Source organism: Lichenostomus cassidix, chromosome 7, assembly GCF_008360975.1.
Source record: "Lichenostomus cassidix isolate B80296 chromosome 7, HeHo_3.0, whole genome shotgun sequence".
In the NCBI taxonomy this organism is placed as follows: domain Eukaryota; kingdom Metazoa; phylum Chordata; class Aves; order Passeriformes; family Meliphagidae; genus Lichenostomus; species Lichenostomus cassidix.
This window is the reverse complement of record NC_139488.1, coordinates 19049966-19461711: the sequence shown is the minus strand read 5'-3', so window position 1 is coordinate 19461711 and position 411746 is coordinate 19049966. Positions and strand designations below refer to the sequence as shown.

At 37.3% G+C, this 411746-nt stretch overlaps 3 protein-coding genes and 2 long non-coding RNA genes across 14 annotated transcripts; 2 read left to right on the top strand and 3 right to left on the bottom strand.

The window, feature by feature from the left end:
• Positions 1 to 27081: 27081 nt before the first annotated feature.
• Positions 27082 to 81696, bottom strand: LOC146434696 (uncharacterized). Of its 2 annotated transcripts, none has more exons than XR_014853289.1 (7): positions 81581 to 81696; positions 44154 to 44349; positions 43245 to 43347; positions 41904 to 42787; positions 38364 to 38485; positions 37891 to 37948; positions 27082 to 27139 (listed from the first exon to the last, which is right to left on the bottom strand). It is a non-coding gene; the product is annotated as an uncharacterized LOC146434696 (long non-coding RNA). The 2 variants fall into 2 exon arrangements; XR_014853288.1 differs by having other exon boundaries at positions 43245 to 43310.
• A 14138-nt stretch (positions 81697 to 95834) lies between these two features.
• LOC146434694 (uncharacterized) lies at positions 95835 to 119482 on the bottom strand. Its single transcript, XR_014853482.1, has 3 exons — positions 118420 to 119482; positions 115723 to 115759; positions 95835 to 98369 (listed from the first exon to the last, which is right to left on the bottom strand). It is a non-coding gene; the product is annotated as an uncharacterized LOC146434694 (long non-coding RNA).
• Positions 115909 to 118437, top strand: XIRP2 (xin actin binding repeat containing 2; the record flags this gene model as incomplete). Its single annotated transcript, XM_085065625.1, has 2 exons — positions 115909 to 116042; positions 116941 to 118437. Coding segments are annotated over 2 exons (1086 nt in total), but the record flags the coding sequence as incomplete, so codon positions are not given.
• Positions 119483 to 131097: 11615 nt separating the features above from the next.
• B3GALT1 (beta-1,3-galactosyltransferase 1) lies at positions 131098 to 315221 on the top strand. Of its 6 annotated transcripts, XM_085066549.1 has the most exons (7): positions 131098 to 131242; positions 214765 to 214904; positions 264758 to 264862; positions 265010 to 265061; positions 304022 to 304094; positions 309760 to 309798; positions 310402 to 315221. In XM_085066549.1, exon 7 carries the CDS (start codon positions 310631 to 310633, stop codon positions 311609 to 311611), a length of 981 nt encoding a protein of 326 aa, XP_084922675.1. In that variant the 5' UTR covers positions 131098 to 131242; positions 214765 to 214904; positions 264758 to 264862; positions 265010 to 265061; positions 304022 to 304094; positions 309760 to 309798; positions 310402 to 310630; the 3' UTR covers positions 311612 to 315221. The 6 variants fall into 6 exon arrangements, with proteins under 6 accessions (XP_084922675.1, XP_084922677.1, XP_084922678.1 ...); XM_085066551.1 differs by lacking the exon at positions 265010 to 265061; XM_085066552.1 differs by lacking the exon at positions 304022 to 304094.
• Positions 315222 to 327892: 12671 nt separating this feature from the next.
• Positions 327893 to 409745, bottom strand: STK39 (serine/threonine kinase 39). 4 transcript variants are annotated; one of them, XM_085066545.1, is made up of 18 exons: positions 409481 to 409745; positions 390298 to 390410; positions 385306 to 385414; positions 383823 to 383964; positions 382287 to 382342; positions 380560 to 380669; positions 380358 to 380459; positions 380033 to 380166; positions 376728 to 376776; positions 376556 to 376621; positions 362956 to 363078; positions 362795 to 362827; positions 360739 to 360806; positions 346262 to 346314; positions 344328 to 344396; positions 332627 to 332691; positions 329323 to 329381; positions 327893 to 328366 (listed from the first exon to the last, which is right to left on the bottom strand). In XM_085066545.1, the coding sequence occupies exons 1-18, from the start codon at positions 409599 to 409601 to the stop codon at positions 328363 to 328365; spliced, it is 1476 nt and encodes a 491-aa protein (XP_084922671.1). In that variant the 5' UTR covers positions 409602 to 409745; the 3' UTR covers positions 327893 to 328362. The 4 variants fall into 4 exon arrangements, with proteins under 4 accessions (XP_084922671.1, XP_084922670.1, XP_084922672.1 ...); XM_085066544.1 differs by having other exon boundaries at positions 327893 to 329381; XM_085066546.1 differs by lacking the exon at positions 409481 to 409745 and adding an exon at positions 409150 to 409243 and having other exon boundaries at positions 327893 to 329381.
• Positions 409746 to 411746: the final 2001 nt, after the last annotated feature.

Genomic DNA, 411746 nt, shown 5'->3' with positions numbered 1-411746 from the left:
TGAAGGGTTTTAGATTTATACAAAAAAACCAGCACACTGAAAATTACAGTACTCTTTTTGAGACCTAAGATATTTTCAAAACACTTAAAAATAATAAATTCATTAAATTATAACAAACACTAATTGATCATTCTTCTAGGATGTGTTTTCCACAGTGAGCGTACAGTTAACACCTAAGGGTGCAGTATCTTCAGAGTAAACCAATTTTATGAACAGACACAAGATGAAATGCAGTCTCACTTGCTGACAGTCATTGTGTCATAGTCTTTGTCAACACAACATTGTGGTGAGTTGACTTTGGCTGGCTGGCTGCTCTCCTACTCCCACTCTGCAAAAGGAACTGCGCAGGGGAAAATGAAGGGAAAAAGCCCAGGTATTAAGTGAAGTAGATCATTAACAAATTACTGTCATGGGCAAAACAGACTCACTTGGGGAAAAATAATTTATTGCCAATTAAAACAGAATTGGATAGTGGAAAACGTAGATCCTAAAAGAACTTTGCCTCTTTGTTCCTGGCTCAACTTCACTGTTTCACTCTCAACTCCTACACTTCCTCCTCCCTCCCCAAGCGGCATGGGGAAGAGGGAGAATGGGAGCTGGGATCAGACCACTGCAGTTCTTCGCCACTCCTTCCTCATGTTTTTCCCTTGCTTCAGCATGTGTCCCTCACATGTAAAGCTTCAGGACAAGGTTGCTCCAGTATGGGCTCTGCATGTGCTACTCCATCAAGGAATATTCACTTTCTCCAGTGCAGAGTTCCCCAGAGGCTGCAGGTTGGGTATCTGCTCTGTGGGCTGCAGGGAAATACCTGCTTCAGCTCAGCCTGTCCCACAAGGCCTCCAGGGAATTTCTGCTCCAGCACCTGAAACCCTCCTCCCAGTCCTGTTCCCCTGACCTTGGAGTTGGAGCTGTTTCTCACACTTTCCTCAGAGAGATCTGTCTTACAAGGAAGAACACTGGGATTTTTTTCCATAAGCTTCATTTTTACCTAAGAGCTAAAGTAACGTTAGCATTACTTGATACCTTTAGGTCATTTATTTAGCTTACAACTCTGGGATTGTTTTTTTATAAAGTGGAGGAGGGGGAGGTATTATCTGCTTCTTTTATTTGTAAGCTGAAAATTGGCAGGAATTTCCATAGTGCAAGCAGCTGAGTCTATGTAATGTTTTTTAAGTCAAGGAAAGTTCTTACTAGTATGGGCTTTTTCCTACACCAAGGTGGTAGCAGTATTAACTTAAATAGTAGGTTTTCCTAAAAAAAGTCATTGCTATATGCTATATTACCAGTACTACATGTAACAGATTCTTAGGACAGCGCTTGTAATAAAATTTGTATTTCATGAATGATGCAAACAGCTAATGCCACTATAAGTAGTTTGCACATACTCTGTTATTATCTAAAATGGTTAGATGGTTGCACAAAGTCTTTTAGAGTCTGAAGGGAGATCTGAAGATCTCTCTGAAGGGAGAGCTGCAAGATCTACAGCTATCAGACCAACTTCTATCTTATAACCAAATAAAACAGGAGCTGTACACATGGTGCTGCCCTGTCACAGTATTGTTGCTCTTTACAAGCTAAATAAAATACAGGCTTTTCAGCACATCTACACACCACTGACTAGTCCACCACACCTATGAATAAGTTGGGGCACACTTGGCAGTCTAAGAAATACTTAGGCAACTTTGAGTTTCAATGATTATCTTCAGCAACAAAGTATGTCAACAACAAAAAACAAACAAAAAAAGCACACTAAGAAAAAAAAAGGGAGATAGTCGAGGAAAATGCAAATATGTACCATAGCATTCAGCTACTCTTTAAGAGGATGTTTTCATTACTTGGACAAAGACCCTACAAAACTTTAAAAATAGTTTTCTAGTCAACATTAGGCATGTAGACTTGGAAGGCGACAAACGTGATGCCTGTAGAAACTAGTTATCAAACATGTCACTAACTGTTACGTCTGTCTATGCATTTAGGCTAAATTTACTCTTTAGAGGTCTGTAATGCGTAAAACTAAAAGTTCATGACTGTTCATTTTACCAAATACCACTACGGCCTTATGGCAGTTTTTCTGAGTTATTGCAGTTTTTATCAGAATGAAAACCAATCTTTCCGCTTGCATGTTCATATTCCGCTGGTTTATTCAGCAAGGCTTAAGTGGTACCCTTAGGGCTGAGATGAACTCCAGCATTTCTCTCCAGAGACACCACAGCCAATGACTGCAGCACATCTCTCGCTGTTAACACAAAACAGAAAAAAGTTATTTTCCAATACATGACAGATCTCTTCTGTGAAGGTTTTATGCTAGCAGCCTAATCACAGCCCATGCTTGTGAAAAAACTCACACCTATTAAACACATCTTGAGTTGTAGTTCAGTGACTGTTACCTTGTCATGACTTTTTTAAAGTACTGCAAATATATAAATGTTGTAACGTCATGGAAGAAAGTGATGCTCCTTATACTGTTGTCTCATGGAAATTACTTTATCCATGAAAGAAACTGAATGAAAAGAAATTATAAAGCAGGATGGATTGGTTTAATTACTTAAATATGTCTCTTTCCTGCAATTTTGATGGCTTTTATATTACAAACTAAGAGGTAGCAACTATTAAACCGCAAACAATGAATAATGTGAATCCTGAAGAAACTGTTACCCTTCCCCCCAAAAAAATCCCACAAAGGTCCTTCTGAAAGCCCAACATGAAAAATATCCACCACCAGTAAAAACCAAAACCCAACACATAAATCCCCATTTTCTCAGCTTACTGTTAAGAAACGGGCTTCTAATATTTCATGGCTATATTGTGCATGTAAGCCTGAATGGAGACTCTCTCCATCAAGTAGGACAGAAAATTCAAATTACAAATGAAAGATTACAGGAAACTGCTACATACCACGGACATACCTAGTAGCACAGAACTAGGAGGAAGCTCTTGGTGCTCTGAGCAAGTTTTTGTTTTTGCAAGAGTTAATTGGAATGAGCCAATTAACAGCCTGATAGTAATGTAAACAAATATATTACGGAGTATGGTTGAGTGAACAAGAATAATTTTTAAATGATCTTTTAGAAAATATTTTTAATATGTATACACAGAAAAGCATGAGGGTCATTTATATTAAGTATGAGGTTTTAAGCTGGGCTTTAAAGAGAAGCATAAATAGACAGTTTTTATTTTTTCTATTTTCTCTATATATATTTATTTCTATATTTATACATATATTTTTTTTCTATATTTATTTTAATATTTGCAAAAATAAGGTCAAAATTAGACCCAAACCAGACTGCAACAGACCCTCAGTACTGATGAAATTTGTTTCCCAAACATAGTGTTATCTTAACAGTTTTCAGAGACAGAAATAACATATCTGCTCTTTCTACTATATATTCTATAACATAATGATTTATTTCTGATATTATTTCCAGTGTTCTCTGTACTAAGGTACATTTCATAGTGTTATTTGAGTAACTTGAATAAAGCTTCAGTGTACTAAAGAAGCCATACTGTTGAAATTACTAAGTCTCCAAGTCTCAAAAAACATCTAAGTCTCACATGTATGAAACTTCATTAAAAATAAGAAGCTATTATCATGACAGGTAAAGATGCTCAGTGAATTTCACTTAGGCAAGTAATCAAATTTGATGAGTCATCAGAAAATTTACAGGGTTTTTTTTTTGCTATGCTCTTTTTTGTACATTTCTGTATATATGGTTTTTTTCCAGAGATATTGAATTCTACTATATAAATTAAGACTTACATTATTAACTACCATATTGTCATTATTCAGTGATGCAGCCTTCAGTTTCTACAGAAAATAAACTGGGTTTATTACTGCTACCTCAATATCACAATTCTGTGATTGTATGCAAAGCAAGCAGGAGTCTATAATACAAATCCAGAAAATTCTTAGGACAATCGCTTAATCTAGAAAGCATCTGCTCCTAACCATCAATAAGAACTAAAAGGTTTCTGAATTATTTATTGCTGTGAGACTGAATAGATTAGAGTGATGCTACATTTCACCCCTGATACTTCTGAAAAAAGATGGTGCCAATGGGCTTTAGCACTAAGTGGGACAGCTCATTTTTAAAGAAAATATTTTACCATGTCATTTTTTTCCTTTGTAAGTAATTTCATTTTCTATAGATTGTTCATGAAAATAATTTTAAAAACCAAAACAAATGCTTATGGAAGACAGACTGAATTTCTGTTCAGTTTAAGGGACTCAACTCCATACATGAAACTTGCCAAACATGACCTGTATCAATTCCAAAGGTATTGTAAACTAGCTATTTTCAATTCAGTCGCCTCCAACTTCAATTTATGAATTTACAATAACACATAGAAGATATATTAATAAATTAATATTGGAGGAATAAAAAAAAAATTAAAAGATAGAGAATGCTACAGCTGATCTTAAAGAAGAAAATTTCTCTAATATATACCCATTTATATAATCTGCAACCACTTAGACAAACTGATCTGCCTCTTTCCTTTATATCTGAAAAAGCGTTCATCAGGTGCAGATTCAGTCAAATTCAGTCCAAATCCAAATTCAGTCCTCACAACCAAGCAATCCAATCCCCATGTATCAAGCAGCCAACTGGAATAGAGCCAACACATAGCAAATACAAAACTGTAAGACATTTTTACTATTGCCAAGGCATGGAAGAACTGTGAAAAACATAGTTTACACTGCCAGAAATGTGATATACATGTATTTTTATTCTGGCAAGTATGATATTTCTGTTATTTGCACGACTACTATGACATTTTTCCAGAGCAGAGAAACATTGCTCAAAATGTCAAGACCCTACTTCTAGTGAGTTCCAAGTAAGTCATGTAGCCAGCTTTCTATAGTAAGCCTAATTTAAGGCTTCCTCAGCCTGCTAACTCCTTCTACAATCTAAAGACAAGTTCATATCAGATCTGCTCCTACCCTAAGGCTGCTATTCACTTCCGTAGCTCATCAGTGCTTCTTCTTTCATGTATTTGCAGTAAAAATTCTTCTCTCAGAATTTTCATCTGGTGACATGAGTACAGTGAATCTTTTCAGTAAGTCACATAAATAATACCAGTCAATGAAGCATATTTTTACATTTTTTGTGTTTACATTACATTGTGGGTCAGATTTGGTTTTGTGAATCCTGGTGTGCAGTCTTGTACAGTTTCAGTATGAATGTCTTGGGGTTTTTTCTCCTCATTTCTCCAGATTCCTTCTTCAATTTTCTGCTGTTATTTATGTGTCATTTAACAAATTTATGGCAAAATAAGACTTTACATAGTTTCCGTCACAAAGTCCTGATAATGTGTGCTTGGTGATCTTTGCACCAAAACACCTTTTTTATGACACCAAAGATGATAATATCAAGTTAATTACATTCGTCTTTGTAAGCTTGGACAATCTTTCTGTATAAATTCATAGCAAAGACAACCATCAAAACTTTTAAATACTACTTCTCTCTGATGACTGAAATGAGCGTGTATCTAACTCCTTGTTTTGATGTTTAAAAGATAAACATAAGAAAGAAATATCCCAATGGATAACATACTGCAGCTGTTCAGAGATTAAGCTATGAAAAAATACACTCTATACATATTTTCAAATAATCATGGTACTTGTGCCGTACTTTCCTTGCATTCATTAGCTGAAAGAGAGCATGAAGGAAGGGCAACCATCACAAAGGATAAGTTTATTCTCTATTACCCAATAATCATTAGTTACAAAACAGAATATACCACTTATACTTGGTTTAGATATTTTAACTCTTTAGCATGTAAAGGCCAGATTCCCAAAACTGTATTCCTGGGAACAGGGAAAGAAATTGAGAGATTCTTTCATTTTTTATAGCGAGGTGGTAGAATTTTCACAGGGAATCCATTGCTGAACCATTAAAATATATCCTCTGAAAGTTCATTTACTCCCCAGAGAGATGCCTCAGCAGCAAATCAGAACTGCTGCACAATTTGCTCAGACCTCATAAGTCTTTATTAATGAATTATTAATATGATAATAAATAAATTAAACTCATTTATATTACAAAGTACATAAGCATTGTGCACAGCAAAGAAACTGCACACATCCACATACTTGGGAGTCTTCATTACTTTGGTTCTTACAAGTGTCATCTCGCAAGCCACATTTATCAGAATTCTCCAAGTAGATCACTCAAAGCTTGTACATGATACAACCTCTAACTGATTTCTTCCAACTTATGCAGGTGAACCACTTGCTATAAATTTTTTAGACTTTAGATTGTGAAATGGTTCAGTTTGGTTTTCATTCTGCTAATTTCACTGTAAAATGGATTTAAAATTAAAATTATCTTGAATGCCTTACCCCTATCAGAATAAAGTTAATGTACTGAGATCCCTATAAGTGTACCAACACTGTGTTTACTACATAAATAACTTTCATTAAGTTTATTCTGATTTAAGTATTATTCTGATTTGTGACCAATTTCATGACAGTTTAAAAAAAACATCCTATTTGGTTTTTCCACGCAGGGAATGTGTATGCCATGTCTGAAGTAGAAATGTATAGTTTATATCAACTGCAGCTAGAGGGAAAAAGAAAGAAAGAAAAATTCTGATAAAAGTTTTGGCGTTGAATTCATTATGACTTATGTAAAACAAGACTGCAGATGTCAGAGGAAAATATAGCTTGGTAGGCACCTTTTCAAGGCAGATAGTTCAAAATCCAGCTCAAAAGGAGGTTAATGTTACCTACCTTATATATTCTACACCAAGTACAAGTATGTTCAAGGGACGTGTTTGAGGCTCCTACCCCATACTCCCGCACCGGGTCTCTCCAGGATCTTCCAAGGATCGTTAGCTCATCCTCCACCCATCACATTCTAACCTGCTCCTCATACATGCCCAGACTTCTTTTACCAGCTCTCTCTCAGCCTTCAGCATCAGCTGCAGGCTCCAATTTGCTGGCTCCTATTCTTGTAAGTGGAGCTCTGGAATGATTGCCATAGGTTATTGCTTGCCTGCTGTTAAAATTTCATTCTCCTTTTTTGTGTTCCACTTCACAACTGGGCCACCACTAACACAGGTCACCACTGCAAAGCAACAGTGATAAATGATGTAAAACCAGTGGAGCCTCCCAAAAAATGCTGCTGAAAGTTTCCCTCCTAACAACAAAAGTGAATTTAGGAACTTAAGCCGAATGATCATTTTAAGCTTCCCCAAATCAAAGTTTAAAAACCAGAAGACTTTTTATATTAGAAAAGTCTTCTTGAATAATAATAAACAACTAACAAGATACAAATTAGTAATATAGTACACAACACAAAGCTATGTTTCACTAGATTTGAGACAGCAGAAAATGTTCTCAAATCCTTAAAATGTACACTGATTGTCTTCTATCTACCATAAAGCTCAAAACATTTTCAGGTAGAGCATAGCAGAAAAGAACATATCTACCTACAATAAAATTTTTTTTCAGTGACTGGAGACTGCTAATATTCAAAAGCAATCTTTCAGTATATTTGCCGTTATGGATAACACTATTATGGATAACGTTATTGCTATTATCACCTAATAAACCCAATGGAATTTTATTAGATGTTTCTAATGACTGCTTTAAAACTTAGCCATTCTATTGCACTTTGGTTTTCCACGTAGAAAATGAAGACCTCACGGTAAAATGGTCAGAGAGCATGAATGAACAGACATATAATTTGGAAGACTTTAGAAAGCCAATGTGCTTTCTCAGTGCTTTGTTATGAGCTTTTTAGCTTGCAAACACCACTTAAGTCAGGTCTTCTCCATCAAATTTTGGAAAATATCTTTTTTTCCTTTTGGCAAATAAGATAATACAGGAGAGAAGAAGGGGGTGGGAGAGGGGAGGAAGAAAGCAACTTTCCCACCAAAGTAAATACACAGAACATGAAAACTGGCTGCAGCATGTAAAAGACATAAAGCAAGGAGTACCGCCAGACCTCTTTCCGTTCCTCATTCTGGCCAGACAGGCTCCCTATATCTCATTTAATGGCCTCATTAGTGTAATCTGAGCTCACTTTCTGTGCTGCTCTCATTTCCTAGAGAGACTCAGCTACTGTTCTGCAAATGGATACAGGCTAGGGTGACTGGTAAAACCTGGCTCAGTTTATAGCCCTGTGGAGGCAAAATTCCCACATCCATTCTAGGTCTCCCTGAAAACACACTGAAAGTGGGAAATTGCATAAGCATACAGCAACACAGTGATGAATGGCAGGATGCTCTTGAAAAGGTTCACGTTGTTAGATTGAAAAAGGTTCACGTGTTAGGTTGAAAAAGGATTTTGCACCTCCAGTATATTACTGAATTTTTGTAGGTATCAGAAAAAAAATTGTTGACTAATGACATCCATTTAAAAAGCCAAAGAAGCAGAACAAGCTTGTAAAATTGAAATGAGTGTTCAAAACCAATTATTCTTTTCAGTTCAACATAATGAAACACAATGCTGTGCTGGAACAAGAGACTTTCAGGCTGTCAGCCATACTGACAAAGTTCACTATCTGCTTACCAATGAACAGAAGAGCATGAGAAGGAAAGAGAGAATGTACCAAAACACTTAACACCATGATGGCATTTAAGACTGTATTTGTTCATTTTTTGGTTGGTTGTTTTTGTATTTTAGTGTAGATTCAATTATTTAGAAAGTAAAGCTTTTTTTGTATGGATTTCCATGTGCTCTGGGATGACCCTGCTTGAGCAGGGAGGTTGGATCAGATGACCCACTGTGGTCCTTTACAACCAGACCCATTCTGTGATTCTGTGACTCGGTGCAGTATAAACAGTGGCATTAGTGTCACTCCAAAATGTCTCATTCTGGCAGACAGAACTTTTAGATGGAAGGATGTTGCTAAGGCTTTGTCACAAGAATGAAGTTTCTCTTATATGTCTGCTTTGGTCCTTACCCCCTGTGACTTGTGTTCTGTAGTATGTTACTAGTTTGTACCTTATTAGTTGTCATCTGCATATTCTATCCTTACCAATTCAATTTATAGGGCACATTCATAGTAAAAATTCACTTACATTCCTGTGCATTTCTGTGAGTGTACAAAAACCACTATTATTTATAAATATGAAAATAAATGTAAGATCATGCCTTCTCTTTGACACAGTAGTTATGGAACAGCCACAGGAATACCCATCAAACAAAGGTGCCAGGAGGGTATAAACAAATCAAAATGTTTTGGAGATTCAAAGAAACTCCTCTAACTGAAGCAGAAAATATATACACAAAAGATGTACATCTTAATAGCAATGTAGGAACTTGCAGAACATGGTAAGATTAAAAACAGCACAGCATTCAGAGTGGACATAATAAAATTAGGGGGGAAGCACTGATAGCCTTCTTCCTCATGCCAAGTTCATGAAATAAAAAAACAAACCAGGCTCCCCCATCGTCATCATCATCTTTAAGCCAAATGTTAACCAAACTAGATCCACTGTAATGCCAGTGTCTGAAGTAAACAGCTAGAGAGCATTTTCTTTGGTTTTTCTCCACATTTTAACAATCAGAACTATTTTAATACAGAATTGCTTTCTATCACAAGTGAGTGACAAAGGGAAAAGACATTATGAAAGAAACTTGGAACACAGGTTACTTGAAGGGTTAGAAAGTGTCAAGGAGAAACCAGTTTAGTAACCACAGGCCTCTTTCACAATTGAGTAAGCCCTGCATTTACTACGTGGTCTCTTTTGCTCTCTTTTGTTCAGGGGTGTAATTATTTTTAAGATAGAAGTTTTATTTTTTTTTATGAGCAATGAGTCTTTCCTGTAAACAATATTAATTCTCTTAGTCTTTATCAGTCATGTTCAGACATTCATGTGATCGTAAGCCAGAACAAAGGAATTTCAAGGCAGATTTGGCAGTAGTTTTCTCTGGGGCTTGAATCCAAAAGTCTTTACATTTTCTGAGCTATTTGTCCTCCTTCATTCCTTTTTATTCTTGGCTTTATATTGTGAGACAGGTCTGCATTCAAATTTGTCTGAGATTACATCCACTTGGCAAGAATACAAGAGGAGATTTTCTCATACAAAACCCTCACCACTGAAAACTAAAGGACAGATGGACACACACCTCATGTTTCTATTTACTTTCCTTATTTACTTGATTTTGAAAATTTCTCCTGTTCTAGATTTTGTAAACAAAAATTACGGACAAGAAAAATGAACTGGATTAGATTAAGCTATTATAAAACAAAACCCCAAGTTATTGCTACCCTTGCATCTGCAGAGGAAATGATGAACAAATAAACATATATGACAGTACACCCTTTAAAAGAAAACAAAATCTGCTGAATTAAAAAGACAATTCTGAAATATTAATTTAATTTCATAATTGATTTTTTCCCACTGAAAATGTTTTACCCTCTGCATTTTGAGTTTCAAAATCAAGATTGCACTGGCTGATACCAATTGCCAGCTGAAAAATGAATAAAAGGCAGCAGTAAAACATTATATCACATTGGATTGTTGGAAAATGCTGAAATATTGACAATTATTAATGAAGTATTACCATTAATAGTACTAGAATACAGCCAGGGAAATACATTCCACAACCAATTACCTGATTGAAAATCCATTTTAAAGGATGCAACTGCTTGTACATTGAGAAGCAATGTTCAGCAATTAAATATAAAAGATTTTTGAAGATCAAAAGGATTCTTTTGAAGAAAGAAAATGATAGACTTCTACGAGCTTTTTCATTACAATATTTTGAAAGAGACAAATGTGGTGTTCTGGTGCAATTCCCTTTTCTGGTCATTAAAGAATTAAAAAAAAAAAGGTTTTTTAATCTCAGGTTAGAATGCCAGATATCTATATTTTCCCAAGCATGCTCAAAAATTCAATGATTAAGACTAAGGAGACAAAGTTGACAGTTTTATTGTCCTAGCTTTTGTAAACTGTGAAATATTCAAAATGTTTGCAATTATTTTATCAGCTTCATGACAACATAAAAACAAATCTGCCAAGTTCACATTGCCTAATCAGGGTGTGCCACTTGGTAGAAGAAAAAAAAGTACATAGAAATGTGTCTGTCAATAATACCTATTCAGAAGTCACAGAACCATCTACTGGCTTGGAATCACCTGCCTTGAACCCAGCAGTTCACAACCCTTCTGAACAAGCCCTGTACACCTGGAGTGGTTCAGCATATCAGGCTGGACAGGGCTTTGAGCAACCGCATGGGGTGACAGACGTCCCTGCATGCCCCTGATGAAAGGCCTGTCCCTGTCTCCAGTACAAGAGTTAAATACCCTGTTCATCATTAAAGATCTCACCTCCCACACGTGAAAGCACTTGGTAAGGGTCCCACTTTTATTACTACTGCAAGATCAGCACAGGAAACATCCAAAGATGGCCCTGATAGCTATCAGTGTTTGTTCATCACAAAATCTAGAGCCACTAGGAATATCATAATAAATGACACTTGATAATCATTTACTTTACACAACAAAGTACCAGATGAGTATGGGCAACCTACAAGCAGATGTTTGAAAATATACCTACCTAAAATATACCAACTTAAAAGTAATCATAAGCATATAGGGGACAGACAGCAAAAAAGTCCTCCCTCCCCCCACCCACCCCAAAAAATAATAAAACCCAACCAAAGCTAACCCTAATCTGGGTCCTTGCTGTAGGTCTTAATATGGGTGCTGTAGTACAGAGTTCCCTAGAACAAGGGATCTCTGCCCGAACTGCTATCTTGCTGCAGAAAGCAGCGATTAATTATACTGTGGTTCTGCAATATGAAACAGAATTGCAAGGCATTCACAGAAAACAGTCATTAAAAGAGCAGGATATGAAGTGCAGCAGTTGGTTTTAAAAAAGTAATTTTCTTTTTTTCACATAATACACTGCCATTTTCTATTTCAAGCTGTTTCAGTCCGGACCATGAGAGCCACTGTACTTTGTCAGCACTGGGGAATGACATTCAGCTTCAAAACCTTCCATGTTTCTTCCTTCCCAGTCATCCAGTAGGAATAAATAATTTAATCAAGTATTCATCAGGAGAGAGGAATATCTTATTAGTCTGTGCCTGCATTTCTTCCCCCTCACTTCTCGGCTTCTCTTCGATTTCCAGAAGTACACATCAATCTTTTTAGCTTAGCCAAAACCACAGCTCTATGAGTTCTAAGAAAAAAAGAAACTTACAAGTATCTACAAATTCACATACAACTTTGTAAAACTAGAAGTGAATACATACCCATTCTAAACATGTTAGTTTTTAGAAAAGAGCCAGAAAATTCACACTGCAAAAAAAACTAGAAGAATGCCACAAAACCACCACTTTTCGAAAAACAGTTACTAGAGACTTTTTCAATTAAACACCCATCTCCATCTAAAAGATACCAGTGAGCACACATCACTGTGATGCAAAAACCATGAGAAAGGATTTTGTGGCTAGCTGATTTGCTGATAAACACATTTACATCTCTTAAATTACTTACAAAGAACGAAGCTACTGTCATTTGACACATTTATCCAAAGATGGAAGGAATATTGTCCTTAATCTGACTGACTGAGAACAGATTTTCAACAGAAAAACTTGATCATCCTTATTTATTATTTTCTGAAACTTTTAATTTTATTCGTTTTCATCATTCCCAAAGCAGTATCTTCACTACCTAGCAGGAGAGAGCTCTAACTGAATTTATGATTTTTTTTTTTCAGCTCTAACTGAAAGGACAAAGATATAGCAAGATAAAAAAATAAAAAAATATGCCTCCAGTGACCAGATGGAAGGAGAATGAAGGAAAGAAAGACAAAATAAGTGATCATGGCTATTAGGTGCTCCAGACAAAAGGACTCTTCATTCAATGTATTTAATCTAATTAAAAAATATCTTTTATCAGGCCACAGAAACTCCAACAAAAGATCATCAAATATTATCTCTAAAACATCTTAAATCTCTTCTTGTCTATGACAGTCTTTGTCTAACAAAAAGAACTGAGAATTGATATATCAATTGAAAGACGTATAGCAATAGCTTTAAGTCCTTAAGACTGTAAGGAAAATTATCTTCACAATCCTCATTGGTTTCACTTACTTATAAATTCTTTAAAAGTCCTGCAAGGCATCTTTCCAATTTAGAAGTATATTTTCCCACCAAACCTGAGTGTCATATTATTAAAGAAGTCAATAATTTGCGAGTAAGTCAAGAGCTCTGTTTATAAAAACAGCTGTATAATTTTTTAACATGGGAAAATGTAGTAGCTCCTTAAAATTACATCAGTTAGCCTGCAAACAGAAAAATAAGCTTCCACGAGGTAGGATCTGAATCCAAATGTAAGTAATACATTTTTCTTAATAAAAGTGGTAAACAATATAGAACTCTAAATCATCTAACACAGTAGTCTGCTATGTCATGTATTTACATGCCTGGAAATCTCTTGTGCAGGCTATGGAAGAAATACAGGCTGTGTTGATCAAGACTATTGTACCTAGCAGGATTCCCTGCAGGGAGAGGTCAAGCAAGCTACTCTCTTAATATCCTCTAAGACAGAAGATCAACAGAAGTTCAACACAACTCAGAACCACCACTGTTCTACACAAAAGCTGGAGTCCAAGTCCCAAAGCAGTACTGTAACAGAAAAGAAATTGTATTTTCATTCAGATAGAAGAAAAAAAAAAAACAAAACAGCATGAAAACTGGTATCTTCTCCCCAGTGAGGGGCTCTATTCCTGGATGAGATCCCTCTGACTGCTGAACCTGAGGTCTCTATTTTAATAAATATCTTTCAGATTTTGATGGATACCATGGAAGGCAGTCACTTTCATGTTACCCTTAATATGAGGTTCCTTTGTCCCCACTGGTCTTTCTATAGATATGTTTGTCTAAGTAGTGCCTTCAGACATTTTTTTCCTCAGTAAGTACCACCTCACTGTGCCAGTTTTTCGAGCCCATTCTCTGCTTCCTCCTGCCTTGGTTGGCCTGTATGTAATCAAGGAGAACCTATACTAAAAGTACTCTATCCAGTAATTCAGCTTTTGGATAATGACCCTCCCTTTCCCCCACCAACTATCTCGGTAGGAAAAAACGCCACAACTTTAAAACACCCTGTGCACCAGATGAATAAATCCAGTAAAACTTGTAGCAAATCAGAAGGTTTGGTGGTTTTTTGTTGTTTTTTTTTTAAGAGAATGCTGCAAAGCATTCATAAGCAAATTTTAGATAAATGCATTCTGAATGCTTTCTTCTGTCTCTTATTGTACCAATTAATCTGGCTATACATGCTTAAATCACTGAGAGTACTGCATATCTTCATATAATTGAATTTATTTAATTTACTTTGAGGTTTTCTCTTGAATGTAAACTTTGACGTAAGAGAAGGGTTCCCAGACAGAATCAGTATGGAGATACCAAAGCTGAGCAAGCACATAAAAACACATCCCTTGTTGAACAACCACAATTTCAATGCTGAGCAAATGTGCAGCTCCCAGGCAGCAGGACCCAGAGGAGCCACTGATGGATTTAGGGCAAAGGAACACAAGCCCCTGCTAGATCGCAGACCTTCAAAATAAACATTTCCTCGCTGGCTGGCCAGCTGCTCAGAAGGAACATTTCTCATTATTATAAAGAATTAGCATCTTAGCTGAATAAGCCAGATGGCCAAGAAGTATATTCACATTAATTATTTGGGTACTAGAAACAAAAAGCTCCTTTCTGGCTGCTGTGTGAACAAATATCAAACATTTCCTCTGCACATGCAGCACAAGAGGAGAACAACTGTGTATCATCTGGGAGGGAAATCAGTGCAGTGGGTGGAGACAGCTGTGTGGGGGTACATTAGAAGGAAAGGGTGGCTGTGGTAAGAAAAGTGAGGTGTGAAACAGTCAAGAATTACTAAAGAAATTGTGGAAAGAAATACACAACTCAGAAAGAAATACACAACTCAGAAAATGCAGTAGGAGGGGAAAGATGCAACCTTTATACAATCTGTAATAGCCTAACTCCTGGTATATAAGTTTTTTACACACAGTAAAAACACTTAGGCAAAATACTGCCCAGGGATGTTGTAAATATTCTAGGACATATAATACACGTTCAGGAAAGCTGGAGATATAATAATGATAGGATTTCACACTTAAGGCAAAAGAAACCCCCTTATTAATGATACTGTAGCAAGGTAAATCAGTATCTATAAAAGCCTTGTAAAGTTATATGCACGTTAAAATTAAATCAAAGTGAGTTTCAAGATTGTGCTTGCTATCTGGTTATTCTTCCTCTGTAGTATATCATCAGTGATTATCTACTCATTTCCATATCAGGATAATGAGTTCAGTAAATCACAGTTGTCCAGACACAAAGCCAAACAGGAAGTCAATTGCAAAGGGGTTGGCTGTTTTGTCCTAAAACTTGGTAGTGTCTTGGGAGGAGGACAGAAAACAGGACAGAAAAAAACTGGAGATGACCTGCCAGCTCCTGCTTTGGGTGCAGCATAAGCAGCATCACCTCTCTATACCCTGGCAAGTGCAGTGGGCACAGTAGCAGTCTCCGTGGGACCCCAGCACTGCCCACCCCACATGCATGGGCTGCTGCTAGAGAGCAGGTGCTCTGCCCCTCTGCAGAAGTAAGTAACACTGCAAGAGCACAGTGGGACACGTGATGTCTCTTGCCCTCTCAGGCCTCACCAAGACATGGCAACTTTAAACAAGAATTTTAAGTCCAAAGGTACAGGATAGTAGTAGATAATGATTCTGCAAATGCATCATCAGAAAAAGACATCATTTCAAGCAAAAAAAACAAAACCAAAACAACTTAGATCTACACATCACTAGTTTCACCAACATAGTAATAACCCATGAATCAATTAAACTTGTAGTTACAGAAGAGACTCCCATTTAATATATATCACAAATATGTCACAGAAGTGCACAAATGAGGCTTGCTGGAGCATTGTAGTTGTTTTTCCTTATTGCTTAACTTGTTAAATTGCAGGCAAGAAAATTTCAAGGTGAGATTTTCAGAGAGAGAACCCAATCCTGACAGAAAACATGATAGAACGTCTGTGGAAATAACTGTATTAAACTTACCTGCTCATATATGCTCAAATTTCTGCTGGATGGGAGATTTATCTTGTAAACAACAACAACAACTGCATACAAGATGACTTAATTTTTCTTTTAAACTTCGGCTTTGACACTGAACTTCTACAGTGGATTTCTTCCACGACTTTAAGAAAGCTACTTATACTGAACTTATTACATCACAGGGGAAAATGCAACCTGTCCTTAGAGACTTGAGAAAGAGTTAGTGTCCTGTCTAGAAACCAACTAGTTAACGGTGACAGAAACCTTCACAAGAGGAACAAGACAATTAATGGAAAATCTTCCCTGGTAACAGACAAGTGTGCTTTGGACACAAGTGCTTCAACGAGCGCAATCACTCAATGCTGAGGATGACTCAACCCTCTCTAAGGAGCATGACATCTGTGATTATTATTGATAAATACATCCTTGTCCTGGGCTGAGTTTACAATTTATTTCAACAGGAAAGGAAAACATTTTTGAAGATTAAATTATACCAGTTCTGTCTCCATGTGTTCTGGATTATATGCACTTAAGCAGTCCCAAAGGACATGCTGCAGAAGGCATCCAACTTAGTGTCCCTATAAAAAAATTAAACAAGGACACGTGCTTGAAGGATTAGATCCAGGTATAGCATAGAGTCTTTGGACTGGAATAAGATGGAATGTCTTCTACATGCTATCACCACTTATTAGTAGTGAGTACGTATTAACAATAAATTCCAGTTGCTTATACGAAGAAAAACAAAGTGTTTATCTTTTCAACATTACCTCAAAGCCCCATCCTTGCCTCAAACAAGAGAAACAAGTTTTACAATAAAATATCAAAGGCAAAAGCTGTCAGTATCAATATTGTACTGCTGGTAATAAAACTTTAGGCTCCAAACATCTATTTAAAAGCCCACAAAATTGTTCATGTCTTATGCTATTTATCCACACTTGGCATTTCTTTTAATGTGTGCAATTTTAAAATCAACAACCTGTTTTACCCATTTCCATTTCTCCATTGAATTTCATCTGCAAACACTGACAAATGTTTTAAATACGAAAAGGCAGTGTTTGCTTTTGTATCTCTTAGGAATAATATAAAATTATCTATCAATGCCTAAGATTTATACAAAACTTGTATTTTCATCAAATCTGCACATGTATAAACTAGCTAAATACACTTAGAAGACCAGTTGAAAACCACTAAAAAAGTAAAGCATAATAGTACTTCTAATAAAGTATAAAAATACTTTAAAAGTATTTTTAAATATATATAAGAAAGAAGAAAAAAACAAGAGCCTATATGAAACTATCCTCTTGAATCCCTAACACAGAGAAGGGACAGGGATGGCATGTGGGTGAAGTGGTGGATGACATCAAAGCCCTTGGACTAATGGCCAACGTGGCCCCTGGCAAATCTTGCAGCATCTCCACACACCTGTGACCATCCCGAGTCTCAGTGTGATGCACACACAGAGCTCTGCCTTCCCTCCCTGACACACCCGAATTTCCCATCTGTACCAGCTGGGAAGCCGCTGTGTTTCTCACAGTGAGATCAGAGCTAACATACAGGATGGATCCTTCCTATTTGCCTACGACAGCTGTGTTTGCCAAACAATGACAGCAACACAGCAACTGATCAGATTCCCATAAGAATAGATTTTCAGTCCACTTAGAAGCTGAAAAATGTTTAGAAACACACACACTAGCCATGAAAATAGCACTGTCAAAACTGCTTTTCATTTCATATGAAAATTCACACCTTAACAGTGCACTGGTACCATGCAGCAAACTCTAAACATATCATATAGAGTAACACCAATTTTTAGGGGGGGGGGTTTGTTGGTGGGCTGTTTTGGTAGGGGTTTTTTTTTGTGTTTTGTTTTGTTTTGTTTGGGTTTTTGGGAGGTCGTTTGTCGCTAATTCATATGCACATATTTGCTCAAGCTCAAATAGCTCAACTGGGAAAAGTAACATTAAATCTACCCTTCCACAAATTAATTTCTCTTTTTGCATCCCAGTCAGACTATCAGTCTTTTTATGATATTCCATATTCCATAAAATATTCCATATTTTATGGTAAGGATTTTGATGAACAAAGAAACATTAGATACTTTGGAGTCCTCAAGTTAAATGGCAAAGTCTGATTTTAAAATAAGAGGAGGAAAGTGTACTGAAATTAACTTTTATGACTAAAAGCTTCCCAATGAGTGCCGTTTCATAAATCAACCACACACTTTTGTGTAAGGGTTGTTCCCATCATTTGTTTTCCTATCAATATTTTTTTTTTTGTTCTTGAGGCTGAAGCAGTGCCACTTGTGGGAAGCACAAAGTGCACTTTTATATTTTTTTTTTCTTTGTATAAAAGTAATGACAAACCAGTTTGGTTGAACAAAATAACTTTGCTGCACCTGAACTACAAGCTGGCATGCCAGAAGTTTAGAATTAAGGTAAAAGGCACTCAAAAAGGATGAATGCATTGGTGTTAATTCTCTACATGAATACCCAGCAGATAAGGCTGCCCGAGAGAAGAATGTGCTGTTCTTCTGGCTTTTCCTGTTGCTCTCTCCTCTGTGCTTCTTCCATCTTTCCACAGAAGTGGTCACCACTGCTTAGCAACCAAGGGATGACACAGAGGAAAATCTTCTGTCTAGAGCTCACCCTGCTCCACCTACAGAGCACCAATCTACCTTTCACAGCAAATTAGGAACAACATGTTTTCTTTGTCACCCCAGAGGTACCAAGCGGGACCCCAGACGTAGCTTGATGTAAGATGAATGTTCTTTCCTTGCTGGGTGCACAGGGGAGGACTAAACAAACTGGAGGACCCGAGACTTGTCGGTAAAGCAGCTCCCCAAATGCTAACGGCAGGTAAATAAAATAAATACATGCATAAATAAATTCAAAGGAAACAACAGCAACAACAACAAAAAAAGTAAAAAGCTCAGATACCGCAGGGGTGGGAAAAACAAGAGCGAAGACAAGAGACTCAACCAAATACCCTACCTACTTCTACTCAAGCGCTCCAGCCGCCCTCCAGGGAGAGTCCGGGCAGCTTAGCCCCAAGCCCGGGCAAGACCCCGCAAACCCGCGGGCGGACAGGCCGCACTCACCTCTCCCATGCCACAGGTAGGTGCTGTCAGGGCGCTGCCCGGCCGTGTCCAGCGCCGCCCGCAGCTCCGCTCCGCTCCGCGCCGCAGCCGCCCGGGAGCCCCGCCCGGCCCTGCCCTGCCCTCAGCGGCCGCGCCCGCCGCCGCCGCAGCGCCCCCTGGCGGAGCCCGCGGGCAGCTCGAGCCGCGCCGGGGAGCGCGCGGGGAGCGGCGCAGGGCTGCTGCTGCCGGCCGGACAGGAGCGGGAGGGCAGGACAGCGCGTTGCCTCCGCGCAGCCATCCCGCGGCCGCCCGCCTGTGACCCCAGTGCCACGGGGAGCCGGAGCGGGGGCTGCAGGTTACGAGGAGCCCCGAGGAGCGCCAGCAGCGGGGAGCCGGGCGGGGGTCGGGCCGGGCCGATGGAGAGCGAGGGGCGGCAGCTGCCCCCGGCCTGCCCGCAGCTCCCGCCCGCTCCCGCTCCCGGGGCGCGCCCGGGTCGTTCCAGTAAGCGCCGAGCCACTGTTCTCCCTGCTATTCATTCACGTTCAGTGCTAAACGGGGTTCCGAGAGGAAGTCATGGTGTCCTTGGCTGTAATTCAAGGTAGTAAAATTATACATTTGCCTTATGAGCTTTTAAAAGCATTTATGTGTGTTTTTTCTACTGATGACTAACTCTAATACCTTCTGAATGTCTCTTGGAAACCTGCAATGAAGAAATATGCTAGTTGGCAGTTCAGTGAGAGAAGAGGTGTTTTATGTGACACATTACTCAGTGAAGGGTCTCAGAGGAGTTACGTTCTTGCTTAGAGAATAACTACGTACCCAATGCTTTTGGACGTGGACAACAAACAATAATTCTGTGCAGATTTTAGGGGAAAATTGGCATCTGAAGGGCACCAAGCATTAGAGCTGTAGAGCATCATTTTTACAATGTGTACCTAAACCCCTTGCAGATCACTAGCTGCAACCAAAGCCACAGCTAAGCCGAAGTGAAAATGCCAGCCTACCACTGCTTCCCAGCACTTTCACCATCAGTGCTTCCTATTCCTGAAGGCCTCCTGCCTTAGCCTGGGCTCATTGTCTGCATCGATTCCCTTGTTCCAAAGTTCACAGAGCTTTGGTGCATCTTCAGGGCTGTATAAACAGGTCAGATGTGTAGGTTTCGTCCGTGGTCCTAGTGTAAGACCATAAAATGTCACTGGAAATCCTTAAATTCCTACTGCTGCTTCAGAGCAGGGAAGGGCAACACAAGATAGCTTTGACATTAGAATATGAAAATTTAGTATATACCTGTCAAAAGAGAATAATTCAGTAATAGCATTTGTTTTTTCAATCTTTAGAAATAAATCTTCACCTCCTTTAGAAAAATACATTATCAAAATTCACAAGCACATTTGAAAATGTTCTTATGTGATCCAGTTTCTGTGCTCATTTTCTTGCCCAAAATCTCACTTTTCTTGATGCAGCACTAGCATACCTAATGCTAATGCTAAGATGCTAAGAAAGCATCTCCCTCTTCACTTCTATTATTTTAGCACAGGCAGCTGGCCACATGTTTCCATAGCACACTTAAGCCATTTCCCCATTACCTGATTGGGTAGCAGCACCCAGCTGCATGGCACCTGCTTGAAGCAGTATCTATATTATTCCTGACTGGCTGCAGGAGACTAGCTCCTTCAGTACATTCATTTAAATTAAAACAAAAAAAGGCACTCATTCCCTGCAATATTGCTATTGCAACAGTGTTTGATAACATCTCTCCTAGGAAGCTGTAACTTAACACAGGAGACAGTTTTACTTCATTTCAGTGACTACAAATGAAATCCTTTAGATTTCTGTATGCATTTAAAACTGAATGTCAAACTGAAAGAGACCACATGCAAATGAAAAATTTTCTTTTTATTTTTTCCTCATCTCTCAAAACTCAACCTAAATAAGGGAAATGTTCCTCTTTTTTCAAGGTTCTTTAAGTCATGTCCAATTTTTTTATTTTCCTCATAATTTCAACATTCTAGTGATGATGCACAATTGCTTTCTGAATACCTCATCTATATTGAAATCTCTAATATTTCAGTATATGTTACTGGAACAGTCATGTTTGTCTTAGGGACAGACAGCCCATGATATTCCAGAGAATGATGCTTATGTAGTCGACAAATAATGACAGTGCTTTTAAAAGTAACATGCATTATCCAACCAATAGATTTTCTTACAACACAAAATGCTAAATTAATATTAAATCTGTATCTTGCTATATTAAATTGAAACAGGGCATTCCAAAGCATCCCCACACAGCAGTCCTGTTTCTCATCTGTTTATATAAAAACATCTACTGCAATTCATTACTTGGATGCAATTACTCAATGCCAGAGTTGCACTGACAATGAGTACAGACTGTGACTACTTTACTTATTTGGTCCCTGGTTTCACAAAGTTTCAGTGATGCATAATACTACTATAATAACAATAACAACAACAGTAACAACAACAAAAATAATGCCATGACCATTATTACTAGGACCATAACTGTAATTGCTAATTAATAAGTGAAAAGTGATGGGCTTTATCAGATGGTATAACCTGTTTCCAAGGGAGAAGAGTGAATTGCAATATTTAATATGATAGCACCACTCAGTGTTCAAAGTGGATATGGCTTTGTAATCAGTGAATTTCTTAATAGCTGCATTGCCACCTGAAGAAAAGCACTGATGGTACTATTTATAATCTCATTAATCCCTATATATGATAGAAGTAAAGCATTGATACAAACATGTGCTAAATATAAACACATTGGAAGAAAAATGTCTTTACACCTATCTTGGTCTAAATGACCCAAATGGAAGTATTAACAGAATGGAAATCACTGCAGTTTGTTACCAGCATCTTGTCTCCAAAAGTGAAGAAAGAATTTTTGACCTGTTTAGTCCTTTAGTTCCTCATCTACTTTGCTTCTTACAATAGATCATCCTGAAGAACAGAACAGAGTTACCCTCTGCCCACAATTCCCACTGAAGAACATTATACCATATAATCTGCTCACTTTTTATTAATGAACATGATCAGCAAGGAGAGATGGTCAGTAATTGGTTTTGGAAAGTCTTGGCTTGGCATTCAGCCATGTTAAAGTCACAATGCTTGTATTAATGTCATGGTCTCCTCACAAGGATTGGCTATCCGGGAAATTAAAATGATCCTATTTTCTTCTCCAGCAATCCTTTTTCCTGTCAGTAATAAAACATTGCTGTCTCGGGAGCTGCTTCATTGATGTCTCTGCAGTGCACCAAGGTCAGCAACTTCCTCAACAGTCCAAAACAAATTTTCATTGGATTTTTTAAACATGTATTTATTTTAATCTTCCCTTCCTCTTAGTTAGTAGTTGTAAATTTGTCTTTCAAAATTGTACCATCAGACTTCACTACTGACATTGTCCTGTTAGGTGTTTCTGACATTATATGGTCTATTTTCTCCCAACTTTAACATATATCCTGTATTTTAAGATAAGCCATTTGGATGGCACCCTACAGGAGATTTCTTTTGTATGTGATGGCAGTGGTCTAAGAATTCATAGTCAAATTCAATGCAAGATGTTTCTTGATAGAATGAGTCAATATTATCATAGACAACATATTTGCCAAAATACGTAGTATGTAAATAAATAGCCATGAAGCCAAAAGTACAGTGTTCTGAAGTGCTGTTTCACCAAACTACTTACTGATTGTAGAAAGTTATGTGTCACTGGCTCTGTGATCCTCTGCTCTTCCACTGTGTATCTACCAGTGGTTTGAACTAAAGAAATAGTGGACTCTATCACTGAAGTATTACAGTCTTTTAAAATCTGCTAAAGAATTAGAATATGGCTATGAAATTATCTAACTTAAAAAAAAAAAAAACCAAAACTGTAAAAGTAAGCAGCTGTCAAATTTTCCAGTTACAGATTTTCCTGTAGTATACCTATTCCAAAGCAATGTAGAAGGAGTATCTGGAAGATCTCACTGGGCAGTGTCAGTAGGCCCAGAGGATACAAAGAAAACTCTGTTTCAAGACAATGAGTTGAATTAAGGGAATTAATGTACTGCTTTCACTCTTTCACCTCTTTCAACAGCCACCAACAAGTGGTCTCCAACTTCCCGCTCAAGACTTGCATATTGATTTATTTATCTTATTTTACTGAACTTGTCATCCACAAATACATCTTGTTTACAGGAGGCTGAATTGAACTTCCTGACTTCTTGTTGACTATAAGTTTTAAAGAAAATTAGTATTTTTAAAACATTTTTTGTATTGCCTGGTTTTTGATATTGATATGAGTGACTAAGCCAATACAGTAGAGAGATCAAACTAAGGATTTAGTGCAAAATATCACTGGATTTCTTGATGCTTGCAACACTTGAATATTTTTACTGATTTTACTTTACATTACATCAAAAGTAATGATTTTACTTTTGAAACACATTCTTTTGCTGTTTCACGACAAAAACAAGAACAGGAAAAGTGGATGGAAAAATGTATTTTGCAGAAAAAATATCTTTTGATTAAGCCTTGGGTAAGCAATTCATTTCCACACTAATATCTGAAGCACTCTGCCTAATTTTGAATATTAATAGAAATATTAATCAGTATTTCAGCATCATAACTTATCAGTCTGTCCTGCAATAGAGTATCAAATCTCACCTGGATGTGACACGGATTTTACACGTATCTTTCCAGTCACATTAGCCTGATGTGTCCAGAATAAAAATTTTCTGCATTGCTGTGTATGTCTGTGATGTCTATTACACCTGAGATGATGGAATATAAAAGACCAGTAAATTATGGACAGGTGAAAATATTATTAGCATTTTAAATGCCATTTTATAACCACTTTTAGATTTGAAAGAAAATAGAGAAATGTATTTTTAATACTACATAAGTTTTTACTATGAAACAAAAATATTTCTGCTTATAAAATGGGCCTGTAGAAAGCTCCATTTCACAATCACATCAATGTAAGCACTTATTTCACTTTCTGACACGAAAGCACACAAAGTAACACAGATGAAGTTGGATCTACTTTGCATATATGAAATTTATATGTGTATTCTGACCTAAACTTTAAATAAGTGTTAATTAATTAATATTGAAAATTAATGTGGATAGAGACGAGGTGCTTTTAAAAATTCATTTATTTAAATCAAGTCTTACCCTAGCCATTCTCATTCTGCCTTTTTTTCTCATATGTTGACTAATTTTTCTCTCCATCAGTTTTAATTGTACTTGCACTTATACTCGTAACTGAAAGGGAAATTTAATTTTTTTGAAGTCAAAGGCAAAACTGCCATAAAGAGAAGTATTTTCTTTGGACCATACTATGAAGAGACAAAATCCTTATTTCAAAGAATGTCTCTACTGTCTAAATTAAACATTTTGTTACTTGTCCACCTGCTGTAGTTATTGACTACAGTGTTGTTTTGTAAAATAAACGAAGTCTACTAAGCCCACCGAAAAATCCTGGGGACTTCACCGGGACTTGGTGCTCATAGTCTCCATAGGAGGGCACCCTCACCTAACAGCAGAACGGTATTCTAAAAAAAGCCTTTCCAAAAGCTTTAGGAGGAGAGAAAACCCTCTGGAGTACAGTGAGAGGAAAAAGTTACTAAATTATCCTCATTGTCATTTTAGTGCTGAGAAGGCAAATCTAACTTTAGCATGCATTAACTCTGTATTGATGTTTTTCTTTGCAACTTTGTGGCAGTTTCCTCCCAGTCTAGAAGTTAAAACTAGTTTACCAGAATTTTAAAGCTCTTTTAGCATTGTCTAATAAAGTAGATTTATTTAACCAAGACAGACCTGCCAGCAGGAGCAAGTAGACCATGTCTGAGAAGACCTACTCCTTGTCTGTGTCACACGTGCAGAAACACATACAGCATTGACCTCTTGGGCCCAAGGGCACTGCTGGCTCAGAGACAGCTCATTGTCCATCAGGACCCCCACATTCTTCTCCACAGAGCTGCTTCCCAGCAGGTCAGCCCTCAGCCCGTACTGCTGCATGGAGTTACTCCTCCCCAGGTGCAGGGCCCTGCATTTCCTTTTGTTGAATGTCAAAAGGTTGCACTCTTTTTCCTGATTTTTCTAATCTGTAGTTAAATAGATCTGCATAGATACTGCATCCATTCTATCTCTGTTCCTTTCCTTAAAATGATGTCTGATCTATAGCCATTGCCTTGTCTGTTTCCCTGTACACTCAGAATCTGATCTTATTTACAGATAGAATTGCACTGAGGAGTACATCATTACTTCTGATTTATGTAGCCAATTTTTTAGACTTCTGCCATTCCTATGAAATACCAAGGGGAACCTCTGGGAATCACCCCCTGGTTCACTTCTGTTGAATTGCAGTAGTTCAAAGAAAAACATCACTGATTTATGAAGAAGAAAATGAAAAAATTGGCATTCATTTCCATGCCGTAAGTCACAAGCATAATTAACAGGAGAAAAAACTTTAAACATACAATGTGAATAGAATAGTAAATATATTGAAAAATTTTTTACATAAGAATGAAGTTTGGCAATTGATCTTGAACTGTTAATTAATTTTTAATCACAATTTTCACTGTCAGAGATTGTTTTGTATTGTTTTCAGATGATGCAAGTTGTCTCTGCTGAATTTTAGGAATAGAATTACCAATTTCTAATGTAAAATTATTTTCATTCAAACTAGTGTCCTACTAAGCATTATTAATTCCAATAGCTGCTATTTGCTGTCAGAAAGTCTGTCAAATGAAAGGAAATACATGTCCTGATGTGTTAAGCTGGGTAAAAGTTTCTTTAGATGCTTGTGTTACCTTTTGTCACTTTTTTTCTTTTTTTAGCAGAGAACTCTTAATTACTTTTCTCTGTCTCAATCTTTATTTGGCCTGATTTCTTTTCCACATTCCACTTTCACTAGACCAAGGTGCACACAGTTATTTTAAGTGTCTCAAATGAAATAGAAGTGAAAATTAGAATCATTTAACTCACAATTGTATTTGTATTTATGGTAGAGAAAAGTGCTATTTATTTACTAATAATATTTACTATACTAATATTTATAATTCTGAGATCATCACCTTTCTAGACTCCTTGGTAAGTTTTCCCTCTTTGCTACAGGAATACAAAATAAACTAGCTAGGGCTCTCCTTTCAGCACCAAAAAAAGGTAAGTTTTAGGGAACTTGGAGTATTTTAGGAGTATTTAAAATAGGCAAGTGTATCTATGATGAATAAGACCAGCAGCAATTGACACCTGAGACTAAAAAATTTGTAATAGATGTCTTTGGTTTCCTTCTGTGTTTTGTTTCCATCATTATCCTTGTTACATCTTTTTTAGAAGCTATGACTATTAACACCTGGTAGACAACCATGTGTAACACAGTATTTACATTAAAAGGACAAAAATACTAGTAGTCTAACAAACTTACAACTATTAGTACTATAAATATGAAACAAATTATTTGTTACAAAGTTTGGGGATTTTTTTCCCCCTTTTACTCAAGAAGAACATGGAAAACACTTAGATTACTCATGATACCAACAGACAGCAATTGATAATGTACTTGGTTTTTTTACTTCCACAGAGCTCTTATTTGTCTTGGAAGGCATTGGACTGGTTTTCCTGAAGTTGGAAAACTCTGATTTACAGCAAAACAAGCTTTCCTTATTTCCAGGATAAGGGGGGACCTTGGGCAGACATGTGGTTCAGTCTCAGTATTTACTCATTCAAACCAGAGATCAAAGATACAAATGGTGATGATGCTTTGTGTGCCACTGGAAGCTGACCTGCACTGCAAAAGCAGTGGCACTACATCTCAGTGCAGCAGCAGGCTGCAGTGATTATCCCATCCATCTTTAATGTTACCTTGAGTGCTTCCACGTGTGCATTACAGCTGACAGGAGTACAACAACAGGGCCATAAAGAGAATGTCAGTAATCATAAAAAGCCAAATTTGACCTACTTACCCAGAGATGAGTAGCATCTTATTTTCAGGCAGCAGAGGTGGATTACATGTCTTATCTATATAAACATGACAGATAAAAATAACAGGTATTTGACAGGTGAGCTGAAAAGACTGTTATAAAATTTGAATTTGGAAGGAGGTGAGAGAATGAAGACAGGGAAGAGATAGCCCCTCTCTTGGTTTATGACTTTCTCCAGCACTGAGTATTCACAATTCTCACTTAGTTCCATTCAATTTAGGCAGTAGGACAGGAAGCCATATGGCAGGGCGTTGGCTAAATAGTGCCTGTGAGGCTTTACTAATAGCTTCTACCAAATGTGAACTTCATCTTCCTTTGAGTACCTGTCAGGTATACCATATTCCATATTGACAAGACTGTTTATTCTTATCACACCACTAGATAACTCACACTGATAACACATTCTGGTTCTAACAAGGCTAAAGTACAGCTGAAATATTTTTGTTTGCTTGTTGCACTAATTATTCCAGCCCATCCAATATTATCAAGCCAGAGTATCAACCTTCATAAAACAGACCTAAGCTTTCATCTGTACAGCATCTCTCTTTGCTTTTAGGAATGCTCAGCAACTGGAAAGCCTGACAAGTATACTCATTTACCATTAACTGGTCTCACACTTTCAGAGAGAAGCATACAAACAGATGGAAAGCAGATTCACAGATCATGAGACAAAGACAGTTCCCACATTAAAGAAAACAGGAGCAACCAAGTCTGTTTTATAAATGGATTATGCTTTTAAAGGCTTGAGTGCAGGAGAGTTGTGAGCTGGTTTGAGTTTTCTGCTAATAACTGCAAGATTAAAGTCTTGGGGAAACTTAATGAGACACTATTTCTTAGCAGTCCCTCTCTAGTAGGAATTTTCTTTCCAGCAAGGGCTTTCTAGTCTAGCTTTTGTTTCAGGCGCTAAAACCAAACAGAAAAATCAATGGAGCATTTGTGCTATGAGGACAGTTAGATCCTCAAAGGGTATTGCTGTGTTGCTGGAGAGCCTGAGCATCAGGATTAATATCAAAGGATTGTGATTGCTGAAATACAGTTAGCTGAAAACTGATCTTTTCTCTAATTTTTTTTGTTTCTTCTCTTGTCCAGAAAGATGCATTCAAGCATTCTGAACAAAATGACACTTTAATCTGTTTTGTGGACTTCTGTCACACATAAATCAGAGACTTCCCTTACCAGTACTACAAGATTAATTCCTCTGATCAGTGAAATTGCATTATTCAGATAAAATTATATGCATTTATAAGAACATTAAACTGTATCATTTACTGATCATGTAAATCACATGATATTGTATGTTTTCAATACGAGTAGTTCATTGCATCATGAAAGAAAGGACAAGTTGCAGTACTTAGGCAGAAGGCAAACTCTGTGGAGCAAGTTTGAGGGGACAAACTGGACAGAAGACTGGAAGGAAAATTAAAGAATAATACACTTTTTTCTTTTTTTTTTCTTTCTCTTTTTTTTTTTTTTTTTGGTAGGAAACAGAAGATATGCGAAAAAAAATCCATGTAATTGCTAGCCTTTTTGAGAAAACACTTCAATGTGACTTCAAAATGGATTTGGTCAGACTTTTCAAATTTCATTCTGCTGGGAAGGTTTTCACTCTTAATCAAAGAGGAAACCCAGAAATTGTGAAGCTTCCCATGGGTATGAAATTTAGTCTGTCTCGTTTCATTTTACTTCATTTAATTTAATTTCATTTCATCCCATCTTTGGAACTCCTTCTACTGATTTAATTCCTAGCACTGATGAACATCTCCTAGCTGAGTTTCTGATCCTAGAAAAAAACCAAACTATTCTTGAGCTCTTAGTATGGCTGTGATCCCTAATCTGCAGAACACTACATCAACAACTAGAACCACATCACGAGCAAGAGTGCTTAGGCATCTATTGTGAAGAAGGGAACCTAGAAGTGAACAGATAAAGACAAAGCTAAGGATGCAAGAATCTTCATTGAGATCATGATGCAGGAATCCTTCAAGCACTAGAAGTTCTTGTTCAGACTTCCATGCTGGACATGTTCTTGAGTTTGTACAGTAACTTTAAGTAGTGACACATGCAGAATCTACTGAGCAGAAAGAATGCAAATTTACCCATGGATTTACCAAATAAGACCTGGAACAAAGGAAAAGCATGCAATCTTCACAGAAAATAGTACAAATCTCATTGGCTTTGATGAACACAACATAATCATCATGTTTGTTACAATGGCCTCAGAAGATAGGATTCACCAGTTTTTGATGAGCCATATTATTTAGAATCACATTTTGATTATGTGATTTACCCTCCCAGCAATTCAGTCTGTGTAACATCCACTGTCTGTTTAACCAAAATGGACTATGTGATGATGGATACTTTTATATTGAGTTAAATTGACTGTGCAGCTGTTTAAACACTGAAGGCACTCAAGCGACTGCTTAAGCTATTATTGTTAGAGGTACAGCATTCTGAATCAAACTCTAACTAGGAAAGAAATACCTTTCACATTATTTTAATGAAAAAATACACTGAGACAGAGTTACTGGGTGAGTGCAGCTAAAAATATGGTTTGTAAAAAAATTACTTAAAATTAAACCTGTTAAGTCTGTTTTTAACAACACACTTGTTTTGGCTGTTGCTAAGTGGTGCTTACCCATAGTCAAGGACTTTTCATTTCCCATGCTCTGTCAGTGAGAAGCTGCACAAGGAGCTGGGGGGAGCAGAGCCAGGACAGCTGGTCCAGACTGGCCAAAGGGATATTCCATAGCACAGGAGGTCACACTCAGTACAGAAACTGGGGGGAGTTGGCTGGGAGGGGCTGATCACTGCTCGGGGATGGGCTGGGCATTGATCAGCAGGTCGTGAGAAACTGTCTTGTGTCTTAAACTGTTCTTGTCTAACCCATGGGTTTTACTTTTTTCCCCAGTTCTCCTCTGAACCAGGGGGGCAGGCAGGGAGGGGAGTGAGCAGGCATCTGCACAGTACTTAGTTTGCAGCTGGGTTTAAGGAACAACATGCCATTTCTTTCTTCCCTTACAATCTTTGTCACAATAATGATGTGTAATAGTCTTTAATATACAGAACTGCTAGGTTGCTAGTCAGTCTCAATTCAGTCTCAAGGCTTCTATAATAAATAAGTTAATAAAAAGTCCATTGCAGGTTTTGGCTTGAATTAACATTTCAAGTTATCATACAGTGTGTTGGAAAATGGTGGTTTATTGACACAATAATAGCTGTGAGAATGACAGATATCACAGACAACACTAATTCAGTTCTTCTTGCATTCTATAAAAATGATAAGAATGGATTGTTTTGGAGAGAAAAAATGACCTGTTTAGAGATGTTGAACCTTTCAGCCTTGCAATTTGCTTTCCCACAAAGAGCCAAAACAGACCAAGAAACTGCTTTAAAATGAGATAAAATAGTAAATCAGAAGTCTTAGCAGCTTTCAGAAACACAGAAAATAGCTGCAATTTGGTACATAGCATTAACAGTACACTATTAACTCCCAGCTGCTGAGCAGACAGATGGCAGCATACAGCCACACATTTGGGGATTGGAGTAGAATTTCAACACTGACCTTCTGAACCATGGGCTCACAAAAATTCTACACAAGATAGACAGGCTTCATGGTCTACTTACAGGGTAAAAATAAATTTTTTAAAAGTGTTTACTGTCTTTACTGGTACTTTTAGAGAATAAAATACATGTAACAAGAAAAGAGATTGCAAGAATGAATGTTAAACTGACATAAACCAAAAATGCTGTTTATGGTACCCCAACAACTAAGCACACAGATATATTTGTTGTTACATTTTTTAGTAGAATATCTCTCTGCGTATGGTCTTACAAAAAACAGTTACAAATATAGACTAACATATGGTTTTAGTTTGAATTCATACATTTAAAGAGTTATTTATAGGGCTACATTAAAGGCTTATTTTAAAACTTTTGAGTGTTGATACTCATACACATGCAGCTTTCCATTAACTTCAGCACATCACACATCATGGTGGTGACTTTCCGAACACGAAGAGCATGTTAAGCATATTTAGGAACATCACACAAGATTGTCAATCTCCAGGAGAAATCTGGCAATAACTTGTCACAGAAACTATTGATAACTGCTATTTAAGCAGAAACAATACTTAACGAACAAAACCTCCACCTTTCATGCCAACAGCAGAACCCACATTGTTTAGAAATTACTTGAATACAAGAGCTTCACATGTAAAACAGATGAATATTAAAAACCTAAAATGTCAAAATTTAGGTCACAGCCCCCACATACCAAGGAAATATATCACTTGACGAGACACATCACCACTTAACTGAAAGACTGCTCCCTTCTCACCTGTCTGAGAAGTTAATATAGCTTCTTAGACATATAACATAACCAGACAGGAAGGATCTCTGCAGCAAGGGTATCCCAGCAGAAGCTGTAAGGTACAGAAAGTGTAAGAAGGTGAAAGGAATCCTCAAGCTTGCATTTCCCAAGCGTTGGATGCACAGTGTCTTGCTAACAAGTCAATAGAAAAGATCCCTGGTGTCACCAGAGTATGAAAATGTGAAAGGTTTTCAAAGACATCAATAACGAAGATTCCACAAAGAAGGAAGTCACAAGTCAATCATTGCATGTAAAGAATAGGCTATGGAAATACGGTGCTAGCACCATTTTAAGGCTCATTTCTTAAGGATATCAAGAAAAATTATTCACTACAGTTTTTGCTTCCCTGCCCTCCTCACAGGGAATTTTTTAACAGAAAGACTAGTCTTAGCCAGATTTTATTAAAGTAAACCTGTCAGCTATTAAGAATCTAAAAGTTCTAGGCAATTACATGCAGAGGGTCTCAATATTACTAGTGCCCTCAGCAAGAGAAAGACTGGAGACTAAGTACAGGAGTCTTTAGTCATCAGAACATCCAGATGGGACAGAACTGTTGGAAATACTTCACATTTCTATCTCATTCAAAGGCAAAAATAATCTAGAAAGTCATAATAGGCTAGGTTCTATTATTTCCAGTATCAAAAAAACCCACTGGAAATGCCCTTGAGATGTTATACAGCTTTTTTTTAATATATTGAGCATGGTTTGAATGACAATAGTAAATTGTCATGTAAAAAAATTACTAAGTATTCACATAAAATAGGCATATGATATTTTTTTCAGATAATTCAGATTTGTACACATGGAGTGCAAGATGAAACAGACAGCCTGAGATCCCTCTTCTCAAAGGAAATTTTACAAAATGAAAGACAGCTAGAAGTACTGTTTTCAGTTCCAACTTCCATCAGTTCTGGTTTCAGCCGAGTGACCTGGATGTCTCTTTAAGCACTTAAGTCATCATTGTAAATATATTCTGGTTTATTGGCCATGGAAGAAAAGAGAAGACCATATGACCTGTTGGTACAGCTATGTAACAGTAAAAGGGAAGAAAATTGGATTTCCAATCCACAGACCACAGTGGTTTACAGCTACTGGGCTATTAAAGAAATTGTCTTTGGGAATAAACCCATTCCATGTTTTTTGAATGTCAGGATTAAATTACTTTTATTGCTTCAGGAATCTTCATTCTTAGACATTGTGCAACTGTTTCATGCTTGCATAAGTTTGGAATGAGTCCTTATCTAATTAATCGTCATGGAGTCTTTCAAACCATCCAGTTGAATTTAATGCTAACTAAAGACTTTGTCAATCTGTTTGCCAGAATACAGGCAAAACACAGGTAGCAATGTCAGCAGTTGGATTCTTGTATCTCATTAATGGATGAGCTTGTTATATCTTTTAGGTAATTTTTTTTAATCTTATCATTTACATTATGGTAATAAAAATATGAAGAAAAAAATCAAAATACTTCATCAAGTACTTTGCTTCTGAGTTCTGCTATTCAAGTTACCCTCCTAGGGTCAAAATTTTCAAAGCTAACCACTGTCGCCTTCTGCTTCCCTCTGACATGTAGCACAGCTAGTTTGCTTTTCAAAGCTTTTCCAGCCAAGCATGGGGCTCTAAAAGCTCTTCACAAATAGCAGGGTAGTGTTTTTCAGGCTGCTGTCTCCTACTGACAGAAGTTTGCTTGGAAGCAATTAATCTTTGTGGCTACCCTAATTTCCAGACTGGACAAGTGTGGCCAGTTGTATTAAAATACACCTCTCAAATTTCTGTGACTTCTCTTTCCTCATCTTTTACATAGACAAAAATTCTGAACTGCAGGATGGGCAATTCAGATGCACAGTGACACAGGTTTAGATGGCAGTAAGAATGTAGCTGTATTTTTTCTAGTATTACCTTAAATCCAGAGCCATTCACCTCATAGCAGCACATGCTCCAAACCTCTTATACAGATTGATGTAATTTATGTCGATTTCTGTTTTAGAAGTTATTGTACCTGTGTGAATTCTTGCCTTTTACCTATGGCATGACTTTAGGGAGGTAAGGCAGGCAAGGTAGAGCAGTAGAGAAGCCACCTGCATGTCCAGAATTGCAGAGGAAAGGGCATGGCCATGCACAGAGGTGAAATAATGTGACACAACAGAAAGAAATCTAACACTAGTAGAGCATTAGTTGAATCAGTCATCAAAATCATTCATAGTCTGTCCTATTTCTATCAGTATATCTGTGTAAATGAAGGACAGAAAGATGGTCAGATTTTTTACAACCAAGCGTATCAATTCACTTCCCAAATACCCTTTCTTCGGGCCAGTTGCACCAACATAGTGTGTCTGTCAAGGTGACACTGGATAGAACTGGAATTCTTTAGCATACACTTGATAAAATGCATGGTGTAAGAAAACCAGCTGTGTGGAACATTATTTCTGCAATCAGATTAATGAATGCACTGGGTTACATTTGTAGTCCTTACTTATATAGCTAGATTTAGAATACCGTTCATAATCCTCCTTTAAAGTAATCCCCTTTTATGTCCTCATTTTAATTGCATATCTTGCTGATGCCTATTTTTTGTTTAACATAGGAATCAAAAAAACCATCAAGGAAGCAACAGCACAGAAAGACTATTTCACAAGAGACTATTTTGAAACATATAACTGAAAAACTACAAAAGCAATTTTTTCATGGTGTAACTATCATGTAATTCCTGCATGAAGATTGAAGCAGCCTCGATATGCTTTGTTGTGTGAACAACCCTAATTCTCTTAGGAGGGCAATACTGTGGTTCAGAATAACAGTGCAATATCTTTGCTTAACTTCCATGGCTAACCATAAAAATGTTCAAATAATAAAGTATATTTTAAAGTAATTGTGCTGATGTGTCAGATGAGGGTAACATTACCTAAGAACTGCATCAAATCCCTGAAGCTGGGTCTGCACCTAAGCCACCAGACTTTGAAATCTCAGAGGCCTTTTCCTTGAGTTTGATGGATGAGCATGGCTGCAGTGGCAGACATGCAGTGGCAGGATACACCAGCTGCCTGAGCAGCATTCCAAAGAGGGACTTCCACTGGAGCAGAAACACATCTTGGAAGCACTGGGTCACCTGCACCAAAACTAAAATGGTGGGGAAAAAAAAAAAAAAAAGAAGCCTGATTTTTTTCCCAACATGATACCATGCACTTTTTTAAAGGAGTATTTTTGGAGGGAAGGAACATTACATATACAGAAAAGAACATTTGTCCACATGTTATTTAGGGTACTTGAATATACCTTAGTTGTTTCTTACTATTTGTACTTGACAGCATTTCATTATCTGCCTGGCCATAGTGAAACACTGCAGCCACCTTTTGAAATTGTCGTCACTGCAGACATCTTCCTCTACTGGTTCATGGCTAAAGCATTTGTACCTGAATAGTAGTATGAGTCCTGCATCAATACTTATGAATGAAAACACAATGGTATAATATCTCCGCCACCAATTTTTTTTGATTGTGTGTCAGAAATGCTCATTGGTAAACTAAGGACAAAAAAAATACAGCAATTATTACAGCCTGAAGAAAGTAGGGCAGAATGAAGACTACTTTCCTTCCACTGGTGTTGCAAATTTTACATAATATCCTTTTAAAATCATAGATTCACTGAGCAAGTTTCATTATTTCAGCTGTGTGAGCTTTTTCAGTGCTTCAGACTGAAAGCAATTTTTACAACTGTGTGTAAGTAAAGAGGTTGAGTAATGAAGATTGTAGATGAGTCTGTAGACAGAATAATAGACAAATGCGTTTTTCCTCCGTGAGCAGTCACCTGTAGCATTTGGCTGTATTTTACTTTATATCCCCTCATAGGGTTTCACATAGCTAGACTAATTTTTTTGTTCTGCCTGCCTTCCTACAATAGGTTCACACAGTCTCCTCATGTTTTTGGCAACAGTTCAAAACTGAATTAACATTTTCAAGATATATGACAAAATTGTGCATATTTGAATACTTTTTCAATGAATGAGATGATTTTATTTGAATGTTATAAAAGAAATTTAGAATGCTGTAAATTGTTACAATTTGGCAGAGAAAAATTTCTTTTTATATCCCAGTATACTTACTCCATCTTAGTTTAATAGGAGAAATATTTTCTCTAGGATATATCTTTTTAGCCTGCAGAGCATAACCGTATTCAGGACTTTTTCTTGTTTCATGTTTGGAAACAAACAACACTGTGTAAGCCATCCTCATCTTTCAAAGTTCAGTCTGTCATCCTGGATAATTATATCATTCTGATCATCACACTGTCTAAGAATGTTTCACAGTAAAAGCAGTCATAGACGACTCATCAGAAAAACAGCATATTAAAAATTCAGTTTGAAAAACTACTGAGGTACTCTTTTAATTTACCATGCATTTATTTTTGTAATTATTATCCTCCTAGCTTTATAGTTTGGCAGTTACAGAAATACTATAATTACTATCAGCATCCAATAAAACATTTTAAAGTACTTGCTTAAAACTGAAAATCATCTAGTTTGTAACCCAAAAATTTGTAATGGAAGATGAAGAATGAACCTAGTGATTCAGAAGTTATTTAATATTCCCTTGTGATATTTTGGCTATCAGCAAGAAATACTTCCACATTACTAATGGCATTTCACAGCTTTTTGCAAAAGTGCATACTTTCAGTTTTAAAGATTTAACATATTTGTGAACAGTGGTAATTGAAAATAACCTTTCTCTTTCAAATAATCCATATTAATTTCATATCTAGTGTTGCATGTGTCTTAACCTTGAAGTAATGGCTGTTGATATAAGAGCTATAGGACATACAAAGAAGTCAAGCTAATGTTTTTAGGTTCAGGCTTAGGTTCTGGTTCATGACTGTATTTCTCTAAAAAAGAAAAGAAAAAGAAGTACTTCTTTCTGCAATCAGCATATATTTTCCAACATAAATAAGAAGTCCCATTTTAATTTAACTTTTTTGTGAGTACTATCGCCACACCCTCCCGTGGGTACATGTCAGAAGTCAATGTACAGTTTTGTACTAGTGTAACCCCACATGGTTATGATTAATGACCTCCTTATTGCATTTCCATAACGGTTAGAACTTCAACGTAGAAGTTGAAATATTGGTCCCATTAAAGTCAATAATACAATTCCCATTGACTTAAGATGTTTAAGAATTCATCCACTGCCCTTTGCTTCATATTGTTCTTGATTATTTATTTGGAGATTATATGAAAGATGAAAAATATCTATTTTTATCTATTAATATTCTTTTAGATAAGCTGCAAACAGCTGTTGTTTCTTTAACATACATAAGTGCTCCTGCTATGCACAAAGAAATCTGTGTTTCAAGTATCTCTGTCAAAATCCCATGGAACCAACCCACTGAATTGATGTTTTTTATTGATGCTGTATGCACTTTATAGGTACATACAGAAATGTATATCCAATTTTAAGTACTTCTGTATTCATATACTTGATTGTGCAGTGATGTGAAGATTAGAAATTTAATATTTTTTTAAGCCTGAAAATTCTTTAAGCACTCTTCAAGAAATCACAGAAAATAATTTTCCGTTCTTAAACAAATAATGCTTCAATCACTCTTCTGCATCTAGTAAATATGGATGTGTAACAGTAAGTAAAAATAAATATAACAACACTAAGTTATGGATAAGAGATACAGAGTGGGCAAAAAAGGCTTTTTCATGTATTCTTTCCTTTGGCCCATTGTGTGATGTCAGAGCCAGAAGCAGGGCTACACCAGCAAAGCTGCTTTCTCTGGCAACAGTATTCCCTCTTGGATGTCAGCATGATTGTATTGCTCACTCTCTGTCAAAACATGGGCACCAAATACATAAATTATGAAAAAAATATACCAATCTCAACTTGATTCAAGGTTACTACCTGATATATATTCACTAAAGTGTCGCTGTTGAGCCGCTAGCAGAGAAAAAAAACCGGATTCTCAGCGTGGCATAGAAGAGAGCTTTATTATTTTGATTCCAATTTATATAGACTTTTCAGAGGTCACCCAGATTGGTCAGTCAGAAACCTCCCCCTAGGCCTGACTGGCTAGGCCTGAGCTGTCCAAATCTCGGGACACTGTTTTAATAACATCCAAACTTTATCTTTGTTTATAAAACACAGGAGAAAGTTCTCATGGGAAAGACCTGTGCTAGCCACACTAAAGCATTTTGTCTTCAGGTGTTTCTGTGCCATTGGATCCTTATATTCATATTTGCCTCCATTAACTATACTGAGTTTCAGAGGGTTCCACTTCATGTGACATTGTGTCCTACTAACTAAAATGCCTAATTACAAAAAAGATTGCCAAACATGCAAAAAAAAAAAACCCCAAAAAACAAAAAAAAACCAAACCAAATCAAAAAACCCCAAACAAACAAACAAACAAACAACAAAAACTCCCACCTCTGTGATAGCAAGAGATGTGGTTTATTCCTCAGATGAGCTCTGTGAATTCATGTACCTGTATACAAAACTGGCATTTGCATGGAAATCTTTATAGAGGCATTTTGTGAGATTTTCTGTCTCAATATCTGGGGCGAAGTGGATACAGAATTATCATAAGATAATATTTATAAAACTATACAACATAATATGCAGTCCAGACTGCAAAACCATATTAAGTTATGTTATAACCGTCTAAAGAAAACACAAGCAATTAGATAAAGCTTTGATGCCATAGGGAAGGGACTGACTGATCCTAAACTATGCTATAAAACTATAAAACAAGTGCTCAGTATCATCAGAGCACTAAACTGTTTGACTACATTGATCCTCAGCAGCATTACCCATCTATTCTTGCCCCTAGTACATCAGCAATGGCTGGTTCAGTGCTGCCAGCAGAAAAAAGGTACCAGAGCTGCAAAAAAGATTTTTACCTGAACAGCCTGATTATATCAGGATTTGAATTCTTGATCTTCCCAATGAAATGCTGAATTTGTCAGGAGAGAATCTCGTCAAAAGATGGAGAAAAATTTCTGTATGTATTGGTGCAGTTGACCTAGAATAACAAAACATTCAAACAATAATTTGTAACTGTAGCTATCACATAGAGTAGATTAGCAGCTGAAATTGTAGAAAGGCATACTAGAACCCTGACAGCAGTTTTAGAGAAGATATCCGAGGAGGTTTGCAGAATCCCATTTTATGCTTTTACTTGCACGAAGTATGAACATAGAGATAAAAAGCTGGCATGTTTCATCTTCCCTCTCCTCTGGCCAGGTCTAATGGAATTCTGTCTATCAATAAAACAAAAGGGTGATTGAATTTTAACACTGTTCTTGTGAAAGTGAATAATAAAACAGAAAACCTTCATCTTTGACCATGGTCCAAGAGAAATTACCCCTGCGTTTTATGTTAAATTAATATTTGATGTAATTCCATTTAAAAATTGGAGTTACACACTATCATTTGGTAATAATAATTTCATTTCAATATGATTAGATGTGCTTCAGCTTATTGTCATATTCATTAACTACATTCACTGCCATGGGAATGTAATGCTAATCTGTTTGTTTGGATTAATTTCCCCCAGTCAAACAACCTGGGAAGAAGTGCTCCTTCTGGGTCTTACAGATATGTAACGTCTACTTCTAAATCAAAAGTGTGAACTTGAGATTACAGTCTGTGCTGTAAACACAGGTATAGAAAAAACGAAGTTCCAACAGAGTGCCAAGCTGATGATACTTGCCATTACTTATCTTGATCCACGAATTGATTTTCTGGCCTTGCATATCTTTAAAAAGCAGCTGGGCTTTTTAAATACCATAATTTTTCACAAGCTGATGAGTAACACTGAGATTTAGAGCCTCCCAGCAGACATTCCTGCCATGATCCAATTCTAAAAAGAACACATTTACTATATCTACCCCTTAAATTTTGTTTTTCTGCTACACATTGTGAAAATCCCCAAGACTCCCAGGAGCATTTTTTCCTACATTTCTGTATTCACATGAAGATTCTCACCCTTCAGCATTTCTTTTGCAACTGAAGCTAGTAAGACTTTTGTTTTTAAGTACATGGGGAGCATGTATCTGCATCACAAATTAGGCCTGCAATTTTTTAAAGTAAAAATACGATTAAAACTGATCAGAAAATAACCGTATCTCATTCTTTTGAGATCTTCTGCTTGAATTTGTTTTGATTCAGAATACAGGCTGACATGAAAATGAGGTTAAATATTACAGGAGGCCTCAGACCCATCTACAATACCAGAATCGAATCCAGGGCTACTCAAGATTCAGTATTGCATTTACAGGCTTGAAATATCACACGCCTGGGTGAAGGAGCACCATAAAGAGAACATCAGGTACATCACCATCGAAGATCTCAAATGCACAACTCAATAATACTTGAGTTCAACAATAACTTGTTCATAAAACAGAACATTATGAACAAGCTACGATCTTACCAGAGGGTCAGTCTGAAGGATTCTCAAAACAAGAGCCACCACTTAAATGCTAATTACCTAGAACATAGCAATTTCTGTGTTGAACTGAGAAAAAAAGCACAAGGAAAATATAAACAAAGGATGTCTGGATAAAAAGCTGTAATGTTTACTGAAAAAGCTGAACACCAAAACCATTCTTGTGAATTTGTGCTTGAACAGGAATTAATCCTGAGCTTGCAAAAAACACTTTAAATTTTATGATAATTCTTTAAAGTGCAAAATGCTAATAAGAAAGTTTTAGAAAAAGAAACCTAAATACAAAACAGTAGCAAACTATCTATTGATAATTTATATTTTAATTATAAATTGACTTTACCAGACTGTAATCTGATATTTACAGAGAAGAGCAACATAGGGCTCATTACTTTTATTACAAAGCAGCAGCTCCATAAACTTTTTACTAGCATAGGCATTTACTCAGCCACCAACAACTACAAGGTGTCCTCTCAGAAACTGTTTTCCTAATAGGTTCAGTGAGCAGTGGTCCCCTTTCAAATGGATTTTTGCCATTAAATTACAATCTCAATCTCTGAATTTAAATAATCCTTCTCCATAATACTCATTCAGTTCTACTGTGCAGGTAGTTGAATGTGATTTGGAAAAATACTTAGATGTCTGAACATCTGGAAATAAAGATTTTCATTGCCTGTTACCATTGTATCACAGTGCATACATTTTGTTTTCAGAATAAAAAATATACAGCTGGAGCTATGTAGGTTCTGTGGCATGTCCAATCTTAAACAAAGGCAACAAACACCTGTTAATAAAGAGATCACCTAAACTTCAGATTTCCTGTAACCCTTTTTATCAGAAGCCATCACTACATCTGTGATACTTTGCTTATACTGGGAAGGTTTGCTACTCAGCCAGGAAAGCCAGTAGTCTTTCATGTCTCTGGTTGTTGTTGTTGTTTCAGTATTTATCTAAATTCAAGTGTGCTAGGTCTGAGTTCTTGTTGTTTGCTTTGATATTCCCTTTGAACAGTTCAGGCCCAATTATTGCCCCAGGAATATCCCTCTAGGGATCTCAGCAAGTAAACTTTGCTCAGAACTCTTTTACTTAAAATGATATCCTACCTCATAAATTCAATCATGCAGAATAGATCAAGCATAGTGAAAAATTCTTTACAAACAAACATTCAGTGCAAGTAGAAAAGGAGATGAGAGGGAAAGAAAAATAATGGAAAAATCTGTAGGGCTTTTAGTGAAAGCAAACAGGATTCCTTCAAATTCTTAATCTAGCTGTAATTTGTTCCATGTAGTGTCTAAGAACAGAGGGTGGGCAAAAATTGATTAAATGTCTCTGTGAACATATGTTAAGGAAAAAGTCATCCATGCTCATTACATCAAGAGTAATAAAATTTTTTAATATATGGCTTGTGATTTAGGTTGAAATTATTTGTCTCCTTCCCTCTGCAAAAGATTCACACCAGAGACTGCAAAAGAAAAAACAGTAATTTCTTGCTGTCCCTTTCACTTTAAGCCCATTGGCCAATATGATGGAAAGACTACTAAAAGTACATGTGAATTCATAGTGCTGCTTGGCACTTTGTGCTGGTTTTAGCATCAGACAGAAATGAAACTCCAAATAATCCGCTTCCCTTCTCTCACCTCTTCTGGTAAAGCAGGGATAAAAAGCAGAGAATGTGGTTTTGGGTCACAATTTACTGAAAGCACAAAGCCAATGTAAGACATGCACAATAATAATAGCAATATTAACAGCAAAACCATACAGAAAGAGAAGGTGTTTTACCCACAAAAAGGTGTTTACCACTGGGAACAAAAGTGAGATGGCAGGCGGATGCTTCCCATAAGTTGTGTCCATGTGGCTTCCCCACACGAAGGCCACACGGCTGCCACTCCCACACACCACGCACATGGCCCTTGGGAACAAGTGCAGGGTGGTGTGGCAGCTCCTGCAGCTGGCATTTCCTGCCCCCAGCCTGAAAACAATGAAAACACAGACCAACCTGCCCTAAGCTGGGCCACTGGAGTCAGGGTCACGCGGCTGCTCTGCTGGGCTCAGCTCCGCACAGGTGCCTGTGCCAACACCTCTGACGTTCCCGTGTGCTGTGGGGTCACCATTGTCCCACCGCTGTGCTGCATGACTTTCAGCTCAGCTGGGCTCCCTCTTGGCTCCACTGCTCCTGATCCCTTCGTTATCACAAACGTCAGAACATCCAGCTCATCAAGACCAGTCTTCCACCTACACTTTGAAAAATACATTTGGTTGCAAACAGGTTCTGAACAGCAGCAATGCAATTTATAAGAGCGTGGAAAGAAGTAACTGGAACCAGCAGCTGGTTCTTTTAAATCGTTTGTCAAGATGCAGACAGGCTACAGAGCCAGTTCTTTAAAAATGAGGTTTGTGTCCCGTAAAGTCAGATAAGGATCTTTGCTGCTGTGCTTTGCTTTCCAAGTTTGTTCTGTGTAGCCAACATCAAGCAGTGCCTCATTCTGTTGGTTTGTGAGTAACAGGTTGAAATATTAACGTGGAAAAGTCAAACCTTCACGAAAAAATTAAGCAGCTTGAGGGCTCTTGTCTCATGTCACTTTCTCAGTTATTCTGTATCTTACAAAAACATGTCAGTTTGACATTTTATGCTGCTTCTTACATCTGTATCTGAAAAATCTCAGAGATGTTTCAACAGTAATGCACAATGATCCGACAGACATCTGCCAAGCCCAGACATAGCAGAAGCAATGACTTCCTGTGGCTGGTTTGGGACAGGTGATTAATCAGATATTCTCCTTTTCTCAGACCTCCTATAGAAGTCTCATGAAGAATGTTTGCAGGCTACAGCTGCTTGTTCATCCTCAGCCAAATTCAGATCTGTTAAAATTCAGCACAGCCCTATATGCAGAACAGGGAAAACCACCAAGGTGATACATATTCTAGGAAGAAGAACAGCCATATTTTTCTAGTAACATTTTGACAAATATTCTGCAAAAGTAATTCCAACGCTTGAGCCAATATTCTACCATTAGGCTTCAAGTCTAGGATTTTCCATTGTTCCCTACTGGCAAAGCTTTTAAAATCTTATCTGACATATCTTATTGTGTCTTTCATTTTATACAGTCTTTTTTTCCTTGCTGGTATTGTTGCAGATATGAATCATAAAGTGTATTTGCATAGTATTAGGGGTCTTTTTTTTTACATGCAAGATGGAACAAAATGCTTTAATTCAAAAAAAATGTAACTATTCAAAATGTAACTATTCAAAACTCACTAAATACTGAAGGTCTTAAGAACTTCAAAATAAGCTACTACCCCTAATGAAGCTGTCATTCAGTCACTTATTTGGGCATACCTCTAATTTTGAACATGGACCCATTGAACCCAACTCTTGCTTGAAGACAGCAATGAAATTCAGGACCTTGATGGATCAGAACCCAAAAGAGGTTCATTTCAATCTACAAGAGCAGCCATTAGAAAGATCACTAGTTTAAATCCCTAACAAACATGAATTTTAATGTATTTATATCTCTTCTGTACTTGTTGCACCTAGAGACAAATAATCCTCAAGATATAGACTCCAGCATATTAGAACCCAAAACAGGACTATACTAGCCCAGTCATACTTAAATTTAGTGGCAGAAACAGGGGAAAAAAATCTGTTTTCTCAGTATCTGTTATCTATGCAAACTCCTTTCCTGCTATCCTGCCCTTCCATTTCTGTTCTGTCCTCTCGCTCCCTCCCACACCCTTTTCTCCAGCAAAAAAAATTAAATGAGAAATAGACAGGAAGGTCAAGGACAGAGAGTTTTGTTACTGATACATAGCAAGGGCTTACACTTAAGTACTGACAAGTTTAGTCAGGAGTCATCCAACTATATTCTCTTTCCTAAAAAAGATTAAATGTTCAGCCACAAATACCTGCTATGGCCTTAGACTATCCCACTGGTGACAGGCTATTAAAACAGCACTGTAACTTACTATCCCTCATTACTATCCTTTGTCTCACTAAGCATTTGTTTCACATCTATCAAACCATTCAGTGTTACTTCCTGTTCCATATCATACTTAGTATTCCTGGAAAAAATAATTTATTGCTCATTTGTATGGCACAGTCAATAGAAAAACCCCACATTTTCTGGATATTTTATTTCTTTTGGGGCTGTGTTTGCCTCCGTTTCTTTTACTGCAGCTCTGCTCACAGATTCTGCACTCAAACCATCATGACTGCTGCATTTACAGTGTTGCCCTCTAAATTACTTACTTTTCTTCTTTTGTCAGTCTCTCTGGGTTCTTTAAGGGATCTTATTGATCAGAAGACAATAGAGCTGACACTTTAATTTAGCACTATCCAGTCTATGCTTCTGCAATTCCTGGAAAGGCACTGAAATTCCAGAACATCCTACACTTGATTAAAATGCTGACTCCAAAACCATCCAGGTCTCGGGTTTTGAATATATCTGAAAACAGGAAGGGGGAGAAAGGAAATATTAGTTTACAAAAAACCCACACACTTTGAAACCAATATTATAGTTCAGCCATACCACAAAAGGAATAAGAGGAACTTAAGGAAGAGTTTTGAATGAAACAAGGATCAGATGTTCACATTCCCCACAAGGGAACGTTCCAATTCTACCTAGCCACAAAATCACATGTGATAAAACCACCCTCTTAATCAGGCAAGGATCTGAGGGGGAAAAAAATGTGTTAGCAAGCTGAGCAGCTTTTGTCAAGGTTGAAAAAAAAGCTTTACTTGCTCCCAGGAGCCTCAAACTCTGCAATTGTCAGGCAGTATCTCCTGTGACAGAGATGAATCAAAGAATACAAGAGCAGGGAATAGCTGGCCATTTATGACAAATGAAGTCTTAATCCAATTCCATCTGAGATTAACAATGAAATCACAATTTCTTTTAATGCTGAAGGAAAACTTCCACACAAAACTTAGTCTATTAAAGTAAGTTCTCTTCAAATGTATGTATGTAAAATTTTACAGTACTACTCCTTCAAACTTCCAAACACATAACCTAATATAATATATAACTTATATAGACTTAGTTAAATATATTAGAATATCCATGTACCAAATGCATGTAACATCGAATAAAGCCATGATACATAATTGGTTGGATGTGTCCTCTTTATTAAGCTGTGGTTTTCATTACAAACTTACTCAAATTTACCATATTCGATGCCTTTGAAATGTTTGTCTTTTTCTAAATGTGAATTTTCTCCCAATCTCAGGCATTTTTTAATGTCTCGTTGTGCAGAACTTTACATGATTCTTTCCACAATTTCATGAGTCTAATTAAGGCATTTATTAACTCTTGTTAAGAAGGTAACTCCAATACTGTGGAATTACCATATTTTCTCTTGAGAATGAGAGAGATCCCAATGGTAAAACTTTCTCTGTCCCTGGAGCAACAGGACTGAAACATCACCCTGGAGAACTCAGTCCAGAATTTTTAATTCTGCAGGGACACAATATCTTTAGGCATTGAGACTGACTAATTAATAAAAACAGAATCTGTGCTATCACCTGACCTTGACAACAGAAGTTCTTCACTTTGTATGTAGCTTTCAGATTGCTACTATCACAATGAATCAATCTGCAATGCTTATTGCCATTTCAGTAACACTTACTATGGATTCTATACAGTCAGTACCTTAAATCTAATTTTCTCCAAACAGAAGGCTTTTCCTGAGAAAACAATAGTAACGTAAACTCTACTCTTTCATATACTTAGGCATATTTTTAAGACTTAAAATACTGAAAGCGGAATCAGGGGTGTTCTAATTAATCCTGAAAACATGAAAATGGGAGGCAAAACACTTAGCAGCATCTGTGAAAACAGGATGTAATCAGATTTGAAAAAACCCCCAAACCTTGGATGTCCTCTGTGGATGTCTGCTCTGCCTTACAATGTGCATTTGTTGAAAATTATTACTGGTATCACTGGACTGTCTTGTCTGAAAAAAATGCTCTCTCCTGCACTGTTTTGTTTACAAATGTTGTTAGTGGAGTGTTGTCAGTGGAGTCCTTGAATAATACTGTGGACATACTGAATATGAAATTCCTCTCTCACTGGAGAAAATGGGAGCAACTATGCCAAGTCATTAAAATATACTGGTTTCAAGTAATTTTAAGGGCACACTCGGGGCTGAATAGTGTTTTTAATGAAGAACTCAATGTGATCAATAAATAGTAAGATATTAAATCTTAAATTCTTTCTAAGGTATGTTGTACTTGCTTTTAAAAATAACGAATTAAGCACAGAATTGTGGCACAGTTGAAGTAAATTTCAGGAGGAAGATGATTTGTGCTGATGTGCTAGACTGGGTCTCAAATGATTTTGGATCCATTCCCAGTTCTGCCCTCAACTTCATCTTGAGCCACAGAAGCTTCTTCAGTGAGCATTGCAGAGGTATTTAGATATTTTAAGATGCACAGAGGTATTTAGTAGGGTTTTGAAAACATTTAACTACACTTGGTAATTATGTCCTCTGGAATTTGGAGACCTGATCTCAAATGTGGCCTGTACACAAATGATAAAAAGCATAAAGTCCTTGTTCAGACAATACTTTATTGACTATACTCAAATTTATCATCACACTTCAGCAACTGAATCAAAGAGTTAAGTCCAACACCTCCTCACTCCTGGGAACAGTTCACTTTCTGTAACTGACAGAATTTAAATTCCTGTGATTTAGGGCAGTTGGCGATCCTATGGGCACTAAGTAGAGAATTTTGAATGGATACATGACCTTTGGTTACCAGAATAAATCCCATCAGTTAACCACAGATATCAGTTTCTGGTTGAGGTTTCTACATCTTTCTTTTTCCATCTGTATTGCTAGAGGATAAATGTATTAGTATTCTCTGAAGAGATTCTAACTGAATCAGACAGTGTCATAAGAAAATTTTGAGCAGAATCATTTGTCCTGTTAAAGCTAGACATATTCTCATAGAAAATGTGTAAACAATTGGGAGTTCAGAACATTTTCATTTTACTGTTTACTCACATAAAGATTCTAATTAGTGCAAATCACTAAAGCCCAAATCACTAAGATCCACTGACAGTAAGACTCTTTCACATTCCTTAACCATTCCTGGTTAAGCAATCTAAAATAAATCTGTGTGGCAGAGTAGACAGAAGTTATACTCTAACCTTAAGTCTGTCAAGCCCTAGAACATAAGGTCCAGAAGAGGGAGTAACTCCCAGAGACAATTTTTTTTCAAGTGAGAAAAATGTGCACGTTGGCCTTCAGGATAAGAATGATAGCTATATGGGATATCTTAGCAGCTTTAATCAAGACTTCCTATATAGCTGATGCACTGCGATATATGATGATTTACTTTTTTACTGGAAGTAAAAAAGAGTATGAGAACAGCAGAAGATAGAAACTACAACTGTTGATATTGTAAGATCAGGATGACTAAATCCAGTGGACAAATACACTGTTATGTTGATGTACCGGGTGCTTTCCAAGAATCACAGAATTGTCAAGGTTGGAAGGGAACTCTGGAGATCATCGACTCCAACCACCCTGCCAAGGCAGGGTCACCTGAAACAGGTTACACAGAAACATGCCCAGGTGGGTTTGGAATGTCTCCAGAAAGTGAGGCTCCAGATCTTCCCTGGGCAGCCTGTTCCAGTGCTCTGCCACCCTTTATGAAAAGAAGTTCTTCCACATGTTGAGGTTGAATTTCTTGTGTTTTATTTTATGGCCATTGCTCTTCATCGTGTTGCTGGGCACCACTGAAAAGGGTCTGACACCCTGCTCTTGACACCCTCCTTTGAGATATTTATATGCATTAATGAGATCCCCTTTCAATTTTCTCTAGACTAGCGAGGCCCACCTCCTGCAGTCTTGCCCCACAAGAGAAATGCATCAGACCCCAAATCATCTTTGTGGGCTCCACTAGACCCTCCTGGATCCTCTCCAGTAGCTCCTTGTTTTTCTTGAGCTCTGGAGACCAGAACTGAACACAATACTCCAGATGTGGCCAAGCATGGGCAGGATAACCTCGCTCGACCTGCTGGCCACACTTGCTGCCATTGGCCTTCCTTGCTGCAAGGGCAATGCTGGCTCAAGGTCAACTTGTCATCTACAAAGACTACCAGGTCCTTTCCACAGAGCTGCTCTCTAGGTCATCCCCCAAACTGTGCTGGTACTTGGGGTTATTCCTTCCAAGGTGCAGGACTCTACACTTGCCCTTGTTGAACTTCAGTAGGTTTCTTCTGGCCCAAATCTCCAGTCTATCAGGGTCCCACTGAATGGCAGCAGAGCCTTCAGGTGTATCAGCCACTCCCCACAGTTTTGCATCATCAGCAAGAATTTTGCAAAACAGGGTGCTCTTGTATCCCTGAAATACCATACAAGGCCCACATCAGCACAGAACAAAGCCCTCAGGCATAGAATAAACCATTGGGGGGCTAACAGGTAGTCCTGAGCAAAGGACAAATAGGGGATATGAGATCTTTAAGTTCTCAGTTCCACCTCACAGAGACTAAGGGTAATCTACTCTGTTCACCTAAATCTCTGGTTTCCAATTATGTAAGAACAGTCTTACAGCTGTCCTTGCAGGAGTTACGAACAAATCCCCCGGGGCAAAGCTTGACAGACAAAATCCTTGGACTTCCAAGTGCTCTTCAGGTCACAATCAGACTTCCCCCTAAGTAAACCCAACTGTCAAGTATTCTTTATAATGGTGCCACAAGTTATGGCACTAGAATATAGGTGCAAGTCCTAAAACACTCACTGAATACTTATAACCATCCAGTACTCTTTACAACACTGCAAGCTCACCAAACTCCCTGTGAGTGTCGATCACAACAACTCACTACACTGTGAATGCTAACAGGGGAGAAAAAATAGTTTCCTGTTAGGGGCAGTAGCAGAAAAGACTGCAACACACAGGCATATACTATTGCAATAAAATCTTAGGATGATATTAAAAAGGAGGGAAAAATCAAGGCTTCCACAGCTGAATTTTTAGTCAGTCATTTTTAGGCATGCTGCTCACCTAGCACTACTTGTCACAAATTCCTGCACAATGCCACAGGACAGATAGAGGTAGTAGAACCTATCCCTGAATAGTCAGTCACTGGTTCAAAAAATAGTTTTTATATAAAAATATGATGGCACTCAGCATCACAAGAGAAGCAAGTCATAGAGGTAGTGGCTAAAACCTGAAGTTATGGTATCACATATTGTTCAGGAGGCAAGGCAAAATGAAAGAAAATAGTAGAAGATTTTGGAAGGGTTTTTTTGAAGGTTTGAAGAATTTAAAAAATAGTTTCTGAGTTTGGAAAGACAGTCAGATGTATTGGAAGTTCATTCAAAATGGATCATTCATTCAAAATGATTCAAAAAGGCAAAGAGAATATAACATGTTTCAAATGTGAAGGGATTTGATAGATTGATGGAATGCATATTTAAGCTGCATGTATATTTTAGAAATATAGCTTGAAAAAAGTGTATTTGTGGAAGTCAATCAGGTTGCTGGACATTTTTTGATCCAGGGGAAAATTCAGAAAATTAATCCATAGCATTGGTCTCTCAGTGTTTTCAGTAGTCAAATCACATTAGACATGTTAAAACTGAAGAGTAGTAAAATGATGTGAATTTGTAATAATACAAATGAACTCTATGTATTAGACTGCTTTATCTGCAGAGAATTTGTCTTAACTGAAATTCAAGCCATGCTGAAACTATTTGCTCTGACATCTTCTGCCAAAGTAGAATCTGCTGACCTTCTGCAAGGAATTGAATCACATGTGGCACCTAAAACCTCTCATGCTGTAAAAGGAGGAAAATGCTTTCTTAAAATCACTGGATGTACATCACAACTCACATTACAGCAGGAGTTAGTCAACTGAAAGCAGATGAAGCTTGTTATTGAACAGAATGGCTCTTACTACTTCTTATGTGACTAAAACACGTGAAAATTAAAGTATTTGGAGAACATTGCAAATGACCATAAAATCCTACTTCCACCCACTCAGCAGGCAAGCGAGCAAATGTTTCTGGAGTGGCCTTGAGGACATACTTGTAAAACATGACAAGAATACATGAACCAACTTACGCTGGCAGGCAACAAGAAAAGCCCGAGGTTTCTATCACATGCCTTTAGAAAAGGTAGTATTTTTAACCTTTAAGCACAAATACTACAGTTATACAACTTCAGTTGTGTATACAACAGCCTTCATATACCAGCTTTGTCACAACCCAAGGCCAATTCTATTCTTTGATCAAGAATCCTAGAACAAACATAAAACCAGAGGGACTTGAATGCTGCAGTCTTCTATAGCCACTGAAAACATAAACACAATAACCTTTAATTTCATTAGAAGATAATATTTGCCTTTTAAAATTTTACCAGAGAAGACTACCCTGCCTCTTATTAAAACATAACCATCAATTAAGGTTTTCAGCTTCTTAAAAGATCATGCAGGATTTTGTCAAAATTTTGCTGTGTCAACCAGTGTGGACGTGTCAAATCAGCTTTTCCTAGAAATATAGAATGGAGAAGTTTTTCTTTCTATCCTCCTCTCCTTTCAATTAAAAGAAATATCCTACTTTCTAGATACAAATATAAGCAACTGAATTTAGAGTCACAGAATCATTTAGGTTGAAAAAGACCTCTAAGATCATCCATTCCAGCTGTTAACCCAGTACTGACAAGTCCACTGTTAAATCATGCCCCAAAGTGCAACATCTACACATCTTTTAAAAATCTCTGGCAATGGTGCCTTCATCACTTCCATGGGCAGCCTGTTCCAATGCTTGACAACCCTTTCCATGAAAAAAAATTTCATAAGATCCAATCTCAACATTCTCTGGCACATTTTGAGACCATTTCCTCTTTTCCTATTGCTCATTACTTGGGAGAAGAGACATACCCCCCTTCCCCCCCCACCTGGCTATAACCTTGCAGGTATTTGTAGGAAGTAATAAGGCTGTCCCTGAGCCTCCTTTTCTCCAGGCTAAACACCCCCAGCTCCCTCAGGCACTCCTCACAGGACTTGTGCTCCAGACCCTTCACTAGCTTCATTCCCCTTCTCTGGACCTGCTCCAGCTCCTCAATGTCCTTCCTCTACTGAGGGGCCCAGAACTGAACACAGGATTTGAGGCATGACCTCACCAGTGCTGAGTACAGGGGGCAATCACTGCCCTGCTCCTGCTGACCACACTATTCCAGACACAGGCCAGGGTGCCACTGGCCTTCTTGGCCACCTGGACATGTTGGCTCATGTTCAGCTGCTGCTGCCCAGCACCCCCAGGACCTTTCCCACTGAGCCACTTTCCAGCCACTCTGCCCCAGCCTCTAGCACTGCCTGGTGTTGTTGTGACTCAAATGCACTTCACCTTGCTGAGCCTCAGGCAATTGGCCTCAGCCCATTGATCCAGCCTATCCAGATCACTCTGCAGAGCTTTCCTGCTCTCCAGCATATCAACCCTCCCACCCCACTTGATGTTGTCTAAATATTGATGGAGGGTGCCCTTGATCCCCTGGTCCAGACCATTGATAAAGATATTAAACAGGACTGGACCCAGTAGTAAGCCCTGAGGAACACCACTGGTGACCAGAAACCAGCTGGATGTAACTCAGTTATAATTTAATGACTTTTCACGTTTAGAAAGGAACTGCAGCTTTCACACTTAAATGGGTATTCAACAGGAGGTTCTACAGGAGTTCTGTTAGAAACAAAGCAACATTAATGGAAATATAATTCCAGAAAAACCTGTCAATCTCTAACTTATGTCTGTTTAAAGAAGTACAGTTGTACAGCTGGAGTCAACTTTGCAATTCAAATTAGTTGTACATACTCTTAGCCTGTCTGGAATTACCATACTTAAAATATAAAATGATCAAGAGAGATATGAAATGAGCATTGAAACAGAAAGCTCAAATGATTGAATCTCTTTCTGAAAATGAAAATTAGAACTACCTCTCTTTCATTTAGTAATGATCTAAGATACTCTGAAGAAGGCTGGGAAAGAGCATGGGGGAAAAACCTTAAAATTATGACCATTGAATAGAAGTGAAATAAAATAATTCCTCAAAGATCAAGCTCAATGAAAAAAGTTAGTCTTATTGTTTCATTATAAGTTTATGCAAAAGGTAAAAATCTTGGTTTATAATAGAGACAAAACCCACATAACATAAAATGCCTTCAGAAAATAGCAATATATTTTAAACCCACCAAAATATTTACATTAAAATCTAACATTCATGATTTTAAATGTTGCAACCTTTGAAAAGAGTCATAGCTCCATAGTCTTCTGTTCTATGAGTAGGACAAGTCAAAACTCTCACAAGATATGGCCACAGTAGATATAATTTTGCAGCTGTTCAGTCACACATGCTGCCTGTAGGGATCTAACTGTACATTGTGTACACGGCTACTCATTGAAATTATTCTTCCTCAAGTTTTGTGCAAAGAAAGCCTGCAGTTCACTAAAAATTTATTTATGCCTAGTGGCTTGCTTGTAGGAACATCATAAAAATGTTCAACACGTCTGATAGAAATTTCAAAAAGAATGTGTATGTATCTACCTTACATTCTCCTTGAGAAAAAAAAAAGAGTCTCAACTCAGAGCTCCTGTCTTCATACAGTTCGAAGATCTGATTTCTCTCCCATTGAACAGGTAGCTGAAAAACACAAGCCATTATTCCACAGGCATTAATAATCACTTTGATCCAATTTCTAACTTTCCCAGAGTTGATACTGTCATATGCAGATTACACTGGTGTGAAGTTATTCACTGTGTGACACTTTGCTTTTAAATTCTTGGAAAACATATGTTCCTGCTAGTTGCAGACCCACACAATAATGTCCCACAGGCCATAGAAACCTCTGTGCTAAACATCAGGCATATGTGTGGATGTCCACCATTGATTTCCCAATTTGACAATAATAGTCTCAGTACTCTGGGGCAGTGAAATATTGTTTCAAACATAAATACCATAGTATTTAGGATGTCACGATTGTATAACCCCTGCTGCCATGGCCACATCTAAATGTAGCAAAGTGGGACAAATTGCTGTAGCCATAATAATCATTAATGAGAAAGGATGCTCTAGTGAGAGTACATTAATACCTTGAGATGATATCTCTACAATCTGGAAAGTAGTTACCAAAATATGACAGGGATCAAGAAACTTAAATGCTTTCAAATACTGCACAAATCATCCCAATTGTTAGAGTGATACTTGCATATGAACACATAAATATTGCCTGTATACAAAATAAATGAATAATTAAAATATGTAAAGAAAACATCCTAAGCTGTTTGTTTTGCTATTTAAAACAACAGGCTTACATAGTGCAATGAAATATTTATTCACCATGTTTTCCTTTTGCTGATCTATTTTTCTGGATTGATTACCTCTGAAAGCTTTCCTGACATGAGCTTTTGTATGCTGACAAAGGGGAGGTGAAGCAAAGCATTTTGATTAGCGACAATGCAGATCAGCTTCTAGGCAAGCTTACCAGAGCAGGAAGAACAGAGAGCATGTGGTCAGGGGAATGCATCGATGCCAAATTAGGTTTCATGGAGAGGAGTAATCCACCCTCATATTTTCACAGAAAACCTAGCAGATAATACAACTGAGCTTTTAAATTTTTTGTCAGCTCTTTTGAGAAACAGTAACAAAAAGAATGCTTGGATTTTATTGCTGTGAAAGCTGTAGATATTCTAACAATGTGCAGCCTCATACCCAGCATGCTTCAAACCAGAGTCATGCCTGGATTCCTAAGACCTCCTGACCTTGTCAAATTTTCATTATACTCAACTGAAACTACATCACTGTACATTGTCTATTCACGTGTCCCTGAAAAAGTATATTTTAACAAAAAACCCCAGTTTTATGACTATCCACTGAACCTAAAAGGCAAACAGACTTGTTGAACTACTTCTCCATATTATATTAACATCCTCCAAAGGATTATAATGTCCTTCCCATGCATGAGGGTCTAGCTCTACTGTTAAATTCAAACTTGCAAAGCCTATGGAAACTACTGCTTACACTGTACATGAAGATGGAAAAAGATACATCTATAATGGCCACAACTGTTAGGCTGCTATTTTAAATAGTATTAACCAGGTGCTTTATCTATATATCAGTAGCTTCCTTTTCCATTGAGGCCACTGAAGTTTTAGCAATTGTTCTGACACTGGTTATAAATAGCTATGTGTTACCTAAATATCATCTGTATCACAGAATCACAGTTTGCTCAAATTCTATTTCATACCATTCAACTAAAAATAAGTATCATTGCTCCACCTCTGTTGGTCTCTAGGGATAACTACAAACAGCATTCATTGTGTCCTCTGTATTACAGTCCCATGAAGATAAGGACCATGACAATTCAGTGTCTGACACTCTCTTTCTGCCAGATTGGAAAGATGACTTGGGCATTCTCTTGTAAGCATCAGTCATTTCAAATCTGCATACTCAAGTATTACATGCCTTGCAAATAACTGCTACTTTGCTGTATAGTAAATTATTTTTATTAGATACCTACAGTTTTTTAACCAAGTAATTTATAAAATCCTTTAATAATTTGCAAAAATTCAAAGGATTAATTGATTTTTAATAGCTTTAGTAGCAGGATTTTAAAAGGAATACTAATAATTTTTTTTAATTCATAACAGAATTAATTAAATACCAAATAAAGAAGTTGCTCAGCTTTTTTGCTTTAACTATTACATTTTCCACTATTAATTTCCAATCTTTTGCTATAGCTTCCAGTAGAGATTTCAGCTAAATGAATGTGTACTCACAGCTTGAAAACTCCATTTGACAGCTTCTATCTTGCAAAATGTAACAAAACAGTTTTCTTATTACAAGACAAAACACATGGATTTTTTCCTTTTTTCTTTCCCCATCCTCAGGATAAATACAAAATAGAGATCTTAAGCAAAGCTGCACAGGCTAAGGATGAACTTGAGTATGACATCAGGTCAGATGTGTTACAGCAGTGAAGGGTCACAAGAGCCATCTCAGCTCTTCTGCCAAAGTGCCTACTTCAAATTCTAGTGCTTGACTAAGACAGAGTTTGTTATTCCATTCATATTTCTATGAATGTTGCAGACCCTTCTACATGATAATTTGACTTCAAAGCTCCCCACTAAGTTGAAGGAGGAAATGCACACCTGAGCTGACGACATTGCAGTTTGTGGCTGAAAGTATGTACTTCAGCAAACCACTAAAGAAATGTGTATTTAACATTTCCTAAAGCCATTTTGCCATTAGTGATTCTTCGCAATTATTTCATAACAATGGGAATAGATTCCTTTAAATTAAATTCCTTACTACTGGCAAAACAACCTAAAAATATAGGTTGGCTGCTTGTTGTCACCTACACACCAGTTCCTTTTGTATACAGATACTGTCTAAAAACATATAATGTTTTTACAAAAAGAAAGAATAGAAGCTTGAAGGTCAAAGACTATAAGGAAGCCCAAAGGAAATACAATGTCAAATTTCTACCTATGCTTATAGGAATGTAAAGGATTAAAGTCTGAAAAATATTATCTTTTTACCTCATTGTGAAATCTTGCAAACATTCCACCATTGCAACACAATTGCTTTTAGAAAGCAATAATTTCAATGACAATTTATGATGTCTAGCTCTGGCTACAGCAATAAATTCTTTTAAAAATTTTAATGCCAAAAAAAAAAAAAAAAAAAAAAAATCAAAAAACCACCAAACCAAAACCCCCCAGAAAATCAGTGTGCTGTACAGACCTTTAAATAGGCTTCTTTCTGCATACATCATTAAGGTCTTTGGGTTATTTTGATGTTTTTTAGAGTGTTCAACATATTTCACAGTACAGGGACAATGTAGCTACTCTGCTTTCACTAGCTACAGCCTCCAAGAGAAAAAGCTGAGAAATGAGCAAGTGATAACCATTTTATTCTTTATCTAGGCTACAACCTCTGAATTCATTCCCAAACATCCAAAACGTTAACCTTTGCAAGCTGTGTGTGACACACAGTCTGGAAAAGAAGTGTAAAAAAACCCCTATGCTTTAGAAATACCTGAGCAGAACCAGAAAGTTTGAGCACATCCTTAGGCTGTCCAAGCAGATACAAGTACTCAAGAATTTTGCCAGGAATTTAAACAGAAGCTGCATTGGCACCTGCAATTTCACATGGGCAGAGAAAGATTCTCTTCTGAGTAGAAAGATAATCAGATTCTAACTTACATATTCTAGCTACTGCTCTGTCCCCTCCCTATAAATCAGGCATAAAAACTTTGCACATATATTTAATACAGTCATGGTGTAAATACAACATATGAGAGGAAACAGCCCTCACACATCTGTCTCAGCATTTGGGACTCTATCAAAAAGAATTTAGAGTTGAGCAGAAATTTATATTGCTCTACCATGTAAACACAAATCACCTCAAGGTTTTTGCAAAGCATCTTATTTTACATGACGACTTTGTTTTCTGGAAGTATTTGTGCGAAAGACAACAGGAAGACCTTGCATTAATTAAAAAATTAGGTACTATTGTGTGTTCTGTCCATTTTGAAAGCTGCACTGCTAGATGAAGAATCTGTTATTAGAATGCTTTATAGCTCTGCTGACAGAAATGAGTTAAGAGTAAAATTTCACATATAAAGCTCACAATGACATTTTTCCTATGCTAAAATTTAATTTAAGAGGCATATGCTGCATTTTAATAAAATATGTCTCTGATTTCAATGACCTTTTTTATGGTTCTACATGGAAAATGGAGCAAATCTTATGTTATATCCACTGAAGCTCTCTTGCTGATGGTTTAAGATACATTTTGGTTTTGAGTGCCATTTTCAAATTATCTGCCAATTTCTATTCTCAGTACTTACTCTTGCTATGATTATTTTCTTTTTACCATATGTTCACTATTACTCAATTGTTAAAGGTACTTTGAAATGTATTCTATGACTGAGCATCTAATTCAGGAAAGAGTTATGTGTTCATATGTTCCCTGATCATTTTCTCAGGGAAAGAATAGATCATTGATTAGATTGCTTTCCACACTGAATACATATTATATGGCTCAGGTTAGCCTTAGATTTCATAACTGGTTTTGTACAAAGTATTTGTATGCAGAAGGCTTATTAGATTAACTAATCTGTTTTCCTGTTAGGGAAGACCTTTAACATCATTTTCTGACTTCCATTTATGAGCCAGGAATTGGGCATGACAAAACAAGATTAACACCCACATATTTACTTGAAATCCTAGAACCATGGATACACTTCACTGCTTGAGACAGAAAGAAAGATTATTCTTCTGTCTTAATTTTCTCCATTTAGGAATGGCAGAAATATGAGAATTGTATACTGAGCATAGAGCTAAAATAATACTCTAAGCACAACAATTTAAAAAGTCAATATTTTAATCACTGAAATGTTAATCACTGAGCCACAGCAGCTCTAGCATCCTCAATATCTCCATAATGCAAAACTTACCATATTTGGGAAAGAAGAGGGGGCAACAGGAAAAGGAGAAACAAAAGAAAACACCTGTATAAGTAATAATAATAATAATAATAATAATAATAATAATAATAATAATAATGCCATCTTTACTTGATATAAGATCTCATATACAATATTATACCTAATTCCACTTACACCTGGACAGTTCTTTCTATCATTGCAGTTTGCCTCCAACTGATACAGTTGAGATAATTACTCCTCCAGACAAACTGTGCCAAAGCATCTTTCTGACAAGTTCTCTGTATAGTTGTTAATAATTCATAAATTAGTTTATAGGGGTGGAAATAAGCCAATTTCACGTCAATGTTAGGATTAACAGAACTGTTCTAATTAATTGCACAGCTTTTTGGACTACAGTTTAGTGGTGTTCATGTAGAAAGTATGCCTTGTGTTATACAAGACATCACTGAAAATGACCATCATGGTCTCTCCTCAAAATCTCCAAATCTAATTCTGTACTTCACTGAAGATGTTCAATGAAGATGAAGATTCACTGTTGAAGATGTTCAACAGTGCAGCCATAAAAACCAGCTAGAATTTCAAATTTAAGACTTGCCTGAAGAAGTCAATCAGGGCTAACTGCTAACCATGTATTCTGTTTACCCTAACAATTAAAAGCAGGGAAAGGGAGAGTTGATATCCCAATTACCTTATCCTTCCCAAGCATAAACATGCTTTAAATAGAGCTGCATAAGTTTTTTCACTCCAGGTTCCTGCGGTACGAATGATTTTTTATGTCATCATCCCGAAATCCCTTCTCTGAACCCTCATTCAGTTTTAGCTCTAGGAGGAGAATAAGTCGGGATGTTCTTTCACTGTACATATGGAACCTTGCCTATGGTAAAGAAACAGATTCCCAGTTTTGGTGTTCCTGATAAGCTGCCACTCAACATATATCGAGAACAGTGTAAGTATTGAAGAGAAGGTTAAGTCACAAAGGGAGATTCTGCTTTATAACCTTCACAATTATTCTGCCATTCGACCAAAGGTAGTTCACAAAATCAGTACTAAGTTAGAGTTAATACATATGAAGAGCAAATCAAGGGTATTACTGCCTACAGAAAGGAAGCAGTTCTTGCAAACACAAACAGTTGAAGTAAAGCATTAAATAATTCATATAGTTGAGCACTTTGCAAAAAGTGCTCACTGTGAATTGCATATGGATATCTGGTTTTATGACTGGAAAACTGATCTCGAAACTCCAGAAAAAAAATTCATGTCATTAATTTTAAATTCAAAGCAATATTGAAAATAATTGTATGAAGACCAACAAATAACTACAATTATTGTGAAAAATTATGAATAAAACATTAAATTGCAGGCTGTAAGCCCCTGGGCACTTTGCACCACTAAATGCATTTCTATTTTTATATCTCAACTCTCTCTGAAAAAAAAAGAAGAAAATGAAGAACTTTAAAAGAAAATTATGGTTCTTTTACTTTCAGTAAGAGAACCTTGAACACTTTCTTTGTCATGAATAAAAATTACATTGAAATGAAAGTCAGCTTCCAATATAATATTATTTAAGTAGAAAAGAGCAGGAATGCATTCAACAAGAGAGAAATTGGAGGGCAGAGTATTTCCAACACAGTATGTACATTTTTGAGTACAATACATATATTCTGATGCACCAGATTTTCTGAAATTGGCATTATAAATACAAAAATACACCTCAAGAAGATAAAAGTTATTCCTAGAGATTCAACCGAAGCAGCAATTACAACCATTACTTTCTTTCCTTGTCAGGAGCTAATGGTCCCTTGAAAATTTAGTTTGAAGGTCTCTGATTTCTGGATTAATTAGATGAGAAAACTGTAGGATGTTTTGATGCATTCCATTTTACAGCTGCTGTGTAGAAAAAATAAATAAATAAAATGTTTGTTTTTTTCCTCACAAGCTTATGTGTTGTCTAGAATCTAAAATAGATTGTAACTAAATTTTGTGTATTTGGGGCATAAACCTCTTTTTGGTATCATTTTATGTCATTTCATTATGTAACAACTATTGTTTCAATGATATGATGTCACTGGAGGACTTATGTTCAAAGGTCCATGCTGTAAAATGCATTACTCACAGAGCTATTTTGGTTTCATAATGTAAACAATGTTTCATTTCTTTGCAATGGTTCTGTTTAAACATTTATACTTATCTCTGTTGTTACAGTGCAGTGTTTCTACTTTCTGATTCTTGTTAAAAGCTGATAACTTTTTCTGTGTTTTAAATATCTGAACTTACCAAGTGGCCATTTCCTTCCATTCAGTATGCTTTTTTTCAAACACTTATTTTGCAGGTCTTTAGCATGAATCATGGCAAATTTCTGTCAAATGGTCTGACTGCTAACATCCAAGCCAACCTTGGCCAACATTGGTCAAATGTTTCTAAAAGCAGCCAGGCTATGCTGCAGTACAAACACAGCACTGCACAGTGCCCAGTGCTCTTCCTCTAAGGCAGAAAGAAAAGATAAAATAACTGTGCACTTGCTTTTTAGATATAGAAGTAGTTCTATAGGTGAATTAGCCATGTATTCAAAATCAAGTACAAGGGAGGTAAGTTTACATGTACAGCACCACATTATTATATTTACTATTAATTATTGCAAGATGTAGATATGTTTTTTAATTTTCAGTTTCACGAGCTCTACTCTCCTAAACCCAATCTCTTTCATCATTTAAGCAAGCTCTGTCCTAATGCAAGACATTGAAGTCTCCTCACCCTTTAAGCCTATTCCACAACAATCATAAACACTTTTTTTGATTTATTGTCCAGATTTTTCACTGAGCAAGAAATACAAAAAAGGTAACACATCAAGGTCTAATTCCATATCTGTCAAAGATATTGACAGAATCCAGGAGGCTCCTAACTTGCAAAGGAAGCAACAGGCTTTGTTTCACAAATAAGATACTCTTCCACACTTACTTACTGATAAATACAGAAAATACCTATACTTTCAAAGGCCAATTACTTGCTGTTTACTTGTAACTTGTGAGGATCTTCAGAATAAGCTGGAACTGTTTTAAGATCAGCCCTTGAAAGAGAAAATGTGTATCAAAAATGTTGGACAAGATGATCATTGAACACCTGCTCACTTCATGCACAACATGCTTTACATGCATTCCCAACATCCAATGAGTAAAGTAACACTAATAAAGGAAAAGTCTGTTAAGTTTACTTTTTTGATCCACATGGTGGCCAGAAGATGACTAAGGAAGAATGAAGAGAAGGAATAAAACAGTCTTTAAAGGCATTTAAAAAAAAAAAAACTCAAAAAGAACTGAATCCATTTAATTAAAAATTTATTCAACTTCTTAGCTATAGTTGGAAATAATTTTCTGAGTCATATGTCATAGCATGTAGGTTAAAATTTAACACTGGAATCTGAAGACAATCTCTAGCCAATGTCAAAGCTTAGGCTGGAGCTTTAGACAGAACGTTTGTTTTGTGCAGCAACTAGCAACAGCTCAAAAAAATGCAAAATAAAGAGGGAAAAATCATAAATTTTGTTAGCTGTTTTTTTAATTGCACCTTCATGTAGGGAATTAATATTCCATTGGTATGGCTAAATAAGCCCAAAATAGAAAACATCTGTGGTGTGTTAGGAGTGTTTTGTAATAGAGAAGTGCTTCTAAAGGGACATAAGTGATGGGTTTATCACTGTGCCAATGCCAAACACTCGATAGTACCAAAAGAAAAGTATTGTCTAATTTAAGAGACCATAAGGCTTTAAGAACTGATCTTCAAATGCAAGAGAAACAACAGACATGATCCTTGTTATGTTGGACCTGTTTCTGTATAACTGACATTAAAAAATTTCACAGTAGTTTATTTTCCTATTTTGATATCAAAAGCAATTATATTTCTACTATGATATATTTGATCAGAATAAAATAGAACATGTTTAATGAATTAAATGAATCCTTGCAGAAAAAAAGGTGATGTCACTAAGACAACACCACAGTAGAAACAAAACCAGTATTTTGAATAGTTACTGACTCTGAGGATGACTAAAACTGTTGGTGTAAAAATATCTATGATGCACTGTAGGCAAAAACAGTGACACTAGAGAAATGGTCACTATTTCAGAATGCACATGCTAACTACTGCATGAACAAAATGTCTAAAAAACAGTACTTGGGCTTTAATAAGTAGTACCATGAAGCAGGGAATTAGGAACAAATTCTCCATAGACAAAACAACTGCTTGTAAAATTGTTCCAACCAGAAAGTGTCAAAATTTCTGATGAATTAGAGATGAGTGCCTCTTGTCCTTGCTTTCAAAATGTACATTTATGTCCTGTTTCCCTTAAAATAATAATTTATTGAAGAATTACTTTGTGATGATTACTGTTACAGAGGGAGAAAAAAAAAAAAGAAGAGGAAAAAGCAAAAAGGGAGATGGCATACAGGAGCTGATTCACAGACAGATCATGTTCAGTGTTTCTTGTTCACTATAGCTCCCCTGACAGCAGAAATACTTTGTATACCAACTTTTGATTAGCATGAGTAGAAATACAACATTAATTCCCAGAAGACTGTAAGACATTCAAGGAGACCAGATCATATAAACAGCAGCAGACAATATATTAATAAATCAGCAGATCTCCAAGTATTTCCAAGAGTGCCAAGTGACACAGTATCTAACTTCACAATACACATTACTGATATTTCTGAGTTGCCAAAAGGAAACAATAGTTCACTCATATTAATAGTGTTTTCTCCTTTAGTAGGTTCTGACAGTACCTCTCTACTGTAGCCAACTCAAGTCACCTTTTATTTCAAGTATACCTCAGCTGTCCAACACCATTCCCACCAAATTTTCTAATACCTTTTATTTTCATTATGATCTGTTTGATATTCAAGTAGTACCTACCTACAACAAATCAACACTAGAGCTCAAAACACCCTTATATAGCATCCTATGCTATGTGCACATTTTCACAGACAATGGGAAGGCAATTGGCACTGACTTTACCGAACATCCTAAATGATGGAAAAGCTGCTGCTGCTCATAAAATTATGAAATGTAAAGCCTTTCCCAGACAGCTGGAGAACAAGCTCATTCAGGCCATTTATACCAGATAGCACAGGGGTCTCAAATCACGTAAAAATTATTCTTGGTGGCCACCATACAAATCATGTCCTCCCTTTTTGGGGTCCAGTGGGATGGAGAAAAGTAATACAACTTGCAGTAGCCCTCAGGTGTCCACGAAACACACCAGAGGAGAGAGAAGAGGGAGGGTTTTTAAAAGCCACAGAACAAGTGCAAGGTCTTTATCACTCCCATTTTCACTAATAGTCTGAGTGCCAGAAGGGGTAGGGACCAAGAAGAAAAGCTGTGGCATGGAAGTCTTTGATCCTCCTTTCCTACTAGGAATCTAAATTGGTAGTCTGAACACTAATGCTGCTAAGTTGGAGGAACTACAGAGGCATCACATCAGACAGTCAAAATAAATCCACTATGTTTTGACACACTGCATAAATTATGTCCTCTTATGTACTACCACAGAAATATGATAAAGAAAAACAAGCTAAACCTGAAGCCAAGTCTTATTTCTCGGGAGTATAAAGAAGCATTGTCCCACTTCCCATATTCACCAGGGAGACTAGTGAAATCTCCACAGTGATCTAGTACAGCTGTTCACTTGACACTTTTCAGGTAAATTGCTGAACTTAAGTTCAATTCAGGGGTTTGTCACTGCTAGCCTGGAGGCTGCTCCAGAAAATAGCAGTTTCTGAGATAACTGAACTTGAAGGTCAGCTAACCAATACTGTCTTAATCAATCAAAAAATTGACCCAACGAACAAACTGGTACGTTTCTCTAAAGCCAACTATATGGTTAGCCTGACAACCTCACCCGTGAATTTGTCAGAAACTCATAAAATATTACACAGTATTAAGCAAGCTGCCAGATCTATGGCAATAAAGTCATGTTGGAACAGCTCCATTCTATACATGCCTGGATTTATTTCCAAACAAGACAGCACAAAATGCATCAAATATACATAACAACCTGAAAATCTCAATCCCGCCAGTGTGTCTGAATCCCTTTGTGTTGCTCTAGCCACTCAGAGACTAGAAACCAGCCTAATTTCCCCAGCCAAGAACTTCCCTGTGTTTTCAGAACTGGTACAGAGTCCCTCTGGCAGACATAAAGCTGGCACTTTTACTCCAGCTTCCAGCCTCAGTACAGGAAGCACAAGGGGCACTGCTGGACTTTCTGTCTTCTCTGTTGGCAGGCTGCTGTTTAGAATGGAGTTGGAAGACTTCACAATATCTCCAATACTGCCCTAAACTATAGTGATTTGGCATAAATCTAGTCTGGGAATCAAATGGGACTGAAAAGCTCAAATACATTTTTTTGCTTAGTCTTGACCCATTAGTTACCATTCTACTTTTTGCTCATTCAACCCCTTTTCCTACTGCAGTTTCCAAGATCTTCCACATCCCTTGAATATGAAAATTTGATATTGGAATTAATAAAGGAGGTCTTAATTACTGTGAATTTTCAAGTTGTCTTCATTCAAAGGACAAATACTAATAAGGAAAATAGATTAACTGCCCCCCTAAATCATCACATTTGAGTTTTAAGCTCAAACAAACCAGGCAGTTTTAGAGAATACTTTCTTCAGCTAGTTTTAATAATCTCTACATGTTTTCTCAGATTTTGTTTCTACATGCTGAACTGTTCCCTTTCTTTCTGCTGGAACACTGCTTGGCTCAGAGTCTGGCAGTTATATATAATGATTATGGTATGCACTGCATCCCTCAAATAGATGCTTACCTTTATTTTTAATTCCTTAACAGTTAGCTTGCTTTCTAACTTGCAATTTTGATTGTATGTGGCTGGCAAGGCAATGTGATTCTTTTGCACCACGCTTCTTTTTCCTCAATGCTCACCATTTTCCTAAAAAGCTGTTTGTAAAATGCCATGCAAATTAAAAGAGACTGAGAAATTTCTGTGGGTGGAGAACATGTTAAAATAATATATTCATCCCTAATGGCAATGTGGGAATAACAACTGCACTTTGCATTAGTCATGGGTTGGAATCACACCTATCAGCAACTGAAATTATGCACAAACATTTTCCACCTCAGTATCAGAGTATGGTAGAAATATTAACTGGTTAATTCCCCCAGTGCCACTTCCAATGTGTGACTGAGTTATTCCTATTCTACAGATGATGAATTGAAGCATATTTTCTCTACAGCATGCTACATTAAATGTGATCTGCTTGTGGCAGCAAAACACTTCATGCAGACTGATCTCACTGTGATGGTAGCTAAGCAAGCTCTAAGAGAATCCCATCATGGATGTCCAGAACATCTTCACTGCCAGAACTGGCTAAGATGCAAAAAGATCAATGCTTTCTGAATTTAATAACTGCACATGGAAAAATAAATGAATAATTATTTCTGTGTAGATAGAGCATGCTTGTGTCCCCCTCTATTATCTGCATAATCACACCATATAAGCAAATGCTAATTTCAGCAAGACTTAGATAAGGGTTTAAATTTTGAGTTACTGTTTATAAATTACTTTCCTAAAGCTAATACTGATGCACCTTTATAAGCAAAGCTGGAATTACACTTCTCTGGTTCTGCCCACTCTTCAGCCAGGTACCCACTGGTGTACTTCATAACTACAGCAGTAAGAGCTGAGACTTCACTGTTTTTCAAGGGTATGTGAAGAATCAGCCCTTACCCAAACGGTGTCCCTGGAAAACTCTGATGATTCAGGTAAAGATCCACTTGTAAATGTGCTTTATTCACACTGCCACATGACAAAAAATAAATCATAAAGTGTCTGGCATACACCAGAGGTCTACTTAGGTAAGATGTTTATCAAGAACATACACACACAGAAGGAAATCTGGCAAAGCAAATCATTAGAAAATACATGCCACTTCTGTTTTTTAAGATGAAACATACTCTGCTGTCTCCTCATACAGCAAGCAGCTGTTTCAGTTACTATTTCTCCACCAACAGAGCCCCTTCAGAGAAACTTAACATCCTTAAGAAGAGAAAGTGAAGGAGTTAAGGAGTAGAGAAGAAGAAAAAAAGGCCAACAGCTGAAGAAGGGCAGGAGAAAGCCAAAGACATGCACAGAGCACCAAGGGGTGGCTGCCTTGCAAAGGAAGGTGAGATGGCAACAAGCACTGCAATACGGCTGGCACCAGCCACTGCACCAACAAGAACCAGGATGTAAAGCAGCAACTCCTGGACAGGGCAGACACAATAGCAGGGTCAGACACAGCCCAAATCACCCAGCACATCTCTAGTGATTAGCCTGGTTCCTTTCCAGGAAAACAGAACTGCTCTGAATTTATCTTAGATGATCTAACAGCAGGATTATCCGCTTATGAAGCAACAAGAAATGCAAAGCCAAAGTCCAAGAGCTCATCCTGAAACCCTTACAAGAGGAATACATTAAATAGGGCTAATATAAACAAAATCAGGTTTTCAGAATGCTTCTTTGCTAACGTGAAAGACAATTAGAAAGGATAAAGAGCATAAAAGAGAGTATTTGAAATATCTACCCAAGCAGCATTCTTAGTATATAGATGATCTGATATCAAAGAACAACAAAAAAAGAGACTCTATAAGACATTATTAATGCTATCTAATCACACTGATTCATACTAGACTGACAAATCTATTAGAAATACTTAATAAAGAAAGATAAAATTAATTTCTTCCATACTTAATTCCATGCATGCATTTAAGGAATGCATGTATGCATTCCTAAGCCCTTCATGAAACTTTATGTAATCTTCTAGCCCTTTCCTATTCCATTTATTAAAATTTGGAGATCTTAAATGTGGAAATCTGTATCAATGATAAAGACTGCAGAGTTATAAGAAATAAATCAGAAATTCTTATTTCTCAAATATACACTCCAATGACCATGACATGACACTACTTTTTGCTGTGATACAACTCTACCTTTACATATGCAATAACATTACAATCCTAAGAATCATACATTTTGAACTTTCTGGCTTTCAAAGGCAATCTGAGTCCTTACCAGTGCATTGATACAGATTTTAGACTTCATTAATTTTTATCTTCTTGAGACCAGAATGAAGGAAATTTTGTCAGCTATGTTTGAAGAGACAAAATAGACTGAGAGAACACTTTTCCTTTTACATGATTTCTGTTTCTAAAGGACAGTTAAAATACATTCAGAGTAAACTCAGGAGAGTCTTTCCTATACAAGCAGAGGCTGGAGAAGAGCTACTCAGCCTGGTATCAGCAGAAGTAAAGTGCAACTAGAGTTGGAGAGAAGGATTTTAAGTTGAGCCTGGAGGTAGATAGGAACATCTGAAAGGTGAAAGGACTACACAAAAACTAAATCGATTGACACACAGTATTTCTCCTAGGCAATGAGTATCACAGGTAAAAGTCTGAATTGCAAGAGGAGCAAGTTCACGACTGTCTGCAGAAGTCATGACTCTTAGAATGCTAACAGGAAAATTCTGCTAGAGGCATTTCTGTAATTTATTGTTTGTTTTGCCTTGGGGAAAAGTGGGAAGACAAAACAACAAAGGGATATTTTATCACTGTACTGAAAAAGCATTCGATTTCCTAAATAGGCATACACTCTAGTTCTACCATTCTTTACTGTTCACAAAAAATCTAGTGTGTGAGAGAAATCACAGAATCTCACAGCACCGACAACTGCCTGTCTCTTAACTCATTAATTGACTTTCTCTTCTTGGTCCCTATTCTTCATATTTAAATGGTCCCTCTTGTCCTTTTCACTAATTTAAACCCTTTTTTTTTCTGTTGTTAAAGTCTATTTTTCTAAATTACCAATATTTCATTTTGCCAGACAAGATTATTTGACATCACTTTTTCATAGAATCATGAAGGTTGGAAAAGGCCCCCCAAGATTACAGAACATTCTGAGTTGGAAGGGATGCATAAGGATCATCAAGTCCAACTCTTAAGGGAATGGCCCATACAGGGATTGAACCCACAATCTCAGTGTTTTTAGCACCAGGCTCTAAGATCATCAAGTCCAAATTTGTAATCACCAAGTTACTTTTTAATACTTTGCACTGTGTTATATTTTTTGCTTTTTATTATTTTGTAATACAAAATAATTTGTTGTATTTGTTGACAACCCCAGAGATAATGACTCTATTCGAGAATTTAGAGGGAATGAATTCTGAGCAGCATATATAATGTGTTCCTTTCTCCCATCTGAAGATGCAACAGGTTCTATGTGTATAAATAGATAATTAATATTTCCCTAGAAAAAAACATCATTTCTAAATTCAGATGGCTTTAAGTATTACCTACAAGCATATACAAGGTGAACTTTGTGCTTTTTTTGAGTTCTTCATAAAGCAAGGACACAATCTAAAAACTTTCCTCAAAGACAAGTTTTTCCATAATGTAATACTAGATATGGTGTAGGGCTCAAGTTTATTATCCACATGAGATCCATAACCTATGAATACAGTACTGTTAAAAAATGTCATTCCTCTCATAAAGTATATACTTTCCAGCTGGGTGCAAGTTAAAATAGTTTGATATTTATGTTCTTGCGAAACTAAAGTGCAGATGGACGTAAAATTTGTCATGGAGCCCAGAAAAAAAGACATCTCCAGGGTATTTTATTTTTTCTACTACAGCAGCCACATACAATTCAATATGTGCTCCAGAGCATTTAGTTCTTCTAAAAACAGTGTCAGCAAAATTTCTGGGTCTCTTTCATGAATATTTTAAAAATGTTAATCAGGCTGCAACATGAATGTTCTTTAGCAAGAAGGCTGCACCTCATCACCAGAGGTTTAGCAGGAGAAGAGGAAAACAGCGCAAAGCTGCAGCTAAGTAGATTCCAGCAACACTTTTATTGCACACATAACTGGATCAACACTTTACTAATAGAGTTAAATTTCAAGCATTCAAGAAGCCTTAAAGTCCTGACATTCTGGAGTCTCACACAGAATATATACACATTGCTGACACTGCAAGTGATTTGTTCATGGTAGAGCTCAAAGACACTCAGAAATCTGTACTACAATATTGTTGCCTGAAGGATGTCTCTCACTTTCAACAACTCCAGAAACTATTTCAGAGCATTTCTCTAATTTAGAAAACACAATTTTATAAAGTTTTAGTTTAAAAAGCATCCACTACACCTCATGTGTCTAACATAAACCTGCTGCTAGGAACGTTGACAAGTCCAGCACAGTAAGCACACCAGTGGTGGGGTGTATGCACAGAGAATGCTACATGATATGCTCAACTCTACAGACCACACCATTGTATTTTTATCACTGCACAGCAGTTACTGATGTCAATTACAGCAGCATTACTGAAAAATATTGCTTTGGCACACTGAATCCTATGATTCTTATTTTTTGATTAAAAACCCCACTCTTCGACAGTGTCTTTTCCCTGAAGGCATATTAAAGTCAAACTTTGAATTTATGCTATGTTGTCTCCCCCTCTAAATTATCTAAATATTGGAGCTTAAATTGAGATCTTTTTTTTTTCCTTGAAAAGACTGTACATATAACCACTTTTCAGGCATTTTCTTTTACATAGAAATTTCCTAATGTGACAAAAAGGAAAAAAAGATTGACATTACCTATCCACTGAGAAAATGAAAAACAAACAATCTAGGCAGGTGTATTTTCTGTTTGCGCATCTCCCTCATGTGAAACCAACCAGAATCTTTTAGCAGTCACATGCTAATGGCATGTTTACTGTATGAATACTACGTTAAATCACAATGCCTGTAAAAGACTGGTCCCCAGTTTTCACATTTCATTGGTCTCCTTTTATGATTTTTTTTTTTTTTTTTTTTTTACAAAAGCAACAGCAAATCAGAGAAACTCCAAGGAGGCTCCCAGCAGTTTTACACCAGGCTCTTAACAAACATTACAGAAACACAGTCCCCAGGGCAGGGAGCTTACAAAAGAACACTGCTCCTAGAGGATTTGGGCACACACTCTCTGAGTGCCCCAACTGCTGTCAAGCCTTGCAAAGTACTTATTCCCATAGATTTAAATGGTTCTGATTACAGCTTCACTGAACTAATTTTAAACCACTCAAACTCTGCATTTAAAAGCATAGAACTTCTGGGCTGACAACAGTCCCAACTTCCCAAGAGCTCTGCAGATGTGGCTATTTTGGGAGTCACTGGTGACAGAATGGCTTTAGCATGAAGTGCTGGGACCTGCAGAGATGGGAGGGGATGAGGGGCAGTGTACCCAGGGCCCTCATGGCTTCTTCTTACAAGGCAGGATGTGTCACTGATACCAAAGCCCTTAGCCAAATACCAAATCACTCTCCATCACAGTCTGGCTGTACAATATACACAACAAATAAACAAACAATCCTTAGAGAAAAAGGCTTCTGGTTTCACATGTGGGGAGTGCTGCAGTCAGAAGTGACAGCCTCCCAATGTGCTGGGATGGGAGTTCTTCTCCTGCTGTGCTGCTGCCTGTGTGGGTGGGGACAGCCAGTTTTGCCCCCAGTCACCAGAACAGGCATGGGCTGTGATGGAGAACAAAACAGCAGCACTGCCACACAAGGGCAGCCCCAGGTGTGTGAGCAGGGGAAGGGCCTTCCACATCTAACATCCTCTGGGTAAGCTGGTAGGGTTTCTTTCATTTAAAAATCTGCACATCCTTGTTTGTTGGTATGGACTGCGCCCTTGTGCTGGTTTCAACTGGGGTGGAGCTCGTTTTCTTCACAGCAGCTGGCAGGGGGCTGTGTTTGGATTTTTGCTGAACATGGGATTGATAATATAGAGATGTTTTGTTATTGCTGAGCAGAACTTACACTGAGCCAAGGCCTCCTCTGCTCTTCATACAGCCATGCTGGAGAGGAAGTTGGGGGTGCCTGGGAGGCTGGCAGGAGACAGAGCTGGGACAGGTGAGCCCAGCTGACCACAGGGATTTCCCACACCATATGGTGCCATGCTCAGCATCTAAACCTGGGGGAAGAAGGAGAAAGGGGTAATGTTTGGAGTGACAGTGTTTATCTTCCCAGCTGCTTACTGGGGTTAAGCCACAATAGCCCCTAACAGGACAAATGGTTGTCACACAAATACAGGAATAGGAATACATAATAAAAATTACCAAATTCACCTGAAAATATTACATATTAATGCCTTAGGTCTCTTTCACTTTTAACAACTTTATTATGTTATGCAAGCCAGACTTCTATTTTTAAATTCTTAAGATAAATGCTCTGGTGTATTTTCCCTTCCACAATCCTCACGGAGCTGCTTACCCCAGCCTGTGAACAACCTGAGCTGAAAGGAAAGCCATACAGGCAGAATTATTACTTTTTCCTTATTTAGTATTCTCCCTATTAGTCTCCTTGTTGGAAAACCACTCTGAACTTAAACCTTATTAGAGAAAACAAGGACATCAGTACTCTGTAATAGGTTTGTGTGAATCGAACATTTTGTTTTTCCAAATAATGAAAGAGGAGTGCAGCAATAAATAAATAAAATAGGCACTGTGGTGGGGACAGCCTGCCACAGCTGACAAGGATTAGCAGACACACTCAAAGCACAGCTGCCTCAGAACAATATTGCTGCTGCTCTGCATGGTTTGGAAAGGCAAGGAAGGGCCAGAAGGGAAGCTTTGATGCATGCTAAAAATCCCAATCCTGATATTAAACTCTTCCTGGATTATTTTTGAAGTTTCTTTTTAATACCAAAAGTAATGCTAATGCCTGACATGATGTCCCCATGCACTCTAAACTCATATTTTTAAAGAATTTGAATCCTGGCAGGACCACTGGCTCCACTAGAATTGTTAACACGCTGGAGAAAACTCATCACATTCTTGTAAAAATAATTTTCCTCAAATACAAAAGGGGAGTTGAAAGCAAAAATACCATGGACTGGCAGTAAAAATTCAAAAGAGCATTGTGAGCCCCTACAAATGAGTTCACTCATCAAATCAATTTTAATTCAAGCCTATGCAGTCACTACACTGAGCCACAGAAAATTAATGAGACTGTGGATATCATTTCATGACCAGCTTAAAAAAAAGTATAACCCAAATGCTGCTAAAAGGATAGGCTCACTATTCCCTCTACCTCCAGTTCCCAAAGAAATATTCATTCTGCGTAAGCAGAGACCAGAGAGCACTTTCATGTCTTCCGTGACAGGCCCTAAACACATGTAACACCCAAGGACTACCATCTCCTCTTAGCATTGTCCTTTTCTTTCTGGGGAGGCTCTTCTATAAGAGCTCACAGAAAACATGCTCTTTTTCCCTTTACAGCACCTTAATTATCTTGTGGTTATACAGAATTAATATTTCTTTGGTGAGCTAACAGAAATCAATTAGCCGTAACTTTGATTAATAATCATAAAATAATTTGTCTTCTTAAGTCAAGAAGTAAGAAGTCATTGTCCCTATGAATTAGAAGACAGATTACAAAAATTATGATCGCCTTTCTTGACAATAAGGACACATCAGGCTTAACTGAGAGGAGTATAAGCAGCTACTGAAGTTGTAAATTAATCTCATTCAGAAAAAACATCGTACATCATTGCATATACTGGAAAACAGGTCCTCTGTTAGAGCATTGCCAGCATACAAATACACTGGGACATGATGAAATTTTCAATGAGGAAGAAAGTGAAAGGAGGCAAAATGCCTCAGAGACAGGAAAGGAAATTCAGTGGCATTTCAACCCAAATATGTTCCCAAAAGTTTAATGGAAAGACCCAAATAAGCTCCCCACCACAGCCTTCCAGCAGGTGCACACCATAAACCCTGTCCCTTCCACTGAGATAGTTTCAGTAATGAAGCAAATTAAACTAGATGCCTTTGTGCCCAAAGGAACCACTCCTCGTAATGGGCAGGGTGTGGGATTGCTCTGCTTCTAGAGAAAAGCCAATTACCATTTAACCTTATTGGAAGAAGCACTATGGCATCACATGGTAAAACCTGTAATTTCATTTGGCATATAGCATCAGGAATAGAGAAAAAGTGAAGAGAACTTAGTTCATGTATTTAGCTGTAAGAATGTGGGTGAATCAGTTCAAGGCTCACCATGGTAAGCAAAACCAAAACAAAGAAACCCAACCCCTGTTAAATTATTTTACTCATGTTCATACTGCAAGTCACAAGTGAAGAGACCCTTTCTGGAGTACAACGCCCAGCTCTGGTGGATCTTAGAGGTAAATAAGTAAAAAAGTGTCAGTCAGAGAAGACAATGTCTATCTTAACTCACTTCCATTTGCCTTTACCCTTAACCTTTTGCAACTACTTGTAAAGAGAGGTATGCCGACATTTACAGCAATATCCTATTCCTTGAGGTCCTGTAAGTACATCTGACAGCACAGGTTCACATATGCCTCACATTTTATTTAATTCTCTATTCTAGTGGTTTCTGCAAGGCCTTGTGCTTACAAGCTGAAATAGCAACATCACAGACCTATTTGTGCCTCTTGGGCATAAAAGTTTACTGAAATTATGCCTTACTACAGTGCTCCTACTGTTCTGTGAAGGAACAAAAGCAAAAAAAAATATCCCACTCCAACCCCCAGCCCTACCTCACTCCTATTAAAAATTAAAAAAAAAAAAATTAAAAATGGTATTTTTCCACATTGTATTCCCAGTGGGAAAAGTTCTGTGTTTAGGAGAGACCAAAGAAAGACCCCTGGCACTGATATGGACACTCTCATAAATCCCTAATGATGAGATGAAAATATTAATCAGGTTTTAAAGAGAGAAAAAACTAATAACCTTGTATGTCTTACTTCAAAAGATTCCATTCTGATGTGAGCCATACAAAGATTTTACCTTCTCATCATGTCAGTTGTTTCCCTACATTTAAGTGTAGTTATAGCAAAAGTGGATCAACATATGTACATTTAATCAGTCAACATTAGGATACAAAAATCTCATTCCTAATACAAGCATGGTCAACCATAGATAAGCTTTCTCTGCATCATCTATTTTTTGCTTAACACTAGTTTTAGGTACAGTTTGCCATTTGTACTCCCTGTACTGGTATAGGGATACACAGGCTATACACCTTTTCTGTGTCCACCAAGAATCTTGAAGTATTGCTTCAGCCTGTCAGAATTTTTCTTTCATGACTTTGTCTTTAAGGTCTGCCTTGATACAAATACTTTATTCAGATCATGCTTCTATTGCTCAGATGTTATCCTATGCACTTGGACTAGCCTGTCTTAGTCTTTGTATTCATGTTTTCTGAGTTGCTTAAGTCAGCTCAGGTCCTGTCCACGTTGATCTCTGCTTCCCGCAACAAAGTGGCACCTTTTCATCCCTGTTTCATACATAGCATCAGATTTGAAATCACCCAATCATTTTCAAATTGTTTAATATTGTCAAACCTGACAACCAAAGCTACAATTGTCTTGACTGATTCCATCACACCAGACACTATAACACACTGAAGCTCCCACATGCTGAACTACAGGGACAATAAATGCAAGATGCATTTACTTCCAGGAGATATTCACATATTCATCATCATAATAATGTGATGTAATAATAATGAAGATTCGTGTATTCAAAATTGTAAAAACTGCTCCACTGAAACTTTTTCCCCCTTAGGAAGGAACATGGCAAACAATACCTATGAAAAGAACAGAAGTAATGTAAACAATATATAATAATAATACTGTCTTTCATGTGGAAAACTTGACCAGAAATTCTTCTCATGATAGTCTCAGAAAGATGGTTGAGATAACTACAATACACTTAGTTCAAGATCCCTCATTAGTTCAAGATCCCTCATTATGGAAGTCCCCTCTGGCTTAGATAGAGCAGTATTCTAGAAAAGAATCCATCACGCTGAAAATAATGTCATATGGCATTTCACCAGCCATTCCTGAGAGATGTTAAATGCAAAATTAAGGAATCCTAAATATTTTTCTCTATAATGGAAGGCAAGTGATTAAGCACAGTGAGCTCTGGTCTCTGGAGTTAGAGAGGTAACATCCATTGTCATCAGCTGTATTTTTAATGGATGCCACTGTCTCTTGAAATCACATAAGGGTTATTTTCAGTGAATTATACTAATGGAATGACTATTAACATAGTCATAACACATTCTTCCCAACAAGCTAGTCATTGCAATTTTTCTATTTGAAAATAGCTGACCGATTAAAGAATTATCCAATTTGAGTCAATGACACCATAATCCTGTGAATTTCACCCAGATACTTAACGCATGTTGCCAAGGCTTGCTTTGCTCATAAGTTCACAAAATGATTCTGCTTTCTGTGCTGGTTCATTTATTCCTGCCAAGATGGAGCCGTAAGGGTTACATGTGGCTGCAATTCAGGGCTCCCAGAACACTGACTACACCAATGAGGTTATAAACTCCTTACTCTCATTTCACTGGCGCTATCTCTGTAGAAAAAAAACAAAGAATCCTACTTTGAAATAGATCATCTAACTCAAAACTCCATATTTAAATTCAAGTATCAGGGTTTTTTTGTTAAAATTCAACATTAAAATGGTTTTTTTACGCACCCTCCTCCTACAATATATTCCCAAGGACATTTATTAGCTGTCAGCTGAATACAAATGTAGAACAGATGGTACCCATATGTAGACAGGTAATGTGCATCTTTGGATCACCTTTTATCATAACTATGAGGACCAAGTTGCTGTAATTCAAGTTATGCCATTATACCTACAAACTTTTGACTTCTTTTCCCGATTGTCTATAGAAGCAAAGAGGTCTATGTAGGATTTCTCTCCAATTTCCCTTTTGCTAAGAATAGGTTAATCAAGAAAGCCACTTTCAGAGGACTGCAGTGTACATCAAACAGCCTCACAATGACTGTGCTTGAAGACTTATCAGAAATTACAAAAAAAAGACATTGATCAAGTAAATTCTTACTTTAAAACATAATCCTGATTTTAAAAAATATAAAAATTTAAATAGATTTTCTTAAGCAAAAGCTAAATGCAATAAATTGCTTAAGTTCCTCTGTAGTTACAGCAGTCCAGCTGTTCAGTTATAAAAGCTTTAAAAGCACATATGAGCATTTTACCAGTTCACAAGGACAGACCTGGGGGAGTGGGTAGAAATTATGGAGGTGTAACAGTGAGATGGATGAGCCTCAGAACAGGGATTTCATGCTCAGCAATATTTGCCATGAGCTTTCTGAACCTTCAGGTTAAAACACACCATGAAACAAGAGGCCTAATTCCCTGTTGCCTTGTAGTCATTTAGCCATGATCAAACTTGAGAGAGGGAAAAAGCCTGCACAGTGTTTTGGCAACTCTGTGTACTAACTACAAAGAAAAATATATAACTGTCAAGGGCAGGATAGAGGAGATTCTGCACACAGGTTTTTAACCACCTCTCATTAAACAACAGACTAAAGCATGAGTCACATATAATCAACTTCCAGCATAGTAAATTTTATTCCCTTATAAGCTACGTCACTATTTCAAAGGTAGGGGGGGAAAATGAAAGAGTTTTAAAAGTATGTTAAATAAATGTGTTATTTTTTACATTCCATTGCCTTCTATTTTAAAGTAAGATTGTGTACAATTTTTGAGTTATGAGTTACCAAAAACGTGGGACAAGAGTGGAAATGAGAGTACCCTTAGCATACCCTGTACTTACCTGAAGAGTCCTTTAAACTTCTATTTGACAAGGCTTTAGCCTGAAAGTCAAAAAAGCTTCAATTACACTAAAGAAAGAAAAACAAGTGTAAATCAAAGAAAAACAAGTGTGGCATGCCAGAGCTGACCAACACTTACTTATGTCCAGCTGGCTATGTGAGAGAACCTGAAGTTAGCCAAGTAATTAAGAGTAACAATGAAAAACCCTGCCTATGTAAGGGTACTTTTATTATCCACTTAATAGTCCATCCAAAAATAAGTCCCTAAGGACACCAAGTCACTTGGGGAGACACTGGAGAACATGTTCTGTGTCTGCCTGTGTCCTCCTGGCTGGTGCCCTTGGAAAAAGAGTTCTGGAGGTTGGGCTGGCTGTGCTGAGCAGCACATGCCTGCCCACTGGGTCACTGGCCCAGAAACCCCAGAATCTGGGTGTGTTTGTCCACAGTACTGAGGTGGGTAAATGGCAAAAGGCTGCATCTGTTCACTGCAGTCTTCATGTGCTGATGTGTAGTTGTGACCATGTGGCCTGGGACAGGAGGAGAGAAAGAAGACAGAATCTGCTGTGTTCTAGGGCTGTTCTAACAGCCCTAGAGCACAGCAGATGAAAACAGAGTGAAAGGGAGTGGAAAATCTTTGAAAATCCTTTTAAATATTTTCTCATATGACTTATACTATATACATTTGGTCCACAATGAAACTGTTGAAAAGCAATTATATTTATTATTAAGAAAGCCAGCTGCACTCAAATGTGGTATCTTTACATGGTCTAAACCACATGAATATACATAGTGCTTTATTCACCACTTGATGTGACTTACTGATCGTACTTTTTCTCCAAACCTTTCCTAAGTACTTAAGAACCAACAGTTTTTTACTGGAAGGTGCTTTGTTTCCTGCCAAAGAGCACTGAAACAAAAGCTGTTGCCTCCAGCCTTTGCCAGGGCTAAGCAGTGTAAGGTGAGCACACAGAGCACAGCCAGAGGTATGGCAGAAAGCATACTTTACCTCCATGCCTCACTAAATAATACATTGGCAACGCAAGCACGCAAGAGATTTGGTGTCTTGTAACTACTATCAGACGTGTGTCTATCGAGCCTCAAGTTCGTTAGTCAAATGAGACCAATGAATTAGAGAATGTTTAAAATTGTCTTCCTTTAAATACGCACACAATGAGCGCAGCAGAGTCACGACTGGAAAACTTGACTGAGAAGAACACAGCGGTAAGATAAACTCAGTGCAAATATACAATTTATGTGATTTTTTTGTTTGTTTTTGTTTTCTTTTGCAAATACTCTGTCTAGTGCGGGGCCTGATACTGCTCACGTAATAAATGAGAATGGTGGGATAAAAGGAAAAGTAATAAGCATGTCTTTCCTCAATCCTATGAATATGAATAATGCACTTTCTAGTCCTCTCTTTTTAGATGATAAAATGTGTTGATTTTGCTGGTAAGATATGAGAAATTAATGTTTCAGCGTGATTTGCCTTAAAATACTGGAACCTTGTTACACTAGCTAGAACAGGGTCTGTCACATTTCAAAACTGAAACAACTTTTAAATTTTTACTGTTTAGCTTTGCATATTTGTATCAGGACAATGTTAGCATGTTAAATGACAGCCCAAAAAAATGTATTTTCTTAAAATATAACTAGAATTTTGGAAGTGCTTTACATTTTCTAGTTATGAAGAACTATTTTAGCTCCTCATAAACTTGTCTGAGTTGCTTTTGTTAAGAAGTGTCTGAAATATAAATGAAGAAATGTTACAGACACTGGAGGCTCTGCTTACCTGCAGAAGAAACTGCAAGCTTTTCAAGCAGTGGTGTCAGAAATGTGGCCAGCTATTGTGCGCACATATAAAGAGTCCTTTGCAGAAGACAGATTATTTTGTGATGTGAACAGTAAACATTGGAGTTTGACTACATGACTGCTGTCGATCCCTTCCAACTGAACTATTTTATGCTATTCTTGACTAGATTTAGTGGAGAACTTGGGCAGATACTGGTCCTCTCTTTCACCCCTCTGCCTCCCTTCCCAGAACTGCAATAAACTAGAGAGTCAGCTTCTTCTTGTTCTCTAGCTCCCTCTGAATCCTGGGGGCTGTTTTTCACTGGTTTGGGAGAATACTGGGTTGAATGATATACAGTCTTCATTTGCAATGTGCTGTTCTTTCATAATTTATCCCAAGATGTCCAGGGAGCCTCATACCAGGGATTCCTGACAGTGAAGATTAACTGGAATGTCTGAGATAGACAGGGAGGTCTCAGACGCAAGAGCTGAATGAAGTAGTACGGCAGATCATGAAAAGGATTTGGCAAATCCTGTCCTCAAAAGATTTTGGGGGTTTTTGGTGTGATGGTTTTTTTTGTGTTGTGGTTTGTTTTGTTGGGGTTTTTTTGTTGTTGGGTTGGGTTTTTTTTTCAGTTGAAAAGGAAATCCAACTGAATATGCCAATTTTGGCAACTGCCAGCTATTTGACAACTGACTGTTTTCTAAAGTTAGGAGAGGATTCACCAGTACAATATGCATAATAGTATCATCCCATGGAAGCAACACTATTCACAAATAGTTTTTCAATTAAACTGTATAAGTTTCCTATTTTTACAATTTCTATTTACTTCTTCACTAGTGAATAAATGAAAGAGTTTACATGTTAGAAACCTTTATGATAGCAAGAATATGATGAAAATGCAGGTAGCCATTTTGGCAACGGAACACAGAGCAGAACTGATAAGAGTTTTCCTCAACAGCTCTTTCCTTGAATGCACATTTTCACCAACTAATTGAATAGAGAGTCTGAACAGTAGAGGAGGGCATATCTTATTTACAGTGCCAGAAAAACAATACCAATTCAATGATCCTACTGTGAAGAATGATTTATCAACAACTTCTAATTTAAAAAAAACCCCTGATACTTACTGGATATCTGCAATTCATCAGTCCACAAAATCCACAGGCCTTCCCATAGCTGTTTTTTCAAGAAAAGTATACATTTATCAGATTTATTACATGAAATGAAGAATTACAATAGGCCTCTTATAAAGTCAGGGGGACAAAGATACAAAAGATCCCAGAGAAGAAACACAAAAAAAGGAAAACCTACAGTTTGACTGCACGGTTTGAATTCTATACTATCACTGGCCTCATAAAGCAGACATATTAATGCAAAAGGTTTATAGACAGCATTCACAAAGACCTAGCTTTGAAGGTTATAGAGCATTTTAGGTACTTTCTTCACAAAAATTCCACCATCCATTTCTGCCATAAGGACTGCTTCACTAACTAACTTAATTTTTTCATACTGCAACCTTCCTTATTCCAACACATCACTTTTGGCCACAGAAGCACACTCGAGTCTCCAAACCAAAGAAAATGAGAGGACAATGCTCCTTGCAGAATTTTAATCTGACTGAAACCTTTATCCTATCACATTAATAATTTTTAAAAATATATTGTTCATTTTTATGGGCTCTTACCTTTTATGAGCAGGTGCAACAGCACTGAAAACATGACTGTAACAGACTGTAAGTTCTGCCTTGCCACAAGCCCTATACATGGGTGGGCTCCTATTATGCATCTCCTGGGAAGAGGCTAGTCACAGACTCACAGATATGAATTTGCCTGTAGTTTCAGCTAATTGGATAATGTAATAAGTCTATTGTCACCATGAGATAAAAAATCAAGATAAGTTTGGGGGAGAAATAAATAGGGCAGAGGACAAATATAGACAGCTGAGAGACAAAAATAGCAGACACAGAAGAAAAAACCCTGATACTTGATAAAAGCAACAGTATCTGTCCTCCCAGTCACTTAAGATAATTTTACAGATGGACAGTAAAAGTTAGAAACTACAATCAGCAGAACCAGTATGAAATTATAATAATGATTTAGGTCAAAGTCAATATCTGTGCTTTTCTCATTTCCTCTATTTTCTTCCTACATTTTCAGAAAGACTAAGACATTACAAAGCTCAGGAAACAATTAAAGTAAATGATAACCCTCAATATCCAGTACTCCTCAAATATTTTACTTGACATAAATTCCCATTAGTATTCTACAGTGGTTGAAACTACTATGAGCAGGAAAGGAAAGAAATTAGAAGGTCAGAGACATTAGTAATAAAAATGTGAAAACCTCAAATGACCACTAGAACAGACCCAAACCCGGTTTGAGTTTTTGGTTTTGCTTCTCTCCTCCTCCCCCAGTTTTCAGAGATACACTTTCATTAAAATACATCTTTAGAAAGTGGCTGAAAGTTTAGGCCTACTTTCAAATTTATTCCTGACATGAATGCAGATGTTACAATGAAATCTCTCTTTTAGGGTGGGGGAACCAACTTTATAAACTGAATTTCCACACAATTTCCCTACATCCAACAAATGCATGTGAACAAAGCAAACATTCACTTCACCCACTATCAGCCACAGGTCCCACACTAGACAAGGGTGAAAGAAACTACCACAATTAGTTGAGAGCTGCAAGGGAGAAATAGGTGCACTCCAGACTATTTTTGAAAGATGGTATAACATGTACCTGAAAATTATTGAAACCAACAAAAGGACCCACTAGCAATGAAACAAACCATAGGAGAATACAGATATTGCATAAGCGCTCTCAAGTGAATTAGGAAAACCCTGCTCCAAGTCTAAAGTCAATCCTTAGAGGCAGTGTAAATCAGGAGTATTTCTAACCTACACCTGTGAGTTAGGATGAACATTCCTGCAGCTGAGGAATTTAACAGCTGTTCTTCATCTTGGGCCAGAAGCCAAACCCATTCAGGATCTTTGATGGAACAGGTACCTGTGGCAGGGGAAGGAAGGATGTCACTCTTTTGCTTACAGGAAGGGCTTGGGAAACAGCTTGCATCAGTTTGGGAAAACTAGCAGGATGTTAACCATAATCACAATGTAGCTCTGCAAAAAAAACTAAAGGAGAAACAAGTCTTGGCCCAACTCCTGGTTGTACAGAAGATATAAACTGTGAGCCAAGAAACTCTTTTCCATACTGTTCAAGAAAGGTGGACCTTGAAGTCTCCTTTGAAAATTATTCCTGGAGTATGTCAAATACCTAGCACTCCTCCAGTGTTTTTTACTCCTAAGCAAGATATTACAGACCATATTAATTGTAGTTTAAAAATTACTCAAAAACCCCCAAGGCCAACTCCCAAAAATGCAGATTTAATTAAATTCAATCAAATATAAGCATATTAAAGCACAGCTATACACATACAAGAATCCCTTTCCAAAAAGGGCCTAATTAATTGAGATTTTAGTTACCTGTTGGGCCTCAGATCTTGTTCACATTTCTTTCTCTTTTCTGTTTTAAATCCGTATTCTTTTCATTCAAATTTCCTTTGGAACGAGATATGAAAACTTACATTTGAGTATTTGCTACATGGCAGAAAACTGCAAAATCAAACCTGTTTGGAGCTGATTTCAGGAAAGAGGAAAACAGATTTCATCGACTGGTACAAAATAACACAATGGCAAATTTCCTTCCCAGGTGTACTGTAAGAAAGATGGAATAAGCCTTTGTGAGCACAGTCAACTGATCAGAAAGGTTTGATATCAACACTTAGCAATTTACCTGACAGAAGAGTTACAGTGCAATTAGGAGAACTGCCCTGGGTTGTGTTTCCAGGCTACCCAAGCACTCTCTCAGCTAATGCAGTAGCCCTTCTGTCTGCCGCTGCTTTAAAATGCAGTGACTCACTCCAGAACACAGCCAGCTGTACCAGGTCTTAAAGGAATCAGCAGTCACCTGTCAAAACACCTTTCATGCAGCACACACTGATTACCAGGCATTCATTCATTAACTCCACTTTGTTTGCAATTCTCACTAATTGCATGCTTTCTGCTTTTCCATTCATGATAGACAGCAATTCTGCTGTCAAGCTTAAGAATAAAATGCCTGAACACCAGCCTTAATTCACCCTATAATTCACATATTCCTCTTGTATGAACACACTGAACCCTTTCACTGACTCTTACTAGATCTTGTATCTTCCATTGGGAAGTGGATTCTGTCCTAGCCACCAGTCTGTGTCTTGACCTGTCCTGCAACCCACAAGGGCTCTTGAGCCACTCCATGGTGGCCTCTGACCCCAGGAACATGTTACATTGGCAGGCCATGCTGGAGCTGGCAGACTTGCCCCTGCAGAAAGGCTCCGTGGAGCTCCTCAAGCAGAGATGGGAGTCTGCCAATGCTGCAAGACCTGGCCTGATGTTCCAGCAGTCACCAGCCCCACCATCCCTGGTGCCAGATAAGACCACACTGGAGAAGATGCCATCAGACAACAGGAGGGCAGATGTGTTCAAGGAGGAGACCCTGGGTGGATCTCAGCTGATGGAGCATGTCCCTGTCACTGTGGAGGAGCTGCGGAGCCACTTCGAGGCCCTGGGGGGTAGGAAGGTAAGTGCCTGGGCAGGATGGACACCTTGAGGGAAGGAATGGACAGGGGCTGCAGAGTATTTCCCAAGCCTCACACCAGCCCTCTGCTGTGCCCTGCTGGGAATGGGGAGCACTGGCCACAGCTCCCATGGATGTCCTGTGGACTGTTTGGATCAGTTTATTAGTAGTGGTTGTCATTATCTATTATTATCTATAGCTTTCCTTATTGCATAATTTTGTTGGTCTGTTTCATTTTAATGGTTACTGACTGGTGCTAATTGCCAAGCTATCAGGTAAATTAGTGTGCAATTGTGTTTGTCTTGTGCTTTTTAGAAGAGGAAAAAACCAAGATATTTCACAGAACCACAGAATAATCTGAATCAGGTGGGACTCACACAGATCATCAAGCCCAATTCTTAAGTGAATGCAGGGATCAAATCCACAACCTTGGCAGTATTAGCACCATGCTAATCCAACTGAGCTCACTCAGGATCTCGTATTATGGCCTGAGAGAATTCCCCAATGAAACTATTTACAAACACTCTAAAACTTTCTGAAACATGTGCTTCTCATTTGTGGAGCAGTATTGATTCCCTTTCAATGAGAATCTTGCTGTCACTTTACCCATTGGCTTTCATGGGCATTAACATGAAAGACCTGGTCAAATTGCAACCTTTATTTGGCATCAGATTTTTGTCTGAGAAATGTCTGTGATTTCTTTGAACTATCTGGGGAGAAGCTATACTTTTTGAAATTTAAAAAATGCTTCAGAGAAGTAAAGGATACTGAAAAGGTTATTAATTTTAATTAGGGTCACTTCATTCATTATTGTAGCTAAAAAGTCTTTCAGCACAGTTTACCTCTTCTGCATGAAAACTGAAATGTCCCTGCAAGTTTTGGTTGCTGAAGGAGTATTTTATACCTTCCACAGTTTAATTCCTCCCTTTTTGTTAATTTATCAATTAAAAAAGAAGTAAATGAAAAATCCCCTTTTAAAAATTTTACCCTGCTTCACAATTAAAGACATACTAATCCTTGATTTCATAATTCGGTGTTCTGCTGCACGATGACCCTGCCAATCCATGCAGTCAAGCCATTTACCTATTTCATTTTAATGTCCAGGGTGATTTAAACATGGTTTTCTGGTCCAGAAACTACAGTTCAGAATAATGCCTGCTGACAATTATATAATTCATACACAAAATTGAGGTACTAAAAGGTATTATAAAGCTTTTTAATGTGAACATTAAAATAAAAATTCATGTGATTCATGAAAAATCTTTTCATTGTCCTTAAACATATAACACACAAAGTGGCAGGAACCAATAAAATAAAGCTATAACTTAATGGGATTATTGAGCCCTTTAAAGACCATATAAAATAGCCATAGACTGCTGCTAAGTGGCATGCTCAAATGCTTTTAAGGTGGAGACCTTTTCGGTTGATCTTAACAATTATTTTTAAACAGTAAAAAAATTTTTTCTTCCTCTGAAGCAATACATTCAGTATTGCAAATATGATCAATCTTGTAGGAGCAAACTGGTTCTATTTTTAGTCTTATTGATACAAAGAGTTCCTTATTGAGTGAGAAAGACTATTTTTTTGGACTGAACAATATTATACTCTTGATAGAATTGAAGACTTTTCTTTAAACAATACTGAAGGTATTTAAAGGTACATATTCAGCATTTGATGTGTATCTGGCTAATGATAAAGACTCTAGAGGTTAGAGTTATCAAAGGTGTTTATTAAGAGTAATTATTGCTAAGTATTTTAGTCATTAAATATTATACCATGAGATAAAAAAATTTACCATGAAAAACAAGAGCATTTGTGTTAGTATGCCTTCAGAAGGCACATTTTGACTCTAATTCTATTAAGTAATGACTGATAAAGAAGATATTTATGTCACAATATAATGAAAGGCCACGGAAAGGTTTTAGCAAACTGATTCAATCTCTTTCAGTCACAGTACATTTCCATGGGCAGGAGGACTGAAGGATGAAGAATGAAATTATGCATATTCCTTGGATTTTTGTAGTGGTTTCACCCAGAAGCCATAAAGAAGATTAGAACAAAATTAAAAACAGCTGTATGTAAAACTAAATCAAAGCCATAGAAATCCCAGTGAAATCTGAAAAATCTAAACAAAATGTCTAAACAAAATTCCAGCAAACTGTATCAGTTACCTTATGCATAAATGAATGTCTTTACTAATATTATACTCAGGAAAAGACTGCCAACTGTTGGAACCCTGCTTGGACAATCTCTTGACTAACTGGACTTTCAACACCAGGCCTATTTTATTATATTATTCCATAGGAAAAATGGATTTTATGCTGAGGCAAAATACTGCTGATCAAATTTTTGAAAATCCCTCATTCAGGCTGCATTTTCATTGCAGTGCTGTTCTTTGTATATGTACAGAATTAATAGAGAAAATCAGGTCAGTTAAGCCATAATGTCACTTTCAAACAATTAGATCAATTATATAAGGAACACTGCTGGTTCAGAAGTGAAAGACATCATTATAGACAGCTACAAATGTATTTAGATTTTACCCAATCCTATTTACTTGAATGAAATTATAATTTCATATTGCAATAAATAACATAAGAAAAGAGTAAATAGTCAGGAATCAAGTTCAGTAATTTTGAAGCTAAATCTCCTGGTGGATTCAAATTACTTTGAATTCACCTGAGTTTATCCCAATAGAAGTTGGATATCTTTATGTCTTAGGAGTATTTATAAGTTAATAATCAAGTCTAATTTTGGAGCCTTTTAATTTAGGCCTTTTGTACCAGGCCTGTCCCTTTCCATTATTTAGACATAAACTGATGTCCCATTCTGTTGAAATGAAAAGTATTTTCCCCTTTGCTATAGGAAAAAAATGTTTATTAGGAAGTAATAATATATTAAAACATCAATTTACTGTGCTGGTGTCTCACTCCCATGAAATAACTACTTTAGTTTATTAGCATTCAAAGGCATTAGAATGCTAAAGCAACTAAAAGGGCTGTGTTTTCTGCAAAGTGATTATGTATGTTTTTCTTAAAATATGTGAAAACATCCCAACAGAGAAAGTAATTTCATGCTTACTTCTTAGAGAAACCTATTCAAAGAACTCATTAAAACCATTCATTTAAATAATCTGGTATATCATCATTAAATTGTGTCCTTTGCTGAAAATATATGAACTGCTGCCAGAAAGTAAATGAAGGCAACAGATGTTTAATGTAAAAGGTTAGACCTTCATTAAAATTTTCTAGCAACATCATTTTTTCCCTTACCACTCTCAGAAACATTTATATTAATTTAGCATACCCATGATTATTGCCTGTCTCTATGTTTTCTGCATGACTCTTAAAAAGAATTCTTCTCTGGTTTTTTGGCTGTTGTAATTTTAATTTAAAGAGGCACTTTTCATCTGTTATGATGAGTTGAATCTTTTGTGGAGTACAGTTAGATAACAGAAAAAAGCATTTTGACAGTGCATCAAATGCCGCTTCCCAGGATGACTGAATTTCCTAGGAAGGAAGTCTGAAAATTACAGTTATTTCTGGAACAGAGAAGTATTTAAATAGGACCATTTAAAACCACAAAGCACATTTTCTCCATGAGATTAAGGTCAAATTTTTTTTATGCTGTTAAACACCATCATACTTCCATCATGACATGGCAACATGATAATAGATATTCCTACAAACTTGGCTATATATACAGCAGATTAACAGGTATTGTAGAAGTATAGAAAAAGAAAAGAGTGTATAACACAGAAGACTTTTTAGAAATACAAGGCTTCTGACAGTTTTTGAGACATTTTCATGACTTCTACCTGTGTCACTGCAGATATGACAAAGTTTAGGCCTTTCATAAAGACCACTGAAGTTAAAGAGCAATATAATTTTATTTTGTGCTAATTGAAGTTCTACATATGAGCCTGTAATCTGTAAATAGAGAAGAATCTCAGTTACTTCAGGAAAACTGAAAAAAAGAAAAGCATCAGTTTGGGTTTCTCCTTTAATATGCTAGAACTCTAATATAAGTCTATTTGTAGAAGTAGAATAGAAGTATCTATGTTTGTTTCTACATAAAACATATGAAGAAACATTCAGTTTATCTAAATAAATACAGAGTTGTTTCCTTTTGCTCGCTCTCTTTTTCTTTAAGAAGGATTTAGAGTGTGATTTTTAATTTTTTTAAAAATTTTTTACAGTGCACTGTAAGCTGTGGTGGTTGCATAAAGAAACTAGATTCTGAAACTAACTAACTATCTTCATTTTTTTTTAAAAATGGTCATTTCATTCCAAACAGAGAGGAAATTTTATATTTTTCATATTTCTTTAGGGCCTGATTTAGCAGAAGTTACTTTCTTCTAAATTCAGGATTATAGCAGACTGCCTATTCTTTGGCTCAAGTCTCCAGAAGGCAGAGAAAAGCAAAGAAGCTCTGCCTGCATATGCAGATGCTATCTCTAATCTGACTGTGTTATTAAATAAGTACACCAAGAGGATGGGCAACTGAGGAATATGGCACTTGGGACTTCTTAAGAAAGGCACACACACACACACAGAGGAAAAAGTCATTAAAGGGTTCTCTAAAGACATGATCACTTATAAATGATCCAAAAACTGGGTGTTGTAGAAATAATCTTTAACATTTTAAAATCTGCAGAGATCAGTAAAGTTAAAACCTCTTAACAAGTCACGATGTGCATTGTGTTTTGTATAGTTTGATCCTGAGGGTGAAGGACTGAGCTTTCTGGGTCATAAAAAAAAACAAATATTACTTCCCTTTCTGACACATAAGTCAGTAAATACTTTGCTTTAGCCAAGTCTATTTCTGTTGTATGGTTTCCAACCTATTAACCACCAGCATCAGAGCTTGATAACCTCTGTGGGAAACTGGCCATAAAGCACTTGGAAAGGCACAGCTCCTTTTCACAGTCAGTGGCCAGGAAAGGATATTTGGAAAAGTACGTTTTACTTATAACATTTTCATTAACTTCATCTCCACATTTATACTAAATTTAGTTTGCAATATTTTATAGACAATAAATATAGACTTCTTATCCTAAATAACTTCTTCTTGAGTATTTGTCCAGTGTGTCAGAACGAACAAATCTCAAAACCTTTTCACTGTCATTCTGTCTGCTCTACTTGGAACAATTTACCAGCCTAGGGTAGCTTAATCAATTCTTGAAGCATGAAAGTGATGTGGAAAGATGAGAAGTAAATATGTCATTACTAGCATGTCTTTGGAAACAGCACTTCTAGGAAAACATAACAGTGAGTTGATTAGGAAGGAAATAAGCTGGTGACCTAAAGCCTGAGAAATCCACAGGTGCTGGCATGCAGGGGAGAGCATATCCATAAATTAAACAAGCCTGAAAGAGACATTGCTTGCAGAGTACAACATGTTATGTGTCAAATGAACAAGATCAAGTTAATCAAATAAGCACCTGCACCAAAACTCACAATTACTGTTTCAACAAGCTATTAAATATGTAAAATAAAATCTCCAGTATGTCTATCATGTTACCTTTCCTCCAGCTGGTACAGCATTTGTGAGAAGAAACCATTAACAATTCTGTTCTTCTCTGACAGTATCTAGTACAAAGAGAAATGGACTCACCGTGTTTCTTAAGTTGTGAGGCTGAAGCAAATGGGTCCAAACAAGCCATACTCAGGAGCTGCATGCTACTGTTGTGAATCTTCATAAAAGCAGAACAGCTCCTGAATTTTCAAAGTACAGCATGGAAGACTTCCCACCTTTACATTTTCAAGGCACAGGTAGTACCAGCAGATGGGTAGATGTCAGTGTTGGCCATTATAGGGTAGAAATCACCTGCTAAATACATTTTACTGCATCAGCTGTTTTAATAGAGGAGATCCTTCAGGAATCCTTTTCACTGTGAAGATCTCACCTGTGCACTTCTGTTCCTGCTTCTTTAGCTCTGTGTCTTTTCCCCTGTTGGCAGCAATTCTGCTTGCTCTGTTGTCTCTTTCAAAAACATTCTGTAAACATGTGATCCTTTCCCAGATGTTTGAGGCCAAGATTCAAAGCAACATGGCATGTTATCTTAAAGCTTAGCAATTGTGAGGCATTTAGCAAATGGGAAGTAAAAAATTAAATGAAAATACCATTGCCATACTTGAAAACTGTTTCTTTTTACGCTTCTGTCATGGTGTGATGGAATGCTTGTTTCAACTGTAACACCTGATTAACAAGTTTGGAATAATAGATGTTACTCAAGATTAGGCAGCCTGTGAACGTTTTACACCCAGGGGTGTTCAATCTATGCACTGGATTTCTTTGAAGCTGTTTACATGAAGTTTGGTCACAGATATTAAATATCACTGCTGGACTGTAGATATGAAAATGGTCCAGAGTAATACTAAATTTGAAATTCTCCCTAATTATACCCACTGACTCAGAGTCTCCATCATTTATAGCTCATCTTGAATTCCCTGCAGCTACATCTCTTACCTAATACCCTCTTTATATGCTCATTGTTAATCATCCATTGTAGAATGTTTCTTTTTTTCTTATTGCTCATTTTCAAATATCAGTCCAGTATCTGACCAAATAAAACACTATTTCCTAAAACTGGTGAATGCTGATAACCCATAATTTTACTAGCTTTTATAGATAGTAATATTGTGGAGTAAAAAACTAATTTGAAAACATGGAATGAATATTAGATAAAAAAGCCTTTGCTAAAGATAGTTGCTAGCTAGAGCCTATACAACTATGCTATTAAAAATAATAACATAAAAAAGCAGTGGAGTAAAACTTAATTTACCTCACTGAGAAAAAGTTTATGAGGAATTTTAAGTTCATGAGTGCTTATATCACAAAAAATTCCCAGCATGCAATTCTCTGGTGATCTGCAGAGCAAATTATGTTGAAGGTACACTGCATTATTACTGAATAAATGACAAATGCTGGGCACATGAACAAATACTGCTTTCTGTAATTTAGGAAGCAACATCAGAGAATACACCACATATTTAATTTCTTAAAAAATTATTGTATGTTCAATGGAAATAAATACATTTAAGACTTTAAAGTGTGTCAATTCCTTGGAGCTTGTACTAAGGGAAAGACTGCAGCTCAACTTAAGTCTGCGTGTTTTACTTTTGGCTCTTGACTACAACAGACAGATCTGCCTTGGTTGCTTGAATAACTAGAGAAAAACACTTCTTGTGTCCTACTTCAAAAAGTGGCATCAGTGAAATCTGGGAACCAGAATGCTCAGTATTACAGGAAATTGTCAAATCTTAGCATCCAGGCCATATTTTGGAAGGAAACAGGGGAGGGTTGAGGAAAGAGTGTATGTGCAGCCAAAACAGAATGCCTACTGAGTACTAGAAGTACTAGTCATTTTGTAAGCCATTTGCTTCCCCAGTCTGCATTTGTTTCTGCTTTGTTATTTTTTTGTTTCTGTTTCACACCACAACATTCTTCTAATAATTTTCAGCTATTTAAATTAATTACAAAAATAATGAAAAAGCAAACAACTGTGGAAAATGACAACAGAAAGAATGTAAATGTCTGCAGCAATATTGGACACAAAACCATCATGTTACAAAACACTTTCACAAACATTGTTTTGTTTTGCTGAAAGGCAGAGACACACACTGAAATATTTTAAGAATGTTGAGAGGTCTAAAATGATAGGCCTCTGTATGTAAGTAAATTTCAGCAAGAGCATGCAAAGAAAAGCAACTGTCTGTGAATTTATAAGAAACAGACAAAAAACTGGAACCCCCACATGCTCTCAAGGAACCCAAATACAAAATGTTTGTTTCATACTTGCAAATAACAGTAACACTGATAAAATAAAGATTACTATATTTCCACTGCATAGATAAAAACACAGAGATAAGAAATTACATCCTTAAATATGCCCTTTAAGATAAATATAATAAAGAAAAAAAATATAAACTTGACACGTGAATTTAGTATACAGCAGTGTTCCTTTTACAACTGCAATGCAAAGAAGGTAATAAGTTCATTGTAAACACTAAATAAAAATTTATTGCACTAAAAAAGAGCAGAATTCTATAAAAAAGTGTTGGTGTGGATTTTTTAAAATATTGTGGTAAATGTTTTTCCAATTACTTTGGAATTATATAAACAGAATGTGTCAGTTATCATATTTGAGTCAAATGTTTGGTATGTATCTGTAAATTAAAAAAGTGAAAAAGGCAGGAGGAGTTAGAACAGGAAAGCTACTGCATTTAATTTTTGTTGTGCTGCAAACCTTAATTTGTGCCTCCTACATGGAGTGCCTTTTATGCTGCCACAGGTCATGATTCTGGAAAAAAAACCTCTGATATTATTCTTGGTTACTAATCACACTGGTTTAGAAAAAAGTTTCCATGACTAGAACCAAGCATGAAAATTGTCATCTGTTAATGTCAGTTAGGAAGTTATACTGCCTGTACTCGCTATAATTTTTTGTTGCTGTTCTTTCTAATATATTTCATATTAAACACAGCTGTCTCAGATCCAGACTTCTTATTCTGCATCTTTTGCTGGTAATGTATTGCCAGTTATTTATATAGACTTCTAGTATACACTTAGTATAAATTCTCTTTGATTTTTATGTGATTTCATTTAAATTTGCTTTCAAACACTGCCGTAAGTTTTACTTCTACCAAGTCTGGGATTTTTTTATTTTGTAGTCTTCATAAATTTTATCTTGATTTAGTTTTTTAAAGATATTGTATCTGGCCTACTTTAAACAATGCTATTTAATCACTGTATCACAATACTTAAAAAAAGGCTCACTCAAACTTGTTTGATTACTATCAAATTACTTAAATGTGGCTTCATTGTCTTTATCTGCTTATAAAATACACAAGTATTTTGACTTCCAAAAATAGCAGTAGATATGGGCCACTGCACATAGTTTAGGTAGGGAAGTTTCTATACCTACTGTATAACCTATAGTTATCTATTTAATCCATTGTCCAGCTGCTGATTTAGCACCAATCTTCATCATCATGCTGTGAGAAGTGCTATAACACTCCAAATCAATATAATGCAATTGGCTGCATATAACTGTGTGTGGCCTCAGCATGAAACATCCCTACATTACCCAACACTGTTTACGGTACAAATTCAAAACATACCAGCTACAGTAAAAAAATTAACTATAGCCCAGCCAAAACCAGCACAGATGGCAATTCTGCAGATAGATCTTCTGTTTCCTCAGGTTGCCACAAGCTCTTTTCAGGGCCTCTGTTTCATGTATACAGCACAGCTATCTTAAACCCTTCCTCCAAATGAAAATGGTCTTATTTTAAAACTGTCTCTAGCTGAAAAGGATACACATCTCTGGATCTGGTCTGGAGATAAAATTAATAAGCGGGTTCCAGGCAGCCACAGGGATTCTTTTTAAAGCCTCAAGAGAAATTCTGTCTTAGTGAAATGGAGCATTGCAGAGCATCAACTGAGAGCCATGGCTCCGTCCCAACAGTTTCCTTACTGGCTTCAGAGAGTTTATGCAGCAGGTGTTATTAGCACTCCTCTCTAATAGTCACTTGAGGGGGTCTGCCATCAATCTTAATAATGCCATCAGCATTTCAGCAGATGGTACACATGATTCCATGCACTCCCATTGCACCAGAATGGATTCTCACCATATTTTAATTACAGATGAGAAATGTATCAGAAAGAGCTTGTCTCATGCCAGTATTTCCAAAGGTTTTTTCCACTCAGGACAAGATTATACCATTTTATCTTTGCTTTTTTTTTTTTTTTTTTTAAATAGTTCACTGTGATTTTGGGATTTACAGATATTATCAACTCGCTCAGCACAAGAATTAACCTCAAATAATTTCTGTGTACTCTCCAGCAAAGCAGTCTCTTGTTTTGAATTAGAATTTGAGATGCCAACTTTTTGTAGGCAATGTAAATGTTAGGAGTCAGTTCTGCAAAGTGCAACCTGAATTGCCATTGAAACAATTATTTGAATAGCAACTCTACCTTAAACTGACAATGCAAGTAAAACGCATGAACAGATCAAGATTTTATGTAACTTTAAAGCAACAGATTTGATTTGTAAACACTTATCCTACTGCTCCACTCACTTCCTACCTCCTCATACGTTTGTGGATTTATTGTTTTCCTTTCTTATGCTTTTCCAACTTATGTTTTTTCCTTTTCTCTTTGGTCCTATTCCTTCAACCCCTCTCTGTCCTTTCTTACACATGCATTCTTTTAGTAGACACTAAATGGAAGTTAGGTGGTAGATGGTTTTCCTTTAGGTAGCACATGTAATGAATGAAGTTAACACACAACAGGATGAGGATGAGTGCATATTTTGAACACATGTAAAGATGTCCTTTAAGAAAGAGTAAATACTTTGAACATTAACAGTAGATTTGATAATCTACTTAATATGCTGAATGCAAATTCTTCTTGCAATCCAGGGTAGTTCTATGTATGCAGAAAAGGTAGTAGTAATTTGGTAAATAGTTTTCCTCTATTTAAAACTTCATGTGTTCTGGCTTACTGACTTTTAGATTAGTGCAGGACAGGATAGCAAGTGGAAAATTCACTATCTAAATGAAGCATAGCCACTCAGTAGGCCACTGAAATTGGAATCTTTACTGTTGGCATTTCTAACTGTAATGATTGCATATTCCTTGAAATTTGGCACTCCAGTGCTTTATTCTTCTCATCATGTCTAGAGTATGAGATCAGAACATAAAAATAGCTTCTTGTGTCACCTTTTCCTGAGAAGTACATGCAAAAATAGAATATAATTTCAGAGCCAGCACATATAACTGAAGTAATTACATGATAGGAAGTTACTTGAGTATGGACAGACTTCAACAAATTATGTCCAAGAAAAAAGAAATTACATAAATGCCATTAACAGGATGCCCAACAGAACAGTTTATATCCCAGTTAAATACCAGATCCCACCAAGACAGCACATAGAGTTACAATAGCTTGATATGAACTGAGTGCTGCATTAATCAGAAAGAAGAAAAAAATATCTTTTACTTTTCATTTGGCAAGTTTTTCAAGAGTTGCACATATTAGCCTCTAATTAAGCATCTCTTGGCATTACCTCAGTGCTTTTTCAAATGTTAATTCTATCCTTATTAAGAAAATGTCTTTGACATTCACTGTCATTAGGTTATCTGGGCAGATACCCCAATAAAAAAGAATGCAAATTAAATTTTTCCCAATTAAATGGAGTTTATGGTGATCATAACACTTTTCAGTAACTTTTTCACAGTAGGAAATATCATTTCCTGAGAATAAATCTGAGCTCTAGCACTGCGACTGGAGCCACAGTGTAAGAATATCATCACTCCAAAGCCCCCACTAAGACAGGGATGCTCTTTGCAAAATGGGGTTAGAGCAGCTTGAGGCTGAAAGTCCCTTCTGCCATAGTGGCCCACATCATAGAAGTCTCTCCATAAAGATATTACATGGAAACCTCTTCATTAGGGCCAGTATTCCTGTAATTGACATTAAAAATGGTCAAAAAATACGCATTAATTGTTTCTAAGTTCATATTAAAATTCATGTCCAAAATACTAAGTTACCTAAATTTCATAGGTAATGGAATTGCTACCACAGAGATGTAAATTTGAAAAAAAAAAAGGCCCAGAAACATGCTACAAGTTAATAAAATTCACAAGGTTAAGAAAAATGCAGATCAAGTTTATACTGGTCCCTGCTTTGCAAGAATAAGAGTAAGAAACACTAAATTCTGAAGTTTTTAGCTGTTACTGGTCTATACAGAAAAAAAATTAAAAAAGTAAAAGAGATTAAAAAAAAAACCCAAAAGAACAAAACCCAAAAAAAAACCCCACAAAAAACACCCCGTGAAAGCAACCTAGATGAGTTTGTTCTCAATGATGCCAATGGCAATTGAAAACAGTATATTTTGAGTTTTCTGTTTTGTTCTAATACTGTAGAAGTTAGAACATCATTCAAGCAATTCTCCAGTGTTCACTTCGGAAAGCACACACAATGCTGGGACAATATGATCCTGAGGCTGTTCTCATTTGTGCCAGGTACTGGCTGACTGCAGTACCTGGAGGAGACAAATATGATCTAACAACATGCACAGCTGCATTTTTTTTTATTTCTTCTCTCCCTCCCCATCCTTCATTCGTTCTATGCAGAGCCGTTTCTGCACCATGGATTGTCTGTGCCAGATTTTAGACATAATGGTCAGCTCTTGAGCTGCTTTAAACCAAAACATCATAATTAATACTGGGCTGTAATTGCAACTGATAACCAACTCTGAAAAAGGGCACAAGATTAATAGGATTTTTAAGGCATAGCCCTTCCCACACCAAACAGCCTATTCCTTTGAGCCACCTGCTGTCTCCTGATACCCTTGGCACACCAGCAGGTCACACCTCTCAGCACAGCCACATTCTGGCCAAGCTCTCTCTCCTACCTGTGCTGCAGCTGCCCACCATTCCTGCTGTGCCTGCACTGTAACCCAGCCTGGTCACAGAGCTTGGCTCACTGGCACTGTGCCACCGTGTCACTTCTGACTGGGCTGTACAACCTGAAAGTATCCAGAGACTAATGAGGAAGGAGCATGGAAGTGTCAGGGAGCAGAAGAACAGCTGCTTTCTTCACTCCAGAAATCTTTATCTTGCTATTAGCCTCCAAAAATACTTTCCACAATAACCAAGGAAAATATGCTTTTAACTGTGAAAGCAATTAGAGTTTAATTAGAATTAGTTTTAAACCAACATCCTGTAAAACTAATAAATAAAGGCAACAAACCCCACAGTAAGATGCCCTGGACCATCTTTAAGTCCAGCTAAATTTATTTAGGTTTTCCAGTGCATTGGTTATACCTCCTGGCCCATCTGCAAAAACTACCAGCCATGTCCAAGACCACCTTTCAAGATCAGTTCAGGAGCAGCTGTGGTTGTTGGCAGGAACAAAGGGGGAAGAGGGGATGGACTGATGCAACAAGATAACAGATGATTGGTGATACCATAGGCATTCTTTCCAAAAGTTGGGATTTACAATAATTATGGTAATAGAACATCTTTACCCTCTGTGGTCTAATCAGTTTTTCGATGCTGACACATTCAAAAACTTCCAGTTGCTCTCAAGCAAGAGCTACTGAAAGTCAGAGAAGTAGACAGACTGTTAAAAAATTATGAATTTCCACAAGACATAACCTATTTTCTCTGTGCTGGAAGGAATACTCTTGCAATGAATGACTACTGGTCAGGATATGAAATACAGCCCATATTTAAGATAAAAATTAGCAGCAACTCTGAGAAAAGCATAAATTTATTAAAGATGGTTGAAGCACAACTGCACTTGATTGCCAGTGATGCACTCATTCTAAAAGTATATTTCCAATGCTTATTCACTGTTAGTTTCTTAAAATTCAAATTGAACATATATAAATTGTTTACATTTTACTGCAAAAATGGCTATAACAATTTATTTTACATTTTATTCCTTGTAAGATTTCTATTTGAGGATTCACTAATTTGCACTGCTTTTTTTTTTTTTTTCTTTTTCTTTTTCTCAGTAGTTACTGGAAAATACTCTCCAGTCTAGGATAATCAATTCAGGGATCAAATTATTCTGCTTCTTACACAAACCATGCATAATATTTAAGCCTAAAAGCAGTTAGAAGTAACTTCAGTGAGATCATATACAAGGGTAGCATTAAATTTGTATACAATAATAAAGCTGTCTGCAAACAAGAAAAAGGAAGTAGTCTAATGAAGCCAGTACATTTTGAAAGCCTATGCCATTTAAGAAATTACGGGCTCTAGCAGACAAGTTCTGCAAAATCTTGCTGGAGAGATTTATGCAGTCACCGGACAAATTACCTAGTAACTTTTATTTTGGTACTGTACTTCTTTTTCAGGGATGACAGAAATGTACATGCAGTGAACCTCTGAAGTTACTCTGTTCCGGAAAAAAAACAAAAAACCCACGCTATTTTTGGTACTGCAGCAGTTTCAGTTACTTACTTAACACAAAAGCTGTAGTTGAGATTTTACAGCCATTGGGTCCAACTCCATACAGAGTAGCATACAGCATGGAAGAAGCACCCCACAACACCAACTGCAAGACATTAAAGCCTTAGTTAGCAATAATTTATCCATTCGGCCTCGAAGTGTGATGAGGCCACAGTGTGATGATGAGATGCTAATGATACTGTGTAAACTACACACATACTGTGCATGGAACACTGACCCACTATTGTGATAATCTAAATTCAGCTGGTAAATCACAGCAGAATGAAAATCAAATTTCTGAAATACGAATGCCCATGTACATCTGGTTTCCAAGACATCATTTGTTGTTTTTACATATTCTTATTTAATGATAAATGACATTAACAAAATTCCCTCAGTCAAGTTTTCCATGTACAAACAGTGTTTAAAAGAGCAACTGGTGTATTTCATAGTAATTCTTACCACCATCATCACTCTTCTCTTGTCAAAAAAGAAATTGCAAATATTCAAGAAATGGCAAAGACAACTTCTAAGCATCACAATCTGTTGAACAATAAACTGGGCAGTACACATGAATCTGCAGCACTACAGAAATTTACCTTATGGTATTCTTGAAAACATTTGCCCCAAAATAGCACCCTCTTTTAATCCACTGGCTCTCTGTACACTCCCATGGCCCCAAACCCCAAATCTCTGTCCTACCAATAACTTCTAACACACATCCTCTTCTTGATGTCTTCTAACAGGAAACAGAAAGTGAGAGAAATTCGCTTTCATCATCATTGAAGAGTCAGGCTGGGAACCACTCTGCCATTTCTCTGGAGGAGTCCAGCGTGAAAAGAGGGAGAGCAATCTTTGAAAAGATGTCATCAGAAAATGGCCATAGCAACAGCTCGGAAGGTTAGCATTACCACATTGACCTGATACCTTGCTTTAAGGCACTGGTCTCCAAACCTTTTTGATGGTTACCGCTACCATTAAAATATTTATGAGTGTGCCTTCCCAATGTTTGTATATTTATTTATAAATCTTGTACCTGTACTATTCTACTAATACAACCTTAGCCAACATACACCATTTTAGAAGTTAGAGCACAATGAGTGAAAAAAAATATTTTAAAAGTGTTAATTCACAAAAAAATACTCACTTCCAGCACCCCAAAGGACTATCTTGCACAGCCCCTGGGGTGCACATGTCCCACTTTGGAGACCACTGCCTGATGATATCAGAGAGTGGATGTATCTGTGTTTTGGTTTGTTTTAACAGAGACAGAATATGGATGATCAAATTTTCTGACTGAAAATCACATATTGACTTCTGAGTATGTAGGACTTCACTTTACGTAAAAAAAGAGACTACCCAAAAAACTTGCATAAAAAGACTTATCCACTCTGCCAATAAAATTAATAAGCCCTCTACATAGTACCAACCAATTATTGATTCCACTCTTTTCTTTGATTAGAAAATGTTTAGCCTGCATGTTTATCTATTTCAGAGTTTTAGAATTTTAAAGGGAAAGGGAAATTTCAATGCACAAGACCTTTTCTAGTTAATGCTACTAAGTTTATTCCGCTCATTGTTCAAACTACAGACCTGCTCTTTTATCAGGGTTCACTTTCAGCCATCGGTTATCTTTCTTCCCCTTTTTCTTACCCAATTAAAGAGACCTTTAATACCTGCTCATTTCTTCTTGGAACGATAATTATACATTATGACCATATTACTCCATAACCACCTATTCCATTAACTAGATACTGCTGCAGTTCTCTCTGTGGCAGTATTTTTTGTGCCTCTTCTCTGCATCATCTCAAGTTTTCCAGGTATCTTTGGCTGTAAGGAACATTTTGGGTTGTTTTTTTCTTCTCCTTTGAGAGTCTTCTAGTACAAAGCCTTTCTTTTTCCTCTCTAACAAGAGAAGAGAATCATCCATTCCACATCCATTTTCCTTCTGAGTCTAAATATGGCACAGCATGTTTTAGAAGCATTTTTTGATCCACCTGGAATAACAAAGAATATGATTTATGTAAAAATGCACAGTCAACAATTCATACCTCTTAAAAATGAAGCTTTTTCTGAAAATGTGACAGACCCATAGGGGATAATGTTTTTCTATGTTCCTGTGAGAGCCGTAATATCCCATTCTGCATTCAGACAGTCTTATGAGAAGTCAATTCCCTACAGAATCATTTTAGTTCGAAAACACTGGTGAAAACTCTAAAACTTCTAATAGCTCAAGTTAGGCACTGAAATCTGCAACTCTGCACTTGAATAAATACTCAGGTCCTGCAAAAAATAAGATAACGCTGATCCATAGATTATTTCTTCCATCACCATGAGATTTGAGTTTTCTATAACCAATAACAATACATGTCAACTTGCTTCAATTTTTCAGCAAGAACAATACCCTCAAACCTCTAAAGTGCTATGGAAGTTTTTCCTAAATGTTTCAGTTATGCCAAAATTTTATTCTCCTAGAAGAGGTATTGAGCAACATTTACTGCAAGCTCTATGACTGAGTACTAACAACTTCTGTCCTCTCCACTGAACAACAATGAAGGCAATGCTCATACTGCTGTTCTACCTACTACGAAAATATGGAGAAGCCCATAGTGGGTAGCTAATGTAGTCATATTGTTGGGGGAAATGGCAGAAAGACAGAGTTCTCAAGTTTTATTATGCACAGAAAATTTGTCAAGCTTTGTTTATTTTATAGAATTAATATAACTCACGACTAATAAAAGAATTGTATTCTCTGAAATAGATACTATTGTACAAATCCCATCTGACAAATGGAAACAGATTTTGTTAGCATACCTCAACTTGATAAACATAAGGCTCTTCTTACCAACTCTTTCATTTCAAAACATACATTTATCTCTGAAAGAATCAGAATACATTACACCTTTAAGTTCTCTTGAATGAGTAAAACTTAGATCAAAATGAATGAGCAAAGGTTTAGATCATATCATCTCTCATACCACTACAAAGAGTTTCACATTATGTTATAAACGAAATAGCTTCTAAAGACAGAAAATTTTCTGTTTAAAGCTTTTAAAGCTAACAAGAGAATAGTTTCTATTACCTTCACTCCCCAGGTGGTTAAAATATGTATCTATTAAAATGTTTTTTTAAAACAGTCCATTAAATTCATTGGCCCCGTATCAGCAAGGAATTAAATCACATGTCTAACTTCATGCACATGAGTATTCCCATTGCACTTAATAAAACCATTTACATGGTTATGACTATGCAGAGTCCAAGAATCCCTTGCTGAATCAGAGTAATACCAAGAAAGTTTTTTAACTCCTAAATATTCTTGAGAATTAAAGCAATGGCTTAAAAATTTCATTCTGGTACTAGTCTGTTACATAATTCAATCTGCCTTTAAAAACAAACTGACACTTTTTGTCAGTGGTGAACTATCCCTCTGTTTTGCCAAAGTGTACTTTCCATTTTTCCATGGTTTTGGTTAGCTTTGTTTTATCGCACAGACTTCTTTGAAAACAGCAGAGGGACACATAAAACAGAGAGTGGGTTTTGGTGACTTTTTTTCAGATAAGTCATTCAGCTACAACCTGTTTCTGAAATTTCAGAAAATAAAATTGTTTAAAAAAACCAATGCAGATTGCAACAAATATATTCTGTTCTCTTTACACAAGGAAAACGAGAAACACAGATGCAAGGAAGATCAGGGTGGTCTGATATCTGCAGCACAAGGATTAAAATATTAGATTCTGGTGTCTTTACTACAACTACATCTTCTTGAAGTCTTACAATTCTCTCCTCTCCCAAAAAGTAAGGAGTGTTCTGGTTACAGAATCTCAGTGTCATTCAACCCAATTTTCATGCACTGCAGAAAAACCCTGGGACGATTAGAGGATCTTCCAGCCTTAGGGATTATATGAAATATTTTCTGCCTCTTATCACAGACAAGAGAGATGCTCACAACATACTTTCTCCCCTCTGTCTGAAAAAAGGAAAAATATCTCTACACTAAATTTAAGGCACTTTTCGGGGTATATGGAATTCTTTTAACACAGTCACATGAGTGTAGAAAGCAGCAGCAGAACCTCCTTGTTCTGGTAACTCAGAGCTGCCTTTTCAAGAGTCCTCTGAGCTGTCCCCACATGCACTGTTGCTGAATTGCAGATGCTTCTAGATAAGTCTATAAGCTCTTCACACCTTGAAGCAAGGTTAAAATGCATGTAGAAATGTAGGTAGAAACTGAGATAATTTTCTACAAGGTTTTTGTAGTACTAAACCTACTAAGACATACCGTAATGCAAGATCAGTAAACAACTGAAATCTACAAGACTCAGAGCAGACTCTGGTAAGCAAATGAATACTATAAAATATAAGGCTAATTAGAACATAATATATCTAATTATAATAAATTATTTGTAGTTATTAAAATTACTTTTTACGGTATAAAATAATGCAAATATAAAACTATTAGGACAATACTGTGCTTGCTGTTTAATTTTTTTTTATTATTATTAAAAAAGCTTATTGTTTTTAACCAAGAATTTTCCCCCAGTCTCAAAAGTTTCATTAACTTAATTTTTTCTGTAATCTGTAAGTTCTAAATTGAAACTAAGATATAATTGCTAAAAATTGACGATACTGCTTCTTTCTACTAATGCTTTTCTTCCAAGATTTAAAAAAAAAAAGTAGCTATTTTTCTCTCAGAAAATACATCTGTTTGTACTTACAGTGGAGTCTCGAAAACTTGTAAGAGGACTACCTAAAGAGGGCACTCCCCGGGCTGATAACACACTGCTGGATTTCCAGGAGACTGTCTCCTTTAAAGAAAGAATGGCTATGTACAAAGCTGCTGTGTCCTTTGCTCATGTAAGATATCAATGGTTTGTTACCTTCCTAGCTCTACGTTTGCTTTGCATAGTGACATATCCTGTGCTCTTTATTTATACAAGCTGACTGATGGACCATTATGGGGATCAAAAATTGACACCTAAATTACCAAGCCTACTTAGCAAACGTATTCATGCATCAGTCTCCGTCTCTGCTGAAAGACATTTTTCACGCTATAAACCTTTGGTCACCTGGACAATTCCCTTTAACTCATTAGAAGGACTGGGTTTTTTCTTCCACTGTTGCATGAGCTGCATTTATTAAGGCCATAGGCTTGTGACAAATTAACAACACCAGGACAAAACTCAGCAGCTTCTGCATTACTGAAAATATTATTAAATAATAAAATCATATCCAAAACCACATTAAGCTTAGACCTCTTGATGTTCAAACTAAAGAATTTGAAATTGTTGCATTTTAAAATAGTAGACCTGTGACACAAGGTGTATGAAAAAGTATTGCTTTGTAATAAAATCATTAAAAATCAGCATTATATAGAAGAGTAGTTAGGAAAAAACTTCTTAATTTTCTTTTGCATCTCTCTCTACATATCTATCAACAATTTTACTGCAAATTTTAAAATATTGATACCAAGTAATACATAATGTATTTGGTTAACATAATTTATAAACTAGTAAAACAGACCACTTTACCACACATTGAATTATCAGTCAGGAATATCTGAAAACTGTGTCTTCAGATCCCAGCCAGGAAAATCTTACTCAGCTCTGCAGAGATACTAAGGGATAAGAAGTATGTTTTTACCATATCTTAAAATCCTACCTAGAAGTTGCAGCTCAAATCCCTTGTATAAGGAAATGGAAGGCATTATGATGGCTTGCTAAAATGTGGGAATGACAATGGTCTTTGTTTACACTAAACCTTCAGCACATGGAAAGAATGCCTTTTTCTCACTGTAAACTAGGCCAGAGTAATTTCTGTAAATCAGAGACTGTATCTGGAAAAAGGAGGACTACAATTCAGCTCTCACCACCCATCATCTTCACCCACATGTTAGCACAGCTGTAGAAGGATTCCCAGTCTTACCTGCACTTTGGTTTTGGGAAAAGTGGTCTGCATCACCTGAAGGGACCTTCTGGATGCCTGGATAGTCCAGAAACCACATAGTGAAAATGGCCACCAGAGTCCAGGCATTTTCCAGCCATCAAATTCCTGCCTGCTGACTTATCTCCCAACTGCTTGATGTGTATTTGGAGCAGATTCCTGCATTTCACCTGGCTGAGAAGGTCCCAGTTCCCTAGTCCAGCAATTGGAAACTTTGCTGAAGTTAGTACTCTCTCTCTTACAAAGAAAGTAACTGCATGAAGTCTGACCCAACCTAACTGTGTTGAGCACATAGGAACTATTTCATTTACACTCAGAAACTTTTTGCAATTTCTTGCTGAAATGGATGGTCGCCTAAAAAAAGGAATTTTATATTTGGTTCCATTAAAGCGAATAAATACATTTCATTAGAGGACTCACAACTGCATTTACCCGATCAAAATATTTCCTAATGGCTATTAAGGTGTGCCTGAAATGTTCATTCACTGAAATAATTATTTTCCACATTCACATATCCATGTACATATATAATCATTCCATCTTCATCACGGGGAAAAAAAAAACGTTGGTTTTTTATGGTCTGCTTACTTACTCATATGTAAGTAGCAAACCCAACTTTACTCAGTAGCTTCATTACAAAGGTATTTCAAATTTTGAGGTGGGCTTCTTCCTGTAGAGTGATTAATAAATTGAAATGCTAAAAGCTTCATACAATACAATCTAAAAAGTAATACATAAGGGACAGAACTAGAACAAGAAGCCTGAGGGTAAGTGCCCTCTTGTGATCTTCGTTGCTGTTGGTGGATAAGACAGGTCATCTCACAAAGGCATGCTTGAAACTCTCTGCATGAGTTTCAACAATACCTGCTGGAAACACTGAGAAGACCAGGTGGCAACTCAGGAGATTCAGAGGATTCTTTTGGTGGTCAAGATTCAAGCCAAGCATACCTTTAAGTTGTCTAGATCATAAAGTATGGCTCTTGTGCAGTGCTCTATGAATTTGCCAAAAATTGTCTTTATGATTGTCTGAGTAATTCCTGCATACTGCTGTTAACTAATTTTTTAAAAATTCAACTCAGAGATGTATGTTTTTAGTGCAAATAGAAAACAACTAGTTTTATTTTATCACTCTAGAGTTCACAGAAAACCAAGTTCTGTACTGTGCCTGGTGGCCTGGCAGCAGTGAGAAAACAATTTGAGAAAGTGCAAAGGACCTCTCCTAAAAAGACCTTTGCTCAGTACCAGCAACAGCACAGATCTCTACAGGTAACAACATTTTAATTCTAACAAATTAGGTCTGCCCTGCTACATAACTTGAGGAAAAAATATACTTGCTTCACTGAAGAGTTTTCATTATGGCCGAGACAACGTTTCTCTAATGTTCATCCTCATAGAATTTTATGTTTGAGATGTACCATGGGATTAATGTATTTTTTATGCAGACAAACACTCAATATAGACTAGACTCAACTAGACTTAGATAAAGCAAATTAATGCTATAGCAGCATTTTTTACTGAACCCTGTCTGTAAGACTGTAATCTGTATATTATCAAGTGTCACAGTGATATTTTGCACTTATTGCACTTGATAATAAGTCATTCTCTTCCGAAAGGAGTTTTCTGCTTCCATTGAATTGAATCTAATAAATCCCCCTAAACAGATCAAAAATTGCACAGACATTACATAAAAGTAAAACAAAGCAGCAGCTAAGTGTTAGTTCAGATAAAAGACCTTTACATTTCATTGCTTCATTAGAATATACCATAAAAAATTGTTGAAGAAGACAACGATTTTGGACTATGTGAAATCCCCTACAATAAAATACTGTACAATCTGTCCTGTGCACTACAAAACCCAGTAAATTCCTTTACCATCCTGCACCTCTTGGAGAGATTTTTAAGCAATATTGTTCTCCCAACTTTGTAGAAAAAGACAAATTAACATTTTGCCATAGGTTTATTTTAATGTTAAATAAGTATCATCATATCTAACACTTATCTCTCATTTCTTATACATTAATACCTATATTAACAATTTGCACAGACAAAGGGAAAAACTCCAGTTTGTAGGAAATAAGATACAATTTGCTGCATTAATGATCTTTAACTAAGCAGAAAAATCCCATAGTGGGATATATTCCCACTGGTGCATAATCTGTGGTAACAGGAAGTATCATACACATATTTCTCTGATTATGTGGCCCACTCTACCTGCCAGTTTTCTGGATGAAGCACTGCAGAATCCTGTACAGAAATTTTGTGATTTTTCTCTTACACAGAACCCAGTAATTTCATTTCTGTGATGTGCAGATGCATTTTCCCTGGACATTTAGCTCTCCACAAAGCCACTCTAATGGTTCCATTTCTTCAGTCAAGATATGACCTCGAAACATACTTATCCATGTATTTTTCCTCTGTGGCTAGTTGAGGAGGCTCTCTCAAATCATCAGCAGAAATAGCCACATTCACTGAAAAATGAAATCACTCAGACCATATGGAACCATCTTTAAATTTAGGTTAAATAACTTACTGCAAGACCATAAAATCCCATTTCTATCAAACATAACTGCACTTTCATGGAAAATGGGATTATACACTTAAGTAGTTGAAAGATTATTCAAGGTTACTGAATCCATCCTGGGGCAAAACAGAGAAAACACATAGTTTGAAGACAGATCTCCAGATCTGGATAAATTCAAACTATTAATACAAGATAAAATAAGGAAGCAATTAAATTTTTAAACAGTAATCTAAATAGTTGAATATTTTTCTACATGTTAAATTCTTGGATAAGGTGTTAATGACTTTTCCTTCAAAATAATGTCATCAAATATGCAAATAATAACTTTAATCCTTCTGTTTTTCTCAGGCAGCAGCCATAACTCACAGCTCTCCACATTTTACTGAAGATTGCTTCTTTGTAATAGGTTCCATATTACTAGTAGAATGCACTAAACTCTTGTCCAGAATGGTGAGCAGCAATGAAAACTGATCACAGACTTGCCCTGTGCTCGTAAACTCAGTCAGAGTCTGATTAGAGACCTGGTCCTTAACCTGATCTCTGGCACCATGAGCACCTTCCACCATCAGCCACCAAGCTGAGAAGAGGCCAGGAGCTTTGGTGTCACAGCTGTGCAGCTGCCAGCCTGGAGTGCTTTGCTACCCCAGCTCAGCTCCCTGACTGCTCAGGCAAAGCCTCAGTGCCCAGTGTCAGACACCAGCCATTTCTGGCAAGTGAGCTGAACCTCCTGCATAGCAAAGAGGAGTGAAATACAGCGAAAACATCTGCTGTTCACTCAACCATACAGTACAGTGTGTCAGGACTGACAGGGGTATAGCTGCTCCTCCTTCACTGAGGGTCACTCCAGAGGAATTTTCTAAGATGGCTACTGCAGCAATTGCCAATTTTCTAGCAATTGTAGAGAATAAGATTGAATAATGGGACAATGCTAGTGAATGGTGAAAACCTGACGTTTTTATTAAAATCTTTCATGGAGTGCCCAAGACACCCTAAGTATATACATATAAATAAGCAAGGCTGACAAATCATAGGGATGAAGTGCAGATAAGTGAAGTTCCCATAAGAAATTTCTGCCAGACTCTCACAGCACTGATGTGCAGATGAGACTGTGCTAAGAACATAAATAGGTAAAAAAGCATAGCTTTGAGGGAGAAATGAAGATCCATGCCTGTCATTCCATTGTTACTAACTTTGTAAATGAAGGTTTAGGCTCACAGCTTACTTCCATTGCTGCTCGCATGTTTGTACATACTGTTCATTTAGAACAGAGAGTTCTAAATTTGCCAATACATGGACAATATTACATTAGCCAACTTCTTCTTCAATTAGAAGATTATATGATGACTATAATGTACAGTTCAACTAAACACAGCATACATTAATTGTGAGATAGCAGAAGTCTTTCTTGTGCTTGGATGAGCCTTTGGGCATTTGAGCCCCTCGAAATACATACTTACATATACAGAGAACTGTACATGTTTTATGTGTATACATATACAATGTAGTGTACCTATTCTGACCTGAAAAACAATTCTATTTTTGAAAGGGAAGGTATATTTGGTCTGTCATCAGAACAGAAGAAAACTGTGAAAAAAAATCAATACAAAGAACCAAACCTTGGCCTAAATTACACAGAAAAATTACTGAAATTTCAAATTTTGGCACATTTTGCAGTAAGAATTCTATATAAGTTATTGCAGAACAGAAGCACTAAAGTTGTTGTATGGGCCACTAACAAAAAATATGTGTAGCAATTACAGTTCTCTTCAGTAACAGAATCTGAATGCCTACATAAAAATACCACTCCTCTAGCAAAACTTATGCAGACTTGTTCTCAGCTGTAAATATTTATTTTTAAATAGTATTGTTTTAGGTTACCCAGAGACACAACAGCACACTATATGCCTCTGTGTTACGCACCATACAGATATACATGTGAAGGCCAGCAGCCCACATAAAGGGTGATGTGAAAAAAATGTGAGAGACTGGAAGATGAAGAAGACTGAAAGAAAAATTAAAAATTGTAAGAAGCCATTCATAAGCAAGCAGCATGCCAACAATCACCCAGCTGACTGTTTTCTGAAGCTTACTCATGCCATAAACAAAAAGTAATTGACCAATTCTATAGTATATACTACAAAGTGTATGGGATCTAGAAAACATGCCACAAGCCATAATGGGGTAGACTAAATTAAGCCTACCTACAGCAATCCTATATCCAACAGCTGGCAGTGACAGAGGAGGGATGAAACCACACGTCTTCTTACTCTCCACTTGTTCAGAGTAATAAACAAGCAGCATTTAACACCCTGTTAGTGGGATTTCAATTAGCCATTTTGAATGACAGACAAAATATGACATCCTCCATGCCCCTTTTCCTTCCAGCATGCCCAGAGCAAGGCTGTGTAATTATATTGTCAAAATCTGGCTCATAATGTTTGGGCTGCATTTTAGACGGCCATAGCTATTGCATTAAACGATTATGATCTTTTGCAATGTGGCAGCTACTTCATAAGCAGTACCAAAGTTACTGCAATAAAGCAATAGTGACATTCAGATTAGATTTGCTTCCTGACTACATTAAGTCTAATTATATTTCTTTTTAATACCCCACACCATTCAAAGGACATAAAATGACTATTCTGAACATATTTCATGTCTCATGACTGAGCTTTTCCAGTAACAGGGGCTTGAATTACATATCTAAAACATGCACATTAGAACAGAAAAGCATATCTTAAATGAAAAAACACATAAATATGCATAAATATATTCAAAAACATATCCATATAGAATGAAAAGGCATATTAGACATACACCTACACAGTCATTAAACAGAATGGATGGAATAATTTGCACTTCATTCTTTTTGAACCACCTCTTTTCAACCTGGTATGTGGTTAGCTCTACATCTCCTCATAGGCTGTGCATGTCCCTCACAACTGTTATGCACACAAAACCTGCAAGTGTAAACCATGCTATGGTTTACACATGCTATGACCTGCTCACCTCAAGCCTCAAACGCACTCTGACAGTTCAGACAGGACTGATTTTGATACTGGTAATGCATTAAATCATTTACTGGGCCAGCAATAAGAAAATTTATTCTATTTTTTGTTTTTACAATTTTAATTCATCTTATAGCTGAAATAGAGAATTTGGCAACACTGAGGTGGGAAAGAATTCCCAAAGCCCATGGAGGGGATACTTACTGTTTCTCTGCCATAGATCTAAGAACCCTTGCTGCCTACTGCATGGCAGAAATTAAATGCCAGGAAGGGGATGACCCTTATATTGATTCAGAAGATATATTCATAGAAATGCAAGCAGTGTAAGCATTCTTTAGTTTGAAGGTAGAATAAATCCCATAAATATATGCTTTGTCAGGGCATGACTAAGAGAAAGATAATTTCTTGCACCACAATTAGCTGAATTTCAAGTAGTAGCCAGGCTTTGAGATGCAAGAAGCTCACAGCTCTACGTTGCACTAGATGGACAGCAGCAATCTCAGGAACACAGTACTGCCTCCATTCACATTCAAGTTACATTGAACACTTGGGATGCTCTTGCTGGAGGGACCAGAAGCTCCTTTCATTTGAAAGCTTATTATCAGTAGAAACTAATAGACAAGCTTCCTTCTAACAAAGGAAGAAGAAAATATAATTTGACATGAGTGAAATTATTTTTTAGATGTCTCTGTGTGCATGAGAGAGGAAGCAGAGGACTGCTGCCTTATCAATCTTTCAGATTTATTTCTTCTAATCACTAAGACTCAAAGTACCCCATGGACACAGGTAATATGATGTAACACAGGTTCTGTGGCAGACTCCAAATAAGAAAACAAATCACTGTCAGAATCTGAAGCCAAACCAAACACAGATAATCTCAGAAATCAGTTTGCACAGACATCTCAGACAGTGCTTTAAAGTCCTAAAGATACACTCTGTTTATTACATTGCAGTTGTCAGACTTGTAGTTACAGTGCTACCCTGTATATTTTATAGGATCTTTTGGTCACTCTACAGGTCATTATTTTTCACAATTGCAATTCAGCAGGATTTTTGCATTGGAAGAGCTGTATAAAGCATATGCAGAGAGTCATTACGCCAAAGAGACATATTATTACACTTCCTTTTACAAAGTCACGTTAGCCTCACCTGCTGGCAGGCAACAAGTTGACGGCACAGCACACAAAGCCAGAACAGGTCCTCCCCATCACCTCTGCCCCCTCCCAGTCCAATTATGCATTGTATCATTCATGCAGCTTGCTGTATCTGCTGGCCAGCGCCTTGCTGCAGTAACAAAGACTTGACATCTTCTGTGTTAAAAAAAAGCCTTTTGCAAAGTTGATGGCAACAAATATCAAGGGTAATAACAATGGTACTCTGCTGTAAAACGACTGTTCCTCCAGTTACACCATTTACATGAGAATTAATTTCTGACAGCCCTTCAGACAAAGAAAAAAAAATCTGATCTATTATTAGCCGTTAATCTGAATTATTTTTGTTTGTCTCGAGGAAACATCAAGTAGTAGGCACCACACAGTATCAAGCGGCACCAGGGAAGCTGAGAGCAATGAAATTACCTCCAAAGAAAGTCAAACAGAAGCCTCTCAAACACAACAGGTAACCATATAATTTAATAATCATCTCATTGGACAATTACACTCATGCTGATACATACCTGCTTTGCTTCTTCCTCCTTTACCTTTTGGTACAGCAAGATCTGGATGTTCTGCTGAGAGCTTACCTTATTAGGCAGTGCATAATAAGTTTCAAAGGTGTTTTACTAAGTGTTTTTAATTTATTATTATCATGACAATTTTTAGATTTCCATCCATATTTTTCATTGATGTAACATTTTAAATATGGTTTCCCAAGTATGGAAAATTCTTATGTATGGCACTAAATCATGACTAAAGTGAAGGTTTTGTGCACAGGTTTCTCCTCATGAGCAAGTTACCCAAGAAATAAAAATGGCTTCTACACTCACGCAGCATGGCACAGGTAAGAAATGGCATGAGAATAAAAGCTCACAAATGAGCAATGGAAAATGTCTTTACTCCCACAAATATACCATTCTTAGCATTCAAACATGGAAACTCACATTGCTCAAAATTCTCGGCAAAGCACATTCCTTGACTTCAACGGGGCTTAAGAAATTTAAAAAAAGGTTAGAATTCAGTATGAAGAGATTACTTTTGCACAAGGATGGTCTCAGTTGCTTGAAAGAAATGGGGATTTGATGAATTGTCTGAAAATACCGGCAAACACTAGTCCATGTATGTACAAAACCGTGGATGGGTAAGGTTCAGTTTGTAGCTGAACTGAAAAACCCTGCGGAAGAATATGATCCCAGTGTTAAGACACTGCTGCTGCTGCAGCTTAGTCCTTGTACTAGAATTCATGCATTATATTCTTCCACAGACCTCAGTCACTCTTTAGCCCTGCCACACCACTCAGGTATGGCAAAAGAGTAGGTTATATCATGTCCCTCAACAATTACTCTGTCATTTTCTCTATGGATTTCTGTACTGATCAAGTGGCTCTCTAGACTTCTACAAGGCAAAGCACAATTTTTCTAAGACAATAATGTTTTAAAATTCACTGATAAAGACAATTTCCTAAAATGCAGGTTGGAGGAAAAACAATCTTTTGTATTCTCCTTCCCATTACAGTAATCAATTCAGCTCAGAATGAAGAGCTCCCAAGGACTGTAACAGAGATTTTGAAACAGCAGATTGAAAAGGCAGCTCAGGAAAAGGCTATTCACGCTGAAAGAGAGATCACAACATCTGCAAAAGAAGTAAAGGTCTGTATTTTTAATAAGAGGGATCTTTCCTTATGCAAATTAGAAGCTAAGACAGTGGTCTGTCATGCTGTCTGATTTTCTGTTTTGAATAATTATGACTAAAAATGTAACCTATGGAAGTGGTGGGAATATATGGATTTCAGGAATTATGCGTACATATTACAATATGAAATACATTAGAAGGCTCCATAAGTACTTATAGTACGTGACAAAAACAAGGTAAAAACTTTTGCATTTTCTCCTACTCTGCTGAATAGTCTCCTCTTTTCTTGTTTTGAATCTGTAAGTATGTATAATTTTTTACCACAGATTCTCATAAGCATGGAAAATATCACTTTCAAAAGAAATTAAAATGAGCATAAGCTACAGCTAAAGTTTGTTATGCTCATAGTGCAAAGTCTGCATTTGTTGCAGCAAAATCTCCAAGACTGCTCAATCATCATTTTGCATGAATTCCACATTTCTTTTCTCATATATTCTATGGTACAAATAGCACAGCTCTTAGCCCAAAAGATTGGTTTTATGCATTCTGAGCAATAGCTGATAGATTGTTTCTTTCCAGATTTTATTATAATCCTATTGCTTGGATGCTTGCAGAACTAGCTTTTGTGCAGAATAGAAAAATTGTTTTCTATATTACTATACTTAAGAAGAAAAAACAACCCAAAGCCACAGAACACCCAACACTTTTGTTCCCTAAAGATGGAAAATGCGTACCAGGAAATTAACATTGCCTTCAACAGTTCATCTGTTACTGCTACAACTTCAGCAAGCAGACTACAGCAAATCTCCACGCCAAGGAAAAAACAGGATGAAACTTCTACCTCTGCAATTATTTTCTCCAGATACATGCAAAGCACAGGAAAATTTCCCACTGCTTATGCAAGAGCTCCAATGGAAATGTCAGTAAATTCTGAGTCCACTGGGTCATCCACCTCTCCAGTAATGTCCACTGTGTCCACACATCTGTACCCAAAGCAACTGATGTGAACTAAGACACTTATATAAATGTTTACACCCAATATTAAGAAAACCCTTAGAAAAACATTTTCTAATATTTTATCTGGTGGATCTGAAACATGGAAAATTATTTTAGATATGCAGCAGGCTAGAAATGGCTTTGCTTTCATCATTCAGATGTTCACAAGGCCAGAAGAACAATGCTTAGAGTGGCATGAAGTCCAGAGAGGAGGATCCCCTCTCTAAGATGGGTCCATGAGAACCAGCCTTTTGTTCCATTTACAGATGATCCTCCAGACACAGAAAAAGCTAGAAGTACTGCAGAGCAGGATCCATTACAGGAGGAAATGTTAAACTACACAGCCTGAATGTTTCAGACCCAGCCTCTTGATGTGCTGCATGCACATGCTCTAGGCTCTGCAGGAACTATGGACAATGTCCTTGCATTAGGTAGAGGAGGTGTTGGTGCAGGCATGTGGATGTTTGAAATGCAGCCACTGGACTATATGAATCAAAATGAGCCCAGTGAGGAACAAGCAACTGCTGAAACTTGCATTCAAGAAGTTTCTAATGGCGCTATAAAGACTCTGAGGTACATGCTGGAAACACAGAACCTGGATAAACTTGAGCAGCTCAATCCAGTGTTCCCCCTTAAGTTGCTGCAGACAAGGCCTGAACTGAAAGAGAAACAGAGTTCTTCATAGAAGAGTGAAGTATAATATATTTTGAACCTCAGCCATTGTCTGTTACCAGAGAGAGCTTCAAAGCCTGGAGAATTAAGCTGTCCATGAAAAAGACACTGAAAATTTGCTATTTCCTGCTGAGTGATTTTCCTAGTTCATAAAGCCCTTGCCAGGATTTAGGCAACAAAACAAGATGTAAGGGTCTAGGTTTCATATCGCTAAGAACTGGAGCCACTCAGTGTGTCCTTCAGAAAGGTGAAGCCTATAATTTGTTTCATATTGAACTAAACTTTTTATACATATGATGTGAATATATAGGCATATATACTTATATTTACATGTGAAATAAATATTGAAAATAAAGCATGACTTCTCATGGTACATGTGTTACTCAAAAATTATATTAAAACAGCATTTAGATTGCAAAGTGATGCATTTGAAATGTAGAAAATATTGCATATGCTATTGAAAGATGAACATCAGTGTTCTCCTTTTTTGCACCTATTTTGGGCACTGAATACGGATGGGATCCTGCAGGAAGACCAGATGTTGCCATAGCTTTAGCCATTTAATACATGAACAGAATGCTTACACTTGAACAGCTGAGAAAACAGCAGAACAAAGCTAAACACTCCTGTACTGGCATAACTCTTGAACAGAGAGCACTGATTTGGGATTCTCATCGCTGTGCACTATGGGAAGGGTGCTGTCTCTGTTCACAGTAGGAGCAGAATTAAACACAAGTGGGTTGTGAGCCTGTAAAATGAGGCACAGCCTGGTGGTGATCCAACAATATACTTCATGTGGTGGGTTGGCTCTGGTTGACAGCTCAGTCCACACCCACTCCCCCACAGTGGGATAGGAGAAATAATCAGAAGAGCAAAAGCAAGAGAGCCTGTTGGCAGAGGCAGAGGCAGTTTAATAGAGAAAGCCAAGCTGGGGCATGAGCAAAGCCAAAGAAGGAATTGATGTCTAGCCACTTCATGGAAAGCAAGGCCTCAGCATGCACGACTGTGACTTGCAAAGACAAACACCATAGCTCTGGACGTCCTGTCTTCCTCCTCCATTTCCTCCTTCGGTTTTCATTGCTAAGCATGATGCCGTACACTATGAAATATCCCTGCAGTCAGCTGGGGTCAGCTCTTGGTTATGTCCTCTCTCAAATTCTTGCACATCCCCGGCCTACGTGCTTGGGATGGGGGGAGAGGGCAGAGTGGCAGGGAGAAGAGACTGACACTGTGCAAGTGCAATTCAGCAATAGCTACAATACTTATGTGTTATTAACACCCGAACCACAAATTCAAAACAGCACCACATGGGCTGCTATGAAGAAAAATAACTGCATCACAGACAGTCTCTGTATAAGCAACTACGTTGAAGTGAGTAGACATACCCAGTTCCAGTAGAATAGGGAGTTCTCGCTAAGTCAAGCCTCTGGATTTTGTTTTTAATCTCTTCCATCTGGTAAACATTGATGATCTGAAATAGTAGACCAATCTTTCCCCAATGACTTTGTAGGACCAGTCACATGTGGTGGGTTGACCTGCCTCCCCCAGCCACTCTTCCATTCCTCTTCCTCAACAAGAGAGGGAGAAAGAATAAGCTGAAGAAGCTCATGTGACAATATAAAGACCGGGAATAATATAAAGACACTTATCAATTACTTTTACAGACATGATGAAAATTAAATAATTGCCAATTAAGATAGATTTAGATTGTGAGAAACAAACACTACAACACCTCCCTTCCTGCCCTCTTTTTCAGAGTCTCAGCTTTCCTCCTGACTCTTCCTCCTCCCTCTCTCACCCCCAGCAGCACAGAGGGGATGTGGAATGAGATCTGGGATTGTTCCATACCAGTTCCTCTCTGCTGCTCCCTCCTCCTCACACTTTTCCCTTGCTTCACCATGGGCTTTCCACAGGCAGCGGTTCCTCCTGGGAATACTCACCAGCTCCACGGTGGTGTTCCCCAGAGGCTGTAGTGTGGATGACTGCCTCCTGCGTGATTCTCTCCCCAGGCTGCAAGGAAATACCTGCTCCCCACAGACTGCAGGGGAACCTCTGTTGTGGCACCTCCTCTCCTCCTTCTCCTCTGGCCTTGGTGTCCGCAGGGCTGTTTGTGACACTTTTTCCCTGCAGTCCTGGCTGATGTGCAGCCTTTTTCCCCCAGGAACGTGTTTTCCCAGAGGCACGAGGCGGTGGTGGAGCGGCCCTGCTGTGCACTGCACCCAGAGCGGGTTGTGCCCAGCACAGGGCAGGCCTGCTGCCCCACAGCCACCCAGACCTGCCACTGACACACCACGCATCACTCCAGTTCAAGAAGATGAATATTGGCTCACTATTCAGCCCTGGGAGTTATTTGGGGATAAAATTCCCTTAAATTAGCTCTTTGCTTTTCTCTTCTCTTGACTTATGTTCTGAGGCGCAACACTCACTATCAATTATCCAACTAACCGAAGTAACCATTCCACGAGACAGTTTTCCAGGAGACATTTCACCTTTTTTCCCCTTTTAATCACCTTATCTCCTTCCTCTCCTCCCTCTCTACATTCAAAATTGTTGTGTACCTAAGAATATTCAGCTGAGTCACTGGTGGTTTATTCTTTTTGCAAGTTCTACATTTTTTTAAAAAATATTTTAATTTTCAGCATTTTTCTCAGCTCTCATTATGGACACTAGAGAGATGTGGCAATTAAAGCTGTAGTTATAAAATCTGCATCACATTCTGTCTTCATTTGTGAATTGTTATAAAATCAATACCAGCAGGCAAACCACAAAGAGAATGCTGAAAGGGGCCAAAATTTTTGCTGATGTCAAGGCACATTACTATCATCAGTGCAGACATATTAATACATCAATTATTTGGTCCACCTTTTTTGTATTTGTCCACTAATACAATTTTCACAGCAATTCAGAAATCAAGACAGAAGAGAAGCAGTTGGTCTTTTTCCAAGACCAACAACATTATTTCCTTCTGCCCCTTGCTTGTATGAAACTTTCTATTAATATTTTGTACTTTAGGAGAAACAGTTTTCTTTACATTTAATTATACTTCATAAAATAAAAAAAATCATAAAGTTGCTAATTTAAATGTAGCTACCTTAGTATTAAAGTTCGACTGAAAAAAGCATCAGGTCTGACAATTAAAATTGCAAAAGTCACAAATAATTATGTCCATAGCATACTTGGATCATATGAGTGCACAGTCCGCAGGGTACCACGAAAGGGGTAACCCCTAATGTGCATTTGGCATGGCTAAGCAAAACTTACTCATTAAAATTTCAAACACCCGTCCCATTTGTTGATCTTTAAATCACATTGTACATTCAAAGATTAAACATACATTATACCCAATTCCACTTATACTGGAAAACCTTTTCTTCTCCGACCACGTTTCACAAAATAATTAATTATTACAAATAAATGGAAAATATTGTACCTGGTGAAGCAAATCGCCCTTTGAAATGCATGGATTCCTGCAAAGGGAAAGGTAAGTGGTTTTTAACTTTCGATGTATTACTGTTACCTGAACTGGAAAATGTTCTAACAAAATATGATTTAACAGTATAAGTTCATATAACGTGTGGCTTAGACTAACTTGTAACCTTTTCTCATGTGATTCTAGAAACTGCAGATTCAGGAAAATGAAACATGCAAACTCTGTCAACGGAGAGTTTACCCCATGGAACGTCTAGTTGCCGATAAGCAGAATTTTCATAAATCGTGTTTCCGATGTCACCACTGTGGCAGTCAATTAAGGTAAAAAGTAACTGCATGTTCACTCACAGAACTCTGCTTTTGAATATAAATACAGATGGTGAAATTATTTTCAACTGTAGGATTATTCAGCCGGTAGAATGCTGGGTTGACAGGGAGGTATCCTGAGTTACCCTTTTCTTCTCTACTCCTATCTGCACTGTGACATGGAACAAGTCCTTAAATTCCTTAAAGAACTGCTCCACCCAAGTACTTTCCAAATTCTTTTCAGAATTCCTCTGCATATTAATTCCTACTGACTATTACAGACCTTCAGGACAGCTTATGAAACAGAAGTAGTAGACACAGAAACTGATGGAATTTAAGACATCTGGAACATACCAATTTTTCTTTTCATTTTCTTAATTCATAAAATTAATTATGATGGTTTTCTTCATTAGCAAATCACTCTGTAACCTTTATATGAAATGTAGGATTTATTGCACTATCAGACTGTAAAGGTCAACAGTTTTGATTTTAACACATTTCAGGTTAGTTACACACATTTCCTTTATTTCATTTTGGAGGTGATTCAAATAAAATTAAACACAAATTTCTATAATTTGCACAAATACTACTCTGCTGCTAATTTGTGGGAAAACTGAGGATTTGGTCTTTAATAAGATGAAGAAAAATGGTCCAAACAGCCCTGAAGTGCTGTGCAACATCTCTATTTGAAGCTCATACTGTGCAACACCACATGAGTTTATGTTCTTTCTTAAATCACCATGCATGGCTCTTCTCCTTCATTTTGACTTTGAAATTGTATGGGAATTGGCAAATACAGATTCTAGATATTTTTTTTGGGGGGAGGGGGCAGGAGAGTAAGGGGAGGAAGGGGGAGGTGTATGGTGCTTTATTATATGTAAAAGCATTAAACAAAATTTCTTCCATTCGGCAGCTTGGGAAATTATGCATCTCTCCATGGAAAAATATATTGTAAACCTCATTTTAAGCAACTTTTCAAATCAAAAGGAAATTATGATGAAGGTTTTGGACACAAGCAGCATAAGGAATTATGGAATTCTAAAGATCAGCGTAGTTCAACTGACAGTATTCATGCTGAAGGAACAAATCCCATTAATAGCGTACCTGTTGATCCTAAACCAATTACAGAAGACAATAAAGACTCGTATTCAGGTACTGAAGGTGCTCATCCTGATAGTTTGGACAATAATTTGAAAAAGTCCACAGAAAGAGGTAAACTAAAGATGACATGGCCTCCTTCAGCAGATGACGCAACATCTAAGAAAACATTTCCTATTGAAGAATTAGCTACAGTAAATAAGTCAAAGTGGCCCCCAGAAGGTTTTCCTCAAGAAGATTCTAGTTTACATACAAATAAACTTCTGGGCAACAAAAAGGAATCTCAGAAAAATCACACTGGGATGGAGCAAAATAAAAACAACACCACAAATCCACAACAAAATCAACACTCATCCTTTAGCTCTCTGTCTGAAAAAGAAGGTACAAATACCTGTAAAGCAAAGAAAAATGAAGTAGGCAATAAGGAAAATAAAAAGGAAGCTGGGAATGTGCAAGATAAGCTGACTAAGATAGAATCATCAGAGAATAGGGTGCAAAGTGCAAAGGGTGTTAATGAAAGTGGTAATGTGATTGTGGATAGTACTGGGAAGGAGCAAGAGAAACAAATTAATGAAACTCATGATTCAGAAGTTATACAGGTTACTAACATTGATGATGTAACAATACAAAAGAATCACCAAGAATGCAGCTTCAATAACAACAACAACAATAATTATGCCACTTTTTCACATCTAAACATTTGCAGACAGGAGACAACTCTCTCAGCTATGTCTGCCCCAAAGACAACATTAAGCCATGCAATTTAGACTGAATCACAACAAGCCTTTGCAAAGCTGGACAGTCAGTCTGGAAATGAAGAAATATATGAAATGCATGAACCTCGTGAGAGCTATTCTGTACTCGCCCAGGATGAACAGAACTCAAAACATGAAGATGCTGTTACTGCTAAGAGTCTTGCTCAATTTAATAATGATGCCACTTGTCAGAAGTCTCATACTAAGAGCACATTAGTTTTAAAGAAGGCAACTAATACAACATTGCCTGTTGATACTGAGTTGGTATGCGCTGGAGAAGAATCAGAATATGATAAAAAAGACAAAAACTTAAATACTATTTTATCTGACACTCTGCAAATATCTTTTGTTAAAAAAGACAACCTGATTTTAAACTGTGCTCTAATAGACTCTGTAGATAGAAGTAAAAGATCCTCCATTCCATATTCAAAAGAACATGGAAATTATGATGCAAAACTGAATTATATTAATACTTGTCAAGAAAGTGAAATAATCGAAGTGGCAGAGAATGACATAAACACAAGCTTATATTTACTGACCTCAAGACGTACTGCTGTTCCATCATTCCAAGGCAAGAAAGTCAAGTTCAGACAGCTTAGCACAGATGAACAAATTGGAAAAAAAATAGATTATAAAGTATGTAATAAATAGGTATTTCTCCATCCACTTATTTTAGTCTTTCATGAAGAATTTAATATTGAGAGATTACATTAAAAAATATAATTATACTGTCAATTACCCAGACTTTATTCAGTTAGTTTCTATTTAAGGCAATGAAGATGTGTAAAATAGATTTTTTTCAGTCTGTAATTTTAAAAAAACCCTTGTTTTTCTACTTTTCTGAACATTGCAATAAATATTTTGTAGCATGACTGTTATGGAGAAACATAATCCATTTCAATATTTATTATTTGTAACACCTTCAGATGTGAAGCACCTGGTGTGCACAAAGGAAGAAAAAATACTTCCATTGTTTTTTCTAATGTATTATTATTATAACTCAGCTGTTGCTCCATGACGTATTATATACACTTGTTGTGTTAGCTCATACTAGAAAATCTGGGGGTTGGTTGGGATTTTTGGGGGTTGGTCTTTGTTGTTTCTGTTTTTGCAATACAATGCAAAATTTGTTTAAAATTTTTAATTAGTTTGAAATTGATCATTACTGAACATTAACCACAGCTGGCTGGTGAACAGCACTGCTTTGCTATAGTCCTAGAGCTGTTACTAAGGTTATATTGAGTAATTGAGAAAGTGTGTAAGTTTTAACACAGGATAAAAGCAAACATCCTAGATAGAACTAAAACATCGGTCTGGGGACACTGTTAAGACCAGTGTGTGGGGGCAATTAAGACTAGCGAATTGTTTCAGTAGCTAATTCAAAGTCATTTTAGCTGAAGCAGCTCTCCAGTTTCATACTTAAAGCTGTACAAACTTATGCAGATCTAGCACATTTTTCCTTAAAACCTATGCTTATGGATTAACATTTGCTCTCTTAACACTATTCCAGCTTGCATGAAACAGCGACATATCATTTAACTGTTGACAATGCATAATAAAAAAGCACTTTACAAAAATGTTTTTGTGAAGTTTTTTTATATGTATTTATACATATTATTTTCCTTAAATAATTTGTGAAATTCTTCATGCAATAACTAGTTTAAACCAAAGTGTCAGAGAGAAAGGGAAGGATAATCAAAATACATTTTTCAAAATAATTCCTGAAGAATCTGACAGAGACAGGCATTTGAAATAATTTTCGGGAAAGAAAGGCTGATGTTAAAACATTTAAGAAATTACTGTGATTTCTAGAACAAAACATCTGCTGCACTACAACTCATTGCTCAAAGCAACAGGGTTGTGGGTAAGTGGGATATCCACATGTGACTCTTTGATACCCACAGAGAAACAACCATAATCTATACACACACATCAGAAAATCATAAATAGCATTTCTTCCACAAGAATACTTTGAGAGTATATTCCTCAAAAGTATTCTCATTAAATGCAGAAATATAAAAAGACCTCTTAAAATGAAGGTTATCAGAAGAACAGCCTTTGCACAAGGCACTCCAATACCACTGTATTTGAGAACTTTATTGAAAAGCATTAGCCTCCAGCCAATTTTGAACATTGTAAAATCATTTCAGTAAAATTTTTCTCTCTCTTATTGCTCTCCCCATTTGGGTGTAACCATCATAATTTGTTTTTAAAAACCCAAGAGATTACTACATGGAACTAAATTACTTTGTTTCCTTTTTTGAGTAGATAACATAACTAAAAATAACATCAACAAAATTCCTGCTAAGACAACAAAAACCTCAGAAAAGGCATGCCTGAAGAAAATAAAGGGAATTTTACTGAAATATTTAGACTTCTACATGAATTAAAATTTTAAATCTCCCCCATTTCCCAAAATTTCTTATTAGATATAAGATTGGCTTGGGCTATATCAGTTAGGAAACAGGAATTATCTTGAGTGTGAAATGGTGGTGTTTGTGCACATGTGAAGGTGTGATCACATGCAAGTTAATAATTCAAGGAAAAGCTCATGTGGCTGCAACATTTATACCTGAAGCACAGTCCTGAGCCATTTGTCATCCTCCTGTACATTCTCATGAATTTAAACTTGTATACTACAATCTAGGGGAGTGACAGATATCAATAATGAAAATAAAATCTCACACCAAGAAATTAGTGCCTCTGAAACTATCCTTGCAAAATTCAGACCTTTTGGCTTCCCCCCCCAAAAAAAATCAAAAATGAGTCACAGAAAAAGTGGGTTCCTTTTGGCCAACTAGATATGACAAATAAAAGCTTTGATGAAATAGTAGGGGAAAAAAAAGCAAGATTACACAGAAATTTTTACTCCCAGAGAGAATATTGTCATGAATTATGTCAACATACATAAGTTACATAGCATATGGGGCAAATCTCTTTGGATATTCCATGACTGAGATTCTGCTTAGTATGGGACAGATACAGAGGAGCAGAGCCTTCATCTAGTGCATTCATTAGCTTAGCATTCTCTTCTCTCAGTAGGTGGCTTTTTTTCTTCCTCCAGTAGTGAGGATGAATGTTAAAGAAAAATGAGATTTTATTGCATAATTATTCATTTGAAGCACAAGTTATAAGGATGACACCCTCTATAACTTTTCTAGAAAACTAACAGCCATGGGTAATAAAATACAGCAGAAAAATGTAAATTACCTGGAAAAAAAAATGAAGTAGAGGAGTTCTTCAGAACTTCAGCCAAAAGCTAAATGTAGAAGTAATCAGAGATGAGACAAGGCTCGAACTCATTGAGTCTTACACCCTTTTTCCTTACGAGGCAGAAGGGGTGTGAGATGTATTCCTGAGTCACCCTGATGTATACATAACACTGCCACTACAGAAGTCACACTGTGGAGAGAATGCATACAGCAGCCAAAGAGATATTGGGATAAAATCTGTAGCTAGAAAGTAGCGACCTTATCGGTTTTCTGTAAATAAAATACTAAATGCCAAGAAGCCTCATGCATTTTGGTGAACCCACACAGATTTACTGCAGTGAAGGAGCTGGTCTTTTGGGGTTTAAAAAGAACAAGCATCCATTAGAGTTGTACTTCTGTGAAGGAAAATTGTTATTCTAAGTTTAAATATCTGAAAGTGATAGTCCAGGCTATCTAAGTTTTGCTACTTGAGTTTAAATAACAAGTAATCAGTTTGTAAAAGTCTCATTCTGTGAGGAGAAGCTTGATGGCTCCTGAGAAGAATTCTGGTACTGAGCCCCCTATACTCTCAGCAGGCTAACTTCCTCTGGCTACTGCTAGGTTTCATCTCATGGACAGGATATTTACTCATGCCTAAGAAAGGGACCTTACAGTCATGAAGGGCAGAGCTGTTGTATTTCCAGCACAGCTGCAGCCAAACACTGTTCAACAGTAAAATTGCACTGATGAGTAGCAGTGAAATGAAACTTTTCCACATCATTATTTAGTACAGGAGACTGGCAGTCTGAGAAGTATATTTTCACAGGGTATTATTGGCTAGTGAAGATGTTCTACTGCTTTTAGAACACAGCAGGGTTCATGTATTCTTCTACACTGAAAAGCACCAATTAGAGAGATTAAAGACCCTGATTTAATGGCTGGGCCAGCACTGGATTTTAGAGAACTTCTAAATTTGCAGTCCCTTTGCAGCTTCGTTAACATAATTGGCACAAAGACTTACTTAGAGCTACTTAAATTGTTTTTATAGGTGCAGCATATCAACTAATCCCTTTGGAGTCTTAGTAGAGTCAGGGGCATCCTCAAAACTCTAAAAAGATCTAAATAACACTTTGACTGTATAGCTGAAGTGGACTACGAGGTGAGCGACTTGCTGCGAACAAATGCTTGATTACTTCAAAAAGTGTACATACCTTGTCTGTCTTCTGTTTTAGCATTTATCTCCTTCATACATATCAATAGAAGACCTACAGTAGTTATCTTAAATGACACAGTGCTCAAGGTGGACAATTAAACAAGGCTAAGGATCTGCCTTATTCTAACACAACATTTTTTGAAATATCCCTCCCATAAATAATTATAGTTCAGGCCTTAGTTTCAAAGTGCAGGATAATTATCAGAATTACTTCTAAAAGATTTGGGTCACTTCAGTCAAGTATACCTCCAACTGTTAGGTATAATTGCAAAAACATTAACTACCCTGGGTACACTCAAAAAAACAGGAAAACATGAAGACAAAACACAGATAAAAGCCTTTGTCTCTTTTCATGCTTTCATCCATTAAGAGGCACCTAAATTAAATCCTTTGGGTAAATTTTATTGACTTTCACAAACAGCATTCACCTTGTATGTGGGTTACATTTGATGATTTTGACATGAAAAGCATTTTAAAATGTTTTAAAGAGAGGACCTGTGTTAAAATGAGCTTAGAAACATAATCAGACTGAGCTTACTCTTGGGCTTTCTAAAACAGTAAATTGCAATTCAGCCATGAAAGATCTGAATTTTTCAGTATAGTCCTTAAACAAAAAAAATAAGGCAGCTCTGTACTGTACTACTTTGGGGAAAGAGGTGAAAAATTGAAATTTTTACCTCGCCATGCACCTGTTTCCCATTGCTCCCTCACCTCCCTTCTCTTACAGTAGGGTATGAGACAGCAAAAAAGAGTAAGGTCTTCTTAAACTCTTAAAAACAGAAAGAAAAAGGCCAGTTAAATTTTTAATCTGACTTTCATTAACCAAGTACAATATAATTTTACTAAAAACAGACATAAAAAATCTACTACACATTTCATCAGGAGCCATTTAAAATTACTCTTAGACTGGTGAAATGATACATGTAACAGATGCTGACAAGGAGTAATGTCCTATCATAACAGATACTATTCCTCCCCACAGAAACTGCGAATTCCAAACTGAAAAGAAGGCTGTTTTTCCAGTCAACCTTGTTGGAGAAGAAAATTGACCAAACACAAAATTTCATGACCAAGAAAGTCACCTCTCAATTAAAAAAAAAAATTCAGTACAAAAGATGAAATAGTTAAAAAGTTTAAGAGGGAATGATATTAGAGCTGTACCATGAGGGGATGGAACACTAAACAAAGCACTTTGATATACTGCTTGGTAGATTAGAATGTCTTAATGCACCTTAATTGCAATACTGCTGCCCACATTGTAATAAAAATAATAACTAATCTATGTGAAATACCTTCTTTACCACTTAAAATATGCTTCCAGTTTCTCTCTGTAATCACAGTTAAGACCTCTCCAGGACATTAGATAAAAAGGAAGAAATGGATAGCTATAAAGTCAGCTTATTATATAGAGGGACACACAAAAAAATTTTTGCAGTTGCAGTCTTAAGAGGTCTTGTACAGTTTTTCATAAAGCAGTATTATAGTGGAAATAGCAAATAAACAATGTTGTATACAGTTTAGAATATTTTTTTTCTTTATTATCTCCTATAAACTGCTAATCTACTTTGGTAGGACAGGACTCCTATACTGAAGGCTACAGATTGGGTCTTGGTGGCTTTGACTGAGGAAACCACTTCCCCAAAGCGAGCAGTGGTTCTTAGGTGCCTGGAGAGAAGGTAATGAAAAGTTGCTTTAACAGGCTCTGGCAGCTATCCACGCCAACAGCATGCCATAAAACAGGAACAGTATGGATTCAGCATCTGGGGCCAGAATATGAAGCCTAAATTGTTTTTTGCAAAAAGAAGCATTAAGACAACAACCAGGAATACCTTTATATGTTTCTGGAGGCATCATGACACTGACATCTGGCTAATAATGTATGGCAAACTATATTTGAAAACACTAATGTTATAATCCATTGTCCTGCAAAGTGCACCAATATCTTAATTTTTTATTTTTAGAGAAAGTACATGTGCACTGTAGGAAAGAGAGCAAAATGAGGGAAAAAAATATGAGTAATGTACCTTATTTGTGAGTACCTGTGTAAGAAAACTCAACTTTATAAACTTCTTCCAAATACCTTCTAAGCAATTCAGTGAGGTTTGGATTAGGTGTCCAGATATCTATGCACTGTGATGACATTTCAAGACTACTGAAGCACTCCAGAAAAGAAACCATTTTCTTTGATCAGCTACAAATTGTCATCAACAGAGACAGAAATAGCATAGCATTTATTGCTTTTTTTGACATGAAGACCTGGCTACACAGGAAAGATTATTAATAAATGAAACTCTGCACCTCCTGTACCTTAATTGAGTTTGTTCAAATGTGTATGTTACATGTATTACTATATTTACTAATACCTACTATATTACTGATTCATCATTATGTGACCATAATTTCTAAAAATTAACCATAATTCACAGGGTCATGATATAAGGTCAAACAGACAACCTTGATTTTGCCCAACATCTGAGTTCTTTTATTTGAAAATTTAATATTCCTTTAATATATTTGCTGAAGACATACTTACATTTGTGCCAAATACAATTCAAGTCGCTGAGTTCTGGAAATTCAAAATCTGCATCAACTTGAAAGTTATGAAAGCTATAAAAGACCAGAATCAAGATATCATGCTTTATGGACTTCTGGACTTTTAAAATATTAGGGGTAATTCCTCCCCCTTTTCAAATCTTATAATGATAAAAAATCCTAGAATTTTCAAGAACTTTCTACAACTTTTCTGTAACATACATTGAATGCTTTGCTGGAGCAGGAAAAGAACCTGAAAAAACACCTGTCTGGGGTGATTTCTGTAAATGACACAGTATTACTCAAGCTAAGATGTAATGTTAAAATTTATGTTTTATTTTATTTGACGCAGGCAGGTGTGTATTTTAATTGTGGGGAAATGTAATGTCATTCCAGTAAAAGTTTTGCAATACTTGTATTTTTTAAATACAAGCATTTTTTAAATGCTACTTTTGATTGCTTATAATTTTGTCTGATGTTATCTATTTGGGGAGAAGCTTCCTGCACATAGGAAAGGACAGACAGATTTACTTTTAAAGCTTTACCAAAAAGGCTTCTTCCATTTCCAGGAACCTGGTCAGAGCAGAGAATTTTGTCCGTGCTAAAAAAGATTTCTCAGCTGAATAAATTTAAATCAATCTATTGCCTCAACTTTGATATGGTTCTATTTTGACCATATTTGCAATATAGCTTTCTATTTCAACACGTCATATAATTTTTTTATAGTACAGATCATGTCCTGGTGATATACAGCCAAGAGAATATTTTTATGAGGACTTCTTTCTGAATTGGTGCAGCAGCCAGAAGATAAGTTGGAGACTATAATCAATAAAGCCTAAGGTAATAGTTTTAATAATTCAATGAATCAAAATATTAAATAATTGAGCAAGTAGCAGGATTCATCCCTTCTGTGCTGTGAATATCCCAAGAAAAACACCATGTAATTACAAAATTGAAGACTATAGCAGATTGCTTTTGAGTTCAGGCATTCTCATTTTCAAACTTAATGATCTTTTAATGTAATATATGAGTATCATGTCTGTATGCATATAAATATATAGATACTCACATATACATAAGTAGAACCACAAGCAATCAGCAAATCACTGTAACACCAGCTGTGTATATATAGAACTAGGAAGCTCAGTACCACTAAACTGCTGCATAATGTGGTAACTTCACTGCTTCCCCCCTCACTCTTTCTATCCATAAACTCTATTTTTCCTTTGGTTGCTCTTCTACTGTCATTACAAGCTCTTTGGGACTGAGACTTTCGACAACCTTTTCTTCCAGGTGATAAGCAGAATCACACAGCCAAACATTCCTGATGTAGTTCTTTTATCTCTGAATAAATTTTGGTACCAATATCCTCAGTCCCTTAGTGGGCAGACATCCTTATCTATGAGGATGCCACTACAGAAACAGAAACAAGTAATTTTTCTTAAGATGCTCTTCAATGAAAATAAGGGCAACAGAAACAGTCCTGTGTGCCAAACATAAAATAGTCCTTGTGATGACAATTCCAAGCTTTGCAGTCCTCATATCAGGGAACATGAATCCTGTATTCTGGTGGCTGTGAATTTCAAGAAAATGGAAATTCAGGACCAGTCATATTCCACTACTGGTCACATCCTCTTGCTGGTAAGCAATCAGATGATACAGAACCAAGCTCTCTAGTTTATGAGTAGCAATTGCCAAATCATTCTCCAAGAGGATGAAAAATTGAAAAAAAGGGGAAATTGCATGCAAAATTATAAAATAAGTGAAAACATTAATCATGATTAAACAGAACCACATTGATTTTTGCCAGCTGGATTCAGCCACTGGCTGTGATGGGAAGGCTCTTCTCTCTTGGTTAACTCTGCTAAGAGCCAGATTAATTTTTTATCATTAATTTCTTAGGTAATAGTGCAAATATTTGTCAAAACAGTTGATCCGCCACAAAATTAAATATGGAATGGGGAACAATAAAAACTCTACTGTATTTAAAACAAAGATAAAAATACCCAAATTGGCTGGATCAATGAAGAGAGAGAAAAAAGTTCTTTGTGCAAACTGGTCACTCATGTGAAGCAGAATTCCTTGGATCTGAAAAAGTGCTCCACCACCCATCCATTTCTCTACACAAAAGGTCTGACATCATTGTTCAAGGCAGTTGCAATTAAATATATATTTATGGAATCTTTAAATACTTCTAAGTATATTCATTATGCTCACAGTGACATTGCTCTGAAGGACACTATATAAATGGAAGCTGTGCTTAGAAGTGATCACTGAAGATAAACAAATATCTTCAAGGACTCACTCTGCACACAAGGGAAGTTGCCTTGCTTTGTTTACGGCGAGATTAGCTCCCTCCAGCTGACATAATACCTGGGAGATAAAATAACAAAAGGAAACATTTTGTCGTGCAGTGTGAAATCAGATCCCAATGCACTTCCAAAGGAGAGCATGAGGGGGGCAAGTTTTTGGGGGCAAGAACCCTTTGTCTCCTTAGTTGTCTATATAGCACTTAGCACATAACTGGATTTGCATCTCACAGCATACATCTACATGATATTAACATAAGGGTTACCAAAAGAGGCTGAATAATGCTAGCAAATTGTATCACATTTAAAAATAAATAATCAAACACTCCTCCCCCAGATCTACAAAAACAGTGCTGCATCCATGCATCAGTTAAGTATTCAAACCCTACCAGAAGGGAGGAGTGAAATCATGTTTTTCTCTAAGAGGTTAATTTACAGAGGTTATTTTGACATAAAAGACCTGCCAATACAGTACACTTCAGTACTAAAGTACTGTTCTCCTAAAACCTAAGGTTAAAGACTAAAGGATAGACAGCAACTGTGTTTCTCTTTCTTGTAAAGGAGTTCCAGGATAGTTCCTACCTTCTGCCAGAGTCCCCAATAGCAGCCCTTAGCTGGAAGTTCACATCTTGTTGGCTGTCTTAACAGATAAAACAATGATTTTAATAGGTGTGGTTCCTAACTTGTATCACCCCTGTTGATCCAGGCCAGAAAGGACTCCTGCTGACAGAGCTGCATGGAAATCTCTTACACTGTTTCTGCTATGAATAAGAGCAGCTCAGCTCATGTATGTCCTTTAGTGCTGCTCAAGAGTACTATATTGTTTTTCAGAAAGAACTGTTGAACTCTTCTGTCTTATGGGACTGAAGGTTAAATTCCAGTTTTGTGGCCTGAGATACATATTAAAAAAAAAATCCCCCTAGTTTGTCAGGGTACTAAGAATACTACTAAGCTTTAGAATATATTACATGTACTGTAAAGCCCTTTAACCAACACACCCATATTTCAGATGTGCTTTTTTTTTTTTCCTCATCTGATTTCTGGTTTTAATTATTTGCTGCTTCTATGCCTATAGCAACATCTTCCTCTGAGTTCCTTTGTGTCATATACAGGATATTTAGCTGAAATGTGGTGTTTAGTCTTTCTTTTTAATGATTTTGTTAACTTACATACTGAGCTGTGCATATGCTTGCAAAAATCTGCTGGAGAACCTTAAAGGCTACTCTTTTAACATGAACATAGAATTCAGACGTGATATCTGAATTTCTGTTTACATTTTTGGATAAGTTTAAAATATTAAAAATAATTACATTTACCTTCTGCTTACTACAAAGAGATTCCTTTATAAGGATTATTTTTAATATTTCCTTCTTCTTTGCAGGAGTTATACAGTTATAACTGTACGATGCTCTAGCCAGTTCTGCAATATTTGTAAAACTGTCAACAATAAATAAAATGTGTTTGTTGGGTTTTGGGTTTCTTTCAAGAGAACATTATGGCTGATATTAAAAGGTTAAAAAAACCCTTCCTGCTTTAACAAAGAGTAAATATCCTGATACCTTTTCTTAAGTATAAAATACAATAAAAACTATTAACGATGTACTATCTCAAGGCTTGAAGTAGCTCCTGAAGTAATAAAACCCATTTGCTAGAAGAAAGACATCCCTGACTGAGCTGTTGCATGGTGTCTAAGCACATCTCTCATTATTAGAACATCTCTCATTATTTCATTCCAAACAAAAGTGAGTATATTGAGTCTTTACAGTGGACACAGTAAACTCAAATGCTCGTTGCCATTAAAAGAAAAAAAGTAAACTGTTGGAAAGTGTAAGGTAAAGGACATGACTTTCAAGTTGTTTAACAGTATTGGCAGTTCTGAACTCAGCACAGGTGAGGGTACCTGCATCTGGTACAACTAAACAAGGAATTCTCTCTACAAATAGTATCTAATATTAGTATTAACAATGTTTCATTAAGAGCTTAACAAACATTTGCTTATCACCAGATTAACTTGATAGGTTATTTAGTTTTAGAAACCTTTCTTACTAGGCATGAGATACAGTGGCAAGCCACCAGAAATTAATAAACCTCCACACCCTTTTGAATCAGCAAATAAAGTACAAAACTAGGTAAGAGGTTCTACTTGACAAAGCAAATTCCAAAACAGTGGGTAAAGACCATCAACACTGAAAAGAAGCCAGCAGCAAAATACATTTCTGAAATGTTTTCAAGCATTTCACCTGGCTTTTTGACACACGGGAAAAGAGGGAAGAAACATTTTTTTCTTAGTATAACTGAAATCTTTAGAGTCTGATAATTATTGGTTATAAAAAAAGAGTAGCAATAATGCAGTTGAAATTGTTGTACTCTCCTACTGTTACATTCCTCCTTCCTCTGCTCCCCTGGATCTCTTGATCAGTTTCATTCCACATCAGTGGGATGAGGTGCCAACAGTTACTTGTGAGCATTTAGAGTCCTTGGCCAGGAGAAGTACAATGTTCATGTTTATGATTTGTTCTTCCTCCTCTAGGTTCCCCTTAAAATAATTTTTATCTTTGCTAACACACTTTTCTACCTTTCCCCTTCTTCACTGGTCTGCTCTAATTCTACACCTGAATTTAGTATGTTACCTTTTAGACAAGTCAGGTACTGTTAGCAACTTCCAAACCCGCTTTTGTCCAGCTCTAGGCTTGCATTTCTTTATGTGACCCTAGGTGAGTCGTTTATCACCACGGCCCTCCAGAACCAAGCCCGTGCCCCTTTTCTTACTGCCTTATGCCAATAATCCTTTGCAGTTCACCCTAGAACTTCACTTCTCCAGGGCCTTCGGTATCCTACCAGACCCACACATCTCTGTCACATCACTGTGGTAAGCACGCAAAAGACCTTGTTCTACAGGGAAACAGCAATGCAATCCTATGGATGTACCACATGAACGAAAGTTAAAAAAAGCACTTGCTCCACTGGCAAAAATCGCTGATACAGCTGCCCAGTTCAAACACAGGTGCAGGCAGGTGCGGCACTGCCAGTGGGACAAGTTCTGAGGCCTTGCAAAGTCGGTGTAAAGCCCGCAGCGCAGCGAGAGCCGCGGCGATGGAGGGTCCTGCACAGCCCAGCTCAGCTCAGCCCAGCACAGCACTGCACAGCTCAGCTCAGCTCAGCCCAGCACAGCTCAGCCCAGCACTGCACAGCCCAGCCCAGCACAGCCCAGCCCAGCCCAGCACTGCTCAGCCCAGCACTGCACAGCCCAGCACTGCACAGCCCAGCACTGCACAGCTCAGCACTGCACAGCTCAGCTCAGCTCAGCACAGCCCAGCCCAGCTCTGCACAGCACAGCCCAGCACTGCACAGCTCAGCACGGCACAGCTCAGCACAGCCCAGCCCAGCCCAGGCCAGCCGCCCCGCAGCGCGGCAGCCGCCGAGGACGCGGTCCTGTGCCTGCCGCGGCCACGCCAAGGTCGGAGGCAGGCGGGCAGCAGCCGCGGGGATGCTGCCGGCGGACAGGATTTCAGCTCAGTCGGACTCCCCCAGAAAAGATACATCTACTCCCACTATTTATTTCTTGGGGTTTTGTTTTGTTTTGTTTTAAACAAAGCGCCTTGGCGTGCAGGTCGATATTCCCGTGCACGCCAGCGGTGAGCGGCACACGCTCCCCACCTGCACGGCCCTCAGCCCGCTCCCGTTTGCCAGAGCGGCTGGGGATGGGCAAGGTTGGCCCAGCCGCGCGCGTTACCATCCCCGGCAGCCTGTGCGACGGCTGGAGCGCGTCCCGGAGAGCCCGCGGCGCTGCCCCAGCGGGGACACAGCCGAGGGGACACGGACGGCACGGCCCCGGCCGCGGCTCCCGCCGCCCGGAAGCAGCGCTGCCGCAAGGGCCGCTCCCATTGGCCCCTTGCCGCCACCCAGTCCCGCCTCCTCGGCGCGGCGCCGGCGCCCATTGGTTGTCGGCCGTGCCAGTCGGCGAGGGCGAGCCCCGCCGGTGCCCGCGCTGCGCTCCCGCGCGGCGCGCGCTCTGCCGGCTGGTGCGGCTGCGGGCGGAGCAGGGATGCGCTCCGGCTGCGGGAGCGTGGCGCGGAGCGGCGGCAGCCCGGGCGGCCGAGGGCGGCGAGCGCGGCCGGTAAGGTCCGGCCGGGGGAAGGCGGGTGCCCGTCGCCGCGCGCGTCCCTTGTGCCCGGCGCTGAAAGGGTTGGCGGCAGCGTCGGGCAGCGGTGCCGGCACGGGCGCAGCGGCGGACGGGCGGAGCGGCGGGCGGGATGCCGGGGGCGGCCGGCGGCGCTGGGCCGCGGCGGGCAGGGGTCCCGGGCGGGCGCGGTCCTCCGCCGCCCCTTGCAGCGTGCCCTTCGGCGCGGCGGTCCCCGGGCGGGACCGGCGGTGCGGTGGGAACTTGGTCTGCCCCCGCCCGGCTGGCGGCGGCCGGCGGTGCCCGCGGGTGCCGCGGCGGGGGGCGACATCAGCCCTCCGGTCGGGGCTGGCGGAGGGGCTGCGGCCCTGCCTCTCCGCTCCGTCGCCTCGGGAGGGCCGCCGAACGGTGGCCCCGGCGATGCCGAGCGGGGCCGCCGGAGGTGGTGGCTGAGAAGGCGGGTGCCGCGGGTCCCGGTGACGGCGCTGCCCCGGGCCCCGCTGTGCCCCGCTGTGCCCCGCTGTGCCCAGCTCGCAGCGGCAGCCGGCAGCGCGGACGTGCCCCGGGCTGGCGCTGGGGCGATCAGCGGTGCCGCGCTTGTCTTGGGGCGGCGGGTTGAACTTCCCTGCCAGGGAGGATTTCACTCAGAGGTGTTCCTAGACGCCCAGCGGGGCGAGTCACACCACTGAAGGCGACAGTGGTGGTGATGATGTGGCCGCAGACTGGATCTTAAAGTTGTTAAGGCAGTTAGCTCAAAGAAAAGTTATTTTAAAGTGAGTGTAACGGCGATGGTTGATACATGACCACTGGCTATCGAGACGGAGCAATTAGAATGAAATCCCGTTTATCCATATGCACTCCTTTCCATTTTTCTTCAGCCTACTGTACTTTTAGTGATAGAAGATAATATTGGAAGGCTTTGAAATGTTGTCAAATCTTGTTAGTTTAGATAAATACAGCCTTTAGATGCTCTTTATAGATGTCGTTGTAAACATTAAGTATCTTGATTATATAACATTTCAAGGAATCTGCCAGGATGTTGACAGACTTTGTGATGACGGACCTGATCCTCCAGTCATGGAAACGAAGAGGAGTTTTGACATTGATTCAGTAGGAAGCACGATAGCATCCACAATTAACAGCTGAAGAGAAAATAGTTCCTGTTATCTGTTGGTTATTTTGTGTGACTTGGTTGGGCATTCTAAACATTTAAACACTGTCTGCGGAAAATATAAAGAACATTTAATTTGATTCAGGATTTTTTTTTGTTTGTTTCTCTGTAGCTTTAAGCTTCCTTTTCTACTTTTTAGGAGTGTATTGATCTTGCTTGCTCTTTCTTGATGGAGTATTCTGATTAGTTAGTTATAAGGACGTGTTCAGTCACATGATGCATAGCGTGTTTTCAGAAATGTTTTAAATCGTGCTAGATGCAAGGCTGCATAAGCTATGCAAACACCACTGTAACACATACATGCTCTGCTTTGAAGCCCATTGGTACAGCTTTGAAGCCCATTGGTACAGCTGTGGGGAAGGCACAACTAAACGTAAAAGAATTGAGGTGTGGAACGTATAGCTGATACAGGTTAAATATTGCTCCCTCCCTGCATACTTACACAATAACTAACATCTTTGACAGAATATAAATTGCTAATGAAATTTCAGTTCTTGTACATCACTAATTCTGGATAGATCTATACAGGTTCTGCAAATGTCATAATGTCAAACCAGTTCTTCAGAAACCGTATTTAGCTAACTTGATTCAATGTCGTCTGAGTATTTTAGATTAATTTAGAGAACAGTTCTCCTCCAAGTATGTCACACATAGTCATGATGCAATGTCTGAGATGCACTCGGTTGTGCTCGTCTGCCTCATAACAACACCTGTGTTTTCCTTATGTGCTTTTGTAGGAAAGAAAATCCTACATTTTTGTGGTAATTTTGTGGAAGAGAGCAGTGAAATTTTTGTGGGTTACAGGTTGAAAACGCTAAGCTCTCCCCTCCACCCTCCCTTTTGAGTGACACCAAATTTTAATTGAAAAATTTAGCTTGTAAATGGGTAAACTGTAGAACCTTGAGCACATGAGTAGACTTTGTGACAGTCATTTCACTGGGGCTGTTCCCAAGAGGACATGCATACAGAAGAATGTATGCCAGAGTATTTGCTATGTAGGCAATCTTTGTTTAAATACTTTTTTTCCATGCACAGTTCTGAGGAAACCTATTCTGAAACATCAAACTACTTCAATTCTATTGTTTCAGCAGGGTGCTTGATTCACTGTTTTGTATCTTCTTTGTCTGTTAGTAACTAATGAACTTTTTTGGAGCAGCTATCATTCCACCACTGAAGTCAATATAAGTATATTAAGTATTTACTTGTTAAAATATTAATCAGCTGTAGAATTAATATTAATAATTATTATCATTATATAATGCTCATACCTAGTTAAAAGAGGAGAATGCAGAAGTTTCAAAAATTTTTAGCCTGCTTTTCACGGTTTTCTTCTATATAAAAGAAAATTAGTATGTCTGTATGCCTCCCAACTAAAATGTCACTCAGAGATATCTTGGATTTTCCTAAGATACTTCCATAGTAGTAATTTTTACAGATTAGTATCACTGTATGTAATATAACAAGAAATCTGGAACTGACATAGTCAATTCTGTCATGTTCTCCAACCTGCTGCATATTTAGTTAAATAGATAAAGATGAATACTAAAATATTATTGATGTAATTTGCCATGACTAGTAGGAAAACTATTTCTTTTGATGCAGCTAGAGAAAACAAGTGGTTTGCTTCTTAGAAGTAAGTACATTTTAGAAACAAGTACATGTGTACATTCAGTTGAACCACTGAAGAGTTGCAGAAGCTCATGCAAAAGATGAATGAATGAATGAATGAATGAATGAATGATATATCTCCTAGTTATATTAGATCACACAAATGGTGCACTGATCTTTTTGGAAAAGCTAATGTTTTGAAACTGCAGCTAAAATATGGACTCGTAGCTGTAAGCTATGTCTCCATCAAACAGAGCAACCCTAAATGCTGATGTATGGCAGCTCTGCAGAATCCCAGATAAACAGAAGCATAAAATACCTCAGCATCCAAGCATTCCCTTTGTTGCTCACTCACAGGCCTCAGATGTTTCCAAATGGTGATGGTATCTGCTGCTGCTGCCTGACAGTGCCATGGGCAGAGTGACCAAGAGTGCTCTGCTTGAGCACCTGTGTCTCCTGCAAATGTCTTTCAAGGAACTTAATAAAGATGCTGTAAAAACAGGACTTCAGCTCCCGAAGCTGAGAACACAGCTCTTCAACAGAGGGAGAGAGGCAAAGGTGGGCAAGTTGTTTTCTTTGACTGACAGACTGCAGATATGTTGGTGGCAGAGATCAGCTTTCCCCAATACATCGAGGAGAAAGAAAGGATGTACAAGAGTCTTGGGCCTGCTTGTGGCTACTGTTAACACAGAGACGAATCAAAGTGTAATGATGAATTACAAATCTCATTTACGAGACACTCCCCTTCTTGTATCATTGCCTCAAATGTAAAATTGCCAGTTATTGCATGTGTAGGGGGGAGTGGACACTCCTTTTAACCCTCCTGATTTTTGTAGCTTTCAATTTAAACTCCAAACTAGTGGGGGTAATCTACATACAATAGTTGCTCGTCAAAATGGTACTTTATTATTCCATTACGAATTAAAATTTATAATTTAATGCATATATAAGTGTATAATTCAATGTATCACTACATATATTTATGAAATACATAAATACAAAAAATGCATTTTTTGCATCTGAATAACAAGAAGTAACCAAATACTGGTGAGGGGGGTAATGGTAAACGGTGCAATGAATGAAGAAAATGCTATATAACTGAAACCATGTGAGAATTCTGTTCAGTTACATTTATTCATTTCTATGGAGCATTGCCAGCATACCTTTTCCCTTTGCAGGTGTTCTGTATAATCAGTCTCAAAATATTGCAATTATAATATGCGTATTTCATGTATAAACAGTTTCTGTAGACGAAGGAGAAAACACCCTCTAGGTACTGGCTTTTGCACTCCGTTTTTTGAGACTGCCATCTGAGTGCCAGTAGGCTTTAACTCTTACTATCTTTTAAGACTTGCTTCAGTAAAAATGTGAATGACTTACATCCTAACCTTGCTTCCCTTTGAGCAGTTCTGTAGCTCAGCTGTTTGAGGGGTTGGTGTTTGTTTCTTTTGTCCCTCAGCAGGTGGCTACAGTTTCACTGAAATAGCTGATCCTGCTGTGGGACATCTGTGGCTTTTTGGGGTCACACTGGCTGGAGTAGTGCAAATATTTCCTCCAGGGTCTGACCATTATTTTAGTTTAAAGATATAGTACTAATTTATTCCTTAGAATAGGATGTTGTGTATTGGAATTTATACTGAAGGACTGCTGTTATTCAAATCTTATCTCCCTCTTTCACATCAGATTAAGAAGCAGGGGTGTAACTTTCGTGGTTTCTGTTTCTTCAGAGTTTAATAGAAGATACTACAGGAAACTGAAGTTAAGAATATCAGAAAAGCTCTGCTGGGTCAGACCAGTGGACCTTCATACTCAGGGTATGGTCTCCGACATTGATATTAAGGGATGCTATTAGGGGCAATACACAAACTTAGCCATTTCATGTACCTATTCCCTTTTGCTCTTCATGCATACTGGTTTTTATATTAGGGATGGTAGGTATATATCTGCTTAGTGTGGTTAGAGCCCATTTGTGGACCTGCAAACCAAGAACTTGTCTTTTTCAAACTTGCTGATGCTTTACTTATCTTCACAACCTCCTGTGGCAGCAAGTTCCAGAAGCTTACTACTAGCTTTGTAAAGAAGCACTTTAATCTTTATAAACTAATGTTGTGCTAGCTTTGTTAAAGGTTCCTTAGTTCTATTACTGAAGGATTTAGCAAGCAGAAGCTTTACATTAGTTTATTTACCATCTTCATGGTTTGATTGATCATACCTTGCTTCAGTCTTCTTTCCTAACTAAAGAGCCCCTTAAGTCTCTTTTTCTGAGGCAGGCACTCCATCCTTCTGATATTTTGTTTGCCCTTCTCTGACTAGAGTCTGTCCTTGAAATGCAGAGACCAGAAGTACTTGAGATGTGGATGGACCAAGGCTGTATAAACATGCTCTGTCTTCTCAGTGCCCTTCCTCATGATACCCAATGTTTTACTAGGGTTGTTGTTGCTCTTGTACATAAAACTGTTAATTCTAGGGATCTGTCAATAATGACTGCTGGATTTTTTTCTCCAGTCATTTGTCAGCATGGTGTGTATGTGACCAAGATTACTTTCCATGAGAAATATATTAGCTTACGCATATCTACACTGAAGCTCATTTGTCATCTTTTTGTCCACTCTGAGTCCTGCACGGTGCTTCTGGAACTCTTTGTCATCACGATGGCATTAGTTCTGTGCCCAAAGACAACTCATTGTCTTTGTCTTAATATTGCCAACAGTATCACGACTTATGAGTTCTTTTGTATGTATATCTGATGTCTGACAGGAATAAAAGTGTTGTGGCATATCAGACAAGGATGTTCATAGATTTAAAAAATATTTGTATGTAACACAGATTTTGGGTTTTTGTTTTTGGGGTTTTTTGCAGCTCAGTAAACATGAGCTCATAGAACTAACAGGTTAATGCTGTGTCCAGAAATCCAGACCAGACAAAACAGAAAGAAAACTCTGAAAAATGCTAATCATAGCACTTATTCCAACTGCACTGAATGGGGAAGTGAGGATGGTGGTATATGGTTTTTGATCCATGTTGATTGCTGTTAAAATTATTCTTAATTAAAACCAACGAAGCTTTTAAAAATATTGGAGTGCAAAGTGACATTTACTCAAATAACTTTAATGCTTTCTTAGCCTCTCTATGGATTCACTACACAACAGTCTTAACTCCAATGCCATCTAATTAATCACCTTTCACTTGTGAGCTACATTACATAGTAACATGAAAATAATAACCAAAGCTTTTCCTCTCCTCCCTCCCAGTTATATTAGAGGTTAGGCTGGAAGCCCTCCATATAGAAAGGATCTCTTCATGTTCCTTGTTCAAAGCCAGCCTAGTAATTTTATACTCAAGGCATGTCACTTACAAAAGCGGCTGCATTGCCAACAGCATCGAGGGTGAGGTTTAAAGAGACATCAGAAATGTATTATTAGTGTGCTGTGTTACTATTTAGTGTTACTTAGTAATAAATGTGGTTTCACAGCAGTGTAAGTAACTCCAGCAGAGTGTCTGTGATGCTCCTGTTTTCCCTTCTCCCAGTCACAGTAACACCATCCTTCCTAATCCTTTGCAGAACTACTTCATATAAGTCTGGCAGAAGACTACTCCTCTGCCCTGGCCACTGATTTAAAAAGTCAAAACAAAACAGAAACCCACTTTCTGCCAGCTTGAATCTGCTTCACAGAGGACCTTACAAAGGCTGTACAAGTGAGGATATAGAACTATGAAGGTAAATGCAAGAGGAAAGAAAGATGGTTGAACAGCAGCAGTTAATAATTGCCTTATGTGCTTGTCAAACTCCAGTCTGAAGTGCTGTTCTGTTCCTTGATTTATTGTTGCTCAAGTACTTGGCAGAAGTACAGGACTATTTTAGTAGGCAGCCTATTGCTTTGTTAATTTAAATATTTAGCTTATAGAATTACATTTTAAGTCCTTTGAAGAAGGGCCCCAGCTGCTCTGCTATCCATTCATGAGGTCATCTGCTGTGTAAATCTGGTTGTCTAAAAGACTCTGTTACCAGCTGTAGGTGGTTGCAGCAATAGGTTTCTTCTTTCATTTTGTTTTGCACTATAATACAGTTCACCAAAACAGCTTTTTCAAATTAGCACATACTCAAGTACGTAACAAGTATAGTTCTACTACTTGATTTTTTCATGGGTAGTTTAAAGTTAGATTTTTGATCTATTAAATGCATGCTGTTTGCTGGAATCTGTAGCAACCAAGACAAGACAGTTGGCCAGTGAAAAAGGTTTTGGGGTATTCCATTTGCATGGTGTGCTTGAAACCCACCTAGTGCTACTTCATGACAAGATTGTCCATGTGTACAGTAGCTGCAAAGTCAAAACGGCTTTCTCAGAATTAGTTCAGTGTGGCACAGTGATCTCATGCAGCCTGTGAGGATGTTGTGGATGGACATGAACGCTGTCAGTGTATAGCCTGCACAGTCTTTTCCCCCAGTACTTATAGGCCATGGTTGCAGTAATTGCTGAATCTGTGCTGAATACATTTAGCAGTGAAAGAGCAGCGCCACGTGTGCTGCTTATCTGCCTTAAACAGACTATCATCATAAAAGTGGAACTTATGCTCCATTGTTCAATTATGACAATATCTTCTTGTGTTAAGATGTGTGCAATCATTCATCTAACATTTTTATAAGATACTTCAGAATCATCAGCCAAATTTTACTATGTTCTTCCCTAGAAAAAATACTCTGATGTAGGTATGATGGTACATGTAAACAAAGGCACACTGTGGGCATCCACAAAATATTCTAAACAAGTTAATTTCTTTTATGTATATTTTTAAGAAGATACTTTAAATCTCAGGAATTCATCAGGTCTGTTAGGCAGCTAGTTAGATGGCAGTAGTACAGTCATAGCTTTGTACTATAAAAATCGATTGTATTAATATTTACCTAAAGCTTTCAGAATTTGGAAGATATTTCCATGTAGAAAAATAATACATTAAACTTGTATTTCAGACTTTGTAGTAAAGCCACTAGTTTTTCTTTTTGCCAAGATCTTGATATGCTAGATTTTTGTTAAAAGGATGCAGAAAATGCATCTTAGTTCAAATATAATCATAAACCAAATTCTGTTATATGTAGTTTGATATGGTATTTGCTCAAACTAAGCTAGCAAGTAACAGAGCACTGCTAAAAGTTGGCTGACAGATTCAAATATATGAGGTTTTCATCACAAGAATTAAGCTTCAAATGAAAGTTTCTCACCAAGTTAGTGGCAACTAGGTCATGCTGAGTCTGATGTTTCTAGTTTACTTGCTTGGGATTCACCTCTACTCAATCAGGTTGTTCAAGAGCACATTACTACTTCTGCTGTGTAATACTTTCATACAAATATTTTGCTGTGTTGCAGCTAAGGTGGAAAAATGTTTTGCAAACCCTGAAGAGACTGGCCTCCTTGCTGGAAATTTTCATGTGCAGATTTCAGATTACTGTACAAAGTCAAACATTCCCATTGATTAATCGGGCACTGAAACAGACCAGAAAAGTCTGGAACAGAATTTAAGCATCCAGCCTGCTACTGATTTTTTAAGTTGGATCATATTAAACTTTGCTATAACAACATTTTTCATAAACATGGAAAATATACTGCTACTGGGAAGAGGTTGTTTTATCCATATATTCTATCTAGTTCATGAAATTAGCAGTCAATGGGAGTAGAATTCAACATGTTATGTTCTAGCTCACATTGTAAAATTGCTTTTTATCATCTGATGCAATTAGTGCTTTAATCTCATGAACAATCATGACAAAAGTAGATAGCAAGAGAACTTAGTACTAAAAGCAGAAAAGCTCACCTGGGGATTTTGGGAAAGTCATGCCATAGCATCAGCTGTCCACTTTCAGACACTTTTTTTCATTTCAGTTTTCTGAAACAAAATTAATTAATTCTCTTAAGAAAATAAAACATAAAATGACACTACAGAACAGCTCAATAAAAATTCACAGAAAATAACTTAGTCAAAAGTAATAGGCTTTCCTCTGAAGGTATTACACTTGTGCTGGGTATCAGGCTATGCATCAAGTCAAAGTAAAATGTGTAAATGAATGTGGATGATGCTGCAGAAGTGGTGGATCATGCAACAAGGAGACTGTCACAGTAGGCTTCTGCTAGGTTTTGTTAGCCCTGCAAGGACTTGTCAGAACAAAGGCAGCCCACCTGGAGGTAGAAAACTTCCCTGAGCCCCTGCCTGCTGTTGCATTTCATCAGTGGCTTTTGGCTGAGGCACCTGACTGTTGCTGCCTGGGTTATTGCAGATCACTCTGGCTAGCTGTCATGGGATCACAGGTCCACTTAGAGGCAGGTACCAAGGCATAGGAGTTTGAACCTTAGCCAGATCACACCCATTTTATATAATTTTAAATGATATATTACCATGTTAACTGCAAAGTCTGGAGAATGTATTAGTTAATGCGTCACAGCTGAGGCCACCTGGAAATTATCTCCTTCACAATTTGAAAACTCTGAGAAAGGAAAATTTCTTTATAACCCAATAGAAGTAAGAAACATACATGTGCTAATCAGTCTTGTATTCTGTAATGTATGTTCCTGTTTTCTGAGTGGTCACTCAGCCAAGTTACTGCATGCTTTCCCTTCACTGAGAGAGAAGAGAGACTTGTTTGAGGTGATTGCTCTGGAGTGAGACTTCTGGCATGAGTAACAAGTCAGTTATATCTGAGCAATTCCTATGCACTTCGAACAGTTGTCAGCAGAATGAAGACTAAGACCTGTTGTAATTTTTGTATAAGACCTTTTGGCCTCAGGGGGTTTTGACTGGATAGGACCTGGTATTTTGGAACTATTCAGAATTATTGTTAATGCAGTTCTTTCTTGCAAGATACCAATAAGTGTTCTGTGTGTTTTTTTCTAACTTTTATAGATCTACCCAAACTTTTTAAATATATGGGTTTTCCCCCATCTTCCAAACTCTATCAATTTTTATGTTATTGGGCCAATATTGACCTATAAGCAAGATTCCACTTACACAACATAAAGTTGTTTAAAAGTAATTTTTAGTTATGGTTTTAACAATATGGTTTCAAGCAGCTGTATTAAAAATACTCCCTTGTTTTACATTTTAAAAAGTGTTTTGTAATTCTCTTAAAGACAAAGTATGTGTGTCAGGTAGAAAGAAGCATCTACTGTCTTGTATGTTGAAACATCCTCTGAATAAAAAGTGTGATGATTAATACCAGAAATCAGTTTCTGTATTAGCTATAGTACAAATGCTTTTAGTACTTGTTTACAGTCTTTGAGACTGAGTTATCTGTAGAACAAGTTAAGAAGATTCTACACAGTGCAGCAGAGCCATGGTGTCACGTTTGGCTCCTGGATTCCCCACTGCTGTGAACACCAGAGCAGACTTCCTCAGGCCAGAGATAATCAAAGGAGCAGTCCTGGCTGGATGTGGTGCTTCTGTTTCAGTCACATTATGGACATAGCATGGCCAGAGCTAGTTGGTCCCACTAGAGAGTAATGGGGAGAGCTGGGTGAGATCTGCTGGGTCAGGAAGTATTCTCAGATGCAGGGAGGCACCTGGTGGCACTTGTACTTGCTTAGGTGGGTGAAGTTAAGGGTACTGCAGCTTGGTCCTCTGGTTGAGCCTTTGCTGGGGAACCACATTTGTCTTGACGCTGAGGACACTACAGACTCAAGTGGCTGTTAACTGGTTTTGGGGCAGCCTTCTCTTGCAGAGTGGCATCTCACACAGCCAAGAGCTAGCCTAGCAGTTCCAACGTGATAATAAAAATGCCAATCAGAGGTTTAGTTTCAAGATTTCTCAGGTAAAAAATCATGTAAATATGCTGTGTATATGTGTTTATGCATGCCTACATTGTTAATCCATTATGTTGTCTTGTGTACTACCTCAGAATTCTGTAATTGCTTCCATTTTGCACGTGTTTTTATGTGCCAGGATTTCCTAGCTCACTGGATGACATTTTTGCCTTATTTGTTAAGAAGGATATGGTATTAATGCCAGTATCTCTTCTTTGTTATCTGATGAACTATTTTAATGGAGAAAAATAAAATAATTTGTTTAAATTTCATGTATTTTCATTGTTGAAAAATAAAATGTTGATCTTTTGAAGATTACGACCACATCTTTCACATATAAAACAATAAAAATTGTTGTAATCTTAGCTTCTTTTGCTATATAGTATTTACATAAAAATATAAAGTTAGATGTATAAGCACCATATCTCATGGGATATTAAAATTTTTGTGATTGTTTTTTGTCTCAAAAGATAAAGACTTACAGTATTTGAGCAGTTCTAATAGGCAATTATATGAAAGATAACTAAAAGAGCCACAGAGATGACATGTGGGGTTTAGAAAATAATGAAACCCAGACTGGTTGAATTGAAGACTTAAAACTGGAAGACTATTTCTTTTTTTAACTAAGCTAGAAATTTTTCAATGAGATGCAATGACATGGTTAAAGAGAAATAGATTTTCTGACTCTGTAAGTAATACAGTTATATTGTAATGAAAATGCAGGAGGTGTTCCCTATGAAGCACAGCACTAATATTTCATGTATAACCAATATGGAAGTGATTAAATTGCTTTACAAGCAAAGGAAGGTTGGTAGCATGGAAACAAGAAATATTACAAGGTAATACTGCCTCTATCTGAAGATGTATTGTTTTGTAGTAATGAAATATTGTAATAACCTTGCACACCTTTAGAGAAGATTCTCAACTATAGCTCTCTGGAGTTATTCTTCAAACAGTATAATTATTCTGCTTAAATATTTTTTATGCAAAGAAGAGTTACAATAAACAGAACCATAAGAATGAAATGACCATATTAAATGTTAACAAATGCATAAAACGTAGGCTAATATACATGTATGCAAATATAAATAAAATATTTTTTTTCAAAAGTAAAAATAGTTGATTGCCAAGTGGGTTTCACATTAATGTCCTTATCCAAAGCCCACTGGACTAACTAAAAGTGATCTCTGGGACCTCAGTTAAATTCAGTCAGTCTTGAGATGTTTCCCCTCTTCCATAAGAGCGAAAAGCCAGGAGTTCCCTGAATTTCAGTGAATCCAATTTTCAGGATTTAGATAGCCTCAGTGTATTTAACAGCTTTCTCTTGAACACAGTGTTGAAAAGGTTTATACTTTCCTTTTCCACAAGAATTGTAGCCTGGGGCTTCATCAGGATAGTATCTGCACTGAATTTGCTTTTTCAGTATTTGTTTACTGTTAGGAACATCTTGCTCAATTTTTGTACTGTATTTGTTCTGGAAATAATGGGAGAGATAAAACAGTGAAAACTGTGTGAGTTTGGGTGAGAAATTCAAGTTGGCAACATAGTTAGTATTAAAGTTTACATGCATTTTAAGGTTTTTAAGGAGATTTGAAATAAAATTGTATGCTCTGTTTTCCAATGATGGTTTGAGTGGTGCTAGAAAGCTTGTATATAATTATTTGGTTTTCTCTGAGTGTAAAGCTTGCAAAACTTTTTTTTTTCTCTTCTGATCCAGCTGAATTTTCAAATGTAGGAAGGTATGCCACATACATATGGTCTTTGTTCCTTTTAAATACATAACTCATCATTTAGGAAGATCTTATAACCCAGTTGTTTCTTGTTATGAGGAAATTCAGAACTGTACTAAAAGGTGTTACCTACAGATTTTTGTGCCTGTTAGCTTAAAAGGGAAACAGCTTGTCCCCTCTTCCTGCTATATTATATAGTGGTATGACAATTGTTCTTTTATATGTCATTAAGACATATAAAAAAGACCTGACTTGGCAGACCTAAATTACGTAAATGTCACAGAAAAGTCAATAGGATGTTTGTTCATGAAATGAGAATCTCACTGAACAAAAGACTGTACTACTACTAATAAAACTTTGCATCAAGGATGAATTCATAGCACCTACCAGCTATACCACATTGAGCTCTCTGATGGAAATGCAGTTTGATACTCAATATAGAAGTCATGAATGCATGGCTCTAATAGAAATGCCTTTTTTGTGCAAAGCAGTTACCCAGTGACTGAAGGTGAGTACTTCAGTTCAGGAATTGGGCAGGTCATTTAGCAGTGTTCTAACTAGGATTTATTTCAGTGGCATTTTATTTAATAAGCCAATTTCTGTATAGCACTTGACTTCAGGTGGCAGTGATATATGACTTCTTAGAAAATGCATTTCTGCTTCACCATGTGAGATGCTGTCCAGGGCCCTGTTCTAGGGTCATGTCCAAACTTGGCATAAACTTGCCTCTGAATTTCATTTACTCTTTTTCAGGGTCAGTTTCACTAAAGGGCATCAAGGAAGATGCCTGAAGTGTAGCCACACACAGCACGTGCTTGTTTTTTATCAGAGAGTTATCAGTCAACAGAGGGGGTGGTTGTTGTCCTTTGCTGTTCGACTGAAAGGACAGATTTCATTTCCCTTTAAAGATCTGAAACAGTTCCTAAGAGTTTCCTGATGGGAAAGGATAGCACTGTCCTGCTTTTGCTGTTTTCTGTGGCTAGCTAACAGGTGCTGTTTGCTCTTCTGTCCTGGAGCTGCTGTCATTTTGCCCATCCCCAGGGCTGCAGGCCAGTGGAAGCTGATGTAGATCAGTACAAAACCAGCAAACTAGCCACTGCCTAAATGTGCTAACCTGACCAGCCTCAGAACATCGGACTTGAAGGTGTCACTTCCCTGGGGAAGTTAATTGTCTGCTGTGACACCCTTTCCCTGGCAGAGGAGGGGGAGGGGGGAATTCCTACATTTTGATGGAAGGTTCTGTTCATTTGTGAAATATTAGTTAGCTGTTATTACTCTGGTATTACCTTTAAAATATTTTATGGTGTGTTAAATGAGTAACACTGTCACAGCAACCACATCTTATTCATGAGGTGTGATGCATGAGCATGAGGCCAGTGTTTCTAAACAAGGACTAATTTCTGGCTTTCCCCAGATATTAACTAAGTTCATGTAAATAGATTTGGAATGTCACAAGAAGCAAGTTTACTTAAAAGCTTATAGTTCTTTGAAAATACTTGCAATTCCATTCAGTATGTGAATGAATTCCAACCAAAAGACTCTGGTGTTCCACAAAATAAATCCAGGGTCTTCACTCTTGCCAGCATGCTGGGAGTTGTATTTTCCATTTAAAATGGATTTCTAGCTCATGATTATAATTCTTGTATAAATGGTTAGTTTTTATTGGGAAGATATTTCTTGGTTTGGAAAAGTATTTTTCTCCCTTGGTGTTAAAATCATTGAGGTGAGAGGTTTGCAAGAGAAACTTCAGTATCAGAACCCAAATGAGGCAAAGGGCTAAAAACGCATCTTAAGGACCATTAGTCAGAACAATTTGAGCTGACAGTAGCCAAGATTGTTTTATATATGAAGTTCATCAAATAGAAAGTTGGTTTCTTTAGCTGGAAAAGATGCCTAAAGGGGTACATTTTTGCTGCAGTTGCTAGGGAGCAGCTTATACTGTATCTGTGGGATATAATGGGAGTTGTGTAAAATGCACTATGCTGATGATTTACCTCCGAGTGGTTAGAGCAGAATATGACATTCACAGAGCACATCTCGCTGTACAAAAAATGAAGATGAGATGGATGTTCCTAGTAACGTTAGATGACAGAGCCACTGTGGTGCACAAGGTACAGAACACATGTCTGGAGGCTGACAGGAGCATGTCAGTCCTACATGATTCTTAGGTGGGGCTGTGATTAGGCGAGAAAAAAATTAATACATTGGCTAGATGGGAGGAAAGAACACAGCAGAGAAGTAAAACCTGTGTTTTGATATATTTGACAGATCTTTGGATGAGCAAGATCCTGAGAATCCCAGAGAGTGCAGACTTTTTTAAAGACAAGCTCACTTGACTGGAGGTGTGTGCTACGAATAGTATGTTGTTTAGCAAGATGAAGATGGGTAAATCATTGGGGGATCTGACTAACCCTGCTCCAAAGTGAAAATGCTCCTCTGCATTTGGAAACAGAGCTGCTTAGCTATGAAATGTCAGTTTCTGTAATGTAAACCTTTATAATTACTTGGTCATAAGACTTGGTAATTTTATTTCAGAATCTGTCAATTTGGAATTATTTCGGTTGAAAACACAGCCTTAACAGTTTGATATTATTAAAACTAAATGCAGTCCATAAATTATACAGTTACAACCCTGGTTTCTTATTTTTATAGTACTAAGCATTTCCAAAAATTATCAAAATATTGCTATAGATTTCCATTTTAATATAATAGTTAAAATCTCACAAATATTTTTTCCTTACTGCATCAATACAGGGATACTGTCTTGAAGTTAATTGCTTCACTCCTTTGAGTACTGGTGCAAGTTTTTCTTATATACTGTACACAGAGATTGAGTGTGTTTTCCTCAGCAATTACTGGATTTGTTCAAAGTGAATTAGAAAATCAAAAATGCTAAGAACGCTCCTTAATTAGATGATTAAAGAACCTGGAAAGTAGTGTGATATTCAGATGAAAACAAAAGGTATTTCATAGCATTTTTAGGGCACAGTAGAATTCAGATAGGACACTACTGTGCAGTTAAAGTGCCACAAAAGGGTTGTAGTTTCTTGAAATACTGTATGGCATATATTTATAGTTTTCAACCAATTTTATCTTTCCAGGCTCAGCTGCCTCACCTTGAAAGATGCTTTCAATAAGCAATCTCACAGTAAGCTGTCTGAAAACATCATGTTATTCCTAACAACAATTTGAAACCCATTGGACCTGGCCTTCACAAAACTTTGTGAAGAGATACTATCAAAATGCAGCTGAAGTTAATGAAGTAATGTACACTAGCTACACTAGCCAAAGATTAAAAATAAACCTTCATAATCTGCTCCTGCAGATTAGTGAGTTTTCCAACCTTTTCTGAATGTTAGTGGGTTTTTTCTTCTCTAATCAACCTCAATTTGACTCTTCCAACAGATTAACTTCTGTAATTTTTTTCATAAATATCCAACTTTTTTTTCCTAATGACATCTTTTGGTATTGAAGATACATCTCAAATTGATTCCAAAGGCTCTGTTCACAGTACAGACTTCAAGTGATGCCTTCTTTTGAACAGATTTGCTCCACATGCATTGTTCTGAGAAGTTACCTGATTTCTGAAATGTTCCTTTTTAAATAAAATACAATGTCCTCTGTAGGTTTTACATTTTTATATAACTGACTTCTCTGTGGATTGTATTATTATAGGCTTTAATTATTATTACATACATTAACATGTTTTTCATTTAGCTGTTTGGTTTTGCTTTTGTGAATGAAGCATGTAAAACTAATAATTCAAAGGAAAACAGGACTAGACATGGTAATTGCTGTTGTATGTAGTTGTCTGCTATCCCACTTTTGTTCTACTTCACTTCTGAAATAGCAGGATGCATTTCTGTTAGTAACACAAAGAAGAATATTTTGTAAAGAAACAGTCTGACATCTGGAAATTAATCTTACATATGAAGAACTAAATCTTACACAATGGAATGGTATTTTTATGTGTCTTGTCATGGTTTAAACCCAGTCAGCAACCAAATGTCACACAGCTGCTCACTCACTCCCTCACCAGTGGGATCAGGGAGAGAATCAGAAAAGTGAAAGCTGGAAAACTCGTGGGTTGAGTTACCCTTCAGTAGGTAAAGGAGAAGCTGTGCACACAAGCAAAGCCAAACAAGGCATTCATGCACCACTTCCCATGGGCAGGCAGGGGTTCAGCCATCTCCAGGACAGCCAGGGCTCCACCACATGTAATGGGGACTTGGGAAGAACAAGGCCATAGCTCCAACTGTCCCCCCTCTTCCTCCTTCTTCCTCCTCTTTATATGCTGAACATGATGTGATATGGTGTGGAATGTCCCTTTGGTCAGCTGGGGTCACCTGTCCTGGCTGTGTCTCCTCCCAGCCCCCCAGGCACCCCCATCTCCCTCTCCAGCTTGGCCCTGCAAGGAGCAGAGGAGGCCTTGGCTCAGTGCAAGCTCTGCTCAGCCATAACAAAACATCTCTGTGTTATCAGTCCTGTGTTCAGCACAAATCCAAACACAGCCCCCTACCAGCCACTGTGAAGAAAATTAACTACCCCAGCCAAAACCAGCACAGTCTGTGACGGAAGATGTGATTTTTAAATAAATATCTCTCCATGAGGGTCATTGACAGAGATTGCAGTTAATTGATATTTTGCTGGAGTCACTCTTGGTAGCTGTATTCACTGAAGTCTGTTAGAGCAACATAGTTCAGTTTCTGAGATAGTCCTATACCATTGCAAAATAGAACATATTTCGGTGTCATATTTCATTTTAAGGCCATTCCACCATTATTGGTAGTATTATATGTAATAATACAATATAATATATCATGTTAATTATTATAGTATTCATTTTTACATGCATGTAATTTGGATGCCTTTCCATGAGGCAGTATAAATACAAAGAAGGACAACAGCCCCTTCTCCACAGCACTTGAAGTTTGCTGTTAATGAATCAATCCACATTAGATATATGAATTACAGGATATCTCTGCATTTGTAATTTCTGCTGTCACAAAAAGACATTTTTAAAGAGAGGGAAATATCTTCTAGTAAGCTGTATTTTCACAGACTTTAGCTTCTAATCTGATGGGATTGTTGACAATCCTCTGATTGATTTCTTAGGTCAACTGAGAATTCAGGGTTTCAACACAAAAATTTGTAAAGTCGACATAATTAGTGATGTCTTGCTACTGTCTGAAAATGTCTTTGCACTTCCAGTACTTTTTCATTTTTAAGTACTACTACAGAGGAAAACAATATAGTAATAGTAGTGGATTCTAATTTTATCAGTCATGATACTTCTTGTTGATTTTGTTGGAAAGAAAATTAAGTAGGCTTTAGCACTGAGCTGTTAAAGCTCAGATATTTACAGGAGGCAAAGTGAACATCTGTGAAATCTCTATTTCCAGAGCAGCAGTCACCCAAAAAGTGTAGGCATTTATATGCAAATCCTGAGTGGTCTCAGGAAAATGTTCAGGAATTTGAGGTGTGGCATGGGGAAAATACTGGAATGCTGCTTCTGCTCTCTGAATAATTATCTATAGATACTGTGTCTGAGCTGTCTAAATTGCTGTGTTCAAGCAAGGGCTGGTATTCAGTCTGGTTGGTTTACACCACATACATAAAATCCTTAAATAACTAGAGAGAGCAATTGTGTGACTAGTAGAGTAACTCAAAGCTGTAATTTCAAGGTGAAATTTTAATGTCTTTAGTGCCACTTATTCTGTAGTCTTAATGCAACATCTTACCTAGATAGTACCTGCATGTTTACAAAAGGCTGAATGCACTTTGGGCTGCTCAGAGACATGAACTGTGGGAGGGAGGATTCTTCTGTGCTGTTTTGTGTCAGAATCACAAGCCAGGGCTGGAAGCTGTTTCAAGGTGACAGCACTGCAGCTACTCAAGGATGTAGCCTAAGGCAGGATACCTCTACATTGTAATTCTTGTAGTATATGTGTTTAGACATTAAAAAGTTTGGCCTTGCTGTGCAGAAGTGATCCAGAGATTCTGAACAGTAGTGAATCATCTTACTCTGCCACTACACCCTTAATTTTCACTGCAGTGTTTACCCCAGCATTTCCACCCAGCTCTGGGATGGCTGTAAATTGGTTATTCAAGTCGTAAGAGAAAGAAGAGGATCTAGAGCAGCAACACAAAACAGAATCTAGAGTGAATCACAGCCAAGGTCTAACAATCCTGCTCCTCCTAGTAAAAATTCCACTATTGCTGCTCAGCAAGTAAATATTACATTTCAAACAGTAGTTTTGACTCATTAAATTCCCTTAGTCCCACCCACAGCTCTATTTTCTGAGAGAAAAGAGAGAGAAAATATGAACTACAGTGTAGTTCACATAAATTAGATAATCCTACCAAATGCTGGATTGTGCAAGAAAGAACAGGTTGTCTCCAACTGTCTGAAGATGGAGGTGAGGTTGGCCAAAGCAGGTAGCTGTATTTCAGTCAATGAAGGAGAATTTAAGCTGAATTGTGTTAAAGCTGGCCATTATGAGTCTACCCAGGGAGTGACCAGCTGTTCCTCCCTACCCACTGATCAGCTACTCTTTCTAGAGCCACAGACCTATGTAAGAAAGTCATTCAATGACAATTATAGTAAATTAGCAGAGACTGACCAATAAACAATTTCCTTCAGCTTACTGCATTGGGGCATCAAGTTTTAAACCACAGTCGACCCCAGTTTCCAGCTCTAAGAATGGCGAATCAGGCATGAATTAAGTTATGTTGCCAAGATCTCCTTAATGCAACTTTTAAAATGTAAATAAAGTTGCAGGAGTTGCACTGCAAGTGAGCTTTGTTATGATAGTGTCCTTCAGTAAGTGTCATGGAGTATCCTCTTCTGGAGATACTCAGAACCTCCCTGGATGTGATCCTGTGCAGCCTGCCCTAAGTGAACCTGCTTTTGCATGGGGCTTTGACTAGATGGTCCCTTCCAACCTCAACGATTCTGTGATTCTGCATTCCTCTGGGAATGAAGCTGAGAATGCTGACTGGTTGTTTTTTTTAACTGATGAAGGTACCTAAACCATCTTCTTAACACCATCTTCTTAATTTAGCAGTTGCTTTTAAAAGGCAAGTAAGAAGACCCACTAAGGAGCTACACCATTGGTTATTCTTGCAGATCCTGGAGATACTGAACAGGCATCACATGCTCCATGTGGGTTATGCTTGTTCAGTGCATATTTGGTTCTGTTCTTTGTTGTTGCTGTTTTTTTAACTGCCAACTAATCTTGAGGAAACTTGTGATCAGCATTTCCTTGATGATAAATGAAGGAAGTAAACAATTCTAAGAGCTCCTTGTCTGCTTTTCTGAAGTATAGGGCCACTCAGATTGATAGCATCCACTAAACAGCAAACTCATTTGCACTTTCCTACTCTCCAGCTGCTCTGTTTGGTATCATAAGATAGAGGGTCAGGATGGAATACCAAAATTTTTCATTCTTTGATGAATGAGACTTTGATGAATAGGAAAGGGGGTTTTGTTCACCTGTTTTCTAAATAGAATGTGAGGCAGTATATGGATATTTCAATAGCACTGTATTGGGGATCTCTTCTATACCTGCACTAGAAAATCCAAAAGGTAAATGACAGCTCGTTTCCCTTTCCTAGAATGGAAAATTGGCATGGAATGGTGAGAGCTTGTAGTCAAAAGAGAGACCTCCAAAGTCACAAACTTGTCATAAGCATTTGTCCATAACACATGCTTTGTGTCCATGTGTCTGGCTCCTGGACAGCCTGTAGAACACCTTCGTTCATGAATGTAATGCCCTAATGTATCTTTTTGGCCCTTCCCAACAGGCAGGTAGTAGCCTTCTTAGAAGGTCATTCTCCCCAAACATTACAAGGATTTTCTGTGGTCCAATCTGCTATATTGTAGACATTCAAAACAAAACAGAACAATTGTACTACGTATATATTTTGTAGTGTTCATGAATCTGTTTGGATTCTCAGCCCCCTGAAATTATGAAAAAAAGAAGTATATCTGATAAAGATACTCCTTTCTGATAATAGCAGTTTAATTAAGCATTGTTCTTCACCAAAATCAGTGGTCCAGAAAATTACATGTAATTTAAATTCTAAATGACTGGTAATACTAATTAAAATTGAGATTAAGATTGCTGTCTACCACTTGCATTCTTTGTTACACATCTGATAACAGAAAAGATGGTTATGAAATACTGGTATGATGGTAAAGGCCTCCTGGGCCTTGCTGCCAATCTTTTAATAACGGAAGTGCAAAACGTGGCAGGTGGAGTTGGGCTTCTGACCCTTTGAGAGGAGAAACTGCTTCAAAGTCAAGACCCAGGATTAATAGGTGTGAAAAGCAGTTGTCTGCAGACCACAGCCATCATGAAAAAGGTTAAGGCAAGATTCAGACAAGCAGTAAGGCAGAGAAATGAAGGAACAGCAATGTGGTTATGTGGCTGTTATTTTGTTTACTAATGACCACGCCTAAAACTAATTGTTGTGTATAGAAAACTGAAGGAATTAGTCATTAGGTTATTTTGGAAACCTCAAAACAACACCAAACCCACAAACAAAAAAATAAAAACAACAACCAAAACCAAACCAAACCAAACCAAACCGAAAAAAACCCAGCCAGACCAAAAACCCACTGGGAAAAGCTATTGCTTTCTACCTCTGCATTTAACATGTAAGTTATTTTAATGTAATTTTTTGTTTACTCCTGAACACTGGAGTACTGTGCTTAACACAGGTGTCCTTGCACAAAGGGCTTGAAAAGCAAGTGACACATGGATAAATGTCTAAATTATGCTGTATGATGATATGCATTTGGCGACTGTATAGAGAGTCCAAACCATTTTTTTCTGTATAGAATGCTAAGAGCCTAGTAGACAGAAACTTTAATGGCAATTGGTACCTATAAGAGTTAGAATAATGCAGGCAATAAATAACAAGAATGATCCTGTTCAAGCCAAAGGAATACTTAGCCTGACTAATTCTTGGTGGGGAAAAAAGTTTCTACCATTTTTATAATTTTGTTCTTCATATGTACGTCCTGAGCTATCAATCAGATTTCTTTAACTGAAGCCAGCTGGCAGGTGACACTGCAGTTTATCAACCACCAGTAAATAAAATGTTATGCTCCAGAAAAATTCAATTCCCAAATCCCACCCCTAAAAATCAATAAAGCTTCTCCTCCAGCTAAAGCATTTCTTACAAACGTTCATTTTTTAAATACAGCATTTTTTGTCACCTTTCTTAAAAACGCATAAAAACTAAAACCAAATTAATTTTAAAAGCTATGAAAATGGTGGTAATAGAAACAACAATTTTTTTAATTTTCATACACGTTAAACTTTTTAAATTTGGGTTAGCAAATAAAGTTATTTAAAATTAGTAAGGATGAGTCGTTAAAAACTAAAATCATGTTTAGAATTTTGGATGCTTGTACTATAACCTTACTCTCACTCTCTGAAGCTCCTGTTCCCAAGTAAAACATCACAAGTTACTCTGTTGTATAGGATTTTATTGCACTAAGGTATATCCTAATACACCTAATAATGCTGTCGTTGTCAGTCAGTACCCAGCTGTGGTTTAGTTTGGAATTTCAAACTATAAAGAACTAAAAAAATCCCACTTAATCTTCATTAGTATCTATATCTTTTCCATTAAATATTCTGATGCAGTCTCATTCAGGAGGTGGTAGAGAAGTCTGTCCAATTCAGTCAGAGGCACAGGGGTCTGTGTGCTTTGCATCTGAAGTCTGCATAAGCTGTCAGATTGTGCAAACGCCTTTTCCACCTTCCTTTGTATATCAAAGCTGTATTTGAACTTTCCTAGTTTTGTAGTTGTATAAAATTAAATTAAACTTCCTGAAATTCTTTGTGTCACCTTCTATTTCTGCCAGTGACATATAAAGTCTAGTGTGTTATGGTTTTGGTCTCAAAATAGGCTGCTGTTAGCATTTAGGATATTAATAATTTGATGATTCCCCTTCTTTCTTATCTTTTCCAGTGGCCTCTAGAGATCTTTACCTCAAAGAGGTTTCTACAGCTTGCTCTTGGTGCAAACTGGAGCATTGAGCCCCTCATGGAATCAATGGATTCTAATAACTTTATCATGTAAATATCCTTAAAACGATTCTGGGACCTTCACTGATTGACACAATATGGTCAATTGTCCATTTGCTCTGTGAATGAGTGAATCATGATGCTTAGTAATCCCATGCTCCTCTTCAGAGAACCCTGTGCACATCTCTGAGGAAATACTTGTTCAGACCCTGTTGCTCCAACCCACCTCTGAGATGAACCACCACACTTTTGAGATTAATCTGGATGGAATGTAATCAAACTCTTACTAAAATAAAAAAATATCCATATGGAATTCTAACTAATTGATTCGTTGGACAGCTCGTGTTCACTAATACATGTTTTAGCTCAAAAAATGTTACATAATATAGGAAGGAAAAAGTGTGTTTTGTTCATAATTATGCTAATAAAGAACATACTTGAATTGGGGGGGTTTGTTTGGGTTTTTTAAACTAAGCTGCTTGCATGCTCATAGATTTCTAGAAGGTAATAATACTGGTACTCCTAACATTTCAAAAGGTTATGGGGCATATTTACAATGGGAAAGAATTATCATCTCCCTATTTTGAAGATAAGTCATATGGATAAATGTACTTGATCAAAAATGAGAAATAAAGTATCTCCAAGCAAAGACGAAATTCAAAGAAACCATTATCACACAAGACCCAGAAGTAATCTCACATCTATGTATTAAATTTGAGCCAATTCACTAAATTAAAAAAATTTGAATTATATTAATGTTATTTCTGACAGTTATATTTTCCTGGTTTACAGCAGAACATCAAGAAGGACATTATATACTGATAAACTTGGTAGCATCTTATTCATTAACTAGAAATATACTGAAGCTAACATTTCTAAGAAACATTTACAAGGAGATAACTGCTAAAAATTCTGCCAAAGGTGTGGAATAGGCTATTTGGGATTTTTCACTTAGGGGAAATACAGAAATATAAGAACCCGAAAGTCAAGAGAACCATTTTCCCAGTTGTTTTTTCTAGTCTGGCAGTAGGATTTATTTTTCTCTCCTGAAGTAAGGTTTTACAGTCACTGGGAATAAAGTGCAGCATTTTTTGTGGTCCCACTCAGAAAGCCATTTCAGTGGCTGAGATAATCCAGCACTGGCCCTTTTTTCCCACTCAAGCAGGAGTTGTGTGGTTTTGCCTTGCTCACAGGATGCAGCAAGACTCGTGCAGCCTTTGGCTGAGTGACCTGCCTTGCACAGCAGCAGAGACTCCTGTCCTCATACACACCTGCCAATCACCAGGCTGTCTGCTAAATACAGCAGCAAATACATTTTCATTTCAAAGCCATGTTTGCCACTGAAAGTCCTTGAATTTTATTTGTGGCAGCTAATTGTTGGGATAAATGAACTTGCTGTTGGGAGCAAATAATGTTCCAGCACCTCTGGAAACAACACCATGTAATACTGTGGTGTGTTTCGGTAAATTCAGGACACCAAGATGAAGCTCTGTCTGGTTCTAGGTAGCTTCTAAGAATAAGGATTCCTTAGTTCTTTAGCCTTCTAAAAATTATTTGTCTACATTAGAAAAAGGAAAAGCTACCAGGAAAACAGATGGTTTTCTGGTTTGAAAGCCTAAGAAAAAAGTGAAACTAGTTTGTTTTGCCTTGTCATCTGGATGATGGAATAAATCATGTAATGCCTTTAAGAAACATAATCACACTTCGTTCTTCCCCAAATAGTAATATTAGTGCACAGAAATAAGCAAAGCTGTATTGCACATGCTCTCTTCTGATACTACATTTGCTTTATTCTAATTTACATGTAAAAGGAACTACTTGTATGTTAGCAATAAGCAGAAAAATCAGGACCCTTCTACTGTTAGATAATCTAATGCCAAAAGCATTGCCACAGCCACCTTCCTGACATTATTTATGTAGGGAAGGGAGACAGTCAACATCTATTATGTCGTTTTCCTCAGCGGCCGCCACCCCAGGCATGCTGAGGTTTAGTGTCAGAGACACAGAGGCCAGTGTTCAGCTACATCCTTACAGTGAGGTGAGAAAATCCTGACCAAAGCCGGCACAGTGAAAAAAGGGGTAATTTGTAATAAATATGAGATAGATGGTATTGACAATCTGACAGGGCAAATCCTTGTTTGCAGTGGGAATGACTTGCAGTTAGCAGATAAGGTCAGACAGAGGATGTTTCCTATCCAAGTCATCATCAGCTACAAATAAAGTTACTACTTCCCCCTGGGCAATCGGTCTTGTCATTCACACCTGTCTTCACTATTTTTTCCTGATACAAACTTGACTTTTCTATTCTTGAAGCCTGTATGGTAACTATACACCTGTGTATCCTGGGCAAAGAAGGTAAAGGGAGAAAATATGGGCTTCCAGAATCTAAGTAAACATTTAAATACCTAAACAAAGCAACCAGATCCTTAGTTTGCTCATAAGATATTCTGGTAAGTAAATACCTTATTCTTGACTGTATTCACAAACATTTTGCCAAGGAAGGTGCTACATTAAGATCTAGAAGACTTATATAAATAAATCAATCACCCTCCAGTATTTATTCTTGGTTTACTTTTATACTCCTCCAGAATCATCCCATCTGTGGTCTACATCTACACGTACACGAATTCACTACAGGTCACTGATCCCAGGTGAAAGTCAGACTGTGTTACATTGAGTAGGGAAGACAACAGCTGGTGTTGTGCACATTCCAAGGATATTTCTCTCAGAGAACGCATGAAGAAGCTCATGGATTTCTTGGCATTAATTTCTAAAAAAGCCATGAAGTTTTGATGCTCCTTTTCAGCTTTGAATTGTCTAGCTAAAGGAGTGTAGTGCTGCTTGAACCCTCTCCAGTGTCACTTGAGATGATCCACTCCAGATCTGCAGTGAAATGCCATAACCTCTTTGGGTATATAACAACCCAGCTCTCTGTATTAGTTACATAAAAATGGCACTCCTTTTACTCTACTCTTACCAAACCTATCACCTGATTCATGTGAAGGAAACATTTTTATACCTTTTCATTCCAGTTATACTCTGAAGAGGGAAGAATGGAAGAACTTTAATTCAATCTACCTTTTTTCCTCCCTGAAAGCATCAATAGGATGCAGAGAATGCAGGCAGATAGTGAAAGTTCTTACTGTACCTTTAATCTACTGTAAGAATCCTTTTCTTATTAATAATACAAGTGAAAGAATCTACTTCAATAGGCTGATTGGTTCCAGGTGCTCTAACTATATGCCTCAAATGATAACAATGAAAGCAGAGTTTTTAGAGATAGGAGTAAGAAAAGACTGTATTTAATATGTACTTTTACAAATTACTTTATATCCATTCATTTTATGGGCACTAACCTAACCACACATTTTTAGTACATATTCCGTTTTTGCACTAATCTAGGATTTTGTCAAAGCATCCCTGTTGTGCCTTTGTCAAGCAGAATTTGAATAAAATGCCTGAGCAAAAAGTAGAAGACTTTTTGGAAAAGTCTTCTTTTCTTCCATGGAAGAAATCAAGCCATACAAAAAAAACCTGCACATCTTATTTTATTGTAACAAGTGTATATGCTATTGCACCATGAAACAAAAGGAAAGCTCAGTGATTTTCCAGTGCACTCACCTGGCACTCAACCCTCATCTGTGTCACTTCCTATGATAGTGAATTCAAATAAATTAATTTTCAGTTTTTATTGTTTCTTGTGCTCTCTCTCTCCTTTTACTTGTTTATTGTTATTGACTTTTGTGAGCCTCTGATGAGTTTTGGTGAAAAAGACAATGTATGTTCAGCCTTGTAAGCTTTTCAAATATGGAACAGATTACTAGAAAGAATGGGAAAATTATCAAATATAAATTTACATAGCTGGAAATTAGGTCATTCTGAGTTATGTCCTATTATCAATTGAATTTTGCACAATGCAAATCAAAACACATGGAAATAAAAGTACAGAAGGAAAATTATATTGTTTTCAACTTCTCTTTATTAAGTGTTTCATTCCTAGTAGAGAACCAGAGCATCTTCCCTTCACAAGTATAAACAAAAAGTAATAAAAATGAGCTTCAGAGTGCATGAGGATCCTGGTAAATGAAGCTGACTCCAGAAGGATGGAGGGTAGGAGTGCACAAGAGGGTGACACCTCCAGGAAATGTGCATGTGTGTGTGTGTGTGTGTGTGTGTGTAGATGCATGTACTCTGAAGGGAGGAGAGACAGAAACAGGAGAGAGTGGCAAGAGAGCATTAAAAGACTGAAGAAAAACAAGTGTCTGGAGAATAGAATTAAGACTAACTCAGCAAGGAGGTTACAAATGAAACTTGGAGGTGTTGTGGTGCATTTCCTAAGCAGACTGCTGATACTCTGCAGGCAAGAGCTTTGCAACTGTGATGAGAAGAGGGGAGTGAGACCAAGGAGGAAACAAAGAAGTGAGCAGGTATCCTGTAAAAGTGGGTTATTTTTGAAAAGGACAAAAGTCAAGGTTTGCAAGTTGAGTCAGCATTATCACTGATTTAAATATACACTCCTAAAGATCCCAGAAACCTGACATTAAGCTTTTAACTTTCCTGTTGCATCAATATAATCAGTAAATCAAATTCCTAAATGTCTGTTCTACAATCAACATTTTGACTGAGACAAAGTGAGTCCTGCAGGCATGTAAGCAATATGGTTGACTTTAACAATACAAATGTTTTATACTTGCATACTCATTAATCACTGTTTATGGTCTTTACACTATTCATGGTAGATGCATGCTTCTGGATAGTAGCTTTGTTAGCTAGAACCTATGCAAACTTTGACAACCTATTCTGTCCTTTTAATGTTTCGTTTCCTTAGTAACAATATAGTAATATCAGCTAAGGATGGAGCCTAAAGCATATTTGTCAGAGAAATAATATTAAATGGCCACTCAGCTCTTTCAGTGGCTTTCTTTGCTCCACAACATAAAAACACAAGTTAGTATTTTGTTGGGCAGAATAAATAAGTGCAATTCAGTAATTCAGAAGTTGAGCACAGGCTGAGGTAGGACACTGTACATGTGCACTGCTGGAGAGAGCAATGGGGCCCCAAAGCATCTCCTGTGTGCACCATGGATCTCTGAGTCATCACCAGTCCTGGCTGCCTCATGCTACCTCTGCTGTATTACTGCCAAACATGAGCAGGCTCTGTGCTGACTGCATTTGTGCCTTTCCCTTCACATTCCAGGGCTGGGCTATTTACATCAGTACTCTATGAAGCTCATAAGAAATCACTGAAGTGTACAGAATATAAAGACCTCACAACAGTGTATTAAAACAAATGACTATATCATTAATTCCTCATCTGAGATTCTGAAGACACAGAACTCATGTATTTCTCTAGGCATCAGGACTTTAAGAGTTAAATTTGATATAAACTGTCAATATGCAGCATTTGTAGATTTGCAGTTGGCTTTCCGTAGGCATTCTCCTAATAAAAACTATTTCATGTGCTGAGAATTCTGAGATGGAGCTGTTGAGAGTAATTAGGGAAATAGAACCTTCCCCAGGAGTGATATGCTTTTGCAAACAGATTTTGAATCCATTTTGTTATGAAGATAACTTACTGTTTAAAGAGAACTGTACGGTTTCTCATGTTTGCATAATTATACCTTTATCTTGCCAGCTCACTGTGGAAAACATCATAAGAAAATGTTATTAGAGTGATGGAAATCTTTTTATCCAGAAAAAATCAGTGGTAGTCTTCTGTTATTATTTTAAAGTATCTGTCAACATGTATGGAAAAATGCTCTTGTAATTTTAATTTTGTTACAGTCAGTATAATGCTTCTTTCATATTAACATACAACTGGGACCTTAAGTGAACACTGAGGTCATGAAGGAAGGAACCACAACCATGGCAAACCTGAGTATCCTAGTAGTGTTTTCCTCTATTATTCACTGAGTTTTCTTTGGTTCAAATGCAACATACAGGGTTTAAAACATACATTTTCTAAACTTGGAGTTCAGAAGAATTTCCAAAGGCTTCCTGATCACAATGTGGCTTTTTGCAATGAAAGGAGCAAAACTGCCTACTCATTAAGGCTACAAAAGACATAGAGGTGGATGAATTTGGATCAGTAATACAATTTCTTATGTTTCCACAATAGTGATAAAGCAGAGGAGGAAAATCACAACTCAGTGCCAACATATGACCAAATTATGCATACACATTCTAAATGAATTAATTAAAAAAATGGATACTTGTCAAAGAAGAATTGAGAAGTTCATCTTCCAAATATTTTAAAAAGTTCACTCCTGAGGACAATCTTGCGGCAACCTATTCTCTGTTACAAACCTCACTGAGGTCTATTAAAATAATGAAAAAAGACTCCCTTTGACCTGGATGATTGATCAGTTAAGTCTTTCTCTGCCTAATGGCAGATCACTCACCTAGCAATGTTGACATTTTTATGAGAGTCTCAGACTGGGATCAGCACAGGCTGGCCCACAGAAACACAACAGAAGAAAAAAGCAATTGGAATGTGATTCAAGGCAAAGTACTTCCCCCACCCCAGTAATTGATGTGACTTAGGGTTTTAAGAAGGGCATGCAAACTATCAGGTTTGGTAACAACACTTTTCTGTAACTGTTATGCTTATGCGCTGTAAATTGATCACATAATTCACAGATCATAGGAAATTCTACATCATACAGCAGATTGCTGAAGAGTGACCAGTCACTGCTGAGTTCTTTTTAGATCAGTGTTTTGACGGTGGAACAGCCTTGTTGAATCTCTTAACACCTCAAACCATAATGGAAGGCAGTCAAGTCTGACTGAGAACTCAAATTCCCATAGGAAACAGCATATAGTACCTAATAGATTAAGATATCCATTCAGTGAAGTAAAGGTCAAGTACCACTGAGAAAAGAGAAAAACTTACAGCACACAGTGCTTATATTAGGCTTAAATTATATAGCAAACCCTTTGTCAAAAGTTTATTCTAGTATTCTCAAAAAATAATTGTACTGAGGGTTTAGATGATTCCATTTATCATTTTAGAAATCAAAGTATTTATCATACTGAACTCATTTGAAGTAAACAAATTTGGTCTAAAGATAGTTATTTAAAGATAGATAATATTTTATCTCTGCTAATAGTATCAGTATATGTGAAAAAGACAAACAGTTCTGTCATGGACCAGAATGATGGTTAAGAAATAGAAAACATCTCTTCTGGCAGGTTCACTGTTCACTTGTGACACCTGGCTGGTAAATATTGAGCACTTATATTTATGCCATATGACAGTCTGAAAAATATGGCATTATGCTTGCATACACAGGACCCCTTTCTGAATTTCTTCAGAGCTGACTTGTACAATATTTTCATTTTTTACTAAAGGATGTCTTTCAGAAATTTTAATAAAGACATGGTTATACATGGATAGTCATTCATTCATCATGCCTGTAAAAAGCATATGAAGTCTACCTAGAAGCCTTTTGGGTTTGGTAAAAGACTAGATTCTTTTGGTTTTCCATTGTGTTTGCTGGGTCATTTAAAGTACAAATGGGAAGTTGTTTCGCTTGTATATTGTTTGTAGCAAAGGCTGACAATCTACTAAAGTTTTTTGGCACTGAAACTTAGAAGTCTACTGCTAGCAAGAAAACACTCCCAGGTACTGAAGGAACAGTAGAAATATGCATTTTTCAAATGGCAGTCCACAGATGAAACAGGTAGACTCCTTCTACAACCCTACATTTATTTTTTTCTCTAAATTGCAGTTGCCTTTAAAATGCTATAATTGTATAAAACTGTTCATACAGCCCCTACTTGAAACAAGCTTCCTTGTTTACTACTTCCTTTCTCACTCACAGTATAAACACACACTTGCAGAAATCCCAGAACTGTGGTTTTGCCTGTTCCACAGCCTGTGTCCAGAAGTTTTGTTTTACTAGCTGTAGTGAAAATTAACTAACCTCCACGTGTTTGTCTGTAGATTAGCAAACCTTTACCAAAATAAAATACTCAAAGATGACACACCCCCCAATTTTTGGAAGTGCAAGAATGTTATGAAATGTGTCAAAGTCGGTTGGCTTTAGTGAAACAGTGAAATATCTTGATACTAAGAACCATACAATATTTGTATTTCCATTTAACCTTAATTCTCTTTCTAGTTGTGGAGCACTGAAAAATCAAAGCTAGTTTGTTTTCATATTATTTTGTACCTTCCTTATGGTACTCACTGCAGGATTTGGGGGAAAAAATTGTGCGTTTCAAGAAGAAATCTCATTGGAATTAGAGTAATTTGAGTAATGGCCAAGATTTTCAGAGACCTACAGTTCTTTGATTTCTCCCACTTGAGAAAGGGAGAACTGACGTGTTCCAGAAGCATTAATTAGCTAGTCTAATTAAGGTGTTATAAAAATTTACAAATAAATTACTCTCTCTTTCCTTTTGTATGAAGCAATCTTTCTTACACTCTGTTACTCCTACTTGGTAAAAGATCTCGCACACTTGCAGTGTAGAAGAATTTCAGTACCTGGGCACAGACTGAAGTGCATGACAGGCAGAAAATCTGCAGTCACCTTGCAGTTTTGGCACTGGCCTCTTTTTGGTGCAGTACAGCACATGCAGCAGCTTAGCAGCAAGGACTTGCTCCGTTGGCAATCCAGAAGGGCAAGTCCTGAGAAGAGTTAGAGGGGACCTTTGGCTCTTTGGAGTTTTAAATGAAATTTAAATTAATTCAGTTTAGCTGGACCATGCACTAACTCCATCTGGCTGGATTTTTTTCCAACAGAAAAGTTGGAAAACTCTTTACGAGGTACAGGAGAGCCACACTCAGTACAGTGTTCTAATGTCTGCACAAAATTTGTAGCAATAAAGATGGGATATGTAGGTGGTCCACATCCAAGATTATTAAAAAATGTTGTGAAATCCCTCTCTTATCCATTCTTATTTCAGATTACTCTTCAGAAAGTGGAGGGAGAGAATTAAAAGACAAAAAAAAAAAAAGACAAAAAAAGAGACAACTAAATTAACTGTTTCACAAAGATTACTAAAATGTTGTAATTGCATATAATTATCTGTAACTAGATAGAAAAATATGTGCCATTGGAGATGTAACAAGAAGTTACTTCAGACAGCTGTTCTTTTCTACCAGAACAGGCTGTGCTCAATTATGTAAAATCAGAATAATACAAAAGCATATTTTTATATTTTTTTATTTTAAGGCTATAAATTAGCTCTCACAATTTATTGGGACAGTGTCTACATGGTTACACATTAATGATTCTTGTGGGAGAAAGTGTTTTGAAGAAGCTTGTAAGAACTAGATTTATTTTTCTTAATTCCATGCTAATTCTGTCCAATCACATCTCAAGCAGGCAGTGCACAGGACCATTGCCATTTACTCTGATGGTCCAGTCAAGATCTAGATGTTGAGCCATGGCTGAGGAAGAAGGCAGAGCATCTGTGGTGAGACAATGGCTTAGTAGCCTGTTAGCAATTTCTGCAGATGTTCCAAGGGAATTTGTAAGAGGGTTCATGTTTAGTTTCATTTCCTTCTCAGCTTTACATTATGGCTCTAACTTAAAGAGACCAATGAAACCTCTAAGTCTGGTCTTGACAAGGCTGACCAGGACAGCCTGCAGGCATTTTGAACCAGTACAATTCAGTCTTCATAAACACTGAGCTTACTTTTGAGAGAAAGTGTGAGAAATCTGGTTTGTTCTATCAAACCCATTGTCTCAACCTTGCTCCATTTAAAATTACAATGAGTTTTTCTTCCAGTGGCTTGGCATATTGATCTTTGGATGCTGCACTGTACAGGAGCCTGGTATTTTTCTTTTAGAACAAGTTAACAGTGAAATTCTAGCTCATTAATATGAGTTTCCACATTGATTTCTTTAGCACCTGGACGTTTAATACTATGAAAAAGTTTTACAGGCTAGAGTAGCTACATGTTAATTACTACTGTTCACTAATACACATAAGTTTATAACAAAAGAAATGTGTAATTTAAATAATTTTTTAAAATATATTTGATGGCCTTTTCTGAAGAAAAGGAAAGCATGAATAAATAGATAAAAAGCTGAATTCAAATTAGTGCACAAGACAAGAAATACATGTTTTTCATTGATGCTAAAGTGATAAGATTATTTAAAAAAACAAGTTGGAAGAATAAGGAATGAAATCATCAGATCTTTAACAAAGGAAGAATGAATGACAGTGAAAAGAGGATGAACTGAATATTCATCTAAACTAGGCATGTGAAATGTGATAAGAGATTTTAAACACATGGGACATATTTTTTTCCATAGTGCCCATTCAGAGCTTTCAGTAACCTACAGTCAACTCCCATCTTGTCTCTCAAAATAAACAAACCACAACATAAATACTGTAAGTCTGTCTTTAAGAAACATAGGTGTGAAGGTGAGGTAGCCAAGTATTTTTCACATGTAAAACAAATACCAAGTCTTCTTAATGCAGGTGAAGAAGATGTTTTTTAAAAGCTAAAACATGAGTACTCACTAGGAACTTAAATGTAGTATAAGGAAATCATAAGGCATTTTGGAGTATCATATCAGTCTTAAAAAATAAATGTTCCTGTAAAGCCCAATTTAATCTAAAGAAAGAAAAATAGTAGAGAACATTTGTCTAAAGTGCTTCTCGGTGGCACAGAGACAATAAGTAGTACAGTACCATTTCCAAAGATAAACCTATTTTTCAAAGGTCACAGATGTCTGCATCATTAAATTATCTTTTATGGAAACCTTTTGGGGTAAGTTCTTAATGGTTATTGTGCACTAATGATCTCATTTTGGAACTGGCAGGGTTTGCACATTCAAGTTTGCTAAACATTGTACAACATAATAATATTTATAGTGCTTCCAGTAAGGGTAAATAAAAAATTTGAAAGCATTAAAATCAAGTCAACACTCCATTATCTGTAATGGATAAAAAAAAAACCCGACTGGAAGAAGCTCTTTCCCAGACTGAGCAAGAATTTACCTCCACTGCTGAAGCTTGGTGTGCCACCTGTGACTGTCTCTCCCAGGACTGCTCAGTGTGCACACTGTGCAAACATGTGGAGCGACTTCAGGTGCTCAGCTGGGTCTGTCTGACCTAGGGACACACTCTGGAGCCACAGGTGTGGCAGGGCATGGCAGGCAAGCCAAAACTGGCTTCGGTTCAGCAACTACCACACAAGTTATGTCCAGTTTGGCTTGTCCAGAAACCCCATTCTGACAGGATTCCAAAGCTGGTATCACCTTGCTAGACCTGAGCTGCCCTGGTCTGTATCCATTTTTTTTTTTTCTCTGCTTTTGGTACCCACAACCCATACCAAACGAGGCTGTACACAATGCATGCACAATTCTTATTTACAGAGGTGTTCACCAAGTGACTTCAGGAGTATTGTCTGAAGTAAACATTTAGTTCCTCTGAATGAAGGAGCTTACTCATTCAACACTGAAATAAGCTCCAGAACATGCAAAAAGAAAAAAGCCCCATTCTGCAAAGAGAAAAAAAAGTCCTGTTCTACATAAACAGAAAGGGGAATTATGCCAGGAAGCAACACCTGAGAATAACTACCAGGAAACTGTTGCATGTTGGAATAGCTGGAATCCTGTCTTAAGAAAAGTTTAACTCCTTTGTGCCAATGAGTTAGCCTTAGGTGACAAGCAGAACAGGCCTAGGAATTAGGGCATAACACTTTTCTCCACCTGTTTTCAAAGCAGCATGTGAAATAGAAGACATCACAAAAACTAAACATACAGATAGCACCAAAAATTCATTAAGTCAACTTAATTCTATTGCTGGTAGTTGCTGGCATCACAAGGCATACATAGATAATATTCCCTGTCTTTGGGGATGAAAAATTGTACTTAGTGACATCCTTGTTAGATGAATGTAAATGGTCTACATTACTGTCCAGATTAGACTAGGCTAGCACTGATGTTACTTAAGAATAAATTTATTAAATGTACAGATACTAATTTTGCTGTACTTAAAAACTTTAAGTAGCCATTTGCCTTGACTTCTGCAGGTATTTCTGATTATTGGTAGCCACTCAGAAACTCAGACTTCCTTTGCAAAGCAGTTCCACCTCTTGATGTGAGTCGTATATTTTGCAACCAACATCATTAATTTGGATTTTTTCTTTTAACCTTTTTACTAGGTCACCATCTGTTAGAGCAGCTGCATATTTTATGTGAAGCAGATAGGCCATTGTTTTTGTATTTTAGGAGCAAGCAGCAGTGAGAACTCCATGTCCTGGCTGAGCAAAGACCTTTGCTGAGCATGGAGCCAGAGAGGAGTCCCAGTTCCTGCAGTAGTGCTCCTTGCAACCCTGGGACAACTTTTGTCATTAGAAGTAACTGTAAGCAATAATGAAATATTTACAAATCCATAATTTAAACAGGGATGTTAAACACAATTGGCATGCCAGAGTGCTTCCAGTTTTGGAAGTATTAAGATTAATCAAATATGATGTTTGACTCCATAGTCTTTATCAAGTAAAGACTATAGATACTTTTCCTTCAAATTTACCAAAGGATTTGTCTTGAATCTCTTAGAAGAAAAAATGCACAGAATGATAGGGAAAAGTAAAGTAATTCAGTAGCTGATGCCAATATGCAGCTTTCAGGAAGAAGCACAGGTTTAACAATATCAGTAAAACAGACATACTGAAGGAATGCTTAATTTTTAACAGATTGTGGGAGAATAAATTGGTGCAAAGACTGCTGGGAAGGTAGCAGTTCTACCACTGATTCAGGATGTACTGGACATATTTTCCAGCAAGTACTCATAAGGGAGACAGGAACTAATTTATTCCTTGTGTGCTTAAGGTGATCGGAAGTGAATTGATTGTTGTTTCTTCGTTATATAGGATTATGACATTTTGAGAAGACAGCAGTTTGAGGTTTGATGTACCATTGAAAACTAACTTTTGCTGTCAAGGAATAGCTTGTGATACAGTTGGAAGGATTTGCGCTCTTAAAATATCACAAAATTAAAACCAACAAGCCCCAAACCCCTCTCCTCTCCCTCTCTCTGCCCTTCTTTTAACTTGAAGTGTGTGTGTAGCAGACCTCACCAGCTGTTAACGGCCTTAATGACTTTCTCAATGGCCTTGATCAAGTAGACAAGTTAGAGCTTTATATGCCAACCATAAATATGGAGAATGAGTTACCATTCTGTCTCATCTCTTTTTTATAGAAAGAAGTCTGTCTCATCTCTTTTTTATAGATAAATATGTATATATTAAAAATCACATATTTTCAACCATATATACATAAACAAAAATATAGACAATTATATATATTTGTATATTATATATTACTAATACTAAGTTAACTTCTAAGCATTTCTGGAAGCCAACTGGACTCTACAGCAACTCATGATGTGCCAACCTGCTTTTAATAACAGAAAAAACTCTAGGCTACCATTTGTGTACAAATTAAGAGGACTTTGCTGCATCTGGCAGCATTCAAGTGACTGCTGTAAGAGCTATTTGCCTGTGTGTCAAAAGAAGACCCTGCAGCAAGGGGACTAGTTCTGCTTCAGGCACCTATGGACCCATTCAATACCAAGTCTGGACTTCCTTGTTAGCTGCATTTTTTTCATAGAAACTATCCGTTCACATGAATAATCGATTTTCTTAGTGCTATTCCTTTTTCCTGTTAGTAAGATCATCAGAAGAAAGCCTCTTTTTGTTTTAGCTGCTTTTTCAAATCGTTTCAATTTAGTTCATGACTCCACACAGGCTTATTTCATCTGCAGGATGACAAAAGCTTTCTTGATCACATGAATGTAATTTTCTGTTAATGAGAACTCTTGAGATTTCTAACATGAGCAGCAAATTTACAAAAATGGTTTCTTTTTTTTTAAGATTCATTTAATGGAATACTACTTAATTAGGTCAGGCATAAAACGTTCAGGCTCATCCCTCTAGAAAGAATATAACTGCTACCATTCACGAATAGGAATGCATTCTAATAGCAGTGAGGTTAAATCTCTAAGCATCCCTGTTTGCCTCAATTTATAACTCCTGCAGTATCGGTGAAATACTGACCACATGTCTCAGATAAAACTAAGAGGGAATCTCATGACCAAACTATGCTGAATGTGATTTGAAGAAAAACTTCACCATCCATTTTAAAGAGCCATTAAAGAAATATAAAATAATCAATAATGAGATTTATGCTGCTTTTTAATATTATTGATTTCTTTAGTGCAAAGAGTAGGTCATAGTACACACAATACATATTCCAGTGTAATTACTGAAAATGGCCTTTTTCTGCTTTTGAATAGTCTGTGCTCCGAAAAGAGAAGGGAAAAGGTATTTTTTTCAAAATGTTATTTTCCTGTCACTGTTTTAATTTTCATTTAGAGTCCTGAGGAATTTATATGATGTATCTAGTCATAAATTTTTACTATTGCACACACCTTGCAAAAATTGTTTAACAAACCTATGTTTTTGTAAAAGAATTAACAGAAGTTCATAATTATTTTCCCATTATATTATGAAGATATCAGTGCAAATGAACTGTATATAGTAGGTTTATTATCATAATAACTGTTCATGTTAAAGACAAAAATAATGCTTAAAAAAACCCCAACCCTCATTTGTAATATTTAACTGGTGTTAGATTGATTTTCCTCTGATAATATTTAAAATAGGGATTACAAGATTTCATTGACCCACTGGCATTTTCTTTGCCTTCCACAGGGGTGTCTCCTCTGTCTTCAAGTGTAACATAAGTGATTTTAATTAGTATTTCATTAGTATTAATTGGTTATTCTCTATAAGATAATTGCAGGATGGCTCTTAGGATGAGTGATAAGAATTCAGATGTAAAACTGGTGCCATCAGAGCAGAGATGCTTTTGACTCTGCTGTAGTTTGACTCTGAGCTATCAAATTACTCCATGGAGAGGTAGAGATGACTAGAAAATCAAGATTATTCTGCTGCAAGAAAATTATTTCCCATAATTTAAAAAGCAAAGAGAAATGCTCTCCTTAGGTAAACTTTTTCATATAATTCTAAAACTCTGAGATTAATTTAGACTGTTATTTCAGGGTGCAGAAAACTTGGTGATGGAGAAAGGCATGTGAAAGAGAAAATAAGTAACAGAAGGCAAAGGTCATGTAGAACAAATCATTAGAATTAGTAAGAAAGAATGCTGAATTCCCTTATGCAGGTTGTTCCTCTCAAATAAATTATCTTTAATTTCATTTTATGGTGCTGCACTATCAGGCTAGTACATCCTACCATTAGGAAATCCACTGGTAACTCCTGATGGTTACTGAGTTAAAGTGTCCTGCTTAAGAATATCTGGAGAATGTATGTCTGATTTTTATTGATTAAAATCCTGTGTATCAACTCCATATTTCTCAGGGCAAAAGCTGCAGCATCATTAAAGCCTAATAAGTGGTACTGGATTTTGTAAAATCCAGTGGTAAGCCCTGAAAGTTTAGTGCCACAGATTCAGGTCACTGTTCTATAGGTCTGTCCTTGTACTCATCAAACAAAGAGCATTCTCACAGGCATTGATACAAAACAGGAAACCTCTTACTACAGCTTTCAACTCATTAAAGGTTTTCCCAGTTGGCAGTATAGGGATAAAAGCTCTTATAAATGGATTGCAGGGGGAGATAGAAATACAAGGAGAAAATAGTTAAATGGATTAATGAAGAGTAGATGAAATTAATAATTTTTAAAATAGCTGGCAAGCTGAATAAACTCACTTAGGTAAATACGCTCTCAAGAGAGACGAGGATCAGAAACAATGAAGAACCTGTAAAACAGCTATTTAAATAATATAAATAAGGAAATGCTTGAGAAGTTTTAAGATTCAATATATTGTCAACATTTGTGCTCATTTTAAGATGCTAAATTAAATCATTAATGGAATTCCTGAACATCTTGGAATTAGTTTTGTAAAAGCATGAACATAGTTCTGTGAAATATCTGAAAAATGGGGACAAAGAGAAAATGAAAGCAGCATCAATCTTTTTTCTTGAATCCTAAATCTGAACAATGTAGTGCTCCCTGCCATTGTCCATACGTTTGCACCAGCTGGTGGTATTGTTCAGACTTATGCTATGATTCATACACACACAAAAAACTGTGTATGACAAAGAGATTGTTCCTTCTCTTGTGGTTTCCTACTAGGAAACTCGAGGCAAGATGACATATGTAATCAGTTAACTCTGACTTTTCAGGGATGTCAACTGAACACATTGATGACTTTTTTTCTGTGCTGAATTAAACAGTGTTATTTCCACACGTATCTCATACTTAGACAAAGACAAAAAGTGCTGGCAACTATTTGGAACTTTGAAAATGTGGTTTACAAGAAAATTACCTGGAGTGCTTTGTTGGAAAGTTCTCCTTATCTTTGTTCTTCAGTCTTCTGTGTAACTTATTCATTAAATTTCTATGAATTCTGCTTTACTAGTTATCATTTCCTAAGAGTCCAGAGAAAGTGTGGACTTCATATCAGTAGGCAAGAGCATTTGCTATTTTGGCTACTTTATTTTATTTTAGTCTTCCTTTGTTTTCATCCTTCAAGATCCTACCAGAAAATGCTCTAGAGCTTTTCAGGTCAACAACAGAAAAATAATATCCCTTATTTTAATAGTTTGGGCTGAATGATGGGTAAGTGATACTTACACCATAAATGGATCAGAAGTGGTCTACATGCTATTCTATAATTATTAAAGAAGAGCTGAAGTTCTGTCTTTTTAAGTTGTAACAGGGTCCTGCACCTGGGGAGGAATAACCCCATGCACCAGTACAGGCTGAGGGCTGACCTGTTGGGAAGCAGCTCTGTGGAGAAGGACCTGGAGGTCCTGTAGGACAACAGGCTGTCATGAGCCAGCAGTGTCCTTGGGGCCAAGAGGTCCATGGTATTCTGGGGTGCATTGGGAAGAGCATTGCCAGCAGGTCTCCTCAGCCCTGGTGAGGCACATCTGGAGTGCTGTGTCCAGTTCTGGGCTCCTCAGGACAAGAGGGAATGGAGGTTCTGGAGCAGGTCCAGCAAAGGGCTACAAAGGTGAGCAGGGGTCTGGAGCACCTCACTCCCAAGGAGAGGCTGAGGGAACTGGGCCTGTTCAGCCTGGAGAAGTCTGAGAGGGGAGCATATCCGTGTCTGTCAGTGAAGGGAGGGTGTCAGGAAGATAGATCAAAGCTCTGCCCAGCACTGCCCAGCAAGACAAGAGGCAAGGGGCAGAAGCTGATGCACAGCAAGTTCCACCTGAACATGAGGAAGAACTTTATTGTGAGGGTGAATGTGCACTGGAACAGGTTGCCCAGAGAAGCTGTGGAGTCTCCCTCACTGGAGATACTCAGAAGCCATCTGGACACAATCCTAGTAACACACTCTAGGGCACCCTGCTTGAGCAGGCAGGTTGGACTAGGTGACCTCTAGTGGTCCCTTCCAACCTTAACCCCCACTCCTCCCCAAAATTAAAGACATTTTCAATAACTAAAAAATACTGTGCTCATATGCTGCAAAAAGAGGTCCAGCCATGATTCACTCAATGTTGTGTTTGTGAATGAATAAATGATTCATTATTCAATTAAATAAGTGGTGTGACTGAATATTCATAGACATTCTGTTACATGCAAATTAAGTAAATATATATGATTCCTTGGGATAATGTTACTAATATTGCTATGTTTTATAGTTTCTACATGAGAAGATAAATTTGTGAGGAAAAGAGCAATGTGAGGTCAAGCTGTGGAAAAGGCAATAAAAACCTCTGAGAGGACAAATGAGCATTCTCATATCCTGATAAGGAAAGATTTTAATTTCTTTGTTGGCATTTCTTTAAAAATTTCACAGTTGCCTGAAAATGAGTTTGTTAATAAATTCAAAATCTGATGGTGACAATACCTTAAATCAACATACCATTTAGGGTAGGATATGAGGATCTCAGGTGCCTTGGAATTATTTGATTACTGAAGTAAGAAGAAGCCACATTATGCTCCTTTGACTCTTTAGAAACCTCTTTATATTAATAACTTCATCATCCTTTTGAACAGAAAAAATATGATTTTTTTTCTCTTTCTTCCCTTAATACAATGTATGAATGAATAGAAAGATTATCTAGGTACACTGTTTTTATGGCTTGTTTCTCAAGGTCCTTCTTTTCTTTTGTTTATTTTCTTATTTTGACACTAATATTGGCTTTATATACACTGCTCAGTATTCCTTAGTTGTTTCACATGTAATACATGTGAAAATCGCAGATCTTTCCTGGATGACCCAAAGAGGACAGGACACAGATTTAATATTCCAGATCTTTTCAGACCAAAGCCTGAGCAGGTTTTAAAGTGAAATGAAATGTGGCACCCTCTGTGAACTGCATAAGAAATAAGGAGGGGAGAGTAAAACCTCTTGCTTTCTTTAGTATCTCCTTTTTGTGACATATTTCTCTCTCTATAATGAGCATTTACATTTTGAGAAGCCAGAATTCTAGTCATTTTCTATAAACACACACTGGTAGGGAGGTATGAGCTCCTTTGACATCATTCTGATCTTATTTGAATGACAGTGGTTGAAAGTTCACTGCTACTGTTTTGAATCCTTTAAGGTAACCTGAAGTCAAAGAGAAGGCAGACAAAAATGTTTGAAGAGCGGAAAAAAGTGGGAAGGAAAATGAGGGGGTGCAATAGAGAACTCTCAAGTAAAGCATGGAAAATAGGAAGAGTCAAGAAAAAAAGGGGGAGGTAACAAGTTGGTAATGATGACATTGCCAGTTCACAACAAAATGCGGATACTGGCTATGTAGGTTATCCTTCTATTCCTATCTGTTCATATAGGTCACCTTCTATGCCGGTCTACATTTCCTGTCAGTAAGATAGAAAAATTTTTGCTTCCTGGGGAAGTAGCAAAATTTTCTATTAAAGAGAATGTTTAAATAGTGTATTTTTAAAATAAATAAAAATAAAAATAAATAATATAAATATATATATACATATAAAAATATGTATGTATAGATATTGATATATGTGTAAGTATATATGTGTAAGTATATAGAATAATGTAGGTTGGAAAAGATGTTTAAGATCATTGACTCCAGCCATTAAACTAACACTGCCATGTTCACCACTAAACCATGTCCCTAAGTGCCACATCTACACTTCTTTTAAATACCTCCAAGGATGGTGACTCAGCCACTGCCCTGGGCAGTTTGTTTCATTGCTTGATAATCTTTCTTGTGAAGAAATTTGTTCTAATATCCAACCTGAACCTCCCCTGGTGCAACATGAAGCCATTTCCTCTTGTCCTGTTGCTTGTTATTTGGGAGAAGATAACAACCCCCACCTGGCTACAACCTCCTTTCATGTAGTTGTGGAGAGTGACAAGATTCCTCCTGAACCTCCTCTTCTCCAGGCTAAACAGCCCTAGCTTCCACAGCCACTTCTTGTAAGACTTGCAAATATATGTAATGTATTTTGTATGGAGAGATGGATACATATATATATGTATATGTATCCATCTATCCATACAAAATACACTACATATATTTGCAATACATACATATATGTATATATAATATATATAAAAAATACGTATATATATATATACACATATATATTTAAAAACCCCAGATATTCCTACTTGTATTAACTGGTACCCTTTTGTAATGCTGAGTTGTTGCCTGAGACTGCTGCCCACTTCAGGGCTTGTTTTAAGACAATGCCTAGATAAGAAATCAGAGGTAGCAACTTCTGTGTATGTATGCTGGCAGCTTTAGGGTTTTCTACAAACTTGGAAGAGACTGTAAGAATATAAAGAACCATCTTCTTGGAAAAGAACATAAATTTAAAAAAACTAGTCTATTACATGTTATTTTATTTTATAACAAAGAGTGGACCCCTATGGTGGGCAAATCACTTTTTTACATGCATTTCCAAGATTGTATGTAGATCTGAGATTGCCTGCTGGGTGTAACTTTGCCAGCTCTTGGTCATCAGAATTATTTCCTCAGGTGAATTGACAGGCAAATGAAAAAAATCTCTTACACTTCTATGTCCTTTGTTTGGCACTAAATGTAACAATTCTGTTTACCATGGATTTTATGACTACCTAATGATCAGCAAAATGGAGTTCTTGAACATCTGTAAGTCAGGCTGAGAGAATAGATCTTCCAAAAAACTGATCTCGCTCTAGTTGTTGGATGTGCACTCAACTGTTTTAATCTACAGTAGAGTCTAGCTGGAAAAAAAAGAGAAACCCCCATCATGTCTCGAAGGATTTGAGGCCGAAGAGTCATAATGCTCAATGGAGTGGTAAGCAAGTGTCAGGGCATTAGGGTGATTACACACTTTCCATGTTTCAAAGCAGAGTGGATTTCTTTGCTTGAAAGAGAGACAGGGCCCCTCAAGCTGAAAAAGGAGGTCTCAGTAAACACTAAGTTGAGAATTTCAGCTCAGTGTCACTCGAATTGATTGAAATACTGTCTTAAACCAAGCAAAAACCAGTTTTAGCTTGGTTTAAATACACTATTATCTTACAATGCCGCCAAAAGAAAGCAGTACTGTACTTCCAACAGCTAGAAAGGGTTCCATGTTTAAATCAGATGACTTACTATTCAAGTGGGAGAGTAATGCTGGTTTTGTTCATGTTTCCTGTAAAGTATGTGAACTGATCCATCACTCAACTATCCTCTTAAATTATTTTACACGTTGAGAATAGCATTTTAATTACATTCTTCATTTACCTAGTTTAGTTAATCAAATATAAAAATATTACAAATATAAAAATATTTTTTAAATTTACTAATATAAAAATATAAAAATGCTAAATGCAACAATATGACAGCATTTAGCATCAAATAGCACTTCATTAAAAGCAAAGCAAGATTTAGTTTTTCATACTCCTCCTGTGTCTCACAGTAATCAACAAAATACTAAAGAATCAGTAACAAGAGAAGGCATTGATTCAAGTTTTCTATTTTCTTCTAGAACATGGCAAATGCTACAGCATAGGGTAATACCAGAACAGGTAAAGCAAGTGTAGTTTCTTCCTATTTAGATGTGACAGTCTAAAATAAATGATTTTTAGAAAAAGTTACTTTTAGAAAGGAAATAGCATTAGATAGAATGTCAGAAGCCTCAAGCTGACATTCACCAGTCTTTACCAGAAGGAAAGGTAATTCTAGCTTTCTGTGCTTACAGTTGAAAGTTTTCAGCACCATCCAATGGCTATCATTAGAACTCATAATACCTCTTAGACTCCAAAAATACTTTAGTAATCTTTGCATCTACTCTAGACTTTCAGACATAGCTAAGTTTGGGCATCTAAGAAACTTGGCCCTGTAATTATGGTGTTTTCATGTGAGAGTGATTCTTGCAATCCAAACATCCCCTGCCCTTTATCTTGTCTAATGCTGTACATGACCCAAACTCACTCTTCAGAGGCCTTCCTGTGGATTTTTTTATGGTCTGCCTTTACACTGCTAGCAGCAACTTTTGTATCACTCATTTATTCTAAAAGAGAGCTTAAAAATGGAAGTCCCTAACTAGGTAGAGATTTCTCAGGACTCTGATGATGAACAGCAGTTTCTTTCATTTCCTTTACACTAGCACATAATGCTATTGAGGACGACAAAGAAAGTTAGAATTGGGTGGCAGATTGGCTTGAGGAAGAGCAACCCTACAACACACACAGCAGTGATTTTGTCAAATGCTGTATAAAAAGCAGAGCGATGCAGTGAATATGAGATAATGATACACATTCATGTCAAGATACAAATGTACTTAATTAAAAGAGAACAATTTGAAATCAATAGAAAAACCTGATGGATGTAGTAGCTGTGAAGACCTTTTTCCTGTTTCTTAACTGAGACAGCATTGGCTGTCCAGACACAATACAGCACTGTATATGCCAGCTAAGTACAAGGCTGTTGATAACTATGAAAAATTGGTTGTTCTGCAGCAAGGAAGCCAGGTGATAAGTTATATAGTGTGGTATGAATTAAGTTGCTTGAAAAATGAAAAATGGTTTGAGAATTCAGATACACAGATTTCAAGATAAACAGTGAAACAAAAATCATGGTAGTTGCTCAAATGTCTGAATTTAACTTGGTTTATCTGAAAAAAATTGCTACTGGCAGAAGTGTGTCATGATTTCACTCTAAATACAGGAGAGTATTATTAAGAAATAAGCTGGAGTGTTTTGGGAAAGAACAGTTCAATGAGGCCACAGAGGGAAGGATAACCTCAGGGAGAAGAGTTAATAATAGTTCCAAGTAACCTTGTACTGGTCAGTCTATAGTCTGACATATTTGTCCATGTCATTAATCTTGGAAGAGATATAGGACATCCAACTACTATTTTTGGACATTTTTTAAAATTCAAGTATTAAATAATGTACATGGAGATCTAATTGATAAATGCTGTCTTTTTACATTGGCTGTCAAGGTCTGAGATTTTCATCAATTGCAAAAAAAAAAAAAAAAAGGCAAAAATGGAATCAGTCTGAATTTCTTTTTGATGTAAGAGAAAGAGATTACTCATTTAAATTACATTTTCTAGAAGTAATTCATGATAAACTGCTACTTAGAAAACTAACATGCCATTTAAATATAACTGATTACTGTAATCCCTTATATTAACCCAGTGACTACGTTTTGTAATAAACATGAGGTTTAAAAGTAGTGAGAGTGCTAAAAAATCTTTGCCAGTAAAATAAGAACTTGTGCTCAGAATCCATAGAGGTTTTCTTTAGTGAGGTGGCAATTTTCTGATAATATTCACATTTTGTAGTAAGTGTATGTCAGAGTGTTCTGATACATCTTAATTTTTCATGTAATTATACCTTATTTTATTTAGCACAGCCTTGCTTTGTCTGTGGAATAAAAAAAAAAATGAGCAAACATCGCTGTAGAAAGCCTGCAGTCTCAAGATTCACCTGCAGAAATAATACTGGCAGCTTTATTACTAGTCTGCTTCACACATCTTTTATTCAAAAAATAGACTGCAATGTATTTCCCATATGGAAAAACTCCATGGTCCTAGCTGTAAAACAAGATCAAAGTCTGAAAATGTTTACCCGTTAAGCTCTGTCTTTATATGCATTCCTCTGCTTCTTTTTACTAGCAATTACTGTATTTTACCTCTCTAGAGAAATTATTCAAAGTCTTTATTTTTACACCCTGAGTCTTGCTTTAACCATAGCACCAGTCTGAATTCCAAAGCCAGTTGTTTGTGTTCCTTTAAAATATCAAAGTTTACTGGATTTTCATGTTTAGAGATACTTCACAGGAGACACCAAAAACGGTACCAAATCAGGCTACAATTTCATGTAGTGCATGTAAACTGCGTGTCAGGTTTGTTTAAGTCCCAAAGCCATTCCCAGTTGTGCATTGCTTGGATATGCATCACCAAAGCAGTTTGATTGGAGGTGGCTTTTCAATGCCAGTGGTGGCTGTTGGAGAGCAGATGAGAGTAAGCTGCTCCTGATGGTGCTGAAGTGCACATGTGGTTCCATATCACAGCCTCAGCATCAGAGAGGGGATGGATTCACCAGTGTCCCCACCAGGCTGACATCTAAAATGTTTCTATACCCTAATGTCTACTAAAAAAATTCTTAGTGCTTGAGGATTTTGCAGAAGGAAGCTGTGAATACTAAATATGCTGAAGCCTGGGGGATTCAACCAATCTCTACTTCTGCCTTCTGTTGATATTTTGTTGTTAATGATGAGAAGTCCACCAGAGGTCCATTCCAGAATACTGACACTATCATGTTCTGGTAAGAATCCAATATGCTGGCAGATACAAAATATAAATTTCAAGCCTCCTCAAGATTAGGCAGGGAGCTAAATCTTAAATCTGGGCTTGTTTTTTCTCACTCCATCTCAACAGGTGTGATCATTGGATTAATTGATAGGAAGCTCCTCAGCTGTTTTTTGAGTGAGTATATCTGTGTTAGAACCAGCTGGGGGGCAAATACTCAGCTCTTTGAATCCTTGGTGAAAATTAAGACACTAAATATCAATGTGCCTAGGACAGGATGGACTTAGGTTTCCATTTCCCTCCTGGAACTGTGACTACCCAGCAGACTAGTTACTGTAGCCGTCATTTTTAAGCATCTTGCAATCCCCGTGGATACCACAGAAAAAGCTTCGTACCTATTTCAGGATTGTGATTTCCACTACAGATAAGGGAAAAAATAAATATATGCTCCCTGAAACTAAGTCTGTGTTTTAAGAAACACGTTGCTACACAAAACAAGACTACATTTCATTTCCCTGTATTTTTCAAAGGATATTTTGCTTGCTAGATTTTCTCCTTGTCTGTCCATCAACTCTAATATCCATTATGTGAAATTGCTAAGTACAAAACAAGAAATATTTCTTGTAGACATTTAATAGGGCTGTGCAAATACTTCAAACAAGTTAATAATTTTATAGCTTTTAATCTCTTTCCTCACAATTGTCTGTGAACAAAGTAATGTCCTCAAAATACAATTTTTATTCTTGCTTTTCTACTAAGATACACCTATACAATGCAGTATATGATGCAACTAAAGTATATTTACATTGATTTATCTGTTTTATATTACTCTGTTTGATGATGAAGAGCTAAAGTAAAAAAGTATTAGGAAAAGTAATTTGAAAACTAATCAGTGGTTCAAGATAGGAAAGTGTTCTGTGACTTTATGATATTAACAGGGCAGAAAATATCAAGAATTGGAAACTAGCATTTATTTTAGTGAACATCTACTTAAGGCCTGACTGGCCAGCATGCGGGTAATTGATTTAGCAGGGTGAAAGACAGTATGTGTGAAAAGAGCTATCCTAATTGTACAGAGCTTGCATTGTAATGCAGGATTCAGTCAGACAGTGGGAAAGCATCCTGGAACAGCCTGCAAGGTCTGTCTCCTGTGAGAGGCAGCTAACGCTGATGATGTAGCTGAGGTACCTAGGCTGGGCAGCACAGCCTATCTTAGCACTCAGAGAAGGTTGCAACAAGAAGTCTCTGACAGCACAGCGCTACAGAGAATATAGGGTGCCTCACAAATTTCAAATTTCATCTGGATCACAAAATGTACATTTTCCAGGAGCCGGAAATTTGAAAGGTAAAGACATTACAAGTGCAGCTTGTGTCCGAACTATGACAGAAGTTCTGTTTAGAACTAGAAATAAAGCTGAATTTGCCGTTGAATCTAGGTGACAAAGGTGATGAATGAATAGCAGCACAAAGGTACACCCTCATCTCAGAATTTCCTATTGATGGTTTCTGAATCTAGGAATGCTTTCTTCTCATGTGAACAGCATGCTTGTGCATGCTGCTTGTACACTACAGACAAATGTGACCAAGAGGAAGAAGACAGTGAGTTAACACCTACAGTTTATACTACTTATTAAATGCAATAGGAATTTAAATTATTCTCTAACTAATAAATGTATACTGACTCCATTAGGAGGATTGTATAGGTCTTGGGACCTAGAGGAAGAATATACAGATTGTAATGACAGCATAATGAATGTAAAGTCATAACCTTTTGAGGCTCATTATATATAAATGAGATTGCAGTCTGTTTGAGAATACAATATGTAGTTTTGACCTTTCTTTGAAATACAGAAATGGTGCTTAGCTGTGAAATTCATTATGGTCTCCAGTGTGACATAGCTATTCATTTTTTAACTGATTAATTTTGGTTAGTATTAATGAAAGACTTCATAGGACTAAATATAGAAATACCATGAGCAGGTACATGTATAAGCAGGTATCATCTCCCTAACTGAGCATTTATAGGTAGCCATTTTGTCAAATTTTCCATACATAAAATAACAATCAAGTAGAACTTAAGTTAACTCTCTAATTGCATAGACTGAACATGATTTTTAGTCTTTTTAATGAAGCATGCCTCATTAGAAACACAGATATGGTTAAAGAACTATAATCTTGAAGAAAAATGGACAAAGGGAATATGCAGACATCTTCAGTTCATGAAAACTTATAAACAAAATGGCACCTATGAGTTTATCTAATAAATTGTTTCTTCTAAACTATGAAAGGCAGGAATGTGTAATCTTTGGCTGGACAGTCCATCAGGAAAATCATCTGGGTTTGCAAAAACTGCAACCATCATTCAAGGTTACAATCTAAACTTCAGAGTTTGGAAATTACAGGGAATGGAATAGGTTTTAATACTATGGATTAGGCATGGAATTTAGATCATTTAGTGAAAACTGTGCTGTGGCTATTTTATGCCTACAGTGTGAATTAATTAAGAAAACTTTCGAGAGACTTTGTACCATCACAAAGACTAAAAGTCACTCCAAAATTATGCACAAAGAGAACATGTTATGTTACGTCCTTCTCTGGGTAGCAAGACTAAGTCAAATTGGATGCATCTCCACTGAGAAGACACAGAGCACATTTCTCATGTTTGTGTGTTACATGCTCTTAAATTTGCTGATCAGTGAAAAACTGGTCTTCTTCTGTACTGAGCTGTAAATCCCAAAGGATTAATGTGTGTGTTGAACAAACTGGATCACCAATGTAATGACTTCTTATGGCTAATAATGTCTATAATGTCTATAGTGCTATAGCACTATTACCTTTACTAACTGCATTTACTGAATGATATTGAACCCTCACAAAAACAAGTCCTGAGAGAGCTTTTCTGTAACAAACAGAAAACCACAATAAATAAAAATTGTCTATTGGCCATCCCAGTAGGCTGCTTTAAAATGAAATAGTAAAAATTTTTTGCAGTTTTTAGTGAACTGATATATGCAAAATATAATACATTAAAAAGTTTAGCTTATAATTTGTTTACCATATACGCAGAATTTAAGAACATCAGATAATGTGTTTACAATACAAAACTCAGGAGTAATTTCAGTGTTTAGAACAACAAGAAAAATATTATATCTGTAGAGTTATTATTTCATTTACACTAGGTCCCTTGACACATATAGAATCCAAACAGATGTCTTGAATTAATTGAGTAGAGAGGAGTGATAAACTTTCAAAGCTCTGCTGACCTTGTAGTATCTATCACAAATTGCAGTACCTGAAGATCTTACTCTTTTGCTTTTATGGATAATTTTATCTTTGGCGAAAGGTCAAAATTACTCCATTCAATATGCAATTTAAAATTAAAAGCTCTAATAATGTTCAGTAAAGTTCTGTCATTCTGTTACATAAAGTGATTAAATACATGTAATTATATGATTAAATTTTCCAATTACTGGTTTTCATATTTTAAAGGAGTCTGAAAACACCCCATGCCATTGTCAGAATAGTGTGTATCAGTACATTTTCTTTCACAGATTTACTGATGCCAGTAAATTTTGGACTGTGTTTGGTTTTAAGCAGATTATTTTTCATGGACCTCACCTCAAAAAGTCTTAACTGTGATGTAATGTGGTGTTTGTTCTGAAACACTAAGATAATTTTTAAAATTAGAAGTGTTCATCTTTTTATGCATGTTGAACTCAGGTTTCTGAGTACTTTCAATAGAATAATCTACCCTAAAGGGTTTATTTACAGTATACTGAGTTTATATCATATAACTTTTAAAATACTGCTTTTACAAGGTACGGATATAATAGTATCAGCTCAAATGATATTTTTAAAGATAATATTACTCATAATGCAGGGAAGCTAAAATAACATTTTTACAAAATAAATTTTATGCAGTTAGGAGAATTCTTTAGTATGAAAAGGAACTGTATCCTATCGCCAGTAATGCTCAATGTATTAACCTTGAAAGTAAAACCTAATTTCTGACAGAACACAAAAAATCTGGCAGATTTGTTCATATATACCTTTTCACAAGTCAGGAACAGGGTCCAGAAATTACAGTTCAAAATTAATCTAATCAAATTTGATTTAAATCTGTCTGGATTTGTTGGAGGATTGTGTGAAGATGTAACTTGAGTTTGAACTCACATTTACTTCATGAGCAAACACAAACAGGTTTTACCTTAGCCCAAGTTTTCCAGGGAAAGCTTAGTCCTTACTGTGAGGGTCTGTCAGCAGGAACAACAGGTGAGGAGACCCAAACATTGCAGCTTGGTTGTCAGGTACAATGTAACTTAGAGAGAGAAGACTCCTCTAGCTTGGCTGCACTTTTACATATTCTGCCTTGTGGGGATTGTTGAATGAACTGAATTTATTCCTTATTTAATACCGAATGTGATTTCCTGGGGAAGTCAAACTGGAAGAAAAGCTCCATGAACATGGATAATGTAAATTATTTATATAAATAATGTAGTACTAGAAGAAAAGGTGAACTAGAAAAACAACTCCAGGAGCAGGGAAGTGGAGGATAGAAGAAAGAAGGGTTGAGCGGTTTAATTAAAATATAGTGATCAGAGATCACAAGTAAGGTTTAATGTTTTATAAGATCAGATGAACAGCTTCCTAAAACTAGAAATTTAGAGACAATGAGTGTCTCCAGTGATCCTTTATTAATAAAACTGCTTAAAAAAAGAAATGTAATACATGCAAGAAAAAAAACCCCTGTATTCTCCTTTGCGTGATTCATTTTGTGAAAAGTTATTTTCAAATCTTGTGCCTAAGAGAAGGTATTACAACTCCTGCTGTACACATACAATTGCCTCAAGTCCAAAGTGCCTGAATCTCCAGATTTTCCCTTTGGAATCCATTTAATCAATTGCTTAGATACAACAGACTATTGCAAGCTTGTACATGTTTAATGATATAATATAAGCTTCAGGACAAATTCCTAAGGTGACAGTGGTCTAGCCTCAAAAGAAATTGAGTTTCAGCTCTCTGTGCCTTTTCACTTGGCCTAAATCCCTTGATGTGCTGGGATGCTACAGAGAAGCACAACAGTGTACTTAGTAGGAGGGATGAGGACATTGCATTTGAGGCATCTGCAGCTTTCTCTAGCCCAAAGGCAAGGAAGAAAACTTGGTGTTCCCTATAGTAGGCTGGAACATGAATAAAAGGGACAGCAATACATAAAAGAAACCTTTATAATGCTGACAACGTACACAGTAAAAGCATTCAAAAGCATAATAGGGGTTAAAAGAAAATATTGTCTGTAGGAAGCTAGGGCAAAGAAACAAAACTATCAGGCCTGAACAATGACTCCTGCCAACTCTTTTCTTTTGTTCATATATTCACTTCTATTCAGTATTTTTTAATGTGCCCTTTACTGATGGCTGAGTGCTTGGCATAAGCCCTGCCAGCTCATTGAGATCTGTGAAGGAGCAACACAGGCTTTGTCAGAAATCCTGCTTCTTCAATGCCCTAGGCAGGTCATGAGCGAGCCTGATAGCTGCCCAAGCAGCACAGGCACAGATTAATGATTACCTTGTCCAGTTCCTGGCCATTCTAGCACAGCCCTGGGCGGCTGCTGGATGCTGTCCAGTCAGCAATTTTCCAGTTCAGAAAGCTGTGGGTAGCTGTGAAGAAGCACAAATCACAACTATCTGTCCTTGGCCTGTGCAATAACAGCCCATGCTCAAAAACCAGCCAAAGATAGAAGAAACCCAAGGATTTGGCAATGCTGTTTTACACTGGTGTCTGACATCTCTGCTGTTTGTATGGGCACTTGGCTAAACTTGCTGTACATTTTGGGGATCATAGCATGGTATTTTATTCATATTAAAAAGTCAAGATTATGCTGTGTGGAGATCTACTGTACAAAAATTTTTCAACCAGTGTTGAACAATTAACATTATTCCAGCTACTAATTTAATATCTTTTTCTTTGATACAATCTGCCTGAATTCTTATCTGATGACGCATAATAGATCCAAACCATTTGTTATGACAGATGACATCAGAGGCTGTTATTAGTAACAAACATGAGCTGTTAGATTTGAACTCCTCTCCTTTTACTTGCATTTTGTGGGAGGCTCCTTTAACTCAAAGTTTAAGTGGGAAAAAAATCTTCCCCAAAGTAATATGAAGATGGGTGCAGTCGGTGCAGCTCTGCACACTATATTCTTTTAATCTTCTTTATCACTGTACAGTCAGAATATATTTAATATCATGTAAATTCTGATCTAAGAAAACTAGATTTGTTCAATATCCAGTTAATAATGTCAGTGTTTTGGAATAGTCAAGTCTTTACCTTGTAAAATTAAGTTGCTGGCCCAGCATACCATTAGGTTCAGATTATTAATGCAAATTTAAGTACATTAGCACAGTAATATAATGGGGCCTAGTCTTCTTCAAAATTCCTGGCAACTTGATGAAGAAAGCTGTCAAACAAAACCAGCCTCGTAGTCACCAGTAATAGTATATATTTAAGTTTACATGGTCCTACAGAGTTTGTTCCTTATCAACAGCTAGATTGGGCAAAGTTGGCTTTAGATAAACTCAAGCCAGGGATCATCTGTTCCAAGGATTCCTGGCATCCTTCAGGATGGTAAACAAATGGTTTTGTTACCCAAGCCAATGGGTATGCTTGTGTGCTTTCCTATACCCTCAAAAAGGCAGGGGAGGGCACACAGGCACAAGGATTTTGTTGGGAAGAGTCTTAAGCCCCTCCATCCATTTCCATTTGCTGCTCCTGCTAAGGGACATTCAAGTTCCCACTGCAATGCTGTGGCTCACTGAAGAACTGGGAAGAAGGCCATGTTGCACAGAGCTTATCAGTAATGTCAGCACCGTGACAGAGCAATTAGGAGGGGAATTACAGGAAGGTGGCTGGGTTAAGATTTACAGTCCTCTATATAATTCTTCTCCTTAATCCTTACTAGTTTCTTGCTGCTTAATAGGACAGTTTGGGGTGGGGGAAAGAAATCTTCAGAACTCACATAAACTGCAGTTTTGAGCCGTGCCAAATATGGCACAACTTTGGGAGAGATTATTTCTAAATCTTAAAATTACTAGAGTGCTAAAACAACAAAATAAAAAATGAAAAGGTTTACAGCTGTTGTATATCAGATTCAGAGGGTATACTTGAAACATGCCAGTAAAAATATGAAAACATCAGTTGCACAAAATGGATTTATCAGATCATTGCAGCTCAAAATTGAGATTCGAGTATGACAGACATAGGGACATATCTTCTTTTTTGTGTTGTCAGGGTGATGGAATCATTCCTAGGATAGAGAAAAAGAATATAAACCAGTCATATAATATGCCAAGGATGCATGATCTCCAGAAGCAGATTTTTCCTATATGCCATTTTATCCAAGGTGCTAGTTGAGAGTAAAATCAGAGATTATCCTGGTTGATTGGCTAAAATCAGAAGAGGATTTGGCAATTGCAAATGCAGAAAATACAAGAGCTGAGATATTTGTACATACACTTTTCTTTCTAAAATGGCTTACGCCAATTTTTTATGGCTGAGAAGCATAATATTACTTGGGAAACATTTATACATAGAACATTTTTTTAATAGGCAGCAAATTATTGCAGCATGTTATGCAAAGGTTCTCAAATTTAAATGCAAGTGCACAGACAAAACACGGGAAAACTTACAAAAACAAATTAAGGTACTGCAACACGATTTAGTGTTCCTAGGAAGGATAGGGTGGGTGTGTAAACCCCCTTACATTTATGGTTAGGTAATGGATTTATTGAGGTTTGGTTCTAGATTTTCTGTCTTTCAAAGTTTTCTTTGCTCTTTTTCCTCCTTTTGGTAGACACCTCAAAACATTAGCATCAACAGCAGAAAACAGATCAGTAAATCAGCTTTACAGAGCAAACACAGAAATACTGGAGGAAATAAACTTAGGCATAAATTCAACCCTCTTCCATTTTTCCACTTCTTACAGAAATGTGCGTTTGTGCCATTTATAGATAATCTTGTTACCATGTAAGCTGCTGGAAATGGCTGTAATCATTCTGCCATTGTATAAAGGCAGGGAATATTTTCTATGTGATGAATGGAACAGAGCTAAAATCTGGGGTTTTTTTGCACAAGATATTACTAACAAAAATGAGGAAACAAGTCTTAGCCCATGAAAACTAGTATGTTTGGTTTGGAAGATGAATGACAAGACAAGGAATCCCAAGGCTCTTCACACAGAAAGCAAGAATATATCCTACTCTCAAAACCTTCTTACTTGAAGGTTTTCATTGAAAACCCCTCTTAAGTAATTATTAAAATGGCCAGAATGCAATACTTCTAGGAAAACAGTGAGAACAATTCTAGACATGTTAACAAAGCACTGAAAAGGACAAAGAGCAAAAATTATTTCAATGCACTGTTTTATCCTAAACATTGTGTTTACAGAAAAGGTTATTTATTATGTCAAAATTAAATTCAGTAATTATTTAAAAAATACAAATATAAGCATAAATATATTGGCAAACAAGGAAGTCTTGTAAATTAACTGAAAAGTGTATCCATTTTCTGTCACTGGAAAGAGCTCTCTACATTTCCATATTTTTCTAGTCTGGTTGTTAGGAAATATATAATGCTACATGCTAGTAATCTGAAAACCAAATCATATGAAGTTGTTTCAATAATGGAAATTGTATGTGCATCAAAACCAGAAGTACCAATATGTTTAAAGGTGCTTGAAAACATATTCTGAAGAGAAATTTGCATTTCTGACTATGAAAACCTGTGCAAAAGCATGTAGAGGAAAAACTAGAAGATGTTCCTATGGAAGTGTTGGCTTTCAGTTGCTTTTCCCCCCATTTATCTTAAGAAGGAGGTTGCCAGCTCAAGGTGTGAAGCAGACCCTGCCTCTCCCTGCTTTGAGAGCAGCTGGGTTCTTTCTCTTTTATGAAATTTTAACCTGACATTTCAATCTAAGTAAAACACACCAAGAACAGAGGTGAGACTTTCTTTAAAATGTCTCTATCTTGCACAAATCCTTCAGTGTTTTCAAATGACACTACATTCTGTAATAGTGGGGGATATTTTCATTATATATTTTGATTATATTATTATATTTCATCTTTTGTATTATATTGTATAAATATTTTGCTAATGAAATTTTATGTTCAAAAGATATATCAACAAATCATGAAATTTCCTTAATTGTAGAAGTTCTAGCAAGGGGAAGTTATTGAAGAATAATGTATCAATAGTGGGGAAAAAAGTTATTAATGGTAGGGAATGTTTCTTTAATTTTGTCCTCAATGAAAAATTTACATAATTTTGAATGTTTATCTCCACTGGAACCTGAGCACTTGTCTTTGTTATGGTGAAAAAGAATCCATATTGCCTATGTAATGTTTGAGTTAATTTTTAACTGAATATGGCAAGAAAGCATGATGTAGTTTTACTCTGAGTGACCCTGTTTTAACTGGAATATCTCCATCCAGTGAACTGCACAATTCCAGCATGACTGGGAGCAGAATCTGGCACTTGTGCTTCTGTTAATATTAATGTAATGACATATTTCAATGCACAGAAGAATTTAAAATAATAATAGAAGTATTTATTACTTTTAAGATTCATTATGTAGGCTTGACATATATGTAAATAGAAAATAATATTATGAAATGTAATTAATTAACTAAAATGCTCAAATATTTTACAAGGTTAAGATTGATATCCAGAAATATTCCATAGGAACCCACTCTTGAAATTCTTCCCCCAAAAATAACATTGCATTACCATTCTGTAATATTCCTTATTTTTCCTGGTCCTTTTAACCTTCAAGTTATCTAGATAATAATCTTTTTTTCCTGACTACCAATTGCTTTTTGGTTCCAAAAAACAGAATTAGCCTGGTGCTGCTGTTTCTAAGTTAAACTATCTAACCACCAGATTTGGTGTTATCTCTGTTCTGTCTTCAAAGGGAGTGCATAACAGACTGTGAGATCCTTAGACAAGTATCCCTGTGCTACGGATGGTTTAATATCAGCATTCCAAGACAGCTAAGGAAACATCCTATCTTTGTGTGAAATGTTTAGATTAGAACTAATATAAGCCAACAGATACAAGTGATGCCAAATGTGCTGCATCTTTCAAAGTTTTCATTGCCAAGAGTACATTTTGAACTGGCCAAGTTCAAATGGGTTTCTTTTTGTTTCTGAAAGCAGAATATTGGAAAACTTCTGTCCAGCTTTTTTTAAAGCACACAGCTGCACATTATAAAATGCTTTATTTATGATTATTTAGTTACACTAATGCACTGCATATTGTCATCACTTTCAAGTGCTGTGGACAATTTGGGCTCTAGCAAGGATTATTTCTTGTTCAGAAGAAAATAAGCAGATGCAGTCATTGGGAATTTTATTCTCTTTGCAAACAGACTATCTAATATCAAAAGCAATGCTCAGTGTACTGCTCACAGGGCTGGCGTGACATCCCAAGAGCCCCAGAAACCAATTCGTTTCAACCTCCAGCAGCTCATTTCCCCTCCCACTGTTTCAAGAACTCAGCCAAATTCCTTCCCCCATGTAGTTTTGCTGATACAATTTGTTACTCTAAGCTGAGATGAACTTAGTACTTTCCCTTCTCCCACATATTAAATCTTTTGGGACAGATTTTCTTTTATATTATACTGTTATTTCTCTGTTCACCTTAGTAAGGGCTGCTGAATAACTTTTTGTTTAAGTGAAAAAAAAGGGGGGGGGATCTTCACATTATTGTGTTGGAAAAGGTTTTTTGATGACTTGTAATGCAAATACCTTTTTCATGCAAGTCCAATGTTTTTTGACACCTTTCTGATTTAACTTTGAGACACCTGAACTTGTGAAAAGGGAGCCCTGATCCTCTAGCTCAGTCAATAGGATTTTTCCCTCCCATCTCCCAGGACTACTGCCTGATTGACACAATTCCATGACTGCTTAACTGCAAGATATGTATATGGGCAGCTGCTGATAAGCATGATTGCACTTTCTTTTCCCAGATTTGCATGGCAGTGCAGTGAGTCTGACAGCCAACTGATTTTTTGGTGTGTTTTTGATAGTTTAGTTTTTTTAGCCACATTAGTCCATGATCCAATTCATCATCTGGCTGTACAAATGGTAGTGTGGTGATGTAGGGTTGGCCATGAATAAAGGGAGCAATGGGAATCACACCTCCAGTGAGGGGCTGCACTCAACATAGGTGAAGGTGACTGTTCAGTGTGGCTGCACTGCTGAAGTACATCATGTCTTGACAAAGAAAAGGAAGGAGGGAGGATGAGATGATCTGAGGTTAACTCACTACAAAGTTAATCCCATATTTTCCCCAAACACTTGGGAGTGCACAGTGAATTTGAATTTTTACTGGCCTGGGTAGAACTGTAACAAGCTATCTGTCTTGTTTCTGATGTGACAGCAACTGAATCCATTCATATCATGTTCCTTCCTTTTGCTCAAATGTACGAAGTTCGATTAATGACTGGTATTAAATAAAGGAGGTAGAACAATAATGGATCAGAGTAGCAGAATAACAATGACAGAAATGCTCACGTTCAGAAAGAGGCAGAAAGCAATACTAATCTTGAGAGAGAGATAAAGGGATAGAAAATGGAAACAGCACAGCACATCTATAAATAACTTCCAAATGAGTATGCAGTATATGGATCATATGAAAACGTCTTTACTCGTGCAGAGCTCCTAACATATCCTCTAGGCAGAACAAGCACTCAGCTAACAGATACTCAATATTTCAGGTCAGGATTTCTAGTAAACTGCAGGTAATGGAGTTCTTATAATCTGCATCTCTATAAACTTTTTAAGTGGACAAAAAAAAAGCAGCAAGAAGAAATACAGAAATCTGAAGGGATGATGGAAAAGAACAACAAAATGAAAGAAAAGGAATACAATCAGGCACGGATAGAAGAGCATTAAGGGAATCATATGGGGACTAGTCCCAGAGTAAATCCATAATACATATGTTGTAGGTTAATCTCTATTGTGAATTACTAATGTAAGTTATAGAGTATAATGCCACTAGTAAAAGCTAAAGAAAAAATAGAGTACATTAAAAATACTAATTTTGCAGCCATTGAGACACAGATATTAATGTTTGTCAACATTTTTTTTAAACTAATGATTTACTACATTCTGCAAGCATCTATATTTTAAATTCACCAGAGAATGGTTTCATCTATTTCTGTTACCTCATAATTATTCAAAAGGCCTTATAAATATTTAGATCATTTTAAAATGCTAGAGTAAATTACATTTTTAAAGTAAATAATATTTTTTTATTTTTATTTTCAAAGTAAAAATATTTTTCATTTTAAATAAATGATATATCACCAGCCAGCCAAAGAAGGTGATTTTCCTGCTCTGCTCTGCACTGGTGCAACCTCACCTGGAGTACTGTGTGCAGTTTTGGGCACCACAATACAAGAAAGGACATTAACCTATTGGAAAGTGTCCAGAGGGCAACAGAGATGGTTGGGAAGCCTTGAGGGGAAGCCATATGAGGAGTGGCTGAGATCACTTGGTCTGTTCAGCCTGGAGAAGAGGAGACTGAGAGGAGACTTCACTGCAGTTACAACTTCCTCGTGAGGGGAAGAGAAGGGGCAGTGCTGATCTTTTCTCTGTGGTGACAGTGACAGGACCTGAGGGAACGGCCTGAAGTTGAGTCAGGGGAGGTTTAAGTTGGATATCAGGAAAAGGTTCTTCACCCAGAGTGTGGCTGGGCACTGAAACAGGCTCCCCAGGGAAGTGATCACAGCACCAATGCTGGCAGAGTTCAAGAAGCATTTGGACAAATCTCTCAGGCACAGGCTGTGACTCTTGAGGTTGGTCCTGTGTAGGGCCAGGAGTTGGACTCAAAGATCCTGATGGGGTCCCTTCCAACTCAGCTTATTCTATGATTCAATAAATATTACTGTTTTATAATACAAGTATTCTAACGTAATTAAAATTGATTTCATATGTTCAGCATGTATCCAACACAATTTGCAGAACTGCTGAGCATTTTTCATTCTTTTGGTAATATTTATCTTTTGTAAGGTACAGGCCCTTGTGAGCACAGCCTATGTAACTTGCTAGACTACTGCAGTGAAGATAAGCAGAAGTGAGACATGAATAAGCCTCTAGGGTTTGTTCCTTTTTTAGCCAATTCTTAACCTGGAGTTGGTGCTCCTGTTCAAACTGTGCTCCAGTATGCCTTTGCAGAATTCCTGCTGTTGGTCCTTCCCCATATGACAGAAAAATACTAGGGTGACATTTCTTAACTCCTCACCAAATGGAGAATGACCTAACAACACAACAAAAAATAAAGGAGGGTAATGCTATTAATATTTAGAAAAGTGGCAAATCTTGGCTGCAACACACAAACTTCCAGTTTTCCCATAGCCTGAACACTCAGAGATGAGAGACATAATCTGAAGCAGTAGCAGAATCATGCTATTTATGGGAGGCTATTCCTTGTGCAGAGCTGATGTCTTAGAACACTACAGTTTGAGTTCAACTTCCTTCAAAGCTTGAGTCCATCTTTTATTATGATGCTGCAGCAGCAAGAACAGGACAGAAAACACACTCTGAATTCCAACATTACTGAAATAAGAATTTTCTCAATAAATAATGTATCAAAATGTGGAGAACTGGATGAAAGAGAAAACTTGAAAACATGCTGTGCAGTGTTTAAAATACCATGACCTTATACTTGGAACACAATTATTATAATTTTTTTATGATTCTGTGATGGGAGGCTGTAGAGGGTGCATTCATGGAAACATAGGAGCTCACTTGCCAAGCAGTCCAACATGAAAATACTTCACATTGTTTTAGGGAAGAGTAAATTCTAATAGGTGGCTTATTCTCTCTTCATATCAAAATAATTTCAAGGCACTAATCACAGCAGTGTGCTGTAATGATTTGATTCAAACTATCGCTATAAAGACAGAAAATGTCTAGGCAGATACAAGTAAGTATCTCTGCTGGCATCATTACAGTCCTGTAGAGGCTTCCTGATACACTATGGATGAGTTGTTTTTCTCCTTAGCCAAACTAAGTTCTGTTGAAGGAAATGTCACATTTTCAAGAGGTAGCTGAGAATGCCGTTCAATTCTTCAGAGCCTTGGTGAAGCCATGACACGGCATTGTAAAGATACATATGTGCTCAACTCTTAAGAGTTTACATTATTGCTAAGTAAATAAGAACACCAGAACATTAAGAGTATGGTGAGGTTTCCTACTATGGTAAATTCTCCTAGAAAGTACAAGCCCAGTGGTGAAATACAACCCTTCTGCCAACTCAGTACTTGAAATAAGCATCAAAAGTATACACACCCCTTACAGGATTTATAACTTGTTCCAGAAGTACCCAACAGCTTTAATTTATTCAATCATAATAAAGTAAGGTCTTGTTACTTACAGTATAAAACTGATAAAAATAATATAATTATATAAAAATATATTTTATAAATATTAAAATGTAATTTATAATATTTCTATAAAACATATATATATATTTGCATGGAATTCAGCAGCCTCTATTAAAAAAAAAAATTAATTAGGAAAAACAATCTTGTTCTGATTTTTTTTTCCTGGAAGCAACATAAGAAAAACAGCTCCTACCAGCAGGCGGGCTGGTGTGAGCAGCCATAAAGATGACCTGGTTAGAAGGTTGTGACACAGCCTGTCATCTCTTTGACAGTGTAACTCCAAAAAATACTTCTGATGTTTCTTTTTGGCACAGTTACTTGCAGAGCCTGAATGCTAGAGAAAAATAAAAGTGAATGCTAAAGAAATTGTCTCAGTGAGGATGTTTCCTGTCCTCTTGATATGGACCATAAGCCTGTGAGTGTTGGTGCAGCTCAGTGGTGTGTTAAGCAACATCTTAAAGATTTGAGTTCTCCACAGAGCTGATTAAAGCTTTATGTCAAAATGATTTTTTAGGAAGAAATTACACACTCATCACAATATGTAAAACAATAAATACTTGCAAAATATGGTTTCTAAAAACAAACAGATGCTCCTTGAAATTAGAGTTTATGATTTAACTACTTCACCTAGGAATATGCCCTAATTTGACATTTTTAAAAAAGGCCAAACAAAATGTTGTGCATTCTTTGTTTTGAAACAGATTTTTTGAAAAGAAATTGGTAAATAAAATAAGTCATTAAAAGGGTCAAAATCCTTTTGGATTTATTGATAGAAAATGTTGTGATTAAACCAAACTGATTTTGGAAGGGATAAGAATTCATTCCGTGAAAAATTTCAGAACACTTTGTTTTCCATATTGGATCTCAACAACTCTTCATTTAAAATTTAGCTTAGTGTTAAATGTAGTTAAGTTGCAGTTCAAACTAGAATTAATTACTGGCTTTAACAACTAAATATAATCCATTTGTATTGATTCTTTAGACAAGAAGATAGCTGAATACACATGAAACCCACTGTTTCTGCAATTTGGGAATGAATCAGGAGGAGGACTGAACAAAGAAAGATGGTACAGTCAGTCTTCACATGACAGAACAAATGGAAATTCCTATCTCTACCAGAATACTGTGCAACATGAATCACAAGAGAGAAAATAAATAAGAAAGATAAAAGAAAAGAAAGGCAGTAACACTGAGAGCTACATGTACAACTGAAGACATGAAAGGAAATAGAAAGCCAAGTACCACACACACCAGTGTAATGGCAGAAAACAAATTATGCATAAAATCTGTAGAAAGATTGAAAATACACCAACAGCGTTGACTTCACTACAGAAGCAAAACCTCAGCCTTTGTTCATATTGTGTAAAGTTTGCAGTACTCTACGTCTCCCACAGCCATTTGCAGATCATGGAAATTACTGTATTTTCTAATTTTTAAAATCCCCCAATCTATGGGAATTATCAGCTCTGTGTCTGTGAAAACCCAAATACATCAATGTTTTCTTTTTCTCCCTAGTGAATTTTATGTTCTTTAGAAGGCACTAATCTGAGAGCAGCATGCTGTTTATAAACTGAAGGACCCAGCACACTCTACCAGCATGCCTAAAATCTGGAGCTGGAGGAATTAATTCTAATGCAAATGAGGGTGAGGTTTCCCTGCATAGTGAAGTCCTTGTTGAATCTGCTGAGACTGACAACCTGGTTGCTACATGTCCAGCTAGGGATGTGGCAGAGATAAGCAAAAGTCAAAAAAACCCCCAAATCTGTTAGCTGCCTAGCTGTTCTTCACAATGCACTCAGAGTCTAATTATCAGGATGTGAAATGCTCTGCAGTTCAGCCAGCACAGTCATCTTTAGAAGTGTGTAATGCTGCCTGCATTTCATTTCAGATATCAGAATGAATATGAAGATTTTTTTCAGCTTCCCAAAAGACTCAATATCAGATACCTGCTGCTGCAAATGAAAGCAGGAAGAGGCTGATCCCATAAGGAAATGGCCTTGAGCCAACAGTGCATGTGAAACTCCTGCCCCAAACATGCAGTGAGGCGTAATCCCTGCTTGGGGGTTTTGTAACCTTGTAGAAGATTTGAATACTCAACTCCCTTCAACACACTGAATTTCAGCACTGGCTCTCACAACAGAGTGGGTCTGTAAGCTTTCACCCTATGCTGGATGCAGGCATTCAATCCTGTGAATCAGCAGTGCTGGGATTCTGCCTCGTCACATGAGCAAGAAGGGCTGACATTATTAGGATTGTACTTCTTAGCACGGCAGTGTTTGGAGGAGTGTCTGTGGCTGCAAAGTTGCACTGGCCTCGTTTCAGCCTGTAAGCTGATGTGGTTGACAGATCACAAATAAAACTGCTGAGTCAGGCATGTGGGATCGTGGTGCAGGACTGGAGCTGTGCTACAAATGCATGGTCCTGGTACCTTCACAGAATGTGTGATACGGGAATGAAAGGGGAGAGGATCATGCTCTGTCTATGGGATTTCATAGAAAAGTCTCAAGAAAAGAGCAGTTTTCCTGTAGTTTTTCTATTTTCCTGTAGTTTTTCTTTATTCTTTCTCTCCTTTTATAGGTTTTTTTAATTTTTTTTCCCCCTACAACCCTTTACATTTTTTCCTGTAATATTTCTCCTCTGCTAGTTAACTTGTCCACAATTTTCAAAAACAATAGGGATCATGAGTCAAAAGAGAAGGATGCAATTAACAGTTATTCTGGCTATCCAAGAAAAATAGAATACTACACAGCTGGAACTCAGAATAATAGAAGGCCTCTTAGCTAAAATGTTTTTATTTGCAATCCAGTTGCTCAAATGATGGGTTCTTTCCCAACAGAAAAACACGCTGAGATGCAAGAAATCTTGGAAAACAGAATTACCTCACCAAAAATACATTCTGAACAAAATACAATGGTTAGTCTCTTGCTATTGCAGTGAAACAGACAAAAGGGAAAACTATGTGAAAAAAAGCAGGCAAGAGAGTTACACCAAATACTTAGGACTAAGGAGTAAGGAATTAAGTGCCTACCAAAAAAAAATTACAATGACCTGTTAAAAACCTTCAAATTTTTAAATATGATTCAGTATAAAGTTACATTTCCCAATTCAAATTTGATTGCTAGTTGCAAGCATTTTGTCTGAGGGTAGAGAGCAAAAGAAAAAGGAAGACTGCAAAGGACAACCTTGATTTCATCTGATACTGGATCAAGCTCCTAATTTTTTCCTGCATTTATGTGATGGGGAATAAAAATATTTTCTGTGTTTGTTCTGTGGAATTCAGGCTCCTAAATCTGTTGGGGGAAAGAAAGTTAATTCTCTTCCTTGCTATATTGCTTATTAGTTTTGTGACTTGGCAGACACCTGTAGCAGCACCCTGATCAGATTAACTGCGTACTGTACTGTGTTCTCTCTCTCGAGAATACTGAAGTAAGGCTTTGAGGAGATGTTAAACTGCTACCACAGGAATGGAGAAAGCCACAGGGAGGTGACTGAAGTACCTGCAAAGACTACCATGGATTAGATGGCCAGTCTCATGACAACCTCTCAGTAGAAACTGTCAGTTCTCAGTTTTGCCCTTCTTTCCTATAGGGACAGCAGATATCTCTGTGATAATATTATCACAGCTGCACTTTCACATTTGGTTTTCATTTTCATTAAAGGAAATTTTTTATTCCTCTCATTGGACCATGATACAAGGACAGCATCTTATAATTAATCTTCCTTTACTTTCAAATATAAGTTTTTTGAGTTTTTAGCAAATATGTATTCTTAATTCAAACATCGTAGTTATCCTTACAGGAAATGTTTGATGGTACTGATAATTCTGTGCTGTAAATTTTTTAATTTAAGTAGTGGATCTATTATGAATTATCTGTGACAAAGCAATTCCCTTTTCAGAGAGTGGTTTCATGGTAAAAGGCAAAGTGTTAAATACCATCCCCAATGCGTTGAAGGATACTTAGTACTAACAAGCTTAAAAAGAAAGGTTGTGCTGTGTAATCTCTGAGACAAATGGCATATTTGACAGAGCGAATTTAAATTGCTATGTCTTACTGGCAGTGTAAAATCACGAAGAGCAGTGCTTTCAAATGATTCTTTGGCACGTGCATATAGTATTTCAAAAAGTATTATCCTTAGAACTCCTGATTCAAAAGTATGTGTAAAAAACAGGCTGACTGTTCAGAGCCAAAAGTAATTCCGTCACATTGTTTTCACAGAATTATTGTTTACTCATTGAAAGAAAATATTTTTTTAAACCCTGTAAGGCACTATGTGGATGGCCATTTTTCTTCTATGAACAGTTATTGCATTGGTATAATTTCAATTTACAATCTTATCTGAAATACTTTCCACTACTGCTTTCTACATTTTGAAGGGATATCCTGTCCAATACTTTGAATTTGTCACAATAGTTGTAAGATTTGCCTTTAGTTCACACGAAAACTTCATTACTGGTTAAAACTGAGTCTTTCTTTTCAGTGTATCATTGAAACAAAATGAATGGTTCTGATAAAAATATACTAAATCAGATGTTAAGGTAGGGAGAAATAAATATGATTTACAAAAGAATTCTTCAAGTCTCTTTGCCTTTGCTAGCAGGAATATAGAACAGATTTTAGTACTGTCCAGCAGCAAAGCAGGGAATAGAACAGGTATTCTTCCCATTCCTATTTGGGTGTGTATATAGATAGTACAATTTTGGTTAACGGAGTTTAGAGAGAGCTGGAACTTTGTAGTGTCCCCAAGAATCAATCGAGAATCAACCTTTTTTTGGTACTTGCTTATATCAGAATAATGGGATAAATCATCAAGGCATCAAGTTTCAAAATACTGCAGAAGTGTCTCATATTTTTAATTTTAGAAAGTACCCCAGGAATCAGCTACAGATACTACACAATGAAGAAATAGCCTTTGGCAGGATGACTTAAAGTCTAAACTAAATAATCTGTGACTTGAACATAAAATTGAATTTTCAAAACTGAAGATCTACAGCTTGTATTGTTTGTGCAGCTGTTAATGGCACCAAATCATGAGTTCATTACAACTTTATGATAAATTGTCTGATAGATGGTAGATTGAAGGAACAGTGAAATATCATAAATAAAACTACTTTCAACCACACAGCATGAATGGTCAATGAAGGATCTTAAATAACGTGAATAATTTGTACCTTATTGAGCTTCAGTGCACAGGATATTATCATTCTTATAAAATATAGAGGGGCAAAGCTTTATAAAATAAAAAATTGTGCTTTGTCAAAGAAGAAAATACCTGGCTGTTAGAGTAAAGAAAGCTGACACCACAACTATTCTCTATCACTTTGTTGGCGTAAAGCTGTTGTCATAGATGGAAGTTTCCTTGTAGGTCACAACATTATGGATTCACAGGCAGACTGCACATTGGGGATGACATACAGCATGTTCCCCTGGCTTGTACTGGGTTTTCCCTGAGCCTTAGAAATCTTGTTCAGACTTACAGGGAGAACAAAAAGAGAAGTGCAATTATGCAGAACAAAAGAAGCAGTTGAGCTTATCTGCAAGAATGTCCTTGATTTCTTTCTGATTCTCCAAAATTTACAATCTCTGTGTGCTGGGAGAAAAAGATGACACCACATGTTTTATTGATACATGTGAAATCTCAGAAAGAGCTCTCTTTGTAAAATCTTCCCTTAATAAGGAAGGACTAGATCTCTGCTTTGATCTTCAAGTATTTGTATTTCTCGAAGTAATTATGGTTATATTGTTTTAGGATTCTGAATTACCTGAAGGTGTCCTCTAAATGTTAATTTCCTTTTACTGGTATGATAGGATACATTTTGAAACAATATGATCAAAGATACAGGGTTTCTTATTATGAAATAGCTTTGAAGATCATAAACAGACCCCTGGAAAGTAAATCTACATGGAAATTATTTAGTTAGATTAAGATGCAGAATTTAAGGCGGCTCTAATTATTTCTGGTAGGAGGATGACAAATACAAGGGCAGAGATAAATAAGGGTTCAGTGATCTATATTCTCCATGCCTTTTGTTTTGGTTGGTTGGTTGTTTGGTTGGGTTTTTTTTTTTGCACTCAAAAGTGACCAAGTTCTGGAAACTTTGTTTTGGGTCTGATATTAAAGTACACTAAGTACTCTCTTACTTGGGAAAATCACTTACACACTGTAAAGGAATCTGTAGTCTAGTGCTAATGTCTTTTTTTATTTTTTAAATTTCACGGGATTTTGCTTGCATTTCTCATTTTTGAATGTTTTATGTATAAATATTTAAAGGATCATTTGTACGCAACACAACTAAGGTAGATAATAGAGACTGCATAGACTGTAGAGCTTAGACTCTGACTAAAATGTTAGATCCATACTAAGAGAAACACCAGGAAGCCTCTTACTTCAGGTGACCTCAGGCAGATACAGAGTAATAGACAAGTATTTTAGGCATATTCCAATGCAGTTCTTCATGCAAGCCTAGTCTTAGTCTCATGAAATAAATCCTTTTGCCATTATTTCATCTGCATCTTGTCATCATAATTAAAAAAAGATTTTAATGGGAATTTCTTTATTCAACACTAAACTGTAGTTCCTTCCTCTTTTAAGGGAGTTCTTAGATGGCAGCAAATACTACTGCTAAACAGAAGAGATTTGAGCTAGCTCAAGTGGATGAAATCCCAGTTATTAAGAAATGAAAATTTCAAAAATACTGAGGAAGAATGCTATCATCTACAGTATTAAAACAGACTTACTGTTTTTAACATTTTAACAGATAATATTGACTTTTTTTTTCATCTAGACAGTCCATGTTTGGAAGACGTCACTTCACATCATGGAAAACAAATTATGCCTTTGCAATTAACGGTTTTAAACATTTTAATTTCACTGAGGCTTAGGAGGCAAGAAAAAGTACACAGAGGAGAAATAGTTTGAGAAAGAGTTGGAACTGATAAAACCAGCAATGGATAGAGAGATGAATTTGAGAATCTGAGGTGTGATGATAAGCAGCTTTTCAAAGATGCCTCTGCTTGGGCTTTGTAGCTAGAGGCCTGGTCATCTTCCCTGCCACCCCCTTACAATGATGTGCATCGTTCCTGTGCAGTTGACACCTGACTGTTCACATCTACCTTGTTGCCTCTGCAGGACTGAAGGGCTTTTGCTGCTGGTCTCTAGTATGCTCAAATCTCCATAGAAACCTAAGTATTATCATTAAACATCGTAGATAGTTATAAAGTACACACATTAAATGAGGTATAAATACTCAGAATCAGCATATGTAAGATTCTTGGGCAATTTTAAAACCAGAATTTTGACAGAGTTTTTTCAGTACAGATTTGGAACACTGTCACAAAGTTTGGGCTTTTCTAGCTTCCCAGACAACTAAGTTGTCTTATCATAGCAACTACAAGGTTGTGGAAATGTTGGTTCACACCAAAACCTATTAACATCTTTCTTCAAATTACACCACATGTTAGAAATTGGAAACCACCTTTATTGCATCTTGGGACAATATTTTAAAAAGACCTACACACCCTCTGCCAACAAGTAAGAAAGAGACTTACAACTGAATGGGTACATTATTAAAACTAGAAAAGCAACCCCATTTCTGCTTTACTGTCCAAAATCCCACTTGGTTTCCTCTAGGAGCAACCCATCATGCACTATTACTCAGGCGATGTCTCTTCAGATTAATGCAGGGAGCTATTCACTCTGTTAAGCAAAGAATGTTTCAAGCCACAGAAGAAACAGAAATCATTTAAAGCTCCCTCTGCACAGGCAAGGGGAAAGAAAATGGAGAAGGACTAGGAGAATCTAATTTGGTGCTGTATTTCTGTTTCTTATTAGGGACTGTTATATCTCCCAGTTTTCAAGAGAAGATGAAGTAGCAAAACCTTTTGGAGGTTTCTAGAGGGTAGTGGATTTGCTGCCCAGGGCAAGCTGCAGCCTTTTTGTTGTAACTGCAGACACAGACGTGTTCTGGTTTCCCTTCCACTGAGATTTGGTTTTGTCATTCCACAGCAGTCTATTGCCAAACCACTGGTGGTGGTGCATTGGTGCCAAGATTCAATGACTTATTTCAAAACTCTGGCTTATTTGGCTACATACTAGCAGCAGGATTTGATAACTCACTTCAAAGTAGCATAAAATAGTACCATCTGGCCATTAGCATTTCGAAGGCAAGCACAGTGCATTAAGCCCAGGAAAGGCTGTAGGTCACCAATGTGCTCTACTTTTGACAAATCTTCTTGGGCTGTTTTTCTGAGATTGAATTTGTACTTTTATTTCCTCCCATAGAAGCCTACTTATTTTTCATTGATTTCCATTAAAGTAAGGAAAGCACTGATCCAGAAACAGTTCATGAATTGCATTATCCAGTTTAATTAGAGGGAACAGAAAGTTTCTCCACAGACAGAATATTCAGCATTCAGCCTAAAACGCAACTCTGGACGTAATGGCTGAGGCCAGCAATGAACTGAAGTCACAGCCAGTGCCAATTACCCTTCCACTCGTTGTGCAGTACATTAAGAATAATGCTACAGCATGTACTCTGTTTTAACATTTAGTACTATAAAGTAAATATGTACGTTTAAATTTCTTTCTCAATTCTAAACCATGTCAGAAACAGTCCAATAATGAGTTTGTTTGAAATATATATTAAATCAAATTCTTGTTTTGCTTTTTATAGTTCTCTATAACTGTTTTGCTAACAAGCCAATTAAACATTCATAGTAAAAAGAAGTTAATAATCTGTATACACCGTTGTTACTTTTCTGCTGCAGTAATTTTATGGATAGGAAGTGAAATCTTAAAAGTTCACCGATAAACCTATACTTGGGAGAACATAAAGATGTGCATCAGCTCAGACCTGTGCTGGGGAAATTAAGGGGAAAAGAGCACACAGCAGCTTTCCCAGACCATGTAAGCTTAAATTCTGTGTTGTAAAGTGATGATACTCAAATACTTGCAAGAGATTAAAAGGTATTGGATAGAGGTAAATGCAGTCCTTAGATTCTGGCAATAAATACCTTGTGTCTTATTCTCAGAACAGACACATGTTCAGAGAGGACAAGGTTTAATACCATCAAGGCATAACAGGAAATTTCATGATTGTGTTTCACCATGTTGATATTATATTATCATAAAATTCAAAAGAAAAATATCAAGAGATTGAAAATACTGTATAGAACTTGTCTTTTGGCTTGAAATGGTGGAAAAACTACATTATGATTAGAGCATGGGGGCAAGGCCAAGCCAACAGTCAGTTCTTCAGAGCTATTTAAAATGTCCTATTACCTTTTGCTTTTACTTCTTTGGCTTGAAGGACAACTTAGCCTCAACAGACCACACCCAGAGTATTGGGTCCCATATTACACCAACTGTTGAATTCCAACTAGCCTTTACTAACCTTTGTTTTTTTTACATTTCATACTTGTAGAACCCCTAAAGTCTACTTTGGATTGATTCACTGTTGAGGCTTCTTACTGGTGTAATGGAAAATTCATTTCATAGAAAGGAATGAAATGTGAAAAAACTCAACATGTACTTTCACCTGGATCTGATCAATAGACTCTGGCAGTGGGATATAGAAACTAAATTCTGCTCAGCAGAAGGGAGAATTTGTTACTGCTCCTAACCAAGAAAAACTAAAATAAACCAAGTTGGAACTGTGGTACACCATCTTAGCTTGCTAAAAGTACCTCATTTTGCCAATACAGGTTTGTACTGAGGCCACTTCCAGTTTTAGATTATGCTTGTTTGGATTGTCTCTTCAACCTGAGAATTGAGCTGGAAAATTTTCTAGTAGCTAATCACCTTTGACAAACACATCAAAATCACTGAGAGAGCTACATCACACACTGTAGGTAGAGACAAAAATACACACAGGATTTTGTGGATTCTTCCAACAGGAATTACTACAGCATTTTAGAGCTGGAAACTACCAGTGAAGGTACTTTCTATGCCTGTGTAATGGCAGCATCTGGAGCACAAAAGAAATATTACCGTGTAGATTTTCAAATTTTGAGTTTCGTTGTGAAAGGTTGACTAGTTAAAAGTAGGCTGCAGCTTGCATCAATTCACCAAGGCAAAGGCAGTAGTTCAGGGAAGTTCATTGTGAGCTGACCACCTGCATTATGGGCTCCCACACAGATTCTTATCCCACATAAAGTTCTTTTCTGCAGCAGATGCACAGTCAGTGTTTGAGTTGTCAAAAATAGTTACTTTAGCTGCAACTCAGAGTAGACAGATGGACATGAGAGGTCATTGGCAGGATAAAATGAAATAGCTAGTGCGTAGATTGCCTTACATTATCTTAATTGTTAAACAGAAAGCATGCAATTTTAAAACAATATTGATATGGCTTAAAATGCAATACTCAAATCCAGCACAGCAATCTCCTTTGTTCTGAAAACTGACCAGAGGAGTTAGTGACACCAGGGAAATAACATCTCTCTGCATGGAGGGAATTCATGGTTGAAAGCGTGGTGGCACAAACAAAGCCAGCAAAAACTTTCCCATGAAATGCAATGCTGCTGCCTCTGTTCTGTTCCAGGACAATCTACTGCAGTTCTCCCATCTACTGATCCACTGCCTCCAGCATGTGTGCTCCAGGATCAGGAGAGGAGCTGCCCCATGAGCACATGACATGCTACCACCATGGCCAAGGAACACCGAACTGGGGGGAGCTGGAAGGCTTCAGTCTGTACTAAATGAATGAGACATAGCAGGAAATCTAATCAAAGTAAAGTGAAGTGGAATGGATGGATTAAAAAGGAAGTTTTTCTTAGCACATAATCTGTGTAGAAATAGTAAAAAAAAAAAAAAAATCACAGGATCATAAGGTATTTATTATGCCACATTAGAAAACCATTTTTGTTCAAGAATTTACAGCAGGTCCACCCATTTGCTTTCTAAAAACCCCTAGCTTTTCAACCTCTTCAAATAGAAATTGCTTACATGTAGAATATACCGAATGTGCTTAGTATTCATGTAAGATTCTTGCTGGTGAAAATTTTTATTTTACTTTGATAACACTTGCTTAATTTGGATATAAATTTAGCTTTATATCCTTTCAAACAGAAAAACATAGTTCATTTATGTGATTATTCTCCCTATAAATCATATAATATACACTGAGAATGTGCTGGGGGAAAACTATTCTCTCTTTTCCTTTATACACCATAATATATCAGTTTCTGTGCAAATAATTTAACTCCTAAATATTGTTAATGAAATCCCCTATTATTACAGTTCTGGGAAAGAGAGATTTTAAATATGTAGCTTCTGAAACACATGGGCTTGGGAAATGTTAAAAACGTGGCACTGTATTCCTTGAAGAAGTTGTATTAAAAAGGAATATTATGCATGAATTTTGCTGTGGATTTTTTTCTTTTTTAAATAAATGCTCCCAGTATGTAGTTCTTTTCTTAAATGTGATGGGATTCTCATAAATAAAAGGTCTCCAAAATTAGCCAGACTTTGCCATCACAAATATACCCTTGTCTTAGTTATTCAGTTGACACTTCTGGCACTGGACATCTAGAGGCAGTGCAAATTCAGCAGTTATCTAAGCACAGGTGGGTCTGCCAGGCCCATGGGCATGGCCAAGATTCACAGACTGCTGCTGGGGACAGGCAGCTGAGCCCAGCGCAGTAAGGATTTCAGGGGTTAAGAGGCACCTTAGCTCTGCACCTAGAGCATCCTGGTTACATGCTCAAGGTGAACCAATAATCTGAGTCAGGTGAAGAATTTGTTAACAGAGAATCAGACAAGCGGTTGATTTTTATTTGCATCTTTCAGCAGCATGTAGTACAAGTCTCTTTCTCAGTCACTTGAGTACTTTTACCAGCTAGCATTCCTTCTGTTCATTCTGTAGGACATGTTGATGTCACACAATATCTTTTGCTCTTTTCTAATGCCACATAGAAGTTTTCAAGGATTTGTGTGTTTTCACTAAGTATAAAAGTTTTTGAATAACTAAGTATCTCTAGTGAGAGATGTTTCTGTTTGATGGTGTGCAGGAAGACTAAAAAAAAAAAAACCTACCAACTTCTCCTGGGGATTACTCTTGGCAATGCCATTAGGTAATTGTCTGAAGTCCAGAGAAAATTATTTTCTTTAGCCTGACAGTCCCATGAATTACAAGAATTAGGTATTCTTGTGGAATTCAGCACACAGTTGAATGGAAATCAGATCCACTAACCAATCAAGAAATGTACATAGGTTGAAACCTAGTCTTTTTCCTAGCTATTGCATTTTCTGTACTCCATCATAATTGGTTCCTTAATTTGAGGCCATAAAGGCTGACTCTGCTGCAATACTGGGCATAGATAAGTACCTTCTCTCAAAAGAAATTACTTGTTCTGGTATTTTGATGGCATTTCTTGTGAGAAAAGATAAAACGTCTTTGCAAATGTCTGGTTTATAAATAAAAATTTTATAAATTGCTTATACTTATTTTCCTCCAGAAGATTTTCTCAGCAATGTCTAAATGTAATTCTACTTAATAATAAGCTGACTTAGTTTTCTACCAGAAAAAATATGGTATGATGAGGCATACTAATAAGCACAGCTGTATGTTCCTTTCTTACATATGGCCTTTTTGCAAATGTGTTAAAGAATATACTTCTGAATATTCTTACGAAAAGTTAAAAATATCACTTGTGACATTATGGTTCAAGCATGCACAGTGTTGTAAGAACCAGCTAGTGTATTTTTCTTACAAAAATACTAGAATTTTTATAAGCAAATGGGAGGGTACAGAAATAAGATCTTCTAGTGAATAAAAAAGACCCGTTGTCAGATTCCTCTGTGAATTGCAAATATATTGCACAGTGAGCAGATCTGGCCATTGCAAAATCCCATGTAATTAGAAAAAATCATTGTAACCCCAGTAATTGACAACATTCTGAAATACTGTCTTGAAAAGCTGAAGACCAAAATTTATATAGAGGAATAGAAGAGTATATGGATTAGAAATAGAGGAATGGAAGAGTAGATGGATTACATATTTCTAGTTGTGTTGTGGCTGCAGGGTAGCAGCTGGTAGGCCTGGAAATGAACTTGACAAACTCTTTTTCACCCCCACTATATATCCACCATTAGAAAGCCCATCTCTAATGTATAACTGGCAACCCAATAGTCCTCCTACCTTTAGCATAACTGTTTTATGAGCAGAAACTCCATCTAATCATCACACATACTCAGAACTGTATCGCAAACCTGCCATAACAATGGACTGTCATCTTTTTACCAACTTCCCAATCAGTTGTCTAATGCTTCGGGAAAGGAAAAAACACAGCTGATAAACCAGATTCTGAGTGAGAAAATGCCTGACTGGATTTTAAAATTTGTTCATTGCCACTTAGAAACTCATAGTATCTGATTCAACAGTAATGGATAGCAAGCCTGGAGGGACAGTAAAGAATTAACTCATCTAAATCTAGTCAAGGATAGAGACTGGGGGCTTTGTCTTACATTAATTCTACTGTACATGTTCCATCATGTGCCAAGCATGATGGAAAATAAAGGAAAAATAAGATTAGTTTGTGTAAGGTCTTCTAAATATAGAAAAGGAAGAAATGCTGTTTTATCTAATTGTTGAAGACACTGCTAAAAGATAATGATTAACCAATGGTGAGAGCAATATAAAGTAGGTTAATCATCTAGAGCTCACCAAACCCTTTTAGCCTTTAGTTAGACTTTTCCCTAAGGTATCAACATAATTTGAATTTCAAAAAAGAGCTTAAGAGAATATAGTTCTTTCTTTTTTGTTAAATATGTACTTGGACATAAAAATCAACTTTACCTTTTCTAAAGTTCTGTGTAATCATCTGATCTGAGCTAGGAGTTTAAAACTGAGTAATGTGAGTATTTCCCATTAGCTCTAGAGAAGGCAGTGGTAAAGCTCCCACCAAGTTTTTTAGTCCTTAGTCCCAGATACTAAGTACTTGGAAATTCTCATGAAGCTAGATAATCCCTGCTAAATGAGAAAGGTTTTATACTATGCTACGTTGCACGTCTGTGCTCTCCATTCCACAGGGATACAAATCCATACTACATCAGTGAAGTCAATGTAGCTAATTTGTACCACCTGGGCATCTGACACACACACGAAATAGCTAAAAGATGATTTCCCGATGTAATATTCATAGAAATTAAAAGCAAACCTAAGAGGAAAAACCCCATAATTCAACTCATGATTGTGTGTATAAAAAATCAGCATTTGTTTTCATTATCTTTAATTCTAGAATTTAAAAATTCCAAAACTCAGTTTTTCCTCTCATGCTGTTAATAAAATGTGTTACTGTGGTACTGAGGCACAGAAATTTAGTGAGACTACATTAAATCTAATTGATTTTAGGCAGCCATCAGGGATATTCATAACAAGAAGTGACCTTAAAAATACTGAGCTCTTGCATTGTATTCGTAGGATGTGGCATTGTTCTCTCTCAACTCCCACTTCCCAAATTTAAAAATCTAAATTTTGCATTGCTGAGAACATTACAGCTGTCATTTAGAAATTAAAAAGGGCCTATGTATTTAAAAAAAAAAAACCAACTTATTTGTAAGTCTAGTATGGTTGATTTTACTAAATTTTCACTGTTTTGAAAATGACTGAGTTTGTAAATTTTATAGTAGTAAAGAAGTTAACAAACTCTCATGACTGACTATGCTTCTTGATCCAAAAAATTGTCTTGTAACTTCTGTTTCTCAAAATTAAACAAAAATGGGGAAAAAAAAAACCTAATAACAATTAAACAGTTCCACTATTATACTTCTATTGAAAGAAAATTGCTAAAAAAGGAGATTGCCTATTAAGCTTCTCCATCAAAATGTAGTAGTAATTCAAGGGCTTTTGATCTACTAAGCACTAACTGCATTGCCTTCCTAATGTAAATCATGCATAAACAAGTTACTAGCTGTTGAAGGTTCTGAGTATAGACCATAAAGGACTGAGCATTTTAACAGTAAAAAAAGAGATGCTAGATAGATAATTTTGTATGTATTAACGGCAGTGTTAGAGATTTATCCTCCTTTTAGGAGGATAGAGGGAAAGTAAGGTACAACAATTCTGACAGGAAAACACCTGAACATCACAAAGATTAGAAAATCTCTTACATAAACGACAGTTACTTGCTTTACAGATTTTGTTGTTTTTGTTGTTGTTGCTTTGTTTTGTTTGCAGTTGTTTAATTTACTAGACTTAGATCAGCATTCAGCTTCTCAACATGTTTTGAATTCTGCTTTTCTGGAGAGTCTTACCCTGTTTTTTTCATAGGAATTTCTTTGACTTCTTTACATGTTATAGGCTACACTGTCTTAAATAATTGATTTTATCCTTGTGTTTTTGGAGGTGATGGGGAGAAATACAGGTGACTAGACAAGCTTACATAGTTATACAGTGGCGGATTTGCAAAAATCTGTTTCATCCTAATACTATTTTTCTAGGCAATTCTCTGACTGACTGAACTGACATCTTAGCAAAAATTATTAAACCCATTTCCCTTTGAGCTTTACTTCCAGTTTAAAAGCTCAGTCATCTATAAGGCATTCTGCACTTCAAAGATGGTGAATCAGACACATTGCCATGGCACGTGTAACCTTGGAATTCACAATATTCTGTATATCAGATTGATATTTGCCCCATTTTCTAGAACAATGAGACCCAGACGGATAATGTTCTGTTGACTGACCCTGCTTTTTTTTTGTTATAGCTTAAGACATTACCTCCATAGCTGATTCTTTTCATATCTGTAATTTAGAAAAGATCCATTCTTTTCCCTTTGTAAAAGGAAATATAATTGCCATATATTCTCAAGAGCCCAAATTGACTTCTTCAATCTGATTTTGTGCTTACTTCAAATTACATGGTTTTGAACAAGGAAAGGAAAGGGGAAAATCAAACAAGCTAATTTGGATTCGAATAAACCCACAAACCCCAGATTCTCAGTACACAGATGAAAATTAATTGCTTATACAATACTTCTAGAAGTAATATGGGAAGCATATATTTCTTTCTAGAAATGGAATCATCTGGGACCTCATATGTATTCTGGAAGAATGATACATTAAACTAGATTGATTTATGTAATGGCATTGAAAAGCTTCATGTTGGAAATTCATATAAGGAAGTAAATCAAGACAATATTATGATAATTGACCAGAAACTAGGAATTATTTATTTTCTTTTGACTGTTTAGGTACCTTCATACACTGCAGCTCTCTCATTCTTCCTCATAAGAGCTGGGAATCACAGAGTCTGAAATGTATTTCTTACCATTGCACAAATTTTGGAATCTCATGGTCTCCATTTTATAGAAGAGGGAGAAAAGCCCAGAAGCCATGAAATTAATCTGAATTTCTCTGAGTCCTACTCACTAGCCTAACCCTTATATTCCAGACCTAATGGCTAACCATGTCTTTGTCACTTTGAGACACCAAACTCAGTTTGAAATGATACATATCTATTTGCTATTAGGTGACATGAAAACATTATGCTTGTGATAACCAGTTATCTTCCAAATAAGCTGGAACTTTCTAAATTTCAGTGTGACCAGAATATGTGTTTTTAAAAACAGTTCAGCTAAAAGACAAAACATTGATCAGATTAGTCCCATGTGTCAATAGTCATCACAAAGACTTTAAGAGACAAGAAACTCTTAATTAAGTGGGTATGACCTTAGTTTGGAATTAAATTGGATCAAAGACCCCAGAACAGGGTTTGGTGGTCTCTAAACTGTGCCTGAAGGTTTGATCTGAGCTTTTAACTCTTGTACCCATTTCAACTATATGCTCTGTCCTATCCTGCACCATTATAAAATAATTATAGTTTACTACTCACAACAATAGAGATCAGGCAGCATTTAGGCCAGTTCCTCTATCAGGAGGAAGACTGGAGGCAAGGGAACAGCAGAATGAAAAAGTGTAAGACTTATTCATGTACTGCAGTTCTGACTCAAAACACATATGCCGAAGGGAAAGTGTCTGATTCAGTTTTATGGGTCTTTCTACTTCGATAATTCAGCAGCAAACAACTTAGGGATCCTGATAATCTTGCTTTCAAACTCCTATCGTGGCTGTGCTACTCACAGAAGGAGCAAGAGAGAGAAGAAACAAAGCACCACTCTTCCCTGTCTTCACACTCTCCAAACTCTCTCTGCACCTCCAGTTCCTCTCCTGCAACATCCACAGTGGTATTCCTCTGCTAATCTCTTCCTGTGTAACACACTTCAAAACATGTTTTCTCACGTGTAACCAGGGAGAGGATGTACTTGCATAAAGAGAATGAAATCAGAGAGAGAGGTATCCTGAAAGTAAGTTTAGGACACAATGTGAAAGTTTGAACGATGCATCACGTAGGACATAAGAGGACCAAAGAAACCAGGAAAGAGGGAGCCTGAGGCTCATATTACCACTGCAAAATTCATCCAGCTCAAAAGCATATGCCAACAGCAACTGGAAATACAGGCACAGTTAACTTCTTACCCTACTAATCCTCATTTTACATACTTGTTTATACATAGCCCATTCAGCCTTCAGCAGCAGAGCAATTTATAAAGTGAAGGTTCATGGATGCATGAATATTTGAGCTTTAATTATTTTATCTAAACAGGTTTGTTCTGCTTTAATCACAATGTAACTAGATTTCAAACTATGCATCTTTAGAAAGCACTGAGGGGGAAAATAGGTTTGAAATAAAATCTTATTAACTGTATGCAAAATGAAAAAAAACCAAACCGCTGTACAGAGCAGCACATGAGGGTAGTTATAAAGCAGGGGGGAAAAAAATCATAATTATTTAAGGCAGACAGATTAACTATTTACAATTCCTAGTAGCAGGTAACTGTATTAGTAATAGATACTGGTGGTCTCAAATGCTTGGTAATAATTAATATAAGATAATAAAAGACATTTTGAAATAAGAGTGAATCAAGAAAATACTTTTTTAAAAAAGTGTAAGTCAGCATAATGAGCTAAAAATTAAGGAACAAGACCCTCTAAATTTACCAGCAATTATTAATCAGAGGCTGAAATACAAAACAATACAATTGAGATGGTTTTGCAGTTAGCAATTGATCTGCTGTATATATGACAAATATTCAGGGCAAAAGAAAATACAGCCTGATGTACTACACTGTATTGAGCAGATTAATTAAATAAAGTAAGAACTGTATTAAAGCCCATGTGTAACAAGGAATTTCCCACCTCAGGCAGCCAACTAGTATGATCAGCTTTCATATCAAGTTACAGTATTTCTGGAGCACTGATTTTTCATCAGGACAGAATCCATAAGGCTACAGAATGAGCCCTCTTTTTTTATACAAAGGATTATAAAATGAATCTTTAAAAAAAGGAAATTTTAAGCAGTTTTAATTGTTCCGTTGAGTTAAAAGATATTAAAAGTACTAAAAACAAGCAACTACTTTTTTTCAACTGACAAAGCATCAGATGTTATTTATTCTTTCACCCAGCAAACGGAGACCAGTTGTTTGGATGTCAGCTGTTGAAAAAATCATTGTGTGAAAGTTGAAATGCTCACTGGAAAAGCACAGTTCAATTAAGCATAGTCTGCACAGATCAGTCAGAGAAGGTCACACTTTACTGACACACAGGAGTACTGCGAAGATGTTACTGCCACAACTGATGAAAGGAATTCAGTAGATTTATGATACCCTGATTTGACAATGCCCTTCCCTCAGAAATTAATGACTACAGGACAGTGCTAGGACATAGGGAGTAAATGAAACTGTTAGTTAAAAATAAGAGCTGGAAAAAATACATTTGAAAGCCCAGAGTTTTTTTTTCAATGTTTTGGGGAGGAATTATTAGGTTTGAATCAAACTTCTAGTACACCCACATTATTTTGTTTGGGACCAGGATACTGATTCCTTTTAAAGAGCAACTGAATTTCAGGGAGATTACATTATCCAGAGGAATCAGTAGCTGACCAAGTTTAGTCTAAACGGCAGTTAATCCACGAAAGAAACAGCACACACACACCTTGCGTAGTACCACTGTTCAGACATGAGGAGCTCTGAAACACCCCTGAGCAATGCCCTTCTGTTCTAAGGGCTAAGGCATCAGGATCTCCCACCATCCAAACTATAAAACACTATGAAAACATGGACCTATTTCTGTTATTTGAGAAGCTTAATATGAGCCAACTGGGCAACCACTTACCATGGGAAAATAATGTCCCATGCTAAAATATCAGATCTTGACCGAGTCTTTGGACAAACTCAGGAGTAAATTAACTGGTGTATACCTACATTCAGCAGCTTTTTGAAGGCCTGCCTGGAAGACACAGGTGTTTAAAATTGTTTTCATAAATTCTATCGGTGCCTCTAAGGGAACAAAAAACTTCTTATGTAAATATTAAACTACCCAATACAACAAGAGCAGATCTACTACAGAATTTTAAGAATTTCTAATATCACAGGGAAGGTGTAACCTGTGAAATGCAAGAAGTTTTCAGAGCAATTGCTGAAGAGCTCTATCAGCTACACATTAGAAGTTTTTTTAAGATTTCCCTGTAATTGAAACTTGTGTCACTAAGTTACATTAAAAAATGTTCATTTTTCTCCTGGATGAGAATTGGAATGGTATAAAGTAATCAGAATTACAAACAAGAGCATCAAAGAAAAAGTCAAACTGGGCCGGAGAATCAGAAATTAGGAGTGCAAGAGATGAGCTTGAAACTTGGATAAGGGATAACTAAAGACTGGATAAAACAATACATATCCACAATGATGAGACATTATTACAGTACTCTTAGAACCAATTATAACTTTCATTTGGGGTTTTTCCTGATTTTTTTTTTCCCCCTTGATCTGGTCTGAAGGGAATTTCTTTTTCCTACCTTTGAGAAAAGTGTTTTCTACAAGGTAGACAGTCTGACTCTTCAGGTTCTATGTTATAAGATGCCACGGTCCTTGGAGCTTTGAGCCCTGCTGTAGGTACTGTACTTGCACAGGGATCCTTCCCCGGTGAACTCAGGACCCCAGACCCCCTTACTCTGCTTCACAGCATGGCATGTGCAAACACAGCCAGTTGGCTGAACCCCTACATCTGTGAAAAGTGAGATTTCCACATGGCAAGCTGATCTGACTTGGTTACTGAAACAGTGTTGTAGAAGCCAAAGGAAATAGAGCAGTTGGAATGACACCCCTATCTGATTATTTCTGAGCAATGGGAAACGTGGTTCAGGTATGGGCAAGCACTGCAGCCCATTATCATTTTAACCAAGCCATTTTTATGTAAAGGTTTTAAAACAGAACCAAGTTACCATGGAAACTGATTGAAGCAAAGACTTACTGTAAATTCTTTTCTAGACAATGATAGCAGGACTGACAGGTGAGCTGTAAAAGGAAAATGAGTGCAATACAGAGTAAGGCATGTTGATCTGTTTCCTCTTCCTATAAGTGTTGTCATTTATAGCTCTGCTTTATCTCTACTATTTTCTACAGTGATATATTGGAAATATTTTAAAAGAAGCTCCCACCTAAATGAACCTTTTATTTTGTCATAATCATATTTGCAAGGGGATGTACATGCTCTAGAGAAAGGAGCTAAAGGGCAGGACACTCCACTTACTTTCCCAAATTATTATGTCTTGCCAGAACCGTCAGGGAGGGAGAGCAATCACTCAGGAAACACATTTGCATAAAGTGCCCTTTCCCGCCAGTGTGTATATTTTGGTCCTGAAATATGCTCTAGGTACGTTTACATCCTAGCACAGTGCTCCCCTTGTACACTCTGAAAGAAGGTAATGGGAATTAAGTGGTTTTATTGAAGAAATACCCCTTTTCCCTTCCCCATAAATTTATAAGTATACTTATTTTCTGCAATCCTACTAAAAAAAATTATTTGTCTCTGTAAATATCTTTCTTAGCCTGATGGATGAGAATAACAGAGATTAGAGTACACAGCCCCCAAACACAGTGCCAAAGATTTAAGATGGGAAATTGGCAGAATGAACAGCAGAGTTTGTACCTTTTCCACTTGGAATAGTTAGCTGTCGGCACTGGAAAAGATTTCAGCATATGAATATGCAATTTTTTTTTTTTTAAATTCTGTGCTGGGTTTTTCTACCTGCTGTGTTTAATTTCAGAACCTTGTGTTATCATTAGAGAAAAATAATCTCTTTTGCAATATAATTTTCTACCAAAAGGAAGGCAGAAGGGGAAGATTCTTACTTGAATTTGTCCTGATACTTTTCTAGCCCAAAGTCTCTTCCTCTTGGTTCTGCCTCCCAGCTGGAGCTGGGTTTGCACATGCCCTCTTGACACAAGTCAAAAAGCAATTTTCTTCCAGATTTTAAGAGGTTTGCTGTCGTCAACAGACATGGTTGGTCCCAGTACAGTAGAACCACAACTGTAGCCACCTTTTCCAGCATGTTTGCCTTACAGCTAAAAGTAACAGCAGCAGCTGCTTTTTTTGTCAAAAGTGAATATACTTCTCACCTTCATACTCTGCCTTCCTCAGCACTGTGGGGGTGGGGACATGACAGATGGTTCCTGCTAAGTAATCACAGATAAAATGGTATTTGGTGTATGGCATAAATTTCCAGGCAAATAAGAATGCTTTCTGTTTAATATCGTCCCCGTGAAAAGCTGGATACCTTAATAAAATGTGGCATGCTCTAGAGAAACACATCTTACATGGTAAAGTGTGAGGATGAGACTAATGGCAGGACTCTGTGATAAATGATGCACGAGCCAACTCTAACTTGTCAAAAGTGAATTTTGATAACTGTGTTTATTATATGTTATTATATTTATTATAAGCTTTTTGTCAACGAGACAAAGGGAAATGTGAATCCAAATTCTACTCTTTTTAAGCTAACTACATCTTTTATATGGCTCTGTTCACTATACAATATTTGGGCATCTCTGAGCCACAGAAAGCTGCCAGTCCAGGCTCAGCTGTCAGACATACTTGTGCAGAGGTTTGTGCACTCCTTGAGACTGGACACTCAAGGACTCCCTGCATTAAAGGTAGAACCATTTAAAGGAAGGCAATTTAAGTATTTTTATGCTTTTTGTCTTCATTCTGACACAAATCCTCTGGGAAAAGGGCCAAAAAATGTAGCTGCTGTCCTCAAGCAAATAAATTCCCTATGAATGTAAAAAGTATCTCAAAGACATGTTTTTAATTCTAGCAATAGTGTCCCAATAGTCAACAGTTTAATACAATTAAAATTCCTTGGCACTACTGTATGTTCCCAAATTTTAATTATTTTTCATATATGGTTGTATGACAAAAATATGTCATTTCAAATAACCATCATCAGATTCCATATACAGGTGTTTATCTTGGACTTAATTAAGGAAGTCAGAGGCTTAGAAATAAGAATGTTGGTAACAGTTAAGTTCATAACACAGGACAATACAACTTTAATTTACAAATTCTCACCTAAAGGCATGATTATTCAAAAGCAAAGGTGAGGAAAAGAGGCACAAGAGATGGAGGAGGGATTCTTAGGAACTGAAAAAAGCCAATATATAAGTTCTGAGGGAAAAAACCCAAAATAACAATATAAGGATAATTCTTCCATGCCTAATCAGAGTCCTGTGAAAAATTACTGAACTTCACAGAAGTGTCTCAGCTAGGCATCTTGTTGTAAACTTCAAAATCAGGCCTTAAAGAAAGGAGAGCAGTGCTGCAACTAAACCAGCCTGTGACACCTCTAAGCATGACTGGTTACTAAGGTGTTGTTTGGATTTACAAACAACTTGCCAAACACTAGTATTTTCCATTTCTCATAAGCACACATTTTGTGTTGTAAGACACACATTACTTCTACATGTTTGTGTCGACACATTTTGTGCCACAAAAATATATATGAATAGGTTCTGTGCTTGAATTTAAGTGGTTAGCAACATAAAAACACGTCAGTATTCACATCAGCAAACTTACTACTTCAGTACTTGAGCCCAAGTCTCTAATTGTTCTGTCCCTGTTTTCATAGAAAACAGAAAGAAAAGTAATGAAACAAGAAGCCTATCACTTACCCATATATAACTCATGGATATTTGTCAATGCAGGTTTTTCAAAACAGAGTCCACACTGGTTTCATATGTGATAAGGAGACAAGCAAACAGTGGAGAACGGCAGTAGACACGACGCAGATATACAAGAAAGACAAATTAAGGACAAAAAGACAGAGCAGTTTCTAAAAAATCAGGTAAGGAATTCAGATGATTCTGTATGAAGTGTAAAATGTACAAAGAATTGTACCAAATAGTTTATCTTGCCTTTCCCAGTATTTCTGTGTATTCCTTCTATGTGTGTCTACGGACATATGTACACATACACATACCCTACTAACCCCCACTCACACAATCAATTTACTTTTTGAGCAAAATTGCTCTTACCCTCAGTGCAAATATTTATTATATTGGTATCCTACATTTCATTTAATAAAACCAATTTCCTGTATTTCGTTTTATCCCTTTAAATAAAACATTGTCCTATTTGCTACAGGAAGCCAAAGGAGCAGTGTTTTGACAGACGAGTAAAAGTGAGTTGTGTTATGTGTGCTACTGCTCTTTCTCAACAGCCCTCAAAGTTCTCAAACCTTACAATGAGATCCTGTCCTCAGACTTATATCTTGAGGCATTGCAAGTGCACTGCAGAAAAGCACCAGCTGTTATTGCCCACCTCTCCCTTCCTACAGGTGACAGGTGGAAAGTTCCTTTGGGCACACTTACATTTCCTAAGCATAACCAGAAAGGAGTAGAAATATATTTACCAAAGAGCAAATCTGGATAAACAGGGAAGAACAATTAATCCTTTCCTCTTCTGTTCTCATGCTTTGGAGAAAAGTTTCTGTACCACCTGTCACAGTGGGAGCACTAAATATGGTAGACACTGTATAATCTCTGTTCCCTAAAACAAGCTGGAAACTAGGCTAGCTGCATGTTACCTGATGGAACTGTTCATGACAGAAACATCCTATTAGCTTTGTAGATATACTTACTTTTAGAATAGATTGAAATTATATTTTTGCCACATACTGAAGATGGAAAGAAAATCACAGCTAAACATTATATATCTATCTGCTTAACCAATACCTATCCCTTCCACTCACAAGACCAAAGCTAACCTGAGATGCTGGTATAGCAATACACATGAAGTATTAAGAAATAGTTACCTACAGGCCTTTGCATTCCTAAGTAACACCATCAGCTTATCACACCCATTTAGAATACCCACAAAACAGAAATTCCTTTGAATATTGCCCCTGTAGAAGTACTTCAACTCATCTACAAAATCCTTAGTTATGCTTATATTTAATTTTCATAGAACAGTATCTAATGCTTCCCGACAGCATGTTTCAGAAGAGTGACTCCAAAGCTACTTCACTACTGGAAAGACACATTCTATTAATTCCCAAGAGCTTTAAAGACATTAAAATAAACAAACAAAAATCCTCAGTCAAGCCTCACAAACCATATAAATATTACTGTTAACATATTAATTATATGTGGCACAATTCATGGTAACACACTGCTGTGTTCATGATAACTTTTTGCAGTTTGGTAGGATTGCCACAGATGGAGACATTCTGCCACTTCCTGGTGCATTGTTGGTTGATAGCTGCTGCATGCTTGCAGAGCATCAGAATGATGTCTCTAATGGGAGAAGCAGCATCATACAGCTGGAGTTTCTCTAGGACATGCAATATTCATCAGTTACAAAGTTGGGAATGTCATACTGTAAAAGCTACATAATAAAAGACACTGCATGGTGTTACAGCTGATTCTATTTGCCGTGTGCTACATTATTATTTTGTATTACCTTGGGGAGTGCACTAAAAGTGAAGGAACAGAACACATGCAATGCATATAGAAAATAAGGACAACTTGCATAGTTCTTAATTATATCAGTAAGGTCTGTAACTGAAATGGAGATGAAACTAAATAGTTGAAAGTGCGCTACGCTACTTTCCAGCTACTGAAAAGTTAGAAACTCTATTGGGAAAATTTAAACAGAAAGAAATTGCCAGCCACAATATGTAAAAGCCTACAGACAACCTTAAAGCAGGCTTGACTCAAAAGTCAGCAAATGCTATGTGCAATGCTACATATATTCCCAAAATATGGTTTTATTTCAAAGATAATTTTACATGGGGTAGGCTGGAGAAAACTTTTAATCAGTAATCTCTAAATTAATCTCTAAATCTCTAAAAATTTATTAAAACAATAAAGTGGGAGGGTATTTGCTGAAAACAGTTAAAGTAAAACAGTAATTAATTGTGCCCATTTGATATCAGTTAAGTGAACTGCCACTAGTGCCCAAGAAATTTCAAAACAAATAACAATTCCAAATTTAAAAAGGCTCTCTCTCTACAATATATTAGAATTCAGAAGCAGAATTGTCTGACTGAAGCAAAATCCAGCAAAGGTTAGATCACTCTTTGGGAGGTACTAATCAGTCAGCACTGAAATTTTACATGAGAAACTTTGTGATACCAACTAATGGAAACATAAAGGCCTGATGGTTTTAGGAGTAGTTTGGCTCTAAATGCCATAGTCCATTGGATGAGACATTTTAAGATCTGTTACAAGAATAGATTATTTTCACATTGTTCATGATAATTGTGCAATGCTTCAGATGACATCTTCAAATCTATCATCTATTCAAGTGTTCAGTTTGAGCAGCCAAAAAGTACATTGCTCCCATTAGCCAGAGATTTCGCAGGATTTAATCAGATGAATTCTAGTAACTCCAGATGTTTCCTATTATGGGTTAAGCACTTTGCTTTCCAGTTATTTTACCAGCTATTGGGAAGATTTTTTATTTTTGGTAAGTCATTTAGGTGTCTCAAATTCGTTTAACGATAACAGAAGCTCACAGTAAATGAATAAAAGATCATGGCTGTATGGCCTGTGCTAGTTTGTATCCTCTACCAAAACCCACTGGGTGCAGTTTACCAGCTCAAGGTTTGCCACTGCACTGGTTTACATTTGTGAATACTTGCTGCCAGTGATGGAAGGAGGAGCCAAGCTGCAACTGCTGTGCAAATTACTGCATCCGTTTTCATTTCTCACCTAATGATAACACCAACTCACGACACATTCTCCACTGTCTTATCAATCTCTATGAGGTTTTCACACATTTCATTGTGTGTGCCATTCATGCTTCTGTTCCAGCCATCCAAAAGGCTGATGGCAAAAATGACTGATGTCACTAAATGAGGGTTATTATTCAGTGAGAGATAAGAAAAGGAGGGAAAAAGTCAGTTATCACTAGTATACTCAAGGGTGTTCTTGCTTTTTAAGAGAGCAGGAATCTTGAATATGAGTTAACTGTCAGCTCAAGTTTAAAGACACAGTATTGTAAATATACTTGTTAAATTACCTAACATTTATCTATTATTATCTTCTTTAAAGGAAAGCTATTTCTTATTACAAGACAGAGTAATATTTGCATTTTTTTTCTTCTAAGAATGAATTCAATTCCATACTAATGAAAGATAACTAGTGTTTGACAGAATTAGTGTTTACCATACCCAAATACATTGAGAATTTACAACTACATTTTAAATACTTTGATTTCTGCTATTCTGATAAACTCTGTAACCTTGACAACAAGCATAAATGAATGCATTGGTTATGATAAATTTTCAGTGCAGCAGTTTTAAATTGGTAATGGAAAATAACTTTTTAAAATACTTAGTATTTCTTCCTAAAAGATATAAATGTTTAATTAAATATGGGAAATGAAATGTCACTATGAATTCTTCAGACTAAAATCTTATCATAGCATGGTAATTATTTCTACTATTATTTTTTACTAAATTTACAAACTATCAAGTTTCACATTGAATAACACAGAAAAACATCAAGAAAATGATAAATGGGAGAGTTTGGGAGTTGAAGTCAAGTGAAGACTCATGTTCCAGAGTTTTCTCACGACAAAGTTTTTTCTGCTAGTTCAGCTCATTTAGGCACTTGATTATTTTGATTAATTGATCATGACAGTACAATAGTATAATATTGATTATCTTAGATGTGCTCACTTTCAATGTCTTCAGTTAGTTTAAAAAAATGCTGATAGGCCAAAAATTTCCTATGTTTCAGATGAAGAACATTCAATTACATTTAGCAGGAAAATCCGAAATAAAGTATTTTTATCCAACCACAGTTTTTAAGTAAGCAAGATTGATGAGAGACAATATCTTAAGAGAATTTCAGAGAGGACAGAATCTCAAAAATATGACCTATTCAAGAGTACATTGCACACTATAAAACCATACTGTCCATTACACACACCTTAGTTGTAGTGAAAATGCAGTATTTAAAAATCTGGAAAACTAGTTATGTTAATGATAAACTGGTTATATAAATAATAACTGGAATAATAAAATTGTTAGTAGGGTCAATCTCTGATTTTCACTTCCAGAGGCACTACTATACCCAATTTTATAAATACTCCTCTACTCGAAAACCTGAAAAATAAGCAACTGCTCTGCGCTTTAGAGGTGCCTCAGACCTAGCTAAATACAATTTGTGTGTATTTTAGGGCTTGTTTTGATATATAGCTCAATTGTCAATTCTCAGATGTTTCTTCTAAAAACATGCTCTGCTGGATATTTACAATACATTATGAACAGATGTTATACCTGCCCTGCTGATTCATGTGGAAGAACTTGTATGTTGGCTGGATTATAAAGTGTTGAAACCACAAGTGGACAACACAATATAGTAAATAAGATATTCAAGACTTAAGTGCTTTTTCTAAATGAAGTTACTCATAGCAGATTGTGGAGCAGTGCTTCCAAATTCTTCCTTATTCTTCTTCTTTATTTTGCTTCCTTATTCTGCTACCAAAATGTTTCCTCATTCTAAATCTAAGTCTTTTTATGCCAGCAAAAGCTGACAGACTGTCAAGGTAAACAACTGGCAAAGTCTCATATCCTGATCACCCAGCACAGTTCTCTGTAGTTAGAAGAAACCTCAGTATCATTTGAGAGTAAGGGCCACAATATGCCCTTAATGGTCCAACAATGTTATTTTTTATTTTTAGGGAAAATTTTCAGTAAGCTGATCCCATTTTGCAAGTGATGCCTTTTAACTGCCATGTCTTCATTGCGCATTTGGCCAATCCACCCACTACTACTGAACAGCTTCCTATCCTCTTATTCCCAGAAATGTACACATATGTCTTTGATACACTGAGCAGGTTCAAAGGAAAACAATTACTTGAAGTAAACAACAGAATCTGAAAAATTATCAAGATGAAAAGTACAGAACAGTGTTTTCTGAGCGAGACTCTGCCACTGTTTTTTCTGCCCTCATCTCCAAAAACACTACACCTGATCAAGCTGCATCCTAAAAGCAACATTAATTGCTTTCCCTGGAACAAACTAGTGAACTGCATGCTCAGATGATCTCTATAATTTCTTATTTTTAAAGCCAGTGACTGCAATATCATCATGCTAGCAACAATTATGTTATAAATTGTACATAACTGTATAGAAATAAACCTACACAGTTTCTAAGTCTCCATCAAAGTGCAATAAAGTGGGAGGATTTTTTAAACTGGAAAATACAAGACTGAGCAGAAATGAAAATACCCTTTCGTAATTCCTTGCTTATCCCAGCAAAAGACCATCTGATTTCTATGAAGTGAGTTAAAACATAAGAGATATAAATACCTTTTAGCTGTTTAGAATATTATGTTTTTTGACATCGCAGATGACAGTAAATGTGATTAATGGTTGCTGATAATTGGAGTTTCATTCCAGTGGTTATTGCTTGTCAGTAACAATTAATAGCTCCACAAACCCCCCATTCATTTCACAATGTTCAAGAATGATGGCTTGTGGGAATTATGCTAAACTAGCACATTCAATTAGATTTTGAATTTTATAGTACATTGAATAAAAGTTTATGGTTTTATAATAGCAGTGATGGTTTATTGTTGCACGGTAATCACTCTCATTACATGTATGTATATATGGAGAATTACAATTTCTACAGTCATTAAAATTACCCAATTACATGTTAACATTTCTTTAAAAGTACAGAGTGCTTTAGTCTTTACCAGCAAAGATGGTTTTCAATGTCAGTTACATCAGTTTTGTCCCAGTATTTGATAGGCAAGATGCAATGTTAAAGGGAAGCAAAAAAAGCTCATGCTCCTTGGTATGAAGCACCAGCTGGAATGACACCTGGCACTGCCACCCAGCTCTAAGTGTCCTGCTACAGTTGGCTGAGCTGTACATGCCAGGCAATGTCTCATCACATCATTTCCCAGAATGGTAGGAAGAGAGGAGGGGAAATCTTCAGTAAAGGGAAAGATACGGGTTTTTGGAGAATCAGCTCCAAACTTGAGAAGTGTCCTCACGTTTGGTCTTTTCTTCAGTAGAAAAAAATACTTACTGCAATCTGAAGGGAAAAAAAAATAAAGAAACAAAAAACAACAGGAAGGGAAAAGGAATCATGACTGGCACAGAGGAGCTCATAATGGAGAGAGAAAGAGCTATGTAAGAGAAAGTTGACTGAAAATGTTGTCTGCATCGGTACAAAATGGTGCGTAGAGTTTGATGTGAGAGACTGGAGTTTGATGTGAGAGACTGTGAGAGTTTTTATGTGACAACACTGAACTTAATAGAACAACTTTTAAAGTTTTTTTTTTTTTTTAACTGAGAAACCAGCAGGCTCTGAAGTTTAACATGCTCATAAAGTAAATCTTGAAAATACAAGTATACTAATAAAAATTCTGCCACTCAGGAACCCAGTGCATTTCTAACACAGATATCTATATTGCCAGGATCTGAGTCACAGATCATTCAATAAAGTTTAACAAAGTGAAAAAGGGAACAATGTGGAGAAAGAGCTTTATAAAGTTAACTTAGTTAGGAAGGCACACACTGATTTCACTTGCATAAGTGCTTTTGCCTACAACTCTCCTTGACTTCAATTTTTTGATGCAGAGGATACCATTTGTATGACAATGCTATAAATAAATGTTTCTTCTGCTTTGTCTCTTATTTCAATATGCTCTTAAAATCTACTGATAATTTTACTTTTTTGGTTTAATCTTAGACAAATTATTTAACAAATCTCCCAAATAAAGAATATTCAACTAATTCAATCTTGTGATTTTCTTCCAAACAAGGAAGTTATCCTACTGTAGTACAAGGTAAGATAAGAACCTGTCTCATGAAGGATGGAATTATTTTAGCAAACTAGGTTAAGGAAAGAGTCAACATTAAAAATTACTACAATATTTCTAGCAAAATTCCAAGTCAAAACTGCCACCCATTACACATTCTATTTTATATAAGAATTCTCCATCCAGTAGTGGTCTTTTCCAAGTCAATGTTAAACTGTATGAAGTCAATGGGAACAGGATCAAGACCTTTCTAATTACTATTTGATTAGTTTGTGCAAGTTTGCAAAAGCAGAAAATTACTGCTGGTGATAGGGGAACCTCCAAAGATGTACTTGTTTGTTTCATTGGAAAAATCATAATGTGAAAGTTTGGTTGATTATACAGATATATGTAAAACCTCTCTGACTTACTCTACTTGTGGCCTTCAGACCATCTGTTTAGAAATGTTTTTTTCTTATGCTTTCATGATACTACTATTAGTTATTTGTTGTATACTAGCACCTCACAGCTCTAATCAGCATTTGTTCTACTGTGGCAGGGACTGGATAAACCAGGTGAAACCAAGTGCAGAATAAGTTGGGACTAAAATAAAAATCTAACCAGCTTTGCAATTCCCAAAGTAAATTTTGGCTAAGTGTAGATTAGGTGGCTTTTTAGACCAGTTGTTTTTCTTATAATTTCTTTTCAAGTCCCAATGTTATTTGGAAAATGAAATTAAAAAAAAAAAAAAAGCCATTGAATTAAATCCACAATTATGACGTAAAACATCATGACTAAGAAGAACAAAGTACACAGCATGTATATCAGTAATCCGATGGAAAAGGACAAGGGAGTTCAAAAAAGCAATTTAGTTCTATTCTTTGATCCAATTTAATGGAACTTTAATCTTTCTATTGTAAAACACAAATTCAGGCATTGCAACGCCTGTTGATCCAATTCTAACGTCTTACTCAGACAAATCATTTTCACTGCTCAGTAACTCTCAGTTTGGTAATACCAAAAAAGAGAGTCCTATGTGTCCCATATCCAGCACTGAATTTATCAGGTGGGCCTTCCTTATTTTATGACTTAAGAACTTCTGATAACATCATATAACCCATATTGGTAATTCAGTTACTGTTTTCAAAATGTAGTTTTTTGCAAACACGTAAGATAGCTAGACATTTCCTTGAAGCAAACTCCAGGGCCATGGAAAAGCCAGTACATCTGGGCAGAACAAGGGATGTCACAGCTTCATTACTAGTCCTTTTCAGTGTGCCTTGCTCCTTCTCAAGTACTCAGCAGTTTTAGTGTGCCTTGGGCCATAAAATAATTCAAATATGCATATATTCAATAGCATAAAACTCATGAGAACATGTAGGTAAAACTTTAGAAGCTGAAACCCATGTTTTCTGCTTTGTAGAATTGTTTGTTCTTTTTTTTACTATGAATAGCACCTGTAACTATTGAGTACTGCAAAGCCAAGCAGAATGTAAGCTGGAAGCAGAAAAGAGGAACAGGCCACACAAATACTCCTTTGTTCAAATGAAATTGAGGTTGTCTGAGTATGTTTTATAAACTCAGGCAAAACATCTGCTAGAAAACCTCTCACTAAAGCATTAGCTACTCCATCTTTTCAGAGGGTGTTATATATTCTAGTGGCTCTGTTCAGAAAACTGCCTCTATTACTGTGAAGTGGGAAAAAATTCCCCCACATACTTCACTGCGTTCTGGAAGACTATAACATCAGAGATGAAGATCATCTTTAACCTTTACTCTAAAACCTATGGTTTTTTAGAATTTGCAAGTTTTCTCCTTATTTATTAATGGTAAGTATAGTAATAAATGTAGTGCTGGAGAATTGGATCTAATAGAAGAAATTCAAAACTTAACATTTTACTGCTGCTATGTTTATGCTTACAGTTTGCAGCTTCATCCCTGAACTTCAGAAGACTCAAGATTCTTTTAGCCTACAGTCAGTGTAAAAATTCTCTAGCTTCCACTGCTGCCTTTCACATGAGAAAAACCTAAAAATCTCAGAAAGACTTTGGCTACAAATTCAATAGAAGGGTAATCAGTATTTGCTATTATTTCACAGCAGGAAAGACCACACAATTATACTAAGAAGTTTTCAACAGACATCTGTATCACAGCTTCTATATTCACATCATTGCTTATCCTTATCAGGTGCATGGATTTCAGGCAGATGCCTTCTCTGATTCGTCCTTCTTATTTTCTATAACTTATGTTTAATAAGCAAACACAAGCTTCTCTGAGCTTTCCTAGCAGGAGGTAATCGTTCTATACTCTCTGCAGTTTCCTCTACAGCACTATAACATACATCAGTTGCTAATGGTTAATTAAATAGTGCACTTGCAGTTCAGTCTCTTTAAGAGTGAAATTTAATTTTGTGGCTTTAGCCTAGAAGAACACGGACTCAAAACACACATATATTTAACCTGGTGAAAGCAGTTCTTTGGCACATGGGAGAGGGAGTTGCAGACCTGACTTTTATTCCAGGTGGCACTTGACTTCACTGATTGTGTCAACAGCCAGAATGATTTCTTTGCACCGAACATGGGCAAGTATGCCCTTTCCTCTCATGGAAAAACTATTTATCCACTCCTATAAGAGGCTGTACATACCACTATAACTAAATGAGTCAGGAAATAATCAATCACTCATCTATATTTTGCTTACATTCGCCTGAAACTAACAGTCTTGGTGAGAGTCAACTAACCACACTTGGAGCACCATCAGTGCTAAGAATTTAACACTTGAATTCATTCATCCTGGAAAGTTCAGGACTACATTGTCATCATTTGCCCAGACTTAATTCAATAGCTGGTATTTACATGCATACATTGAAAAGAAGAATTGTGGTTTCACCATTTTTACTAGAAGTGTTGCTGATACCTAGATATCTATGCATTGAGCAAATTATGCCCAGATATCTTGGAAACCATGATAAACAGAACTACCTGGAAATATTCCACTGAACAGATTTTTTCAAGATCTGTTTTCATAAACCAGAAGTATTTTTCTGAAGCATTTTGGGTTTTATGAATTTTCACTGAATGGAAATCCTATTGATAGGATCACTTGCGTGGATTCCTGACAGGTTGCCCCAAGAGATCCAGAAACGTTTCAGATTTTTTGTAGTTCTGAGTAAATATGATGTTTTGAGAAAAACTAGTATCAACTAATGAAAAATGGAATTCTTCTTTTAATAAGCTTTTTAAGGCATACTATTCCTACTTTCTTATCTGGTTCCCAAAGTAATATTGATAATATTGATACCTCTAACAGGTACATTAAAATTTGGAGATTGATGATGGCCACTTCAAGCTTTTATAATACTGCAGGCAACTGCAGCTATGTCATCATACAAAGAATAGAAAAAAACCCATCCCAAACAAAGGTTAAAAATGCTCTTTTAGACACTGAACTACTCCAATTTTCAAGAAATAATTTGCACCAGAATTTTTGTCAGCTTTAAGTTTACCTGATATGCCTATGTCAGTAACAAATTGTTTCTACAAGAGCAGATTTTATCTTATGATTTGTATGACTATCAGTAGAGATAAGAACCCAGGAGAATAAAAGGCTTTTTTTCTCATGCTAGATAGGGAGCTTAATTAGCAGTAATTTAATTCTGAGAACAACTCTCATTTTGTCTCCCTTATTTCACAGAAGAGCTACTGCTGAGATACTTTGACGTATTTTTCCTTCTTATAGGAAAAATGCACCTTGAGCTCTTCCTCCTATTTTTTTAATACAAAGAATTTGTATTATGTATTTATATTGTTCCAAGATTAAAACAAAATTTAAAAAACAAAAACAAACAAACAAAACCACTGGAACCTTGTCCATAATTCACTGAGATTTGACTTTGATGAAGGTTCTTCCTAGTGAATTCACAAGGACACAAGCTGGCCTCAAACTCATTTCTCTTATAAAAGAAGCAATCAAACAGCAACCCTCAAACCTGAAAAGAAAACAAAATCAAAGGACTTTGGGGTTTTTATTTCATTTAAGAAGAAAAATATGTTTGAGGAATAGAAAATTTTAAGGAATTTTTTAGCCAGCTGGAATAAAAAATCTTATTTTTCCATTTCTTTGAAGCAAAGTTTTTCATCTTGCAGCATGCTAAGCTGCAAATACCAGGAGGAGAACTGCACATCAATTTATGAGTGCCTGGAACCAACTGAGTTTGCCATATGGTTCTTATGTAGGGAGTTATGCTTCTGAGTTTCAACTATGCCATATTTCAGAGTGAACTAGAGCAGTTTCCATTACAGTGGAAATGTCTTACAGAGGAGATTTCCCCTTAGCTACTTTTTGCAGAAGTAGACATCCTAGGCAAAGTATGTGTAAACTTTGGGCTACTGTCTGGCAGTTCAACAAGAAAGACAGAACACCTGTTAAATGTGCATTACTCAGAATCACCACTTTGAGTCATTTATGAATGAGGGTGGCTGTATTCAGTTCTTTCAGCCTATAAAAAACTGACAGATGGGGAAGCTGCCCTACAGTTCAACAGAATAATACGTTAGCTTCTAGAATTCTTCTCCCCATGTGCTCTGCCTGGCATCCTACTTCCTTGGGGGCCTGAATATATTTGAATTGAAACTGTATTAAAAAGCATAGAGTTAAGTGCTATCAAAATGTCTGGTTGTCTCTGATTACTTCCTCTTGGAAGCAAGAATTAGAAAATAAGTCCTTTAATTTTTACTTTGTAAGAAGGATTTCCTCATTATAAACTTTCCCTATAAATACTATCAGATGGACCTAATTTTTTTGTATTTTTCTACTGTGCTTATTTTAGAAAAGGCAGTACTCTGAAGTTCTCTGCGATTTATTTCAGCCACTCTGCATGACTAAGACATTTTGCAAACTCAGAGTGTGAATACAGATTAAGGCAATGTGATAAATTATGCAGAATATAATTGACAAATAAATAGTTAAATGGGCAAAAAGAACTAGAAACTGAGTGAATGTGCATCGAATTATAAACATTTTTAGTGCCTGTTATTATTTTGATTAATCAGTAGAGGCACCCTTTGTTTATTTTGTTTCTTTGAGAGGGAAGATGACAGAATATATTGCTTGGAAAACCTTCTTTTATTTTCCATTTAAAATTAGCATCTCTACTCTTAAAATATGAAACTTGCTTTTCTAGAACATTTATAAAGATTTAGCTTCCTTAGTACTTCAAGTTATTGGCAATAAAAAAACTTCATATATTCCCACCAATGAAGAAAACAATCCCAATGGATGCAAACTTTGTGTCACTCTGAATCACAGCAAAGTGGCAGTCAAATTTTAAGTGAAAGCAGTTTCTCTGTTTTGTTTAGAGAGTACAATTTAAGTGGAAAATATTTCTGGTTAGAAACATTTCTGACTTTTAGTGTAGAAATGTAGTATTTCTGTTGCAAAGTTGTTCTTTGGCAAGAATGTTTTCTGAGAGAAAATAAAATAAATTTACTTTAACTACTTCTCAATATATTTTTCAAATGAGAATCATTAACAAAGGGCTATGGGAATTATGGGATTTTTTCAACTTTTTTTTGAAATGGCTCAAGTTGTGCCAGGGAAGGTTAAGATTGGATAGTGGGAAAAAAATTCTTCATGGAAAGGGTTGTCAGGCATTGGAACAGGCTGTCCAGGGAAGTGGTTGAGTCACCATCCCTGGAGGTATTTAAAATATGTGTAGATGTTGCTCTTAGGGACACATTTTATTGGTGAACTTGGCAGTGCTGGGTTAACAGCTCAACTTGATTATCTCAGAGGTCTTTTCCAACCTAAGTCCATGATTCTATGATATTATCCTTGCCATAAAAAAAATTGGTACTTCAAAAAGTAACCATCAGAAATGTCATGATGTCTGCAAAAGGCTTCTCTACTGTTACTTTATTTTACTTGAAAGGCAATGGAAAAATGCAACATTTCAAGACACAACAGTGTCTTTAATGTTCTATATTGCTTTTTTACTCAGACAGAAAAGCCTTCATCAGTGAATTGCTAAGTTGTATTTAACTATAAATAATTCTCTATGAATTCATTATAGCAATAAGTTATTTGTTATATTAAATGAAGTCAAATTACTGAAAGAAAATTCTCAAATGAGGTTTAAATGCTGAGACTTCCAAAGGAAATCAGTTTTCAGTTGTTACCTGTTTTATGGTGTTTCGGTGCTACATATGTAGGTTTTTGCTGGTTAAAAAAAAATCTTTAAGGCTATGTGTTTTATGAATAACTTATTGTTCCCTGTTCTGCTGTATACTTTACTTACAAATTAAATTCTCTGTGAAGGAAGTCCGTAATTGTTCATGAGCTCTGCAATAAAATAGATTGGGATTTTTTTCCTATGAGCCAACAATTTTCAATAGAATACGGCCTTTATAAAACATATTTTAACACTCCTGTAGATTAATAATGTGTTAGCAGAAAAAGACATGTTGAGCCTCGCTCAGTTATCCCTCCATCCCAATTATACTGTGACATTAAATCTTGTGACATTTAATAAGAAAGGCCATTTCACCCATGGCTGCCTCAACTGCTGACAATTTATGCAACAGCTTCCCCTTCTAAGAAACTGTTCTAAAAGAAGGTGGCTTTCTCCCATGCTGATATGTCTAACTGCCCATGTAAACTAAATAAAATGTAGCAAAGTATGTAGAAGTGTTCATGTTATACTTACCTGATGCCTTTGACTACAGAAAAAAGAGTTAAAGGGCTGGCATAAATTCTTTTGTTGCAAATGCAGTAGTGTTAGTGGACCAAAATATGAAAGAACTGGGTTACAAAATAAAGTATTTGCATGTACATATCTCTTATTTCTTTATAGTCTTTCACATTTGTGAATATGAATTTACATGTTTAAATATCTTCACTTTTTTTTCAAAAACCTGCCATTTAACAAAACTTCTAGTGACACCACTAAATAAGCCTCTGGAGTAAACCTAGTGTTTTCTTCCTCAAGGCAGAACTGAGTGACAAGATTTAGGACCACCTGAAGATTCTTTTCAGGACAACAAGCATACACACTACTTACCACAAAATATAGGCAAAGAAATCTCAGCTAGCTGCTCATCTGGCACCAAAACTGAAAGATGCTTAGCTTGATCTGAAATAATTAGCCTTGTTGAAGAGCAACTGGCTTCAGGGTTTGAACTAGAATCTTCATGTAGTATCAAGCAAAAATACATGAATGCATCCACTTACTTGGGGATTGTCTTGAGGATTTTTGCAGCAAGTTCCACTGCATGGTGGTGTAAAACCACGCTCAAGCCATTTCAATTACCTTCTGCCTCTAAAATAACAAGTACATTAAGTCAGGCGTATATAAGACTATCATTTTCATATTTTCCTGTAACTATGCAGTCACACATTTCTTGAAACAGCTTGGCTTTAAAAAAAAAAATCTGAGTTCATATAGCAACTAATTTTACTCCATTATGAAACAGAATTTAAGTTAACATGGCATATCTGGTTTAGTGTTTAAGTAGGACAGATGTTGCAAACCAAGCATCCTAGCATTGAAGAGCAGGCTGTTTGCTGCAGGTAAAACCTCTGTGAAAGTCACAAGAACTAAAGGACTGCATTCTATCTGTTAAGACTGGGTAAACTAATTCAGTTTCATGCTCATGGTACAAATGTTATTTTCTTTTTCCTATGGGTCTACTCTGCCCACCAATAGCTATTTTGCAGTTTTTCACTGATCTTACAACACAAAGTATTGGAAAGCAACAAGCAAAATTAAATGCTTAATCCTGTCAATATTTTCAAAGGAAAAGAAAAAGCTGCTGAATTTTAACTACTGCATTCTATGAAAATCACATGGTTTTAAAAATTTGTGGGTGGAGAGAACAGTGTGTGCCTTCATGTATATTGGCAAAAGTTAATCCAGCTGCTCCAACTTCAGGGAATGTTACAAACTCCTGTACAGGATGGATAAATGAATGAACCATTGAGCTGTGGTCTTCATCCTTCTTTGAAAATAGTAGGGTTTTTTTTTTACCTTGTTATAAATTATTATTTTTCAGTAGACAATGCCTGTGCAAAAATAAACACTGTACAAAATAATCTGAAAATATGCATTATAGAAAACAGTGCTTTCACTAGAGATGTCCATGCAGGTATTGGATTTCATGTAACTTTTTGTGCAATAAAGTATCTGTGCCTAATACAGAAGATGATACAGTGTTTACATCTGTGGCAGAAATAGATAAAACCATGACCAGGAAAACACACTCATATAAATAATGAAAATTACTCATATAAATAATGAAAAGTAAGGGGAAACACTAAAACATTTCAACTGGTCTGCCTCCTAATTGTGGCAATTCCAGGGACAAGAGAGAAGGAAAAGAAATATTCCAAAGACTATTTTGGCATTGCATATTTAAATTTCTACCAGATAACAGCAACCTTTTCTGAGAAATATCAATTCTCGCATCAAGGGGCTTCAGTTGCTGGGCTGTTGTTTCTATGGCTTTTAAACAAGGGTCAGAAAAATATTTTGATTTTTGAATATACATTGAGCAAGTATTGAACTAAAATGAGAATTCAAGGTTTCATTCTACCTCTATATAAGGCTCTGGGAAATTTCTGTACAATATTTCATGTTTTGCAATTATAGCTCTGATTTCTATTTGGGCTCCCACATGTCCAAAACCAGCTCATTAACTACATTCCAGAATCACAACAGAACTCTTCAGCTGCAACATTTTTTCAAATTCTGCTTTCTTTACATAACTTATTCTTCCACTGTGATCATAAATGCTTTCTACACCAGGATCCTAGAATAATTTGCTAAATTTGAAAATACAATCTGTCGTTTTTCCTGTTCTGCAAGAAAATTAATGTAACAGATTGTTTAATTTGAAAGATTAATGTTGATGAATTGCCTTAACTATCCACATGACTGGGACATAGCAATAAAACTTCCTTGGTGTGTACCCATCAACAATGCAAATTTTAAGGGATTATTACTACCTGTGGATAGAAAAGAAATTCCATCTCTACCTTGCACTAATCTGCAAATGTAAAATTTACTGTAATTTGTGTTGTAGCAAAAGAATGGTACCTTTGAGGTAGGTGCCATAGAGAGAAACCCTTATTGTTCTGGCATGCACAGTGTAAAATGAAATTACAGGTCTGGGTAAGAAATAATTATAATTACTTGCACTAGCCTCACAATACTCTTCAGTGAAACCTAATTACTAACAAAAATATTGAAGTAAGTCCGTTTTCTCACCACTGCAGTTGAATTACGTTAATGGACATTATGGGTCTGGTTTTGCTTCTTGCAATGTCTACAGCAGCTTGACAGCTTTCACTTAAACTCTAATCTCTAGGAAACTTCTGTCTTGATATCTAGCACAGCACCTTTTAATATATCCCTAATATTATCAATCCAATAACATGACACAGGGCATGCTCAGAGAGTCGAAACATTGCCCTTAGCTATAACTTATCATACACCACTAGGACTTCCCTTACCTAACACTGACTTGTGAATTACATAACTGTTACAAGTGAGGCAAATTTTTTAAGGCAGAGATAATAGATTTATTGGACCAATTTACACCATTGGAGAAGGGAGGGGGAAGGTGAAATCAACAAACCTAGAAAACATTATGTTCCTTAAAGTACATCTATTTTACCCAGCCATATCAGTTACATTTAACAAAATACACCTCTCTTCCTGAAACCTCATGTTCTTGGATTGCCACAGATAAAACACAACCACTATAAACATTTTCAAGTAGGGATGATGCCATGGTAACATGCATAAATATTAGCTTTTGCATGGATTGAGGCAACATACATTTACTGAGAAAGTTCACAGAGAATATTGTGCAAGAAAAAAAGCATTTTTGGCAAATACTAGTCGCCCTGTAAAATTTTTCAATTTTTTATTTAGAAATTTTGATTGGTGTTATTTGTCTTGTATATTACAAAGTAAATAAGATTTTATTCACCATACAGAAAATCTGGGACATAAGGTACAGTAAGTGCTGTTGAGTGCTTGCAGGAAAAAAACTCACTTTAACCCCATTCAACAATTCTAGTCCTAGATGATGAACATAATATGAGATTTTTCTGTGTGAAGGGGATGTGGACAATAAAATGAAATAGACTGGAAAAGGTTAGACTAGTATACAGGAAGAGTACACATTTCAAGCCTTAATTTTAATTAGTAGTTTCCTTTCAGTAGCTTTATTTCCTAGATAGTAAAACAGACTCTCAAAAGTATTGCAGGGCAGTTTTCTATAGCCCTTTCACATAGGTTTCCTGGTTCCCTTCCTACAGCAGTAAGACTTGCCGTAGGCTTACTCTTTCCATAAACATTGATAAGTGTTTTTTCACCTACAGAGGAAGCTGCAAGTGACTCCTTTCCAATAGCCTTCAGCTGTGCAAAACAGTTATATATCACATGCAGGAGGGCCTGCTTGTGTGGAAGTGGCAGGCAGCTACAAGTGTTGGAAGTCACACTTACTTTATCCTTTGAAAACATGTTCTTTAAAGCTTCAAATGAGGCAATAGTAATAATAATCATCAAATGCTTCAAGATAATCCTAAACTGAGTTCTGAGACTATGATGATACAGAAATAATTCACTATAAACATACATTCCTGATCCTAATGCCTGAAGTTGGAAAATATTTATGATGAAGTACAGCTAGAGTCTGATTCCACTGCTATTAAATCTGATGAGGGTTGTACCCCTAGCTTCCAAGGCAGCAGTTAATAAAAATGTATTTACTGGGGAAGTCAAAAGTAGTTCACACATATGACTGCATGAAAGCTTATACAAGCAGATATTATAGCGCAATACATTCCTTTTTTCCAAAGTCAAGGTATTTAAAAAAAAGGCAACAATTTTGTCTTTTGTCTAATTTCTTGTTCTTACCTTCTTATGATATATTTTAACATCACGTCTTTATGTTTCTCGTAAGCTTTCTTTTAAGTCTAAAAATGTCTTCAAGCTCTTCTATTTTTGCTACAAGTTAAATTTATATATACATTACGGCCAAGTTTCTGTTAAAATAAAACCCTTATCTTTGAAATAGGAATTGAATTTCCTTATTCAAATGCCAGCATTAATTACAATGCAGGACTTTGTCTCATGCAATTTCTTTGCCTTTTTTAAACCAAGAATTAGAAGTTTGATAGCAAATTCAAATGAATATATTATTTGGTTTATCTGAAAATGCAGAGTCAGATCCAATTAAACACAATTAACCTCAAAATCTGCCACCACTTCAGAGGGTGAATCATATCCCTCCCAGCAGTTGAACCTTCATGCAATGGGAGTCTCTTGAGAGTCTCTCAACAGCCATGTACATCCTTCAGCCCAGAGGGACCAACTCTGCTGAGCTCCTAAATGCCAACACTGCCCAGTTAATATCGCTGCAGGTAATTTGTGCAAATGAAGCACAAAGACTGTTCATCTTTATAAGAGTTTCTTGTGCTTAATGGGCAGAGGAATCGAAGGACCAGTGAACTGTAACTTTTACGGGACTGATTAACTCTGTCTGAGAAGAAGGGAGGCAAGAGATGCCAACTACTTCAGGACAAAAATGGTGATCATAGAGCAGTTCTGTACCTTAGAATAGGATTAATTTTTTGTCTCTACAAAGACAGAATTAACAAATCCAATTCCTAAAAACGCAACAGCACTGTCAGCTGGAAGATCCTGATAGAATTTGCTTACAAATAAGTAAGAATTTACATAAATGTCGCAATTCGTGTATGAAAGCTACTTGTAGATCATAAGTAAGTCAGTAATTAATAACATCTTGGTCTCCTTACAAGCTTCAGCAGTGTAAGACAGACTTTGTACTGAAGGAAAATAGCTATTTTAGACTTCCTTTGTATTCAGGTTCCTCCAGAGAAAAGACTGAACAGGATGGCCCTGCAAAATATCTCATGAAGAAACCTTTTCCAGGATGCAACTGTAGTAATATCTTGGCTTTTCTAACTAGACAGTTAGGACTTGAGAGCTGAAGATATAATTTGTCTCTATAGATCATCTCCATTTGCTCATTGCCAGGAATTCTGTATTAAACTCAAGACATACAACTTTTTATATGTCATTCTAAATCAGCCTACAGCAGGTACACATTTCTTTGAAGTTATATTCCAAACATTCAATTTAACAGAGCCACATGGTCACAGAAAAACCATTCTGTCACTTAGGCTGTCTATCCACTGGATAAGTGGCCTAACCTACCTCTCTGAGTGACATGCTGAATTTTCCAACTTTTATACTAAAGTACATTTCTTCAGATGCATAAAAGAACCCCTTGTTCTTCTCTAAAAACTGTTTTCTTTTATCTGAGAGCCAAATAAAATATCCGGAATTGTATGTAGCGAACAGAATGAGGAGAAGTGAATTTTGACTATTTCTATGCTGAGGGAAAGAGCTATAGTAAAGAAGACTTCAACAACCCCAAAACCATACAGAACCTTGCTTTCGAGACAAAAGAAGGAAAATTAAATTTTTCAAAGTAACATTTACGGACAGGAAGATTTTAAGTGCCTGAAAGCTGATGATCTTTCACACTAAGCACTGTCTCCATGATAGCTGTAGTTCCATGACTATAATTAATCAGTAGCACAACATATGCTGTTAGGCCAACTAGGATTTCTGAAAAGATGCAACACATTCCAAACACCATCTAATTTCACTGATCTCTATTTTTACAATATGCTCTAATAACATTTACTGCTAGTAGTCTTTGAAAACACAGATTTAACCAGGCAGTCAAGGCTAAAATACATTCTTAACGTGGGGAAAGAGTATTTACATTCAGAAAGAAAAAACATGGCACATATCTGATTATTTGATAAAAGAATGTAAAAAAATCACATCAAGGTGAAGAGGAAAGTTTTGAAAGTATCTACACTGACAAACTATGAAAAACACTGATGTGTTGCTCAGTGATCCTCAGTAAAGCTGAGTAACTCAGAAGCTGTATTCTGTGTCCACACCTGTATTGTAACATAAAAATCATCTATTTGTTTTTGTGAGTAAATCTGAACTACTGATATGTCAGCTTCATGACTATCAACCCCCTTGCCCAGAGCTCCCCCCAAACAAACACCCATATATCTTTGAACAGGGCAATCCGCTGGTTGGATGTCAGACAAACTGTTGGAAAAAAAATTTCAGTTCTCTCCACTACCTTTATTTAAACTCACCTCTTTCCCTCCCAGACATCACCTTAGCCACCATGGTAATGGCTAGTTTAAAGCAGTGTCTCTCCTTTTGTTGTTAATACTCATTTCACTTGAAAGGGGTAACCATGTCCACCTCATATTCCAGTTCCCAGATCTGAGTCATCCTCCACTTTCTGCCCTCTGTGACTGTGCAATTATTTAAAAATAAAATGTGACAAGAGGGAATGAAATTATCTCTCCTGTCCCCTCCTTTCAAAATCTTCATGCAAGTATTTTTAAAATCCAGTCTGTCGTGCCTACAATTCTCTGATAAATACCAGTCCTATATCTAAAGTTATAATTTTCTGTTTTGTTCGGAATAAAAGCATTTAATCTAAAACATGTTCTCTCCTTCAGATGCCCACTTACAGTTGTGAAAAATTATTTTTTCATATAGCTTTAGTTTTCAGCTATTTCACCGGTTTTTTTAGCTTACAGCAAAAAAAAAAAAAAAAGAAAGGTGTATTCATTTGTCATCTACATTTCAAATATGCTGCATAAATTTATCAGATAAAAAAACCTAGCCTATTCTTTATATCATTTCTTAAGAGCTGATATTTCAATTAAGCAATTGCCAGGTCAAGCTATATCCAAGTAATCTGTGACAAACACAAGAGACTTACTCTTGCACCAAGAGACTAAGACTTATACACATATCCACCTACGGTAAACATTAGCATTTCCATTCCTCCCTTCAAAGGGTGTCAAGAATGACATTGTCACAGAACCACTTCTTCTATTATCCCCTCGAAAAAAAATGAAAAATGCTCAAATAGAAAAATGCTTCTGTGAGGTAGCTAAGACTGCTAATGTAAAAAGTGACTTGTGGTACAATGACATAGAAAATGTTCAAAATTGGCATTTGAGGAAGGGCAGTGACACTGATTATTCTATCACAGACTAATTTGCACTGTGACATGGAATTATGTTCCAGTGTGATAATCCCTGACCCCTAACAAGGTATTAGACAGATGTGTCACAGCTGGTTACTACCTATGCCAGTAGGTACATAGTGCACCAAGTGACCGCTGTGAGGGATGCAGAGGTGTTTATACAGCACAGCGCTGCTGCAGAAAGATGCAAAGCAATTGTAACTGCATTACAGTCATATCAGTGTGGCCATGCTTCCAAACCACTGATTAAGAAACTTTTGCCCTTTTCTCCTTCCTGCTTAGGCCTATCTGATGCAAAGTATGGTCATGAGTTGAGCATATTACTAAGCATGGGTAACACACAGAAACAAAAGGCTGGGCCTCCCCTGGGCAGCCTGGGCTTATTCTGCCTGTGGTCTAGGGGGGCTGGATGCAAGTCTACCTTGCTTACACATTACTCTGCTCTGGCCATGCCTTGCTGCATGAGCTTGAGCACAGGCCCCTCAGGTGAGCAGCCTCCATTCCCTCCATGATCCAGGAGTGTCTATTTTAAGAGACTGAAAGAAAATAGAAAAATCAAAGAAGGAGGAAGGAGAGAGGACTGACAAGCAGTGAATAAGGCAGGAGAGGAAAACTAAGGGACACCTGTTGCAGACAGGTATGACATGGGGAGGAGACAGAATTAAAAAAGAGTTTGGTCTTCAAGAAGGCAGAGAGGACACAAGTGAGAACAAGAAAAAGAAGCTTCAGTAACAGAGGAGAAAAGAAAATATTATGTAAACTGTCCTGTCATGACAGGTCAGAAAAAAGGACAGGACAGCCAGCAGCAGACCTGGAAATATAAACAGTGGTAGTGAAATAGGAGGAAGGGCAAATGAAGTTTGCTTTGCAGTGTGCTGGGTTTGTGATGATGGTGGGACATAGAGGAAATGCAAGGAAAATAGCTGGATAATGAACCTGACTAAGGGATGAATGATGAAGTGTTGGGAAGATGGATGTCATTGCTCTTCATTACAATGTTGTAAGTGATTAAGGTGTCAATCTCACGTGGGTAAGGCAGTGTTTACTACAACTGAGTTGGGCATGATATCCCTCCAGGCTTGTGTGGATGCTTTGTACTCCACAAAATAGACAGAACCTCCTGCAGCCCATGCAATCACAGCCTTTCATTTATAGAAGCAATTCTTCTTTTAATCTTAGTCACCTTTAGTAGCACCCCCCCTTAATTCTAATTTCTCAGTCAGTGTCCTTCAACAAGTCTTCTCTTGTTCTGCTACCAAAACTGCAATTCACAGAATACTGGATTGTGTTATAGGTGGCCACGTCTATTTGGACATGCATTTTAATGCATAGTCTGAATATAACATGGGATTAAATTCAGGGACACACCAATGTGAAGCACAACACAGAGAAGACAGCATTCAAATGAGAGTTTGCTTGCTAACACTGCAAGCATATGAATTTCAAGAATCTTACATTTTGTTGCTGTCCGGGATAAACAGGCCTGACTCACTGTTTGCTGATAGGACACTGCCTGCACCATCTCATGGGCATGAGCTTGGCAATCTACAGCTACTTAGATAAAAGAGACCTCACCCATCTAGGAAGACCAACATGTCCCATGTCAAAAGGCTCCCTGCACATTTCCTGTTCCATGGTGCTTATACAGGCTTTTCACTAATTCATTGGTTTAGCAGGAAAGAACACTTTTTCTGTTTGCTGAGGCTTCTATGCCTCCCTATGCTGCACTCATGCTTATAACCCAGGAAAACTCAACTCCTTTGAAATCCTAGCTAGGTATGGAGGGAAGGTCATGAGACACACAGAAGAGCTCATATCATTCTCAGCTTCCCAATGGTCTCTAGCTTCATCCATCATCGGGCCAGGGAGGAGGCCAAGTGAGATCAGAGAGCACCTAACACAGCAGATTTATACAGGCTGCACTCACTGCCTTTTCCTGCCATGCTGTGTGGATAGAGCACTCATCCAAGGAATACAAATGGTCTCTCTATGTGTGCCTTAAGAATATGTAAGTGTAACATTTTTCCAGGAAAAAGTATTCCAATTTTGGGTCTCTTGTTACACGTGAGGCAGAGATAATATCAGCTAGAAAAAACAGGAGCAAAGATGTTCCTAATGATACACAAAATTCTAATTAAAATGTCTCAGAAAGCATTGAAATTTATTTGCCACTGATATTGTGACATGCATACCGAATTTAATGTGTAATCAGTGCAAATCCATTCCAGCCCTTGCAATAGCAGCAACATTAATGCAGACCACAAGTAGAATTATACAAATAATGAGGACAGCTCAGAAAGACAATTTAGAAAGGTCCTTTAAATATCATCCCAGACAACAGCGAGATTACAAGAAATTCTGTGACCTCAGAAAACCGCTTGTTCTCCTTCAGGCCTAATTGAAATCTGCAGCTGGGTGCAGTACTTGTTCCTTTTAACAAGATATCCCCTAGTAAGGAGAAGTGTCAACACAACTGCTATAATTATTTCTATCTTAACAATAAAGATTCTTCATGCCTGCCTACAGTCCAGACCAGGACTTGTGTGTCTGTAGAAGCCTAATTCATTTGTTCTACCAGAAAGAAGAACATATATATTTTAAAGGGCTTTCTTTTCTTGGTCCTGCTGCTTCATTTGTTCTTTATGACCAGATAGACATAGACAGCTTTAAGATCTCTTAGAAAGCATATATTGTTTAATATGGTAATTTGCTTATCATTTAATTGATGCCAAAACACAAGCACCTACAAACATTTGTAATTCAGCAGCTTGAGATGACCTACTCATGTGCTTTATTTTAAAAAATGTATCTCAATAGCTTCTTTAAGGATTGGGAGGACCAGCTGAGCAATCAGTTGATGCCTTTTTTCATAATTTCAAGACATAGCATCTGTCAGACCAAAACCTGTTTTCTAAAGAACATAAGGCCTGACCTTGAGTGGAAAATAAATCACAAGTCGCAATTATGAAAATTATCGTTTCTGCCTTTTCTATGAGAAGCTTGCCAAGAAAGTTAAATGAATTTCAGAAATATGTTGGGACACTGCTGTTAAATTACATGGAAATCTGAATATAAAAATTCCTTCATGATCTTCTTCCAAAGTATTCTAAAATCCAAGTCAAGCATATTTTAATCTTGCACTGGTACAGACCTGCTTGCTTCTCTAAAAGGCCACCAAAATGCCACTGAAGTTAAAATGGATGAGTTAACCTTTTGAAAAGTACTCACAGCACCACAATTATTCTGACCTTTGACTGTACAATCCTTTAACTTTGCTAGCTATTCATTTAATGCCCATTTGTAATTTTAAAAATTATTACTACACGATTGAAAACATTTGTTTGGCAATCCATCACCATGACATGTAGCAATTTGCAACAATGAAGTATTTTGGTATACGCAATTTTAATTATTTAACCAATAATAAATAAGGCAAGGAGCAATACATAGGGGAGACAGGGAGACAAAAACTACAAGAGGTGCAGAAGCCCCAGAGAATTGCTGTAAAATGGTTCTACAACCGTCTTAGTGCATAAAGATGTTTTGATGGATATTAGGTGTTGATATTAAAAAAAAAGCAAAAACACAAAACCAAGCCCTTCCAGCCTCCCCCCCCCGCCCACCTCCCAAATAAAAACCTGATGTGGTTATGGCTCATCCTTCAGCAAGTAGAGAACAAAGGCTCATCTCCACAGCTTGGAGACTTCACTTCAGCTGTAAGAGGATGGAAATAGTCTGGATTCCATGAAATCCTATACAGCTAAGGTAGAACAGAAATTCTTACCTTGATTCTGTTCATAATGAAACAGAACTTTCACTGACTAGCACTAAAATGTTATCAACAGTCATGAAACAACAATCTATCCCCCAACTCCTTCCAAGTTTGGTGATTGGTAAAAATTACCAGTTACCTGTCTCCTCCACTGACAACAATTAACCTCTTGATCTCTATCAGCAGCCTACTAGTTGAAGCACTGGTGACAGTACATGTTGGTCAGCAATGCTACTTCATAGCCCATGTGATATCCTGGACACTTGTGCATTTCCAGAATACCTTTTCTACATGCCCCCCTCTCTTAAATGCAGAGAACCTAAGTTTGCAAGGCCATTTCAGAGAGACAACACCCAGCCCAGAAGGCTGACAAAGTCAGAACACATATCTGCCCAAATTCCATGTTGAAACATATTCATAATGGGAGAGGAAACAGACTCTGACGTGTAAAGGAAATATATAAATCAGATGTGAAATTATCACATGCAGCCAATAGAAGAGCATAACAGCAGCACCAAAACAAAACTAGTGTTTATTACTAAGTTCCACTGGCTATGGCAGTACTTAACCTATTTCTCAGCAAAAAACAGTCAGCAATCAACATTAGGTCTCAAAAGTCACTCGTGCATTGATAAATATGAAGGCCAGAAGGCAAAAGCATCCAGAACTCAGCAGTTCTGTCAGTCACCTACACTTCTGTCAGCACTTCCTTATCAACTGGAAATTTTCGAAACTGTAAAACAGAAAGATGTCAGTTTATAGAGAAGGCAAATTAGAGAACTTAAAGAAAGTAAGACAAAAAATGTATCATGATCCAACTGCTAGACAGTGAGGAACTCTCAGCAACTGCAATGCACCAACCCTGAAGGCAACAACAAAACCCATCCTAAACCACAACCAACGCATGTAACGCTGTTTAACAAAATAGAGTATTTAAAAGACACTTTTTGATTAACATCATTATTATTATTTTAACTGTTTCACAGGAATCTTAGACTAGCTCACTGTCTCTTACAGCAAGCTGAAAGGATATCATATCCTGACCTTCTATACAAAAGAAGTCTATACTTAAAATTAAGTTATTTTACTGCTACTGTATTATTTACTGCAACTCTAATGTCTCTAATTTATCTAACATTCACCAGATATGCATTAAAAAAGAAATCTGTGAGTTGACAGTGAATATCACTTTAGTATTGATTAGTCCCTCAGCACACAACTGTGACAAGTCAGTCCTACATTCAGACTTTGATGAGATTTTTAATGACTGAAGAAGCAATGAAACTTCCAAGAAGTTCACTAGAAACATGGCAACTTATGCACAAGAAAAAAAAGTCCTAGAAACAAGACATTTTAGTGGAAGGGAAAAAGCAATCACTGAATTTTCTAAAGAGGTGAAAAAATTGACATGTAAGCAGGTTTAAATCACAGAGGAAATAAAATAAATATCAAATGAGAAAAGCTGACTGCTGCATCCCAATGGAAATGCCTTAAATTAAAGCAGAGAGATGCAAGAGTGAGAACTTACAAAAGTAACCTTTTGAGATCAGGTCTGCATTACAAAACTATTTGCAAAGGATAACTAAACCCTCATCCTGTTTCATCCTGTGTACATGGCTCAGAATTAAAGGCTAGATATTGAGACAATTCCTTCTCTGGTGCTCTCATAGTCTGAACAGCAGGAATCTAACACAGTCATTCACGAGCATGAAGAGCTAGACTGAAAATTGATTATGGTAGAATGAAAAATGTTCACAAGAACTTCCATTAGACATGTAATTAAACTATCAGATCAAATATATAAGGACATAGCCATAACATATAAATATTCTACGAAGTCCAGTATTTTTTCTTTTAATGGTACCTTGAAAACATGCCAAATATATCCCATATATTATTCATCACAATGACACCTTGTCTGGCTGGCAATTTTATACTTTTCAGTATATATTTAGAATATGTATTTCTGACAATTGTTTAAAAAGAAGAAGCCTTGTAGATGTGCACTGATGAAAACAACTACCACCTAAATATTTACTCCTGCTCGCAGTAGAGGTAGTGGAGAGCAGCAGTGCAGAACACCACAACAGTGCTGTCCCATAAAAACGCATCACAGAAAGAAAAGAGAAAGAGCATCAGAAATTAGGGGTTCTTAATGAGAATTTGCCAGTTTGTCAAAATCAAACTATTCTGTAGAGAACTGAATGATTTCAATAAAATTGCAGCAGAATTCAAAAGCAGGTCTTCAGTGGAGGCTAAGAGAACCAGCTTCTCACAAGGAAGTTTCCCTGGTTTTCTGTCAGCATATTTATCCACTTAGACAGCAACTTGCTGAAGGCTAAAACAGAAATTAGCCATGACTGAAAAATGCAGTGGTTCCCTTTACCATATCTTCACACAGTTTTTCAAGCATAAGACTGAATAAGTTAAATGTCACAACACTGCAATTAAAAATGCCCAATGTATAATATTTCCAAAACAAAAGTTCTTCACTTATTTCTCACATTATCCATCAGGCTAGATTTAAGTTGAATTAGGCCACTGAAAACCTTTTCCAAACTTGAAATCATCACACATTATTACAGTTTCATTGGCTACAATGGCCAAATAACATTGGGAGTGACATCACTATTTCACTCGGCAAATAACTGCTTTTGGGGTCTTATGTACAGAGACATAATAATTGAAACATGGGTAATTACCTACGTCCAAAATTATGAGATCATATAGTTTTTCTATAACTTTACAAGTCAATATAACTTGGCATTTTGGTCTTCTATATTGGAAACTGTGTTACATCTGGTCTTCAGTAATGCTTACTATTATCTGCAAAGGTGGGTAAACTGTTTCAGTTATTCAGAAGCAAGGATTACTGTCACAAAGCATAAACTGAAAGAGTTCTCCAACTGCCAAGATCAGTGCTGGAAATCTAAGATGTTATCTTAAGATTTTCTGAAAAACCACAAACAGATATATTTGGGCACTGAGGCAAAAAAGGTATAAAGTTCATCCACCTTTTTTCTGTTCAGTATAGGAACATTATAGTTCAATGGAGAAAAGATCAGCATTTGGGAATTAGCAGATAAGAAGAGAAAGCTTGCCAGGCACTCTAGACATCACTTTCTGTTACCCAGAACTGAAAAGCTTTTATCTCATTCTTTGTTGCAGTCGAAAGAGGTGATTGCTTCTCCTGCTCACAAACACTGCAGTAGATCCAGGAATACATGAAATTGAAGCCCCTTTTTTTCTGCTCATACATGCTTAAAAGCAGAGTTTACAGTTGCCTGTTCATGCATTCTATGCATATTTCAGAACCTGATTTTGTAATGAACATCACATGTACTAAGTTTTCATACACAAGATTTTCCATTAGAAGAAAGAAATTTTGATCACCGCCCATTGTGAGAGATGAAAAATAATGGAACAGTTTTTTCAGGGGTAGAATTCTAATTCACTAATAACAACACGCATCCTTCCTATTAAACACCAAATTCATCTAGCCCTAACATAACAGAGCATAACAGCAGTAAGAATACACAGTATGATCTCAAGTAATACTACTATTTCCTTCTTAAACACTGGAGAGCCACGAAACCCAAAGCTTAGACATGGAACACATTAATCTAGACATCTAAACTATCTTAAAAATAGGAAGATATGAAAAACACAGGAAAGTAAACCTTTCAAAAAATCTTTTGGGGGACTGGAATGGAATAAATGCTTCTGGAAGTTGAGAAAAAAAGTAGTTCTCAAGGACATGTGGTAAAATATCATTTATCATTCTCTCTAAATGTGTGATATAGATGTATGGTTAATAACACATTTTGCTCTCAATGGTATATAAACTGGGAACTGAAAGTGATACAGTCATTTTTAAAACCAGCATATGTCCTTGTACCATGTGGGAAAAAGTATGTTCTCAAAACTGCATTTTGGCTTTATCGGATATAAAAATGTGAAAATAGCACAAAAATATGGCAGTTATTGATAATCACAGACAAATTTATGGATTCACAAATTATAAGTCCTGTAAATTTCCCAAGTAAAATTATTAATTTTTGTAAAACTCCAATTCCTGGATAGTTTATTCCAGTAAAAGGACAGTAAAGACATTTTAGAAATATATTCCACTGATCAGCGTTGTTGTGAAAAAAATATAATTTTTATTTATGTGCAGTGTGTGACTCAAAAATTGGAATTTTTTCTACTGCTCTGCTTGAAAGTGTGTTTTAGTGTGATAAATATTAATATATATTCCTAATTTTCAGCATGATTTCTCACAAAAACTTTACAAACAATGAGAAATCATTGCACCACAGATGTGTACTCATTGCATTTACAGGTAACTAATTAAAAAACCAAGCCTAAAGAAACTTCCTATAACACTAAAGTTCTGTTTTCCCTGCAATGATCTTCAACCAGTAAATATCAGTATATTCACTCAGTAGCATGTAAGTAGGCTCTAACCGGTTATGATGGTTAGGGATCCACCAGGGATGGTAATCCATCAGCAGCACTTACCCCTTTTAGCATGAAAGCCCAACTGCACTGGAAGTAGAACTTCCATCCCTGGAGATAGCCAAAACCAGTCTGGATGTGTTCAGGGGCAAACTGCTCTAAGTAGCCCTGAGGCTGGACCAGTTAACCTCCAGAGATCCCTTTCAACCTCAACCATCATGAGATTCTGTGAAAATGGGAGCTGTAAACCCCTCTTGTTAGAGCACAGTGAAACATGTGGCTGTTACTCCCAGAAATTGGTACCTGGCTCTATGTAGTACCTCAAAAATGAGAAATTGGGCCACTCTCTTCTCTTTCATTAGCTCATTCACTACCCAGTCTGTCCCAACTACCTCTGTACAATCCAGCCCAGGATCCAGCACACACTTGGGGATATGCTTACCTTCAGACACACTAACAGTCCAGCACAGTCAATCAGCACTTTGACAGGCTTAAAGGCAAATACGCCCTTTCATTCATTTTAGATAAATGCCTTTAGATCAATATGGTGCTTAGGATTTATGATTTACTAGAGCTTATTACTCTTGTGAGCAGTATCTGCATTTTGAACTCAGAACCTGTCATGTTAAAATAACACAAAACCAGTGAGAGGAAATCACATACGTACTCTGAGTAATTTCAAAGCCAGCACATGATCTCAACAGTAAATTTGTGGAAATTATTAATAATTTACTTGCCATTCATAATTTACTTGAGATTTTTTTGCCTTTTTTACTTGCTAATGAAATGTCTATGATTGGATCACAGTTTTCTCATATTTATTATTCATTACAACTATTTGCTGAATAATTTCTGCTAACAGTTCCTCTTTTGTAGCTCAATCCCATTGTGAATGTTTATTATTCAAAATTTAGTCTGTGAAACTAATTAAGCCATGTATTAAGACTTTGTTCACTGTTTGCCTGAATATTATTCTTATAACCAGTATCAGTTCTTCAAATACCCTCCACTCTGGTATGAACCTAAATTAGACTCTTCAGTGAATACTCCTGTAAAGTTTATTTGCTAGGACATTCATAAAAGGCAAACAGCATGAAAGAACTGAATTTTAAAATCTGTACAAATATCGGGAGATATATTTTCTTCAGGACTGACTAAGCCTACCAATAAGATTGCAGAGTCTCAGTTAGTGAGCTGCTACTCAAATGACCAAACACAAAGATCCCATTCTTCTCCTCATAGTGAAAATAAGGAACACTGTAGTAGCAAAAGTAGATACCTTTTTTTTTTTCAATGTTTCTTGTACCCAGTTTTTCCAAGTATTCCAAGTACTGCTTAAAGCACTATGGCAACTATTTAATTGCTACATCATTGCAGGGTGACTCTAAAACTGCTAGGGTTTTGCTGGGAAGGAGAAGAAGAAAAGGAAAATATACAAAATGAAAATGTACAGTGTACACATCACACACCTCTTCTAGAGCCCCAGGATTGTCACATAACTGACCTCCAAGTGTTTGTAGAGATTCCCCTCAGATGCCAAGAACTTAATGCCTTTTCACTTTGTTCTTCTGGTTTTATTTCAGATTTGTGAGACTTGGCATACATTTGCTCATGTCCTCAGACTTCTTGCACTCTGAACGATCCCACCGTTTTTTGAAACCCTCATTTAATAGCTGGGACTTTAAGGTAAACACCAGGTATTGAGAGAATGAATACAGGAGACCTGCCATTGTTGAAAGGCAGTAATGTTGCAGAGCTCCTTTACAAACTTGAGAGGGGTAAAATATTTGCCCAACTGCATACAGCCACCCAGCAACATACATCAAATTGCTGCTCAGGACTATAGCACCTAGAATTAAACAAAAATGTTATCAAAATGACACACAAACTCACAAAAACCTTTCTGTAGAGGGATGAATTTTACACCAACTTACCTCTCAATGATTAATTTAATCTGAACTCAAAGGCAGTAAAACTATTAATGCTAGCCATGATCTAATTCAAAATTCAATGATTGCTAGAATTAACAACTCCATTGGATTGTAAAGTAACCATTCAGAATTTGTCTCTTTGGGAAGCAACTCTTAAAAATTTAAAAATTAAAAACAATTCTTTAAAATTTTGCTCTATTTCCACTAATGGATACTAAGACAACTTAGCCATCTCTTCCTTTCCAGGAAAGATCTCACATTATCTAATGGAATTGCTAGTTACATTCTCTTATCAGTGTTTTTTGATCTTTGTGTTAGTGCCACTCTTGTTTACCAAATGGGAATGGTGCATTTCGAAAAGTGGTCTAGTATGAAAAAGCATTTAAAGCACAATACTGATTCAGAATAGATGAAAAATACAGTAATTAGAATGTGTTTTGACCAGAAAAAAATAATAGGAAGGAAAAGTTGGATTTTTTGTCAAAAACTATTTTGAGATATTTTGTATTATTTTTGCACATTTTACATATTCTGTAGCCATTATCTCTCCCTCAATATGAATAATTATTATAGATCATCACTCCTCACATCTCCAAGCAGTTAATGCTTTTTTCCAGCTGGAAATCTATGCACTGGTTACATTATTATTATCTCTTCGGGGTATATTGCACGTAGGCAATTTTTGAGTCTTTTTCCTTCCAGGTTAGGAGATGAGATTTTCCCTTTCTAATGTGTTATCTTGGTGTGGATGAAGCCACAGACAATAGCACACACAGCATTCCCACAGGGAAGTGTAATACATTTCATGTCACTGGGCTAGCCACAGTTAAGGGACTACATGCTGCTAGTGAAAGCTACATTATGAACTATTCCAAGCATTTTGCTGCATTTCTGAAAATTCACAATTTTTACAGCCTCATCAATGAAGCTTCTTTTCTAACATAGGTGTTTTTAACTCAATTTTGATGTCAGCTCCTGAGTGATAGCAAGATACCATCACAGCATCTTCACTTTAGACTGTGCTGTCACTGGGTTTAATGTTCATAACACATTTTTTAAGACACTGGGAATGCCAGTGAATCTTGCAATGAATTTCTGAGATACTACGAAGAAACACATCACTTTCACTATTTAAGCAAAAAAAGGCTTTAGTGAGTGCATGTGTAAGATCAAGAAAAATTTTTAAAGTTCTTAAATATGGTTGCCATTTAAACTGAAAGAAAAATAACCACAATGGATTTCCAGTACAAATATAGCTATTTGGTCATAAGATGTCAGACCTCACATCTCCTTCCCAAATACATTATACACTATAGGTACCTGATGGCCAATTAGCTTAGACTTCTTCAGGTGCATTTGCTGTCCACTTCACATCATCAGGCAGTGATAGATAAAGTACTAAAAAGTAAATACATATCCTGTGATTCTTCTTTTTGTTCCTATTTATGGTTCCCTTTAGAAATATAGGAGTTAGCTGTGAAAAGTGCTACTTTTTAAATAAATTCTAGTGGCCCAGTGAATTCAGCCTCCTTGAGGTGTGTTTTTCTCAGTGTTGCCAGGATAGGTTCATCAGGACAATCTGTATCTGTCAGCAGTTCTTCAAAAACCTTTTAGTAAGCCTGCAATAGCACTGCCATAGAGATGTAGATAAGTGACACTGATTATAGAAAGAAAATTCTACCAAGCCTACTTCCAACTGCTGGCAAAGAATACACACAGAATTAATGTGCATGCTTCACTGGAAGAAAGAAGAATTATATTTTATTTATTACCAATCTCAGACATTTGGGACTTTAATCTTCCAGGACCGAGTTATTTTTCCTCGGGTTATAAAAATAGTTTTGCAACCAGTTACATGTTTTCAATTTTGCACTCCTCTTTCCTGAATATTAAAGCAAGCTCCATGAAGTTAACAAAAATTAATAACATCTAACTGGTGACATTGCTGCAGGTCTATAATTGTGTGTCACCTTGCAACACTACATTGTCTAAATGATTTCTTTTTCCTTTTGGCAGCCTACTGAATAATTCCAAACACTGCTGATGAAGGATTACTTCTAGAGAAATACTTCTTATTACAATATTGTAAAGAAAATAAAAATTCCTATTCAGATGTGGACAATATTTTGCTGAAAGACATTTAATATGAGTTTAGAACCTTCTTACTGACAGCTGCTCAGCAGGACAAAATCTCTTCATTTGATTACAGTCTTCAGGCAGTCTCCTTAAAGTTGTTACTGAGAAAGAAAAATTAGGGTTCTCCCTCTCACCTTCAGTAATGGGTTTATCTAAATGTACAAGAAGGCTTACTTTTAATGTTTTTACTCTGCATATATATAGAGGGGGTTAAAACTAGAAGAATTTTAAGGTCCCTTTTAACCCAAACGATTCTATGATTTATGAAGGGTATGGTTATATTAATTCAAAAACTGACTGAGGATAAATACAAAACAAAAAGCTGAAGTTTTATGAAACTAAGTAGTTGCATCAAATTCAAAAATAGCAGAAATTCTGAATGATAGATTGAAAGACACTGTTAGTAAAACAGTTGCTTCAGGGTGCAGTTCAGTATGATTTGCTGACTTATTTTTGCTACCACCATCTCTATTTAGCTGTAATAAACTACAGATTATAGCACTGTGTCATGTGAAAAGGGGAGATTTCCTCTACCCTTAGTGTGAGGATATTTACTCAACTCACTACTCATCTGTCAGCGCCCCAGGGAAGCTGGAACCCTTGTGCCCAGCCAGTCTGTCAGTGTCCCATTAGGGGGACCCTTCACTGAGCAGTCCTGCTGGATTGGAGGGTGGCTTGACTGACTTACTCAGGGACACACACTGGCATTGCCCGGGAGACCCCTCACCACTTTATGACCCCTTAGTGGGTGTTCCTCTTTATGTGAGTATGTTATCCACTGCCAACAACTGCCAGCGCCCATGAAGGACTCAGCAACACTTTACAAAATTGCAGTCTTTACTAATATAAAATTGTGACAGGTTAAGGTTCCAGGATTGTAAGTGATGGTATCTGACTGCAAAAACATATTCAAAGAAATATACAGACAAGCTCTTTCCTCCAATAAAAGTGTTTAGCACATACAGAACATGATTCTTACCCAGCAGGCATTCCTATGGGTGAGAAGACAGATTCAGCTTGTCTACTAATCCCAGCAGTTATGATGGTGTCTTCCCTAACTTTTCCCCCATTCTCAACTTACTTTTATACAATTTCTTGGTGTTTAGGTGGAACTTGAGTGACTCTAGCCCTACATACCTTTTTTAATGATTGGTGTAAAATTCTCCCTCTTCGCTTTTAAAGATACAGTAAAAAAAATATATAGAAAATATGCCCAGAGAGGGGTGGTTGCACCTTGGCAGCACTTTGGGATGGAGGTGTGTGCTCATATTACAATTAGGCTGTAACCAGCTTCTTCTAAGGAGAGGGATTTCTCCACAGGTGTTGGCTCAGCAGCAGGACATCCTCCCCTCTCTCCCCTGGCTGACAGGTGCTATGTGGTTTCTCAGCTGCAGAGTACCATCAAGTTCCCCTCCCTGCAAAGATTTCACTAGAGCCCAGCCATGGTGCCTCCCCTCTGCTCCACCTTAGTGGGTGCTCTGGTTGCAGACTGTGGGTGTGGGGAATCATCATGGACTAGGTCTCAAGCATGCCAACCACATTCCATCCAGGAACCAACAACTGCATCTTACACTTTAATTTCTGTACTGTTATAACTTCTGTTAGGATGTGAATATAACTTCTCAATTTCCTCTAATTTTACCCTCAACCATCTTTCCACGCTACCATTTAAAGAATAATAGAAAACTGTTCATTCTGCCTAACACATGTAGGTTTTCTAATCTTTGCTTCCTACTGATTAGAACAACCTTAAGACCAACGTTTGTACTTATTTAGTGTTTTCCCTTTCCCTGGTGACCTAGAGATGCATGAACCAGGAAGGTAGCAAAAGCCATATAAGATACAAATGAACAAAACAAATTAGCCGCTCAGATTCTCCAAAATAATTATTTCCTAAAAAAACCAAAAACCAGGTAACTTTTTTGTGGCCCCATTTAAAAAAAAACAGGGTAAAAGTGGTAGCTTCTCATCCACTGTGCCCACCTATTAATATGGAAATGCCAGGTTTTAAGGACATAGGGCTCCATTTACTTGCAGAGTACTGAATATTCTGTTCATGACCATGGTCATGCCTCCCTGCATTGTGGTTCATAATGAAGTGTAGGGTGCAGCCTTATTCCTGAGTCTTGTGCGACAACTTAAAAGATTAATTAGATGTATATTATGAAGATTTCCAAAAACCAAAACACACACAAAACTAATTTTCTCATTTTTATCTCATGGATCAGATTTTTTTTCAGTTGGACCACAGCTGACCAGATAGCCACATTGTCCCAATGACAGGACATAAAAAATTCCTCATTCTGTTCTTGACACTCATTTTCCTGAAGCTTAATTTAGGTTAATGGATACTATCTTGTGTATCTGGTTTTATGTCCCTTAAAATACATGTCCTACAACTGTTCTGGTGGGAAAAACAAACTAAACAATAGCAGCAGCAGAATTCTGCCTGTGAATTAATTCAATGTCTGATCTCCATCCTCTTCCATTTGATACATAAAAGCTGGGCACAATAGCTCAGTTTTGCCACTATAAACACAGATTGCATCTAAGTGGGTTTGGATAAGACAAAATGTTAATCCTGACCTGAACTGACAGTATTTGTAACTAACTGCACAAACAGACAGGATTTAGGATGTTAATTAGGTGTCATACTGCAATGCTTGACTCGTAATTCTGCATTCAATGGACTTCAGAGAAAAGCTGGCTTAAGAAGTTCCTGCCTTTCCTTTGAATCACTGTAAATGCTTGTGAAATTCTGCTACAAAGCATGTAATGAACTGATCCAGGTTAAAAATAACTCTCCAGAAAAAACTGTTTTCCCAGTTTAGTAGGTCTATGTCAGTATAATATACATTTCAACCAACACAACTGGGAGAGCTGTCTTTTGCCACATTAGGGCAGGACCACATGGTCATGGGTGCTTAAACCAGTGTCAGCAGCAGAGCCTCCCAGGTCCAGACTTTTAGCCCCAGAGCAGGGGCTTGGGCACTTCTCCACCTTGTAAAAGAAGCTTTTGGCTATGTATTTCCAAATTTTGAAAAGTAGGCTGCTCACATGAGGACACCAAAGAAAAAAAAAAAAGGCAAATTTACTCAGAAATTTCCAGCTTTTATCATCAAATAATTATTTTTGTAGAGATGTGTTGAAGATATCGCCAGATAGGAATTCTAAAATGTGTCATTAGGTAAATCCAGTGTATCTCAACATGGACATGAAATACTGATATAATTTTAAAACAAAAAACAGCATGGGCTGCTCATATAGATCCCAAGCATGTGCATTTTGCAAGTGACTGGAGTAAAAATGCCAGTGGGGGTTTTAAGCTAAACCCAAGAACAAAGATTTCCATGAGAAGATTTCCATATTACTTAAATAAAATTACTTCTTCTATAAGAGTAGAAGGGCATAAGAGTGAAAATTAAGCATACATCTTACTGACCCCTACTTATCAGTGAAATATCAAGTGTTGGAATTTTACAATTTAAAAAGAAAAATCTTGTCACTGCAGAGCACAGAAAAGATGAGATTCAGAGGATGAAAGCCAGATGTTTAGAGAATGACCTTGATGCTTGTAATCCCACTTTCCTTTGCTACAGAAATGAAAGGAGCTCTAGGTCTTATGCTAAAGAAAGCAGAGCAGAGAACTGAATTTCCTTCAAAGTTCTGCCACTGCTTCCTGCATGACCCTGGGCACATTGGTGCAGTCAAAACTGCTGCGTATTCTGAGCGCACAAACTGGCACACAGAGGCTTAGGTTTGCAGAAGTTTTAAGAATTCATAGGGGCAAGTTAAGTAAATTGACTTGGTAGTATTAAGAACTCCAGCTCTGGACAAATATTAAAAATTGTGCTCTTTGAGAAATAAGGTCATGATTATTTCACATTAGTCACCCGAAGTGGTCTGTGCTTTGAGGATATATTATTGTGCCACAGTACCACGCTGTAAACCAGAAATAATAATAATAAACACTCATTTCACAAGAGTATTATAAAATGGAGACACATTTGTAGTTTTGATGGAGCCCATCAGTCTTATGTGGAAATCAATAGTGTCACATTCAGAGAAAGATTTGAACCCTGCAGTGAGCCAGGGGGCCACAAAGTGAATGAAGCACATTTTTAAGTTACATATTTGCAAACTGTCTGTTAAATGAGTACTATCCATCTTGTGACCTGAATGAGGCAGGCAGGGAAAAAGTTGGAGAAGAATTGTGTGCTCTCACATAATTGACGTTTGTATCATAAGACAAACACATCTCAGCCCAAATACTTTAAAAGTTTGGCTAAGCTCCTAGCAACTGAATGAAAGCTATTACAATGAGAAGTTCTGGGAACTGCAAATATAGCCTTGTTTCCTCTCTCAGATCTAACATACATTTGTTACAAAAATCCTCATAAAACTAATGAAACACTTTGCAAACTAACACAAGTACAATTTGGAATAGCATTCCAATGGTGGAAGATCAAATCTTTCAAAAGGCTTTGTTTATGGTGTAAGAACTTTGAGACAGAAATTCTCTTTTGAATGAGAGCTTCTTAGTTATTTTCTATGCAAGACAAAAATTAGAATGAAAAAATCTTACATGGACAAGATCTGTTCATGATTTGAGTCTAGTTATAATCACTCAGATTATGACCTCAGAGTCAGTGTGGTTTAATTAGTATTTAAGTGCATGTACTATAGCTACATTTAATTACAATCCCAGATTCATATCTATTCTCTGACAGATGAGTGCTACTATTTGGCATTCAAACAGCTTCCGAAAAATAGGAAGTGAAAAACCCACTATGAATAACAATTAGTGATACAGCATGCTGTTACACAAAACAAGCCAACAGTAAATGCTAGATCTCACAAACACACACATACACAAAAACTCAGTCACCAAAGTAGTAAAGTATTAAAGCAAAAGAAGGTCCTAAATAGAGTTATGTTTTGTGATTTCTCTTTGCTTAGATTATGATCTCACATTTCAGTTCTACAGATTAGAAGCCTGTGTGGTAGTGCCCATGAGACCCTAATACCACAGATAAATCTAGAAGATCAGAACCTTCAGATATATATTTCTAAGGAAAAACCTGGGCACTGCATCCATACTGATACTACACAATATACTGTATGCTGTCAGGCTTTGCAGTACTCTGTGTATTGCCTCCATTGGTAATGCTGAAAAATGCCATGAGTTCAATTGATATCAAAAGCAGCCACAGCAATGTTTGCAATTAAAAAGTGGCTCTGTAGTTGAGCTATTCTTGCCTCCAATTTAATACACATATATTTTTCCAAATTTTAAAGAACTCTGTCCCCAGTTCCTCCAGTTTATTTTGTCCACACTGAGACTACCATGGGAGGAAAGTATGAATAATGCATAGCAGAGCCTGCTAAACTTATTCACATTTTAAATTGTTTCAAATTTATTTATTTATTTCTCAAATATCCTTAATGTAGTTTGTTAAGTAAAATAATAACTGAACCCCATTGTAGTAAAGATAAGTAAAAAGATAGGCCAACATTGACAGAGATATGCTGATGTAACAGGTAATGCTCCTGCATCTCATAGGAGTATCACAGAAATATCTTCTAAAGCAACATCCTCAGCAGTCCCACTGCCCCTGCTCTCTCCATTTGAGCCACTACAGTGCTCAGTATGTATATTAAAACTGACCAGTTAAGTGGTATCAAACAGAACCTACAGAAACCAAGTCATTCTTTTCAGAAAAGGCCAGGAAAATAATTTTGGTCTCTCCTCTATCCACGCTGATGGTTTTCACGAAGTGGGATCTTTAGCAAGTCTACAATTCTTTCAAATTTGGCTGAATTTACTGGTAAAAAAAATTGGTTAGCTCACTTTTTCACATGTAACACTAATGCTAAAAAGCACAGTGCAGCTCAGTAATATGAAAATCTTGATTTAGCCTATGTACACAAAGGCATTTTATTTTCATCTGTCTAAATCACTTCCTTTGTTGACAGGATTATACTTCTGTGCATTAGAAGTGAACACAAGATTAAACCAAGCTTCTTTTTAACTTAGGACATTTCTCTATTTAGGGCTTCTGATCCAGAACTATCTTTTTTAATTTCGTTATCCATTGACTATTTTGTTGTTTTACAACCAAATAAGCAGTGAGCACTGAAGTTCAATTAAAAAGCTCTGCACCATTTCAGTGGGTCTTTGAACAGGTTATAACTACAGCATACATCAGTGGTATTTTTGCAAAATCCAAAGGATTTTGCCTAACATCTGGAAAAGGAAATAAAAAAGAACAAATACACAAGAAGCAATCTATTACTCCTAAAGGTCTCATTGTTACCACTTGAGGGTTTGTTGATTTACCTCACCATTACAAATTTGTTTGTTGTCTTTTTTCTATCCTTCTGTATGATATAATTTATAATATATCTATTTTTAATGTTGACACATTTACATTTTAAAACAACCCAGAGACACATCTTTACTAATATATATATTGCTAAATGAGAATAAAATTCAAACTGACACGCATCAACTATTTCTGCTGACACTCCAAGTAGCCACTCCTTTCCCTTATTCTCCATAACTCTTTTATTGGATTTATAAGTCCTGTCACTTTTTTGGTTTAACAGACCATATTTTCACCATCATTTGTGATTCTTAGAAATCTCACATTATTTATAAGGTATTTGTCTCAAGTTTTCAGATCCTTCAATCAAACATGTTTACAAGCAAGTCTTAATCTCCTTGGTTACAAATTCAAAGTGCAACTTTAAGCATTACAGGGCTTACAGATTACTTTTTTAAGGTCAAACTACCTTCAATTATAAAAAACCTGAATGAATAGACAACATTAACAGAGATAGACAGAACAGTTTACAACAATCACCTGAAGAAAGTGTTAAATTACTCATACAGAAATTTCAAAGTGTCTGTTCAACTTCCTGTTTTGTTTAATAGATGAGAGCTCTAGTCAAGATGATCCTAAGTCAAGAACTGGACAAATCATGGAATGCTAGAGTATGAGAAATGGGAGTATTGCCGGGAAAGAAGCTAAGTGAGCAAAATCCACAGTGGGATTGCTCTGCAAGTGGGAGTTCTAGGAGTAAGAGCAAGAATCAGGGGCTAAAGATTAGGGATAATAAGCAAGCCACAGGGACAAGGCACAGTAACATGCAGCGAGTACAAAAGCAACCTGCCAAGTGCCCAGAGCAATGACTGCAATTTGCTCCCATGTCTGATAGGTAGGCAGCTATCAGTCAGCCTGACACCAGTCTTCAATCCTGGGAGACCAGTTACATCCAGGTGACTGCTGTAGTTGCATATTGAAAAAAGACTACGTGAATGTCCGTCTGAAGTTTATAAACATAGGAAAATTTCCATGCACTATTATAACATGGACACTTAGATACTGCTATGTAGTAGGTGGAGTGATTGAGAGCTTTGAGTTCACACTGGAGCATTGAGAGTTTTGAGCTCACAGTGGTCTCAGCCCATCGGTGTTGTCTGGGTTTTTAGCCTTGTCTTCATTTCAGAGACAGATTTTAGTGAGATCCTCAACTTTCTCCCTATATGTAGACATACTGCTTGAAAGAAGTAGTACTATATAGGTGTGAAAGCAAATATGTGGCTGTAGACAGTTTATTTTATATACCATAGCAGTAAAATTGGCTGCAATGCCTGTGTGAACCCATCAGCACACAGGAAGAAGAGGTATTACACTTCATCCGCAGCTGGAAATTCTTTCAATTGACAGAAAAGGAACAGAGGGACATGGGAAATAAGACAAGCAACAGATATAGAGACAGAAGTTTAGTAGCAAGTATAACAGAAAAAAAGGGTATGAAATACATTTGAAATACGTGAAAGATGTCAGCTTCTTGCTTTTTATTTATATACCTGCATAGAAGTGTACAGTGCGTTGTCACAGAAAAATGAAATTGATGCAGATAGCTCAAGGAATAGACACATGAAATCAGAATTGGCATTAAGAGAGTATTAGAATGAGTTAAATTATTGTGGAATAGGAACAGTTTTATTCTCTGGTCATCACAATAAAAATGCAATGGATTATTCTGAAGAAATATCCAGTGTCTTGCTAATGAGACTTAAAGTGTCATTTTACAATGTAAGGTGCTCAGACAGGAATTAGTGATAAGCAGATAAGGCTTGGGGGAAAAAAAGTGGTATGAGACTAGAAAATACATAATAGCAAAAGCCACACACAGACATATTTGAAAAAAGAGGTTTAAATAAACTAAGCAAAAATTATTTCCTGAAAGGATGTCCTCTCAAAGACCAACCTTTTCTATGAACTACACAAAAGAAGAAAGATAAACAGAACTTCTTGTGAAATGCAGAAGAAGCACCATTTAATTTCTGCTCCCAAAATACAAGCGAAATATATCGGAATCCAGAAACATTATCTCAGAACACATCTTTCATGTTTGTACACACCTAATTGTTCTGGATGATGCAAGACTATTTTATTTACTTCATTAATACTTGAATTCTACTAAGGAATTGAATGTTGTAAGGGTTCAAAGATTCAATAGCAGTTGAAGGAACTGATTGAGATCTAAATCTAGAATAATGCTCAGCTAGCGGAGTATCTCACATTCAGACCCAAAAATTATGATTACCCAACATGCAAGTGCTCTTTGGGTTGCCACCGCCTATGATCTGTGTAGAAAGGAAGTAAGTTCTGCGAAGACTGAAGTAAGAGAATGAATCTGGTAATTTTCTGTGAAGTTAATTATAGCACCACTACTTGTTTTTTTCTGTTTTTCTGTAAAATTTGCACAAGGCTTGTATAAGCAAAAGGGTTACATGTATTGTACCTATAAATTTCTATTCATATGGGATAAACCACTGCAGCAATGCTTTGAAGTTAACAAGCCTTCTCAGTTCATTACAGATAAAAATACTAAGTTTCCACCTTCAGTATGAAATAAATGAACTGTTAGCTGTGTAAACAAGTTTCAAATTTAATTTCTGGTACCACAAAAGCAGCAACAGCAATTTCTTTTCATATATTTGAGATGTATAAAAATAGGCAGCAAACACTAACTCCAAAAATTCCCCAAAATGGCTTTAATTACTTTTCTAGGTTTTTTTTAAATTAAGACAGTAACACATAGCAGAGATTATTTTTACTTCCTGCACTGTGAAGCAGTAATGGTTTATTACTTTGTACTTGATAGGATTTGAAAATCTCTGATTCAATTTCACAAAGCAGCAAAATGTTGTTTTAGATTGGATGCACATGAGAATAAGTACTTGTTGGAAAACAGGCAATTTGAGAATATTTCTAATGGGAACACTTTCACCTGATAGAAATAAATGTTTTTTCCCCAAAGGACAAGGAGTCCTTTTTATCTTTTTTTCTTCTTACAGAATCTTTAAAAAAAAAAATACGAAAAAAAAATACGAACATAAAAAACCACAACTTTAGGATCATCAAGTCTAACCATCAACCTAACACTGCCAAGTCCACCACTAAACCTTGTCCCTAAGTGCCACATCTACACGTTTTACATACTTGCATGGATGGTGACACAACCACTTCATTGGACAACCTGTTCCAGTGCTTGATAACCCGCTCGGTGAATAAATTTGTCCTAATATCCAATCCCAACCTCCCTTGGAACAACTTGAAACCATTTCCTCTTTCAATCAGCACTGATAAAAAGCAAATTCTGATACTACACCACACACCCTCCACACAACTAAAAACGTATCAAACACTTCCCATTTGCTGTTGTCATTTAATATAAAAATGTATGAAGCGTCTCTGAGAATAGCTCACTAGACCACATTTACATGTCTCAGTCTGCATGGGCTATGTAGGACTGAATTAATGAATGTACTGCTGCTTCCCATACTAAAAGTCTGCCACTAAAGGAGTAATCTGCAAATGCAGAAGCAGGGACTGCGAGATGCACTGGCTGCAGTCACTGATGACTTCCTCCTCTGCAGTCTCAAGATGCTAATCTTGCTCAGGTCAGAATGCTTGATCCACATTCCTGGGATTGATTTAGGACATGAGCAACAAGACAGCATGTGTCCACACTTAGGGTTTCTTTTCTCTGTCCCAATTTCATTCCCAGAAATGCTGTGCTTATGAAAGGCACAGTGTGACACCATAAGAGACTTACACATTCTCTGCACAAACAAACACAGTCTGGGTGGCAGCAAGGAAGCAAAAGCTTCCCTAGGGCATACACTAGGATTATCAACAAGGGAAGACTACTTCTGGATTAAAGCTTTGGCTCACTGTCATCTATGGCAAAACTCCCACTGAAGTCAGCATAGCCAGGATTTCATGTCTGTTGCAGCAATTTTGATTCCCTGCCTGTTCTGCCTTGGGACTTGCAGCCAGCACAATAAGGGTCTTAATGCTGCCGGAAGCTTTTGTGTTATGGACTGCAGGCAGAAGTCCTGAAACCCTTCACATAAAAAACCAAATACTCATCAGCCATTTAAGAAATTTAAGACACTGCCAAGATGTAGGAGATTCAAACCTGCATACACAAGTATGGCTTTTCACATTGGCACACCATGCTAAAACACCCTTGTCCTGTTAAAGTGCTTTCTTTTTTTTCTTTTTATGAAAGTATTATGGCAGAAGATTCATGCTTTGATTGAACACAGAGCAAGAAGCAATTTAAATTATATACTCAATACAAATCTCATGCAATAATGATGAAAGAAGTGTAAAATGACTGTAACAAAAGCAGACACTTCATGAAGTAAAGTCTCCTCTAAATTCAGTATGTGTAGAAAATATAGAAAAAATGGAAATGCATTAAAAAAAAATGAAACGGTATATCAGACTGGCCAAAAGTCTTAATGAGACTGTAAAATATTATGATAAGTGTCTGTTTAAAATACACTCAACCTTTGTCACTGCATATAAAACAGACAGAAACATAGCAAGATGTCAGGAACAAAACTATAAGTCAAGCTGGCATGGAATTACAGTGCTCAACAAACACAAAAAGCCAGTTCTAGGTCCCTGACCTGTGATAAATTTTTGCTGACTTCAGCACAAAGCAAAAATAACTCAAATAATTGTAGGCTGCAGGATTAGACCTGGGTCATTATTTCATCTAAACTCAGAAGAGCTTCAGCTTAGTAAGGATGTCATGAACTTTGCAATGAACAGCTATTTAAAAAGCAGTCAAAATTCTGCTCCTGCTGCTACTCAATGAAGACTCAACCACTTCATCTAAGGCAGCATACAAATGCCCTACTTACAATATGAAAGAGTGGTTACAAAAGAAATTAATATTTATAGCTGGGTTTATTAGACTTACATTGTCATGTACAGACACACACACACACAATACTCTACTATATTAGTTTAGATTAATTTGAGATATTGGGGGTTTTTCCTAACTCTGAGTCCGTATTTTGATAGAAGCATTTTTTAAAAAGTATGAAATTTAGAGTGGGGTATATTTAGAATTCCATTCAGCTTCACAAGCAAAATATTTGCTTAAAAAGGCTGCAATTCAAGATCTTCTAGGAATAAAATTTTTCCTGAAAGACATGACATTTCCAAATGGAAATACCATCAGAACAAACCAACACTTGAGATTGAAGTCTAGGTTTATAGAAACAGCTACAGAAACAACAAAACATTTCATTCTAAAAGTTTTAAACATAGCCATTTCTGTTTCTAGTTCTTCATCAACAGTTCATCAGTCCTTAGCCTTAATTATTGCAATTATGATAGCGACCATAACTGCTCTATGTTTGCTTAAAAATATTACTGCTGAAGTTTACTGAACTACTCTGGCTTGATTAAATGCATGGCAAAAATCTAGCATTGGAACACCCACTTTCCAGTGCAAGGCCATATAATGGCTTATGATCTTCCACCTTTCCTTCCGGATTGAGTCAAGGGGGTAAGGTCACACAAAGATCTGTGAAAGACAGCTAGCACGAAACAAGTCATACACCAGGTATCATCCTTTGCAGTGAGAAATTCTTCAGCAAGGTGGATATCGGGGTGGGGGAAGGGCTGGGGAAAATGAATGTGCCTTAAATACAATCTTCATTGTTGTGATATTTAGTTATACATCATTCTCCTATTGCTATCATGATAGCCATTCTGCAGAACATGCATCATCAGAAAATGAGGCTCCTTACAAAGCTTGTCTGCTTAACACTTTCTTACGTATGTAGCCAGTATTTTGTACTTGTAGGAAATGTTATATATATAAATTTTTATAGTACCCAAGGAAAAACATGAGTTATTATTCTGCTAATATAGTTATCTAAAGGCAGAAAAAAGTACTGACAGAAATTCGGAAATTGATATTTTAAAAATTATCTCATTCACAGATGGTCCATTACTAACCATATACAGACAAGGTGCTTTGACTCCTGTTTCTATGACTCTAAATTATCAACACTTGACTGTTGAAGCCAAATATTCAAAAACTTTATCTTCACTCTCCACACTATTTCTTCTTCAGTGTTCTACAAATCTTTCTGGATACTGCCCCTACATTCCCCTCTTCACCCAAAAGCTTGACATTCCACACTTCCTGATTAATTGCTGCAATATTTTCATATGACTATTTAGTGAGAAATTTAGGACAAAAGAAAATGTGGAGGATCATGGAATCAGTGCCTCGAAAAAAATAAGTTAGACAGGTGTTATCTTCAGAAAACCTCTCAACCCTTTCACACTTGATTATTTTTCCCTACACACTCCTTTGATATTTTTGCTAAGCTGACTTTTCATTGTATGGACTTAACCACCTCCTCTCAGCTTGTCCCTACATTCACTCAAGCCCACGCCCAGTGGCCTAAACTAACTTTAGCCATGGCTTGAAAATTTTAAAACTTGCCTCAAGCCTTTATACCTCCATCTTTCCCCTCATAAAGAAGTTGTAATCTCAATAATCTCAACAATAAATGAAGGAGAAAAAGTGCTTGCCCAGGATCTTTTTAATTTTTAAATATTTTGGAATAAGTAACAAAGAATATTAAGTGAGAATCCCAAAGATACAACAGAAATTGTGTTAACACCCACAAATATATTGAACTCTAAGTTTCCTTTTTAATCTGCTGTTTAACAGTGAAATAACAAAGCAGAACCAGACTAAATAAGTTATTTGAAAGGTTTTTCATTATCTGAAAATGTGATACCTACAGCTTAAATATAAAATTCTGATTTCATATACAGAATCAAATCTGATGTTTGGTTAACTGACTAACTAGTCCCTTAGACTAATTTATACATACTGCATACACATGGTGAACATAACACATTTGTTTCAACTGTCGGATTACCTGATAAAGCTCAATTTAACTGCAAACAGTAGGATGTCTGACAAAAACAGAGGAAGAAACAACTCTTTGGGAAGAGTAATTTCCTATATTGGAATCTTTCTGGACACTCGTGACAGATGCTCCAAAAGCAGTGAATACACTGGACATTTATTCCCATTTGTACTTTGTAAGACAATTGTGACCTTCCTTTTCCCATGTGTGTCCCACAGCTGTTTCAAAGCCATCTTACATTACCTTAACAAGCAAAAGTGTATGGACTCTTCCTGAGCACAAAGAACAGTGTAACCAAACCCACAGGGATGGTAGCTCCAGGAAACATTTAACACCATCACACCATCTTTCGTAGTGGGTAGAAACAAGACCGAGCACTTCAGTTTTGACCACTTTAGAGAGTTTTCCTTTTTGCTGCAATCTAAACTGGCCTTAGTCCTTGGGTAACAGTCTTCAGCACTTAATAGCTGAGGTCTGCCAGGAGGTCTTGAACAAAAGAGCTCTCTTCTCTGCAGTACATATACATTCTTTCTCTCTATATGTCAGAGCAAGAAGCCCCAGATTTTGTCATCAGCAAGAGCATTGTACAAGATTGCTGTCTTTTCTAAAAGCATTCCCTCCAGGGAATTCAAAATGATCAAGTAGTTTGAGAAAAGGCAATCTCAGCCTGTGCTGAATACAAATCAAATACATAAATGAAATTGCATATCACTTAAACTTACTGATGAGAAGTATTGACAGCAGCCCTTTCCCTTTCCCAGGATTCTTCAAGTCTAACTTATACACCAAAATAATCACACTGCTCTCCCATACTGGTATCAAGATGCTCCTGACACTACTTCCAGATTTCAATTGACTGAAGAGTTATCTACTAGGGCAAAGTCATTAGTGGCCATTACTTTTAACAGGGGTTTAGAAGTCACCGCTTTGTGTGTTGAAAGACTGTTTTCAAAAGAATTATAGCAGTAAATCGTAACTTCAAGTCTGAGTTTTATTCCAAAGCAATTCTATGCTTTTAGAATGAATAAGTTACAATTCCTTTCCAATTTTGAACTACAGAAATCAGAAATAGTTTCTCACTCTTTTGACCCTGGTCAAGATTTTAAACTGTCTCTTTCAGATCAATTGCTTAAGAATGCTGTGTAGTTTACAGTTTATCTCCCACCTGCTTAAAGGAAATTTTTCACACTTACTTTATTCAGACCAGGAAATGAGTGATTAGTGGGGAAGCAGAAGCAGCTCAGTCACTGTGGAGAGACAGAATTTTGTAATAAGCCTCACTGAAAAAAAATAATGGCGACTATATTTTTATTTCTGCAACTCAAAAAAATTTATTAAAAACTAGTATATTTGCATCTGCATAAACAGAGCCATTCTAAAAATGGATTGAGATTAATAATATTTCCTAACTGAAGGAAATCAACCAATGATTTCTATTCCACTTCAGTTATGAAACCAAGGCAAACCATCTTGCTTCCTATTTATCCCATTACACCCCTCCTGAACTATTTGCCCAATTCATAGGCTACATGCCAATCTATTAGAGATTTCCTTAAAGGTGGGAGAATGATGCATTTTGAACACAATTTTTTGGTGGCTGAAGACTGTAGCCCAGCCTCAGGACAAATAACAGCTGGCACTACAATGATCACCCTGAATGAGACAATGTTGGGAAGGTAATCTACAAACAGCTAACAAAGGTAAAAACTTCAGAGTTTACCACATTAGGGTCTAAATTGCTTTTAACAGATTGAGGGACAAAGCTTAATCAATCTTTTTACACATAATCACAAAACACCATATTTGATTTATGTTTTATTACAAAAAAATAGTGATTCTAACCTCTAATTTTTTTTAATTAGAAAACTATGCAGAAAAATAATTTTTAAATGTGAGTTAATTCAAACCATTCACAGGAAAATGTAAAAGCAAGTGTGATACAATCTGGCAGAAAACCAATTCAAATATATTCAAGTTACAGAGTTTTTCATACTTCTGCCTTTGCTGCACCAAAATATAGTGGCAATTTTATGCAGTGCCTGTAGGCATAAAACTTCCTGATATAAATTTAACAAGAACGAGAGCAATTACACATTCTGACCTGTATTTCTCCATTTCTCATCTATTTCTAATACAAGGGTGATTTCTATTTGCATTCTACAATTTTCTGAGTCTGCTAATTGCAAGACATTCTAAAATAAATGTAAATTGTCTGGATGGACACCATCCAATTTCTAATGGACAGGTGTTCATATAAAAATTCAACAGTATCAGCGACAAGCTAAGCAGTAACTGGTGGGGTGAAGGGTAAAGAGAAATTACTTGGCTCTCAGCTGAACTTCCTGTTTAACCACAGGGATGATCAAATTAAGTCAAGGTCAAGTATGTGCCAGAGCAGCTGTGCCACGCAGCAAATAAGGACTACTGGTATATCTATATACATAGTAATAGTGTTTTGATTTTCTAAACCACCATTTCATGTCTTGCAATTCAAAGCTGCTGCAGGAGAGACAAAGTGGCCTCCTGCACCGTCAGCCTTTACTGTGGGCTGGGCAGATTCAGCTCTGTCACAGGCTGCTTGAAGCCTTGTAGCAGAGCAGTCCCTTAGCACTCACAGCACCACTTCAGGAGCCCACCTTTTACCCACAGGGAAAACTTTAAAGCTGTCCAACATAGCAACTAATAACCAACTAATCTGCCCCCCACAGAATGAGAGATGTTTAAATCTCCCTGGCAGAATGAAATGACTGGACTGGCAGTGACGTTCTCATCCTCAGATACTTATTGTCACATACAGCTCATTTAGGACTCTTATTACCTACTACAAATAGATGCTTTCAATAAACAGTGGTTCTGGGACCTGTGGTGCTTTGGCTTAATAATCTATGATTTTCCTGTTTCAGTAAATGAAAACAAATTGATTTATGGCAGTTAATGCACAGGTACTGAAAACAGCAGCTGTAGTTTTTTTGATACCCATCTGTCCTCCTCTTACTCCATCTGTTTCCTTCACTCATTGCACTGGAATTCAGCTTCACAAAATGCAATCCAAACTCTTTCATGTAGTGCAGTGTAAGTTACCTAGTTACCCAGCTAAAAGACATTTTCAAAATAAATCACTCTCCTTGTATTCTGTAGAAGGCAACAGACATGGATTCTGCAGTTAATATATGTCTGAGCAACGTTTTTTTTCAACAAAATATACAACTGTCAGTAAATTTCTTCTGATTTCAGATGGTGCACTTCAAAATAATACCATAAAGGCTCATCATTTCAAACAATTATTGATTACACCTTGGGGATTTTTCACCAATTCCACTTGATGCTGCTTTTAAAATGGTAAGTACCTACATAACTCTATGATTTATAGACTGGTTAGATCTTTATAGATAATACAATAATATAAATGCACACTAATACATTATTTCATTGGATTACATAGCTTTTATTAAACTGTGTTGACCGACTTTTTTTATTCTTCAACAGTTCTTTGGCCTGTTAATGATTAAAGAGTTGGATTTCACTCTTTACACTAAATGTAAGTTTTTAACAGGAAAATAAAACCTAAGAAAGTCCTCCCTCCTTACAATCCAAAATGGAAGATACAATATAAAGGCTGAAATGAATTTATTGAGAAATTTTGCATTGCTCAAATACAAAAGGTACTACTAAAACCTATTTATTCTACAGCATATTATAAACAAAGGATGTTTCCACTACTATCCCATCTTTAAGGCAGTGTGGTACCTGAGGTCAGTCAAAGGTCAAGAAGGGGGGTTGCTGTTGCTCTATAAAAGGGCTCACACTTTAAATATAAGTGTCTCAGTGTCAATGGTGTCTTTCATTTCTGTGCTAACGTGGAAACTTGAATACTTATATGACTTAAATACTTTGGTTTATGCGTTTACCACTTCATTATTGGCATCACATTAAAAGGGAATAGTTACATTTTTTTTGCACTACAAAGGTCTTTTAACTGATACTAAATTTATACAGAATAGAATATTCATTACTAGCATACAGAATACAGTGCACAGGAACATGCATTTAAACACACAACTTTGTGATCAGGGTGATAGTAACTCTACTTACCTTTTTTTTTTTTCCAATTCAACATATTATTTTACAAAAAATTCAGTAACATAACTGCCTGAAAGAGTTTTGAGTCAAAAGCAATAAACTACCTAACCTCTTGAGATAGGGAAGAGATGTTTATAATACAAGGGAACTTAAAAATATGTAGTAAGTATTTAGGTTGGAAATAAAATTTTTTTCCAAGATGAAAAATGGAAACAAATGCTGGTAATAGCACTTTGTAAAATAGAACTTTCATATTACAGATCCATTACCATGATGTAGTTGATTAAAATAGAGGATTACAATTATTTTATTCTTTATGCACATTTAAATAAATAAAAGCCAATTTTTCCTTTCTATGGTAGAGTTTGAAGTACTTACAAATGCAAGCAAAAAACCAAAGTGCAGGCATTAACCCTACAGAAAAAGAATAACCTCCTGTGTATACCTCCTGTGGTCCTTTAAAAAGTATTAATAATTAAGCATTTGAATAAAGATAAAGCAAGAAAACTCTTACATGCAAAAACATGTATCTTTTAGACATCTGCAAGCTACTTATCTTGATCTGTTCCATAAATAGAAACTAATTTAAACTGAAAACTAGACAATGCCCTAGAAAACAAGAGGCAATCTTTACTCACACTCAAAATGGTGTGAGTAAATCTGTATCATACAGGTTCATATTTAACACATAGATCTTTTCTGGTCTAATCTTCCTTCTTTTACAAGCAACAGTTAAAGTTCTACAAATCCCATTAAAAGCAGAATTAGCCCTGATGCATTCTTTCTGTAGTAGCATTTCCTGTGCTACAGAGTATCAAAATTAACTGAATGGCAGAACTGTAAAGGCTCTAGTGAAAAAAAAAATTATTCAGTCCTCTAAATTAATGCCTGAGCTCTGATTTTTAAGTGAAGACAGAGATCAGCAAGTCAGCTGCTGCTCATATTGCTTTCTCATTCATAATTGAAAAACCAGAGACTTGGGGAGTCCTCAGCAACCTAATCCATTCCTTCCCAGGAATTTTGTATAAGTTTTCTTTTAATATAACTTTATTCTCCTGCTTTTGTTATAAATATAACTTCAGAAACAAGTTTGATCCAAGGCTAAATTTCAAACCCCCAAACTGACACAATATAGGGGTCAGCAGCGAGGTTGAAATTTCAAATACGCTGAGTCAATCCTGCCAAGGTGGGTGTTAGGGCTTCTCAGTTTCAAAGGGCATCTCAGCTGCTGTATTTGGACAGTAATGGTCCCCAGAGTCACTGCAGAAGTGAATATCAAACTGTTTCTTAGAGCAAATAGCAACTCTTTATATATTGGCAAAAGGAGACTTGGCAAAGGACAAAATAGAAGGCCCTTCAGCCACTCGGAGTTGGAGAGCACCATTAAAAGGATAGCAACAGAGCTGGTCAGGAAAGTTATTTTCTTTGGGAGCTGGGAGGAGATGGTGGTTGGATGGATCCACTGAAGTCAGCCAAGTTAAAAGTTGCATGCTGGATTTCACAAAATTAAGCTCAACCACGGCCTTTATTTTTAGACATCTGTGCTAAAGGGAGGGAGATTAAGATGTCTGAAATGATTATTCTTCACAGGCAGAGTCACTCAGAAATCCGATCTGTATGGCTGCAGACACTTGTAAACATTGATTCACTAGGATACAGCACTGAGCTATAATTCACATAGTTTTAGTGCTGCGCAGCAACCCAGCAGTCAAAAAATGTTAGAACAGTGTACAAAGTGACAATTTGCTGTGCTGCTTTACAAAATCATAATGGCAAGAAATACCTTTAGATTTGCCTTAAAGTACCATCTGTCCACAGAAGAAGGCAAAATACATTCATTTACATACAACATTTCACCAGCCAGGAGCAGCATTAAGCATTATCCCTTTCCCCTACCCTTCACCTTAAAAAGGACTATTCTAAATCCCTTCAGTTTTGGCATACACATTTTCTGTGACAAAAATAAACTGAAGCAACTGAACATGTAACTGTGCAAAAAAGGACAGCCTAGGGTGGAATACACAACCCAGCACACACGCTCTGTTTGCTATATACTGCTACCCTGAAATGTAGAATATTTGCACAAATATAGGGAACCCTCAATGGCAGCAAGAGGCAGCACTTGTAGCCTTGCTCAGCCCTAGTCCATGCCATCAGAGACCTATTTCACATCAACTGGAAGTTAACCTAAACAGCATTTACCTGAGCTTCAAATAAATCACACCTTCTTAGTCCTAACTTCCTGATTCACAGTGCAACAGCACTATCACTTCAGTCTACCACAAAGCAAGGGCAAAATGAATTATGTAACTAAGTCTGAGGGGATGCAGCAGGCATGGAAAAGGAGGAATGTATATGATCATTTAAAGCAAAAGCTTTAAAATTAGAACACAGAAAATGTATTTAAATAGTTACAGCAGCAATTATTTAATTTCCAACTACTCAACACTAGGAAACCACAACCTGAAAATTTATTGTATGACTTTTAGTTCGTAGACAGGTGCTAAACTACAGGATATTAGCTTTCCATGTTCAACTGATCAGAACATGCTTTTCATTCACTCCTGGTTTTTAAACTTTATTGTTAATGCAGAAAATCTGCATAATACTGGAAGTTGAGTGTCAGTGTCAAATAGATGGAACTTAATCTCAAACTATCAGGGCTTGTTGCATTTTTTTGTATTTTTCTAGTATTTAATTAACTAAAAATTCCACTTAAGAATTTTAGTTCAGTGACATATAACTTCACTAACACAAAATTATGATTGTGTGTGGTGTTTCATGTTCTTCTGGAAAGCTGACTTCAAAAACATACAAACTGGGGAGAGAGAGGGTGGCAAGAAGGAAACAAACTGAAACATTAGCTTGCATTACCAAAAGCAAAATTCCCTGTTCAAACTGAATGGCATCCTGGAGGTGAGAACAGAACTGTAATCACATAAAGCAAGTTGTATGAATGATGACTTGGAGAACCTGGCAAAGAAAAAGAGGAGAGTCCTCAAGGTAGGAGATTCAACAAACCAATGGTGTGCATTAACTCAAAGAAAAAATGGAAAATGTTGACAATGTGTTCACATAGGCTTTTGAAAGACAGGAAAATAAATTGGAAGGATTAAATGGGATTTATAAGTCATCAGAGGGACACGTCTTTTTCTTTTCTCCCTTTCCACCTTTGGTACCATCAAGTTGAACATTATCAACAGGACATTTTTTACCTCCTCAAAGTTATGAACAGCAGTCCAGATGCCGTGAGCATGGCAAAAGTTACTCGGCCTGGCCTCTGCTACTGAATAATCTATTGTAATCAATGTATTAAAGAATAAACCAAATGCAGTTTTCATGATGGCAACTTGAGGAGCTATACTAAAATTGCAGTTAATTATGTATGTATATGGTAGGGTTATCCCTCTGTAGAGGGCCAAAAGTCTGGCATGAACTTGCTCTTCAGCTTGCTAGGTAGACAAAAACAAAGTGCACCTATATTCAGCTCAGTATAATGGTCATGTCTCCATTACAAAGCAAAGAAGTGACATTTCACTCTATGCAAGTGTCATATCTCCTAGAAAGAAATAGCATTTCCTTGGTTTATTCCTACACGGTCAGAGGACACTGACATCCATCCATACAAAACAAGCACTGAATGGTGTTATATGTTACAGAAGAACTGCAGAAATGTGCAGGGCAGAACCACAGATAAGCCCAGTCCTCAGTAATGTCAAGGTTGCAAACTCATCCATGATAACCACTGGTGGGACACTGAAATACATCATGCTAATGGCCAGTCTGTTACTTTTCTTATTGTGCCAAAGCACTTACATGTAACATACAACTGCTTTATAGCTCACATAGGAACTTCTGATCTCTTCTGGTCAGGTTAGGACGGCAACCTATTTCTATTTATAGGATTAATTCTTTGTCTATTGACTTTGTCCCTTCCTTTCAGACACTGTACAGCTTTTGGCTAGGACAGAGCTAGTTTTGTTATAGCAGTTTGTTTGGTGCTGTGTTTTGAACTTGTAGCCAGAGCAGTGTTGACAGCATAAGGCCATCTCTGTTCATACCTCAGAATTTCACTGTGTATATGTGGATAATTTTGACAATCAATTCACAAAACAGAAAAAGAAAAAAAAAAAAAAAAAGCAGCTTAGGACATAGAGGGTACATTTTAAAAGCTTAAAACAGGAGGTACACTCAATAATCCTTTTAATGAATAATAGGATAAGCATATACACCATGTACAAGTAGATTTCAAAACCTTCCACATTTAGACTAAACTTACAAAACAGATGAAATAAAAAAATCCCAAACAAACCCTAGCAACATGTCAACCAGTGATTATTCCTCTCTATTCATTTGCATAGAGCATTTTGCCAGCCAGTAGCAGTCATTAAGCATTTTTCCTTTCCCCCACCCTTCACCTTAAAAGGGACTATTCTATATCCGTATCTATTCATGTATAAGCTGCTCAACAATACTTTTATGGCTTTGTTGGAATTACTGCTGCTGGAAAGTGGTAATTCTAGGGCAGATTTTATTGTTTTGGCTACTAACATAGAAATGTTCCTGTCCTGCTGAATCTTCTATTTCTTCTTCCCATGTTGTAAAATTCAGCACCCTGATATCTCTATAAAAAATACAACACAGCAAAACTGTGTCCCCTGCACTAAAGACAGGGGAATGAAATGTAGGATCAGCATTTCTCTGACAGTGTCTGCACATCTTCTGGTTGCCAAGCTACAAAATACATTCACATGTTTTGGGTTTTCATATATGAAGACATCTTTTTGGGAAAATGTCCAAACAAACATCTGTGGATAAGAGGTTTTGTTTGTTTACAGAACAGACACTACATCATGAGAGTCAAACTTATCCACTTCATCTCGCACTGGCAATCTAAAAAACTCAGCATATTTAGTACTTCCCTGAGGATTTGCCTTACTTATCTCTTTAATCTTGACAAAAGGGCCATAAAATGCATCAGATAAAGGCAACTTTCACAGTTGCTAAACTAGACCATCTTATTAGGAAACAAATCAAAAGCACAAGTTCATCTCACACAAGCTGTAAAACCGTTTCCATACAAAATTGATTTTGGCCCAAGTAAAGTGACACTAAAGAAAGATTATGTTAAAAAAAATTCAACTATGCATCAGCTCAGATGTAAACTAGCTGACATTCCTTCCAGGTGCATTGCATATCCATCACATCCAGTAGAATACTTTCAGGCTAAAATGTGTTCAACTATTAACTGTTTTCACTTAGAAGAATATGCATCAGCAATATCTGATAAAGCGCTGGAAGAAAAGTAATGGAAGCAGAAGTTGAACATATGACTAATTCTCTTTTTACTTTATCTTGAACCAAACACTATGGTGAAATTCATTGCACAGAACTACTGCTGCTGCTAATTTTCAGCAAATAATGAGCCTTTCCACCACCACCAGTAAATACTTCAAAATCTAAACACAAGGAAAACCAACTATTTCCTTACATACATAATAGTAATCCTACTTACAGAAAAATCATAGAAAATCATAAAAGAGAAAATTTAAACCAATTCAACACTGACACTCAGACACATTTTAGATGCAGTAGTAACTGTACATCCTTCAGCCTTTTCAGTTTTATGGATAAAAGTGCAATTGAGTATCTTTAATTCCAAGCAGACAGTTATTTTTATTCTGGTAAAGCTAGAAAAAAAATAGTCTAACAGAACTTGTATCTTCTAGTTGATTCCATAATTTTCTATGCATTGCAAAGGCACAAGACCATAACTTATGAATATTCATGACAGGTATGAAATGAACCTTAATGACAGTGTTCTCAATATCTTCTACTACTTAGGTTTAAAGCTGAAGTCCGAAGCCTGAAGCCTAAGTGTTTTGTACAGTGCAAGACGATCCTGAAGCACAAAAATAAACTGTGCTTGGATTAATACCCGCCCAATTACACAACAATCTTGATATATCTGCCCCTAGTATATCAACAAATGCTCTGTGAAATTGAATTGAAAAGTGTCAAAAAAAAAAAAAAAAAAAAAAGCTTGACAATTCCATTTTAATTCTTGGTGCATCTGAATGCACAAAGTATCTAGAGCATCTCTGGCATCTCTGGATGAAATAACCAAAGGGCAGAGCAATGACAAACTCACAGAGTTGCCCAAACAGAACTCTGCTTCAAACTCCTACCCAGGCAGCAAAGACTGTATAGTGGCCAAGGACAGGCATTACCATTCACCAATTTTACCCTAAGTTTCAAGCTTTTATTAATAATCAAGCAATATGCAGTGCAAAAATTGCTTATTCCCACTTTGCTACGAGACTTATGTTGGTTCCATCAATATTCAAAGCACTGAAGCTACCAAGTTGGTACTTCAGATCTTATAAGCTCTTCTTGCCATTGTATGGAAATGGCTTAAGCTCATAACCCAGATCTAGGATTTCTGAAGAAGAAAACAGCATCTGATGTGTTAGCTTTAAAGGGAATGACTATAACTATAGAATTAAAATTGCATCAGGGCATGATAGGCAAGGAAGGAAAACACTTCCTGGTTCAATGACTGAACATGCTAAAGGTGGTGCTGAGACACCTTTGTGAGCAGTGAGATTAGGAATGGGAGCATCTAACTAACATCTTTCATTCGTCTTGACTTGCCTAATTACCTTGTTATAAAATTTTTTGTTTACTATTGTCTAATAATTTCAAACTTACAATGCTGCTTCATGTCTCCATGGAGCCAAAATTCCTGGTTTTCACATATAGATTATCAATTTTTCAGAAAGGTGTTGGAAACTTTAAGGTCTGAACAGGCTCCTTGACCCAAAAAGGAGTTAGTATCACACAAGTCACTTAAGGGAACAGTGACTCAGAACAAAAGTATTGATTAAAAAAAAGCTTGATAGCACTGTGGTTAACCATAATGTATATATGTCCTGCCTCAGGGTAGCTTCTGGTAGATGCTTGGTCATGTTTACTGGAAAAGTTTTGATTTTTTTATATTTAGGTATATTTCTATTCTGCAAACAGACTAGGAAAAGAGATGAAGCTAATTTCTTTGTAGATCTAAAGAAACATAAACCAATTAGAATTGTAGAACACATTCAGAGGAATGCAACCTACAAGTCATTTAAATGCATGCTAGTCAATACCTGCAATAATATAATCATCTTTTCATTTACTTCAGAGCTATGTCAACATTAGGTTTCATTTTACTGCACATGTATGCAGTTAAAAATATCAGTCTTTGAACACATTATTAGAGAAAAGGTCTTTCTTTTCATTCCATATGTAGTATCAAGGTATTAGTTTGAATGCTCTGTTTATCTAAAGAGACCATCTGGAGTCTTATATTGTCATTATAATGTCATCACATAGCACATTCATTGTACCTCTAGCTACATGTTACTGCATAAATAGCTCATGCAAATCAGTGGTTCTAAGGATCAAACTTTGCCCACTGCATGTTAAGATAATGTCAGTCCAGGTGCTAAGAATCAGCCATTATACATATGTTCTATTAAAATGTATAGAACTTCAACTGTGTGTGTGTGTATTTCAGGAGCAACATAGCCTTTAGAAGAATTAAACAATAAGGCAAGAGGCATCAACACACAAGTCACTGGATGTTTAGGCTACACAATGGGCTGTAGTTTTTCTTTTATCAGTCATCAAGTTTGTTTAAAATGCACACAGATTAGAAATTTCATTACCAAAAAAATCTGCTTCAATGCACCACAAAGGCATCTGCTTCTCTATCAAAGAATGCAGAAGGTATTTGAAAAAGACTATTAGTTGACTTAGCAAACACGACAAAGGCGTGGTAAAGTTACAGGGTAGCTGGTTAAGACTGTCTAACTGTATTACAGGATGACTCATAATTCAAAGGTCTGAATAAAAGGATAGAGAGGTGGTATTGTCTGGTGATGGGTTAACAGTATTGTCTTTTTATATTCCCAGTCTGAATATATCCACATATATCTTTACTCTTAATGAATACAAAATATTTGTAAACTTAGTTTGGCATTTTCCTAGTGCAAATATTTCATCACTGATTCAGCATTCCCCAAATCTGTCACCTCTGTTGCCGTCTTTAGAACAGCTGATGGACAGAATCCTCAGAATTCTAGTAATCTTATTACTAAAAAAGCTGTATCATTCATAGGTTCTTAGTATAGTGTAATCCCATTCAGGTAACTGCTGATAATTTGACTGTAATGAAATTATGGAATCACAGATCCTTTAACATATAATAAGAATGAATAATGTCTGAATAAGAGATTTGTGACACACTCAGACTGTGCATTTAGTAATGCTTAGCCTAAAAATAATCAACAAAATATTAATCCACACCTAAATGTCATTGGGAATGTCAGATAAGCCTTTGTACAACAAAAGCACAATCTGCTTTCGCACCCGAAATCACAGCCAGGGTTGGGAAAAAAAATAACACACAAGTATATTTTTCATCTTCCTGTGAAAGCACCAGCACATTTTAAACCATCACTCAGAACAATAAATCAAAATCTCAGTAATGCTTGTTGAAATGGGCTTTTAAGATAGAGGGTGAACAAAAAGACCTTTTAAAATAAGTTTTAGGGAATATATAAATTGTCTGAACACTGCCACGGACAATCAGTTTTAACAGCATATGTCCAACAGCCTAGTATAGTTACTTGCTGTTCTGGGAGTCTGCCAAAGAAAGAGATCCATCCAGAAATTATGAGGGGAAAAAAAACTCAAGAGAAAATGGGTAACAACACAGAACTTACATACATCTCCAGCTATTCTAAAGCTTTTCGTTCAGCATGCGTCATCATAAAATCAGTGTTCCTGACACATCTTCATTTTAATAGAGAAATTATTTTTTTAAAAAGCCTGGAATTCCCTACTGACAAAGAGTACAGTAACACATATAAGATTTATCCTACTGTGGAACTTTCCCAAGGAGCATCTGAGAATTATTAATGACATAAGCATCACTGAACCACTGAATGATATAAGACCACCTAAGTTTTGTAGATAGAGAAGTGCAGAGGCCATAAACCAAATCAGCAGGAAACCTTACAGCACAATTAATTTCTCCTAAAATATATTCCAGTTTTAGCTTCTCAGAAATGTTTCACTGAAGGATAATATTTATTAGAGCAACAGCTATCTCCCTTTTTCAGATTAGAATTTCTGACACTAGCAATTCTGCTTACCAAGGGTTCCGTTTACTGTTTAATAAAGAGCTCTGGTGAGACCAGCTTTAACAGTACCTACCTGGCTTCTTTTTAAATGAAGCTGTGTCTGCCCTGAGAAAGCCTGGCATGGGTGTGTGCTGGGTTCTGGTTCAGCCACTCAGAGAAAATCTTCAGCACTTAACAACAGCAGGCCTCAACACTATCAGGCCATGACACTATTTCAGATGCTCAGCCCAGAGCGCAAGAACCCAGCATGGGGCTGGCAGACAGCCCAGCTTTAATGGCTCTCACAAGTTGGTCTCCTTTTCCTACTCCTGCACCTTCACTGCTCTGCACATCCAGCCGCAGCCTTATGGCTTTTCCCTGCAGCAGCCATGTGAGGCAGCACTCCCGAGGGCGAAGGCCACAGCCGCCCCAGAGGCCAGAGGAGGTGCAGACACAGCCAGACCCTGTGCCAGCAGCTCGGCACACTCGGAGCCAGGTCTGCCCTCCTGCCCTCACCATCCCTGCTCTGCCCTGGCCTGACAGCTCATCCAGCCCATCACCCCAGGAATTTAGCCAGGTCCAGAAGTGTGATTTTGCTTTTGCAAAGTGAAATGCACTGGAGTGACCCTAAATCCAGACCTGTCTCCAATATCACACGATCACAGTGCCCATCCCGCCAGTTAAAACTCTTGCACTCTCCAGAGAGATCTATGGATCTGAAAGAAAGCGAGGAGGAGTTTTGCAGCCTATGAGCTCTGTCAAATAAGACTGGGGAGCTCTAATTTTTACTTTCAGGACTCTTTATTTCTTTTATATTTAGATTAGAAAGTATCAAATGAATATCTTAACTTGGAAGGGCTCAAACATAGAACAGATATGAGATCTGCAGCTTTCTTTGGTGCAGTGTCTCCTACTTTCCCAGTCTGAGACAGACCACCCTCTGTGAAGCACTGATTCAGTGCACAAGCCTGATGATGGCAATTTGGGGTGCCACACTGCACAGCAATAGACTGAGGGTTTCTTTTTTGTAGCTGGCTACATCCCTTTACTGAATCTACCTGTGTGTCAAAATCAGGACTGCAACTAAAGCAGAGACTGAAGATTCCTCCAAGGTTCTTAGAAAAGGAAAATTTATCGAGGAATTTTAAAATTTATTTTGATGTATTGTGTAACAGAAATCAGCTGGCCTCTCACAGTACCTAAATATTTAGGACTCTCTTCTTCCTTGTCTTCCTCAGCTTTTTGTATGGACCTTTTTCTTTTTCGTTTGTCTTTTTAATTTATGTCTACATAAATTAAACATTTCCAGGAACAATGGCATGTAAAATTTTAAACTTCTACTTCCTTTGACGCTTCTAGTACTCTAACCTGTTTTTTTCTACGAGACCAAGTTTACACAACTCTTTTCACATTTTCTAGTAGTCAGTGGCTGCAGTCATCTAAAGACTGCATTGTAAATATCTGCAACAGTAGGAAAGGCTTTGCCAGGAAAAAAAACATACAATACCGAAGTGTTACTTAAAAATAACATTAGTTTCTGGACAGATGTGAAAGAGCTTACTTTCATATTAGTCCATGTAAGCCTACATAATCTCCTAACAATCCGGAATCTAAAAAAACATGCTTTGTGCATCACTGCATACTCATTTGACAAAAGGCTTGATAACACGCTTTGGTTTGCTATGGATGACTGAAATTCTGAAGAAACTGTGCTGCAACAGTCTCACAGAAATGTACAATTTATGGTGAGATTTGACAAATGCTCTGTACTTGTCTGAGAGCATTTATAGCACAGGGGATGGCATAGTGAATATGAGTGGTAAAATGCCTGCTGATTTTAATAAAATCTAAGTTGTACAAATGATGGCTGCATTGAATCTCCAACACTTACTAGGTACCAGCCCCTCCTGGCACTGTCGTTTTCCAGTATTCTCTGTACTTCCAGCTGTAAGAGTCCCATAAAATGAAATGTTTATATTTTATTTTTCATAAATTTTACTTTTCACCAGTCCAGCTACTCAAGTCTACATTAATTCAGCTCTGTTTTTATGTAGCAGATGGTCCAATGGGACTGACTTCTTGATCTGCCTAATGTCTCCCCTTAAACCAAAGGTTCATTTATAACGGTCCAGTATCACACCCTTTAGATGTCAAAGCAGACTGAATAGAGGCACATCTCTCTAGAGAAGTGGTAAAGTATCTCAATAAATGAAAGAAATTACTGTCAACTTCCAGGAAATAGCAGACATTTTCTATCTGTTGAAATGACTAATGTTGCTATTTATAGAAGCTACCTTGACGTTAAGGACTTTTCAAGGCTGATACTGTCTGGTTTAGCAGAAGGATGTGCACTTTATGCAGAGTTTGGAATCTGGCCCTAAATTGCAACAAAGCTGGAGTGAATCAAAGCTTCACTATTTTTATTTAACAGAACAATGACAGTTTGCAATGTTAAAATAATAATAAAAAAAATCTTAAAATCACATTAGTTTCCACAAACACCAAAAAGCAAAATTCTAGCAAAATCATAGACATCTTTATGCTATCTCTGCAGCTCTTATTCCCCCTGCCTAGCATAAATAATATGAAATACAAAATACCTAACTGAATGCAGCAATATTTCCTTTTTGCTGTGACTGTCCACTGTTAAAGCTGAATATAAAAGATTTCATTACTTTAACACTTACTTTATGTTTCAAAAACCAGTGCATTTAAAATAAACTTTTGGTGAAAGCTTTATTTCATGTCTCAGCAGTAACAATGTCTATTACAATAACATGCATGAGATCGAGAGGTTCAGCAGAAAGATGAGTGTATCTTTTATATCCACAGCAGGGAGATAACTATTTCATCTCCTGTCAGAATGATTTATTCAATAAATGGAGAAAATATAAAATTTAAAATGCAGAGATTTTTTTTGCTGCATCTCAAGAAACAGCAGAAATCTTACGAAATTAAGAAAATTAACTCCACCATAGATATTAAAACACCAGGCATTTTGGAACAACAAACTGAACCTCTTGAGAAAAGAATATTGCAAAACCTTCCATACTTTGGGTGGTTAAATCAAGAAAGTCTGTCTTCTCTCTTCCCTATGGCTTTGTGCTTCTTCCCCCATCTTTTTTTTTTTAATCCATCTTCCTTTTACAGAGGAGTTTATGAATTGTTCCATACAGACAAGGATTCATGCAGTTTATACCCAAAGACAAACTCAATTTACTTCAGATACATTAATTAGCAGAAGAAATGATCTACTGGGAATTTTAAAAGCTCAAGTTGAACTTTAAGCAAAAGGGGGCTGAAAGCAAGAACTACCAAGTATAAAGAAGGAAAAAGACACATAGGGGTTAAAAAAAGAATCAGGTCATTCTCTGTACTATGCTTTTTCATAAGCCATACTGAACAGTACAAGCAGCACCAGCAATAGAAAAGGGACTACCTATAAACCAAAATCTTTGGTTTTCATTTTCATCTGACACCTTATCTGAATCCCTTCCTCAATCTCTTGAGTATATTTCCCTAAATTACAACAGGGAAAATAGAAGTAGGGTAAAATTTAGCATGAAATCTTACATTCTCCCTAGAAAGTTCAGTGTTCTTAATTTCAGAAAATGCAATTGCAGCAGGACCTATCCTGCAGAAGAGAAAAATGGAGCTTAGTCTCTGCCAGCTTTATAGAGCCAACAGTACTGTGGTGACTAGTACTGACACTATGAATACTTTCAGGAGGTTCTCATTCCCTATAAATTTTTGCTGCAATACTGGAAAACAGCAAACAACAGTACCAGGAGAGGTCACAGTAACTCCACACTCCCTCATGAAGTTTTGTTTCATGGTTAAAACCTAGAAAATCTAGCAAAGCAAAACTCACATAAAAGACTATGAACACTAATTCTCATGTTTGTACCTTCTGAATAGTATTTTTTTTTAAAAGATATTTTGACAGCATCAGGGAAAATGACACTGTAGTGAAATCCATAACGCAGACTGTGAGCAGATGTCATGACAAGATGAGAACAGAGCTCTGCAACAAAGGAAAGTGACCACACACAGTGACAGTTTGTGAGGACAGAGCAAGCATCACAAAGAACAAAGAACATTGAAAGCATAAAATTATCCTATTTTCTCATCCAGATTTCTCAACAGCTTCATTCAAAGCCCCTTCTAATAAGCTGGTAATTAGGAACATTTTAATTATACAATTTAAGATGAAGACAACCATGATAATAAGAATCACAAGGCCGCGCTTAGACGATGTAGGTTCTATTAACATGGGATGTATTTACTTGCTGATTTTAAATAGAGCTCTTTTTGCATTACCCTGAACCAATGTAGATTTAAGATCTCCATAATCATGTTTAGCAAGGCATTGTGTGCAAAGCAATAAAAGCAGTTATTCAGAAGGGTTTACAAGGCATAGAGGGTCACATCTGGTTGCCTTTTTTTTTATTTGGTGTTTAGGTCAACTTTATAGAACTACACATAAGTACATTTAAATGCACATTTTCTACATTGTCTGGAAGGCCAGCATATGCCTTCCATTTTCCCCTCTCTACATGTATATGTGTCTCATAATCTATGCCCAGTGTTTCTGTGAAGACAAATAGATGCATTTATTCAGTTATCTTCCTTCCATTAGGTGTATTTATTCATGGTCATCAAAAAAGAGGTTTCTAATCCCTCTTACTAAAAGCTCAATACTCTTCTTCCATTATCATTTATTATTACCTGCAGGCAATGAGCACACAGGTTTAGATACTGAGCTTAGGCATGATCCTATAACTTATAAATACATTCTGGGGAGCTGTTAAAAAGAAATCAGAAAGGTGCATTACCCAATAAAGTGAGATCATAAAACCATACACTTTAGTCACTTCAAAGAAATTAATGTATTTCCCCAGACTCCTTTTGTAAAACCCCAATCATCCAAATAAATGACCTGTGAAATAAGCCTCTATCTAAATTAGTCTATAACCTTCAAGTCTTTCCCCCCACCAAAATCTCTCAAGTCTTTAACATGACCACATTCCTCTCATAAAGCAATCTCTAAGTTTCATAGGTTTACTCCTCGAGGAACATATCACAAAGGAACAGTACCATTTCCCCATTATTTACTTTTGGTTTAGGAAAAACATCACAGGAATGGCCAAAGCACCATTAGGCTGTGGAGAATTGGTTACCATCGCAAAAGGCAGCAGTCTGATACTGCAAACATCTTCTCCAGAACATGCTTCTCCTACCCACTATGTAACTACTGAGTTGGATTATCCCCAAATTTATCAGAAGCTATGAAACTGCAGTCAGTATCCACAATAACTTGCACTAATAAAGACCCTGGTGTATAGTGTTCAGTGTAAAAAACATGAAGTGGAAGAAAGTACCACTTTTACACTATTTCTCATATGCCATTTCTTTTAACACCACATACCGTTACTCCAGATACACATTTAACTACTCATAAAAAATTCTTCTGTAGTTTACAAGGAGAGGAACCCACACAGTGCTGGAATATGCAACTTAAATAGCAGTATTTTAGTTTTGTACCACAGATATAAGTCACTCGCTAATTGGATTCTTACATTTGGACATCAGTCTTTAATCTCATGCTTCATTGCTCCAGAAACAGTTGCATTTGTTCTGGGCTTCCTAATTGTGACATACGTCTTTGATAGTATAATAGTCATTCAGACTCACCTGATGCTTAAGATTTTCCCATTTGAAGTGGGGGCTGAAGACATGAAAGACATTTTGTCTGTGAAGTGTCCTCCTCCTCACAAGTGTCCTTTAGATGAGGTTCACAGAAAAAGTAGCACATCAGTGATCGTGTCCCATGACCCCCAAGTGAGACAGGTGTAATATGGAGAAGCAAATCTATATGAGCAGATAATGAAAAAAAAGTTAATTTCCTTAAATTTTTGCCTAGTAAATAAATAATGAATGCAATACTTATGCAAGAATCAGAAATTTCTAAAATGGGTTGGTTTAAAAACCACAGGGTAAAATCCCACAAGCAAGGTAGGTCCATCTGTAAGTCAGCACGTCCCTGCAGCAAGCCAGTACACAAACTGGTTTACTTTTGATTTTAAAAGTTCATTTGTTTCATCTCTACCAAAATAAATAAAAAGCCACAGAAATCCCTTTCCAAACATAGGCCGCAGCAATCCTAACTTCCCAACTAGCTGACAGTGGTCATAGGCCTTCTAGGGCATTAGGCAAGTACACAGCAGACACTCACACATACATCTCGAGTCCAGCATGGCATTGTTATACATGTGGGGCACACCCCAGCCAGCAGATCCCCCTGCACCTGGGCAGGGTGGCACAGCCCACAGCTCTTGCTCCACCTCACAAGTCCAGCCACAGATTCACTGTCCCAGGGCTGAGAAGGTGGGGGGGGGGAAAGGGAAGGATGCTTTCCCGCAGTGAATTCATGGTTTGAGGATGGTGCATCATTACTTCAGATTAATCTGATTTTTCCCTGCCCTAAAATAGCACTAAGGTCTATCTCTTCACCTGCTCTTCAGCACTAGCTTTGTCCAGCCCCTGTCCTCAGCCCAGCACAGCTGTGCAAGAAGGGGGAGACAGCAGTGTCATATAACTGGTATTTAGATGAATCTCTGACCACAGATTTCCATTCAGAAATTATTTTTTTATATAGGAATGCAGTTTGAAAAGATAAACTTTTCAGATCTCCTCCATAAATACACAAGAATTACTTTAATGGGGCAACAAAAACTTTATCAGCTGAAGTCCTGTCCTGTAACTCCTACAGGGTTTATAGGATTAAATTCAGTGTCATTTTAAAGTCTCACTACCATAAAATTCTTTACTTTTAAGCCTCTTTTTCACCATCTTTCAGTCCCAGAAGTTCCTTCAAACCATGCAAATACATTTTTGAAGCACGGATTACGTCTCTCATGTTTAATAAAAAGTCTACTTAAATTATTTTTCAGCTTTGTTATCACTGAGTATTGTGAAGTCTTTCAATGAACTGAACATTTCTCTATTCTGTTCAAACAAATCCACTCCAATATTAACATTATAAGGATTTATGTAAAATATAACCAATATACATATTGCACACCCAGACTTTGTTCCACAGTAGCAAAGCCAAACAGAATCTTTTTATATATTCCCTGTTGCATTGCGAGTGAGAATCATACTTCAGTTCCTTCATTCTGTCTTGCATAACATTATCCATGACACGTTCACCATTTAATTTCCTGGATTATTACAGTCAGGGTTTACTCAAATCCACAATCAAATTGTCTTACACCACACCTTCTCTCCCTACAGGAAGGGCTGAATAACTCAAAGGACCCCAAACCTCATTTTCTTTCCTAAACTTGCATCACAAATTTGGAAACCATTTCACAAAGCAGATCTCTTTCTAAATTTTTATAATTTGATTTAACCCTGTGAGATGAGGCTCACACTGTGCTGGTGACCAAGCAAGGCCATTTGTTCCCCAGTACTTGGCTGGGCCCCCAGGAAGGGGCCAGCACCAGCTCCAGTCAGAGTGCCTTCCTCCTCCTGGCGGTGGCCTGACAGAGCTCCAGAGAGGTGACAGGGACAGGCAAAGCTTACACCAGATGGGCTCCAGGGCCTCAACAGTCAGAGACCCTGTGGAGGATGCAGAGGTTGCTCTGTCTCAGCCATCAGCTGAGCTTTTCCTTAGAACAGCTCTGCACTGGGGAGACATCTCAATCCAAGGTGACACCATCAAGAGTAAAATATCTCCTTTCCCCCCTCTCCCATCTTTGCATGTGTGCTGTGCTACCAGCCTTTCAAATTATCCCTCAATTTGCTTCCAAGTTCACTTTTTGACAGCCAGGCCATTCATATTTTGTATTTAGTCAGAATGGAACCATAGCATTAATTGATTTCTGGTTAACATCACATTCTAGTTCTGGTTTTATGTCCAGTTCTGCAGCAGAGATCTTACACTCTAATCAATGTGCTTTGATGGGATTTTCTTTTTAATTCATTAATATATCTTATTTGCCCTTATAAACTATGTCCACTTTTTTCTACCTACAGGGTCTATATTTCAAGACTTAAATATTTTATTATAATCCTATTAAAGCAAACAAATCTATAACCATTGAATGACTGGTTGAAAAAAACACCTCACAGTTCTGGACTGCTAAAACCAGTGTACAGCTACACATCTTCTCTCTGTCTCTCAAAAAATTGATTTTTAGAGCTTTGCCATGAGCCTTTGCAGTGCTTAAGACAAATGGATTGTATTATTGAATCCAGCCCTCAGGAATCTTACTTCAAAATAAATCAAAACCAGAACCATTCTTTCCGGAAGGCCCACTAAAAACCTGTGTAGAAAAATAATTAATAGCTTCACAAAAACAAAATAAAGTCTAAGTTTTATGTGACTAGAGCAATGTATAGAACACTAATAGCATGTTTATAATGACTAAATGGAAAATGCAGATAACAGAAAAATACTAATAACCCTCAGGTACAATGACAGTCATCTCAGAGTAGGAAAAAATTAACTAATAAATTATTGTGCAAAGTTGTCATTTATATGTAGCTGTCAACTGCTTCAATTTCATTTTTTCCAAGGTCTGGAAAATGAGGTCAAGATCAGCCTCTGCCAATTAATTCAGAGAAAACTGTTGTAAAAATCACAGACTTTCTGAAAAGTGAGCATTTGCTGTGGGCTCATTAAAATCCTAGTTAGGAGAAAAAAATCAATTTCAAAGTTCAAAATAAAGGGTCATATCATTCAGCCATAGCAAATCATCAGTACTTATATATGTATGGAGAGTTCTCTCTATAGGTACACAGACATACAAATATGTTATAAAAGTAATTACCCGTAGGTTTAGTGACTCATTTTGTCCCCCCACCCTACACGTCAATAATTAATATGAATGAGCTAATAATCCTTTACTGTTTTACAGCTGTACAACCCACAAGCTGGTGTCAGTATAGCTGGTTCTTCCCTCCCTTGCATTTCCAATCTACTGCTGTGCAAAGCAGCCACCTGTTAGACAGAACCCCAGGCTGCCAGAGGCCTCCCTGCAGCTACACCACCACTAGGTGGGCCCTGCTTCTCTGCCCCACCTCCTGAACACATGAAAGCTGTTTGCACTCATTTGTTCCAACTGGCTGTGGGTCCTCCCACGAGGTCATCCACGGAGACTATAACTCATCATACATAACCACCCTGCTCACCTGCCAGAGCCCCGTGACCAATACAAGATGTTTATGAGCGTCTGCAAGAGGCAGCTGCATCAATCTCTGCTTGCCAGGAGAATCCTACTGGGGACTTGAACCTGAACACTTGCAGGAAAAGATATAAACATTAGTATGAGAAGGAGAGACTCAAGGGGCTTTAATACTTGGTATTATGGGGATAGTAACTGATCTTACATTTCTGCTTGTGTTATCAACAGTACTCTGGGTTGCTCTTAGTGTATAAAGAATATATTGTTCAGTTTCCTCTGCAAAATGCAGCTGAAAGAATGCAAAAGCATTCTCTAAAAACTGCCTCTTGAGCCCAGGGTTCCCTCCATTTCCAACATATAGGAAGAAGTGTCTGGTTTTATTGTTGTTGCCTCACCTTTCCTCACCAATTCATATTCATTCAACTAAAAATTGCCAACAAATCAGTTCAGGACCCTCATTTGACCCATGAGTCTGACAGATTTGGCAGCTAGGTGGAGAGATCAGCTAAAAAAGCCAGTGAGAGATTTTGGGTACATTGAGCACAGCTTCCTAAGAAAGCTGCTCTTCATAGAAAATATAACTATAGAGGTATGGCCTATCTACCAGCTTGGGAATGAATACAGCCTCAGAGCATACAAAGTTGGGCCCTCCACAGCTTAAGCTGTTTACTTTTGCCTCTAACTTTAGTTTTAACTTGAATCTCTGAGGCTCCTGAATTGTTTTAGCTGTGTTAGATCAGATTTCCCATCTCTGCTGTAAATGACATTCCATTTTCACCCAAGCAGGGGTCCCTGAGGTCCTCTTGACCCAATCAATTAGAGAACTTATTTTTCTTGTGGCCAATCTACAAAAAAAAAGCTACCTTTTCCTTTGATCCATTTAAGCAGCCTACATTTGGTCTCTAAGAGGTGAAAAGCAGAGCCATAGCTTGGGGCATTTATTTGCTCTATGACTTTTTAAACGGAAGTTGCCCATATAAGACTTCTCTAGCGTGCAGTCAGAAAGCTCCACACAGCTTCTGAGAGTGCAGGAGAAAGCAATTGGACCCAAAGGGTGCCATGTTCTACTTTCTGCACATGCAGCACCTGGGGTAATGCTAAACACCCACCCACTCACTGGGAGGTCCTGCAGTATCGTATTAATAGTAGTTACTTAAGTAGAGGTGAGTCAGTGCAGTTATCTGTCCAGTTTTTTTCTATGCACTATATTCATTTTTGCAGAAATATTACACTGATATTTAAAACCAGATTTTTTTCCCCCAAATAAAGCTAAACAAGTGAAGAAGAGGAGATAATCATGCCTTTCTATTGAGAATGAACATTAATCCCTGTAACTTTTGGAACACCACCAATTCATCTTCATATCTCAGTTTGGTTCACTGCACATTATAACTTAAACCAAACTCCCCGGATTTCTGAGAACTACACAATATTCTTGTTGCACCACTTCCCTCACTTGCTATACCTCACACATGCCCCAGAGTTCTACTTTAGCATTTTTCATTTGTTAGCATTTTTCATTTGTTAGCATTTCCATTTGGTACTGACAAAACTACCAAGGTTCACGAAGAATAGTAACACTAGCACAGTGACATGCTGCAAGGTTAAAAGAGGGCTACAGCATATTAAGCTTCTCCTGTTTAATTTAAATCAGGTATTGGAAATCTTACAACCTTTTTTAGAAATATTTCCCATACAGACAGAACATATAAAGGCATGCTATATAATTAACCAATAGAACAGTGTTTCAAGGCAAAAGCTAGAATACTAAACAATGAGTACAATTTAGGCTCGTTGCAACTCCAGTGACTGTATATAATTGCTCCAAGCTCTTGAGGTAATCTTTAGAGGTTGAATTTTCACATCCCCACACCCATGCTCTGAAGAGCGTGCTCAGCAGCCACTTCACCTCCTCTTCATCCAGCCCTCAGCCCTGTTTTGCCTCAACACCTTACCATGGGTGATATGCATATCCAAGCATTCATGATACAATGGCTTCATAAAATCACCCAGAATTCACAAGTTACATCCTTACGAAGTCCCCAACTGCCAGACAATAGTGTAAATGTATAAAAATATCCACACAGGCATTTTGCATTATAGCTCGGCAACAGAAAATTACAGTAATTATAAATAATGAAGTCTCTGTCAGGCTTCAGTGATGGGAAAACTGAAAAACACTTAAAGGGAACATCCCTCTGCCTTCCCCACACAGACATCTATTTACTGATCCTTTCCAACAAGGGCTCAGCCTGAGAGTGAGGAGAAGCAAGGAAGTAGCCTCTCCACCCACCCTGTCTCTCAGACACTGCAGGGTGAGGATCCCTTTGGGAATCAAACTTCAGGAGGGGCTCAAAGCAAATGTAACTTCTGCTCTGTGAGCCAACTGCAGCAGTGTAGAGGACAGCTGCAGTCTTGACAGCTCCTGCTGCTCCAGCATGCACAAGGCAAGTCCTGTAACTGGGGAGCTACAGCTTTGGGGGATGTGTCCTTTGCCTATCCTACATCACTGATGCAAATCCTCATGGAGATTAGATTACTTTGTTCTCCTCTCTGTGCTTTCTATTAAACCATGTTTGCAAAGGATTAAAAATAGCTCCAGTAAGGCTCCAATGATAATGTGAAACAAACATTCAAAGTGCTTTAGATAATATGTACAGAATTTAGACCCATTTCCTTCAGACAGACAAATAAAGCAGGCCACAGTAACGACAAGTCAACTTGCAGACACAACCTCAACTGGCTAAGGCAAACGAGTATTTTACTGGCAAATATTAAGCTTTCCCTGTCCATCGTCTGTGCCAGAGCCACATGGTTGTGGCTGGCCACAAAGTAGAAATAGAAGTCCAGATCCATCTGAGAAACACTAAACATACACCCTAACTTCCACAAGTTTCCGATTTTGGAGCAGAGTTTTATATTCTGAAAAGCAATGACAATTTCTTACTGGCAAGGTAGAGAGTAAAAACAAGTAACTGTATTGCCATACTATAATTTCACTTCATTCTGCAAAATTACCTGGCCATGAAGAGGAAGACAAAAATTATAAAAATATGAAAACTTTAAAACTACGAAAAGTTACTTCTCAAACCTGGACTTTAAATTATGTCGTATGCTGAAATGTCAGTATTTCTTTATCAGGTTTAAAAAACCAAGTACCCAGTGGCTTAGTAGCCTGGGAAGAACATTTGGTGAGTATTGCTCACTGACTTTTGCTCTAGCATAGCTCTGATTGGTTTGAGGTGCAAAAATGGATTGTAAATTGTTAAAGTAGGTCTCCAATTTTGGGAAAATAAACATTGTTCTATCCCCCTTTGACAGAGATTGCAAACATCAGCAGCACAATTGTGGGAAGAGTGGAGAATGGCCTGGCACTGCTTTTCCCAAATTCACAACCAAACTGTAAAAGTGATCCAAAAAATTGTAGGAGGAGGAAATGCCTGTCAATTCAGTCACTGCAGCTGACTGCAAATGCATGACAAATTACCTTTTCTGATGTTTTACTAAACTAGCTTTAAAATCCTGAAGTGATTGGATGCAATCTATAATTGGAATAACAACATGAGCATCATTACAGAAGTGTATTTCACTGAAAGGTTTAAATAGCACAGCTACTCATAGAATTTGTACTACTTTATTTGGCAATCTGTGTGCAGATTTGTCACTTGTACAGCTGCCTCTAATAGGGTGATTTCTATAGCAGGGCTATGGTGGCTTATGCTTCAGCATGAAATGAAGTTTGCAATAGCACTCTAAAAACATTCCACATTAAAATCACAGAGCAGAGTGATTTGCTTCCTGTGTGAGGTGATTGGATAGCCTGCTCTGAAAAGTTCAATTTCACTTCTGGTGATATGCTTTGGCTTTCAAAGTGCTTAACCTTATTTCTAGTACGGAAAAAGTGTTTTCTGATCTGTCATTGATGTTCTGGAGAGGGTAGAACTTCTTTTTTCTTTAATCATCATCGTAAAGTTCACAAAATTGTTTGTTTTAAACTACCTTAAGTTTCACATTCCAACCCAAAACTTGGTGACAGAAATGTCAATGCTCTGTTTAGACATCACAAGGATGTCTGAAAGCTAGGGAACACTGCATAAATGTCCTATTACACCTGTCCTATGAGGCAGTTCATCAGATTAGTAGCACATAGCAATTCAAACCACTCAGTCAGACTTTTAGCTGGTGACACATCTCTCCTGGACCCCCGGGCCACAGCAGAACTTTCAGTGCTTAATTTCACAGGCTGGATGAGCAAGAGTCTATTACAAAAGGGAACTGTAAGATCAAAATAGAAAATTTGAAATAAAATGCTCTACCATAAATAATGGAGATATATTTGCATTAAAAGCATTTATGAACAATTATTTCAACTATTTATGTTCTGTACTACCTGCTGGCATCTTATTAAATCAGATCCTATTAAATCAAGTTATATCCCCAAACTTAAAAGCTCTCACTGCAATGAAAAAATCCAAAGACAAACAAAGCAATTACATAAAACTGTAAGTACAGAGGAAAATATGCAAAGTAGAAGGATAATGGAAACTAATTAGTGTATTTTTCTAAGTAAGGGAGAGGTAACACTGTTTATGAGATGATATTATATAGCAGACAAAAGAACAGATGTGATTTTAGGTATATAACACCAGCAAGGCCTGAAAAAGAAGCCACAGACTTCAGCCTAAGGGCAGCTTGCAAACAAATCTCCATGTTTAAATTAATTATGGTAATCATTTATTAAATTTGAGAGAAAAAACACCCTTGGAGAAGAAGGTAGTGTTAGCAAAAAAGGAGATGATTAGGTCCTGCGGGATAAGCTTGACAGATAACCAATTCATTATTATCCTTGAAATACTGAGGGTGTCCTACACAGAAAACTGCAATGTATCATTAAAAAAGTATCTATTGAACACATGATTTGTATCCAAGAGTACTGAGAAATTTCCAAACTCATCCCACATGAAAGGATGATGTTAGAGATGAAGTTGTATTCTCCCATTCTCTTCAGAAAAAACTTTCTGATGTCAACTAGCAAGAAACAGAAAGTTGTTCAAAGACAGGGATATGGATCTCTGGAAAAATTATTTCACATATGACCTACTGGCAGGAGAAATGATAATTTAAATACACTCAGCATTTAGTTAATTTGATTGCTGTTTTATACCAATGTAAAAGTCAAATATATTATGTTCTTGTTAACAGAGTTGATTGAAAGAGATTGGATCAAAATACAGATATTTATAAACCACAGTCCACTGAGAATCTCTCTCAGATTTTATTTTATTCAAGTTTTTCAAGCAACTTACAAAAGGAAGTATTCCCTGGGACACAAAAATTCATTTCCTTTGAAACAGCGATTTCCCCCCTCCCCCCCCACTCTACTTTTGCCTCTTAAAAAAAAAGAATTAATAGATTTTTCGAACAAAAGTAAACTGGGCAATAGGTGTGCTGCAATAAGGGAGTGAAATGGAAGATACAGCAAAGCAGAAGAAGTGTAACAATGAGCCTCCTGAAAATGTCAGTGTCTCATTCAAACCCACACTAGTCACAGAAGCAAAGTTCAGGATGATTCCAATGAGAGTTGTGTCTAATATGGATAATGAGACCATAACTGTCTTTGAATAGGAAATACCCCTACTTTTAAATAACTGCCTGATACCAGAGCTTTTAAGAGCAAAATGAGGCATTTTCTTTTGATGTTTTAAAAGAATTCTAAATCTAAAATTGTCTCTATCAACTTAAGCAATGTTCTCTTTATCTCCAAGCCCTGTTATCAAGAAACCAAACAAAAGACAATTTTATTGAGAATTGTCTGATTAACTTGATCTCACATTTTTAAAGACAAATCTTTGAAATCTACATACAAATTTCCAAGTTTTACTGATATTCCATTTTGAAAAGTGGAGGAAAATCATTCCAAGAGAGATAGCTTTTCCCAGAGAAGTGTAAAATGAGTGATGACAAGACCTTCATTCTCATTCCAGTGACTGATCTTCCTTGAATGCTGCCCAAGCAATGATCAGTGCCAAGGAGATGATATTAGGAGTCTTTCATTTTAAGTGTCTGGAAATAGCAATTAAAAAACCCTTGTATTCCTCCATTAAATTTGGAAAAATACTAATAGTAACTCAAGACGACTGAAAATTTTACATAAAACATGGAAAAAGAATTCTGTATTTATAATTACCCATAATGAACAGGCTCTCCTGACAGCATCAGAGGTTGAAGGACAATATTTCCTGGCGGTGTGGCTTTGGGGAGGCTAGAGAATGCCATAAAACTTGTGCAAACACACTGACTAGTTTACAGCAGAAATCAACTTCAGCACATACCATGTCTGTGGTTTTTCAAACCATATGCAAAACCCCTGTGTGGGAAACATGTGCAGCTAAGTCCAAACAATTGCCTGGAATTTATTCACTTACATTAGGCTTCAACATGGAAACATAGAGCTATTTGGGTTAGAAAGCACCTCAAAGATCATCTGGATCCAACCCAGTGTAGTTTTGAGAATTCTGTCCAGAATTATATCTTTCAAAATATCCTTCTACATATGTATTTAGCATGGTTATTACTGAAAACAAATAAGCAAAATAAAATAGCTTTTATAGGCTGTTTTTTTTCTGATTCACTTTTCAAGTAAATGGAAACAAATTGTTAATTCACAACTCAGACCTCCAACTATGCTAGAGAAATCTGAAAGGGGAACTTTTATACTAAAAGAGAAAGGAAAAAACCTTGGCTGTGTGACTGACAATATGATCAAAGCTTCTACTTTTCATAATGTAGAAATTGGCAGCATCATCAGTGTTAGATCACCGATGCAGGAGATCTTCTGACAGACAAATAGTATTGTCATGAGCAAGTGCACTAGGCAACTGCTGGGCACATTTCTTTTGATATCTTCAGCAGCATCTGTAATCTTAATTTTAAAATCTGTAACTGTCATTTGTCAAGGGGTGTTTAGGCTTGCTTTAAAGCCATTACACTTTTAATGCTAACCCGAAGGTGCCAAGAAACATTTCCACCAAATGTTTTATTCAACAAGACTTAAGAGAGAGTTTTGTCAAATGTGCTTCCTGTCATTCTCTGTTATGCCAGATCTTTTGATATTTAGCAGAAAAGCTAAAAGTAAGGATGAGGGTCAGTGAAATGCAGCGAATATAAAACTTTTCTTTCACTATTCTTGTTTTCATGTTGTTCATCAAAACCACAATTTGAAAATCTCAGATAACATGAGTTTAATTTTTATTTTAACTGCCTAACTGTATAGTGCTATAATAATGGCTATATATCAGATTTATCATGAGGAACAGGCATTATACTCCAACAATTCTAGATTATGTTCTTGATACAGAGAATTCAGTGCTAATTATGCATTTTTTGTGATCTCATCTTTTCAAAGGAATTCCTATATGTCAGAAGACAAAACCAAATATTTAAAGGTTTGAAGCTCAGATGAGTGTCTTATTTCTGAACCTGCAATAGCAAGCTGTAAATATCAAGTGAACAGGCATTCTTTCTCCAGTTATGCGGTGTTTATATTTCTAATTATGATAAGAAAAAATATATTGATGTATTTCAAAGCCTTTAAAATTATTGTTTTTAAAAATTAAAGCAACATTTTCCACATCTAAACACATTCAAGTCTAAATTACTATAATATTGGGGGATCCATTGTATCAAAATTCTGATTGTTAACTCTCCCTCTACTTTAAGCAAAATCCTCATTAAGGAAGATGTAGATCTTCAGCTAAATAAAGAAAATATTACAGTGGCATTGATCAGTAACTATTGCAACTATCTAATGAGCTGTTATATTGGACCACACGTTTATTTTTACATATGTCTCAGCATCTCCACCACTGAGAGCACCCATCATAAAGAGCCATTTCATCAGAAACAGATTCTTTTTCTTTCCACTGCAGACTAGAGTATCTCGCAGTTGACACAAAGAAGCTGTAGATGCAGTGCCTGCTGCAGATTAGATTCTCTCAGGAGAATCTGAGACTCACTTTATCTTGACTGCATAAGGTTTATTTCTGTGCTGCTTCTAAAGCATAGCAAAGAACACCAAACAGTTGACTTGTATGTAAGAACATCAGAAGTCCACCAGCATTTAAAATTTTTGTTTGTGTTGTGGTCTGCTTGGTTTTCATCTTCTTGTTTTTCCAATGCAGAGTAAAGACTCTAAAGGCTTTACTTAATTTGAAAATAATTGTGTTTATATTAAAATGCTTGAGAGCATTAAAAACTTGATCGGAGCATAGTCCAGTTCCTATGTGCTGTTAAGTTTAGCTCCTGTGACAACAAAAGAAGGCAGCATCTTGCTCCTAAAAAAGGTGTTATAGAAGCAATAAGCAGACATGCTGGACATGGACAAGGCTTAGGGTGGTAAAGGGACAGAGGTGATAATGAGAATTCTAAAAGTAGCAACAGAAATGAATGCCCAATCATTTGTGAGTTGAAAAGCACAGGTCCTCTTTGAGACAGCCACCACTTCCTTCACTATTTACTAGACATAATAAAGTATACAGGGAATATAAAAATCCCATCTGGTATTTAAAATTCCAGAAGCCTGACCAGCTCTTTAAATGTTATCACATGTTAAAATAGGAAAAGCCAGATGCTACATTTATAAAGTCAATGTGCTGCATCTTTTCAAAATCCAAGAGCTGCAACTGCTAAATCTAGTCTGTTGGCATTGGACAATTAATCAGTTAAACAGTTAACCTTTACCAGAGAAATAAAGCAGTGTATGTTGTGAGATACAAAGAGCCATGCATTGCCGAGACCAATTATAGACACTGGAGACAGAAAACCAGGCAACAGCAGGACTTCAAATGATCCTCCGTAAATTAGCCTTTCCTCAGAAGACATTCTGTATTTCTCATATTTGGAGTCTACAGCTGTAGCTGCTGATCAGTAGTTAACTATGCTGCCATGGGGCAAGACAGGGGTCACACCAAAGAACTCTATTTCTTCCAACTGGATCTAACAAACCAATCTAGGCTCTATTCAAAATACTTTAAAAAAAAAAAAAAAAGCCAACCAAACCAGAGGCCTAATAACATACCACAAACACACTGCAGAGCCATTTCAAAAGTATTTAATACTATTCTGGGTGCCCTTCAAGAAAGAGACTAAGCAACAAAAAGCTTGCAAATGTCACAAAACCCATCCCACTAGAGATGAAGTAGAGATGACAGCAACAGCAGTAGCACAAGAACCTTGACAGTCATTTATAAATTTAGAAGTCAAAACCGTAACTGGAAGCTCTATATGTATATGCATGTAATCTTGGAGCAGAGAGAATGAGTGAGCAGCAGAAAGGCAGTATCTCTCAAGTAACCACTGACAACAGGGTTTGTGTAAATGCTGTTTACACAAGGGAGGCTCAGGCAGGCTGTAATAATCCCACAAAAGCAAAAGGCAAGACAGACACAGTCTTGGCCAAACCCCCTTTCTTAAGCCACTGAGAAAGTATTGCACTCCAATCTCCAGGCAAGTTGTGAGTTCTAGGTGACTCCAGCAATAGTTGCTGTACCTGGGCTAGGTTTGCTCCCTGGAGGTATTTTCTTATGTGCTGGGTGGGACACAAAATATGACAGTGTTCAGGCAAACCCTCAGGCAAAGTCTTTGCTGTAAAAGAATACTCTAGATGACATTTTCAGGTAACTGCTGCAAACCAAAGAACTCTTCCTAAATGCAATGCCTATAATTAAATGCACCATTTAAACAGAATACAGAACAGCACAAAGAGATGCATATTCCGTTTTAGCTGGCTGAGACTACTGCAATCACCTTGTTCTTACTCATCAAGTCATTAAATTGCTTAATATCCAGTGGGCATCAAGGAAAAGCTTCCATCAAGCAGAAGAACAGAAAGTGTATTATTAGGCTGCATAGAATCACAATTATATAAACACCTTATAAGACCTCTTCTACCACACATTGTTCTTGAAAGTTTGGGATCATTTTAGAGCATGAAAAAACTTACACATGTGTGTCCTACACTTGCAGAAGTCCACTTCCATGGACTCTCCTGGGTTTTTTGTAGAAAGATACAGAAGTAGATTCCCAGACCTTAACACAGATGTGCTGGGATGCTGCCCAGGAATGAACACGAGAGGTAACACCTCGAGACACTGGCTCTGGACCTCTTTTGACCAATCCCCAGTGCCAGCTGTGTTGAGGGCAGTCCAGGTGGGCACTCTTGAACCAGCCTCTAAAGCATACAGGTCTCCAGCCTCCATTCTCTTTCAGACTGAATGATAACTGGGTGGGGGAGAATACCATGTGTAAAACATTGTTTTAGGACTGAAAAATCTTTCACTGTAGCATTGTAGCACCAAGATTCACCACTGCTTTGGTAAAGGAGTTATCCTGTTTTGTAGCTTATCAGAAGAGAGGAGATAAGCAAGCACTGCAAACAGGAAAAAGCCAGGGCCAAGCATTCACAGCTCCCATTACATTCAATTGCAGTAACACTGCTGAATTTTGTATCAGCCTTGTAACAAAGGGACGGTAACTGTGCTAATCAGAAATATTTTCCCTAGGCAAGAAGAAATGATTGAAATAGCACACCACAGCAGGCTGTTACAGCCTTGTGGTCCTGGCAATGCTGCATTGAAACAAAAAGTCATAGTCCTTAAAAAAAAATTCTTTCATACCCTGGCGTTTAATCTCAAATGTCAATAGTAAAGTATAGCAAAATGAGTTTAATGGGCTCTGTGGGCACTCAAGATCAACAGCCAAACAAAGAAGAAAGGCAGAATTGTAATGCCCCACTACATTCTTTTTCTGCATCTATCACTTAAAGCTATAGCTAAACAATTTCAAAAAAATACTGCAAAAGAAACTTCACATTTCTCTCAGCAGGTTTTTAAAGACTTAAAGGAGATCCACCAACAGAGATTATTTAATTTGTTTGGTACCTATTTTTCAGATTGGTTTCTTAAGAGCACTGTAAAATGCTTAATCCATGCTGCAGAAGATTCCTCAGTCCCTCTGAAGGGCAGTTTTTAAGCAGCAGATGCCTAGGGGCACTGTTATTTGATAGGAGCCTAATTTATGGATGACATTCGAGGCTACAGATGTCAGCTGTATAAAGACAACTCCCTGCAATCTCTCTCCATCCCTCCCTCCAGAACTTGACATGTAGGAGCATGCTGAAATTTAAGACCTTCTTCAGTGTCTCTTGAGGTATACAGAGAAAGAAGTAGATGCTTCAGAGTATGTAATCTTGTGCTGCAGTCTCTGGTTTTGTGATATTGAACAAACATTTTTGTCTTGCATTTTATTTTATCTATGGGGTGGCTGACAAATTACCTACCTCTCAATCTAGTATATCTACTTTTGGAAACTAGCAGTGTTATTCTTGCCACTGCTGGCTTCATCATTTCTCAAATTAAAAGATGTTATGCCTAAACTTTTTGTTATTGGACCAAGGCAAGCAATTTTTCATGTGTGATACTATCTGATGGCTTTTCTTCCATATGTGCTAGATATAGATAAAATTTACAGGTTATTTCCTGCCAGCCAGGATAATAGTCTGTTATTGCTTGAGGAAGAAAGTACTTCTTGTGGTCCAAATACAGTGTACTGGGCACCTAAAGAATGATTGCAGATTTTGTCTGTTGTCATATCACTAAGATGCTAAAAATCTCATCCAAGCACCTTCCAAACAGCCTAAACTGGAGAGCAAGCTTACTCATACTTAGCTTGTCAAGACACTTTTAAAAATGGATCTTGTTTTTCGGAGGACTTTTTCCTATGTTTTATAACCCATAGCAAAGCCATCTTCTTATACATGTTTGTCATACAGGCTGTCATCCTGAAATCTTTAAAAAATATTATTCAACACCAAATACCCCACCCTCTCCTGCTACAATAGAGAGTTTATTTGTAGTAGTTTATTAAAATGGCAGCATAATGCCATAATAAAATTGCTTTTATTATCATACCAATGCACTTATTTTAAGTCACCATCACTTTGGCTATCTTGGATTGCTGCAAGGCTGAGTGAACACCTAGAACAAGAATGGTTTATGTAAAATAAAGATGACAGAGATGATTGACTTCCTCAACTGTTTTTGTCACTAACCCTATCTAGATTGGAAGTTTTCTCAAATAGGGTGTGTGGACTACTCTCAGGCAGTAACTTTGTTCCTAGATGTGCTTAATCCCCCTCAAACACCTGACAGCCAGAAGGTGGATCATTCTGTCATTGTGTTACCCAGTGAAGATGCAATTAATATCAGGCTTATTTTGAAGATGCATGTCAACAGGAGAAAGACTTACATATCTATCTGAAAAACTATAGTGAAAAACTATACACCTATTACTAAATATCCTCATCTTTCTCTCTATTATTATAACTTCATTTCAGTGCAATAAGTTATTTTTAATAGTTCAAAAACCTCAATCTGTTTCAAACCACAACCATAAAAGCAAATAATTTGTGACACCAAATAATTTTTTACTTTAGATGTATATAGAGCAAAATCACAGGCAAACCCAAAACATTATTATTTTTAGCTGACTTGAGGAATTTAGCAATTCAGGTTTGAGGCACAGGTTTTTAAAAAGGATCAGATGCATATTGGCTCTTACCTTCCTAGCAGTGGACACTTTAATCAACATTTGGAGAGAAAACATACAAAATTTTGTCACTCTCAAAACATTTGGACGAAACTTGTTAATAGGCTTGGCCTGATGACAAAGGTTTGACCCTACATGCAAGAACCTGATGAGTAAGTGATTGATATGCTACCTTCAGAACCATGGCTTGGGATTGCATTTTGCCACAATATTATACAACTCTTGGCAAGCAATGAGCAGTCTACCCCTCATTACACCATCTGGAAGAAAAAAACAACAGCAAAAAAGCCTCGGCACACACTTGTTTTGGCAAAGGCATGTGTGGGAGAATAGCCTACCTGAGCCAAGCTGTCTTTGGCTTCTAAGAAGAATCTGGCTGATTCAGAGGCTTGTGACAGCCTCTCACTATGTTTTCATTTTCTGTCAAAATCAGAAAATCACATCAATCTTCAAAATAGCAGTACATTCTCAATTGCTATCCTATTCATGCCCCTTAAAACTGCTAGATGCATTACCAGATTTCCTGTTAAAATCCAATTAGGTTTCCAGTTTAAGTTCAGAGTGATCTCGGAAGAGTCAAAGGATGCAAGGGATCATTTGGTATTGCGAAAAAACCCCAAAATTTAAAGGGAGAGAATTTGTTTTAAATTCTCAACAAGTTCTTGAATTGTTTTCCAAAACTTTCCAGCAATCACTGAAATTTAAACCTGAATATTCTAATAGGCAAGAAAAAGCTTTTTGGTTTTTTACTTGTTTGTAATTGATGCAAAAGGAAGAAAGGAGTTGTATACTTGGTCCTATTCTTGTATGAGGAAATCCTGGGGCTACTGCTACAGTTCCCGAGGGAATAAGGGGAGTCCTCAGCTCTCTGATACTCATTTAAGGCAGGAGTGTGGTCATAAAAACAAATCTGCCCCATTTTGCCTTATCCTCTTGTTTCAAGCTGATGATGCCCCTTGGCTGTGCTGATCCAGGCTTTTGTGTGACCATGAGGCACCTCTGACTGGGGAACTGATCAGACTAAAAATCATCACAAAGTATTAATGAATTCATGGATATTTCTGTGGCAGTGCTGCCTTACAGACACACTTGGCTCTAATTTCCCAGATGCAAAGGAATGTTTTTCATCTTGATCTCATGTAGTGTTTTTCTCAGCTCCTGAAGCACTCATCTCCAAAGACAAGGCACAAGCAGTCGAGGAGGGGCAAGATTACCTCCTTCCTCCTGCTCTCACTCTCCCTGTGAAGGTGGGGACAGTTAATCCCCCCCATCCAGTGAGTGATTCCTGACTCGTGGGAGGGCCATGTCCTGGCTGGAGGTGATGGGCTGCTTCCAGGCAGCCTGGGGTGACCAAAGGACAGGCAGCCTTGGCCCTGCCATGTGCCCAGCAGCACCCTCCACTGCTCCCCTGTCTTCTGCAAGAGGCATGTGTAGCAAGGAGCTGACAGGGAGGGGAAAATTACTGGAATAAGGGTTAGAAAAAGTAAAAACTTATTTTACTTAATATCAAAAACTTACTATATGGAGTTTCATTGATCCAGTCAGTGCATGGGAGGAGGAATAGAAATGGAGTTTTTTACCAAACATATTTTTCACAGAATGAATTAATGCTTTGCTGAAAAGGTGATTTAAAATTGGCATTTCAGGCAGCCTTACAGCCTGGCTCTAGAATTATTCCCATTGTTGTTCACACAAAAGGAAAATAAACTCAGCCACTTGATTTCCTTTGCCCTGAAATAGATGTCTAAGATCACAGCTTAGAAAGGAAAGTAAATGGCAGATGGCAGCATCTTTGGAAAGTACACACACTCTGAGCTATACAGAGAGGGAAATTATTTTGTTCAAAGAAAAAAAGGATGAGTAAGAAAGAATAACAAAGCAGGGAAGTTCTCATTAAAAATACTGGGGTCGCTTTGGTTACGTTGTTACCACATAGAAAAGAGACAATCAAGAAGTTATTTACATCCCATTGCTTTGTAGCATTACTCTTCATTGCATCAGTAGCAAGAAAGATTTTAAAAGAATAAATTGAAATTTTGTGCATTTAGATAATTTGTCTTTCTCTCACCTTGAACCATTCCCTACAGGGAGGCTTCACTCTGCAAACACCAGGCAGGATTGCCAGTGTGTACCCAAGAGGGTTCAGCCAGACACCGCCTGCCTCTCCCACAGCTCTTGCCCCGCTTTCCTGAGAGTGCCAGGAAATCAATCCTTTTCTCCCCAGCAGCACAAAGCATTACTGATGTTTGCATCAACCTCGATGTTTCCTGCCTTTTTCCACATAAGGAGAACGAGTCTGAGCATACCTTCTTCCTTGAGGACAGAGTGCCAGTGGAGACAGACACTGGCTGTGTCATTGAAGAGCCTCACGTCAAGCATTCGGTCACACAGCAAAGCAGGGCTCCTTCCTCGTCCTGTGTGATCCCACAACAGTTGGCTCGACAGCTGCTTTACTGCATTTCTTTTCACTTTTGCTCCATGCTGCTTTTGATACCAGAATAGCCAGGAAATAGATGGAACCAAAGATTGCAGACTGCTTTTGAATCTTTTTTGTTCAAGAGATCTTTCAGATTAAAATAATGCTGAAAGGAGACTGCTTAAAGTGAGAAAAGGGTTTAGGATGTTGAGGGAAGCCTACAAAGAGTTAAAATACGCTCAGGAGAATCTCTGTTGTTTCCAGTCACCCTATAAGGCAAACACCTTCCTCCAGAGGTCTAGGTTCACATTATTTATATAGCAATCTCTTCTGGTTCTGCTCAAAGAATAAGCACCCCCGAAGTCTGGAAAATTATCAAAAGGAGAGTTTGATCTTATGCTACTTCTGTAAGAAAAAGTCTCCCAGAAGAATGTCTCTCTGTTAAACTAGTCTATTGAATTCTTACAACCCTGAGGTATGTATTAAGATTTGGACCCTTATATTGCTTGGCATATTTTATTACTGTATTATCTGCCTCCTTGGGGTATACAGCTGCTCAGTGAGCTTGTGTTTATAGAGCTCTTGAAGGTCCACAGATGGAGAGTGAAGAGAAGCAATCTATATTTTTACACTGTATATTCATGTACCCTTTTTTTCCTTAAGGCTTGGCCTCAAACACATGGATAACTCAGGTTTGATATGATTCCCCTAGGGCATTGTGACAGAACATATTTACTGTTCATTGCTTCACAAAGTTGATTTCTATCAGTAGTGCACTACATTCCTATCCAAGCAGTAGACAACATATCCCAAAGAAAAGTGGGTGATAAAATGAGAATTTTGTTTGTTGAGCTGCATCACAATCAGGGCAGAATTGAGGCACAAAACACCAAAGCAGAGCAACCTTACCGTGGTCTTCAACATCCTCATGAGGGGAACTGGTGGGGCAGACACTGATCTCTTCACTCTTAGGACCAGTGACAGGACCCAAGGGCATTGCATGAAGCTGTCAGGGAGGTTTAGATATCAAGAAAAGGTTTTTTACCCTGAGGGTGGTTGAGCACTGGAACAGACTCCCCAGAGAAGTGTCCACAGCACCAAGCCTGACTGAGTTCCAAAAACATTTGGACAATGCTGTCAAGCACATGGTGTGACTCTTGGGGTGTCCTGTGCAGGGCCAGGACCTGGATGGACTTGATAATGCTTCCAACTCAGCAAGTTCTATGAACAGAAGACACTGAGCAACACTGCATTCAAGCTGCTGCATAATCTCTGGAGCAGCCCTGGACTCACACGCTTTACCTGTGCCACAGCAGAGTTTCAGTTAGAGTCAATAGGGAGGAATGAGACTCTCTTCCCTGCTTTTCAGCTCTGAATATACTTGACATCATCCTTTACATAATAGTTCTTTGCCTTTGTTTTGAGAAATCCTTCAATAATGACAAATGAGTCTACATTTATACCATCATCGGCCCACTCCAGACAATGCAATTACAGGTGGAGAAGCCAACTGGAGAGTTTCCAATTATTCTGAGAAATTCGGGTTATGCTTCCCTAGTCACAATGGGAAAAAGAGAAAGCAAAATGTGCCGTCAGCATAATGAGCCCACAGAAATGGCCCCTCTTAGTGAAAGAGAAACACATATGCTCAAACATTAGGAAGAAGCTTGCTTAGCTATTTTCCTAGTTAACAGTCACTGCAAATACCCCTAATTAACAATGCTCACAGACAAAAGATGTAAGAAATCAGTCAGTATTCCTGACTACTCACACAGATACTTGGGATTTGAAATTTATGCTCCCTAGTAAAAGCTTTAAAAGTATACATGAAGGACATCTCTAATGACATAAGTGATAAAAGTAAGTTGAAACAGGAATTCAGATTTACTCTTTACCACAATGCAATTCTTCCTGCTGCTTTATCAGATACCTGAGATATTCTGGCCAGCTCGGAGATAAGAGTTATTAACAAAGAAATTCTTACAAAATGTTCATCAATTACACTTTGCAAGAAAGCTTCCTCAATTTTTGCTTTTAACAATTCTCATAGGAGTCAGGTTAAATTCTGATCTGAGCACAAATGGACAAGCTGTTAACTGGTTTCTTTCTCCACAGACACCCAAGTTTTCCACTGAGATTAATACACAGTTTTCACAATTTTCATAAAGGAGATACAGTGGAAAAATTAAGAAACAATTTTTTGGGCAAGAGGGTGGACTAGGTAGGCATAACTGATAACCAAGAACGGGTTTTTAGTTTAGCTAAGGAGGCAGCAACCCATTTATGATCCCAAACAGTATTTTTCAAACTTGTGTCTCAGCTGAGGACACAATTTGCTGCACTTTTGAAATATCATAGAAGAATAATGAGTTTTATTCCTGTGGCTCCACCAGGATATATATTTATCAAATAACTACAGCATGCACTCCTTTATTTGATTCATCCCAAAAACTCCAGTTATTATGAGCCCATTTTCAAATCATGCCACAAGAGATATGGCCTCTTGTGTTGAGTGAATGTTCAGGTGTAAGATTGCCCAACCATCTATTGAACTGCAAGCTTCGAAAAACTAAATGCTGACAAATAAGCTGGGGTCACATCTGTGAAATGCTCCATATGTGCTAGCTGAAAGGGTCTGACACTACCTTGCTCTCAATTGGTAATAGCTTTGCAAAAAAAATGCCCACTCTTCTGCAGTTGAAATTTTTCTTGTTCAATCCCCAATCAAAGCGGCTTTCATTTAAGTTTGAGAAAAACCAGATCTATCATTTAGCTATGACAAAGCGAAAAGTGTCTTCATTATATATACAGTTAAGAGCCAGAAGTGCTGGTCCTGAGCTGCACTGAAGTCAGTGGTCTTGTGAGTACCTACACTGGCTAGTGGCCACACCAACACTTCCGTGGAAAAGCACCACTCCAGGTATTCAAGGCAAACGTCCAAGGCAGTAATTCCACTTCTTTTCAGTCAAAGAGCAGGCAAGTCCCACCCTCCCAGCAGAACTCTCCCTTCTGTGTAAGGTAACTTGCTTGGGAAGCCAGAGCTGCAGGTGCTCAGTGTTTGGGAGGGAGCCCCAGGAATCCTGACCTGCTGGAGGCAAGGGGGCACAGCCAGCAGCAGGCAGCCACCGCCTGCCTGGTAGGGCTGAAACTGTGTCTCTGCCAGATTTAAGGCAATGCTTTCAGAAAAACCTGACCAGGAGAGCCCAAATAAAATACAGGATCTCAATCATGACTAACCAATTGCCAAAAAAGAAAAAGAAAAAAAAAAAAAGAAAAACAAAAGAAAAAAAAAGTGTCTGTCTAGGAAATGCTTTTTATGTATCTGTGAATAAGTCATCTGGCTGAAGAATGCTCTGTATCTTTCAAGCTGAAGACAAAAGTCATTTGTTTGGTTACAGATGTTTTTTAAGTTACAGTTCTGTGAGAAACATGCAATTATAAAAGCAACAGCCTGTGTTCAGTTCATCACAACTTCACAATAGGAATTAGAAACCTGAAGCTTTACTTATAAACAGCTCATGAGGACAAATGCTTCACAATCTAACTTCACATTAATTACTGTCATGCAAACATGAAAAAACTGTACTGCAATCTGTTCATGCATGGACAGGTCAATACTCTAGGACCTCCTCAATGTGAAGAATATTTCCAGGGAAAAGAAAGAAAAAAGACACAGTGTCACAGTATCCAGCAATTTCCTTGGACATCTGATAATACCTAACCTTTCTCTAAAGCAGAAAAGTTGAAATAATGCTATTATATGATCAACTAAATTCACTAATTACAAAATTTTCTAGCCTCATTGCTGTGGAAGAAATGGGAAGATAACATCAATTCTAGCTACTTTTCAGTCTTTAAAAGAAATATCTCACCAAAAATCACATGTAAAGATACATAACAATTGCAATAAATATAGGTATTGTACAGATATGCCTGAGATATTGCAGAATCCTTCAGTTACTGTCAATAGGAGGTTATAACAATGTATTTTTATATAGCTGTTTCCAGTCTGAAGCATCCCCAGTTTTGATGAGATTAAAAGCTGAGTTCCTCAAGCATCATAACTGATACTTTAATGGGCAGGCTCAAAACTATTTTAGGACTTTTCTTAGTAAATCCAAAAGCTCTAATTGTTTGCATTTTTTTTAATCAATGCCCCCAATAGCATGTGAATTATGGGAAGGAGATTCATTAGCCAGTTTGATGAATTATCATCACCACAGACACTGTGATTTCAGGTGTTCCAGTCATCACATAATTGTTATTCTTCCTTTTTTGACAAAGATTAATTGAGGATAGCAGTGCCACTAGGGTAGTCGTGTACATAATCAAGGCCACTGTCATCTATTCTTGGTGTCATAACCCAGACCACAGTTTCACAGGCACTGCTGTGAATGCAAAGGAAACATAATAGCGAAATCTAAGAAGGTTAAGACAAAACCAGAAGTACACTTAATTTCAAACACTATTACTTGAAGATAATTTAAGATATGGACTCTTTAAATAAATTATGCACACTTGTTTCATGAGTAATAAAGATTTTATATTAGAGCAGTTCAAAAGGTTTTCCCCTTTGAATTTTTTGGTTTTTTAAACTAAAAGCTTCTTTTCTTTTTTTTCTTGTCCTAAACTTTCACTAGATGTAAACAATTTGGTGGTGACGTGAGCTAAGGAACCTTGCCGTGAAATTTTGCACTAGAACACAGCACAATAGCTGAAAAAATAACAGTCGTGGCCATGGTAACCCAAAGTGAAATATGTTATTTGCATCAGTTTATAACCATATTGAGATGCAATTTACACATTACTGATGTAACAAGATATGATTGATGTAGTCACAAATGACCTATCACAACATGAAGTCACAAAGGGTTTGTTAAATTTGTTTCTGAAAAGTACTCATGGGGAAGAATGCACAGATCTGACACTTGACATCTCACAGGTGATTTAAAAGAATAAAAAAAGTAAATAATAAGTTTTCTGGTTTTAAATATTTTGCTCTTTCATTTTATGTTTTTAATTCCTTTTCTCTCCTTTTTAGTTAGTGCAAATGACATATGCTCAAAACGCCTTCTACTAAAGACAGCAGCAAAACTCCCATGCACTGGCTCCAGGTAAATCACTTGCAGTCAGCATTACAGCAAGTCAGAACACCTGACTAGCATGTCTAAAGTTCTAGTATTACTTTGAGTTGAGTAAAATCTACCTTACAACCATTCTAGATTAGTATCTGACCAAGCATATCTGATTTGCTAAAAATTTAGAAACCTATCCAGTCTACAGACAGTCCTTGGGTCAGTCTGGTCTGTCCTTTCATCTCCTTCCACATGGAATCAGCTGTGTGATACCCCTGGTGACTAGCTGGTCATAGTCACTATACATATGAGACAGAGAGACCTGGTTTTAAAATATGACCAAAACAGTAAGAGGGCTACTGAAAATGTAAAGTTGAGATGTGATAAATGGGATAAAACCCCATTTCAAGGTCAAGTGAATACAAGATTTTACAAAATCATACTTTTTTTTTTCTGGTTAGCTCAGAGAAAGCAGAGAAAACATTTCAGCAAGAAAATACTTCCTGGCTGCAAAACTTGAAGGGGAATTTGTAGCTATAATGTTCCTAATGCACAAACCAAGCCAGAGAGAAAAGCTGCTCAAACCAACACTGAGATCCCACCCCTACACACTGTCAGCCAAGGAATGGTCCTTCATGCCAAGCTCACATTTCCTAAAAGTAATGTAACCCATTCCCTTCAGTCATGGTAAATCTGGTGGGTTTGTCAATCAAAATACTCCTAGGTATTTCTTTCAACAGTTTCATTGTCTGCAATTGAAAATTGCCCTTCACAGCTTAGTCATGGTGGAAACTGTTTACTTTTTAACTTGTAAATTATTTTGCTGAGAAAAAATAACTGCAGAATTTGTTCTTAAACATAAGAAAAAGAGCAATGAAAATGCAGTTTTGTTGTTTTATGTGGGATGTTTTGGCACTTTTTGAAAAATAACAGAAAATCCTGTTTTTATAGAGATAGATCCATTGAAAAAAAAAAATCCAAAGTGGAAAATACAGAAAAGTAACTCAGGCAGATTTACTTTCATGTAGACTTAACTTTTAACTCTTCAAAGGCTGCAGTAGCTCTCTAAGGATTAGGGAAATTTCAGTAACACAGGTACATTTGCTAAAAATTCTATAACTTTCATTTTCACTATAGAAGTTTTTGGTAGAATTCCCTAATGGACAGTGCATTCTTACCTTTTGTTCATATTAGGAGCAGGTAGTAAATACCAAAAATAATTTATAAATACCACATTTGTTTCCAGAGATCAATTCTTCAATTTAATGACAAACTACATGACAACTATCTGCCAATCAGCATTCATGGAAAGAGAACTGTTGGTATGAAATTTGCACTTGTGCAAATACTTGCTTTCACATTCAGGTGCTGCCTAGGGTAAAGCCTACTATCAATATAACTGTGAACAAGGAATAATTCAGAAAATGTTTGTCCTCATTGTCTTTGAAGGAAGAGAAGTCAGCCTCTTTTAACATATGACAGCTATGAGCCCTCTAAAAAAATAAATAATTTTTCTAAAAAACATGGACCTGAAATGAATGTTTGTACTTTCCTCTGTTCAGCCCAAGACCATGGTTTCTGCATCTGTTACAGCCCCTTTTTACAAAGTTATAGAGAGGAAGGTCATTCTTTGCAGCACTGATTTGTTTTCAGATCCATTACACCCAGGCAGAAAAAACATTCGGAATATTTAAGAAATCTTAAATGAAGTTCCCAGAAAGGAAGTTGCAATCTTCTGTTAAATCACCTGTGCCATCTGTCCAGAATTTCCTCCAGAAATTACTATGAAAACATACAGCCTAGAACATAACAGTTCCCCAGATTTCCATGTAGATGTATTCTTAATGTTCAGTATAATTATCTTCTCAACACGATTCGGTAATAATCACAGACTTTTCCTTAGGTAATTTAAGGACTTCCTAAATGGTGAAGACATTTCAGTGTTTTGGTCTATATACAGATGAAAGCCATGATCATAGAAAACATACAAAAATGTCTTTTCAGGGAAAATGAAAAGAGTTTGTTACATTTACTAAATAATTTAGCAGCTGCATTCCTTTTTTTTTTTTTTTTCCAGGGAAAGGAATAGGTACATTTTGGCAGAGATGCACAGTATTAATTTGACTCAGTTACTCTCTGCCTAACAGAGTCCTGGCTGTCAGGATGAGCAGCTGTGATCTCCCTAAGCTTCTCAGGGGTCATCCCCAGGACTCAGCATCCCAACTGCCTGCACTCAGCACCACCCTCAGCCACAGTGAGTGACATGGTATGGATTACAACTATCACAACCAGCCAGTCTTCAAGAGCTCTGGCTTCTACCACGGGCATCCACTGTGATCTAGATACCTTATTGCAACTGCACTTACACAGGACAGACTTTCTTGAAAGAAAGATCAACAGCCTCTCAGCAGAGAGAGCAGCAGTCCAAAACATTGGCAAAATATTGCTGCTGATGAGTAACGTTTGCTGAACTCATTTGGCATCTGCCTGAAAATTGCCCATGAACAGTTAACAAGATTCTCAAATGTGCTCATTATGTGGAGGATTATTCTTGATGTGCAGTCAGCTCATAAAAGGTTTGCTGCAAATACAGTCCTCATCAAGACAATTACTTACAGAAGTTACACAGTACAGCTTTCTGTGCTCCGTCTGGGTGGTTTCTCTAGCTTGCACAGCATGAGCTGTGAATAGTGCAATTAAGTGTATGACTTTGTATCACAGTACAGAAGTGTGATGCTAAACATTCGCTTTTCGCAGTCATCTACCCTTCATGTTTGAGCCTTTTCTTACTTGCAGTATGACAACCAGGTTAGAAAAAGGGACAGATTGAATTAAAACAATTTTAAAAACCAGGATCCAAGAGCTTAAACGTTGCTACTGCCCTGCTAAGAAAGCCTTCTTTCACTCCAAAGAAGAAAGGAGAGGAGGTGACACCTTCCTTGGCCTGTGTAAGCGACCCCAAATGGGATATACTCTGTTCCAACAAACAAAATACAGATAGTCTGTATCACAGATTTTGATACTTTTGCAGATTTTTACTTTTGTGAATAATTTTGCAACATTCCTAGAATTATTGCTGTGTTGAAGGTACGCTTAAGCTAGGTGCTTGTTTAGCATCTTGATTACTTAGCATCATCTTTAATAATAGAATTTGTCAACTTCTGAAATTCTTGACTGCTAAAACATCACAAACTAAGTATTTCACTGCTTAATTCATATTTCCCTGCCTACTGAAGCTATGTATTTTCTTGCTCATGCAAGGTAAACATTATTGGGCAGGACCAATGTTACCAGAAATAATTTGTAGGAGCATTTGCCCTGTGGCCAAAAAAATACACAACATAGCTATTTATCCAACCCCCTCTGTGATACTACAAAGAGGAAGAGAGATCAGTCCTGGAGGCAAAAATAATCTCATCTAAATTACAGACCAAGACTTCACAGCTAATTTGGTATTGCATTTACACTATTTGCAAATTTTGTTTATGCTATTTTCTATCTTTCCCATGTATAGCAAAAAGCTTAAAATTTTCACATCTTCACCTCACAAAAGAGTTGGAATAGCAGAGAAACTCCCTGTGAAGAGGAATAGGAGGTAGCTCTCATTTTGTTTTTCCCCTCCATCTTCCTAAAAAATAATAAAATTTACAATTTCACTAATCAGGAAAACTACAGTCAGCTCACTCATAACCACTTCATCTGCACTTCGCTCAAAAATTACCCCAGGGTTGGTGCAAACTACTCCAAACCAAAGCACACAATCTCAACTCTTATTTTTCTTTTTAAAAGGCAAAGTAAACAAACAAAAAACAAACAAACAAACCAAACCAAATATCCAACAGAAAAATATAAACTTGTTTCAAGAGACATCAATCCAAGGGCCAATATAAGAAACATTTGTCCCACACAGTTACCTATCGATTTCATAACTGGGAAAAAAATTCCCCACAAAAGCTCGGAGTCTTTCTTCAGAATGGAGTAAGGCTTTTGTTGCTTCTAATCCTTTCAGAGCACACAAGATTGGTTATCACAGCCATGACATTGCTGGACTGAAAAACTATTTTATGTAATTTTGCAGTTTGGAAGAAGCATTGGTTACAATTTTCCTTTCCCTCAGATATCTGCACAGTGTTCATGGTAACTAATGCACCTACCCTTTATGTAGAACATCTTACACCTTTACATAGTGCAATATATAGTTTCCTAAAATAATGCATCATATGCAGAATATGGCACTTATTTGTGAGACTTTAATGCTGGAGCCCATTAAACACACTGACCTACAGAGCTCTTGCTCTGCATCTCCAATCCATGATTGCTGCATTTCTTTCTTTAGTAACACATTTTTCCAGACTTTACACTCCTGTTTCTTCATTATAGTATGGTATTTTGCACTTGGTGGATTTCCTTGTTGGCATTTCCAGTGAGAGTGTTAGCAGAGCTTCACAATGAAGCCAGAAACAAAACCAACCTACCAGATTAGGAATGGGTTTTGCCTTTCTCAGAACTATATCACAGCATGTTGTTACAGCATTATGCATTCCCTTTCCAGACATCACAGTAGCACCTGTGTATATATTTATTACAACTGTATTTATTTACAAGGACATAAATACATGTGCGTGCCCTGCCAACATCGTTGTGTTCTGCAGCCCTGTGGAATAATTAAATGCAATTAAATGCACTGGTCCCAAACATTTGATGGTACTGCTTGGTACCACAAACCCTGAGTCCTGTGATGAGCAATGAAGGAGATCACAGTCCACCTCTACCTCATTAAATTTCCCCAGTTACAGGGCAAAACCAATTGAAAGTGATGATGCTCTGAAACAGACAAAAAATTCACAGTACCATATTTTGTGGAAGGGAAGAGCAGTATGTGAGTTCTGGTCATTAAATAATTAAACGTGCATGTAATGAAGACTAGGAGGACAGTGCTAGCTATAAGAATTTACAAGGAGATTATAGTCTGTATAGATTTAGCAAATTTTTAGATTGTTTCTCTGCTGTTCTTAAACCCCACAATGAAATAATGGCACAGGGTACCTAACAGTCCTTGCACTCAAATGGCCTGCCTAGAGGGGGTCTGACTGCAACGTGCCGGAGCGGCGTGAAATCAGGAAGGATATTTCTAAGACAGTGCTTCTATCTTTTTATCTGAATACATACTTTGCTCTATCCAAAGTAAATGTTAAATATTTCAGAGACTTTTTCAAAAAGCTCTTCTGTTGCATGATTCTACTATCCTTTAGCTCTGAAGTAACACAATAGTAAAACTCAGGAAGGTGGAACCTACAGGCACTCTCCAGCTACTGATGTGCCTTGGAGGAGTCAGCACTGAGCTGGCAAGCTTGAGGCAGCTTGTCTCATTTCCACAAAATTATGAAAAACAGAACTGGTTCCCAGCAAACTTGCTAAGAGCAAAGGAAGATTCAGGGCTGGCACTTGATCTAGGAAAGTCTCAAAGCTCCCCAGTGCTGGAGGCAAGACTCGAACAGCACAGGATGGGGCTGTCAGTGCAGGAACCTTGTCCAGGCAGGCAACTCTGCACACCAGCCAGCAAAGTGCCACCATTACTAGGCTGCCATCATGATTTATCTGTTTTATGTGGTACAGCAATGATGTTTGCTCATGAAAAGACTGTTTGGGGGGAAAGGAGAAGGAAGCCAACAAGAATAACTGAACTGTGTTAATTTATTTCTAGACTTTTATGAAGTCTACTCGAGAGCTGATCTTTACATGGGTAAGACAGTATACATACCTCTTTCTCTTCTGTACCTTTCCCATTCAGATCCATTCTGCCTGATTTCCACCTAAGCATGTTCTTGTTAGCAGAAGAGACATTAAGATTTAGATCAAATTAGATTTGTAGGTATTCATGTGCATAGCTGCCACAGATGCTGTTGATCCTAGAATAAAATACACTATTTTTCATTCTTTAAATATAATAAATGTATATAAATATAATAAATAAATTTAAAATGGTCCACAGCACATTGTGAAGGGCTGTCCAGAAGAAATGCTAGGAAGCAAGAAAATGCTAGAAAACCATAAAATTATTTTCATATACCTTTAAAATTATCTAAATAGTCAACATGCGATGCATGCTTAACTTTTTTTGTATAAAACCACCTATGAGAAATTACCAATCATAAAAGCATTATTTCAGTTACACTGCTCTATTCCAGTACATTCGTGTATTTTGGTACCTCATGAGAAAAAAGGGAATATCTGAGAAATGCATTAAGACATTTAGCTTATTAATGGCCAGTCATATATAAGCTCATTTTTCTTGCCCTAGGCTTTTATGATCTCGCAATAGAAAACTTTTCTTCATATTTTTCAGAAATAACAGAAAATACCAAGAAATGGAAGCCGCTGCTAGTAAAGGAAGAAAAGCTGAGTATCATCAGGGTTAACAGCTCCTATCTGAGATCCATGAATGATTACAGAGTTACTTTTCTATATCGAACTTTCAAGTTTCATTAATAATATGCTGCCTCTCCGGGACACAGGTGCACTCACGGTACAAAGGCTATTTATTCATCACATGGAATAGAAGAGCTAGAGGAACAATGGCTTCAAAGGTCTCATGCTTATACATTTTGACAGTAGTTTGTTGGGCAAGCGCTCTTTGGTACTTAAGTATAACTCGTCCTACTTCTTCCTACACAGGCCACAGACAGGTCAGTAGCATATCCATAGCCAGAAAAAATGTTTCCTTTGGCAACATAAGAACTCGACCTATAAATCCACATTCCTTTGACTTCCTTATCAATGAACCCAACAAATGTGAGAAGAGTGCCCCATTCTTGGTCATTCTTATCAGTACAACTCACAAAGAGTTCGATGCAAGGCAAGCCATTCGAGAAACATGGGGAGATGAAAACAACTTTAAAGGAATTAAGATCGCCACACTGTTTCTTCTTGGAAAAAACTCAGACCCTGTGTTAAATCAAATGGTAGAGCAAGAAAGCCAGATTTTTCATGACATTATTGTGGAGGATTTTATTGACTCTTACCATAACCTCACTCTGAAAACATTGATGGGGATGAGGTGGGTAGCAACATTTTGTTCAAAAGCAAAATATGTCATGAAGACAGACAGTGATATTTTTGTAAATATGGACAATCTTATTTATAAGCTGCTCAAACCTAACACCAAGCCAAGGAGGAGGTACTTCACTGGTTATGTTATAAACGGAGGACCAATAAGAGATGTTCGCAGTAAGTGGTACATGCCCAGAGATTTGTATCCCGACAGCAATTACCCACCCTTCTGTTCAGGCACTGGCTACATTTTTTCAGCTGATGTAGCAGAACTGATTTACAAAACCTCCCTTCACACCAGACTTCTTCATCTTGAAGATGTGTACGTTGGACTCTGCCTTCGGAAGCTGGGCATTCACCCCTTCCAAAACAGTGGCTTCAATCACTGGAAAATGGCCTACAGCTTGTGCAGGTACCGCAGAGTGATCACAGTGCACCAGATAACACCAGAGGAAATGCACAGAATTTGGAATGACATGTCCAGCAAGAAACATCTTCGATGTTAAGATTTTTACAGCTGTAAATACCTTTTTTTAAATTTTGGTTGAGTTTGGTTATTTTTTGACAAAGTGATCTGCTGATTTACAGGTTAAACTGTGGGATATTAACTGTGAGAGGATTTTTAATGACTGATTTTTCATTCTCGCTTTGACTACTGGTTTACAAACTTCAGGCTCTTTTTCATAAGGACATTATGCCAACTGAAAGGATCTAGAGTCAAATCTCAGATTTTGTATAGTATCATCTATTACACATATCAGTTCTTGCATCTGTGTGTAGAACAGTAAAACTATTACGAGTTAACAATTCACACCCCAGCCTCTGAGATAAGACTCAGGACCTGAGAAATGAAGAATTACAAACATACAAAAGTATTCTTCTTTTGACACCCTACAACTGTCTCTGTTTAGAGCCTTGTTAATAAATTAAGAAGCATACATTTGCACTGAACTTATATACCTACTTTGACATGTGTATTTTATAGTACAATGTGTGAAATTCCCAAATAGCTTATTAATGGTGTAATAGCAGAATTTAGACAGGTAAGAACATCAAAATTTCATTGGCCTTAGAAACAAACTCACACACTGAAATATATTTTCATCCACCAAATGCAATTTCTTTAAATTATTTCAGAACAACCCATTTCTTTACATTTCCCACAATAGCCCAATAAAATATGTAACACAATTTAAAAATTAAGTAGAATCTGCAGGCAAAATAAGACAGGGGAGAGGTATGAAAAACTATCTTAAAAATATATGAGAAAAGCATGAATATCTTAACTTTTCATTCGAAAGCAAGGTAATGTCTCTCATCAGTATCAATGGATTCTCCATTAAACAACTCGAATAGCAATATATAATTATATTGAATGCTGAAAGTGTCAATAAGCAGCATATTTCTGCAACAGCAGTCAGTGCACTATTTACCTAAAAAAAAAAAAGTAACACAAAAGCAGCTTTTTGAGAGTAAGCTTTACTTTATGCTGCAGTGCATATAGGAACAAGAATCTAACAGATTTTAATGGTGTAGAAAAGAAGAATATAGTCCAATAAAAGAATGCAATCAATTTTATGTTGATCATACACAACAGTTATGTACAAATTCCACAGAAAAAGAGTGGGCTTTTAAAGAAAGACTTATTAACCGCCCCCCCCCACCAAATTCTAGCCTTTTTTAAAAACCTTTTAAAGCTCTCAGTTTACTCATCACAGTCAGCACACACTGAGTTCCCATTCAGTAGACACCCTGGACATGCAACAGAAATCAAATATGCAAGATTTATTAAACTTTCGTAATGTGTTTATGTGTATTTTGAATATGAATATTTATGAAATGTCATGAAAACTCTTTGACAAATTCAGGCCATTTCTATTCAGCACCACCTTATAAGAAAGAGGTGAAATATGATATTGCTCAGCAAATAACTTGGAATGAAGAACTCACGAGTTACAAAAACCCAAAACTCACCAAATATACTATTAGCTGTAGATTACTCCTGCCATCCTCAGCACACACGAAGTCTCATTCATTGCAGCTGGCATTATGTGTAATATATGCAAAACTTTAGTCTGTATGTTATTCAGGATGTCTCTAAAGTTGTCAGAAATTAACTGAATATGAATTTAAAGGAAAACTTTGACCTGATTTTGCCATAGGTGTACACAGCACTTTACAACAGCAACAGAGGAGATGCTACCCCCTAAAAGGTTTGCAGTTTCATGGCAAATTGTTAGTCTTGTTCACAGATGCAGCAGTATCCTTTCAAAAGAAACTACTTGCAAATAAGGTAAAGTGTATCTGGCCTCTAAGTCACTAGCAGGAGCCATCTCAAGCAAATCTAATCTATTTCAGACCTAAAGGTGAAGCTACACAGCAGCCTAGGAGTTACTGCTAACAGGAGCTTGTGTACGCTTCATAAATAAAAAGACCCAAAACAAAACCCCAGTAATTTTTATAGAAATGCCACATCTCTTGCTGTATAATTAAGGGTTATCCTTCCCTCGTTGATCTAGTCCTTGTCAAGTTGCTCTGTCTTATCAAACTCAGAACTCCCAAGATACAACTAATTGCATAAGTGAATATATAACATGCTGACTGGGTGAAGTTCAGATTTCCTCATACAAGTCCCACAATATGCTTGGTTTTGGTGTAATTCATCCCTAGCCCTTGGGTGAATCAGACAGCATAGATGCCATCCTACCAGGGACACATTTTATAATCATTTGAACCCACAGCCTGCAATCACTTCTGCTATCCCTCTGCACTGTGCAGTAATTTGGGGGTTCTAAATCACAAGAAAATGGATTTGGTTGCCTTATTTCTGCTGATGCTTCTGTGGCCTTTGGTTCGTAACCAGGAGGACAGCAGGGCTCCCAATCCAGATACCTCAGGGCTCAAGTAGCATGGTAGCCTTGAATTTCTCCTAGTACAAGTAGACTGCATTAATAATTGCAAGGTACACCTTGAAAATTATATCTGAAAAATTGTATTTCCTTCCATTTATAAATAGATAGACCTTCAACAAAAATGTAAATGTTCATCTTGAAATTGATGTACATATTTCTAAGGCATTTTCTTCTGTATTCAGCTGTATATATGTGTAAGTCTGCTTGCTATGTAGCATTCTGTTATGCATGGAGCTGAGTGAGGCATTATATTTGTCCAGTGTTTCAAGAGCCTTAAGCATGTGTGCCCTAACTTTTGAATGTACAAGATACTTTTTCGTTTGCTGTCAAGCAAATTTTAAAAACCACAACAAAAGCTTAATTTTCTACTTCGATTAATTTTCTGATGTTAGGCTTCACTAGCTCGTTACACTGAGATTTATTATTTTCTCTTTGCTCAGAAATTTCAGTATCAGAACCTGGATATAGAAAGGTAGCAATACATCTACTCATAGGGACAGCTGTCCCTTCCACTCAGTACTATTTGTGCCATGTGGGATATGGTTAAGAAACCAATGTTTTCAACAGACTTCCTTTAATCAAAAAAATACTTACATTATTTAAAGGTCATTTTGTTTCATTGGTCATGGGACAAATGACAACTTGGTTAAACATGCTGGCTTCTAGTCACTTCAAAAGTGTGACTGTAATCACATTTTTATTCCAAAATATTCATGAACAAAGCACATTAAGTGAAGCAGCTGGGCGGGAAGTGCCTCTCTTTAGGAGGAATTTTTCCACAAAAGCATTTTTTCTTTTTTATTTTGCTAAAACTGTAAGAGTACTTAAACTTAAAGAAGTCTCAAGGTTGATTTTCCACATTTCCTAATAATAATGTTAAGTATAAATTTTGAGATTTTTTTTGTCTTTATAATGTAGATGGCAATGGCAATTTGTAAATGAAGAGTGTAATTAATTAGAAAAGCTTGTCAACAGTAACCGAACTTTAAGTGTATTATTATATATGACTGGCTGTACTTATGTATTTATTTGTCTAAATTGTATATATTGTTTTATCTCTAGTGTCTGTAGGAGTGCATTCTTTTAGATTAATGTATTATTTACAGTTTTGTGGGATTGCCAGCAAAGCTGCTAATCAAGATACTATTTTTTTGTATCAATGTCAAATAATAATAAAAAAAAAAAATCAAGTGAAAAATTGAAACTGTCCTGTAAGTTGTTTTCTTCACTTCTTTCTAGAAATGTAAATGGTATTACCTGAATACACAATTTCAGTGAATTGGCTCATTTGTCATGAGGAAGAATATTGTGTTATAAAAGCAGATTTGAAAAAAAAAAATGAAAAAGATAAAACAAAATACTACTATTATTTCATTATTTGTACAACAACTTCATCAAGCTGATGTCCACACGGATCAGGTGTTCTACCTCATCTGAAGCCAAAGACATAATATTAATGCAGCCGTGGCAACATCTGGCGAAGTAGCAGATGGGTTCATCTTCTGCTTTGCCCTATTCAGCCGCTTTGGCATCCCCAGCCAGTGAGACCCAAGCTTGGCTGTTCTAGGTAGCAAAGCTTTTTTGACTCCCTCAGCATAGCTTGTCTGATACTTGTGCAGTGTCTTAACATGCGTGGTTGCAGCCATCAAAAAAAAGCGACACACAGGAGAGAAGGAGAAATGCCCCCAAACCCACATCTCATAAAACCACAAGAAACTTGTCAGAAGTTGCTGTGTGACCACCAGGGTCCCCCATACAGAGGGAAGGAGTCATCCCTGGTCTCTGACAGACACATCTGGACCCTGACAGTCCCTTTGCCCCACCCCCCCGCCCCCTTCCCAACAAAGCACCAGAAAGCAAATGAAGAATCACAATCTGAATACACACAGATTAGCCAGTTAGTCCCATGTAGTGCTTGTCTCCCAACACAAATATATTCATACTGTTTTGTCTCTCAGGAAGGTCTGGGCAACTTTGGGGTCCTCATATCAAAATAAAAGCACAAAACGAAATAATACAAAACTGGGGAAAAGTCCCTTTTGTTATAAGAGCTAGTCAGAAAAATTCCTCTCTCCCCATTCTTTTTGCAGATTCCTGCATAGAACAAAATATCTAACCTCTTTTCCATTGGCTTTAGAGCTCAATATCCAAAATTCATTCACGTAATGGAGGGGAAAATAACCCCATCCCTGAAAAGAAAGCTAGCTTTTGCAAACCAAAGTGTATTTCCTTTGGGTCACCTGTTTCAGAAGTAGTTGAAGCCTATAATGGAGTCCTCAGGCATCCCAGGAGTGCCTGCAGGAACACGGCAACCTTACAAACCATAATGAGATGCTTTAAACCAACCAAGAGTTTCATATACAGTAAAACCCCTCCAATCGTTTTCATCTCTCTTGTTTCCACCAAAGCAGCCTAATTGCAACACTTACACGGTGTTTAATTAATAGACAGCTTGGAGATATACAGATATTAGCACTAGTAGGGTAGATTTCATGTAGCTTGATTATCTTAATTACAAGCATTCTATTTTCTCATTTACTTAATTGATTGTCATAGATTTCCAGAGAAATTTGCACCGCCCTAAGTGAAAATAGTATGTAAAAAACCTTCTTAAAACTGCTGACACTGGCCTATTAAAGCAGCAACACATCAAAAAAAGGAGAACTGTATGACATGGAACATTGTACTGAATAGCATTTGCTTCCTTTTCTCTTGTTAAAAATATGAATTTATGAAATGGAAGAAGAGGAGTCATCCAGGGAGAAGAAAAAAAAAAAGAAGGTACGTTATTTATTCAACCACACCTGCAATTAAGTTGTGTCAAGTACCTGCTCTGGTGACTTGCCTAACACAGGAAAAAAGACCCATTTTTCTGCTAGGCCTGCCTATTAGCTGATTCTACATTATATCTCTGCCTCACCTGAAAGAGCCAAGACCAAGAGGTGATTTATTTGTCACGCAAGATTTATCCTTGAGCACTTATTCTGCAAAGGCAGCATTACATAACAAGCTAGACAGAATTAAGTGCAGTGGTTTTGTAATGCAGACAACTTTCATTTGGGGAAAGCAAATATCCGAAACTTGAGGTGTGCTGGCTAACACCTACCACATCTGCATCTATCTAAAATCCCTTTTGTCTTTAGGAGTTCCTTTCTTTGGCCTATTTTCTGAAATGACCTCTTTCTTGAAAGAGAAATGGGTCTCCAGGTACCTTAGGATATCAGTAAAAGCAAGGAGGAAACAGAGAGGACCGTACATCATTACAAAGTTTTTTCTTGATTTACAAAAATCACTCTAGCCTCACTCTGTTCTTCTGTACTCTCAATCTGCTTCAATCTGGTACATTTCCCTGCTGTTTCCATCACTCTTTCCGTTTTCCTTATGTGCTTTTTACATAGCTCAGCATTCTCCCATCTAGAATCATCCATTCAAACCAGTCACAAAAAAAAGAACACGGCATTTTTATGAAGAGAGGGCCCTTAACTAAAGGGTTTACAGTCTTATGCTAATACCCGGCAAACTGAATTCAGCAAGTTTCAGGGGACAAGCAGCACTTGAAGTAGTTCCTTCAAAATTTTTTTTCTTTGATATTGCCTGTTTTAGGTATATAGGAAAAAGATCTATCATCTTTCATCTTGCCTCTGCCTGCAGAGATCACTATCAAAAGTCTAAGGTTGTTTGGCTTTTTTTCTGTATTCGTTTTACCTTTCCTCACATAACCTTGGATAATTCATCAGAATTCAAAACGGCATTTTTTCATGTTTCACTTTAACTCCCATTTAATCAAGTATACTTTATTCCCCAATTTCAATGTTTTAATCTTTTTATCAGCTTCTGCTCTCTGTGTTGCCTCCACTCTCCTCACTCATATCTTCCTAACAGTCAGACATCTCTGATTGAATCTGTTACAAGAGTATTTGCACGAAGACTGAGCACAGCAGTACTTTTCTCTGTCTCTGAGGTATCAAAAGCTGCATTCTTGGATTATTTTCACCAGACAGCACATCTTATCTTAATATTACCACAATTAAAGCAGAAAATTAACTTCTGCTAGCATCTGGAACGGACAAGTCTACAGGGCCACAGTAGCTATAGGCACGGTAGGTGTTGGAAAGGAAACTTCCCGGTCTGCCCATTGCTGAGACTCTGCACATCACACTGGCAAGTGCTGGGACCGGAGTGACACAGGCACAGCTCGGGCTGGGGCCTCCGAGGAGGGACCCCAAACAAAGGCACCCCGGGCTTTTATCCCCTCAGAGTGCCAGCACGGGAAAGCCTGGGCTCCTGCTGTGTCCCTCAGTGTCCGCTCCTCGTTCCCCTGGCCAGCACCAGATCCTCGTGCCCTTGGCCATGCAAAGGATGGGCAGTTCATGGCCTCTTGTGCCCCACCCGGAGCTCCACCTGCAGCTTCAGCCCCAGCTGCCTGCACCGGATGGACTCCTCAACAGCTGTCTACATCCCCAGACTTTTAAAAAGTATGCAGTTAATTAATTTTATGTAGAACATCATTTCCCCTTACAAAGGCCATAAAAAGGTCCAGATCATTCAGGACAACCTCCTCAAGGTGCACTGAGGCTTTGTATTATGTTTCCCATCCCTTTGGCAGGATGGGTTACGAAATGAAGTACTGCTGCCTCTGGAAAGTGGTGTCCTGTATGGATGAGGCTGACTCTGTATTCCCAAGCACCGTTTCGTTCTAAGCATAGCTGTACTTTGAATTAGTAAGGCAGCTGATGCCAAGGTTGATGATAGGCTGCTTTAATTGGTCATTAAAAGGCAGTATTATTTACTGCCTTGTTTCTTGGATTCAGCATTTCTACACATGGGGATTAAACTAATGGGCTAGAATAAAGAATATATATAGCATGTAATTAAAATTACATTTTTTAATAGGGGAACATACATGCACACAGGGCAGGTGCTGTCTCACAAGTAGAGGTTATGGAAGTATACCTTTTAATTTGTATTATACTGCAATTTAGGTGTTACTTCAAACAGATGGGTGAGTTGTGCAACGTTTTTAAACTGACTTAATTACTTGCAAAGGTATTGGCTTGTGTTAATTGATGCAATAAATTACATAATGGTTCACAGATTCCATTAAAAAGCACTTTCAACGTGTAGTATCCTTAGGAAAATAAACTGAATCTTGCCAGCCAGTATTTGACTAAATAGTTATTGGCTGTTTGTTTTATCAATACGTAAACAAGATCAAAAAAGCCCACCATTCACACAAGACAATGTGCTTAACATAACAAATATTGATGTACAATTGAATCTCAGAGAAGGTGATTATTGAAGACAATATATCCAGCCATGTGCCCAGAAGAATGATCAGACTCAGTAAATGTAAAAGGGTTATCCTTACTTTCCCCCAAAAAAACCCGCTAGTTACCTGTGCAATTTATCTAACGTGGGATGATTACTGTTGTCCTTGTTTAGGACAGTCATTTATTTAAACATGAGACATGGGGAAAAAGGTGCACAAGAACATGTAATAGCCTAGGAAATACCTAGGCCTCTATTCAGTTTAAGGTTGAAGCTCCAGATACTGCCTTGTCTTGGACTCCAGGAATATCCAAAATCCCCTAAAGTCACCAAAAAGAAAAATGTCTAGCCTATTAAGTACCACAGAAAAGTATACCTGTATTAGACAGCCAAACAAAAGGTCTGTAGGTCAAGAATGGTTATCAAACTCCATAGTAGCAATATTAGGAAAGCTTTCTGGCATAATCAGGCAAAAACCTTGCAGGATCTTTGGTTACACTTTAGCACAAAGTTTAAGCACTGGGGAAGAGCATATTTTACCTTGGAGTAAAAAAGTCATAACAGCCCAAAATGTTACATTTTAGGATTTATAGGTACTAAGGAGAGTACGGAGAGTGAATCTTTAGCAAACTTACCTCATTTGTGACAAATCATCTAGTTCCTGAACATTTAAAATTAAATGCTTTTAATTTTTTTTCACGGTTTTGAACTTGCTGTGCCAGAAATGTCATTGAAAACAAGCTTGCACTTTTATCTTCTGCTAAACACCAGAGATATACCACTTCAAAGGAGTACATTACATTTCATTTGAATGCTGGGACAGACACATCAGTAAGTAAACTAAAAATCATATTAATTGTCAGTGTTAATACTACCACCTGACCATGTTTTCCCTTTCCAGCTCTGATCATCAAAAATTTCATTCTTTTCTTTACTATGCCCTTCATTTCAATAGCACCTTACAGTTTATTATTTTTTTATGTATCACAATTTCCATAAAGCTGCATTTTGCTTAAGTGAAAAAAAATGCTTAATGTAATGCAAACTTCTTAAAGAAAAAACCAGAAAAAATTGCATCTGGAAAATTCTACTTGCATGCACATGGCTGGCTGGCAACGTGGACATGAAATACAGAAATGAAATGAGAAACATTTGGTTTTTTCCTCAGCAAGCACTGTGAGGATGGGTGACAGCTCATGAGGAGAGATTAGGGCAAACAGCGCTGCCCTTTCCCAGGTATTACTTTTACTAGTTGCGCTATTGTTTGAGAGCAAGAAAACCTGATCTAATCAAAGACTGAGTGCTGGACTAGAAGACCTTTAAAGGTCCCTTCCAATCCAAGCTAGTCTATGATTCTGTGTTACTGCTCCTTGCAGTGGGTTGGACCAGATGACCTTTTAAAGATCCCTTCCAGCCCAAGCTATTCTACCAAAGGGAGTGAAAAGAACATCACAACATCACCACCCATAGGTGAAAAAACTCTGGACAGGAGAAGGAACAAAGGAGCCTTACATACAAGGACTAGACACAAAAAACTTGGGAACTGCAGAAATTTTAGTGGAAGTGATACAGTACAGATGACAAAAAATACTCATTTCTTTGAAGCTTATGTCAGATAACAAAGCTTTAGAAAAATAAACACACTCTGAAATTTCACGTACACCACTGCTTCTAATTTGCATGTTTATTCTCAATTTGCTGCAATGTCAAGACATGTATTTGCTTTAAGCAATAATTCACAATCGGTGAGGCAACATCATCTGTGAGATAAAGTCCCTCATTACACAGCAACTTGTCCATGGAATGGCAAAGGCAAGGGAGGACTAGAGACTGTACAAGGGGCCAAATACCTCACACTTGTCTCATGTCAAGTTAAGTGCTGTGATGCTGGAACTCAGACAAAAAGATAAATCCAGTGTAAGAAATGACATTTCGGAACAGAGGAAAAGGAAAACAAAGTTTTTGGTGAACTGCAAGGTTCACAACAGTTTTATGTAACTAAATTGGGAGAGAAAAAGAAATACTGTGGAGAGCTGAACAATTACTGATGTAATTTTTGTAAAAATCAAGTGCCACTAATAAAATTTATATAGGAAGTAGTAGAGGTTTGTTTGTTTAGGAAATGCTACCGTGTACTTTTTACATAGGAAGCAAGGACAGCATATAAACAAGCAAGAGCAGCACAAAAAGACACATACACCTCGAGGATATATTATTTTATCAGGATCTCTATCCTCACCCTGAGGTTTTCATAGTCATGTACCCCCCTACAAAGTGAGTGCTGAAATCACTGAGTAAAAATAAAGGAATGTAGAAGAGATGTGCTGGGGGAGAGAACCAGAGGCCAGGTACTTGTTCTCAGGCACTTACACTCTGAATGAAAGTTAGGACATAACAAAATACCCTGTACCTGCTGGCAACACTGCACTTGCCACCCTGCTCCATGGAATTTTCTCCTCTCCTCTTTGAATAAATAATGAGTACAGGCTGAGCAGCAAGACTGCATCCAGGCAATGTTCTGGAGGTCCATCCACGCTCCTCACAGCTCCACACAAAGCTCCACGATCCGCTGCAACCAATGCCCCACGGCACAGCGAGAGGATCAGCCCTGCTGGGCCACCTTCAGAGCAAGAGCTCAACTATGTCCAGAAAACAGCAGACCTAGCTGGAGCAGCTCTGGAGAAGGCTTGCAAAAGCCACAAAAATAGTAAATAAAAGGTACAGTTACAAAGTATTGCGGTATAAATAATTTCTTCTACGCATTGCTCCGGCAGTAATTAACATAAATACATAAGAAGGTATACTTGGTAAGTGGTAGCCCCACCAATACCTCACATATGCAGTAGAACAGGCCTTTTACAGTTATTAACCAGTCAAAACAAAAGTTAGGCTAAAGAACACATTTTGCCTCAAATCAATTTGATAACATATCTGCATGTTCCAGTAGGTCAAAGTGTATCCCTCACTAAACCAAAATGGTACAAAACATTTTCAAGATGTCAATTGCATGGCAAGTAAAACACTGACTTTTCTGTGACACTGAAGACACACCCTAATCTGGAAAACAAATCTGTTTACTCTCCTGAACTGAAACAGAATATTTGATTCATTTTGCTGTAATTGTTTGTATCCAACAGCTGTCTTCAGTTGAAACTGACACCAATTCAGTAGGTCACTGGAGTACTCTTCCAAACGGTATTTTTAGGCCTTATACCAGAAAAGGGAATAAATTTACTTCAGCACTGTTACCTTTAGCATAAACTCTTCATTTTGCCTAAACAATTTACAGGGCACATGCAAATATAACAGCACCCCCAACAATGCCCGTTTGGTTTTAAATACATATAGCCTTACTGTAAGACTTCATCTGCAACTACTTTATTAAAAATTAAAATCTTTGGCTATGAAAAAGTTCAAGTAAGCTGACAACAGAATATGAAGATTATAAAAAAGAGGAAAGAGTAACACTCATTCATTTGCTTAAACACAGCCCTGCTTTGATCTCCACAGACCAATCCAAGATACACTACCTTCAAACAGGACAGACATCAGAGATTCAGACCCTTGTTGGCCTTATAAATCCACACACATAAATAAACACACAAAAATCCATGAACACAAAGCAGTTTTAAATTAGTAATTTATGTAAGACTAAACTGTAGCTCAGTAGCTCTCATCCAAGAGTCTAGATTAATCTTTGCAAAAATCCTTTTCTAGAAAAAAGGATGTATCAAGCAACACACAAGTGCAGGGGTTTCCTCACCCTTTCCATCTTTTGCAAAACATCAGATTCATTGGGTGACTTGGCAGTGCCCCATCTGACAGGCAAATTTACAGGGGTAGCACTGAACCTAATCAGAGACAATCAGAAAACTCTTTCTCTCTGGTGTCATTTTCTGCTTTGATAGCTCTGCTATGCTATTATAAATAGGAAAAGTTTGCAGCACAAGCAGGGAAGAAGACTTCAGAGAGATTTTAGTAATCACCTTCCATTCAAATCACACCTACTCTTTAATCACGATTGTATCCTTTTCCATTTTATAGCCCCAGGGGTAAACTGAGTAGCTCATAATCAACACAGATTGGGAGTGAAATTTTAGTCCCACTGAAGCTGTTGTGAAGTATTAATTCATGAGGCTGAGATTTCAATAATGGTCCTTCCCTCTGCATTCCCTGTTCTAATTCAAGATGGATTTCTCCACCCTGTTCCTATTTCTCATAATATAGAGTAAATGCTCCAGTTCTTTGTTTAAGTCAGAGGTAATCTAACAAGCAGAGAGAGGGAGACAGAGAGAAAAAGATCCTGAATTCAACAGGATTGTCAGTTGATTCTGAGATGATGGGAATTTTTTTTTGTGGTTCCCCCCCCAACAGAATGCATCATAAAACCAATTCCAAGGTTTTGAAGACAGAGATGCATGCAGAAACGCAGACCTCTCCCTTAAAGCCGCAATTTAGTACTACACACTCAGTCTTCCAGAACAAAGAAGTTTTACTACTGTGATATTAAGTATTTTTGTCTACTGATTAATTTTTACATGACATGAGTAGCATAAAGTCCACCTACCCAAACCCTCTAGACACTCTCTGGTTCTTCTGCTTCATTATTTATAATTGCCTGTTGATGACAGCTATGCACACTGCTTTTTATGTGAGAAGACAATTGTATTACCGAATAACCATGCATTTCTAGACATTTTGAGATGCCATAACTCAATTGTCCTCAAAGGAAAGAAAGCTAGATCGATGTGGTCTACAGAGTAAACATGACAGAACTAGGAACACCTTTTTGCTCAAAATGACTCTAAAGAACCCCAGCCCTCCTATGCATGAGCAGCATCTTTTCTTAATGAGTGTGAATTATTCCAGGGATGAAAAAGAAACAGGTAAAAATTTGGTTTCTTTCTGTAACAATAAATAAATAAAAAATCTCCATATTTGAAACATAGCTGGTGTTTATTAATTTTTTTAAAGTGTATATATGGGAAAAAAATAAAGGCATGTATTTCCCATCTACTCCAATTTTATTCCGTATAGCTGTTCCTGTACATAAACACATCCACTTGCATAAGTGATTTTCTACACCCTACTGAGACAATAAACAAGCACAGCCTTTCAAATTCACACTTGAAAATTAGATGGCAAAATATGCATGTCCCAAAAAGGACAAGATTGCCTCCCTATTGGTTTATGCAGTGAAAATTATATTTATCCTTCTTACCACATACTCTTCCATGTCCCTGTAATTGCTCACTGAGCCACCATTGCCCATATTCTGAATGTTATTAGCAGCAGACAACTTCACAACTACTGAGCTTGATTCAACATCTCAGATGAACACAACTATGAAACCAGCTTGATGAGCATCAATCTAACAATCATAAAACAGCTATAAAACCACATTTTTATGTGCACTGCAATGTTACTCTTAGTCATTGAGGGAAAATGAATAACTTAAATGTCACAGTGCTCAACTAATATGCCTGAATATTTCATCAGCTGGACCACTGTGAAATAAAACACAAAGAAACCAGACTTTGTTGGAGTTTTTGTGGTTTGAGTAAACTTAGCTGTTCATCAGCAGGGCTCATGCACAGTGAACTCAAAGATGTAGGTTCCTGATGCTTTTCCAGCTTCTCATTTTAAGGTAATTAGCATTCTTTGTGCATGTACATACGTGACTACAGTGCAAGAGAGTGGAAAGGCTGCCCACTTGATGCAGTAGAAAAACCTATAACGATTGACTGAAAAAAAATCTCTCACAACTGATTCAGAGAAAAAATAGACCAACTGCTATTTGCTATCAACAAGGTCTTTTTTTTTTTTTTTCCCCGCCGCTTTGATGAAATGCCGGAGGGTAAGGTGGGAACAGGCGGCAACATCCTGTGCTCCCTGCTAAACAGAAATCAGCATTTTCAATGCACTCAATTAGCAGTGTTTTAGGTCTGTGTCAGATTCCTCATCAGAGCTAATTGATTTCAGGCACAGGCCAATCTCACCACCCAACATCATTATGCAGAGGGAGGTGGTGAAAAGGAAAACAGATCTCTGATTAAAAAAAAGCATGAGGAGGAGGCACACCATTTACAAGCTGCACACAGCATTCCCTCTCAGAGAAATAACAGTGTTTAAAAACATTCTGAAGAGATGACTCACAATCAAATTTCATAAGAGTGCTCTGGAAGCCCCAAAGCTGGAGATGTGACATTGGACCAAGCCATGTAAAAACGCACACATCTTTATGTCAGGGGAGAACTTGAGGGGAGAGAAAATTCAGTTATGTTTCCTGACTTATTTCTCTACTCTCTCTTCCACTCCCACTCACAAAGTGTGTTCTAGGGCAATAGAGGAAATTGTGATAGTACATAGGATCATATTTTAGAAAGCAAAAATACTTATCACAACCAGCTATCTGCATTGCAGTTTGAATACCCAGCTCTGTTGGTGGGAATATTTGAGGTCAGCACTTGTAAGAAAAGGACACGTGCTCCTGTTCTCTTGGCACAAAAAGCATATGTTGCCAGCATGGGAAGCAGCTTTCCCGGCCTGAAGCCCACACTGGAATCCCACAAGATAATAAGGCTGGAAATGTCCCTTCTCTCCCACTCCTTTACACATGCAGCTAGTCTCCAGACCCGCTTTTGTGCTGAGCTAAATTCCATGTTTATATTCATCCTTTCTAACACTTTGAAACTAAAAAATACAGAACTGTGTTTTGACTGACTTTCATCTCAGTCCACAGAGCTACTTTCGGCAAACTAAAGCAGAGCAAACTGGCACGGCTGGCTGCATGGACACTGACATTAATCAGTCCAGAGAGCCTGCAAGTGCCCAGCTGCAAGCACTAGCATATAATCATCATAGAGATGATTATATTTTTAGCACCATCTAATTAAGCCCTATTCTCCTAGCCTTGGAGACAGCTATGTGGTAGCTCACCTGTTCCAGCTTCACCTCATTAATTAGATATGTTCCCTTTCACACAAGACACGTGCTGCAGCCAGCAACTACTTTCTACCAGAAGCACCACAACTATTTTGGGGCAAGTCATGTCACACATATAAGAACTTTACCCAGACCCAAAATGCTTTTCATGTAAACATGAACAAATGAATAGCTGCTAGTTTTCTCTTTTCCCGTATTATTCCACAGAGAATGTGTATATGATCTTAAGGAAGCAAATTCCTATTACATTTGGTATTTACTTCTACTCTATCATCGCTTGGTCACTGCTTTCTACTGCAATGTACTGTATATTTTCACAATTTTTTTGCCTTATGTACTGAAAGTATAAACTACTTATAAACTTGATTTTAACAGAACTAAACCTTTAATTACCTTTTCTATCTACCTTTTTAAAAATACATTTTGTTCTCACTGTATTTATTCACAATATCTTAGCAATAACAACATGAAAAAAAGTTTTAAAACCCAACACAGCTGCGATAAGTAACAGTGCCACAAGAACTTGCTGGCTCGCTGAACCACAGAAGCATCACCATGTTTCTGCATCAGACCACAAGTGAGCAACAACTGTTACCACTTTATCTTGGTACAATACTGCTGACTGCCTCAATTCAAGTATTACATTCTTTATTTAGATACCTCCTGCAGCCCCAACCAGCACAGCAGATGAGCACTTTTGACAGTTGCTACTCATATCCCAACACTTTTTCCTCAGCTTCTGGGGAGGTGTATAGCGAGTGAAACATGATTTTCATCCAAATAATATATTCTACATCTATTCCACTTCTTTTTCTAGATCAGTGAAAACAAGAATCTTCCCTCAACATTCACTTCTTTGCCTGTGAAAGTACCGTACCGGCTAACTACTCTGCAGGCGGATTAGTCAATAACGGCACAATTTTTAGAGAAATGTACATTAAAACACATAGAAATAATTGAAAGCAACGCTCAGAAATTAGCTCCTCCCAGTGCCGCTCAGCAGCACCCCATGGCAGTGCTGCAGGTCATCACCTGGGTCACTGGCACACGCACGTTCAAGTTACATTTTTTATTTCCTCACTCCAACACAAAGGTGAGTAACCAGCCTTGCCGCCTGCCCCGCACACCCGCGGCTGCTCTGAGGCGGCGCCGCCCGGGGCTGGGCCGGGGCCAGCCCTGCCGCCGCCCGCACCCGCGGGACACGGAGCCCAGGGACACAGTGCCCAGGCCCTGCGGAAAGACTCACTCACCGCTGTCGTTCGCCGGCCGCAGCGCTGCCAAAGCCCAGCCCGGGGCCGCCAAAGCCCAGCGAGAGCTCTGCGGGCACCGATGGCCCCCTGAGGCCTGACCGCCCCAACGCACCCCAGCTGGGCCGCCGACCCGCCCCGGCCCGCCCGCTCTCTGCCCACACAAACTGGCGGGACACGGCTCCTGCTCCGGGAAAGTCATTGATTGCTTGAACTAACACCTTGGGAGTCTTAAAAATGGCTTTTGCAAAGCCCTAGAGCAAGGAGCCAAGGCAACCCTCAGCTCCCAGGGAGCAAGGGGTATTTTCTATCTTCCTCCGCCCCAGGCGCTGCTCCCAAAGCAGGTAGGGGCAGCAGTCGTTCGTAATAACAACAGTGTAATTCACTCTCAGGGCACGGAAATTCAAAACACAAATCAGTTTGTGCAATACATCTTTATTTTAGTTTTATTTTTTTTAACCTTTGCAGTCATCTTGGAGTAATCATCATGTAAACAGTAGGATGGGATGGGATTACATTGAGTTGTATGCAAATGGTTCTAGAACACCTCAACGATTATGACAAGGCATTATAAATAACTTCTCTTAATAATATATATTTGCCATTTTCAGTACATTAAAGAGCTGCCACTTATCTAGGATTAACTAGGAAGTAGTTTAAATTGTAACCTCTGAGAAACACATCTCCAAATGTGGAAGTCTTTCTAAGGTTCCCTAGCTCCACAACATCTATGTCACAGGTTAAGCAGAAGACTACTTGGGTCGAAGTGTTTTCTTTGTAACAGAGTTTTACTTGATCATTGCACAAAGCCCTATTATTTTCACTCCACCTTGGTATTTTGCAGAACTTCAAATAAAGCTTCAGTTCCATTCTTCAAGTTTTTATTCACCTGCACAAAACCGGTTTCTATCATTAAGGGTAAGCCAGATCAGAGATGGACACAGTAAGCATTCCATCTTAACAACAACAGGTCAAAGCAGCTCTAGCTCATAGACTCCCCAATAAAGCATAGCCAAAATACTCTATCATCTTTGCTACTGTATATCCCCTCCTTGCTCAGTTAACTATATGTATTTCTATGTATTGCACCATATATATGGTACTTCCAGAAAATGGAGATTATTTATATAAGCAGCCTCAGGCACATTCTTAAAACATTAATATCTGCAAGGCACCTCCCATTCCCTTGACAATCAGTTTGTGGACTGGTTTTTTGACACACAACCAACAAAAGCTTGCTAATGCCGAATCAAGTAATTTCAAAATTTACCAGATACTTCAAAGACATACCTGAAACTTTTTTAAATAGTGGGAGATTAACTGCAAATAGCATGTAATCAAGTAAAATCATTTTCTTATTACTAGTATGTGTAATGCATAAATATATGAAAAATAAAATTCACAGTCATTTTTAAAACTAGAATTCAAGTTTGGCTAATAATTCTAAACTTTTATATGTATGTTAATTGCTAAATGTAACAGAACAGAGGCAGCATTATCAACCACAAGAACAGGTAAAATAGTATCACTCAAAGTCTATGAAAGAAGTAAGCTTGATAGAAAATTCCTTTTGTAACCAATAAATACAGCCACCTGAGTGCATTTCCACAGGCTTTTCACTTAGGGGGAATCCAAATCAACTGCTAAGAGACATTTAGGAGCATTCTGAATGTTAACAGCAGCGGTGTAGCTGTGGGCTTTGCTTGTTCTGACTTTGTGAATTGCTAGATAATGAAGCAGAACTCAGTGTGTGGTGCATTAATTTTCCTTTGCATCTAAGCTGGCCTCTTCGCAATCTCACAATTCGGCTTGGGGTCAAGGGACAGACATCAGCTGACACTTAACTGAGCAAAACCAATCAGTTTCACTTCATCAGGAATCTCAGTGCCATCACAGCCAGAGGCCTGAAAGTACAAACAGAAATGTTTAGTATATCACGCTACAAAGGAGCATTTGACAGCCAGGATATAAATTTTCCCCATATTGACCAGTCAGCAAACAGCTTCATTGAAGGAAAGCTTTCAGACTGCTTCATGTAGCCTCAGTCAGCATCAACATATTGCATCCTTAATTTTAGCAAACTCTTGCAGTCAATATTAAAAATTACAGAAAGAAATACTGGAATGCTGAAATACCCAAATTCTCCAAACCAAACTTTCCCGACTGGAGCCAAATTTGCTTCTTCATGGGAGTAGATGGTTTTCACTCATGAAGAGCAGCTAATATACATATATAGAATCCACTTTTTGCCACTGTGCTGTACACAGCAAATGTCTCATGAGTCCAGCCAGCAAGTTAGTTTGGAATACCAACCAGCTGAATTTTTAAACAAGAAATTGAAGCAGTCTACAAAGAGTAAATACTAATATTTGCAAAAGGACAGCTCCCTCCTGACAGTACAATCCAGTGCTTAAAACTGTAGAGTTCAGTAAAGCCTATCACAATACAAACTGGCACAAGTGATCAGTTCATTTTTCATATATAACAGTAAGAATATAAAACCACTTTGCTCAGGACTAACCTATTACTTTAGGTCTGTTTTAAAAAAATGCTGGAGGAAAAATATTTTTATTTTTAAACAAAATGTTTGCTTTTATAGGACAAAAGTGACTATATTTTAAATAACGGGTTTTATAAATTTTTATCTGTATGATACATAAGTCAAAATATTAATACAATTGGACTAGAAGTGCATAATGCTAACTTACTTATGACAGATGCCTTCAGATTCTTTTGCATATTGCAAAAGATCCCCAGTGGAACAATTGGTTGACCCTATAAAAATGCTGTTGATCCTCTTTTGCATTACTAACAGCTGAACCCTCTAACAGAACTGGTTCATAGACAGGCACTATAAGGTAAAGAGCTCTCAGACTGTGCATACAAGGTGCACCAAGTGACATAATCCATTGAATTTTCATGACCAAATATGAACTATGTTGACACTTGTGGAATCATGACATCAGGCTACTCCTTCAAATTTACTTTGAGCAGACACAGAGAATAGAAGTTCTCTCTTCAGATAGTATTTCACAGCTCTTATTCCACAGAAGCACCAAGTTAAAGGTCTGAGATCACTGTTAGTTACTATTCAGATATATGAATGGTTCTTGGATTGGGAATTTACTAAAAAAATGGAGTTTAAATTTTGCACTTAAAATTTAATACTACAATGTTCTAATACTACTAACATCATTCTACACTCTAGATAGCTATCCATTTCCTCAAAGGCATGCTAAGTAACATATCTATAGATGCATATAGATTTTTAAATCCCTTCCTTACCAATATCAATGTATATAGATATCTTATATCCATTTAATGCACCTGAAATCTCTTAGCTTAGATTTCGTGCTTAGCATAAATACACCAACTATACACCAAGTGCAACATAAAAGTATTCAGCAGAGACTGAACACACTCTTTCATTAATGGGTTTTTTCCCCACCCTTTTTCATAAGCAAAATCCTTACACAAAATGCAAATTATGCTGTGCAATAATTTTGTGTTTCCTTGAGTGTTGCCAAGATTATTTGTGTATTACAGCAGCCTTCTTCCTAAACTGTGGACAGCTGGATCCTGTAGGGAAGTTTTCATTCTGTGTTAGCCAAGACAACTAGGGGATATTTAATACTATGTATGTTCTGAAGAATGACATCATTGTAAGATCAAAGATACACTGTTTAAAAAATATGCAACAGGGGGAATCCAACCCCAGCCATCCAGGTACCTCCCCTTAAAAATTTTCTTTACCATTTTGGTAATAATTAAATACAAAAATAGTTAAGACATAAACTGTTCCCTTTTTTACCCTAAAGATGAACACGCTTGCTGTTTAAATAGAAAGATTATATACCAGTAAAATACCAGGAAAATCAACCCTGGTGAGATGCCATTTACTACACAATAAAGCCAAGTCAGATGTTCAGGCAGCAAGAGCTCAGATCAGCTGCAGAAAGAAAAGCATTAGCCTTTAGGCTATATTTATAGCAAAGGGCAGTGGAACAAAAGAATTTGAGTTACATGTCTTTATTCCTCCACCCCAACCCCTTCTCACAAGGAATGTGGAGGTTCTGGGGATTTTACTGGATGAAATGAAAAAAATGAGTTCAAATGAGTCAGCTAAAACTCCTCAGATCTGTATAAAGAATGACATGGGAAGAAGAGCCCTGAATTAATACATCATCATCAACAAGGTCTAAAAATGGCTCTCTACAGCCCATCTGAAGCAGCTGCTTTTATAAACAAAGCTGTGATTCTGGAGTCCTACTTATCTAACATTCAGTCTAGTCTTTCATGTGTGACTGAGTCACTCTCAGCAAAAGGTGCTGAAAGCTAATTGGTGTTTACATAGCAAATAATTCAATAGTTTCAGGTATATAAATTTTTCAACCTAATTTTAGCAAGAAAAAAAAAACCAAACATAGCACATCAATTCTGACTGAAGTTTTTGCAATGTAAATTTATTATTATTAAATTAGATGTATCATGCTACAATCAAAATTGACCAAAATTAAGGACCCATAGTCCAGGGCACAAAATTGCAGCACAGAAAAGAGTCCCAAGCCCAAACCCAGGACCTGATGACATACATACAGAAGACAGAAGGAGATGGGAAAGGAGAAACAGTAGTGAAATGCAGTGGGAGAAAGATCAACTTGCAGGTTTGGACAGTCAACTGAAAGCAGGTTGAAAAGAAGAACTAAGGAGAAGCAAGCAATGGAGACCTTTGTGGAAGAAAAATGGTGGAAAGTGTTGGAAAAAATGGGATTGGAACAAACTGTCCATTAGCAGAGGACACCTCAGCCAGGGTAGAGCTAAGGGAGTGGGGTGAAGGAGTGTTAAACTAGCAATTACAGTTGTCTCTGCTTTACTTGTTTCTGCAATTCTACTCAGGGATTTTCTTACTGTTTCTCACCTAAACCTCAGACTTCCTCAGAACTCATGTGACCGAACCTCCTTCCCCATTCAATTATGGAGTTGTCTTGTCAAAACAGGATTTAAGCTTTTTCTCTAATAAATGGCAATTTCAGTCACCTTATCTGTCAACACATTTATTCAACAAAATAGTTGTAAATGAGATAGAACCCAGATTCTGTGTGAATATTGTGATCATTTATTTGCTTCTTCCATTGATGCTTTTACTTACCAACTTAAAAGTCAATGTTTTCAAGGCCTTTGGATCATCTACTATCTTCTGTAAGTTAGCAGCAACTGTAAAAGAAAGATGAAAAAATTTGATTTACAGAAAATTGCATTCAACTTGACATCAAGCCTTTTTTTGGATCTTCCACCTAATTCTACACATATGCATGTCTCTAAATTACCACTTGAATAATTAAAGCACTCTCTAGCTGATGTTTCAGAGGGCAGTTGGGCTGCCATAAATCCTGCTTCCTTTCTTATGCTGTCACTGATACTTTGTGACTATGTGAACTGATTCAGGGGGAAAATCTGCCTGAAAACCAAATGACAGGGAAAAAAAACCCTACTAATTTTCAGTTTACTTTATTCCATAAGCAATTAACAATTACACAAAGCAAGTGCAAGGAAAATGGGAGAAAGACACAGCCAAGGATAAACTGATGGCTGGCATGATGTGTCTGCTAAAGCTAGGGCCACTATCAGCACACATTTCTAGCAGAAGGCTGAGCTCACTGTCCATTCTAACTGGCTTTATGCATGTGTTTCTGTCATTGTTCTGGGCTAGCATTAGCACCCACACAGATTCTTGGTGATATGTTACAGCTCACTAGCAAAAATAAAAAAAACAAAAAAAGTGTTAAAATATGATAGTGATACAAAAAGAGCTGATCTTCAAACTTCTCTCTTAGCAAACATGATCAAGATTTTTCAAGAAACAGCAATAAATACTGTAAGTGGATGAACAGAGCCTGAGTGTCCAGAAAAGGAAGCTGTATGCTGTTACAGAAATAGCAGGAAGGAAATAATTTACTCTTTGAAAACAGAGGAGAATTCAGGAAATTAATAAATTCTTTTTTCTATCAAAACACCTAATTTACATTTTTAATTGGTCTGTTTTAACAATATTGCTACCATTAATCCTGACCAAAAGAAAAAGTGGCTGTTTTCAGCTTTGTATATTTACTTAACTGGCTCCCCAACTTTGCACAGGCATAGATGTTGAACTAAATCAGACCAAATCATTAACAGCCTTTGTTCAAGGGATGATGTATGAGCACAAGATGTCATCAACAGGATATGAGCATGAGATAAATATTTCACACCTGGCAGAGCTGTTTAAACAAGATTATAAAAAGGAAATGAACAGGTATTAAGTAGCAGACATTTCTTAGTACACTGAATAGGTAAGTACCATAAAGCAGAGAAGCAAGAAAGTAGATGTTGCCCATAAATAACTCTGTCCACATACTTCATATGGTGGAAGATACACACCAAGCATTTGCATGTTCAGTGTCCTACTGCTACAAGCTTATGTTTCTGCTTCCTCTATCTTCTAACATTGTGATAACAACATTTGCACTTCCACCATGCCTGATCATACATGATGCACTGTGTAATAGCAGAAATTTGCCTCTCAGGGGATGTAAAGTATCTAGCAAGGGAATTTAGAGAAGTAAATAATTCAACCAATCTACCACTGTTAAATTCGAATTAATTTTCTGTGGGTCTCATTTTCATTATATTATTAAAATGGCATCAAGGATTGTTTATACACCTGTAATAAATTTAACTGGAGATGAAAGTGTGTTTGAAACTAAAAACAGGACTTAAAAGCAAGCATAAGGTACATTTTGTAGAGAACACTTTTTCTAAAAAAAAAATTAACCTTCACAGTTAAATGAACTCAGCTACAGGCACTACAATAGAAAGTCTTTCCATTTTTTAAGATTCATTATTCATAATCTTTATTCCAGCCATTACAAACAGTTTTTTATTTTAATCACACAATTCACTTCCACTATCTATAAGTCAATCTTATTGCAGTACCTCCTACCTGATAAAAAACATGCAAATATACATAATGCTTTTCATTACAATTAATACATAGAATCTCATATGCAGGCAAAAAGGGACACCAGCCTCATACCTCCTAAAGCCAGGATAGAATAGCTTCAATTTTTAATGTCTTAAAAATCTATAAAATACAATCATGCACTCAAGAGCAGCTCTGGCTTATCCAAATCTCTGTAAAATGTATCTTTAAAAAAAAAAAGAAAAAGAAAAAATTCTCTAGCTAGTGTTTGCTGGCTTCACTGAAATGAAGACAGTGCTACAAAACCAGATAGGCATTAGGTCCCAAATCCAAAGATTTCTAACTTCACCTAAATAAAATGTTACAAAAATATGAGCTTCAAGTGCACACATGTCTTCAAGAGGGGCAACCTTTCATTTCATGTTGGGCAGTTGTAGAACAACTAAGGCAAGTCAGCGTGCTGCTGGGCTATTCCCCCCAAAGCAAAATCCTCCAGCTGCCCTTAGGCACACTTACTGGCCTAAAGTTATTATTACTGCATTTGCAAACAGCAGCCCATGATCAGCAAGTGTTTTAATGAACTGTCATACAGTCGGATAAATGGCATCAAGGACTTCACAAGTAGTAACGAAATCTTGAAAAAACCTAACCCATCCTGCTGAAAAAATTCATGCAAGGCATATGCTCATGACAGCAAAGAATGCTTTCATTTACAAGCAGTTGTTGCTACTGTTCAGCCCTGTTCAAAATTACTGGCCACTTCAGGCAAATTTAAAAAAAAAAAGATTATTTTTAACTGGAACCATTCGGCTTTATTGATGAAAATCTCTCCCAGCTACTGGATTCAGGCTCTTTTCATTTAGGAGAATTATTTACTAGGCTGAGACTCACTAACTCTCCTGGTACAGTTCATGTGCAAAGTTCTAATTTGGCTTAAATATGACAAATGAGACTAAAGTTTCTAAACCCAGATGAAGCCAATCACATCTGCAAACAACAAGGAGGGAAAATACCCATCATCACATTCTCATCACCTTTCCCCACCCCACATGCCCAACCATTCTTGTATTGCAAGTCAGTGAATCAAGTCAATGTAATACAGTAACACTCTCCCTAAAGTGAAAAGGAGTTTCACACTACGACCTTCTAGAGAGGCAAGAATTGTTTTCTCCACTGATACTTAAATTATTTGGAAAAGTGAAGAGCACTGTAAAATATATGTCTCTGAGTCTAGTTTACACCTATCTCTAAGTTAAGTATAGTGCAGTTGCTATTGACAAAGCCATTTTTCTTTTAAGTACTCAGAAGTCATGCCTTGGATGTTGCACTTGTGAAATTCATAGATTACCTTGCCTGCAAGCACCACTAACTGATAATTAAAATCCTGTTGTGAATTCACTGTTTCTACAAGACCTGGCTATAGTATACTCAACTTTATTTTGCAGAGTGTTCTCTCAATATATTCTGGCCATGCACCTATAAAAGTCAGAAGAGGAAACATGAACAAGAAAAAATTAAGTGATGACGGAAAAATCTTTGCCAGCAGTAACCTCAGGAAAATAGAGTAATCTTCAAATCATGCCTTGGAGTAAAAGCTCTCTTCAAACATTACCAGCAGTTAGCACAAGAGGCTTTTTGTTGTTTACAACAATAAATGAGGTGCTATTCGCTTTCTTCAGAAGGCTTCTGAAGGACATATAATCAACCTACACACCACAAATCATTCCAGGTACTTTTGCAGGTTTTGCTCAGTGACAAATGGTTGTGCCACTCTGACAAAATAAGTGTCAGCACTAGCAGAACATGCAATAGGATAAAAGGTCAAACCCAGCATATAAATATATACAACACAGGCTGCTAATTGCAGATGGAATAAATAAAAAAACCCCACATAACTAGAGGCTTTGGCATGTATATAATACAAATTACTCTTTGCTATATGACGATTTTGGCCAGCCACATAAATTATAGTTTTTAAATGAGTGATCAATATGAAGTAACAGAACAAAAAAAAGGCCACCTTCAACATCTAACAAATACAAGAGAATAACCATACTTTGGGCAGTCTCAAATAACTGTTTTGCTCCTGTGATGTGACAAAGCTCTCTCTGGTTACTTAAAATTCTTAACACATCACGAAACTTAACCCTAATGGCTTCTGAAGAGGGAAAACTTCTGGAAAAGTTAAAATTAATGAGACAGTAAATAAAGCTATATGAAGTACAGTTAAACTATTTCCAGTACAATGCCCACCCAGCCAACTAAGCCAGAGCCATCTGGCATAAACACAGACACAAGCAGAATCTAAAGCCTGAGATGATATTTCTGGGGTGCTCTCAAAAGAATACTGATTCATCTGCTTTTCCGTTTTGCAAAGAATGGATGGGCAACCTCGGAAATAGCTCATGAACTCATGCTTAGGTTCAATAGTTTGCAAAGCTATTGCATATTGTAATTCTGAAATTCACATATGAGGGAAAGGAAGCATTATTCAGGCACAAAATTACTGTCATGAAAAAAAAGGAGAAAAATTATAACCTCTGAGAAAATGAAAAATGTTTTTAATAAGTTAAAAGTGAAATCTTTTTATGTAGTCCAAAACTCAGTCTATAAAAAATAGCTACCTTCAACTGCCCCCTACTTCATCAGCAATTTGGCTGTTAGAGAAGACAAGCTCAAAACTCCACAGATTTATTGGCTTTCCTGCCAATTGTTACAAATATTACCTCTTCCCCAACTGTAGGCAGTTATTTTACCATTTTCATCAGATACACGGAGCTCACCATAATTAACTGCCTTGGGAGTCTGCTGGTTTGAGGATTAATGCTGTGTTCTCCTGGATGGGTCTTAGGAAGCAGGGTGCCTGAGTAGCAGGGAATACTTCTCAGTGGAGTTATCACTCCTGAAGGTAGAGTTTTTCCTCCAAAGGACTGAATTTATTATGCACACTCTGGAGGCCATTTCACATATTGCAAGAGGTTCATTGCCATCTATGCATTCATTTATATTTCATACTGCACAGAGGTTTTCATGCATTTGCAAGTTCAGAACAAAGTCAAAACTAACTTTTAAAACCTAGCAAGTACTGGATTATCATACATTATGCAAACAATGAAAACAATCAGCATTTGGAGCTTTTGGTAACAATTCCTCCAGATCTCTGTCTGTCCTGTTATTATCTAATAGCTCACAAACTGTCTGCCTGAAAGATTAAAGGGCTCTTCAAAGAGAGACCAAAAGGGTCTCTTAAGTGTAACGTGATTCCATTAGTTCAGCCATTCAGGATGCTTGTCAAAAATCCCTTCTGTTCATATTGCTTGAGAACAGTAGCAAGGGAAAGATTAAAACATTTGAAGATCTGTGGCTGCTAACTAACATGTGTTTATTGCTAGAGGACTGCAAGGACCTAGACATGATTCTCGTAAGTAAGAAATGGAAGAAAATAGATCAACAGCAAACCTGGGTTCTCTTCTAAGGAAACTATTGGACAGTGATGTGGCAGAAGCATTAGAAACATTTAGAAATGTATTATTTATGAAGAGGCTGTCATTAGAAATTTATCAAAGGAAGATTAAGGCTCACAAATTTGTCTGAAAGTGTGTTGCTGAATCAGTAGATATAGATAAAAGACAGTGAAACTATCTCCCTTTCAACATTTGATACTGTAATAATTTCCAACAGCTCAATTTGCAGCTTCAGAATCAAAAACACAGATTAAAGAGGGCAGGTACAGGACAACAGAAGACCAAAGCAGTTCTACCTTGAAAGGAGCACCGAGAGATTGAAAATGGTGTCCTACAGGATCCTAGAACATAGGGCTACAATTTCAATCTGCACCATCCACAGTTTAAAACAATTATGAACACTATCTGAGCCCTGTGGTTCATGTAAGTTCTGAGCCCTGATACTGTATTAATTTCTTATTCTATACAGACAGCCTAGGTTTAGGCTAGCTCATGTCATTTTAGACATTAAGGACATTAACCAGCATTTGGCATCAGGCTATCTTGTGCAAAAGAAAAAAAAAAATAAAAGGGACTTGGCTGGGACCAAAGCTTTAACAACTAACCAGTTACCCAAGGTTATTCAAAGGCATGGCAGCGACATCAGGGTCCTATATTCCTGACTGACTTCTATCTACAAATAAAGACTTTAAATAATTTCCCTTGCTCAAAGTGAAAAAAACCCAAACTCAACACATTTTCAAAATAATAACAGACCTCAAATGTATCCACATTAAGATCAATTAACATGGAGTATTGATACCCAGGGGTCCCAGGCAAAAACTGGAAAACTGAGGACTGATAAAGTAATACACAAACTGTAATTTGACTTTAGGTAGCTGGTGGAAAAATTCACACCCAACAGAAGCAGTCTATTTTATGAAACAGGAGTACTGTATCCAAATGAAAAGTGAAATAAGTTAATGCTAGAAATCTACCTATTTCAATTCTACTGGAAATTATTAAGCTCCCAAATTCTCAATTACTTAGTATGGATATCTGATCCCAAGGTAATATGTTACCTTCTTCAGTTGGTGAGAAGAGGGGGAGGGGGGAAGGAAAAAGACTGAAACGGCGAAAACTGGTTTTATTGATAATTAAAATATCACTACAACTGTAAAATTGTACCTTTTCCCAGAAACTTATGAAAAAAAATGGTGGTTGATATTTCAAATTGATTTTTTTCTTCCCCCAGAGGATGTGTAGAATGCTTAGACAAACCACTGCATGTTTAAAACAAAGTGTTATAAAAGGATAAGTAGAATACATTTGGATAATTAAATACTTATCTATTTCAGACCTTGATTCTTCATGTGCCTAATGGGGTAGATTATTCAGGAAGGTGAGGGATGAGTATATACATACTTAATAATTTCCCCTTCATTTTGATGATCCTGAGCATTCTAAACCTCAGTCTAGTCTCAAATAAACGTTTAAAATAATAAAAATTTAGACCTGCTGCCCAACACTGCTAGTAGGGCTATTTAACAAGCCTGAGGTATTACAGTAAATTGTGCTCCTAAATTCTCTACATAAGAGAATGAGTCAGAGTACTAGGTTAAAAAATCATTTGCCTGTGACTGAATGTAGAAATCAAGAGCTGCTTTTCAGACACAGGTCTTGACAACAGTTTGGTAATCATCAAGATACTGAAGATAGCTCTAACAAATATCTTCATCATGCTGGATTAGATCTGAAATACAGGTCTATGCAGAAATAAGGCAGGTCATATTCTGCTATGCATATTATTGCTTTGTAATCTCCTCTCCCTATCGGATCTTCACAAGTCCTCTTGTCCCAAGTTCAGCTATGAATTATAGATAATGTTCTGACAAAACTATTAAGAAGATGAAATAGCAGCCAGGCTACTTCAATACCTTATATCTGAAACTTGAAACAAGAAGAATATATTTAGAAAAGACTCCCTGATGTGCTGGAGCTAGGTTCTGAAATAGAATACATCTAGTTTGAAGAACCTCAATAAATCCTTATTTTGACATACTAACCACTGGCAGAGAAGTGAATGCCAAGGAAATAAAGAACAGCAAGTATATTACTATTGAAAACAGGAACATTACTTACACTGCTGCTTTTGCAATTTCTGATTCAAATTCACAGTTGGGTGTTTTTGTTTTCTCCTTTAGAAAGGAAAGACCTTGAAACTTTGATTCAGATCTACAAGGGGCACAGAACACACTCCAGGGCAAAGAGTTGATGACTTACTGTATCTATCAGGCAAAACTTAAACTAATCCCACTAATAACCATATGGATTTTTTCCTCATTTACACAGTTAAGTAGGAACTGGTGGACTGCATGTTGAAAAAAGGAAACTTCTTTGAAGGCAGTTGCCCATTCTACCTTTTTTTTTCTTTAAAGTAACTAAAAATTATTACTTTCTCATGGCTATAAGACAGGTGCATTCACTATGATACATGAATACACATATATGTATGTGTGAAGAATAATTTGCACACTTGGATAATTTCTTACATCACATATTTACAGTTCTGCCATAACCACGGCAAGTGATTATTCACCTAACAATTTTTCTTTTCACCTTAAACCTTTATATTTCCACCACACTGAAAATTCCATCATGGTGGGAACTTTGTGAAACCTGCCAGCTTCAGACAATAAACCTTCTCAAGTGCACCTTTTACATCCAACATATAAAGTCTAAAATAACTTAGGTGCAATTAGACGCAAAACTTCATTACCTGCAGGTGCACCTCAAGCTTCCAGAACTCCCAGCAGTCTCATCATTATGAGTCACCCTTCAGTGCATTAGCTCTAAATGAGCCAGATGTGTTGAAATATTTAAGTCCTTAGTTAAACCCCTGGGATTTTAGAGATATTCTTCCACTTGTAATGCATTTGCATATCTTGCTAAAGAGATACTGAGTTATGTACACATGTTGAAGGCACAAAAGTTTCAATAAAATGCCTTAAAATACAGTCAGGTTCTCATCAAATCTCTATGTTTTCTTTCTGAATAATATATTTAAAGTAAACACAAAGTATTTAGTCTATCTAATTTAGTTGAAATTAATTGGTAAGAATCTATAAAGGCATTTTCTCATTAGAAAGTTTATAGGTACATTGCACTTTGGAGTAAATAAAAATGTGATACATTTAACTAAAAATTCAGTTGTTTCAACCAGTTTGAACTGCAAGAAAATAACAAAGCTTCTAAAAAATTTCCTAAATATTACGAAAATCAGTGCACCTCAAAACATAACTGATATTAAATGACAAACCTAAGGCACCTTCAAATGATAGTGCTATCCCAGTTACCCACCCATAGCAACACAACTGCTCTTTCTGCACATAAATATATGCAGTATGTTTTCTACTCATGCAGCTCTATCCTGGTTTCTAATTACAGTAAATACATATATTGCATACACATAAAGACGTATTTATCTCAAAATTAATTTTGAAAATATTCCAGATGCGATTTAACATAGATATTTCAGTACTGGATAAAAACACCTCATCAGCGAGATACCACTGGCTCCAAGGCTCATTCCCCTCTGCAAACACAAACTCTGGTCTGCTTGTAAACAAATTCTCTATGCTGACTCCCTTGATCAGAGACCTTCTGTGAAACAATGCTACAGGAGAAGAAACCAACCAAACATAGCCAAATCAGAACATGCAAGCTGGGATTTCTGCTTCTCTGCAGAACAGGCAGCTGAACTTAATGTATATCAGAATGGAAATCTTCCCGGGAAGCTTGTGTTAAGTGAAGCAAATCCAGCAAGACTCAAAAGGTGACACATGTTGATGCTTAGCAGCAAATTCTATTACTTAATATGTCAGCTGTTAAATTCTATACACCAACAACTTCAGCTCACATATGCCATGGCCATACTTTCCAAAAGAGCTTTTCCTGACTCCTATTTAAATGTGCTTTCAGAAGATCAGCCATTATGCCAATAAATTGTTGACTTCAACATAAAAACAGGTATTTTCAACTTCCTCTTTTGTCCAAGTCTCTACATGTTTCAACATCCATGAAAAGAAACTACAGAAACAACTTTTATGAGACTATCTCAGAACTTTGTTTTCATTCAGGTTACAGAGGCTGAATTTCTGCCTGCTTCAGCTGAAAAATGAAAGGTAATTTATCAACTGCTTTCAATCTGGAAACTAATGGAATCAGTTCTTCTGGTGAAGAAGGTTAACCAAGCTCTTCTCTATTATTCACTTCTTCCTATATAGGAAGATTTCAAACCTTTTAATTTTTAGTGAACAAGGTGCTAACATAATTGTACACAGAAAATTAGTTTTGTAAGCAGATTTACATTTTAAGCACCATCTGCTCTCTTATATGACCTATGGCTTTAAACTGAAACACTTAAGATTGCACTGTTACAGTGGAATATTCTAACAAAGTACAACTTTATTTTTTTACTTAAATAAAAGCAAAATCACATTTAGCAGAACCCTTTTTCAGTAAAATATGAAATCTGAAGTAATTTTCTAGGAAGGTAACAATGTCCAAACGTATTTAAAAATTTCAGAAGTGAAGCAGACAAAAGATTATAATAGAAAGTCATGCAAGAGCTCATGGGGAGCTTAAGGTAAGTTACAACATAAAAAACCTCACCATATAAGCTAAATAAAAATTAATACAAATGAAATATAAATTAGTAAAATTAAATATAAGTTGATTCATTACATATAAGAAATTTTATTTTCTTACATTTTCTTAATATGACAATAAAACGATAAAATATGAAAGTACAGAAGGAACCATCATAATCCTAAAAATCAAAGTCTAATGCAATTCAAAACAGCCTCTAAGCACTATCACTAACTAGGCAGTGTCTCTAACCAAGCCTACTTGGGAAAATCTTGTTTAAGTATTTGTGCTTCTTCAAGGAGTAAAGTCCTATCACTATGGGCTGGGACTTGGTCCCATGAGGCACATCTATTTTCATGTGTCTTTCCTCCATCACACCCCCTGAAAGATGATAACAAATCCCATTCCTGTTGCCATTTCCACAGAATTACTGGCTCTTTGCATTGAAAGAGAACTTTACAGCAAAGGGAAAATGAAGAATGAAGAAGGGAAAAGATTTCTCAGTGGGTCCCAGCAGGACTTGCACTTCAGCATCACCAGCTGTGACTCAGAGTGTCACCTGACTGTCCAGGCAGGTGGAATAGCCAACAAATATCAATTCTTTTGTTAGCCAGGAAAAGAAAAATTCTTTTTTTTTCCTAAATGAAAATTCTACCAAAAATATTATCGGCAGTGTGCTAATGACATTTTTCATACTGGATGTTTAAAGAGCAACAAACTAAGGGCAACGAACTCCTCTTCCTGTGAGCCCTTAAAATAACAGCACAGTAAAAGTGACTTTAAGAGTGCCTACAGCCTGCACCAACTCCAAGCCTCCCTAAAATGCTTTTTCTTTAGAAATTAGAATAAAATGTTGGATAGGAATTCTATTTCTTAGATCAGCTAGAATCAAGCTGTATTCTGAACATCCAAAAGCAAAAAGTACTGGCTTCTCTCAGGAGTTTAACTACAAATGCAGTGAGAGTGTGTTTTAGATAATCTTCCAGGCAAGTCATGAATGGCTGGAGTGGTAAAATATTCTCCATACCACTGAGGAGTTTAGTAAGGAAATCTTAATCTACTGGTAAGATTTTTTTTTGACTGCAACACAAAAATTTACGTGCTTGTATTCCTTGATTCAGTTCTCCCTCATCTAGCATATACTATCCCCCTCTGATTTTGGTGACTATACATCTACTGGTCTTGAGCAACCAGAGGAAAGGAAGGACGTGCAGAGAAATAAGCACTTCCAAATGAAACATCTTTGTGAGGCACTGAATTTCAAGTAAAAGAAAAAACAAATGAAAACATTACCAAGCATGGAATAAAAAAAATAGAGAAGTATCTTTCAGCCACCAGAAAACATTTCTGATTACCATTTTTTTACCACAGAAATAACAACATTAGATGCAATTTCCATAGGTCCTGAACATTGTCTTGCTCCTCCTTCTATGAACACAAACAGAAGACTTACTAACTTCAGGGCTGCCAAAGCATACTTTGGAAAATCCTACTGAGAAATCATTTTATTGTTAAACAAAAGAAATGAACTTAGCAAAAAAAGGATCATAGAATTTTCAATAATCCTTCAGGAGAGCTATATTATATCACTCCTGTCAAACCACTGAAGAGATCTGACTTCCAAAAGCAATCCTTGGACTGGTATCAAAATTGCCTTGTTGATTGAACTATGCATACATGAAAGCAAAATAAGAACAAAAAAGATTTTCTGAAAACCAGCATCAGAGAAAATATTTTTTCACATCCATTTAACACAAACTTGTCACAAGAGCATAATTGCAAACAAAAATGTAATTTACCTATAACTACATCATGGCCATCAACCAGGCCTGCAGAGAACAGCTCCTGAGAAACGCCATCTGCTGTGTCTGTCCAAAAGGTGAAAGGAATAAGTATAAGAGCCCACAAAAACAACAAAAAGTATCAGTCATCCAACGCAATTCAACAAAAAATACATTTTAGTTCCAAAACACCCATGGAGGCAGGATTGAATTCAAAATTATCTTTAATTAGGAGGAAAAAAGATAATTATTCTATCAGCCTTTGCATAGCAAATCGCATAAGGTAATGACTTCATTCATTGCAAATCCCCTACAGACCTCTCCTGGCCACCAGCATTTCTCCTCTGTTATTTAGCTACATACTTGTACACATTTTACAAGTTCAGTATCTTCACAACCAAGAAAATAAACAATGCTTTAGTGTGGTTTTCACTGTTTTCCTTTTGCCCTCCATTGTTCTGTATATCTAGACAGAGACATACTGAATAGGCTTTCTTTTTAGTTACGAGTAGGGTAAAGGGGTTACATGAACAGTCATTATTTTGAGATCTAGGTTTTAAATAGCTTTTAAGTATTGTGACTCAGGAAATTCAAAATTTTGGACTGATTTTCTATTAACTGCTTTAGCTGAGTGGGTTAATTCCTAAGTCCCTGTGACTAGTATTTGCCCTGGATAAAGACCTTAGAAGGCTTAGATCTAAGCAGGCAGGAACAAGCCTAAATTCCAGCTAAGTCTTAACTGTAATGTGGCCCCAACACCAAACATCCTAATGGAGCTCATGCTTTGAGGCAGTTACACAAAGTTGCATCATTTCCTCAAGAAATACACCCAGGTGAAAAGCAAGGAAGCTGAGCCAGCTGCAGTTACTGGAGATGAGAAGCACAGCTGCCTTCTGGCTGCCTCAGTGACTGACTATAGGAACAGCCCTGCTATATCCTCTTATTTTTTGAGCAAGTAAGAATTCTCAAATGGCTTATGTAACCACTTCCCAAGTAATTCTTTTGGCAAACCAAGATGTTCTGTGCCCAATTAAGTAACAGGCCTCTTTTCTTATTACCCATTGCCAAAATCAACGAGAAAGGCAGGTAGGGAACAGAGAATATACCCATGCACAGAATTACTGCACATGCAAGATACTATGCTTTACTGCAAAAGAGATCTCTCTTCCAATCTGGATTCCTTAGAGGTGAAAGTTCTTTGAAGGCTATTCTAAATAAAGTGAATATGGACTTCTAAGGAATATGAAATAGGTTCATAGTTCAAAGGGCTGCAATTTAACAAGGATGATACCTTCTTACTCAAAATATTAGTCTCCTGTGCATTTTATCCCAGTAATACTTGGTTTTCTTCAAACAAAGGTAACTGTACAAGTTCTTAAAACTCTTAGCACTGGAAAGCCTACAGTTCTACAAGTATGCAGTAGAGTTAAAAGTTTCAATATCAGAATTTCTTTCTGGTGATAATACCAAAGCTAGAGATTTAGCTCAACTTTCAGTTGAAGACAGCATTTGAAAAATTATGTGTACTTCATACTCATTAAGAGACCTTCTTTTATTAGAACAGGGAAAGAAACTTAGATATTACCACCATCACCACATACACTTTTAAGGCTACTATATTCTATTTCCTTTGCTGTTTTCCAAATGTGAAAATGGAAATTCTAAAGCTGTAAATATTCCTAGGCAAGATCTTATATACATCTAGATAATTCCAATAAGAAAAAAAAAGGATAAAAGTATACTGTGAATAAAGTCTTGTAATATATATATTATGCAACCTTGCTACTAGAATTTACATACATCTGCAATTCTTACTCCACTGAGGTTCAAGATAAAGTTCTGCACAGTAGGATACATTCCAGTGAGGCAGTCTGCATTAACCATAAGCAGTAATCCATTTCTGAAATACCTTTTTAAGCAGTAAGAGAATAATTCAGTTGCAGGAGCCTTACCTCTGCCTGGAGTAAACTCAAACCGTATGTCATTAAGTTCTTTCCTGGAGTTCCTGAAAAACAGTCAGTGCATACATTAAAATGTAATGAAGAACAGAACAACTATTCAGTTCCTACACCCAAAGAATACCTCTGGCATTGACAACCACATTTTTGCAGCATGTATTTCCTTGAAAACACTGCTCTCCCAAAGCAGCCAGACTGGAAAGACTCCACTGCACTTTCATGGCAGTATTTTGGGAAAACTTACACAAAAGTATGTTTAAGCTGAAAATGCGTTCAGTAACATAAAGGATAAGAAAGTCCTCTGATAAATATTTTCCTTTTCATCTTCAAAAGATGTTCTGCCATATTGACTCTAATAGCTCAACACAGTTTGATTTGTATGTACCCTTTCCTCCAAGAGCAACAGAAGATTCACTTGGACTTAAAGCTCCCTACCTGAGGTCACATTTATACAAAGATGTTTAAGAGACAAAGTATTCAGCAAATGTTATATGCTGACAAGTAGTGGTGCTGCAGTGTTTATGAACTGTTTCAAAATGAGCAAATTCTTCCACTGATGACCCTTGTCTCAGCAGTGAGGTTCTACCTACACATAAAATGAGCAACAAAATGTTAAATCCCAAGGATTCCTGTCTTCCTGCTTGCCACGGAGTGTTTTAAGCAGCTCAGTGTGTGACACAGTCATAAGGGAGTTAATACCAATGTTAAAGAATTCCTTTACAGCCTCATGCTGCGTCCCAAGCCTCCATTCCTTGCATGTTTACAGATTCAGGTTTAGTTAATAATTTCTACCATCAACAGAACATTAGCCTCTGCAAAACAGATGTCCATCTCATTTTTGGAAATGGCAAGTCAACTGAGCACGGGGAGGAACCTAATTGCTGTAGCATGCTCTTTCTCCAATGAATAGCTCAATCCACTTGAAATGCTAATAGCACCAGAATGTGTTTTGCAGTTCATTATTCTTCTCCTCAGCAAGGAAACTGTATGCAAGCTCATATTTCAGCATACCAGGCCATGAAGTCTTGCTGTGGGAAAACTAAATCCAATAGGCAGGCATATTCAGCTGTGACTTACAGCTATTATTGCTTGCTAAATACTTCTAAGAATATTACAGAGCCAAAATCAGCAACATGCAGAAACACAAAACCCAAAATGATTGGCAACACAGACAACAGCAAGATAGCAAACCCTGAAAAATGAGTGTGCCACATGCAGTGCTTAAAATGAAAAGTACTTATTTACTGAATCTACGAAATGCTTCAAAGCTGAAGGAGTTTCAGGTTCCCAAAATTCTACTCTAAATAAAGAACTACAGGCATTTGAGATCACTAACACAAAGCTGCAGATAATTAAGCTAGCCAGGTACAGATTTACAAGGCTCATTTACTTCTGCTATAGAAGTCTCCTGCCATTATTTGGAATATTGCACTGTCTATTTCTATTCAACAGAGAATTAGTATGAACCTTGGTTTTTCTCCGCTTTCTCTCTCTCCTAGAAAAATGTGGATGACTTTCTGTTAAAACAAACAACAACAAAAAACAATAATGTAAAAAACTGCCAAATTAAGACCCATCTCCAAGTTCCCTTTTGACAAAAACTGCTTCCCAAAAAAAAAAACCAAAAAAAAAAGGGAAAATGCACAGAAATTTGGCATTATTCATAAATAAGAAATGTTCTGACTGAATGTGAGATGTAACTCAAATACTCATTTCCTACACACACTTTGGAAGAAACAAATCAAGAGAACACAAACTTTCACACCTTTGCAGAGGTAAACCAGGAGGTAGGAACTAGATGATCTTTAACGTCCCTTCCAAGCCAACCTATTTTGATTCTATGACCAAGAAACCTAATACATTAGGTTCTCCAATTATATCTTTCCACCGATCTTCCATACATGGAACATCTACCATATAAAAAGGCACTAAGTAATTATGAACACTTAAGAAAATTACCAGCTTTTCACATCTACGTTGAAGAAGAGCTGCTCCTGATACAGACTCTTTCCTCCAGTAGATGCACATGGGGTGTATGCTACTTTGTCTCCAAATTCCAAAATATCACAAATAGAAAGTTAAGGAGTCAAATCAGTTTATTTTAGTCAACATGAAAATTCAAGGAAGGTTGATATCTATTCAGCAATCCAACTTTGCTATTGAGAATTGTTACACTCTAAACTATTTTGAATTTAGGACACTGCTGCTTTCTCTATAATGGTGTACAACTATTCAGGAAAGCAAAACAACAGAAGTTTGGCAAGATTAATTTGCTAGAAGCCTGTAAGTGCTTTTGCTTATTGTTCCATTACCTTCCAGACATTTATTGATTTCCATAAATTATGTATTCCATTATATAATCCACCAAATAGAAGATGCACTTGAGCTCTCCCCTAAAAGCTCCTCGTGCTCTTTCCCAGCCTTTAGACACTTCTCTGGTTCTAGTTAATGTCACTGTAACTGCAAATTAGTTTGCTAGTTCCCTTGGTGACAACTGTTTGCATTTGTTGATTTATTTGTAGGCAGAGTTTCCAAGCAGCATTTCATTTGTTCCTTTTTTTTTTTTACTTACATCCATTATACTCTTATCATGCAGCAGCACACACAGGCTTTATTTCTGCTATATAGAAATAGTACTGGAAGAAAGGCACTTAGTATCTTGGTGATTAATAATTTTATCTTCTTCATCATTTCTTAATGGTTTCTATTTTCTCAAATGCATTTGTGAAAAACTTATTTCTATTTCAAAATGCCAACTCAGACCTTTTCGCCATCTCGTATAATACCTCTTATGTGCTTCTAGCTCTGTGCCATTACAGACTAATATACTTTGATTATCATGGATAAAACCACCCCATCTCTCATCTCTTCCTAGAAGTAGTAAACTTTAAGTACTTTTGTGCATTTTGTTACACTGCAAGTTGCTCTTCATTATGCACTCACCTCCAGTGGGAAGAATTCCAAATGTTCCAAATTCCAAAGCAAGCCACACTAACATATTTTGGCAGCCATCTTTCTGGCAAAGTAATTCCAGAACCTGAAACTTCCCATTTTGTGAAAGCACATTCTACAACTCTTCATTATTATTTTGTTTTCATCAGGACCACTTGATGTGCACACCAAGATTGCTAGATCTGATTTTCAAGGGAATAATGCTTCCTCAAGGAACTAGAAAAAGCACAAGGGCCACCTGCTTAGCCCCTGACCTATAAGCTTTGGCAATCTTGTCATTAGATATAAAAGAAAGATATTCTGTTTTGACAGAAATTATTTGCAAAACAATGCTTATATTTACCAAAACCAGGATTAGAGAATAAACAAATTATAGAGCTGCTCAGATTGACATGGTTCTACTGACAAAATCATAAGACATGAAAGAGATTTCAGTCATTTGCATTTAAGACAAAGCCTTGAAATAATTACCTAATGACAGCATAATTCCTGGTACAGTCAATTATCTATGTTCCACATGACTGACAAAATATCTATGTTGTTGAATTAAAATAGAAAATTGTTTGTGTGATGATACAACTGTAAATTAGAGACATTATATGTCATTATTTCTTTTGTCCTTAAAAGCAGAATGTCTATCATATAAGTGCAATTCAAGAAAATGAGATGGCTCGGAATTAACCTTTAGGACTAAATCATGCTGGCATACTTTATGTATCAAGCAGCAGATTTTCATTCTTTTTAACTACCTTTTTTACCCTCACAAATTTATCCACCACTTCTTATGCAGAGCTATCTGAAATATCGGCTTCTATTTCACACAAGATTCAGCATCTTCCATATAGCCATCAGGGAGAGTCTGTGTTCCTGGCTGAGATGCATCCTACCACAGCTAAGTAACTGTATATTCTTTCTTCCAAATGTAAAAAAAAAAAAATTCTTAGACAAGGTAAGCCAAAGAGCTGTGTGTGCATGAGTGTAAGAACACACGCCTTTTTTGTCTCCGCATCTCTTGCCTAATTTTCAGACTTCAGCTACTCAACCATCACATGTGGATTACAAAGACTGATACACAGAGCTACGTGTCCAGCAATGCAGGTACTGATAGAATGGGAACCACCACAGCTGACTCACCAGTGGAAGAGACAACAGCAGAATGCAGAATATGTATGCTTTTCTAGAATCAGAAGTAAGCTCATCTTTAACCAAAGCTGTAGAAACTTCATTATGAAAAGCACCATAACAACAATGCCACATGGCACCCACCATGAGTCAGCCTTTTCCCTCCTCAAACTCCTAATCAGCACTATTCCCACCAGGACAGAATTTCCCCCATCATCAGGGACCAGTGACACTGGCCAAGTCTGTGTGCTTTAACAAAAAACACACATTAAAAAGAAAAACACAAAAAACCAACCCAACCACAATTGTTTCACTTATACAAAATTTCAGCCCCACAGATATTCCTACCACCCAAATTTTGAACTTCATTGAAACTGCCATAGATGCAAACTACATTAGAATGGAAAAAACAAGACAGCATAACCTAAGAAGCAAGGGCAAGCAGTCTGGTATTTACACTACCTCACTGCAGTAATTAAAACCACAGAAGAATTCAAATTACTTGCTCATTTAGACTGCAGAGAAAGCAGAAGTTCACATCAAAATGAAGTGGACTAATCAGACTGATAGGGGGGTTGTACATCCTAGAGCTGTACTCATCCAATTTTCATTCTACATCTCTGGAGCAAGATCTTCGTGCACACAATGCAAGAAATATAACTGAGGGAAAGAAAGGACACAGGACTGGGGGCTGCAGGTTCGTTTAAAATAAATTTTACTTACACTTTTTTTCTTGCTGGAAAAAATGCTGGAGAGACAAATGTTATTTGGCCTTACCAAATGTCACTCAAATTCAAAAGGTCATCTGCCTTTTCTCAGTAATGTATCACTCATTTTTCCTTTTCATGTGCTTAAGGCAGAAAGCACAAGATAAACATAGTTTCCTTTATAGCCTTGTTTTAATAGTGTTAGCTTATTTCATAAGTGTTGTATTTTTTTATTAAAAGGAGAATTTTAAGTATTAAATACCTGTACTGAAGATCTGCAGTATCTGTTTATTATATCAGTTTTGATTAATTAAAACTTTATTTCAACTTTATTTACAGAACATAGTTAATATACACATAACAGTGAAATACAAACTGACACTTTACTTTCAATACTGTAAAGAGGATGAGGGAATAAAATCTTGGAAAGTAAACATATCCATTCATCCCATATTTGAGGTTTGGCCAGGTCTCAATCTTCCATACATTTGCATTCCTTGCCTTACAATTTTCTTATGCTTCAGCTGTGGAAATTCAGCTATTAATCTAGGGCAGAACAAGTGAGAATCCTCTCCTACCTCAACAAAAATCACAGCTCACTTATTTCCTACCCCTGCCCTCTATTTTTGTCTTGATTTCTGAAGTCATTGTACTATACACACAGATGAACCAAAGCAGCAATAAGAGGAAGTCTGTTTATTAATGTAATTTTGTGAATCAGAACTTGAAGGCTCCTGTGGGATCATATGAAGACAACAGAACAGAGCATTTGTAAAGAAGCATTAGCCTCCTGAGGATTCACCACATGTTTATGTAAATGCTTGCTTTCTAACACTTTCATGCTCAGTTGTCATTTACTAATCAATATCTATGCTCCTCCATTACAAATTACCAGACTATCAAGAGCAGATCATGCCTGTTCAGCACTGTGGAGATGGTTCTTCTCAACTTACTTTTAATGACTTCAGGTCAATTCTAAATTAAATGAAAAGGCATTGCTGCTAACTTCTGGTAAGAGCGAAAGAGATGTTTGAATTCTGTTCTCCTTCCAGATTGCCACCAAGAAGAATGGGACTAAAATCTCTCTGTATTAATAAAATGTGGTCCCAAAAATAAACAGTCCTTTGAAGTCCATTAAAACCTTACCATTTACTTCAGTAGTTTTGGAAAAACTCCATGAGTTTACAACCTAGCCCCCTCCATACACATTACTAGAAGAAGGAAACATGTTTAGTATATGATGTTTCAAGACAAAGTTACAGGACTCAACAGTTAAATACACCAAAAAAAAATGGCTACTACTATTTAATCATCATGTGATCTTGAGTAAAGAGCAGATCCCTGAGACCATGCAAACACTTGTTAATTAGTACACACCACGAGGTACTTACAGCAAAGTACAACCCAGTGATGCTTTCAACACTGAAAAACAGCCAATGCCAAAATGAAACACCATCATTTGGCTCTTAAGCTGTTGGAATGAGACAGCAGTTATCTGTTAAAGATTTCCTGTCTGTGTGCCACTTACCATTCAGAAAAGGCAAGTGTACATCACAAAATCAGCCACCAAGTGAATTGTTATGGTCATGATTAGACCAGCTAGGAACACTGTCCAAGGCTCCAGGGTAGCTGACAGCTCCTCCCTCAGGAAAGGCCTTTACAGCAATTCTATCCATAGCTGATAGGCCAAACTTGCTTAAGACTCAAAAGAAACTAGTGCTTTCAGTCTTGTAGAAATGGATGAGAAATTATAGTGAAACTAAGAAAATGTGTGACAGAAGAAACTGTCAAGAAACAGAAACAAGAAAACTGATATATGCAAGTCTGCAAAACCACGTTTAACATTTTAGAAGTGACATATATACATTAAGTCCTTTCTCTCAATCCACTGGTTTACAGCCCCAAGTCTACGTATCATGACAAAGAAGTGTTAGAACTAGAGACATTTTAGATATATCTATATCTTTCTGTAGCTGCTGATGCCAGAAGCTAAATCAGAAGAACATTCAAAGCACTTCTATTTTTTGACTTGCTATGTTCATTTCCAGCTAAGTCAAGCAGCAAATTCTGAAACAATATTTTTTAGCCTCAGTTATCAGTGACTCATTTCACTGCAAAGGCAGCGAAAAGCAGTATTCACTTGCATCATTTTTTTTAGGTTCACACTTCCTACCTGCTCTCATATATCAGCAGGTGGGAATAACTTTGGCAAAGAGCTATCAGCTTTTTGCTGCAGAGATGGCATTATTGATCATAAGTTTTTTTCCTCTGAAATTATTCCTGAAGTAGCACTGAAGTTTTTTTAAGAGCAATGGTAAAGATTTAACTCCTGAAAAGCATCAGTTTTTAACAAGTACTTGAAATACAAGTGTGGCTAGCACAGGCTTTTCCCATGAGAATTCTTCTTGTGTTTTATAAATAAAGATAAAGTTTGGATGTTATTGGAACAATGTCCCAAGACTTGGACGGTGCAAGCCTGGCCAATCAGGCCTAGGGGGAGGCTTCTGACCGACCAATCTGGGTGACTTTTGAAAACTCTATATATGTGATGAAATCAAAACAATAAAAGTCTTTCCTTCTTGCCACTGAGAACTGGTGCTTCTTTACTCTGCTAGCTGCTCAACAGCGACATACAAGGAAGGGCAGAACACAGTTATACTTAGAATTTATTAGTGTGGTGAAATTTCAATGCTTGGTTGAAACCAGAAGTGATCTAAATCAGACTTTTTCCTAGAAAGAACTGAAATTAAGTACAGATAAAATCAGTAATGTTAAAAATAAATCACCTGGAAGTATTCAGAGAGAACATTTCAATAACAGAGGGGACAATGTACACATAATTTGATCCCTTTGTTAAGCATTACAGTGCATTGTGTAAAATACAGTTGCCTTTCTGGATTTGCCTATAATTCAACTTATCCACTCCGAGTGTATCTCTGAAAGATGTCTGTATGTCTTGATACCAATATTACTGATCAGTGCCCACTTTAGGGAAGTCAAACCTGTATTAGCTGCATGACTGAAGTGATACATAAGCTGCCTGACTGATAAGAAACACCAGAGCAACTTAGAGATTAAGCACGCAAAGCCTTATTTTGTATGCTTCTGCATGCCTGGTGCACAAGGAGAGGGATTATAACCTATTATTTCACTGACAAATTCTTCAAGTACAGCTTTGAAAAATAACCACAATGCTTGAAGCAAAATTTCAGTTCCTTAAATCGGAAAGCGTGAAAGGCCAATCATTGCCAGGAGGCTGGGGGTGCTTCAGAATAGAGCTCTAGAAAAGTGATTTCATTTATTAAATCAAGACAAAAGACTCACAACAAGTTCTACAGGTATATGGGGTTTTTTTAACAGAACCTTCTAAGTGCCCAGTGCACAAAACAGGCTTTGAGGGGAAGGCACAGAGAAACTTTTTACTTTATCCAAATCAAAGAAAGTTTTAAGCATGTTGAATCAAAAACTCTCTGGATGTCTGCATACTTTGAATGCCACTGGCTCAGAGTTTTACAGTCCTGATGACCTATCAGTAAATCACTGTCAGAACCAAAGAAGACTTGTAAGTAAACCAGGAAAACATCTCACCCACCATAAAAATAATGACAATCTGCATGTCATCCATCTGAATGTCATGGATTCTTACTACCTTATCAAAAGGAGTGGGAAGCATAGAAAAAAGTCTAAGACTTGTTTTAAAATCTTCAAAGGTTTCATCTGGTTATTCTGCCAAACTTTCTCTTTACTGTAAATCAGCTTCACCAGCAAAGTCTGCTCCTATGTTAAATTCTTGTCCCACCTCTATGCAGTGCACCTCTTATGGCCACTCCCTGGTCCCACTACAGGAGCAGTAACAATTGCCTTGTGTGGCAAAACAGAAAAAATAAAATTAGCTCAGTTAAAATTTTGCCTTTCTCCCAAAAATAGCAGAAGTCACAGACCAACCAACCAAAACCTGTCTGTTTTCAGTGAGCCAATACAGCCCCAGAACACCCCTACGAGTGGAAAGACTGAGAACCACACCACTAAATGGGAACAGACAAAATAATTTCAAATGGTTTCAGCCCTGCCCTATGTACTACATCACCACATTCACAGGCAGCTCTAGAGCAGATGGATGAAGATGGAAGAGCATGGTCTCAAGGTGAAAAAAAAATGTTTTTAAAAGTATTAGTAGAATATCTAATTAGAATTAAGTTTTGAGATATGAAAATGCAAACCCTATTACAGTTGAAAAGTAATGTACATGCCATTGATAACACAAATAAAATTACTTTTAACACTGAGATCAATTCAAGCTTTAAATTGTTTCCTTTAACATAAAGAAGCTTGGGTGTGGTACATTGGATTCATTGTTATTTTTTGTTTCTCCTCTTTTCTTATTTGTTTTGTAAATAGTGCAGTAAAATGTCAGAATGGAATAAAAAAGCTCTAGTGATTTTAAACTTTCAGTATCAGCAACATCCCCAAATGCAATTGCCTGCATGATTTACAACCACAGCTGAGCAGGTTAAAAGACTAATTCCTTCCATCTAAATATTTAGACATGGAAATCTTCTTGATAACCTAAATTTAATAAGCAGAAAAATATATATTGATTCCTGGCTCAGTAATTATAAATTTTACATACAAGAATTGTTTTGATAAACAAATACACCATTGCTCTATTAAATAAATGATGGTATAGGAATAGCATATGGGATTATTTAGGTCATAATTAAAATAAATTTTCCAGGTTTTAATTAATTTTCAGTAAAAATACAGCAAGGCATGAAAACATCCCTAAGTAGCAAATAAGAAATACATAATTTACCATTTTTAAAGAGCAAACTTTGAAGGATATAACAGATGTGAAAAGAAAAACCAGGATTAGAATCAATAGTTTAATCAAGAGTTCCTCCTTACTGATTTCAGTCATGATTTAATCATGGTTATACAGACTATTTAAATGAAATCTCCATGCTGTGAAAATAAAATTCAGTTCAGTAACCACATCCCTAAACCTCCCTCATTCCCAGAACAAACTCTTAGAGATGGTGGCAGAATAAAACATAGGACAGTACTCAGGGCTGTCATCACAGGTACATTTCTTTCAAGAATTCTGCAAATGATTTGGTTATGTTTGTTACTGGATCAATTCCCAGACTATAGAGAAGTTCTGTTACTTTACAGCTGTAAATCTACTCCACAGCTGGGAGTTTGTGGATTTTGTCACTAAATACACTTAATAACAGAAGCCACTCTAATAGCAAACACAAGAGAAATACCTATTCATGGTGAAGGATAGCCCCACTTCTTACAAAAGAGACAGAAATGATGGAAGCTTTTGCTTAAGATACCAAAACAAAACTAGAAGGAGAAAAAAAAAATTAAAAAGAATTCAAATTAAGAACTTTGACTTATGGTACTAAGCCAATTATCAAACTCATTCCATCTCTAGCCAGAACATATTTTGGGGTTTGCTTGTTTATAGTTTTTGGGGTTTTAGTACTACAAATGTAAGACTCAAGTATTAATCAACACAGGAGTAGCTCTTCTAGGTACCTCCAGCCAAATACATTTTTCCTATGACTTTACATGTAATTGATTTTGTAAGAAAGATGTCAAAAAACAAGGCCAACATAAAAGCAGGAAGATTAGCACCTGAGCTTGTGCTCAGACTGCTGAGTGATACCTCATTGTCTGTGTTCTGGTATGCACAGGAAATCACATTTGACTCAAGTCCTAACAACTCTCCTGCTGCAGCGTGGCACAGGCAACCACCTGCTACCAGCTACTCCTTGGATTTGTATGTGTCTGTCCAGATCCCCAGAAAGTACATTCCGCAGAATTTCTCAAATGCCATACTGTTTCCAGCTATATTAAAAGAGGTTACAATGTTTTTCTAATAAATACACACAGAAACATTTATATGTAAATAACAGAGTGACATTACAGGCAATTCTGCCTAAGATACACAATGACAGAAACTTGTGTATTTGCCAGTAAAACATTTCCATTTGCCCCTTTTATTCTTCCATAGGCTTAATTCATCTAGTGTGCAAGAACTGTATTAAATTAGGTCCTGGGACATTCCAAATTACTGCCAATAAATTATCTTCCTGTCATAGGAGCTAATTTAACCACCTTAGATTGCTTCATGTGATTTGCAATTCTTAACTATTAACCACTAACAAGTCTCCTAATTTAACATGAAATATTTCTGTTATTAATCCAAGCAGTCAAACCCTCTAACAGTGACCTTCCTAAATCTGTAACTGTAACAGCTTGGTGGTTAGATTGGAAATTTCAAATCAAGGTGGTAATTCCTACCCACTTCCTTTCCCTGGTGCTGTGAACAATCCTGTTGGAGAACTAAATCACAGACAATTGCCTTCAGCCCCTCTTTGCAGTGTCTGCTGCCAAGACACGCGGTGTGCACAGCCTTACCAGAAAAAATTTGGATTACAGATTTAATTCCTCTCTACTCTCAAATACCACTTCCCCTTGAGGCTGAGGATACAGAGGCATCAGCATTTCAATATAACAATCACTCAGTCTGGGTCAGAACTACACACTGTGGCAACAGATCAAGCCAGTAAGAACCAGTATTTTCAGTTCACTGCAAAATTCAAGCACACTCTCTTAACTACACTTGAGCTCTAAAACACTAATGGCCCGTATTAAGCATTTAATACTAGAGCCTTTCAAGAGCTTTGCATGGAATTACCTAAAACAGACTGCTGATAATTTCACTTCTGGGGCAATGTACTCCAAGACACAATAGCACAAAAGATAGAAAATAAATTGGAAATTGCTGTCTCCAGCTGATGAAGCAACTCTGACAGTAGAGAATCTTTTGACAAGTTAGTTGCACTGAGAAAACTATGAAAACAGAAAGGTATTAAATGTAAGTTAAGGACAAATAAATCAGTTAGTCTGGATGGTTTCCAACTGGAGTAAGAGAGTTAAATACCACCACTTGTATAAAGAGTACCATGGGATTCTTTAAAGATTATTTCAGACTGTGAGTTGTGCTTCTGATACACAACAAGGCATTTGCAGTAAAGAGAAGCTGGTGTTAATTTAGCACACCCTACTGAATTACTGAATGAGTCCAACCCTGCTCTGCTTGGGAAAAAAATAACAGAACCTGACCATTCAGGTAAAGAATTATTTAAATGCATTGATTCTTCTGCCAGAATTCCTCCTTTGTGAAAGTAATTTTTAATTTTTATGGGTACTATTAACCTTGTTCGGGAACATACTGCTAGGAAAAAAAATGCAAACTATCATCTAAAATGCGATGGGTTGTCATAGTGTAGCCTCGCTGTAGAAGAGGAAAAAAGAACAAAGCAGAGGAGCACTTTCTTCCTGCCCACACCCCACCACCCCCAGCCCCTCTTGCTCCTTTTTAAGATTGTCCACCTCCCTACCCTTTGCCCTGTCCCAAATCCCCAGGCACTACTCTTAAAACCTTATGGTCCACACTCCCAAGCCTCATATTAAGTTGTTTCTGCCCAAAAAGCTCTACATGTTTGCATCAACTTCCATGACAAAACCTTAACAGTGAAAGGATCAGTGAAGAGGAAGCACAACTCAAGCACTATCAAAGGTACCTTGCTAAGACAATATATGTAGTCAGCCAGTGGCTGACTCTGGTGAATGTTCCAAAATACCTCTTGCCTTTAAATTAGCAAATATAAAGAAATTCTAAATGCTAGCTCTGAATCTACACTGCTGGGCAGAGATACAGGGAGCTTGTAGCCCTCATGGTCAAAAAGGCATTTCACTAAGTGCCAACCAAAAGAAAAGTGTGCTACTTAGTACAGCCTGCTCTCGCATGCTCCCCCCAAACACACACACACTGCTCATGTGCTACCTCTGACCCTTCTCACATGCCAGCCTTCCAGAAGCAAAGCCTGTGCAAAGATTTCTAACTCTGCCCACCTCCTGCCACTGAGACAGGACACAGCCAGAGCTTACATGGGGACAGAGGTTTGCACACAAAGTGTTCTTCCCTCCAAAGCAGGACAGTTAAATTAACAAAACTCAATGCAAAATTACACATCAGATTTTTGGTTTTCTCAAGACACTGCCAAAAGTGTTCTGAGGCTCCAGAGTGTATATGCTATTCAACACTATTTTTTTCTGTTTAAAGAAAACTGTCTGATTCCTCAAGTTGAAATTCTTGTTCCTTCCCTCTCTACCAATAACCCCCTAGACTTTCATAAACATAAGACATTAATCTAGTTACTACAGATTTGCTTTCAGGGACAGCAGAGAGAGGGAATTTTTTCCACCCATGAATTAAAGAGGATCCTTAAAAAGAACTGAAAAGTTCAGAAGGATCAGTCCTCCTTCACTTCTGCTTAGAAGCCGCAGAAAACTGAAAACATAATCCCTGATGTTTTTCTATACTTGCAGATCTAAAATGTTTGCCCTCCAAATATGCCAACACTGCAAGTAACTGGGTGGAAGCTAATCACTCTCTAGGTTTCATCATAATTTATAAATACCCAAAGCACCTCACTGGTACATCCACATAGCAGTGCAAATTGGTCTGTTTGCAAATGGTTTCATCTACCTGCCAGCAGAGAGATGAAAAGGAATATTGATAGCATAACTGGGCACTTATGTAAATTGGACAACTAAAATGATTCCAAATAATCTCTAAGTCTTTCCTATCCCCACAATAAAATTCATTAATCCTCCCTTCTGTAAACAACCTTTGGCAGCCACTCAATTTTCTTCAGCTGTCACTAGAAAAGTAGTGAAAGAAAAGGGAAGAAAATAGATTTTGAAAGTTGGCACTCATTCTGTGTAATTGTTTTTTTTTCTGATTACTAACAGCTAAAATGAGGACGCAAACAATTTTTGATGTTACTGTTTTAAAGCTATTTGTTATGCATAAATCTGGTATTTGTTCCTAACATACTGGTTGTAATTTTCTAATTATTTCTGACTTCTTACCTTTTCGTTAGCATAAAAAAACTGTAACACTTAACTTTTCTCCATAGCAGAAATTAGGAATTTACAACCTCTCAGATATCCTGTCAACACAAACTGGATGTATGAAAGTTTTAAAGTGAGTGGTAGTAAGTTTTTTAAGAAAAGACATAAAAAAGCTTTAATACATGTAAAAAGCTATCAAAGTTTCATATGAAAAATATAGTTTTATCCAAGAACTAGACTGCATAATTAAGCAATTCAAATCTTAGTTACAAACTGGTTTTAATTAAAGGTAATCTGACACATCTTAACTAAGTACAAATTTAAGACAGGCAACATATTTGTATCCATTTTCTATAATACCCATCACTTCTCCACAGTGGCTGATCAAACTTGCCAGTGAAAAACATTTTGAGAAGGCAACTTGTAATACAAGTATGGTTTATTTCTGTCAGAGGCTGACTGCTGAAGTGTGAAAGAAACTCATTAAAAACTTCTCACTGTGATTCTGCATTATAAGAAAAAAAAGAAAGAAATACTTAATGAAGGGTACACTTAGCCTGAAGACACATTCATATTCTGCTTTTCATTTTACACTATTTCAGTAAGCAATTAAAAGACAGCAATTAGTCACAGAAACACTATCCATACTGGTCATACTGGGAGATTACAGACTTCAGCACTGACTTTATGTTAACCCTATGAAATTAATGAGGGAGATCAAGATAATACAGATAAATAAATAGAAGAATCTCTTACCTTAATCTTAAGACAAGATTCACCGCACATGGAACTTCACTATATTCCTCACTAACAGCAGGCTGAGACTATTAGAGAAAAAGGCAAAACATCTTGTAAAGGATGCCAAAAGGAAAAAAAAAATCACAAAAAACTTTCCATGCTAACAGTTTGAAGTTAGCACAGCATATTTAACACATTCTCTAACTCTCAGAAACCCTTTAAACACTTTCAGTACGCAGTCTAAAATTTAGCTGATACCAGTAAAATTGCCATATTTTTATTACAGAGAATCAAGTAATAGATAAGGCCTGCATTAAAGCACTGAGTATAGCAGCTTATAATCCACCTTGCATCAAAGCACCAATAATCTATTAAATAATATGTACACAGTGAGAATACGAAACTGCTACTCACATTATTTTTGTGTAGCAGTTTTGGTTGTTAAGGAAGTCTTATATCTACCCATATGCAAGGAACTAGTAGCATATCAAAGCAGGTATCACAGCTCGGAGAATGTCTCTCACAGAGAAAAATCAGGAACACTGATATCTTTCACATTATCACTCCTCCCTCACACTGTGATATCCTCCCCAGCTCTCAACTAAAACTTGTATGAAGTCTCAAGCAAAAGTGTATCCTACATACAGAGTGCACCAGGCTCACCTACCCTACTATGATTTCATACCCAGCTTGGCATATTGTCACCACTCACAGAACAGCCTGTTCAAAGGTTACAAAGGGTTCAAAACTCTTCCCAAAATAAAGACTTGCATCACAAATTTCATGACACTTTTATCAACAGTTTTCTATATCACAGCTACTTAAAAGTAAGTTACACAAGATCCATATTTTTGTCTGTGTATTTTCAGCAAACATTAATGAATACTTGGAAAATTATTTATCGCAGTCACTAAAATGATAGCAGGTTTTTTTCTGCTTCAATTAAATTCCTTCCATTCATATAAACTACTTCTATTATTTCTGCATCTTCAGCAGAAGACATGTTATGTCAATGTATAGGAATGTGCATGCCAAAGACCCAAGAGGCACGCACCAACCGTGACAAGATGCACTAGTCTTAGCTCCAAGTCATCTTCTAGAGCATTTCAGCAAACAAAAAATCAACAGAAGACATCAAGCAGATGCTTTTTCTCCTTCATCAACTAACATTTTTATTATGAGTTAGCTGTATAAACTGAGGAGCAGATTATATATATGAGTAGATATGAGTTCCACAAGCAGTAGAACTCGAACATCTAAGACAGAAAGACTGTGTGGTGAAAGTCTTTTTTTTGTACTCAGCTTACACAAGGTATCTCAGACGCTGAAGCGCTGTGTAAATTAGGTCTGCAATGGAGAGACTTGGGTCATCACAGGAGCTAACAGGACCAAATCTGGCAAGAAGCTGCTAGGTTTTCAGAATCCTCTTACACCAATGGAAATCAGAGAATCTAAAATTGCAGGTGCAGTGGCAAGGGTCACTCACCCAAGGAACAGACAATTTTAAAAGACCATTTAGTCTGTATGACATAATCCTACTAAACAATTTTTTATAGCAGCGATGCTTCCCACACTCAGCACAGGGCCATGAAATTCTATATGGTATTTTATTCTTCTGAATTCATCTAATATGCTTCAGTACTGAACTATTTTACTGTGTACAGAAGGAAATATTTTAATTATAAGCTCCATGTCATGTTATAAATCCTAGGAAGAAAAAATTATTTGGAGATGTTCTGGTTACTCCAACACACCCTTCATTATTCTGATAAAGACAACAATTAGTGTGATCCAGTTATAAAGATTCATTAAAAACAGCCATATTACTTATCTCCATGAATTCTCCAGGGCACAAACATAACATGACTGTTAAATTCCTATCCATCTTATCCCCGGTGTGCTCAAGTTCATTGTTGCAGGCACAATGGCATAAAGCTCTATCCTTACAAGTACTTGCCATACAAGGCTGCAGAACAACACTCCCACCTCAATTCACATTTTTAACAGCATACATGGAAAAGAAATCCCTTCACTCAAATGCCTGGAAGAAAAAAATTGATAAAGACATTTTTACCTCTGTATTCTCCTCCTCTTTCACTCTTCGTGACTGGAAAACAAATACAGTGAGAGATGAGCTATGCAGTTTTATGCAATAAAGATCCAAAAATACTAACAATTAACATAAAGACAGAATATCTTGCAGAATGTAAATGTCTTGGCACAAACAGAAGGTACCTTTTCCTGAGAAACAGCAGCTTTGCCTTCCTCACTCTTCTCATCCATTTCATCATCACTCCATTCCCAGTCCCCATCTTCCGTTTTATGGAGGTGACCACTCGAACCTGGCACTCGTCTGACCTACCAAAATATTGTTTACCATTACAGAGACATCTTTAGTCTTTATAATGTTCTGGTTAATCAGCAATTATTTGCTCTTTTTATTCTATATGCTTTCATTAATTTGCTGCAGGAGCCACTAACATTCTAAAATGTCTCACCTCCTTAAGCCAATGGGAATAGCTAACCGATACAAAATTCATATAGGGCAACAGAGCTTGGATATATTTTACAACCACTTAGGAACAAGCTCAAGTAGATGACAACTGCTTACTGCTTGAAATGAAAAGAAGCTATTCAAGGAAGAAGTTACACAGACTTCAAGATTGTTCTTGGGACAAAAGTCTTAAAAACTTTGATTGCTCTGCTAAAAAGCTGTAAGATTTGTAGAGGTATTAAGAATACTTTAAAAGTAAAGTTATCCTTATTAAAAAAAAAAAAGGCTACAGCTGTATGCAGCCAGAGAACATGCAGTTCATACTCCAGAACTTCAAATGCTCATTCAAGTAAGCTCCAAGGTGCCATAATTTAAAGCATAACCTTTCCAATTACAAGAATGGAAAAAAGTTATTTCGGAAAACAAATCGGTAAGAGAAAAAAAGGAACTAAACACTAAGTGTTCACAAAATACAAAAGAAAGAGCTAATTTGGCAGAAAAGTGGTTTCAGGCCAAAAACAACTGATGGAGAAGATATCAATAAAAATAAATTTAAAAAATAAGTAACTAGATGGTCTTAGCTCAATATTGCATATCCTGTCTGCCAGCATCTGTAGCATTATACAACTGTCTGGTTTAACCTTAGTTTTGCAGATTCCTATCTGTGTGTTTCAATGTCTTGCATTGTATAAGCATTCATCAACTTGGTTCTATTGGTTGGTGGCAGTGATGAAAAACACAAAACAGGGAAAAAACTAAATACAAAAATCTAGTCTCTGACTAGAAAAATTACAGGCATTTTCAACATAATGAAACTTACAAAAAAGACTAAACTGGTATTAGCTCTGCTTTAAACACCCCCAGTTGCTGCAAACCATAATGTGCAGAGAGATGCAGCATGTGATATAAAATTCCAGCTGCTTCTAAATCCCATCAGGTACCATATCAGCAAGATGCATGGCATGAAAATAGTATAGAACACTTCAAGTCTAAGACCATGAGCTTCCAAGAAAACTGTGATACAGGCATTCATACAATTTTTCAAAAGCAGATTTTCACAGAGCTGGGCACTTATGCTATTTCTGTACTGGGTTTGGGCCAAACACAATTTGGAGCTGGCTGGCCTGACACCACAAGAGCATGAGTGATAGAAGCCCTCTTTCAAAACCTTGTCCATACATGAACAGGTATCTTGAGGTCTGTCTGGACTCTACCACTCTTCTTTCCTTCACTTCACAAACACCCACCTGCTCCTCTCCCTTCCCTTCTGCACATATAGACTAAACCAGAGAAAAGGGTGATGTTTTCAGAACCTCAGCACACTTCTGTATCTCCTTCAGTCCTTATGATATTCCTCCCTTACACCTCTTCCTCGTAAAACCAAATTAGAGTGCCCCACTGTTTCTCCACATTTTGTACTCATTTGTGTCTGAGAAGAGGGGACACCTATGCAGGACAGTGGGAGAACACCCTACTCTATCCCTTGAGGGACAAATTCTGCATTATTTTCCCTACTCCCCATACCAAGCTTCTAATGCCTGAATTTTAGCCTAGCTCGGTAGAAGCTTGGTAGAAGCAGCTAGTGTGCATTTGGGAGGGAGAACCAGGCAGACATCAAAGGAAGCAGTAGCACAGCAATTCTTTACTTAGCTGCAATCAGCCCAGGCACAATCAGTGGGCTCTTACTGCCTACATCATCAGGGATCAGCACAGACACAAGGTAATCTAGCAGGCAATTTGCCTGGTGCTTGTGGATGTAATTTATTATCCTTCAAGGACTGAGGAAGGCTTTTGTTTACCAGCACAGGCATCTTCCAAATAGCTCTACACAAACCTAGAAGAGGACATCATCCTCAACTAAAAACATGTTTTCCAGCAGAATAGGATATAATGGTTTACAGACACATTCAAACACTGCATTGTGCACTAATCAATATCTCTCCTGCTTCCATTTTCAGTTGTTTTGAAGACTTATTCTAAATAGAATTATTTTAATGGGGCTTAATGATGCTTGCATCATTTGCAGAGAGTTCTGGGAGAAAACTTTACTGATTAAGATGGAGTGCATTTCAAGTTTTTAAATAGATTGCCTTTTAATAAACAATAAACAAATGTCTCAAGGAAAAGAAAGTTAGTACAAAGCAAAATACCATGTTAAATTAAATTATTTTCTTGGGAGGTTTCTGAAAGCAGAAAAACAAGTTTACTGGTACTCTGTTTCAATCAGACTGATTCCCACCAGCACACATATTAACAGGAAAGAAACTGTAATTTCAGCTAGAGCAAAGTACCTAACCTATTCAACTTTCAAATATATAAGTTGTTGTCGGCAACATTTTTTTGGTGTGTATGCTTAACACTTGCAATGGTCACTGAACTAATTTGCACAATTTTTTTACTAGCAAGCCTGACTTTGCTTAGACTCAGTTCTGGTTAAAGCCATAAAGAATCAGTCACATATGGAGGGCATGGACCCTAACTAGGTGAAAGACAGAACATGAGTGGCACACCATGTCTGCAAATAAATTGTCTCTGTTCATCGTAAACATCTAACTCTAATATCAGACATTGGATGGAAATATATATAATTTATATAACATATTAAATTTCTGTTCTGACTATCATTTGAGATACTACTGGAAGACTGATATCACAGGCAGCATGCTTGCCTTTCACTCTAATAATAATTAAAGCATTGAGGCAATTAAGAATATTCTATATACTTCTCCTGATACCCTGCCACAGGTCTTCCATTCCACAGACAGAAATAAAGCAGCAAACATATGAAGCTATTTATACAAGGGCACAAAGCAAATCCAGGACAGAATGTGAAACCAAAACAAACTTCTTGTGTATCTACTGAAATAAGAAGCAAGTTGGTTTACATTTTACATTGCATGCAGTAGCCATACAAATGCAATTTCCCCATCAGCTTCAGTCAAAATACACAATATTGATAATTCCTTATGCTAAAACTGTACAGCTCTCAGGAAGTAATTCAGAGGGAAAGGAAAACAAATTAAAACATGCTCAATTCTAATGTAGATTTTACTCATTAAAAACCTAAATGATCCTTCAAAAATAGAAACTAAACTGAATCATTACTTTAGCTAAAAAAGAAAACAATGAAAGCCTTCAGTTTTACAAGACAAATTCACACATATTAGAAAACATATTTCACATAAGTCAGAAGATACCAGAGAATAAAAACTTTATTTGAATTACTCGCAGTTAAACTACAGCCAACACAAAAGCAGCTCAGAACATTGTAATGTAAAATAAAAAGCAGCCTCTGGGAGGAAAAGCTAAACAAGCCACTGCCACCATTACCCCAGCTGTGGAAGAAAGACATTATGTACATCAGTTAAACAATGAGTGAAAAAACATTAATAACCACCACAGAATATTAGGCATTATATTATTAGTAGTAGTATTTTTGTATATGTTGTTCCTGGTTTAAGCTCACTGCAGAATGAGCAAATAATACAGTCACAAAGATTTAAGTATAAATTAAGCTGCTGACAGACCTATTTGTCCCCACCCTTTTAAAGCAGGATACAGATAAATTAACATTCTCTGCCACCAAGCACTAGCTTTCCAGGAGAATGTGTGTTCACAGATGAACAGGGCAACTGTAAATCCCACCCAGTGGTCAGCCCTAACCAGCCTGACACAGAGAGAGCTCCAACAGCAGAATGCAGAAGCTGCCCACATTTCCCAAGGCCTGACGAAAAGAAAGCTACAACACAGGGAAGCAAAACATAAATTGTTGTCTACTAGGCACTGATGTGCTCGCTACACATAGATGTTAGAGACTGGGGAAAGAAGAATCTATTATTCATTACTGATTCTTTAGCTACTGCAATCTCTTTGCAAGTTTATTTTTGTAAAGTGACAGCGAAAGGAATGAACACTTTCTGAACACTAAGAATTTTCTTCTTCCTTATTCATAACTGCTTAAAACAGCAAAGAACTAGGCCCACTTACAGATTTGTTATTTTATTTCAGTGTCTAAATTTAATAAATAAATAAATAGAAAGGATTCACTGTGGGATACCAATGCATGCACATTAAGCATTACTGCATTTCATACATGGTACAGCACATGATTTTAGACTACGTTTCAAATCTATTTGTCAGCAAGAGCAATATTATGCACCTACTGTATTTTTCCTCATTCTGCAGAAAGATGACTGAACTAGTAACATTGACTTTCCCACCATCTGAATTATTTAAAGCACTCCTATTAAAGTCTCTGGCAACTGAATATTTGTGATGGAGTCCTGGATAGATTTAGACCAGCATTTTTAAACTTTGTTCCACAGAAGGAGTATGATGACCTGAAAGTATGGTAAGTAGGATACATTTGCATAAGCAAAATTGATGGCACTAATGAGTACTAGTATTCAGTATCATGGAAGGTGCCCTGCCACCCTCCATATACCGAAAACTTAGAGCCCAATTTAATTTCTCCTGAATTCCTGGAAAGTAGCAAATGTGTAGATTCCACACATGTAAAGTGTATCTGCAAAAGTCTTCGTGTAACCCTGACACTGCTTCCTACTAATTTCTAACTGGATAATTGTCAGTGCTGTTGCTCATTTTTTGCATTTGTGTATCTCTACAGAGGGCAATCTATTTTTTAATTTTTTTGTTTTTTAAACACATATCCTTCCAGAAATACAGCAACTTAGCTTTTTCTGGAGATAAAATTGTCTTTTATTTTACCATGGATGCCCTTCGGCTACTTATGCTAGTACAGCAGTCAAGATACACCCAATCTGATATGCCCCAGAGAGCTGTAATGACAAGGTGGTTATATAAACACCTCACCCTTTTCATTTTCTGCAGTCTGTCCTCATAAAAGCCTAAATTTGACTTTCAGGCAGAGAAAAAGACAGACCAACCAACTGATGCTGTATACCTTCACCTCACACTGGTTCTTACAAGAGACAGGAATTCCACTGTTACACAGATCTCAGAAGACCTTATAGAACAAATACACTCGTTAAAGTTTGAATATTTACTTGGTAATTGATAAGGAGAGGGTTTTTGCATAGCCAGTGGTCCCCTCCTCTTTTGTTTTTCTTTAATCAGAATTTCCAAGAGCTTCACTTCTCATGCAACTTCATGAGAATTATTTATAAAACCAATTCCCATGCCAGTTCCATGCTAGTTATTTTATGGAAAGAACAATTACGAGGAATAGGACATTACTGAACAGTTTTGGTTTTAGCACCACACTTTGCTCTGTGTATTTATCTCCCAAAAAATCCCTAGACCGGTTCCTTCCATACACAGCTTAAGCCTATAGAGCAAACAGATTTCATCATTTCTACCTTTCACCATCTTGCAAACCTTCCCTGAATGTTTCTTAAGACAAAAAAGCAAATTTCAATCCCCATCCCTATGCATTTATTTTTATTCCCATGCAACAAAGAAAAGCAGCCTATCGTATATCCAATCACGGCACAAGTGCTTTCATTAAAACAGTTACATCTTTAATCACAGCTTAGCACTTGAGGTAAAAGGCATTAAGTCACTTTCTACAACATATATTAATACAAAAGAACATTGTTCTTACAGCATAAGAACACCTACACTGTAATCACATTTTTTGGGGGGAAAAAAAACCTACAAAAACCTGAGGTCCAAGACAGTGCATGAGTTCCCACATGTTCACATCATCCTTTGTTGAAGAGCTGAAGCACTGCCTCAAGAGAAGGCTTTTTCCCATCCAACCCAGTCTCACAGCTCATGTGAACATCCTAATCCCTTCACTGCTGACTACTCTTAAACTCCTCTGAATTCATTATATTATCATCAAGTCTTATTTTTATTCTGATGGAAGCCACAAAACTGCACATTTTCTGAATGTGTTTTACTCAATTCAAAGTCCTGTTTTTTCTCACCAGGCTATCATTATTAATGGGATGTACTGCTACCTTTGTAAAAAAACACTCTGACATTTCTGCTTTGTAGAACTCAAAAGGTGTTAAGATACCACAGTAATTTGGTGTTTGTGTCCCCTCTTCTGAAACCACTCTGCATACTGCAAATATCACCATCATAGAAAAAAACCTCAGTCTTTGTTTTTCTCCTGTTTGGGAAAAAAGACAGAACTTGCAGTGTTTCATACTCATACGCAGAAACAATTGGAATATTCATTATTGGAATCAATTACACTGGCAGCCTAAAGTCAAGAAATGTAAGATCATTATATTTTTCTTCATGAAAGAACACTGAATAAAGGAGACTATTTTGCACTGAACAGGGCTTCTTCAGCTTTCTACTGGTTCTGTAAGAGCAGCCTTTTTAAGGGATAAGACAGCAGCAGTCAACAAAAAACGGATCTCTGTTTAAAAAAAAAAAAAGACCATTTGCTTTAAATATTGATGGTACTGATCTGTTTTTATGAGCCAAACAGGATCATGCTTACATGATGACAAGTGTGACACCCGAGGGCATGGCCATCAATTGAGAAGACTGATGTGAAATCTTACCTACTCTCCCAATTTAGAAATGGAATTCAGTGGAGCTACCAGTGAGAGGAAAACAAAGCCATTATTAACTGAAGGGAGAGGTGGTGAGGGAGCACATCCCTGCACCTCTAGAGGAAATGACAAAAAATCATTTTGTCATAGACGGTGAATCTATCAGTACACCAAGTCCTTCCCTGCCCCCATTCTGGGGGATTCCTTGTCCAATGCCCTCACCCCTTCCCACCCTTCACCAATTCTTCTGCTGCCCAGATAATAGTGCTTAGAGACAGCAAAATGTAGCAGCTCAAAGTAGGGACACTATTTTGTTACCAAAACCTCTTGTTTACAAGTGCAGGTAATTCCCTGAACTCCTAATTCTGCTTTCCAAGAACATGAGGTTTTACCGAAATACTGCAACATACTTAAGATCTCTGCTTTCAGCCTGAGTCCAAAATTTGAATCTGATTTTGCTTTGAGAAATTGCAGTGTTGCTGAAATTCTAGTCACATGGGAAATGTGCAAATTTAGTAACTCAGTATGATTTCTGGTTTTCAGACGCTTTTTCTCCATTAATGAGTTCCGCTACATAAACTTCATTACTGAATGTTATTAGCTGCAAGTAATTCTTTCATTCACATTTTAACAATAGCCCTTTCAGGCATGAGCATGTACCTGTGCTGGGGAGGATGTTTTCAATTAATTGTGCACAGGACATACATTGCTCCATAAAAGTATCACTTCACCTCAAACACAAGGAATCCCAAATGGCTATCAGGCATGACCTGATGGCTAATTCACACATGCAGTGAGAGGCTCTTTTCTCTTTTTCCTCTTTCTTTTCCCTGCCTGCTCCCCTCAACCCTTCCAATCAAATTAAGGTGCCAAAGCCAAGAGGGTACCTGGCAAGAATCAAAGAAAACAAATCAAAGATATAGCAAACTGGTGAAGTAACTCAGTATTTTGAAAGACGATGAAGAGAGAGAAAGATCCAGATCTTTAGAGCTTTCTTCCTCGTTGCTCAGATGAAGGCATGTCATGATGGTGAATCACTACTAGAAGACTTTCCACTAGAGGGATCACTAGATCCACCTTGGTAATCATCATTTTCCAATTCCAACATGCTTTTCTATCATCCAAGCTATTTACTTTCTTAAAATAACCAGAGGTGAAAAGAAAGAAGACAAATACAGCCTCATGTAGGGCTTTCATTATTCAGTAGTAGCAAAGTCATTATAAGATGGGTTTCACTGTCAGCATTAGAGACACATTAAAGAATATTTAGGAAAACACTACTGTAGAATTCAAAGAAGAATTTACTATGACTTTCACTTACTTTCAAACTCAGAGGCTTGAAAGTACCATTTCAAGGTGAAATTCTAATTCCTACCCTTTTCTTTTTTCTCCAAGTTTTCTATTTACTTATATACATAAGAGAAATTACTATAATATACATTCTGCATTCCACCTGAATTTATTCAAGACATTTTAAAAATATTAAGGTGATCAAATTAAAACTTGAAAGCAGTTCTCAAAAAAAGTTATAAATTAACATAAAAATTATTAACAGAGATCTGCAATTTTTATAAAATCGAATTTTCCAAAGCCCCGGTGTTTCTATTTTAGTCAGATATCAAGAAGCAGCATGCGTTCAACCAGCCTGCAGCATTTACAGCAGCAGAGCTGGAGCGAGACTGCCAGCCTGTGGCTCGAGGCACAGCTCGGGCAGGATGGATCCCACAGCTGCACAGCACTGCCTGCGGCTGCCCTCTGCTGCCGGGAACTCCCTCACAGCCCTGCTGGGTGAGCATCCCTGACACTGCCCTTTCTCCACACACACCGTGTGACTGTAGCTGCAGATGCAGCTGGTTGAATAACCTGCTCATGGAGCTGTTTCTCAGAGCTGAACAGAAACAAACCATTACTGTTCCAGCCCTTCTTTCTGCTCTGCTGGCCTTAATCTACTTGTTCTGATTAAAAGCTTGACGTTTTTGGCTCCAGCCATAATTTTAACTCCTTAAGCCAAGAGCACTTCAACAGCACTTTTTGGAAAATAGTCCCCCAGTTCTGAAAGTTTCAACAGCATCTATAAACACTAAATACTAAAAGCTACTGGTCTATAGAGAATAAAGCTCTCATTATACACCAATGCCATATCAGTCCACGTTGAAGATGTTTTTGAACAAGTCAACAGGTCGTGAACACAACGTTAGCTACGGATCAATGCAGCTACACAAGAGGCAGCAACTCACTGCAAGAATGAATTCTGAAGTGGAACCATGACAGCCCATGAACTGGAACACGCCTTCCAATGGGAAGAGGGCTACTTTTTAACAACTAAGATGAATCATGTATGAGCCTTTAAACTCTGCCATAACAAGTAATACAAGTTATTTTAGATATACATATGGCTATCTGAACTACAAAGGCACTCAACCAAGCCATGGCTGGTTTCAAAGCTCACCTATTCTGTAACAATTAGATCCATTTGAGAAGGCACAAAAACCAACCTCACAAATGACCATACAGATGGTAAAAGCACCCTATGAAAGAAAAGATGGACAAACCCATATACTGTACAAAGTTTCTTGCATCTAATGGCACAACTACATGCTGGCAAAAACACTAAGCAATCTTCTTCCTTTATATGAAATATTAAAACAAAGCTGGTGCAACTGCATATGTCTGCCCCTCAAAACACTTTCCACTTTTACTACCCACTAATGCAGGCACCGCTTTCTGACGGTGAGTTTCTGTCAAATTTACATTTTTGGAAAACGTGTTTTCATTAAGTTTCCCTTCCAACAACTTCTTGAAAATAAACAAAATACCTGGCATGGTCTGAGGGGCAATTTCTCCTTTATTTTTTTAGTAATATTTGACACTATAAACACAGTTCTATTATTAATTTTTTTTAATTTGTAGCAGTGTTCTGGATAAAATGAACAATTAATCCTCTGCAATGGAGGGCCCTCCCTCACACAAAGCCTTGCCAAGCACATATTTTTAGTTCAGCTGCTGCTTTCCAGAAAAAATATTCCAGTATAGCACATGTCCCTTTACTTTAAATTGAAATAAGCTTTCCTTAAAGAAAAGAAAAATTATTATACTATTTTATTAACAATCTGAGCTCAAGCTCATGTTCCTCTCTGCTTTTCAATCCAGCTGGAGTCCCGCTGTACTAACATACATCACTAGTGAGATGTATTATCAGATTAAATCCATTACTGAAAAAGGAAGTGCTGTACATGTATGTATTGCTGAGGTGCAATCATGCTGTTATAGCTGTCCAGGAAATCTGGGATATAATGATATTTTTCTCATTAAATGCAGGGGCTTGATGATTTCTTATATAATGAAACATGACCATTACCTTAAAATAGCTGCACTGAGGAGCTAGAATTTCAACCCATCCATAAAGGCATTTTTAGTGAAGTATAATAAAAACTGGTATCACTCATACTAATCATCTCTTCATGCTGTCACAGGCTTTTCCCACTAACATACAACTCTCAGCTCTAAAAAAAGGTTCTATTAAGAGCACAATGCAATACCAACATTCCAAAAATAGAATTCAAGCCCTATTATTGCTTAGGGGTTTTTTTAACTAGCAGTACTTCAGACAGCAATAAAATGAAATGCAGATACATGATTTTTCCCCCGTTCGCTTTGTAGAAGTGGCAGTCATGCTGGAGAGCTCAAAAATTTAAAAAATAGGATTATAAAACCATAAAATTGACCCAAGGCCTTTGGGCATACAGAGTACTTACAGTTATAATTAATTTTTTAGTGTGACAAGATTTGAAAACTGACTGTGGAACTCTAAAAGCTGTTTCAAATTTTAAATTGCTCTCTTCCAATACAGCAATCCTAATCACAAATGAAACAACTTAGTGTTCAGTTCAAAATGAAAACTACTTCAGCACGTGTTAATAAATAGTATCTGTAAACTCTTAGTGAGCTGTTTTACACCTGTAGCACACAGCCCTCCTCCAAGCAGGACTGGGCAGGCTGCTCTACCACCACGCCATCTCACCAGGCAGAGGCACAGGGCTGTCAGGGCTCCTACATTTATATCAATGACACAAGTGTGGCTTCAGAGCATGTCCCTGCTTACCAAACTACACTGAGCTTGGACCATTCATCACAGCCTTTTCTCCAGCTCTTCTTGACACCAGCAATGCTCTCACAGGTGAGCAGTGCCATCAGTGAAACCCAGTAAGAACCTGCACAGTGTAACACTCATTCCTGTGAGTCAGGACCAATATATATCTCACCAGGTCCTGCTCAGGAAGAGGCAGAAGACGCTCCTCCTGGGTAAAGTGGTTCAGCATTATCCTTAAGTACTAGGCTAAGACAAGGACGAAGGACATAATTTAAAAATTAGCAGAATTAAAAGCAAAGGAAGAATGGAACAGGATGAACATGTGCACAAAAACAAAGCTTACAACTCTAATGTTAAACAGTATTTTAAACACACAATGAAGATGCTGATTAATTATCAAATTGGGATTTAAAGCAAGACACATCTTTACAGCACCAAATGTTTTCCTCACACGTGCAAGACCTGTGTACCTGAAATTTGTGAAATTTCAGACCCAACTGAAACCCAACTCAGACCCAAGCTCATATTTAGCAAAAATAAGCTGCTAAGCATAAGCTGTAAAGGCAGAAGCAAAACATGTGAATACTATGTCAAAAGAGAAGAATTTAAAGTTAAAACTAAACTGAGGCTGGAGTTCTGGGCAACAAGGCAAAGCAATTATACATGTGGTAAATGGAAGAAAAATTAAATTACCGCAGGGCAGATGTGACATCTGTACTAGCAGTGGTGCTACAGATCATTAGTCATAGGCATTTTACACCAAGTGCTACAGAAGATAATTTAAGCAGTGATGACACCAGCTCCTTCCTATCTACTGCCCTAGTGACATTAGCTTTTCAATTACAGGGTTACTTTTTCCAAGAGCAACCTCTTAGACATTTTACATGCCAATGTTTAAGCAACCAAACTCAACTTACACAAGCTTTTTAAACAAAACCCCGGAGTTTTATTAATAAAGTACATTTATATTTCATGGTGTCTTAAAATAGCAGTTACATACAAAGCTCTAACAAGTGAATTAAACTTTAAATCCCCAATGAATTTTAATATTGTGTCCTTTTAAACTATAAATAATTTAGCATTTTTGGTAGCTAAAACCAAAGTATTTTTCCATGAATGATGTAACTAGACGCATTAATTTGTCTTTACCACCATATAGCTTTGATGTCTCAAGATTCACACTTTTTTTAAATTAGAAAGAATTGTCAAAAAAGTAACTCAGAGAATTATTTCTGGTGGTGTAGGGGAGGCTATCCTGCATTCCCTTTGCAATTCCAAGTGCTATATTACCTAAAGAAATAAGTATGGGTGCACGTATGCACGAGTTAACAGAGAGTCTGTAAAGCTGAGCTGAGGATAAGCTGGGAGCAGACCCCTCAGGAGGCACATGCTCTGTCAGAAGCCTGGCTGACACCAGCACATGTAACTCACTCCTGCACACCCGACGTGTAAAGCGAAACCAGTGACTGGTTTTCTCCAGCTGGATCATTTTTTATGTGGGCATTGCTGCCACCGCACGGACAAACCCTGAACTCCTCCTTTCCCCTCAGGTGCAAACCCAAACCTGCACAACGCCCCTGCCACAAACCCTCTCGGCATCCTTCCTACTCCAGCCTCTCAGAGCCCCTGCCAACGATTTCCCACAATTACTTCTATACAGAAGAAGATTTGAAGGAACTTGAAGCACTCAGAGCTTGCTGACTGTCTCTTCCAAGTATGAGCTGCTGGCTGTCAGAACATTTCAGTGCTGCAGAATTACACCAAAAAAATACTCCCAAAGACAACAGAAAATCCTACAAGTTCCAGCCCAGGCAGCTGCAGCCTAACTGATGTGGCAATAAAGGCTGACACAGCTCCTTTTCTGAAATGTCCTCCTCAAAATATCCCCCAGAAAGCCTGCTTTTAGAAAGTGGGACTCACCACAGTACTCTGTCACCTGCAGAGGCTCAGCAGTCTCCATGCAGGCTATGCAGTCTCTCATACGCAACAGACATGGTGAGTTAAGTCACGACACAATGGGAAAAGGGAGTTCCACAGTTCCTCACACACAACAAACAGGAGCCCACATTCATTCCTGTTTCTTACTTCTTATGAACAGTAGCTTGCTTCATATTTAAAGGTTTTACAATACTTACCTGTTAGGAGTTAGTATTTTTTGTATTCTGCTGCACATGACTTGGTAAGCTCATTAATACAAGTGCCAAAGGCACCACATAAATACCAGCAATATGCCTTAGCTGTGGGTTTAACTCTGTCACCTGTGGAATAAGGCTCCACTAGTCTGAAAAATTCAGCAGCACTCTTGCAGAGTTTTGACCTGACTTTTTGGGAGGAACATTTGAAATAATCCAAAGAACCAGGCGGTTGCCAATAAATACCATTTATAGTATCTTCACCCTTTCTCTAGGGGATCAATGAAGATATGAATTCTGCAGTTTATGAACCTGTATGTTTGCAGGTCATCTTTTTTTTCTCCCCAACTACTTCACTTGTAGCTTCCCAACAGGAAGCGAGACAAAAATCTCATCAAGTATGACAAAAGTCATGTATCATTTTGACAAGGCCAGAAAGGAAGTCAAAATGCCTCAGGGCTTCCTAGAGAAAGCAAGGCTGCAGAAAACATTCATTCAACATTCACTATCTTTGAAGGACTACATTAAAAGCATTGCTCAGTCAGTCAACTAAAAAGGTAAGGCAACTGAGGAATCCCTGCTTTCTCTTCCACACCAGTCAAGAAAAATATGTGAATACACTCACCTTTTTTGCTCTTTGTGCTATATTAGGTGTTCTAGTGAGAAGCTTTTCAATCAGGTATTCTCTATTCTGCAAAACCAACATTTATTAAGTTAAAAATCAATATGAGGAAAGAAGAAATTTCACATAGATTTTAAGGCAGAGCAAAATTTACTCATAGGGTTAAACGTTTTACCTTGGCTTTCTGGAAAAATTTGCATTTTAAAAGTTCTGCTGCTGTGGGCCTGAAAGATCAATAATAAATTAGAACAGAAAACAAAGACCCCTCTCAGTGAATACAGTACAAGACGTTAGTTAAATGGTACGTCTCTAATACTTTTGAATTAGTACTGTATGAATGGGGAATGAATGATAATAGCTACTGAATTAATTCACACAAACTCACTTACCACACATGAAAAAAATTAAGCCTCTCTATGGCAAAAATACCAAAAAAGAGAGAGAAAAAAAATCAGTCTCTTAAGCTGCCAATTTTCCCCCTTTTTTGTTCAACACAAATGCATTTAACCTTTAAAAAAAAAACAAAAACAAACAAAAAGACCCAGAACACAAAAGAAAGTCAGGTATTGTTTCCTTCCCCAAATGACTCTATGAATGCAATTAAAACTTTGCTCCACAGCAAGAAAAGCATAATTACATTTTCCAAACAGCAGCACCAGTACCTCCTATTGGCATTCTTTTACTTCATTGATGTCAGCAGGTATTCTCAAGAAACTATACTGACACTATTAGCATGATGCATAAACCAAAGAGAGTCATCAGGATCATCTTCCAATCAAGCAACAAATACAAATCAAAGCAACAGCTGTAAGGTAAAAACTGAGACACTTCATTTTTACTTGCATTTCTAAGTCTATTTCAGCATTTCCAACAGATAACCACAATCTCACAGCTACCAAAGTGATCCCAACAGCAGGTTTTGTCTCCCTAGCTTCAGGGATCCAAAAGGCTACTTATCTAGCCAAAGCCAGACTCTGGAGAGAAAGTGAAACATCTCTTGGGATGAGATAAAATCCTCCATTATTTCCATCAGGAGTCCATCCAGGACTAAGTTTGACACAGCTAAATTTAGGGAAGTCAGAATCTTCAAGATTCGTTATTTCTAAATGAACAGAAGCAACATCTGCTCTACTCTTCCATTTGAATTTCAGCAAGAGATTGAATACAGCACAAATTAGGTAACACAGTGGGAAAGCTTCCATTTAGAAAATCTCCATCTGAAAAAACCCCAAAATCTGACCTACTTTATTTCGTTGAGGACAGATCTGAAAAGTAAGTGAGCAAAAGAGGAGTAGTAAATAGACTGTAAGTATATATCAGTACACCCCTGCAAGAAATAATGAAACAACTCGACATTAACCAAAAAATTCAATTTTTTGACAGACAGTGGGTTCCATAGAGCATGTATTTTTTTTCACCTCCAAAGCACCAAATTCTACAATAAAAGAGCTCTGATTAGTGGTCCTGTGAGACCACCAGACACAGCAGAATTTCATACATATATCTTGTATGAGCAAAAAGGAAGGGAAACCATTAAAAAGAAAAATCATCTGCTGTGTCAGAGTTTTTAAGTTCTCAAAGTACAGTAGCATCACATCCCATAACAGGGCTATGCACACTTAAAAGCTCCATTTTAGTACAGTTTTGTTCAAACTAGTGTTCTCCATTCCTCTACCACTAATTATGCCAGACACTTCTGAACTGGTCTGGACATGCTTTCTGGCCCTGTTCTTCCACACAAGCTGCGGCAATGAATTGCAGCTGATGACTGTTAGCAGCATCCTTGGCACTGGGGAGAGACAGAAACACCCACATACAGATCCCCAAAAGAGAAACATCATAGTCTGAGACAATAGCAGTGCAGTGGCAGTCCTAGAATTTGCCACAAAGAGCAAGCACTTCTCCCACAACTGACATTGATGGCTACTGGAGGTATCTCTGTGTAAATTTACATCCTGGCTTGTAAGAAATGTGAAAAATAACAATAACCCCCAAGATAAAAAAAAATTGCTCTATTCCAGTACAGAGTAACTGGCACACAGATCTAAGTGTCTATGTGCTGGCCTAACTGCTCCATTCAAGGCAATCCTGAGTATGAAGATATTGAATATGTTTTAATAAATGCATAAATTCAAATAAGTACCTTAAACACTAAAAAGTTTCAACACCAATGCCTTTACTACAGGTCAGGTAACTCATCATTATGTATTCAATGAGACACGGAAAATTCATTTTATTTACTTCTCATTACTTCATAGCAATTTGATATTGCCCTGAAAATTGCTGGATACTGGAAACTAAAAGCAGCTTGATTATCAAGAGCTTGATTATCCATTATTATTATTCATTCCTACCTGTAAGCAGTCAAACTGCAGCACTAAGCTCAAAGTATCAGGACTTGCTACTAAGACCAAAAGGGTAAGGGGTTTGGGAATCTGAAAGCAGTACACAAATGATCTCTGAGTGAAATAAAAATTTTCAAGTATTTCAAGAATAAAGATGCCACAATCTTTTTTTTTTAATTACACTTGTTATCTTAGTATTCCTGCTGTCACCTTTTTGATTTGACTCCCTACAGCCATATTCTGGACTCAGGCTAGCATTACATCAGGAAGTACATACCACAAAAGACCTACAAAAACAGGATTGGTCTCTCAGAACAATCTTTCCCCATAAATAGTAGCTCTGAAACTCTAGAAAACAGTGATATACTAAGTACCTTAGGAAATAATGTTAATTAGGATGTGCTTCCTACAATTCTTCAGCAACAGACTACAAAAATGGGTCTGCATAAAAATGAATAAATAAATTAATCACTCAGGGAACTTGGGACCTCAACTATGGTTTTGGAATAGATGTTTAATACTTTCATCATCTTGGCTATTCAAAAAACATAACAAGAAAGAATGAACAGCAAAGACAACACGACATCCAATTCCACACATAAAAACAAGAAAAACTCAACAAGCTTGGAGCCCCTAACTTTACAGTAAAAAATAAATACATTTTTTTGTATGTAATTTTCTCTGGAAATATCCCAGTTTAAAGCAACACTAAGTTATGTCACAAAATGAGAAAAATCAACATAAAATTATTTATTTTTAATTTCTTTTAAAGGCCAAGAGAATGACATATTTGGTTACCAACAGTTCTGTTGATCAATCTGAACAGTCTTGTTAGAACTGTGCACAGTATCAAGATTTATATCTTGATTCAGATGAGAAATTAAGATGTAGAGCAAGGGCTTTTGTTTGATAGGAGTTTAACTCAATACTGTGTTTAAGTATAAATACATTAGGTTAACAACCAGAAGAAGCAAACTCAAGGGACAGTTAAGAGGCAATTTCTTCTCTCCAGATGGAGATGACTGAAGGCTGCTATTTACAAAGTCCAAAACATACACTTTAAGATTCTGACACTGTAACTTCAAGTAGGCTACATATTTTAAGAAATAATTCTACTGTAAATGGCAATACCTACCTTTTGGAAGGATCTTTTTGAAGGCATAATGAGATTAGTTTTCTAAAGGATTTGCCATACTTTTTCATCATCTCCTTGTCCTCTACACCAGTCTCTAAAGTGGGAGGGTCATTTTGAAGCGTCAGCATTAACACCTAAAATAAACCCAAAAATGAGGTGTCGTAAGCAAAACCAATCTGAAACGTAGAAATTAAAAGAGAAGAAATACTCCATAAAAGACATCTATTTAGATACCTCAGTTGCTACTGAAAATGAAGTAGCACTAACTATCTAGCAGCATTAATAATACAGCTAACAGCATTAAGTAATACAAAGTGATTGTTACTTTCATAGGAGGGTATTTGTGATAAGGTGCTGCTCCTGTTGCTAACTCAATGGCTGTTATCCCAAAACTCCACATATCGGCCTTGAAGTCATAACCTCGCACCTGAAACAGAACCAGAAGGGAAAATCAAGGAAGTAATGTCTCAAGTTCCAAAATTAAAAGAAAAAAAATGTTTGAAATTTTTTATTAGCATTAGAAATACCTGCTCCATTACTTCAGGGGCCATCCAACAGGGAGTACCAACAAATGTTTTCCTTACTTTGTTACGAGTAACATCACCTCCGGTAGCTAAAAATGCACTAACACCAAAATCTTGAAAGAGGGAAAGAGGAAGAAAGTTGAAATCTTTTTAACTACCAATAACAAAGCAAAAAAAAGGTTTTATTTTTAGTTAATTTTAGAAATGAAGTCAGTTCCTAAAAGTATACTTATAGAAACTCTCCATTGCAGGGCTGACCTTTGCTCCATGACACACTGGTCATGAAATGCTATTGAATTGAAGGTATAGTTTTATCAGGGAATATACTCTAAAACATCTTCTTGAAGCAAGGGTTGCATCTGCTGTTGTTCAAAGACAAGGAGCTTTTCTGCATAGCAACTAAATATAAATGTGATTTGAACAAGAGGGAATATTATGAGTAATTTAAATATTTATGGGAATTTGACAAACCAAAGACAATCAGCAAAGTCATCTGTATTTAATGTAGATGTGTCAAATGTATTTAATAGTAGACCAGGACATGAATAGCTTTTTTCCAAATTCTAAAATAGAAATTAAAAAAACAAAACAAAACAAAAAGCTCAGTGTTCTGTTAACCCATTACTACATCAGTGACAGCTGTATGGGAGAGGTAAGTGGAAGAGAGAGCAGGTTCCCAGGGTATGCAGAAATACTAACAATTTTGAATGGAGCTATATGAAGAGTATTTGTTTCAACTGTACTATTTACAATCCAGTTATACTGAAATAGAGTAGTTTACTATAGATTTCAATTTATTTCCTATTGCTTTCCTATTGTTACCTGATTTTAAAGTTGAAAAAAAACCAAACCTCCAGAAACTACAGAAAAATGTAGTTTTATCATTATTTGACATTGGCATATTAAAGCCCTTAAAATACATGTTTACATGGTACTTCACAATCATCATTTATATAAAAAATACAACTTCTGTCTATAGCCATCTTTATTCCTGAAGGCTACGAAACACATAGATTTCAATGCTAGGTCACCCACAACGAATTGCAGAAGGCCTGGCAGTGTGCTGGGGGAAGGGACAGGTATCACCACTGCTCCCTCTGTTCTCCACATAATCTGATACCACCTTGAGAGACGGGATATGAGCCTTGTTCTTACGAGACCAAATAATTTGATTCTTACGGACTACAGCTCAAGAAGCACATCAATGCATTCAGAGGATGTTTAAGATGCTAAACTGTATCCAACAGATACCACTGCAAGACAAAGGGCAGATATGCCAAAAGCAATTCTCAGTGAGATATATCTCACGCATCTCAGTGACTAGTTAACTCATAGTCAAGTCCTTATGAAGGGCAGTACACACAGGATTTTGGATCCCCAAAAACTATTACAATTACTTGCAGAAGTAAAGGCAATTAACAGAAATATCAGTTTCTACCATTTGCAAGCTGTTTAGGGAGCATGAGTGAATCAAATGAAAACATTAAGAGGACACTAGAAAGTTTCCTTATATATTTGATGCAACACAGAGAAATACTGAATAATTTTTGAGTTACATTTCAATAAGCAAGAATCCTGAAATCTGAAACGGGGCAACTTGTGGCTGCAGCACCCCAAAAAGAATAGTTAAAAGCCAGCAGAAAAACTTTTCCCCTTGGTATCAGCTGCCCTTGATCCGGCTGCAATTACCTTTTTCTTTTATTTATCCACTACTCCACTACCACCATTACCTGCTATTTGTACAGAGCCATCCTCACCCAGAAGAATGTTGCCAGCCTTCAGATCTCTAGAATGTACAAACAGGGGTTAGCATGAAAGTACATATGGCACATTTTATACAAGCAAATAACTATTGCATGCTGAATACTTTCACAAGATAGGATTTTCAAATATAAAACAGAAAAAGGAAGCTGAAGTATTAAATGTAACTAAATAGCATTAAAATAGAGAGCAGAATTCAAAGTCTCACAAATTTTCATGTATAAAAAGACCAGAATTCAGCTTTAGCATAAAATGAGCAGATTTTAAGATAGATATTTTCAGAGATAGATTTTAAGATAAATATTTAGGTCCAAAGTCTGTTTTAGTACCTTTTATAAATGTATTCTTATAAACTGAAAGCTTTCAGGGCTGTAAACCAGGAATTAATGTTTTTTCACATCCAACTGCATCACTAATGAAAAAGAAAAGTTGAAAAAAAATTCTCCTCTTCAATCACTTCAGAGAAGAGACCTATCTTCAACGAAAGTAAATATACTGTATATTTCTACCCAATTAAGCTATTGAAGCTCAGGAATAGAAGCCATATTTTGCTATAGGGTACAATAACGAAAAGTTACTTGGCACTGAATGTGTTAAAAATTTAGTATGTGTTTAAGTCAGTAATATCCATTTAACACCCTACTGACACGTAATGTTAAGAAGAAAATTTTGTGGTTGTTTTGGTTTGGTTTTTTTTTCATAGAAACATGCACCCCATTCTTAATGCACAGTTTAGATCTGTCATACAGAATCTATCATAACAATTAAGACTTGAGAAAATTACTGTTTCCAAGTTTTATTGAATTTACATTACTACTTATAGAATTATATATAGAACAATTAGAACACACTTCCAACAATCAAATAGTGGGAACAACCTCTGGGTTGCTACAGCAGGTATGTATACACCACCCCAGGGGATCTGCACAATTTACATGGAGGAAGTCAGTGGAGAGAGTATATACAGAAGAGAGCAATCACTAGATGCATATACACTAAGATGCAGCTCCCCAGTACCAATCCCAGCTTCACATGTGGTCATAAAAAAAGGTTGGTAGAGTTGTAATAGATATTTACTATTTATCAAGAAAAAAAAAAATTTACATTTTTACAGAAGTCCCCAGCACCCAATATTACAGGTTTACTGGGCAACACAATAACCAAGTCACAAAACATATCCCACAAATTAGAATCAGATTAGGTAGCTGGAGCACCAGCAAACACAGGAGTACAGACCACAGTTCTGGGATTCTTATCACAGCACAGACCTATCCAAACTAGAAGAGAGAGACAGGATAAAGACCCAGGAAAGTACTAAATATCAGTGACCAACTGCACCCAAGATTACAGCATCTGCCTGAGCACGATCACTTGATAATTACTGATCACATTTATGGTATATGAAAGAGGTAATACAACTTGCTTAGCTGAGCAACTGCAGCTGACCAGAATCAACAAGCTACAGTCAATTTTGAAAATGCTTTTCACTATGTATATGCTCCTACCTGTGAATTTGCCCATTCCTGTGTAGATAGTCTAAGCCCTCCAAAACTTCTTTAAGAATTGTTGCTATTATGGGTTCTTCAAGTACACCATTTTTGTGCTCTCCTCTGTTGACAATATACTTTATTATATCAAGCATTGAACCTATATTGCAGATTCAGGACACAAAAAAAAAAAGCATATACAAAGCATTACCATATCAGATTCTTTAGAAAGTTGTATTTCTTCATTCTTTCGATGCTACTGGAATTTAAATCTTTGCATGTATATGTAAATATTTCAGGTAACTAGCTCTTAGAGTAAAGCTCACTACTAACCCATTCAAACAAGATACAGAGAACTGCTTTTGGTCAAAAAAACATAACACTCAATGATCCACTAGAAAGATCTGCTAACAGCTTCCTACCACTTATTGCAACCACTTATTAAAAATTCAGGAGTACCCCATCTTTAAACAGCTATGTACTGTAAAGGTTTTCGTTTATTATCCTGTTTAGATTATGTTCATGTATTCATGATGTAAACATGCAGCTGCAAGACAGGAAGGAGATATTCTCTGCAAACAAATGATAACAACATTCCCAGTGACACACAGTCTGAACTTCACTTATTACACATTTCAAGGCATTTAATGGAAACATTTTGTATTTTTCCAAGCATTATTCAACAGCTGACCGTAAATTCCTGTCATGAATCACTGGTTTCTCTCTTGCTCTATGCTTGCTTTTGATTGAACTGACCAAATGAACCAAATGTGACACAACAAATGTTATGAGCATTTTCCCCTCCTTGTTTTCCAGCATCATGGGAAAGTAGCCTGCTGCCATCAAGATTAATCTTGAACAACATCATGTAACAACCAGGAGCACCACATCTTATTCTGGAGCCTCTCTTTTCTGAACTACAAGCACATTAAGTTCAGCCCCTTTTTTCCTCTTCTGGAACTAAATAAAAATTTTACACCATGAACCATTATCATAAAAAAATGCAATGATTGTTTGGTTAGTTTAAGCAATAAAAAGGATTCAACATGTGTAATACTTGGCCTAGGATGGATCTTGCTTGAATAAGGGGATGAGCAACACTCATTATGAAATCAGAAACATATGCATTTTTATAAAAATAGAGGCGATTCTAGAGAAACTCAATAAAAGATCACACTGACAGAATTTACTTTATTCTCATCAGTTTTCTCTACACAGCCTTAATAGAGAATTTTGATATATTGATTCAGAATGAAAATAAAATTCTGTTTATGTAAGTATTGTATTTCAGTAATTCTTAGCCTGTCCTGTGAATACAGATATACAAGCTTTTTAAGCTTGCACATTCCTGCTTAACATGCCTACATCTCCAGGTTAATCCTATACAGTGTCTAAGATCTTCAAATTATTTGGTTTAGATCAATGAACTCAAAGAAGGTACATTAGGAAAAAAAAATCCTACAATTGCCTTGCAACTAAACAAGTAAAACCAGTAACTTACCCCCACTTAATAGCTTCATAACCAGCCAAAGTTCATCCTTGACCACAAAAGATGTGTAATAGGTCACCACATTAGGGTGATTGCACTGACTCATTGCTTGAATTTCTTTCTGTAGGAAATACAAAGCCCAACATAACAGAGCCAGCTATCAGTTTTGCTAATACAAAATTTAATTTCCAAAGTGAAATACTACAACAGAACTAAAGTATGTACAGAGTATGCATCAAGGCATTAAAACATTTCAATTTACCCAAAGATCTGCATGCAAGAAAAAACATTATTGCTAAGAACACGAAGGAGGGTTGGCCAGGAGACACAGGCATAGATACATCACTTTTCTTCTGAGAACAGCAAAGCAATTACTGTTAAAGTCTCAAAGTCACAGTAAGTAATGAAGAATAAGTAGTCTCCAAGAGCTGAAGGTACGGGTACAGGCTGGACAACAAAATGCAAGGAAAGATCAAAATCTACTCCATTTTCTGTTCAAAAGGGATATGAAGAATAGAATGGGAACAGGTAGGAAAGAAGGAAGGAAGCTGTCAGACAAAGGACACAGCACCACTGGCTCAGCTACTGTGGGATGGACAGACACCAGAGCCACGCAGTCAAGCAGAAATGGAGAAAAAGCAGTATTACAGACCAAAAGTCACAGGAAACAATTGACTAGAGGAGCACACAGTCACCAACAGATGCACAACGTGGCACTACCAAGTAACACCATCTATGACACGCCACAGCTGTACACATTAAGAATGACTGCCTTGTATCTGTTAATTCAAGCAGAGTCCTTTTTCTATTTGCTCTTTCACGTAATTGTTCTGTAACACCTTTCCGGCCGCTCTCATTCTTCTGCCAATCATTTACACAGGAGCATGAGGCCTCCTCTGCACCAGAGGGTTTGGCCTCACACCAGCTTAAGCTCCCACAACCCTGCTTCTCTCTCTCTGCCTCTGGCCACAGAGCCCTGCTCCATCCTTGGTGCTAGAGGACATGCTCCTGGAGGGTGAGCCAGTTCAGAAGCCAAACCAGCTAAAAAAACTTCTTCCTCTCCTCCCTCCCTGAAAAGCAACTGCTTTGAGGTGAACTGTGTTTCTTTCTGACTCAATGGCACTTGTGCAAGTTAGGCTCTATGCAGGTCCCCCCTCTAGGTTGATTAAAACTGCCACAAATGCAATCTTCAACTTTCAACTTCATTTTATCAGTTGTTTCCAAGAGGTCTTCTGTTATTTGCAATGCACTCCAAATCACAGCTGGTTTCTAATAAAAAGTTAATTATATGTCTTAAAGACTGTGATTTAATCTCATGATGCTTGTTGGTGACTATTAAAGTCAGGCTGTAGTTTGACACACATTTCATCTTGTTCTGTTGAACAAAGTCCTCCTCAGACAACTTCTGAACCCTGAACCACAGAACAGAGAATGCCTGGATAATGAGTCAATGAGCCTGAATAATAAGAGCAAGATAGCTCCCCCTCATCCCCCAGAAGACAGCAAGTGGAAAACAGTAGACAGACATGTCATCTTAAACACAAGTCAAATTACTGCTTCAGATTCTTAATTCAGCTACCCATTCCAAATCTTAACTGTAACTCTTCCACTCCTGGTTACTATTTCATTTCTTATCCTGTTTTACTATTTTCCTATGCTGGTAATATAATAGTGATTCAAAAAGTCCACCTGACACCACTGGGCAAAAATGCACCTCCTCTATTATTCTCAGACATTAATAATGCAGAAATGTAACTAATTGACTAAGATTCACTATCTTTAACTGAAAAGTGCTTTGAATATTTTACCTCCCTGCATCAACTCATGGGCAACAACTGAGCTACCACAGTAACTATGGCCAAAGGCACCTTGTGTCTCAACTTTCATGACTTTTTTTCAAAGAGCCTTTGCAAAACAAAAATAAACAAACAGAAAGCACCTCAGGAGAGATAAAGGATGAAATTTTAATCAGGAAAGAATTAATTTCAGACTTGCAGTTCCAGAAAGCTCCTATCACACACAGGATGGCAAGCCTCCACAGACTTCAGTTATTTGGCTGTGGCCCATGATATGCACAGATGAGAGAGAAAAACGTTCACTTAAAATACACTGCCAGGGAAACAGCTTGCAGCATAACATCCAGGAGAACACACTGGAGCTTCTTCACATTCATGTCACCTTAGACATTCAACAGCAGCAAAGAAGTAACAGCAATTTAAGTCTCCTCCTCATCCATCTCTTCTCCGTGCCTTGCACTAGCCCAGGCATTCTTGTGCTGCACCAGGCAATATGCCCAGGTTAAAAGCTAACCTCTTTCAGCCAGGTTATTCCTGATCCAGTTTCACTGAGCAGCTGCATAAAAATGTCTTTCAGCCCAAGGGCAGGTGGGTGACACAGTTAATAAGCAACTGTGAGCCAGCTCCTTTCCGTGCTCCGCTGCAGCAGGCAGGCCGGCCCAGCTCCCACGGCTAGCCAGGTGCCCTGCGCTTCCCAGGGCTCCACACACACCCGGGAATGGCCCCAACAGCCCAGGGGCTCCTCAGACATCCTGCCTCCAAGGGCAGCCCACAGCAGAAACAAACAGCCATTCTACAGAACTGTCTTTAGTTGGTAGGCTTGAGTTTTGGATTGTTTTAAAAAACCGGAGGTAAGGGAATGGGGAAGATACCCGGTCAGGACAATACTAAGGACAGGACTTTTTCCTTGGCTCAGGGGGTTAAGTTACACTTAGCCTACAATAGTGAGAACACAGGACATTGCAGGAAACAGAGTATCGAATTTCAGGAGTTTGGCAGTTTGTGTAACCTCAGTAATATTTAAACTCCCTCCCACACTGCCTTTCTATTTTAATTGACACTGGCCCAAATCCTAAGTGTGCTTACATGGGCACCAGGCTTGATGCATTTCCACTTCTCTGAAGGCCACACAGCTGAGAGTTTGTGAAGGGCGCCTGTACACAGCATTCATAAGCACTCAGCACCAGCATTTTAAAAAACAGTGTGTTCAGAGAGTAGACAGTTCAGGAACATCCCTGTGCCAATAAAAACTGCTTCATCATTAAAATAAGTGACTAAAAACTGATTAGACTCAAAATCTGCCAAAAACACAAGAACATTCTAAGTACTGTCAACTGAAATGAAAAGATTAGTACAGATGTAACAAGAGTTTTGAAGGTCAATGATGCCTTTTTCCAGAAAAAATGTCTCTATTTTTTAAACAAAATTTTAAAATTTCTCTAATAGAACTGAGTCATAAGTATACTGACCCTCCCAAAAAACAGTCAATTATGTATGTGTATGCATGCAGAAATGTGCACGCACTTCTTTAACTCTTCTAACCAAGAACTAGAAAAAACAGAATTCATGTTCAGATCAAAACAGATCAACAAATAAACAAAAAATCTGAGCACAGAAAAGCAGAAATTGACTTACGTTAAAAAATAAAAAAAATGGTATGGACAGCTGTCTTTGTACCAAAAGAAAGCAATATAGGACCAAAAATTCAAGACCTGCTGCCTCATTTGACAGACAGTGAAGACATGTCAACAGTAAAGACACTCAAGCCCTTGGCAAGGTAACTTTGTACAAGCTGTTAACTAACTGCAATAATTTCTCCCGACCACATAAATTTCTCTTGCAGATTTTGGCAGTTTTGTCGGGTTTTGCTTGTTTGCTTGTAATGTTTCAATTCTTAATTCCCACTATTTGTTCAAACTCTAACCAAAAAGATCAAATTTTGACAATTTTATGTTACAATTATTAGTATTTATCTTCTTACAGAAATGTTCTTTGGGGACTGTATCTGTTAATACATCATGCACAGCATCTCACCTTGGGCTGTTCTCTTTTTAAACACAGTTCTGTATTTATCTTTTGAGTTCTCAGTTGACAGAATTCTCACTACCTCAGAAGTAACTTCCACTACCACAATCCTCGTAAAAAGCACAACAAAGTCGCATACAAGCTGTCACATAAACTGAAGGTGAATGCCATCAATCACCAGGGGAAGAGCATTTTGGGTCCTCCACTGTAAAAAAGCCATTTTATCTGAAGAAACTGGACGGACCATACCCTCTGTATCAAATTCAAGATATCTTTTGAACTGGCAATTCCCTGCTGAGGAGATCATTTCCTTCAGAGGCAGGAATTTCTGCATTAGAAAAAGCCCACAGTCTCTAGGCAGTAGTATAACCTGTGGAACAGAAGAGAGTGTTCTCACTTTTAGAATGGTTTTGTGTCCTTCAAATCTTGTTATGCTGCCTACATATAAACACTCATTAGTCTTATAAGTACCTAACTAGAAATATTAGAAAGCAGTAAGTTTTGGGTTTTAACAGCTCTTTGTGACTTTGTCTGGATTGCTATAACCAGCGCAAAGGAAAAACTCTTGCAGTTCCTTTACAAATGGCCTCTTACAGGTCCTTTTTTTCTCTGATCAGTGGCCCAAACAAATAACATTCTTCAAACATTCTTGTTATGGCCTATTGGATAAATGTGTGTTATCAGCTTTAACAAGAGTTTCCTTGTGTAGATGGCAGTGTAGCCATTCTTCCTTTTCTGTTTAAAAGTTATCATTACAAAATGATTCAACATGTTTTGGTGCTTTAGATATTTTAAGGAGACCTACTAAATTTTACCTTCATATTTTTAATCAGTGTTTAACCAAAGGAAAATGTGTCTTTCCTCAGTATTATAAAAAGACAGACAACCAGATAGTAATCTCTTAAAAATCAAGTTTCCAGAAAACAAGAGTTTAGGGTCTTCCCACAGTTATCCCAAGTTAATTATCCCAGGATTCAAGTTTGCACATCTCGTTTTCGTGACATTAGAAAATATACATTAGAAAATTATATCTTTAGGGATTGGTGTAAGACTTTCAGATTATTTTCAAATCCTTCTCTCACATCCTGCATAAAATTCTATCCTCACTCTTGGACCAAGCAAAAAACAAAGTCAAAACAGAAGGTAAGTCTCCATGTAACACACTGCCCCCTGATTTACTTACAAGTAATTCATCCATACTGGTTTGGCATTTTTCTAAGTTGATCCTCTTTATTGCTACACGTTCTTGCCTGGGTTTGCACAGTGCTGCCTGGACAACTGCTGTAGCACCGCTACCTGAAAAAGGGCAGAAAAGGAATAGTCTTAATATAACAGGAATCTCAACCAGTGACCGGCATAAGAAGCCCACACTGACAAAGAACTTCAAATCTGCTGTTTACCCTTTTTCAGTGCTTTCCCCATGGGCATACCTTTCTACTAGCACGACAACTTTCACACTTGTCAGATGGAAAAGAAAAACCTGAAAATTTATTTTCCATACTCCACAAAAAATTCCAAAGTCAACAACTTAAAATGATGTGCTCATTTATTAAGACATAACCACCACCTCAGTGCATTTCACAGTTTAGGAACCATTGCACTTCTGTCTTTGGATTCCTCTGTTTTAATGAAGAACATGACCTGCACAGTTGATACAATTTAAAGTGTTACATGGAGGGGGGAGTACCATGCTTTATCAAATGTTATTTCTTTCTGTTCTTTCAGGTCAGTCCCTGTTTAATCAGTTTTTTTGTTCCCCTACGCAATGAACACAAAATTATCAGTAAATTGTACATGCCAAATCTTCTACAGTTCCACCATTGTTCCTGCTCATTCATCATGATTAGAGTAACATCCTACAAAGAGCATGCTGATTCTTGTGAAGAGCACAGGAGGCACAAGTATCACACCAACAGTGAGAAGATGCAGGTTACTGAATGGCCCAGCAGAGAAGGCCACTCATGCTTACTTGGCATGTAAATCACATCTGGTCACATAACTATGCTAATAACAAAGCCCAGGGGAATTGAACAAATTTGGGCAAAGGAATAGAATAATTTTCTCTAGTACACTTTATTTGCAAATAAAAGGCCTTGTTGCTTCTTTTCTCAGCACCCACTGGTGTTGCCCCAGTCGGTATTGCCTTGCTAAATTAATGAAATGATTGCAAGTAATATTCAGAAGGAGTTTTGCTCAAGCTGCACATCTTGCTGCCACATCAAATCTAGCAATGTGTGCTTCCTCAGATAATTACACTGTGCTCATCCATGCAGAAATCTAAAGCCCCCAACAAGCTTCTACCTGTAATTCTAAATATTTTAATATAAATTAGGGATTTCTGGTAAGTCATTTGAGCAACATGTTATATTGGCCTGCTTATAAACTATGTTCTATTTATTTGGCAGGCCCTAGATGAATACAAATTGTGAACAAAAAGCCTTTTGTTGTCAAGCTCTACAAACGTGGATTCAGTTACCAGCCGACTTAAGAACAATTGAGAGCTTTTCCCTCTGCACATCTGAAAACAGCACCAACAATACCTCATGACTGAAAGTTATTGTACATGTTTTAATTGCTATTTGCTTAGCTATTTTCATGTATTGTTTGTTCACATGATGTTTTTACTCAAATCACAAAGCTTTCTAACTGTGTATGAATTTCATGTCAAAATTCTGAGCTCATCTTGAAAAAAAAAGTCTCTTTAAAAAAAACTCTCAACAGGACTAACTAGTCATGTTTCTGCAGGATGTGGTCACAGACAAATATTGACACGTCCTGTTCTGTCTGCTTACAGAACAAAGCCTTTAAAAATTCCAATAATGTAGTTAATAAAAGAATTAAGAGATTTTAAAAATTAAATAAGACATCCCAAGGAAGAAACCACCCAGTCAGCACAATTCAGCTAAGGTAAGGCTCATCTACATTACTTTAATGAATTCCTCATTCAGTAGACATCAAAATACAAATCCTCGCATTACTTTGACTTACAATGGTAGGTTGAAACAGACAAAAGAGTATTTTTAGCTATTAAGTATACAGGAATAAAGACCAAGATTTTCCTAATGTATCTTTTTCATCTATGCCAGTAGTTTTAGCTACTTGTAGAAAAGAAGCAATGTCTTTACTTTTAAAATCCACTCATATACAAAGGCCACATAAAAGACAAAACAAAAAAAGCACACAGATAAATCATTCATCCAATGCCAGGATAAAATCTTGACTGCTTCCTCAGGTTAAACGACAGCAAGTAACACTTCAAACCATTTTGGAAAAATTAAATTACAAAAAAAAAAAAAAAGTACATTTTTCTGTGTTTTCTTCTCAGATGGAGATGCCTTGCAATGAAATGTTCTTCACCACATTTCTATGATGTACTGACAATGCAAAAAGCTTTCTAAGCTTAGAATAAAGCTGATATATCTAGTTTCTTCTTTCTCCTGCTTTCTCAATACTCTACAAAATACACTAGTTTGAGAGTAAAGTCAATTTGTGCAGTCTTCACTCTCGGTTGGATCTACAGACACATAAAACCTGTTTTAAAAAGCAGTTTCATGTACTGAAGTAGGAGCCAGACACTTAGGAGCTATATTCCTCCTTCCTCTTAAAATCTCCTTCTCTGGCTCATAAGGTGAACAACCAGGTACAGAAATAAGGAAAACCTGCAGCTTTCACATATGGTCAGAAGACTCCTTTTGTCTTATCCACTAAACAAGTAGAAGTGTGAAGTGTTCCAGAGGAGCAGCTATTAGAAACCAGTCTACCCAGATAAGCAGTTCAGCTGAGAGGTAACAGACTACAGAAGTAATGCACTATCATGCAAGGAAACTAAATTGTCACACACAACCATTTAGCATAACAAATTAGGATCACAGAAAATGACTGCATAGAATACATTACAGTCAACCATTTCCCGCCAGAAGGTAGGGCTTCTTCAGATACACTGAGCCTTATGAATCTTCCAAAACCCTCAAGGCAGAGAACACTGACTATACCATAACCAAACCACAGACTGGTTTAACATCCAGTCTCTATTTAGAAAAATTATGCAGTATAATGAAAGCTCAAGTTGGATAAAGCATGAAGCCTTTACATCCAGTTGTCCTCTGCAGAAGAACAAAACAAAAGGTTAACCCATGGTCAGACTCAAAAAAACCAGCTTTGTGAAAACAATGGGGTTTTTCCACTACTGGAAAAGTCATTCTGCTACAGACAAGTTCTCTTTGCCAATTTCAAAAGTCAGCAGTGAAATAATGTAATTTCAAACCACATCAAGATGCCTACTACTCCCATTGCACAACTGTCAACAGGTCAGAGTTTCATCTTGTCCTGGTGGTTTTGCTGCCATCATCTCTAGTGTAAGCATGCCCTCACAGCCAACCTGTCCCTTCACGCTATAGCCCATGCACTCCCTACCATCCTGTCCCCAGTCCAACAGAGCCATTAGAATTGCTTTAACTAACTGGGTTAACACAACAGAAACCTTCTTGAGAGTTACTACATATGGCCACACTTCACCTCCTCTGAAAGGATGTAACCTAAAAGCACTCTACTGAATTCCACTACGCACATACTTCACAGACAGCATATAAAAACTCCATGAATACTCATCTGGGATTTAAGCTTATCTGAACAAGTTCCTTCAAGTTGTTCTAAACCTGACATAAACGTATTTTTTCCTCTCTCCTTTTTTTTTTAAACGTGAATTTAACCCTTGCAGAACCTGTCTCTACTTGGCAAAGAGAAGGGTATTTGAATAACTGTGATCAACAAGTGGACATTAACATTTTAGTTTTAACTACTCTCCATTAGTCAAGTCTCAAAAAGATAGAGGGTGGGGTGAGATGGTTGGACCATATCACTTGCACATTGCACATGCCCACATCCTTCATACAAGGATGCGACACTTCATTTATTCCATTATTTATAAAGGTCTGATACTTCACACTCATCATGACACAGTAACTGTATTTGAAGTAGATCACAAACATTTCTTTTCAATTTTCTACTTCTCCTTAAAAAAAATATAGTCAGTAACCATGGTCATTAGACCGTAACGATTTATCAAGTCTTTTTTTTAGTGGCTCAATTTTAGATTCTACAGTATTTCAGCACAAACCTCTTTTAGAGATTTCTGCAGTTTAGGTCACTTTACAAAAAGAGACCTTCCCCAATACCACATTAGTGGTATTAGAACCAATTAGTGGTTCTTATTTCTGAAGAGAAGTATGAAGCTTGTTGATTATGGTAAGTTTTCTTGCTGACTAGGTATCTGAAGGTTAGACAGCAGTTGCAATTGGAGAATACTAAATATCTTACCTCAGAATATATAAAGTCTTACATATCAACCTATATCATCTGCATTTTTACACACTTCTGCTCCTCCAGCATACAGAAACCTCCTATTAAATGTAACTGATTAGTGGACACAAATTTTACACCAGTCTCCAATCCAAGACTAAATTGTAACTATCTGTAAAAAGCCAGTAGTAAACATGATAAAATCTATGAAAATGGATGAAGCAGCTATGGAAGTATGTCTATTTAATCTCTCATGACATTCTATTTCTGAAGAAGAGTCCCCTAGGTAATTCTTAAACATAACTCATAGAGAGTATAACTGCAGGATTCCTTTTGCACGGAGCAGAAACCACGAGTGCACAAATCTATATTAGGTTCCCACTAGTGAATACATGTGGAGTGTTCTTTATTAACATACAACACACCTGTATTTATATACAAGCTTGGAAAGCTATGTTATATATGCTGTATGTTGCATGCAATATTGTATAGCATATCTCCTACATTACTAAATGTGTTACGAACCAATCAGCCCCTCAAAATATTCCGTAGCAGCACTGGGCCAAACTAGTCTCTTCAGTTTCAAAAGAATAAATTCTGTTGGTGGCAAAGCAATACTTTTGGTTAACAAACAGAGAACAAAGAATGTTTAATTCCTTTCAGTTTCTAGCTTTCACCCCATAATACCCCAGACAACTTCAAATATTACTCACTTTCTTTCATATTACTTCCACTGATTAAAAGTAAGTTATAAATCAGCTGAGTAAAGCTCATTTCCACCACCATACTGAACTCTAAATTTTTCTGAAACTTAGCTTCTTCACAGCAAATGAGTCATTATTTCCCTTTACATCTTCACATGATGAATACTTGAGTTCTTAACTACAATAATCATGTAAATACAATTTACTAATAATTTTTGCCCACTTTGTGTTCTTAATTCATGCTGGGATAAAATCTCTCTCCTTATAGCTCACTTGGATACTACTTTGCTTATCCTAGCAATTATGACATAATTCACTTAAGATACACTGTTACATGAAATCTATGCCCACACATAGAATTGCTACTTCTGCATTTTTAACATTTAAAAATTAATCTCTTAAATTCCTCATTGAATTTGTTTTGCAGTTATTCATTTAAAAGCTTCACTATTATGGCTACAGAACCACTGAGTTATTCAACTGTTGTATTTACTTTTTTGTGGGGTGAAATTAGCTGACATGAAGTCCAGCTTATCCTATACTACTTTTTAAAAGCCCATTGCATAAACAATCCAGAAAAACCTCACCAAATATGCTATAGAGATATTTCTGTGACTGCAATGAAGTCATAGAAAAATAGCCTAAACATCGACATCAAAATGATCATGCATTATAGAAAATCCAAGAAAATTTCTGTGCAAGCTTTAAGGCAACCTGTGCTAAGGCTTCGATACAGCAAGCTTCAGCACCAACCAGGTATCATATTCTCCATACAGAAAGAAAAAGGCAGAGGGATTCACAATCAGCACTAAAGCCCCACATACACAAAAAACAGGCACAGGAGGCAATGACCTAGCTTTTTGAGCTATTCTCTTTATTTCCTCACCAAAATAGTAAAAGAACTGGTTGTAACAGATGTTTTGCCTAGATAAATTGTAGAAAATATGTTGAGGTTTGCTATGCAGAACTATGTTATAGCTCCCTGACAAATCTGCAGAACAGAATAAAATTCTTCTGCCAAAAGCACATGAGAATACAACTACTTTCCTGAACACAAAGGGTTCTAGCACCAGAGTCCAGCAAATAACTGTCAATCACAAACTAATTATTCAGGAAATATAATTGAAACTACAAGAAAGTAGAGAAGCTCTACCAATGATATGGAAAATACAAGTCTTACTTCCCTGCATCAGAGAGTCCAAACACATTATATTGCAGGATCTCTTCTGAAACATCTCTCTTATCTGAAGAACAATCAGGTATCACCACCAGCCATGGTTAAAAGAATTTTAAGAGTTCTACTCTCACTGACAAAGGTATTTAAGAAATCTGTGGCTAGAAAGTGAAACCAGATATATTTAGATCTGACACAGTTTTTTTTAATAGTTAATTTGGCTTTAAAATGAAATAGCAGCCTAAGTGGTAACTTTTTGCTTTGAGACACTTTCTTGTTAAGGAGATTTCTCCGTAGAACCATACAGAGCTCAGCACTTGTCAGCTTGATACAATGCCATCAACACACTAACATCAGACTGAAAAGTCCAAGGATGATCATTAATTATGTTTAGGGCATTCAGGTAAACCTGTCAATAAGTACACAGTTAGAAAGGGAGGATAAAAAAATAGAGACTATGCCCACTACTTCCTGCCATCTCACAACTGCCCTCCCTCTGTTCCCTCTGCAGCTCTCCTAACAGAGACTGGCTAGTGCTGGTGTCAAACCCCAGTCTGAGATATTTTTTTCTTTGTCATAGAGGCTTTATTTAGTACAACTCTACTAATATAAGAAAAATAAATGAATCACCACAAAAAAAGCCGCTGTGTTTGTTAAGAATATGGGAGAAACAATAAATTAGACCTGGCTCAAGATGACACTTTCTGTTGAAGTTCAGTAGAAGTAAAGCCATGCCTCACTACCAGAGAAACATATCCTGCTACCCTATGCAGTCATCTCATATATGGCACTGTCTTGCTTTTGAAGCTACAGTAGCAAGACATTTAGTATCCCAGCTTCCTTACCTAGTTTTCATATTCACTACACTGAATTTAGTGCAGAGCATTTCAACACTGGAAAACTTTTATCCCTACCAATCACAAAAATAAGATACAGCATATAATAAAAACACATTCCTGCCTTTTTTTAAAGAAGGTACCTACAAAGGAATTCACATATTTTGGGTAAGTTGAGGATCAGCTTTTAGAAGTGCATCAGAGACAGAGCAACCACAGTGCCTCTCCTTTTGCCTGTCTTTAACACAAACTGCACATACTCCAGTCATACAGTCATACTTCATACTGAAAGATGCAGATGTGTTGCAAAGAAAAGTGGAGTGATGCCAAAAATCCAGGGAGCTTAATGCTCACCTGTGTATGTCATCACAAAAACTAACTTTTAGCTAAGTACTTAATGGCCTTGAGTGTTCTTATATGCTAGTCATGGAGCTCACAGGGAGCCTGGACATTTCCAGGTCAGGTATGAGAGCATCATCCCATTCGTAAGTAAACCACATCATGGAAACATCAGCATCACAGCAGCTAAGGAAAACTTAAACAAAAGCAGTCCACTTTCAATAAGTGTTATTTTCTCCCTGACTTGTCCTTATAAAATAGAAGAGTCGTCTAAATAAAGCTGAGAGTGAACTGTCTAGGGAAAACCCCTATTATAAACATTACTTAAGATTAAATTCCTTTTGCTCTGCTCCACATCTGAAATATCTTCATGAGAAGTGTTATAGGTGAAAAACGTCTATACAGAAAACATCCACAATCACCACTATTTCAGACTTTGCAATTATCAGAACTGGAATTTGCCTTGTGGAAAGGGCAGGATAAGACTGGTGTGACCAGCAGGCAATGCTCCTGACCCCTTGTAACGTGGTTAGCACAACTAATGCCACTTCATAAGGCAAGCGGCTATTCTCTGTGACTGAATGGGTCACATATTCATTCCTTTTCCCCTTATTCCTGGGCCCTGAAGGTCCTGTGAACCAAGCAGACAAACCAGATAGATTTCCTCTTCCCACCAGCTTCAAAATCCCTGGGCATCAAGGCAATTACTCCCTTCTTTACTGGCACTGAACATCCCAGGTTCCATTGCTGGTGATGACCTCGTCCCTGGGAAGCAGAACAGCACACCAAGTACTAGAACTGCCATAACATCAAGCACTTACAAGTCCTGAGTAGGGACTTGAGCTGCTGGTGGACAGTGAGATCCATGACCCTTGTGGCCAGAGATGCTTCCATCATCATCTGCTACCTCTGAGGATCAACTCATATCTTTCACATCATCTTCGAGTCTAGATTATGATTGTTATATTGATACAGCAAACAATGTATTGGGTTTTGACCCAATCTGCAGAGGGTCCAGCTGATAAGAAATAGTAAGTTAAGTTGTATTATAAATTCTGCATTATTTAGTTGATAAGAAATCATAAGTTAGGATCTAGTCAATTAGAACTCTTAAGTTGTCATATTATCAATTCTGTATTGCATGACTTATAAATTGCTCTAAACTGATTCTGTTTGTAGAAATCTTGTGCCATTCTAATCATAATTTCTGTGTTCTTGTAAATATAGTATCTTATCAAGAAAAGAAAGCTTAAACTGTAAATACGTTTTAGTGCTATCATCACTATGCCAAGGATCCCTGAAGGAACCTGTCTGTTGTCTTAGTGGTAAGCTTGATTATCAGATTCTTGGGAAAAAATATATCTTATTCCCTGGTGCAGTTTGTTTCTCGTGCACCGCAAAATTATTCTGCTTACATATGCTAAAAAAAGGGTATGAGGGGAACAACCAACACACAGGGACAACTTAACAAATCCAACTGGACCTGAACCAAACAAGTACATTAGCTGAAAACATTTAGTTTTCTGTTCGAAAAACATTGAATCTCTCATAAAATACGCTACTTAAAACATACGATATATTAATGGGCATCAAATGTGAAACGCAAATAAACTATCTCTGCTCCAGTTTGCAGAACTTACACTTTCCTCACAAATTCCATGGCTTTCAGGTCTGCTTGAGGTACCTTACAACCACTTTATACACCTAGTCTGCTTACACTCCCTTCACTATCATGTTCCCAACGTTTTGATTATGAAGTAATAAAAAGTATAGCATTTTAAGAGCTTAATGAACTAAAGGGTACGAAGCTGAACTGAGCAGTGAAAAGTCAAGTTCTATACCTGGAATGATCTCTCCTCTCAATCCCATTATCTTCCATATGAGCTGCCATATTAAGAAGAAAAAAAGTGAAACGTGTTACGTGTAAGGGCAAAATAAACTACACTCAGTTTCAATATTAACTTTACTACAATTTACAAAAGTTGAGACCAGAAATTGGGAATTCAATGCCACCAAGAAATAGCATGTATCATGTCAGACAGCAAAGAGGTTGTTTAGCTATACTCACCTAATGAACACAAAAAATGCCTCCACTTTCATATCAGCATAGAAAGGTAACTTGCAAATTCACCAGACTTATGGACTAGAAAATACATGTGCCATTGAATGAGTAACATTACATGAAACAGTTAACGATTTGAAGAGATTTAAAGGAATACTTTTCTTTGGGCATAATGAAAAATAACTAACTGTTAAACTAGCTCAAAATATGAAGGAGCAGAAGAAAAGCTCTGAGGCACACGAACTCTTCTCCAGTTGTGCAAAAACTGGAGGAATTGTGGAAAGACTTTTTTTCTTTTACAAAAATGTTATTTTGTGATCAGATCTGCTCTGGCTTCCTTCAAAATGAAAAGGAATCCAACTTCACTCACACTTCAAATTTGTTACGGAAGAAGAAACAAAAAGTAGCAGCCAAAGACTTTTCAACAGGCTCTTTCAGCCATGCTGTCACTGCTCTTGCAGCCCAGCTGTGCTGCACAGCTGCCTGCCCGAGTGGCATGCTGCAGGCAGGAGGCAGCTCCTCATGTACACACTGTGTTGGGGCTGCCATGTGCTAAGGGCAAATGTGCATGTACTGTACTCCACATGACTGTATCCAGGAAATCAATATTCATTCTGCATTTTCCCAAAAAAAGCATGAAAAAGAGTGAAGGATATGACTTGATTTGGGAATTTATGGATTTTATCTGCCATATTCTTATCCATTCATCCTCACATGGAAAGAAACACGGATTCTGATCATTTCATTCTCCCTGTTGTTTCATCATCAATACCGAATCTGTTATTCAATACGCACACAAGTCTTAACATCTGGAAGGCAAAACCCATGCTGACAGTGTTTCTGCCTAACTATATGACAATTTGGTATCTGGTATTCAAGCGAACCAAAGTAATCTTACTAGGGTACCATCAGAACTTCACAGAATTCCCCTATAAAATGGGGCAAATTGAGGATTTGCTATGCTGAATCAGATCTCCTGCCTAGAAAAAAACTATTAAAAAAGAATTACTATTAGTTTCTGAAGTAGCACTATAAACAAATTCTGGTGTTGGTTTAGTTGGCATATTTTATTGTTTCTCATTTAGTTTGAAAGTAAACACTTGGAACAATTCTAATAGCATGAACACAGTATTTTCCAAGTCCTCCGGATGTCACCACACAGTGCATCATTCTCTTCCGAGAATGAAGAACAGCAATTTACCAAAACAAAGGCATTATTGCTACTGCAGTGTCATAAAGATTTCTAATTAATACAGCAGCGTTGAGCTACAAATCAACTAGTTCACACCAACAAAATGTGCCTCCTAGAAGCTCAGTCTACTGTGGCCACAGATTAAAGCAGAAAATGTACCTATTTCTCATATATTGCTTCAAATGAAACAGTGGAAGAGTTGGAGTAATATAAATACTATTATATCATTAAATTTTCATTAGGTGATTCTAATCTAATTCTAATGAAGTTCCTATTATTAGTCTGAAGTGGCTCAGAGTCTGGAAGGACAAGACACTAACAGGAATAAATTATAAGCTTAAATTCAGTCCCTGTAATAAAATGTCTTCAAAGCAAAGAAGTGAGAAGGAAAATGCAACTTTATAATTGAATGCCTATGCTTTTGAATCCAAGTATGTTGCTCCTCAGAACTCTAAAGCAATAGCTCAAGCTTATGGTCTTGTTCATATTACTCCTACAAGGCAGAAACCACGATCAACAAATACACATTATTTTTCTGGTCTGTTAAATTAACAATTTTTGTACCACTACCCACATGCAGGCATACTTGGCAAACAGATATGCAACATGGATCTTGACCTTCAAGACCATTAAGTACTCAACTCTTCTGAAAGCATGATTAGGAACACAGAAAAGCTTCAAATTTTCAGTCTGATTCTAATTTCTCTAAGTGCATAAGCACAGCTCAGCTAAGAGCTATGTAACATAATCATTACATCAGCCTTATAGGACATTCTCAAGTTTCATCTATATTTAACTTAAAATCAAAATATCTCAGAGGCATTTAGACATCCACAGAAATAATTAGGCTAATAAAATTATTCAGAAATTGCTATTTGTAAAGACAAAGGATTAATGGAGACACCTAATTTACTATACTGAAGTTTCCCTGAACTACTGAGTAAAGCAACATACCTAGTCAAATACCATGGGGCAAAGGACTGAAAATATTAACTACACTAATGCCACAAACTTATTACTTCAGCTAACAAACGGAGAATACTCTACAAACTTTTCAGTGAGCTTCTCTTGCAAGCAAGCCTCATGATTGTCACAAACAACAACCCTGGAAAAATGTACCTGGGAGTTGTTCAGAGGAACTCTTTAAAACCCAGTCTTCATCAGAATTCTCAGCATCTCACCACTGCCATATAAATTTTCTACAGAACAGTCACTAGTCAACTGAAGCCTGCATAAATGCCAGGAAGCATACACACTTCCCTATGAAGTTTGACCTGCTTCCTCTTCACTACCATTCCCCAAAAATCTGTCTCCTGAAAGGTAACCAACTGTCACAGCAACTCTGACTTGACAGCAGTTTCAGGAAAAATTAGATTCCTCCAGATTGTTAGGTACATGACCGATAGCTTGTTTGTCCCTGTAAATTCCCCTTGTTTTTTCTCATTAATACATCATCTGCCTCAGGGCAGGATTGGGGTTTTTTCCCCCATCTTTTCAGTCTAGCACTCCTGGTTTCCCAGTCACCCCTTAAATACCAAAGCATGGTCTCCAGCCAGAAGCACCAGGCAGGAAGAAGCTGCATCACCACCACACAGCCCTAGGGTTGGCAAGGGAGGACATCAGTCAAACCCCATCAAATAAGGCAAGAGACAAGCTTACAATACTGCTTGTTTCATTTACAGAGTTGATCCCACAGCTACACAGAACCTAGAACAGTCCATACAAAGACTAATAGCTACATATATATGTGTATATATAGAGTGAGACCTCTTCCTTCTTAGAAGAAGTAAAATTTTAGAGAAAATTCTTTTCTCAATAATTTTATACCATACCAGCGTTGCCTCATTCTGCCACTGCTGGATGACAATGTTCTTAAACCCACAAGCTTCAACCATGCAACCTGTGTGCATATCTGAAGACCTTCAAACTCAGCCAGAAACAGTGAAATCTAGTAGAGGTGTCAGGTTTTCATCCTACTGGAAGGGTTGTGCTGTAAATGGCAGAAATATGGAAAAATCCACTCATTCAGTACCACTCATTCTTTATTTATATAGGGTAAGAATTATCAATATATATTAAGTATGATTTGGCGGGGAGAGGGGGAAGTCACTTTTAATTTTGGGCACCAGAAAATGGCCTAGAGACATATTTGCTTTCCAAGTTCGGAAAGCATAGTGCTCCTCTGCAACCTCTGCTCAGCAATATCCCACTAACTTCAGCAAACCCAAGAAGTTAACAAGAGTAGCTAACTTAATTTGATTTTTAGGGCCCATTCTTTAAGCATCAAGAATTACTAGTATTACTGGAAAAAAAAAACCAGCTTCTATCAACTGCTGCCTTACAGTTCCAAATTATTTTGGAAGGTGAAATGGGGGACGAGAAAGAGAGAACCAAGGGAGGCAAACAAAAATTAAATATGACCTGGACAAGTAGCCACTATATGAGCCACCCACACCTCCTCTGCATGGAGAGCTCACCGTTTTTTCCCCTCAAGCCAATCAAAACAGATGTGGTTCTGTTTCCACTTAATGAACAGAACCTCCATTTGACAAACAGATTCTGGAAAAAAAAACAACTGGTCTTGGACCTAAGGAAAGTGATTCTTCACTGAAAGACAAAAAGTAAAACCGTTCTGAAGTTGTTTCAGAACAATATCTGACCCAATCTCAAACAGCTCTCCCAGGTGTGAACTTGGCCCCTGCCATCAAAGTGCTAAGCTGGTTCCATTCTGAAGTTGCAAAGCCTTGCTGCTATAACACTTTGCAAGGCACAAAATCATGCAATCCCTGCAAATTTCCACACGCTCACAGTAGAAGTGACTCCTATTCTAACAGCCAAGCAGCTCCTGCAGAGCCAGGACTTTCCAGGTACCAGAGGTTCTGGGGCTTCTCTGTCGGAAGAACTTGGATGGAAGGCAAAGAGAACACATACAGAGAGAAAAGCCAACCAAAAGGGAAGTAGGCAGATTTGAGCAGCAGAAAAGCATATTTTCTGTACATTACATAGCACCAGACACTGGCTAATGTGTTAACACATGTTCCTTTACCCTTCCAGTTAACAAGGTAACTTGAAAACAAGGTTTATATGCTGGTTACTTGCAATCAGGAGAAAACCAAAGGAAGCTCTTTTTGGTTTGGTTGTTTGTTTTTGGTTTTTTTTTACAATTTGAAATTCATCTTTTAATCTTTTTCCTGATGAGTCTGAATTCCAATTGCATGAGTTAATTTTTTTTTTAATTCACTAGATTATATAACAAAGGTTGATCATAGAGTCACTTGAAGTCTAACCTCTTTGGAGCAATGAAATGGAGTCATCTACAGTCATGTCTCCAATCTGGGTATTTCTAATGAAAATTTCATTTTCATTAGGAAAAAAAAAACAAAAAACCAAGACAGAGGTCCTTTCCCCAACACTATTACTACTATGTGGAGACAAAGCAAATAATTAACAACTTCAAGCTCTGCACAGCCTCATTAGCAGCACAGCACTGTGAGTGTTCTACAAGGTGTTTTTAAATTGCACCATGACCACCTTTACCCTGGCAACTGAATTAAAAGCCACTCCTTATTAAAACACTAAATGGAGTTTTAAAATTTCCACAGTTTCTACAGATGGTTATTGACAGACAGAAAATCTCGACCACTTATTTCCCTAAACATAAAGTTTAATGTACAAAATCAAACTCTTCCTTTCAAGCTACAGTTGTATTAAGTTATAATTAATGTTACAAAGGCTGTATTTATTATGTACATGTATAATATGCTTAGGCCGCTGTAGTAGATTTTAAGATTTATTGGTAAGGAACAGAATTTACTTGGAAGCAGAATTAAGGCAGGCACGCCTTTATTTTTACAGAAAGTTTTGGTACAAAAACCTTAGGCAGCATGAAGTATTACTTATCAATTTATGCAGCTGCTCATGCAAGAATTATGGAGGTTTTGCAAGAGCAAATATGAAATTTTACCACAGATTTAGTTGCTAGTGTGGTATCTCATTGAGCACTGATTTAATTTACAGCATATACATAAAAACTACTGCAAAAGAAAACCCTTCAAACATTAAAAAAAAAATCCTGATTAAACATAGGGATAAGAAATTTTGGAAAGTAGGAATGAGACGCGAGCATCTGATTAACAGAATAACAACACAGAACTTTAATTTTACCTCTAACTATAGAGAGGCTTTTCAAAACAGCGTAGAGCATTACCAATGTGAACACAGGTTCCTGAGGATCATAATCAGAGACCTCTCTACAGAGTCAAAGAGCTCAGATAACAACAAATATAGGAGAGTCTATTCTCTGTCAAAGAGCCATTAGCAGTACATGCAGCAGGGGAGAAAAAAAAAGTAAATAACATACCATGGAAACACCAACAAAGACCCCAGAGCCATTAACCAAGAGTGGTTCACAGGCTGATTACAGTAAGAACCATAAAACCAGCAGAACAGGCTCACATGGTAACTTGTTCTACTTAAAATCCCAACACCTTTGACTTAGCAACACTGTGCCTTATGAGGCAACAAACCACAAGATATTTTTGAGCTCAAAGTTAGAAAAAAACTAGACAAATGCACAAGTTCAACTAAGGTAAATTTTTATTGATTTTCAGCCAATATAGATAATCTGTCTCATAAAAGTAACCCTTAATTTCAATCTAATTCTGGCTGTTTCCTAGCCAAATTAATTTTCCAAGTCAGTTACAGCAGGAGAGAAAACTATAATTTTATAATGAAAACTAGCACCCAACCTAATCACAAGATGATCCACTGTTTCTCCACAACAAACTCCACTTCCCATCAATGCAGGATGACAAACAATAAGTTACATTGGCAGATGAGCATCAGCTCCAAAGTAGTTTTCCAAACAAGTCAAAGCCACTTGACCACATTAAAACCAAAAGAAAAAAAAATTACAAAAAACACCACCCAAAATAAAACAAAACAACCAAGCAAGATTTAATGCCGCTTTGTCTCATTACAATTTGAAAGGCAGAAACACAATTCAAAAAACCTGAAAATTGAATACTGTTAATGTTGATTACCATTTAAATGTTTATTCTGAGAAGATTTATATTGCTTCTGAGGAAAAAAAACTCACATACGTACATGACAAAGTTGGAGAAATCTATTTCTGTTATTTCATTCTGAATACTTGGTTATAAACCCAAACTGCATAAGAACACCTCTCACAGTATTGCTTTTATTAGCTGCTTCTTTTTTAATCTAAGTCATATCCATCTTACAAAAAAACACCAAAACACCAACAAAACCCCCTCCACACAATTAAAGTCCACTGAGCATTTTAATGAATTAAAATTTTAGAAAGAGATCTCCCAGGTCTTCACTAAATTAAATCTGGCTCTACCTTAATAGCAATTACAATTCTTATCTCTGTAACTACTGCCAGAAGGTTGGTTGAATCCTCCTGTCCTAACAGTTAGGAATCCCACTCTAAGTGCTTTTGTTAATGGACAGCCTGTATTAATCTGAATTAAGGTAAAAAATTTCCTCTTAACTTCCTACTCTATATGTTTACAGAGAGCAATCAGAAAGTTTTCCCCACTCCAGAAAATATAAGTATACAAGCATTAATGGGAAGAGCCTCTTCCTTGCATCAGCCCTATCAATCACAAAGCCATGCCGCAAGTCAAGCAGGGAACCTGATCCAGCAGAAAACTGACCCGGCAGAAGAACTAGTTCGCTGTCAGATCAATGCGATCCTTTCAGCAGCTGCCTGTTAGAGCAGATTAAATGTATCATGAAACTGCACACAAAGAGTTTACAGAGAACTGGCCAGCCACCTAACAAATAAAGCAGACTTGGAATAACATCTCATACGAAGCACTCCTTAAAGCTAGTATTTTCTCCTTAGCAGGCACTTGAATCTCACAGACATCATGAAGGACACAACAGACTGAAAATGAAAAAAAGCTTTTTCGTTGGAAATCCATATCATTTGGCCTTGGCTTTCAAAACAGCATGTGGCTAGACACAGACGAGCAATAAGAAAAGTTCTCACAGAGAAGAACAACTTCTCCAACTGCTAAATCCAAGGGATGGAGACAGACCCCATGACTAACAATTACCTTCATTTCATAATCCCCACCAAAACTTTAAAACATCCCTAAAACAGCCATTCTCCATTTGTGCTTTAGTTACCGTAGTATCTAAAGTCTATTCTGTTGGGAAGCATTGTGATAAATTATTATGGTGTATCTCACCCTGCACATCTTTCCTCCTGCAAAGCCCACTAAGGTGCTTCACTGTATTGTTATTTTCCTCATTTAACTGGGAAACAGCTGTTGGAACTGAACTGAACTGACACTAGCCAGCTCCTCAGGGAAAAGTATGTAGTGCTTTCCAGAGGTGATCAGCTCTGTTTCAGCAAGTGGTAACTACTGTTCACAATGCATTAACCCCGGCATAGCCCAAGCAAAGGGTGCTGCTGAACCAAGTTCAGACTATGCCATTCTCTCCTCCCTCAGATATAAAAAAATATTCTTTAAGAGTCCCTTACCATGTTCATTAAAACCAACATTCATCCTACAGCTCCAAAATTATGTTAGCATGTGGTCAAATACATGGAATTTACAGGAGCCTTGGTTTGGGGGTTTTTTTTGTTTGTTTGTTTGTTTGTTTGTTTTAGAAAGTGGGGTGGGGTGCATTTGGTTGGGTTTTTTTTCTATTTTTAATAGTATCCAGACTAAATTTAATCTCATAGCGAGTTCCAGTAAATTAAGAGAACAAATACAAGGCGTTAATAAAAATCGTATCTTTGACTAAGCACAAGATTTTTAAGTCAAGTGGTACAAAATCAATCTCAGCAACTTCGAAAGAAAGTCATGGAAGCAACTTTATCTTAGTAAAATTATGGCAGGCAAGTTCAGTGCGTCCAAGAATCTGATTCAATATACCCTGACCTCAATTTCCTCTCTAGGCATTCAGTTAAGTAATATCAACATTTAAGAGCACCCATAAGTAACTATAAAAATAAAGTTTTACTACAGATCTGCTAGTCTGATTTAACATCCACCTGATCAACAGGATATAAATATATATTAACATTTAGAAATACAGTTTACATACCAAAAGATGAAAGCTTTAAGTGGAAAGGAGTTTCTAAAGGAAACTCTCACCCAGGCATTCTACAGGTATTGTAACAGAAAACAACTATTATTTAAGGAACTCACATGAGTCATATTACACCCTAGATAAGGATTAATCCAACATCTTTGAGGCCTTTTTTACCTTAGAAGAGGGGTCTACTCCTCAGCAAAGATGTCTTTATGCTAGTAGAATCACTTCCACTTGGCAAACTTTGATCCATGCCCCAGACTGAGGAAGACAAAGTCCTCTGTCCAGTAAACCCATACCTTTGCGGCGCCTCCACAGGCAACACCTGCTCAATACCGATCCAAGTCAGCCACCTCCAGGGACCTGACCACCTGAACCCTCATCCCTCCATAGTCTCTATTCACAGCCTAGGAAGTACAAACAGGAACACAAAGGCACCACCTGGGTCAACAAAAAGCCATACCATTTTAAGGAAGAAGTACTTTTCTCAACTGTTTCTGCCCATGGAAAATAAAAAGCTTAATGACAAAGTTGAGCACACACAATTTCCAACCCAGATCAATAACATGTAGTTCTGGTTGTCATCAGCCTGACAACAATTAGCATTTGTTATATAATACTGAAGATAATCAACAGCACCAGCAGGCAAGTCTCCTGGACTTCTCTCACTTAAGTGGCCTCATTTGTAAGAAACAGCAATCAGTCTTAGAGCTGGTCTTTGCCATCTGCAGTATTTGCTAGAAGTTTAAAATGTTACATACAAATAAAACCAAGTTTTCCCTAAGTAGATCATTAGCAACAAGCAGCATCTAGGCCAAGAGATGAAAAACTTTCAATCGCACATATTGCTAACAAGTTAATGTTTCTCAAAGTAAAATTCAAAATAACCTAATCCAAATAAAGGGAATGGAGATTGAACACATCTGAGGTACACTAGTTGAACACGTGAATAAAGTGCTGAAGCACTAACCAAGAAAGTCCCCTTCCAACAGGGACAAGGGCGGGGAACCAGCAGACGGGTTAAACTTCTCATGGCAAACCGGGTCAAAAGCAGGTTGGCTGGGGTGAAAACGAAGCTGTAATCCCCCGCTGGCCTTAAGTGCCACCGACGGGCATGGGGCCGAGGGGCACGAGGGGATGGGAGCAAGATCAAACAGTGAGGGAGAAGAGGAAATCGTTTAAATCTATACGTACACGTATACATGTATATACACTTATTAAGAGAGAGTCGTCAAGTGAGCAGCAAATCTACGGGCGAGATTTACCTCCCCTATGAAAGCACCGGAAAAATGCAGAGTAATCTAAGCGGATGCACGCACATGTGCGCATCCACGGACACACACAGCGTAGACATACAAAGCACACGGAGCGCATCTGCGGAGTTGCCGGGGTCCCAGTGACAAGCAGCAGGTCAAGGCTCGGGTGACGATGCACCGCAGGGCAGCGGCACCTCACCGAACCGCACCGGGCGGGGCGCGGCGGGTTCTAGAAGGAGCCGCCGCCCCCCGGGGCCGCCCGCCGCCGGGCGGATAAAGTTTGCAGCAGCCGCCGCTGCAGTGCCGGGCGCGTCCGCCGCAGTGAGCGAGCCCAGCCTGCGGGAGAGCGAGCGGCGGTAGGCCCGGGGCCGGCCGCGGCATCCCTGCCTTCCTTCCCCGCCTCCGCCCCGCCGCGCCCCAGCTCCACTGACCGATCACCTCCTGCAGCTCGTAGGCGTCCCTGCAGATGGGCCAGCCGGCAGCCGGGGCGGCGGGTGCCGGCGCCGGCTGGGGCTGTTGGACGTGGACCGGCGACTCGCCCTGCTCCGCCATGATGCTGCCGGAGCGCCCAGGCACCCGACGACCTTCTCCAAACTTCCCCTCCAGCAACACCTTTCAGCCGCGCTCTGCCTCCCGCCCGCCCTGCCCGCGCAGCCGGCCGCCCGCCCGGCGGAGGGAGGAGGCAGAGCACCGAGGGGGAGGAGGCAGAGGCGGGCGTCGCCGCCGGCCCCGGCCGCTCGCCCCGCGCCGCTGCGGAGAGACGGAGCCCGAGCGCGGTGCTTGGGCTCGGTGGCCTCGGGCGGTGTCGGCGCGGCGCCGGCGGAGCGAGGCGGTGCCCCCGGACTTGCCCCCGCCCGAGGGAGAAGCGCGGGCGCTCTGGCGGAGGCGCTCCGCGGGAGCGGCCCCGCGCACCCCGGTGCTCGCCGCCTTCCCCTGCGCCCCGTAACCTACCTACCTACCTGCCTGCTGGCGGCGGCTCTGGCCATCGTCCTTCCCCGCTCATGCCGCGGCTAGCTGGGATGCTCTCCGCGGCTGGAAGCGCTATGGGGTCCCGCACAGGGCTGCAGGCTTTGTGTGCAGGCCACGGCCCTGCCGGCGGACTGCCGCACCCCGCCAGGGCCGAGCGGCGGCCGGGGAGCGCTGGTGGGAAGCCGCGTCCCTTGGCGGGATGCTGGAAAGCACCTGTTAGGCCGATAGCATGAGCACACGGGCTGCTGCGGAGCACAGCTCACATACGAGTGTCACTGCTGAGAGCGCTGCTGCTGCAACATGACTTGTACTCGAGTTTGAGGACGTGAAGAAAGCATTTACTCTCATCGGCGATCATGCTGCAGTCCTGCAAAGTGGTTAAATCACCATATGACATGAGTGGCCCTCTCCAGGACGAGCAGCACAGCTGCACCATGTCACCTCAGCCCAGACACTGCCTCAGCTCATGCCACCGAGGACTGAGGACAGTTGAAAATGCTCCCCTTGGCTAACCAGAACCAAGTGATTTAAACAAATAAGAATCATAATTAACTTCTCTAGTGTTTCCCATTATACAGTACGAGGTTAAAAAAAAAACAACGACAAACGGGTTAAATGAAACTTTCTCGTTAGTAATAGTATGGATTTTTTTTTCTTCTCCCCTCTTAGTAGCCTCATGTGTGCAGTGATATCATCGGGATTTTACTTACTATGAAGTAATTTAGAAAATAGCTATTTGTGTAGTCTACAGTCTCACTTCTACTTTGAATGCTTTGCATTTTAAGATTTTTGGAGCTCTGGAAAGAAGAGTGGTAACATAAGATTGCTATATAGTTCCAAATCTTATTTCCTGCTACAAAATGAATTTAAGGTAATTTAAGGTAATTACAGTATGCAAGCAGCAAAGCTGCCTGTCTAAAAGAACTCAACCTCACAAATTGTTAGGAAGTACGACGAAGTGTGATTTAAAATCAAGTAAGGATACATGTAACAACTAACACCTGTTAGCTGCTTTATTCAGTTCTAGTTCAATTGGGGATAATCCCATTTTACTAACTAAAGTTTCTTGTGTGGTTTATTCAGTGAAAACTCAGTTAATAGAAGGTTATTCCAAAAAGGAAAGCAAGTTACTTCTATCTTGTTGTGTTGCTGAGAAAGCTGGAGGAAGTCCTAACCACTTCTTAATGTTTCATCAGAAGATATATCAACAACTTACAAATATGGAATAATTTGTGCACTGCACTTCCATTTTCTCACAAGCAACAGCTTAGTATGGAGACTTCTAGGAGTAGAATAAAAATATTGCACACTTTTGTGCTAAACTAATGACTCCTCTCAATCTCATTTCTAAAAGCTAGGTCATTGAAATATTTTCCTGTATACAAATTAGAAATTATTTGCCATAAAATTAAAGGTCAGTAAGACTTGGAAGAGGAAGTATTAAATTGTCATTCAGCATTAAGTTTAATGCCAAGACCTTTCTGCCAAGAATAGCATAAAAAAAATAGTAAAAGGGCAACAGCACAGGCCAAATCAATCAGCAGAGAAAATGGGTTACTCACTATTGATGGAAAACAGCCAGCTTCTCCATCTGTACTCGGTTGTTGTTGGGGGGGAGGAGGTTGGAGGTGGTTCGTTTCTGAGCCATGAATTTCTGTGATGCTACTGCCATATCACTATCTAAACCACTGGTTAACATCTGATACCATTATAGTTATTTTGTCGTGA

Excerpts from the sequence above, each read along its gene's own strand:
- STK39 (XM_085066544.1), bottom strand. The coding sequence starts at position 409,601 with ATGGCGGAGCAGGGCGAGTCGCCGGTCCACGTCCAACAGCCCCAGCCG. Across the intron at positions 346,315-360,738 it reads AATCTTGTCTTAAGATTAAG|GAACTCCAGGAAAGAACTTA; the intron begins GTAAGAGATTCT and ends ACTGTTTTTCAG. Across the intron at positions 332,692-344,327 it reads TGGCCATGATGTAGTTATAG|TTGCTGCTAACTTACAGAAG; the intron begins GTAAATTACATT and ends TTTCTTTTACAG.
- B3GALT1 (XM_085066548.1), top strand. The coding sequence starts at position 310,631 with ATGGCTTCAAAGGTCTCATGCTTATACATTTTGACAGTAGTTTGTTGG.